Source organism: Peromyscus californicus, unplaced genomic scaffold, assembly GCF_007827085.1.
Source record: "Peromyscus californicus insignis strain IS unplaced genomic scaffold, ASM782708v3 Scaffold_10__1_contigs__length_136768540, whole genome shotgun sequence".
Taxonomy (NCBI): domain Eukaryota; kingdom Metazoa; phylum Chordata; class Mammalia; order Rodentia; family Cricetidae; genus Peromyscus; species Peromyscus californicus.
Window position 1 is genome coordinate 109032656 of NW_026294391.1, and position 576716 is coordinate 109609371.

At 37.3% G+C, this 576716-nt stretch overlaps 1 protein-coding gene and 1 pseudogene across 1 annotated transcript; both read left to right on the top strand.

The window, feature by feature from the left end:
* The first annotated feature begins 183247 nt into the window (after nt 1-183247).
* On the top strand, nt 183248-184020 carry LOC128117629 (protein FAM228B-like). Its single transcript, XM_052749751.1, is given in 3 exon segments — nt 183248-183423; nt 183499-183662; nt 183665-184020. Coding segments are annotated over 3 exon segments (687 nt in total). The 5' UTR covers nt 183248-183256.
* Nucleotides 184021-292427: 108407 nt separating this feature from the next.
* On the top strand, nt 292428-292933 carry LOC128115888 (60S ribosomal protein L23a-like; annotated as a pseudogene).
* Nucleotides 292934-576716: the final 283783 nt, after the last annotated feature.

Below are 576716 nucleotides of genomic sequence, written 5' to 3' on the forward strand. Positions count from 1 at the left end.
TAATTAACTATGAAAAGATTAAGCTAAACTGCATTTTATAACTCATCCCTCCTCGAATTTTCAAAGCTAATTCTTGTCTGAGATTATGTGAAAGGGTTTGAACTTTTTTATTTCTGCAGAGCACTTGAAGCATTTTCAAACATAAGAAAGCTGAAAGGCTCTAATGGTGTTTCTTCACTGAATACACAAGAATGCCACTCTCTTCCCTCCCCTGTGTATTCATTCCCTTTACAATTTTCCCTTCTTCTCTCACTTTATCTGAGTAATAAGGTAATATAAATGCCTAAGACTTTCACAAGGGTCTCTAGGGCTAAAATAGCAACAGCATATATGTATCCTTTTAGAATTATCAATGTGTGATGGAAGTTTTTCAGTTTTATCAGTTGGATTTTAGATTAGTGGCTCTAAAATGTTACTTACAACATTGTTCCTTTTTTGTCCTGTTCTTACTTCATTTCTATATCACGCTTAGAGAGAGAAATACGCAGCATCAGACTTCTACAACTCATGACTTCTTTCCATGGATCTGTTTCAATTTTGGCAATCCAGAAAAGATGACAGATAAATTAGGAACTTCTGTGGCTGAGGATACCAAGAAAATAAGAGACTCCTGATTTCCAAGTGTGTACCTATGTGCATGTAAGCTTTCTTCATATTTTATCTGGAAGTAATTACTTATAATAGGCACTGCAGTTGGAATGGCTTCCCTACAGAAAACTAGTAACCCATTTTTGTTTCCAATTTATTATTAATGTTGTTTTAATTTAAGTGGAGGAAAAAGGCAACAGATTCAGAAGTATTTGTTGGTTGGTAAATTTATCAATTTCCTCACTGGATAAAGACAAAATCCTAAAGAGCTGACATCTTCATTTTCAATGATGTATAAAAACAATAGCCACTGTTTCCTCTAATGTACCCACACTAACTTGTATAAAAGCAAAAAGTCAAATTATCTCTGGAGTGCCAGTAAATCTGCTAGTCCAACATTATACAATGTTCAATAATCTGATAGCATTATCACTATTATTGTTATCAACAGCAGTACCAATATTTTTTTTATTCTTTAGGAAAAGTTAAGAACACAAGCATATGAGGAAAATAAAATAATTCACATAAGAGTTAAACATTCAGCTATACATCTTTCTCCCATATGTAGAGGGTCTAGCCCAGTCCCGTGAACTTTCCACAGCTGTTGGTCTAATGTTTGTGAATTCCGATGAGCTTGGTTCAGTTGTCTCTGTAGATTTCTGCATCATGTTCTTGACCCCCCCTTGTTCACATAATCCCTCTTCCCTCTCTTGGACTGGACTCCTGGAGCTCGGCCTGGGGCTTGGTTGTATATCTCTGCATCTGCTTCCATCAGATATTGGATGAAGGCTCTTTGATGACAGTTAGGGTATTCACCAATTTGCTTAGCGGAGTAGACCTGTTCAGGCAGTGTGGATATATCGCCGGTGCATGAGCTGCCTTTGTGGATTCCATTACTTATGATCGGACACTTTGCTCACCCTTGATGCAGCAGGAAGGGGCTTGGTCCTGCCTCAACGGAATATACTAGGCTTAGCTGTGCCCCCATGGGAGAACTTACCCTTGTGGAGTAGGGAACGAGGGGTGGTTGGGGAGTGGGAGGAGGAATGAGAGGGGGATCTGTGTTTGGTATGTAAAATGAATAAAAAAATTAAAAAAGAGTTAAACATTCACTGCTTCATACAAAAGCTGTACCAATTAGCAAACAATAAGAATGTTTATCATTTGTTGAGTGTTGTTTCTGTTTTCTGCCTCCTGAATCACCCAGTGACCCCAGTCAGAACACTTCTCAGACAGCACTGTCATAAGCCTCTTTCAGCAATTTGGCCTAAGCACATTATTTTGAATCTCCTCAGATCATTTTTAAAACTCCTCAGATGAATGTGCAGAATTTGTTGAGAATCTCTAAGTCCTTGTCACCTTGTTAATGATGGGTTAGCCCAAATGACAAGTGACTACCAACAGGAATCTTTGGAGAACACTTTACATTTTATAGTACATTAGAATCACCTTGTATTAGTTAGAGTTTCTTTTTCTGTGAAGTGACACCATGACCATGGCAACTCTTATAAAGAAAAACATTTCATTGGGGTGGCTTACATTTTCAGATGTTAAGTCCATTATCATCATAGTGGGACATGGTGGCATGTAGGCAGACATGGTGGTGAAAAAAGAGCTGAGAGTAGAATATCTTGATCGGCAGGCAACAGGAAGTGGTCTGAAACCATGGGAGTATTTTGAGCAAAAGAGACCTCAAAGCACAAGTACACAATGACACACTTCCTCCAACAAGGCTACACCTCCTAATAGTGCATTACCGATGAGCTTATAAGGGCCAATGACATTCAAACTATCACATACCTTGGCAAAACTGTTTCTCAGATTTAACATGCTAATGTGAACACTCAGAATCTGAATTTCTAAGAATCTCCTAGGTGATTCTGTAGAACACCTTAAAAAAACGTAGACTAAGTTTTGAAGATTGTTTACATTCTTTAGCAAGCCAGCAGAAGATACTTGATAGAGAGAATTAGATTCAATCCTCTATGGAACTCTCAATTAATCCTATGTCAAAAAAAAAAGTATGACCTGCATGTTCAGTAGATTAGATTCTTCAGTTGCCACTATAGAAAATCCAAAATAACAGTGTTTTAAGGACACATTTTTTGTGACATATAATATAATCTGATAGGTCAATCTATAAGTTAAGGTGATAATACAATGGGTCAATTCATAACCTATGAATGTTTGTATATTTTGGTTTCACTGATCCTTCTCTATTTATTGAAGATATTTCATGTTTTAATGATTGTTAGAGGTTTAGACATTGCATCCAAGAGTCAGGAAACAATTTTTTTTTTTTTTTTGGTTTTTCGCGACAGGGTTTCTCTGTGTAGCTTTGCGCCTTTCCTGGAACTCACTTGGTAGCCCAGGCTGGCCTCGAACTCACAGCGATCCGCCTGGCTCTGCCTCCCAAGTGCTGGGATTAAAGGCGTGTGCCACCACCGCCCGGCCAGGAAACAATTTTTGAAACATGTATGGAGTGGTACAAATCCCATCTATTTAACCTGTTTCAGATTTTATTTTCCAGGAATTTCCCCAAATAAAATATGCATTCACTTCACTGTTGAGAATTTTTTAAACAGTAATTTTGATTCTTATTTGAAATATTCACACATTTATATGCTGCATTTTGATCATACCCATGCATTACTTTATCACATGGTTACATTCATTCACACATACACACACACACACACACACACACACACACACACACACACACACACACGTGCATGCACAATCCAGGCATGTTTAAATTCATTGTATTGTCACTGCTTAAATTATCATCACCAGATGGAAATGAATAGTGACATAGAAGAGACATCTTCTTAAGAAACAGTCTCATGCCAGCACCAGGAGACATTCCTTCTACTTCTATTCCATTGGCTCTAACTTAGTGAAGATAACCATGTCTAATAAGCAAAACAGACTGCAAATGCAGTCTCACTGTGTGCCATGGAATCAAAGGAAACTGCCTTTTTGTGAAGTATTTCTTACAAAACAGAATAATTTTATTGATCAATGTAGATGTAATTCTGAATGGTTTTATTAAATAAGAAACACAGAGCCAAATGCAGAGTTAAAAGCCCAAGAGGCCAGAGCAGCAGCCAAGAGCTAAGAACAAGACCGCCTTCTTATCCCTCGCTGTTGTCCTTCCCCTCAGAAAGAGCACAACTTTGTAGATGTAACCATCTTGTTAAATAAGAAACACAGAGCCCAATACAGAGTTAAAAGCCAAGAGGTCAGAGCAATAGCTAAGAGCTGAGATTAAAAACCTTACCCTTCACTGCCACTGCTGTCCTACCTCTCCATAAGGGGCCTACTTCCTGTGTGTCTGTCTTTTTATTGACTTTCTGTTCTGCCTTCTCATTGGTTGTAAACCCAACCACATGACCTCCTCGTCACTGCCTGTCTATACAGACCTCCAGGTCTCTATGGTTGGTATTGAGATTAAAGGCATGTGTCTCCATGCTGGTGGTGTCCTTGAACACACAGAGATCTGCCTGTCATGTGATTGGAATTAAGGGCATATACTACCACTGCCAGACTTCTGCTAAATGGTTTGTTATTAGCTCTTACCCCCAGGCAACTTTATTTTTTAACATACAAATAAAATCACATTTCAGCACAAATAAAATATCACCATAGATCAATACATGCTATCAAAAAATAGGAAGTTTTAAGCCGGGCATTGGTGGCGCATACCTTTAATCCCAACACTCAGGAGGCCAGGCTGGTCTACAGAATGAGTTCTAGGACAGGCTCCAAAGCTACACAGAGAAACCCTGTCTTGAAAAACAAAAAAAAAAGTTTTATTAGTGAAGATGATGGTGAGAATGAATATCTTGTAAGTCGTTAATATTATCGGTCATTTTAGCACTTTTTCATTTGAGAGGACAATCTACAATCATGTCTCATCTTCTCAATTTTGTAAAAAAGTTCACATTCTGACTATGAATACCCCCATTTTCACCCACAATGCTTTTTAGGGAGATGGAAACACTTATTTCTCTATGTAATCATAGTATCACTTAACAAATTTCCTTTAATTTCCTTATCTACAGGTTGAGAATAATCACTTGTCTTTGAAGTGTTCCAGAAAAGGTTGCAATAACCTAATGATAATATTTATTTCAAAGTATCTAAAAGGACAAAGAAAACATAGGGATGCCAGAAAATATATTCTTCTCTAAATACTATCAGTCAAAAATGGAAACTATATCAGACTCTATAAGTTGAGAGAGAATTCATGAAAGGAAGGTGAAGAAGGTGAGCATTAGTGAAAACTTTCTGGAACTTTCAGTCAAAAGAAAAAAATCAACAAGGTACCATGTCATTGTAGAGCTATAACTCTGAATAAAAGGAGCAATCTGTCATTTGATTTCATAACATATTGTTTTCTGACAGTAATGGTGGTCTGTGCAACATAAAATAGATGGTCATGAACACTGATAAATAATGGCAAATGCAGAGTAGCAACTAATGTGACAAGACAAAATTTCTCCAAAAGGCTAAAATACAGTGTCTGCCTCAGCCTTGGGCCACAGTTGAAAAGGGCATACACATTTATATTTGGGCAAGAAAAGTGAGGGAGTCACAATGCTCATTCACTCCTACGAAGTGAAATTACCCTTCTGGAGTGAATAGGTGCTGCTCCTTTCTTTGACTGATAAATCCATTCAAGTCTCCTAGGGAGAGCAATTTATGACTCTTTTTGGAAGGGTAAGAGGCAGAATCTTTATTAAGTGAATAGGATAACATCTGAAGAAACAGAAAAAAAGTAAGGAAGCATCACTTGAAAAGTCAAGCCATTGCCTACAAAGTAAATTATCTAACTCCCGAGGTAAGAAAGGGTATACTGCCTGAAATACTAGCTGTAACTGATGGTCAATGTGTAATATTTGGAGTAAGGAAAAGTGCTAGATGCATATAAGAAAGCTCTGTATTGAATTACCACAGCCACTTAACTCACAAAAACCTAGACTACCTTCATTGAAAAGCCTGGGGAGTTGTTCTTATTGGAAAGAATATCTTATTATGGTTCCTTTCCAACTCCATTCACAGATTCAGAAAAGTGTAGCAAAGCCTGATATAAAAATAAGCATTGTAGAATATCTAAGAATGTAACTTAAGGGGCTGGAGAGATGGCTCAGAGGTTAAGAGCACTGCTTTCCCTTCAAGAGGTCCTGAGTTCAATTCTCAGCAACCACATGATGGCTCACAACCATCTCTAATGAGATCTGGTGCCCTCTTCTTGGCTGCAGAGATATGTGCAGATAGAACAGTGTATACATAATAAATAAATCTTTTTTAAAAAAAAGAATGTAACTTAAAATTTATTAGCTTTCCTCGGGATCAAATGCTTCAATGTCAAAATGTTCTTATTGCATTGTATCTAAAACCTAGCAGGTAAATTAGAACAGATTACTAGACCCACCATACATCTTATGAAATTAATATTTAATCATAAAGGACTTGGTAGGTAGAATTTTCCTGTGCCATGGCCATTTCCCAAATAACTGACATCTCCATGTCATGTAATCTCAATATTTATTACAAGTGCTTGGTGGATAGATCAGGCTTGTTACTAGCTAAGTCTTACATTTAAATTAACCCATATTTCTTATCTATGTTTAGCTATGTGGCTTGGTACCTTTTCTCAGTACACCATGCCCATCTTATTCTCTCTGTATCTACCAGTGACTCTCTCACTCCACACCTCTTCATCTCAATATCCTCAAGTTGATTGTCCTGCCTAACTTTATCCTTCCTTGCTATAGGCCAATCAACTTCTTTATTAACCAATGAGAGTAATAAACAGTGTACAGAAGGGTTATTCCACAGCAAATTCCCACTTTTGTCTAAATAAAAAGGAATATTTTAACTTTAAAATAGTAAAACTATATATAACAAAATAGTATTTAACTAAGAATTACAGTTACAACATCCAGTCTACTTGTACTTGGCAAAATTAGAGAAAAGACTCTATTATCTATTTTACCTGATGAATCTAAAGTTTTAAACCTAATTTGCTTTCTATCATAACTAAGGAAAACTGTAAGTTTAACTATTTAGTCTTCAACTCCATCAAAGACCCCAGAAGAATGAAATGTTACCTAATAAAAGGGACATCATGCTGCCTGGAGAGTCACTCAAAGTTCCTCTGTAACAATGGGGCATCCAACTATGTCCTATATGCCTAGCATATTTGACAGACTTTTCTGTGAAGCAGAGAATTTTGAAGGGCTGTCCTACCTTGTATTGGCAGTCACCTTTATTGTGTCCTACTGGTCCAGGTTGGACAGAATATTGTCTGCAATTGAGGCAAGAGCAGTTTCTTTGCCCACATGGCTAGCTTTTGCCATAAAGAAAACAAACTCTTTGCAGAGTTTCTTCGATGCCCATCATCTTCTCTGAAGTAGATTGGTGCTGGCAAGAACAGACATGTCTCACTGCAAAGAAAAGCCTTAGGTTATTAAACATATTAAATGCTATATTCTGTAGGTCTTTGAAGTATTTGGAGACCATCTATCTATCAAAATATGTCTGTGTATGACCTTGAAAACATACCTAACATGACTGTAAATTTGACTATTATAGAAGACTATTAATCTAAATTATACTTTATGTATCCAGATTTCCTGTGTTCCGGCCTGCCAGCAGTCAGGACAAATCTCTCCCACTTGCATCCCCCCAAGTAAATACACAGAGGCTTATATTAATTATAACTGCATGGCTTTTTATAGCCTTTTGCTAACTAGATCTTATACCTTAAATTAGTCCATAGCTATTAATCTATGAATTGCCACATGTTCCATGGCTTTACCTGCATCCCATTACATGTTGCTCCTTGGGCGGCTCACTGGTATCTCTCCCTGCCTTCTTCCTATCTCTCTCTTTGAATTTCCCACCTTCCTCTAAGCTTTTGCCATAGGCCAGATGGCTTTATTTATCAATCAATCAGAGCAACACATATTCGCAGCATACAGAAAGACATTCCCCCATCACTTCCCCTTTTCTGTCTATACAAAAGGAAGGTTTTAACTTTAACCTATTAAAATTACATATAAAAAAACAGTTATCAAGCAAGAATTACAGTTACAATCAAGTCTATTTGTATTTGGCATAATTTAAAAAAATATTCTATCTATCCTATGTTTTTGAGTCTAAAGTTTTATATCTAATTTATATTTTATCATAAACAAGGAAAATCATAATTATAACTCTCTAGTTTTCAACTACATAAAAGACTCCAGAAGGATATAATATTACCTAAGTAAACAAGAAAAGCATTATAAGCAACGTCCAAAAATCTAGAATGACAGAGACAGCTATCTGCCTGGACAGTTATCCAAAGTTCCTCTGCAATGTGAGGGCATCCATCTTTAGCCCACAGGCCTTGAGTCTCTCAGTCACTTCTCTCTGTGTCAGTGATGGAGGAATGTCTTTTTGTATGCTATGAAAATATGTTGCTCTGATTGGTTAATAAATAAAGCTGTTTGGCCAATAGTAAGGCAGAATAAGGTTAGGCAGGACATTCTAACTAGAGAGGAAGAAGGAGAAAGGCAGAAGAGAGAAGATGCTGCCAGCCACTTTCATGAGAAGTAAGATGTGAAGATACTGGTAAGTCACGAGCCATGTGGCAAAATATAGATTTATAGAAATAGGTTAATTTAAGATGTAAGATCTAGCAAAAAACCTGAGCCAGTAGGCCATACAGTTTGTAATTAATATAAGGCTCTGTTTGTTCATTGGGGTCTGAGTAGCTGTAGAACCTCAAGGCTGTGGGAGCCAGGCAGGCACAGGAAAAGTTTCAGCTACAACATTAGATTTTTAAATGAGCTGCATAAATACCTTAAACAAGAGTAGAAAAACATATACAATATAACAAACTTACATTTATATCAATAAATCAAAGTCCATATCAATGTAAAATATTTAAGTTTAATAGTTGTTTTTTGGATCAAAGTATATTCAATAATTTACCCTTTTTATCCTATCATTTCTAAATCCCCTCTTTTCTTTTTGGAAGGAGGTCCCTGAATCTAATCTCCTTTGTTCAGCTTTTTTTCTGATCATTATCAATAATAACTTATAACCAACCCTTCTTAAATGATAATAAATATCCATAACCTAACTTTTGAGCATGTGGTCATAGTTTTCTAGACTGCTTCCTGTTGTCTGTGGGGTGACATCTTTGGGGAAACTTTGAGAAAATCAGGATAATTGGCTGTGATAATTCTGTGAGAATGGATCATTTTAAATGCCATATTCTGTAGATCTCTGAAGGGTTTGAAGATAACCTGTCTATCTAAAATATATCTACTCAATCTTGAAAACATACCTAATATAACTACAAGTTCTATTATAATGTCTAACTACTAACTTTCATTTCTTTATATCCTAATAGTTGGTAATAACATTCAAGGATCAGAAAATTGCATTATATTGTTAGATAAATGGTACAATTAGAAATATACATACAACATTTTCTAACAATATCAATTTCAATATATATAATTTGTATACAATATAAAACAATCCAATCCAATGTAAAGTATTTACATTTTTCTTTTCTTTCTTTTTTTTAATAAGAACCTTAAATCTAATCTCCTTTGCTTATCCTTTTTCCTAACCCTTGACAACAACTTGTAACCAACCCCCCTAATCAATGAAAATTATCCCAGACCCAAATCCCATTAAAAGACCAAAAAAAACCAACCGCCCCACACCACCTCTTTGGGAATGTGGGCGTCGTATTCTTGAAATTGCTTCCTGCTGGGTATGGGCAAAGGTATCTTTATCCTGAAAGAAAAATTTTAGGTTAATTGTCAAATTCCAGGAAAGGTAAATATATCCTTCGTTATCCAGTCTGTGTATAATGCCAAAATTCAGGGTTTATCTCAAATCCTTATTCAAGTAGTCTTTGAGACTGGATCATCTCAGCTAGCTCTCTCAAAATTGCTCTGAGCACTTTGTAGTTCAAAGCTGATCTGTAGATGATGTTTGTCAGCTTAGTGATGTTATTATTGTCCATGTGGAATTGTTGTTGTTGTGGGGCCCCATCTTCTTCCTGGAGACTTCAGTTGATGTTAGGCCTGACCGTGATTTCCTGCAAAAAACTGATAAGAGACTCGAACACAAAGACTATATATGCGACATTTTAGAATTAGTTAGTACTCTATATGACCATTTATATCTTAACAAAGTTTAAAATGTATATATATCTATATATATTAATCTTGTAAATTTTGATATAAAATTTATACTTTAAGAAAAGTTTAAAGAATCAGAATAGAATCAAAGAGTTGAGATTAGTAATAGAATAGTCCCTTAGTTAATTTGGCTTTTCTCCTGTCCCATAGCAGAAGATGGCTCTTTTATTCTGGCATGATACAGGGAGTTTGCATTTTCCTTTTAACAACAGGAGAGAGCCATTCTCCAACTCCAAAGTCAGCTTTAAATTTTAATTGAACTGGGACTATTAGAAGTTAAATAGTGTTAAATCTTTAAAGAAAAGCAGAAACAAACATTTAGGAAGACATAAAATTTTTTAGATAACATACCCATACGCCATTTCACTCTGTTTCTTAGGATAGATGATTTGTCCCTTTTCTTCAGTTGTCTCATTTGTCCAGTGTTCTTCAAATTCCTTAACCTTCATTCTCCTAAAAGACAAAAACAAAAACCTTTCCCCAAGGTTTTTTGGGGATGTTCCTTTTTGACAAGTTATCTGATTAAATGAAAAGGCATGTGTTACTGGTGTAAGTTAGTTTAAATTGGATGTTTACGATAGTTGATGAACTATCACCTCCTCTAATTAAGAGGTCTCTCTTGTTCAAATTGAACCTTTATCAGTTTTGATGGTACCCACAGCTTATCTTTTCCTGTAGAAATAAAAGCAAAACCTCGTCCCCAATGTAACACATATCCTGGTTTCCATTCTGAGGTCAGCACATCCTTAAAGTATATAGGTTGATTTAATTCTGTAGTTTTTTCTATTATCCAATGTCTCTCTGCAGCTGTTGTTCCTTTCTCATTGGCATTGAGAAAATTCAAAGTTAATAGAGCATTATGTAGTCTATTTCTGGGGGTTTTTGTTACTCCTTTTTGTTTATTTAGCATATCCTTTAGAGTTCTGTTTGATCTTTCTATAACTACTTGACCTGTAGGATTATGTGGTATACCTGTAACATGGTTTATATTATAATAAGCAAAAAACTGTTTCATTTTAACAGAGACATATGGTGGAGCATTATCAGTTTTGATTTGTGCAGGTATACCCATAATGGCCATAACTTCTAGCAAATGAGTGATTACAGAATCAGCTTTTTCAGAACTCAAAGCAGTTGCCCATTGAAATCCTGAATAAGTATCGATAGTGTGGTGTACATATTTCAGTTTTCCAAATTGTGCAAAGTGAAACACGTCCATCTGCCAGATTTCATTCCTCTGAGTACCCTTTGGGTTACATCCTGCTGGTAATGGTGTTTGATTATAGAAGGAACAAGTAGGACATTTCTTTACTATTTCTTTGGCTTGTTGCCAGGTTATGGAAAAATCCTTTTTTAAACCTTTACTATTTACATGATGTTTTTTATGAAATTCTGAGGCCTCCAGACATTTCCTATCAATAATTTATCAATCTCATCATTGCCTTGTGCTAGAGGGCCTGGCAGACCAGTATGGGATCGGATGTGAGTTATATATAAAGGATGACTCCTTTTTCTGATTGTATCTTGTAATTGAATAAATAATGAAGTTAATTCTGAAGCATCGTGGATAAATTCTGCAGTCTCAATATGTAATACTACTCTTTCAGCATACTGAGAGTCAGTTACTATATTGAGAGGTTCTGAAAATTCCATTAATACCAACAGAATAGCATACAATTCTGATTTTTGAACTGAATTATAAGGACTTTGAACCACTTTACTTAAATTTTCTGATTTGTAACCTGCCTTTCCTTGTTTGTTGGCATCTGTATAAAATGTACGAACTCCAGATATGGGTTTTTTCCTCACAATTGAAGGCAAGATCCAATCAGCTCTCTTTATAAGATCAATTCTATTGCTTTTGGAATATTTGCTGTTAATTTCTCCCAAAAAATTACTACAAGCTTTTTGCCAAGCTTCATTTTCTGTCCATCATTTTTCAATGTCCTCCTTAGTTAAAGGTACGACAATTTCTGCTGGGTCTATTCCTGCTAATTGACGAAGTCTCAATTTTCCTTTCCAAATCAAGTCAGAGATTTTTTTCCACATAAGTTTTTAATTTTTTATTTGATTTATTTGGTAAAAATATCCATTCCAATATAATATCTTCCCTTTGCATTAATATTCCTGTTGGGGAATGCCTAGAAGGTAAAATAACCAAAATGCAATCCAGCTTTGGATCAATATGATCTACGTGCCCTTCATGTACTTTCTTTTCTACCAAGGCCAATTCTTTCTCAGCTTCAGGTGATAATTCTCTTGGTCTAAGGTTTTAAACAAATTATTCAGTTCATCATTTTTTACCCCAACAATAGTTCTTAGATGAGAAATGTCTCCAAATAATCTTTGAAAGTCATTAAGAGTCTGTAGTCGATCTCTCCTAATTTGCACCTTTTGAGGTCTAATTTTTTGAAGTTCTATTTTATATCCTAAATAATTAATAGAATCTCCTCTTTGTACCTTTTCTGAAGAAATTTGTAATCCCCAGCAAGGCAAAATTTTCTTTACTTTTTCAAACATTCTTTCTAAAGTATCTGCATTTGAATCAGCTAATAAAATGTCATCCATATAATGATAAATTATAGATTTAGGAAATTTTTTACATACCACTTCTAATGGCTGTTGTACAAAATATTGGCACAAAGTTGGGCTATTCAACATTCCCTGTGGGAGAACCCTCCATTGAAATCTTTTAACCGGTTGAGAATTATTATAAGTAGGCACTGTGAAAGCAAATCTTTCTCTGTCTTTTTCTTGTAAGGGTATTGAAAAGAAAGTCTTTTAAATCAATAACTATGAGAGGCCATCCTTTTGGTAAGAGTAGGCAAAGGAATTCCAGATTGTAAAGAGCCCATTGGCTGAATTACTTTGTTAATTGCTCTAAGGTCTGTTACCATTCTCCATTTACCAGATTTTTTTTTTATAACAAATACAGGAGAATTCCAAGGGCTGGTTGATTCTTCAATATGATGAGCATTTAACTGTTCTTCCACCAGCTCTTGTAAAGCCTGGAGTTTCTCTGTTGTTAAAGGCCATTGCTGAACAGGCTTGTCTGTTGACCATTTTAAAGGTAGAGCTCTTAGTGTTTTTGGAAGATTATCAGTTGTTTTGCCCTGTTCTTGTATGACATGGATGGCTGGTGAGCACTCATTAGAATAATATCTTTTAATATTTCTCTCAGAAACATGTACTAATTTATGATTTGTTTCTGAGATTGGAGGGATATTAATCTGAGTATTCCATTGTTGTAACAAGTCTCGACCCCACAGGTTCATCGCTATGTTAGCCATATATGGTTTTAATTTTCCTTTCTGTCCTTCTGGACCTATACATTCAAGCCATCTTGCACTTTGTTTCACTCGAGATAATGTCCCAATTCCTAAGAGTTGAATGTTTACCTCCTGAAGAGGCCAAGTTGGATGCCAAAATTCTGGTGCAATTATGGTAATGTCAGCACCTGTGTCTACCAGACCAGACAACAAAACACCATTTATTTTTATTGTTAGTTTTGGTCTTTGTTCATTAATAGAAGTTTGCCAAAAATTTTTCTTTATGTTTTTTCCTGTATTTCCTATTTTCTCTGTTTCATCATCTCGACTAACATGATTTATTCCAATAGACATTTGGTTATTTAGTTACTTTGAGTAGGGGTTTCCTCTACAACTCCAGGAAAGGTTTGAACTGGATTTACTGTGGGGGCCTGCCTGAGGCCCATCTGGGAGTTTCCCGAAGCTCGAGGCAGAGGGTTACCCTGTCTGTCCCTTGTTGATCTACATTCGTTGGTCCCGTGTTTTCCCTTACCACACCTTCTGCATACTCCAGAAGGAAGGGGCATTCTGTTGCCAGTGTTCCTTGAAGAAACATTATTTCTAGGAATGACCTGTTTACAATCCCTTTTCAAATGTCCTTGCTTTCCACATCCAAAATATCTAACATTGCTCAAACCTTTTGAAATTGCTTTTCCTACCCACATATCATCATGGTCATAAGCCTCTACATTAACTGTATCTCTAATCCAATCTTCCAAAGGTGCAGATCTTGCCTTTAACATCCTGATTATTCTTTTGCACGCTGCATTTGCATTCTCAAAGGCTAAAGATTCAATTATTATCTGACTAGCCTCTGAATTCGGGACCATTTTTTGTACTGCTGAAGTCAATCTTTGTAAGAAATCTGTAAAAGATTCTTTGGGGCCCTGTATAACCTTTGTAAATGACTCAGTTTTTTTTCCTGGTTCTTCAACTCTGTCCCATGCATTCAAAGCTGCCGTTCGACATAGAACTAGGGTTTGGACATCATATGAACATTGTGTTTGTACTGAAGCATATTGGCCTTCTCCAATAAGCTGATCCTGGCAGACTTGTATTCCGCTATCCCTCCATTGTCTTTCTATATTTTTAGCCTCATTATTGAACCACATTTTCCACTGGAGATTTTGTCCGGGTTCAAGAACAGCCTGTGCCAATTCCCGCCAGTCCTTTGGTAGAATCCTATTACAAGTTGACCAGGTGTTTAACATTTGCTTTACATATGGGGAGTGCATGCCATAAGATGCTATTGCCTCCTTAAATCTTCATAAGTCTAACATTTTAACTGGAACCCAAATATTCTGTTCATTCTCTTCATCAGGTAGCTGCTGTATGGCTACTGGATAAATTAAGGGTGATTGTGTGAAAACTGGCTTTCTTTCTGTAACCTTATGATCCAATTTTGAATCAACTTCACTATTTATTTCTTCTGTCTGAATTTGAATTTCTCTATAATTCATTTTTACCGGTTTAACAGGTTTTTCTAAGACTGTTATCCTGGCACTTAAGTTGACTATCTTTTTAAATAGTAAAATGAGGATAAGAAAAATAATAAACTGAATAATTCGATCAATATTAATCTTTTCATATAGTTGTTCCATTGTCAGAGTGCCTAAAATTTCAAACAAAGCCCAATTTTCTTCCAATGTACACATAAAGTCCATTTTTTTAATGTAGAAAAAAATTCTCTTTTAAATAGATATGTTAATTGACTTACCAAGTCTGGGTAGAACAGTAGAATCCCAGGGAATTTCACAGCCACCTGGTGTTCGAGGTGTGAATCCAGCGAGAGAGAGAGAGAGAGAGAGAGAGAGAGAGAGAGAGAGAGAGAGAGAGAGATTGAAAGCTAGCCACTTGAGCCGAGTCAAGCCTTGGCTTTACAGGCAGGGGCCCTGTTCAGCAGGGCAGGCCTGAGTTGTTTGTAGCAGTTGCAAGTAGCTCCAGCTGCGGGTCAGTCAGGCCTGGGCCTGAGCTAGGCAGCCGGGCCGCCCAGGCTGGAAACCGGACCTGCCGCCAAGCCAAGCCAAGTGGTTTTTAATGAATTCTTGTCACGTTGGGTGCCAAATGTAGATGTATCCAACCTTCTTATTAAATAAGAAACACAGAACCAATGCAAAGAAGAAAGCCAAGAGGTCAGAGCTAAGAGCTAAAACCTTACCCTTCCTCCTGCGGTGGTCCTACCTCTCCGAACCAGAGCTACCCCTGTGTTAAAGTCTTTATATAGAGTTCCTGTCCTGCCTTCTCATTGGTTGTAAACCCAACCACATGACCGCCTCCTCACGGCCTGTCTGTATAGGCCTCCAGGTTTTCCAGGATTGGTATTAAGATTAAAGGCATGTGTATCCAATAATGGCTGTATCCCTGAACACACAGAGACTTACCCAGCTCTGCCTATCAAGTGCTGGAATTACAAGTGTACGCCACCACTGCTCTGCTTTCCTATGGCTTGCTAATAGCTCTGACCCCCAGGCAACTTTATTTATTAACATAAAAATAACATTTTAATACAAATAAAATATCACCATATTATGTGAATTAACATATCTGAGAAACTATTGCAGAAATCCATGTTTCTATTAGTTCTACTTAAGTAGGAATGCAGCAGGCCTGGTCTTTATTTGATTGTAGGACCCTGGAATCCATGTTATATTTTACTATCATTATTTACAAGTCTGACCATGGACAGTGTAAGGAAGCAAGAGTTCATAAGGTAAAATCAGCAAACATTTTTTGTTTATCCCTCACATGGTCACTCTGCTGAAATCTGGACTGTGAATGCAAACTGGCAATTAAACGTGACTATATGGAACACTTAATACACATTGAGAGTATTTTACAGATGCTCTTGTTCATTTTATGCTGGTAATATTATTAAATACATATATGAGTATCATCATTACCATTTGTATTTTGCAAGTGAGGAAAGAGCTTAGATGACAAATTTCACATCCAAGAAATTTCAGTTCATAGGAACAGATTGTTTTTAGATTTATTTTATGTGTGTGACTATTTCACATGCATGTACGTGTGCCCATCAGTTCTATGCTTGGTGCCCACAGATATCTGAAAATGGCATCAAATTTGGGGTTCAGATTCCCTGAAAATGGAGAGGTTGACGGTTATGAAGTACCATGTATGTGTTGATAAATAAGCCCAGGTCCTCTATATGAACACCAACTACTTTTAACTTTTAAGCCAACTCTCCACGCCCCTAGACCGACCCAGCCATATCTGGCAAAAATCATAAAGTCAGCACAGCTTCTTGACAAATATCCAGCAAAACTGAGCCAAATGATGGCTGCCATGCCACTTTTGTTTTAGATTTCCATGTGTTGTATGCTTGGGGGGGTGTTAATATATGTTCAAGTTGGGGATATTGGATTGATGGGAAATTTCTTATGAATCATTTATGCCTTCTCCCTGGAGTACTGCTTCTAAGATTCCTCATCAATGTCCTAAGCATACTACCCCTCCCATTTTCAGGAAGATATCCTTACCTACTTGAAAGACTACCTTATGCCTTGGAAGTTGTGATGTAAATAAAGAGATCTCTTTATGAGATACTCTTGAAACATCTGCCACTCAGGAACAAGATAATCAAAACAAAGTGAACTTAAAAGGTCAACAAGGTTGGTGGGCTAGAGGAGTTGGCTGCAGAACAGATTACAAATCTTTTCCTCCTGTGTGCTCAGGTGATTACATGTCATATACAGCAACAAAGTTAGATTAGCTGAACTTACTTCTACCCTACACAGGGACTTATATTGATGGGCAAAGAATGCTATGAAACAATGATAAAAGAATGAGGTGTCAGTATTTCCATTTCTTAGAAAAGATAACTTATACAGAGCCACTGTGGTGTCATATGACCAAGGAACAGCAGGATGCCAGGATTAGACGTATAAACAATTTCTATAAAGATACAAAATGTAAATGTTGTATTATGCCAGAAATTAAATAATAACTGCAGCAGCTTTGGCCTGAGGATTTTTCTTGGGCACTCTGACTATTGATAGTTAATAATACACTGTACAGGAGATGGCAATCTGCTTGGGCTGGCTTAGAGATTTTTCTGTCTGTCTAAGGTCCTTGAAGCCACAAGAGCAACTAGCCTGTGAACAGTCTGTCATATGTCTCTAGATACTTAAAAATTGGGTGATGGAGCCGATGAGTAAAAATGGTTATAAAAGATAACTCTGTTTATCGAAGATGACTAAACTTGAGGGAAATGATTGTAAAAGATAATTCTGTTCTGTCATGGTTCATCAATGATGACTAAACTTATGACCCTAGATGTGTAAGAGGAAAAAGTTAAACACGTGTCCAGAAATAAAAAATGATATGATCTATGGTTTTGAACAACATAAATCTATCCCTACTTACTGGATTCTGTATAAATATAAAAGCACTCAGATTACTAGTCAGGCTACAATATTCTTTCTATCATCCTGGCTCACTTCTTCCCTCTGCTACTCCTTGCCTCCTTTCTGGAACCTGTCAACCACTGGCTCACACCCCCAGCACTAGATATAGATCTATGGAATACTTCACTAAGGTAGGCCTATTATAGTACGAATAGAATGTGCTTTGGAATCACAGTAGAACCTTATTCCAGCCTTGGTAAGATAGATGATTTGGCATAAGTTACCTAAATTCTTGAAATTTTCATTTTCTTATCGGTAAAGAAAGGTGATTATATTATAGTACAATTACATTATATTCATGTGCTTAACATAGGAGGTAAGTTTAATAACCTAAAGCTGCAATGACCTATGGATATAGTTATAGTACTTTGTGTAATGACTATGCTAGTAAATAGAATGATGACTATTAAACTCAAGACTTACTATTACAAGTTTTCATTAAACTGAATAGAGCACTAAGAGCAGAATACAATTGTCCACCCCTACTCTATCTTCCTTTGAGACTTGACAGTTATAGCTGAAGTAGTATACTTCAAATTTTGGCTCCTTCTATAGTGTTTTCTTTTGTTTCTTCAGTTAGTTGTGCACAAGACTAATCATAAAGTGGTCCATACACAAACCCACAAATACTGTTTATTTTTTCTGGAAAATTTCAAGGATTTTGATTTGTCATTTTAACTATTATAGTCTTCATATACTGTATGAAATATAAACACCCAGCCATTCTTTATCTCTGTCACAGTGTCAGAGTCACAACACTTATGAACACATAAAAGTGCCTAACACACTGTAAGCATTAAATTTATTGAAAATTAATATATGGGCATGAATATAACACAGAAGAAATAAATCAGAATATTATGATATAATAGTTAAACACAGCAGTTCCAGGGACAGACACTCTGGTTTTATAACTTTCTTATAATTGCTAGCCTTACAACATACAGAATTTTCTTTTCTAAAAAGTACTACCCTCCTCCTTGAAAATTGAGTGTAATTGTAGTATTTTAACATAACTGAAAGGATTAATTGACTTAACATGTGAAAATATTTCTATAAGACAGTATAGAATAAATACTAATTATTATTACCATGTATTCAATAAAATGATTACTTCACTAGTTTTTTAAGGAAGTCATAGGCAAAGAGTGTTAGAATACAAGAGAGGATGACAATCCTCCTCCTATGGTAGGCAATGAAGCCAGGGTCAGCAAGGGGTGGGAGAATCATCTTGGGTGTGGCTACACTCTGAATATTGTTAAATCCAAGAATGAGAAATAACTAACTGCATTTTCATGTCCTTCAGCATTAAGTTCACGTGAGTGTGTCTGAATAGTGCCTACCTCCTAGCAGAGCTATTTGCAGTAGCTTTATAAATATTCATGATCTCCATTTTCAACTGGTTTTGTGGCAAGAATTATATAGTCAATGGCTATGAGGGTATTTCTTTTTTCTCTATGTAGTACATAAAAATCAAAATTTTCTATTATTTTTGTTTGTTACACACTGGTCCACAAAATCAGTTATCACATAGTCTCTGAGTATGTTTTTCTTTTCTTAGTTTTATTGTTTGTGTGTGCTTTGGGGGATATATTACTCTGTGTGTGTGTGTGTGTGTGTTTGTGTGTAAAAGTGAGTAGTCAAAATTGAGTGTGTGTCTCTAATCCCTAGGATGACCAGCAAGCTTTTTAGTTTCTGCATTTTCTTTCTCCATCCACCTCAGCACCGGAGTTAGAAGTTCCTGTCATCATGCCCAGCTTCTTTGTGAGTGCTGGGTATCTAGTCAGGTCCTCATTGTAGAATGGCAATCACTCTACATGCTCACTTATCTCTCCAGACACCCTAGGCTCTTAATTTCAAGATTTTTACTTTTCTTAGTCATTCATACATGGGAAAATAGATGTTTCTAGGTTAGCTTTAAATATAATATGTGACATAGTATTTTTATATTTTGAATTTAAATAAATAAATGCATTTATAAAAGCTATTTCTGCTACATAAATAATCTTTGTGAAGTTCAAAATATGAAGCTGTAACACTAACAGTGTTGATGTTTGGGTTTTCTCCTTCCTGGCACACACTGTAAACAATAAAAACCCAAGGTCATTCCTAGGATAACAGAAGCAAAATAAAATCTGTCTTCAGATTATCCTAAGTATGAAAGTCATACAGTACACAAAGAGGAAAACAGCTGCTATCAGAATCATTAATGCAAAATGTAATGTCACTGAACTTACTGGCTCTGGAATGTCAATTGTGTAGACAACCTTTATATTTAAAAATGATTTGTCTGAGTTCTGGCCTCTGAAAGTTATTCATCTACTTTATAGAAGTGCACACAATTGTGCTCAGATTATAATGCAGAGTAACATACACTCAAGTGCCAGACAGGATGGTGCTAATACAGCCATAAAGACAGAGAAGGCACTCCCTTCCGAACCCCTAAATGACTCACTTTGAACTTATCATCATCCTTAAAGAGGATTGACTCAAACTAGAGTAATTTATTTAAAAATCATAAATAAATCCAGCTTTTATTACACTACAAGTGCAGTGGTAAAACTTTAACACAAATAAAAATCAATACAAATGAGAGTGTCATTAAAATAGGGTTAATGGCAATAAAGAATATGAAAATGAATGCAGAGTGTCCATGAGTGCATTAGATGTTGTTGTGGGGCCATCCTAGGACATAACTTATGTGCTACGGTAATTAGTAAGACATATACATAAAAGACTTAGCACGGTGCATGCATATAGTATGGTTCCACCGGGAATCAGATCAACACACAGAATAGGGCAATGTCCTTGTCTATTCTTACTTGACCCATCTGAATTCAGGTTCCCATGACTTGTTAGTAATCAGTGCAGGAATTCAGAGCAAGCCAAGAGCTCAAATGGACAGCCACAACTGATTTTTGTTTGTATTCATTTTCCATTGAGAGAGTTAAGAAAGCAGCTCCTTGGGAATTCATCTATTCTCTAAAAGATGAGGTTTTCTAAGACTGTTTTTCAAAGACAATTCAGTCTGTGTCCTTGAGACAGTTAATGAGATATGCTAATTTGGGATAAATAGGTCTGCTATGAATTCTTGATAAGAAAACATCTGCTTGGCTCACTTTCTTTTGCTTTTCTAAGGAAAAAGTCAGGATTCAAAGACAATAAGATATGATAAGGTATAAAACACTGCCTTGAAGAAAACAATTTCAAATGACTAATTATTTCTCAAGTCAAGCTCTAAGAGAAATGATTAGATCACATGGGGAAAAAAAGATGACTCCTGGAGTTGCAATGAATAAGACCCAGGAAATGCAGGCTGAGGTTAAAAGCCCATGAAAACTGAATAGTTAAATGGAATTAGGAAAGATCACACTTCCACTATCTCAATGAGTAGAACTTAATTCTAACCATGGCCTGGGATGGAAGCTAATGTCATCCTTGACAAATATGTTAAAGAATCAGGGTTAGGGTAGGAATTAATGTAGCCATAATTGTAATTTCACACAAAAGTTAAAAATTGAACTACCACATGATTCAGTGATCTCATTTCGTGATGCAAAACCAAACTAAATAAAACCAAAATATTTCAGAGAAAACTTCACTTTCTTATTAATAATAACATTATTTACAGTAGCCAGTATGCTCATTTGTGAATGAATAAAAATATATGAATATATATTTATGCATGCATATGAATTTATACTGTAGCCAGAAGTTTTCCTGTATCCTGCCCAGCTAGAAGTCAGGACAAATCTCTCCTACTCGCATTCCCCAAATAAACACACAGAGGCTTAGTATTATTTATAACTGCTTGGCCATTCTTTCAGACTTATTACTGACTAGCTCTTACACTTAAATTAACTCATAATTCTTATCTATGTTTAGCCACGTGGCTTGGTACCTTTTCTCAGTTCTGCCTTGTCCTCTTGCTTCCTCTGTGTTTGGCTGGTGACTCCTGACTCAGCCTTCCTCTTCCAGAATTCTCTTTGTCTGCTTATCCCACCTATACTTCCTGTCTGGCTACTGGCCAATCAACATTTTATTTATCAACCAATCAGAGCAACACACATTCACGGCATACAGAATGACATCCCACAGTATTATACACATGTCAATTCTTCAAAAACGAAGCAACCATTGTCAGATCAAGAACCTATGACTAGAAAGGCTATAGGCCCGGGGGCTTACTACTATTATTTGCTAAATAAACATAGCATTAAACCAACTCCTAAAGACTTCTTGTTATAGATCAATATATCTTTCCACCTCACCTGGGAGGCTTCCATTTGCAGAATTGGACAAGGGTACAAAGAATAAGGGACTGCAACATGATCAGTCCTAAATGGAATAAAAATACAATAGTACTACTAATACCCCCACAAAATCTCAGTGATAATTGCATAAAAGGGGAAGGAAGAGTATAAGACCCAGAGGGACTGAGTGACTATAAGGAAAATGTGTCTTTTGGGCACCATGGGACAGCCATACTTATGAACTCACAGTGGTTGCAACTATATATTCAATACCTATGCAAACCCAAACCAGAACAAATCCCAGGTAATGACACACAATGCCACCACCAGCTGTGGAGCTATTGGAAATCATTAACTGCTTGGAAGACACACCTCCAAGAGTATAGGATAGCACAAATTAGCCTTGAGATGGGTAGAGAAGGGAGGATGTGTAGCTAGAGTTTTCCTGCCTGGTCCATGGTCAGGGCAAATCTCTCTCACCTGTCAGTCCCACAGCCACTCAGACCCAACCAAGTAAACACAGAGACTTATATTGCTTACAAACTGTATGGCCGTGGCAGTCTTCTTGCTAACTGTTCTTATAGCTTAAATTAATCCATTTCTATAAATCTATAACTTGCCACATGGCTCGTGGCTTACCGGCATCTTCACATGCTGTTTGTCATCGTGGCGGCTGGCAGTATGTCTCTCTCTCAGCCTTCCACTTCCCAACTTTATTCTCCTCCTTGTCCTGCCTATACTTCCTGCCTGGCCACTGGCCAATCAGTGATTTATTTATTGACCAATGAGCAAGACACTTGACATACAGACCATCCCACAGCACTTCCTTTTTATTTTTTTCAAAAAGGAAGGTTTTAACCTTAACAAAGTAAAATTACATATAATTTGGGAATTTGGGCATAGCTTCTCTTACTACTTCCTGCTGGAGGGGGGTGCTGTATCTTATGGGGACACAAAGAAAATTTTAGGATTATGGAATAGTCCATGAGGCTATATTGTCTGACCCAGTTGCCTTCAAACCATTCTGGATGTTGGATCATCTGTGCCATGGTGTCATCGGAGAACTTTCAGGGGGTCTTGGCTGGTCAAACCTGATGTATCTTAATCTGGAACAAATTCATAGCCTTTTGCTTTCTGTGGAAACAAGAGCAGAGCCTCCTTTCCAAGGCAACACATCCTTACATCCAAATTTTGAAGTCAAGGTATCTTTAAAATATTGGGCTGGGGGAAAGGTGAGGGCGGCCAGAGGGGGGAGAACAAGGTAATCCATGGCTGATATGTAGAACTGAATTACGTTGCAAAATAAAAATAAAAATTAAAAAAAACGTGAAAAAGACAAACAAATAAATAAATAAATGAGAATAAATGATATATATATGTATATATACATATGTATATAAAAAATATATACATATTGGTTTAACTCAACATCTTTTACGATCAAATGTTTTTCTGCAGTTAAAAATCCCAAAGACAACACAATCCAGATTCTCTGTGTAATATTCATCTTTATGTGGCTTATTTTTTATATTAATTTTACTGTCTCTTTAAAGACTTTATTTTTTAAAGCTATGTATTTGTTTATATAACTGTATATATTACCTTTTTTTGTCTCTTTCAAGCCTACATATATTTTACACACATTGAAACTATTATATCTGAATCTGTCTTATTGTGAATCTATTGCTTTAAACTGCAGCAGCTTTGGCTGCTGGCTCTGCCCACCTCAGCTTCCCAACATGGCGGTGGTATGTTTACCGCCAGCTCTGGGAGCTATCATGGGCCTATGCTTTTATCCAAGCAGCGTGTAGCCCGGAAACTTCTTTTTCTGTTTTATACTAGCAAAGGCTAAATCCACCACACAGCTTAATGTGCCACTTGCAGAGGCCTCATTCCTACCATACTGCAGGTCGAGAGTGCACGCCAGGAACCCACCAGTAGCTCCATTGGGCAGCTGCCACTCATTTGAGAGAGACAATTAGGAAGCTGTTTTTAGCTCCGTTTTAGAATCTTTTCTCAGGTTTTAGGTGGAAACTCTTGCCAACACGTTGGGCGCCATTTGTAGTTAGAGTTTTCCTGCCTGATCCATGGTCAGGGTAAATCTCTCTCACCTGCCAGTCCCACAGCCACTCAGACCCAACCAAGTAAACACAGAGACTTATATTGCTTACAAACTGTATGGCCATGGCAGGCTTCTTGCTAACTGTTCTTATAGCTTAAATTAATCCATTTCTATAAATCTATACCTCGCCACATGGCTCATGGCTTACCGGCATCTTCACATGCTGTTTGTCATTGTGGCAGCTGGCAGTGTCTCTGACTCAGCCTTCCACTTCCCAGCTTTATTCTCCTCTTTGTCCTGCCTATACTTCCTGCCTGGCCACTGGCCAATCAGTGATTTATTTATTGACCAATCAGAGCAACACACTTGACATACAGACCATCCCACAGCAAGGATGGATATGCAAAATGTTGGAGGAATGGTTAATACAATAAAAACAAACCTCTCAAAGAACACACACAAAAAAAAAAACCAAAAACAAAAACAAAAACAAAAAAAAACAAATACACATATGCCATGTATGGAAGAAAATAAATTGTAAAAATTTTATTACATTAATTCTTTAAGTTGTATGTGTTTGTGTCTATGTGTGTGTGTGTGTGTGTGTGTGTGCACGTGTGCACATTCATCAGTGTGTGGGCACATATGTTCCACATCATGCATGTGGTGATCAGAGGGCAACTTTCTGAAGGAGGTTTTTCTTTCACCATGTGGTCTCCTGGGATCAAACTCAGGCTTGGTGGCAAATGCTTTTAGCAGCTAAGTCATCAAGCTGGCACATTAAAAGGAAATTTTGTCATTTGAAACACCACAGATGAAATTAGAAAGCATTTTGCTCAGTGTATTAGGCAAAAGCATCATAACCTAAATACTCCATGAGCTCACATTAAAGAGAATCATAAATTGATGTCATAGAAACAAAGAGTGGGGCAGTGCTGTTAGAGTTGGCAGTTATGGAAACAAAGAGATGGTGTTCCAAAGGTATAAAGTTTATGTAGAGCAGTACAAAAATTGTGGTATTTTAATAGGCAATGTGGTGATGATAGATAATGATACATTTGTATACTTGAATATAGTAAGACTAAAGGACAGCATACATTTTCCTTTTCTTTTTTTTTGGCATGTCCATGTGCTGTCAATGTATATGCTTGCTCACTTGTGTGCATACATGCATGTGTGTGCATGTGTGCATATGTGTATAGATGTCTGAAGTTGACAACAGGTGTCTTCCTTCACAGATCTCCACTTTATGTGTTGCTGTGTGTCTTTGGGTGAACCTGGAACTCCCCACTTCTTTGTCAGCTTGTCTAAGGTAATTCCTTTTTATGCCTCAAGGACGCTGGAATTACAATCACTAAGCCCTTTTTGCTTTTATGTGGGTTTGGGTATCCAAACTCTTGTCTTCATGCTTGTATAATAAGAGTTTTATCAACTAAGTTTTCTCACCAGCCTTCATCATGCATATTTCAAATGCGCATTAAAAAGCTATGTATGTTAGTTATCAAGTGTTATTTAGTTTGATTGTGGCAAAAAACTTCACAACATACATATACAAGTATATATGATAGCAAAGCATAGTATTTTGTAGCTAACTTACATATAATTTATTTGTATTTAATGAAGCTACAAAATAAATCTACATATTTCTTAAGCTGCACCTACTACACATTCAAATATGAGCTTTGTCCTCCCAGAGAAGTCCTGTCCTCTGGAATCATCAAGTTCTCCTTTATTTCTGTTAGTGGAACTAAGCCTTTTAAAGCCCTCTCATTATATTTTGCCTTTTCTGTAAGTCCATATTCTCTCTGAACCTTAGTCATTTTGCTACTTCTGCCTCACGACACTCAATATACAATCTTGATTGTCTGTCATCTTCTGCACTTGAATCATTTCCTTTACCAATAATTATACCTCAGAGAAATTCTCCTTACTATTAAGTCACTCTTCCCTGGGTGTAGGACATGGAAATAAGCACATAGTTTCCAATTCTACATCTAGGGTGCACAGCACACTATTCTGTACAAGAAACGCATATCAGGTTAGAACTTAGCAGAATGTCTTGAAACACTGTATCAGGGACAGAAAAGCTGGGACTTGATTACAAACCAAGAAGTGTGGGCCTACAATACCAAGATACCTGTGATAGAAAGAAATTGATCACATGGAAAGGGGGAAAAAAGAGCCTTTATTCTCAATTTTGCTTCAGGGTGGCCTCATGGAGAAAAATCTACAAAAACCATACCCTAACTAAATAGTGCTTTCACTGAATTACTTAGTCTTAAACAATATCATGGGGAAAATATCTGGCATGTTGGATTGTTTTCCAAATAGAACTACATGCTTCAGTTCAGAATGTAGAGAAACTCTTAGGCTATTGTTGACAGAAAATAGCCTCTGGCTATCCTGACAACTTGGATATTAGATTGATATCCATACTCAGAGAGGGAGTACAAAACTGCATTCCAACTCTCTCTTCTTTATTATGTAAAATGTTTTTTCCGGTAGATGGATATGTGAGATTACTTTACCCTAGGGTTGGTTCCTCAGCATCTACTTTCCCCCTTTCAGAGAGATAGTGTGATTACTTTCATCTAAACTAACCTTCTATGTTCTAGAAAATCCAGAAACATTACTAAAGCTTAAATCACATATAAAACCTCACACATTAATAGTGGGAGACCTCAACACCCCACTTTCACCACTGGACAGATCTCCCAAATTGAAACTTAACAGAGAAATAAAGGACTTAACTGACGTCATGACTCAAATGGACTTAATCAATATCTACTGAACATTCCATCCTAACAAAAAAGAATATACCTTCTTCTCAGCACCCCATGGAACCTTCTCTAAAATCGACCACATACTTGGCCACAAAACAAATCTAAACAGATACAAAACAATTGGAATAACCTCCTGTGTTCTATCAGACCACCATGGTCTAAAGTTGGATTTCAACAACAACAAAAACTACAGAAAACCTACAATCTCATGGAAACTGAATAATACCCAACTGAATCACCAATGGGTTAAGGAAGAAATAAAGAAAGAAATTAAAGACTTCCTAGAGATTAGTGAAAATGAAGACACCACATATCCAAATTTATGGGACACTATGAAAGCAGTACTAAGAGGGAAATTCATAGCACTGAATACCCACATAAATAAGTTGGAGAAATCTCACACTAGTGACTTAACAGCACACCTGAAAGCTCTAGAACAAGAAGAAGCAAAGTCTCCCAGGAAAAATAGACGCCAGGAAATTGTCAAAGTGAGAGCTGAAATCAATAAAATAGAAACAAAGAGAACAATACAAAAAATTAATGAAGCAAAGAGTTGGTTCTTTGAGAAAATCAACAAGATAGACAAGCCCTTATCCAAACTAACCAAAAGACAGAGAGAGAGCATCCAAATCAACAAAATCAGAAATGAAAAGGGGGACATAACAACAGACATTGAGGAAATCCAGAGAAACATCAGGTCATACTTCAAAAACCTCTATTCGACAAAACTGGAAAACCTAAAAGAAATGGATAACTTTCTGGATAGGTACCACATGCCTAAGTTAAATCAAGACCAGATAAACTATTTAAATAGTCCAATAACCCCTAATGAAATAGAAACAGTCATTAAAAGACTCCCAACTAAAAAAAGCCCAGGACCAGATGGTTTCAGCGCAGAATTCTACCAGATCTTCAAAGAAGAGTTAATACCAATACTCTCTAAATTGTTCCACACAATAGAAACAGAAGGAACATTACCAAACTCCTTCTATGAGGCTACAATTACCCTGATTCCTAAACCAAACAAGGATACAACAAAGAAAGAGAACTACAGACCGATCTCCCTCATGAACATTGGTGCAAAAATACTCAATAAAATACTGGCAAACAGACTCCAAGAACACATCAAAAGAATTATCCACCATGATCAAGTAGGCTTCATTCCTTCTCATTTCTTGATGCTATCTGCATCGTGGGTTTTCAAATTTGTGTCCCAAAATATCCCAGGCTTTTAGAAAGGCATTAGATTTCCAGTTAATAATGGAAGATTGACTTGTAGCTTTCATTTGGGAAGGGAGATGGCTCAGTAGATAAATTACCTGCTGCTCTGTAGCATGAATCTTAAAGAATCTTATTAATAAAATCAAACCTGAGGCCAGTTATTGGGGTGAATGCTGGAAGAACAGAGAAGCAGAAAAAGCCACAGCTACCTCACCTCACCAGTTCCTCAGCTGATCCTGTTTCCTCAGACTGGAACTTTCTGAGTTCTCATCCAAAAGAATCTCAGCTGAACTGTTGCTCAAAAGCCTGAATGCTTAACCAGCCAAAAGCTTCTAGTTTCTGGTCCTCACGCCTTATATTCGTTTCTGCTTTCTGCCCTCATTCCCTGGAATTAAAGGCTCACTTTCTGGGATTAAAGGCGTGAGTCACCATGCCTGACTGTTTCCAATGTGGCCTTGAACTCACAGAGATCCAGAGGGATCTCTGCCTCTGGAATGCTAGGATTAAAGGCGTGAGTGCCACCATTTTCTAGCCTCTGTATCTAGTGGCTGTTCCATTCTCTGACACCAGATAAGTTTATTAGGGTACACAATACTTTGGGGAACACAATACCACCACACTGTTCAATTGTAAGGACCAGAGTTCAGATCCATAAAACCCAGGGTAAGTGTCATGGCCAACCTCCAATTCTAGCCTCAGAAGGCAGAGACAGGGGATCCCCAGAGAAAAGTGGCTAAATGTAATAACTCTTTGTTTGTAGAGTCTGGATTTAACCTTGAATCAATGAAGATCAATGAAGATCAATGGAGCAAGACTTCTGAGGTCAACTTTTCGGCCTCCACATATGTACTTGTGTTCAGGTAATGCCCCCCCACAGACCCATATCACTCCTCCCCCCACACACAAACTCTGCTCATTAGTGGGGTTTTTTTTGTCCATTTGACAAAAGTTTGGGCCATCTAGTAAGAGGAACCTCAACTGAGAAAAATATTCCCATTAGATTGGTCTGTATGCAGGTCCGTAGGGTATTTCTTGATTAATAATTGATGTGAGAGGACCCAGACCACTGTGCACAGTGTCAGCCCTGGGCAGACAGTCTTGGGTTTTATAAGAAAGCAAACTAAGCAAGCTATTGAGAGCAAACCAGTAAGAAGCACTCCTCCATTGCTTTTTCTTTAGTTAATATCCCTAATTCCCTTCATATTGAAATGAACCATTTTTCTCCCAAAGTTGCTTTTGGTCAGTATGTTAGCCTATCAACACATAGTAAAGCAGGACAAACACCCACTTATGCTCATTCATGTGTGTTCATGCACATTCACATGCACACCACACATAGAGACACACACATACAAAAGAAACCAAAGAAAAATGCGAATAGACATTATTTATTAACTATAAATAAAGTTTTCCACTGTGTTCCAAGAAAAAATTGAAAAGCCAATATTAATACCAGCAAGGATCCAGTTTATCAGCCAGCAGTAATTGTAAACTGATTAAAACATTTTTTTCAATTCTGAGCAGGGCACATTTTCCATCAAACCACATGCGAATATAGGAAAAATATGGGGTTTGATAACTGGATGTTTGATTCATGGACCTAGACATAGACTAATAAGTGCCCTACACCCTGAACTATCTCTCCTATACTGACTTCCAAGTCAAACAATTTCTGAATCTATAATTTCCACTTCACTCTAATTTATTTTGCTGTAATTTTCATAGTATATAAATAATATAATTGAGTCTTTCAACAAAGCTGGCATCAATAATAAATATATATATATATATATATATATATATATGTGTGTGTGTGTGTGTGTGTGTGTGTGTGTATCAGCTTTGTATGCTATCACATTGTACATTTAGATAAATAGGATTTAGTGTACTCTAGAACTGTTAACTGTTTTTCTTATACTCTTATTCAGATTGAGTACCCCTTATTGAAAATGCTCTGGGATGCACCTTGCCATCCTGGATAACTTCGATGCAGTGTGTGTGTGTGTGTGTGTGTGTGTGTGTGTGTGTATGGTGTTGGGGAAAGATATGTCTCCTAAAACATTCTGCTGTTCCTAGAGTCCAAGATGACTCAACAAGAAATGCTCTGAGAATTTTTATCTGTGCTTTCAAGCACATAGTAAAGAAAATGGACACAAAATGCAGTTATAGTAATCATGTTTTCATCCTTCTTTATTTACTCTGTGATCCCAATTAAGGAGTCAATGCTTTATTTTAGCAAATGCAACTTAGATAGACATGTCATATGTCACTTGCAGTCTTCCCTGTGCTTCAGCATTCTTTCGCCTTGAGACAAATGAAGGTGGTGTCTAATCTGGATGCTTAAATTAACCCAATTCAAGGAAATCTAGTATAGGGGAAAGGGACCAGCAATAATAACAAAAGGTATAAGTGCCAAGTGTCAGACACTTGTATCTGAAGGAAGAAGCACCACTCCAAAGCAGAACAGAAGCTGGATACAAGGCTAGAAGAGAGGTAATTAAATAAACTTGTTACCAAATCACTTTTCATTTTTGATAGTGCTGTGAATGTGTCAGCCAGCTAGATACTAGCAGCCTTGGATGTCATTGTAAATTGAAATCTCCCTCATGGTCAACTTTGGAACCCACTTGCTGATGCCTTGGTACTACTAGAAAGGTGGAACTTCACAATTACTTCTCCTCAGGAGTTAAAAAACAATATGAAAAAGAAATGCCTACCTTTTTCTAAGGCACATGCAGGGAAAAATACTTCCTCCTGTTCAAAATAATGAAGTCTTAATTTTATCTTTGGCCCCAGGTCAAGACATGGCATTCTAATCTGCTCCAAAGATTAGAATATTATGTACTATTGTTTTCTAATATAAGAGTTAATCCAAGTAGTTAATCACCTAACTAGGAGATCATACTTCTAGGAAGGCTGATTCAACTGAAGACATGCTAAGGAGATAGGAGGCATTATTATAGTGAGATCATTGGCTCTTAGAACTCTCTTTCCACACTGAATTACTTGTAAATGTTCATTGCCAAGTCTGTCTCATTTTCTGAGTTCTAATTCAAAATATGCAACATTTCCTTTATCTTTACTGTATGTCTCATTTGAATACCAGTCTAATACCTAAGCATTCTTGTACCAGTTCTCTGAAAGTGTCATAATTTCAATGAAGCTACCTTTCCAACCTGCAGCCTCTTACCAATCTCCATTTCTGCTCCTGCCGGCTATCCTTGGATCAAAACTCAAAAGGCATACATAACATTCTTCTCTGTCTCTCTTTTCTCCTAGCAGCTGTCAAATTTTCACCCTGTCTGCCATGTTGTTGTTCTCTCACACTAAGGAAATGATTATCAAGATTCCTAGTGTAACTGTTTTATAAATATCTCTCTAATATAATCCTAGCACTGGGGAAGCAAAGACAGTGACATTCCTAGGACTTGATTGTCAAATAGTTTAGCTTACTTCTAGAACATTAGGCCAGAGAAGCGATGATACCTCAGGAAAAAAAATAAGAAGGGTGAACAGTGCCAGATAAACAATGGAGACTGACTAGTAACATTCATATATATTCTCTAACAGAATGCATTCACACACACACACACACACACACACACACACACACACACACACACACACATTCTAGGGGTAAAGAAATCATGAACTCTCAGGAAATCATGCATAAGAACCATTTCTCCATAACTTCTTGGTTCTAGTTACTTTTAGAAGAGCTATCACAGATGACTCCATTTTGCTGTTGGTTTTGAGACATGATCTCTTAACATAGTGTAAGCTGAGAAAAGACCAATTTTTAAATTGAATAATTCTTCTTAAGTTCTTCTAGTATCTAAATATATAAACCAAAATAATGGGAACTTTGACACCAAGAAATTTAATAAATAATTTCAAGTGTCTATTTATGTCATGACATCATGCATGGGGTAAGGTAAACTTTTATGTCTGTTTTAGAAAAGTAACCTGAGGATATATTTTGTCCCTTCCACGACACCAATCAGAGAATCAGTATCTTCCCGTATGCAGAAATAGTACATTACCATTGCTATAGCTGAAAATATTAAAATTTAAATTGCATTCCACCCTGCTGTCAAGATTGTATTAAGCAAACTTAAATATACTAAAAATGACAGTACAATAAAATACGGAGTATGATAAATTACTAAGCTTCTCTATTTCATATATGTGAAGAGAGGGTTGAATTAAGTGCTTGAATCTCCCTGCCCAAACTTGTCTCATTGTTTCAACATTTGTAGTAGAAAGAAAAGAATTAAATTAGCATGCAGTTCTGCCCTTAGAAGACATTCTTTGCTCCAGCAGAATTTATTGACAGAAAGAAAGGAAAATCAGTTTCAAAATTATATTTGATACAGGGCAAATGGGGGTGTGGCTAGAGATTAGGTATATATTGAAGAGGTTAATTAGAGAGCTACTCTAAGAGCATAATATCCAGAATAACACAAATCAAGGAACTAAAGTAGATGTTAGGATGCCACCCTATTTTCCCACTCAAACCAGAAATATAAGAGCAAAGAATGACCTATTTCTCTCTCACATATATCTAGCAGGAAATGTAGTACATGATGTCTGATAAATAAATTTTTTAAAACTTAGGTATGGATAAAGCTATCAACAACCAACTATAAATTAAACAACACTGTAAACAATAAGAAAGCATTAAACTATAATGTATTCAAAATATATTTGTGTATATAATTGCCTGATGTACCACCATCAAAATGGTATCACAATGTTGACTGTGTGCAATTGTTTGGTTAGCTGGTTTATATTTCAATTCGTCCTCATTCTCTCTCTCTCTCTCTCTCTCTCTCTCTCTCTCTCTCTGTGTGTGTGTGTGTGTGTGTGTGTGTGTGTGTGTGTAAGGAAGAAGGAAAGTGAAAAAAAAATTGTAAAGAGGTACATTTTAAATTTATAAATTTACAAGTATGGCAAAAAAGTGGGGGGAGGAATACTAACAAAATTAAGTGATTGAGATTGATAGTAATTGGTACCATGGAGTGTCACTTGATATGTTTGCTATACCCAAAGGCAGGCTCCATTCCCACAAATAGTTGGACAACACAAACTAAGCTCTATATTTTTGTTTTGTTGTTAGTGGAAGCCATTGTGTTTTGTTTTGTTTTGTTTTGTTTGGGCATCTTTTTGTCTTACTATTTCTTAATTTATTTTTATTTTCATTTTTGCATTTTGTGGGTATTTCTTGAGAGAGAGCAAAAAGTCATAAAGTTGGATGGGACAGAAGAGATGGAGAGGATCTGGGAGGAGTTGTGGAATGGGAAATCAAAAATCAACACACATTAGCCGGGCGGTGGTGGCGCACGCCTTTAGTCCCAGCACTCGGGAGGCAGAGCCAGGCGGATCTTTGTGAGTTCGAGGCCAGCCTGGACTACCAAGTGAGTTCCAGGAAAGGCACAAAGCTACACAGAGAAACCCTGTCTCAAAAAACCAAAAAAAAAAAAAAAAAAAATCAACACACACACACACAACCACATATACACATCCATACACAGATAAATAACAGAAAATCAGGGAAGCTTACTAAAGAGCAGTCCTAGGAATTTATGTATACTAACAAGATGTTAGATTTATGTATACTAACAAGATGTTAGATTGTTCTTGGTGGCTCCACATCATAACAACTGAGGAGCATCATAAAATGAGACTTGAGGAATCCTGAGCATTCAGAAGAAAGACACAGAATTAAAGACAAAAAAAAAAATACTATATTCACTAATTTGTTCTTAGGGTTTGGGGAATAAAAGATGATCAGTGGTAACTGGTGAACAAAACAAGACTTCATTATAAACATTATAAACCAGATTCTAAAGTAGAAGCACTAGGGAGATACCCTGTACCACACTGAGTTATAAAGGGGTTAGATATTATGTGTTTCTCAACCTTTCTTACACATGGAAATCAACTGTGAATCTTGACCAAAAAAAAAAAAGAGTATGTTTTAATTCCATTATTCTGGTACCAGGTCTTCAGTTTTCAAGCTCTAACAAACTCCAAAATGCTGCTGCTGCTGCTGAACAGCGCTTTAAAATGCATTTAGCAAGGGCCTGGATGATCGATTACAACATTAATGTTTGATAATCATTGTCCTTCTGACCTTTAACTAGGCTACCTTTCAACCTTGGTATTTAACAATCCTAATAAATATTTTCTCAGACAAATTCAAAAGATTAGAATTATTAAGTTGTCATCCCCAGTATTCGGTTTGTCTTCTTTTTATCCACATTGCTTCTCTTATGTGTACAATACAGCTTTTTGCTTTGTGTTCAGCAGATGCTCCATTTGGACCACAGGAATATCCACTGAGTCTCCAAATCTGTTGAACATGAGCAGAGAATGGCAGGAAGCCTTTTTAAACTTCCCTAGTTCAAGCCATCTACAGTTCTCAGATTCGTAGTGTCATACCACCAATTGAAATGGACTTTATAGAATTAAATAGAGGGGTATTTATAATGCTCATTATGCACTCACTACAATCTATTGTGTATATTTATGTATTTGTTCATGTGTATGTGTGTTCACATGTGTATGTGTTTATGTATGTATGTGTGTATGTGCCAATATGCACATGTGTGTGGGGGTACGAGTGCTTGCATACTCATGTGTATTACAGAGAGAGGAGAAGGATATAAAGAAAGTAGGAAAAGACAGAAAGAGAAAGAGATTGCTTATAATTGAGATGGAGTAGCATAAGTGGTATTTGGACTGGCCAGAGTAAATGGCCACTGATCTCTCTCTTCTATTAACACAGGAGAATTTTTCAACAGATGAGCAGTGCACCTCTGTCTTAATTCTCTCTTGTTTCTTTGTTGAAATTTTCATGGCAGATTGTATAACTCTCACCAGGCTGCAAATAAGCTACACTCAAAAAGTGATGGATGTGAGCACAGGAAGTGTCATGTAATAGAGATAAAGATTCTCTTCTCTGAAAATGCACAACTTCATGGAGAGGCAAAATCTGCCTGAACTCGTACAATTATTATGAGCATTCTGTAAGTGATAGAAAACAGGCTTGTTTTCAGCTTTATAAATGAGTGCCAGACAGTTCTTAATAACAAATGCACACCACATGCATGAAACTCTCTTGAGGCATGGTTCCTGGAATCAGACATTCAGTATTAATTACCAAGGAGATTTTTCTTAGGTGGGAAATACAAAATTACAGACTAAAAATTCTAAAAGCACTAACATTGTACATACATAGCTACCTTAGCTAAAGATTGGGTGATAAAACCATTGTGTAATATTTGAACTCACACCAAGAGTCCTCTCTCAGCAGCTCAATAACCTCATCCAGATATGGTGGGGAAGGAGAGAGATCCCACAGAACAAAAATAAACTAAGGGAACCTAAAGAAGAGGAAAGGGAGGTGTCAAAATTCAGCATCACTGAACACAATTTTGTCAATGTTTGACTCTAAACATAACATGTGCTATCATTTCATGTTTACATAATTGTTTGTCACTGCCATAAAATAATAAGGTGCTTTGAATGTATTATGAAATGTTAAATTTTACAAAGAAAACATATAAGGAAGCCAAATAACTTGCCCCAAATAACACAACTCTAGCGTCACAGAATTGTCCCTCTAATCTCCAAAGTTCACTTGCACAACAACTATGCCTAAGTGATACTATGCAGAGCTGAACAGTTCTTTGGATTCATAGAATTTGAATGCTGCCGGGCGGTGGTGGCGCACGCCTTTAATCCCAGCACTCGGGAGGCAGAGCCAGGCGGATCTCTGTGAGTTCGAGGCCAGCCTGGTCTCCAAAGCGAGTTCCAGGAAAGGCGCAAAGCTACACAGAGAAACCCTGTCTCGAAAAACCAAAAAAAAAAAAAAAAAAAAAAAAGAATTTGAATGCTTATCTTAGAGATAACAAACGAGTTATTTGTTGTTTTTAATTAAAAATAATCCACATCCAAAGGGCTAGCTTGATTTGATTAAGGACATTGTTCCTTCCATTGTACTAGCCTTAATTAAGTGCATGTTCCTTGGAAGGAGACTCAGTATCAACCTCTTAATATATATAGCTCTACAGTCCTGTAGTAGGTACCTGGCGAGATAGAACAAATTAAGAGTATATCATTTCTAGTATCAAGGAATGAGTGTATGTTAAACAGGAAGAAAGAGTATCAAAAATGGTTCTCTGCATCCATCTAAAAGGGTTCTCTGCATCCATTGCATTTGTTGCCCAGACACCAATCATATCAATATGTTAGCATCTTATTGCACAAATAGCATATTGGCAGTCAATAACACACTTAATAAATAGTGTGTTCCATGGTAGGTGATGCCATTCAGATTAAGACAGCTGGATAGCAGGTCCTGATACCTCTTTCCATCCTTTTCTTGCCAGCATCTTCCATTGCAAATTTGTTTTCCCTGTTATAATCTCCCTAACTCCAAAAATTGTTCTAGAGTTCCCTTCTGTGTCTGGTTTTGATTCATTTATTTAGGTGCCAAAGAACATGGAAGTAAGACTTTGTGCCTCCTTCCCCAGAAACATTAGCTCTCAATATAATTAGAAACAGAAAAAAAAAATTTAGATTTAGTCTATTGTATGGTGCCTCTAAATAAGAAAAGTTCATATAATGTAAGATACATGCATAATTACAGAAAAAAATGAAGGAAGTCTGTGTTCAATGCAAAAAGGGGGGAAGCCTAGTTCCTAGAGTAGGTATACCTATAGTGGTTTTTTCCCTTGACATCTCATGAAAGAATGTGTCATATACAAAGTCACCTGTCAGTTGAGGTTAAGATAAGATTTTGATGAGGCATGAGTGAAGGGTCACAGATATTCACTAACAGGTTACACCTCCCAGGGTAAAATCACTTTACCTACAAGTCTTGGTATCTCTTTATTGCAAACAAGTTCATCTTACTTAATGGACCATAGAAGGATACTGCCAGTATTACAATGTAGTAAATGTTTACAAGGTACTTGGAACTGGATGGACCACAGTCACATTCAACATGCAAAACAGTGTAATTACATACTAGAATCTGCCTTTTAAGATGCACTGTCTAATCCAGTTTTTAATTCTAAAAAGTCACTGCAGAATATTAAACCTATATATTGTTCAACTGTAAAGTTCAATAAAATGTGTGTATTGATTCCCTAGTACCAAAGGTTTATATTGTTCTCACTAAAATAAACCTAATACTGTAGAGTATCATTGAAATACTATAGAATTTGATGAACATAAAACTCTAATGCTATTTTACATATATGGTCTTGCAATACACTTACAAACTATATACAAAATGAATTCAGAAGTTAATTAAATACACAAACATGACTTTGTTACAATAGCAGAGATATAAATACAGGTCATAGGTTTATATTTTAGAGCCTCTTATTTTATGTCTTGCCTGAATCTATAAGGATTTAGGGTAATTGTAAAACTTGAAATGGACAAGAAATTAAAAAATATTTCCCAATATTGTGGGATTAATCTTCAAATGAACTTTTATATAAAAACCATTTCTTTTTTACTCAAAACAGAGAAAAGATGTAGGATACCCAGGATAATTCCAGAAGACTGAGTGCAGAGAACAAAGGATGACAACTTGGATGAGAAGGTCTGGAGACCAGCAGTTTCCACTATGATTATATTGTTGAAACAGAGAAGAAATGGCCAATGTCACTTCAATATCACGGGGAGGATATGTCATTGTTTTCAACAGAATTAGAAAACAAAAGTCAATAATTCTGACCAAAACAATCTGAGATGTCTAAGATTATATGTACAGACAGATAATTTAAAGAATCATAGACACCAATAAAAAGAAAAGTGGTAGAGGAGACACAGTGTGGTCTACATCAGTAGTTAGCATACAAGGCAGCAGCTACACTCAAGCAAGAATTACCCTACATAACAGGCTGCAAAGGCCACGCTACAACAGAAAGCGAAGTTCCAGTGTTTCTGACTTTATAGTAAGGCTAATCTCCCTCTGTGCAGTGCAAGACTATACATAAATGCAAAGAGACAGAGATATATGAAAGATAAAAGTGTAAAGACAGTAGCAGCCACAACAACTGCAATAGATGCAGTTAAGACAGAATTCTTGATACATTTCAAACTGGACTGATGTAAGTACAAAGGGAGCTAGAGAGGCCCCTGTGGTGAGCATACTTCCAAAACCATTACTTTCAGATGCTATCCTCACAGGACAACACCTCCAAGAACAGTGGAAATAAATCTAGTTTAGTAAAGACTTAACCCCCAAAGAAAGCCTGCTGAGAAAAAAAAATGTTTATTCAATGAAAGGTTCTGACACCATTGCCTGACTATTTGTAGGGAAATATGATTAGTTTTCTATACTGAGAATCACATCAAAAGTATTCCTAGATAGGCTGGATAGTAATTCATTATAATTAAATCACAAAATACATGAATAAATAGCTTTTATCTCACAGAAGGATATCCTTCATATATGCTGGACTTTGCAAAATCAGTAAGAAAGTGATAAATGTTTCTGGTTACATAAAACAAGGTAAATCAGCAGTTGGCAGACTGTGGTCATGGGCTTTAATTGGATCATTATCTGTTTTGCTTTGTTATTAGTTTTCTCAGTAACATTTTATCAGTCCAAAACTATGCCTATTCATTTTATTATTGTCTGTGGTTACTTTTGTATTACACTAGTAAATATGAATTTTTTTGACAAAGATCATTTGGTTGCAAAGTCTAAAATGTTGATTATCTCTCTGACCTTTTATAACAAATTGTACTTATTCATGAACTTATACTTTGATTAGAGAAGTACATGAAAGTAAAAACAAAGGCTTATCAATATGTAACTGTAAATTGTTCTAATTACTAGTCATCAAAAATATAAATTGTATGACACAAACTCCATGTATCAAACTGGCAGGATTGGCAAAGATTCAGAAGGTGTGTGGTCATGTAGTAATTACAGAATTATAAATAAGTGAGCTTGTTTAAGGGATATTGTGTACCTATAGACTAAAGGACTGTAAAGTGATTATAACCCTCATTTGGCAAAGGTCTGGAGAAGAATGTGCTATGAACAAACAATGCAGGAATCTTATTGCATGCCTCTTCCCAAGAAAAATCTACTCACTCATGGTAGGGTCCAACCAGAACAAAGAAATATTCCTATCCAAGTCCAGCTTGGAGAACCAGTGTGCTCATTGGAGTTACTTACAGTAGCGTTAGTTGAGTCAAAAAGAGCTGCATTGCTGAAAAGTCCTACCCCAGTACAGATGACAATTCAAGAACACTGCTTTGTGGGAGTTCTACCCTCAGTCTACTTTCCCTCTCCTATATATTCTAGCACTTCACCCCCAAGACCATGTGCAGCAGAAGAAAGGAGGCATGAGGGACAATTGGGTGCAAACTCAGGTGAAGGTCTTTTAAGCTGGTGATGTTGGGGCAGGAAAATAAAGGCCTTATACAAATACTGAAAAAATGACATATAAGAAAAAACAGCAAAGCACCAGTCTGGAAAACCTTTGGTCAGAGCAATGAGAACTTGCTGAGCCACTGGCACAGACAGGTGTAGCATGAATCTTAAAAGGTCTTATTAATAAAAACAAACCTGAAGCCAGGTATTGGGGTGAACACTGAAAGATCAGAGAAACAGAACCAGCCACAGCTAACCTCACCTCACCAATTCCTCAGCTGATATTGTATCCTCAAACTGATAGCCTCTGAGTCCTCATCCAGAATGAATCTCAGCTGAAGTTCTGCTAAATGCCTAAAAGCTTAAAAAGGCTCTAGTTCCCAGTCCTCACACCTTAAATAACTTTCTGCTTCCTGCCATCACTTCCTGGGATTAAAGGCATGTGTCACCATGCCTGGATGTTTCCAGTGTGATTTTGAACTCACAGAGATCTGGATGGATCTCTGCCTTCGGAATACTAGGATTAAAGGTGTGTGTGCCACCATTTTCTGGCCTCTATATCTAGTGGCTGTTCTGTTCTCTGACCCCAGATAAGTTTATTAGGGTGTACAATATGTTGGGGAACACAATATTACCACAGACAGGTACAAAGGAGCTCTGGAATGTCTGAAGGTGACCTATGACTCATTAAAATACTAAAGTGTATATTCTGATTAAACACTTAAGGTGCTATGAGATATGTGATACATGAAGCTGTATGGAGAAATACATGTAGCAAACAGAACATGCATGAAAAAGGCTATACTGTGCAAATATTGAAATTATGTGCTATATGACATATAGACTCATCCTCTGTCCAATAGGTACCATTGAGCTTCTAAACTTTTTCTCTACTCCATTTTACATCTTTCCTTGAAAGTATATTCTTCCTTGATAAATTCTCTCACTTCTCATGCTACTATCCATGTATTGGCACAATTCTCTGCTCTGAGACACAGGAACCTGGAATCTCTCTCCAGTGTTCACTGAATGTTGATGTCTATCAGTATCACCCCACCCTCCTTCTAAGAGGAAATGTCCATAGATCCATTGCTATCATCATAGACTTAGCTGTAGATGTAACCAATGGTCTTATAAAATAAGAAACACAGAGCCAATTCAGAGAAGAAAGCCAAGAGGTCAGAGCTAAGAGCCTCACCCTTCCTGATTCAGGGATCCTCTCCAGCCAAGAGAGCTCTCCGAAAAGGGACCTACTTCCTGTGTGTGTATGTCTTTATAGTCTTTCTGTTCTGCCTTCTCATTGGTTGTAAACCCAAACATGTGACTGCCTCGTCACTGCCTGTATGTACCACCCTCCAGGTCCTTAAAGGCGTGCGCCACCGCCGCCACACTCTTGCTATGACTCCAATAGCTCTGACCCCCAGACAACTTTATTTATTAACATACAATTAAAATCACATTTCAGTACAAGTAAAATACCACCACATTTCCCCTTTTCTATTTTAATAAAAAGGAAAAAAAAGAAAAAGATTATAACTAACAAAAGAAAAACTATATACAAAAGTACAATGACTATATACAATATAAACAAGTAATAAATGTCTAAACAATGTCTAGTCCATTTGTATTTGACAAATTCAGAGAAAATAATTTCATTATCTATCCTATTTTGTTAAGTCCAAAATGTATCTAATTCACTTTCTATCCTAATTAATCTTCAACTATAACTAACTAACCTTCAACTATTACTACCTAATCTTCAACTCCCTCAGAGACCCAAGAAGGAAATAATATTAGCTAACAAAAATAAAAACAGAAAGCACATGCAAGCAACTTCCAAAAAATTTGTGAGTTGACAGAAACAGCCAGCTGCCTGGACAGTCACCTGAGGTTTCTCCACAGTGTTGGGGCATCATCTTCAGCCTATAGGCTTAGCATATCTGACAGACTCATTTGTGAAGTAGGATGTACACAAGGTTGACAGTTCAACCTCACATTGGGTGAGAGCAGTCCATGTACCAGAAACACCTGAATTCCACTAGTGTCATGTCATGATTCAGGATTTTAAATTCTGGAAATTGTTGTTGATTTTTTAATTCAGCTGTCCATTCTTCTTGGCTGTGTATATATGGCTTCATCTTAGCATCCCGTTCTTCTCCACATCCCTCTGTCAAATGCCAGTTTACTATTGCGAGGCGTGAGCTTAGTTACTCTTCAAGAATAACTGTTTCAGCTGCTGTTCCATAGCACATCAGAAGCCATCGGCCCACTGCCTATTCAGCTGCCTTCGAAGAAAAGGGCACTGTACCTTTTCCAAATTGTGAAGGCCATTTCAGGGATGGTGCCATATTGTCCTGGCCTCAGAAGATGCCTTTTGATAAAGCCATAACCACACTTGTTTTGGCAAGAAACAGTAGTTTTTTGTTTCATGTCCTGTCTGTCCATTTTGTCAGCAGTTGATTCGAGGATACTTTGTTGTCCAGTGGCTAACTTTTGCCACAATGAAAGTTAACTCCATATGCAGTTTCTTCAATGCCCATATTTTCTCTGAAGTAGATTGGTACTGCCAGGAGCCGACATGCCTCATAATCATAACAAAAAAGAAAAATTTTCTAAGTTATTAAAACATTTTAAATGCCATATTCTGTAGATCTCTGAAGGGTTTGAAGATGACCTGTCTAAAATATATCTGCTCAATTTTTAAAACATATCTAATATGACTACAAGTTCTATTGTAATGTGTAACTACTAACTTTCATTTCTATATATCCTAATAGTTGGTAATAATAACATTCAAGGATCAGAAAATTGCATTGTTAAATGAACGGTATAAGTACAATTAGAGATATACATATAGCATTTTCTAACAATATCAATTTCAATATATATAATTTGTATACAATATAAAACAATGCAATCCAATGTAAAGTATTTAAAACTAGTAATTGTCTTTTTCTTTCTTTCTCTCTTTTTTTTTTTTAAACAAGAACCTTAAATCTAATCTCCTTTGCTTAGCCTTTTTCCTAACCCTTGACAACAACTTGTAACCAACTCCCCTAAACAACGAAAATTATCCCAGACCCAAAACCCATTAAAAAGACCAAAAAACCACCCGCCCCACACCACCTCTTTGGGAATGTGGGCGTCGTATTCTTAAAATTGCTTCCTGCTGGGTATGGACGAAGTTATCTTTATCCTGAAAGAAAAATTTTAGGTTAATTGTCAAATTCTAGGAAAGGTAACCATATCCTTCATTATCCAGTCTGTGTATAATGCCAAAGTTCAGGGTTTATCTCAAGTCTTTATTCAAGTAGTCTTTGAGACTGGATCATCTCAGCTAGTAATCTCAAAATTGCTATGAGCACCTTGTAGTTCAAAGCTGATCTGTAGATGATGTTTGTCAGCTTAATGATGTTATTATTGTCCACGTGGAATTGTTGTTGTTGTGGGGCCCCAACTTCTTCCTGGAGACTTCAGTTGATGTTAGGCCTGGCCGTGATTTCCTGCAGAAAACTGATAAGAGACTCGAACACAAAGAAATATATATGCAGCTAATTGAAGCCTTTTTTCTAGAATTAATTAATACTCTATATGACCATTCATATCTTAACAAAGGTTAAAATGTATATATATATATATATATATATATATATATATATATATATATATATATATATTAATCTTGTAAATTTTGATATAAAATTTATACTTTAAGAAAAGTTTTAAAGAATCAGAATAGAATCAAAGAGTTGAGATTAGTAATAGAATAGTCCCTTAGTTAATTTGGCTTTTCTCCTGTCCCATAGCAGAAGATGGCTCTTTTATTCTGGCATGATACAGGGGGTTTGCATTTTCCTTTTAACAACATGCTTGAGTTTAAAGAAGGAGAGAGCCATTCTCCAACTCCAAAGTCAGCTTTAAATTTTAATTGAACTGGGACTATTAGAAGTTAAATAGTGTTAAATCTTTAAAGAAAAGCAGAAACAAACATTTAGGAAGACATAAAAATTTTTTAGATAATATATACCCATATGCCATTTCACTCTGTTTCCTGGGATAGATGATTTGTCCCTTTTCTTCAGATGTCTCATTTGTCCAGTGTTCTTCAGATTCCTTAACCTTCATTCTCCTAAAAGACAAAAACAAAAACCTTTCCCCAAGACTAATTTTGGGGATGTTCCTTTTTGGCAAGTTATTATCTGATTAAATGAAAAGACATGTGTTACTGGTATAAGTTAGTTTAAATTGGATGTTCATGCTTGTTGAAGAACTATCACCTCCTCTAATTAAGAGGTTTCTCTTGTTCAAATCGAACCTTTATCAATTTTGATGGTACCCACAGCTTATCTTCTCCTGTAGAAACAAAAGCAAAACCTCGTCCCCAACGTAACACATACCCTGGTTTCCATTCTGAGGTCAGCACATCCTTAAAGTATATAGGCTGATTTAATTCTGTAGTTTTTTCTATTATCCAATGTCTCTCTGCAGCTGTTGTTCCTTTCTCATCGGCATTAAGAAAATTCAAAGTTAATAGAGCATTATGCAGTCTGTTTCTGGGGGTTTTGTTACCCCTTTCTGTTTATTTAGCATATCCTTTAGAGTTCTGTTTGATCTTTCTATAACTGCTTGACCTGTAGGATTATGTGGTATGCCTGTAATATGCTTTATATTGTAATAAGCAAAAAACTGTTTCATTTTAACAGAGACATATGATGGAGCATTATCAGTTTTGATTTGTGCAGGTATACCCATGATGGCCATAACTTCTAGCAAATGAGTGATTACAGAATCAGCTTTTTCAGAACTCAAAGCAGTTGCCCACTGAAATCCTGAATAAGTATTGATAGTGTGGTGTACATATTTCAGTTTTCCAAATTCTGCAAAGTGAAACACGTCCATCTTCCAGATTTCATTCCTTTGAGTACCTTTTGGGTTACATCCAGCTGGTAATGGCGTTTAATTGTAGAAGGAACAAGTAGGACATTTCTTTACTATTTCTTTGGCTTGTTGCCAGGTTATGGAAAAATCCTTTTTTAAACCTTTACTATTGACATGATGTTTTTTATGAAATTCTGAGGCCTCCAGCACATTTCCTATCAATAATTTATCAATCTCATCATTGCCTTGTGCTAGAGGGCCTGGCAGACCACTATGGGATCGAATGTGAGTTATATATAAAGGATGACTCCTTTTCCTGATTGTATTTTGTAATTGAATAAATAGTGAAGTTAATTCTGAAGCATCAGGGATAAATTCTGCAGTTTCAATATGTAATACTACTCTTTCAGCATACTGAGAGTCAGTTACTATGTTGAGAGGTTCTGAAAAATCCATTAATACCAACAGAATAGCATACAATTCTGATTTTTGAACTGAATTATAAGGATTTTGAACCACTTTACTTAAATTTTCTGATTTGTAACCTGCCTTTCCTTGTTTGTTGGCATCTGTATAAAATGTACGAACTCCAGATATAGGTTTTTCCCATACAATTCAAGGCAAGATCCAATCAGCTGTCTTTATAAGATCAATTCTATCACTTTTGGGATATTTGCTGTTAATTTCTCCCAAAAAATTACTGCAAGCTCTTTGCCAAGGTTCACTTTCTGTCCATAATTTTTCAATATCCTCCTTAGTTAAAGGTATGACAATTTCTGATGGGTCTATTCCTGCTAATTGACGAAGTCTCAATTTTCCTTTCCAAATCAAGTCAGAGATTTTTTCCACATATGTTTTTAATTTTTTATTTGGTTTATTTGGTAAAAATATCCATTCTAATATAATATCTTCCCTCTGCATTAATATTCCTGTAGGAGAATGTCTAGAAGGTAAAATAACCAAAATGCAATCCAGCTTTGGATCAATAAGATCCACGTGTCCTTCATGTACTTTCTTTTCTACCAAGGCCAATTTTTTCTCAGCTTCAGGTGATAATTCTCTTGGACTATTTAAGTCCTTGTCACCTTCTAAGGTTTTGAACAAATTATGCAGTTCATCATTTTTTACCCCAACAATAGTTCTTAGATGAGAAATATCTCCAAATAATCTTTGAAAGTCATTAAGAGTCTGTAGTCTATCTCTCCTAATTTGCACCTTTTGGGGTCCAATTTTTTGTAGCTCTATTTTATATCCTAAATAATTAATAGAATCTCCTCTTTGTATCTTTTCAGGAGCAATTTGTAATCCCCAGCAAGGCAAAATTTTCTTTACTTCTTCAAACATTCTTTCTAAAGTATCTGCATTTGAGTCAGCTAGTAAAATATCATCCATATAATGATAAATTATAGATTTAGGAAATTTTTTACGTATCACTTCCAATGGCTGTTGTACAAAATATTGGCACAGAGTTGGGCTATTCAACATTCCTTGTGGGAGGACTCTCCATTGAAATCTTTTAACCGGTTGAGAATTATTGTAAGTAGGCACTGTGAAAGCAAATCTTTCTCTGTCTTTTTCTTGTAAGGGTATTGAAAAGAAACAGTCTTTTAAATCAATAACTATGAGAGGCCATCCTTTTGGTAACAGAGTAGGCAAAGGAATTCCAGATTGTAGAGAGCGCATTGGCTGAATTACTTTGTTAATTGCTCTAAGGTCTGTTACCATTCTCCATTTACCAGATTTCTTCTTAATAACAAATACAGGAGAATTCCAAGGGCTGGTTGATTCTTCAATATGCTGAGCATTTAACTGTTCTTCTACCAGCTCTTCTAAAGCCTGGAGTTTCTCTGTTGTTAAAGGCCATTGCTGGACCCATACAGGCTTGTCTGTTAACCATTTTAAAGGTAGAGCTGTTGTTGTTTTTGGAAGATCATTAGTTGTTGTGCCCTGTTCTTGTATAATATGGATGGCTGGTGACCACTCAGAATAATGCCTTCTAATATTTCTCTCAGAAACATGTGCTAGTTTATGATTTGTTTCTGAGATTGGAGGGATGTTAATCTGAGTATTCCATTGTTGTAACAAGTCTCGACCCCACAGGTTCATAGCTATTTTAGCCACATCTGGTTTTAATTTTGCTCTCTGTCCTTCTGGACCTACACATTCGAGCCATCTTGCACTCTGTTTCACCTGAGATAATGTCCCAATTCCTAACAGTTGAATGTTTACCTCCTGAAGAGGCCAAGTTGGATGCCAAAATTCTGGTGCAATTATGGTAACGTCCGCACCTGTGTCTACCAGACCAGACAACAAAACACCATTTATTTTTATCGATAATTTTGGTCTTTGTTCATTAATAGAAGTTTGCCAAAAAATTTCCTTTATGTTTTCTCCTGAATTTTCTATTCTCTCTGTTTCATCATCCTGACCAGCATGACTTATTCCAATAGGCATTTGGTTATTTAATTGCTCTGAGTTGGGGTTTCCTCTACGACTGCAGGAAAGGTTTGAACTGAATTTGCTATTGGGGCCTGCATGAGGCCCCTCTGGGAGTTTCCCGAAGACTGAGGCAAAGGATTACCCTGTCTGTCCCTTGTTGATCTACACTCGTTGGTCCAGTGTTTTCCCTTACCACACCTTCTGCATACTCCAGAAGGAAGGGGCATTCTGTTGCCATTGTTCCTTGAAGAAACATTGTTTCTAGGAATGACCTGTTTACAGTCCCTTTTCCAATGTCCTTGCTTTCCACATCCAAAACATCTAACATTCCAAAACCTCTTGAAATTGCTTCTCCTACCCACGTATCATCATGCTCATGAGCTTCAACATTAACCATGTCTCTAATCCAATCTTCCAAAGGTGCAGATCTTGCCTTTAATGGCCTGATTATTGTTTTGCATGCTGCATTCGCTTTCTCAAAGTCCAAAGTTTCAATTATTATCTTACTAGCTTCTGAATCCGGAACCATTCTCTTTACTGCTGAAGCCAGTCTTTGTAAAAAATCTGTGAAAGATTCTTTTGGGCCTTGTACAACCTTTGTAAATGACTCAGTTTGTTTTCCTGGTTCCTCAACTCTGTCCCATGCATTCAAGGCTGCTGTTCAACATAAAATTAGGGTTTGGACATCATATAAACATTGTGCTGGTGCTGAAGCATATTGACCTTCTCCAATAAGCTGATCCTGGCAGACTTGTATTCCTTTATCCCTCCACTGTTTTTCTATGTTTTTAGCTTCATCCTTGAACCAAGTTAGCCACTGAAGCCTTTGACTGGGTTCCAGAACAGCTTGTGCCAGCTCCCGCCAATCCTGTGGTACAATCCTATTATATATTGACCAAGAGTTTAACATTTGCTTTACATATGGGGAATGCATGCCATAAGATACTATTGCCTCCTTAAACCTTCATAAATCTAACATTTCAATTGGAGCCCAAATATTTTGTGTAGTCATTTGATCAGGCAACTGCTGTACGGTTACTGGACAAACTAAGGGTGACTGTGTGAACACAGGCTTTCTTTCTGTAACCCTATGATCCAATCTTGAAGCAACTTCACTGTTAGTTTCTTCTGTCTGAGTTTTTACAGGTTTATCAAGTTTTTCTAAAGCTGTCATCCTGGCACTTAAATTGACTATCTTTTTAAATAGTAAAATGAGAATAAGCATAGTAATAAAATGCATAATTCGGTCAACATTAATCTTCTCATATAGCTGTTCCATTGTCAGATTGTCTAGAATTGCAAACAAAGCCCAATTTTCTTCCAATGAACACAGAAAACCCATTTTTTTTTAAATGTGGAAAAAAATTTCTCTTTTAAATAGTTTCCTTTAAAATATTCGATATGTTAAGTGACTTACCAAGTCCTTGTAGAACAGTACCAATCCGAGGGAATTTCAAAACAGCCTCCTAGTGTCCGAGGTGTGAATCCAGAGAGAGAGAGAGAGAGAGAGAGAGAGAGAGAGAACACGCAAGAACAGTAGCCACAAGTTCTGCCTAAGAACTTGAATCCAGCCACGTGTTCCCGCTTGAGCCTAGTCAAGCCTTGGCTCTGGCTACCTTAAGCTCCAACCACGTGCATTGGCTTTACAGGCAGGGGCCCTGTTCGGCAGGGCAGGCCTGAGTTGTCTGTAGCACCGGCTTTAAGCAAGTAGCTCAAAGTTAGTCCGGCCTGAGGCCAAGCCGACCTGGGCCCGGCCAGGCTAGGGAGCTGGCCGCCCTGGCGAAAACTGGACCTGATGGCCGCCCTGGCGGAAATGGGACCTGCCGGCCGCCCTGGCGGGAGACCGGACCTGCCGCCAAGCCAAGTTAAGCGGTTTTTAATGGATTCTTGTCACGTTGGGCGCCAAATGTAGATGTAACCAACGGTCTTATAAAATAAGAAACACAGAGCCAATTCAGAGAAGAAAGCCAAGAGGTCAGATCTAAGAGCCTCACCCTTCCTGATTCAGGGATCCTCTCCAGCCAAGAGAGCTCTCCAAAAAGGGACCTACTTCCTGTGTGTGTATGTCTTTATAGTCTTTCTGTTCTGCCTTCTCATTGGTTGAAAACCCAAACATGTGACTGCCTCGTCACTGCCTGTATGTACCGCCCTCCAGGTCCTTAAAGGCATGCGCCACCGCCGCCACGCACTTGCTATGACTCCAATAGCTCTGACCCCCAGACAACTTTATTTATTAACATACAATTAAAATCACATTTCAGTACAAGTAAAATACCACCACACTTAGCTGTCAGTATTGTTCGGCTTTCGTGTTGCCTTAACTACAGGGCTACTACATTCAGTAGATCACCACATCAAACTACGATCCATGTTGGCTGATGGTGTTGTCTGGTCCAGAGAAAACAGCATTATTACAACAAATATAAAGAGGTAACATCTTTCCTAAGGATGCTGTGGTTTTATAGAAAGGATTTTAAAGTGGTTACAACCCTTGAACACAGTGATTCCTGCTGCTAGAGACATGGCCAGTGAGATGGCTCAGTGAGTAAAATACACTTGTTGCCAAACCTGACAAATTAAGTATAATCCTCATGGTGGAGGGTGAGAACCAAGTCTCAAAGTCATCCTCTGATCCTCACATTAAACAAACAAAATGCAATAATTTGTAAAGAAATTAAATATACGCAAGCATTTATGCAATACGAATACTTTTGTAAACAATAATAATGCAAAATTGAAAATAATTATGTTGAAAGAGATTTTAATGACATGACATAATATATTTTTATATGCAATAAAATATCAATGCTTGGGGAGGGCAGACTGATTTCAAATTGCCTGTGCTATTACGGTTCACATGTATCTACTCTCACCTGATCATCTCAGAATGAACAGCTATAATATATATGCATGCGGGAATGAGTAAGCCCCACTTAAACATAGACCCTTAAAAAGGAGAAAATTTTATAGGGCAACTCTGACCTTGAATAACTACTTAAACTAAAGCAATGCCTTTGTCATAGAAGACCTCAAGAAGTCCCCATCCCCTCACTGTAAAATAGAAACAAAATCAACTTTCTTACCTGAATCACCAGTTTATGAGTCTCAATTAAGCTAATGGAAGTTAAAATGCTCTGAAAACTTCCAGGCGCTACCCAAGTATGTTGCCTTATTAGTTTAGTTGATCAGAGGCTTGCATCAGAAACTTAGCTCATAACATGAATTTGTTTATCATTAACTCAAAGTGTTTCCCACAGCCATGGCAAATACTAGCGCAATTAATTTGATCGAGATGAAGGTTTCTGATATTGTTTCAGGTGGAGCAGATTTGCTTCACAAGAGGCTTAGTTTTTAATTTCCAGTAAGGTTGAAAGGGGAGCATCTAAAAGCAGTAGGGCTTCTGATGTAGCCCAGTTAATGCTAGTGCTTGATTAACTCCGTTTGCTCTAATACTGCCTTTATTAATATAGACATCGCCTTGACTCATGCTATCATCCCAGCCACATGCGCATGTGTTTAAAATTAACTTCTTCAATCCTTGCACTTTCACAAGAGCTTTGCAACCCTTCTTTTGTCCAGTTTCATGCTTCATTGGACTGCACACTTCCCAATGACACCACCCCTTCCTGTTTACCTCAGTGCAGAATACAAACAGCTCAATATTTTGTTTTAGCTCTTAGAATAGCCATGAAAGCAGGAATAAAAATAAAACTCACTATTAAGTTGATTTAGTATATCCAGAATGTACCTGCTGAAAGTTGCCTGACATGAAACTGATGAACAAAAACAAGCTTTCTCTTTTTTTCTTCTGTTACCAACATTCTTTTGATTGTTCATGCTTCAAACATGGGCAGAATATTCAAATATGAAATTCTCTTTATTTCATGCAATTCAAGTTATTTTTTCCTCTGCATTTTCTTTTGTATTACTTTGTTCCAGTGACTCTAAAATTATAGAGAACATCCAAAATACCTAGGAAAGACTGTTCAAACACAGATTTCATGGCCTCACTACCAGAATTTCTAACTGGGTACCTGGGGTGATAACTGAGAATTTGTAAGTTTAATACGATCTTAAGAAATGTTTCCACTGCTAATGTTCAGAGATTAGAATTTGTGAACCAGTTTTTTAGTTATTCCTTCTAAATTTCTGTAGAAAGCTTCTAAAATTGATTCTTTTTCATTTTCACTTTTGTTTGTTTGTCTTTTTCTTTTGTTGTTTTTAGTCATGGTATTGTACTAAAGCAACAGAAAACTACCTAATCCATTCTCTTATGTTGTTTACATCAGGTATGCAAAAGTAATGAACACAATACACCTTTTTTATTTTTCCAAACCTTTTATTCTGAAGAAACATCCAAATTTGTAGATAATTAGAAGGACTGTTATAGTGAAAACCTGTGTGCTTTTCAACTGTGTCTTCCAATTGTTACTATAATGCATCATGCCCTCCTCCATAAATGATATAGTATATATTTTTCCAGAATAAGGGAATATCTGACATAAAAGTAATACCATTTTCCATAACGAATAAATTTAATGTTAATAAATTACCTAGTGCCAGCAAAATAGATCAGTGAATAAAGGCATCAGCTGCCAAGCCTGATAATCTGAATTCTACCTATGAGAGCCATAAGAGCCACAAGTGGTCATCTGATCTACATATGTACACATACACACACACAGACACAGACACAGACACACACACACACACACACACACACACACACACACACACACACACACACACAGACATACACACACACACACACACAAACACACTAAATAAATAAATAAAATGTAATTGAAACATTAGAGATTGTTGCAAAGAGAAGTTTTCTTGATGAGGAGTGAAGACCACATTTTTCTGTGGGTATAAGGAGAAATGTTTATAGACTGTTCTTAGGGATTATGCTTGCTTAGTAAATTAGTGGCTGTAGATTTTCTGCCCTAATAACCATGACTTCACTAGCACTGAGTAGTTAGCAAGGTTTCCAGTATCAGGTATGGTCACCCTCTTGTAGAGCAACTCCTAAATATATATATATATATATATATATATATATATATATATATATATATATATATATATATATATATATATACATGCAATAACACTTAGTTTAAAAAAAGCCATGAATTTGAAGGAAAGTTGGTTTGGGTATATGGCAGAGTTTGGAGGGAGCCAACATGAGGGAGAAATGCTGTAATTAATTCATAATCCTAAAAATTAAAAAATTAGATTAAAACAATTAACCATATGATATATTGACCACACTAAAATTCTAAAGTATCCTAAAAATTTCTGTTAGAATTCTTTCACATCAGGGTCAAGCTCAAAACCACATTTTTTAATTTGTCATGTTTCTTTAGTTTCCTTTAGTGAAAAACGTATTTCCAAAGGTCTATATGTTTGACTGTCGATGATGCTGGCATTTTTGAGGACTACAGATGAGATTTATGATACAACAAGAATATGATACAGTTGTATTGTCATTCTCTCCTATCGCCATCTTATGTGGAACCATTTGTCATGGCTACTTCTCTCCTTTATTGGTGATTTCACTATTTTCTCCTTTCTACTCCTATTTTTCTCCATGGCTGGCCTAATTTTTCATGTAAACCTTAGGACAATCATCACCTTGTCATAAAATACTTTGCCCCATAATAAATCAGGATCTTTTCATCAGTCTTGTTGCTTTGTCATAATCTATACTTACAGTATTTCTACTCTTTGACTATCTGAAGCCCCCACACTATTAAAGGGAATCCACAAGATTAGCATCTTCATTTCCATGTTCTGTATTCTAACCCAAGAATTCATAACAATGGCCCATACATAAAAAGTGTCAAGTGTAATATACTCAAGAAACATTTGCAAACACTAAACTAACAGTTATATTATACTTGCAATGGCTTGAAGAGCTTCAGCTGGGTATATAGTCCATAAATTTTGAGTCAAGTGATTATAGATTATTTATGATTCATTTTCCTCTTTTGAAATTCATGGGAATTTTAAAATTTCCAAATGCTAACAGAATAAATGGAACAGTGTCATATGTATCAAAATTTACATAGTTTGCATCATGTCATATCATGTTCATTATAGAATATATGTCTACATTCACCTCTTATGGAATCCGGGTAAGTCTGTACTCTCATGTTTTTGTTTGCTTTGTTTTTTATCACATAAGCAGTTTCATGTTAGAAGGCAGCTATCATGTTCAACATTGTTACAGTCAGGTTGACTTTTACCAATAGTACTCAATTTGTATCATGTAGATGGTTTTGCCTACATTATCATTGTCCACTGTAATCAAGGAATCATACTGTGTTATGGAAAGCTGTCAAATTTATTGCTACATTCTTTTTTATAAAATGAGTCTCTGTGATCATTCTTTCAGTTGAATTCATTTAGCATATGCTGGAAATATCTTTCAAAATAAATTTACTCTAGTGAAGAATAAAGCACAAGAAGAAAGAGTAAGGAAAATATTTATGACACCTTTCTTAGATTTTTAGGAGCAATCATTCACCCTAGAAGCTAAATAGAATCACTGCCACAAGAAATGGAGAAATGTTCATAGTATAGAGTCAAGCATTTGATAGAGTGACATAGATTTATATCTCATTTATTTTGAAAGATCATACAGGATGACTATAATTATTTGCTATTTGCAAAGAAAATGGCTAAGTCTGAGCAGTGAAGTTATTTCTTATCTTCATCTACAGCCACATTCCCAATGTGTTTGGCATTAAAGCCTATGATCTTTCACTACAGTGTACTGCATCAGTAAGGGATACCAAAACATCTCTAAGGTATAGCCTTCATAACTACAAGGGAAAAAGTCAGTTTTAACTCTGCACAACAAATTTTGTTTTTCCTTGATATTTTTGAAATATGATACAGAGGCCAATGCATATATGTCCTGGCACAATTTGACAACTAATTAGCTCTAACTTTATCAAACCTCCATAAAACACACTAACCATAATCAATTCTTTCTATTTCCACATTCAATGTCAAGGATCTTGGACAATGAAGTAACTCATATTTTGCTCTAATATAATGTAAGAACAATACAGATCTCTGTATTAGAAAAGACTATTTCAGCCCTATCTAAGAAGAATCTGGTTGCTGAAGTTGCACAAAAACATGACTATAAGGTTATCTTTCCTATAAGAATAGCATGTCCCCAAGGACTAGGTTTCTGTGAGACTCCAAGGATATTGCAATTTTATTAAAAATATGTTTTATAGTCTTATAACTTTCCACCTTCACAAACAAAAATTCATTTCTAACTAAAACTTGGTGTCATTCTTTCCTGACTAGAACATGGAGATTTGGGAAATGGGTGAAAGAAATTTATTGAGTTGTTAAAAATATATGATCCAGGTCTTGTCTAGTTTTCACCTCCTTGGCTCATAAACACAGTTGCTTTCTTTCATGCTTCATTTCTGTCAATCACTGTGACAGGCATAGTGGAATTCCCTTTCTCTGCCTTTCTAAACAAAAGTAAAACAAACAAAATAATATTTCAGTGCAGAAAGCCAACATTTTAGTGATGGTGAAGTATTTTTCATTTCAAATATATCTTCCATGTGAGGTCTACTCTCAGGCTGAGGGAAGTGCAAATGCAATGATATTCCTAAGCAGGGTCAGCATTGAGAGAAGTATGAGCATAGGGATTAGTCTGTGTCAGTGGAGAAGGGTAAAGGGCAAACACCACAGACAGCCCACAAGACAGAAATGCTCATAGCAATGTGCCTGGCTCTTCTCCATCCAAATGTGAATTCTGAAAACAATTTTGGACATAACTTGATAGAAAAGTTTATGGTATGGGCATGGATGCTCAAAGCCAGAAGGAATGAAAAGCAAGCCAATTTAGAGATCTGAGGGATAGCTTTATCAGCCACCATTATTTAGGGAATGTTCTTGTGGTAGTTTGGACTTTAGAGTGCAAAAGCTAAGAAATTATTGTTCCTCATAGGTAAAAACCTAGCTGGGAAGATTTCAAAATATGGGATAACCAAACAAATGGAAAATGGAGGCTTGTAGAAAAATATTCTGAACTACTTAGAATGTCTACTCACTGTAAGTCAACTGACCTGGACAGTTAGCCACCATAAACTTGCATCCCGTTCACTTGTGTTCAGTTGAAAAATTCATTGCATTTCTCAGTCCATTGCTATGTAAGAACTTCATCCAATAGGCCAGTTAAAGATTCATTAATTTGTTATGTTATAAAAAATATATTTTTAAAAGTCTGTATATGTATTTACACATACACAGATAGATAGGATGATAGATAGAATGATAGATAGATAGATAGATAGATAGATAGATAGATAGATAGATAGATAGATAGATAGAAAGATAGAATCTTCTGCCTCACCCTCTGGATGAACACACTCCTATCACATTCCATCAGAATCCTTATACTACAAAGAGAAAAGGAAATGAAGATGACAGAAAACCTAAAGAACAGATAGTCAAGCACAATTTTAACAAATTTCCTGCTTAGTGTTAATAGTCAACTTGATACAATCTAGAAATCATCAAGAGGAGAACATCTATAGAGTAATTTCCTAAATCAAATTGGCCTGTGGCCATGTCTGACAGGGACTGTCTTGAGTGTAAATTCACTTAGGAAGGTATAGCCCACTGTGGACAGCACCATCCTTAGGCAAGTGGTTCAAGACTCTATAAGAAAATGAGGTAAGCATAACCCTATGAATTAGTGAGCAGGCTAGAAAGCACCATTGTAGTTGGAGTTTTCCTGCCTGGCCCACAGTCAGGACAAATCTCTGTCACCCGCCAGTCCCACAGCCACTCAGACCCGACCAAGTAAACACAGAGACTTATACTAGTTACAAACTGTATGGCCGTGGCAGGCTTCTTGCTAACTGTTCTTACAGCTTAAATTAATCCATTTCCATTAATCTATACCTTGCCACATGGCTCATGGCTTACCGGTATCTTCACATTCTGTTTCTCATCGTGGCGGCTGGCAGCGTCTCTCTGACTCAGCCTTCCACTTCCCAGCTTTATTCTCCTCCTTGTCCCGCCTACACTTCCTGCCTAGCCAATGGCCAATCAGTGTTTTATTTATTAACTAATTAGCAACACATTTGCCATACAGAACATTCCACAGCACACCATCCTCCACATTTTCTGTTAAACAACTTCTGTTGGCTCTGAAGTGAGTTTCTTGGTTAGAAGTAGTGCTGTGTGGAAAAACAAACAGTTATGCCTTAGCACTCCTGCCCTGGCTTGCCTCAATGATGGACTGCGACCTGTATGTGTAGTAAAACAAATCCTTGCCTCCCCTAAGTTACTTTAGATCAAAGTGTCTTATTACTCTCCTATGGAAACTGTAACCAAACTAGAATGGCAATATAAAGAGGTACCTAGAAGTGACATGGTATGCCAAATAAATGATTACAACTCAAGCCACAATGCTTGTATTCAAATCTTGGCTTTGACAGTTCTGCAAGGTTGGACAAATTAGCTTTTTGCAACTTAGTTTCCTCCCCATTGAAACCTTATAGAGTTATGAGGATGAAAAACATGAATCAATTTAAAGTGGTTGGTTTTTGACTGTGACAAATGCTACCTATTTTTTCCGTTATTATAAACTACAGTCTTAAATCTGTCTTGTTGGACTGCAGTAATGCAAACCAAGTGGAGAGTATAAACAGACAAACCTACACTTTACTCTGGGTTATGGTCATAATTTGTATTAAATCAACAGAAAATGGCAGTCCAGGCCCTTTATCAAGCAGATTTCCATCTCAGAGAATAGTCTTTATTGACCTCTATTTACTATCCATCACCTTTCCCCATTGTCCTTCTAAATATTTAACTGAACACACATATCTTAAAATGAAAAATATTCATTCAGCTCCTAACAAGTGCAAATATACTGCAATCCTTCAAAGACAGTATATGGTATCCTAACCCTTGAATAATCACCAATTTCTCTAGTAGACCCAGTCTAAATTAGGTACATTTCTTTTAAATTATATTACAGCATGTGTTATAACACTCAAGATTGGTTAAATATGCTCACAATTTTGACTGTGAGATTTATTTTCTCCAACAGGATTATACATTTTTGAGGGGTCTAAAAATATAGCTCTATTTTGTTATGCCTTTTGTAATGTCTAACAGAGGTTAAGGTGTGATATAGGAGCTTCATAGAGCTTGTTTAATGATTGGCTGATGATTAAGTTTTCTACAATTTACGCAACAATCTCTTCTTGGCTATTTTATACTATTCAGTATAAAAATTGAAGTTTGGGGGCCTAGAAATAATAGCACAGTCTCACCATTTCCAAAAAAATATCATTTGTCAACCTATTGAAACTGTTTTCTTTCCTCCCTTTTATGATCCAACTGTTATTGAAATGTCACTGTTCACAGAACTATACCACTTCCTTTATCAGCAACATTGCTATGAAAGTTTTGGCAGAAACACATTGTAAAGTACAGAGAGTTTCTCATTTTCTACATGGAGGAACAGTAGAAATCAGTATTGTTTGAACCAAACTAGGAAATCCAGCGAAGGTCTAAATAAAATACATGAAAAAAAGGAAGCAACCTCCTTGCTTTATTCAGATAGCCAAACAGACCAGTTTTATCAGCTCCTACTCCTTCCTGGCACTTTGGCAACTGCTCATCTACTGAGCCTTGTTGATTTTGGCTTTGCAGCATTTTTTGTTCAAGGGCCATAGTGAAGGCAATGAGGGGCTAAAGGCAAGTGGAGACAGCTGACAGGAAAGCAAAAGGTATCAAGAAGATGTCTTTGCAAATAAAAGGTCCTACATTTTAAATAAATCACATCTTCATATGGGGTGAGGTTGATGTTTTTAACTATATATACATATATAATGGTTTTGAAAATAGCAAATACACATGAATCTCAATCTTCATATTTCCATTCACACAGGCCTAAACTCTTTACCACTGTGAAATATATTCTAGTTTTCTATATTCTTCTTTGGGAGAATAATTGGGTTAATTTTGCATTTGGTTTTGCTTTTCTCTTCTGGAATTAATGTGGAAAAATTATGACAATCTATAAAAAAAAGACAGTCACAAAGAGATCCACTTTGTACAGATTCAAACAAAAGTGAATTCCAAGTGTTCTTGACCTTTAGTTTTAAACACAATAGCATTTGCACATCCTTACCCATTGTGAGACTCATTTCTATTAAGGAAATACTTCTAAGAGTACTTTTCTTATCCCCTCTCTCCATTCCTTCTTGCAACCTAAGTTGAATATTACAGACAAGATTATGATAACCTGTTTAGGAGACTAAGTTGCCATACATATATTCACTTAGCATATGTTTGCACACTCACTGACTTCTAGGTAGTTGTGAGAAAGATAGGAAACAAGAAAGATAAATGTAGCATGAATCTTAAAAGGTCTTATTAATAAAAACAAACCCTGGTATTGGGGGAAATTCTGTAAGATCAGAGAGACAGAACAAGCCACAGCTACCTCATCTTGCCATCTTCTCAGCTGATCCTGTTTCCTCAGACTGGAAACCTCTGTGTCCTCATCCAAATGGCTCTCAGCTGAACTGCTGCTAAAAGCCTAAAAACTTAACCAGGCTCTAGTTCCTGGTACTCATGCCTTATATACCTTTCTGCCTCCTGCCATCACTTCCTGGGATTAAAGGCATGTGTCACCATGCCTGGCTGTTTCCAGTGTGGCTTTGAATTCACAGAAATCCAGATGGATCTCTGCCTCTGGAATGCTAGGATTGAAAGCATGTGTGCTACTATTGCCTAACCTCTGTGTTTAATATTGTGGCTGTTCTGTTCTGCAGGTGGGCACTGCATTGTTATGGGGACATAAAGAAAATTGTAGAATTATGGAGTGGTCCATGAGGCTGTATTCTCTGATCCAGTTGCCTTGAAACCATTCTGGATGTTGGATCATCTGGGCCATGGTGTCATCGGAGACCTTTCAGGAGGTCTTGGCTGGTCAAACCTGATGTATCTTAATCTGGAACAAATCCATATCCTCTGGCTTTCGGTGGAAACAAAAGCAGAGTCTCCTTTCCAAAGCAACACATCCTTACATCCAAATTTTGAAGTCAAGGTATCTTTAAAATATACATATTGGCTTAACTCAACAGCTTTTGCAATCATTTGTCTTTCTGCAGTTAAAATTCCCAAGACAGATTCTGTGTGTAATATCCATCTTTACATGGCTTATTTTTTATAGTATCTTTACTGTCTCTTTAAAGACTTTATTTTTAAAAACTATTTTTTATATAACTGCATATATTTTTCTCTCTTTCAAGCCTACATACATTTTTACATACATTGTAAACTGTTTAGAGGTTTTTCCCATCTGAATCTGTCTCATTGTGTATCTATTGCTTTAAATGGCAGCATTCTAAGACTGAAAGAGCCGCTGTGGCTGCTGTCTCTGCACACCTCACCTTTTCAACATGGTGGTGGTATGTTTACCACCAGCTCTGGGAGCCATCAACTCTCAGAAGCAGTGGGTCTATGCTTCTATCAAAACAGCTTATAGCCCAGAAACCTCTTTTTTTTTTTTGTACTAGCAAAGGTTAAATCCAGCATGCACCATGTTGTGTGGTTTACAGAAACCTCTGTGTAACTTGGCGGGAATAGGTCAAGCCCACATGCCCTTGAACCTCACTAGAGTAGGTGAGGCCCGCATGTTTCGGCGTCTCGCCACCCGCATGAGACATGTTTCTGGCTCTTTTTAGAATTGGTTATTAAGTATTTTCAGGTTTTAAGTGGAAACTTGAGCCATTAGGTGCCATTTGTAGCTGGAGAGTTTCTCTCCAGGTCTTGCCAAGCCCCTGCAATCCCACAGCCCATTTATAAAATAATCACTCAGATGCTTATATTACTTATAAACTGTATGGCCATGGCAGGCTTCTTGTTATCTAGTTCTTCTTTCTTAAATTAACCCATTTCTATTAATCTATACCTTGCCATGTGGCTCGTGGCTTACCAGTACTTTATATCCTGTTCCTCATCGCAGTGGCTGGCAGAGTCTCTTCCAATTCCCAGACTTCTCCTCTCTCTTTGTCCTGCCTATACTTCCTGCGTGGCTACTGACCAATTAGCATTTTATTTATCAATCAATCATCCACAGCAGATATGGTCATTCCTTGAAGTTCAGTCAGTGGCATAAACTCAAGTAACTTTCACCACATCGTACCATGGACACAATGATTGTAACAATGAGGATTTCCCAATATCACAGAGAAGGAATATCTAACCTCTAATCTAGGCAAGGAAACATAAGTGAGCAAGGATCAAGAAGGCTTTCCAGGAAGAAACAATATCTTAAGGGAATAATTGAATCATGCATAAGAATTCATGAAATTGGAGGTGGTAGAAGATCTATAAGAAATGTTCCAGACAGAGGTCAAGAGAATGTGAAAGATACCAAAAGTGAAAAATAACTCATCCAATAGTATACAACATGTTCACTAAATTGTATCACAGAAACCCACAAAACAGTGTTGGGTCTTAACCATGTTCAACTTCTCCTCATAGCTTAAGTACAAAGGCATCAATTCTACTGATTACCTAACAATATCAAGACTTGAGTAAAAAAATTGTACACCTTTACCAAAATCTTGCCTAGATATTCCTTTTTCATTTCCTATCTTCTGTGATGCTTTTATATAAAGGGCATATTCTCATCATACCCTACCTAGGAAAACAAATATCCATTTAGAAAATAGGAATACCCTGTGACATTTCAATCAATTGAAAGGGCAGAGATACCTCTCAGTTTCTGCTTCTGGTCCTAAGTAGGCATTATATTTCCAGAGTATTGAACATCAGGGGTGACTTCATAGTTCACAGGACACTTTACCACAAATAACATTGGCATGTGACTTTCTTCTGGTAGGCACCTCAGTATAAAAAGCATTCGATCTAATTCAATAAGCCAAAAGGAGAGTTATATTCAGATAGCAACAAAGCAGTCATAACTTCCCAACTGGAATTTGATTCAGCTACAGAATTGAGTAAGAGCAATGGCCAGAAGCCATAAAAAAAAACTTCCTCTGTTAATGCAGTAACGGGAAATAAAAAACTAACTGTTCTCGCCTTCAGATTTTATAAAGATGAATATGTAGTATCTCTGAATTCATATTTATTTTCCTGAAAGATCCTAGAAATATTTTATTCTGCTTATAGGCAAAAATGTTCAGAGCAAATTTGCACATTAGTAGGATGGAAATATCCTTAAAATATAAAGAACACTGTGATATATGGCGATCTTTAGTAAGCATGGAAAAACAGACCTTGGCCTCTATGGGTTTCTTCTCTTATATTACTGACTATAAATAAGGCTAGATTCACTTTCCATTCCTCTTCTGGTATTTTAGTTTTTCCTTATTGGATACTTGTAAAAGAAAAAGGACTGATACATTTAGTAGCATAAATATGATGGTTATTTTTCCATTATGGAAACTGCATTTGGAATAATCGTTAGTGTTCCCAATATATAACAGATATTAGAAAGTTGTGTTTAAGAAACTCCAAAATTTCCCTTTTACAGGCATTCTCAGAGCCTTTATGTGTTGCATTCTTAGGAATCACCAATGAAATACGTGGTGCATCCAAAACAAATATGCCTTGGTTTTTGAGGAACTCCCATACCCACACAATCTGGAAAACAGATTCTAAGAAATATCAGAAGCTGTTTATTTTCAGAAACTTTTAGAAGCTACACAAAGTTAAATATGACACAAACTATTGTATATTTTAAACATTCTTCCATATAGATAACTTCCTCCATATTTCAGTAATAAAATCTTTCTTTGAGGCCTTTGGCTAAAATAAATTTTCTGGATCTCTCAACATATTCGCTTTATTCACTTGTAGTGCAACTTACTCGAGGCAGTGTGCTATAGTGGTGAAATCACTGGCAGTGGATTCAGGAAGCCCTAGCTTTAGAGCTAGCAAAAAAAAAAATCATGGCAAACTCTCTGAGACTTTCAACCAGTGAACTAAGGAAAATAATACTAGCTCAAGTGCATTGATATATGTATATTGTGAAATGATATGTACCTTTGCTAATATCATAAGCATTTCTGAGTAGGGAGACAGAAGAGTCCATAGTACAACCTTGTGCTCACAATTTGGTTGAACAAAATTCTGTTTATAAGCTTTGTCATTTAAAATATTTGTTGATAACAACTAGCACCAAAAATAGTCATTGTAGCACATTTATATTTCTGTGTATGTTACAATGACTTTGTACAAAAATATCCTCCTCACATCCTTTTCTATGATGCTTTATCAGTTATCTAGAATCATATGAGCATGAGAACATTTAAGTACCCCACTTCGTTCTTTAGATTACTTGCTATTCAGATGAAAGTAGTGCGTTTCAAGGCCAACTATGTTTCATTTCACCAATTTGCAAAATAACGCTTCTACATATATTCCTTGCATATATTTACTTTGAGAATTATACATAGCAAAAAGGTAAGCCAAAATTTCTTTTTCAGGAATATAGCGAGACATTAAGAAACCAAGATCCAGTTGTAATGTAAGCTTCTCAAGGTGACCTAACAACCTAGAGATGGTAACAAGACTCAGAACTCAAATATGCAGTTTTGACTCCCTCTGCTCACCCATGTGCCATACCTAACACAATAAGATTTCACCTAGAACAATACTGGTTAATATCTCCTGGTGCTAAAATGGAATTGGAGGATTGAAGATGGAAATTGGTTACTTAATTCACTTTAAATCAATGTCTCTGTTGATAATGCATCTGCCGATATAAGTATCAGGAATCCAGCTGGGTATTGGTGCATAGCTCCTCAGTCATTGTCTCGGGATGTCCTTGTGACATTAGGGAGAAGATCAGATTTTCAATCAGGCTTCAGCTGTGCTGCCCTTTTTTTTTTTTTAGTACACATTAAAATTCACTTAGAATGACCTCCCTCCAAGGGACAAAGAAGGGAAATCATTCTCAAAAGAAATTATTGAGAGGTTTTAGAAACCAGGCTAAAAATGAATTTGAAAATTAATTATCAGATATTTAGAGTGGGCTCACAGAATATTTAAACAATAATATTTGGTTAAACAATCAATATAGAGCTTGACAAAAATCTTAAAATGGATTAATTGTGAATTCATATTTTGTATATGTGTTTGTTGAGAAGGAAAACATATTAAATAAGAATGTAATTTATTATTAATTTTTCTGTATAATGTATTTTGATCATATTCTCTTCCCTTTCTAAACTCCTCCTAAACCTTCTTGGTTTTGAGGGTTTTGCTTTTGTATTTAATTTTTGAGAAAGAGAAAGAATGGAGTTTTTAAATGACTAAAATGAATCATAGGATAGAGATACACTGCAATCTGGGCAACACAAATTATTAATACTTGCCTTCCTCAGACTTACCTTCTGTTTGGATACTGCCTTCCAACCTGCTATTCATGATATTCCCCCTGGATGGCATCATTATCGCTTTGGATTTTTTTTTTGTTTGGTTGGTTGTTTTTTTTTTTTGTTTTTTGGTTTTTTTTTGCTAAGCATCACATTGTCAGATCTTGCAGGAGTATCATCACCATCTAGTACTCAAGTTTCTTTCTCAAATTGATGATATAACCCTGTTTACAACTGCAACTTAGATTACTGCAATCTTTGTATCACATATGTGATGGCTGCCTCTGATAGTATAATGTGAAGTCCTTAGTGGTATGGAAAGGCATTATTTATAGTAATACTTATATCTCTAGTGAATAAAACTGTACATTGAATATACACAATGACACTGAAAAAACCAGACATCTTGCTTTGATAAGAAAATATTTCAGCATGTATCAATGCTTGAGAAATATAGGAGAATTTTTTTTAAGTAATTATTTTGAGTACATTGTTATTGTTGAAATTTCATGTTCTAAAGTCATGGAGACCTAAGTCTAAAATTTCAGCACCACCAATGACTAAAACGGATCTTGATGAATTTATTCTAATTCATCATTTTTCTCATTAGTAGAATGGAAATAAAATAAGAACTCTACTCCACAGGAGAGCTGACCCTGACCCCCACCAGCTGCAACACTCGGGAGAGCAGGTCCTTTACCTTGCCTGGGCAGAACAATAGAGTCAATCCTGCTGGTGGAGGTGTGGGTGAGCCAGCCCTGAAGTTGTAAGCTTGGGAGAGCTGTCCCCACCAATAGTCTGTCATGTGGCAGTGTGGGTAGGGGAGAGATGCCCCCCTTACCCATCACCCCTTATCTCCTGCAACAGATGATATAGAGCTGACCACCCCCCTTACCAGCTGCCACACTCAGGAAAGCAGGCCCTGCTCCTCACCTAGACAGCACAGCAGAACTGGTTGGGTAGATGGAGGTAAGGGTGACCCAGTCCCCAGGTTGTGAGCAAAAGAGAGCTGTACTTATTACTCATCTGACATGTGGCAGCATGGGCAGAGGAGAGATGCCCTCCCTCTAACCCCCCACCCATTAATGCCTGAAACAGGTGTAGGAGTGGTTCATGGGTCATAAGAGTGGTACAGCTGTCCTGATCCTCAACAGCTGCAGCACTTGGGAGAATGACTCCTGTACCTTGCAGCAGCAAGACAATAGAGCTGGCCCTGATGGTGTATAGCTGTGAGAGAGCAGGCCCTGAGGGCGTGAAAGCAGGATAACTGGTCCTACTTCTTGGTCATGGCTGCAAGAGGTGAATTAGCTGGAGCAATGCTGAAGAGCTCACCTTGGTAGTGAATACTGGGGAGAACTGGAAGGCAACCCTGCAGCAGCCCAGGCCCAGAACCAGGGTTATGACTTAGCCTGCCCCAACATCCACCCCATCTATGATCTGCTGGAGCACGTGAAGGAATCTGGCCCACAGACCCAAAGCTGCAGGATCTCCACAACACAGGGCAACAACCAACATCAATAGTGTAATAGAAACCTAAGACCTCGACCCAGACCAATGACTCTTTGCAATGAACAGTTGCAAGTAAAGATACGCAGACAAAGAGGTTTACCGTGTGACTCACTGCAGCTTCCAGGATGAGATTTTTTATTTTTTTTCTCTTTTTTCCCTTTCTTCTGTTAAATTTTGTTTTATTGGAGGGAGGCTGCTGGGTAGAAGGAAGATGTGAAGGGATGGGGAAATGAATGGGAGCAAGATACATGATGTAAAAGACACATAGATTAAATAAAAAAGAGAGAAAATAAAAAATAATATGTCTACTCTAGTAATTACTGGGAATATTAAAAATAATCTATATAAAGTTTAACATCTGGTATCTATTGATAACCGGTAGATATTAGTTATTATTACTATTAATCTCTACATATTTAAAAGTGCTCACCCCTTAAGAAGATGTGCTATAAAATATTTCCCGTCTTAAAGTTTATATTACCCAGGTTCTATGCTACATAGAGGAGGCATAGGCCAAAGACATATTCTACCTTTTATTAGTATAAACTATACTTGTATCTCTATGCATAGATAAACCCATGAGAGGCTACCAGGAGCTTATACTATCAAAATATTAATGGGATTTTAGGCAAATTACTTTTAGTAGATAGTCTACTCACTGTAGCCATAATTTTTAATCAAAATACTTTAAAATTGAAAACAAACTCATTTGTGTACATCAATAAGCAGTCTTTTGTTATTTCAGACCAAGGTGGAAAGACATCATAACGCTCCCCCATAGAGTTTTGGACAAATAAGAAATAAAAGAGCAAATGCATAAGCTGTTTTAATAAACTCATGAAAAATGAAAAATCTTTGAGCTCTACAGCTGGATGAGATCTCCATGGACAGGGTTAAGTGGACTGCCATCAGACTAATAAAGGAAGGGATCTGGAACCAGCTACATGCAAAATGCAATCCACTTATTTATGGTCCAGAAACCAGATCATTTAAAAATAATTATAGTTTAAATGATCTTTTGAATGAGGTTGACTAATATTTTGATAATGATATTTAAATTACTTTTAGAGCATGTAATATATGCCAGACTATCTATCAAGCACATTGCATGAACCTTATTTAGTCTTCACACATCCCTGTACCCATTTTACAGAACAGAAAACAGAGGCCAGAGAAGCAATGACTGGAACATGAAATAAAAGGATTTAAAGCCAGGTACAAGCACAAAGCAGTATAGGATGATCTCATTTTTCAAATTGGTGTTTTATCAAAGAGTTTCATGTTTTAAGAAGGGTTCTTTTTCTTCCTGTTTAGGCACACATAATCCATCATCCCTCAAAAAAATAGTTTTTTGTAAAGTGTAAATAGGTTTGCAGGTTTACAGGGAAGTAGACAGGGTAATAGATACTAGCGAACGAAGACTTAGAAAAGAAAATAAAATTATACTTTGCAAAAAATACAAACAGTTGAAAGGTATGTCCTGGCAAGATAAAAGAAAGAAAATTAGAAAAAAAACTTACCCAAATGAACATTTTTTCATTAGTCTTTTCATCACAGAATAACACTATCTTCCTTAATTTCTTTTTATATTTTAAAAAGTTATTGAATATTTTCAGACAAGAGCATGGGAGGCATCATGAATAAATCTGTTTATTTCAGTGTGTCCAAACTGAAAGGAAGAAAATCAAGTTATGTTACACTATACACCAGAATTAGAGAAAATAGTCCCTCATGTTTTTCATAGGCACATCCTAGCCAGTCATGCTAAAAAGCATGAAAATCTTCATTCTGATCTTGTATACAAACTAATAAAAGAGACTTACAAAATGAGGCATCTATGTGGTGTGGTTTTAATATTTATGTTGCATTGTCCATGTTGAATTTAAATATTAATCTTTGTGCAACTATATATAGTTACTAGGTTTAAAAGCTAGTCCATCTTTCTCAAAATAATTTCTTCTTTGAAATTAAAAAGACAGTAGTCAAACACTTGGTATAGAGAAGTGGTAGGTTGAAAAGAGCTCTGGCCAGTTTGTCAATTGTAAATTTGGCTTTGCTTTTAAGTAGAGGGTCATAACATATTTGAATTTAAATGCTTATGTGAAACCAAATCACTAAGATGTTCATAACTATTCAATACCTCCATAGTTTCAGAAAACTGCTTTGATTTCCTTCTGAATGTTCCCATTTGTGGTGGTTTGAATGAGAAATGCCCTCTATAGTCTGTGGAATTTGAACACTCGATTGATGGTGCTCTTTGGGGAGGTTCAGGTAGTGCAACCTTACTGAAGGAAGTCCATCCCTGGGGGTAGGCTTTGGAATGATTAAACTAGCCTCTTCTTACCTCCAATTCACCTTTTCTGCTTCCTGCTTGCATTTAAGATGTGATCTTTAGCTTCTTATTCCTGTTGCCACCATGCCTACCTGTCCACTGGAATCATAAGCTAAAATAGATTCGTCTTCTATAATAATATAATTTCCCTTGGTCATGGTGCTTTATCATAGAAACACAAAACTAATACACTCTTTAATATCACCCCTCCATTATCTACCCCTCTCTTCCACAACCACCTATATTAATCACATCTCTTTTGTGTCTCTCTTTTCCTGTCTCTCCTTCTGTCTCCTTTGCTTTCATTCTTTCTTCTTTCATATGTATAAATGTTCTTATTTAAATGTTTCATTTACACAGTTTTCAAATTTTGTCCTTTTCATTAAGTTATAGCTCAATAGGGGCAATGACTCTATAAATTTTGCCTTTTACTCCATCCTTAGCATTTTTATCATATTCTGGCACATACAGGTACTCAATGAATTTGTGGTAAATGCATAGATTAATGAATTCCAACTTGGCAGGTTTATAAAAATGTGATATGTTCTCTTCATCCTACCTCATCACTGATATTCATTTGCACAATTAAAGCCACTCAGGAACAGTGATTCTAAGTGCCCATAGGGAAGGCAATAGACATGAGTAGAGTGGGTCTTGGGGTAAAATTAACAGAAATGAATAGTTGATCCTGAAAATTGAGCAGACAATGCATTTACATTAAAATGTAAAAATGAGTGCACTAGTAAAATGAGACATAATCAGTAGATTGACAGTTTGGGACTACTCTCCTGTCTCAAGGAATCTATACTATCACCCAACACTGGAAACTTTCCATCATCTTCTGAAATCAACCGTCTCTTAGAAGTACTCAATTAGCTAAGGAGAAGAACTGTTTTTTATAAGGAGTATTTTGATATACTTGCCAAAGGGTATTCATTCATATCGTCTTCAGAAAATGAATTTAGGGGAAGATCTTTGAATGGGTTCCAATAATAATAGAGAATAAAATTGAATGAAGCATCAACAGGGTTTCTGCCATAAGTTTATCAATTTCCTTCCCTGGGGGAAATTTCCTCTAGAATTTAAATGATCTATGAAATTGAATCATTTAAATGCAAATAAATCAGGAAAAACAAAAACAGGACAAAACACTAGGAAATCTGTAATACATAAGTGTGTGTTTTAAATTATAATGTATAGCATGTTGTATAAATAAAGCATAAAATAATATAATGGTAAGAGAACAACATTAATCTACAGAAGATAACTTGGAGATAAATGTCATACCAAAACATTTTAGGATGTCATGGCAAACAAATGAATATATGTAATTATGTTGAATTGTATATTATTATATGTATTTCTCTCAGTAGCTCATAAAAACACGTCTTTCTGTTATTGATGGGAAAATGGTAACTTATACATTTATGTACATGTCAGTAAAAGGCGCAGCAGGGCTCAACCAGCTTTTTGGAATTAAAGGGAGGCTCTCAGGAATCCACAAGGATGACCCCACCTTGGTCTGCTGGCAGTGGTCCAGAGGGTGCCTGGACTGGTCTACTCTGGTGACCGGTCTAGGGAATAACCTAGCTGTCATCATTGAGCCTTTGTCCAGTCACAGATGGAGGCAGATGTAGAGATCCACGCCAAGGCACCAGGCTGAGCTCCGGGAATCCAATTGGTGAGAGAGAGGAGGGATTCTACAGGTAAGGGACGTCGAGATCATGATGGGAAGACGTGCAGAGATGACTGGCCACACTAGTGGAAGCCCATGAACTGTGGACTGGTGGCGGTGGAGCCCCCATGGGACTGGACTAGGCCCTCTGGATATGGAAGATGGTTGTTTGGCACGAACTGTTTGGGGGGCACCCGGGCAGGGTGTTCGGGATCTGTCCCTGGTACATGGGCAGGCTTCTGGGAATCTGGTGCCTGTGGTGTGACGCCTTGCACAGCCTTGGTGCAGTGGGAAGCAGCTTGGACCTGCCTAGGCTCAGTGTGCTGGGCTCTGCTGACTCCCCATGGGAGACCTTGATGTGGGGGATGTGGAGATGCAGGGTGGCTTGGGAGAGAGGGCTGGGGGGTGGGAGGAGGGAGGAGGTGGGATCTATGGTTGGTATGTAGAGTAAGTAGAAAATTTCTTAATAAAGAAAAATGAAAATAAAAAATAAAAAAAAACATGCTACCCCAGAGACCTAGGATCAACCAAACACGACTGACAAAAAAGTCAATGAAAAGATTCCCAATTATATTCTGCTATACTCAAATAGAGTGGTGCCTAGCTCAACTGTCATCAGAGAGTCTTCACCCAGTAACTGATGGAAACAGATGCAGAGACCCACAGCCAAACATTAGGCCAAGCTGAGGAAATCCTGCGGAAGAGGGGAAGGAAGGATTTAAGAGCCAGTGAGGTCAAGGATATCAGAAGAAAACCCACAGAACCAACTAACCTGGACTCATAGGAGCTCACAGAGACTGAACCAATGACCAGGAACTCTGCAAGGGACTGACCTAGGTCCTCTACATATATGTTACAGTTGTGTAACTTGGTCTTCTTGTGATACTCCTAACAATGGGAGTAGGGGCTGTCTCTGACACTGTTACCTGCTTTTGGGACCTGTTTCTCCTACTGGATTGCCTTATCTATCCTTAATAGAAGAGGAGGTGCCTAGTAACACTGCAACTTGATATATTGTGTTTGACTGATATCCATAGGAGGCCTGCCCATATCTGAAGAGAAACAGGGGAGGAGGAGTGAATGGGTTGGGGAGGGGAGATGGGCACTGAAGAACTGGGAGGAGAGGAGAGAGGGGAAACTTTGGTTGGGATGTAAAAATAAGTAAATAAATTAGAAAAATAAAATAAATTAAAACATGTCATATCTTTTGATGACAATTTTATTCTTTTTAATAACAAAACTAACATAGTCTTATATATAAATATTTCACATGTATTAAATTTCAAATTAACATACAATTTAACATAGATTAATAATTATATATAATAAATAATTAACATAGATTCAGAAAACTTCAAAGAAAAATTCTGAAAAGGACTTACTAAGTTAAAACTAGTGAGAAGATATCCATGTCATGTATAACCTTTTAATTGAAATAAAAAAAATGAAAACTCCTATAAATATCCACATAACAAACTAACAAGAAAAACAAGCCACTCACAAACACAAGATCCTAAAAAAAAATATGTGTTTTATTTGTCATAGTTTCCATGATATTAAAGACAGGTAAACAACTAGACAATAGTTATAGAGTTTTCAAGAGAAGGCAAATGGGGAAAGAACTATGAGAGCAGGCAAGGTATTTTTCACCTGTGACACCAGCAGACATATGTTTTAAAGTGTTCAAGGACCAGAGAGTATACTGCCCAATTATTACATTTTTAAAAATGAATAACATGTTGATCAAAGATTTGGGTCAAAATACATGAATTGAGAATATAAGTGCTATAAAATAAATAACAGTGAACAAAGAACTGAAGAAAACGAAGAATTCCATGATCCCCTGTGCCCACAAAGGATATGCACCAAATTTTTAAGTGTATCCTTGAATCTGTGGACAGTACTATACCCTCTATGCCTTGCTTTTCTTTAGATAGATAGATAGATAGATAGATAGATAGATAGATAGATAGATAGATACACAGACATACCTATGATAGTTTAATTTATAATTTAAGCATGGTAATATATTTGCAACAATGACTAATAATGAACCCGAACAACTATTACAATATAGTTAAATATATTCAAATAATACTCATTTAAAACTTAAGAATTGTTGGGGGTGGAGATTGGCTCAATGGTTAAGAACACTCGTTGCTTTTGTAGAAGTCTTGGGTGTTCAGTACCCTTCATCCACATGGCAGCTCACAGCTGCCTTTACTCAAGCTCTGGGGTATCTGATGCACTGTTCTGACCTCCACAGACTATTGTACGCATGTGGTGTTCAATCTCAGGCAGGCTCAAACACACATATAAATAATACTGACAACAATAAGTCATTTAAAATAAACCCTAGTGGGTTGGAGAAAAATGAACATGTAAGTAAATAAGTAATTTTTAAACTTATGACTTTTTATTTCTTGACATTCCCATTTAATATTTGCAGGTTACAATAGCCTACAGGAAACGAAAACTGCAGAGAGAAGAACCACAGATCAGGGGAGTGGTTGTCTATTTGATTGAACGAAGACCACCTAGTGAACTAGTAAAGTACACTTTACATTAGTCTGTAGGAGCAACTCCAGAGAGGATTAACGAAGACAAAAAAAGACCTGAATGTGTATGATCTACCCCATAAGTTTGGGGGTACAATGGAATAAGAGGAGAATACCCACTAGTCTATGTCTCCTCTTTCTGACCACCACAGTGTGTACTGCCCCACTCTGCAGTATTGCTCAATCATGATGCTCTAAAAATTCTGGACTAATAAGCTATAGTAAATCTTTCTTCTTTTTCCTATTCCTCAAGTTGTTTTACTCATGTATTTATCACAGTGACAGAAAAGTCTGACACAGGGCTGTTGGGAGGCTACTGCATAAGGAGTTGCTAAGAAGGCTCTAATGTATTTACATTTATATTTTATATTTTTCTGATTACATAGGTAAATTTATTAGAAAACTTGAACTTATTCTTTTCCAACTTGCTCAAATTCCTTCTAATGACCTTGAAAAAACTAGTTCTAGCATTGTAGTCATGTTATGTTTTTAAAGAATGACTAAGTAACAAAAATTTGCTTTATCCTATTTCTAACAATGAGTATGTACATTTATTTTGTCGGATATTTTGAAATCACTTTTCAAAGATGACAACTATAAATACTTATACTACTGTGAATAAGAGTAACAATCATTACATTGTTCAAAAAATAAAAAAATTACCAAAATATCTAATTATATGTATACAAATTATCCCTACCCAGTAGTTTATGGTTATATTTAGACATCTTTTAAACTTATTTTTAATTGTTTAATCAAGCTATCAACTCATTTTAATACTAATACTTCAAAATTAAATTATCCTCAGCCTTAATCAAACAAGCTTCTTTGTGTAGTGAATGAAGACAGCAGAGACTCACGGCTGGTCAAAGTGCATCAAGGTGTAATGATCCTCCTTATTACACAGGACACCCACATTATTTACTCCCAGGCTCAAGAAACATCGCAGAAGAGAAAGCAGAAAGAACTTAAGAGCCAAATGATAGGAAAGAGAACCATGAAACAATGTTTTATGGGTATAAAATGGCTGAGTTCTTCATGAGCTCACAACACCTGTTGTCCTCTTCATAGATCCTACACAAGACTGAGAAAAAAAATTAAGTCTTAATTGGGCTCATAATTCATAGGCTCATGCAATGCTCAGGGAAGTTGTAGGTAGTTGAGGGCTACTGGAGGAGAGGTATTTACTAACTTCAATGACGGAGCTCCTGGTGAGTTACTCACAGTCCAATGTGTAGCCTCACACCCATGCTAACACCAATGACCCTGGTTAAACTCAATTGGTCATAAAGCAAAAACAAAAACAACCAAAAGGAATGAAAGTAGAATGGATACTTCATGGGAGTAGGGGATTCTTGATGGATGTGGGAGCAAGATAAGAGAGGGTGAGGATATGATTATGACCAGTATATTATATACACGCATGAAATTGTAAACATATAAATGAATAAAAATGTTTTTAAAATTACAATGGGATACATAGTTTACAAGTTCCTAGATATAAGCAATGAAGCAGAACTTGATCAAATTTGCAAATTATATTTTTAAAGTACAAAATCAGAAACTCGTGCCTGCCAGGCAAATGCCCAACCACTCACCTACATCTTAACCCTATGATGGCGCTTTTGTGAAATGAAATCTCACATATTTTCAGACTCATAAATATGGACAGAAATAATAAGAAAACATGAACATAAGCTAAGAATTCAGCTTGCTGTGAATTGCTCAACGTTGGAAGTTTTAGCAACCACTGCAACCATGAGGCTTCATTACCACTACCGTGTATAAGAGGATTATTCCACAGCAGTGAAGTGTTGGGGAATATTATTTTAACCATGTAAAGAGGTTTTAAAATTGTTTATTCTGACTTAGTTTAACGATGTAAAGATGTGCTACATTTGTTTATATTTCATTTGTTTGACTATGTAAAGGTGCGTTGCTGTTTCACCTTGCCTGCCTAAGGCACACGATTGATCTAAAAAAAAATGCTGAATGGTCACTAGCTAGGCAGGAGAAGGATAGACTGGGCTGGCAGGCAGAAAGAATAAGTAGGAGGAAAAATCTAGGCTTGGGAGACAAGAGAAAAGAGAGAACAAGGGAGAAAGAGTGGAGACTTCTGGGGCCAGAAGCCAGGTAGCCACCAGCCAGCCAACCATGGAGACAGCAGGAAAGTCAGATATACAGAATGAAAGAAAGAAAAACAGCCCTGAGGAAAAACATAAAGAGAAACAGGTTTATTTAAGTTATAAGAGCTAGCAAGAAACGAACCTAAGCTAAAGCCTAGCATTCATAACTAATAATGTCTCTGTGTCATGATTTGGGAGCTGGTTGATGGCCCCAAAGAAAAAGCCCACTATGGTGTAATCTCCCCTGATCATGGAGTACATTATTCCTTGGCCATCTTCAGACATAAAACTGAGGCCAGCACTGAACCCTGACTATACTGATTTTATCTACACACACACACACACACACACACACACACACACACACACACACACACACACCCATGATAAAGCTTAATTTATAAATTTGGCACTGTAAAAAAAGGTAACAATGATGAAGTATAAAAATGAAACAAAACTATTGCATGAATGCATATCACAGAATTTTGTGAATGTGATCTTCCAAAACATCATATTGAATTTTCACTTTTTTCTCAAAAGATACACTTCATAGATTCACTATAGACAGCCTGAATTACAGGTATCATCACTCTTCTATTTTGAAGTCATTATTGAATAAAATTAAGATTCTAGGAAAATGAGTGCTTTTTATTTTATGAGTCAGTCTGATAAATGACATGGCCCCTTAGAGATACATGGACTGGTAGTACATCATGAGTAAATGAAACTATTGGGGGGAACATATATCAAGAAAACAATAGAGTGTTTAGGACTATCAGGAAAGTAAATGGATGTCCTAGGATACATGAGCTATTCTATGCCAAATAAATTATTTGCCTTTAAGGAATGGCTTCCTAGAAATGGCGTCTTATCTCACCTCGATAGAACTTAATAGGACTTCCATGCCTACTTGAAGATTAGCACATTCCATCATATCAAATTAAAGATGTTGTTTTTGTTGTTGTTGTTTAGTGCAATTAGTTGGTTTTATTTTTTCCACAATTTGCTACTTTATTTAGAATAGACATTTCCTAAATTTTTCTTTTTTTAAGGAATTTTTTATTCATTTTAGATACCAACCACAGAGAGGGGGATCTGTAGTTGGTATGTAAAATGAATAACAAATTAAAGTGCTTAAAAAAGTTTCATCACGTTCCTGCTTTTCCTTCCTTTACCTGCTGTTAGATGACACACTATAGTTTATGTGAATAAAAATCCAAATCAGGTTCACTATAGAAAATTGTGAAAATGAAAAAAGGAAGAAAATTAAAACCCATGCTAATTGTCTTAATATTTAATATTATTTTACTTAGACTTTTGTTCAAAATGTGTACACATAAATATTTTAAGTGAAATTATAGCTATGTAATATATGCTACTTTATAATCTATTGTTTAAAGCTAGCTCTAACAAGAATGTTTTGCTCGATGATTACAATTTTTCTACAGCATGAACTTTAATAGTGTTCCTCTTTACTTTGGTATCCTCCTCAAGCCAATAGACTCGATTAAACATTCAACCTACCACATATAAACGGTGCATTGGTATGCGTCCCATTGCTTTTATATTGTTTGACCTTGTGGGTTTTTATTGGAAACTTTTAGAGAAAGGAAGTTCTTTTGTTTTGCTCTTAGAAATGTCATCTAGCTGTAGTTGTAGAAAAGGCTGTGTTAGCTTAAAACCTTTGGAAATCCTAAAATAGGCCAAGGAAAACTTAATGTTTTACCTTTAAGTTCAGCTCTAGATCTTTGCTCAGTTTTGAATAAGAGATGAAAATACACAACATCAGTGTTAGAGTAACCCTTCAAAATTTATAATTTACCTCAAAAAATTAAAATGTAGTAAAAAAGGTCCTTAGGAACATCTATCATATTGCCCAACATCATACAGCACAGTGATTCTCAAACCCCTACTGCTGTGACCCTTTAATATTGTTGGTGTGATCCCCAACATGTTGATGTGATACCCAACAATAAAATTATTTTCATTGCTACTTCATAACTATCATTTTATTACTGTGATGAATTGTAATGTAAATATGTTTTCTGATGGCCTGAGGCAACCCCTGTGAAAGGGTCACTTGACCCCCAAAGGGGTTGGAACCCATGGGCTGGAAACCACTGTGTGAAAGATAATAATCCAAACCAGCCAACACCACACTCTTCCTGAACACTGTCTAGTTTAAAGTTACTTTGCCAGTGCACTGTCTTCCTTAGCATTTTTTTTTATTTTTCTGAGAATTTGCTGCCCCCAAAATGGTTTGATTGTTTTTTGCAGGACCTAACTTGAAAGATCAATCAATTCTTTATTAGAAAATTTACCAAGACTTTTTACGACAAGATTCTGTGAAGCCCTTGACCCCAAATCTTCTTCCTTTTTAGCCAGTTTGGGACTACTATACCATGCTAATAAAGTTCTTAAGAAAGTTCCCACACTTAAAAAAAGCACCTTAAACAACTCTATTTCTCAATAGAGTTGCATTTTTTTCTCTTTTACCTGCTACTGCTTTGTTTATCTTATTTTGGGAACCAACAAAAATTACCTTTGTCTTATTAGCAGGTAATATTAGAATACTGGGAAAGCATATTGATAGTATTGCAGAGCTCTGGACAACAATGTTTTATAAAGAGTTATCTTTTCTGTGACATCCTTACGGTCCTATACAGCATTTGCATATAAGGTAGGAAGTGGAAAACACTCTCTGCCTGGCCAAATTGTAGAGCCATCACTGAGTTCTCTCCTCAGCTAGGCTGTAATACTGCCTCTATCTTCTTCTACCATGTCCTGTCATTACTGAGTATGGTGGTTTGAATAAGAATGGCCTCCATACATTCCTATGTTTGAATATTTAGTCCTCAGTTGGTAGAACTGCTTGGAACGGATTAGAAAGTATGCAAGGGTTGAAGGTTTTATGTTACTGGGGGGTAGCTTTGAGATTTTAAATTCCATGCTCTTCTCATTTAGCACACTTATCCTCATGTTTGTGGATCAGATGTAAGTAAGCTCTCAGCTACTACTCCAGAGCCAAGCATGCTTGCCTTCTGCTATGTTCCCTACCATGATGGCTTTGGTCTCTAACTTCTGGAACCATAAATCCAAAATTAGATGCTTTCTTTTATAAATTTCCATGGCCGTGGTGTTTTGTAGTGGCAAAAGAAAAGCATCTAAGAGAGTAAGCCTATATCAGTCAATTTTAGCAAGAATTTTAGCCAATTGCTTTAGAGAAAGTGTTATGCCCTTAGTATTTCCCCTTAGTAATATCTTATTCACCAATAGCATCACTCTATTATTTAACCTCCTGTTCCCAGTTGCCTTTCTGTATTTGGAGGGCTTGACCACAATCTCTCTTATCTTGATATTTTGATACTTATTATATTAATTCTAAATCATATCTTTTCTAGTTTAGCAAATGTCAGAATATATTTACCAGGGTCCAGAATGCTGATGAAATACTATACAGATTGAGTGATTTCAGAAAAGCAGAGCTGTTGTTCTAGGTTCTGAGGAATGGGTGACTATGTCAAACTTGCTCAGAATGGCACTGTCAGGAAGAAACCATAGTCTTGTCCTGAAAACTAGGCTAGATAGAAGCAAGAAGGAGCAAAAAGTACAATATGAATTATTGCTGTTGCATCCAGTATCCAAGGATTTTAACTTTCAGCATCACTGAGCCGTAGACCTACAGACTTGAGCCAAAATCATGAGGCTATTCCATGTTCATTGAATGATTATCTCCTGAAGATTCAATAGCCAAATGCATTATTCTGGTGTGCCTGCTTGTGCCAGTCAAATCTGATATTACCTGTCTGTGTCCAGATTATTTAATAGTTAATCATATTCTAATGCCATGAACTTTTCTTTTCTAAGTAATAGTGTTTGTGTGTGTGTGTGTGTGTGTGTGTGTGTGTGTGTGTGTGTGTGTGTGTGTGTGTGTGGTGTATGCTTGAAAAAGCATCCTATGGTGCATGTGTTGAGGTAAAGGAAAATTTCGTAGAGTTAGTTCTTTCCTTTCCCCTTTACATAGGTTCCAGGAAGCCAACGCAAGGGCACCAGGCTTGCAGGTCAAGTACTTGGCCTGCTGAGCCATCTCCAGCTTCATCCAAGAATTTTTCTCTTGATTGAATAACAAAGCCAGTACATAACACTATCCAGTAGTGTCAGGAGAAGAGCATGTATGAGTGAGGTGAATCTTTAATGGTAAGAGGGTGAATTTTAATAAGGAAGAGGAGTTAATTTTTTCAACACAATCAGCTAATCTAGAATATACTGTGAAAACAGATGCTGGAAAGACCTATTTCAGTGGTATATTTTCTTTCTTTTGCCACCTGCTGAAGGAACTCCTAGGGAGGGTGAAAAATAGGACACAGTGTGAATGAATAAATCTGAATTAGTGCCCCATAGGTGGTGGATGGCTCTTTAACTCCCAACTTCATCATTCAGAGGAGAGTCTAAGTTGGAATTTCATTCCCCTTGCCCCATCTAACACAAACATATACACATCCACGGAGAAAATTAAGGATAACTTTGCTAATTGTTCTCTGAAGACTACCAATTCAGGCAGTGTGTCTGAGTCCAACTCCTGCCTTTTAGATAGGCAGATACGTTGAACATGCTGAACTTTTTAATGGGAATAATTTGAAATCTCTTCTCTCATATGGAAATGAGTGCAATACTTAACCCTCTGTGTGTCACTGTGTGTGTGAGTGTGTATGTGCATAGGTCAAATAAGACAATATATGCATATCTCAAAACACATGGGCACAAAGTAGGATTTTAAAATATAGCACTTCGCCAGGCAGTGGTGGCACACGCCTTTAATCCAGCACTCAGGAGGCAGAGCCAGGCAGATCTCTGTGAGTTCGAGGCCAACCTGGTCTATAGAGTGAGATCCAGGACAGGATCCAAAGCTGCACAGAGAAACCCTGTCTTGAAAAAACAAAAACAAAAAAAATGAAAAAATAAAAAAAGATAGCACTTCAGTAACGTAAAGTAGTAAGTCAGAAAACATAGACTATCCTCACAAATTGATTAAAGACTTTCACTGTATGAAACTTGATCATAGTCATTTTCTTTACTATAATATAGACCTTTGGTAGAGCAGAACACCTCCCAACTTAAAAAAATGCTAACAATTTGAAATATTCAGATTTCATCTGAGTCTATGCCACAGAAATAAGCATCACGGTAGTATTTGAAAAAGCATTTCTCTTAAATCATAGGGAAAAATATAAAGAAAGACTAATCTTCTATAAACATTTACCAAGAATAAAATCTTAAAACATCTGTTAAAATTGCTCCATCATGTTTTTCCTTTACCAACTCCCTTTCTCCCTACACAGTAGATTGTACCTAAATATTACCAAGGACTCACATGTCCCAAGCTGTCATGAAAGCATGAATTGCTGTGACAGACACCATAATCAAAATCTACCTGGGGAGGAAAGGATTTATTTGGCTTACAGGTTATAACCCATCAAAGGAAGCCAAAGAAGGAACTCAAGTCAGGAACCCAGAAGCAGGAACTGAAGCAGAGAAATGCTTCTTACTGGTTTCCTTCCTGCTTCTGCTCATCTAGCTTCTGTATACAACTCAGAACCATCTGTGCCAGTGTAGCTCTGCACATAGTGGGCTAGCCCCTCTTCTGTCACTTGTTAATCAATTAAAAATATGGAAGAGGTCAATTTGATGAGGGCAATTCCTCAGCTGTGGTTTCCTCTTCCCAGATGTGCCATGTGGACAACTAAAAATACCTATCACACTACCTTTTGACAGGTCTCTTATTATTTTAAGTATAGATATATTATGACAAGATTGAAAAATAATTCTAAAGCTAAAGCAAGAAAATATATCTTCACCTCTAAATTAACAACAGTTTAATAGATCTATATATAAAAAATTAACTATGTATTTTATGACAAGCTAGTTATTTATGAAATTTATGCCTTGCTTTAATTTGAAACAAACTAGTTCCATGATAGAAATAATGCCAGGCCTCTTACTATAGCAGCTAACATGGTTGAACACTACAAAATTAATGTGTCGGATTGTACAGAATGAATCTGTGTGGCTCAGGGATGAAATATGCTCACATTGATTCAAATTCATGAATACTGTGAAAGAATACTTGAGAGAGGAGAAAGCTATTCATAAATTGTTTTCCAACTACCACAGGAAGAATAGTCTCTAGATATGACTATTATTTCTCTAGCTTCATTATCCTTTATTCTAATTTATTAGGTATTACTAGTATTTCTATCTTATGCTCTGTCCTTTGAGAGAATACAGTAAGTTAAGGGTCTGATATACTTTTGCATTTGAACATAAGGGTGAAATGATGAACAAGATTAAGCCCCTGGGTTCCTCCTTCCCTGTTTTCTCATTTTGTATAGTCTTGCTAATAATAATTAGATCATTTGAGAATTGAATCCTTCAGTTACTAGCCAAGACCTTTTCTCATAGAAATCCCCAAGAGAAGAGAAAGGTTTCCTATTCTGTGTGATTTTTGAACAATCACTGATTAGTCAGTCTTGACAGCTGTTAGAAAATCTTAGTGTAGTTTGAACATTATATTGATTAGCTGATACATGGCCTGAGACTTGGCAAGGCTTATTGCTTTATCACTAAAGCATTCAAGAAGTCTACATTAGTTAGGCTTCATTGTAAACCTCCATTTATCCAGAACTCAAAGCTCAAGAAAGTTTAAATAGTCAGACTTATTTTCAGGTATTTTACAAAATATTTAAAGACAGGGCAGAAAACCAAATGGTTTGTGAATTACATATTCCTTCTTCATGACAGGCATTGACTAGGATCTCAAAGACCATGATCCTTGTCCCTGAGAGACTACCAGTCCAATGATGAAGCTGACTTTTAGAAAGATGGTAATATAATGAATTTAGTACCGTGACTTAAAATTTTTCCCATGGAGGACTGGGGATGTTGCTTAAGGTTATAACATTCCCATACCATCCACAGAGCTCTAGGATAAATCCCAAATCCCCCTGCCACTCCTCCACACACACACATACATGAAGCCCATAGGTTCATGGTAATGCCAAAGTGATTATATCTTTTTGTCCATATGAACTTTCAAATGTTTTTGATTGGATTCACAACTGTTTTAGTCAGCTTCTTACTGTCATGAGAAAAAAATCTGACATAATAAACTTTAAAGGAGGAAATGCTTACTTGTGTTTCCATTTTCACAGATTTCGAACTGTGATAATGTGGTCACGTTGCTTTTGGCAGAAGTTTGTGACTGTAGAGGCCAGGTCACACTATGGTGACTAAGAATAAGGGTGAGGGAGAAGGAAAGGGGGAGAACAAAAAATCTATAGTCCTGTTTAAGGGCATTTGCTCTTAATATAACTTCTTCCAGTTTGGCTCCACCTCCTAAGTATTCCCCAATTCTCAAAAGTGCCAAGATGCAAAAGATTGTATGTAGTCTAACCATTTAATACACCTTTGAATGGCATTCCAAATTCAAACCATAGTGCTGTCAATGGGGGAAAACTGTGACTGAATCATACAGGATGAGCATTTCTTTGGGATCTAAATACATGGGGGTTTACAGACTACCTCTGATAGCTATGAGTTGTGTGAAACAAGATAACACTAATGGTTTCTAGAAGTCATTTATCATTTCTGAGATTTATTTTTCTGTTATATGAAACTAATGGCATTACTCATGCATCATCTTCCTGGTTTCTCATAAGTACAGAGATATTTATCTCTATTTTACAAAAGAGGATCTCAGTGCAGAAGATCTGAAGTATTTGACTTAGTATACTCAACTAGTTTGTGGAGGGTAGGCTCAGGCCAATATCACTACCAATCTTTCTCTTCTTTCATTTAGGCCCCCAAAATTACTAAACTACCTAATATGATGGAAGCAGACACCTTCAAGGAGTGGTTTCAACCCTGAGTGTGTGAATGAAGCACATGAAATTTCTCAGTTTATGGGGCTATCTAATTAAATAGAATCTGTTTCTCTTATCTTCCACCATACATACAATCTCTGTGTCTTTCTGATTAGATTTTGAGTGATATATTTACCATGATCTTTATGTGCTTTAAACAGAACTCTTAGTTCTATCTTTGGTTTATCAGTCCAGATAGTGCACAAAGTGTGCTAGGTAGTGGCTAGGCAGACAATTGCTCCAGCTGTGCATTGTTCTCGGCCTTTCATGGTGACAGTCAGAAGCAGAATGGGAGACGCCTGGGGCTTATTTGATCCCCTGGTTTCCTAATGTCTCTTTCATGTGCACATGCCTTGGTTTTGAAAGTTAACAATTGACTTTCTACTGGGAGAGTCAAAAGTCAAAAAGAACCAAAACAAAACAATAAAAAGATAACAAAGTCAAAAGTCAGGAAAACAACTACCTCATAATTGTTTATGATCTGTATTTCCCTAAGTTTAAGGCGGGGGGGATGTGGGGTGGGGACCTTCTTTAAAAATGTTCCTGTATCAGAATTCAGGCATTATCTTCATATTGGTAAAAAATGATGGCTATAATTTTAGTTTAGTGAACCGGAATGAAGAACACCTGCCTTGCCTCTGATCATCCTGGCATTTGGGAATAGTGATAAATGGCTAGGGGTTATTGGATGTGTCTTGCAAAATAGTACTGGTGGGCTGGAACTTGAAGTTTGTCATTTGCAGAAGGGAATTGACTTCCCCAATTGGACCTAATTATGACAGCCATGATAAATAGCCTTTCTATGCTGGCATGTTTATTTCTCAGGATCCTGAACAGAGAAATTGGTTTTATATATTTGCGTGGGTGAAAAGAATTACATATTTTTATGATTTTTATAACAAATTCATCACCTGATAATCTGAAGACAAGATCAAATTTCAACAGCCTTAGTCTCCCAAATATTTGATGTTAGTTAGACAAGATATTAATCAGAAAGTGAAAGGGAAGTTTCTTTTCCTTTCTATTCATTCTGATCCTTGGGAAGGTAAACATCTCACCAGTGGCCAAATCAGCATATTCTTTGTCTCCTCCTTGACAACTTCATATCTTTAACTAAGGTCCTACAGGACAAAGAGAGAGAGAGAGAAAGAGACAGCAAAGGTTTCAGTTTTAAATAGTTTTTCCCCTATTTTGTTCAAGAAAGATTCTAGTTCATTTCTCATTTCTTTCAAGTTTTCATTCTCACTGGGCAGAAATATTAAAATTCTTGATTATCATTGCTAAGTATGCATAAAACTTCAGTTTGTACTCTAGTCTTTCTTAAGGTCCTTAGGGTAATGCTAATGATGATAGACAGATTATACATTGATATATATTAAACATGTAGAAATAGATCAAATAAGATGTTAATGTATTTATTCAATAGCTCTATTTTAACTCAAGACAAAGTGGACAGATTAGTTGCTGTTTTGAGTTATAATTATTTACATATCTCCTGACTCTTCATAACATATATAACTATTACTTTTATCTTTTTAATTATTTTCTTAAATACTAAAGATCAGATCTGCAGGTTAATTTTGTTATACTCTCTCTCCCTTTATAATACTTGAAGTTGTACCTAATTTTATAATTTTATTTTTCTTCTAGGAGTTGTTCCACAATCATCAAAGTCTCAAGGTTATACAGATTAAGTATAGCAAGATTATGGATTATAGTATTTAAGTAGTATATGCTAACATACTTGGGATTTAAATTTCAAAATGAAAGATACATTCATGCACCAAGATCTATCAGGATGTATAGGATAGGTTTTAATACTGTGTATGTTCATGTTCTGGGGCAGAGACAGAGGAGGCTGATATGGAAGTAAATACTTAGACTCTGGGTCCATTACTTTTCAGTTTTAATGGAGGAGAACAGAACTATGTGGCATTTGGAAGAGCAAAATTTTCAGCAAATTGTAAAATGTAGAGCTGCAGATTCTAAATGGGCAGCTTTCACATGCAGTCCTAAGTTGTATTTGGGAATAGGAAACAGGAAGAGGTGAAAATTAGCTCAATTATAGGTTAGTATGGGAATGAGATTGAAGGACAAGAAAAAATAGAAAACCTAATTGTCCTACTTATAACTGGCCTTCAAAAGGACAGAGTCCAGAATTTAGAAAGCCAAGGATGAGAGCTATTGTTTCTATTTCCTCAGATTCTATTCTGTGAGAGGACTCTCAATTCTTCTTTTATCTGTTTATATATTTCATTCTGTATTAGCATGGTGTCCGTGATATGGTCCAAATTTTTATTATCTCCACAAAATTAGTATGTTAAAACCTTATTATCAGTGTTATAGTATTGAGTGTTGTGTCATTTTAGAGTTCATTGAAGGATGTATTAGTTTAGTGGTATTAATGTCTAAATGTAAAAAAAAAACCACATAGGCTTATGTATTTGAATACTTTTTGTCCAAATGGTAGCAATGTTTAGAGATATTGTTTTTAGAAGGTAACTTTTAGAAGGTAGGGCATAATATACTTATCTCCTCTGAATTAAAAGATTATCTCTTGAAAGCCAATCCAAAGGCTTAGAAGAATAGGAAGGTAGAAACTCTTATCAGGCACCAAAGTTCATGAAACTTACAAGACTCAGGAAGCTCAGAAAGCTCTAAAACTAATGAGGACTTCCCCAGAATTAGGTTAATATTAAACAACTGCTAGTGAAGTGAAAACTCTTTATTGGAGCTATCTGCCAGCTAGACCACAAGGTTGCCTTTCTCATCCGTCATCACCCGTCCTAGGGCGACTCTTCCATCACACAGCTGCTTTTGAGTCATCCATGGTCCTGTAAGTAACTCCTAACCAATTCTTTGGTAAGATAATGAAATAAGTGAATTATGTACCAAGAAAGATTTGGGTAAAATGATTTCTTTAGTCCATCATCAGCGTCCTACCTGGGCACCTTAGTTTGGTCTCTGTTGTAATAAGCACCACAACCAAAAGCAAATTGGGAGACATATGGTCACAGGTCAATCTGATGGAAAAAGTTCCTCAAATGAGACTTTCTCTTCCCATGTTTGTCAAGGTTTGCATCAAGTGAACAAAAATGAACTATGACACAGAGTAAAATAGACATTTGTTCATCTTTCTCAAGGAAAAATACCATACAACCTGGGACTAGCTTGAGGAAATGGGTCACTGGAAGGTAGACCTTATACGTTGGTGCTGTACCCTTGTTCTGGCCCAAAGCATTTATGTACTGGTTCACCAACATGTGTGATACATCCACGCTACACACTCTCACCACTATGAACCATATCATGCCTTCCCTGCCAAGAAAGACTACACCTTCTAAAATCATGAGTCAAACGAAGAATTTACCCCTTAATTTTTTTCTCTTCTCTGGTATTTTTCTCAGCAATTAGAAAAATTACTAATGCGTATAACTGTACTTAGAAGTGGGATCACTACTGCCACTAATATACCTGAGCATGTCATTCTCAGGCCTTTGTAATTTTTTTTTTTTAGAAAATATGTAGAAAAGTTTAGAGATAGAAACTATAAAACCTTAGATCGGCATAAGTAAATCTTAGTGAGTTTTCTAAAAGAAGTGTGGAAAACCAAAATGCCTGTACAAATATAGACAGTAAAATCTATATTCACTGAGTTTCAATAGGATTAAAGATCTATATCATAAGTTAAAACAGAAGCCAACTATGTTATATTTTGGACAGCATTATGGATGTGTCCTGAAAATTTCAATGTGACTAAGATCAAAAGCAAGGGCCTAATTTATATGGTGTCTTAGTTAAGACTTTTATTTAAGACACCATGACTGTGGCAACTCTTATGAAGAAAACATTTAACTGGGTGGCTTGCTTACAGTTTCAGAGATTCAGTCCATTATCACCATGACAGGGAGCATGGAGGCGTGCAGGTAGATGTGGTGCTGGAACTGAAAGTGCTACATTTTGCAGGCAACAGGAAGTCAACTAACACACTCGGCAGTATCCCAAGCATAGAAAGCCTCAGAACTTGCCCCCACAGTGACACACTTCTTCCAACAAGACCATACCCACTCCAACAAAGCCACACCTCCTAATAGTGCCACTTCCTATGAGAATGTGGGGGCTAATTACATTTAAACTACCACATTCCACTCCCTGGCCCCCATAAGCTTATAAGAACATAACGCAAAATGCATTTAGTCCAACTTCAAAAGCACCCATAGTCTATAACAGCCTAGATGATACCACCATGATCCCCAGAGACCAGACATTAAGCTGCATGTTTTACTGCTTACCCTACTATATGTCAGTCTTTCTTAGGTATGGTCTTTCTTATTATTCTTCCATTCCATTTGGAACATGAATGTTTACTCTATGCTCTGTGTATATGTATTAATACGTATTTGTATATATGTATACTTATACATATGAATACCTATATTTTTAATTTGTTAGTGGTCACATCTAAGAGTTTGTCTCAAATCTCAGAAGTGATTTTGAACTTTTGAGCAACATTAGAAATTTAAAGTTTACGAGGACTTTCTAAGTTAGACTTAATAAATTTTGCATTATAGATGAGAGTGAACCTATGGCAGACACAGTAAAATGCCATGTGACATATCCCCTGTGGTGATTGGAATGAGAATGGCCTCCACAAGTTCATGTATTTGGATGACTGGTCTGCAGTTAGTGGAACCGTTTAAGAAAGATTATCCTATAGATGAAGTTGTTAATGGATACATCTCTGGACAAACTGAGGTAATAAAAAGGCAGTGCAATTGTAGTTACCAGATTAAAATAAGACAGTACACACATACACACACACACACACACACACACACACACACACACACACACACACACACAATATATATATATATATATATATATATATATATCTCCATACATACACACACATATATAGATTAAGATAGAGATAGAATGAGATCTTTTTTTCAATGTTAGAGATGGAATTTAGGGCTTTCCTCAAATAGGTACGTCATGGTGTTCACTTTTTCATTAACTCACTTACCACAGAAATTGACAGATCATTTGATGAACAGATAGATATTTTTGAATCAGGCAAATGTCAGGGAAAATACAAATTGCCCAATTTACAAGTCTCACATGGTTTGATTCTGAGCTATCCCTCTCAAACTCAAGTTTTGAACATGAATGTTTGTGTGCTATTTACTTTTCTCATTGAGACAGGATACCTGGCAAAAGCAAGTTAAGGAAGGATCAATTTTATTTTGGGTTCCAAAATAAAAGGAAACAGAGATCATCATGGAAAATAAGACATTGCAGCTAGACAGGATATGGCTGATCACATTGTATTGACATTTCAGAAGCAGAAAGTGCTGAATGCTAATGCCATCTCACTTTTTTCTTTTTTACACAGTATAGGAACCATAGCTCATGAAATAGTGTTACCTAGATTTAGTGTGGTACTCTGTACCACAGTAATCCTAATATAGAAAATCTTACACAGATATGCCTAGAGATTTGTTTTCATGATGATTCTAAATTCCATCAAGTTGACAATCAAGATTAACTACCTCAAAATGGTTTCCTCAAGTTGCCACTACTTTGAAATGCTGTGGAAACTTAAGCGTTCCTCAGTTGTGGAAGTAGATTACTAATTCTTAGCTTTTGATGGTCATACCTGCTGCTCATTCTGATATCATCATCTGCATCTAGGTTTGTCAACATGTGAACAGATCTTATTACTTTCTATAAAACTGATGTGTTTCACTATGCTTTCTCCATTAAATATGACTCAAATACTCTGAAGCCATTAACCAAAACAAATACTTACATATTGATACCTAGCCCAATAGTTATCATCGAGGCTTCATTCAGCAACTGATGGAAACACATGCAGACCCACAGCCAAGAATTAGGCAGAGCTCTAGGAATCCTGCAGTGGAGGGGGAGAAAGGATTGGAGGATCCAGAGGGGTCAAGGACATCACAAGAAATCCCACAAAATCAACTAACCTGGGTTCATAGGGGCTCACAGAAACTGAACTGGCAACCAGGGAGCCCTGCATGGGACTGACCTATGCCCTCTGCATATATGTTACAGTTGTGTAGCTAGGTCTTCTTGTGGGACTCCTAAAGGTGGAACCAGGGGCTGCCTCTGACTATTTTACTGGATGTTGGGACCCTACTCCTCATACTGGGTCACCTTACCCACCCTTAATACATAGGGAAATGCTTAGTCTTACTCCAACTTGATATGCCATGTTTTGTTGATATCCATGGGAGATCTGTCCTTTCCTGAACAAAAACAGAGGAGTGGATTGGGGGTGGGAACAGAGGGGGTGGAGGGAGGAACTAGGAGAAGAGGAGGGTGGGAAACTGGGGCTGAGATGTAAAATTAATTAAGTGATTAATTAGTTAAAATAAAACCTGTCAGACACCAACAGAATGCTATTTTTCTGTCTCTGGATTCCTTTGAGTACCTAGCAAACAATGGAGCAGAATGCCTAGCAAAAACATTGTCATGGGATGATTTGGTATTTTTCCAAGTCTAATTTTTTAGTTTTTCCACATTGAAGTAATTTTTCATGACATCATGGGTTTCTTCTCTCCCAACTCTTCCCAGATCCTTCCCACATCATTATCCATCCAACTTTGTTTCTCTCTCTCTCTCTCTCTCTCTCTCTCTCTCTCTCTCTCTCTCTCTCTCTCCCTCTCCCCCTCCCCCTCCCTCTCCCTCTCCCTCTCCCTCTCCCTCTCCCTCTCCCTCTCCCTCTCCCTCTCCCTCTCTCAAAACAAAAACAGAAACACTATAAAAATACTAAACAACATGGAGTCTATTTTGTGTGGCCTAATTACTACTGGATAAAATAATTACTACCCTCGAGTCTAGTTGATATACTCAGTGACACTCCAGTGGAGAAAACGTATTTTCCTTTCCCAGTAGGTATCAATTACAGATAGCTTCCTAGTTGGGGGTCAGGCCCCATGTCTACTTTCCCCTCTCAATGCTTTAACTCCGTCTGCCTTGAACCTGGGCCAGTCTTATCATGCTTGCTACAGTCTCTGTGAGCTTGTATGTGTATCCATCCTGCTATGCCTGGAGGAAACTGTTTCCTTGGAGTCAACCACCACCTCTGACTCTTAGAATCTTTCTGCCTCCTTTCTGCATATATTCCTGAGCCTTGAGGAAAGTGGTTTGATGAAGATATCCATTTAGGTCTGAGTACTCCAAAGGCTCTCACTCTCTGAACATTGTCCAGTTGTGGGTCCATCTACAACAAAAAGCTTCTCTGATGAAGGTTGACTGAGGCACTCATCTATGGGTATATGAGTATGTCATTAGAACTCAGGTTATTGCTATGTTCCTTTAGTCAAATTATAATAGCAGGTTTTTCTGTAGCCCTATGACCTATATAGTCTCAGATTCTTGGCCACTTTAGCAGTGTTGGGTATGGGTACCTCTTATGGAATGGCCTTAAATAAAATAAAAACTGATTGTTTACTCCCATTGATTTGTGTCACTATTGCACCAGCATATCTTGCAGGTAGGTCACAGGTTTTGTAGCTGGTTGATATTGATTATTGAATACTTCTCTGCTGTGGTAGCATGCAAAGTACCATACAGCACCATAAATGGTAGCCAGCAGGGGTGAAGCTTCTAGTTAGGCACCAGCTCCACTTCTGCATGTTCAACAGCATAAATCAGTGTTGTCTTCGGCAACAGGGCCTTACCATTGGTTGTGAGAGCAATCGATAACCTCCAAGTCTAATTTTCATTTTAGACAAAAGCTAGAGTTTTAATACCATTTCAAAGTTAAAGAAGGCACCTAAGGTCACTGTGTTTAACTCTATCCTGAGTCAGGAATGGAATCTTTCTTGCCTCAGAAATTTCCCATAAAGCTTATTCCAGCATGCCAAGAATTCCTAACTGATTCAGGGATTATACTAGTAACACACTTCACTGATGGAGCAGAGAAAACAAAGCAAAACAATTACAATAACAACAAAAACCTTCAGGTTGTTCCTTTGTCTCTACAGGGAGAAACACAAATTAGATCAAATTCCACATTTCTGTTTCATCTAGCTGGTGCCCAGAGGCCCACTGTTCTGTACTTACTTCCGTGCCTTGAACAAGACATAAGATTGTACTTTCCTCGTTATATTTCTTAAGTTACTTAGAGAATCACAAGGTCAAAGCTATTTTTCCCCAGAAACAAGAAATAATCTTCTTCTGCTGTGCATACAAGAAGGAAAACCCAGAGTTTTCTGGCGTGCAGATAAAATAATTGGGATTCCTTCCATGATCTTTACAACTAATAGGATAGAGTACCCTGTTAGCATCAAAGTTCTTCATAGTAGCTAAAGCCTTAGCTATCATATGCTGTTTTCCCACTTTCTCTGGATGAGGTCCATCCAGCATGTCAAACAATCTAAGTATTTTTTTGGTATTGGTGAAGCATCACAAAAACTCTCAAATGGATAATCATATTGGCTCATATTTGGTTTTTCAATGAATGTTACATTTCTTTCCTTGCTGGGTTTTAACTTGTAAGACTTTGCTTACAGTAATAATGGAATCAGTACACTTCCTAATGGGAAACAAGGGGTTATAAAACTCAGAATGCTGGATTTGGGCATTCTAAATTGGTTGCAGCTAATCCACAGAGTGAAAAATACACATGGAAGCAGCTGAGAGGTAATATTTTTCACAAGAGGAGGTATGGAGGATATAAAACAGCCTTCCAACTTCTGTAAATACTCTCCTATCTATTATTTTCGAGTTTTTGAACAGACATTTCATTTAAATGCCATTCAGTTTCCAGAACCACTGTGAACCTCTTTTGCCCTCTTTCTGGCACTACCCTGTCTGGGATCAAGGAGCATTTGCTAAAGGCTTTCTGCTTTTTCTTTTCTTTTCTGAAAGTTTCCTCCTGCCTTACTCCATCCTCTTAACAACTCAGTTCAACTGACCCTTCCAAGTGAGACAAATGACCTCAGAGAATGTTCTGTGCTTCATTGAGAGAGTTGCTAAATAATATAGGACATAGAAGACCTGAAGCCATATGAAGTGAGGACTTAATGGCTAAGCTTCACACAGTGGCTGCACACCAGCCAGACAGAGGGAGAGCTTCAGAGCAGAGACTCCTTCCAAGAACAGATTTTTATCCCTGTTTCATTCTAATCTGCTATAAGGATTCCTTCCAAATCCATCCACCATGCCACTAAGCTCCTTCCTCGTAGTACTCAGATCAAGCACATAACACTTGATCATACCCAGGTCATTGCTTTTCACCCCAGGAGCTCCTCCAACTAAGTACAATTCACCCTCCTGAAATGCTTGCCTGAAAGCATAGCTTAAATGGGTCATGAGATTTCTTTCCCACTGTGCCATGTTTCAGTCTCCCAGACCCTCTGTCTTCCCATGCCATACAAATTTCTGGGATTTTCACTCACTCTGGAAAATGCATAGAGTAATAAACTATCCTTTTTCATCATCAAATTGGCACATGAATGGGGACTAATATGTTATCTGCTCTTGGTTCTTGGGATGGGTGTGCACCTTGATCTACTACCGACCAATTAATTCTTCACCAACGTCACACGGTCAATGTTAAATTCAAGAGTAAGAGTAAGGTTTTTTTTTTTCTTTCCTTCATACGCTGCCTCTTTTTCCTCCTTATGGATCAGACACTAAAAGTTTTCATGGTTCATATATAATCTGTATCTCATCATTAGCTGATTAAAAAGATTTGAAATTCCTATTTGTGCTCTAGCAGAAATAATTGGAGCTCAGGGCTGGAATGTACAAGTAGTAAATGGAGTATACAAAGCCAATCTGGTCAGGAGTTGCAGGGGGATTGCTCTGCTTTGATTTCCTTTTTTCTTTTCTTCATTTTCCCAACTTTCTCCATGAGAATTCCTGTATCTCATAGCATTTTCCTTTGCATAGATATAAGGGCTCCTACAGTGCACCTCTGTGTCACTGGGTGAATATTCTTATTCCTCATTCTTGTATTCTACATCACTTTCCCAATATTTGTGTTAGGAACACTCTGACATCAGACCTCAGCAAGCATAGATTACCAGTCGGTTTTTGGAAATAGGTTAAAGTGCACCAGCTCACAAACAACAACTGCCCATCAGTTTCACAGCTGGCCTCATACCTTTCTTTTTATGTGTATATGTAAGTATATATTAGCTTGTCTGCCCAAATTGAGCCTGTATGCTTGCTCAGTGGGCAGGAGTATGGCATGGCATGATGGTTCCTACTACAAAAGTTAAGAACACGAGCTTTTGTGTCACACAGACAATATTTACATACTGACTTTGAAATTTCTAAACACATAATTATAGTAATTTAAACTCCCTTGTGAAAATAAATAAAATTATAATACCAGTCACATATAGATATTTGGAGGACAAAAATGTGATAAAGCATGCAATGGTTTTGAATCATATTTTAGTATGTGGCCATATCACCCTGAATGTGCCCATTATCATCTGAATCATATATCAACTATGGTAGGTTTTTAATAGAAGATGGAGAAAGTCATTCAAGGATCATAACCTCACTTATTACCAGGATTCTTCCCAAGCTTCTTCACATGCCATAATAAACAACAGTCAGAATAGATTCCAGAAGACTTAATCAAAAGAGACTTTAGTGATTGTGAACCTCAAGTGCACTTGAAAGGCTGTGGTATATATGGGGTTAAAACTCAGGTCTCCATTCTCCCTCTCCTTTATACCAGTTTACCTCTGTGATATAATTTCAACAATGGCAAAAACTGCATTGTCAGAATACACAGGAACATATTCTAGTGGGAAATGAGTCTCAGGAAGCTCCATGCTAAGGGAATATAGAAAGGGCACAGGGAAGATGTCAAATGAAGAAAAAGCAGATCTGCAATATTAGACATTTGTACTGTGGACAGAAAAGTCATCTATTAAATGCATGTTATGTAAACATAACATGGCAGAAACAAGCGTACCTATCATAAGTACAGATAGACAAAGGAACAAAATGCCCAAGTCTGAGAAGCACTACCAATAAACCACACCCTCAGAATCAAGGAAAGTTAACAGAGGGTAACTCCGTGGGAAAAAGTAGAGACTCTATTCTGACCCAGGCTCTGCTAAATTATTGTCCCAAACTTTTCAGAACATTAAGAGGATGCTACCTATTTTTCCCTGCCAGAATCTATCTCATCCCTTAGGGATCCATTTATAAGGAAGATCAAATCTACATATCTACAGCTTGGTTTCTATGCCCTCCAAAGGCAAGCTTTTCCACATCTGTTCAGCCTTCATGAAGCTTCCTAACTCATCCCACACATTCACCACAAAAGCTGTTACCACAGAAGGATTTGACAGAAGCCATTTAGTTAAAGTGCATTTTCAGCTGCCAGAAATACAATGTAAATTACGTTGGCCAAATTCTCACTCCTGGAGATGTTTCCCCTCCCCCTGGCTTTCCCATAGTGAGGTGTCAGACTGACCCTTGCCTCAGCAGGCTTAATGGAGAACAGACAGCAGATTTCGGTAATGGATCAGTTCCTCTCCTCAGCATGCCCGATCTATAATGAAAATGAATTACTGTGTTTTAGTTCACTCAGAATAACCAAGTATGGATTAGTCTTTGATTCTGACTTTGCAGATGCACAAATCCTATTGTCTAAGGCCTTAACAGGACACTGTACTGTTTCAAGTCCGGATGTGCAAAGGAGAGCAGTGCATAGATTAGCCAAATGTCCATTTATTCACTGACACTGCAGGATTCAAATAATAGATCTTCCAAACAATGCACCTTAGTCAGTCTCCTTCTCAGACATGTACTTCACAGGTATAGAAAAGTGTTCTTGGCAAAGCACTGTAACAAAGCAGAGAAGTTTCTCTACAGGTTCCCTGCATTGCTCTAGTGAATGCCTTGTCACTGTGTCGCAGCATTCAATGTCTCTCCCGTCCTGCTGTGGTGTCCCACTTAGATTCTAAGTGATAACTTGAACCCAGTACTCTCTTCATCTCGTGCCACAACTCAATATCCTTTACTGATCAATAGTTTCACTTAGAAAAACATGAACTGAGTGGTTTCTCTCAGGAAGTTCAGTATCATTCCTGAGGTATTATTACTCAGTGTTATTACTCAGGTGATATTACTCCTCTAGGAAGGAAACATGTTTGTTAATCTTCAGCAAGATATGCCACTGAAAAGACAAGCAAAACTCAGATTGTTAACTGTACAGATCTTTAAATTTTATTATGCTAAAGAGTTCAGATTTCATTATTTAAGGAGTGGGTATATATGAGACAAGTTTTGTTATTGTTCATGACCTATTTTGAGTCAGGACCTTACCAGGTAACTAACTCTTGCTGTCTGGGAATTAGCTATCTAGATTGGGCAGTCTCTAAATTTATAATATTCCTACCTCAGTCTTCTTGGGATTATAAGCATACATACCATGACAGGCTTGATGAGCGGTATTAATATAGTAGACTGAATCCCAGTCTTGTTCAGAAGAATCTATCATGTAGCAGTCATTCTGGTTCTCAGGCTCTTACAATCTTTTTGGGCCCCCTTTTGAGATGTTCGAAGACTTCGGTATAGGGATCATGACATATATGTCCAAAGGGGGTTAGACAGCATGTAGTCACTTATTTTCTGCATTTTGGCCAGTTGTAGATTGTCCCACTATTCTTTCTGCTGCAAAAAGAAGCTTCTTTGATCAGATAGGAGAGGTGCATTTGCCTATGGCTATAAGAACGAGTATGGAGAAGGCAGGTGAAAACTATATTAGCTTAGTAACATGAAAGTAGTGGGATCACCTCTAGGGCCTAAGAACTCCAGTCACGTGTATGTTATAATACCAGGCATGAGTTCCCTACAATTGAGAGGAATTTATGTGAAATTAGACAGTTATTGTTTGTTTCCACTATGTAAGTGCCAACTTGCACTTTTAGGGTATATCTTGCTGATTCTGTCATTTTTGAGGTTCTCAAGTTTTAGCAGTGAGTAAGATTGTTGCCATTATGAGAGTTAGCATTTAGGGAGGAAGCTTCCATGTCAGTACAAGCCTAATTTCCCCAAGACCTCTAAGAGAAGTGTTTAAAATTTTCAAAAAGTAAACAAAAATATTTTATTATTAAAAATAAAAATATTTATTATAAAAACTCAAAGTAAATCAAGAAAGAAATAAAAATTACATAAAAGGAAGAAATATCACTCTATGAAGACAATGTGGAAGACAAAGGTAATGTCTGTTGCAAAGGATATAAATTATACAAGGATTACAGCCAAGGTTCCTGAAGTAGAGTCAGTGTTCAAGCTCATGACCAGTCAAAAGTCAAATGACATGAATTAGAAAATATGACAATATTACAGACTCAATATCAAATGAAGCCAACTGCTGACCTAAAGTGGGACTGCTTTTGGTAAGACTGCTTTCTTGTGAGGTCAATTCAAGCTAAGAATTCAGTTCTTTTATGAGGCTATATTAAGAACACTGAATGAATGATGAAGATGTTCATGAAATGAGAATATACAAAGGACAGTCTTGAAGCAGTGTTATCGATATAACATACTTGAGAACACTTGTAGGCTTCCAAACATCCCAACTCTTTTTGTCGTCTCAACCAACAGGCACTTTCAAGGTAACACCTAGTGGGAAAAGGATGGCAAGAACAGTTACTGGTTCAAGAGCTTATTGGTTTTTTTCTTCTTCAGTCCTGAGTAAGGCTTATTATGAATAAACCCCTGTATCTACTGACCTCAGCCAACAAAAAACCTACGAAACCTACTCAGTTGTCACAGTTAAAGAAAGCTATGATATATTCCTGAGGATAAGGCTGTTGTTACATAACACTGTCTTCAGTGCCAGGATCAATCACAAAATATAAGTTCAGATATTTCCTGAGTTTGCAAGGTATGTAGTACTAAAGTATTATACACTCAATTGACTAGCAACAGAAATAAATTGTCTCATATTTCTGGACTCCAAAGTGTTAGATAAAAGGTTGGCGGCACTTGTTCCTTCTTAGGGTATGTGAAAGAGCATCTGCTCTATGTCTTCCTCCTAGACTCTAGCAATATTCTGCCAATGTCAGCCCCTCTTTGAATTGTAGATGCTTCACCCAGATCCTGCCTTCATGGTAGTGCAGCCAGTCCCTAGATGTCTACCTCCACGTTCAAATTTCCCTATGCTGTAACAGAGTTATGTTGGATGATGACATACTCCCATAACTTCATCTTCATTGATCATCTGAAAAGACCCTATTTTTGCATAGTTTCTCATTTGCAGTCACTAAAATATAGAATTACAACATCTTTTATGAAGGTAATTCAGTCTATCACAATAATTTTTCACTTAGTCTCACTAACTTAGTCTATGCTAATCAATACGTTCAGATTTCTTTTTCTAATAGTGTTTTAACAAGGATTAAAAGAATCAATGTACAGTAAACTGCTTTATAAAATCCATAGAACACCTTAGTTGTTGAGAGATCATGATGCTGTAATTGTGTATTGCCCAAATGTAGCATCTTGCAACCCTTCTCCCTATTTTTCCATCTCTTACAATCTTCCATCTCACTTCCACAATTTTTCATTAGCCTTCAAGGAGATGGTAAATGGTTTCATTTGGTGCTGAGCTGTAAACTGTCAGTTATTCTCAAAACTTGTGCAGCCGTAAGTCTCTGCCTTCATCATGATTCACCAGACACTGTCTTCTCGGCTAAGGCTGAACATGTTAGCTATATCAACAATGCACCTATCAATAGCCAAACAAGGACAGTGAAGGAACTCAGTAGGGCCTTATCCCTCACTGCTGAACTATTTCATGTGTGGGCGGGGTAAGGATAGAGGGGGGAGGGGCATGTGATTCAGGGGGCCAGGCTTGGGTCAAGAGGATATATTACTTACAAACTGTATGGTCTATGGCAGGCCTCTTGCTAGCTAGCTCTTATATCTTAAATTAACCCATTTCTACAAATCTGTACTTTGCCACATGGCTTGTGGCTTACCAATTTACCTTTATATTTTGCTTCTCCTGGCAGTGGCTTGGAGCGTCTGCTTTGCTTCTCATTTCTCTTCCTGTCTATCTGTTTGGATTTTCTGCGTGCCTCTAAGCTGCCTTGCCATAGGCCAAATACCTTTATCTATGAACCAATCAGAGCAACACACATTCACAGCATACAGAATGACATTCCCATCATTTCACATTTTCTTTCTATTTAAACGGAAGGTTTTAACTTCAACATAGTAAAATTACATATAACAAAACAGTTATCTAGCAAGAATTACAGTTACAATATCTAGTTTATATGTATTTGGCAAAATTAAAGAAAATACTCTATCTTATATTTGTGAGTCTAATGTTTTGTATCTAATTTATCATTTATCATAACCAAGGAAAATTTTAACTATCTAGTCTTCAACTTCATCAAAGACCTCAGAAGGATACAATATTACCTAAGTGAACAGGAAATGCATTGTAAGCAACTTCCAGAAATCTAGAATGATAGACAGCTGGCTGCCTAAACAGTCATCCAATGTTCCTCTGTTTTCCTGTCTTCAGCCAATAGGTCTAGAGTCTCTCAGTTGCTGCTCTCTGTGTCCTGTAGAATGTATGGCAGTATCTTCTGCAAAGCAGGAACCTGAAGGACCATCTCACCTTGTAAAGTTTAGTGGTCACCTTTTCTATGGGTCCTGCATGTCCAGTCGATACAACATTTTGTCCAGTAGTCCAGGCAAGAACAGTTTCTTGTCCAAATGGCTGTTTTTGCCAAGAAGAAAACAAACTCCATATGGACCATATAGAGTGTCTTCGATGCCCATCCTCCTCTCTGAAGTAAATTGGTCCTGCCAGGAGCACACATGACTCACTGGCCAGAAAATCTAAGTTTTTAAAACATTTTAAATGCCATATTCTGTGGGTTTTTGAAGTGTTTGAAGATTACCTATCTATCAGAAATATATCTATGTATACTTAGAAAACTTAACATGACTGTAAGTTTGACTATCATAGCAGACTAATTGTTAATCTGTATTTCTTAACTACCTGCTACAATTTTAAATGAGCTGCACAAACATAATACCTTAAATGAGAGTAGAAATATATATATTTATATAAAACAAAATAAATATAAATTTCTATCAATAAACTAAAATCCATAGCAATGTAAAACATTTCAAACAAGTTGTTGCTCTTTAAAAGTAGGTTCAACAATCTACCCTTTTATCCTATCATATCTATATCCTATATATCTACATCAAATGGTCTCCCAGATAGCCCTGATTAAACTAAATGGTTCACATAACTAAATTAAAAGGAATGAAACTGAAGAAGGGACAAGACAGTTGGTTAATATGGGTGAGAAGGAGATAAGAGAAGGTAGGAAAGAACATAATCAGAACGTATTATACACATGAATAAAATTATAAAAAGAACTAATGATAAAAATAACAATTAAAAAAACCATAGCACAAAACAAACATTCAATAAATGGTAACTATGATTACACAGAAATAGATAAAATATATAGATTCAGATGAATACATGCAACAGAGTTTAGATTTTGAAATTGTGTGCCCAACTTCCATATACTCAAAATTTGTAAACAGTTTCAGGTGATTTCTCTTATAAATTAAAACTTCAAAAACTAAGGATTAATAATCAAATGAAATTGAATAGGAAAATAAAACTTACATTTTTTATTTTATAATATTAACTGAGAGCTGACCTGAACCTATTAATCTGAACCAAAGGATGTATGGTTCAGATTGTCACCTGGGGTTTCCATATAGCACAAGAAAACGTATAACTATTAGCTCATTTGTGCCATCACACTGTGTCTTAGATAGGGTTTCTATAGTTGTGAAGAGATACCACGACCATGGCAACTCTTATAAAAGAAAAACATTTCATTTGGATGACTTTCATTTTCAGAGGTTTAATCCATTAACATCATGATGTGCCATGGTGGTGCACAGATGGACATGGTGCTAGGGAAGTAGCTGAGAGTCCTACATCTTATAAGCAACAGGAAGTGGATTGTCTCACTGGGCATGGCTTGAGCATATATGAGACCTCAAAGCCTGCACCCACAGTGACACACTTCCTCCAGCAAGGCAATACCCACTCCAACACAGTCACACCTCTAATAGTGTCACTCCCATATGAGCTTATGGGGGTCAATTACATTCAAATTACCATACACTGCAAACAGACATCTCATTTAAAGCTAGGTAGCAAAATTCACTTCATCCTTCTCTCACAGACCATTACATAATTCAGAAAGCCAGTGCTAATCACATGGGACATACACACATATTTTGAAGCAACCAGAAGGGTTTTTTTCTCTCAATTCTTCCACCATTGTTATATCTCTGTCTGCATGCAGAATATTAAGCTCTAAAAAGCACTTGCTCAGTCCTCAGATTTATAATATTATAGGCAGCCATGAGAACAAGATAAAAAGGAAATGACATGTAAGAGAGTAGAGAGGAGAAAATCAATGTAGGAATTATGTAGGCTACTGAGGAAGCAATAATCAAACACTGAAGAATGCTTTGCTGAGTTTTCAAAGATAGCAATGAAAAGAGACTTCTGCTTACACATATCCTAAACAAACAAACAAACAAATAAAAATAGTTTATTCAAAGGATGAAAAAAACTCCTACAAACATCCATGGAGAAAAATAAAAGAGGCTATCTATAAAGCTTCAAAATTTAAGCTAGCTTCAAATATCTCAGACACACAATATCTCCAAAAAGACAACAAATGGAGTAATTTAAACAGAACTTTGAAAGAAAGGGCTGTGAACTAAAACTTTCATGTTAAGCCAAATTGTTCTTTATGTTTAAGGGAACTAATTGTGTTTAGTTTATAGTTCATAAGGCTCATAGAACAGTGTAAGGGCCCAACTTCACTAGCATTATAATGTATGATATCTTCAAAAGCTATGACTGTATATTTAGGATTCACAAATAGAAGATATTTACATGCAAATAAGTATGTTATTGCCCCTAGGCAAAGACCTATGTGCCAGGACTACTAGTTGTATCACAGTGAGAAATGATGTAAAGGGCTTAAATGTGGATAAGAAATGACCTGTGCTCAGTCTCAGGTGTGTGTGTGTTTCCATACATACAAACATACATACATACATACATACACACATACTGCAAGAGTCAATGTTAATTCTCAAACTTTAGTAATATTTACATTTTATTAAACTATTTTAAGATATTTTGCACTGATAAATTACTGTTTCACATCTCTCTCTGATATCAACTACTCTACCTACAACATAGGTTCACTTAGAGGAAAGTAAATATTATAGGAGCACTGTACAATGTTAAATTATCATGAGTCAGCTTTCAAATTTTGCAGTGAAAGCAGAACCAAAGTTATGAGTAGATCCTCTTGGAGTGGCATTATTTACATCATTACATGAGTTTCTTCTCCAAAATGCTTTTGGAAAGCAGCATGCCATGTAAAATAGCACAATCTTGAAATCAGCATTTCACATATCTCCACCTGCTCCACTGGCTCTTATCTATTTTCCATGGCCTCTTCCATGAAGTTCCCTGAGCCTCGAGTGGAGGGATATTGATATACATGAACCATCTACTCTATTTTTGGGAAATAGCCTCCAATGGGAGACTCGGGACACATTGAATGACCACACACCCACATGACTATGGCAGTATTAATTGGACACACAGTGTTATTAATAACCAAAAACATAAAAGAAAAAGAGGACAAGAATAGAGCAAGGAAATGGGGTTGGGAGGGAGTTGGAGGAAGGTGGTTGTGAATAGATATTATCAATATACATTGTATAAATATATGCAATTTTCAAAGAAAAGGGGTTTAAGAAAAGACATCAAAGTGAAGTGAGATCCTAATTAGTCTTAACCATAAAAACCTGGAGTCAGATATTAGGGTGAAAGCTGAAAGCTGAAACAGAGCAGCAGGTGCTAGAAACTTCTTGACTCTACGAATCCTCAGACCAAATGGGGCTGAGATCCTGTCTCCATCTGCCTTATATTCCTGTCTCTACCTCCCTAGTGCTGGAATTAAAGGTGTGCATCACTGTAGGCTCTGTTTCTCTTTTAGACTGGTTCAATCTTGTATAGCCCAGGGTGGCCTTGAACTTCTGATCTTCCTGCTTCCTCCTCCCAAGGGCTGGGATTAATGGTGTGTGCCAACACTGCCTGGTCTCTATGATTAACTAATGACTAGCTCTGCCCTGTGATCTCCAGGCAAGCTTTATTTGTCAGAACACAAACACCATATCACACAACAGCAAAGAACTTTTCTGTTTCCTTCAACTCCTTTAAGAGTAATTGGGTTTAGCTAGATGATTACATATATCCTATTGTTCTACGTATAAAAGAGCTTTGCCTTATGAAAATCACCTTCCAAAATCAAAGTAACTTATATATCTACTCAATTATAATTTACATCACTAAATTTTATTTCTAGCTTTTGAATGTTCTTGTAAAGCATCATGCCCACTATCTTGACCAAAATACATGTTTATGGCAATTATCCTATTGTACAGCATTTGACCCTTACCTCATTCCTAAGTCATTCCTTGTCCACTTGCAAATTATTCCTTGCAACATTTTCTCTAATATTCTAGAACTCCATTGAAACTGACATTTAAGCAATAAGATTAATGTTATTTAGATACATCCATATTTGCAAATTTCTTATACTACAACTTCCTTACTACGTGCTTCACTATTTCATGTGTATTTGTATCACATCCCTAAATAAACTGTAATTTCCATGAGAAGAAAAACATGTTCTTCCTGGAGTTGTTAATGATGTGGAAAAATACTTATTATTTGGTGTTGAATGAAAAAGAGCAAGATAAAAATCAAATATATAGTGCGATATTAACTGCATAAAATGGATAGAATACACTAAAATAAGGATGGTGATTATTTTCTTGTGTGGTAGAGTTACAAATGATTGGTGATAAAACTGAACTGATTTAATTTTTTTCAAGGACACATATTTTTCATACTCAGAAAAAAATATTTATTAAAATACAGTTAAATTCTTCATCTAAATGTTATTCATGGTAGAGATCTGTTCAAACAGGTACCTCAGTGATTTCTTTAACAGTTACAAGAAAGGCATGTTTAAACAGTTCCTGGATTTCTCTCAAATCACATTTCTATTAAAAAAAATCATGTTTCCTTTAAGTTTCTTGAAGTCTCAAATTAACCACCTATATAGGTTAAGATACTTTATATTTCTAGTGAGGAAAACTCTCACTCAAAGTGTCTTGACACAATACAGTGTTGATTGGCTCATAGAAGAAAAATATCCAAAGCATGTCTGATGTTAAACTGCTAACAAAATATTACTCTGCCTTACTTTAGACTGCATTTGCTTCAGAAGTTGAAGTTATCTTGAACTTACTGGTTCTTACTGGTTCCTCCTATATTCCCCATGAAAGTAACTCATGTTCTTTTTCTTCCTTCAAACTTTGTCCTCAGCCTTTCTTTCCTATGGTGTCCAAAATAGCTACAGTGATTTAAAACCATGAATTTTCAGATTATTCAACATGCTTAGATGAGAACCTTTATCCTGGAATTCACAGAAAAATTCCTGAGGGATTAGGATTCTTGGACTGGATTGCTTGTTTTGTGTACTTACATCTCCAATCATTTAGATAAATGCCATATACACACTGGATTAGGATTAATGTACCTTTCATGGAAGGGTGTGAAAATGGACAATTTCCAAAGCAAATGCAGATTTTTGTTATATGTAGAGGAGAAAAATAGATGCTGGATACAAAGCCGGGTATCTACTATACAGACTTTTAGCATACAATCTCTCTCTCTCTCTCTCTCTCTCTCTGAGTATGTGTAAGTAATCATACAAAATGACTGAACCATAGAAATTAGAGAATATTCAACCATTTGAATCAGTATATTATATGAAACCACACGAATTTGATAATGTTTTTTCAAGGACATATGTACTTTTATACTCACAAAAATGTATATTAAAACACAATTAAATTCTTAATATAAATTTTATTCATGGTATAGATCTGCTCAAACAGGTACAAAACCAATTTTATATGACATACTTATCTGAAGATATATATATATATATATATATATATATATATATATATATATATATATATATATATATGTTCATATTGGTATTTAGAATGCATTAATATTGTTGGAAAGCTATAAATACTGATTTGATCAATTTATCATGACACAATTTAAGCCATAAATATACAAAAGCAATGGAATAGTGCAATACAATTTATTTTTATTAAGTTCTTGATAATGAAGCTTTAGAGCTTTTGGTCTTATTTTCTTCTAAATTCAAATCAGCTCAAGTTCTTCCCATGGTTTCCTTTCAACACACTTGCTGAGTAACCCTTAATAACCTTTACTAACATCCTCAATTTCCTTGCCTGTCAAAACAGATAAGCAGTCAGCAGCTGATGACTGGGTGACTCTGTGACCCTAACATCAGAATGACAAATCTAGTTTTCTGAGAATGGGCAAGCTGACAGAAGGGAATCATTCATATTTGTCTACTGGAAACAAATAGAACAAGCAATATATATCCTAAACTGTTCAGCTACTAATGTTCTAAATACAATATGAGTATAGGTAGCAAGACATGTCCTACCAAGTGATTCTTTTCTACTTTGTCTAAAAGAATATACCAAACATCTTTATTGCTTCTTTGTCAACTTCCCCCATTTGGTGATTCAGTTATGCCTACCCCTCAGAATCAAAATCCGCCTAAGTAGTAGCAAATGGTGACTAAATCCCTAGCAAAACTATTTCAGGAATATAGTAATCAAATGTTTTAGGAAAGAATTACCACTTTTCTCATTTTTTCATGTTCTCAAGCAGTCCCAAACTTCAGTGAACTATTTTTCTATTAGTACATTCTAAGAAAACAAGACTCTTCCCAAACTGCTATGATTATAAAACTTCCTTTTAGAGTACCTGTAGGGGACCTGCCCCCACTTTACCTTGGGAACTCTTGTTTTGTAAATTTTTTAAAATTATTTTGTTCTATTTTTTTTCATTTTTCTTTATTAAGAAATTTTCTACTCACTCTACATACCACCCACAGATCCCACCTGCTCCCTCCTCCCACCCCCCTCAGCCCTCTCTCCCAAGCCACCCCGCATCCCCACATCCCCCACATCAAGGTCTCCCATGGGGAGTCAGCAGAGCCTGGGACACTGAGCCTAGGCAGGTCCAAGCCCCTTCCCCACTGCAACAAGGCTGCTCAAGGCGTCACACCACAGGCACTGGATTCCCAAAAGCCTGACCATGGACCAGGGACCGATCACGATCCCCTGCCTTGGTGCCCCGCCCCCCCGCCCCCCCCCCCCCCCCCCCCCCCCCCCCCCCCCCCCCCCCCCCCGCAACAGTTAGAGCCAAACAACCGTCTTGCATGTCCAGAGGGCCTAGTCCAGTCCCATTACTCTGGCAACTCTTAAGGAGAGAGGGATAAGAAAATATCAGATAGAAAGACAGAAACACAGGATAGCTTCGGAAGGACCTGGGTTAATGCCCAACACCCCAAAACTTTATTCAAAAGGACTTTTTACAGCAATGCCAAGGGGTAAGGCAAAAGACCTCCCCCTTGCTTGATACAGCCAAGTATACACCCTTCCAAACACCTGGTAACCATGCCCATGGTCAAATCATCCCCTTATGCAGCCCTTCTGGGTAAAGTAAACTCAGATTCTCTGATCCTGAGTAATTTGGGCCTCCACAAGTACTCATGATCTTTGATCTTTGAGAAGTATCATGGGAAATACAAAAACAAACTAGATTTGTCCAACTTAAAAAACTCACTAACCCCATGATACCTATAAGAATCACAGGAGCAGGCAATGGAGAATTTTATATCCTATTGAAAAAAAGAATCAATTTTCTTAGATGTTTAAGTAGGATTTTTTTCTGGTTTCCATGCTGATTTTTTTTATAGTTCTCTCCCAGTTCATCATTCTCTGTCAATTATCCTCATAATGCACATTCCATATTAAGCAATGTGAACAGAATATGGGGAGATGAAATAGGCAACCCTTGAATGCATAATTATCCAGTGTCAGCAATATTTTAAATAAATCATATATTCTGATGATATTGTGATTTAACTATCACAGGATGCTCACAGTAAGAGCAGAAATAAGTAATTGCTATTCCCTTTTGTGCTTTGGAGATAAAACAATTGAAAGTCTATAAGTGAAATGTGTTTGAATCCGTTTCAGAAATTCTTTGAAAATTACCCCCTCTTATTAAAGACTGGGCTTTCCACAAGACTGCTATTATCTGATTGATATTTGTACAAATCTAAGTGTTATGGAAGAATTTGAATGGAGCTCAGTATGATTTTCTTCAGCCATAATATCCAGGAAAAAATGGAAATATACAAAGAAATTTGGAGAGGAAGATTTCATTATTCCTTATCAAAACTTATAGGAAAACTTCTGATGAAAAACACAGTAAATATCTCAGTTGAGTTGCAAACATAAAACTAGATCACATCATCTATTTCCCTAACAGAAATAGATGAGAAAAAGACTTTGAACAGAAGCATCCACTTAGGGAAAGAAACACTACCATATGCCATAAATTTGGAAAAGTTCTAGCCAACTAAGGAAACAAATCATGGTGTCATGTTATCTGGGGTCTTCTTTAAGGGAAGGAAGCCATTCATAGAGAAGGCAGTACATGATACTCAAGAATATTTCAGGAATAAACCAAAATCTGGAGAACAGTCCATTGACTAATCTTAGAGAAAAGTTCAAGTAACATCTTCAAGAGTAGGAATACATACCTATCCCCACAAAATTCAGTGCATACAGTGAAGAAATCATCATAGTCTTGAAATCCTGAAATTTTTAAAGTTCCATGATGAATGCTTAGACTGATCTAAAGCCCAAGAGTAATCTGAGAGAAGAATCTGTTTCCCAAGTTGATGATAGTAACTCAAAGAACACAGCTCTCACCTCAAAGGGATTAAAGGATAGTATGTTCTGGAGCCAAATTTGAGTGACCACAGCTGACGAAAATTTAGCTGGGTTTTCTCAATTTTCATATTCTCAAGGGGAAGCAATTTCATGAAATTTTACAATAGCAGAACAAAACAGAAAAAATAATAAATTAAGGAAATTTTAAAATACCCTGGTAGAGACATCAGAGAGGTCTATGTTAATCCCAAAGATGCAAGGAGAAAGACCACTGACCTAAATTATTATGGCCAAATTAATTAAAGCAAGCTTTTGTTATTTCTGTACATGGGCTTCCTCCCCCTAAGGTGGGATTCAAGAGGTCAGCATTGGATGTGCGGAAAATAAGGTTTTATATATCAGGGGGATGGAGTTTCCAAATAGGGGAAAATAGTCAGGGTTACAGGAGCAGGCCATAAGCCTAATGAGTTGATCATAACAACCTTTTGAAACAAAGTCATGATTGCAAGGTGGTCATGACAAGGTAGTCAAGACAACAGATAGTCATAATAATCTTTTGAAACAAAGGTAGGGTTTCAAGATGGTCATTATAATTTTTGAAACAATGACATAATTGTCAGTTTTTGGAACTAGCAGTACAGAACCATCTGTAGTTAATGTTATAGGTGGGGCATACACAATCCTTGAGAACAGAGGTTCAATAATAAACAGGAATGAGCCTAATTTGTCTTTACTTTAAGATGGCTTTAAGCCTAAGATTGAGGTAAGTTGGTTCATCAGTTACAGCTTGATAGAGGAATCTCTCCTATAGGACTTATATGGTATCTAATAACATGCTTAGTTTTTGGGTTAGTGGAAGCTAATAGTCTTCTAAGTTACTAAATGCTAAAATTTTCCTATGTTACAGGCTGTTAATATTGACACAAAGTTGTACAAGGAATGGCTATCCAGGGGACTAAAGAAAGCACAGGATAAAGTGTAATTAGACTCTGGCCATGCAGCCTGCTACACTCTCCACATTATTGTAGTTCTAATTAATCAATCAATCAGTCTTTGTAGACACAGATTCTTTCCAGAAATTCTTTTTCAGAGTAAACTGACTGAAAATATAAGATCTACTCTAGAATCTTAGAAGACAAAACAGAATGTACACCATCCACACAGTTGTAGTAGCATCAGTTGAGCTCTTCTGTCTTTTCTACCTACTCTCCAGTTTTCTGTGCTTAAATACACTTGAGAGAAAAAGAAAAAAAAAAAAACAACTATATATACTTGAGATGTCACGAACTTTCCAAATGCAAAAGGACAGGAATGAAAGAAAATTCATTGATTTTTGTTCAAGAACTAAAGCGAGAAATATACGAGAGTCTGCTTAAGGAGTATTAGGGAATTTATTAGATATAAATTGAGGAAACACACTCCCGAGTACAGAACCGAGTACACAGCTGAAGTCGTCTGTGATCACACCAGGAAGCAGGATGCACGGATAAGGGACCATATGACCCCTCTCCCTTTCTTTTTAAGAAGTCAAGTACAAAGGCAAGAAACACCGCCTCCTTAGAATCTTATAGCCTAAAGTCATGGGCAGAGCAAATAGCACTACAAAGAACAAATACAAAATAACCAGAGTTTATCAAGCTAATCATGGTAATTGGGAATATGAAAAAGAATGCTATCACCAAAATGAAACCTATTTCAAAATACTAAATAAAAATAAAGTCTCAAATGGAGTAGGTAGGACCACTGCTACTCCAAGTTTTCCTTCTGTCATCTCCTACATTTTTGTGTGTCTCTTGCTTTGATATGGATTTATGTCCAACAGTTAGCACCTTTTGCCAGAGGTCTGCTCTTGGACTCATTTACATCTAGTTCCAGCTAAAATAGAAGCATCAGTGTTTTTCCCCCACTCACACTAAGTAAGTGAAGGTTTGACCAATGAGTAAAAAAGGCTTGAAAACGCTACTCTTTTAGTTGGAGACTTTGAAGGGTAATGTTGATTACAGAATGTCTGTTCAGGAATAAACCAAAGTTTCTCTCTGAAGAGATTTGACCAAAATTTACCTTTGGGTACTCTCCTGTTCTCCCCATCTCTCATGGGCTTTTTTAAGTGGCTACTTCCTTCTTTAATTACCTATTCAATTGAGAATCATCCTGTGAGGGGCTACTTCTAGGAAACTCAACTAAAGACATGCTAATGTGGTTGAATAATCCCATATGTAAAAGGCATATCCCGGTGAAAGGAAGATTTCCCTTTAGTAATTATACTATGAAAGAACTTGATATTAACAATTATTTCAGTAAAACTAAATCTCAATGACAAGACAATAAAGCACCAGATTAAGATGACAAGGGAGATTACTGAGATAAGAAAGCAAAACAAGGATCAAAATATTGTCCTTACAGAAGTAATAATGATTAATACGCATAATACATAATAGCTATGGATTAAATTCTAATTACTGAAAAAACAGGAAGTACATAAGACAGTCAGGGAATCTGAGGGAAGAAAGATAAATAAGAAAGTAATCAGAGATAAGATTTGGAATGTGTGTACATATATATGCAATAGGCAAACAAAATTCATGCAAAAATATAAAACTTTGAAAAATATTTCCAAGAAAAAAACTAACTCTAGAGCATAAGATAGCAAGCCCATGATGCCCCATGGAAAGGTAATACAAAAATTAACACAGAAAGCATAGTCTGCTTAAGTCATTAATTTTTAAAATTAATAAATGGCTAATGCTTATGTCTAGGCATAGGTATTAAGTATAAAAAAGGACTTGCTGATGTCAAAATTGTTCACTGCTTTATTCAAATGAGAACATGTTAAAATATTGCCTTCCAAGTTCTGTGTGAAATAAAAACTGACCCAGATATATGATATTTAGTCAAGTTGTCTTAGAGAACAAAAGCTACATCATAGCTTAGAGAAGAAAACTTGAGAATGAAACTATAAATTCTATATTAAAAAAAATGAAGCTGAGGAAAAAAAATGCTAAAATGAAGATAAATAAGATGAAATATGTCAGTTGTACAGACAATATGATTAAAAAATAGGTGTAGTAATTATGTGAATAATAAAATACAATACCACATCTGTTGTAACTGTGGCTACACAGTAACATTTTCAAAGGGCTTTGAATTTCGAAAAACTTAGAGTGAAACATAGTCACAGTAATCAAGACATCAAATTTGTCTGAGAGTAGGAAATAGGCTGAATCCATGGCCTAGGGATTGTTGGTACTGGAAACCATAAGCTTTAAAACTTATGTGTTGGTGTTTTATCAAGATTATTTGTCCTCAGGGAAATATTTTACATATGATCCCTTCTTCGATTTATTTATTGTCATTTGTGTGTAGAATATGTGAGGAAACATATAGGGGTTAGCATATTAAAGCCATCCCACTTCTCAATATAGTATATAGAATGTGGGAAGGATTCCAAAATCATGTAATTTATGTTACTATGACTTTTATTTCCTTCTGATTTCAGTAAGCGTATGTTGGATACCTCCACTACCGTGCCTTTCCTCTCTGTGCCAGAAAATAATTTGACTATATTTTTCTAGCAGAATTACAGTGGACCCCTTTTTCCTTTGTATTTACATATGTGAAATATACAAAACTATTGGTTTATTTATGGCATTTTAATATATGTAGATGATACTTGTTTTTACTAATTATGTCCCAGTGCCCACACTTCTTTCTTCATCTCCTCTCAGTAGTCCCCTTCCTCATCTCCAATAGTCTCTTTTCTTTTAGTTTTTCATTTAAATTTTTACATGAGAAAATATGAGACTCAAGTTTCTGAACATATTGTTAAAATGTTTTTTAAACACACACACACACACACACATACACACACACACACATATATATATATAATATATATATATATATATATATATATATATATATATATATATATATATATATATATATATATAAAATATGGGTATCTTCTTACCTGCATGGTTGTCTATGAACCACAAGTATGCATTGCTCACAGAGGCCAGAAGACAGCATCAGATCCTCTGGAACAAGAGTTACTGGCTGTTGTGAACTGCTGCGTTGGTGCTGAGAACCAAACCTGGGTCACTGGAAGAAGAGTCAGTGCTCTTAACCACTGAACCATCTCTGTAGCTCCCTGAGCCTTTTTTTTTTTTTTGAGGGGAATAACATAACAACTCCTTTATATTCAAAATAGTTTCTACAACTTACAGATGAAAGAGAAACTCAGACATTAAGTGAAAGATATTAAGAGGAAGAAGCAGGAAAGCAAATTCTAATCCAAGGCTCCTGGTGTCAGGATGTAAATATAAAGAAAAAATTACAACTTCCTTTAGGTCCATATAATTCAGCTCTAATTCCAAACCACCTGCAAGCACTAAACTCTCTAAATTCAGTTTTCATTACCCTTTACATCACCCTGTGCATTAATTATATCAGAAATATCAGTGTTGAAATAAGGAAGTACAGATAAAAGTGGGGGTGGGGGTGAATGAGAAGACCATAGTTTCCAAATTGAGTCAATTATGCATCTTTGCCCTCTTTTTCTGACTAACTTCAGGTTTTATAATGGCAAGGTACTGTGGGATGGTCTGTATGTCAAATGTGTTGCTGATTGGTTAGTAAATAAATCACTGATTGGCCCATGGCCAGACAGGAAGTATAGGCGGGACAAGGAGGAGAATAGAGCTGGGAAGTGGAAGGCTGAGAGGGAGACACTGCCAGCCGCCATCAGGACAAGGAAGATGTAAAGTACCGGTAAGCCACAAGCCACGTGGCAAGGTATAGATTAATAGAAATGGATTAATTTAAGTTGTAAGAACAGTTAACAAGAAGCCTGCCACGGCCATACAGTTTGAAACCAATATAAGTGTCTGTGTTTACTTGATCGGGTTTGAGCGGCTTGGGACTGGCGGGTGAGAGAGATTTGTCCTGACTGTGGGCCAGGCAGGAAAACTCTAGCAACAAATGGCGCCCAACGTGGGGCAAGAGTTTCCACCTAAAACCTGAGAAAAATGATTCTAAAACGGAGCTAAAAACAGCTTCCTAATTGTCTCTCTCAAATGAGCGGCAGTTGCCGGTTTGAGCTACTGGCGGGTTGCTGGCGTGCGTGCTCGACCTGCAGTATAGCGGGAATGAGGCCTCTGCAAGTGGCACATTAAGCTACATTGTGGATTTAGCCTTTGGTAGTACAAAACAAAAAAAGAGGTTTCTGGGCTACACGCTGCTTGGATAAAAGCATAGACCCACGATAGCTCCCAGAGCTGGTGGTAAAGTACCACGCCATGTTGGGAAGGTGAGGTGGGTGGAGCCAGCAGCCACAGCTGCTGCAGTTTAAGGCAATAGATTCACAATAAGACAGATTCAGATGTAATAGTTTAAAATGTATGTAAAATATACATAGGCTTGAAAGAGACAAAAAAAGGTGATATATACAGTATAGAAACAAATACATGGTTTTAAAAAATAAAGTCTTTAAAGAAACAGTAAAATTAATATAAAAAATAAGCCACGTAGAGATGACTATTACACAGAGAGTCTGGATTGTGTTGTCTTTGGGATTCTTAACTACAGAGAGATATTTGATTGTAAAGGAAACTGAGTTAAACCAGTATGTATATTTTAAAGATACTTTGACTTCAAAATTTGGATGTAAGGATATGTTGCTTTGGAAAAGAGTCTCTTTTGTTTCCACAGAAAGCAAGAGGCTATGGATTTGTTCCAGAGTAAGATACATCAGGTTTGACCAGCCAAGACCCCCTGAAAGGTCTCCGATGACACCATGGCCCAGATGATCCAACATCCAGAACCGTTTCAAGACAACTGGCTCAGATGATACAGCCTCATGGACTACTCCATGATCCTAAAATTTTCTTTGTTTCCCCATAAGATACAGCGCCCCCCTCCACCAGGAAGTAGTAAGAGAAGCTACGCCCAAATTCCCAAATATACCAAGCTGACTTTGGAGATGTGTAAAGGTTAAAACCTTCCTTTTTAAGAAAAAAAAAATGGGGAAGTACTGTGGGATGGTCTGTATGTCAAATGTGTTGCTGATTGGTTAGTAAATAAATCACTGATTGGCCCGTGGCCAGACAGGAAGTATAGGCGGGACAAGGAGGAGAATAGAGCTGGGAAGTGGAAGGCTGAGAGGGAGACACTGCCAGCCGCCATCAGGACAAGGAAGATGTAAAGTACCGGTAAGCCACAAGCCACGTGGCAAGGTATAGATTAATAGAAATGGATTAATTTAAGCTGTAAGAACAGTTAACAAGAAGCCTGCCACGGCCATACAGTTTGAAACCAATATAAGTGTCTGTGTTTACTTGATCGGGTTTGAGCGGCTTGGGACTGGCGGGTGAGAGAGATTTGTCCTGACTGTGGGCCAGGCAGGAAAACTCTAGCAACAGCAAGGTAGACAAAACTGGAAGAATCTGAGTAAGTCAGCCCCCTGTATATATTATTATAGAATGTGTGCATGCATGTGTATGTATGTACATGCATGTGTGTGACTGTATAAACGTGTGATGTATACAGTTGACAAGCAGATAATAATTTTATATACTTAATTACATAGTTATATTTTCATTAAATACTTTCTTTAATAATCACCAAGTGGAAAACTATCTGATTCCATGGATTATTCCTGAGTCAGGACACAAGATGGGGTTTTCTTGGTATATATGTGGAAATAAGACTTGAGAATGTAACAAGATTTCACCATGTAAGAGACAGAGCCAAAGCTATTAGAATATTACAGCATAATATTATAACTCAGAAAACACACCAATGCCCTATAGTTAAGAACCCTGAAATCACTCCTGTTTGAAATTCGATCTATTGAGTCATAAATATCTCCTGTTATATTGTCTCCATCCTACAATGTGTCACAATCATAAGTCAGTGGCAAGTGCCTCATCCTGAAAAGTGCTAATATCAGAATAAGTGTACATATACATACAGAGTTCCACTCTACTGGAAGTCATTTGTTGGAAAATATTTCTTCTCCCATTCCTGGCTAACTTTGCCTTTATGTCACAGACCATCCAAACATGTGACAATCATTTCCAAACCAAGCACTTTTAATTGAGATTAAGCTAGTCCAATAACTGAAATAGTTATCATCATAATGAGGGAACCTATTTATGGAACATTTTTTTTCCTATCATACGACAGACAGGAACAATAAATGCTGTAAACAAATTTACCTAAGAGAATATTCAAGGTATGAAACCTACCTATGCCAAGGTAAGATAAAAGGGAATACCTCATTGTTCAGTAATTGGTATGAGAATCCTAGAAGGATAGAAGAGGTGCAAAATCCAGATAGTAACTAAGACAGAATGAAAAATAACATCTGCTGCTTCATCTGTAATGAGATGTATGAGAAAGAAAGTACATTGGGGCTAGGAAGGTTTATAAATATTTTCTATATATGAACTAAGGAGGGATGGGAGAATTGAAAGCTCCTGGGACATTACTTACAAAGGTTAGCCATCTTTAACTCACACTGTGTATGTTAGTTTACTATGTTTCTCAGGTGTTCTCTGTCTCTCCAGTCACCACAAATTACCTCTAAAGAGACACAATTCAAGAGTAAATCTGAGTCAATAATGTGGTAACAAAAGGGTTCCAGAATAATCTTGGGAAAGGATTAAACTCTAGGGGCTGATGAGAAGGTTCAGTGGGTAAAAAAGCACTTACCACACAAGCTGGGTGATGGGGCTCCAATCACTGGAAACCACGAGATGATGGAAAGAAAGAACCTACTCTGCAAAGTTGTCTTGTGACTTCCACAAGCATTCTGTGGCAGCTGAGCCTGCACATACAAATAATAATAATAATAATAATAATAATAATAATAATAATAATAATAACAATAATAATAACAATAATAATAATAAAATTAAACTTTTGAAAGTATGTAAATAGTCAACAATAGCAGCAATAGTTTGATATAGATAAGACTGTAATGAACTCAATAATATGAGAAGGAAAATTGGGTATTTACAATTTCTAAACTACATAATGCTTTTAAAAAATGACTAAAACTAAGAGATGTAGCTAAAGATTTGAGAGAGATTCATAGCTGGATTTTCAAAACCATAAAACTGTTCTATTCTGGAATAAAAATCGAGAGATAAATGTTGATTTCCAGCAAAACTGTTATTAAGCAGATGGCATTTAAGCATTTATGAAAGAAACCAATATGGATTCACCAAACATTCATGTTCATTTCTTTTTTTATAGTGTTACTTAGCGGGCAGCTTTGCTAGATTTTCTACTTAATGTTCATGTAGATTTATAAGAGAGATGGATAAGTCTCGAGGCTAGATGGAAACATTCTGGCTGGATTCATACAAGTAGCTATTTATGAAGGTGGATAAACAAATGTGCCTCAAAGAATAAAACAATGACATCATACATAAACAGGTTCCCCTCAAAGACCTCATTTGTTCTCTATCAATAACTTAGAGATTCAGAAATTTCATCTATTAAGCTACATACAGAAACAAATGAAGAAGATGCATGTGAAAAATTACTCATTTTGTATTATACCAGAGGAAATACTGATGGTGATTTGAATGTAAAATATTTTTCCTATACTTATGCATTTAAATCCTTGGTTTCTAGCTGCTGGTACTCTTTGGGAAGGTTATGGAAACTTTAGGAGGTGGAGCCATGCTCTAGGAAATGGGTACTGGAAATGTGTCTTGGAGTTTTATAACCTAGCCTCACTTTGCTTTCTGACTAAATATGTCCACACTATGATTAAAAATATCCCCTTATCCTCAAACTGTACACTGGAATAAACATTTTCCTCCTTCAATTGCCCCCTTTTGTGTATTTTTGTAACTAATATGGATGGAAATGACCTAGCTTATAAATGAATTCCTCTTTATACACAATACTAGCAAGAATGTGCAGATTGCATTTTACAAAATTTCCATTGATATCCACTGAATATTAAATTGAGAGTATGTTTTTCAAAGGAGCCCACTGTGACATGAATCCTGTATTGTCATGTGGTGATATTGTGTTCCCCAATATATTGTGCACCCTAATAAACTTATCTGGGGTCAGAGAACAGAACAGCCACTAGATAGACATAGAGGTCAGAAAATGATGGCACACATGTCTTTAATTCTATCACTTGGGAGGCAGAGATCCGTGTGGATCTCTGTGAGTTCAAGGCCACACTAGGAACAGAGCCATGTATGGTGGCACACACCTTTAATCCCAGCACTTGATATCTCATGTCTTTTCTTGGGAAAGACACGAGCCTTTAATCCCAGAAAGTGGTGACAGGAAGCAGAAAGGTATATAAGGTATGAAGACCAGAAACTAGAGGCTTTTTAATCTTTTAATCTTTTGAGCAGGAGTTCAGCTGAGATCCATTCGGGTGAGGATTCTGAAGTTTCCAGTCTGAGGAAACAGGATCCAAGGAGGAACTGGCGAGGTGAGGTTGGCTGTGGCTTGTTCTGCTTCTCTGATCTTTCAAAATTTACCCCAATATCTGGCTCCCGGGTTTGTTTTTATTAAAAAGACCTTCTAACAATTCATGCTACAGCATGCTGATAAATTATAATTATAGGGAGCTTCCTTCAGTCTCATCTTATGTTTTATTTCTACAAGTCAATTTTAGTCAATAATATCCAAAATGCCATTATACTTCACATGGTGAAAAACTTAAGCCTATCATGAGACAAGCACTCAACTTGATGGAGTGGTAGAAAACTTTACATTTAATAATTACTTAAGAATTACTGCAGCAGCTTGTAGAGTCAAGGCTGAGTATGGAGCACATGAAAGTTCTGAGTTCTGAGCACTTGGAACACACTAAAACTCTCAAGAGAGGCACAGGATCACTTCAGAGCATTTTTTGTACCATGTCTAAAATCACCCTTTAGGTTTATAACACTTTACTGTGAGTGCTATTTTTCATGGTTTGGCTTAAATGACCTATGAAACTGATTATCACCTAGTTGACAATCCAAGCATGGCAGCATGAGATACCAAATCGAAGTGTTTTGATAAGTATAGGGAGTATGAAATCTGTGCTGTAGAGAAACATGATAGCACCTCAAAAAGCCAAAGACCACCTAAGAAATACCCTAGTACCAGACATGAGGAAGTCTCTTTTAAGTCGCTGGTCAGGTTGTCCAAGAGACTTTCCAAACATACAGCTTTTTGCTATTGAGTTTGGTTGCCTCCCAGAGTTGGAAGGTAAGTTCCTATTGTCAAAAACACCATATACTTAATACACTGGCCCCAGAAAGCCTCTGCTCTAGAATTGACTGGAATATCTCTTTCCTGAGGAATCACTTTCACAGAGCCAGAAGGCACCATGCAAATCTCCAAAGGAGGGAAGCAATCAATAGTCCTACCCAGATATGATGCCTATGAACCAACATAGCAACCAGCATGGCAAAATATCCCTAAAGGTACATTAATGGTACACATGCCTTGATTGTAACCAACAGCTCTCTAATTGGACTTAAAACACGCTCAACAAAAGGGACTAGAAACCTAATTAATTATCCAGGGCTAGTAAAGTCATGGCAGTTATAGGGGAACTGACAACTGCTAATTTACTAAATCCAAGTAACCCTTAAGAACACTATAAATATTTGCCCTTGTACTGACAGGGAAGTGTAGTCTTCATCCCTCATCAAGGAAAATTCTTGCAAAAGACAGAGAACATTACAGAAAACCACTACTAATCAAAATGGAAAGTTATGGAGCCCAGTATCAACAGATACATCTACAAAACAACTCCAGCACCTAATGTTAAAGGAACACTTTGAAAGTAGAGGCAGAAAGATTAGGGAGTTTGCTTTGAGACTGTGTCTCCTAGTAATGACAGAAGCTGTGCCCATAATATCTGACCAATATGACTGCCTAAATATGAGCTCAACAAGGACAACAACAAGAAACATGTTAATGTGAATGGGGGAAATCCATGAGACATAAACCAAACACAAAGAACTATTATAGGCAAGTCAGGAATGCTGAGAGTGGGAAGAGTCTTCTATAAGGAAGAGCACACCAATTGGTTATTTACTACCAAATAGTCAGCCATGAAAACATACATACAAGTGACATTATACAAACTCAGTAGTTTATATTTAGAAATATGCTTACATACATACACATATATGCATGTAACAAGAATTCATGAAAAAAAAGGTCATGAATTGGAAACAGTGCAAGTAATGGTATGTGGGAGACTTTGGAGGGAGAAATGGGAAGAAAGAAATGGTGTAACTAAATCTCAAAAATAAAATAAAAAGTGTAATTCTGATTCTGAAAAGTTTAACAGTGATTGACTGTTTTTGTGTACATTGACTTTGTTAAGAATGTATCCCGGCCGGGCGGTGGTGGCATACGCCTTTAATCCTAGCACTCAGGAGGTAGAGGCAGGTGGATCTCTGTGAGTTCAAGACCAGCCTGATCTACAAAGTAAGTTCCAGGACAGGCTCCAAAAGCTACAAAGAGAAACTGTCTCGAACCAAAAAAAAAAACAAAAAACAAAAAAAAAACCAGAATGTATTCCATCACTCATTATCCATTCGATGTAAGCTGTCTTACTCTTCCAATCTCACAAAAACTATTATATGGAAAGGATTAGACTAACATTTACTTCACATTCTCTGTGGTTACTGAATTACAACAAGTAACTTTTGTCATCATGCATTTAAGTGCTAAGAGTGATTATATCTAATTGTCTATTGAGAGTAAACATGTGTAATCATATAATTACAATGTGTAGTTACATAATTATGATGTATAATTAAGCAAATGTCATTGGAATAATGTTGGAAAGATCTTCAGATACCTGTTGAAAGAAGAAATGATTTAGTTTCTGGAAACTCTCAGACTCTATTTTGTGTTGAACATGAGAACTGGATTTTCTAGGAGTCTAGGGGTTGGGTAACACAGGAGAGTTTAGTATAGTTCCAGATTGAGGGGAAGAACAAGAACAAACAGAAGCAGCTGTTTCTGTGGCCTTTTCTACTCTGATTGCAAATAAATATTTCCTTGTACTAATTTAAACGTACAAATGACTAATAATAAACTAACCTTAATATATAATATGAAAGATTACATCCAAGTCTCACACACACACACACACACACACACACACACACACACACACACACACATATATATAATTCAAAATTTTTATCCAAAATAACTCATTCACTATGTTATATATAATCAATATATACACTGACCTGTAAAATATCTATCAAATTACTTTTTAAATGTAATATTTACTATTTTGTAGGGCCAGGGGTACAAGAATCATGATACATATGTAAAGATCAGAAGAAAATTTTCAGTTGTTTCTTTCCACCATATGAAGCTTGGAAATTGAACTTAAGTTACTGGCCTCGGTAGCAACCATCTTTACCACTGAGTCATCTTTCTGGACCCCAAAATATTTTTATGAATTTTAAGATTCATGTCATTTACCACAGGGGGCATACCAATCTCATAATAATTTACCACAGATTATCATTGGATAATATGGAAATTGTAGTCTTGATTTCATTAAGATTTCAAGAAGCAGCTTTTGAGTACATTGTCACATGAAGAAAGACTTGAATAATATGATGGCTGGAGCTCTGAATATTCAGTAATCTCAAAATATACTAAATTTGAACAAATGACCCAGGTAACTTCCAGATATGCTATGGAAGAAAAAAGACAACCTAGAAAGTTATTTTTTTTTTACCCAAAAATGAAGTTAACTCTAATTATTTAATATATTCTAAGGCAGATTTAATATGTTAAAGAAGAAATATAATAGTAATAGTATTTAATGAAACTCAGAACATTCTGAAAATCATAATTAGTATGAATCTTTTAGTTAAGTAATTAAATTTGAAGGTAGATGTGATACCAAGTATTTGAGAACTATTTTCTTCCATGCTACAAACTGAGAGCAGAAATTCTTTTTATCTTCAGTGTCTTGGTTTTCCTTTCTCATTTCTTTTTTTTAATATAAGGAAATAATTTCTAAGTAAAAAAATCTCAGTCTATCAACATGTCTGATATGGAATTCTTGCCACTATCTATTATTAAAGTAATAGACCAAAGTAGTCATTTGGAACAAATGTTACAAAAGATTTTTTTTTAGATAGTATCTCCCTATATAGCAACCTGGCCTGTAACCCAAGATCCACTAAATCCCAATTATAGGAGTTTGCAAGTACATAACACCATAACCAGTTAAGGTATTCATTTTGGACAATTCTTTTACTTGTGCCATCTTATTTCCCATTGTTTGATAAATGAAAATCATCATGATTCACGTTTTTCACTAAAGTGAAATATAGCCTCTTTATTGATATGATATAATTTGCAAGATCTATCTTTTGGTCCCTGTCTTCTGTCAGTAGGTTCATCAAGTGCGAAGAGTCAGGTTTCATTGTTAAACAGCTATTGCAAAACAGTAGAACAGCTATTAACTGATTCCTTCTAAACTATTTGCTTTTCTTGGGACTTTATTGAATGATGACATAATGTGATTTATAATTCCTTCAGACAGTCCTAGCTATGCATGTATAAACTCAGGTTTTTCTTCTCATTCTGTTTAAAGCAGCAGTAAATAGCAGTAAGATAATAGTTTAGGCATGACATGCAGTATACAGAATGATCTTTGCAATTTAATTAGAAATTTCAGCAAGCTCCAACTCAAAACAACAAAAAAGTATCTCTTCAATTTGGTGAATACTGGTTAATGATACACAATCTGGTAGCAAGAAATTTTCTATGAAGTATTCAACCCTTCATGGATTCTTTAAAGGCCCTCCGATTACTCTGATGAGTAAGCTAGAGTTCAATCAAGCAGGACAAGTCTGGTAGGCAAGCCTATCTGAAGGAGTAGTGAATTACAGTGGTGTCACCATTCAACAAAGTCCCTGGAAAAGTTAATGGTGTGCAAAGCATCCCTCCATCATTAGTCTATCCCATTTTTCAAAAGCTGCTAAAAAATGAAACCTAGCTCTACACTTGATGGAGCTCCTGATAGAGGCAGATGATGCAAGATGGCATAACTCATACATCTAAAGTAAGTGATTTAAATCCTTACAGAAAACTCAGATTGTTTGTGCTTGTCTGCTAGCATATTTCCACAGTTGTAGTCACTCAGTTAAGGCATTTCCAGACATGCACATATTGTAAAGAATGTAATCGGTATTGTATTTAAAGAGGTAACATATGCCCTGCTTTATGTACCATTTTACTTGATTAACCTATCAATACTCATTTTCTTCTAAGGACCAACTAGCTTAACTATTATTTATGAATCAAATATTCTGTGTTGGTATTTAGTACTGATATTTTAGAAGGAAAATCCACAATTAATAAATAGGGCCTTTGCTCAGATAAAAGCTTAAAATCTAATAGTGAGAGGGACATCTAATTCCTTGAATTTTTTTAAGCAAGGATCACTGCTGCCAGGTTCACTGCTAATTGTCTTTAATGAACTACAAGGAAATTTCACTCCATTTTCCCCACCCCAGGAAAAAGACCCTTATCAAATCAACAAAAAGAAAGCATGTATTTATGAATTGAATGCACATGTTAATTTTCAAAGAATGCTGTACCCAGATTTGGGTTAAAACAAGGCACATACATTTCATTTTTATTCCTTCATTAATTTCCTTAACAAATAAGACAACAATATCAAAACACTGATAGGATCTGAAAGTTCTTGGCATAGAAGAATAATGATCATGACTATTCTTAATGTTGTATTCAATTCTCTAATTCTTCATGTCTCATATAGTTAAGTGCACACCAATTTGTTCATTTCATAATTGTTGCAACCCAACTAAAGTGTGTTCCTACTGTTGTTCTGTTGAAAAAATAATCTGTTAAGTGAAAATAGTATGATCACCCACACCTCTTTCTGTACACATCCTTCCAAGACATTTGCATATTAGCATACTAACAATAGCTAAATTTTTGGAAACATCCAAGGTGTATAAGAATAGGGGAATATAAAAATGAACACAGCATATAAACTTTGTGAATTGTTTTCAGCCACCAAGAGTGAATTTTTCTCCTTTATAGGAAAATAGATGTAAGAGGAGATAATTATATTAAATGAATTAAAGTGATCACAAAAGGACACTCTCACATTTTATATTTGTGGCTCTTTGATTTTATAAGTAAAATCAAACACACTCATACACACACACACACACACACACACACACACACACAACTTGTCATAAAAGTAAAAGGAAAATGGTCTAGTAGGACAAAGAGATCAATAAGTGGGTTGTAGTTGGATTGTTCTTTGGGCCACCAGCTCACAAATAATGACAAGGAGACTTATTATGAAAGGTTGACCTTAGCTTAGTCTTGTCCCACTAGCTCTTATAACTTAAATTAGCTCATTTTTATTATTCTATGTTCTGTCATGTACCACCCATCCTGCTTCCTCTGTGTCTCCTTGTGCCTCTGCCCACTTGTCATTGTCCCCTCTATCCCAAGAAATCTCACCTAACCTCTTCCTGCCTAGCTATTGACCATTTAGCTCTTTATTAAACCAATCAGAAGGTGCCATGGACAAGACACATCTTCACAGTATAAACAAATATTCCATAACAGTGGGTGGGGGTAAGAAGACAGCAAATAGGTGGTATGAGAGGGATTGTGCTCAGCCCAAAATCCATACATGTATGAAAACCATACAAAAAAGAATTTAAAATAAATGCTCTACAACATAACTCCTGCAGCTAAGCCTCAGGGATCATACCAGAAGAATGGATGGAAAGATTCTAAGAGCCAGAGGAAGAGGAAATTTGCAGTAAGATTATTTCTCCAAGGAATGGAAGAATCACAAAGTCTCATTTACATGGCTGCCTAACCTCAATATTCATCCCATCTATGATCTGCTGGAGCATGTGAAGGGGCCAGTCCTGCAGACCCTAAGCTACAGGATCTCCACCACACAGTGCAACAACAGAATATTCAAGAGGAGTCCCAGTGAAGGCCCAGCATTAATAGTGGAGCAGAAACCAGAGGCCTGGACTCAGACCAATGGCTCTTTGCAAATGAACACTTGCAAGTAAAGATATTTGGACAAAAGGGTAAACTGCATAAGTCACTGTGTCACACTATGGCTTCCATGATGAGGTTTTTACTTTTTTACTTTTATTTCTTCTTTTTTTTTCTCTTAAATTTTATTTTATTTTGGTTGGGGAGGGGGTTTTAAGAGCAGAGGTTCAGGGAAATGAATGGATTGAAGTGCATTATGTGAACAAAGAGTAAGTAAAAAGAAAGTTAAAAAACATGACTGCTTAAGAGTGAGCATAATTATTTGTAATAGCAAGAACCTGGAAACAACCTAGATGCCCCTCAACTGAAGAATGGATAAATAAAATATGGCACATATACACAATGGAGTACTACTCAGTAGCAAAAAACAATGATATCATGAAATTTGCAGGCAAATGGATGGAACTAGAAAATATCATCTTGAGTGAGGTAACTCAGACTCAGAAGGACAAACATGGTATGGAATCACTCTTAAGTGGATACTAAATGTGAGGGAAGGGATGGCCAGACTGCAACCCACAACTCCAGAGACACTAGGAGGGACACATGGATGACCCTGTGAAGGAGAAGTGGATGAGATTCACATGAGTGGACTGGGTGTGGGGGGGTGGCAGAGGGCGTGTAGTGGGGAATTGAGGACATAGGGAAATGGGAGGGTCAAGTTGGAGCAGGGACAGAGTGGGAGGGCAGGGAGGAAGATACCATGGTAAATGAGGACATCATGGGAATAGGAAGAGGCAGGGTGCTGGGGAGGCTCTCAGGAATCCACAAGGTTGACCCCACCTTGGTCTGCTGGCAATGGTCCAGAGGGTTCCTGGACCAGTCTACTCTAGTAACCAGCCTAGCAAATAAGCTAGCTGTCATCATAGAGCCTTTGTCCAGTGACTGATAGAGGTGGATACAGTGATCCACGGCCAGGCACCAGGCTGAGCTCCAGGAATCCAATTGAGGAGAGAGAGGAGAGATACTGCAGGCGAGGGATGTTGAGGAGGACATGCAGAGATGACCGGCCACACTAGTGGAAGCCCATGAACTGTGGACTGGTGGCTGTGGAGCCCCCATGGGACTGGACTAAGCCCTCTGGATACGGAAGACGGTTGTTTGGCTCGAACTATTTGGGGGGCACCCAGGCAGGGAGATTGGGATCTGTCCCTGGTCTATGGGCAGGCTTCTGGAACCTGGTGCCTGCGGTGTGACACCTTGCACAGCCTTGGTGCAGTGGGAAGGGGCTTGGACCTGCCTAGGCTCAGTGTGCTGGGCTCTGCTAACTCCCCATGGGAGATCTCGATTTGGGGGATGTGTGGATGCAGGGTGGCTTGGGAAAGAGGGCTGGGGGGTGCGAGGAGGGAGGAGGGGGGAATCTGTGGATAGTATGTGGAGTGAGTAGAAAATTTCTTAATAAAGAAAAATGAAAGAAAAAATGAGTGAGCTGAATAACAATGACACTAATATACATGCTAACAGAGAAGAGGGAAATCTTAAGTGGCTTCAAACCTAGTCAAAGAACTATAGACAACTAAAGAATGCTGAGAACAAGAAAAATACTATATCCCTCAAATTGGTTATTCAATACCAACTGTTCAGCCCTGAAAATTTATACATACAATTACACAGACTGAGCAGGTTGTATTTATATATTTAGGAGTGTGTGTATGTGTGTTTGTGTGTGTGTGTGTGTGTGTGTGTGTGTGTGTATGTGTGTGTGTGTGTGTGTGTGTGTGTGTGTGTGTGTGTATTGGTAAGGCCACTCCACGTAGTTAAAGGGAGATTTATTTAATGGCGTAACTTACAAATTAAGGGATAGGTAGGTCGCGGGGTCTGGGGAAGGTGTATCACAGTCCAGCGGTGTTCTCTGGAGCTCTGCTTGGTCCACCTCCACTATCCAGGGTCCCGAAACAGAGAGAGCGCCTGCTGATCCAGATCTTGGATCCCCAGGCGCCTCCCTTGGCCCCGCCTTGTAGGCATGACAATTGCCAAAGTCTCAATGGGGGTTGGAAATTCCAGATCAAAGCTAGAATGGCTACACACTACATCTCCCCCTTTTTGTCTAAATAAGAAAGTTCTAACCTAATACAAGACTATATACAAAGGAATGGTTATCAAATATTGTCCAGGAATAATGAGGGATAATGACCTAGATAAGATGGAAGTACAACCAATGCAAACAATATCAAGCAAGAAACACATACTAAAATCCAGAGAAGTATAGAGCATAGGTAAATGGCATGTTACAAAGAACATTCCAAAAGGTGTCCTATCCTAAAGAACCTGAATCTAATACTTAATATGTTCTATCTACTAAGTTGTAACTATAACTGCTAGTCTTCAATCCCATCAAAGACCTGAGAAGGAATATAATGGTACCTGAGAAATGGTAGATAGATGCAAGCAACTTTCGGGAATCTTGCGAGAGTAGACCGAGACAGCTGGCAGCCTGGACAGTCACCTAATGTTTCTCAGCATTGTTGGTGCATTCAAATTGGCTACAGGCCTGAAGTATCTGACAGACCATTATCAGAAGCAGGAATTCTGAAAGACCATCTTACCCTGTCTTGGCAGAGTACAGTAGTCGCTTTTCTTGTGTCCCACTTGTCCAGAAAGGATAGCATTGCATTTGTACTGTCAGCTGTCGAGGCAAGGGCAGTTCTTTGCCCAGTAGGCCATTTTGTGCCAAGAAGACAAACTTCCAAATAGAAATGTCTTAGAAACCCAACATTCTCTTGGGATCAAATTGGTGCAGCCAGGAGCAATTGTGTCTCACACCAACAGAATTCTAAGTTATTTAAATGCCATATTCTCTAGGTCTATGAAGTGTTTGAAGATTACCTGTCCATCTGACCTATGTATCTGTAAATCTGGATAACCTAACTAACGTAACTATAGAGATGACAAGCATAGGTGACTATAAATCTATAAGTCTTATCTACCGAAATAACCTAAGGACTAAGGCTTCATGTAAACAAGGTAAACAGTCTATAAGCAAGTGTATGATAAAGAACAATGACTTCAAAATTGTGACAATACACAAGATGTTATAACAGAGGTAGGAGTATGTAGTGTGATATGCAATATGACAATAATCTTAAATATATATCAATATACCGAATATCCTAAACAGAAGTAGAACCTACATAAAGTATGACAGATAAAAATTTACATTTGTATCAATATACAAATATTTCAAATAAGAGTAGAAATATATGTACATTATAACAAATATAGTTCTGTATTTGTATCAATATACAAATCATCTTAAACAGGAATATAAAAATAGTTTACATTTGTATCAACATATAAGAATCCATAACAGTGCAAATTACAGTGCAAATTATCTAAGGCTGCTATTTTACTAAATTTGTTTACTAGTACATACAATAATCTACCATAATATCTTATACCTATCCATTCCATTTCTTCTTTTCCATTTTTTTTTGGAATACTGAGTTTAATATTTTCTTCCACCCCCAACCCTATAACCATCATCCATAACCCTGAGAATTATGAAACCTAAGGGAGAAGGGGCGTCGTTTTCTTAGAATTGCTTCCTGCTGTTTAGGGGGTGATGTTATCTCTGTTGGGTACTGTAAGAAAGCTCAGATAGTTAAATCTGATAGTCAGATGGACTAACTGTAGGTTCTGCAGCAAGTCTTAGAGTAATGGGTAAGATTGTCTGAAATTCTGGCAAGAAGTGTAGTATGATGATGATTACCATGGCATCATTCCGGATTGGGTAGAGTTGTTGTTGGGGCCCCATCTTCCTTCTGGAGACTTCTGAGATTGCTATTAGAAAAACTTATTTGTTATCAAAATGGAAGATTTGGATTTAAAGAGGACATAGCATGTAAGAAAGGATTCTGAGAAATCAAGAGTAAGCATGGAGAGAGTTAGAATCTAGAAGACAATGGTCCTTTTTTAATGGTTTCCTTCTGTCCCACACCAGAGGGCTCTTCAGATATGGGACTGAAGAATCTCTCAAACTTTTCTTTTAGCAATGTGCTTGGGTTTAGAGAAGGAGTGAGCCAATTCCATCTCCAAAGCCAGCTTGGCTTATAATTGAATTGGAACTACAACTTTTCTAGATTGATAGAGAGATAGATGTTAGACAGTGAGATTTTACCGTGTGTAGATTGGTATCAATAGATTCTTTCTTTCTGCTGTAAACATCTGGATATCCAAGGCCTTATGATTTTTGGAAAATGGGTATTTCCATTATCCTGGAAAGACAAAAACAGAACCCTACTTCCAACCTTGATTGTTCAATTTTTCTTACAACTTGTAGAGATGTCACATTGGAGGATGATCTTTTACTTCACCTAATCAAGGGGTTTCTCCTGTTCGAATCGAATTTTTATTAATTTTGTTGGTATCCATAGCTTCTCTTCTCCTGCAGAAACAAAGGCAAAACCCCTTCCCCAACATAGAACATATCCAGGTTTCCATTCTGAGGTCAGCACATCCTTGAAATAAACCAGTTGGTTTAGCTCAGGAGTTTTGTCTGTCATCCAATGTCTCTCCGCAGCTGTTGTTCCTTTCTCATCAGCATTGAGAAAATTCAAGGTTAATAAAGCATTATGCAATCTATTTCTAGGAGTCATTGTTACCTGTTGCTGTTTATTTAGCATATCCTTTAAAGTTCGATTGGATCTTTCTATGACTGCTTGGCCTGTGGGATTGTGTGGTATACCTGTAACATGCTTTATATTGTAATAAGCAAAGAATTGTCTCATTTTATTGGAGACATATGCTGGGGCATTGTCTGTCTTAATTTGTACAGGTATTCCCATGATGGGCATAACTTCTAATAGGTGTGTAATCACAGAATCAGCCTTTTCAGAACTCATAGGAGTTGCCCACTGAAATCCAGAATAGGTGTCAATGGTATGATGTACATACTTTAATCTTCCAAATTCTGCAAAATGAAACACATCCATCTGCCAAATTTCATTTCTTTGTATACCTTTTGGATTGCTCCCTGCAGGTAATGGAAGTTGGTTATAGATGGACCAAGTAGGACATTTTTTCACAATATCCTTAGCCTGTTGCCAAGTGATGGAGAAATCCTTCTTCAAACCTTTGCTATTTACATGGTATTTCTTATGAAATTCTGAGGTTTCTAGCACATTACCTATTAGTAACTGATCAATCTCATCATTACCTTGTGCTACAGGTCCTGGCAGACCTGTATGGGATCTGATATGTGTTATATATATAGGATGTTCCCTTTTTCTGATGATTTCCTGCAATTGTATGAATAACGAAGTTAATTCTGTATTATCAGGAATAAATTCAGCAGTTTCAATATGTAAAACAACTCTCTCTGCATATTGAGAGTCAGTGACTATATTGAGGGGTTCTGTGAAGTCCATCAGTATCATAAAAATGGCATACAGTTCTGCCTTTTGTACAGAGCTGTATGGATTTTGTACCATTTTACTTAAGTCTCCTGATTTATATCGTGCTTTCCCTGATTTATTTATATCAGTATAGAATGTGAGGACTCCAGAAATTGGCTTTTGTCGTACAATGTACGTACAATCAGTCTTCTTTATGAATTCTATTCTCTTGCTTTTGGGATAGTGGTTGTTAATCTCTCCCAAAAAGTTACTGCAGGCTCTCTGCCAGTATTCATTATCTTTCCATAGTGACGAAATTTCCTCATTAGTTAAAGGTACTACAATTTCTGCTGGGTCCATTCCTGTCAACTGGCGAAGTCTTAGTTTACCTTTTTGAATCAAATCAGAGATCTTTTCTATATAAGTCTTTAATTTCTTATTTGGTTTATGTGGTAAGAATATCCATTCCAATATAATATCTTCCCTCTGCATCAAAATACCTGTTGGGGAATGTCTGGAGGGGAATATGACAAGAATGCATTTAAGTTCTGGATCCACACGATCCACATGTGCTTCTTGAATTGTCTTTTCTACTAGAGCCAATTCCTTCTCAGCTCCGGCTGATAATTCTCTTGGACTATTTAATTCTTTGTCCCCTTCTAGAGTATTAGCCAAATTTTGTAGTCCATCTTTGGGTATTCCCATGATACCCAGTAAGTTGGAAATGCTTCCTAATAACTTCTGAAAATCATTAAGAGTCTTCAATCGATCTCTCCTTAGTTGTACCTTTTGGGGTCTAATTTTTTGTAACTCTATCTTATATCCTAAGTAATTAATAGAATCTCCTCTTTGTATTTTTTCAGGAGCAATTTGCAGTCCCCAGCGAGACAAAACTTTTTTTACTTCTTCAAACATGCTTTCTAATGTATCTAACTTTGGATCAGCTAATAGGATATCATCCATATAGTGATAAATTATGGATTGTGGAAACTTTACACTAATTATCTCCAATGGTTTCTCTACAAAGTATTGGCACAAAGTAGGGCTGTTTAACATTCCCTGTGGGAGGATCTTCCATTGATATCTCTTGACTGGCTGAGAATTGTTATAATTAGGTACTGTGAAGGCAAATTTTTTTATCATTTTCTTGTAAGGGTATGGTAAAGAAACAGTCTTTTAAGTCAATAACTATTATAGGCCATTCTTTAGGTAGCATAGAGGGCAAGGACATCCCAGTCTGTAGGGAGACCATTGGCTGAATTACTTTATTAATAGCTCTCAGATCTGTTAGCATTCTCCAATTACCAGACTTTTTTTAAATAACAAATACAGGAGAATTCCAAGGGCTGGTATATTCTTCAATGTGTTGAGCATTTAACTGCTCTTGAACCAACTGTTCTAAAGCTTGTAGCTTGTCTTTTGTCAAAGGCCATTGTCCAACCCAGACAGGTTTATTAGTTAGCCATTTTAAAGGGAAGGCAGTTGGTACTTCTGAGAGTTCAACAGCAGTTGTGCTCTGCTTGTGAACAGCCTGAATGGTTGGTGCCTGATTTTTATAGCATGTGATGATATTATTCCTAGAAACATGCATTGGTCTGTATTCTTTTTCTGAAAGTGTAGGAATTTTAATCTGGGTATTTCACTGTTGTAACAGATCTCGGCCCCAAAGATTTACTGCTACATTTGCTACATATGGCTTCAGCCTTCCTCTCTGTCCTTCTGGCCCTATACATTCAACCCATCTCGAACTCTGTTTTATCTGAGATAGGGTGCCAATCCCTTAAAGTTGGACATCTACCTCTTGAAGAGGCCAATTTGGATGCCATGATTTTGGTGCAATTATAGTCACATCTGCACCTGTGTCTACCAGTCCCTCCATAACCAGGCCATTAATTCGAATTCTAAGCTTTGGTCTTTATTCATTTATGGAAGTCTGCCAAAATATTTGTTTTATAGTGTTCTTTGTAAACTGTGATCCATCCATCAGAACTGTTTTATCATCCATTGCAGTATCGGTTTTTACATTAGGCACTGGGTTATTCAGTTGTCTTGGAGAGGAATTTCTTCCACAGTGGCTGGGAATGTTCGTACTACATTTGATTTGGGGGCCTGCAAGAGGCCCCCTGAGGCATTTCCCGCCAGTAAAGGGTTACCTTGTATATCTATTTTTTTTTTTTTTTTTTTTTTTTTTGGTTTTTCGAGACAGGGTTTCTCTGTGTAGCTTTGCGCCTTTCCTGGAACTCGCTTTGGAGACCAGGCTGGCCTCGAACTCACAGAGATCCGCCTGGCTCTGCCTCCCGAGTGCTGGGATTAAAGGCGTGCGCCACCACCGCCCGGCTATATCTATTTTTGATCTGCACTCACTGGTCCAATGTCAGCCTTTGCCACACCTTCTACATAATCCGGGAGGTGGTTGGGGTCTCCTGTTTAGGCTATTCCTAAAAGGAGTATTACTCCTAGGAGTACCCCACGTACAGTTTTTACTTATATGACCTGGTGTACCACATTTAAAACATTTGGTAACACAGGGCCTTCTTTCACCTCTGGGATTTGTCTCTCCTATCCAAGCCTCATTACTGTAGTTACGAGACTCAACACCATTAGTATACTGAATCCACTCTTCCAAAGGAGCTGATCTGATCTTTAATGGTGTAAGTATTCTTCTGCATTCTGCATTAGCATTGTCGAACACCAAGGACTCAGTTAATACTTTCCTTAATTCTTTATCTGATACAGCTCTTGTTATAGCTGTGTTCAGTCTTTGTAAAAAATCAGTGAAGGGTTCGTGCGGTCCCTGAAATATCTTTGTGTATACCTCAGTTGGTTTTCCAGGTTCTGGAATTTTTTCCCAAGCATTTAGAGCTGATGTATGGCATAGGGATATTGTATGCTCATCATAAATGGCTTGTACATTCCTGTCAGCAAAACATCCCTCACCAAGTATTTGATCTTGGGAGATCACAAAACCTCTGAGTTTACCTTGTTGTTCTAAAATTTTTGCCTCTTCTCTCAACCAGTCTTTCCACTGTAGCTGCTGGCTATATTCTAGAACAGCTGAAATTAACTGATGCCAGTCATCTAGGATGATTCTATGTGAGGTAGACCACGAATTTAACATCTGTTTTACGTAAGTGGAGTGTATCCCATACGTAACTACTGCTTCCTTTATATTTTTAAAGTCCCTTGTTGAAATTGGTTGTAATGTATATGTAGTATATGGCTCGGGGTGTGTGTCATCCGCTGGCTTCTCATGGATGATAACAGGATAAGCCATTGTGTGAGAGCCATTTGGAGATGTTACAACCTCTATGGTCTTGCCCTTCTGCTTATTAGGTCCCTTGTTATGTTTACTGAGAGTTTCTTCTAAGGCCTGCAAACGAGCACCTAGGGTCTGTTCTATGGAGTGAGCCTCCTCTCTGGCAAGGGACTCCAGATTCCTCATGGAATCATAGAAGTTTTTATGTTCCTCAGAAACACATGATTCCATGGACCTTATCTTATCAATTAATGATAATCTTTCTTCCTTATATAGTGTCTGGAGAGTTAGTGTTCTGTCCATTAAATATTCACATTTATTATCAATAAGATCAATTTTTGGTACAAGCCTGTTTTGTAAATCCTGATCAGCAGATTCCAGAGAAAGAATCTTTTTCTCTAAGGTCTCATTGCTATCCATTAAAGCAGATTCCAGAGATAGAATCTTTTTCTGTAAGCCTTCATTGCTCTCGCTTAAAGCCTGTATCAGTCCCAATAATGACTCATCTTTGTTCTTGTTATTAAACCAGTGTTTGAACACTGTGTGGATTATTACAATGAATGCCAAAATGGTACAGGCCAGATATGCTTTAGGAAGGTCGTATATTTCCAGGAAGATGTCATTCATCATATAGGCAAAAAGGTTTTCGAATTCTTGTGAGGTAATGTTGTCAGTCATATTACAAGAATTACTCAAAATTTGTTAGTCAATTTTAAGGTGTAAAATTATCAGGTACTTTTACTTACCTTTCGTGGTTTTGGGGGGTGTAGTAGCACTTTTCAGCCAGCAGGTGGCCTTGGTACAACTCCAAAGCAGGGCCTGCTGGTGATCTTGGCTGACTGCAGCTCGCTGGAGTCAAGATGGCGGGAGCCGGAGCCGGTGCCGGCACTCGGGAAGCCGGGGAGTGCCTCTTTCACTGGTCTGGTCTGGGGGCTAAGCTAGGGAGCTGAGACCGGACTAGCTGCTCCCTTTTTCGGGAATGGAACCGTGTAGGCATTCCCTGGTTATATGGAACTTTGCAGGCGGGTTTAGGTACCCGCTAGCCGGGGAGGAGGCTGAGGGTGGGAGCCACCCAGGCCTTTGGAATTTGCCCCACGTGAGCGCCAGATATTGGTGAAATTATTAAGGCCACTCCACGTAGTTAAAGGGAGATTTATTTAACGGCGTAACTTACAAATTAAGGGATAGGTAGGTCGCGGGGTCTGGGGAAGGTGTATCGCAGTCCAGCGGTGTTCTCTGGAGCTCTGCTTGGTCCACCTCCACTATCCAGGGTCCCGAAACAGAGAGAGCCCCGCCGATCCAGATCTTGGGTCCCCAGGCGCCTCCCTTGGCCTCGCCTTGTAGGCGTGACAATTGCCAAAGTCTCAATGGGGGTTGGAACTTCCAGATCAAAGCTGGAATGGCTACCCACTACATGTGTGTGTGTGTGTGTGTGTGTGTGTGTGTGTGTGTGTGTGTGTGTGTGTAGTGTGTGTGTGTATGTGTGTGTGTGTGTGTGTGTGTGTGTAACAACAATGAAAGAAATAGAGACCATAAATTTGCAAGTGGGGAGGTAAGAAAGGAGGGAAGGGAAGGAGAAAATGAAGTAATTATAATTTAATTTCATAAAACATTTTTAAAAAAGAAAAAAAAGGCTGTTCAACCACTTCCTTCTGAAAGATACATTTTATATCTAGATTATTTGAGTCATTAGATTCTGCAACACCTGCAGAGTGCTTTATTATGTGCTACCTAGTATTGTTTTCTAGTCTTCCGAGCTAAATGGTTGGCTCCCATGCCAAATGACAATTTCCTAGGGCACAATAAAACTGTGTTATAGTACTCTACCACCTGCCTTTCCTACATTCAGTAATAAGCACAGGACAGAATTGCAACGAAGTCCCTGTCCTCATGTCATTTGGGTAATTAATCTGATTATTTCATTTTCTTCAAAAAGAGACACCAGAATATACATGATTGGGTTTTAATATGTAAACCTAATCCAGCTTGAGTCAAATAGGAAAGTGTGTAGGAAAGTAGCCCAAGAGACTCAGTAGCTAGAGGTTTATGTCAAAGTGCCTCTTCTGTCTGTCTGCAGATGTCTCCAATACTGAACAGTCTATTCACAGCTCATAGTCCTTGCAAATGGCTGTCAGGTTATTCAATTTTGAAAAAGTAGTGCTGCTTGCCAGATTTCAAAGGCGATATAAGCTTTACATATTCCTAGTGCATCACAAAAATATTTCTTTTTTTTCAGACAAATGTAACTTTATGAGACTTTAGTATTAGAAGTCTCACAGCAAAATACAGTATTTATATTTCAAGATCTTTTGAAACATTATGTGCATGAATTTGGAAGAATAATATTAAGATCATGGCCTAAATACCCTGACAAAAGTTTTAAAAGGACTCTTGGAATCAGGAAATCACTAAGAAAACATGGCTGACCCCCAGGGTCAAAGCCAGAGCAATGGCTCAGGTTAAGAGCACACACTGCCCTTGCAGAGAACAAGGGTTGGGTTCCCAATACCCACATCTCGCAGCTCACAGCCTTCTATAACTCCAGCTGTAAGCTCTGGCCTTGGCAAGCTCCCACACTCACATGTGCACATACCCACACACATACACATATTTCTGAAATAACTAAATAAGTCTTTATTTAGATGTGAAGTTAATTGTCTGGGTGTTAAATCCAACTCCAGCTTGTTTTTGCACAATGGCAAGCTAAAGCTGCGTTCTACATCTTATAGGGTTGCTTAAAGACAAACAAATTACAAAAATGTGTGACAGAGAAACATGTATCCTAAAAGCATTTGCTATCAGAAAGACACACCTAAGAACATCCCCTAATTCCCTGAGAACTTCTTTCTGTGACAATAGAAATAGAAAACTTTTATCCATAAGTCTATGACAACAGCCTGCATCCCTCCTCAGTCTATCTTCCACTGTTCAAAGGCGGCTCAGGAGGAAACACACAGCTTCCTAATCAATGTTTGTCAAATTCCAATATGCATTTGAATCACTTGGGTGTCTTGTTAAATGCAGATTGCAATTCACTAGGTACAGTATGCTGCTCTAGAGTCTGCATTGCAAATGAGTCCTCAGGAAATACTAATGCTTCTAGTCCACAGGCCATGGGTTTTTAAAAAGCCAGTTTTAGGCAGGTACAATCTGCAAATGGTATAATTTACATTTTCCTTTCACAGTTCCATGAATGTTGACAAAGGTATAAGGTCCTGCATACTCTACCACAAGCATCAGGAAAAAAGAACAACCCAGTTGGCCCCAAAAGCTCCCCTGTGTCTCTTCCTAATCAATCTCTTATCCCAAGCCCTGGTAACCATTGATTTTCTTCCTATTCCTATATTTTTGACTTTTTCAGAATGCCAAATAAAATGAATAACAGATACAATATGTAAAATTTGGCATTTAGCTGCTTTCATAAAGACGGCAGCATGGGATCCTTAACCATGATTTTCTCATTTGTCAAAAAATTATGATTGAGCCAGCCATGGTGCCCCATGTCTGGAATCCCAGCATCTGGAAGATTGAGAAAGGAGAATCATACATTTCAAAGGACAAAGTAGGCTATGCAACAATGCCCTGCATAAAAAACAAGTGCATACTTAACTGTGTAAGAAACAATTTAACTGTTTTCCACAGTGATTGTGCCATTTTACATTACTACCAGTGATGTATGAGAATCCACCCTCCCTACATGTGATAGATCAGGGGGGTCATTTGTTCATTTTCTTCAATCATACAGTCTGGTTCATTGAAATTTAATTTTGTATTTCTCTAATAAATAGTCTTTGAGCACCATTTTTCTGTGCTTTTGTGATTTCAGATTTCAGTGTGCTCTTTGTGAAGCATTTTCAAAATAGGTTTTTCATTAGTGTCTATTTTAGGGCTCTTTTTAGTTTATGGAGACAGCTCTTTCATCAGGTATGTGCTGTGCAAATGTTTTCTCCCTGTCTGAGGCATGCCCTTTCATTTTCTTAGCTTTATATTTCAAAAAGCATTTTATATGATAAAGTCCAATATTGCTTAAAAAATTCAAAATCAATGCTTGTCTGCAAAATTTTATCCAAGTCTGAAATCACAAAGTATTTTGTTGTCTTCTACATATTTGTTTTTTTGTTTTATGTTTATTTCTATTATTTATTCTGAGCTAATTTTTATACAAGATATGAATCATAGGTGCCGTGGTATATATCAACACTTTCTTCCCAGATATATTCTTACAATTAATGAATAAAATATTGTTTATATTCAAGGTACATGATATATATTAATATCAACTCAGATAGTTATGCACTATGTGTGTGCATTTTGTGTTGAGTTCCATGGAAGTGACTACAAGATCAAGAAGAGGATTTTCACATCAAATTATTAATCCTATTTCTAATCACGTACTGTTTTGATTATTGCACAATGAGATTGTTTTGAAATCAAGTAATAGAGTTCTGTCAACTTGTCCATTTTCAAGAGCACTTTTAGCTAGTCTGGATCTGTTGTTTTCTCTGTACATTTTAGACTTTCCTTGTGATTATCTTTAAAAATCACCCAGACCGCTGGGTGGTGGTGGCGCACGCCTTTAATCCCAGCACTCGGGAGGCAGAGCCAGGCAGATCTCTGTGAGTTCGAGGCCAGCCTGGGCTACCAAGTGAGTCCCAGGAAAGGCGCAAAGCTACACAGAGAAACCCTGTCTCGAAAAACCAAAAAAAAAAAAAAAAAAAAATCACCTGGACCTTTAATTTTGATGGCATAAAATTATAAATCAACTTGAAAATAAATTGCATCATAACAAATACAAATTGATAGAACCAGGAAGATAGCTTACAAGTAAATTTATTTATATTATCTTCTATTTCTTCCATTTGTATTTAGACTTATAAATGTATGCCTATTTTATAGGTTTTGGAGAAGGTAGATTTCTCTCATAATACATATATTTCCCTTGCATCTTAATTTATAATTTTTCAATATAAAATGTAGGATTTAATAATCTAGTTTTTGTGTTTTATGTTTAATAAATTTTTTTTGGTAAATTTTAAAGATTTTCTGTACAGAAACATGTCATCTCTGAATAGAAAATTTTTAATGTTTTTGTTATCATTTTACATAATTTTTACTTTTTGTTGTTGTTTTCTCTTTACACTCATTGCCTCTCAATGTGATGTTGGGATGGTTCCAGTAGGTCCTTCTGTCCCATGTTTAACTTAAGAAGAAAGCATTTATATTTTGGTCATGAATATTAGCTGGAGGGATTTTTTTGTTGTTGGTACATTTTGTCATACCTTGAATTTACTAAAATATTTTCATGAAAACTCTTTAAAAATTTCCATGTTCTTTTATCACCTGATAAGAAATTTTCACATATAATTACAGGGAATTCACTTTGATGGATGTTTAAAAGTTGAATTAACTTCTTATTTCCAAGAGATACATCTCTCCACTTAGTCACAATCTGATCCTTATTCAATTTTTCTGAATTAGATTTGGTAATGTTTTTGAATGATTTTTCCATCCAAGTATATGCAGGTTAATGATGGTTATGATAAACAGCACTGCTGGCGGCACTGGTGGCGGCACTTGTTACCATGTGGAAAGGTCATAGTTAAGACAGAACCCAAGGCTAGTTTCAAAGCTTTATTAGGAGGGAAGAGGGGAGCCAGGCCTGGGGGGAGGAAGCAGAGCAGAGAGCAGAGAGCAGAAAAGGAATAGAGAGAGGGTGGGGGTGTCCACGACCCTCTTTTTAAGGTGCATACTTAGTAGCTGTCAGCGCCCCGATGATGTAAGATACAAGATGCAAGAGCCCAAGCTGCGCATGTGCCAGAGTGAGGGCAGGATCCTAACAGTTACTACTCTAATTTTCTTTTAGCACCTTCTCTTTTGGTGTCAACATAAAGCCGACTGGCCAGTTATGTATCTCTGCATTGACTATCCCCTATGGCAAAAAAGCAGCTTCTCCAACCAAAGTTGTCAGCAGCCCTAGTCTCTGGTTATGAAAAATAAATATTTAGAAGACAGTTTAATAACATGAACATTTAGCAACATAATATCAGTAAGTTGCCCCACCCCCTAAAGGCTATGAATATGCCAACCATGGTCCTACAAGCAGCTTTGCAGTGATAGGCAAGAATTCTTTCCTATGGAACTTACTTCAAATCCAATCAGAAAGTGGTTGGTCACCCTGCAATAGCACTTAGATGAGAGTTCTGGGGACATCTTTTGATGAGATCTCAATTATATAAAACTCTGCTCCTTCTAGTGTCTCTACACAAGGGAATAAAATCTCTGGACTGGCAGAGATGATGAGTCTCTTAATTCACAGCTGCCTATTATAAAATGAAGCTTCTCTGAGAGCAACCAAGGTTGAGAGCAGCCCAAGCTTATGGATATGATCATAATACCATTAGCTTATAGTCATGTCATTCTGAATGTGCCCAGGTATAGAAATATGCAAATTTCTTACTTCTTAAGTGGGGATTATTAATTTGTTTCTTTCAAAAAGTTAGTCCACTTCATCTAATTTGGCATTTTATACACATAAAATTAACTTTATGGGTGGAAATGTGAGTAGCATAGAGACTTTGACTACTCTGATGGCTATTCTTCTTTGTCAACTTGCTATATCTGGAATTAGCAAAGACCCAAGTGGTTGGGTACACCTGTGAGAGAATGGTTTTTCTTGATTAAATCATTTGTGATTGGAAGACTCACCCTAAATCCAGATCTTTTGAGATGGAAAGTTCCACTTTTAATCTGGGCCATACTTCCTGGTGACAGCATATATGAGGACGCAGAAAAAGCAAGCATTTGCTCTCTGCTTTCTTGCCCACACTCTCATTGGCAAGTTCATTACTTCACTGATATCAGAGTCTACATCTTCAGGATTCTGGCATATACTGAAGACTAGTTAACACATTCAGCCTGATGGACTCAACAGCTACTGGACTCTTGGACTTTCTGTCCGGACACAGCCATTATTGCAATAGTCAGACCATAACCTATAAGCCATCCCAAGAAAGCACATTTTTATAATATAGATTCATTCTACCCCAGTCTCTTGAATATTATAAACAATTTTCTCCATTTTTCTAAGTATTTTTTTTAAGTTTCAATAAATTTGTTCTTTGACTATTTCATGCACTTATACAGTGTGTTATATTTATTCTTATCCCCTATATTCTCCTGTCTCCTTCTCACCCATGTAAACTACTCCATTTTCCATCTCCCCTACAAGTACCTTTTCCACTTTGCTGATTCATGTGTTTTGTTTTGTGACCTACTGAGTTTAATCAGGACCATGTGTATATCTATCTATTTATAGCTTTCCATTGGATCTTGGTGGGCTTATCAATACATACACAACTAAAGATAATGTCTATTTCTCCCTAATAGTTAATCAGGAAGGAGTAGGTCCTGGGAGATCTTGCCAGACTCATGATTATCTGTTCACATGGCCAGTTTTGTGAAAGTTCAGTTCAGGCAACCAAAGCTGCTCTGAGATCTTATTTGGAATGGTTGTGTCATTCCAGGAAGATAGCATTCACAGCCTTTAATCCTATCTAACTTTCTAGTCTTACATTATTTCTACACTTCTTCTCTGGACCTTAGAAAGAGTGAAATAAATGTCCTGTCTAGGGCTGTATACTCAATCATCACTAATTCTTAGAAACTTAAGAAGCCATGAGTCTCTGAATTCACTGACATTCATTACAAACAAAAGCTTCTCTGATTATAAGGCTGGAAGTAGTATTTATCTATGGGTGTGAAGATAAATATTTATATAAGAAAGATGGGCAATGTGAATTTATTTGAACAACAGCATTAAGTACATCTCTATATTCATATAGTCTAATTGTGTCCACATGTAATTGGTATATTTATATTTTTTTCAGTTATGTTAAACCCTCTTCTTTCTAAGAATTTATTTTTTTTTTGCTTTGCTTCCTTTCCCTCTTTTCATGATTTCTTTGAATTTATTTTTTATAATCCTTTTATCCATCACTAAGACATCAGTTCATCCACTCATTATAGCCCATTTCTCCTGGACATCTATTGGTTACACATGGAAAAAAATTACTTTTATGTCCTATTGCTCCTTGGAGAATTCTGCATTTCCTTGCATTCCAAGCCATTTAGTTGTGTCTATCAACATCAGTTATCTAACAGACTCAATTAAATTTATCATTTAGTAACTGTCTTTATTTAAGCACAAGGGCAAATCTTCTACCTTTCTAGATCTTCCAAATAAGCCAAACTCTTCATGGTACATGTTTTGAGTAACAAAGTTCTGAAGGAAGACTCACTCTTATGAAGGTAAATATTCTTCTAGGGGCTAATTATCAGAACATCTTCATTGCTGGGATAGCTCTTAGCAACAACCTTCTTTTCTTCAGATCTTCATTTAGAAAGTATTTTTTTCTTAGAAACAGTTATACAGAGACATCTGATTCTTACGTCATACAAATACTATTCTTATTTTCCTATTCAAAAATCAACTTGAATTAAATTTGAAGAGCACAACTATTCTTTGGTAAGATGACTGTTTATCTTGGTACATAATATTTAGTTATCAGAGCTCAATATTGACCATGATAATTTATGATTTTTACTTAACTGAATGATTATAGAATTTTTCTCTTGAATCTATCATTACCTAATCAAATAAAGTCACATCTTTGGCTCAGTTTAACTTCCTAATTAAGGTTATGTTAGTACTCAACTTAAATGAGTTTTCAGGGCTGGCTTTGATGGTGAAATAGGTAAACCTTAATGGTGACTGGCCACTGCAACTTAAGCATAGATACTTTGAATTGATTAAAACTTCTGAATTAGTAACATGCAAGGACATCTTTCTGACTGACTCCCCATGTAACTTTCTCCATGGACATTTCATAAATTAAAACATTATTTAAATGATGTTCATACCATTGAATTTTTTTTTTTTAAAAATGTCCTTCTGTTACACATTTAAATTTTCCTTCTGTCCTTCCCTAGCCTGACAGTACTTTATTTGGGTTCTTTCTGTTCTAGAAACTCAGTAAGTTTCTACCTTTAAAGTTCTAAATGGGAATTTGGATAAAAGCACAGACAACATTACCTACTTCATGTTTTAAAAAGAAGAAGAAAAGAAAGAGTGAAAGAAAAGAAAAATCATGACCCTTTCATTTTCTCCAGGTTTTCCTTTCTCCTGACCAGTTTCTCATTGAGTTCATCCAAATCTTAATTGAAAGGGAAAAAAGATTAAATAACTGCTCTGATTGTTTAGGTGGAAAAATCTTCAGTTAAGTGGTAAACAGAAACTCACAGTTGACAATGAAAAAGATTTTTATTTGACCAATCTATTAAATGTATGCAAACTTGAGTTCAATAATTTTCTGATCTTTGAATGACTACATAAAGAAGACAGTGATTAAGCCAAGTATATTAGTGCACATCTGCAATCCCAGTAGTCAGGATGTACTACACATAATGAGACTCTTTGTTTAAAAAAAAAAAGAAAAGAAGAGAGAAGAGGAGGAAACAGGAGGGGAACAGAGGAGAGGGGAGGGAAAAGATGATAGAAACAAATAAACAAGTCTAGACGTTTTCTGGGAATAGTTTACCTAATTGTATGAATGAATAAGATATATGCATAGTAACAAGAGAGGGGAAAATGTAATCCAAAACATCTTAAAGAGGGCTGATTCCAAATGTTTCCAAAATTAAAAATTATATTCTATGGAGTAATCAAATGTCCCAGTGGTTTATAGACAACTAGGAAAATATATGATCTCTCTCTCTCTCTCTCTCTCTCTCTCTCTCTCTCTCTCTCTCTCTCTCTCTCTCTGTGTGTGTGTGTGTGTTTGTGTGTGTGTAAATCTATCTGAAACTCTATCTCTCTATATTTTTCATTTGATATCAAGTTGAAAACATATTTTAACCCAAAACACTATACAACATATACCTCAAGAACAATGACATTCTTTTATAAAACATTGCAAAATTATCAAACCTATACAATCTAATTTAATTAATTATTATCACTCAATATCAACTATAAATTTAAGTGTTACATGTTACAAATAGTCTCTTGTGAGGACGTTTTACTTCTAATCCACCATTTAACCTATAATCATATATTGGAATATCTATCTATCTATCTCTAGATATATATGACTAAGAGTTCATCAGCATCAAGTTGTGTTACATGACCATGATATTTACACAGATGAAGAATTCAGGCCAGTTGTTTCTTTTTAACAAGTTTGAATATCATGAAAATTTTTATTTATCATTACCATTGCTGTGTGTATCTGTACATGTGCATGTATGAACCCATGCAGATGCTACAATATATGTATGGAGGTCAGATGATAACTCTCAGGACTATGAGTCCTAGGGATTGAACTCAAATAGTCAGCCTTGTACAGCAAGCTATTTTATAAGCTGAGCTGTTTCTCCATCCACTTACATATCTTTAATTTCAACTTCATCATGGATATTCCCATTTATTCTTTATGATTGATTCAGGGTTACTCTAATACTCTAAATGATATCTCCTTTAATGTAAGCTTGAATGGTTACAGTTTTGAAGTATCTGTCTGTTCAGCCAAAGCCATTGAACTTAAGATACAGTTGTAAGGTGGTTTGAATGAGAATGACCCTCATAGACTTATATATTTTAATGTTTGGTACCCAGTTAGAGGAACTGTTTGAAAAGGAATAGGAGGTGTAGCCTTGTTGGAGAAGGTGTGTCACTGCCAGTGGGCTTTAAGGCTTCAAAAGCACAAACTAGGCCCAGTCGTCTCTGTCTCTGTCTCTGTCTCTGTCTCTCTATCTCTCTGTCTCTGTCTCTTTCTCTCTCTGTCTCTCTCTGTTTCTCTCTCTGTCTCTGTCTCTGTCTCTGTCTGTCTCTCTCTCTCTCTCTCTCTCTCTCTCTCTCTCTCTGCCTGCAACTTGAAGATAGATGATAACTTTCAGGTTACTTCCCTAGCACCATGCCTGCCTGCCTGCTGCCACACTCCCTGCCACGATGATAATGGAAGAACTCTTTGAAACTATAAAAAAACCCCCAATTAAATGCTTTTTATTACAAATTGCCTTCATCATGGTATTCCATTACAGCAAAAGGACTGTAACTAAGACAAGTTACATAAGGATTCTTGAATAATATTGATAGATTTGCAGCAAATCCTAGAGCTACTCCAAAGGGCTAAAAAACTCATCAGCGTGTGTGTGTGTGAACATAGGACTGGCATATTTAAATGAAAGATGGTGTGCTAGATCCATTCAAAGGAGAAAATAGTCAATAGTTATGATTTTGAAATCATATAAATTTTTATTCTTTAAGCCAATATGCAAATTGTAGTATTTATGTAGTCAAACATAAGAAATCTCAGAAAGAGGATTGCTGGTGACTGAACCATCCATTCACATATAAAACATTATAGTTATAGTAAGCAGCAACCTATTTATTAGCTGTTGCAGCAATAGGACAAGACTTAACTGCCCACCATAAACAATTAGAAAAAAATGCAAAATATCAAGCATATATTTTTTCACATCTTGCACAATGAACAACAAATATGAGTTCCCAAAATAAGAAAACAACATGATAACCCCTACACACAAGAGTTCCAGTGTCCAAATTGTAGGCAATCTCAAACAGAGAATGATGGCTTTCCTGATCTAGAAACAGAAAAACAGAGTTCAGTGTTGTTCAAATCTTAAATGGTATTATAATAAAAACCCAGAGCCAGAATATTGGAGTAAATGCTGGAAGATCAGAAAGACAAAGGAATAAGCCAGAGCCACTACCTCTTATCTCACCAGCTCCTCAGTCTGAAAAACCCTCTAGTTTCTGTCTCCTCTTGCTTTATATATACCTTTCTCTGCCAAGCCATTATTTCCCAAGATTCAAGGCGTGTGTGCTTCCCAGTACTGGGATTAAAGGTGTGTGTGCCACTACTGCCTGGCTCTGTTTTCTCTCCTAGACTGAGTTAATCTCATGTAGTCCAGTGTGGCCTTAAACTCACAAAGATCAAGACAGATCTCTGCCTCCTGAGTGCTAGGATTAAAGGTGTATGCCACCACTGCCTGGCATCTATGTTTAATCTAGTATCTAGTTCTGTTCTCTGATCTTCAGGCAAATTTTATTAGGGTACACAATATATCACCACAGCCAGACAGCTCTGCCAGACCCCAGTTGGCTGCATTCCAAGGAGTAGCCCATTCCAATGTATTCACTAAGGGAAATGCCAGGTCCTCCTCTTTCCTAAGAAAATGGCAGTCATGTAATGCAGCAACATACCTGTCTGACGAGGAGGGATAGCACTTATATAATTGCAGAGAAATTATAGGAGTTATTTTTCCTCATGGCTGATATTAAAGGATGAGCTGCTCCCCAATTCGGATATGGAACTTTTTACTAATGAGAGCTGTAGCTTGCAAATAGGGGAATAACCTCTCATATCAAGAGACTCAAAGCTTCAAAATATTAAGAAGACTGTTTACCTTAGGGAATTAAAAAATTAAAATTAGAGACCAAATCCTTTATCTCCTAGAAGCTGTCTGGCATACCCACACCCACTCCTGCTGTGGTAGTGGTGCATTGGCTCACACAGAGCCAAGGTTGAGTGAGTCAGGGAGAGTAACTGGCAGAACAGAAAACCAATCAGGTGCCCTCTGTGCGATAAAGCCCTGTAGTCCATACTCCTGGTAGTCCCGGATTCTCCCATATAAGCCAGAAGAAAGGACAATAGCAACCAGTCAAGGTTGGCTGATTACCACAAATAGGAAAATAATAATTCTTGAGATGACAGTTCTTAGTGTTGTCCAGCAAATTCTTGAAACAACCCATTTACTAAAGCTGCCTACAAGAATTGTGACAAAGATATGTGGTGGTCCTAAGGTGGCTAACATTGATCCTACAAGTTGGCAAAGCCAGTCTGCACTGTGCATGGAACACAGGGACCTAAGGTCCCATGCTAACAGGAAAAGCAAGGGTTCTATTTATCTGAGCATGGAGATATGTACATTCAGTCCAACAGAGGGCACTGATACTCACTGGTTATAATGCACACTTTTCAACCTGGGTAGAAGCTCGTCCTACACTTACAGTGAATTAATTTGGAACTTGCATACATGGTACCACCCCGTCTTCATGCTGAGATGAGAGAATGACTAGGACTTAAAAACAACACTGACCAAGCATTACCAAGGAACACACCCCTCTTGGCCAGAAATCCTGCTGCCAGTGCCTTTTTAGGTATGTCATTTGCCCCATAAATATGGATATTCTCCTTTTGAGATCATGTTTGTCTTCCCACAACCACTACTCCCATAGGACTCAGGTGACTTCTGAGAGTGTGGACACACCTGCCTCCAGCAGTTCTAGAAAGACTTGCCTGACAGTGAACAGAAAATTGTCCAACCCTCATCGCTCACTCAGCTTTTAAAGTTGCATGTGCCATTCCATGATATACCATATCTACACCAAGACTGCTGTGGATCCAAGGCAGGGGTGAACTGTGAGAACTCACCAAGATCAGCCTCTGAAATTGACCATCTCAAAATGACACCAGAATGGCGACAATGGCTCTGCTTTTACTCTGCCTCCTGATGTCCTTCCTGATCTAGTAGACATACATCCAAGCCAGTCTCCACACAGCTTCTCTGACGCTGTCACATAAATTAGTCTGGAGAGCAACCTTGTCTTAGGACAACTCCAGTTGCTGGACACCCATCAATGTAACTAACTGCCCCCTAGAGGGTTCTGCCTTATTTCCTTCAGGTACTGCTACTCAGGCATATGCGAGCCACAGATCATCCCTTGGACCTCATCATGGTGTTCTGTCCACAGCAGAAAAACAGACTACTATTCCTTATTTAGGGGGGAACAGCTGGTGACAGCTTATGGAGGAGTGGACAGAGGACAAATGAACAATTGTGGGGGGAATCTATTGGGCTTAAGTACTGGTCACGCTTCTTCATGAAAGGGGCCTGAAAGAGGAGCTACCACAGAAGAACAAAGAGTTGAGATCACAGCAGAACTTTGCGGGTGGGAGAGGGTGAGGTATCCAGGAGGAATAATAATATGGGAACTGACCATAGAGAGGAACTTCATGTTGAAAAGTCATGTCTTATAATGCTGGCTTTAGTAAATGCTAGCATGAGTACGTTAACCTAAGTCAGGAATGTTAGACATGCTTACATGCAGGCCAGGTTATTTTTCCTGGAATAAGTATGAGTGACCAAAGCCTGACTAACAACACAAAAGAGACATGTTTTACTGTGCCACACAATTAGATCATAGGAAAAGCTCAATGTATGGAAGATGAAAAGAAATGTATCAGAATATCTAAAAGAGCAGCAGTACCAAATGATACATATTTCACCTGACCCAAGGGTATTTATACCTGCTACCAGGAAACAGTTGTGGACTGGTATTCTTGGTCGCCAACTTAGATGGACTCCCAGAAAGCAGGGTCCAGCAATGCTTGCATTCCTTACATTAAGAGATAAGAATGTGACTATATTCAGGAAAGCATAGTCACTCTTCAGAATTAGATAGATTCATTGGCAGCAATGATCCTCCAAAATTGCAGAAGACTAGGCTTTAATTATTGCTGGAAAAGGAGGTATATGAATAGTTTTAAATAAAGAATGCTGTTTTTATGCTGATCAGCATAATAATCAGCATTATAGTATGAGAAAAATTCTGAAAAGTAATTATGAAGGATTAAAGCATGAGGTACAAATGAGAGCTAGTAGAGTACAATACAGAAGACATGTCAGGAGTACCCCATTTCTTCAAGATAGATTCATAAGGTGTTCTAGAGGTGAAGAGGAGGTAATGAAGTAGAATGATGTAGAAGAGACCAATTGGACACTGACTTATTGATTTATTTAGTTAGCTGCTTAAAGCACTACTTGCACTGTCTATTTGCCAAGCATGACTTCATTTGCTACCTAGAACAGAATGACCTAGAGAAATAGCTGAAACAATGGATCATCATTGCCCTTAAGAACCTGTTGACTGCCTCTTAAGCATCTGTAGAATGTTGTTTGCTTGCCCACCCCCACCTTGTAGTTTTAGAGTACAAAAGGAGAATAGAAACTGGACCCAGCATTGAGGTTTTCAGGAGGTTTGCTGACTTCAATCTACTGGTGGCATCTCCTCTCTTCCACTCTCATGGGTGTTGGAGTGCTCATTCCAGAGCCATTCCTGCAACAAGCTCACAGTGTTCAACCACTTCTCTAGTCCAAAATTTCAAATACTTCTACATCCCCCTAAGGAAACAAACACATAGTCAAATCTGTCATAGCAATATTCCATTCTCTGGTACTACAGTCTGCACTGCTTAATAGAATGGAACATATATATCTGTTGCCACCTACAGAAAGGTTAAAAAAATCCAGTAGTTGTTCAGTCTACAAGACTGAATGTCTCTGAAGTCCCAACCTGGTGCTGGAGTCCTGAGGATTCCTAGAAAGCTACAGGTCTTCAGTCTACATTAGAATCTAGAAGAAGTAGTTTCTAGTCCAGTAGGGGAATGCCTCACTAACGGGATAAATGAACATGCCAGTGAGAGTGATGGTGAGCAGGACAAAAGCAAAATCTTACTTCTATGTCCTTTTATGAGGGCTGCCACAAGGTGTGGGACAGATTTAAGGTGGGTCTTTCCACCTCAAATGATCCAAACAAGAAAATGCTTCACATGCATGCCTAGCAGCTTAGATTTTAGTTGATCACATATGTATTCAAGTTGACAACAAAGATTAGCCATCATAAATGGATAAATAGAACACATGTATACAAAGTGGAATTTTATTCAACCTTAAGAAGAAATAAAATTCTCACATTTGACAGTCATCATATGGATGGACAGTGAGGACATTATATTAAGTGAAATAAGACTGCCACAAAAGGTCAAATGTTGCATAGATTCATTTCAAATCGTACCTAGAATAAATTAAACAGACAGATAGTAGAATAGTGATACCAGGAACTGGCAAGACAGAGTTATATGGACTTAACAATTGATAGACACAGAATTTCAGTGTGGAGCAATGAAAGATGTATAGAGGTGGGATAATGATATAAAAGAAGTGGGACTGTACTTAATGTCACTTAAGTGTTTAATTTAATAGTTGAAATTGAACTTTTGCCTTGCAGATATTTTAATACAATAAAAACTAAGAATTAAATACTGTTAAAACTAAATAATCACAGAGAATGGAAAATAACTGACACCTTCTTACTTGGCTTTTATGAGTATGTATTGGTACAGTCTTATCAGAAAACATAAAAATATTTATGAAAACAAAATACAGGCATTCACAATGACACAGTTACCCTATAATATAGTATGTAATCAATATAACCAAACTGTTGATATCTAAATTAAGATGGATTGACCTCACGTACTCAAGTAACAAAACAATACATATTACACTGTTCCACCTATAAAAATGTAAAAGGAAACAAAATGTCTATAGCATTAGAAGTCTCACACAATAGTGGTTAACTGAGATAGATGTGATCTGATAGTGACTCAGAGTTGACATGAGGAATCTTCTGGGGTTCAAAAAGTGTTTGTATTCTTGAACTGTTTAGTAGCTATATTGGCTATCACTTGCTGAAGATTTGGAGCTCTGTACTCAAGCACTGTGCACTTTTCTGTTTGTATGCTACAGTTCAATACAATGGCTTCTTAAAAATCAAATGTCTAGAGTCATGAACATTTCAAGACACAATCTGAACATTTCATTTTATCTACACAATCACATAATGTAACAAAAGAGCCTTTATAGAATTCTTCTCTCAATGGAAGTTGTTGAAACAGGTCAAGGCAAAAACACTTGAAAAGGTATCTATTTTTACTGTGGGAAGGAAGGAAGGAAAGTAGCACATTTTACATGCCTGGAGGCTTAGTCACTCTCACTTGACCTTAAACAGTGTTATGATGGCATCTTATCGCAGTAGGCAAGGAACTATGACATTTATATAAAATCTATTCATGATAGAACAAAATTCACTTATAAAATGTGTGTGTGTATTTGTGTGTTGGGATGGATGGGTAGTAGTACCTACAAATAAGGAAGATAATCTACTTTAACTCTCCAATTTTAAGAATAAGGTCTACAATCCCCTTAAGTTTAACAGTGTAAATATTTATTTTTAAACATCAAGAAATGGAAATTTTCTATGATAGAAATAATTTATTCAAACCTAACCTAATTTCTGTTAAGTTTTCTAAAAATAAACTTCCACACAGAAAGTTATGTAAGTAGTTATATGAAATTTATGGCTTAATTTTGAGAGGTAACCTGATCATAAACTAAAATAAGTAATCATAAGGTCCACTTCCCAGGCTTAATACTCTTGAGAAACAAAACAAAGCAATTCAAACAAAAAGTGGAGAGAAATAAAAGAAGTAGGGAATGTGGTGATAGTGTGTTCCCCAAAATATTGTAAACCCTAATAAACTTATCTGGAGTAAGAGAACAGAACAGCCATAATATTAAACATAGAGGTTAGGCCGTGGTAGCACACACCTAGCATTCCAGAGGCAGAGATCCATCTGGATCTGTGTGAGTTCAAAGCCACCCTGAAAACAGCCAGGCATGGTGACACACCTTTAATCCCAGGAAGTGATGGCAGGAAACAGAAAAGTGTGTAAGGCGTGAAAACCAGGGACTAGAGTCTGTTAAACTTTTAGGGTTATAGAAGCAGTTCAGCTAAGATCCATTTGGATGAGGACACAGAAGCTTCCAGTCTGAGGAAACAGGATCAGCTGAGGCATTGGCGAGGTGAGGAAGCTGTGGCTTGTTCTACTTCTCTGATTTTCCAGCTTTCACCCCAATACCCAGCTCTAGGTTTGTTTTTATTAATAAGACCTTTTAAAATTCATGCTACAAGAGAATAGAAAGTTTGAGGCTATAGATGTACACTAATTGGTAGAGTATTTGTCCAGCAAAACTGAAACCATTGGGTTCATAAACTAAATAGAGTGGCAGGTACCTTTAATCCCAGTACTTGGGGTAGAGGCTGGAGAATCAGAAGTAAAAGATCATCCTTGGTTGCATAGTGATTAGAGGGCCAGCTTGGGCTGCAATCACAGAAAGAAAACAGCTGAGAAATAAAAAATTATGAGAAGAGAAATATAAATAATGACAACTAATAGAAAAGGCCAGGAAGAGAAGAAAATTAGCTTAAAACTAACTCTTAATATAATGATTTGTTATAATGATATGATGTAATATTATATAAAACTAGTAAAATAGCCCAACAGAGAGATGATTCAGTTGGTAAACTGCCTGCTGTGTAAGCTTAAAGAGATGAGTTTGCATCCCTATCACCCATATAAAACAAACTGGAGCCACAGTGCAAGGGGAGGGTTTAGAGACAGGTCAGACTCCTGGAATTCAAAAAAAAAAGAAAGAAAGAAAGAAAATTCACAAATATATGGAAATAATAAACTCCTGAAAAAAATAATGAATCAAAGAGGAAATGAAAACTAAACTATAAAATAACTTGAGACAAACAAATATGAAAATAATATATACCAAAATTTATTCTATGCAGACAAAGCAGTTCTAACAGGGGAAGATAGAGGTATAAATGTCTATATCAAAAAATAAGTAAATAAAAACTACCCTAACTTATAACTGACAAAAGGAAATGATAAATGAAAAGAATATATGGTTCGAATAAGAAAGGGAATAACGAAAATTATACAAAGCAAAATGAAATGAAAATGAAATAAGGAATGGAAAACATAAAAGAAAAAAGTTGTTTTATGAAAACACTTTAAAATTTGATAATCTTTCTGTCAAAGTAAAGAAAGAATGTAGTATTTATTCAAATAAATCAGAAATGGATAAGTAGACATTACAACTTACACTGCAGAAGCAGTAAATGTTCTACTTTTAAAGGAAAAACTTAGGATATGTTAAATTTAACAGTTTGCATAGAAAAAAGCTCATATCACAAGTGGCACTCAGGATCAAAAAGAGTTCAAAGGGCTCCATTCCCCAATGTGTGTGTGTGTGTGTGTGTGTGTGTGTGTGTGTGTGTGTGTGTGTGTGTGTATGCAGAGAAAGGGAATGACCTACAAAATATCCTTATGAGTTATAATTCACTGTTTGTATTATATGAGCATCATTGGCATCTTTCTGCAGCAGTACATGCCTGCACTGAGAAAAAGAATCTTTGATTATCTCATGTCTTAGTTTCAGTTTCTGAGTGCTGCTTACAGGCTTGTTTCCCATGGCTTGTTTAGCAAGTGTGTGTGTGTGTGTGTGTGTGTGTGTGTGTGTGTGTGTGTGTGTTGGTGTTGAAAATTTTTTTCATACAATATATTCTGATCCTGGCTTCACCTCCCCCAGCTCCTCCCAGATCCTTCCTACCTCCCTCCCTACCTAATGCCACACCCTTTCTTTCTCTCTCTTTAGGAAATAAACACCCTCCCCAAAAAATAGAATGAAAAACTAAAAACAAAGAAAAAGCACAGGAAATACATACACAAAACCCCACAAAATTGGAAACCATAAAAATTAAGTAAAAGATCAATAAACAAAGCCAAAATGAAACAATATGGAAAAAATGTCTACAAAAAAAACCCATTGAATTCATTTTGTGTTGGTCATTTACTGCAGGGTATAGGGTCTGACTTTAAGTGCTGTTAATATACCCAGTGAGACGCCCTTGGGGAAAACTAATTTTTCCTTTGCAAGCCAATGTCAACTGGAGATGGGAGTAACCAAACAGAAAAGAGAGAAATAAAATAATGAATTACTTGAGATTAAAATTCAATAAATATGTGAAATATGCACATATTAAAATCTATCAAAGTGTGATGAATTAAAGCTATAGAAGAAATAAATAAATGGAATGATAGCTCACATGAATAAACTGGCAGAAGTAATTGGTAAACTTCCTAACATTACCCAGGATATATACAAGAGATTTAATTCATTTCCTATCAAAATTCCCATCACATTTTCCACAGAAATAGGAAAAAATCCTCTGAATTTGAATGCAACTACAAGAGATACAGAATAGTTGAAGCAATGGAAAGAAAAGGAAAGAAACTGAAGTGGTCATATCTCCATTCTTCAAATCACATCACAGAATTAAAACTATGTAGCATGTGCATGTACACAGACACATAAATCCGTGAGCTATAACAGAGAACCAAGAGATTAACCCACACAAATGTGGTCAATTAATCTTTGACAACTTACTAATAACACTCAATGAGAAAAGATGGTTTCTTCAATAAATGATGCTGGGAAAACAGGACATCCCTATGCAAAAGAATCTTTTACCAGTTAGTTTTTGGCCTATGTGGAACAGTACCTGAAGTAATCAACTTAAAAATACAAAAGACAGATTTTTTTCTACCAAAGTTTCAGTGCATGGTTTCTTGGCTCCATTTTTCTGGGCCTGTGACAAAAACACAATGTCGTTGGAGGAGAACGTACCTGAGCAGAGCTTCCTGGCTCAGGGTGGCTAGGAAACAAAGCTTGTGGTGATATATTGTGTACCCTAATAAAATTTGCCTTGAAGATCAGAGAACAGAACAAGCCACAAGATTAAACATAGAGGCCAGGCAGTGGTGGCACACACCTTTAATTCCAACACTTGGGAGTCAAACGCCTTTAATTCCAGCATTTGGGATGTCTGCCTTTGCTCCCAGTACCTGGGAAGCACACAGGCCTTTAATCCCAGCACTAAGAAGGAAGTAATATGGCTAGGTGGAGAAATGTATATAAGGCATGAGGAGACAGGAACTAGAAGCCTTTTCAGGCTGAGGAGTCCTAGAGATAAGATGTGGTAGTGGCTTGTTCCTTTGTCTCTTTGGTCTTTCAGCATTTACCCCAATATCTGGTACCAGGTTTTTTTGTTAAAAGACCTATTTAACGTTCAAGCTACAAAAGTTCTTCTCATCTGCTCCAAAGGAACCCATACAAGGACTAAGTTTCCTTTTACTAGTCTCAGCCTCCTAAAGATCCACCCACAGGCTAGCAACCAAGCCTTCAACACAGGGCCATAGCCTTTAGAGGATATTGTACACGTTCACACACACACACACACACACACACACACACACACACACACACACACACGCACGCACACACACACATGCACACACACAATCAAAGCTTATTTTTGTTTGTTTAATGAAGAGAAATCTGTGCATATAGTTCAGTTCATAAAGTACTTACCTTGCAAGTGTAAGGACTTGAGTGTGATTCCTAGAAGCCATGAAAAGAAATCCAGTTTCTGTAATATGTGCTTATAGTCCCAAAATGACACCCAAAGTCTTAATCTAGCTTCCATACATGTAAATACACATGCATGTGAACCCAAATACACATGTTCACCCACACAATGTATGCATACCTGCACATGTGATCAAACAAACACAGACACAAAACAATGACAATAATAGGCTAATCTGTTATTCACATTTTCTGATTAATGACCAGTGTTGATGAGGATGTAGAAAGAAGTCAATGTCTGCAACCACTTCATGGGAATGTAAATTTTTATGGCTGTTGTGTAAAGCAGTATGGAGGTTTTGCCAAAATATATAAAGGAACTTCCATTTGATCTAGCAGTTCCATTTCTGGGTATATATCCAAGAGAAATTATGTTCCCATTGTTGGAAATATTCTCTGTGTCATACAGAGGAAACATGGACAAAGTGAAAGTAACTCAGCAAGGCAATTTCTTTTTGCATAAAGGGTACACCATGACATAAGGCAGGATATCAATTATACTAATTTAGGAAGTTTCCTATGTTTTTACTGTAGTGCATGTGGTGACTCTGTGATGTTTCCCCCTTGGCTGGGATCCCACCTCACAGGCATTCATTATTTGCTAGCTTTAAAAAAAAGTGATGCAAAGGACCAGAGGGAAATGGGAGGGGTCAGCTGCTCTAGGATATCAAATTCTGGGAATGCAATGGAGTCTCCTTGTAAACAAAAGATTCACCAGGTCAGGAAGATTGAAAGATTTTCATAGAAGTTTTACAAAGTGACTGGAAAGATGGCTTAGTAGTTAAGTACACTGGCTGTTCCTCTAGAGGACCCAAGTTTGAGTCCCTGCAGCCACATAGCAGATCAAAAATCATCTTTGAATCTAGGTCCAGGGCATCCAAAGCCATCTTCTGGATTCTGTGGGCACCAGGCACACAAGTGGTACACATACATACACACACAAAAAAAAACACCTACACACCTCAACTGAATCTACCAGGCTGAGCTGAATCCCCAGGGGAGACCTTGCCTTGGAGATGGTGGAAATGGGGGTTGGATTGGGGGAAGGGCTGGAGGGTGGGAGGAGGAAGGACAAGGGAATCTGTGGCTTATAAGTAAAATTAAATTAATTATAAAATAAAAATATTTATTTAAAAAAGAAAAGTAAAAAAAAGTTATCATTGTACCAATACAATAAGTTGTCTCTCAATGATCATCAGAAAGGTTCTGTTTGCAGTCGCTAATGATCAGCACAGAGACAAATAACTGGTGATATGCCGAAAATAAGAGACTACAGAATACTCAGTACTAAAGAGAACATATGTACTATATGCCCTTCTTCCCCAGTTCCAGTAGTTATTGTGGAAGATGGACACAAAATGTGTAAAAATGCCAGCAGATGGTGGGTGACCACAAAGAATCAGTGTTTTCTGGACATAGCAGGGTAGCTACACATATGAATTCCCAGTGGCCCCAGCATACTGCTGTTGGACACAAAATGCCATCATTAGCTGAAGAGCTACTGGCAGTTCTTAGCTTCTGGAAGAAGAAGGGTCAGTTTTCTCTAATAGTATAGCTCTTATATAAGTCAACCATACTCCAGGCAAAGGCTGCATATACATGAATACTTGTACAGCACAAATTGGCCATGATTAAAAACAAAACAAACATACACACAAACAAAAACTGAACAAAATAATACAAAAAACTGGAAAGATTGTTTACCAAAACAAAGTTTGGTGGAAATCAGAGTTGACTGAGGAAGAGTTAAGGTAAGGAGTATAACTATGATTAAAACATGCACAAATTCTTAACAAATAAATCAAAATATATTAAGAAAATAAAAGAGGGTAGAATTTGGTGTGGTACCATGCACCTACAACCCCAGCATTCCAGAGGCAGCAACCAAAGGATTTCCCACAATTTAAGGATACCCTGGTCTATACAGCAAGTTTCTAGCCATCTAGACTTACACAGCAAGACCCTGTCTCAAACAAAGGAACAAGCAAAACCCAGAGAGTGCTGGAATAAAAAGAACTCCAATCGCACAGGAGTAATCCCAAGAATTGACAACGCAGCTATATGAAATTAAAAGTCTTCTGGGTAGCAAGAGAAACAATAAATGAATGGAAAAACAAATGAAAGAATAAGAGAAAATCTGCCAACTAATATATATATATGTATATATATGTATATATATATATATATATATATATATATATATATATATATACACATATATATTACAAGGTGAGCTAGTAAAGGATCTAATACATTTGTACTGAAGCTATCCAGCATGGAAAGATTTGTAGACTGTTGACCTTTTGCAGGCTAGCTGCATTTCTCATATCAAAATGCGAAACATTTCTCATATCATTTGAAGATATTTGTACTCTTATCATCACTGTAACATTATTAAAAATAGCCAAGATAGATAAAATGCTGGAAGATCTGAAGTGAGTTTAAAAAATGGATATGCATTTGCATGCTTGAGAGAGGATGAGTGTGTGTATGTGTGCATATGCAAACACAAGTGCTTATGTATGTGCAAAAAAAATAAGGAAAAATATAAATGATGCTAGTGAAATGTAAGGACATGGAAAAGTAAGCATTAAGCAAATACAATATAAATTGTAAGGCAAAACTTTGAACCAAATCTATCAAATGTATATATATATATATATACACATATACACACACACACACAATACTGCTAAAAATTTCACAGTTCTAACCCTGTCAAGGAAAACAAGAAAACAAAGTTCAATACTCACTGCTTTCTTTTCAGCCTTTCCATGGTGACACTTTACACTGAGGAGACCTTGAGATAATACAAATCAAGAAACCCTCCAAGCAATCAAGAGATAGACACGGATATCTGTCACAGTCTGATCTCACAACTTTTTCTTAGATCTCCAAGGATACAAAAACAACTCACAAACTCAGTGTCCTGAAGCCAGGAAATATACATATCTTTTTTAAAATTAGTGGTGAAAAAGATAAGCACAAAATATTCCAGCAGGAAGTTCCTGAAAGAGTTTCAAATTATGAGAGAAACAAAAAGAGCTAGTTTTAACTTTTTGCCTTCTGAGTTCATTTCTGCTGTCTCATATTGTCTTAAGAGATTTCAATTTAGAATCTAAGGAAACAAACCCTGAATATGGATAAATGCAGAAGCTATTGTCCATACAAAGGTGATTTTCCCATTTTAAATTAATGTTCTTAAAATTATGCTTTTAAGTATTAATTCACAGATCTTTATCTCCCAGAAGATAGATAGAGAGCTGAAACAGCCCCTATCTCTGAAGGATACATGATGGCTGAAATGACAGTGAAAATCAATAGAAAAATAGAAGTTAAATGTAGTTGCCAATGCCAAATGACTTCCTTGTCACTGCCTGTCTATGCAGACCTCCAGGTCTCTATGGTTGGTACTGAGATTAAAGGTTCGTGTCACCAAGCTTGGCTGTGTCCTTGACCACACAGAGACTCTGCCTGCCATGTGATCAGATTAAGGGCATATGTCACCACTGCCTGACTCTGCTTATGGCTCGCTATGACCTCTGATCTCCAGTCAAACTTTATTTATTAACATACAAATAAAATCACATTTCAGCACAAATAAAATATTACCATACCCTATTGCTTGACTTTGCCCCTGTCTGCTTGCCTAAGGGAATCTCAGATCATAAGAGCTTTGAGTTTCTTTGAGTTTTGTAATAATGCATCTAATTTTGGGGGACTCTCCATTATTTTATAATATACATCACTTAGGATTGTAGTCTGAAAGCTGCCTGTAAATTTTATGTTCTTATATTTACAACCCAGTAGAGTATGTTACCAAACATTTGTTTCATCCCAGAATATGGATTATCTTCCCCCACAACATACATTTCTGGATTCTCAGTGGCTTGAGTAATAATTATGGACTTGTATATTTGAATATTTGGTCCCCAATTGAAATAATTGTTTGGGAATGATTGTAATGTATGGAATTATTAGAAAGAGATGTATAACTGGGGCCAGGCTCTGAGGTTTCAAAAGATTGGAGATGTTAACTTTTGGAGGACAATGATTATGCATTATTAAATCTGTAATTATCATGAAAGACCTATAACAAGCATAGATCCAAGAAAATATATTACCTGCTTGCATGTGGCATTACAAATTTATGTGGCAATCTTGAGCTCACAAAGTTGATGATGATAATGATGCCAAATAGAACTGAAAATGACATATCTCACACTTGCAGCTTTAACTTAGCTTTTCATCTTCAACCAAAGCAAATGATGAACATAAAATATCCCTATGTTTTTGGTTGTATGCCCAGGCAAGACCTTGCCTTGGAGGAGCTGGGAATGGGGATGGATTGGGGGGGAGGGCTGTGGGGTGGGAGGAGGGAGGATGGGGGAATCCGTGGCTGATATGTGAAATTAAGTTAATTATAAAATAAAAATACTATAAAAAATATCCCTATGTATCTCTTCCACAAACAAAATTGTATCAGGAGAAAGTTCATGGTTAGACTTTCAACTGTCTGATACATGGTATATTAAGGAGTAAAGGAATGACTTTAGTAAGATGTATAAAGCTAATATCTATGTTTTCATTTTCTCTAAAATAATGTTTAGTTTTCTCTATTACCCAGAAATTCAGAGAAAGTTGACAAAGATTGAATTGTTAAAATAAATAAATTGAAGCAAAATCTTATCAGCTTAATCAGAAAAAGAAGTACTATCAAGTATCACCACCAGTTTTTCTGTTTGTAAATGTAAATATTAACCCAAATTATAAAAGTATTTCACAAAGGCCTAAATTACCCAAGTAGCACTACCTATATCTGATTATTCAATTAGATATGGCAATAAATAATTAAACTGTATTTTAGAAATTATTTATTGCTGTGGGGTGTTCTGCATGTCAAATGTGCTGCTCTGATTGGTTAATAAATAAAACACTGATTGACCAATAGCCAGGCAGGAAGTATAGGCGGGACAAGCAGAGAAGAGAATTCTGGGAAGTGGAAGGTGAGGCAGAGAGACACTGCCAGCTGCCGCCATGACAAGTGAGATGTAAGGTACTGGTAAGCCACGAGCCATGTGGCAAAGTATAGATTAATAGAAATGGGTTAATTTAAGACAGAAGAACTAGATAGCAAGAAGCCTGCCACTGCCATACAGTTTATAAGTAATGTAAGTCTCTGTGTGTTTACTTGGTTGGGTCTGAGTGGCTGTGGGACTAGCAGGTGAGAGAGATTTGTCCTGACTGTGGGCTAGGCAGGAAAACTCTAGCTACAATTTATTATTTTTTTCAAGTTATGATATGAAAGCAATGTGGGATTCGGATAAAAGTCAATTAATATACAACTCTCAGTAATTTCTGTAGCAAATGATTGTGAAGTGCCATTTTCTCTGTAATATTTTATGTCACATTTCTTCCCATAAATTCATTGAGACAGTATTTTTTAAGAGAGTCAAATTACTACAAAATGTAAGGTCTAACAATTTGACAATGATATAACTGCCATAAAGGGTTTACTCCCAGCATGTACTATAAACATAACTGAAATCAAATATATACTTTACAGCATTTTTCTTGGATTCACTCAACTCTGAAAGCTCTCAGGTCATTAAAGAATCTCAATTAGTAATGACTTTCCCAACCCCCCAGTAACCAGTGAAGCATGCAATAAAGGTGTTGTGTGCAGTCAAAATTTTAATGCACACAATTTGAAAATGTCTACTACCTTGGTGCAGAGATTAGTACTATCTGAGAAACTCATTTGCCTGGAGTTTTATATTGCAGCCATTAAAAAATATTTCATCTCCTTGGGTGAATGTCTTATGAACATTTCCATACCTATTAAGTAATATTAATTGTATAAAGGTTTGGAAAACATATGAATCATTAAAAGTAGAAATGGGATGTGCAATAGCCCGGAAGAGCTAATGTTATCACTTTTGTGGCCTGTTTAACACCTTCTCGGTACAATTATTCTTAAATAAGTCATCATGACCCAGGGAAAGTTCCTTCTTTTACAAGCAGAACACTAAGTGGACATGAAGGTGAAAAAATAGGCTCAGGGTATTTTAAATACATTAGAGACTGATGATATTTTAAGAAATGTTTTAAAATATATCTTAGCAGGAACTGTTAATAGAGGAAATCCTTGACAGGTTCCATTGACTTATATTTATATTCAGATGGTCATATGAAAACAAAGAAAGAAACAGTACTACTCACATTCCTCTTCAGTAAACCAGATCTTCAACACAGACATACATGTATTATAGTATTTGTTGCTGTGATATAAGTTGAAGTTATGTTCAATGTCTAACAATTGGTTAGTGTTATTGGGACACATCTATACAGGAAAAGACTATTTTACAATTTTACTGCCTCAAAAATGACTAATTTGGAGGCTCAATTTGTGGCACAATAATTACAAGACAGGGAACACATTTAGCTCAAATAAACAATATGATTAGTTAGGGAAAATAATTATCCTAATTTGGTAAGAAACAATGGAAATAATGTCTAATAATGGAGTACATCAGGAAAAATAGAATGTCAATCTGATTTAGGTTCTCACATTTTGGTGCCAGATCTAAATAAACAAGGCTGCTGTTGAGAAAGTGAATATGAAGCATATGCAAGGATATTTGTGATATTTTCCCCAAGAGTACCTTGGGTTCTACAGAAAAACAGGACAAATAGTGTAACTGTATATGTTAATTTGATTTTTAAAACTTTTACATTTATATATGTATAGTTATATATTCATATTCACATATGAATATAAAAGATTTATTGTACAGAATTGGCTTATGTAATTATGGAAGCCGTCAAGTCATCAAATTGGTAGGGTGACTCAGAAAGCTGCAAACCCTAAAGAAACTGATCATTTCGTTTCTATGCATAATGAAAGGCCTGGGAACAAAGAAAACAAATGGAACATCTCCTGGCAGGCTTGAGAACTGGATGGAGCCAATACTTCACTCAGGTCAAGTCTAAAGGCAACAAAAGAATGAGGTCTGAGTTTGAAGGCCACTAGGCAGGAATAATTTGTGCTTGAGGTCAGCCTTTTGTTTGATTTCCAGCTTTCCACACTGATTGGATGAAGCCCACCCATGTTATGAAGAGCAGTCAGCTTCACCAATTTACATGTTAATCTCACTTAATATAGTCACAGAGAGAATCATAAAAATGCTTGACCAGGTATCTGGGTATACCACAGTTCAAAGAAATTGATGCAAAATTAATCTTCATTTCCCATAGATTTAGTTCATACATTAAGCTAGACAAATTAGTATTAATAAAACAAGAGGAAACTAACACAGTGCATACTAATGCATGGTTGGAAGATGGCTGATAAAAACACTTTTATATGAGAAAGTAATCAAAATAGTGTTTCAAAATCGGGTATGAGAAGTATGATTAATGCAGGTAAGCCTATCTTTTTGTAATTATAGTCACAGGCACTAGTAACACACATAATTAAATAATTTTTCCTGGATTCCGAAATAAATAAATTAAAGTGAAAAATATTTAGGGAAGTTAGAAGAGTAGCACAAGTATTAGCATCCAGAAGGTGTTGTGTTGACATCAGGAATTCAGATAAAGCAAGAGATACAAATGTTGATCCTAGTAAAACTAAGTGTCAAGAGAATTTAGGACACTGGTTCTATTGATTACACATGCTGTTGCATATACAGTAGGACACTTACATGCTCAAAAATAAATGACCAAATAGCTGTAAGATAGTATCTGCTCTCAACACAAGTGTTTCCATTATTATTATTTCTGTTGTTCAATTTTATTAGTTCCTGCCCCCAATTTTATACTACTTATTTTGATCTTTACTATTGCTTTGTCTTAACTTGTTTTATTGAGTCCAGGTTGGCCTAGATGTAGCTATGTAACTTAAGACAGTTTAGAACTTATGATTATCATGACTGTACCACCTGAATTCTGGGACTACAAAGACTGTGCCACTATGCCAGGTTTATGCAGTGCTAGGGATGAAATCCAGTGTTTCACACATGCTAGGCAAGTACTTTACCAACGAAGCTACATAACTGGTCTGTCATTGATCTGGATGGACTTCTTGTAGTGATACTAATTAATTTATATAGTACTATTATTATTTTCAGCAAAGAGTGTTCCACAATGGAAAACCTACTTCATACTCAGGAAACCAACCTAACTAAATGGATGTATTTTGTTGTCAGATACAACAACTTCCTCAATTACAATACATTTTCATTTTTTAAAGATTTCTCCCCCTTCCCCCACCCCGTGTGTGTGTGTGTAGGTACACATGTGTGCACACATCCATTTTAAAGGGTGAATGCATGTGTACTCAATCACACATGGAATCCAGAAGAGGTCACTTGGATTCTTCCTCTATCATTCTCCATTTATTTGTTTTGAGGCAGAGTTTCTCTCTGAAAGTAGAGCCCACATTGTGTCTACTAGGCTGTAAGTCAGTGGGTTCCAACAGTCCTCCTGTCTCTATTCTACTTGTACATGGGTTTATATGCATGAGTTGAATGCCAGGTTTGTTATGTGGGCCCTGAAATCTGAACACCAGTCACTAGGATTGCTCAGCAGTACTGTTAACAACTGAGCCATCTTTCTACTTCCTTGTACTTTGATTTGAACATATGATATCATTACCTTATGTATCTTGAGGAACTTAATTCAATGTTTTTCAGATTAACAGACATGGAAGATGTTGAGTAAAAATTCAAGTAATGTTGAACAAAATTTCCCCCTCTCTGCAATGGAGCATAAACATGTGTGGTGGTATAAATAAAGTTGCCTGGGGTCAGAGCTATTAGAGCCATAGCAAGTGCGTGGCAGTGGTGGCGTACGCCTTTAAGGACCTGGAGGGCGGTACATACAGGCAGTGACGAGGCAGTCACATGATTGGGTTTACAACCAATGAGAAGCCAGAACAAAGAGACTATAGAGACAGACACACAGGAAGTAGGGCTCTCTTTCGGAGAGCTCTCTGGGCTGAGGAGGATCCCTGAATCAGGAAGGGTGAGGCTCTTGGCTCTGACCTCTTGGCTTTCTCCTCTGAATTGGCTGTTTTTTATTTGATAAAACTGTTGTCTACATCTACACTGAATTACATCTACAAACATGCCTTCTGTAAAGATAAGGATTGGATGGATCCATTCAATGTTTTATTCAAAGAATCCTTAAACCTAGTATGTTCCAGTCTTATTTGGGGTTTCTGTTGCTGTGACAAAATACTGTGCCCAAAAGGCAAGTTGGGGTTTGTTTGGCTTACACTTCCATATGGCTGTTCATCATCAAAGGAAGTAAAGAAAGGAACTCTAACAGTACAGGAACATGGAGGCAGAAGCTGATGCAGAGGCTATGGAGGAGTGCTGCTTACTGGCTTGCTCCTCATGGCTTGCTCAGCCTGCTTTCTTATAAAACTCAGGACCACTAGCCCAGGGATGGCTGAGTTCTCCCCCATCAATCAAAAATTAAGAAAATTAATTTCCTTAATTAAGAACCTTACTGTTGGATATAATAGAGGCATTTTCTCAATTGAGGTTCCCTCCTTGATAATTCCAGCTTGTGTCAAGTTGACATAAGACTAGCCAGCACAGTAGCCAATTATATATTATACACACTAGATATACATCAGTGAGTTACCAAATGAAATAATGGTCTAGTGAGTCTTACACCTTAATATTAATCAAGTATTGAGGTAAAGTCAAATTATTTTCTATACTAGAGGGCTGAATATGCTCACCAGGACAACTGCAAGTCTACATTAAATGAGCAGAGATAGTGGAAAAAGTCAAGAATACTGAATATCTTTATTCCTATTCCAGTGTTTCAGATGACTTTCCATTTATTCTTATAAATTATGACTTATAATATATCCTTTTTAATCTATATTTGACCACAATGACCAGGAGATATACTGTCAGCTTCACACAACAAAACATAAATTTCTAACTGGAACATAAATTGATTCTATTCTTCTGTTTCAAATACTCTTGGCTCCACCCACTGCAAATGAGCCATATTTCTATACTGGATAATGTAAATGAGAATAGAAAAGATTGAGATAGATTAAAGACACAAAATTCAAAGAAAAAGTGGTTTAAATAAAATATGTGGTGATGGTGTGGGGTGCTATAAAGATTTTATTGCCACTTACTTGGGAAGACCAGCATAACTCATGCCTAGTGCTACCACTTATAAGTAATGCGATCCCTGCAAACTCATTGCAATAAAAACTTCAGGCATCTATACTATCGCATATTATACACATGCACATACACTAGTAATTTAGTAACTTTTCTAGCTGCCTTTTTTTCTTGATAGACTTTATTTCTTGATGTCCCTTCTTAATGGGAAAAAATCATTTTTAGCACAGTGTGTGGTTGATTAAACATAGAGCTCTGATCATTTTTAAACAGTTCTGCAGCAACTCACTGTTTCTGACATCGAATGTTTATTGTGGCAGATAATAAATACTATAGGCAAATCTTCCCTGTGCTGGACACCACTATATAAGTCAATAGCTTCTCTCATCCTGGTGAATAAAGATAAGGTTTATTTTAATTGGGTGATTTGAACCTGTTGACTCAAATTGCAAACTGAAAGGATCATGAAGATCAGAATGATGAAGGGCCTTAAATCCTAATAGTGTATTTTAGACTGGGTTCCAATGAACCTAAAAGACGACAAGTGGTTGCAATAGATTTTGTGAAATAGAGATGGTTTCAGGACAGATTTTTGTTATTGGTATGTTCTAAATGTTGGAGTTCTACCTAACATTTTATTTGAATAATATTATGCTGAGAAAATGCAGACATAAACATGAATATATAAATAAATCACCTAGAAAATAACCAATCTGGACCACTATTCCTACCATTCATTTTGGAGGCAAGATAATAGAAATGTTAAGGATCCACTAACATTTAAAGAACTAGTTTGGATGCATATCTGGTGCTCATTCAGTTAGGTTCCTCAAATCCCTGTTATGTACTCTATCCCATGCTAATGTATTATGCAGTTGTTACTAATACTTCTCCTAATAGTGGAAGCATGGTGTTGGAGAGATGACTCAGAGGTTAAGAGTACATACTGCTTTCACAGAGGACCAGAGTTTAAGTCCTAGGACCTATGTCAGGAAGCAGGTATCAACAGCATGTAACTCCAGATACAGGCAATCCAATACCCCTTTTGGCCACTGAAGGCACCTGCACTGATATGGATATACCCACACATATATTTAAAGATAAAATAAATATTAGAAACAGTTTATTTATCTACTCTCCTGTTCAGGGACATCTAGGTTGTTTCCAATAACTGGCTATTACGACTAGAGCAGCAATGAACACAGTTGAACAAGTGTCTCTGTAGTAGGATGAAGAATCTTTTCGGTATATGCCCAAGAGTGTAGGTGAATCTTAAAATAGACTGAGTCCTAGCTGCATGAGGAACTGCCACACTGATTTCCATAGTGGCTGTATATAAACACCAAGCCATTCACAAATCCTTTGATCCACAATGATGTCCTGTAGCTGAAAGTTTTCCTGTGTCCTGCCTGGCCCTTGGTCAGGACAAATCTCTCTCATCCACTGGTCCCACAGTCACTTAGACCCAAATAAACACACACAGGCTAATATTATTTTTAAACTATGGCCATGGCAGGCTTCTTGTTATCTAGTTCTTATATCCTAAATTAACCCATTTCTATAAATCTATACTTTGCCACGTAACTTGTGGCTTACTTGTACTTTTACATCTTGCTTCTCATGGCAGCAGTTGGCAGCATCTCCTCTGCTCTGTCTTTCTCCTTCCTCTCTATCTGTTTGGATTTTCTGCCTGCCTCTAAGCTGCCTTGCCATAGGCCAAACAGCTTTATTTATCAACCAAACAGAGCAACATATATTCACAGCATACAAAAAGACATTCCCCATCACTTCCCCTTTTCTTTCTAAACAAAAGGAAGGTTTTAACTTTAACCTAGTAAAATTACATATATCAAGCAAGAATTACAGTTACAATATCTAGTCTATTTGTATTTTATAAAATTAAAGAAAATATTCTATCTATCCTATATTTGTGAGTCTGCCTGGAAGGTATGCTGGGGTAATGTTGTCACAAAGATTATGGGAGTAACCATCCAATAACTAATTTGATTTAAGACCCACTCTACAAGATGGAACCCATATGCAACACTACTTGGGTAACTAAGAACCAGAGACTAGAAGGTGAGGGGGGCCGGAGGGGGAGAACAAGGGAATCTGTGGCTGATAAGTAGAACTGAATTGTATTGCAAAATAAAAATTAAAATTAAAAAAACAAATAGTACTAGTCTAAAAAAAGAAGAAAACACAAAACAAAACTCAGTTATAAAATGACTCCTAATGATACTCTGATATAGTAATAGAACAGTGCTTTGTTCAGCCCTCATCAGAGAAGCTTCCCCCTGCAGCAGATGGGAACAAATACAGAGACTCACAGCAAGGCATTACACAGAGAGTGAGAGATCTTGGAACATTCAGACCTAAATGGGATGGCTCCATCAAATCATTCCTTAGGGGCTCAGAGAACTCTTAGGAAGAGGAACCAGAAAGAATGTAAGAGCCAGATGGGATGGAGGACACCAAGAAAACAAGGCCCTCTAAATCAGGATGAGCAAAGATTATATGAACTATCGGAGACTTAGGTAACAGGTATAAGGCCTGCATGGGTCTGCACCTGATCCTGTGTTATATATTATGGCTTCTAGTTTAGTGTTTTGGGGACTTCTGAGTGTGTGAATGAGTGGGTCTCTAATTCTTATGCCTTTTCTTGGGCCCTATTCTTTTGGTTTGTCCTTTTCAAATTTGATGTGATAGTTTTTGGTATATTTTATTTTGTTAGATATTTCCTTAAAAAAAACCAAATGAGTAAAAACCTAGCCACTAGGGGAAAGGTTAATAACTGAAATGTCATTTATACCTGCTGGGAGAGGGAAAATCAGTTTTGTCCAATAGAGTGACACTGGGTTTATCAATGACTCCAGGACAGGCCTCTTGTTCAGAAGTAGTTGACCAACATATAATGGACTCCATGTTATTTTTGTATGTGCCTTTATTTGGTTATAGTTTGGTATGTGTGTGGTTTTTTGTTGTTTTGCTTTTGTTTTTGTTTTTCTGTTTGGGTGTTGTTTTAGTTTTGTGGTTTTGAGGTGTTTTGCTATTGCATATTTTTTTATTTTAGAAAGAACATAAAGTGGGGTAAGTAGGGAGGAGGAGCATACATATGGAAGGACTTGGGGGAGGGGAAGAATATGACAAAAATATATTTAAATTTAAGATTGTTTTAAACAAAAAATAATTAAAATATAATAAAATCTTATTACAATAAAATATAAATAAATATTAGAAGAATAATAGTGTAAGTGATATTGGACTTCATGTGTGGTACCATGTGTTAAAAAAACTGTACTTGACATTACACTTCCTCACAGGAACAAGTAACATTAGACCAATTTTCTTCCCAATAAAGATAACCTATTCTGAAAGAGATATCCTCAAACTTACACAGTTCTTTCAGGTGGTAGAACTGGAAAAATGAGTATGAATGGTAATCACATTTGAATATATCATTACTCAACCCTCTAAGTTTTGCAACCTTGCCCCAGCTTAAAGAGAGCCTTAAAACAATTCCTAGTCCTAGGGCTCACAATCTGGCTTTGCTTGTAAGTATAGCTCTCATCCCTCATTGAAGAAACATCTCTTTGTGACAGATGGAGATCTTCACAGAAAACTGCAACTGGTCAACATACAGAGAACAACTGACCATGATGTGCCCAGCCTCAGATATATCTACAGTACAACTCCTTACACCTAAGGCTCAGGGAACATCACAGAAAAGGGGGAGGAATGACTGTAAGAGCCAGAGAACCAGGAAGTGCGTGGTATTAATGTGTCATTCAGAAATGACAGAGAGGCTACACACAATATACCAAACATTATGGCTGCATAAACAAGATCTGAAAAGTGACAACACTAATAGATATGCTAATATGGAAGAAGGAAATCTCAAGAGAGCCCCACTACTAGAGAAAAAAACTATAGACAACTAATGACTTCTTTTTCTTCCTTTTTTTATTAAGAAGTTTTCTATTCACTTTACATACCAACCACAGATTTCCCCTCTTCCCTCTTCCCACCCCCTTTCCTTCCCCCACAACCCACCCCCCAGCCCAACGTTTTCCAACTCTAGGTCTCCCATGGGGAGTAAGCAGAGCCTGGCACACTCAGCTGAGACAGGTCCAAGTCCCTCCACCCTGCACCAAGGCTGTGCAAGGTGTCACACCCTAGGCACTGGGCTCCAAAAAGTCCGCCCATGCACCAGGGATGGATCATGATCCCCCAGCCTGCCCCCCCCCCCAAATAGTTCGAGCTAAACAACTGTCTCCCATATCCAGAGGGCCTAGTCTAGTCCTATGGGGGCTCCGTAGCTATTAGTCCACAGTTCATGGGTTTCTAATAGTGTCATCTCTGCATGTTTTTCTATCATGATATCAATGTCCCCTGCCAACAGAATCCCTCCTCTCTCTCATTGATTGGATTCTAGGAGCTAAGCATGGTGTCTGGCTATGGATCTCTGTATCTGCTTCTATCAGTCACTGGATGAAGGCCCTATGATGACAGTTAGGGTATTCACTAGACCAGTCATCAGAGGAGACCAGTCCAGGCACATTCTCCACCATTGTCAGTAGTCCAAGGTGGGGTCATCCTTGTGGATTCCTGACAGCTTCCCCAGCACCCTGTCTCTTCCTATTCCCATGATGTCTTCATTTATCACAGCATCTCTTTCCTTGCTCTCCCACTCTGTCCCTGTTCCAGCTTGAAACTCCCATTTCCTTATGTTCTCATACCCCATTCTTTGCCCTTCATTACCCCCTGCCCCCTCCCAGTCTGCTCATGTAGATCTCATCTATTTCTCCTTCTCTGGGCTATGTGTCTCTCCTTTTTAGCTAGCTTCTCTGGAGCTATGGGTTGTAGTCTGGTTACACTTTGCCTTACATCTAGTATCCACTTATGAGTGATTACATACTATGTTGGTCCTTCTGAGTCTGGGTTTTCTCACTCACGATGATATTTTCTAGTTGCATCCATTTGCCTGCAAATTTCATGATATCATTGTTTTTTATTGCCGAGTAGTACTCCATTGTGTATATGGGCCACATTTTCTTTATCCATTCTTCAGTTGAGGGGCTAGGTTGCTTCCAGGTTCTGGCTATTACAAATAATGCTGCTATGAACATATTTGAGCATATATTCTTGTGATATGGTTGAGCATTCCTTGGGTATATGCCCAAGAGTTGTATAGCTGGGTCTTGAGGAAGACTTATTCCCAGTTTTTTGAGAAACTGCCATACTGATTTCCAGAGTGGCTATACAAGTTGCATTCCCACCAACACTGGAGGAGTGTTCCCTTGCTCCACATCCCCTCCAACATAAGCTGTCTTCAGTGTTTTTGATCTTAGCCATTCTGACAGGTGTAAGATGATATCTCAGAGTTGTTTTGATCAGCATTTCCCTGATGACTAAGGATGTCGAGCAATTCCTTAAATGTCTTTCAGCCATTTGAGATTCTGCTGTTGAGAATTCTCTATTTAGCTCTGTAGCCCATTTTTAATTGGATTGTTCAGTATTTTGATGTCTAACTTTTTGAGTTCTTTATACATTTTGGAGATTAGCCCTCTGTCAGATGTGGGGTTGGTGAAGATCTTTTCCCATTCTGTGGGCTGTCCTTTTGTCTTATTGACCATGATGTTTGCTCTACAAAAGCTTTTCAGTTTCAGGAGATCCCATTTATTAATTTTTGATCTCAGTGTCTGTGATACTGGTGTTATATTTAGGAAGTGGTCTCCTGTGCCAATGTGTTCAAGACTACTTCCTACTTTATCTTCTATCAAATTCAGTGTAACTGGATTTATGTTGAGGTCTTTGATTCACTTGGACTTGAATTTTGTGCATGGTGACTGATATGGATCTATTTGCCGTCTTCTGCATGTTGACATCCAGTTATGCCAGCACCATTTGTTGAAGATGCTTTCTTTTTTCCATGGTAGTGTTTTGGCTTCTTTGTCAAAAATCATATGTTCATGGGTGTGTGGATTAATGTCAGGGTCTTCAATTCGATTCCATTGGTTCACATGTCAGTTTTTATGCCAGTAACAAGCTGTTTTTATTACTATAGTTCTATAGTAGAGCTTGAGGTCAGGGATCATGATGCCTCCAGAGGTTGCTTTATTATACAGGATTCTTTTAGCTATCCTAGGATTTTTGCTTTTCCATGTAAAGTTAAGTATTGTTCTTTCCAGGTCTGTGAAGAATTGTGTTGGGATTTTGATGGTGGTTGCACTGAATCTGTAGATTGCTTTTGGTAAGAATGCCATTTTTACTATGTTAATTCTACCTATCCATGAGCATGGGAAATCTTCCCATTTTCTGATATCTTGCTTGATTTCTTTCTTCAGAGACTTAAAGTTCTTATCATATAGGTCTTTAACTTCATTAGTAAGAGTTACCCATAGGTATTTTATATTATTTGTGGTTATTGTAAAGGGTGATATTTCTCTGATTTCTATCTCAGCCCAATTATCATTTGTATATGGGGGGGATACTGATATTTTTTCAGTTAATCTTGTATCCTGCCACCTTACTGAAGGAGTTTATCAGCTGTAGGAGTTCCCTGGTAGAATTTTTGGGGTCACTTATGTATACTATCATATCGTCTGCAAATAGGGAAAGTTTGACATCTTCCTTTCCAATTTGTATCCCCTTAATCTCCTTATGTTGTCTTATTGCTCTAGCTAGAACTTCAAATACTATGTTGAATAAGTATGGGGAGAGTGGATAGCCTTGTCTTGCTCCTGATTTTAGTGGAATTGCTTTGAGTTTCTCTCCATTTAATTTGATGTTGGCTGTTGGCTTGTTGTAAATTGCCTTTATTATGTTTAGGTATGTTCCCTGTATTCCTGATGTCTCTAGAACCTTTGTCATGAGGGGGTGTTAGGTTTTCTCAAAGGCTTGTTCAGTATCTAATGAGATGAACATGTGGTGTTTTTTCTTTCAGTTTGTTTATTTGGTGTATTACATTGACAGATTTTTCATATGTTGAACCATCCTTTCATCCCTGTGATGAAGCCAACTTGATCATGGTGGATAATTTTTTTAATGTGTTTCTGGATTCAGTTATCCAGTATTTTATTGAGTATTTTTGCATCAATGTTCATGAGGGAGCTTGGTATGTAATTCTCTTTCTTTGTTGCATCTTTGCGTGGTGTAGGTATCAGGGTAACTGTAGTCATATAAATAATGTTCCTTTTGTTTCCATTGTGTGGCACAATTTGAAGAGTATTGGTGTTAGCTCTTTGAAAATCTGGTAGAATTCTGCACTGAAACCATAGGTTTAAGATTTTATGGTAGATTATTGTATATACTAGTAAACAAATTTAGTAAAATTGCAGCCTTAATTTGCACTGTTATGGATTCTTATATGTTGATACAAATGTAAACTATTTTTATATTCATGTTTAAGATAATTTGTATATTGATACAAATACAGAACTATATTTGTTATAATGTACATATATTTCTACTCTTATTTGAAATATTTGTATATTGATGCAAGTGTAAATTTATATCTGTCATACTTTATGTAAGTTCTACTTCTGTTTAGGATATTCTGTATATTGATATATATTTAAGATTATTGTCACATTGCATATTGCGCTATATATTCCTACCTCTGTTATAAATATCTTGTGTATTGTCACAATTTTGAAGTCATCATCCTTTACCATACATTTGCTTATAGACTGTTTACCTTGTTTACATGAAGCCTTAGTCCTTAGGTTATTTCAGTAGATAAGACTTATAGATTTATAGTCACCTATACCTGTCATCTCTATAGTTACATTAGTTAGGTTATCCAGATTTACAGATACATAGGTCAGATGGACAGGTAATCTTCAAACACTTCATAGACCTAGAGAATATGGCATTTAAATAACTTAGAATTCTGTTGACGTGAGACACAATTGCTCCTGGCAGCACCAACTTGATTCCGAGAGAATGTTGGGCTTCTAAGACATTTCCATTTGGAACTTGTCTTCTTGGCACAAAATGGCCTACTGGGAAAAGAACTACCCTTGCCTCGACTGCTGACAGTACAAATGCAATGCTGTCCTTTCTGGACAAGCAGGACACAAGGAAAGCGACCACTGTACTCTGCCAAGACAGGGTAAGATGGTCTTTCAGAATTCCTGCTTCTGAAAATGGTCTGTCAGATACTCTAGGCCTGTAGCCAATTTGAATGCACCAACAATGCTGAGAAACATTAGGTGACTGTCCAGGCTGCCAGCTGTCTCTGTCTACTCTTGCAAGATTCCCAAAAGTTGCTTGCATCCATCTTCCATTTCTCAGGTACCATTATATGCCTTCTCAGGTCTTTGATGGGATTGAAGACCAGCAGCAGGAGTTATAGTTACAACTTTATATATATATATATATATAAAGTTGTATATATATAAGATATATATATATATATATATATATATATATATATATATATATATATATATATATATTAGATAGAACATATTAAGTATCCGATCTGATTCAGGTTCTTTAGGATAGGACACGTTTTGGAATGATCTTTGTAACATGTAACATGCCATTTACCTATGCTCTAGACTTCTCTGGATTTTAGTATGTGTTTCTTGCTTGAATTGTTCTCATTGATTGTAGTTCCATCTTATCTAGGTCATTATCCCTCATTACTCCTGGACAATATTTGATAACCATTCCTTTGTATATAGTATTGTATTAGGTTAAAACCTTCTTATTTAGACAAAAGGGGGAGATGTAGTGGGTAGCCATTCCATGTTTGGTCTGGAAGTTCCAACCCCCATTGAGGCTTCGGTAACTGTCAGGCCTACAAGGCAGGGCCAAGAGAGGGCGCTGAAGACCTGAGATCCAGATGCGCATTCTCTCTTGGTTCCTGGACCCTGGACTCTGAAGGTAGACCAAGCAGAGTTCTCCAGAGAACACCGCCAGAGTGTGCCACGCCTTTCCTAGACCCTGCAACCTACCTATCCCTTCATTTGTAAGTTATGCCACTAAATAAACCTCCCTTTTAACTATGTGGAGTGGCCTTAATAATTTCACCAATAGGTCCCAGGCTTTTTTTGTTTGGGAGACTTTTAATGACCGCTTCTATTTCCTTAGGGGTTAATGGTCTATTTAAATAGTTTATCTGGTCTTGATTTAACTTGCGTATGGGGTACCTATCCAGAAAACTGTCCATTTCCTTCAGATTTTCCAATTTTGTAGAGTACAGGTTTTTGAAGTATGACCTGATAATTCTTTGGATTTCCTCATTGTCTGTTGTTATGTCTCCCTTTTCATTTCTTATTTTGTTAATTTGGATTCTCTCTCTCTCTCTCTCTCTCTCTCTCTCTCTCTCTCTCTCTCTCTCTCTTTCTCTCTCTCTCTCTCTCTCTCTCTCTCTGCTTTTTTGTTAATTTGGATAAGTGCTTGTCTATCTTGTTGATTTTCTCAAAGAACCAACTCTTTGTTTCATTGATTCTTTATATTGTTCTCTTTGTTTCTATTTCATTGATTTCAGCCCCAATTTAATTATTTCCTGGCATCTGTTTCTCCTGGGTGAGTTTGCTTCTTCTTGTTCTAGAGCTTTCAGGTATGCTGTTTAAGTCAGTAGTTTGAGATTTCTCCAACTTCTTTATGTGGGCATTTAATGCTATGAATTTTCCTCTTAGCACTGCTTTCATAGTGTCCCATAAGTTTGGGCATGTTGTACGTTCATTTTCATTGAATTCTAGGAAATCTTTAATTTTTTTCTTTGTTTCTTCCTTTACCCATTGGTGATTCAATTGGACATTATTCAGTTTCCATGAGATTGTAGGCTTTCTGTAATTTTTGTTGTTGTTGAAATCTAACTTTAAGCCATGGTGGTCCAATAAGATCCAGGAGGTTATTCCAAATTTTTTGTATCTGTTAAGATTTGCTTTGTGACCAAGCATGTGATCAATTTTAGAGAAGGTTCCATGGGGTGCTGAGAAGACGGCATATTCTTTTGTGTTAGGGTAGAATATTCTGTAGATATCTAAATCCATTTGAGTCATAACATCTGTTAGTTTCCTTATTTCTCTGTTAAGTTTCTGTCTTGCAGACCTGTCCATTGGTGAGAGTGGGGTGTTGAAGTCTCCCACTACTAGTGTATGGGGTTTGATGTGCAATTTAAGCTTTAGTAATGTTTCTTTTATAAATGTGGGTTCTCTTGTATTTGGGGCACAACTATTCAGAATTGATATGTCATCTTGTTGGATTTTCCCTGTGATAAATATGTAAGGTCCTTCCCAATCTCTTTCGATTGATTTTAGTTTGAAGTCTTTTTTCATTAGATATTAGTATAGCTACACCAGCTTGCTTCTTAAATCCATTTGATTAGAAAGTCTTTTCCCAGTCTTTTACTCTGTGGTAGTGTCTGTCTTTAAAGTTGAGGTGTGTCTCTTGAATGCAGCAGAAGGATGGATCTTGTTTTCATATCCATTGTGTTAGCCTGTGTCTTTTTATAGGTAAATTGAGACCATTGATATTAATGGATATTAATGACCAGTGATTGTTAATTCCTGTTATTTTTGGTGGTAGTGTTATATGTTTCCCTTCTTTTGTATTTGTTGGTGTGGTACTATCTCTTGCCTGTGTTTTCATGGGTATTCCTTAGGTTGGACTTTTCCGTCAGGTGCTTTCTGTAGCACTGGATTTGTGGAAAGATATTGTTTAAATCTGGTTTAATCATGGAATATTTTGTTTACTTTGTCTATGGTGATTGAGAGTTTTTCTGGGTATAATAGTCTGGGTTGGCATCCATGGTCTCTTAATGTCTGCATAATGTCTGTCCAGGACCTTCTGGCTTTTAGAGTCTCCATTGAGAAATCGGGTGTTATTCTTATTGGTCTGCCTTTATATGTTACTTGGCCTTTTTCCTTTGCAGCTCTTAATATTTTTTTCTTTATTCTGTATGTTTAGTGGTTTGATTATTATGTGACGAGGGGACTTATTTTTGGATCCAGTCTATTTGGTGTTCTGTAAGCTTCTTGTATCTTTATAGGCATTTTCTTCTTTAGGTTAGAAAAATTTTCTTCTCTAATTGTGTTGAATATTTTTTCTGTGCCTTTGAGTTGGTATTCTTCTCTTCCTTCTATCCATATTATTTTTAGATTTGGTATTTTAATGTTGTCCCAAATTTCCTGGACATTTTGTGTTATGACTTTGTTGGCTTTAGTGTTTTCATTGACTGATGAATCTATTTCCTCTATCGTATCTTCAATGCCAGAGATCTGTTCTTCCATCTCTTGCATTCTGTTGGTTATGCTTGCATCTGTAGTTCCTGTTCATTTACTCAGATTTTCCACTTCCAACAATACCTCAGTTTGTGTCTTCTTTATTGTCTCAATTTCAGTTTTCAAATCTTGAACTGTTTTCCTTACTTGTTTAATTGCTTTCTCTTGGCTTTCTTTCAAGGATTTACTGATTTCTTCCAATTTTTTGTTTAACTTTTCTTCGATTTCTTTAAGGGACTTTTTATTTTTCTCTTTAAAGATCTCTATCATCTTCTTAAAGTCACTTTTAAGGTCAATTTCGTCTGTTTCTTCTGAGTTGGGATGTTCAGGTCTTGCTGATGTAGGTTCTGATGGAGCCATATTGGTTTTTGTGGTGTTGAGTGTATTTTTAGACTGGTGTCTACCCATCTCTTTCTCCACATGGTGCAAGTGGTGTCTGTGTCTGAGGGAGCCTCTCTTAGTCTGATCGATACTCTTAGTCCAGTGGGAGCTCTTGGTCTAGTCGGTGCTGATGGACTCTTTGTCTCAGGGAGCAGCTCTTAATCCAATTGGCACTGGTGAGCTTGGTCTCAGGGAGTAGCTGCAGTCTCAGAGGGTGGGTGGGTTTGGGAGAGGTGGGGCTTGTGTGTTACAGGGTCTGGTGGAGAATGGTGGTAGTCTGACCTGTCTGCAGGAGGTCTGCCAACTGGCCTGAAATTGGGACTGCAATGGGTGCTGGTGTGTGGGCCCAAAGCCTAGGGGCTGGGGTGTTCAGGTATGAGGATAAAGACTCATCTCTTAGTCCAATCGGGTGCTGGCGAGCTCTGTCTCAGGGAACAGTTGCAGTCTCAACTAATCACTTCTGAGAGACCAAAAACTAGTCTTCTCAAGGAATGATACCCTAATTGGTTATACAATACCTAGTAGTTAGTCCAGAAATCATGTACATACAAGCAACACTAAATGAACTTGGCAGTTTGTGTCTATATATTCATGCATTTATATATGTATATAACAAAGATAATCAAAGGAAAAGAGGCCATAAATCTGAGAGAGTATAAGGAGGGGTATGGAAAGACTAGAAGGAGTAAAATGAAGATGGAAAATGGTTTAATTATATTTTAACTAAAATAAAATATGTTAAGAAAAATTCATGTTTCTGTGAATATGACCAATAGATTCCAGGGTGAAGAGCCCAGTCAAAGCTTTCTAAAGGATATGTGTAATTATTCACTTACAGTGTTTTTATTTTTAAACTATGTGCCAATGTGTGTTTGTGTGTGAGTATGTGCTCATATAAGTACAGTGCCCAGGGAAAGCAGAAAAAGATTTTAGATCTTTCGGAGCTTCTGTTAGTTACTCTTCTGTCACTCTGAAGAATCACCATGACCAAAGAAACTTAGAGAAGGAAGAGGATTACTGGTGGCTCACTTACACTTTCAAAAGGTTAGAATCTGACCATGGCACAGAATGTGGCAGCAGGCAGGCAGGCAGGCAGGCAGGCAGGCAGGAATTAGGATGGAGCAGTAGTTGAGAGCTTGCATCCTTATCAAAAAGCAGTAGGGAGACAGTTAATTGGAAATAGCCAGGGTGTTTGAAACCTGCAAGCCCACCATTAGTGACACACCTCTTCCACAAGGCCATACCTCCTAATTCTTCCCTAGCAATCCCACCAACTTAGGACCAAACTGTTGAAATATATGAGCCTATGGGGGCCATTCATATTCAAACCATCACCATGCTGAAATGACAGTTCGGAGCTGTTTGATAGAGGTGCTGGGAACTGAACTCTAATCCTCTGCAAGAGCAGCATGTATTCTTAATCACGGAACCATCTCTCCAGCCCACAAATTCTTTTTATCCTAACTATCCAACCAAGCTTTAAAGGTGTTCTTTAGCCGGGCGATGGTGGTGCATGCCTTTAATCCCAGCACTTGGGAGGCACAGCCAGGTGGATCTCTGTGAGTTCGAGGCTAGCCTGGTCTACAGAGCAAGATCCAAGACAGGCACCATAACTACACAGAGAAACGCTGTTTCGAAAAACCTAAAACCAAAAACAAAAAAAAAACCATAAAAGGTGTTCTTTATTTTTGCTCTTTATGAGTTTGCTGCCTAATTGACCTTTTTCTCTGGTTATCTTAGTTACTTACCCATTAGTGTGACAAAATATTTTGACAAAATTAACTTAAGTGAGAATGCAGGAAGCCTTGCTCCAAATGGGTCTGATGACCTGGGATGGATGTGTGAAGTCGCCACAGCATAGAAACTATGACCACCCATTTCAAACAAGTGGCTCTAGATGGCCTGAGCCATTTTCATTTACATGGATTCAATAGTTTGCAAGAACAGTTTTGCAATCAGATTTGTTTCCTTAAGTTTCTAATAATGGTTACAATAACTGCCAGTTTGTTCCTTTACCTAGTTCTCCTTCCATCCCCCAACTTTCCCACCAGTAACCATTACCCACTTGATTCATAGCTTTAATATCAGGAGCATAAGCAGTGTTGCAAGTGACAAAGTTTTCTAACTAGGCACATCTACAGGAAGAACAGTGTGCCCAGTTGGTAGCATTTGTGGTTACAGCATCATGAAAAGTGAAAGAGTTTTGCCTCTAGTAGTTAATGTTTACCTCTAGTCGAATCTGAGTTTTCCCAATTAACTCATCAGCCAAAGCTGAATCAGTTCATTCTCCATTCTGTACTACTCTATTTCCTATGAAGGATACACTAGATTTTTTTCCTACTGTCCTGTAAACTACATAACTCAAAAGCTTATTCTTAATAGTTATCACTGCTTATCCCTTGTTCTCATTGTCCCCTTCCTCTCAACTTCCTACTGTACAGCACAATTATTAGAAAGGAGGGCATTGTGGGTTTCTATGATTCTGCTTCATTCCCTGTACCTAGACTGTTGTGTTATAATCTATTTATTTGCATTTTTCCTAGACTCTTGTGGTTAGAATCATTCTCTCCAGAAGTTATCCAAATTTGTATTATAATGAATTATTTTGACTCTTTCAGGCTAGTCACAAGATGCATTGGAAAGGCAACATCCTGTTCATGAGAATGCTGAATTCATGGTCACACTTGAAATATCAAAGGACTTAGGAGCTGAATCAGGCCCACTGTATATTTTTAACAGCATTCCCTCTGGCTCACCCAGAGGAGAGTCATCAGGGCGAAGTTTTCCTTTTGTAATAGCTGTTTTATCCGTACCTCTGAAAATGTGAAACTAGAGGCAGCCAGCAATAGGATTTGTATAAAGAAAGCAAGGAGAGCAGGTAGCACATATGCTCCTTGGGTCATGCCCAGAATTATGCAGCATACTATCCATCGGCCTTGCCAAAATGGATCAAATTCTCCAGGGCCTTGCCACAAGGAGAATTTGTTCATGCTATTCTCAGGCCTTGTCCCATGAAGAAGTCACATAGCTCCCAGCAGGAAGATTGATTTATTTTAACCCACAGTCCAAGGTGCCATATATCATAGCAGGAAAGACAAGACGGCGGAGGCTTGAAGCAGATCATCACATCACACAATTGGAACTTACAGAGCAATGAATTTTGACACTACGTTCTTTCTCTATTATATACACTCCAGGATCTCAGTCAGGGAATGCTTCTATCCACAGTGGGTGAGTTGGTCTTCTCAATTCAATGAACATAATCAAGACAGTCCCAGAATGGTATATCTGGAGGCCCATCTGCCAAGTGAGTATGATTCTGTTAGGTTGACAATTAAGGCTATCATAGGTGATAGTGCCTAAAGTCTGTAATTGCCTACCTCAACCCCAAAATAAACATTCCATCTCTTTTTATTAAAATTAGCATATTTTCATTGTACAGAGTAATAGGATTTATTGATGCATTTTCATTCAATGATATATGTTGGTCATAGCCATCTTCCCATTACCTATTCTTGACCCTTGTCACCTACTTCTGGTTCCTCTTCTCTTTCCATATGCACTCCCCTCTACTCCTATGTCTTATGTTTTGTTTAAACCTAGAGTCCACATGTGATGGAAAACATATGACTATTTCTGAGTCTGGCTCATTTCACTTAACATAATGAGCTTCATTTTCCACAATATGCCATTTCCCCTTCTTTATGACTCTAAATATTTTTCATCACCTCCTTCAAACTTCCATATACACAATGAGGTAAGAACTAGTTTATATGCATCATAAATCACGACTAACCTCATTGTAACTTGTTACATGCAAAGGATAACCTAGATTTAGACTATATGATTCAGCTGTCCACACTGATAAAAATCATGGCTAAATGGCAGATGCCTGTGTCCCATTGACTGCATAAATAGAGTCCAAAGGGTATACAATCAGGATGTGATTACAGATCCCTGTTGTACCTAAAGTGACTTGTTCAGTCTTTGCAATATACAGTTGCTTTTTTAGTTTATACAACAGGGAATGAACATATGGTGGGCATTAAAAACATAAAGAGTTGAAGAAGGCTTTTGAAAAATATGTGCATCATAAAACTATGGATCATTAAAAAAGGTTAGGATAGTTAGGGGGATAGCCCAGCTGTCTGATCTTTCAAGATAAAAAGAATCATCATTCAGGTCTCCTTTAACCCTCTCTGGGTATTCCTATGTGTTGTATATTTTGTAATGGAAAGGGAGAACAACAATTAGGTCTCATTTTTTTGTTTGTTTGTTTGGTTTGGTTTTTAATAAAAGTAGTAAGTACTCTGAGAGGCTTTCTACCTTAACATAATGCTAAAACATATCAACCGCATGACTTTTCTTTTTTTTAATATTTAAGGTTTAGTACAAAATGTCAGTTAGAATAACAAATATAGGCACAATGCTTCAAAAAAAAAAGGTTTCTTCCTCACTTGCTTTAGGAAGGAAACATGAAATCTCCCCAACTAACTGAAAAATACTGGCCTATATTAGTAGGTGAGTGAATAGAAACCTTGGATTTGAAAGCCTCTGGTTCAATCTGCAGCTTGGAAAGAGCATATACACCAGCCATTTCATCATCTACACAATAGGCTATAAATTATTTGCATGACATCTTCTTTGCATTAGATGCCATGGGCCGGTAACAAGTTGGTGTGATGTATAGACCATTTAAGTGACAATAGTCATAAGTTACAGATGGAAAGCTCTATTTTGGCCAGCCATTGTGCTCCCTCTTTGCCCAATTTTCAATATGAAAAATCACCACTGAATATCAAAAATGGCTTCTTGGAACATCAGCTCTGATCTACAGGATTTGTCATGTTGTAGCTCATCTGTTTCAAGAGCACTTCATTCATTTGTTCTGCATTACCAAGATGGAGAGTTCACTGAATAATTGATGAAAAGAGAAAACTATGAGCTCTCTTGCACTCAGTCATTATGGTTTTGATACTACCTTCTGGAAACTAACTACATTGTTATCCAGTAGGCACACAGCCTAAATTATATAGGAGGCAATCCTTCAGAGGGCCTGTACACATACACACTCATGGCTGTTTAGGATCAAACACTGAACTTTCAGCTCTAACTATTATAGCAACTTTTACTTATACAAATGTGAGAGAATAGATCCTTAAACATTTTTCTGTGCATGCACATTTGCGCACATGCACGCAAGTGTTTGAGTGTGTGCGTGTGTGTACATGAGTGTGTGTGTGCATGCATACCATCACAGTGATTTAAGATTACTCTGATCTTTTGATATTTGTAAGATAAAAAGATGACAATGATATAATCTAGTGTCCTTATTATCATGTGCTAGGCACCACATTAAGAGGCCATCCTCTAGTAATCATAGTATTTCTAAAATATAATCATGCTACGTTATCACTTTGCCCCAGCTTTCTATTGTTAATTCTCATAACAGTACTTCATTTTCTGTGTAATAGATTGACACCTTAACCATTTCAGCTTCTGTTATCTGAAGTATGGATGAAAACCACCAGGAGGGGTACAAATCTCTTTTTAATGATGTAATGATAGTGAATACTCTTTGTCTAACCAGGCAAAAAAGGGATTGAATATGTTGTGACGCTGTGAGCAGATCACTAAATGGCAAATAGGCAGGATTTGGTGTTCAAAAGATAGAAGGAGCCAACAAAACTACCATTAATGTGGAGATGGGAACTTTAATCCAAAGAGATTATTTGCTTCCTGTCCTATTTTATATTCTATAAAATCTAACTATATTAGGATCTTTGAGTCCATAACGAGTAATCATTCCAAGAAAGAAGCCAAATAAATTTAATTGAACTACGTCCTATAGAAAAATATGAACTAGGCAAATGAACTAAATGGCATTTCCAAACACCACCTCTCTACCTCTTATCCTTGCTGTGAGTGGTACCTAGTGACTCAGCAGTGGCCACACACTTTTCCTCTACTGTTTTCCTCACCTCTTTCCCCCATTCCCCCACTGAATCTTATTAAGACATTCAAGAACAGGTAAAAATGCATTCACTAGATTCAACAACTTTACAATCTAAATGAGAAAACTTTGTAGATGAGTAAAGTCACTGATTTAGTGCTGGGAAAAAACACGCAAATTCATGTGAAATAAATGTACCCGAGCACTACTTAACAAAGAATGACCAGAAATTCCATTTACGTACCTGATTATATTAGAGAGCATGGTTTTGTTGTCATGAAGTACCAGATTTCTGAAAATACTTTCAACAACTAGCTTTTCTCTCTGATCAGGTATATACATATATGTGATTGTATATGTATGTGTGCATATGCATATGTGTGTCTTTGTGTGTGTGCATCCATGTTTCTATATTATAGTTATTTAACAAACAATATTTTCAGCTACAAGTGTTCTATGAGTCAACATATATTCACAATAATCAGTATGTTTCCCAAATTATATTAGTCACTGGGGGAAAAAGGAAGGCTTCAGAAATTAGAAGAAAACATCTTCTATGTTATGACACTCAACAAAAGCTCTCCTCTATACTTAAGAGTAAAAACGGGCACCACTTTTGCCCTGTGGTATGCTTAGTAGACTTCCATCTATCATGAGGAAGCCGTGACAACATAATCAATTCAATATAGCTTCATTTTCTTTCTTGATTGCCTGGAGGTTGAGGTCTCCTGCCCAGATGATCTATATTGAATTGTCATCATCATCTTTTTCAACATCAGAGGTTTATTACCTCTTGAGTTGATTGACTTGTAGATACATAGTCACTCCAACATAAAAAAGTAGTTACAAATTATATTACTGTTAAACCATGGTAATAGGTTTTACATTGAACTAGGAACCACTTTTTTTTTTTCAAATGATGAATTGCAACCTATTTTTCATTTTCACAATGCAAAATAGCTACATGTCCCATCATATTAATTGACCTCATTTATTTCTGTTTGTAGCTTTGCTCACAGATGTAATTGTACTTAGCTGCCTCTATAATTCTATAATTTTTGTCACATTCAAATTTTACATTCAGTTATTATATTTACAGACACTATTACTATTTTTATATATTGTACATGTCCTTTGTCTTAGAAAACAAAGACATATGCATGTGTATGTGTGTGTGCTCTAATTTTAGGCTTTGATCCAAACAAACATATAAAATTTTCCTATAAAAATATACAAAATTAAAGACACAAATCTATATATATATAATTTTTAATAACTGAAAGTTTCTCATCATCTTGCCTGGATAACAAAGAAGTGATACTTAATCCAATAACTGCAGCAAAGTATTTAAACAAGATATTTTATTATGTTACTTTAATAAGATTGATTTTGGAGAAAAAAGTTTAAATACTTGTTTTTAAGTGCCTCTATCATAGAACTACAAAATAACATTGCCCATTCTATATAAAAGATAACATTAATGCCCAAAAATATTCATCTATTTGTGTATTATATGTATATATAGCCATATTTGCACATGTGCGTGATAAACTTTTCAGAACAATCAATTCTAATTTTTACATGTAAAGCTACTTTTCAGGCCTTAAATTCTGGCCTAAAAATTCCATTCCTTTCTTGTTATCCAAAATATTTTGAGAGAAATGTCAGTCCTCCAGGAAGAGAAAGAATGCTTATCTGCAAAGGGCTATCTTCTTATAAGTGTGCAAGAAGATGTGTCCATGTAACAAATTGCTACTGTTCAAACTCATCAGTTCACAACAAGCATTTTGAAAACATGCCAGAATGACTCAAATGTCACATATGGTCAAATGCTTGGAGAGGAAAAAGACATCATGACATATATTCATTTTGTTTGCATTGGAGTTGGCCTTGGTCTTTTCCTAGGAATTTAATGGCTCTACTTACAAGCATATCATCCCAGCAAGTAGACTTAGAAAAAGGGAGGATATTAGGTTAGAATTTTATAAGGAAATTCTTGAAATTCCCCAGTTCATTGAAAAACTGATTTATCTTAGGTAGTGTGTAGATTTTATGAGACTGAGTTCATCTTTACTAAAAATACATTTTTTTCAGAACCCATATTACTCTGCTTTCCACCTTCAATTTGGCAAAAGCTAAAGTATGAATTCTTAGATTAGACAGTTATAAATTCTTGTCTTGACCATCTAGCCTGCTGAAAAAGCTGTGGCTTTTGAGAGTCATATTATGGTATGGAGATTTTATAAGTGGTTAAGTGCTATGAATACCATAAAAACAAGCAATTTATTTTGTTGACAGGTGATGAAAGGGTGTTAAATGAAATATCGGTGTTACTACCAACTATTTTCTAGAGACAATACCATTTGAATAAGAAAATGAATGGTTGTAGAAAACACAAATTGTAATTCTTGAAGTTTCATGTCAAAGAAAGAGGGCTGAGTGCAACATTAAGTATGGACAATGAGATGAAAATTGACCTACAAGTAATAAAGCTAAAGTTGTTCAAAGGACATCTTAATGTCGAAATAGTTGATGATTTCTTATAAACAGAAAAATATGATTTTCATGTATGTGTATCTGGAGTTGATTGATTAGGACACTATGACAGGCACTAATACTTAAACAAGTCTTCAGATACTTGATTTTTCACAAGCATTTTTTTGCACACATACGAACCTGTCTTAGTCAATGTTCTATTGTGTGAAGAGACATCATGACCACAGAAACTCTTATAAATGAAAGCATTTAGTTGGGACATTCTTACAGTTTCATGATGGGAAGCATGGTGATAGGCAGGCAGACATGGTACTGGAGAGATAGCTGAGGGTTCTACATCTGGATCGGTGGATAGTGGGAAGAGAGAGACACTGGGCCTGGCTTGATCATTTGAAACCCTAAGGCCCACCTCCAGTGACACACTTTCTCCAACAAGGTTACAACTCCTAATCCCTTTCAAGTAGCACCACTCCCTAATGATCAAGCATTCAAATATATGATCCTATGAGGGCCATTCTAATTCAAACCACTGCACTCTACTCCCTGTCCCCGATAGGCTTATAGCAATATCAACACAAAACCACATTCAGTTCCACCTCAAAAGTCCCCATAGTCTAACACAGTCTCAACATGGTTTAAAAATCCAAATTTCAAAGTCTCTTTTTTGACTCATGGCAATCTCTTAACTGCAGTTCCCTGTAATATAAAAATCAAAAAGCAGATCATATAAATCCAACATATATTGACACAGAATATACATTATCATTCCAAAAGTGAGGAAAGGGAGCATAGTGAGGAAAAACTTGGGCAAATCAAGACCTAAAACCAGCAGCTCAAACTCCAAACTCTGCATCTCCATGTTTGATGTTCAATTGCCCTTCAGATCTCCAACTACTTTTAGCTTTTTTGATTGCAACATACTTCTGATTGGGTCTAGTTCCACATCTGGTATGCAGTTTTCCTTGGCAGATATTCCATGGCTCTAGTATCTCCAACATTTTGGGGTCTCCAAGGAAATCCAGGCTTCACCTTCACAGCTTCAGACAATGGCCTCTCTAGGCCTCCATGCAGGGACATCCCTGACATATGCCTGGCCTCAGCATCTTTCCTTAACTGTGGAGAGAGATTCCACAATCCTAGATTTCTTATATCCTAGACTCTAAAACTGGAACCACATGGAAGAAGCTGCTAAGTTCTGCTGTTTGCTGGGACTGAAACATGTTCAATTACATCTTCACCAGCTTTCTGCTTTCAGTGGTTACCTATACTTCCTAAGCTTAGCTGTCCTGGAACTCAATCTGTAGACCAGGCTGGCCTCCAACTTGGAGATCTGCATGCCTCTGCCTCCTGAGCAAGAAGATTAAAGGTGTGAAACATCATGCCTGGGTCTAAGCTTTTCTTTAATTTCTTTTCACAAGTTGGAAGCTTAGCTGGGTGGGGTCTTGCTCTGAGGTTACCATTTCCTAACCATTTAGCATCAGTCATTTCTTTAATCAGCTTATTTCCTTGACCATAAGACTAAGCTCCATTATACTCGCTGGTGCCCCTTTTCTCATCAAACTGTACATTTTATACCTTTCCTTGCTCAGTTTGCTCCTTTTCATTATAGATCTGCATAAGACTGGTAACTAATAATCACATGACACAGTCAACACTAGGCTATTTTGAAACCTCCTCTGCCAATGCCGTTAATCCAAAATTCTTCAATTTAGCCTCGAGCAGACTTTTTGGACAAGGGCAAAAGGCAGCCACATTCTTCTACAAAATATCACAAAAATAGTTTGTAGGCCACATACTAAAGGCCTCCTTTGAAACCTCCTGAGACAGGCCCTCACAGTTCAAATCACCCTCAGCATCACTGTCTTTCCTACTCCTACTAGGATGACCCATTAAGTCCTACTTAAAACATTCAACTACTTGCCCCGCCCAGGCTGGAGGCCCGCGTGGCTCCATGAGCTTTTCTAGGGGCACTGTTACTTGGCGACCTACCACAATGAAAACTGGGAAGAGCCAAGAGGATATGGTAACTGGCGCGCTTCCTAGGCGCAAGAGCTCCAAAGAATGGTTGGAACCACAGTCGCTCTCTTTTATGGAGGCTTTAGCTAAAGAAGACACTGATGCAGCTGTTCAGTCAATATTATATAGAGAAAATTATGTAATGAAGGAATTGAACTCAAGACCTCTCAAAGAGGAGCCAGTGTCTTAACCGCTGCGACATCTCTCCAGCCCCCAATGGAAGGAACTAGATAAGTATTTATATCATCATGACTTCTTAAATGCAAGAAGAAAAGAGATGTATAAAAAATGGGTTGAGTGTGTGGCAGATCCTCTACAGAAGAAAATTATAGAAAAAGTTTGTTCACATAAGAAGATTAAAAAGGGGAGACGACAAGAATTAGACAGTTTTTGAGACATGTAAATAAGAAGGGAAATGCATGTATAGAGAATTATGATCCAAAAGAATATGATCCTTTTTATATGAGCAAAGAGGACCCCAATTTTCTAAAGGTCATCATGCCGCCATTCTGTGTCCCTCTGAAAAAAGCCCAGTATGACAAGGACAATGACAAGAAGACTCTCCTCCAGTGTGAGACCAGCAAAATCTATACAATGAAAGAATTTAAAGAGATCGAGAAGGCCCAGTTGCATTCCAGGTTCCTGAGTATTTCTAATTCAAGGCAATGTATGACTCCAAACAAATGGCTTAAAGTGCCCATGAGATACATAGAAAGTGAATTTTGTAAAAGGAGCAGGTAATAATTGATGTAATGGAAATTGTGAGCTTCTTGGACTTCGAAAATTCTTTCTTGAGACAGTGATCTACTTCAGTGATGATTTTAAAATAAAGTCTGCTGTAATTCATAAAAAAAATTCAACTGCTTTCCTAATCCAATGTACTAAACTCCACATTCTGCCAAGATGCACGGTCAAGCCCATCAGAGCACTACTCCAATGCCTGATACCAACTTTTGTTTTATTCAGTGTTCTATTTCTGTGAAGAGATACCATGATGACAAACTCTTATAAAGGAAAGCATTTAATCTGGGCTTGCTTACAGGTTCAGAGGTTTAATCCATTGTCATTATGGTGAGAGACATGGTGGTATGCAGGTAGACATGGTGCTTGAGAAGGAGCTGAGAGTTCTACATCTGGATCTGAAGGCAGCAGGAAGAGAGAGATACTGGGCTTGGCTTGAGCATTTGAAACTGCAAAGCCCATACTTTCGGGAGGTGATATACATCCTCCAACAAGGCCACACCTACTCCAACAAGGCCATGTCTCCTAATCCCTGTCAAGCAGTGCCACTCCCTAATGACCAAGCAGTTAACTCAATGGTTCTCAAACTATGGGTCACAACTCCTTTACCTAACCTTTATCTCCAAAAAATATTTATATTATGATTCATAACAGTAGCAAAATTACAGTTATGAAGTACCAAAACAAAAATAATTTTATGGTTAAGGGTTACCATGAGGAACTATATTAAAAGGCAGCACTATTAAGATGGTTGAGAACCACTGATTTAAATATATGAGCTTACGGGCCCATTCCTATTCAAACCACAACAGAGCCAATACAGACTTGCATTTTGTTCAGATCAAATTGTAACAAATTAGGTTCAATAAATGATAACTAGCTTTATCATGTGTTTCTAGTTTTAGATAAGTAATGAAAAGTAGAAAAGTACAAACATTATATTCTCTAGTACATTAGTAAATAGTTAAAATATTAATAGACTCAGAGTCTAAAGGTAAGGACTAGATTACACATTATATAAGTGTGTGTTCATCATATATATGAAGCAGAGTAGCTCTTTAATAAATTGATGTTAGGTAAATACATGAAGAGTAGTTAGAGATATAGATGTAGTCATATTTAAATAAGGCCTTTGATAATTAGATCATACCAGATAGGAAAAACTGCCAGAGTAAATGAGTTTGTGTATTTTGTCAAATATAAATATACCAACAGATTGCCCTAATGTAAACACTCTTAGACCATATCAGATGGAGGGTTTTTTTTTCATTTTTCTTTATTAAGAAATTTTCTACTCACTCTACATACCACCCACAGAACCCACCTCCTTCCTCCTCCCACCCCCAGCCCTCCCTCCCAAGTCACCCCACATCCCCACATCCCCCAAATCAAGGCCTCCCATGGGGAGTCAGCAAAGCCTGGCACAATGAGCCTAGGCAGGTCCAAGCCCCTCCCCACTGCACCAAGGCTGCGCAAGGCGTCACACCACAGGCACCAGGCTCCCAAAAACCTGCCCATGCACCAGGGACAGATCAGGATCCCCCTGCCAGGGTGCCCCCCAAACAGATTGAGTTTTTAAATGTATCTGGAACCCCCAGTAAGCAAGGAAAATGACATATGTCAGTGATATTCACTTTCTTATTAAAACAATGTAAAATATTCAAATGTATCTTTTCAAAAACATTTCAATTGTTTCTACTCTGAAAGGATACAGGAACAGGAAAAGAGATATTATCTACTAATACTGCTTGAATAGTTTGTCTGGAATTAATTTGGTTTCATACAATATCACAGAATCAACTTCATTTTCAATGAATTTGAGGAAACAGAACTATAAAATTGTAGAGTTAAATGTTTTGATTTCCTCTGGCTTCCCCCCAACAGTTTTCTAAATAACAAAACTTTGTCAACCTCATAGAAATATGTTGAGACATAAACTTAGCCAATACCAAGTGTCTGATAGTCTAGGAAAAGTATCCAGAAAAAGTCATTAGCTTTGTCACCTATTTAGCTAAGACATCAGTAACCTACACTCTTGTCTGATAGAACCAATCCTCATTTTGAACTCAACACTTTCTACAAAAAGCAGAACAAATTCAAAGAAATTCAATCAGTCCAAGAAATTTCTCCTATTTGCTCAGTTATGACCTCAGTAGCTCTTTCAAGATTTCTATCCTGCCAAAGATCCTCTTCTTTTATTTCCAGGGAAGCTTGAAAAATATGCAGTGCTAATCTTTAAGAAGGAGATGTAAGCAACTGCTTGGTCATCACAATAAAAATAAATGATTGTTCTAGGCATTTGTGGTGCACCCCTTTAGTCCCAGCACTCAGGAGGCAGAGGCAGGTAGATCTCTGTTAATTAGAGGCCAGCCTGGACTACAGAGTGAGTTGCAGGACAGCCAGGACTACACAGAGAAACTGTGTCTTGAAAGACAAAACACAAACAAACAAAAAATTGATGGTTTCTCCAACAAACTCATCATTCTTTTAATCACCAAAAATTTTTATCCACTTTCATGTCAAAATAATAATAAAAGGTAAATAAAAATGAAGATCATATATTTGGTTTTCACAGGGCCAGATGATGTTGCTGTTATTTTATGTGGTTGTATTTTTTTATTAAACTTATCCTCAAGCTCTACACAAACCATGACCAGATGGCTCAGGTTTATAAGATGCTAGTTTCAAGGATTTCTAGGTTCAGAGTGACTCAAAAGGCAGTACTGGAAGATCAAAAGTGCTCCCACTTACAAAGCACAGCCTACACAAAAGACTTTGCTATGTAGGTGTATATATAGGTGTTCACATCTTAATGTTGGTCTTCCTAACAGAGCCTGTACATTACATATTTCATGACTGTGTCACAAGCAAAGTGAGAGATGAGTAGCCATGAGAAGTTATGAACAACTAAGATCACATTGAAGAAGATATTGAAGGTTTGAAGAAATGTTTGAGATTCAGAAAAGAGTGAATATTTAAAATTTCTATCAGGATATATTTATATGTGCATATATATAACAACAATAATTGAAGAAAATGAGGCTATTGATTTGAAAAATGAATGGATGAGGCACAGAAAGAGTTTGAAGGAGGACAGGTATACCACACAATCCCACAGGCCAAGCAGTCATAGAAAGATCCAATCGAACTTTAAAGGATATGCTAAATGAACAGCAACAGGTAACAATGACTCCTAGAAATAGATTGCATAGTGCTTTATTAACCTTGAATTTTCTTAATGCTGATGAGAAAGGAACAACAGCTGCGGAGAGACATTGGACGACAGACAAAACTCCTGAGCTAAACCAATCGGTTTATTTCAAGGATGTGCTTACCTCAGAATGGAAACCTGGATATGTTCTACCTTGGGGAAGGGATTTTGCTTTTGTTTCTGAAGGAGAAGAAGAAAAGCTATGGATACCAACAAAATTAATAAAAAATTGATTCGAACAGGAGAAACCCCTTGATGAGGAGAAGTAAAAGACCATCCACCAATGTGACATCTCTACAAGTTGTAAGAAAAATTTAACAATCAAAGGTTGGGGTAGGGTTCTGTTTTTGTCTTTCCAAGATAATGGAAATACCCATCTTACAGAAATCATAAGGCCTTGGATATCTGGATGTTTAGAGCAGAAAGAAAGAATCTATTGGTACCAATCTACACAGGGTAAAATCTCACTGTCTAACATCTGTATCTCTATCAATCTAGAAAAATTGTGGTTCCAATTCAATTAGAAACCAATCTGGCTTTGGAGATGGAATTGGCTCACTCCTTCTCTAAACCCAAGCATATTGCTAAAAGAAAAGGTTGAGAGATTCTTCAGTCCCATATCAGAAGAACCCTCTGGTGTGGGACAGAAGGAAACCAATAAAAAAGGGACCATTATCTTCAAGATTCTAATTCTCTCCATGCTCACCCTTGATTTCTCAGAATCCTTTCTTACATGTTATGTCCTCTTTATATCCAAACTTTCCATTTTGATAAAAAATAAGTTTTTCCAATAGCATTTTCTGAAGTCTCCAGAAGGAAGATGGGGCCCCAACAACAACAACAACAACTCTACCCAATCCAGAATGATGCCATGGTAATCATCATCATACTACACTTCTTGCTAGAATTTCAGACAATTTTACCCATTACTCTGAGACTTGTTGCAGAATATACAGTTAGTCTAACTGAGATTCAACTATCTGAGCTTTCTCACAATACCCAACAGAGATACCATCACCCCCAAAACAGCAGGAAGCAATTCTAAGAAAACGATGCCCCTTCTCCCTAAGGTTTCATATTTCTCAGGGTTATGAATGATGGTTATAGGGTTGGGGGTGGAAGAAAATATTAAACTCAGTATTCTCCTAAAAAGAAGGGAAAAGAAATAGAATGGATAGGTATAAGATATTATGATAGATTATTGTATATACTAGTAAACAAATTTAGTAAAATAGCAGCCTTAGATAATTTGCACTGTTATGGATTCTTATATGTTGATACAAATGTAAACTATTTTTATATTCATGTTTAAGATAATTTGTATATTGATACAAATACAGAACTATATTTGTTATAATGTACATATATTTCTACTCTTATTTGAAATATTTGTATATTGATGCAAGTGTAAATTTATATCTGTCATACTTTATGTATGTTCTACTTCTGTTTAGGATATTCTGTATATTGATATATATTTAAGATTATTGTCATATTGCATATCGCACTATATACTCCTACCTCTGTTATAACATCTTGTGTATTGCCACAATTTTGAAGTCATCGTCCTTTACCATACATTTGCTTATTGACTGTTTACCTTGCTTACATGAAGCCTTAGTCCATAGGTTATTTCAGTAGATAAGACTTATAGATTTATAATCACCTATTCTTGTCATCTCTATAGTTACATTAGTTAGGTTATCCAGATTTACAGATACATAGGTCAGATGGACAGGTAATCTTCAAACACTTCATAGACCTAGAGAATATGGCATTTAAATAACTTAGAATTCTGTTGACGTGAGACACAATTGCTCCTGGCAGCACCAATTTGATTCCGAGAGAATGTTGGGCTTTAAGACATTTCCATTTGGAAGTTTGTCTTCTTGGCACAAAATGGCCTACTGGGAAAAGAACTACCCTTGCCTCGACTGCTGACAGTACAAATGCAATGCTATCCTTTCTGGACAAGCGGGACACAAGGAAAGCGACCACTGTACTCTGCCAAGACAGGGTAAGATGGTCTTTCAGAATTCCTGCTTCTGAAAATGGTCTGTCAGATACTCTAGGCCTGTAGCCAATTTGAATGCACCAACAATGCTGAGAAACATTAGGTGACTGTCCAGGCTGCCAGCTGTCTCTGTCTAGTCTTGCAAGATTCCTGAAAGTTGCTTGCATCCATCTTCCATTTCTCAGGTATCATTATATGCCTTCTCAGGTCTTTGATGGGATTGAAGACCAGCAGCAGTTATAGTTACAACTTAATATATATATATATAGATAGATAGATAGATAGATAGATAGATAGATAGATATAGATAGATATAGATATAGATATAGATATAGATATAGATATAGATATAGATATAGATATAGATATAGATATAGATATATCTTAGATAGAACATATTAAGTATTAGATTCAGGTTCGTTAGGATAGGACACCTTTTGGAATGATCTTTGTAACATGCCATTTACCTATGCTCTAGACTTCTCTGGATTTTAGTATGTGTTTCTTGCTTGATATTTTTCGCATTGGTTGTAGTTCCATCTTATCTAGGTCATTATCCCTCATTTTCCTGGACAATATTTGATAACCATTCCTTTGTATATAGTCTTGTATTAAGTTAGAACCTTCTTATTTAGACAAAAGGGGGAGATGTAGTGGGTAGCCATTCCAGCTTTGGTCTAGAAGTTCCAACCCCTATTGAGGCTTCGGTAACTATCATGCCTACAAGGCGGGGCCAAGAGAGGGCCCTGAAGACCCGAGATCTGGATGCGCTGACCTCTCTTGTTTGCTGGACCCTGGACGCTAGAGGTAGACCGAGGAGAACACCGCCAGACTGTGCTGCGTCTTTCCCAGAACCCACAACCTACCTATCCCTTCATTTGTAAGTTTCTCCACTAAATAAATCTCCCTTTTAACTACATGGAGTGGCCTTAATAATTTCACCAATAGGGCGGTGGTGTAGCACGAATCTTAAAGGTCTTATTAATAAAAACAAACCTGGAACCAGGTATTGGGGTGAATGCTGGAAGATCAGAGAAGCAGAACAAGCCACAGTCAAGCTCACCTTGGCAATTCCTCAGCTGATCCTGTTTCCTCAGACTGGAAGCTTCTTAGTCCTCATCCAGAATGAATCTCAGCTGAACTGTTGCTCAAAAGCCTAAAAGCTTAACCAGGCTCTAGTTCCTGGTTTTCATGCCTTATACATCTTTCTGCTTTCTGCCATCACTTCCTGGGATTAAAGGCGTGAGTCACCATGCCTGGCTGTTCCCAGTGTGGCTTTGAACTCACAGAGATCGGATGGATCTTTGCCTTTGGAATGCTAGGATTAAAGGGGTGTGTGTGTGTGTGCCACCATTTTCTGGCCTTTGTATCTAGTGACTGTTCTGTTCTCTGACCCCAGATAAGTTTATTAGGGTGCAAAATATTTTGTGGAACACAATATCACCACACGGTGGTGGCGCACACCTTTAATCCCAGCACTCGGGAGGCAGAGGCAGGGGGATCTCTGTGAGTTCATGGCCAGCCTGAGCTACAGAGTGAGTTCCAGGAAAGGAGCAATGCTACACAGAGAAACTCTGTCTCAAAAAACCAAAGGAAAAAAAAAGACCACATTGCCAAGGAGGAAGGTGCTTAATGCCAGAAGCACCTGGTGCAGCTGGTGGGGTCTCAATAAAATCTTTTCCAGTAGAAAAAAAATGCTTAATATATTGAATTTGAATAGTCTAGAAAAAGGAGCAACTATTTTTAGTGAGTAATCTAAAAGGAAAATAATCCTTATCTTATTTGTGTGGGGGGTAGAGAGATCACACACACACACACACACACACACACACACCAACAATTGATAGGGACAGGGAAAGATATACTAATAACCATGAATGTCTCAATAGTATGCCTGTAATTTATTTAATTCCTTCTAACCCCACAGAATCAAATTTATTTCCATTGATTTTCAGGAAGAAGGCTGTTAAAATTTTGGGAAAGAGGCATTTTTGAGGGAAAAGAGATTAAATCTAAACTATGTGTTCTCTTTTCAAAACTATAAAAATATTTAAACCAGGTATGGTGGCACACACCTGTAATGCCAGCATTTAGGAGGTCAAAGGAGAATGATCAGAAGTTCAAGGACATCCTCTGCTACACAGTGAGTTCAAGCTCGGTGATACGACATGAGGCCCTGTCTCAATTAACCAAACCAAACCAAACCAAACAACAACAAAATATGTAAGAGAATCTATGCATACCAGGAAGGAATTGCCTATAATTTATAGACGAGAAACTATGCTTAGAATAGTAAAGTAACCTGAACAAGGTCAGGTATCACTTAAAGAGACTGATACAAGTACATAGCAGGCCTGGTTTCCTCCAAACCCTGTGGGGATTGTTTCCCATGAACATTTCCACATAGTTAGCTTTAGGTCAGGGAACTGAACTAGTAGATTCGATGGCCCAGATCCAGTTTTTGCTGGACTATGAGAGGGTCATACTGCTATTTTCAAATGTATTCTCAAAAGAGATCTCTGTCCTACCTCCACAAATTCTGTTCCTTTTCTACAACAGAGGCCATGAGGATCTGCCTCACCGCCTGGGCTAGAATGATAAGCCAAAAGTTAAGCCTGCATCAATTTCTACCTATTTCTACTTGGCACTTCAGATGAATCTCTTTAGTTTCATCCAAGGAAGTAGAGTGACATTCCTTCAGCTGCTGCAAAGGATGAAAGCTCTCCTGGCAATGATAGGCCTTTGAACTAGTGAAAAGTGAGTGATTGATACAAGGTCTAAATCTTCATTCTTCTGAGACAAATCAGCATTTGAAACAGAAGAAAATAAAGGGAGAGAAGTATGAAGGGAGAGGGCGAGCCAGCCGGGGAAAGTGGCACTACCGAAAAGGATGGAGAATGTAAAAGAGCCTGTAATTTTAGCAGGAAGAGATAAAGTTTCCTTTCGAAGTTAAAAACTATCTATTCCTCCAACCAAGAGATTTCAAAACAAGCAGCTACTAAATTTATCATTCATGCTTTTGTTTCTCTCAAGTTTTAAGGATTCCAGAATTCTACTCCAAATTAAATGTTGTGCATTTTAAAACCAGGCTCTTGACATTTTAAAGTACATTTTATGGTTCATTAATATGTATTTGGGGTCTTTTAAAATGCATATTCTGATAGTGGATGTAAATCTCTGTTTGGGGACTTTTGTGAGGAAAAAGTTGAGCTTGCTATCCAATCAGGTATGCTCTCATGCCTCATATTCCAAGTTCCAGTGGGCATTGGGGGATTTAAACATTCACCCAGTACTCAGATGTTGCATTTCATAGTTTACTCCACCTGCTAAAACTGACATTTGGTTGAAAACAACTTGTGCACATAGGGAAATACTTCACTTTTCTTAACTCCCTGATTCCCTCTGCTCTATCAGGAAGATGGAAGAAAGCATAGCGGGAATAATCTGCCAAAACACATGCCAAGGATGAGAGGAAAATGGGAATTTGACCTCAAAGAGTGAGATTCTGATGATGAAGTGGCTCAAAAATAAAAGTCTTCTTAAAAAAATCCCCACTATGGCAAGTAAGAACAAAGCCCCAGGGGATGATGGAAAGATGGGGCTTCAAACGCTATACAGTACTAGTTTTGTCTGTCAATGTGCAAAGCTCTACAGGACACCCTGTTTCACACACACACACACACACACACACACACACACACACACACACACACACATACACACCACAAAATATGTAAGTTAGAATTACTGGTATGTAATTAGATTCACGTATGGAGTGTCTTTGATGTACCAGGCATTTAAGGTTATACATACAAGTCTTAGGAACTTAATAGGTAGCTGTACTCCTTTAAATCCTTCAATGTCATAACTATAATTATGTGTTCCTCTATAGCACATTCCAAGTTCTCTGCTTTAGAATTGCAACCATTGTATACTGTGATACATCATAACACTGTGGGTTAGGAAATTGGGCAAGGTTAGGCTGTGTGATTTCTTGGCTGCACGTGGTACCAAACAAGGTCTTCAGTAGGATTCATCAAATTTATAGAATGTTCTATATAACCAAAAATAGCTTCATATTTACAATGGATGCCTTGGTAGGTATCCAAGTTCAGCTGGGAGTATCAACTGGAAAGCATACATGTATACTCTCTACCATGACAACCACTAAGTAGATAGACCACATTGCACATGGTAGGCTCAGGATTTCCATAGAAAATGTTTGCAAGAGATAAGAAGTAAAATGTGCCAATTTCTTATGGTACAGATTGAAAAACCAGATCAGTACTTTTTTTTGGCTTAAGTTTGTTGAGACTAAAGGAAGCAACATTTCTCTGGGATGTGTCTAATCATTTGTGGCCACAAGACTCTACCACAGGTTCTTCAAGGCTTTCAAGTTTAATAGAGTCTATAAGCATTATTGTTTAAGAGTAAGAGTTATAGAATAAACCAATTTATTTAATCTCAAATATGGTACTTAATGCTCTTAGGTAACTGTCTCTGTACTTAATCAGTTTATCCATCATAATGAAGTGATAATGACAATGCATTGCATATAATGTAATTGCAACAGTATCTGCAACATAGTATGTCTCAAAAACTAATAGTTTCATTATTTATAAAATCCAAAAGTGCTCTCATCTAGCACAAACATAGTAAATGTTTTTTTTTGGAAATATAGAAGATTAAAACAGGAATTGATGTATGAAAACCCACTAACTTGTAACCTAATTAAAAACATAATAAAAAAGGAAGGAATTTGAACACAGGTATCGTGCATGGGTGGACAAGGTTCCCCACAGAAGGCATGAATTATTAAGTGAAAACCTCAGGGTCAGGCATGTGACAACTCCCTACAAGCTATTGGTCAGGGAGATGCCAGAAAGCCCCCAAAACAACACAGACTATTGCCCCTGCTCTTGGTTGCCTACTGTAATCAAATGGTAAGACCCTATTATTGATAATACAATACATTTGGTTACAGGTTATAAATAAATCAAGCTGCGGTTGGAGGTAGTAGCACACATCTATAATCTCAGCACTTAGAAAACAGAGACAGGTAGACCTCTGTGACTTCTAGGCCAACTTGGTCTACATAGCAGTTCTAGGATAGCTAGGACTACACAGTAAGACCCTGTCTCAAAAAACAAACAACAGAAATTAAGCTGGAATTCACCTCCGGGATTCCTCCATATTACCTAAACTTTATAATGCTGGAAGCTGCAGTGATATGCAGGACATTGCAGCAGAAATGTTCTCAGTGGTATTGCCCAGCAGTGAATCCTGAATGCTGACCTGCCTGCCAAGATGTGCCCACTGGAGCAATAGTGCCAGGAAAGTTATGGGGTAGCAAACCACTTCCATGTTGGATTTGACATCTGCTCCACAGGAGGGAATTAATGTCTCATACTGTAAACCCCAATCAAAAGACCACTGCTTTGGAGGTCATGGGCTATATAGTGATTTGATGAATTTACATGTTTGCAAACTACCTTCTCAATATTTATGATTATTCCCATAGATTAGTGCCACCGTGAAACATTGTCTTCTGGACATGATGTAGACGGATGGCTTTTACACTCATGAATTCACTGAAGCTGTGGCTACCTGCACAGATCAAGCCAATGAGACTATTCTTTGTTACAGCAGGCAACAGTAATTGGACTCAGTTGGTTTCAAAAACATTAAATATATAATTTTTTAAATGAGGAGAAGATATAAAGATGGGAGGGGAAAGTATTGGGGTTGTATTATCTATCTATCTATGTATGTATATATATATACAAGTAAATATGAAAAATAAACAAAATATATTCAAAAACAGGTTTGATTTATAAGTACATGAAAAATACATTTTCCACTTAAACCAACTTTTGGCAACACAATGGTTATGAAAATTGAAGTATCCCTGAGAGGAGAATAAGAATCCATTGACTTTTAGCATCATGAATTCAATAGCCTTGAAGAGGCACTGAATAAGTTACAAAATGCACAAATAAAGCTGAGGGAAAACAATCAGTGTAGCTATTTTCAGTCTATTTCCCAAACTTGTCCAATAAGCGATTCATCCATCTGAATTAACAATATACCAAATGTACATAATTCTAATGGTACTCTCACTAGCATCCTGTTGTTTTTCTTTAGAAATAAAGCCTAAGTAGGGCAGTGGTTGCTCCTGACTTTAATCCCAGCACTCAGGAGGCAGAGGCATGTGAATCTCTGTGAGTTTGAGGCCAACCTGGTCTACAAAGTGAGTTCCAGGACAGCCAGGGCTACACAGAGAAACCCTGTCTTAAAAAACAAAACAAAACAAAAAAGCAAACAAAAAAAAAACAAACTCAAGCCTAGATTTGGAAAGAAGAAAAACAAATAGAAAGCAATGTATATCTAGCAAAGGAGCATGTGAGCCAGCACACAACTCTATACATTTGCTTCATAGAAAATACTCATTGCTTCCCTGGAAATAAATGAAGATTTTTACATCAATATGAGTAATATTCATCAATATTTATTCATTAATTCCTAGGAAAGATTTTTTTAAAGATGTTATGTAACATGAATCTTAAATCGGTCTTTTAATAAAAAAAAAAAACAAAAAAACCTCAAGCCAGATATTGTGGTAAATGCTGAAAGATCAGAGAGACAACAGAACAAGCCACTGCCATGTCTTACCTCTAGGACTCCTCAGCCTGAAAAAGCCTTTAGTTCCTATCTACTCAGGCCCCTATATACCCAAGCATCACTTCCTTCCTAGTACTGGGATTAAAGGCATGTGTGCTTCCCAAATACTGGGATTAAAGGCATGAGATCTCAAGTACTGGGATTAAAGGTGTGTGCTACTACTGCCTGGCTCTGTTTTTCTCCTAGACTGAGTCAATTTCATGTAGTCCAAGGTGGCTTTGAACTCACAGAGATCCAAACAGATCTCTGCTTCTGGAGTGCTAGGATTAAAGGTATGTGACACCACTGCCTGTCCTCTGTGTTTAATCTAGTGGCTTGTTCTGTTCTCTCATCTTCAGGCAAATTTTATTAGGGTACAATATATCACCACAATGTTAAATTAAAAATCACCTTGACAAGTCAAGTATACTCTCTTTCTCTGATGCCTTACTTCTAATTCATCAATATAGCCTGGCAACTTTTCACTGAAAACACCAGAATATGATGTCTTAACACAACCATGTTTACCATACCAATCATTCTGCTTCTTCCTAGCCACTGGAAGTCTACTTATAATTTCATTTTATTTTCAAATAACTTGTGGAGTATTGAGAGTAGGGATCATTCCCTTACCAACAAGAAGATACACATTCAGAGGTAGAAATTTATATTAGATCACCCATCTGTTAGACTCCTGATGCAGAAATGGAAAGTTGATACCCTGATAGCACAACTCTTTCCTTTAAACTAATAAATTGGTTAGTAATAAAAAATAGAGAAGATTTGGTTTTGGTCTTGTATAATATCTTTCTTCTTGTAGATAGATTTATTAAGCAATTCAGAATTTAATCATTTAATACTTGTATCAGGTAAAATTTCCCTTATAAACCAGTCAAATTGAATGGATAACTACAAGGAAAAATTTTTCCATATACAGCAGTGCAGTTGTCCATATGAACTCACAGAGACTATGACATGTACAAGACCAACACATGCTTAAACCAAACATAATCCCAGCATCAAAGGAGGAGGTGGCTATGAAGTCTCACCCCTATCTGAAGAGCTATTGGCAACTGATTGCTGCTGGGAGATGGAGAGTCAGTTTGTTTTAAGAATGTGCCCCCTTGGTAAGTCAACCAAGCCCCAGTGGAAGGCTATAATTCTGGCTTCCATGTTTTTGTTTGCTTGTTTTGTTTTCTTTAAAGTGAGAAGGAAGAAGACACAGATTTCTGTGGGTAGGGAAGGTGGTGAATTTAAGAGGAACTGGGGAAAGAGAAAGACAATGAACAAAATACTCCATAAGAAATTCTCAAAGAACTAATAAAAATTGCAAAGAATGAATTAATGAATTGGTGTTGAATTATATGCCACCTGGTCAAATATGTTCAGAAAGAACCAAACCCTAGGGGATGTCTCCACAGGCAAATGTAAAAAGAAACACAATAGAGAAAAATTGAAATATTCCTCAAAGCCCATAATGGTAGGTAGAAACAAAAGAAAAGAAAAGAGGGGGAAAAAGCCACAACACAACACAGATGTGTCACTGTATCTACTTAACTAGGTTGGCCACAGTAGAATCTTCTCATGTCTTGTACTTCATCCCTAGTTAGATCATTGCAATTTACAAAACAAGAAACTGAACAAATCAGTTTATTCCAATTAAGACTATTAAAGTCAATGATCCATTTTCTCTACTATAAAAATTATGTTTTGTTTATTTTTTTAATTTCCCCTCAACTTTTTCTGTGCATGCATCATCTTTATTAGAGGCCTTATTCTTTACTTGATGCAGTGTGTATTTCCATGCTAAGAAGCTTCAGAACAGTTTAATAAAGCAGTATGACACCAAGGCCCATTAGTATTTTTTCCCACAGTGTCTGTGACAGATGTGATGCTTTCTTGACCCAATGCCTTATGAGCCCATTGTCAGAGAGCAATATTAAACAGGAATTTATCAAGTACTTCAACACAGAATAGGCTTTCACCTGAAAGGTCTAGGAAATGGAAGCAATTGAAATTTATTGACTTGGGTAGTTCACATAATTAACTTGGTTCATCACCTTCATTTTGCTACTGAAGTCCTGGCCTGATTAATCCAACTAGCCAGAAAATGAAGAATGGCCCAGATTAAGTCTGTAATCCTTTAAAAAATATTTTGCAATGCTTGTATCAAAATACCTCAAGGCATACAGACCTAGATGATTTAAAAGGAGTGACAAATTCTTGACATTTTTTAAAGTATTCCAATGATACCCTTCTAAATATTTTACTGTTAGGGACTATTTTATTCTTAAGTATTTGTCCGTTTGAATGACCTTCAACATGAAAAATGCTTGAGCTGGCAGTTCTTATAATGAAAGGCAGACTTAGAAAAATAGGTAAATTTCTCTTGGCTTAAAATTCTATTATTTTTATAGAGGCAGGGAAATCCCTGATGCTAATAAAAAATACAATTTTTAGATACGCTATTAGATTCTCAATTCTTAACTTAGGGCATTGAATTAAGAAAACCACCCTAGCCTTCCCATTTAGGAAAAGAGTACTGGACTCAGAGAGACTTGACTATAATAGAGATAGTTTTCCTGCATACATGGGACATTTTGATGTAGAGGGAAACCTCAGAGGCAATTGGTCACAACCTGAAAATATCAGATACAAAATAAAGAAGTCATGGCCAAAAATGTACCATCTTATCAAAAATGTAGGATTTTTCTGAATGATGGGGGCAGAAAATAAATTTAAGAGACTTGAAAACATTGCTATGTGGCATGGGAGAAGTGTTGAGCATTGAATAGATTTGGTTATAAAAGGAACATTGTCTTTTACAATAATTCAAATCTATTTTGCATAAGGAACTACTAGGTTGGAATTCCAACTTATTTTCCTTCAAATTGTGCTATTGTTCTAAGACATATTTGATTTTTGCTTTGTTTTGTTTTCTTGAGACATGGTTTCTCTATGTAGCTTCGGCGTCTTTCCTGGAACTCACTCTATATAGCACAGGCTGGCCACGAATTCACAGAGATCTGCCTGCCTCTGCCTCCCCCGAGCTGGGATTAAAGGCATGTGCCACCACTGCCCAACCATATTTAATTTTTTATTGAGAAATTTGATTATCGGGTTTATAATTGAGTCTCATGAACACTGAAAGGAAAGGATACACTTGGGTAATGATGTAACCTCTACACCGTAGGTAGAGTTTTCCTGCCTGGCCCACAGTCAGGACAAATCTCTATCACCTGCCAGTCCCACAGCCACTCAGACCAGACCAAGTAAACACAGAGACTTATATTGGTTACAAGCTGTATGGCCGTGGCAGGCTTCTTGCTAACTGTTCTTACAGCTTAAATTAATCCATTTCTATAAATCTATACCTTGCCACGTGGCTTGTGGCTTACCGGCATCTTCACATGCTGTTTGTCATCGTGGCAGCTGGCAGTGTCTCTCTCACTCAGCCTTCCACTTCCCAGCTTTATTCTCCTCCTTATCCCGCCTATACTTCCTGCCTAGCCAATGACCAATCAGTGTTTTATTGATTGACCAATCAGCAACACATTTGCCATACAGACCATCCCACAGCCCTACACAATAATAAATTTGGTGGCGTTCTGCAGTGAGGGCTAATGTAACATCACATACTATGTATTAAACATTTGTTAAACAGTAATTTTTATACATGGATAGATTCATGGACAAATAGTGGCAGAGGAACATTGCTGTTCAAAGTCAAGCAAGAGAGGACAGTAAGACAGTTTTTCCCATTAGCAAGAAACAGCCTTACAGAATTGAAAAGGAGAATACTGTTCCTCCCTCTTACTGTGTACACAAACATTGATACACTCTGTTTACACAAATATTAAGGAGGCTGTGACAAAACACAGTCAGTTAGATGTAAAGAAAGCTGTATTATAGTAACAAATTAGTTCTGCAACTTTAGGAAATTAATTTCTCCTGCTACTTAGTACCCTCATTTTTAACATGAATTTCAGGGTAATAACAGCAATTAATAATGATAATTTATATTTATTGAACCCTTGTTATACACAATTATCATTTTTTTACTTCTAATTCTGACAACAACTTCAAGAGACAGGTACTATTTATGATCTCTTCTGTAACAATAAGAAAATGTGTGATTTACCCAATATTTCACTTAGCTTCAATGTATTAGAGCTGATATTTGAAGACAGATAAATACAATGTCAAACAATGTCAGTGCCTTTGGTGGTTTGAATAATAATGTTCTCCATATGCTCATATATATGAATGCTTAGACAACAGGGAGTAGAACTGTTTGAAAAGAGTAGGATTAGGAGGTGTGGCCTTCTTAATGTAGGTGTCACCCTTGTTGGAGGAAGTGTTCCACTAGGGGTAAGTTTTGAGGTTTCAAACTCCCATGCCAGGCTCAGTCTATCTATTTTCCTCTCCACCTGTGGATCAGGATATAAAGCTCTCAGCTACCACTCAAGCACCATGTCTATCTGTGTGCTTCCATAATCCCTGCCATGATTATCATAGACTAACTGTAAGTAAGCCCCCAATTAAATGTTTATATAAATTGGTCAAGGTCATATTTCTTACAGTAATAGAGCTACAACTTGAAGAAACAGTTTAGTCCCTTAGATCCTTGCTTTCTTTGTTTTTACATGTCTGCTTTTCATGTATCTGGGTTGTATGAATATACAGACTAACATAAGTGATGAATCCTATGAAGCTGATCAATAAATATGAAGGATTTAGCTTTTGTACTAGGTAATAGGGAAGAAACCAAAACCAATGACTCCTATAGATGGTGTGAAAACAGATTCATCTAATGCTGGCAATATACATAGTAGAGCATGGCATCTCCTTCTCAAGTAATGACTGCTTACGTGTTGGAGCTCACAATGTATGCTGGATGTTGCTGTTTTGACTGTGACAATTCTATGGGAACATCCCAATCCTTACAACTAAAATTGGTAGGTATGAACTAGCCTTGATAAAAATTATTAACAACTGTTTCTAGATTCTACATTCCCTATCTTAAGGGTATTGGGTTTAGAATGGATGAAGATTTACGAGAGGAGTCAAGTAAGAGAGAAGTTAGGATCAAATACAGAAATACTGTACCAGACTGATAAAACATATGCCTCTATATGCATGCAGGCCTACATGTACACACTAAAGGAAATAATGGAACTTCTATTTGATAACAAACTAGGATATATTAGTCCTTTCTCCAATTTAATTTTTCTTTATTTTAAAGCAGCCTGTATCTAAACCATAAAAATTATATCCTCTTTTACAAACCACTGTACTGTACTGGACCTAGCACCACACACCTGACATGTTTTAAGATCTCCAGACAACATTTAAGTTGTTTGAAATTTGGTCACATATTATTCCTATGACTTTATAGAAATCATTTAAGTTTAGTGACTTACACTATATTAATCTATTAAAAAGAAAAAAAACAACTAGGGATTGATATAATTGACTTGAAGAGATCAAATTGCTACAACAATAAATAGCACATTGTATATTTTAAATATTTGCTGAAATGAAACAGTGAATGAATTAAAAAGTTATAGAACACATAAGCACAGAAACAATAATTTGACATTGAATAGTTTCTTTTTTAGAACCCTCATCTAAAGGATTTTCATCATATGTACAAACAAGGTAGTAGTGTCACTCAAAGCCAACCCTTTCATAGACATTTGAGTCTTGGTTATTCATGGTTCATATTAGTATTGTGTAGCACTTTTTTGAAAGAATAGTCTTAGGCATATGGTGGTACTTAACCTCTATTTAATGGGTCTGTTAAGGACATATGCCTGGAGAAGACCCTGGGAATCATTTAGTCTCTGTTTCAAACATGTGCCTCAACTAGTCGGCTTCTATTGTGATAATGGAACTCTCAGTGCTATCTTTTGAAATATTAGACTGATTGAATTCACTAAAACTTATGTATGCTTTCATTCACTGATTTTCATCTTTATACTCAAAGATTTTGTGGTTTTCATTTTATGGGAGTTATATAAGGAATAGGATGTGATGAAACGATTATAGTAAATAATAACTTGGCCTGTTCCAGGAATTTGCAAACTAAAATGCATTAACCAAATTTATCTTGTCTACTTTTTATTTATGGTCTGTGAGATAAGAATGGTATTTATATTATCAAGTGGCTGAAAAAAATCAAAAGAAGAACAATATTTCATGACACAGAAAACATATATTAAATTCAAATTTTATTGTCCATAAATAATTTTTATTTGGACAGAGCCACACACTCATTTATGCACTGTTTATCACTAGATCCATGTTATTATTGCAGAGCTGAGTAGTTGCAACACCAATTGTATGGCTCACAAATTCTAATACTTACTACTACCTGGCCTTTTACAGAAAAATGTTTGATGAACCTTGGTCTATTTTCTTGAAAGAATTTTCACAAGTGCTTACTCCAAGGCCAGAATCTAAGAATTAATCTTTGACCAACCAAAATGAGCTTTCTGTCAAAATGCATTTGTGCCTATTATTGCTGAATTAGAGAATAAAACCACACATGCTAAAGAATCAGCATCCTTTCTCCCAATCTGAAGTAGTGGGTAGTGAACTGTTTTCAAGTCCTTTTAATTTTTTTTCTAACTGTAGTAAAGCGTAGATCATTTCCGATTTGTCTGGCAAACAATTCCAGAGATAAACACAACCCCAGAACTTCTGTGAGATGATCTCATGATCTTTTGAGTCATTAAAACTCTTTGCCTATCTGCTTCCTCTCAGGCTTATATACACTTATTAAAGGATGTATTCACGGCAAACACAGCTTGCTGACAGGCAAAATTAGGTGAAACTTGAGGAGGAGTAGTGTTTGGAGCAGTGTGAAACTATAGAACAGCTGTTCTCAACCTGAGGGTTATGACCCTTTTTGGGGGGATGGGTCAAATGACCCTTTCACAGGATTCACATATTAGATATTTACATTATGTTTCATAACAGTAGTAAATTTACAGTTATGAAGTAGAAACAAAAATAATTTTGTGGTTGGGGTTCACCACAACATGAGAAACTGTATGAAAGGGTCACAGTACTAGGAAGGTTGAGAACCACTGCTATAAAGGAAAAGAACATTTGTTCCTCTTTAGAGAACATGTATGTTGAAGAAGTTGCCTACTAGGCAAAATTCCACATAGAAGGTGTTTTGTTTCTTTGAATTTGATAGTTAAATTGATTATGAGATTCTTTGGCAAGGAATTTGCTTCTAGGCAAAAATTGAATTATTGTTTTTAAAAGCAGTGTCTTTTTAATATAGACTATTTTATTTCTACAGTTATTTTTATTGAAAATAAATATTTTTTCATACACTGTATTTTGATCAGTTGCCTCTCCCACAACTCAACTCCTCCCAGATCATCCTAACCTCGCCATGCTAAACCCACACCTCCATCTCTCTTTAGAAAATAAGCAGGCAAACAATTAAAGCAAACAAGCAAACAACAACAACAATAATGATAATGAAGAAGCAGCCCGCCTTTAATCCCAGCACTTGGGAGGCAGAGATAGGCAGATCTCTGTGAGTTCAAGACCAGTGTGGTCTATATATTGAGTTCCAGCTAGTCAGAGCTAAATAGTGAGACCCTGTCTTAAAACAAACAAACAGATAAAGAAAGAAAACAAAAACAAAAACAAAAACACAAAAAGACACATGCACAAACAAAACTCACAAAAACACAAAATCAGAAACTATATGATACAAGCAAAAGGCAAGTAAACAAAAACGCCCAAAGTAATATGAGAAAAAAAGTCTACAAAAATACCATGGAGTTCATTTTGTGTTGGCTATTTAATACTGAGCATGGGGCTTGCCCTTCAATATGGTATATATTACTATACCCAATGAGACTACATTGTAGAAAACTATTTTTTTTTCTTTGCAAGCAGGTGTGAATTAGAGATAACTTCTTGGTTAGGGATGAGAACACATGTCCACTTCCTTCTCTCAGCACTGGGATCATATCTGAATATAGAATATTTTAAAGGAATACTATTTACTATTAATAAGATGTCAGTGATAGGTTTTGTATTAAGTAGCTAAAGGCAAATGAACATATACTAATTTAAGTTATTTTGAGTTTTGCTTCAGTTGTTTAAAGTGAAAAATCATAACAATTAACCAAGAATAGAAACACCAAAAAAAATTCCTAGGCTTCAGTCATATGTTTTGTCTCAGTTTCTTATCTCCTTGCTGTGAATTTTATATATATGAGTCTATTCTCTCCTAGTGAGGGACAGCTAGTCCCATTGTGTCAGCAGTCTGGAAAGAGAGCAATGTATGCTGCTGCTCAGCTGGCTTTCTCTAGTTTATTCAGTCCAGGACTTTAGCCAAGGGAACTGCTGAGTTCAGGGTAGGTCTTCCTACCTCAGTTAACCTAAACATGATAATCCCTCACAGGCATGCCCATAGCTTCTCTCCTAAGTGTCCTAGAAGATTCTAGAATCTTTCTTGATGACAGTCGATATTAACCATCACACTTTCCTAGTAACATCTGAAGTGAAATACAGAGTGATTTTTCAAAAAGAGAAGTTTGGAGACTGGAGAAATAACTTAGTATAAAAGCACTTGCTTTTTTTTCAGAAAACACTTTTTATTGAGTTTAATATTAACCTTTTTTCCATTTTTTAATTAAGAAAATATTTTATTCATTTTACATACCAATCAAAGATTCCCCTCTTCCCTCCTACCGTCCCTCAAGCCTCCCCCTCCCAATCCACCACCTATGCCCTCCTACAAGAAGGTAAGGCCTCCCATGGGGAGGTACATATAGTATAGGCAGGTCCAAGCTCCTCCCCCTGCCTCAAGGCTGTGCAAGGTATTCCATCATATGTAGTGGGCTCCAGAAAGCCTGCTCGTGCACCACGGATGGATTCTGATACTACTGCCAGGGGGCCCCATAAGCAGATCAGGTTACACAACTGTCTCACTTATGCAGAGGGCCGACTCCAGTCACATGCAGGCTCCACTGCTGTTGATATAAATTTCATGAGTTCCCACTAGCTTGCTTTGGTTGTCTCTGTAGGTTTCCCTATCATGATCTTGATGCCCTTGCTCATAGAATCCATCTCCTCTCTCTTCAGCTGGAGTGTTTGGCTGTGGATTTCTGCATCTGCTTCCATCAGTTACCAGAGAAAGGCTCTATGATGACAGTTAGGGTATTCACCGATCTGATTACTGGGGTAAGCCAGTTCAGGCACCCTCTCCACTATTGCTAGTAGTCTAAGCTGGGGTCATCCTTGTGGATTCCTGAGAAATTCCCTAGCACCCGGTTTCTCCATATCCCCACGATGTCTCCCTCTATCATGGTATCTCTTTCATTGTTATTCCACTCCATCCCTGTTTCAGCTCGACCATCCCATTCCCTTATGTTTTCATCCCCCATCCCCTACCCTCCATTGCCCACCCCTCATCCCCAGTTTACTCATGGAGATCTCATCTATTTCCCCTTCCCAGGGTGATCCATGTGTTTCTCTTTGGGTCCTCCTTGTTATCTAGCTTCTCTGGATCTGTGGGTTATAGTCTGGTTATCCTTTGCTTTACATCTAGTATCTACTTATGAGTCAGTACATACCATGTTTGTCCTTCTGAGTCTGGGTTACCTCACTCAGGATGATTTTTTCTAGTTCTATCCATTTGTCTGCAAATTTCATAATGTCATTGTTTTTCATAGTACTCCATTGTGTATATGTACCACATTTTCTTAATTCATTCTTTGGTTGAGAGGCATCTAGGTTGTTTCCACATTCTGGCTATTACAAAGAATGCTGCTATGAACATAGTTGAGCATGTATCCTTGTGGTATGATTGAGCATTCCTTGGGTATATGCCCAAGAGTGGTATAGCTGGGTCTTGAGGGAGATTGATTCTCAATTTTCTGAGAAACCACCATACTGATTTCCAAAGTGGCTGTACAAGTTTGCACTCTCACCAACAGTGGAGGAGTGTCCCCCTTGCTCCACATCCTCTCCAACTTAAGCTGTCTTCAGTGTTTATGATCTTAGCCATTCTGACAGGTATACGATGATATCTCAGAGTCATTTTGATTTGCATTTCCCTGATGACTAAGGATATTGAGCAATTCCTTAAACATCTTTTGGCCATTTGAGATTCTTCTGTTAAGATTTCTGTTTAGCTCTGTAGTCCCTTTTTTTAAATTGGATTGTTCGTTATTTTGATGTCTAGTTTCTTGAATTCTTTATATATTTTGGAGATCAGCCCTCTGTTAGATGTAGGGTTGGTGAAGATATTTTCCCATTGTATATATAGGCTGTCATTTTGTCTTATTTACTGTGTCCTTTGCCTTACAGAAGCTTCTCAGTTTCAGGAGGTCCCATTTATTAATTTTTGCTCTCAGTGTCTGTGCTACTGGTGTTATAGTTAGGAAGTAGTCTCCTCTACCAATGCATTCAAGACAACTTCCTACTTTCTCTTCTATCAAGTTTAGTGTAGCTGGTTTTATATTGAGGTCTTTGATCCACTTTGGCTTGAGTTTTGTGCATGGCAATAGATATGGATCTATTTGCAGTCTTCTACATGTTGACATCCAGTTATGCCAGCACCATTTGTTGAAGATGCTTTCTTTTTCCATTGTACAGTTTTGGCTTCTTTGTCAAAAATGAGGTGTTCATAGACATGTGGGTTAATGTCAGGGTCTTCAGTTCAATTCCATTAGTCCACATGTCAGTTTTTATGCCAATACCAAGCTGTTTTTTTTATTACAATAGCTCTATAGTAGCACTTGCTGTTCTTCCACAGGATCCAGGTTAAGTTCCTAGAACACATATGGCATCTTACAACATTCTTTGACTCCAGTTCCAGGATCTGGAGCCCTCTTCTGGCCACTGTGAGCACCAGTCACAAATGTGTTGCACATATATACATGTAGGCAAAACACTCATGCACCTGCAATAAAATAGTATCTTTTTTAAAAAAAGAGAAATATGATTAATGTTTCTAAAATTTAGATTACATCAAGATAATATAGCCTGAAGAAAAAATAAGGCATTAAGATTTTCCAACGGGAGCAATGATTTTAACTACAGTCTCAAAGAAATAAGGTAATGTACATGTAGTAACTATATAGATCTTAAAACTCATGGATAAAAACTTCAGTAGGAATTTTAGTACCACAATAAAGAGTAGTTCGTAACCATAATCGTTGGCATGTTGATTTCATATAGCATCATGGTCCTTATGCTTCAAGAAAATTATTTCTGAAAAGTGCAATATTGGGAAAAGTTTGGAGTTAAGAATTTGAATCCAAACTCTTCATTTGACATTCAAGTTCCTCAACTTTCTTTCTGTGATCTTGGGAAAATTACTAAAAATCCCTATTTTTTCACCATCTCATCTGTGAAATGATGATAATAACTTGGTATAATAATTACAAAGATTAAATTTGCAAAATATATGATACAGCATTTTCCACATTGTCAGCATTATACAAATGCTAACTGCTGCTGATGCCACACCTCGCTGTCCTTCTACTCTTAAGACAATTCATCATCCACATTAAAATAAATGCCTAAAACATTTGTATCTTGTGAATTAGCGGTGTTTTGTGCATCATCTGTCTTCCCTATGGCAAACTCAGGTGCGGATTTTCTTGGAGTTGTAAGATGTCCCAGAACACACCTAATTCTAAGAGATTTATTTCTTAGATACAGTAGGTGCTCCATTTATATCACAAATCCAATGTTTATATCCCTTCAAAATTTGTACTTTTTAAATCTTTATTCCCAAGTTGACAGTATTTGTATTTCAGACATAGGAGAAGTATCTAGGCTCTAAAGGTAATGTTTTCATGAATAGTGTTGGTCCTCTTATAAAATGCCTTATAGAGATCCCCTGCATCTTCTTCTTACATATGAAGATACAACAAGTAGATTGCTACCTGGGAACAAAGATGCAAATTCCTACCAAAAGGAAATCTCCTAATGCCTTGATATTGAAATTCCCAGCCTTCAGAACTACAGAAAATAAATGTTGTTCTGGATGTTACTCAGTGTATTGCAGTTGGTTATAGCAGCTTATACTAAAACAATACTGTATTAATACAAAGAAGCCACAAAAATCCATGGAGCTATATATGTGTGGGTTTTTGTTGTTGTTGTTGTTGCTGTTGTTAAACCACCAGTACTAGAATATAAATCTATAGGTCTCTATAGAGTTTCTGAAATAATGTCAGACTTAGCTACTATAGTATTTGACTGTTCTTTTAACTTTCATGTATGCTTTTGAGACATTTGTCATCAATTTGAATAGCAGCCAATTGCTACTATAGAGCCTGCAATGAATAGTTTGTATTAATGATTCCATTTTGTTTATCTATATGAAAGAATAAATTATTTTGAACAATTGCCCCCTTCATAGGCTCATATATTTGAATGCTTAGTCATCAGGGAGTGGTACCACTTAGAAGGACTTGGCCTTGTTGGGGTAGGTGTGGCTTTGTTGGAGGAAGTATGTCACTAGGTGTGAACTTTGAGGTTTCAGAAGCTCAAGCCAGGCCCAGTGGCTTTCTCTTCCTGCTGCCTGAAGATCCAGATGTAGAATTCTTAACCACTTCTTTAGCACTATTTCTGCCTGCATGGTGCCATGCTTCTTGCCATGATGACAAGGGACTAAATCTCTGAAACTGTAAACAAGCCCCTAAGAAATGATTTCCTTTATAAGAGTTGCTGTGATCATGATGTCTCTTCACAGCAATAGAATATTAACCAAGACACATTTTTACGGGTTCTTCACCCATAACTGAGTTCTAAACTTGGATTCAGTTTCCTGTTGATTCACTAGATTGTTGACTTTCTCCAAAAGGCTAAAGGTTAATCAGTTCTTCCACTACAGATAGAAGACTATGCTAAGTGCTAAGGGTACAGCAGTGATTGAATTAAATATGGTTAATACTAGCATGGAGTTTATAGCTACATTCCTGTTTTACCTTCATATATCCATTCAGGAGTATTCATTTAACTCTTAAGTAAGCACCAGGGATGCAAATGGTCCAGATAATATAGAAAAGATAAACAAGAGTCATTAAATTTTTAATCTGGGCTATAAAAATTTATCCCTTATAATGTCTTTTAAATGGTAAAATTGATGATTTTGAAGATCTTGGGACTTATTCTCATGATTACCATGTTACTGTGTAGTACATTCATAGCAGAATATGGTTTAAAGTACTGAACTTCTGAATTTCAAACTTCAAACATTCATGATGCAGACGAAAACCAAAATTTAAAATATCACTTCAATCTGATGGTGACATTCCATCAAATCAATTCATTCCTGGAATCAATTTAGCTTACATCTGGTACAGAACTAATTTATGCTCACAGATAAATTGTTTTTTTCAAGTTATATTAGACTGCCAGGGGATTTTTCTCTAGTCTATTATTAATGAGCCACACGTTAGCTTACATGCTCTTTAAAAGTGAGTAATTACATTATTATAGCATGTTTTCCTTTGTCTCGCAACACTTACAGTGAGTGTTTTGACACTTGGAAAGTCATGCTTTCAAGTAATTTTATGAGAGAAAAATATTTTAAAATTGAGATTGTGAGAGACAAATAGTTATACAACAGTGGAACTCATTTCAATGTAACATTTCAAGCTGGAAATTGTATATACAAATAATACTTTTAACAGGTTCTAAGCACTATCTCTCAACTAGTCTCTATGTGATTCTATCTTTCTTATGTCCTAATCAATTTTACACACTGATGATAGATTATTTCCTAAAATGTCGCTTCTATCCTACCACTTTTCCTGTCAAAACACTTTATTAGCTACCAATGCCTAAATATACTGAATATAAACTCCTGAATGGCAGTTCTAGATCATACATTGTTTGCTTCCATTTTCATTAGCCTCCTATCCCTTCAAGGAATTATGTCAGCCAGTGTAATGTAGTTCTTATTATTCTTTTCCACTTCCCAAATTAGTGTCCTAGATTGTTGAGTATGATCAAAAAAGCAAGGTGTATGCCCAAACACCTGAATGGGAGATGCAGCATCTACTTAGCATGGGAACAGAAATGTAACATTGAAACTTTCTCTTGAGGGTGTATTGTGTGGAAGGAAAACAACAATTAACAATGTTGTCTACCCTGGACAGTGGGAGCTTTTCTATAGGGCTTCACTTATCAAGCCATGTTCAAAAATTGGTCTATTTTACTCACTAAGTTCAAATAGGTTTTCCAGGTAGTCAATCTGCTATCTACACACATCACTAATTTTACAATACAGAGTAACCAGTGCTGTAAGTCATAGAGGTAAACAACAGAACATAAAAGTTATTTTATGCTCTCAGAGAATCTCATAGCAACTGCATGTTCAGATAACACCATGGGGTATAAATTCTAGCACTGTTTGTTTCAAGACTCAGATTTTTGTCATTCTATACAACTAGTTTAATTTTTCCAGTAGTATTTATTGTATGATTTTCTAGACCTCCCCAAAGTTCATAAACCTGTTGCAATTAGGTTTTTTTCTTTTCATAATTCAACAGATGTTCAAATAATTTAAAAAACTGATGGATGATATCATTCTATATGCTGTGAATATGTGTTGCTCTGATTGGTTGATAAAGCTGTTTGGCCAATGGTGAGGCAGAATAAGGTTCGGCAGGTCATTCTAACTAGATAGAGAGAAAGGCAGAGAGCAGAGAAGATGCTGCAAGCCACCGCCATGAGAAGCAAGATGTAAAAGTACTGGTAAGCCACAAGCCACGTGGCAAGGTATAGATTTATAGAAATGGATTAATTTAAGATATAAGAACTAGATAACAAGAAGCCTGCCATGGCCATAGTTTAAAAATAATATCAACCTGTGTGTGTTTATTTGGGTCAGAGCAGCTGCGGGACAAGTGGGAGAGAGAGATTTGTCCTGACCATAGGCCAGGAGGGACACAGGAAAACTTTCAGCTACAAAAACCCAAAAAGTATAACCATTGTACTTAATATATCCTAGAGGGACACTTATTCTTGTAGCAGAATCTCAAATAGTTAATATTATGCTTTAATAAAAGGTAAACTATTATAACTTGGAGAAATCAGAAGAAAAATGACTACACTAATTTGTATAGATAGTCATAAATGTACTTTCTATTTCACAATATTTGGATTTGGGGGATATTTTTACTACATTTCAAATTGTGAAATCTAATCAAACTGGATGCTAGTCATTTTCAGGACATTTTTACAAGCTTTTAAAAGGACCAACTCAGAATTCTAAGTTGAAGCAGTACCTCAAAAGTAAGAGGTCATGAGGGAAAGGTGATTCTGTGGATTAAATGCTTGACATGTAAGCACAAAGATTAAATGGAGATCCTTATCCTAAAGAGACTTGATGATAAATCTCAGCATCAATGAGGACCACAAAAAAAAGAATCAAGTCAACCAGCTAGCTAAATTAGCAATCTAAGTACTCAAACTCTTCAGCAAGAGACCCTAGCTCAAGAAATAAAAATAAAGATGATTGAGCAATTCACTTGATATCAACCTCTGGCCTGCATGCATACCCACACACATTTATGTACACACAGAGACAAGCAGCACATGTATACCCACAAAGAGACACACAACACACATACATATACACAGATATAACCCCACATGTAACTAAGCGATGATACAAGTTGTCAGTATATGAGAGTTATCTTGTAAACTTTCTTTGTTGTCATGTAATGTTCTTATCAAATAAAAATTTCATGTTAATTTGGGGTCCAAGAGGATTCACAATACCTTTTAGTCACTTAACTAATCCAAGGCTTATTCATAGAGTCTCATCATTGTTCTCAAGTCCATAATACATATGAAATCACCCTCTACTAGCACTCCTTAGTAGTTTCCTAGCTGTCATCCCACAAACAAGATTCCTAGTCCTAGAAACCTTAAAATAAAATGTATCTGACTTAGGAAAACTCTCCAAAATGTCCTCTTTCTCAGGTTGTCTTATTTACCTCTCTTTTATTTGGAAATATGCATCAACTTTAGGTATCCTCTAAGGAAATGAAAAATGTTAAATGGGGTTCATCTTTTCAATATAGTGAAACTATTGCTTTTGACATCTCCCAATGTCAAAATGTCTACCTCTGCTATGGAAGACTGTAAAAAAGGGTTACTCTTTTTAGGTAGGAAAGAAAATTGTATCTAGTCCAAAGAGAAAAATCTAGAGATTAATCCAAATGTACAATAAATTATTCTTCCACATATATCAGTAGACGTCATAAATAATACAATAAAATTTAATTTCTGTTCTTGGGGGGGAAACTTAAAAATTTATAAATTATGGTTTGATACTTTTGTTTTGAAATCTGTTTTTATTTTATGTGTATGCATGTGTTTGTATGCAGATGCATGTAGTGAGGGGCACATGTGAGCACGTGTGTATGAAGGCCAGAGGAAAACCTTGGGTATAATTCTTCATCAACAATCACTTTTGTTTTTTCAAACATAGTTTCTCACTAGCCTTGGATTTGCTGATTACACTAGGCTATCTGGCTAGTGCATGCTTCTCCATCCTCAACACTAGAATTGTAGGTGCACTCTCACAATAACTTTGTTTACTTGAGTTCTGAATATAGAACATGGATTCTTCAACTTCATTTTATTGTTCAGGTTGTTATTGGTATAAGTAAGAAAGATTATGATTTATTGAATTAATTATTTAAAGGTGTTTTTACTTTGTTACATATAGATTAAATTTTATATCAAAAGGTCAAGTTAACGAATATGTACATTTGCTACCTGCTCACAAAAGTTGAAGGTATTAGTTATACAAATATATAATGATTTTCAGGAGTGGAAGTCAGGCAATTTTTATTTGCTGTGGATTTCTTAACATGCACAGTACTATTTGATCTTGAGTTTAATTGTGTGCACAACTATGAGAAGACTATGGTAAATAAAGATGAAGGGAATGTTCACAACTGTAAAACAGATTTAAAAATCCAAACACTTAATATCTCAGTGTCCCTTAAATATTACTTGGAAACTTTTTAACATTAAAAATATATCCTTATAGATTACTTAACCATCACAAAGGCATCATTGTTTAAAATTTTATCACATGCAATAATCCTTTCAACAAAATTAGGACAACATCACAAGTGCACAGATTATGACTCTCAGATTATATTTCAACTGAAACAACTTTGAAGTTCAAAGTCTGCTTCACTAAAGTGTTCATACAGCACATGTGAATATATATGGTGGCACGTTGTGCTTAGCACCACACAGCTATCTTTTAAATTAATAGTGATTCATAATCAAGTGATAATACTCAAACTGTCAAAATCAAATGAAATGGCCTAAGAGGTAAACTAAACAGGTAACCTAGAAATTCAAGTAAGATTAAGGCAGTCAGTTCTTACTTGGGCAGATTTTAAGCCTGAAGGGATGAACCCTGCAAGTTTCTTGAACATTTTAGTAAGACAAGAAAACAGGGCATTAGGAATTTCTCAGTTGGGGATTGAAGACTTCCAGGGTTAAAAAAACATCTCTGAAGTCATGAGTCCAACTATAGGATATTTGAAAAGAGAAAGATGAAGGAACAGCAGAAGAGTGACTGAATCCTAGTTTCTGAGATTCCATTGTTACCACAAGGGAAAGAAGTAGGCCAATTACAGGAGGAATGTTCCTGCTCTCTTGAGCTTTCTCTCCATTCTTCTACCTCACTCATTCTTGCCCTCCTCCTTGTTGCCAGATATACCACATTCTATTATCATGGAAGGAATGGAATCTAGAGTATTCACCTTCAAAAGTCAGATGAGGCTCATTTAACCTTTTTTTCTGATTTTCCTCAGGCATAGTGGCCATGAACAGCATTCCACAGAAGATAGATTGTTAGAAACTGCAGACAAGCTAAGGGGATGAACAGCCTAATTGTATCATCACAAAAAATACAAAAATGGTTTTTTTCTTAGCAGGAATTAGAGGACAGCACCACCGTTTGTTTTTTCTTTTACTTTCAAATATAGAAACCGTCTAAAAATCTACAAACGAGAAAACAAATAATAATTAAGGAGGTAGAGATGACAGATGAAAAACAACTATGCCACACCAAATGAATATCATCAACATAACCTTTGGATAACATGAATATGAGGAAGTAACCACAGGATGAGTTCAGAGATTAACTGGATACACTATGAGTCTGACTTTAGCTAAAAGTCCTCCTAACCTCTATAAGCCTCTGTCCTTTAACTGGTGTGCCACATGCTTTTTGGAGTCTCCTGGATTCAGTGTCAATTCATAAACAGTGTCTAACAGACACAAGAAAGCCTGATTTTTTTCCTTTTTCCCAGTATACAGTTATCCTTTTAAAAGGCCATAGGTCCCTTTGGGAAAGGGTAGGAGAAAGACTAACAGTAATAATTTTAGGTATTTTAGCAAAGCCCTTCTGCAAACCAATGTGTTCCCCTTCATTCAAGGGTTTTGTGTCTGTAAACTGGCTCAAGTCTAGAAATTAGTTCATGGGACAAGATTCCCTAATGCTACAATCCAATGCAGCCATTCTTTCATCAGTCTGAGAATTTTCCTGCTTATATAGATCAGATAGAAACATAACAGAATTATCTATTCCAATGATATCATTTGGCCTTTGTTACTTCAGGGCCCAATTAAACCCACCACATCTAATCCATCTAATTGAGCAGCATCAACTAAAGCTCTAAGGTCTGACTGTCTCACCCTTTGTGTGTTATAGGGTTAGTGAAGGGGATGTTTTCTGGGCTGTCCCATTGTAGAGGATCAGGTTTTTACAAATGTACCCACTCTTGCATTGTAATTGCTCTGAGTCTTAAAAATAACTTGAACAATAATGCAAGGGTTATCACGCACCTCCGGCTCCTTTTCAGTGAGCTATCTTATGAAAATGTTTCACCAAATCAATCAAACTTTGACACACTTTTATGCTGTGTGAGCTTCATTGCAAAACCTAGAAATTTCCTCAGTGGTCCCATATTATTAAATTCAGCCTGGCTTAATTTTATGTTTCTTCTATTATTATCCCACACCCTTAAAATCCATTCCCACACATATTCCCCTGACACCTCCTTTAATAAATTAGCAAAGTCATTAAGCTTTTTAAGGGTGTACCACCTATCTTCATAGACTACATGTTCTACCTCCTCTCTAGGAGACTGTTTAGCTTAATGTCTGGGTATAGGTCTAGAAGCAAATATTGGTGGGCCCTGAGGGATATCAGTATTTTCTTGCCTGACAAAGACAAGAAATGACTAATTTCCTCAGGCAAAGATGGAGAGATTGGTACTGAAAGGGTGGGGGTAGAGATGTATCTTCTACTAAGGGTGAAGAGACTACTTCCTCGGGTTAGATAAATCCTTCAGAATCTGAGAGTTCGAAGTCTAGTTTATAGTCGTGGGAGGTTAGCATTGACTTCTGTATATGCAATTGCTTAATCAGCCAATCTCTGTCATAGGAATAAGGGAACTACTGTTTGGTCTTGGGCATATGCTTGGATTATAGGTACTAACAGGGCTGTTAAAACTCTCTGCCATCAGCTTATATTAATCCATTACTGGAAGTTCGGCTGAAGGCAAGGTATTAGTGTTTGGGAATTTTTGAGACAGGCTTGTGACAATCCACTAATGGGGATGAACTACATTTCCCTGATCTCTTAAAGGTTATCTCCTTCCCAGGTTCTACAATAACAGACGGACAAATCTGATCTTGGGAAATTGGTTGCGGTCTCTCCATATAACTGCTGTGAACTGAGAATAGTTGATATACTAAGTAAAAGTAACAGGATGATCAGACTTATCAAACATTAGGGTGACAGAAGTTCTGTGAGGTACCACAGTAATAATCATTCTTAGGAGAATTTTGGTAGAAGGTCCATGGGACATATGGAAAGTGGAATTTCTAATGATAGACATGGAAAGCTTTGCTGAAGGCCTGATGGAGATGGAACTGATAAACTCTGAAACACACAATGCTGACAAGCAACATAAAAATATACAGACGGAGTGCAACAGTTAGGCAGCAAGTCATTCCGGAAGACAAAACAACAAAGACAACCATGGCCAGACACTTGTTTTACATTATCTTCTGTCCTATGATCCTGAAAATCCCTGATGCATTTGAAAATCTTATACTCATTTGTTACAGCCATATCTGATAAGAATGGCAACAATCATAAAGCCAGCACAGCTGCTTGACAAAGATCCAACAAAACTGAGCTACATGATGGCTGCCATGCCACTTTTGATTTTGATCTCCACCTGTTGCATACGTGGGGGACTTTAAACATTTGTACAATTTGGGGATATTGGATTGATGGAAAAATTCTCATGAATCATTCATGCTTTCTCCCAGGACTACTGCTTCTAAGTTTCCTTAATATCCTAACCCTCCCACTTTTAGGGAGACATCCCTATCTACTTGAAGGACTTCTTCATGCCTTGGAGGTTGTCTATGAGATATTTTTATAACATCTGCCCAGTACTTACTCAGGAACAAGATAATCAAAGCAAAGTAAACTTCAGATAATCAAAACAAAGGTCAACAAGATTTGGTGGGCTAGAGGAGTTGGCCACAGATCAGATTACAGGGCTCTTCCCACTATACACTCAGGAATTTATGTGGTATATATAGTAACAAAGTTAAATTAGCTGAAGTTACCTCTACCTTACACAGAGACTTACATTGATGGGCAAAGAATGATGTAGAATGATGATAAAAGAATGAGATGTTGCGACCTCCCTTTCTTAGAAAAGTTAGCTCATGCAGAGCCACTGTGATATAATATGACCAAAGAACAACAGAATGCCAGGATTAGATATATAGGCAAATTCTATAAAGATATACAATGTAAACATTATATAATTCCAGAATTTAAATAATAACTGCAACAACTTTGGCCTAAAGATTTTTCTTGGACACTCTAACCATTATGAGTTAATAAACTGATTCATGGTAAAATGCCTGAGTTGGCTTGGAGATTTTGTTTTGGCCTAGCATCCTTGTAGTCACAAAAGCTCCAAGCCTGAGTACAAACTGTCATATGCCTCTAGATTCTTAAAAATTAGGTTATGGGGTTGATGAGTAAGAATGGTTATAAATATAACTGTTTTTCATTGATGATTAAACTTGAGGAAAAATGACTATAAAATATAACTGTTCTGTCATGGTTTATCAATGATGACTAAAAGATATACAAGAGGAAGTGAAACATATGTCAAAAACTAAAAATGATATTATCTGTTTTGGAACAACATGAATCTATCCCTGCTTACTGAGTTCTGTATAAATAAAGAAACACTCTGATTGCTAGTTAGTCAGTCTGCAAGATTCTCCCAACCATCATGCCTGGCTCCTTGCCTCGCCAACTCTCTACCTCCTTTCTGTGACCTGTCAACCACTGGGGCTGGCCCCTTGCATTTGGCACCCGAACAGGGACTCATTCTGTTGTACTAGTCCAAAACTTTTGATGTTAAATCAGCACTATTTATTTGATATGTATGGGTATTGTGCTTACATGAATGTCTGTGCACTATGTGTAAGAGCAATGCAAATTGAAGCTAGAAGAGAGTGTTAGAGTCCTTGGGGCTGGAGTTACACATGGTTGTGAGCCACCATGTCAGTGCTCTGAATTGAACCTAGGTACTTTGGAAGAGCAGCAGCCAGTGCTAATGCTGCTAATCATTGAGCCATATCTCTTGCCTTGAAGCCCTGTTTCTTTAAGGTTGTACAGTTTTTGCCTTGAGTACTGATCAGTACCTTCATGACTCAACGGTTTTAGAGTACAAAAGCTGTGAGAAAATATAGCTTACTGTATTTTTGGAAGTTCTTAGATCAGTGTAGTTATTTGGTTAGTGAGTTCTATAGATGATGTTCTTTGAACCTTAAGAAGAAAAACACAGACCCAGTATCTGTAGATGTAACTGTCTTGTTAAATAAGGAACACATAGCCAAATACAGTTAAAAGCCAAGAGGTCAGAGCAATAGCTAAGAAATAAAAACCTTACCCTTCACTGCCGCTGCTGTGCTACCTCTCCACAAGAGAGCTACTTCCTGTGTGTTTGTCTTCTTATAGACTTTCTGTTCTGCCTTCTCGTTGGTTGTAAACCCAACCACATGACCTCCTCATCATTGCCCATCTATACAGACCTCCAGGTCTTCTATGGTTGGTATTGAGATTAAAGGCATGTGTCTTCATGCTGGTGGTATCCTTGAACACACAGAGATCTGCCTGTCATGTGATTGGGATTAAGGGTGTGTGCTACCACTGCCAGACTTCTGCTATGGCTTGCTATTAGCTCTGACCCCTAGGCAACTTTATTTATTAACATACAAATAAAATCACCTTTCAGTACAAATAAAATATCACCATAAGTATCTGGGGTCAGATTCCAAGTAGTCAGAGTCTGACTGACAGTGTGAGAATTTTCACCTTTACCTTTGTCCTTTGATACCTACAATTCTCTATGAACATAGAATAAAATAATTTGAAATACATTTGGTAATGGTCAAATCAGTCTATTACATTGATATTACAGCAAAATATTTTAATAAGAGGGCTTCTATACACGCTTCTAACTTGTCTCAACACGATTCCTTCAAAAGGTTTAGACATAGAGCTACGTGCAATGGTAACATTAGGGAGGTCTATATGAATTCTCAAGATTTCTTCCACTTGTCTTAATCTAAATTACTCTACCTGAAATTGCTTAATTTAACTTTCATTTCAATATATCCTCTATTTTGGCAATGCTTATCAATAACACATTTTTACATATAAAATTATATATTCTTCACATGTTTCAAAACTGATTGGATACATTTCTTATGCACAGGGTCTTCAAGAGCATATGTGTGTGTATATATACATAAACATACATACACACACACACACACACACACACACACACACACACACACACACACACATATATATATATATATATATATATATATATATAAATTTATTTGAATTACATTTCAGGCTTGTTTACCAAAGTTGCTTAAATATATAGCTGCCTCACTCAATGGGTGTTCTGTTGAGAAATAAGGAATTTGTAATCCAACTCAGTAAACATTTATTAGATACAAGCTATGTACCAACTTCTTTGCCAAGTGTATGCTACATGCCTCCAGGTCCTTAAAGCCAAGTGAGAAATGGTCTTTCCAATAATTTTGTGTCTAAGAATTTGTTTTTGACCTTGTTATATCTTCTAGTTGATAAGTTAGTTAAGGATCAATGTAATCTTTGTGATTTAGGAATATCACCCATGATAAACCTTACTGTTTCACTGATCACAGTAAAAACTGGCCACCTAGGTAAACTGTTCTGCTACAGTATAGTTGTTAGATAAAACAGCCAATAAAAATTTGAAAGCCTTATACTAAAATTATGAGGTCAAAATTTCATTGTGTTATTTTTCATCAAACTGAAATTGAAATTATATCTCTCTGCCACTTACTACCTGAATGATTTGAAGCATGACTTCTCATTGGTTACCTTACTATTTTAATATTTAAATCAGTGTTATAGCTATCAAGTGAATTGATTCACATAAAGCAACCAAGATTTTGTTATATAACATCCAATTAATGCTAGGCATCATGTTTTCGTTTACATAAAATCTAAGTTTCTAGACGTATGCTTACATTAATATGTAAACTCTACCAGGTCACTACACACAATTCACTACATCTTTCAGTGAATAGTGCCAAAATCATTCACAGTTTTTTCCCTGCTTTCTAAATATGTGTCAAAACTGCCAAGTATGTAGTCATGTCAATGGCAAAAAAGACAGAAGCATGGTTCCACACTGTCACTCTTAGCAGTCTGTTCCGTACTTTTTTAGGAGCCTTGACTCAAATAAAATCAATACATTAGAAATCCCATAAGAAGAATTTTAGGACAAGCCAATATGATGCAGAGTTGGAGTTTGTTAAGAACAGGAAGAGAGGTACTGAGGTTATGAATAAAACAGATGAAAAGTGCAGGTTTTGCCTTCTCAAAGAATACTCATGCTTAATATTTAGATTCTGGAATTCTTTGTTTATTTTATATATAAACCCTGCATCAAATGTATAGCTAGAACATAATTTTCCCATTCTGAAAGAAGCTACTTCACTCAAATGATGGTGTCCTTCATTATACAGAGCCTATTTAGTTTCATAGGGTTCTATTTATTAATTGTTGATCTTAGTGCCTACACTACCAAAGTTCTGTTCAGGAAGTCCTTTGTCATGTCAATAAACTCAAGTGCATACTCTATTTTCTCCTCTATCTTATTTAGGGTATCAGGTATTATGCTAAGGTCTTTTGGAGTTGTTTTGTATAGGGTGAGAGATAAGGGTCTAGTTTCATTTATTTGCATGTAGCCATTCAATCTGAACAGCACCATTTGTTGATCATGCTGACTTTTCTCCAATACGCACTGTTGACTTCTTTGTCAAAAATCAGGTGGAATGTTGGAGGGTTGATTTACATGTGGGTCCTCAATTCTACTTCATTGTTCAATGTTTCTACTTTTATATCAGTGCCATGTTGTCTTTATTACTACAGTTCTGTAGTGCAACTCAATCTAAGATGGTGGTACCTCCAGAAGTTTCCTATTGTGGTTCATGATTATTTTGGTTATCACAGGTCTTTTGTGCTCCCATATGAAAATAAAGGATTTTGCAATTTTTATAAGAACTGAATTGGAGATTTGAAGGGGATTTTGTTGAATCTGTATATTGCTTTTGGTAGGACAGCCATTTTCACAATATTACTCCTACCAATCCATGACTATGAAAGGTATTTCTATATTCTGATACTTTCTTCAATTTTTTATTAGTGTCTTAAAGTTTTCACTGTATCAGTCTTTTACCTCATTGATTCAATCTGATTCAAGTATTCCTCTCGACTATTGTAAATGGTACTATTTCAGTGAATTCTTTCTCAGTATGTTTTTCATTTACTAATTATTGCATGTTAATTGTGTATCCTGCTAACGTTCAGAATTTCTTAGCCATAGGAGATTTTCGTGTAATCTTTAGATTATTTTATGTATAAAATCATGTCATCTGAAAATACACCTAATTTGACTTCTTTTCTTTTTTGCACCCCTTTTATATCCCATATTTGTCTTAAGACTTTTATACTATATTGAACAGGAAAGAATACTGGACATCCTTGACTTGTTCCTGATTTTAGTGGAAATTTCTTGAGTTTGGTCCATTTAGAAAGATGTTGGCAGATGGATTTCTGTATATTGCCTTTATTATGTTGAGATAGAATCCCTAGATTCAACAGGATTTTTTGTCACAAAGGCTGCTGGGTTTTGTTAAAGTATTTTTTTTTTTGCATCCAGTGAGATGATGATGTGGTTTCTGTCCTTGAATCTATATGTGGGGAAGATTATACTTATTGATTTACATATTGAACAATCCCTGCAGCTCTGAGATGAAACTGAATTGATCAAGATGGATAATCTCTTTTATTGAGAATTTTTTCATCCATGCTCATCACAGATATTGGCCTATAATTTTCTTTCTTTGTTGGGTTCTTGTCTGGTTTTAGTATCAGGGTAATCCTGGTTTCTTAAAAAGAATTTGGAAATGTTCTTTAAAATTTAGTCTTATGGAATTATTTGAAGAGTATGGTGTTAGTACTTCTTTAAAAGTGTAGTAGAATTCTGCTCAGAAATCATCTGACTCTGGGCTTTTTTAGTTTGAAAACTTTAAATTACTGCATCTATCTCATTGGATGCTATGGATCTATTTAAATTATTCATTTCTTTTAGATTTTCCAATTTATGAAATACAGCTTTTTAAAGTATGTGCTTATGACTCTCTGAATTTCCTCAGTGTCTGTTGTAATGTGTTGATTTTAATTAATTTTATTAATTTGGGTCCATTCTAATTTTGTTTTCATTAATTTGACTGACGGTTTGTCAATCTTGTTAATCATTTCCCACATCCCAATTAAAAAATGGCTCGTGGAACTAAACAGACAGTTCCAAAAAGATGAAATACAAATGACTGAGAAACATTTGAAAAATGTTCAACATCCTTAGTTATCAAGAAAATGCAAACTAAAATTACTTTTATATTTTTTATCTACAGTCAGAATGACTAAGATTTTTATTAAATGACAACAAATGCTATCATGAATATGGGGGGAAAGGAATACTTATTCACTGCTGGTGGCAGTCAAATTAGTCTAGCCAGTATGGAAATCAGTATGGAGAGTTCTCAAAAAGCTAAAAATTGATCTACCTCATGATCCAGCTATTTTACTCTTGTGAGTATACCCAGTGGATTCTGTAACCTACTATAGAGATACCTACCCATCAATGTGCATTGGTATTGTATTCATAATAGTCAGGAAATGGAAATAGTCTAGATATCCACCAACTGAGGACAAGATAAGGACAATGAGATATATTCACATAATGGAATATTATTCAGCAGTTAAGAAAAAGAAATTGTGAAATTGAAGTGAGATACCCCAGACCCATAAAGACATATATTGCATGTTTTCTCTAATGTGCAGATGTTAGTTTTGAATCTTCAGATACACATGCTCCATTTGGAATATTCACAGAGTTCAGGAAAAAAAAGAACTTAAATGGAGTTATGCTGCAGTCTATCAAATAAAAATCTGGGTGTCAGGAATGGGTTTCCTCTTTTGAGGTTGTTGGATAGTAAAGTCCCATAGACCACCAAACATTACAGACTATTGGCAATTCTCTTTATTATCCTCCCAAACTAAAGAGTAAGTGTCATGCAATATGTAGCTAAACAGAGAGTTCTCAACAGAAGAAGCTCAAGTGGCTGAAAGACATTTAAGGAATTGCTCAACATCCTTAATCATCAGGGAAATGCAAATCAAAACGACTCTGAGATACTATCTTACACCCGTCAGAATGGCTAAGATCAAAAACACTGAATACAGCTTATGTTGGAGAGGATGTGCAGCAAGGGGAGCACTCCTCCAGTGTTGGTGGGAATGCAAACTTGTACAGTCACTTTGGAAATCAATATGGTGTTTTCTTAGAAAATTGGGAATCAACCTCCCTCAAGACCCAGCTATTGACCACTCTTGGTCATATACCCAAGGAATGCTCAATCATACTACAAGAACACATGCTCAACTACATTCATAACAGCATTATTGTAATAGCCAGAACCTGGAAACAACCTAGATGCCCTTCGACTGAAGAATGGATAAAGAAAATGTGGTACATATACACAATGGAGTACTACTCAGCAGAGAAAAACAATGACATCATGAGGTTTGCAGGTAAATGGATGGAACTAGAAAAAAAATCATCCTGAGTGAGGTAATTTAGACTCATAAAGACAAACATGGTATGTACTCACTCATAAGTGGATACTAGATGTAAAGCAAAGGATAACTAGACTGCAACTCACAAATCCAGGGAGGCTACCTAGTAAAGAGGACCCTGAGAAAGACACAGGGATCGCCCAACAACAGAGAAATGGATACAATCTACATGAGCAAACTGAGGATGGAGGGGTAATGGGCAAATATCAAGGGAAAGAGAGCTTAGGGGAGCAGGAGGTACCAGCTGGATCAGGAGCAGAGTAGGAGAATGGGGAGGGAGATACCATGATGAATGAAGACCCCATGGGAATAGAAAAAAGCAGAGTGATAGAGAGGTCCCCAGAAATACACAAAGATACCTCCACTGTAGACTACTGGCAATGGTTGAGAGAGTGCCTGAGCTGACCTGCTGTGATGATTGAATGGCCGAACACCCTGGCTGTCATGATAGAACTCTCATCCAGTGTCTGATGGAAGTAGATGCAGAGATCCACGGCTGAACCCCAGGCGGAGATCTGGGAGCGCAATTGGTGAGAGAGAGGAGGGATTGTATGAGCAAGAGATATTGAGACCATGATTGGAAAAAAAAACACAGGGACAAATAGCCAAAATAGTGGAAATGCATGAACTGTGAACCAATGGCTGAGGAGCCTCCATGGAACTGGACCAGGCCCTCTGGATAAGTGGAACAGTTGATTATCTTGAACTGTTTAGGAGGGCACCAGGCAGTGGTGCTGGTATCTGTCCTTGGTGCATGGGCTGGCTTTCTGGAGCCTTGGGCCTATGCTGGGATACTTTGCTCAGCCTTGGTGTAGGGAGGAGGGGATTGAACCTGCCTAGGCTGAGTCTACCAGGCTGGGCTGACTTCCCAGGGGAGACTTTGCCTTGGAGGAGGTGGGAATGGGGGGTGGATTGGGGGTGAGGACTGGGGGTGGGAGGAGGGAGGATGGGGGAATCCATGGCTGATATGTGAAATTAAGTTAAATAAAGCTTTCATTGTGCTGGAAGATGCTATGCATAATATCAAAGGAGAAAATTAATTATCAATGTTACCCAGTTACGTTGCAAGCTATAACAAGACTAGGCAAGTAAGACATGCTCACTGGTACAATAGTGTCATGAATGTCCTGGAAGTAACCAATCACATTCTGATCAGATTTAAGTCTCATTTGACAAGTTGAAATCCATATATGGCTCCATTGTTGGGGATAAGAATATGTAGCTAGACAGTTGGTCATAGGCCTTAGGGGAGAACTTACTACCATAGCTTCTGCTAACTGGATGTTTTAAACCAACTCCTAAGGACTTATGGTTTTACCCATAGATTAGTGAATCTCTTAAACCCCATCAGAGAAGGTTCTTTTTGTCATAGATAGAACATAACACAGAGACTCATACTGTTTAAGCTGTAGAGACTTAAAGACTGCAGAATGTTATGCCCGAAATGTGATTCCTAAGGCTGGGGATTGTTGTGAAAGAGTAGATAGAAAGAGACAGAGGGCATAGATGATTTAATGGAAACAATATTTTATGGACACAGCAGGGCAGTTGCTTATATGAACTTACAGCAATTATGACAGCATGCACAAGACTGTTCAGGGTCAATCTAGACATAATGTCAGCACAGAAAACGGAGTTGGGCACAATGTCCCATCACTACTAAAGTGGCTATTGGCATTTGATAGCTATTGGTAGAAGGATAGCCAGTTTTTTCTTAAGGGTGTTACCCTGGGTAGGCTGACCATGGCTGTGGAATAAACCTCATGCACATTGTACAGATATGTCACTCGAATTAGTTTAATCAAATACTGATTGGCCAGTAGCTGGGCAGGAAGTTAGGTGGGAAAGCCAAACTGGAAATGCTGGGAAGAAGGAGGGCAGAGTCAAGAAGTCGCCAGCCAGACGCAGAGGAAGCAAGATGAGATTGCTAAACTGAGAAAAGGTACCAAGCCATGTGGCTAAACATAAATAAGAATTATGTGTTAATTTGTCAGATCTAGTTAGTAATAAGCCTGAGCTACCAGTTGAGCATTTATAAGTAATATTAAGCCTCTGAGTCAATTATTTGGGAAGCAGCTGCTAGGTATTTGGGAACAGGTAGGTGTGAGAGAAACTTCCACCTACAGACCACACTTCCGTAGGAGGTTATATATCCAAGAGTATCTGGGTAGCACAAATGAGACTTGAAGTTTTTAAGAAAAAGACACAAATATGGGTAAATATGGAAGTGGAAATGGACCTGGGCTGGGGAGGTGAATATGATTAAAACATATTATACAAAATTCTTAAGTAATTAATACAAATAAGAAATGAAAGACTCATACTTAAGTGTCCTAGTGGCAACCGTATATAGCATTTTGGAAGCTTTTATAACTCCATTGTTCAACAGATTTCTTATAGACTCCCTGATCCTTTATCTCTTCTGCTAATTGAGTTTATAATAAGCGTGCCCCCCCCAGGTGACTTTAATGGTATCATAATTAGATAAGTTGAAAACCAGAAGTGTTAGACTTATGCAAGTGGACATGTCCATTTACAGTAAATGAGTTTCTGGTAAGATTTATAGTAAGAAATGGAGAAAGGCCTTAAGTAAACGTTAGTTGTATCAGGATTCTTCTCTCTCATCTAGAAAGGGCCTCCAACCAGATTCCAGGTAAGAGGTTCCTTTCCCTTCCCAAGCTGTCCTTTCATATGTCCCCATGTTTTACCCTGACTTTCAATCCTGCCTCAGACCCGTCATTGAGAAATTTATGAAATGCATTCCTCTTCTTTGAAACTTAAATCCAATTCTATAGGAAAGTAGAGTATATATGATCATAACGATTTACAGGTGAGGAAGCAGAGAGTTCTGGAAAATTAAGTGACTGAGTTAAAGTGACACAGCTACTAAGTGATAGAATTATGAGTCAGTTTCACCTTTGCTTGACCCTGTTGCTGCATTTGTTTAACCATTACCTGGCAATGAGCAATAAAGCCTAGACTAGTAGCCCCAAGTTGTCACCAGATCATTCCTCAAAGAAACCATCAAAGGTTAATTCCAGTTGATTGACTAGCCTAGACACATTGTGGAAGTAATACTGAGAGCATCTGAAGAACAATTGCCGATAAAGAGAAACAATGGGGTCTCCACTTTTAAGTTCCTAATTATTGGTATAAAATGAACTCGAACCCTCCCTTAGCATTCTACTTACTCCAGGTTATACCCTCAAGTTGTTTTCCTGAGCTGTGGCTGTAAAAGTTCCATGAAAAGAACAAAGAAGTTTAGAACTTGACACAGAGCAACAATCACAGAAGCACTTTAATCAGGAGACACTTGAAACTTTTATCTTGAAAAACTGAGAAAAAAAGTGTAGAGCTGTGTGATTGGGATAAACAGCCCTTGATTTTGTAGGGCTCTAAGTAGCCATTTGAGATCATTTCATGAAGGATGACCTAAGAGGTAGCCAGTAATAGCTTTGGCGTCCTCTAGAAAAATCAATAATGAATATGAGTGAAGGGTCAAGGAAAAAAGAAAAACAGATCCATTCAGGGTAACAAAGAATGTGAAAATCAAACTAAAGTGATTTTTACCAACTATAAAGTAGAAGATTGATCTTTATATCCTTAGCTGTGATTAGGGAAATACAGTGCATTTTAAAAATAACAAAAGGGTCAAAAATATAGTCATATCATAGAAGATCTAACTCAAAGATGCATTTGTCACGTAAGAAGTACAATAAAGTCTCAATAAAGGAAATGCACAGAGAATGGTGTATTTGGGTTAATTAAATTGCCATGGAACTGAAGCTTAATTTGAGGCACTCTTTAATCCGTTTGTCTAGTAAACATATTAGAAACTCTTTCCAAAGCAAGGTTGGTGCACAACCTTAAAATCTTCATCTTCAATGTCACTGGCCAAAATCGAAGCCCACAGGATATGTGAGCTTTACAGTCAAGCATTTTTTGTCATATATATAAGACAATTTATCATGAGTCACACGCCCTACCTTGCTAATTCTCTTTCTAAACCCTCAATTCTGCATAAATATCATTCTTTCAACTCCCTGGCCTATGAATTCACCATGACTTCTTCATTAAACTTCATAAATCTTTTTTACACTGTTTTAATATCTGTCCCCTCCTTTCCTTTCTGCTACCACCTTATCATTGTCCACCAAATCTAATGTATTCTACTACTAATTAGTCTACTCACTGAACAGCAAATGCTCTTTACTGCTGAGCCATCTACCCTTGACCACACCCCCAACTTCTTTCCCACCACATTCCACATCTTACTGTGAATCTTAGTGATACTGAATTAATTACAGTTATAAATGAGTGCTTCCTCTCTAACAGTTTTCTTTATGCCTGGAATGTTCTTCGCCCTTTTCAACAAGTATGTTTGAGCTACTTGTATTCATTCTACAAAATTAACTTCAAGTGCCACTTCCGGGCAACCATTCTCCTTATACTATTTTATGTCAGTTTTGTTTGTTTGTTTGCTTGCTTTAATTTATGGGGTTTTTGTTTTATTTTTATTTTTGTTTAAAATTGTCTCTATACTTTGTATCATTCCAGGTTTGTGGTTGTATTTAAATTTTTTCTTTATAATCATTCATTTGACTGTTAATGTGTTTCTGCTAGAGGATAGTGAATGCATTTTCCTTTGTCATTACAATCAGGGACTAATGTTGAACAAATGAATGAATGAATGAATAAATCAGCATATCCCTGATATGGGATTGCTTTGAGCCATCTCCTATTTTTTCTTCAAAATAACTCATCACTTCAACATTACAACTAATTGGACTCTGATAACTTGACTTTTTAAATATCTTCTAGTGACAGATACATTATTGCTGTGGGATGTTCTGTATGGCAAATGTGTTGCTGATTAGTCAATAAATAAAACACTGATTGGCCATTGGCTAGGCAGGAAGTGTAGGCGGGACAAGGAGGAGAATAAAGCTGGGAAGTGGAAGGCTGAGTCAGAGAGACACTGCCAGCCTCCACGATGAGAAACAGCATGTGAAGATGCCGGCAAGCCACGAGCCATGTGGCAAGGTATAGATTAATGGAAATGGATTAATTTAAGCTGTAAGAACAGTTAGCAAGAAGTCTGCCATGGCCATACAGTTTGTAACCAATATAAGTCTCTGTGTTTACTTGGTCGGGTCTGAGCTGCTGTGGGACTGGCAGGTGATAGAGATTTGTCCTGACTGTGGGCCAGGCAGGAAAACTCTAGCTACACATTATCTAACCTAATCCTAACCCTTGATTCAAGTAATAGTGTGATAACTAAATCAGTCATAGAAATAAGCAGAAATATATTCTTGATTATATATTTTATGTGTAAGAAACTTGGGTAAGAATAAAACTTCTTATCCCTCACAGTATTATTTTCTTCCCGTTCAAAATGTGTCTTTCAAATCAGAGTTGATATCTAAGAAGTTAAAATCATGGTTTTATATGTCATTGAAATCAAATTTAGTATACACCCAGTAAGCATAAAACAATAAAATCCTAACCTGTTGTAACTAAGAGGGAATGCTTAATAATGTTAAGCAGGAAACGCTATGGCATCTAAACCTCAGAACTTACTGTTTTGATCCAACCTGGAAGTTAATTCCTTACCATCATAAGTGGAATATAAAACATTGTTCCCATCTTCACGGTGGTCAAAAAACACAGAATACTGATGAAAGGGACAAAATGAAGGCTAATATGTGAAAACTTTGTGAAATTCTTTTTAATGGAGTAAGTAAATCAAAGCAGGAATTTCAGAGTTAATCTTTGCTTCTTCAGAAATATAACTGATAAACTGATAAACACTTTAAACTGAAAATGATTTTTGAACAGCTGTTTAATCAAAGACTCAAATAAAGTGCTCTACTACAGAAAACCCTCGGGCAGAGAAGCATAGGGCAAGAATAGCTTGAGGCAGTATAACAAATATTAGAAGAAATTGGACAACTCCAAACTTAAAGAACTGAAGATCATATAAGAATACACACATGTTCTTATCCCCACGTGGCTTAAACCTTAAAAATGTCTTTTGTGGTGAAGTTATATATTGATATCTGAGCAGTAGGTCATATTTCACAATATGCTACATACACACAGAGGCATATGTACTTAAACATTTAGTAAATTGTCACTACATTGTCTTTATTTAGTGATCTGAAGTTAATATTTCTGTTGTCTCAATAAATATTCCGTTAAAGAAACTATGTGCCATTTCTGTTGAGTTATGTGGGACAGTAAAAACCCATTTGGTAATATCAAGCAAGAGTCTAGTGTTCAGAGTAGCAGACCAATTATAAAGTATCCCTCATATTAAAAGATATCAGGAATTTACATCTGCTATTCCTTTCACAAATATGTCACTGAAATTCAAACTACTATACATATAAATATAATGACTATGAGGGTAACACCTTTTCTAATACTTGCTTCCTTTTACTCTCTTAGACAGTTCTTTCAGAAAGGTTTCCAGAAGTCTCCAGGACAAAGAAGAAGAGGAGAGGAAAAAAGTGTAGCAGGACTCTTAAAGAGTCTTATTAATAAATATCTTAAGACTATAGATGATAAAATAAATAGTTGTCATCTTTGTGAGAGTAATTTGGCTTCTCAGAAAAGACATTTGTTTTTAATTCCAAACCATTCAAGTGACTCTAGGCCTTTTTACAACATCATAATAATCACCAAATGTAATCATGTTTTACTTTCATACCCTATTAGCACTATCTAAGAGAGAGAAATAAGATTCATCTCAAGGTGTTATACAATCTGTACACAATTGTGAGTTCCTTTCAATATGTTACGACAGATGAGGCACAACACATATTAGTTTTATCCAACCTCATTTTCTGAAAAAAAAAATCATTGTGAAATTAAACATGACAGAGGGAAAGGGAAAAAAAAAACAAAAAGCAGATAATTACCAAGCTGCTTTTGGATTACTGTGTTTACAGAAAAATCAAGAGAAATAGAAAGCAGCATTTTTCTCAGTTTTTGTTAAATGTGAAACTCCATCTTAAACTGAAAGGGGTTAGAAGCAGTCATCCCTTTCCCACATTTATTCAAAAATTCTCACCATCACTATAACATTGTTTCCTGTCTAGTATATGTATGCATCAAAATATGTATCAAAATCTTCATACATGATCATGATGTTTTATTTTTCTTCCTTTGTACAGAGACAACATGGAGTTCAATGAAGGAAAAAAATATCAAAATACCTGATATTTTGATATACACATATAGCATTTGAAAATTCTTAATCCCACTCATGTTCTCATAGTAAATGATTTCACCTCCAAAATACTAAATACTTTTTTTCCAAATTCTGCTTGCTTTTCAATAACATTGACATGTTTGCCCAATCTTCTAAAACTCTACATGTGCCAAAAGAATAGTGTATCATTTTGACTGACATCCTCTGTACTCAAATATTTTTCTTTCTTCCTTTTAACTGTTATCTACCTTGTTTACCTAGTCAGAATTGACACTTTTAAGACAGCTTTGACTCCTTCTTCTCATTAATCTTGCATACAGTTAACTATTGAATCCTAATATGATTAATTCAAGATATTTTTCTTTCAGCTGCATTCCTTCTCGATATCCATTAACGAGCAGTTTTATACATAGAGTGTTCAGAGCATTATCACATTATTACAATAGCTTTCTACATCCTTTCCCTATTTTATGGAACTTACACTTGCACGGTTTTTTAAAAAGTAAGAAAAATGAACACTAAAGAGAACAAAAGTTCAAAGACGGGGGTTTGGAGAGATGGCTCATCAGTTAAGAGTTTGTATTATTCTGGCAGAAGACTGGAGTTTGGGTTCTAGTACCATGTAAGGCAGCTCACAGCTCCAGAAAGGTCTGTAGCCCTCCTTTGGGCTCTGCAGTTAACTGCACTCACATGAACATAGCCACATAAAGACAAACACATATACACATAATTATTAAAATATTAAAATAATAAATAAAAAATAAATGTTTAAAAATACTCCAAAGTCTCAAGCTGATAATAATCAGAATTTAGAAAAGTCAATTTCCCAACTATCTTGGTTACTTTTCTATTGCCATGACAAAACACCATGACCAAAATAAATTATAAAAGAGAACATTTAATTTGGAGCTCATAGTTCCAGAGGGAGGTAGATTTCATGACTGTCATGTTAAGTGTTAGAAATCAAGTGCTACCCCCCAGCCTGCCTTTAGTGACTCAGCGACAGTATGCCACCAAATGCAACACATTTCCAGTGTTGCCATGAGTAGCATATCACCCCCATGCACTATACCCCTTTAAAAGGTCCCCCACCATCATAGCCCACTCTCTGTCTTTCTGTTTCTGTGTCTCTCTATGTCTCTGTCCCCCTCAATAAATCTCTCGTGTGAGATTTGTTACATGGTGTGATCTTTGCATTATTCCTTGGCCCTGATCAATCTGATCCATGAAGGTACTTCCACAGACACCCTAACAGTAAGGAACAAGGCAACAGTCAGGCAGGCATGATGCTGCAGCTTACACGTTGAGACAACAACTATGGACAGGGAGAGAAAGAGAGATGAGAGAGAGAGAGAGAGAGAGGAGTAGAGAGAGAGAGAGAGAGAGAGAGAGAGAGAGAGAGAGAGAGAATAAGAAAACTGGAATGATATGTTCTTTCAAAAGCTCCAAACCCTCCTCTAATAGCATACCTTCTCCAACAAGGCAAAAACTTGTAAATCCTTCCCAAATCATTCTGTTCCACCAACTAAGAACCAAACATTCACATATGTAAGCCTATGAGGACCATTCTAATTCAAATCACCATAACCTACTCCCGAGTCTCCGAGTCTCCATAGGCTCATGATCAAATTATAATGCAAAATGCATTTAGTCCTACTTAAAAAGTCCCCATAGTCTTTCATAGTGTCAACACTGTTTAAAAGTCCAAAGACTTTGAGATTCAAGGTAATCCCTTAACTGTAACTCCCTGTAAATCAAAACTCAAATTACATACCACAATACACAATGGCACAGAATATACATTACCATTTCAAAAGGGAAGAATCAGGGCATAGTGAGGAAATACTGGACCAAAGAAAGACTGAAACCCAGCAAGGCATACTGCAAATCCTGCAGCTCTACATCAAAATTCAAATCCTGTAGCTCCATGTTGATGTCAAAGGATTTAGATTGCTCCACCCTTCCAGCTCTGCTGATTGCAATATATTTCTCTATCTTGGACTGGCTCACTCCTTATGCAGCTCTTCCAGGCAGATATTCCCACTGTTTTGGCATCTTCAACACCTTGGGGTCCCCAATGCATCCCTGGCTTCAGCCTTCAGCTTCATGCAATGGCCACTCTGGGCTTCCATGCTGCCACATTCTTTGCCAAAATAGCACAATGACTACCCTACCACACTCCTGGTCTCAGCAGCTTTCCTTAATTCTAGAGGAAGATTTCACAACCCCTTTACTCCTGCATCCTTCATGATTCTAAAGCCAGAATTATGCGGCTGATGTTGCCAACTTGTGTTGCCTGCTTAAGATGCAATCTGGCCCCCTCCTTGATTGATATTTTCATAAGCTTTGATTTGTTGATACTTTCTTTCCTTGCATAAGCTTTTCTTTAATTCTTGGGCATTTTCTTTTCTTGTCCTGAGGGTACCACTCCCTTTATTCCATTTATCCTTATCTCTTCCTGCACAAATAGAGGTTCTAATGAGAAATTTCCTAATTGTGGTGGTATTGTGTTCCCCCAAAACATTGTGCACCCTAATAAACTTATCTGGGGTCAGAGACAGAACAGCCATTAGATACAAAGGCTAGAAAATGGTGGCACTCACACCTTTATTCCTAGCGTTTCAGAGGTAGAAATCCCTCTGGATCTCTGTGAGTTCAAGGTCACATTGGAAACAGCCAGGCATGGTGACACATGCCTTTAATCCCAGAAAGTGAGCCTTTAATCCCAGGGAGTGATAGTAGAAAGGAAAGATATATAAGGCGTGAAGACCAGAAACAAGAAGCATTTGACTGGTTAAGCTTTTAGCTGGTTAAGCTTCAGGCTTTTGAGCAGCAGTTCAGCTGAGAGCCATTGGGATAAGGACACAGAAGCTTCCAGTCTGAGGAAACAAGACCAGCTGAGAAGTTGGCCAGGTGAGGTTAGCTGTGGCTTGTTCTGTCTCTCTGATCTTCCAGTGTTTACCCCCAATACTTGGCCTCAGGTTTGATTTTATTAATAAGAACTTTAAAGATTCCTCCTACACCTGGAGGCCAGCCTGGACTACCAAGTGAGTTCCAGGAAAGGCGCAAAGCTACACAGAGAAACCCTGTCTCGAAAAAACCAAAGTGCTCCCTTTCTGTACATTTTGTATCTCTTTTTGTCCTGCTTGTATTTTTGATTATAGGTATGAATAGGAGTCATCACTAATAAACACACAACAGAGTCAACAGTTAGATTATTTTGAAAACTACTCTGCCAATAAAATTAGTCAAGATCTCTTCAGTTTAGCCTGAGGAAGATTCTTAAAACAAGTGCAAAACTTCAGTTAAACTTTTTGTCAAAATATCACAAGAAAGCTTTGAGGACAATGCTCTAGATCTAAGCAATATAAATATACCTACTAATTATTCAAATTAACAAACACATATAAAGAAAAGTAGCAGCAGTTATTATGTATAGAATATTTAGGTTGTGAAGAACACTTTTCTTTCAAAGATTATATTTTTGCTCAGGATTGTTCTCTGTGTTAGTACTTAATTCATTATTATACATGAGAAGAACCAAATTTTGAGATGCTACTTTGTCTAAGGACACACAGTAAATGTTTGATCTAAGCATAGTCTTATAAATTAGCTTGAACATGCCCTTAGTAATACTAGAAAATATGTGTCCATTCTTGTTTCATCGGCGTCTTCTTAATACATTTTAAATATCTTAAAAGTGAGAATCACAACTCCCTTAGCCACCATGGTATCTGCAAGTACTTAGTACAGTGGTTGAAATATATTTGTTATGAAGAAAGTGGTTACAAACATAGGTTATCTGTTTATATATCTAGATATAATACATAGGGCATATAATATGACTGAAGTTTGAAAGTGGAGGATTTCAGATGACTTTATATTAACCATATATATGCATCTAAATATCCATTAGTCATGGACCTGGCATATTACTATATGAAAAGAAAATTAAAACTAAATAGAATTAAGAAATCTCATGCCATGGGATGAGGGATAGGAAAGGAGAGTAGAGAAGGGAATAGATGAAGAAATAATTAGCTATAAAGACACTGAAAAAGTCATATTCAACCCTACTACTGTAGAAACTTCCTAAAATAAATACCTACACATATATAAAATACATTTAATTGGAGTTATCCTATAAAGAGATAGCAATGTCCCTACAAGCTAACAACTTAAAAGCCCAATGTTAGGGATTGGTTACCTCTTTTGGAGTCTGTGGTGGTTTGAATAAGAATCACTCCCATAGGCTCATGTATTTAAGTGCTTGGTCCTTAGTTGGTGGAACTATTTGGGAAGCATTAGGAAGTGTGGTCTTGTTGGAGGCAGTATGTCATTAAGGGTAGAGTTTGAGATTTTCAAAAGTGCATGCCTTTCTTAGCTCCTTATCCCCTCTCTTCTATCTGCCTTATGCTTGTGGGTCAAATGTCAGCTCTCAGTTACAGATCCAGTGTCATGCCTGCCTGCCTACTTCCATGTTCCCCATCCTGATGGTCATAGAATCATCCTCTGAAATTTTAAGGCCCAATAAAACTCTTTCTGATGACTCCCTCTGGGGGCCTTACCTTTTTGGAGGAGTGAATGGGGGTGGGTTGAGGGGGAAAGGCTGGGGGGAGAAGCGGGAGGAGGGAAGAGAGGAGAATCTGTGGTTGGTATGTAAAATGAATAAAAAATTTCTTGCGCCGGGCGGTGGTGGCGCACGCCTTTAATCCCAGCACTCGGGAGGCAGAGGCAGGCGGATCTCTGTGAGTTCGAGGCCAGCCTGGACTACCAAGTGAGTTCCAGGAAAGGCGCAAAGCTACACAGAGAAACCCTGTCTCGAAAAACCAAAAAAAAAAAAAAAAAATTTCTTAACTAAAAAAGAAAAAAGAAAAAATTCTTTCTGTTTTAAATTGCCTTTGTCACGTATCACTTCATAGCAATTGGAAAGTAAAGAAGCCAGAGTTTTTGGCCAGTGAGGCCCTAGAGACCTTCAAACATTACAGACTAGTGGCAATGCGTTTTAGTAAGCCCACAAAACTTGATGGTAAGATCTTTTGCTGAAGATACCACATAGTTGAGTCAAAAACCATGGAGAAATAAAACTAGTACAAACCTGGAAGGTCCATCCTACTGACTGTCTTTCATAGTGTTGCATACTACCAGAGAAGAAAAGTAACCATTAGGGTTACCAGACGGTGGATGCTGTGATCTACAATAACAAGATAGTAGTAGTGCAATAATGCCACGAATATTATGGACATAATCAACCATTGTCTTATTGTATTTAAAGTCTGCTTTAGATGCTTAAATTCATACCTGGAACTCTTATTGGGGTCAAAAACCAATGGCTACAGAGTTCATAGGCCCTAGGGGAGAACCTACTCTTGTCACTGCTACTAAATGGATGTAGTATTAAAGCAACTCCTAATGACTTATTGTTTTATTCACAGATTAGTACATCACTTAACCTTATCAGAGAAGCATCTTTCTTTAGCACATGGTGATAACACCGAATCCCACAGTTGCCCAAGGTACAGAGGATGAGAGATTGAAGAATTCTCAGCCGCATCTAGGACTTCTATATCATACTTCCTCCTCCTAAGGTTCAGGGATTATAGCAGGAGAGGAGGAAAAAGATCATAAGAGACAGAGATGGTAGTTGTCTATGGTGATGCAACATAAAAAAGTCATCCCAAATAAAGGCCATTCTCTTTATATATTGAACAGCACAGCAAAAATAGTAACAAAAAGAGATGATGAACTTTTGTCTTAATCTTTTACAGGTGTCTCATAAGGGAGAAAACTCCTTTGATGGCCTTATTGACTCAGAACAGTATACAAAGACATAATCAGATATTATCTCTCTATACACACATGTTGTTTCCAACATATTTGGGGAAGAGGAGCAACGCTCTCAATGCCTCACCTTTTCCAGAATGTAGTCTTTAGATGTGATCACTACATCTCACAGATACAGATACATCTCATGCATACATTATTCTGAGTCACAAAGAAAAAAAAATAGGAGACATAGTAAAATTACGTCTTTGCACTTAGCTGAGTTTGTAGGATTTAATTACATTGGAAGTCCAAAGTATAGCATATAGCATAGTATAGTTCTTAGAAGTCAGTTAATTTTGAACAGCTTGAACACAGAGTATGTAAGTAGAATGACTACATTCTTATAAATTATACTGTAGTGATACATTGTGTACCCTAATAAACTTGTCTGAAGATCAGAGGACAGAGCTAGCCACTAGATTAGACATCGAGGTCAGGCAGTGGTGGAACACACCTTTCATCCTATCACTTGGGAGGCAAAGATCTGTCTGGATCTCTGTGAGTTCAAGGCCGCACTGGGCTACAGGAGATTCATCCAGTATAGGAGAGAAATAGAGCCAGGCAGTGGTGGCACACACCTTTAATCCCAGCACGTGAGGTCTCATGCGTTTGTTTGGGAAGCACATGTGCCTTTAATCCCAGGAAGTAATATGGCAGGACAGAGAAATGTATATAAGGCATGAGGAAACAGGAATGCACTCTCTTTAGGTTGAGGATCTCATAGAGGTAAGAACTAGTGGCTGGCTGTTCTGCTTCTCTGATCTTTCAACTTTCACCCTGATATCTGGCTCTGGGTTTTTTTTATTAAATGACCATCTAAGATTTGAATAACATTATCTGAAAATGCCTTATTAACTGCTTGCAGGTTGTGTGAAAGTTGTATTTATAAAGTGAGTTCCAGGAAAGGCACAAAGCTAAACAGAGAAACCCTGTCTCAAAAAACCAAAAAATAAATAAATAAATAAAAATAAAAATAAAATAAATAAATAAAGGCAAACTTTAAATAGAATTTCTCAAAATTCCATTTCTATGGCTATCTACAAGAAAACAATGTTCTCGAAAGTCAGCAGGTCTATTTCACATACGAACTTACAGAAATTGTGAAGTCATGCACAAGACCCACATCCCTGAAGCCAGATATAATGCCAACTAAAGAGGAGAGGTGGATGTGATGTCCCACAGCTAGCTAAAGAGCTATTGGTAATAGGTGCTAGAAGAGGGAGAGTCTGTCTTTATAATGACGTGTCCCCTGGTAGGTCGACCATGCTCCATTGAAAAGCGACACATACAAGAAATTGGCAGCACATATTGGACGTCATGGATCACTTTAAAAGAAAAAAAGTTAGGCAGGTATGCAAAGTGGTTGAATCTGAGTGCAGCTGGAGGATACATGAATATGGTCAAAATACATTGTATGAAATTTTTAAAAAACTAAAAAATGGGGAAAAACACATATCATATGATTGAAAACAAATGTTTTTGTTTTATAAAACAATATTGGCAAGACATTCAGAGTTACTTTCTGTCACTGAAATAAGCAATACAGCTCAAAAGATTGCTCCCATAATTAATATTTGCTTTGAGCAAGTTCTATTTTCTTAGATTATGAATATACTTTATTATATACCATCTTCATCTACTGTGATTTAGGTCTGACTCTTTTGTATCATATAATACTATTTTTATTTCTTCTGATTGTAAAATTTTATAATGTAATTAAGATTCATAACAAATGTCTATCCCCAAATAATACAAGTTATCTGATAACAATAAATATATATTAAATTAATTGTTATTAAGTTACATATTAGATAATTTAACTTCAAATTCACAAAGAAAATGCTTCATGGATTATATTTGTAGATGATTTAGGAAAGAAAGGAAGACAAGACATAGATTTATTTCTCACTTTACCTTAGCTCTTCTTTTGCAATTCTAGTGCTCAAATCAGCCTGGGACCAAGTGACACCAAGGGACAGGAAGATTCAACCAAGTCCTCCAATACTAGCCTTATCCTACAGCCCTTCAGTTCTTGAAAGAGTGAGTTTTAAAGGAAAGGGAATTAGAATTTCAGCAGAATTCGTTACTCTGAAGTCTAAAATATAAATCAGCCATAAAAGGGCTTAGATAAATTCATGAATGAAAGATCCATAAAGAGGAAAGGGAAACCAATGAGGAAAGATTACAATTTTAGACTTAAATTAGGAAGGGATCTCAAGAGTGCATCTGCTCTGGCTCCTTGCCTTCAGGTAGTTAAAAATAAATCTCTGCTTTCTGATGAGGCAACTGAAACTCAGAGTCACTTGCCCAAAGTACATAGCCAATCCAAATGAAAGAGACATAGAAATAACTATTCAATCTCCATAGGGAAATAGATATTCCATGCACTGACATATCCTTTTCTCTTCTGTATCCTGATGTTTGGCCAAGATAACTAATGGGTTCATTCTTGGAAAAGTGAATTTTATGTTGAACCCTTTTGAGGAATGTTCTTTTTATGAATCGACCATGGCAGGCACAAATAACTAGAGAAATAACTTCACAATGATCTTATTTTAACTAATTCTATTTAATCTATAATCTAAATTTTATTTCTCCTGCAAGATACAATTCCATTAAAAAATAGTAAGAGACTTGTGTAAATAAAAGGTTTATAAGATCCATTTATTTTTTTTTTTACTTCAACACTTCTACATTCTAAGTTCTAAATTCAATGTGGACAACAATTTGGTGTTTATTATGGTGACCGTTTCAATTTGAATTTGTAAGGAGAAAATTCCCTTAGCTGTAACTAAACACTGTGCATTATGATTTTATGCACTTCATATGAATGTGCATTGGCATTCAAAGAAGGAACAGCTTCCAAAGGTAATGTAAAGTTATCAAGTGTCATGGAATTTGAGAATAATCTTTCTCATTTAATGTAGTATGTCATTCAGGAGCAAGGTCTTCCAGCTTGCTTCACTGAAATTATGTAGGGGTTATCAAATTATCTCCTTCCCCACATGCAAATATGTTTAATAAATTATGAAGTACAATAAAGTATAATGAAATACTATTAGTAAGACAATAACATCCACAACATTCTAAAGTAATTGCCCATATCTCCACTTATGAGTAGACACAAAACTAAGTGTAAATAGAGCTGATCCTAAGATATGATGAAAAAAGTGAACACTGCCCCTCTTTATTTTTGAAAACTCATCTTCATGCTTTAAGTATTGTCTAAGTGTTCCCCACTGCTAAGTCATCTGTTGAGTAGTGTTGAGTCACTACTGAGGCATGTTTTTTTTCAACCACCTTTTTTGCAAACTTGGAATCTCTTTTTACCATCTCATTCATAAACATTATTTTGTACCTCTTCTCCAAGGACTGCTCTCCAAGGAGACAACAAAGATGCTTCATGCTTGTATCTTGGTTAGTAGTATTTATGTTGAGTCTACACTGCATTTGTCAGTTTCTTCACTGCATTAGACTTCTTATGAAGAAGGTACTTTATGACAATCAATGAGTCAGATACAGAATTTCTGATACTAGTACAGAACTGTTGGAAAATATGTTACTATTGTGAGCATATAATGATGTTCCATATCATAACCCCAAAGTACATCCCAGGAAAAGACCACTCATTCATATAAAGATTTCACGCTGCCATACAACACTACACTCATTTTAAAGTGAGTATTAAAGATGTGCATGGATACTATATATTTTCTTTTATACATCAATAAAATTTCTATATTATAGGCAGCAGCAAAGCTATATATTTCAGCTATTATTTTGCATAATAAAATTTAACAAAACCTAATAGCATGAAATATATGCATTTTATTATATCTCATGAATTCTGTAGGTCAGGACTTCACTTAAGAATCAACTGGTATTGAAAGAATTCCTTTCTTGGGCAAACTTAAACAACATCTACCTTCTTTATAAAGTTCCAGTGATGAACCAAATTATGATTCCACCACAGTTCACCCTGGGGAACCAATGAGTTTATTGAGCTTATTTTCAGGGCATAGGTGAAGGGTTATTAGCAGGAGCAAAGTGTAGATGAATTTCTTAACAAATAAGAAACAGAGAGCCAAATATGGAATTAATAGCCAAAGAGATCAGCGCAATAGCCACGACTAGCTTTAGCTTATCACCAGGAGTAGCTTCCACAGAGAGAGAGCTTCTTCCAATCTAATCCATGTTTTTATTACCTTCCTGTTCTGCCTTCTCATTGGCTCTAAGCCCTGCCACATGACTTCCTCATCACTGCCTGTCTATACAGACCTCCAGATCTCTATGGTTGGTACTGGGATTAAAGGCTCATGTCACCATGCTTGGTTGTGTCCTTGACCACACAGAGACTGCCTGCCATGTGATCAGATTAAGGGCGTGTGCTACCACTGCCTGACTTTTGTTTTATGGCTATTTGACCTCTGATTTCCAGGCAACTTTATTTATTAACATACAAATAAAATATCACATTTCAGCACAAATAAAATATCACCACAGCAAAGGTAATACCAAAAAGCCACACTGGACTGTCTTTACACAATGTAATTAATGAGTTACCCATATTTGCATAGATAGATCTTGCTTCAGTTAATCTTACTGAGTTATATATACACTCTAATACCTCTATAGACCCCGAGGCCATGGACAATTAGGGCAGAACCTCATACAGATGGCTTTGATGAAGGGTTGTACTCTCAGCTGTGGATCCAATGACCCTCCATAACTCTTGTTCTATGAGGTAGTGTCAAGAGTCAACAAGCACTGATCATAGTAGTCCCTTCCTAAGCAGGCATAGCTGATTGAACCAAGACAGTAGTTATTTTGCTTTACATTGTCTGGGATATTTTTTCTTTGATATGGTCACTTAGGTCACTCAGTAGTGTAGAGTTAGAAGATAAAGTGGTGAGAAGGAACCAAGTAGACATCATTCATATATCTTGTATTTTGGATTATCTGGGACTGAATATCAAAGTATGTAACACGGGCAGCATTAGCAGTATGGTCTTGAGGCGGTGTAACTTTCTGCATGACAAACCAATATGAGGCTGCATTTTTCATTCAAGTAAAATGCTTACTGTGCAAGCAGGAGAATCTGAGTTTGATCTCCAGAACCCTCAGACACTTATAATCCCAGTCCTAAAGAGTAAAATGCTTACTTGCAAGCAGGAGAATCTGAGTTTGATCTCCAGAGCCCTCAGACACTTATAATCCCAGTCCTAAAGAGTAAAATGCTTACTGTGCAAGCAGGAGAATCTGAGTTTGATCTCCAGAACCCTCAGACACTTATAATGCCAGTCCTAAAGGGGTAGAGAAAGGAGAATTCCTGGAACTTGCTGGCAAGCTAGTTTGGCTGAATCATCAGTGCCTGGGACAATGAGAGACACTGTCTCAAAAAAACAAAGTGGACAGCATCTCACAAAGGACATCTGTAAGACAAATTGCTAAATGGTCTTATTAATAAAAAACCCAGAGCCAGATATTGGGATAAAAACCTGAGAGGTCAGAGGAATAGGAAAAGCCACAGCCAACCTCACCTTACCAGCCCTCAGTCTCCAAAAGAGACCTATTCCCTGTATACCCATGCCTATATGCCTTTCTGTTCTGCTATCTCATTTGCTCTCTGTCCAGCTACACCATTTCCTTTTCCTGCCCACCTCTGTAACTTCCTGTCTGTCTGTACAGACCTCCAGACCTTTATGGTTATTGCTGGAATTAAAGGCATGTGTCACCATGCCTGGTTCTGTTCCCCAGTGTGGCTTTGCACTCACAGAGATCTGGATGGATCTCTGCCTCCTGAGTGACAGAATAAAAGGACTATCATCACAGACATCTGAGATTTACCTTTGACCTATCTACTTACCTACGTACACACACACATACACACACACTTACATGTACAAACACACACAGGAACATACACTTATATTTATAAAACACACACACACACACACACACACACACACACACACACACACACACACACACACTCATTCTCAAAAGTCACATAAAACCACTTCTGGCAAATGCTATTGATTGACACTATCAGTCCATTAGATTCAATGTGAAAGGACATAAACCTCATACCTGCTCATAAAAGGAATATAAAAAAATAGTTTATCTGGTCTTGATTTAACTTGGGTATGTGGTACCTATCCAGAAAATTATCCATTTCTTTTAGATTTTCCAGTTTTGTGAAGTACAGGTTTTTGAAGTATGACCTGATGATTCTCTGGATTTCCTCAAAGTTAGTTGTTATGTCCCACTTTTCATATCTGATTTTGCTAATTTGGGTGCTAATCTCTCTGCCTTTTGGTTAGTTTGGATAACATCTCGTCTATCTTGTTGATTTTCTCAAAGAACCAACTCTTTGTTTCATTGATTCTTTGTATTGTTCTCTTTGTTTCTATTTTATTGATTTCAGCCCTCAATTTGATTATTTCCTGGCATCTATTCCTCCTGGGTGACTTTGCTTCTTCTTGTTCTAGAGCTTTCAGGTGTGCTTTTAAGTCACTAGTGTGAGATTTCTCCAACTTCTTTATGTGGACATTTAGTGCTATGAATTTTCCTCTTAGCACTGCTTTCATAGCGTCCCATAAGTTTGGGTATGTGGTATATTCATTTTCATTGATCTCTAGAAAGTCTTTAATTTCTTTCTTTATTGCTTCCTTGACCCATTGGTGATTCCATTGAGCATTATTAAGTTTCCATGAGATTATAGACTTTCTGTAATTTTTGTTGTTGTTGAAGTCTAATGTTAAACCATGGTGGCCTGATAGAACACAGTTTGCAGGCAAATGGATGGAACTAGAAAAAAAATCATCCTGAGTGAGATAACCGAGACTCAGAAAGACAAACATGGTATGTACTCACTCATGAGTAGATACTAGCTGTAAAGCAAAGGATAACCAGACTGCAACTCACAACTCCAGGGAGGCTACCTAAGAAAGACACAGGGATCACCCAATGACAGAGAAATGGATGAGATCTACATGAGCAACCTGGACATGGGGGGTGGGGTAATGGAGGGCAAGAGTCGGGGGAAAGAGAGCTTAGAGGAGCAGTAGATCCCTGCTGGATCAGGAACAGAGTGGGAGAACAAGGAAAGAGATACCATGATAAATGAAGACCCCATGGGAATAGGAAGAAGCAGAGTGCTAGAGAGGTCCCCAGAAATCCACAAAGATACCTCCACAATAGACTATTAGCAATGGTTGAGAGAAAGCCCGAGCTGACTTACTCTGGTGATCTGATGGCTGAACACCCTAACTGTCATGATAGAACTCTCATCCAGTGACTGATAGAAGCAGATGCAGAGATCCATGGCCAAGCCCCAGGTGGAGCTCCAGGAGTCCAATCGGCGAGAGAGAGGAGGAATTATATGAGCAAGAGATATTGAGACAATGATTGGAAAAAGCACAGGGACAAATGGCCAAACTAGTGGAAACACATGAACTATGAACCAATAGCTGATGAGCCCCCATGGAACTGGATCAGGCCCTCTAGATAAGTAAGACAGTTGACTAGCTTGAACTATTTAGGAGGCCCCCAGGCAGTAGGACCGGGACCTGTCCTTAGTGCATGAGCTGGCTTTCTGGAACTTAGGGCCTATGCTGAGACATTTTGTTCAGCCTAGGTGCATGAGCTGGCTTTCTGGAACCTAGGGCCTATGCTGAGACATTTTGCTCAGCCTAGGTGTAGGGAGGAGGGGACTGGACCTGCCCCAACTGAATCTACCAGGCAGAGCTGAATCCCCAGGGGAGACCTTGCCTTGGAGGAGGTGGGAATGGGAAATAGATTGGGGGTGAGGGCTGGGGGTGGGAGGAAGGAGGACAGGGAATCCGTGGCTGATATGCAAAATTAAATTAATTATAAAAAGAGCTATATTCAAATTTTAAAAAAACAGATTACTATTACCCATAACACTATATTTAAATGAAGTTAATTTGCAAATAACCATTTATTGTAGCACATGTGTATTATGTTGCATATCAGAAATTCAGAGAAGTTACTCTGAACAATGTTCCTCCCAGTGACATCAAGTGGAGTTATTCAGTGGTAGTAAGCTAGCTCACATAATGAACTTGAAGGATCTAAGACAGGTTTTGTTAAAAACTAAACGTTTTTTAAACTTCAGGAGAAAATTAGTCAGGCAGCCCGAGAATGGATGGCACAAGCTGTGGAAGCCCAGATGGCTCAGTGAGCCTCTGTAGATCTCTATGCATACTGAAACTTTCCTGTTTTGTGTGGATTGATTTCACTGTCCCTGCAAAATATTTGCATCATAAACTTATACATTTCAGCCCCTTTTGTACTGGATCAAATCTAAAGAAGATACTAGAGTATGAAGTATAAGCATTAAACATATATAGTATTGTTGGTTGTTTTTGGTCTTTACTCTTTTGGGGACTCACCACCCAGCTCCCAAGTAAATCACACACAGAGGCTTATTCTTAATTATAAATGCCTGACCTTAGCTTGGCTTGTTTCTTGGAAGCTTTTAACCTAAATTAGCCAGTCTACCTTTTCTCTCTGGGCTTTTACCTTTTTCTACTTCTCTATATCTGTCTTTCTTACTTCATTGCTGGTCATGTAGTTGGGTGGCTGACCCCTTGCATCCTCCTTGTTCTCTTGCACTTTCTTCCTTTCATCCCAGATTTCTCATTCTATTTATTCTCTCTGTCTGCCAGCCCTGCCTATCTTTTCTCCTGCCTTGCTATTGACCATTCAGCACTTTATTAGACCATTAGGAATTTATTAGACCATCAGGCAAAGTAATATAGCTTCACATATTTAAACAAATGCAACATAAAAGAATGTAATGCATCTTTGCATCATTAAACAAATGTTCTACAGCATAAACAAATGTAAAACACCTTAAAATACTATTCCACAACAATATAGTTCCTGTATAGTGAGGGTTTGTGTATTAAACTAACTCAGATATTTTGAAATAAATTTCTCTAAGTGAGGGTGAAACATCTGTGATGAAGAAGTTTGGAATTTGTGATAACTTTGTCATCATGTAAAACAAGTACTTTGTGTCCCCTCCAAATGTGGTTATTCAAATAAATGGAGCAATAAGACAAAATAAAGTAGTACTTTGTTTAAAAAAAAACAGACACAAAAACAGCTACAGTGTATTCTGCTTAAAAATATGTTCATTTCCTACATGTTCAATTGCTCCCAATACTGCCCAAAAGTTGTATGCAACTGTGCCATTAGGGTCAATGTAGAGACCCAGGACATTGACATCCTAATTATGTCCAGGTAAAGATAAAAGCCCATTGACTGAGTTTCTTGGGTGAGGGTCTTTGCAATCTTAAAGTCTAGGAAATAAGTGATAAGCTATTTTCCTCTCAATATACAAGAGGAGAAGGTAGAACACAACATTTACAAAGGAAGATGGGAAAATAGTAGCCAGGCACTTTCTCTATTAAAGTTTGATTTCACTCTCTGGTTTTGGGCTTTCTCTTTATCTTTTGACTCTCTCTCTGGGCCATTTGTCCTTTCACATAAAAATCAGTGTATAGGCTGGGAAGATGGCTCAGTGGGCATGAGCACTTGCCATGCAAGCATGAGAACCTGAGTTTGACTCACTAGAACCATGTAAACTAGGTGAGGTAGCATGCATCTGTGTTCTTGGTGCTTGTAAGACAAGATGGAAGGAAGAGACAGTTCCCAGAAATTAGCCTGGTGTACCTCATAGAAAAGAATAAAGAGACTATTTCAAACAAAGTAGAAGTTGACAACCTGCCCTTGAGGTTTTCTTCTGACTTCTGTATGTGTTGCATGTGTCCTCACTCACACACATAAACAGACACACAGAGTTAATAATTCCAAGTGAGCAGTTTTTCAGTCTGTTTTATTACCACAGAAGTTTGGAATCCAAGGAGCTCCTTCATTTTGATATATAAATGATTCTATACATACTGATAGATGTATCCATATATGTGCGTATGTGGGGTACAGTGAAATAATTCAATTGATGTATGCAATGTAATTATTATGTCAATGCAACAAAAATGATTCCTTAATTATTAATTTTCCCCATATTGAGAACCTTTAAACTTCTCTCTTATACTTCTTTAATTTTGAATTTCTTTCCTTTTTGGTATAAAGTAATTGTTTTGTAATGTTAATGAACTTCTAATATATCGGTTATCTTCTCTACTATACAAAAGTCACATACACAAATAGCGTCAAGATAAACCTCTGTGTAAGTTGAACTATATGTGAAGCTGGATGCATGGGAGGCCTTTGTCTCTCTGAAAGATTCTAAGAAACACCATCTGTTTAAAGTCTTAACAAAAGGTTTTATGTCCACACATCTGGCTTTTCTTTTTCTTGCACCCACACCACATCTCTTGAATTTATTCTTTGTCTTGAAGCCGTCCCTCACTAGGAGAATCTTCTCACACTGTCTTGGAAATGAACATAGTTTTTTTTTCTTTAAGTCTACTAAGTTTTAGTACTTTTATATTTCCTCTGGATTCTTCTTGAGAACTGAATAGTCCTTTGTTCAGCTCATGGCACTGCATGACATGCAGCTACAAAAACCAATTGATACCTTCACAATTCTTCTTAGAAATTTTTGTAGTTTGATCCATCAATATATATCTCCAAGGTGATTTTAGGAAACTTTCTGCCCCTTCATCTGAAAGGCTTCCTTCCTCTAGCTTGCAATAATACTTTTCTTGCTTTTCTTTAAAAACTCGCGGCTTCCTTGAGACACAGCAGAAGATCCCTTGAGAGCCACAAGGATTTTCTAGCTTCTGGCTAAGGCCTAGCCTCGAATTCATGCAAGATGTTTTTATTTGTATGACAGCGCCCCACTATTAATTAGTAAAAATCCCCTCTGGTTACTATTACTCCTCAACACACTATCTAAATGAAGTTAATTTAAAAAATAACCATTTTAGTATATATCATGTGTCCTCTATATCAGAAATTCAGAGACAGTAGTCTGAGTAATTTTGGCATCAACAAGAGTTATACAGTGATAGTAAGCTAGCTAACATGATGAGCCTGAAAGATCGAAGACAGCTTCACTGATGTATTTTTCTTCTTAGTTAGTATTGCTAGAAGTCTAGGTTCATGTCTTATCTTCAGCTAGTTTAACAGCTGTTGAACTTCCCACAAACAAATGTCTTGCTCCTGGTATATTCCAAGAGAAACAGAGGTGAGGCTTTTAAATTTTTGTTTCAAGGCAAGGTATGGTGGAACTCACCTATAATTATAGCACTTGGGGAACTAAAGATGGAAAATCACAAGTGCTAGGCCAGCCTGGTCTACAAAGAAAGTGAGAAGCTATCATAAAAATAATTCTACTCAGAGAACAAAGAGCATAACATTTACCACATTCTGTTTTTTCAAAGTAGTCACATATTGACTTAATTATTGTGTGAATGATACTAGATTCCTTCTTTCAGTTTGAAGAATGTCAAAAATTTTGTGGCTATATCTCAGAACAATCCATGGGATATAACCCATTTCAGCATTAAAAACATAATAGTATTGTTATGGGATTCCTGACTATGAGAACAACTGGGTCTCTAACTCTTGTGCCTGTCCCTGGGATCCTTTTCCACCTGTTGGCTTTCCATGTCCAACTTAGATATGATAGTTTTTGCTTCATCTTAGTGTATTTTATTTTGTCATGTTTGGTTGTTATCTCTTAGAAGCCTATTCTGAGAGACAGAAAAGGAGTGGATCTGATGGGAAGGAAAATGGAGAGGAACTGAGAGGAGCAGAGGAAGGGGGAAACTATAATCAGGATATATGGTATAAGAAAAGAATCTATTTTCAATAAAAGGGAAAAATGAAAAAAAATAATGGTAGTAATAATGGCCTATAATGAAAATCTCTCATGTTCCAGATACTATTTATTTATTTTATATATTTATTTATTTGTTTGTTTGTTTGTTTTGGTTTTTCAAGACAAGTCTCTCTGTGTATCCCTGGCTGTCCTGGAACTCACTTGGTAATTCGGGCTGGCCTTGATTTACAGAGATCCTCCTGCTTCTGCTTCCCAAGTGCTGGGATTAAAGGCATGCCCCACCACTGCTCAGATAGTCTGTGTATTTCATATTTCTTGTCTGATTTAATCTCTATCTAAACTCTATAAGGTAGAAATGATAACCATCTTCACTTCAGAGGAGGAAATTGAAGGACAAATAAGCTGACTATTTTGTCTGAGACTCCACTGTCTCCCAGTAACAATGAACAGGCTTATGCTCAGACAGATCAGTCCACACAGTTGTCACTTTACTTTATAGAATTTTATACCTAGAAGATACAATTTATTTACAATGTACTTATAAATTAAATTATAATGTAAATTTATCAGGGGATAAGATTTAATAACATTTTCTCATAACCAAAGCAATATTCTTTTATTGTAACAAACGAGAAAGTGAAGACAAAGAGAAAATAAATACAACCCATAAGAAATACAAGGAATAGAAGAAATTACTCTTTTGTATGCTTCAGGATGACAGGGCAAGAAAGGAAGATAGGTATGTTGATATTATCAGTATTGTTTCATTTCTTATGCTTATAAGAAGAAAACAAACTAACAAAATATTAATAAATATAATTAATGTTAGTAATGATAAATAATTATTTTCTGATGAATATATGATGACACGTGATAAATTTTAGCTCCTCAATGCTTTGGATAAAAATAAACTATTTAATAGAGAAAGTATCTCTTTAAATAGTTCATCATATAGCTATCTAACAAAATTCATTTAACTGAATTATTTCCACACATAAATGATTATTTTATTACCATAAATTCATCAAAGAAGAATATGGACAAAGAGTGTGGATTTCAAAACTTTTACATAATGTTAAATACTAGATAACACTAACTGTTTGTCTTTCTTCCTCCCTCCTTTCCTCCCTCCTTCTGTCTCATTTTGCGTGTATGCAAGAAAGACAGACAGACAGACAGACAGACAGACAGACAGAGATGAAGAGCTTTCTTAAAGTTTACTGTTTTATCTTTTGAAGGACTCAAAATACTCATATGTGATGTTGTTTCAAGTTAGCTACCTGTAATGCTGGCCTCTAACTCTCATGAATTTTCCCCATGGGAAATGGTGCAAGTCCAGCAAAAAAAGAAGGCTTAATAAAATAAAACCCCAGAGCTATAGAGCTATGTGTCCAGATCTACCAGCTTGTCCTAAAATAATTGGCTCATTAACTAGCCAACTTGGTTTAGTCCTGTTATCAAAGACAAATAGGAGAATAGGCTGTGGGCTTGCATACTCTCCTGACATACCAATTATTCTCTGTATGCAATGCTATAAGTACAGCATACTTTGATATTAGGAAAACTTGAACTGGGCTTTTGGCCTGAAGCTAAGATCTAGGCACACACAGACAGTGGGAAAGAGATATGATATGATCAAGAGAGGTGTCTGTGTGTGGACAGCATGGAAAAGGGAGAACAGCAAGAGCTAATTAAGCACAGGACAATGGTTTGTCTCCTCTCTTTATATCTGTGTAATTTTGGAGTACATTTGTGTAGGTTTTGAAAGGCGAGGTCATTGGTGATATAAACTGGCACAAATTCTATGCTTCGGAAGATGTCTGCCATGAAGGAACTCACCTCTGTCACTGCAGCATCTTCTACAAACCCATCTCCTACTGCTACTTATCCCATCACTTGGTCTCCAAAGAATGCCCTGGAAAAAAGGTTAACAAGTAAGCTATAATAATTTATTGCATTTCCTGGACTGCCTAGTAAGAGAAATCATCCTTTTTCAGTCATAGAGTCTGTATTCTGAGAAAGGTCAGCTGAGTAATTGCCCTGCTACACACTTATAACACATGCTTAAAATGTAAATGAATTGCATTGGTTAAATATGAATCATTCTTCTTCCAACCAAGGAAGCCAAAGAGTTCAGGTGGTTGCTGTGGAATGGTCTGTATGTCAAATGTGTTGCTGATTGGTCAATAAATAAATCACTGATTGGCCAGTGGCCAGGCAGGAAGTATAGGCGGGACTAACAGAGAGGAGAATTGAGAGAACAGGAAGCTGGGTGAGGGAGACACTGCCAGCCGCCATCAGGACAAGGAAGATGTAAAGTACCGGTAAGCCACAAGTCACGTGGCAAGGTATAGATTAATAGAAATGGATTAATTTAAGCTGTAAGAACAGTTAGCAAGAAGCCTGCCATGGCCATATAGTTTGTAACCAATATAAGCCTCTGTGTTTACTTGGTTGGGTCTGAGTGGCTGTGAGACTGGCGGGTGAGAGAGTTTGTCCTGACTGTGGGCCAGGCAGAAAAACATTTAGCTACAAATGGTGCCCAACGTGGGGCACGAACCCATGACCCTGAGATTAAGAGTCTCATGCTCTACCGACTGAGCTAGCCTGTGGGATGGTCTATATGTCAAATGTGTTGCTGATTGGTCAATAAATAAATCACTGATTGGCCAGTGGCCAGGCAGGAAGTATAGGCGGGACTAACAGAGAGGAGAATTGAGAGAACAGGAAGCTGTGTGAGGGAGACACTGCCAGCAGCCATCAGGACAAGGAAGATGTAAAGTACCGGTAAGCCACAAGTCACGTGGTGGCAAGGTATAGATTAATAGAAATGGATTAATTTAAGCTGTAAGAACAGTTAGCAAGAAGCCTGCCACGGCCATACAGTTTGTAACCAATATAAGTCTCTGTGTTTACTTGGTAGGGTCTGAGTGGCTGTGGGACTGGCGGGTGAGAGAGTTTGTCCTGACTGTGGGCCAGGCAGGAAAACATTTAGCTACAGGTGGTAATTAATAAACAAGGAAACCCAAAAGCTTCACCTCTCCTTGTCTGCAGATATGTCTCTAGTAAGTATGTCTACAGTGTCACAAAACCAGTGACTATGGCAGGCCAGTTGAGAGAGGGCAAGAGGACTTTAGACTTTACTCTCTGTCCTGTTCTCACCACACTACGTAGGCACTATAACCAAACTTATACTTAGAATCAAGATAGCTTTCAAGCAACCACACAGAGAACAGAAAATTTATTTCTTGTGTTCTATTTTAGAGACTTTTCTCTTATCACTAAATTTTAACATGCAAATTTGACCTGAAAGTTTCAAGTCAAATTTCCTCTCTGCAGCATCCCCTTGAACATTCACAAAACTTCAGTCTACTTTAATTACAGTCATGTCATTTCTGTTTTGAATGTTAATTTATACATTTTAGTTGAATCTCAATTAATAAAAATGGTGAAGCATAATTGGAATCAGGTAGAACTGAGTTCAGATTCTAGTTAATTGCAATGTGGTTCATCCATTACAAATTATGGTGTAGATATTTCTTAGAACTGCATGAATTGACATGGAAACATATATAACGAATTATGAGAGAAAACATAGATAAGGCAGTAGTATGCAAAGTCTGCTAAAAATTGTATTTTTACATAACAGTGAGTGTTATGTATTTATACAGGAAATGTTTTTAAGAATAGATACCAAATTTTACATTTGAATGAGCAGTCAATTAGGTTGAGGTCTGAAGAATAACTTGATTACCTTAGAAGTGAGTACCTTTACTTAATAATACTAGTATTAATAATTTCATCACATAGACCTTAATATTCAGGGAAGACAATGACTTCTGACAGTAACCCTCTGAGTAGAAGTCATATGAGAGTAGGATTTTTTCATATATATATCAGGATAAGATGGCTTTGCTTTTACTTGTCTAATTTGGGTTCATTCTAAAATTATTAAAAATTACCAGTTCCACTGTCATCATAGAAAGCTACCTCATTCTATTCTTTTGTACATCACAGATTTCCCCATGGGTCCCAAGAGACACTGGAACCTCTCAGCAGAACAGTGACATTTCCAGCAGGCATTTTGCTCCTGGTTTTATAAGCAGTCCCCAAGGCAGCCTGTTTGTCTCACTCGAAACTACAGCCAAAGCTGACTTCTACATTAATACAGAGAATAATGGAGTTTTCCATGGCCTGTCTCTCTGCCTATGTTTTTCTCAATCTCTCTCTAACTCAATCTGTCTCTTTTAGTTTGACTCTGGTGGTTTTTCTTTTTCTTCTTTTTATTGCTCTGTGACTCTGCAATGGTGCTTTTTTCCTCATTGTTTCTGTTCTTTTCCTGAAGCTCATTGCCTTATGCTGTGTCCCAAAGGATCCAGGGGTATTTCTAGGAGTCAAGTCACTGAGAAATTGAACTCCAATACTATAAAGAGACTGATTGATTTCATTCCTTCACCTTGGTGTTCACAGTGCCATCATTTTCTCTTCTCCAGAGGCCTGTTTGCATACAGTGGAAAAGCCTGGATAGTATATTGGTAACACGTGTCTTTAGCTATTTCAAAACTGCAGTCTCCAGCACCCTTATACAGACTGTAAGTACAGCTTAGATTCAGCACGTGACAGTTCAATATCAACAACTCTTTATATCATCAAAATGGATACTCACAGATGTGAAAGCATCAACATAAATAGACACTATCCTCCATCCAGATAAAAGGTCTTAGCCTCCACAAAGGTCAGAAAAGTCCATCTCTAAAGGCAGAAACATAACAGTGCCCTTTAAAGAGCTCCTCTGAACAAATGTCCCACATCTGTTTGTTTTACAGAGAAGGAGTGTTTGCAGAAACAACCATCTAGAATGATGTGGGCTTTAGTCTTGGGTTTGAAGCAGTGTCATAAAGAGAATGATATTACACCTAAAAAGCAACCAGAAAAGTATGCTTTTTTATGTGTAAGCAAACAACTGATTTTAAATGGTGATAATGAAGGCAAATAGATCATTTGGAAAGTTAAATTATTGATAATAGTAACCACCACCAACATCACATATGTCTACCCAGTTTCATGTAAGAAAAAAAAAGTTAAGGATGTGTATGGTGTTATGTATTCGAAGAAGTATAACACAATATGATTTCTTGCTATATAAACTAAAATATGCATATACCTGAGTGCCTATTTTGCGCTAGACAATGTGTTAGATCTTTTTCATCTGTCACCTTCTTGACTCATCACAGTTGCTCAAAGGCACAGCTAAAGTTATAATTTCTTTTGGAGATAAGGACACTTAGGCTCAGAGAAATTAAGCAGTTTGTTCAACATCACACATCTAATAAGGATTACTTGACATATGGCTTTGAAGACAAAAACACAAGTTGTATATCTCTGTTACAAATAGGTAGAAAGAAAACTGTGGATGAGAAAGAATTGTGCTCCAATTCATTCCTTCCTCCTGTTTCTATTACTTCCAGAAATTACAATTCACTTGCCAGTCTCCTAATTTCTTCCCCCTCCTAGCACCCTTGATCTTCTTGTATTTACTCCTCAATGCGGAATAACTCACCCAGCTCACGCTTGTAGTGGGTAGCCATTCCAGCTGGAAGTTCCAACCCCCATTGAGGCTTGGGTAACTGTCAGGCCTACAAGGCGGGGCCAAGAGAGGGCCCTGAAGACCCGAGATCCAGATGCGCTGCCCTCTCTTGGTTCCTGGACCCTGGACACTGGAGGTAGACTGAACAGAGTTCTCCAGAGAACACCGCCAGACTGCGCTATGTCTTCCCCAGACCCTGCAACCTACCTATCCCTTCATTTGTAAGTTATGCCACTAAATAAACCTCCCTTTTAACTATGTGGAGTGGCCTTAATAATTTCACCAATACACGCTATCCCTCAGCATCCATGTGCCTCTGAGCTTACATTTCACACAGCCTTTTGAAGACTGCTTAGCAAACAACATGTCTTATTCTCAAACCTATTCTAGTCACTATGAACCCAATCAGCCTAAGAAGAATTAATTGGTTTCAGTGAAATAAGCCTAATTTTCAAAGGCATGGCTATTCTGTTTTAGCTAAGGTTATCTTTTGCAGTAACCTTGGCTTCTACCAAAAAAGAGACATAAAAATAACTTCCTAATTTTGGCAGCAAGATTTCAAAAATCTGACAGAAATAAAATGTAAGCTATTCTCTCATGTAAAAGATAAGCCATTCTCTCCATCTATTTGAGTATTTTACATCCCTCAAAAACTCGCCATTCATGTCCTTTAAGAAGCATCTGGTATTAACCTATACCCATCCTGACCACTTCACTCCTTCAGGATCCAGCATTTATAATGCTATTTTGACCTTTACAATGCTCAATTTCAGAACTGGACTTTTATTTCAAGATGTTACCCAGATTATCCACTTGCCTTTGACTGAAGATAAAGATCCTATACAATGAAAATATCCCTGAACTTGATGCCTAGACTAGGGCCAAAGTGCTCAGTTTGCTGCTAACAAACCAAGGGGTCTTCTATGATTCAATTTGTTCATGTGATAAAGAACTAGATATTCATCCTGATCCTCCAGATTTCTTTCAATTTGTGAAAAAAATTAACTTTTACAACTGCTGTATTATACTTTCTTATTAGGGCTGCAGGCCAAATGTTGCATTCTTGATAGCTATGCAGTCACAATCTATGTTCCAATGAAAGATTTTAATTTCCTTATGTTAGCTGTGATTGGTTGTAGTGGGTAGCTGTTCCAGCTTTGACCTGGAAGTACTACCCCGTTTGAGGCTTCTGGTAACTGTCATGTCTACCTATGGTCTGCTCCTGAGGCAGGGCTGAGACGGAAGCCCTTAAGACCCAAGATCCGGATGTGCCAACTCTCTTGGTTCCTGGTAATCCTGGGTGTTGGAGACAGACTGAAAAGAGTTCTCTGGAGAACCCCGCTGGACTGCACTTTACCTCTCCTGGACCCTGTAACCTATCCCTTTACTTGTTGTAAGTAAAACCCCCCAAATAAACCTCCCTTTTAACTACATAGAGTTGCCTTACTACTTCCACCAATAATTGGTAACACTTTCTTTCTTGAAAATATGAAAATGTCAGTACTGAGGTCTAGAATGTATAATACCTAATTGTTTCAAGCATCATGAAATGTTTTTGTTTTATTTTTTGGCAACAACTAGGAGAAAATTATAAACAGTTTTCATTAAGCAAACATTTATTGAGAAACTACATAGTTGGTCTGTGATCTTTTATAGTACTGGAAAAAACAAACTGCCTGACCTAATAAACTGATATCCTGAATAAGAAAGGTAGGTGCAGCTATATTCAAACAAAATTAACTATGTGTTGTAATGGGTGGTAGTCAATGCTATGTAGGAAGAAATTCAATGGTTGGAGTCAAAGATACAGATTTTGGACAGGGGATAGTTTTAAACACACAGCCAGAAAAGATCTCACTGAATAAATGAAGTTTTAATCAAAGACCCAAAAGAGGTAAGGAAGTGAGTCATCTGAGTTTCCATGTAGGAAAGGCAGCAACTGCAAGCCTTGATGAGAATGCCAAATGTATTTGAGATATAACACGAATATTATTATACGTGGAAGATACTGATTAAGAAATACTAAAGAAAGAAAGTGCCAGAGGCTTGATGGGGGCCTGACCATGAACAGCCATATAAGTTATGTCAAAAGTTTTGCATTTACTCTGAAATAAAAGTCACTGGAGTATGTTCATTGAAAAGTTGTGATCTAACATGTCTATGTCACTACTTCAGAGGTTATAAGAACATTCAAGGTAGGAGCACAGGTGAAAATAATAGGAATTTTGAGACTATTATAGTAATTAAGAAACAATACAATAATCATTTGGACAAACGCAGAAGGTGTGGAGCTAATGAAAATGAGTGAAATTCTAGATAAATTTAAAAAGTAGAAGGCTGACATCATGCACAAAACTCGGCTCTAAATGGATCCATGACCAAAACATAAGAAATGATATCCTGAAACTGCTAGAGGTTAGAGAGTATAATTTAATTTACTGGCAAATATAAAGACTTTCTGAATGAAATTTCTGTAACTAAGGGAATAAGACCAACAATTGACAAATGATATCTAATAAAACTCAAAAGCTCTAGTACAGAAAAGGAAATAGTCAAGTGAGTGAAAAAGAAACACACATAATGTGAGACAATCTTTGCTAGCTATATATTGGACAGAAGATTTGTGTCAAAATACACAAGGATTTCAAAATAGAAACAAAAACAAAAAACAAAAACTGAACATCAAGAAATGAAACAACCCAATTAAAAACGAAGTTTGTAACTAAATAGAAAATCCTCAAAAAAAGAAAGAAACAATAATTAATAAATACTTTAAAAGGAGTTAAGCATCCTTAGCTATCAGGGAAATGCAGGTTAAAACCACATTAAAATTCCAACTCACTCCAGTCAGAATGGCCATTATGAGCAATACAAAGACATCAAATTCTAGAGTGTATGTATGCTAAGGGGAACCATTATTCACTGTCACCACGAGGGTAAACTAGTGAAACTACTCTGAAAATAAGTCTAGAAATTTTTCAAAAAACTAGAAATGGATCTACCATATGGCCAAAATATGCCACTCCTAGGCATATTTCCAAAGGACTACAGAGATACTTGAACATTCAAATTCGTTGTTGCCCTATTCACAGTACTTTGGAAATGAAATCAACCAATGTATGTCAACTGACTAATGAATAATGAAAATGTGCTACATATACACAATACAATATTACTCAGTTGTAAAGAAAATAAAGTCATGAAATTTCCAGGTAAATAGATAGAACTGGGGAAAAAAATCTATACCAAGTGAGGTCACCCATGCCCCAAATATAAATGACACATATTCTCTGCCATATTATGGTCCTAGCTTCAAACCCTCTGTTTTTTGTGTTTTAGTATGGAGTACATGTGGACGCTAGGAAACTTGGAATAGGCCACTATTGGGGAGGATGCCCTTGAGGATGGAGATATTAGAATATAGCTGAAATGAAAGCAGAGAATGATCAAACACCATGACCAGGGCAAATTATAGAGGAAAGCATTTAATTGGACTTCTAGTTCCTTCCAGAGGTTTAGAGTCTGTGATGGCAGAATGAAGGCATAGTGCAGGAACAGCTGAGAGCTCCTGGTCCATAAGCAGGAGGCATAGAGTACACCGGGAATGGCATGAATCTTCTGAAACCTCAAAGCCCCACCCCAGAATAAAGGTGTGACCTTTATTCCAGAAAGACCACACCTCCAGTTCTCCACAAACTGCTACCAACTGGGGATCCAGTATTAAAATGCTAAAGACTTGTGGGGAGCATCTCATTCAAAACACCACAAGAAGCAAAAAACTACTCTGGATTTGAGACCTGTTCCATGGAAGAGAATGCAGGCCTGGTACTATAGGCATCATCAAAATCTGTGGCTATGGTATCTATAGGCTTTAGAAGATAACCTATTGATGTTTTTCTAAATGACCACGTAGTCAAACTGCCTTCTAAATATATGTTTATATCCAAAGATTAGAGCTGCTCCTAATTTTGGTCAAAGAAACTTACTGGATTGGTAATGGTTAATGAAGTACTGAGAAGAAAAAAACTGTGTGCCCTCAGCTGTAGATGGTATTTCTATATCACCCCCATTAAATCAAGGGAACATGACAGAAGAGTGGCCGTAAGGGATATAAGAGCCTGAAAATGGAAAGAAGTGTTGACCTCTGTACATGACATAGCTGGTATACACATGAACCAGCAGTAGTTGTTATATACACAAGACCTGCACAATGTCAAGCTAGTTAAAAATTCCAGCATGAAAGTGAGGGAAGTTCCCATGATCCCATCCTAGCTGCGTAGCTATTGGCACTTGATGGCTGATAGGGGAATAAGAGTCAGTTTTCTTTTGCAGTGTGGCCACTGATAGGTTCCCCATGCCTCTGTGGATGATCCCATGCCACACTCAGTATATATTGGGAAGCACTAATTGGACTCAGTGGATTAATACACACACACACATACACATGCATACATGTGCTCACATGTGCATGCACAAAAAAATGATCAAGAAGTTGGAAGGAGATGAGATGTGGAAACCTTGTTAGAGCTAGAGGTGGTAAGAAAGTGGTGAATATGACCAAGGTACATTATATACATGTATGAAATTTTTGGAATAAATAAAAGTATACATATATAATAGATAAATCAAAAATAATAAGAAAAAAGAGAAGGGCTAAGACAATGGTTCACAATCTGTGAGTCATGACCACTTTGGGATCAAATAACCCTTTCATTAAGAGCATCAAAAAACCAGAGATAGTTCATGTGTTTCCATTCATTTGGCTATTTGTCCCTGTGCTTTATCCAACCTTGGTCTCAACAATTCTCGCTCATATAAACCCTCCTCATTCTCGTTAATTGGACTCCCAGAGATCCACCCAGGGCCTAGTCATGGATCTCTGCATCCAGATCCCTCAGCAGTTGGATGAGGTTTCTAGCACAACAATGGCTGAGGGGTCCCCACTGGATCAGGCCCTCCGAATGGGTGAGACAGTTGATTGGCTTGATCTGTTTGGGAGGCATCCAGGCAGTGGGACCAGATCTTGTGCTCATTGCATGAGTTGGCTGTTTGAAACCTGGGGCCTATGCAGGATTGTTTGGCTCGGCCTGGGAGGAGGGGACTAGACCTACCTGGACTGAGTCTACCAGGTTGACCTCAGTCTGTGGGGAAGGCTTTGCCCTGGAGGAGATGGGAATGGGGGGGGCGTTGGGGGGAAGGTGAGGGGGACGGGAGGGGGGAGAACAAGGGAATCCGTGACCGATATGTAGAACTGAATTGTATTGCAAAATAAATTAAAATAAATTAAAAAAAAAAAACAGAGATATTTACACTACAATTCACAACAGTAGTAAAATTACTGTTATGAAGTAGCAACAAAAAGAATTTTATGGTTGAGGGTCACTCCAACACGAGCAACTGTACTAAAGGGTCACAGCATTAGGAAGGTTGAGAACCACTGGGCTAAGCGTTGCCTCGGCCAGTAAAAATGCTTGCCATGCAAACTTGGTGACCTAATTTCTATCCCTGGAACAGAGCGGATGGCAAGAATCAATCTCTTAAAGTTGTCCTCTAGCTTTCACATATGTTCCATGCACACCTACACTTTCACACATAGACAACAACAACAACAACAACAATAATAAACATTTTCAAATAGAGCTAACAGAATGTCCTAATGAGTTCAAATAGAAGTTGGAAATCTCATACCAAATATCAAATCTAAAAAACCAATCAGGAGAATATGTGAGAATTGAAGTTATTACGTTACAATGTGAAAAATAAGAATGATAGCTAACACATGGCTCTTGCTATCTACCAGTGACTAGCTCTATGTTATCAAACATATTTAGTCCTCTTTTATAGAGAAAGAAATTAGACACAAGAATCTAGCAATCTCCTTAAGGTTCACATAGTTTGTGTGTAGAGTTGAGAGATCCAAATAGTTTGATTGCAGAAATTTGTGCTATATTATTTGTTCACAGTTCAACACTAATACAGCTACATGTAAAGAAAGAAATTCCCCACAACCCATTATTTTATAAAAGTATTTTCAATTGGGTGTTCAACTTATCATTGCCCTTGCTATGAATTTCATTGGCCTTTTAGTAATTTATTTTTCAAGGTACAAGATGAAGTGTTATCAATACAACCAGCCAGGGTAAGCCTAATGGCATGTTGAATAAATAATGTCCTTTGGAAGCATCAGAATTGTTCCAGTGTGTATTTAGAGAAAGCAATGAAATGTAACTAACCATTATGGAAGAAACATTGCTATTTCATGTAACAGTTTTCCTTCACATCCTATAGGAAATCAGTGAGGAGTTTTCAAATTTATCAGCCCTCAGATTCATTGGAAGAGCAGATGAAAGCTACTGTGTCCATCATACAACTAAAAAGCTGTATATTCTAGAGTTAACTGGTTAGTATACAAATTAAAAAACACACACACATGCATATATATATATATATATATATATATATATATATATATATATATATGTATATATATATATTTGACACATGGCTTAAAGAAGTTCTAAAGGTATGTCAGAGGAATTACATATTACAAGAATGAAATACTAGTGAGAATGTAACTAGGTGTCATATGTGATATTCCTGCTGGGAAGTTTAGTATGAGTCAACACTGATCAAGTGATAGCAAAGACAGCTAATTTAGTCAAATCTGTTCTAGCATATATGGTAATTAAGAGAAAAAATAGAGATGATTCACTTCTCTGGTCAGAATTCAGTTGGCATATTGTTTTATCTTCTAGACACCACTCTAAGGGGTTGCAAACCAGCTGGGGAAATGTTCAAGAGAGGGATCAGAACCCTTGAGATCATACAGGGCAATCATAAACATGATGGCTGCCAATTATCAAGTACTAACATTCTACATGTATTAAGTTACTAAATCATGATAACAAGAGCAAGCGTTTTCTCTGAATCTTAGAGATGACCAGGACATGTTCAAGTTCATATAGTTATTAGAAGCAGACCTAATATTTAAACACATGTCTTAATATTTCCACTATACCACATTTGACTACAATGAGAAAAAAAAGGATTATTTATCCATGTGCCCTTACATAGATTATTTGGTTGAATCCCTGAAGTAGTGCAATCAAGTGTTATTGCCACTATCTATTTCACAGGTAATAAAAGAGTAGATCGGAGTTATTTAGAGCTTAACAAAGGACACATAGGTAGCAAGTGGCATTTGTCCAGTATTAGGGACGATAGAAATGTTTATTCTAATATCTTTTAAAGTTAGAATTTTAAAGAAATAAATATGAGATATTGGCATTTTCAAACTTAAAAATTGTAATATCAATACATCATGGTTTATATATGACTCATTTCCATGACTACATTCATATTATTTTGTACCTACTGAATGCTTAGAGGTATACAATAAACAAACTGTAGGAATACAAGACAGAGAAGGTACTAGACAACACGCATTATTATTCTGCCTTTTCTCACTTCACACTCTACTATTCTGTATTTTTCTCCTTATTTAAAATTTAAACCACTTCAAAAATTGCTTTCCTTTACCTTGGGTCTTCAGTGGCAGTATTATTCTTCTTCCATTTCCCTCCCCTCTACATATATGAACACACACACACACACACACACACACACACACACACACACACACACACACACAAGTTCTGAAGTTTCTTTACTCTTCATATATTTTATTATGTTGCTGTTGTTATTAATAATCAGTTGTTCCTTCTTATTCACTCAGTGTTTCACTGATAAATTAATCTGTACCCATTTTATACCATGGAACTAAGAAACGGATTTGTTGGTGGTCATAATTGATACAGCAATGCTATTCTTAGAGCTATTATAAATTTACTTTTATCTTTTTTGACCTACCTTCTCCACTCTTTCCCTAGTCAACTTCTTTTGATACATTGCTGTGGAACATTTTAGGTACTCTCGGAGCACAGTTTGAAATGTATTGACATAGATAAGTCTTCCATCTCATGCAGAAATCCCATGAGTTATATCCCAGAAAGTTGGTCATCCATATTTAAATAGTATATACACAGTGCAATTCTATTCTTTCTCATAATAGCCTATCATACCCCAATATCTTGTTTAGACAGACATAATATTAAAATTTCATTGTGTGTAGCATCCCAGTCACATCTAGAAGACACTAGCTGGCAGTAGATGTCCATCTGCTCCCTCTTCCAGGATTTTCCTTGAGCCTTAGGTATAGGGGTTTCAGAGGTCTCACTTGGGGTTGGGCACCCTAGAGTTACTCAGTCTCTGCATTTTGGCCCGTTGTGGATTTCTGTAGTAGCTCCTATCAGCCACAAAAAGGAGCTTCAATGGGTTTTCAATTCTAGCCTGGATAAAAACCAGAGGGGACTTTACATGCACTTATTTAAGAACGCTAATGGGATTTCAAAGTGTCTTTGCTTGTTAAGTCCAGCCACATTTTCAATTCTGCAAATGATAAAATGCATTCAGGCCCGTTGCAGTGCTAAAATTCTAAACATCCAGTATTTGTTTGATTTTAACTTTCACTTTTAGTGACATCTTATATCAACATTAAGCCATCAGGTGGCCACTCAGTCAGGAAGGACAACTGAGAAAACGGTTCACTCAATTGCCCCCATACACTTTCCTTAGGAGAAGAGAATCAGGCACATAGGGTAAGTCTTCATAGGTCTGGTGTTTGCCCCCCTCTCCCCCCACGATGTTTAAAGCATTTCGAGGATGTAAGGGATTATATAAAGTCAAGATCCAAATTCATTATTGAGTCAAGTACTAAAGCTCATATCAGAGGCAACTTGATTGTGAGCTATTAGCATCTTAGGAAGACATACTTCTTTGCACATTCAATCATTCATCGTCCTAATCCCCTTTCCAAAGTCATTTCCTTTCTAATTAAATTAATCACAAATGCATCATTTCTGACTAGGACCTACCCATTTCAGCAGTGCAAAAAAAAAAAAAAAACTGTCATTGGTGAGGGGAAGGAGACAGCAAGTACTTTAATGACTTTCTTAAAAAGGAAACTTTGTTTGAGAAGTAATTGTGTGTGTTTTTTCCTTCCCAGCTATTACTTTCTGCTTTTAAATCTTAATGTCTCATCTGGATGAACACCTTATCACAAGCCAACAGGGGAAGGCGGTGTTTGTATTTGTATTTGCATTTATATGGCATTTTCATACAGTGTATCTCACACTGCTGACAGAGCAATGAATCACGGGCCTGGAGCACCCTCTCTACATGCATCATGGGAGCAGCCATCTTCCACATGCTCTACAGTGGCAAACTAATTAATCTTTCTAAATTTTAATTCATAAGAATGATGATGCTGTGGCCAAGGAAGCATGAGAATAGTGTGTATGTCTGGCTGGAGGTTTTTCACAAATTGCAGGAAGTCAGAAATACTAGGAGAGCATCACACAGGTAACCATGGGCACCCCACCCTGACCCCCCACAAACTGTCGCTTGTCAACACAGCTACTGGTGGAATCCTAGAATGAATGAGCCATTGCAGCTTTTATAAGCTAATGATAGAGAAGAGGCTAGCACACAGATCTCACCCAAGATTATTACAAATTTACCTTCCAGAACTGAGTTTTAGCTCAGCATATGCTTTGCTTTAAAAGTAGTTTTCATTCATTAGATATTATTTCCTATTCTAAAAATCATCTTAGGCTCTATATCATTAACAAGAAGCTCTTAGTAATGAAAGCCATTGTGAATTTAGTTCTGTGGAAAGATGGGTCCATTTCAGTACTTTAGGTCAACATGAATAACAAAACGCCCCAAATAGAACTGACTATAAGATAAACTTCCTTTACATCACAGAGCACCACTCTTTCCCAAACAATCCCAAGTATCCCATCATAGGTTGGTACTAATCTAGATGGTCCAGGCAAATATTACTAAATCACACATTGTTGCAACTGACAAATAAAACATGTATACATTTCAAAGTGTACAAGATAATGTTTTGGAATATGTTTTGATATAGCATTTACTATGGTCATATATAAGTCTAAGTGTTCAACAATCTCCCAGACATACTCTTGAGTATCATAGGGGAAGTGGCCTGGGGATACTTTTGAATTGCCAACAAGATTTAACTTTGCAGTAATTAAGGAACTACTGATCACGATCTTTATGGCAGGTCCCACAGGTTTTCACTTCCCTAGAAAGGGCATAATATTGCAGTGTTTAGTGAAATGAATAATGAGTTGCACATGGTCTAAACTTCAAGGCCACACTAACCCCTCCCACACCCCTTCTTCCACCATTGCCTGCTGCAGATAACCTGTCTACAGTCTCTGTTAAGGATGCAGGATTAAAACAAGGTCCTGATATCAGTCCTACAGTGTAGGCTATGAACCAGCTCTGGGTGGGTACATTTTTAAACTCTCAGGCACAGTGCAAAGATTATAAAATGATCTCTGGAGCTTGTGGATGTCATTTAAATTAGAGTTCATGATAGGAAAACAAATGGTTGAGTGAGATAATAGGGGCTTGTGTGATATTCTGAATTCCTCAGTCTTTACTTTTAGCCAATTAAAATTAATTCCTTCAGCCTCACAGCCTGGAAATCCCAGGTTCCCAGACATGTCAAGTTGTGGTTCAATTTTGAGACAGAGGCAATTCCTCAAGAAACCCCAGCCTGACACAATCAAATAAGCCTTGTCAAAGTCCACCTAATCAAAAGCCCCACACTTAATCACATCAGCTTCTTTAGCTCAAACTAGACAGGGTCCCATTAGGGGCTGGGAGCTCTCCGTCAATGCTGCCTGTTATTCAAATGATCTGAGCTGCAGCAGTTCAGGCCTGCATCCAGGTTATGGAAAATCAGCTGCAGCTAATTAAAAGTAGTGTGCAGTCTCACATGAGAGTTTCAGCCTCTCCTCCTGGCCAGGTACAGAATGGAATGGATCTCCAATCATTGCACTGCACCAGGGACCTGGACTAGAGGATTAATGAGACTGGGAAATCTGGAAAGCCAGTAAGTAAAAGCAAAAGTAAAGTGTGTGGCACAGGGAAAAGTAGGAGTGAGTGAAAGAACTTAACGAAACACCTTCTACATTCACACACTAGTGCGGAAATTGGCTGTCTATGCTTTAGTGGTACCAGGGCCGCTTCAGCTACAGCATCTGCCACTCTCTGGAACATTAGATTTTGTGAGCTAAAGCCTCTATCTGCACAGCACCGTTACACAAGAGCTTATTAGAACTCCAGCAGAAACTGACAACTCAAGAGCCTTCTGTTATACAGCTGTTGTTTTATTATTTTCTTTGGACAATTTCATGACATATTTTGCATTTTGATTATTGCCACCCCACCTTCTATTATTTATCTCCTACCACTATTATCTGCCACACACATTCATGTGCATGTACACACACACACACACACACACACACACACACACACACACACACACCTCTTTCTCACATTCATGTCTTTTTTTTGTGACCTACTAAGTTTAACAATGGCCATCTGTGTGGCCATGGGTTCACTATTATTAATTGGCGCAAGCTGTCTTAGTTAGATTTTTCTACTGCTGTAAGAGACACCATGACCACAACAACTCCTACAAAGGAAAACTTTTAACTGGAGCTGGGGCTTACACTTTCAGAGGTTTAGTTCATTATCTTCATGGTGAGAAGCATGCATGCAGGCAGACATGTTGCTGGAGAAGGAGCTGAGAGTTCTACATTTTGATCTACAGGCAGCAGAAGGAGACTGTGTACCACACTGTCATAGCTTGGGCATATAAGACCTCATAGCCTGACTCTACAGTAAGAGACTTCCTCCAACAAGGTCATACCTACCCCGACAAGGCCACACATTCTAGCACCTCTACCCTATGGGCCAAGCATTCAAATACAAGTCTGTGGGGTCCATTCCTACTAAAACCACCCACATGTGGTGACCTCACCAATGGGTAGACAAGAGAAAACAATGATTTCCTCTCCCCAAGAATCCACCAGTGGCTCAGAGTTCAGCAGAAAGGGGTAGGGCCACATGGCCCTCTCACAGACCTATGACTGACTGTTGACAGGCAATATTGAACATGTCCACTGCTAGCAATCACTGCTACTATGAGATGATGATTGTATTGATTGTGTAGTGTCCACATGATGGCATTTCATGCCTCTTTTACCTATCTCTGACACATTTTTCCTACACCTCATCTATATTGTCCCCTGAGCCTTATAGGGGGTAATATGAAAGTTGTGTTGAGGGCTGAGGACTGGCCAGTCACTTAGTCTTACTACTCTTTGCAGCCACGATTCTCTGCATTTACTAGCTTTCAATGTAAAAAGATTTTTTTTCCTGTTTAAGACCATGGTTAGCATTTGTATATAAAACAAACCTAAGTATTTAGAAGACAGCTTGGCACTGAATCAATTTAGCCAAAGAAAAAATGAAAGTGCCCATAGGGCATGAGATCTCCTCAGTCATGGGTTTTTAACTAGGTTTATTGTATTAGACATGAATTCCCTCTTGTGCATCAGTCCTGAAGTCCAACCAGAGAGGACTTGGTTGCCCCCATGACAGTGGTAGTATTTTTATTATACTACTGGATGTACTTTCCTTGGCAGGTTAGCATTGTAGTTCATAGCATTCTCAGTTGGGTTGGACTATTGTCTTTGTTAGAGTTTCAGTTGCTGTGATAAAACACCAAGATCAAATGCAACTTGGGAAAGAATAGGTTTATGTCAGTTAACATGTCCTGAGTCATAGTCCATTAAGAAAAGCCAAGGCAGGAACCCAGAGGCAGGAGCTCCAGCAGAAGCCATGGAGAAGTGCGGCTTACTGGCTTGCTTCCTAATGTTTGTTCATCCTGCTTTCTTATAATATGTAGGACCACCAGCCCAGGGCTGTCTCCACCCACAGTGAGCTGGGCCTTCTAAAATCAACCATAAAACAAGAAAATACATCACAGGCTTTCCCACAGGCCAAGTGACTCTTGTGGAGTCATTTCTCAATTGATGTTCCCTCTTCCAAAATGACTCAGGCTTGTGCCATTAAACTATCTAGCACAACTGTTGATGCTTTTGCTCCATCAGCAGCTTGTAATCACCTACTAGCACTATGAAATCTGTTCAGCAAGGAGGAAGCTTCCAGTTCATGTCCAGTCTGATTTATCCATGTCTTACAAAGAAGATATGTGGTATCTTCAGCAATAGAGTCTTATGATCTGATCCTGGTGGACAGCCAAGAGGAATGATAATAGCCTATATTGTTTTGGGAGCCTCTGAGGTCTCCACAATTAACAACTCATAAGGATTTCTATTGTGGTTGGTACTGACATTTTATCCCAATAACCTCAGATTGCCAGGTTCAGTATTATTCATTCTTTCAGGCTACATAACCCTTCTCTCATACATTTTAAGTGGCTTAAAAGTAATACACTTCCATAAAGATTTTCCCCATAACATTCATTTTGGTTACCCCTCCCTGCTCACCTCCTCTAGCTCTCTATACACATCTCTACTTAGACTCCTGCCTCAAGTGTTCACACTCTTTTTTTCATATCACATATGATCTGGAAGGCTCTCCTTTGAGACATCTTCTTACCAATGACCCTTTCCTAGGTTCCTGTCTTCTGTGGGCACTCTAACTTCAACATACAAATCTAAACATTCAAAGCTAGAACCCACGTATGAGGAGAACACATGACATTTTATTTCTGACTCTGGATTACTTCACTCAGCATAATTTTTCCAGTTCCATTCACTTACTTATAAATTTTATTTTCATACAGTTGAATAAAATTACATTGTGTACATGTATAATTTTATTATTCTTTTATTTTCTTTTTTTCCTGTTTCCATTATTTATTTATCTGTTTTTTTTTTTATTTTGCAATACAGTTTAGTTCTACATATCAGCCACGGATTCCCTTGTTCTCCCCGCTCCTGCCCCCCTCACCTTATGTAACACATCTTTTTTTAAAGATTTATTTATTTATTATGTATACAGTGTTCTGCCTTCATGTATCCCTGCAGGCCAGAGGAGGGCACCAGATCTCATTACAGATGGTTGTGAGCCACTATGTAGTTGCTGGGAATTGAACTCAGGACCTCTGGAAGAGCAGTCAGTGCTCTTAACCTCTGAGCCATCTTTCCAGCCCTCATTATTCATTCTTTAATGAATATATGGGCTGATTACATTGCCAAGTTATTGTGAATAGGGCAGAAATGAACATGGTTAAGCAAGTGTCTTTGGTATATACCCTGAGTGTCATAACTGGTTAAACATGGCAGCTCTATTTCTAGCTTTTAGAAAAAAGTTCCAGAGATATTTCCATAGTGGTTGCTCCAGATTCCAAAGCAAAGAAAATCAGATTATATTTTTGACATCATTTGGGCCAGGCTAAGGAATGTTATGGGTGGTATGCAATGGATTCTGGAACTGAGCAAATGTTCAAATCATTATGTACTAAGTGGTTTCTAACAGTTCCTTTATGGCTCTGAACTTGTGTTTTTGTGTGTATAATGGGTATAATAGAAGGTAAAGTGTGTAAACTGCTTATAACTTTATCATGAGATAATAATGAATATAAGTGTATTGATAATAGCAGAAATGAAAGTGAGAGAGAGAGAGACAGAGAGAGAGACAGAGAGAGAGAGAATCCCCCAGTGTAGCATAGTGCTTGCTACAGAATTCTTGAAACAATGGCAAATTTTCTTCCTTTATCAAGTAACAAACCCCAGGCATAATATAATGGAAAGGGTGTCCACATAATAGCATGGATGGCTTAGTCAAACGCACTTACTGAGACTCTCATTCCAAGTTTACCTCCTATCAATACTGTATAAACAATACCATCTTTTCATAGGCTCTAGAAAGCTGTGTTAGAAGCCATAGTATACATTTTTGTTTTCTGTCTCCTCTTAAAATACTACATGATTGCATGAGAAAAAAATGTTTTATTTTTTCATTGTTATATCCCACTCCCAATAGTAAAATGTGACAGAGAGGAATATACAATATATTGAATAAATGGTAAGTTTAATTTCTAGCATTCTTCTTTCATATAAAGTTGATCTCCATGAAAACATGTTATATAAAAATACTTTAAATATCCGTTAACACTTCAAGGGCTCCCTATAGTAAATTTTTTACATTCATTTGTTCATGTAACAAATATTTATTGAATGCCTGTAATGTTCTATGTTCTAGGTTAGACACGAAGTATCAGTGCTAAAGACATAAGTAATCATATCTGCATGGCGCTTAAAATGGACTTGGAAGTCAACAGTTCAAAAGAGAAACTTCTTGCAGAGAATGACAGTTAATCCAGAGATTTTTTTTATCTGTTCAAAGTGCTCAGAATGAGCAATTGTTGAATGTTCAGTCCTCATTGGAGCCATATTACCTGGCTCCCAACATCCTCAAATTTGGATCCTCCAACATTCCATCTTGGATAGAGGAGGTGCCTATGGATCATATCTCTTCCTTTCTAAGAAGCTAATAACTGTTGATGGTGTTGGAGCAGTGTGTGTCATTTTATTTGATGGTGTATCCATTCAGGGTCAAAGAGGTTCAGAGGGGAAAGAAAGAGTTTATCAAAGGATATTGGGAGTACGTATAATCAAAAAAAATGTACAAATATATTGGAATGTCCAAAAATATAGAAAAATACAGAAAAATAAATTCTTCTGATCAGTGTGAATGTCTATGCAAACTATTTCAATTGTCACATGTTTTCTTAAAGTCAAATAACCACAGATAATGATTCTTGCCTTTGACCTTTGAGTCTGAGATAATTAGTCCTGCATCAGTCAGTGGGCTGAAGGCACTGAGGGCGTACGTACAGCTTCTAGTAATTACTGCAGAACTTCTCCGGACACACATAAACGCTCAGTGCACCTTAACCCTTCACACAGAAAATTTCCCCTATTGTATTATTCACTCATAAGAACATGTAAATATCTTTAGTAAATCACACAGCTCTACCACCCCAGCATTCTACATCAGAGCTAGTTAAGGAGGAGGTGGTTGGAAAATTCAGTGAATTATTATCAGGAACTGAAACTGAAGACTTCAGTGTAGTGTTTTCTTGCTGAAACTGTATCTACATATATACAAATATAAAACTATCTTCCACATGTGATAGATAATATGAAGTATCTGTCTTCTGAGCTGGGCTTATTTTGCTTAACATAATGACTTCTCCAGTTCCATTCATTTTCTATTGTCTGACATTCTGACTTCTTATCCCTCTTCTGTAGCTAGAGTTTTCCTGCCTGGCCCACAGTCAGGACAAATCTCTCTCACCTGCCTGTCCCACAGCCGCTCAGACCCGACCAAGTAAACACAGAGACTTATATATTGTTTACAAACTGTATGGCTGTGGCAGGCTTCTTGCTAACTGTTATTACAGCTTAAATTAAGCCATTTCTATAAATCTATACCTTGCCACATGGCTCGTGGCTTACCGGCATCTTCACATGCTGTTTGTCATTGTGGCAGCTGGCAGTGTCTCTCTGACTCAGCCTTCCACTTCCCAGCTTTATTCTCCTCCTTGTCCCACCTACACTTCCTGCCTAGCCAATGGCCAATCAGTGTTTTATTTATTGACTAATCAGCAACACATTTGCCATACAGAACATCCCACAGCACTTCCCCCCTTTTTTTTTTCAGAAAGGAAGGTTTTAACCTTAACAAAGTAAAATTACATATAATTTGGGAATTTGGGCGTAGTTTCTCTTACTACTTCCTGCTGGAGGGGGGCGCTGTATCTTATGGGGACACAAAGAAAATTTTAGGATCATGGAGTAGTCTGTGAGGCTGTATCGTCTGAGCCAGTTGCCTTGAAACCATTCTGGATGTTGGATCATCTGGGCCATGGTGTCATCGGAGACCTTTCAGGGGGTCTTGGCTGGTCAAACCTGATGTATCTTAATCTGGAACAAGTCCATAGCCTTTGGCTTTCTGTGGGAAGAAAAGCAGAGTCTCCTTTCCAAAACAACATATCCTTATATCCAAATTTTGAAGTCAAGGTACCTTTAAAATATACATTTTGGCATAACTCAACAGCTTTTACAATCAAATGTTTTTCTGCAGTTAAAAATCCCAAAGACAACACAATCCAGATTCTCTGTGTAATATTCATCTTTACGTGGCTTATTTTATATATTAATTTTACTGTCTCTTTAAAGACTTTATTTTTTAAAACTATGTATTTCTTTATATAACTGTATATATCAACTTTTTTGTCTCTTTCAAGCCTACGCATATTTTACACACATTGTAAACTATTACATCTGAATCTGTCTTATTGTGAATCTATTGCTTTAAACTGCAGCAGCTGTGGCTGCTGGCTCCACCCACCTCAGCTTCCCAACATGGCAGTGTTACCTTTTCCACCAGCTCTGGGAGCTATCATGGGTCTATGCTTTTAGCCAAGCAGCGTGTAGCCCAGAAACCTCTTTTTTTTATATTGTACTAGCAAAGTCTAAATCCACCATGCAGCTTAATGTGGCACTTACAGAGGCCTCATTCCTGCCATACAGTGGGCAGGTCGAGGGCACACGCTAGGAACCCGTCAGTAGCTCAAACTGGCAGCTGCTGCTCATTTGAGAGAGACAATTAGGAAGCTGTTTTTAGCTCCGTTTTAGAATCATTTTTCTCAGTTTTTAGGTGGAAACTCTTGCTACCATGTTGGACGCCATTTGTAGCTGGAGTTTTCCTGCCTGGCCCACAGTCAGGACAAATCTCTCTCACCTGCCTGTCCCACAGCCGCTCAGACCCGACCAAGTAAACACAGAGACTTATATATTGTTTACAAACTGTATGGCCGTGGCAGGCTTCTTGCTAACTGTTCTTACAGCTTAAATTAATCCATTTTTATAAATCTATACCTTGCCACATGGCTCGTGGCTTACCGGCATCTTCACATGCTGTTTCTCATCGTGGCGGCTGGCAGTGTCTCTCTGACTCAGCCTTCCACTTCCCAGCTTTATTCTCCTCCTTGTCCCGCCTACACTTCCTGCCTAGCCAATGGCCAATCAGTGTTTTATTTATTGACTAATCAGCAACACATTTGCCATACAGACCATCCCACAGCACTCTTCCTTCTCTCACTCTTTTCAGTCCTCTGCAATCACACTGACTCTACTAGATAGTCCAGTATAATCATTGGGCATCAGAGTTCTTAAAGAAATCACATATGCAAAATATAGTTTGCAAGATGTCTTAGATATTTGTGCCACTAATAACAAGATACTACAAACTTGATAGCTTATTAGTTTATTTCTCAGTGCTCTGGAAAGTCCAATATCAGTGTGTCAATACACACTGGTTTATGGCAAGCACTTGTTTAATCATAGATAGTGCCTTTTGCTAAGTTTTCATGTGTTACAAAAAGCACATGAAGCCAGTTATCTTGAGTCTTTTCCTGATTACTTTGCTTTTTCACTGTCCTAACAAAGCACCACAGCCAAGGCAACTTATGAAAGAGTTTATTGGGGATCTTAGTCCAAGAGGGTTAAAGTCCATGATCATCATGGTGGGGAACATGGCAGAAGGCAGGAAGGCATGGTGCTGAGGCAATATATGAGAGCTCACATCTGATCTACAGGCACAAGGCAGAGAAAGAGATAACTGGGAATAATGTGAATTTTTGCAACCTTAAAGCCCACCCCCAATGACACACCTCTTCCAACAAGGTCAGGCCTCCGAATACTTCCCAAAGAGTTTCATCAACTGGGGACCAAGTACTGGAACATATGAGCACATGGGGCCATGTTCATCCAAAACCATCACAAGCCTCTATTACAAGAGTATTTGTAATAGTTTCACTTTTAATAAATTACTTTTCTCTTACTACAATAAAACTCTTAAGGCAAGTTATAAAAGAAATCACTTATTTTGGCTTACTTTTCCAGAGGGATAAGAGTCCATGAAGTAATCATTGTGGCAAAAGGAAGAAACTGAGGATACACATCTTGAGTCAGAAGCACAAAATAGAGAGAGACAACCATTCATTGTGTTGATCTCCAAACTCTCAAAGTCTATCCCCAGTAACATACTTCTAGTAAATATCCCCACACAGTGCCATCAACTGGAGACCAAGTATTCAAATATATTAGCCTATGTCAGACATTATCATTTAAGCCACCATGGGTATTAATAGCATTCTTGATGGTTCTGGACTAATTAGTTCCTAAGAGTACTACTTGTTATAGCTACCATTTTACTATATGGGACTTCAACATAAAAATTTGAGGGGTGTCCAAAAGTTAATGTTACATATTTATAGGTTTCACAGATAAGTATGTAATATGTGGTCATAATTCAACCTATGACAGTACCCATTACCCATTTCCTATGTAGCTGTCCTACGACTTTCTTTTTTCCTGGCATTTTTCCCTTTGTTTTTTGAATATAAAAAAAATCATACCTTATGCCGGGCGGTGGTGGTGCATGCTTTTAATTCCAGCACTCAAGAGGCAGAGGTCAGCTAGGGCTACAGAGCTAGATCCAGGACAGGCACCAAAACTACACAGAGAAACCCTGTCTCGAAAAAGAAAAAAAAAAATCACACCTTTACTTAAATTTCTCTTCTTGGGTCTCTCTAGTCATTAAGTTCTATGCCTCATATACTTGAAATTATCAGACATCTTAAAAGAGGAAGTGATATATGCTGCCTCCATTCCTATTGAATTTTTCTTTCTTATTCACGTCATTCATATCATATCTTTCTTCATTTCTTCCACAGTCTTTAATTCTGCCTTTTTCTTCATTTACTGTGAGCTGAACTTCAGCTTTAATCCTAGGTTTTCTAGTCTTCTATTTATATACTCATTCCTATGCAGGCATCAATGGATGTTAATAGTTTCCCTTGATATATTGAACTATCAAGGAGTTATTGAATACCTATTCTGCATCTCTTGCTTTTGTAGATATTTGAGGGAAATGGATCATCAGTTTACTGGCACTTGAGTCTGATACATTAGGGATACATTCATTTTTCTACACCCTCACTGCCACTATCATTAGTTAAGCAGATAAAAAGAGCTTTATTTCTAGTTTTCCCAGCCTTTTGCCTTGGCCCAGCCAAATTCCTCTAATACTCAGCACTAAAAGTGAATTTTCTAAAGTTAAATAATCATGTACTTTTTCTTCTTTAAAATGTGTTGTGTCCCCTATTATCATCCGGATAATAGTCATGTTTCTTGGTGTGACATAAAAAGCCCATCATATTCTATGGCCTGTTTTACTTTTCAGCTCTTTTATTGTCTACATTTACCTACTCATATAGTCCACACTCCAGCGATAATAAATAATTTTCTAACCTCTAAAAAGTTCAAAGGCTTTGGACATTTTCTTGCTTATACCAGAAAAACCTGTCTCCTTCCACCTCTGTTTCTACATGTCTCTCTGTCCCATGTATGCATTCATACACACACACACACACACACACACACACACACACACACACACACACACACACACACACTTTACTACCCAATATTTAGGGCATTTCTTGGAGGAGGCTTTGCTTAGAAAAGTCATCTGAATATTCAGGTCTAGATGTATTTCCCGTCCCATTTGTTTTTCCCATCAGCAAAAATAGTAACTTTATATGGAAACATTGCAAAGTCCATTTAGTTTTCTGTCTACCTTCCTATCTGCAACACTTCTTGAGAGGTGAGTGCATATTTTAGCCATTATTATATGCACAGAAGCTAGCACTATGCCTAGCAGTATAGGACAGATGCTCAGGAAAAATTCAGTGAATAAATGAGTGGATAAAGAAATTAAATTATGACATAGAACAAAGATCACACTAAATTAGTGCAAATTAAGAAAATATTTTCAATCATTCCATCTCTATTTTTCTCCCTGTAACAATACAAAAGAACATATTACTTTCAACCAAGTCTGAAAAAGCCAATCTTATATCTTCATTCAACAAGTTTTTATGATCAATGAGTTTTGTAACATAAGTCATCATGTGAAAATGGAACAGGAGTTAATTTCAACTTCAATTTCAATAGCACAGGGTAGAGAACTGTCAAATTGTCTGTGGCTATTGACACCATCATGACAATTTACTTATCATAGAAGGACAACAGAGTACAGAGCTCCAATGGAATGAGATTTCAGCCACTATAATTTTGCATGAAGCTATGGATATAGAGGGACTAGTGTGAAATGTTGTGACCTTAGAAGATGATAGATTCTAGAAATGACAGGACTTGAAGTTCCCAGGAAGCATTTGAAAGCATTCAATTCATGGGATAAGCCTGCGATATCTAATATTCCTCCCAATGAATGAGTTTGGCAGTAGAGCCAAATGTGGTTTTGGCTTTGATTCTTAAGACCAAGATGTTTAAGATGGTACTTCTTCCAAGTGTATAAAAGAGTATAGAGAAAAACTATGGATGAAAATATTCCTTGGAAGATTCTATAATACCACTTGAGGATGTATGTGAACAAAGAATATCTACAGTGTGATTTAGCCCTCATAATTAATAAATCTTTCCATACTCTAGAGATTAAATACTAATTTGAATCCAGCTTTATTAAATACTGAAAATTCAGCTCATTGGTAATGAAAATAATCATAATTCATTGGAGGAAGATGAGAGATCTGACCTTTTAATTAAAGGTCACCAGTCGCTAGCAAAATGTACTAAAAAATCATAATGGCAACATGACCTTTAAATATCTTCACTAAGAATTTAAAAGGGGTAAGGGTGTGCGTGTGTTTGTGTGTGTGAGTTTGTGTGTGTGTGTGTGTGTGTGTGTGTGTGTGTGTGTGTGTGAGAGAGAGAAAGAGAGAGAGAGAGAGAGAGAGAGAGAGAGAGAGAAGAAAATCCATTCCCATAGTACTGAACAGATGTCTGATCCCAAGTAATGCAAACAAATTAGCATAATTCTCATCAGCGTTAAGATATGGAAAGACATTGGACATGTAGTTTTTAATAGCTTCAACACAACAGTTAATGCATAAAGTTGTGTTATTTTTGTTGTTCTTATAAACACTTAAGATCATTTTTATTACCTTATAAACACTAGTTTTCAAGGTAAAGTATCTATCCATTATTCTACTGTTTTTTAGCTTTTGTTTTTTGTTTGTTTTATAAATCAGCATGAACAGCAAGTGGCAATCTTATTTACAACTCATATGAGAGCAAGGAAAAGAAAAGTAAATTGAACTAACCTATACAAAAATAGGTGATGGACAACTGAGACACTAATCCTTATCAAAAGCTCATAGCCTGGGAAGTCATGGGCCCTAGTGAGAATACTATAAGCTACTGATGTGCTACTTCAGTGGTTCTCAACCTGTAGGTCATGACCCCTTTGACAAACCTCTATCTCCAATAATATTTACATTACAAATCATAACAGTAGCAAAATTACAGTTATAAAGTAGCAACAAAGATAATTTTATGGTTAGGGGGTCTCCACAACATGAGGAACTGTATTAAAGGATTGCAGCATTTGGAAGGTTGAGAACCTTCTATGTTGAGAACTAAATGGACACACAGTGTCCATAAAGTTGAACTCAAATAATTATGTTATCCCCATAGATTTTTGTTGCTGTCACCTTTGGTCAGAGAAGCCATGGCACTCTTTTATAATTGTTTTATTTTTACCTTTGATTTTCTTAAACACTATTTCATTTTTTGTAAGAGCCATATTGAAATAAAAATCATTTTTTAAAGGATACTGGAAATAATTTTTAATTTATATTTATATTAAAAACAAATGAAACATCTAAGTATTTATATTAAAATAAACAATGAAACATCCAAGTTTAGCACATAAGAACACTAGAAATAAAAATCATATATTGTACAACTTACCACTTTAAGCATGTGAATTGGCTGAGGATGTGGCTTGGGAATAGAGTACTGGACTAGCAGAAGAGAGGCCCTGGGTTTGATTTGCGGCATGCATAAGTAAGAGAAGAAGAGGACAAGGGAGCAAGAAGGGAAAGAGAGTCAGTCAGTATATTTTAGAACATTATATTCATCACACTAAAAAGGACATCCACCCACAAGCCTTTCCTCACACCCTTTGGCAGTTATCAGTCTATATCTTTTCTGCCCCCACACTCTAATTTTTCTTTTCTTTTCTGTTTTTTTTTTTCACTAGAAATTTAATACAGATCCTTATGCATGTAGCCATGGTGCGCTTAAAGTCATAGCACCTGTGATTATTGGCACAGGACCTTCACGAGACTGAGCCTGTCAGCATCCTATCACAGAGAGGGAAAGGATTTCCAAACCTCCACCTTTGCCTAAGATTCTAGATGCAGATACTGGTTCTTAGGCAAGAAAGAAACATTCTTCTCAGTGGTGTAGCTACAGTTAAGTTGTCCATGCTGCTATGAATAATTTCTTACCCATATTTCTGTAAATGATCCTAAAGGAATTCACTGGATCTCATACACACACAAAAGAGGCTAGAAAGTAAATGGGGCAGCAGTTATACATAGAAAGGGAATCAAGGGAATTAGAATGAGATGAGAGATGGCAATAGAGGTGAATATGATCAAAATAAATTATACATATGTATAAAAATATCATAATTAAAACCACTATTATGAATAATAAGGGCTAATATGAGAACTTAAAAATAGAATATTTAGAAAGAATAAAGTAGTATGTCATAAAATACTAAGGCAGGGAGCATAGGCAAATCTCACAGAGACTTGGGGACAGGAATAAAATTAAACAGTGTAACTTCTAGACCTGCTTCTAGTTTCTCAAGAAAAAAAAAATCCATGTAACATAGTAGACCCATACTACGGAATCTCAATATATCCTGTATAGTGTCAGACTTAAAGCTGCTGTTCCAGTAAAGGGCACTTGTAGCCCAGTTCATATTATGCCCTGGACTCATGTTTGGACAAAAACTGGACAGCACATACAAGGAACATATTATAAGATTTAGTAATATAATTATCAAGAATAAGTTTAGTGATAGAAGGACATAATCGAGCTCCTCAAAAGGGAACTTATCCTATTATCTGGAGTCATGCTCATTTAAGAAAGAAGCATACATTTCACCCCATAATACAACATGATATAATGTCAGTCTCAGCACTTAGGAAAAGTACATACTGCAAGACATTCTTTCAATATTCTACAGTGGAAACTATCTGTATCACATAAAATGAATACTGTTTATTTTCAATGTTGACTAGAAGAGAAAAGTGGCACCTGCTTCATTTGGTGGCATGGCACTTACTTATCTAGCACATTTCTCAGAGAGACCAGAGGTGTGATTCAGGTATCATTTAATTAATCCTTAAAATAACACTGTCTGAAGTAAAAGACAGAACCTTGGCTTCTAACTTTAAAGGCAGAAGTCATATTTCGAATGCTATTTAAATTTGACACAATAATCCAATTACTACATTCAGACATGTTTTAAAAAATCTGTTTTCTAGCATGGTCAAGGTATGGGGTTAATCTAAGATCCTACTTGATAATTACCATTCTACAAGAGAGAACTTTCAAAGAACAAGAAGAAAAAATATTTTCCATACTGAAACAAGTGACTAGAATTTCAATTCACCACCCATTTTTTTTTACTAAATCTTCATAAGAATTTTGTGACTATGTTTTGATCATATTAATCTCCTTCCCAAACTCTTTCAAGGTCTACCCCCTTCCCTACTCACTCAAATGTGGGTCACATTTTTGTATTACACCTATTAAGTCCAATTTGTGCCATTCCTATGTTGCTGAATACATACATGGTTTTCCTTGGGGAGCATGGTCAACCTACTATGTTCTACACCATTAAGAAGACTAACTTTCCTCCCAATAACTATGAATGCCAATAACTCCTGGGATTTAAGTGGAACTTCATGCCCACCTTCCCACTCCAAGCTGGGTTTTTGTTTTGCTTGAGCCTGTTCAGGTCTTGTGTATACTGTCACAACCATTATGAGTTGTCCTGCTGTGTATGGAAAACACTGTTTTCTTAGTCATCCACCACCCTTGACTCTTTTATAATATTTCTGCTTCTTCTTCCACAATGATCCATAATTCTTAGGAGGAGAGGGAATGATATAAATGTTTCATTTGGGACTGATCATTCTGTAGTCTCTTGTTATGTATGTTGACCAGGTCTCTGTGTTAATCACCATATGCTGCAAATAGAAGTTTCTCTGATGGGAGTTGAGATATGCATTTGTCTGTGGGTATAACAAGAAACCATTAGGAGTAAATGATTCAGAAATACTTCATGAAGTCACAGTGTCATAGGCTTCATGTTATCAACATCACTACTCATTGTATAGTGACTGTGGAGAGGGGACAGTTCTTGGTGACTTATTGGTGGTAGGAGGCCATATACACCAGCTTTTACTCATATAATAAAATATGGGTACTGAAAATATTGTATATGTATTTTAACGTATTTTGTAAGAGGCTGTATTCTTTGAGATTTTGTACAAACTAGATAATAAACAACAATTTAGAAATCTCTAGAGGTTAAAGAATAAAAAGCTATAAAGAAAAATGTATGCCTTGTAAGCAGTGTTCCCAGTAATTTGTTTAAGTTGTGAGCAGACAGCCATGCTAAATCAGCAACAAACTATGACGAGTGAGCAAACATATAGAGAGATCACTGCTGTAATCCAATAAAACTTTCAACAAAGTTGTCATCCAGTGCACATTAACTGGCCTATACAGTTATTACCATATTACATGCAAACTCCAATGTTTTTTAAATATATGCTTGCTGTATTCACACTATATTAAATATTGTGTTATGTATTATGAGCACAAAGATAAATTCAACACTCTCATCACTAGGAGCATGAAATCCATAGGGAAAAGACAAACTGAGCAAATGATTTCAAAGAACATTTGTGAAAATATGAGCCCTAATCCATTCTAATGGTAGTTAATATCTCTATGAAAGCTCATACATAACCCTATTATTAATGGAGATATTGGAGTATACAGGGCAAAGTATACAAGCAGTCAATACAAATAGATTATATAAGCAAATATGCAGTAATGGCAAAACATTGTGTAGTGTGTCCAAGGTGAAATGCAAGCATATCCCATCACTCTTGCAATATAAAGAATGAAGCAGGAGTAAGGTTAGAAATGAAGGAAGAGCCAGATCAAGAAAGAATTTAAAAGCAGATAGTGAGGGCAATACCTTCACAACCTTCTCATAGTAATTGAGTCCTTTAGCATCACTGTGGACATTTTATATTTACTCTACTTAATCATAATCTTCAATACATAAACTACCAACCTTTTCAGTATCACATTTATCTGATAACATATAAAAGTAACACTCAACCAACTGCAGTGCCCTGCCATCTTCTAGAATCAAATGCTCCTGTGCTTCACTCAGTAAGAGCTGAAGCTTCTATTTTATTCTTGTACTCTACTTAGACGTCAAGGAACCTAGTCAAATAATTAAGAAACAGTTTCTCTAAGTACAGGATATGCTGAGTCACAGAATTTTAAACTGCCTTGTTGCCTTGAAATTTGTGAAGGAGTATGGTTACCATTTCTAGTAAGCATGTTCACCAACATTCAAGAATCCAGGAGGAAAACAATGGAAGACAATGTCAGTGGTAACCAAGTACAGACAAATTGACAGTAATGGTACAGTAATGGTCTTCAGTGAATGCATAGATAAATATTCTGTTAGAACATTGACAGTTGTAACATGAGTTGTTAAACGATCTTCTTAATAGAAAACCTGGAGCCAGATATTGGGGTGGATGCTGAACGATCAGAGAAGTAGAGCAAGCCACAGCCAACCTCATCTCACCAACCCCTCAGCTGATCCTGTTTCCAAAAATCCTCAGACTGAAAGCCTCTGAGTCCTCACCCTTGAGAGTCTCAGTTGAACTGTTGCTTAGTTCCTGCCTCCTCAAGCCTTATATACCGTTCTCCACCCAGCCACGTCACTTCCTGGGATTAAAGGCATGGGCCACCACTGCCTGACTCTGTTCCCAGTGTGGCCTTGAACTCATAGAGATCCAGATGGATCTCTGCCTCCCAAGTGATAGGATTAAAGGTGCGTGACACCACTGTCTGGCCTCTATGTCTAATCTACTGGCTGGCTCTGTCTTCTGATCCCCATATAAGTTTTATTGGGGTACACAATATGTCACCACAGATAGACATTGTGTTGTTTAATCCTATGAAGTGGTGGCATGGTATGAATCTTAAATAAACCCTTAGTACTCATTTAGGGGTATATTTAGAGGGATTATAACCCTTTAAGGGGAAAGAGACATGACTGATAGAAATGATGCACTGTGTGCAGATCTTTGAGGGATATGCCCTAGCCCTACTTCTCTGTCCAATTTTCTACTTTCTTTTCTACCACCAGAGTGTAACCAGAAACAAGCTCCCATTACTCTGGATTAGGTCACAGACATGATTCTGTTTTTCCCACCAAGATGGGCTGTATCCTCCAAACCGTGACTCAAATAAATCTCCTTCTGTAAAAAGAAAGTTAGCAAACCTACTACAGGTCATTGTTGTCTCCGTTTTGGACAAAAAAGGAAACTAAGGTCCTGAGAGATTATATTAATGAATTAAGGTCACATAGTATGTAGCAGCATTGACACACATTTACCAAAATGGCACACATTAGCAACTTGAAGTAGAGAGAAAACTATAGAAACAAATTCATTCTTTGACCTGTACCATACAAATTAGGAGCAAACTTCAGATGGGTGATTGACTACTTTGGGAACAAATGACAAATTCTTGATGCCCTCAAAAGGTCATCCTATTCTCACTTTATAGCACTTTAATCTAAGAAATGCCATATACTTCTTAGTTCTGCTAAAAATTGACATTCATGGCATTCAGAAACAGATAAACAAGGGTGTGGGCAGTTTCTCATCAAAGGAACTATGAAACTTTACAGAAACTTTGTGAGTTAATGCTTCATTGTCTGTAATGCACAAGTTAACATAATGTCTTTTTATAAGTACATCATTAAGTGCATATTAGAACATGGAGGAAAAACACATTCAACCATGTTCCTTCTCATCAATGTCCTTACGCCCCTCACTCTTCTGTGTTTCAAACTTGAAACTTCTACCAAACTCCAGTATTGAGTTGTTTAGTAATATGCCCATTTACTGATTTTGGATGTCTAATAAGGTAAACATTGTCGTGGAAAAGTATGTGACTATCCCAACAAGTTCTTCTGCTTAGGATATAGGGCCAAAAGACATCATGTGAAGGCTTGATCACCAGGATCATCTTATTGGGAGATGATAGAAAGTTTTGGTAGTAGGTCATTATGGGAGGTCACTGAATGTGTATCCCTGAAAATTCTTCCTTTTCCTTTGCTGATTTTCTTCCTGGATGGTAAAGTGGGAGGTTTTTCTATGCTAAAACTTCTGCTATAGTAATGTGCTGCTTCATCTGAGGCCCAAAGCAGTGGCACACCAGCATGGACTGGACTCTGACAAACCAGGCACACAAAAAGTTCCCTGTTTATCAGTCAGCTTCCTTAGATAGTCTGATATTGTAGGAGAAAGCTCACTAATGCACTTTTTGTTCTTGAATTTTAGGAAATCTTTATTTCCAGACTTAACTGAACCTTCAGAGCTGGTTGTTTAATGCTTTTATTTTCACTGTTCTAGCACACTTGGGAATATTTTCAAGGTAAATATGCCAAAGAAATTTCACTTTTCTCAAAGCTCCAAAGCTTTAAACTTAGCAAATAACTTCTATCCAAGAGGGGTAAAAAAAAAAAAAAACAGCCAGTTTAAATAAACTCTTTAAACTGTGAGTTCCCTAACTTCAAAAGTTATAAGTATTGTGTTTACCTTGACTCCCTTTTACTCTTGATCTCTTTTTGCAGGAAAAGAAGTGTCCTCCTCTACTACCACTAATGTCTGAATCGTCACAGTACCTCTCAACACTTATTGTATTCTTTGTCAGGTGGGCCCTTCTTCTTCATACACTTTCAGTAATTTTTTTCTTTAGGTTCCATCCTTCTCCTTGGCCTGCAAATTCATTTGAAGACCTCTTCCCTATATTCAACAAAGAATCTAGGAAAAGGAAACAACCAAAAGATATTAAGAATTCGACATTCCTTTAAGAAAGACTTCTCCACGAACAAAGCTTAACCCATCTTTTTTCTGTAGTACTTCCATTTCTTTGTGCCCATTTACAATTTGTGACTCAATTTGTTGCAATCTTGTTTGCCTTTAGCTAGACACAGACATTACCCTGAATAGATCACCAATGTATGACCTCTTTATTACCACCTGCACTGCCATTTTCAGGCATAATTTTGTTTCACTTTAGACATTTGACAGCACTTGATTTTGGTAGTAATTTAAAGTCTTCTATATTGGCTCCTGTGATATTCATTTATTCTTTCATTAATTCCATTTATTTAACAAGTATTCCTTCAGTATTACTGTGCTCCAATAATGAATGCAGCAAAGCTCCTGGCCTCAAGGAATACATGAATATATCAGGTCTCTTTGATTATTCTTACTTGATATTGCTTGTTTTTGTTTTTGTTGTTGTTTCAAGACAGTGTCTGTGTAGCCCTGGCTGTCCTAGAGCTCATTTGTAGCCCAGGATAGCCTCAAACTCAGAGATCCACCTGCCTTTGCTGGGATTAAAAGTGTGAGCCACCAAGCCTGGTTTTGATAATGCTTTTTATCTTTGCTTTCTTCTCCTGTTTCCTGGGTACACAAATTGCACAAGAAAGTGCTCTCAGTTGTTTCTCTTTAAATAAACTCTTTCTCCTAGCAATACCACAAATTATAACTGATTTTTTTTTCTGTATGGCTTTCTTCTTTAGAACCACACTGTATGCATTTCTAGCTACTTCCAGGGTATTTCCCTCTGAATGTCCAAGTAATGAATATACCCAATTGCAACCTGGTCCCATTACTAATATGCTCTAAAAATACTCTTCCTATGATTCCAGCTTTGATTTATGAGCTACTTTCTCTCAGTTGATCAGATTTGACATCATGATATCTTGTTTAAGCTTCTATTCCCTTCATCTGTCACATCTAATAAGTTGATTAAATTCTTTAAACATTCCTTTCCCATCGTTATTTTTCTGTCCCACCTTTCTATTTTCTCTGGCACATATTAACAAAATACTTACACTAACTTTGAAATCATTAATTGTTCCACCATTCCCCAAGCTTTGACCTGACTTTGTTAGTTCTATCAGTCATGTATTCTCAAATTAAGCCTCAAAAACTATTGGTAAATTCCGGTTCTTTTACAGTTAAAATCTACATAGTACTTTCTGAAAGGGCCAAATGATTGGAAGGATGGCAATGAAAGGCTTCTTATGAGCATGATTGTCTGCATAGGTCCAGTAGAAGACTGGGTTCTTAAACATTCAGTCACACCTGGGAGGTGCATGATGCTCCACTCCACTCAGAGGGCTAATGGCAGTTGAGGGTTTTGAGAGGGGAGGAAGTCACTGTCTTCAGTGAGGTTGCTACTGGTAAGCTACTCATGATTCAATGAACAGCTTCACACATATGCCCATGTTAGCGGCCCTGGCTAAACCCAGTATGACACAAAGTAAAACCAAAAACATAACAAATGGCATTAAAATATGAATGGAGAGTTGGTGGGAGGAGAGAGGGATGACTGGGATGTAAAGAGGATAACAGAGTGTAGAGAGATGAGTATGACCAGAATCTATTACCTTCATTTATAAAATAATCAAAGAATAATTTTATTTTTAAAACATCTGTTGGTAAAATATTATATAGCATGCTTTTAACTTAATCTGAATTCCAGTCACATGAAAAGCTCAACGATCTTGAAATTCTCTGTTAGTATACATTTCCTTAGCCCTTCTCCAACAACTGTTTGACATGGATAGTATACTTTCAAATATTCAATTCAAGAATAACTCACTTCTAAACACTGGTCCAAAAACAGTCACTTCTTAGATATTTCCATTATATTTTATTCAGATTTTATTTATAGAATACTTCAGTCTCGTTCTTTAGTCATCCCAGACTTGTTTTACTTCTCTCCTGTTTAAGACATTTGCTTGTTTCTGATGGCTGTGACTATGAGCAATTTAGTCTTTGTATCTGCTACCTCTGGCCCAGTGGGTGCCTTTCCTGCAGTAGATGCTCAACAGTCATTGATTTGATTAGAAGTGAGAAGAAAGTAACACCTGGATAGAAGAACCACCATTGTAGGAATGTACTGAATATAAAGTGATCCAAGTATTTCATGGTTGATGAAGGCAGACAGAAAGAAAGCAGCAGGATTTTCAAGAACTTGAAAGAGAAGGGTACTTCAAGGTCCAAAATGAACAGAAAGAGAAGAATGAAGCCTCCAAGCAAACTCAATTGACTACAGTTTTGGCACCCTCTACTTAACCTTCTTTGTCTTCATCTCATTTTGTATTTAACATGAACATGATTGTAGCTAGAGTTTTCCTGCCTGGCCCACAGTCAGGACAAATCTCTCTCACCTGCCAGTCCCACAGCCGCTCAGACCCAACCAAGTAAACACAGAGACTTATATTGGTTACAAACTGTATGGCCGTGGCAGGCTTCTTGCTAACTTCTTACAGCTTAAATTAATCCATTTCTATAAATCTATACCTTGCCACATGGCTCGTGGCTTACCGGCATCTTCACATGCTGCTTGTCCTGGGGGCAGCTGGCAGTGTCCCTCTGACTCAGCCTTCCACTTCCCAGCTTTATTCTCCTCCTTGTCCCACCTATACTTCGTGCCTGGCCACTGGCCAATCAGTGATTTATTTATTGACCAATCAGCAACACACTTGACATACAGACCATCCCACAGCACATGATAGTGATCATGATAATGATCCTGGTGAGTGGCAATATTGGGTACAGTAGGCTTTGCTTTCATAGACTTAGTTACATATAAGTGAAAACATTAAAAAATTCTCCTCTTACTAAATAAGATACACATCTTTTCAAAATTAAATTTATTTTACTTATGTAAATACATAAACACAAAAATTATAAAGATTTATGGGCTTCCACATGATATTTTGACACCAGCTGATAATGTTTAATTAGATAAATCTACAACCTATTTTTTATCTATGATATAAACCTTCTAAATCCTTTCTTTTAGCTTTATGAAATATAAATTATTTTACAATGATAAAATCAGTGTATTGGTTTATGAAGCACCTTAATCTTTTGTCATTTTTGTTAAAACAGTTTATGTATTTTATTCTAGCATTTTAAAACATGCAGCACATTGTTAATTTTACCACCTTACTGTTCACACTAAAATTTCTTTCTGCCACCTAACCGTAACTCAGTACCGATTATTCAAGTGCTCCCTATCCCTTTCTCTTTGCTCTTTTCCAATGCCCAGTAACCACTATTCTGTACTTTATTTTTACAAGATCATCTTTTTCAGATTCTACATATGAGTGACATCATGAAGTAATTCTTCCTATGCCTGGCTTATTTCACTTAGCATAATGTTCTCCATTTCCATCCCTATTGCCACTGCATATTTTAATATCACTATATATAATTCATAAGAAATTATTCATTTGTTCAACATTAAATGAATCCCCACTGTACAGTAAAACAACCAGGAGATACATTAATCTAGGAAGAGAGACAAGATAAATGACTAAAACTCTCCAAGGAACTACATTTCATTCCAGTTTCTGCCTCCTCCCTCCTGGCAACAGCTTTCAATTATTTCCACCTCAATGTGTACACTCAGAAAAATAGTTTCTGTCTTTGCAGAACATATATAAAACCTATGAGACTGCTTCAAGTCATTGTCATATGGCACTGTGCTTCGAGGTGGGGCTTGTTTCTGACTCTCTTGCTGCCTCTGATTTCCAGCTGCTAAGTGATTTGCTATCATTTCACCACTCATTTTCCCTTGTTCTTCTAACTCCTGATAATTGCCCCATACCCAATTTTCTGAGGCCATGATCATGGTACTTTATTTACTTCTTTGACAGTTTTATTAACCTGGTTCTGATATCAGAGAAGACTTTACTTCTTAGGACTTGCTCAACTCTTCATTGCCCACATGTGTTCCAACTCTATTCTTCAGCTTTTTCTGATCTCTAGTCTTCCTTGAACTTTGATTTCTGACAGACCCAGAGATCCATAGGCACAAACCCTGGCTCCGGTATTGATTCACCCAATCTACTTCTGGGCTACTTGTTTCAGATTTTCAACTTTGCCCATTTTCCCCACTATGTCTAAATTGGTCCTATTTATAAGAAATACAAGCAGCTATATTACTTAACCTGGTTGAAGTAATATCTGAGGTCTTAAAAGTCCATAAATGTCTCTTCAGCTCATTTTCTCAGTGGTGTTCTCTTCTATATAGAACTCCCCACTGCCTTAGCCCTTTTAAAAGCAGAACTCAAAAGCAAGACTATTGCATCTCAAAATGGATTCGAAAGGTACCTTGTAGTTGAAAAACTCCTTTTTTCTATTATGCTTAATACTTTAAGCATAGATATAAGTAATAGTCAATTTTTACATATTTTTGAAGAATTTTAGGATGTTAGATCAATGTACAAAAGAATCTCAGGATATTTTGGAGACATATGGACAACAATCCTGCAACTTCCCTTTAGTAACTTAATACTATAATTCTGTACAAATGAATATTCTAACTTCTGCTGTGAGATAATGCTTTTGTACACTGGTTAAATAAAACGCTGATTGGCCAGTAGCCAGGCAGGAATTATAGGTGAGACAAGCAGATGAGGAGAATTCTGGGAAGAGGAAGACTGAGTGAGGAGATGCCAGTCTGCCCTCCAGGGAGAGCATGTAATGGCACACAGGTAAAGCCAAGAACATGTGGCAACATATAGATTAACAGAAATGGGCTGAGTTTAAGTATAAAAGCTAGTCAGTGGTAGGCCTGAGCTAATGGCCAAGCAGTTTTAATTAAGACAAGCCTCTGTGTGTATGAGTGGCTGCAGACTGGGTGGGACACAGGAAAACTTCAGTTACAAACTTCTATGACCATATTGGATCCTTTCACAAACAAACACAGATTTAGTCATTACAAGTTCTGTCTCAAGATGTTGCCAAGATCTCTTAGAAATTAAGATCAGGCTGGAAAGGTTGGTGAGTTAATAAAATACTTGCCTAGCATTCACAAAGCCTCAACACCACTTAAAACACCTAACACGGTAGTGTATACCTATAATCCCAGCACTAGGAAGGTGGAGGCATGAGGATCAGGCATTCAAAGTCATCATCAGCTACATAGTGAGTTCAAAGTTAGTCAAGGCTACATGAGCTCCTAGGTATGGGGATGGGATCCAGCAGGTGCCTAAGTTTTATCCTGACAAAAATTATCAGGAAAATTCTAAGGTAAGGGAGCTGAGAAACCTTGTAACATTTAGCAGTTAAAGAACCACAAACCACTGAATGATAGATACAAATTTGCAATGGAACTAATACAAAGCTGGGTCATGAATTCAACAGAGTGGCTCCAAGGAAAACTGAAGTGGCCTCCAGACAAACGGGAATTGAGAACCATTGACTCCACTTTGGAATTTCCCTGAACACCTAAGTTAGAGAGTTTGGGAAATAGAATTTTCTCTTTAGTAATGAAGGTATTCTCCTGTGGAGAACACATAATTTTCACAAGGAATCCTAGAGGATTTAAACTACAAGAATTCAGTACAGACACAAAAGGAATGGTATAATTTCCTTAAGACATAGAGGAAACACATATGAAATCCTGGTATGTCAAAGTGCCAAAGAAAGCAAGCAAGTAAACTAGATGACATGATAGTTCCTTATTTAGACCCAAGCTTTCTGATGGTCATTTTAAAATGACTGATAGTGTACTTGATCATGAAAGAGAACTTGAGTTTTACTCTAGTGTCAATGTGTCAATCCAACAAAACTCATGCTGAAACAATTTCTATTGCTATAATATTGAGAGGTGAGCTCTTTAGGAATTAAGTTAGTGGAGAAAGTTTATAAAGTTTATGAAACAGATGAAAGGAATCAAGTAGAGCTATTTTCCCTTCTTTGTCTTTTAGGAAAGGACACAATACATCCATTCCAAGACATAGCATTCCAATTGCCTTCTTGGATGCACAGAGTGTGGAGGAGCAGCCCCCACCTTTTTCCCCAGGGTACTCTTGAGGAGTGAGGGATAAGAGATTTAGACAGAAATATAGAGGGGAGAGAAACAGATATAAACACAGGATAGACTCAGGAGGGACTGGATCCTTATCCACTGGCCTAGAAATTTATTCAAAAGGGCTTTTTATAAAAATGCCAAGGGGCAAGGCAAAAGACCTCCCCCTTGCTAGATACAACCAAGTGTAGACCCTTCCAAACACCAGGTACCTAGGCCCATGGTCTAATCATCTCTTATGCAGCCCTGCTAGTAAAGCAAGCTCAGATCTTACTAGGAAACTTCTGTGGACTCCCACAACTGAGCAAGTTATTAAAAGACTCTGAATCTTATGACACCTTGGTTTTAGACTCTCCACTTTACAGAATTGTGAGAAATAAACTCCTATTGTCAATAAGCCACTCAGGTTACAGTATTGTGGTGTACCAGCACAACATAGATTAAGACAGATCACTCCCTTTTCTGAGTGCTTCCACAACAAATTCCAACATATGTCAAGTCTTCCAGTCTCTGAAAACCACAAAGCAACAGCCGTTTTGTTGGTAAGGTTAAAACCAATGCAGAATTTGGAAAATGACTGTAATCAACAAGTTCTTTGTCCTTTGGCAAATTTGGATCCCGAAATACTGACAAGGGAAGCTGGGGAAAGGAGGCTACAATGGGGAAGTAAATAATGATTGCTATTCCCAAGTCTCTCTTGCCAGACTTTATCCACCTAACCCAAAAGTCAAAGAATGCATTTTCACACACTTTCCCACATTTGTTTCCCCTCCCCAGCCCCCCGTAGGCTCTTCAGTCTCAAACTGGAGATAATCTTCAGATCAATAAGGGCTGATGTCAAACTCTTACTAAGCCATGTTTTCCCAGCTGGGGGTAAATTCCACTTGCCTGGATGTAAAACTTCCTAATTAGAAATGTCAAGTCTCTTTTTAAATAGCAAGGAAGCACCTAGGAGAGGGGAGCATGAGGCTTAAAAATGGAATTAACTCTTCCTTCTCTCAGAATTTCAAGGCTTTGGGAAGTGAAAACTGCAGCATTAAATTCCAAGTTAAATTGTATTGATCTTCTGTGTGATGAGGATAGAAATGTGTGAAACTACAAAGTGTGTTAGTGAGGGAGAAGACGGTGAAAAATTCCTTTCTCCCAGATTATGACTCTCCCGGTACTTAATGCACTTATCACAAACCACTAGATGTCTTCTTTTTCTATGTTATGGCTTGGAAGGCTCATCAAAAAGAAAAAAAAAACACATGAGAGTCAAAATGAACTTTCATTATCAGCCATTAACAGTTTGATGCAAATGTGTTTATCACATTAGCCAAGAGAAGTGTTGAGGGAAAGAATGAAAAGTGCTAAAATATCACCTCATTCTTTGGGTGGTAGAAATAGTAAAGAGCACACAGATCAACATGAGTGTATCCTATCACCCCTGAATAGCCACATCCAAAATGGGCTGGGTGCCTGAAACTAGCAGCCTGATTTTGAGCTTTTATTCTGTGGATGACTGAGAAAGTACTGGGTGTGTTTCACAAATTCCTCCCTGAGTGATTTTGAGCCAATGTCAGAGTGTGATTTTTTATAAGATCAATTACCAAACTGGCTTTTATCATTTAATTTGCTTGTTCATGGGGGTGTTAGAAATAATATGTCAACCTGTAGCTTATGACTTGTTCTCCCTCCACAAAAAAAGCTAGATTTTTTTTTTTTTACATTATGATCTTTTCCCAAAAATAAAGGAAAGGTTGCCAGGTGGCATATTCAGGTTCTAATTGGGAACCGGATAACATTTATCATAATTAGCTCTGTCCTCAGAGGCAGTTGCAAGCAGACTTTCTGTTGAAATTCTGGCTGAGGCAAACATGCTAGGTAGGATAGGAGACCACCATCGATTGTGAAACTTCATCTTATGCCAGGTCCACTTAGAACATGGGAACCCACAAAACCATCAGTGCACAACAAGGATCTCATGTACCATTGCTTTGGTTTAAAGGTACATCTTAACCAGCTCCTTCAAGTCATAAATATTGACTAGTTGAAGAAGAAGCTATTCTGTCGGGAAAAGGTGTTTCTTTGCCTTTTCCCTTTAGTGTGACTGTCACAACACTGTCTTTGAATATGGCTTCTTCATCTGAAAAGTATGCATGAGAATAAGACACTCGGGTGACTTTGGTAGCATAGCACCTGTGGTTCTTCTCAAGTAGGTGACAAATAGATTTTTCTGTATTTATATTAAAGAACATTTAGCATGGCAAGAACTAGGAGACAATTATACTGTGAGCTAAATGTAGTTTACTGTTTTCTGTTGTATTTGTTCATCAGAGCTTTGGAACTTCAATTTTCTCCAAGTTAAGAGATGCTACAATTATTACTCCCAGGAATATGATATCAGAATGGGCTTCATAAACATTAGAAAATGTTTCTAGATAATTTGTATGCCAACATGGGCAAGTAAGTCACTGTCATACCCGAAGAAACACAACAAAATTCTATAGGTAGATTGTGTGCTACTTTCCACATTTCATTGTTAGATTTTGAGACCTCCTAAGAACACTATTACATGAACACATGAGACAAGAATTAAGTACTTTATCCTAAGAACTAGAGTTATTTTATATACAGACTAAAGATAATAAATTATGTAATACTTGATGTTATGTGGCTTTCCATAATCACTCACTGGGGAATTGTTTTTTCCAGTATTCTTTGAAAATGTATATAAAAGTCAGAAACAAAATATTCAGAGAACCAGTGGGCAATGGAGGCCAGGAACATAAATGTGATTGAAGGTTCAGAATCTATGCTTCACTAGACCACAGAACTAGACTCTGGACTTTAACCACATTGATTGCTAAGAATAAAATTCATGTCTGCCAGAGGAATTTAGTCCCCACTCATACATACAAGCTGCAGACAATATCTGGAGAAAAATATGAAGCAACGCTGTCATCTACAACAGATACCTTATCCCATATTCAGCAACAGAAAGTGACCTTATGCACTTTGAAGTGACAGAACTCTGCAAAGGACCATGCCCAACACCAGGGCTGTAAGATGGCATGGCAGCTTTTGCTGTGATGATTTATTCCAATATGTGACCAGCCACTGGTCAGGAGATAAATGGCTTATGTGAGAAAGCCTCACCTTCATCTAAGCCCTCTTTAGCTGAGCACTTGAATGAATGACTTTTCATTTACTCCTTATTTGTTTTGCTATCTGACACCAAGTGATGGTTTTTTAAGCATTTCACCATTAGCAGATAAAAAAGAAAACTACCCCAACAGGAGTTAACTGCCAATAACACTTTAACTACAGGCAGCCCTCATGAGTTCTTCTCTAGTTCACACAGGAATGTCAACTAGCTTGATAATATGCAGGGAACTACAGCTCTGGGGAGGTCATGTCACATATATGTTACTCCCCTCATCCTCTGGCTCTTGCATTCTTTTTTAAATTATTATTTATTTATTATTATTTATGTTTAATTTCCAATATGATATATTTTGATTATGTTCTTTCCTCTCTCTCAAATTCCCAAAAATAGATTCTCTCCAATGCTTTCTCTCTCCCCACTTCTGTTTTATCACGTAATTTGGTGGTTAGCTTGCAAAATAATATAATATTATTTATTCTTAGGTTTATATTTAAGATACATTCCTCTTTTCGCCAAGATGGCGCCGAAAGCGAAGAAGGAAGCTCCTGCCCCTCCCAAAGCCGAAGCCAAAGCAAAGGCCTTGAAAGCCAAGAAAGCAGTGCTGAAAGGCGTCCACAGCCACAAAAAGAAGAAGATCCGCACGTCACCCACGTTCTGGCGGCCCAAGACCCTGCGGCTCAGGAGGCAGCCTAAATATCCTCGAAAGAGCGCGCCCAGGAGAAACAAGCTTGACCACTATGCCATCATCAAATTCCCCCTGACCACTGAGTCAGCCATGAAGAAGATAGAAGACAACAACACACTTGTGTTCATTGTGGATGTCAAGGCCAACAAGCACCAGATCAAACAGGTTGTGAAGAAACTATGACATTGATGTGGCCAAAGTCAACACCCTCATAAGGCCTGATGGAGAGAAGAAGGCATATGTTCGGTTGGCTCCTGACTATCATGCTCTGGATGTTGCCAACAAAATTGGGATCATCTAAACTGAGTCCAGCTGGCTAATTCTAAATATACTTTTTCACCATAAAAAAGATACATTCCTATTTTATATTTATTTTTATTTTTGAGATGATATAATTATATCATTTCCCTCTTCCCTTCCTCTCTCCAAACGCTCCCATGTACCATCCCCTTGCTCTCTTTAAAATTCATGAACTCCTTTAAAAATTGTTGTTATGTATTCCTAAATATATAAATACAACTTACTCAGTCCATTTAATGTTATTTGTATGCATATGTTTTTTGGCTGACCTTTAGCTATTGGATAACTTGTTGGTATGTTCTTCTCTGGGGAGGACTATTTCTTCTGCTCTCAGCATTTTAGCTGCTTGTAGTTCTTTGTCTAGGGTTGAAGTCTCCTGTGATTTCCCTGTTCCACTTTGGCGTGTCATTGTTGTTGTCCTTGCTCAGATCCTGTTTAGGCAGCCATGTTATTGAAACGTTATGGCTGTAGCTTCTCTGACATCTCCGGGAAATACAATGTCACAGGAAGCTCCCTGCTCTTCTAGTTCTTACAATCATTCTGCACCACCTTCTGCAATGATACTGGATGCCTTAGGTGCAGGCGTTATATTGTAGATATATCAGATGGAGGATTTTGACCAGTTGTGGTCTTGCTTTTTGTTTTGCATTGTTTTGTTTCTGTCATTGTTGTTGTTTATAATGGTCTCCATCTGTAAAAGAGAAATCTCCTTGATGTGGGATAAGAACTATAAGTATCTGTGGGCATAAAGATAAATATTTAGAACGTAGTTATAGATTATGCTCATTTAGTAAAGTACTCAGTACAGGTTCCCCTCCAAGATCTATGACTTCACTGGCTCCAGGTATATAGAAATATGTTTCTAATACCAGGCATGACTTTCCTCCTGTTGAATAGGCCTTAAATCCAATTAGAGAACTGTTGCTCATCATCAAGATACATGCACCACTGTTGTACCCTTAGGGTTATTATGCCCTACTGGCCATTGCTCTGACTCTTATATTTTTTCTGCCTCATTTTCCAATAATATTCAATGAACTTTAATGGGAATGCGATAAAAACATATTATTTAGGACTGATCATTAACTAGTCACTTATTCTTAACATGTTGACCAGTTCAGTTACGAGTCTCTATATTAATCATTGCTCACTACAAAAAGAAGTACCTCTGACCAACGTTAAGCTCAGTAAGTGAATCTAATTACTAGGTTGTATAAAGGGCATGAAAATAAGAGAAGACTTATTGGGAAGAAGGGGGTTCCAGGGAGAGGGTTCAGAGAGATGGGAGGATGACAAAAATTCATTACATATATGTTGAAATTGTCAGATAATATTTTTAAATAAAAAGTATCTTCATTTCCCTGTACTTACCAATTCATACCAACAAACTGAATGGCTAGGGGCTACACATCCCTGGGTTTGGATACAGGTAATGTGTTATGCTTAGAATTACAAAGGGATTTGGATATTTACCTTCCATAAATAATTCAGTTCAACATTTCTATGCTGCTTTTCTCTGATGAATTATCCCAAATGCCAAAACAAATACTTTCCTTATGTGTAGACATGGACAGATTGCTGAAAGCTGGAAATTGTTAATGGTGAATGTTGAAGTATTTGAGAAGGAGGTAAATACTATTTCTAGTTGATGATATGCTTCATGCATGTATCCTAAAAATAATAGTATCTGTCCACAATAAATTGTTAACTCTAGACTATAGGGTACACCAGAAGCATCTGGTCCCAAGAATTTTAAGAGCTTCCTTTTAACTTTAATCTACATTCCACGAATGACTTTTGGGATGAACGAAGCCTGTGGAGGAGGAACGACTCACCACAGGATGTGGTGAAGCAAATTCAAATGGTTTTCTGTTCATTCTTAGAAAACCTGAAGTACAATCTTTCCTTACTTTCTAAGGGTTCATATGTTTTTATTATTGGAATATAAAGGGTTTTTTTTATAATATTGTATTTTGAATCTTTATTAAAAGGGTATAAAATGACTGAAGTGATTATTTTAAAAATATTAGCAAATGAGACCTAAAAGAATGCCTGGATAAGAACTCAGATTTGGGCCAGGCAGTGGTAGTGCATGCCTCTAATCCCAGTACTTGGGAAACAGAGGCAGCTGGATCTATGAGTTCAAGGCCAACCTGGTCCACAGAGCAAGTTCCAGGATGGTCAGGGGTACACAAAGAAACTCTGTCTTGAAAACCAAAACAAAGAAAAAAGCAAAAACAAAAAACAAAAACTTTGCTTTGGGCTATCAGGCTAACAGTGGATGAGAAATAGCAACATCACTAGCTATGGTACTCAGAGAAACCGGCATTCTGCAATGAGCAATATTTATCTCGGCCTCTGTCTTGTATTTCTAAAAGCCCTACTGTTGTTAATGCCATGTAGCCTTCATGTTGGAAGAGTGTTGGTTGATACTGGTTGAAAATATACTACTCTAACTAAACACTATGTAACATTTTCACAGGAGACCAGCAAATGAATCTGTAGTAGAGATGTTTGGGAATACAAGTAATAACTAGAAATCTTCTTCCCTTCATAGGCATGTAATACTAGGCTGCAACCTACCCAACTTATTACATTCATATACCAAGATATGAATAAACACAAAATTCACATATGTATGTTCTTACCTACATGCTAATAATATCGGGAGGGAGACTGGCAAGTTTCCAGACACAAAACATTACTCAAAATATTAATACACAAAAGCTGTAATATAGTTTAGAATTTAAGATTTCAAATTTTATATTATGAATGTCACTTTCTCATCTCATATAGTTGTTATTATTGTTGTTGTTAGTGCTGGGTGTTGAAAAGAGATCCTCATCTGTGCATTCTAGCACTGAACTATGAGATAAGCCTTTTCTTTTTTGCCCCTTTATTTTTGTTAATGTGATTAGAAGCATTTAATGTGCTATTTATCCTCTTAACAAATTTGGCAGTACAAGTAACATTTTGTCAACTGTAGGTTCTATGTTTTGCAGTAGATCTCTAGAACTTATTCACTTGGAATAACTGAAATACTATACCCACTGAAGAAAAACAAATCCTCATTACCCCATCTGCCAGGCTTTGGCAACCACTATTGTATTTTCTGCTTCTTTGAGTCTAATTATTAAAAAATCTTATATAAATTGAATCATAGAGTATTTGTTTTTTATTATTTATATTGATTTAAACTAATAAATGACTCAATAAAAATTGTACATATTATTGGAGATAACATGTAATGCTTTGGCATACATATGTAGCATAATGTTTAAATTTGATTAAACCTATCTCCTCAAGCATTTTTTAGTTCACATGGAGAAATCTTACAAAATTTTTCTTCTACCTTTTGAAATATGTTACTCATTTTTGTTAACTATTGTCAACCTACTGTGGAATGGCACAGAAAAATGTTTTTTGGGTATCAACTGTAGAGTGAGGGCGGGACATGGGAGGGGTTTGAGGGGGGTAGGGAGAGGGCTTGGAGGGAGGAAAGGGAGAGGAAAACTGATAAAATTCTATTTCAACCACAAACATCTTTTCAAAGTTTAAAAAGAAACTTTATCTAGATTTTCCTCCAGGATTGTTTCATTTTCAAATCTCACATCTAAATCTTAAGACTATTTTGAGTTCATTTTTCCCATGATGTAAGGTAAAAGTCCAATGTAAATTTTTCTTTTGGAAAATGGATATGCAGTTTCCCCAGGACTTTGTAAAGACTGTCCTTTCCCCACTATGTGTTCTTGGTATTTTTGTTAAAAATAAGTTGATCACGTAGGCTTGGATTTGTTTCATGTTTCTCTATTCTATTCTTGTAGATGACATGCCACATCTTGAGGATAATACCATTTAATTTTAATTATGATACTTTGAACTGTATTTTGCAATCAGGAACTTATTCCCTACAATATGTATTTTTCTCTTTCACAATCACAGTGCCAGGCATGGAGAAATTTCCCTTAAAGTCTTTTATCAGAGGAGTCCAAGAGACTTGCATAACAATATAAACTATTGCCATTACCCATAGTTGCCTCCCAATATTCCTATTGCTGAAGACACTACACACTTCAGACATAGGGCTTGGAGAAATTGAGTCAAAACTGACCTGAAAGTCTCCATCCTAAGGACTAGCTCTCATTGTATCAGAAGATACAACCAAGAAAGAAGGGAAATTGGTAGTCCTATCCTTTTCTAATATCTAAAAAACCAGAGAAATGATATGAAAGGCTAGATATCCCAGTGTAAGTGCAACAGTAGCACATATACCTTGGAGGTAACCAACAGCTGTGTACTTGGACTTAAAGCTCACTCTATAAGAGGGAATCTATGCTTGATACTGTAAAGTTAGACAATTATCTGTTGCTTGTAAGGTTATCGACCCTAGAGGAAAACCTACTACTTCCCTTTTCCTGAACCAATATAATTTCTAACTGTATTCTAAATATTCCTACACATAGATTAATATAGCTTTCACTTCTCATCAAAGAAGCTTCTTTTTGTAGCAAATAGAGACCATTACAGAAAACTACAACTGGTTAAAATGCAAAATTAACTGATCATGAGGTGCCTGGCCCCACTGATACAACACAATTCCTGAACTTAAGGCTCAGGGAACATCAAAATCAGGAAGAAAGGGCAGTAAGGTGGTAAGAGCAAGAGGAACAAAATGCCTGCTTCAAGAGTGTCTTTTGTATATGACAGGGAAGCTGAATCCATGAAATATTAACAATATGGTCACCTAAACAAGACCAACACAATGACAAATGTGGATGGGAGAAATCTCACAAGGCCTCTTCCTTAGATGAAGATCCATAGACAATTATTAATGGCTGGAAAGAGAGGGAGATTCAGTTTACTAATCCCAAGTAGTCAGTCACATTAAAGTAGTCTAAAAACAAAAGGTCACATTAATTATTTTGTATCACTTGTGGTTCCACATTAATTTTACGATTTTTTTTCATTTCTACAGAAAATAACAATGAGATTCTCAGAGATAGGGATGACTTTGTATACTATAGACATTTCAAGATTGTTTTCTAATTTATGAACATTAGCTAAATTCCATTTATTTGTTTTTATAATTTCTTATATCCATGTTTTATAGTTTTCAGTATTTAAGATTTGCATCTTTTTTGAATACCCATTTTATAAATTTATTTCTTTAATAATTTCATACTTTTATGTTTTTTGGGTTGTTGTTTTGAAGACAGGGTCTCTCTGTGTAGCCTTGCCTGTCTTACAATTCACTCTGTAAACCAGGCTGGACTTGAATTCACAGAGATCCACCTGTCTGCCTCCTGAGTACTGAGACTAAAGTTGTGCACCACCACTTCCCTGCTCTTTTATATTATTTTTCTATCATATCCCTGTCATATTCTCTGACACACTTCCCCTTCCATTGAATCCCTTTTTATTCTCAACAGTCTTCTTTTTACTTTCCTATCTTCGTTGGGACTCCTACATTTTATTAGGGTTGTTTGCATGAGCATGGGTGGAAGGTTGTTTACACAAACAAGGGCCACTTACAAGTGGCTACTCCACTAAGGAAAATGACTCCTTCTCCCCTAGCAACAATTAATTACCTATAGCTTCTCAGGGAATTGTGGGAACTTCATGAACCTGTCTCCCAACCATGATAGAATGTTGATGGGTCCAGTTGCTATGAGGTCATGGGTGCAACAACAAATTCATATCTATGAGAAAGCTTTTCACAGCATTCCCTTTAATCTTCCAGCACTCAAATTCTCTTCTTGGGTTTGTTTTTTGCTTGTTTTTTGGTTTGTGGGGGTTGCTTTGGTTGATGGTTTGTTTTCTTAAGGGTGGGGTAGTTTTAGGTGTGGTGATATTTTATCTGTGTACTCCAATAAAGCTTGTCTGAAGATCAGAGGAAAAAGTCGGGCACTACAATAAACAGAGAAGTCAGGAAATGGTAGCACATGCCTTTAATCCTAGCATTCAGGAGGCAGAGATCCATCTGGATCTGTGTGAGTTCAAGGCCACACTGGGAACAGAGCCAGGCATGGTGGCACAGGCCTTTAATTCCAACACTAGTTAACCATAAAGTTCTGGAGATCTGTACAGACAGACAGGAAGTGACAGAGCTGGGCAGAAAGAGGAAGTGATATAGCTGGTTGGAGAGAGGAAGTAAGGGGGCAGGGACAGAAAGGCATATAGGTACACAGAAAGTAGGTCTTGTTGGAGCAAGCAGACAGAAATAATCCCAAGTCTTTCTTTCCTAGTTCTGTACTTTTTATTTCTTTCTCATTTCTAATTGTTCTATGCTAAACAAAAGCTGATAGAGTGACAATCCCATGCTTTATCTTAGTCAAACACCTATCAGTGCTTTGAGTATGACTTTAGTTGCTTACTTCTCAAGTGTGGCCTTTATTGTATACAAATGAATTCCTTCTCTGTGGATTTTTTTTCTACTACCATTGTAATGAGAGTGGAATTTTGTCAAATGCTTTTTCTGAATCTATTGAGATGATCATGTGATTGTTACCCTTCATTCTGTTAATGACATACTATATTGATTTGTTTGTGTGGGAGTCTAAATGTAATTGGTCCCCATAAGCTCATACAGAGTAGCACTATTAGGAGGTGTGACTTTGTTGCATTAGGCATGGCCTTGTTGGAGGAAGTGTGACACTGTGTGTGTAAATGTTGAGGTCTCATATATGCTCAAGCTATGCCCAGTGTTCCAGACCACTTCCTGTTGCCTGCAGGATCAAGATGCAGCTCCTTATCCACTCTCATCTCCTTCTCCAGCACCATGTCTGCCTACAAGCTGCCATGTCCCACCATGAAGATAATGAACTAAACCTCTGAAACTGTAAATGCTTTCCATTAAAAGAGTTGCCATGGTCATGGTGTCGCTTCACAGCAAAATAAACCCTAACTAAGGCAGAAGTTGGTATCAGGGCCTGGGGAATTGCTGTGATAGGACTGACTATTTTTGTTGTTGTTGTTGTTGTTGGAGGAATTCAGACTTTGGTATTTTGGGTTAGAAAAGCATCCAAATGCTTTAATCACTGCTTAATAGGCCACAATAGCAGGAATATGCAAGACAATAGTGCTCAGAATGTTTTGAACTGTGAGGCAGCTGGCTCAAGAGATTTCAGAAGAGAAGAATTTTAGTATGCTGCCTAGAGAGCTTTGTGATATTTTGATGAAGAAAGTGCCTGATTTTTGCCCTTTTCCAAAGAGACTGCCTGAGGCTAAAGTAAAACGATTTGAAGTAATACTATTGGCAGAGGAAATCTCAAAACAGCCTAGTACAGACTTGGCCTTGTAGTTACTAGTGTTCATGCTTATAAGATTTATAATTAAAAGGACAGACTGGAGAAAGGAAAAACACAAAATGTACAATTTGAGGGGGAAAGGAGCACCAGGAAGTAGAATGGAGCTGAGTCTTGTGTTCAAGGAGAGAAACATATTAAGAAATGGAATAAAAGGAATAGTGACTTCAGGGCAACATCCTACCCAGCTAAAATTCCAACTTTTGAAAAAGGATTAAAGAAAAGCTCAGAACTGGGTATGGGTGGTACATGCCTTTAATCCCAGTAATCCAGAGGCAGAGGAAGGTGTATCTCTGAGTTTAAATCTAGCCTGTTCTACAGAGCAAGTTCCAGGATAGCCAAGCTTAGGCAGTGAAGGTAATCATTGAAAAAGAAAGCTGGTGAAGATGATATTGAATGAGGGGGCCATGTTCCAGCCCCAGTAAGCAACAGAACTTGACAACTTTGGCCATGTAGTTCTGGCTTTAGAGTCAAGAACAGAAGAAAGGGGTTATGAAATCTTCCTCCATGACTAAGGAAAGCCACCAAGGCCAGGTGACACTGCTAAGATAAATTCCAATTGGTCAGTGGTGTCCCTGAATGGAGGCCTAGTAGAGAGGCCGTTGAGTGAAGCTGTGAAGTTGAATCCTGGATTGCCATGGAGACACCAAGATATTAGAGATGCCAGAGTCATAGGATTATAACTGCCAAGGAGAGCTGCTAACCAGGAGTTGAACTAATCCAAGAGAAAGAAGTATGTTGCAGTCAACAAAGCTGAATGGAGTTGGAGATCTGAAGAGAGTTTTGACATCAGACATGGAGATGCAGAGTTTGGAATTTGCCTAGCTGGTTTTTAGTCTTGCTTTGTTCCAGTATTTCCTCACTATGATCCCTACAGTTTGGAAAGGTAATGTATATCCTATTCCATTATATGTTGGAAGTATGTGATCTCATATTTTATTTTAATTTTATAGAGGATTACAGTTAACAGATTACATGAATCTCAGAAGACACTCTGAATTTTAAACTTTTAGGTAAGTTTGGAACTGTTATAGAGTATGGGGACTTTTGAAGTTGGACTCAATGCATTTTGCATTATGATACTATTACAAGCTTATGGGAGTGGAATGTGATAGTTTGAATGTAATTGGCCCCAATAAGCTTAGAGGGAGTTGCACTATTAGGTGCTTTTTTGTTACAATAGGTACGGTCTTATTGGAGGAACTATGTCACTGTAGGGGTGGGCTTTGAGGTCTCATACATGCTTGAGTCATGTTCAGTGTCCCAAGCCACTTATTTTTGCCTGTATGATCAAGGTATAGCTCCTTCCCCACTCTCAGCTCATTTTCTAGCACCATGTCTGCCTGCAAGCCACCATGTCTCACTGTAATGATAATGGACTAAACCTCTGTACCTATAAGGCACTCAATTAAATGTTTACCTTTGTAAGAGTTGCCATGGTTGTAGTGTCTCTTCACAGCAATAGAAACAGTAAGAGAGTTGGTATATGTCAAACTATTCTGACACTGTTAAGATAAATCCCAATGGGTCATGGTGCATAATCCTTTTACTGTGCTGTTGACATTAATTTGCTGAAGAATTTTGAAGGTATTTTCATGATGTTTGTCTGCAATTTTCTTTTTGTGTAATATCTTCATATGACATGGATATCAAGATAAAAATGTCCCCAAATGAATTTGGAAGAGTTCCCTCATATCAAGCGTTTAGAATAGATTCAAAAGAATTGGCATTAAATTTTCTTTTTTATCTATTATGATTTATTCTCTACAATACTTTGTTCAAGACTTTGATAACTTGCACTCAGAAATAATATAGTCAAGAGGCAACCAAGTGCAATACAAATAATTGATCTAAAGTCTTTGCACTGGAGGCTATACAGTCTATTGCTTTGGGAAAACAAAATTAAAAAATAAAATAAAAATGTAAAGAACACAGTTTTCTAGGCTCCAGAAATCTCAACAGAAAGTAGCAACAAATTAGTGAAAATTGTAGAGGATAACAAAGCATGGAAAACAGATCTTGATCAAAATAATAAAATTAACACCCAAGATTTCTTGGTTTAATTCAATAGTAAAAATACCTGGTCTTAGAATTTTTGTTAGGGGTTGTTGATTATTAATTAAATGTTATTACCCATTTTTTGTTGCTTTTTATTTGTTCAGACTTTTTTGTGTTCATATTTTTGTGGTTATTGTTCTTGATTTAGTCTTGTTAGGTTGTATGTGACCAGAAATTTATCTATTTTAGTTGTGGTACAGTTTGATAACATATCTTTCTCATTGTCCTTACACATCATCCTATATGTTCCACCCTCTTTTCTGCTTTTGTTACTTTCAGTCATTTCTGTCTTTTTGTAGTCCTGTTTTTTCAATTCTATGTACACACCTCAATACCTTTTCCATTATATTGGCTGTTTATTATTTTATTGATTTTATCTATTGACTTTCTACTCTCTATTTTATTTACTTTTGCTCTAATGTCCACTAATTTCCATTGTTGTACTAACTTTGGAATGAAATTTCTCTCTTTTCTAGTTTCTTCATAGATGTCAATTATTTGTTTAAGATGTTTCTATTTAATGTCATTTGCTGATAAAATTTATTCTTAGAACTGCTTTTGCTCTATCCCATCAATACTAAAATGTTGTTTATTAATTTGGCTCAAGGTATTTATTTGATTTATCCTTTGACCAATAGATGTTTTAAGGGGGTGCGTAAATGTTCAAATTGTATACATTGGAGGCATTTTGTTACCCTCCTTTACTTATTTTTAGTTTCACACCATTGTGATGAAAATATTATTCAAAGGAAGGCCTTACCCTCTCTGAGGAGTGGATGGGGGTGGGGTGGTGTAAAGGTGGGGATGAGCTGGAGGAGGAGACAGAGGGTGAGCTGTGGTTGGTATATAAAATGGAAAAAACTTTTAAATAAAAAAATTAAATTAAAAAATATTATTTGATATTATTTCCATCCTCTTAAGCTTATAAAGATTTTATTTGTCATTCAGTATATGATCTATTCTCTAGAATATTTTATGTAGAATTGAGTAGAATGTGCATTTCATTCCTGTTGGATTGTTCAAATCTGCCATTTTCTTATAGATAGTTTTGTCAAGATTTATTTTTGTGGAGGACAGTGTACACATATGTATACACATGTGTGTAGGGATACTCTTCTATGTATGCATGCATAACTAGAAGCCAGAGATCAAAATAAGCTGTGAAGTTACATTAATTTCTATCTTATATTCAAGATAGGGTCTCTAAATAAACTTGAAATTCACATTTTGGTTATACTGGCTGGCCTATGAGCTTCTGGGATCTGTCCTCTCCCTCCAATCCAAGAGCTGTTTTTCCAGATCTCACTTTTATGAGAGCAGAGGATCAAATTCAGGTCCTCATGCTAGCATAGTAAGAAGTTTACCCACTAAGCAACTTTTCCCACCTTCTGTCTATATTTTTTTTCCATTTTTGAAAGTAGGGTATCAAAATTTCCTGTATGATTCCATAACCACTTATTTCTCCCTTCAGTTACAGTAATATTTCCTTATATATTTAGACATAATCATGTTATATGCACATTTATAATTTTACACCTTCCTGATAAAAGTTACTTTATCATTAATGCTTGAAAAAATGTTAATTGCTCCAAAATTTTCTTTGTGTCCTCATAAGATTACCAGCACCCTCATCCAGCAGGAAGTAGTATGAGAAGCTACACCCAAATTCCCAAAATATTGTTTATAAATGTTTATTTTTACTTAAAGCATGTTGATTATAAATGCAATCTCTTTAAAAAGAAAAAGGGGGGATATGCTAGGATGAAAGGGTAGATTATTGAATCTACTTTTAAAAAACAACTTGTTTAAAAATGTTTCACGTTGCTATGGATTTTAGTTTTTTGATACAAATTTCTACTCTCATTTAAGGTATTATTTTTATGTAACTCATTTAAATTGTAATGAATAATTAAGAAATACAGATTAATAATTAGTCTTCTATGATAAACTTATAGTCATGCTAAGTTTTCTAGGTATATATAGATATAATTCAATTAGGCAGGTAATCTTCAAACACTTCAAAGACCTACATAATATGGCATTTAAAATGTTTTAAAAACTTGGACTTTCTGGACAGTGAGACATGTCTGCTCCTGGCAGCACCAATTTACTTCAAAGAGGAAGATGGGCATTGGAGACACTCCATGTTTATCTTCTTCTTGCAAAGACAACTATTTGGGTGAGAAACTGTTCTTGCCTGGACTGCTTGACAAAATGTTGTATTGAGTGAACATGCAGGAACCATGGGAAGGTGACCACTGAACTTTGCACGGTGAGATGGTCCTTCAGGTTCCTGCTTTGCAGAAGAAACTGCCAGACATTCTACAGACATAGAGAGAAGCACCTTCAATACTCTAGGCCTGTAGGCTGAAAAATAGATGCCCCAACATTACTGAAGAACTTTGGGTGACTGTCCAGGCAGCCAGCTGTCTCTGTCATTCTACATTTTTGGAAGTTGCTTATAATGCATTTCCTATTTACTTAGGTAATATTATACCCTTCTGGGGTCTTTGATGTATTTGAAGACTAGATAGTTATATTTATAGTTTATGATAAAAGATAAATTAGATACTAAACTTTAGACTGACAAATATAGGATATAGGATAGAATATTTTCTTTAATTTTGCCAAATACGAATGGACTAGATACTATACTTGTAATTTTTGCTTGATAACTGTTTTGTTATATGTAATTTTACTAGGTTAAAGTTAAAAACCTTCCTTTTGTTTAGACAGAAAAGGGAGGTGATGGGGGAATGTCTTTCTGTATGCTGTGAATATATGTTGCTCTGATTAGTTGATAAATAAAACCATTTGGTCTATGGCAAGGCAGCTTAGAGGCAGGCATGAAATCCAAACAGATAGACAGGCAGAGAAAGGACAGGCAGAAGAGAAACTGCTAGACATCGCCAGGAGAAGCAAGATGTAAAGATACTGGCAAGCCACAAGCCACGTGGCAAAGTATAGATTTATAGAAATGGGTTAATTTAAGATATAAGACCTAGCTAGCAAAAACCCTGCCATGGCCATAGTTTAAAAATAACATAAGCCTGTGTGTTTATTTGGGTCTGAGCGACTGCAGGACTGGAAGGTGAGAGAGATTTGTCCTGACCAAGGGTCAGGCAAGACAGAGGAAAACTCTCAGTTACAAACTGCTACTTTCATTGTGGAAAACAATATAGACAATCTACAAATAATGTTCTCCTTTGATCTTTCTGAATTTTTTTCTTAAAGTGTATTAATCTAATGTAAATATAGTCACTCTGCTCTCCTTTGCATAGTCTGTATTTGTCCATTCCTTCTCTGCCAATTTATGTGCATCCTTAAATTTGCACTGCTTCTCCTATAGACAGTACATATTTGGGTTGTACTTTGTTGTTTATTCAGTTATACTAGATCTTTTTAGCATTTATGTTTAAAACGATGGTTAATAGTGACAGAATCACTACTGATTTTATGTGAATTATTTCTCATCCATTTTCTAGTTTTTTTCTTATTTTCCTCTTTTGATAGTTCTTGAATTTTTAATTTATTTAATTAATTTATTTCCCTCTTTTGCAATTATAAATTTTTTTTGTGTTTCATTACCATGAGGCATAGATTTCTTAGAAAATTGGGAATCAATCTCCCCAAGATCCAGCTATACCACTCTTGGGCATATACCCAAGGAATGCTCAATCATACCACACTTGCTCAGCTATGTTCATATCAGCATTGTTTGTAATAGCCAGAACATGGAAACAACCTAGATGCCCTTCAACTGAAGAATGGATAAACAAAATGTGGTACATATACACAATGGAATACTACTCAGCAGAGAAAAACAATGACATCATGAGGTTTGCAGACAAATGGATGGATCTAGAAAAAATCATCCTGAATGAGGTAACCCAGACTCAGAAAGACAAACATGGTATGTACTCACTCATAGCAGGATACTAGACATGAAACAAGGATGACTTGTCTGCTACTCACATCACCAGGGAGGCTACCTGGAAAACAGGACCCCAAGAAAGACACGGGGATCGCCCAATGACAGAGAAATGGAAGAGATCTACATGAACAGCCTGGACATGAGTGGGGGTAATGAAGGGTGAGGGTCGAGGGAAAGAGAGCTTGGGGGAGTAGGAGATCCCAGCTGGATCAACAACAGAGAGGGAGAACAAGGAATAGGAGACCATGGTAAATGAAGACCACATGAGAATAGGAAGAAGCAAAGTGGCCCACAGAAATCCACAAAGATACTCCCACAACAGACTGCTGGCAATGGTCGAGAGACAGCCCGAACTGACCTACTCTGGTGATGGGATGGCCAAACACCCTAACTGTCATGCTAGAAACCCCATCCAACTACTGAGGGATCTGGATGCAGAGATCCATGGCTAGGCCCCAGGTGGAGCTCTGGGAGTCCAATTAGCGAGAAAGAGAAGGGTTTATATGAGAGAGAATTGTTGAGACCCTGGTTGGATAAAGCACAGGGACAAATAGCCAACCGAATGGAAACACATGAACTATGAACCAATGGCTGAGGGGTCCCCAACTGGATCAGGCCCTCTGAATGGGTGAGACAGTTGATTGGCTTGATCTGTTTGGGAGGCATCCAGGCAGTGGGACCAGGTCCTGTGCTCATTGTATGAGTTGGCTCTTTGAAACCTGGGGCCTATGCAGGATCGCTTGGCTCGGCCTGGGAGGAGGGGACTGGACCTACCTGGACTGAGTCTACCAGGTTGATCTCAATCTGCAGGAGAGGCTTTGTCTTGGAGGAGGTGAGAATGAGTGGTGTGCTGGGGGGAACATGAGGGGGGTGGAAGGGGGAGAACAAGGGAATCCATGGCTGATATGTAGAACTGAATTGTATTGCAAAAGAAAAAAAAGAAAAAAAAATACCTTACACTTTTGTCATAGATACTTTGTTATTGATATTACACTTTGCATATTTTAATGTTGTGAATCTTTAATTATTTACAGTCATGGCATTTCTACCATTTTGTTTGTTAACTTTTTTACTAGAGTTATCCCTTGGTATCAGAGAATCACTGATACTAGTACCTTAACACACAAGTATGCAAAAATGCATGAATGCTTTGGAACGTTATATAAAATGTCATAATATTTGCTTAAAACCTATGCAATGCTCCAATATGATACTAGATTACTTATAGTAATACAAGGTAGGTGCTGTGCAAGTAGTTGTTATACTTTATTGTTAACAGATAATTACACGAAAAATAGTGTTTTAATATTCATTGTGGATGTGATCTTTTGATCTGTACTTAAAAAGGTAATTACAGGTGGGAAGAGGGAAGAGAGAGACCTTTGGTATGTAAAATAAATAAATTTTTTTCTTACTGAAAAGAAAGAAAGAAGGAAGGAACGAACAAAGGAAGAAAGAAAAGGCTAATTACAAAATAGGGGAAATAGAACTCATCTGGTTGGTATAAGAACATAAATTAGAACAGACATCATCGAAAACAATATAGAGTCTTCCAAGACTTGCAATATGTACTATTCACCTATATTCACCTATCCACACATTTTTCTAGATGTGGTATTCAGCTTCCATATCTTTCTGACAAAATGACTGATGATATAACTTATAGAGGAAAAATTTCTATGGGCTCATGGCTTCAGAGGCTTTGGTCTATCATTGTAGGGAGGGTGAGACAGAAGAGAATAGCTCACATCAAAAGGCAAAGAAAACATTGACAATGTCTGTGTTAGCTGACACTCTCTTCTTTCCATTCTAGCCCATCTGGATAACCAGCCTGTGGGAGGTACTTCTAAAATTAAAAGAATTTCTCTGCACTCTTAGTAGACATAGTATCATGAGTACATAAAAAGTGGGTTTTGCTAATTTCCTAGATGCTTCTTGATCAAATTAAGTTGACATTCATTGCTTAACTGTAGCAAGGACACATAGCCAAGGTAAACAGTATTAGCATATCAAAGAGACACCTACATATCCATGTCTATTGCTATACCATTCACAATAGCTAAGATATAAAATCAACCTTGGAGTCTATGACTAAATAGACAGGAAAAGAAACTATGAAACAGTAATAATAATGCAACCATATGAAGAATGATATCCTATCATTTGAAGCATCTTATATAAAACAGATGATCATTATGGTGGGTGAAATAAGTCAGATGCAAGAAGTTGAATATTACATATTATTTCTTATATGTGGATTTTCTAAAAGTATATTAGAAAACATCATGGTTTCCTTGAGGTTGAGAAAAGTTCATGGAGAGAATTTAGAGGGAGGTCATATAAAAGGTTCCAAAACATGGTTAGTCAGAAATGATTTATACCATTATTTAGTATAGTGTAATAAATATTGTTCCCAAAAATTAATTTTACAAATAGAAAGGAGAGAAACTTAAAGGGTCTAAAGAAAAAATGACAAATACTTAGAAAAGATAGTTGCTACAACTGATCTGTACATGTATTGGCATATTTTCCTGCACAGAGTAAATTTAATTATTATATGTTATTTAAAAATTTAAGTTTTCAGCTGGGTGGTGGTGATGCATGCCTTTAATCTCAACACTCTGGAGGCAGAGGCAGGGGATCTATGTGAGCTTGAGGCCAGCCTGGTCTACAGAGCGAGTTCCAGGACAGGTTCCAAAGCTACATGGAGAAACTCTGTCTCAAAAACACCAAAAGAAATTAAGTTTTCAAATAGAGAAAATATGATTTGGTCATTATACACTGCATACATGCATCCTACAAATTTGTGCAATTAATATTTTAAGAATAAAGATAAAGGAAAATAGCCATTTATGTATCATCATTAAAATTTCCTGTATTTGCTTAAGTTTTCACCTGTAGCAGTGGATTTTACACATGTATATGAGTCCACACTGCTATTTGACATTTTTCATATTAACACTTGTTTTAAAGCTTGGCTAATGCTGATGATTGCTCTCAGATTTTATGGATGGATGGATTGGTCTGAGGAAGTGTTTATCCGTAATTTCTTGGTTGCCATGCTTTGTATTTTCTTTCAACACTTTGGTCTTTTAATATATATATATATATATATATATATATATATATATATATATATTATATACATATATAATATATATATACCCCTTGTGTCTTCTAGCTCACAAATTTGCTATCGAGAAATTCATAATCATCTTATAAGAATTGTTTAATATTTGAATAATTTTTCTTGCTTTGTTGACCATTCATTTTGTTTATGACTTTGAACAGTTAATTAAAATGTGTTTCATTGTAGATTTCTTTGAAGGAGGTTTTAAAACATTATGAGATATACTTGCCTGTCTCCTGAGTGCACCACCATGTCCAACTTTCATCATTTTTTAAAAACATGTTTACTTTTAATTATCTGTGTGCGTGTGTGTTTCTGTGGGCACACATGATCATTAATGTAATTGTTTCTTGCACCAGCCAGAAGAGCTCAGTAAGATCTCTTAGAGCTGAAATTAGCTGTGTGAGCTATAGGATGTGGGTGCTGGGAATCAAACTCTAGTCTACTGTAAGAGCAATGTGTATGCTTATTTGCTCAGCAATCTCTCTCATCCTACCCATATTTTAAATGGTTGTTTTAGACCCTTTTAGGCAATTTGTTGATCTCCATTTATTAAGTATCAATTACTAGAGAAATGTTCCTTTGGTTGTGTCTTCATACTCAGATTCTTGATATTCTTAGAGATTTACACTAGTGCTTGCACATTTGCTGAGCGTATTGAAGTCATGGAGTACTGCTTTAAGCAGAGAAACCTTCACCAATCATTCTAGATAAAATTCCTGGTAGGTTCTCAAACACTTTATGTGGTTATACATGCCCATGCTATTCTCCTTCCCCATTGGAAGAAAAGTCTCAGGTTTGTGTTTGTATACTATGTTCCAATCTTGTAATTTCATGCAGGCCACTGTAAACCTTTCACCATTTTTGTCCAGGGAATCACACAAAAAGTCAGCCATGCTTTGTACAAACACCATGTCTTTTTCTTAAAGGCCTCAAAGTTGTACATCTTCATTCAATCTTTCAATTCCACGTTAGCTACTGAGAGTCACCCATTTCTCTGCTTTCTGGACTGTAGGATGAAAATTTGAATGTTCTTTCTTCCTTCTCCAAAAGAGAAATTCCACAGTGGTACACAATATCCTGATCTCACAAATGTTCCTGATATATCAATGAGTGATTGTCAAATATTTCTTAGCTTCTCCCAGACATTATACGTACAAAAGGTGCATCAACACTTCAAATAGTATGAGACAGAATGAGGCCTTTGGAAAAATGGCTGTAAGGCTGTGAGTGTTGTATACTTATTTCACTCATTCTTTGCCTCAAAAGAGAAGCTATGTGGGAAACAGATTCTCAGTGCTGAGTGAGTTATGATGGCTGAAGGAGGCACTAACATGTAAAGTTGTTATCTTTTCCATTTCAAGACATTTTCCTCATGTTTGTGTTTCATCTTAGGTTCTTCAATTTCTTCACTCAATTCTAGAGCCTATCAAGTTATTGTGACCAAGCATTATGGTTTTGTTCAGTTTTAGGTGACTAAGCACAAAGGCTAGTACTCTATCATGTTACTGATACCATTATACTATTATAAAGTGCTGGACATGATATAAATGCTTTCCAAGAAAATTTTTCATTTTGCTTCACTTCAAAATTGAATTCGTGGATCAGTAGGAAAAACATTTTTCTTAAATTCAGATATAATTAATGCAACAAGAAAGTGAAATTGTACTAGTCATTTTCAATTTATGTCATAAGAGGATTAAATGAATGTACTAGTGCATACAAAAAGAGAATTTACATGTAGGTTTCTTTAACTAAAGTGATATTTATTGTTAGGCTAAAATGAATGTTATGGTTAAAATGGTAAGGTTATGAATACTGAAGAAATGTCTTAGTTAGGGTTGTTATTATTGTGATAAAATACCATGACTCAAAGTAACTTGGAGACGAAAAGGTTTATTTTGTCTTACAACTTGTAGTTCATCATCAAGAGAAGTCAGCACAGGAACTCAAGGGAGAAAAATGGTTGCAGGAGCTGATGCAGAGTTAATGGAAGAATTCTGCTTACTGGCCTGCTCAGCCTGCTTTTTTATATCATCAAAACCACCCACTCAGGGGTGGCACAGCCCACAGTTATCTGGGCCTTCCTATATGAATAATCAATCAAGAAAATGCTCCCACAGATTTGTTCACATGTCAGTCTAGTAGGTACATTTTTCAATTGAAGATTTTTCTTCCAAAATGAATCTAGCTTGTGTCAAAAAAGCATAGGAAGTGTAAGATGGCTTGCAGCTGAGTAAGGCATAGGACTGACCAGATAAGAAGAAGTCTGGGGCTTTGAGAAAAATATCAAAGTTGGTCTTTGCAGGCTCTGGCTGACTCCAATGAAGTCTTCCCCACTCTCCAGCTCCAACCCCAAGGCCATGCCTAAAACATCCTTAAACTCTGTCTTAGTAAACCTCTCAACTCTGCAAACAGTAAATTTATACGTACTATTTCATCTAATTATAACAGACTGAATTGTGGGAAAGATTGCTTCTAAGAAAGCTACTGCCCATTCTAGGAAGGAGACCACTCCAGACTTCCTCAGAGGTAGAAACAGGGAAGAGAAAGGATACACAAGGACTTCCAAGTCCAGATCTTAGAGGCAGCCCTGTTCTGTTATTGCTTAGCTCAGTCCACTCTCTATTCTGGAAGAATATTTTGTGCTGTTCTTTCTCCACTGCTGAAATAAACCTTAACTACTTGTCTCTTCACTGTGCTCCTGTGTGAATTCCTCTCCTTTGGAAGCACATGTGCCAAGACTGCTGCTGAATTTAGGATCAAAGGAAATCCAAAAGGCAGCATCTCTCCCCATCCACAACATTATTCAGGGCAAAATCAGCATTTCCTTGATGCTTATGATAAAGTAGAATGAGCTATATGACAGTAACGATGCCTAACTCTAATTTGCTTCTGACAACAATATCTTATTTATTTTTCACACATACAAAATGCATGATAGGTCCAAGTGACTCTACATGGCTGCTGTTCGCCATGTGATGGCTAATTATCAGGCTTCCATGTCAACACCTGACTCCACAGTCTTGTTATCAGTAGAAGAAAGGGCTTGAGAGAGATTTAACAACTAAATAAAACCATGCTGAAGAGATACATGTCACACATGCTCATATGTTATTATCTAAAGTAAGTATAACAGAGATGCCTAACTTTATGGAAAAGTACCATCTATCTATGAGTTCAAATCTTACTATGATGATAAGTAGTAATTATGACAACATTGTCAATCTTTGTAACAATATAAATGATCAGTTATTAAACATACCCAGAACTATTTGGAGCCAGTTCATCTTTAGAAGTAGCCAAAAAAGTGAGGCATTGTGACTATACAGCTTATCCAATCATGAGTTTTGTTTTCAGGTCTCATGTATGCTGGATAACAGAGTTAATTATCGTGTCATTTGTCTTATACAAATTCTTTTTGTTTTGTTTTGTTTTTTTTGAAACAGGATTTCTCTGTGTTGTTTTAGTGCCTGTTCTGGATCTCGCTCCATAGACCAGGCTGACCTTGAACTTACAGAGATCTGCCTAGCTCTGCCTCCCGAGTACTGGGATTAAATGCATGCACCACTGCCACCTGGCTCCTTATACAAATTCTTAAAGGATCAACACAAGAATTTTTTCCTCAAACAAAATTTTCCACCATCCTTAGTCCACATACTCTGTTCTGTTTTTATAATACTTACCCTTTTCAATTTTGAAGACAAAGATAGTAATATATTAACAATTCCGAGTTAACCTTGGCAAGTTCCATGAGGTAAATATTAATATCTTTATATTGAAGAGGAGGAATACAGGCATCATAGGTATTCTCACATTTTCTATGTGGCAAGGCTGGACAAAATAATCTCCTTATAGCATAGATTATAATTAGGTTGTTTTCAAAATGTTTGGCATGTACAATTTTCACATTGTGTGTGTGTGTGTGTGTGTGTGTGTGTGTGTGTGTGTGTGTGTGTGTGTGTGTGTATGTGTGTATACTATGTTGTGGGTGTGTAGTGTGTGATGTATGTATTTATTATATTTCAGACAGAGCCTCTTAACCTGAAACTCATCAGTCTGGCTAGACTGCCTTATCAATGGGCTTCAGGGATCAACCTGTCCATCCAATGTACATGTTCTAGGGTTACAGGTGCACATGCTTCTTTGTCTGGCTTTGTAAAAATTAGACAGTTTTTAGTCTTTGAAAATTTCATACATGCATACAATAATCTTGGTCATATCTACCTCTCTTTTCATCCTACCAACTCTCCTGGGCCCCTACCTTCAATACATGTCCTATCTCTCTCTTTCTCTCTCTCTCTCTCTCTCTCTCTCTCTCTCTCTCTCTCTCTCTCTCTCTCTCTCTCTCTCTCGTCCTCCTTTTTAATATAAATAACTCATTGATTCCAATTAGTTCTGCCCATATGTGGGTGGGTATGGAGTTATCCACTGGGGCATGGGCAACCTACCTACCAATGGCCAGATATCCTTCAAACAAATGGCTATCCCTCTCTTATTAGCCACTAATTGAAAATAGTTCCTAATCTAGGGCTGGACCTTCAGTAGTCATTTCCTATCTCCATAGTTGAACTTTTCGCTGGCTTCATCATCTGCATGTCTGGCTTTTTTACATGCTAAGGATCCAAACTCAGGTCTTCATACCTGTGAAATATGCACTTTACCATTCAAGTCATCTCTCTAGACATACACAGTTCTTGATTTGCTAGTAGTTCTAAGATGAGTGGACACATATAGCCTGTGTCCACAAATGATCTACTACTGTAAGCTCCAATTATTTTTTATCTGTTTTCCCCCCTCATTCCTCTAGATGGTCCCAAGAGTTAATGGTCTCAAAAACAGACCTGGTACAAAATTGAATGGAATTTAAAGAGAAATACCCATATTCTTCAAATGAGATGATTTTGAGGCATGATTCACAGAGCCCCAGAGGTTCACAGTTACACTGAATCCCTGTTATCTGGGTTATTTCATGCAGATCTTAGCATATAATATACTGTCTTCCTTCCCTTTTCTCCTTGAAGTATATAGTCTTCTATATTTTTATACCAACATCAATACTCAAAGAAACTGTCTTAGCTCAAATCCTTAAGTCAGGGTCTGACAACAAGGAGACAATCAAGCCTGGGAGTGACCTTAGTCTGAGGAAGTTCCAAATATATGGACCTTCTTCTAGTATTTCTTCCCCAAGACTGCAATATTCAGCACCAGGAGATCAGAGCAGCTCACTCACCATTACTCAACAGTATAGGGGTCATTAGGATGTGAAGCTTCATCATTTTGATTTTTGTTCTATGTCTGAAAATACAAAGTTTATGACATTTTTAGTCTTTTCTGAATTAGAATTAGAAGTCTTGAGGAGAGAATCTTTGGCATATTATGATTTAATAGATGAAGAAGCATAAACCTATGATGCAATTATATTTTCTAGGGATTTTGAGAATCAGAAAAGTCTCTCCTTCAAATCAAAGTTTACAATTTGAAAAACAGAATAGCAGAGTATATCGTATTTGTCCTGCACCACCAGGTTTATATAAAATGTTTGAAATTAGAGATTTACCTGCACCAAAAATAAATGCCCAGAAACCTTAACAGTGGTGTATCACAATGCCCTTGGTTCTGCAATCAAGTCTTAAGCTCAAAGGAACATTTTGATTTGGGGATAGAAGGATATTAAAGGTATTCAGACTTTTAGATCTAAGTGAAAAATTAAAAGGATCACTATGGATTTTTCTTGACAGCAACTGGAAACTCTGATGCAGCTTTTTTTTTTCTCTTTAACAAACATCCACAAATATACACCCTTCTCTCAAAAGAATAAACATCAAAGTTCTGAAAGGACAGAGGAATGTCTTTCTTCCCTAAAAATGTTAACAAACAAAATAGTAAAGAAGAAGATAAGACCTGTCTGATGTGAATTTTGTTAATTATATAGGAAATTACAACGTAAGGTAATGATTACACATTGTTTCACAATGTTAATATAGAAAGTCAAATGTGTACACACAGACAAAGACACACACATACATACACACACACAGGCATAGACACACACACACACACACACACACACACACACACACACACAAACACACACCTCTCTTCAAACTTGGCATGACTTTATGTCTTTAACAACTCTAATTGTGAAAACAATTACTAAAAAAGATGGATGAGTTCACCTTGCCAAGAAGCCTTTTATAAAAATGTTCTAAATCAATCTTAAACTATTCAAGTACTGTCTTCAGCTAAAATATCTGTAAGATATTCTTGTTTCATTCATTCCCTTCTTCTCATTCTCAGTTGTCATTATGGAAGCTTTTATTATTGCATATTTACTCAAGACACAGAACTCCCCATTGTAACCTGCATTAAAATGTTGATTAAGTTCAGTTAGCTAAATTAGCCAACTCAACTAAATTATGTCTAATGAATGTGTTCTATGTATATGACATTGTAAAAAGCAGTGAGAAAAACTTAAAGAAGTTCAACTGTGCTTCAACCTGAAACTTTCACTGCCTAAAACAAGTTGATAAGAAGACCAATCACAAAATGCATGGAAAACTGCACAGTGATTTAGAACTGAGGTCTGAATAAGGCTATATGTCTAGTGGCTTCAGTCAAGTGCTGTGGATATCGTTCTGTATAAATAAAACACTGATTGGCCAGTGGCCAGGCAGGAAGTGTAGGCAGGACAAGGAGAGAGGAGAATTCTGGGAAGTGGAAGGCGGAGGAAGGAGACACTGCCAGTTGCTGCCATGACAAGCAGCATATGAAGATGCCAATAAGCCATGAGCCACATGGCAAGGTATAGATTTATAGAAATGGATTAATTTAAGATATAAGAACAGTTAGCAAGAAGCCTGCCACAGCCATACAGTTTGTAAGCAATATAAGTCTCTGTGTTTACTTGGTTGGGTCTGAGCAGCTGTAGGAATGGCAGGTGAGAGAGATTTGTCCTGACTGTGGGCCAGGCAGGAAAACTCTAGCTACAGTCAAGAATGGATTTTGGAGACAGATGAAACATGAAATGTGTCTGGCTTTATTAGCAAAACAAGAAAGAAACGGACTGCCTATTGTCATGAAAGACTATGGAGAAAACTGAAAGTCATCTAATTTGCCAGGCGGTGGTGGCACATGCCTTTAATCCCAGCATTCAGGAGGCAGAGGCAGGTGGATCTCTGTGAGTTTGAGGCCAGTCTGGCCTACAGAGTGAGTTCCAGGACAGCCAAGGCTGTTACACAATGAAACCCTGTCTCGAGAAACCAAAAATGACAAAAAAAAAAAAAAAAAAGCTAGCTATTTAGCTATTTTACTACAGGAGATTGTTGCTGATAAAAATAGACTGAGATTACTGAGATTAGACTCTTTTTATATAAATAAGGAATTGATGCTTATTAATCCCTATTCAAAATAAATTCAGTATACAAGTTTCATGAATTGGGCCTATTTTCATTCCTATTAACGACTCTTTCTAGATAATTGTTTCCCTTCATTTTTATCCATACTTCAAGGGCTAACTCAAATTCAACTACTTCACAGAGCCTTCATTAATTATGTATTTTCCACATTCAGTAGGTAGATGAGCTATTGACTAGTGCTATGTTGTGGGAGATAGGAGCAGATATCAAAGGTGACTTATAAGGGAGGGCCTAGAAAGGAATGGAGTTGGAGGCAAGTATAAGTTTTCTGTTGGAGTTGTGCACATTTGGCATGAAATCACTTAAATGACTGTAGAGAAGTGACTCAATCAGCAGTACAAAACAACAGTTTAGACCAACAATATAATGTAATATGTATTTAGTTTGTGTTACTGCCCCCTAAATAAAAATAATTAAAAATCCCTGCTATTTCCTAAATGACTGGACTTTGTAGACAATTAATATATATTTTCTAGAAAAATTAAAGGTTAAAGTCATAACTGAATCTTGGACATATTAGTTGTGAAATTACCATGTTATCTAGGTTTATGCGGATTTTCAATGGATAGATGATTTAAATAATATTTAAAATTTCATTTCTGTAGCCATTTTTGGTCTGGTTGTAGCCATATAACCTCTGTGTATAAGATTGTCAGGACTGGAAATATGGAACTAACCATGCCATTAGTCCTCCTTACGGGAACTAGCAATCTAATGTAAGAGAAGGCAACAGTATTAGGATATCATTGGACTTTCTTCAAGTGGCTTTATGTAGATACTAGCACTTATCCATCCTTTGTTTAATCTAGTTTGAGGAAAGAAAAGGGATAGCAAACTTCCAATTGTGGTTATGAAAAAGAGATATAAAGAAGGAGAAGCTGCTCTACTCAAAATCTGGACAGGAAAGTGTGGCATTGAATATGGGGTCTGCAGCTGGCTGTGGGAGAGATAGCTGCAAGAGAGGCATCACAGTAATTTAAAAATAAGAGTTCAAGGAGATTAGGGTTTCTTGGCATTAATTTAACTCAAAACACTTGGCCTGCTCCAAATTCAAAGCCAATTCTGAGCATAACGTGGAAACTGTATCAATTACATGACATCTCATCATAGGAGTAAGATAAGCTAAAATGATCTTTTTAGTGTCTTCAAACTCCAAGGTCCTATGGCATAGCTTTCACATTTCCAAGTACCTACCAATAACACTAACTGGAGCAGGGATTGTAAACAAAATACAAAAACCCAATCACTTAAAAACCTTCAGCTAATCCCTGGAGAGAGCATGGGAAAGAGGGGAATAATGAGAAGTTACACAGCATCTGCAAAACCCCAGTTTATGTCCTTGGCCAGCCTATCCCCTAGAGACAGGAAATCAATTCTAAATACTCCTATTACATCAACTCCTGAAAGCTCACTACCAACTTCTGAACATGTTCCTTCACATAAAGTTGTGAAATCTTGGACAATCTTCATATCCAAAAGGGGCCAAGAAAGCTAAAGCATAGAAGCTGTAGAAGTTTCACAGTGTGTCGCTGGTGCTCTTTCAATTTTGCACTTCCATGAAATAATCCTTTCTCTCTTCTATTAGATTTACTCGTTTATTGGAAAATGCCAAGTGAGACCCCCAGAAGTTGATGACCTGGTCTACAGTAATTATACAAGCAAAAGCAATGGAGAATAAAGGAGGATCTTATTGGAAAGATACTTTACATCAGATAACTACCTAAAATTCACCTTGCAAATTTCGGTTCTTCTGGTAAGAAACTGGTTGCCTGCAGCAGAGTAGATGGAGGAGGAACATGTTCCCCTAAGTTGGAACACTGACACTGAGCAAGACTCTCTTTTCTCTAGATCTCTATATACCCATCAAGTTGAGTTTGACAACTAGATGTTAAACAATGTGTATGTGTGCACATGCATGCATGTATGTGAATGAGCTCTTATGCATATTAGAACAAGTGTAACAATGCTAGTAGGTGTTTGGAACAATGAAGAAAAGAAATAAAGGGCAAGGCATCTCTCTGAGATCAATTTGGCTTCAGTTTTCTCAAATACTGATGCCAAACTTGAGTTTAAATGGCCCATATGCATTCTAAGCTTATTCTTTGTAATGAAACTGCTCAGCAGATGGTCTCAAATAGAGTAATATGCATAACCTTTCACTTGGCTGTTATCTGCTAAAAACACTGGCTGTTGCCATGGTGGATGGGTCATACAGTCACCTGGCATCATATTCCCAGCATTCACATTTGATCAAAAACAGCAAAAAGCTTACATCATCATTCAGAACAATAAGAACAAAAACAAAATGAATACCAATTTTCTATTAATCTTCTCCACAAATCAATTTGTTTTTCTGTACCCCCAAAACTGAAAATACAGACCGTAGTAAGAAAAGAGACTGCAGTATCTGTTAAAGGTGAAATGGCATGGAAATACATTTTGCTTATATATCTGTTCTCCTGTTTGATTGATAGTACCCCCATCCATTCTCAAAATTATTCCAGTTTGAACTAAGAGTAATATGGTTACAGGACACAAAGTGATTCCTTGGGTCAGCTGTTTGTCTGAGGTTTTGTAATGTAATCAGTATTTGGACTTCTGTTGGTGTATCCACCACTAGATATTTTCAAGGCCATGTAACGTCAAATGAAAGTGAGTAGTGATTTTAAAGTGTACGAAACTGCATTAAATATCTGCAGGGCACCTCTATAGCTTAAAACTTGTCCCTTATGTGATTATTATTTTTCTGCATCTCATTAGGCACGTTTTGCACATGACCTTGAAAGCCAAAGTGTGTGCTAAAATAACCAGTATTCCACCATAACTCTATACCAGCAACCTTTACCCTTTACATTTGGAAACTGAAATAAATTTCCCTTTCCCAGTTCTGCCTTTAGGGACAGGTGTTTTTAAGGTTATTTTGGTTGTTTAAGTGTCTCCACAGTTCAATGGACCTGATGAACTGGGATGTAGAAATCCACCCTACTGATAAGCCCATACACTTGAGGTTGAAATGAGGGACATGCTGTTAGTGAATGGGTTATAGACTGGCATTCAAATCTACTGATAGGGCCATCCTGTGCATAGGGAGGCACTGTCCACACATTTTCCTCTTAACTGCCCTTGCACTCCTCAGGGCATGGGTGATATACATTTGCTTTAATTACCTTGATAGCTTCAGAGTATTTCTCTTAAATGGCTAGCAGTTAACTCCTGGGCACATAAAAGATCCTCTCAAGCATCTCCTGGAGACACTAAACTGCTCTGGAAGTAGGAAACAATAAGATCAAAGAGGACTCGAGTGCCTGCCTGGAATGAAGGAAGGAAAACAATTAAAGCCAGGAGGGTTCTCTAAAGTCATTGTAATCAGAATGCAGATTCCAAAGCCTGGTGTTTTAGGGCTTCCAATTCCTTAAGTTTGAGATGACGCATATGATTTGTAAGTGATTCTAATGTAGTCATCTCAGAACCTCTCCTAAAGCTATACTACTGATAGAGAGAGCTTTAATTCAGAAAACTCAGCAAAAGAAGAAAGTGGCAAAGTGCCTTGAGTTCACTCTAACGGAAGCTAAACTACCTGGAAAACAGCAATCCTTGACCCTACCGGAGAATAAGCAGCCTAAGCAATGGTGGTCCAAAGCTGGCAGACAAAACAACCAAAGGAACCTGGCAAAAGCTTCTCATACCACATTCAATCTGTGTAAAGGACTACTCCGGGAGAGATGAATGCCTGCTCTAATCTCCTCCCCTGCAGTGCAGCAGTGAAGACAAAGGGCAGGGCACAGGGCTAGGCACACAGCCCACAGCCAGTAACAGACCAACCGCTGTGCAGAGTCCACACAGGGAGGGAGGGTCATCAAGAGACACCTGCGGCCGGCAGAGGCTTAGGAGTCAGGCTTTATGACTACAGAAGTCTCCAAATTTGAATAGGACCATTGGGAAAGAAGAGGAAATAAGTGCACTACTGATCCACATCCCTATTATGTTCATTTTAAAGGCTGTTATTTTGGGAAATTGCATTGATTTTTTTTCACATTTTCTGGCACCTCACTCAAATCCTTTACTTTCTTTTCCTTACCTACTTATTACCCACACAGTGCAAGTGGGTAGAATACATTCCGTAAGTCAAGTGTTTGTCTCACATACAAAGCTGCATTGGCCCTGACACCACAGAGATGAAATAAGTTGCACTAAATGCATTCTGTAAGAAAGAGAGTTGTTCTGACCAAGGGGACACATGGGAAAACAATCTTTTACAGAGGCCCCAGAAACTCTGAAGAATAATGAAATGCATATACACAATAAAACTGGGAAAGTGGGGTTCCAAGAAACAAAACTGATGGGTATATGATCTGAAATTTAAAAGACCTGATTTTGAGTCCAGACCTAACCACATTGAAGCTGTTAGAGTATGATGCAGACATTCAGTTCATATAAGTTGTCAAATCTATAAATTAATAATGGGCCCAAAGAGACAGCTTACTAATTAAGAATGAGTGTTGCTCTTGGGTTTGGGTTCCAGCATCCATATCAGGCAGCTAACAACTGCCTGTAATTCCTGTTCCAGGAGATCCAACATTCTCTTCTGGCCTCCATGGTCTCTTGCACATACATGATGCAATATATACATTCATGCACACACACACACAAATTTTTAAAAACACAGATGGCAATAATTCTTCTCTCTTTGATAGATGTATTCTGAGGATTGATGAAAATAGCTTCATGTGAAGAACGTAACTTAATGTCTGGCATATAATAACTTCCAAACAAAATAATTCATCACCAGGTACAAAGAGATAAATCTGGGGATAAGAGCACTTGCTGCCAGGCCTGACAACCCAAATTCAGTCCCTGGACCTGCATAGTAGAAGGAGAGAAGTGATTTCCACTAGTTGTCTTCTGACTTCCATATGCATGCTATAGAACATGCACATTCATGCACATACACACAAAAATAAATAAATGAACAAGATGCATTGAGTTTTGAAAACTCATAACCATATTCATCAGTTCACAATTTATAGTAATGTGAGGAGATCATGTTTGCAAGGATAAAGAGAAATAGTCTAACCTCTACCTTGTCCATGTTGCCTTGGTGATAGAGGAAGGTGGCTAGGGAATTCTGTACTGATGCTAATTATATATAAATATCTCAAGAGGTTTTTATTATTATTATTATTATTATTATTATTATTACTATTATTGCCAGCTCCTAGAAGCTCTGATTGTTATTTCCTCCTATTCTCCCCATGTGTTGCCTCTTCAATTTTCTAGCACCAATGGTAATACTGGGCTTCTGAGAATATGGCATTATTTTCTCTGTATCCTAGATCCACTGTCTTTTGCCAAAATATAAAAGCTAACTCAAATCAATGTAAGGGCATGTATTATAACTGTCATAATTAAAAGTGAGAAGGTTATGACAAGACTTTGCTTCTGCATTTAATTTTCTTATAACCTATGACTTTATATATTTTGTAGGTCTTGTCTTCATTCTGCACTATCATCTATTCAAAAGTTAGTTTGTGAAGTTTATGAAGCCTATTATGGGTGTTACATTCATTGGTTTTTGTTTCGTTTTGTTGTTGTTCTTTTTTTTAAACAGCTGTTGAGCATTTGATACACTTTTCAGAACTGGTAGCAACACCACCTTACATGTGTATAAGGGTGGTGATTTGTAAAGCATTTTCACAGATAAAGCCCTCATGGTTACTGTGTAAAAGACAAATAATTTTCCTTACAACACAATTGAGGAAACCAATAGTAAGGAAAGAAAATGGGTATTCATGGTATATCTAACATCTGCCAGACAGATGAAATTAATATACATGGGAAGCAGGTACAATCTTCTCCCTACTGCAGAAGAGGAAACAAAATGGCCAATCACATTGCTTGTAAGTAGAAGATAAACATTTTTAAGACAATAGTATTTCAATTTAAGTTATGTATTCACTTTACAAATGTATACTATATAGTCCAGAAAGATATACCTTTAGGCAAGAGACCAGTATCTCCTACTAAAAAATAGTGTTTCTAAAATATTGACTTACAGGCAAACCACCCACAGATCTTATTGTAATACACACTGTGATTCATTAGGGTAGAAATGAGGCCATCACTATATTTATAGTGAGTTCCTCAGTGATTTCTATAAATTGGTATCTATTCTGCAGACCTCACTTTAGATAGAAAGTTCTTAAATTACAACAACTATCAGATAAAAGATTAATACATCACTCTTTCCCAATTTTCAACAAATAGGAAAATAAAAGAATATGGTCATATCTACCAGGGTTATTTCTGTATTCATGGGTACAGACATAGTATTAGTTACTCTGCTATTGCTATGACAAAACACCATGACCAAGGCAGCTGATAGAAGATGTTACCAGGAATTCAACAGAGATGACCATGCAGACAGGGTTTCCAGCCACCTGAAAGTCTTTTTTCCAGTCAGCTACAACCACACCCAAGTTTTTGGGATCCTAGTTGTGGCCCTGAATGTCCAGAGCACGAGGTTTTTAAAAGGCAGAAACCATGTATCTGGTATCTCACTGGTTGCTTGCAAGGGGACTTTGCAGAAGTAAGCACTTTGAAGCAGTTTTAACAGAGGCTAAGATAAGGGGTCAGCTGGAGGGGGTTCCATATATCCAAACAAACAGGCTGTTTAACAGGATTTAAGATAAGTTAGCCAGGACATCCTGACCTTTGATTCTTAGAATAGAGTTGGGTAATTTACAATGGCTTCTCCATCAAGCCCCCCCCCCAACCCCCCCGGAAACAATTCCTCCAGCAAGGCCATACCACCTAAGCGCCCCACCTCCAAACAGACATAGGAGGCAAGCAAAGAGAAGTTTCCAACTGATCTAAGTTCCCTTCCTGATAAACTGGGGAATCATTTTGGACTATGGCTTGGGAAGGTGGTTGTTCTCTAAGTTTAATAAGCCTTCAGCAGCAGCTACTTGGTCACTTGGGTGACCTGACGTAGGAGTCAAGCAAGTCAAGAATTTGTAGAGGCCAGCAGGCAGGTAAGTGGCTGGGATGCCATATCTTTGCTTTGTCTCACTGCACCAACAGGGATTCACAGGCTGCTGTGTGGAAAGGAAATCAAACAAGTTCATTTCACTCTACACTTCACAGAGGGGAAGAAGTAGCAGGAACTCAAATACATGACAGCAGGTGGGAGCAGGAAAAACTGCATTGAGTAAGTTGAATTGCATTGCAAATGGCACTAAGACCAGAAAATTGAAGTCCCTGCTGCCTTGCCTGGATCTGGCTAGTTAAAGGACAGTGCAATTAAAGTAAGGGCATAATCCCCCTGTGAGTGAATGAGTTTGGGCTTATCTCATCACTGCCTCAGACCTTAACCTTGGAAAAGAGTGGGATACTAAACCCTGATCACAGCCTGAGCCTTGAATTTTGACCAAGTGTTTTAAAAATCGCACCAGGGATGAGATGAAATAGAAAGCACTTCCTCACTTCCCCTACAGCAACAGAACCAATTCAAAGTAACAGTCAAGGAGAGTGTGGAGGTTAGATTATGTTTGGAGGAAGGTAGTGAAGGACAAATTGTGATTCTGTAAAGGACAAAAAAAGAAGCCCTGCTTCAGTTATCTTTTGCCAGGAGTTTTTCCTACAGGGCCCTGATGTGAGGCTAACTCCCATTGTTGATTAATCATGTATATGGATAGAATGCAGTGCCCAATGTATATGTTCTGAGTCTCTATGTCCACACAGTAACAGGAAAGTGAGTTGCTGAGTCTCCACCTTGTTAGAAAGCTTCATTGCAAGGTAAGGCAAATCTTTACACATTACCCTCAGAAGCTCATCTCAGCATGACTCTGTGGTATAAAAACTTCAAGTTTTAGGGGGAACTGTACTTGGAGGGACCTGTGTTCTCAAGTCCTGGCCATTCTACTTCCCAATGCCTTTGTGACAATGTTTCCATACTCTCAGCTTCATATCCCCCATTTGTAAGATATAATTCTAAGGAATTCATTTCATACAATTATTGTGATGGTTAAATGAGATAATAGATGCAAAGTACTCAGCAAGGGTCATAGCCCAGGACAATGACAATTATTGTATTTATTCTTATTCTTATTTGGTTTTGTGGAGACAAGGTTTTTCTGTGCAACAGTCCTGGCTGTCCTGGAACTCGCCTTATAGACCAGGCTGGCCTCAAACTCACAGAGATCTGCCTGCTTCTGTCTCCTGAGTACTAGGATTAAAGGCATGTGCCACCACCACCACCACTCTATTTTTTATTCTATAACCCAGTTATTGCCAACACCACCAAATAACTTATAGGATAAGTTATTAGTATGAGCCGAGATTTGGCAGCCAGACTTGAGGTTCCATATGTTCCCTACCACTCATTATTGCCTTTGGAGAAGCCACTTACCCTCCTGCTACATCTTAGTTTTCTTTTTTTTTATTCCTCTGTGCCACTGGCTTTGCCTGCCTCACAACATTGTGAAGATGAAGTAAGCCAGCATATGTGAAACACTTAGAAATGGGACCTGGCACAGAGGAAGTGCTGTGTAAATATTAGCTACTATTATTAGTATTTCGGTAAACATCCTAAGGTCTTGGCTCAAAGGTCCCAATGGTGCCCTCAGCACACAGCAGGTTCTCAGTCTGTGTTACTAAACCTACTATCCCACAAAAGCCCAAATCCTGTCACTGAAGTTTCAGTCCACAAATGAGGGCTTGAAATCGCATCTGGTCATTAAGATTCTATCAGCAAAGGCATGGACCATCACACTTCTTCAAAATCCGGCTCTCTGTCGTCTCCTATTTTCGAGTCACTAATATACCATGGTTGCATCTGTCACAGAAGATTATGTTATGCCAACAGAACAATGCAACATCAGACACAACTAGTTGTAGCATGTAAGAAAATGACAAATAAGTCCCCGAAATTTGAAAGGACAGTTTTCTGAAAGGAGAGCAAATGCTACACCTTAGTGTAAAATGAAAAGTGCTTATAAACTGAAAGATGGAAAGATAGGGTGCTTTCATCCAAGCTTTGGCTCCTAGACAAAATAGGGATGCTGAGAATTTATATTTATAGTCTCCATTTTATTTTCTCATAGTACTGAGTATCTGAATTCTGTACTGTGGCATCCCACCAATACCCATCTTTGCCCCCAAAGGACACTTTCTCTAGAATTTTCCTTCTCAAGTGCCACCTATATTATTTCCAACCCCAAATTCTTGCTGACTTGGTATATGACTCAAGGCTGACAAACTTTAAGGCATCATTCTTCTCAGAAGCATATTCTGTATTCCATTTTTGAAACGTCTAAAAGCAAATTATGACTTTAACCTGCAAAAATAGTCTCTTTCCGAGAAAAAAAAATTCAGGGACTTTTGATGGATGGAGTAAAATGAAGGAACTAGATTTGGAAGAGACATTTGATAGTGCCTACTAGATTCAATCACCTTTTGGCAAGTATATATTGACACTATATGTTAATTCTTCCACTTCAAAAAGTGAGAGTGGGCCAATGCCCAAGCTCTTTGTGTCCATTCTACTGGCAAAGAATATAACTGAGGAAATATAATTTTAGATTACATGAGCAATATGGAGGTAATTTGCTTAGCAAGGTAATAAGTAAGGGCTATAGGGATTATGATGATTAAAAACATAAATAGTATGATAAAGTATGATTTATTTGAAGCAATGCCAATTGACATGAAATTTAAGTGATGAGAAGGAGACTGTGAGGCAGGCAGAAGTAAGGATCATGATGAAAATAATTTCAAATTCAAACACAAATTCAAAGAGCATCTAAGGGAAATGAATTTGAAAATTTAAAGGAACCGAAACAAACACAGCGGGGTGTATTCCATGAAACTAGGCACAAAATGAAGAAACAAGAGATTGCAGCAGAGTCTGGAAAAAGATACTATCATAGAGCTCTGTAAGCAAAGAGCAGATTTGAACTTAAATCCAATGGGAACTCTTAGGAAGATTTTTAAATAGATTTTTTAAAATAGATTTTTTTGTTTTGTTTTGTTTTTTTGTTTTTGTTTTTTCGAGACAGGGTTTCTCTGTGTAGCTTTGCGCCTTTTCCTGGAACTCACTTGGTAGCCCAGGCTGGCCTCGAACTCACAGAGATCCGCCTGGCTCTGCCTCCCGAGTGCTGGGATTAAAGGCGTGCGCCACCACCGCCCGGCTTTAAAATAGATTTTTAAATAGAATTAATAGTTGGATTTACCTTCTTTAAAGAACAAAAGAACCAATATGGTAGGAGACACAGGCAGGAAGAAGGCCATAAGAAGCTTCTAGAGCCATGTTAATATTAGTTCATGATTCATTTTTCTTCATAGGGAAATGGAGGAGAGAGTCTGGAAAAGATATAACTCAAATTGGAGTTATACTTGAAGTTATATCTTTTAAAATGTTTTTTTCACAACTTTATATATATATATATATATATATACACATATAAAATGTACTTTGATCATACCCCCTATTATCCTCTTATCCCCTTCTGTCTCACAATACCCCTTCTTTCCAACAACCCCATACTCCTACTTTCACTGTTTAATTTTTTATTTTTTGGCAACTCACTGTATATAATTAGAGTTGTTTGCATGCTCACTGGTCTTATTTACCTAAGGAAGAACAACTTACCAGTGACTACATCTCTAAGGAATACAACTCCTCTTCCCCCCAGCAAGCTTTAACTCCCTATAGATACTCAAGCAGAGGTGGGACCTCATGTGCTCCTCCCCATGATGGAATTCAATCTTACACAGGTCTTGTGTAGGTAACTAGGATGCTGTGACTTCATAGGTGCAACAATTACATCATCTCCAGGTGATAGCATTCAGAGCCCTCCTTCCCATATTCCAACTCATACATTTTTTTCAATATTTACAAGTCCTCTTCCATAATAAGCACTTGACTTTGGAGATGTTGATGTAGATGTTCTATTTAGAACTGATCATTCAATGGTCATTTATTTAATGCATTTTGACCATTTATGAGTCTCTGCATTAATTGCCTACTGCAAAAAGAAGTGTCTCTAGGATTTGGTGAGATTGCTCAGTGGATAAAAGCACTTGCTGCTCTTGCAGAAGACCCAGAATCCAATGCTCTTTTCTGGCCTCTGTAGGCACTGCACACCTATCAAGCACATACATATATGAAAGCAAAACTTATGCACATAAAATACAAAATTAAATAAATCTTCATAAAAGGAAGTTTCTTTAACTAATTTTGAGAGCACAACTAACATATGGATATAAATAAAATCACTTAGAAAGCTGTCTCACCGGGTGGTGGTGGCACATATCTTTAATCCCAGCACTCAGGAGGCAGAGGCAGGTGGATCTCTGTGAGTTCAAGGCCAGCCTGGGCTACAGAGTGAGTTCTAGGCTCCAAAGCTACACAGAGAAACCCTGTCTCAAAAAAACAAAACAAAAATAGAAAGCTGTCTGATGCCATATCTACTTTAGCTTCATCTTTTTGTAGACAAAGTAAAGTTAGTTTTTTTATATAGTATGAGAAAAAAAATTTCATTTATTTAAATTTTTTTCACTTTACATACCAAACATGGTTTCCCCTTCCATCACTCCTCCCACTCCCCTGCCTCCACAAACACACATTCAGAAAAATAAATAATAAAAGTAATCTTAAATAAAAAGCACTGAATTTGATCATATCAATCATAAGTTATAATCAGGAAAGTGTAGCCAGGAGTGCCAAAGCGGGTAATAAAACTATTTCAGGCATTTCAAGGAAATAAGAGTATCATGACAATTATTTTTTCATTAAGATAGAAAATGTACATGAAATAAAAATATTTTAAGACTTTGTTAGTGATCCTAATAGGTATGTTTGTACTTGATCACTCAAGGCCATTGTTACATCTGGGTCAGAGTCACTTCAATTTGTTGGTTGATTCAGTTACTTCCTCTATTCTGTCTTGCTCTCTAAGTTTACTATCATGACTAGCACACACAAATAACATTAAGATGCAGACATTTTACTGATAAGAGACATGGTTGGGAGAAGACCCAGCAACCCTCTCATGTGTAAATATTGGAACAACCATACTCATTTCATAATGACTATTCTGATGTCATACAGGGTTATACTCTAAAAAATGAAAAGGGTAGTACATATGAGTTCAGTGTCATGATTTTTCCTCATATATCTTTTGTATGACTTTGTTTCTTTATATACATTAACACCAACATGTTATTCAGCAGCAGCATCCCTATCCCTAATCCCTTTCCTCACCATCACAATGCTAGCTAGTATCATTGATTCTTCACTCATCAAGTAGTTTAAACTGTTAAAGTCATAAATTATGGCACATGGCTTTTAAATCCATGCAAAGAATAATTAAGTTTTTTTATTCTAATTCAATGATTCCTAAAACCTTTAGTATAAAGCCATATATTAAAATACCATAGATTGGACTGAGTACAGTACTACAGTATTTTAATAGCAATGGATGAAGCCCTTGGTTTGACCTACAGTAGTAAATATAAAAAGAATTACCATAGGTGAATCAGCTCTAGGTGGTTGGTGTGGAAAAGTATTCATTTAGCTAAACATTTTTTTTCATTATTATTGTATTATCATGCTACATATACCCTACTTCTGGGTCTCTTTATAAATATATATATATATATATATGTGTGTATGTATGTATATATATATATATATATATATATATATTCAAGGAAGAAAAAATCTACAGCATTTACCAGGTATTATAATAACTGCCTATTTTTCTACAAATGTACACTTGGATTTGATTTTTTTATAGTAAAATAACACTGTAACACTGCTCAGGGAACCAGTGATTTAAAGGAACCCCATGGTGAATCCTTCTGTAAAGTGAAAAAAAAATTCTCTTGATTTATTTGTTGCATAAATCCAGATTTTCATATTGGAGTTCACCTGCTGGGAAGAAATGTTCTCCCCATTGTCTAGGTCCTCTTGGCTAGCCTTCTGTTCAGTATGTAACCTTCTCACAATTCTGTGATTTATGTGGAACTATTTAGAGAAGTAAACAAGTAGCATTGCATGCTAACTAGGGGTGATTAGATTGAAGGGCTGCCAGGAGCCAGCAGGACAAAAGATAAAAGAAGCTTAAGTCTTTATGTAGAAGAAAATCAAAGTACAATGGAGGAGGTTAAAAGCAAAAAAGATTCCATAGCTGTGAGAACTGTACAGACGTGTATCTATGAAGGGCAAGAAGCCTAGGCTTGAGATGTTTGTTATTCCCAAATTAAAGAAAGAATTAGCAGGTGACACAGGGTCAATAGTTCCTACAATGGAAAGGTGAGCTCAGGCAAATTTATAATCTGAGCTGAGGAATGAAAGCAGAACTAGGAAATGAAGACCCTTTATAAGCCCAAGAATAGTTGAGCAACCCAAATAAAATCCAAATACCTCATAGATAAAACCTGAAACACTGGTATGTAAAGACAATAAGTTGGTTGACACAATTAAGATCCCACAGGCAATGTTGGGCACATCATGAATTCATAATACTGGCATCCCTCTTTGTCTATATTTCTTGCTAATCCTAACTTATCTTCAATACACAAAATGGAGCAGGAGAGATGGCTCAGTATGTAAAGTGCTTGCTATGCAAGCATGATGACCTAGTTCGCGTCCATAGAGCCCACGTGAAGCTAGCTGGCTATGGTAGAAACAAGAGAATCCCTGGAAGCTCAGAGCCCATGTAGCCTGGTACCCATAGTGGCAAATAACAATAAATCTGGTCTCAAACAAGGTTGAAGGTGAGGAACTGCACCCAAGTTGGTCTTCTGACATCTATATGTGCACGATGATACATGCACACCTGTACTTATAAACACAAACATGCACAAACATATACATACATCATCATCATATGTTTCTCTCTTACTCTCTCTCTCTCTCTCTCTCTCTCTCTCTCTCTCTCTCTCTCTCTCTCTCTCTCTCTCTCTCACACACACACACACACACACACACACACACACACACACCACAAAAATGGAAAAACCCACAAAAACAGTAGTAGGCCATGATTCACTTTAGCATGAATTCAATTCTATAAATTATTTTTGTGTACCTTCTACCTTCCCCAAACTAAAGAGGACACAAAGATGAATCTATCATAACCTCCTAACTTAGATGAGATAATAATCCATAAATTAAATAGTGTGTGCACAAATTACCTCAATTTGAAGAACAAGCCAAAATGCAATAGTTTTCAGAGTCCCAGAAAAATCCACCAGTTATTTTTAATTAATCACAACTCAAACACCAAACTATTCATCATTCACAGCCAGGGAAAAAATGTAGAAAACTAATACCTGGGTTAGTCAAGTATAGCACCCTTTTAAAGATCCCCTTTGAAAGGTTTCCCTGCCCCATATAATCATGGCACAGCAATAATCAAAGGCCCACATAGATAGAAAAGGATTTTTTCTCAATAATTCTCTCGTGATCCCATCTATTTTACTAATAATTAATATCGGATGAGTTCACTGTAAAAGGTATATGGTTATACTCTTTTAGTCAACCTTGGAAATTTTCCATAACTCTCAAAACATTTTTATTTGCCTTGACTCATTACTATATAGGAATTAAATACAAACCTATTAAAATTATTTATTTCATTTTGGTATAGCTTCAGTTGGATACCTATATCTAGAAATTCATCTACTTCTTTTAGAACATGTCTTTAAATGTTTATTGATAATCAACTTGACTATTATTTTATACATAATTATTCTAAGACATTACAGATATTTAACTTTTTTCTTGTAAATTACCATGGTAGCATGTAGATACCTGAAAACTATCTTTTTTCAATATTTTTAAAACACATTATTATCCCTAACTCCTTCCTGATCCAATCTCTCTACCTTCATCTTCTACTCACCCAACTTTGAGATTTTTCTGTTTCTAAACACAGGAGCCAAATTTGTATTTGCTGAAAACACTTGGGAGTGGGGCTAGCCCTGGAATTTAGTCGACCTACCAGGGAGTCACATCGGTATAAGAACATTCACTATCCCTCCCCTAGCAACAATAACTCTCTGCTAGTGGTGGGATTTTGTGCCTACCTTCCCTCTTCTCCATGCTTGGATTTTGTCTAACTTTAGCTAGTACAGGTCTTCTACATGCTGTCTAAGCTTCTTAGCTGAGGTTTGAGAGATGTGGTGAACCATGGGTATAACAAAGAACCCTTCAGAGTCATTTTATATTATGCCCATTTCAGAGAATAATAATATTAGGTTCTCCCCTAGGGACTATGATTTCACAGGATTTTGGCCACATTAACAGTGCTGGATATGAGTTCCATCTCAAGGGTCAGGCATTAGATCCAATCAGAAAAGTGGTTGATTACTCATGCTAGTATTGTACTAGTGGTCATAGGTTCACAGCAGGTAACATTGATGATTACTTTTCTCCTTCAGCAAGATGCATAGCACCTCCCAGTACTATGAATATAGCCAGTAGTGATGAAGCTTCCAGGTGAGTACCATCTTGATTTCTCTGTGTTCTATAATTCAAATATGTAGTGCCTTCAACAATAGGATCTTACCATCAAATTCTAGAGAACACCCAATGGAATTGGCAATAGCATATTTGGGGGATGGTCTACAGGACCCAATCATTGGCCGATAACTCGAAAAGAGGAGACCCATTCATAGTACTTGGACTTATTTGCTAGAATGTAGAATCCAGTTGGGGTATTGTCTCCCTATGATAGGATAACTTCATATAAACTCTTTATATGTGTATGTATTTTAGGAAGTGTCAACATTAGTAAATACGTATATGGCTTTTTCAAATGACCGTTAGTGTTAGTTATCCCTCCCACTATTCCCCCTTCTATCTTGCCTTCTCATCCCCCAATTTTTAAAATGTCTTTAAGAACCTCTGAATTTCTTCAATATTTGCTGCCATGTCTCCAATTTCATCTGTAATTTTATTAATTTGAATTCACTCTATCTTTCTTTAGATGAATTTGGCTAAAAAATTTGTCAGTCCTGTTAAAACATTTGAAGAACCATCTCTTTATTTCATTGGTTCTTTTTTTTCTTTTCATTAATTTCAGCCCTGATTTTGATTATCTCATTAAATTTTGGGGCAGTTTGTTCTTTTTTTTTGCCAAGGCCTTCAGATATATCATTAAGTCATTAACTTGATATATCTCGGGTTTTCTGATGGAGGCACTTAGTGCTATAAACATCCCTGTTAAGTACTCCCTTCATTATGTTCCTTACATCTCGGCATATGAAATTTTCATTTTCCGTTCACTTCTAGGAATTTTAAAACTTCCTTCTTAATTTTTACCTTTGAGAATAATCATTCAAATATTGTGTTGTTTACTTTCTATAAGGTTGTATAATTTCCATAGTTTCTGTTGTTGTCAATACACAGATTGATTAAATAGTGGTGAGAAAGAATGCAATATGTTATTACAATTGTACTGTTTTTGTTGAAACTTGCTTTGTGGTTTAATATGAAGTTGGATAAAGCTCCCTGTTCTGCTGAAAACAAGATAGAAGCAGATAAAAGTACTTAAAATCTCCTTCTTTAAAGAAAGAGTCCTAGGACAGATAGAGAGCAGAATTCTACCAGACCTTCATAAAATAACATCAATACCCCTCATTATTCTGTAAAATAGAAAAGGAGGGAACATTTACAGGCCCTATTTCCAAATTATGGCAATCTATTTGATAAACATGAACAAAATAGTCTCAATAAATTACTTTTAAGCTGATTTCAAGAACACATCAAAAAGATTATCCACTACAATCAAGTAATATTCATATCAGGGATACAGGAACACTTTGACATACATAAATCAATAAATGTAATCTACCACATAACAAACTAAAAGACAGAAATCATGTAACCATTTCATTAGAAGCAGAGAACACCCCTTAATGATAAAAATCTTGGAGAATCTAGGAGTAAAGGGGTCATATTTCAACATATAAAGGCAATATGCAGCAAGCCCACAGCTACCAATCTGTTAAGAAAGAAAAATTCAAAGCATTTCCACTAAAATCAGGAAGAAAACAAGGACGTCCGCTCTCGATCCTCCAGTTCAATATACTTGAAGTCTTAGAGCAATATGCCAAGTGAAAGATAAATGGGATTCAAACAGGAAAAGAAGGCAAAGTAGCATCTATGTTTTGCGTATGCGCGCACATGCGTGCGCGCGCACACACACACACACACACACACACACACACATATCCTAAAGATTCCACCAGAAAACTCCTAAAGCTGATAAACACATTTTAAAAAATACCACGTTACAAAACCACACAAAATCAGTAGAGTTCCTATACACGAATGACTACTAACACACTTAGAAAGAAATCCCCAGCACCTCATCAACAGAACTTGGTGTGGAACTCCTCCAATTCCAACACTCGAGAGTGAAAAGATATAGTACAAAATTAGTAGGAGGCTAAGAAGAGAAAGAAAAAGACTGAAACTTTATTTGAGTCATATAAGAACATTTGAAAGATCAACTGCCTCTTCACCCAAATTGTAACTGTAAAAGTCCATCGGCCTGAAAAGGAATGGCTTATTCTAATTCTGAATTCCCTTTCATCTGTCATTTTGGCATTTGGAAAAGAAAAGAAATAGAGAATCTCATTCTGTTTTCCTTTGAGCATGTCTCTATGAGCCTGGGAAAGAAAATCTTAGAAATAATGCTGAGAACAAAGTAACTTACCTAAAAAATATCTGAGTCTTAGCATTGGCCTATCATTTATCTCTCCAAATTACTTTCCTGTTTCTCTCTGCTTGGGTATATACACACTTTCTTTAGTTTCTGGAAGACTTTTTCTTAATTTCCCAGAGAAAATATTATCTCTTTATAGAACAAAGATCCTATTTTTCCTTTATGTTATCTTAATGTTAGGGTGATCCTGAAAATTCTTCCCTAGGATAGGTTTTCTATGACTTCCTGACTATGCTACTATCCTAAAGAATTTTGCAACATGTTGCTTTAGCAAGTCCGTGTCAAGCACAGAGCCTGCACACTAGACAGTCTTGCAAAGGAAGCATTAATTTTCTATTTCTTTTAAACCTGTGGATCCTGAAATTTTAGAGCCTCTCTGGAAACCAGTGTTTGTGGAATTTTTCTCTGCCCCAGCATAGGAGTTCGTTGGGAATATGTATATTGATAAATAGTAGTTGAATTGAGTAATATTTTACAATAACCTATAATATATGACTAATACAAAGGGAATGAATTTATTTGATCAATTTTAGTAAATAGGGCTCAGTGGTAGAGCATTTGCCTAACATGTATACAATGTACTTGTTTTGAGCTCTAGTAAGAGAAAAAAAAGATGAAAATTGGGGATAGTGAAATGGCTTATAAGGTAAAGGCGCTTTCTATGAAGACTCATAACCTGATAGAACCCTTATTCCCCCTCTGAAATCTCTAAGTCGTTCCTCCACTGACAACACTGCTCTCCGCCTTCTCAAGATTCTACCACAATGGCCCATGATGCTCTGTTAGTAGCAGCCGAGGACTTTGTTACACCACAGCTGCAAACTCTTCTCAATTCATTCTCCAAACTAGTTCCAAAGACCTACAAACCATGTAGTCAAGTTATCACAGCAAAGAATCAGTACCAATTTCCTACATTAGTCATTTGTCTGCTTACTGTGACAAAATATTTGACAAAAGCAACATAAAGAGGGGTTTAATTTGGCTCACAATTTGAGAAGACAATCCATTGTGGTAGAATAGTCAGAGCTGCAGGAGCTTGAGGCAGATGATAATGTTGCATTCAAAATAAGGAAGCAGAGAGCAAAGAATTGTGCTCAGCTTGCGTTCCTCTTTCTATTCAGTCTGAGACCCCATTCCACACTGTCTATATTTTTGGTGGGTCTTCTTTCCTCAATCAATCTAATGTATATTATCCCTCATAGATATTCTCAGAGATTATTATCATGGCAATTCTTTTTTTTTCTTTTTTTGGATGCTCTATTTACTTTCTTTATTAAAAAATTTTTTATTCATTTTACGTACCAATCACAGATCCCCCTCTTCCCTCCTTCCACCCCTCCAGCCTTCCCATCAACCTACCCAGTTTTTCCTCCTCCAAAAAGATAAGGCCTCTCATGGGAAGTCAGCAAAGCCTGGTACATTCAGTAGAGGCAGAACCAAGCCCCCTCCCCCGCTGCAACAAGGCTGTGCCAGGTATCCCAATATAGGGAGTGGCCTCCAAAAAATCAGCTCAGGCACTGTGGATGGATCCTGATCCTACTTCCAGGGGGCCCCTTAAGCAGATCAAGCTATAGAACTGTCTTGCTTATGCACAGGGCCTAACCCAGTCCCCTGGAGGTGTTGGTCTAAATTTCATGAGTTCCCATTAGTTTGGTTTGATTGTTTCTGTAGGTTTCCCTGTCATGATCTTGATGTCCCTTGCTCATAGAGTCCCTCTTCTCTCTCTTTGACTGGACTCCTGGAGCTCGGCCTGGTGTTTGGATGTGGATCTCTGCATCTGCTTCCATCAGTTACTGGAGAAAGGCTCTATGATGACAGTTAGGGTATTCACAGGTCTGATTACTGGGGTAAGCCAGTTCAGACACCCTCTCCATTATTGCTAGTAGCCTAAGCTGGAGTCATCTTGTGGATTCCTGGGAACCTCCTTAGCACCCAGTTTCTCCTTATCCCCATGATGTCTCCCTCTATCATATTATCTCTTTCATTGCTATCCCACTCCATCCCTGTTCCAGCTTGACCATCCTCATTCCCTTACGTTCTCATGCCCCATCCCCTGCCCTCCATTGCCCAGCCCTCATCCCCAGTTTACTCATGGAGATTTCATCTATTTCCCCTTCCCAAGGCAATCCATGTGTTCCTCTTTGGGTCTTCCTTGTTAGCTAGCTTCTCTGGAGCTGTGGGTTATCCTTTGCTTTATGTCTAGTATCCACTTATGAGTGAGTACATATCATGTTTGTCTTTCTGAGTCTGGGTTACCTCACTCAGGATGATATTTTCTAGTTCCATCCATTTGCCTGTAAATTTCATGTTATCATTATTTTTTTTTACTTCTGAGTAGTACTCGGTTGTGTATATGTATCACATTTTCTTAATCCATTCTTTGTTTGAGGGGCATCTAGATTGTTTTCAGGTTTGGCTATTATAATAATGCTGCTTTGAACAGAGCTGAGTATGTGTCCTTGTAGGATGATTGAGCATCTTGGGTATATGCCCAAGAGTTGTATAGCTGGGTCTTGAGGAAGATTGATTCCCAATTTTCTGAAAAACCCCTACTCTGATTTCCAAAATGGCTGTACACGTTTGCACTCCCATCAACAGTGGAGGAGTGTTCCCCTTGCTCCACATACTCTCCAACATAAGCTGTTATGAGTGTTTTTTATCTTAGTCATTCTGACAGGTGTAAGATGTTATATCAGAGTCATTTTGATTTACATTTCCATGATGACTAAGGATGTTGAGAAATTCCTTAAATATCTTTGGCCATTTGGATTCTTCTGTTGAGAATTCTCTGTTAAGATCTGTAGCCCATTTTATTAATTGGATTATTTGGTATTTTGATGTCTAGTTTCTATTTTTCTTTTCTTTTCTTTTTTTAGCTTTTAGAGATAGGGTGTCTTTGTGTAGTTTTGGATCTTGTCCTGGACCTTGCTCTGTAGACCAGGCTGGCCTCAAACTCACAGAGATCCGCCTGGCCTCAAACTCACAGAGATCTGCCTCCCAAGTGCTGGAATTAAAGGTGTGCACCACCACTGCCCAGCTGATGTCTAATTCTTGAATTCTTTATATATTTTGGAGATCAGCCCTCTGTCAGATGTGGAGTTGGTGAAAATCTTTTCCATTCCATAGGCTATTGTTTTGTCTTATTGACTGTGTCCTTTGCCCTGCAAAAGTTTCTCAGTTTCAGGAGGTCCCATTCAGTGATTGTTGCTCTCGGTGTCTGTGCTACTCATGTTGTATTTAGGAAGTTGTCTCCTGTGCTAATGTGTCCCTACTTTATCTTTTATCAGACTCAGTGTAACTGGTTTTATATTGAGGTCTTTGATCCACTTGGACTTAAGTTTTGTGCATGACAATAGATATGGATCTATTTGCAATCTTCTACAAGTTGACATCCAGTTATGCCAGCAACCATCGCAATTCTTAATCTTAACAAGTTAACAATCAAGTGTAACCCTTTCACCATATTCAATACATTAGCAAAGAGGTTGACAATTTGACAGAAGTGTACCATTAATTTTAGCCTATCATATTCAAAACTAATACTAAGATTTGGAGCCTATCCCCAGAAGAATGTCAGAGACTTTGTGTAAAATATAGTCATGGCTTCAATGAAGTCCTTTAAACTGCCATCCACTGGTCTTCCATAGGCTTTCACTAGTCAAGAAGCAGAATTAGATCACTGCTAGTGAGTGGGAAAGGAATGTCTAATATTCCACTGCATTTTCAGAGCTTTAACAATGCTGATCCATGTCACCAGGTTTATTCTGGATTTAGTATCATATACTCCATAGGCCTCAAGGCAAATGAGCGGTTCATCATCCAAAGGTTATCTCCCTAAGGAGAAGTAAGGAGAAGCAACTAAACATATATATGCATGATACTTGTACTATTTTGAATTATCTGTGTTTTGTAAAATGCAATGCCTTCTAATAAAAGAACGAATGAGACTTTGAAAAATAATAAGTTAGGCTAAGAGTGAACATAAACTGCTAGAATTATTATTAAGGGAAGCAAATCTATGCAGATGGCCAGACAAATGCTAAGTAGAGGGAGGTGTTAGCAGCCTGGAGTGACTTGGAAGTCAGCAAACAAGGAAAGGCCTAATTGGAAGGGGGCCATTTCAAGGATTTACTCTGCTGGCAGGAATCCACAAACATGGCACTAACCTCAGGTTTTTGTTCCTTCTGATCACATTCACTGGGTGGGTAGAAATCAGAGAATGAATAAACTGTCTCTGTTCAGCTAAATTACAACAGACATGAAGTTCCAGGTCAGGGGCTGATAAACTTTTTCCATAAACAGTCCAACAGGAAAGATTTTATTCATTGCAGGTTATGTAGTCTCTTTCAAAAACTTCTTAGCCTTTGAAATACAAAACCATACAAGGATAGCAAGACATAAATAAATCTGATTATAGTCTACAAAACTTTATTTACAAAAACATTTTGCTAACTGAATTTGATTAGTGGGCCATAATTTGGCCACTTCTACTCCCAAAGAATTCACATATTTGTGCCACAAAAAAGAATATACAGAGTATGTGTGTGAAAAACATAGAAACTTGTGAGAGCCAAAATCATGGGATTATGGTTATTCTCACTATATTACCTTGAAGAAACTATGTAATCTGTTAATGTTTCAGATTCCTTAGCTATGAAATGAGATTGATGCTAAAACTAAATAACTCTCGTGTTAAATTAGTGATCGCCAAATGCTCAACCTTAAGATGAATCTGCTAATACAACATTATATGCTAGCATAAGCACATAAATGATAGAGTTAATTTATTTTACAATGTAGAAAAATCCTTCAATTACTATCATTCCCACTACTGGGTTGTGTTATTGACCTTGATTATTATCCCTATTTTTTAGAATCCTAAATTTGTACTAATGAGGTTGAAGAATGGTGACCTCATTATAAAAAAGATCATATCTCCTACAGGTTTTTAATCTCTTCCACATATAAGTTCCACAAACTAAAATATTCAAGATAGTATATTTATACTTTACAGTTAAAATAAAAAAATTTTTTGGAAATTTCAGAAAACATGTCAAAAGAACAATGAGATTATTTCAACAGCTCTGTGTGTGTGTGTGTGTGTGTGTGTGTGTGTGTGTGTGTGTGTGTGTGTGTGTAGGCCTATTTTCTCTGAATATTTTAGAGATAGAAGAACAATACTACTAGCATTCTATAAAATATTTGAATAAGCAAGGTCAGTCAGAATTTTGAATGAATGTAACACATAATAAGTAATTGCTCTGTCAAATTGTTCTGAATAAGTTTCAGAAACTTACTGAAATTGTCAATAACTAAGGGTGTAGTATGTTGTCTTGATATACACAGAGAATTAATTATTGAATTCAAACAAATTAGCATATACACCTCTTATCATAGACACTGATTTTGGATGTAAACATAAAGTTTAATACTTTAAGTGCTCCAAATACTAATACTTTATGAATAATTGTATATTTAATTTTATATATTCTTTAGTACTATTTCATTGTACAAAACTATAACACTGTACTTTTGAACTAAGATTTCCCCATTCCCTCCTCGCCCCTTGTTCCTGAATAAGCACCATTATTCTATGTGATCTTATATGTTTGACTCTTTTACACTCTATATGGAAGGGAGATCCTGTAATATTTTTTTCTTTCTTTGTCTAGGCTATTTTATTTAGCACAACAACCTCCTGGTTAATACAAATGTCTACCATGCACTTCAATCTTCAAGCAAAGGCTGGCAGTTGAGCTTCCCTGTTTCACAAAAGATGAACTGAGGTCTACTTAGTTCCCATATTATTTTTTTGTCTCTTTATATATAACATAGAAATAGATAGAAGAGAAGGAGATGTTTCACTTGCCAAGAAAATAGAGAAAAAAAAGAGATGGCATTTCATTAGGGAAAAGCAGAATCATAATAGCATCTGCAGTCTCATTGGAGTCAAATGCAGCAAAAATCAGATCTAAACTAGGATTTGAAAAAACCTTCTATTATCTCATATGTTATTCTGAAAAGCTTCAAAAACAGATAATACCATGGCTAGCTGGCATCTAGGGGGCAATTTCATTCAAGCCAGCTGGTTTTAACAGCACCTGCAAAATCAGACAGAATTAACTAAAAGACTACCCCAAATTATTAGCATTACCCCTGGGGACACAAACAGTGCTACAGGATGGTTTCAAATACAAAAAAATAAAAGATAATATGATCAAGTCATCCTATTTTAGTTAATTTCACCATTCATAATGGCTAAGTACCAAATGGAAAAAGTTGGTATTTCTGTCTTTAGTGAGATCCCATAATCAGAAGCAGATAATATTGTACCATACTACTAGCTGTGTTTCAAATATAAAGAAAGCATATTATACATGTTGAGCATGAGTACTGAACTAAAAGCAAAAAGAAGTTATTTATTGAGACAATATGACAAGATATGAAGAACAGACAACAAGGACCAAAGGGAGCAGGAATCAACATAGTTTCAGAGATGGTGATAGTAGGTAGGAACTATACTTTCAAAGTTAGCTAATGAACGGCACTAGAATGGTGGTACTGTTCTATTCTTTGACACAAGCAAGTGATGTCAATACAGTGTACAAACACAGCCATCAAACTTAATGACCACATCTAAACTCTATATAAACTTACATTGAAACGTCAAAGACCTCTCAAAAATAATTGTATGTTCCTTTCTTGTACTACCAAGGACAAGAAAGTTTTATGACAAAGACGTACACAAAGAGAAAAAACAAGGGATTGATAAAGACTTAGTTTCCTTGGTTTTCAGGCAGATCAGGGCTCCTTAACTATTAGTCATATCACATTGTATGTATGTGGTAGGAGGAATGTCCAAAGCCTTAAAAAAAAACTGGGAGCTATATTTTTGAGGAAGAGGAAATGAAGCCATAAGGGATAAAAAATAAAAATAAATTAAAAACCATACACATAAAATTGCAGGTGATAAATCCTCTCTCTACATGAGTAAAAAAATACATCATTGACCAGGAACTTATTCCACAAATTCATCCTTTTTAAACACCTAATTCTTTTTTTCCAACATAATATTTTTATTGATTATTTGGGAATTTCATATCATGTACCCCATTCATACTTCCCAGTGCCCACCCTTGTGACTACCCCCCCCAAAAAATGAAGAAGAAGAGGACGAGGAAGAAGTCCAATATGTTTTGCTCATACACTCACTAGATCATGGTCAAACTCCCAGTAGCCAGCCCCTTAAAGAAAACTGGAGTCCTTCTCCACCTACACCCCCTGCCAGAAGCCAGAAGTTGTGGATAGCTACACTTCAATATGCTTTTCACAATTTTTAAGAGTTCTCTTCAATGGTTTTTCTGTCTAGGCTGTTACTTGTGTGAGTGTGTGGAGTAGAGTTGGGGTAGGCATTGTCAAAAAATCCATCCATTTCCATCTTTCTCAAATGAGTCTGTAGACATCCGTACCACTGCAAGAGTAACTTCATTGTTCTTTATAATCAGCAGGAACATGGATCATGGATTTCCACATGGTTTCTGGTGACAAGATGGACCATAGAAATCCACATACAAAACTATAGTATTGGTGGTAGCCCAACCCACAGACAGCAACATGGCCTCAGGTGGCAGCACAGACCACAGACCACCTGGCGCGTGGTGGTAACACAAGCCATGGACATCAACATGACCCCTAAATGCAGCAGGACCATGGATCCCAACATGGCCCTCTGCAATAGGCCCCTAATTCTTATAAAAATCTTCTTTAGCTCATACTGAGGCATCTCCTTATAAAATTTTCCCTTTGCTCCTACATATTTGTGTTCTTTCTTGTGTGGGGTTGTTGTTGTTACTGAAATGCAGTACTTGAAAAAAATCATTTAAGGGAAGGAAGATGTATTTACCTTAGTTTCACAGATTTCAGTTCATGTTCACTTGGTTTCATAGTTTCTGGACCCATAATATAGGGAGGAAGAAAATTACTGTGGTTTGAATGTAAAGTGTCCAACACAGGCTGCTTCCCAGCTGCTGTTACTGTTTGGGAAGTTGTAAAACCTTTTAAGAAACAGAGCTTTAAATGGACAGAACTAGAAAATGTCATCCTGAGTGAGGTAACCCAGACCCAGAAAGACAAGCATGGTATGTACTCACTCATAAGTGGAAATTAGATGTAAAACAAAGGATAACCAGACTACAACCCACAGCTCCAGAGAAGCTAGGTAACAAAGAGGACCCTAAGAGGGATGCATGGATCACCCTGGGAAGGGGAAAGAGATGAGATCTTCTGTGTAAACTGGGAGTGGAAGGAGGCAATAAAGGGGAGAGCATGGGGGATGAGAACATGACGGAATGGTCCTATTGGGGGGTGGGGTGAAGTGGGAGAGCAATAAAAAAGATATCTCCATAGAGGGAGCCATTATGGGGCTAGGGAGAAACCCGATGCTAGGGAAATTCCCAGGAATCCGAAAGAATTACACCAGCTAAGACCCCTACTAATAGTGGAGAGGGTGGCTGAACTGGCCTTCCCTTGAAATCAGATTGGTGAATACCCTAACTGTCATCATGAGACTTCATCCAGTAACTGATGAAAGCAGATGCAGAGACTCATATCCAAGCACTATGCCAAGGTATGGGTGTCCATTCTAAGAGAGAGAAGAGGGATTATAGGAGTAAGTGCGGTCAAGATCATGATGGGGAAACCCACAAAGACAGATGACCCGAACTTGTGGGAGCTCACGGACCCCAGACCCACAACTGGGGAGTCTACATGGGACTCAACTAGGACCTCTGCATGTGGGTGACAGTTTTGTAGCCTGGTCTGTCTGAGGGGCCCCTGGCAGTGGGACCAGGATCTATCCCTGGTGCATGAGCTGAATTTTTGAAGCCCATTCCATATGGTGGAATGTAGCATGAATCTTAAAGGGTCCTATTAACAAAAACAAACCTGAAATCAGGTATTGGGGTGAATGCTGGAAGATCAGAGAAGCAGAAGAAGTCACAGCCACCTCACCTTGCCAATTCCTCAGCTGATCCTGAAGCCTCTCAGTCCTCATCCGAATGGATCTCAGCTGAACTGTTGCTCAAAAGCCTAAAAGCTTAACCAGTTCTAGTTCCTGGTCCTCACGCCTTATATACCTTTCTGCTTTTTGGCCATCACTTCCTGGGATTAAAGACACACTTCCTGGGATTAAAGGCATGAGTCACCATGCCTGGCTGTTTCCAGTGTGGCTTTGAACTCACAGATATCCAGATGGATCTCTGCCTCCCAAGTGATAGGATTAAAGGTGTGTGTGCCACCATTTTCTGGCCTCTGTATCTAGTGACTGTTCTGTTCTCTGACCCCAGATAAGTTTATTAGGGTGCACAATATTTTGTGGAGCACAATATCACCACAGTGGAATGTCTTATTCAGCCTTAAAGTGAGGAGGGGGAAGGGCTTTATCCTGCCTCAACTGAAAGTGCCAGGCCTTGTTAACTCCCCATGGGAGGCCTTACCCTTTCTGAGGAGTGGATGGGGATGGGCTGGGGGAGGTAGGGGGAGTAGGAAAAGGAGGGGGAACTGTGGTTGGTATGTAAAATGAATAAAAAATTAATTAATTAAAAAAGAAAAGCTCATAAAAAAAGAAATAGTCTTGATGGAAAAAGTTGGTCACTGAGGCAGGAATTGAGGTTTTATATCTTAACCCCCACATCATGTGCTCTCTCTACTTTGAGCCAGCTTCTGGCTCTTATTGCCGTGCCTCCCTTACCATGGTAGAATGTAGTTTCTTGATTTCTAAGTGAGAAGAAACCCTTCTTTCCTAACTTGCTTTTGTCATATGTTTTTGTTATAACAAGGAAGCAAGCAATGAAGGAATCCAACAGTGTGGGACAAACCTGTCAACTTTCTGGTGGACTGGCAGCACCGGGGAAAAGATATGTTCTTTGAAGATATGCCTTTGGGTAAGCCACTTTTGTCAGTTAGACCCCACTTTCCAGTTTTTACCATCTAGCCACAGTCCATTTGATAATAGATTAACCCACTGATTTGGTAAGAAGTCAATCACTTCCCCAAATCCCGACCTCTAAATAATGCATGAGAAACCAACGCTTCAACATATCAGCTTTAAGGGTATGTTATTGCATAAATTCACCATGTGTTATTTACTGTTCTCCTGTGAATAAATATTTATGTTGCTTCCAGATGTTTGTAATTAAAAATGACACCGTTGGAAGAAAGAATGATGAATAGGCAGAGCACAGAACATTAAGGCAATGAAACTAATCCATATAATATTATAGTCATGGATGCATGTCATTGTATATTTGTCAAAAACCATAGTATACATCACAGTGAAAGTTAATCCTATTGTAAACTGTGGACTTTGATAAATAATAAAACTTTAATGCAAATTTATCAATGGTAAGGCATGTACCACTATCACATGGTTGTTAATTGCTGGAAAGGCTATGCAGATACAAATGTATCCATTTCATACAAACTCTGTAGATTTGGTTCTCTAGAATACTTTATAAAGCAATGTTGATATGAACATCCATGCATTCTCTTAACACTCATTTAATCCAGGAACTAATCTAGGTCTAAGTGGTCCTATAGCAAAACCAGAGAAAAGTACAGCTGTACAGGTCACATGACTTAAATGTCTTCCACCAGGAATTAGCTTTTTGATGTTCCATTAGCCCTCAATTGCTCTGCTAGTTGGTGACCAAACCTGGAGCCATGAAACTCTGAGGTACTTTTCAGATCCAAAATACAATAACAGGGTATATGTAATTTTAAAACCGAAGTGTCAAGAAAATGTTTGCTGAGGTAACAGATGAGTAAAAAGACCCAAAAAGATACAGTGTGTAGCATGAATCTTAAAAGGTCTTATTAATAATAACAAACCCAGAGCCAGGTATTAGGGTGAACGCTGAAAAATCAGAGAAACAGAACAAGCCACAGTTAACCTCACCTTGCCAATTCCTCAGCTGATCATGTTTCTTCAAAATGGAAGCCTCTGTGTCCTCATCCAAATGGATCTCAGCTGAACTGCTGCTAAAAGCTAAAAGCATAAAAATGCTCTAGTTCATGGTCTCCATGCCTTATATACCTGTCTGTTTCCTGCCATCACTTCCTGGGATTAAAGGCGTGTGTCACCATGCCTGGCTCCTTCTAGTGTGGTTTTGACCTCACAGAGATCCGGACAGATAATGCTAGGATTAAAGGCGTGTGCTACCACTGCCTAAATCTATGTTTAATATAGTGGCTGTTCTGTTCTCTCACCCCTAAATAAGTTTATTGGGGTGCACAATGTATCAACCACATTTCCCCTTTTTTGTTTAAAATAAAAAAATGTTATAACAAATATAAGAAAAAGTATATACAATAAGTATATACAGTATATACAGTCAAGAATTACGTTATCAATGTCCAGTCCAATAACAGTTGACAAATTCAGACAAAAATTTCATTTTTTATCCTGTTTAAAACAAGTAGTTCGCTTTTAAAAGTAGATTCAATAATCTACCTTTTTATCTTATCATATCCATATTCTTTTTTCTTTTCTGAGTACATTCAAAAATCTACCTTTTAACTTATCATTTCTATATCTTCCTTTTTGCTTTTCAGAGTAGATTCAATAATATACCCTTTTATTCTATTATTTCTGTCATTTTTATCAGAATAGATTCAATAATCTACCTCTTATCTATATCCTCTTTTTTCTTTTTCTTTTTTTTTTTTTTTTTTTTTTGGTTTTTCGAGACAGGGTTTCTCTGTGTAGCTTTGCGCCTTTCCTGGAACTCGCTTTGGAGACCAGGCTGGCTTCGAACTCACAGAGATCCGCCTGGCTCTGCTTCCCGAGTGCTGGGATTAAAGGCGTGCGCCACCACCGCCCAGCTTCTTTTTCTTTTTTTAAAACAAGAACCCTGAATCTAATTTTCCTTGTTTAGCTTTTTTTTTTTTTACCATTAACAATTAACAATTTGTAACCAACCATTGTAAACAATGACAATATCCATAACTCATTAAACGACAAAAAAAAACACCCACCCCACCTCTTGGGAATGTGGGCATTGTGTTCTTAAAATTACTTCCTGCTTTCTGGGGACAAAGACCTCTTTAGGGCATTCCTAAAAGAAAATTTTTGGGTTACTTGTCAAGTCCTGGGAGAGTTAGCTGTATCATTTGTTGTCCAGTCTCTGCATAATGGGAAAGTGCAGGGCTTGTCTCAAGTCCTTGCTCGAGTAGTCTATGAATCTGTATCATCTTAGCAGCCATCTCAAGATTGTCCTGAGTAGGTTGTAGTCCAAGTTCAACACACATCTTTTGGTGGTGTTAATCAGCTTAATGGCTTTATCATCGTCCACGTGGAATCATCGTTATGGGATCCTGTCACCCTTTTGAAGATTTCAAAGTTGTTGTTAGTTAGGTGTGGTCACAAACATTCTTCCCTAGAAGAGAATATCTTCACAGCAAGTTCTCCCCACCATTTGCCTCGCCAAACTTCTCCAAACTGACCTTTGCTGATGCTTTATTGTAACAAGATGGTCCTGGCAATTGTTCTCTGAACAAGGGGTGGAAAACGCTTCATCCCAGGTAGCAGCATCACCACAGTCACCAACAGGATGAGAAACAGCCGACAATGCAGAGCTGCCACCGTTTGTGGCCCAGCCAGGCCTTGACTGCAGCTTCTCCTCAGCAAGCCTCCCAGGCTGGCCTCAAACTGAGGACCCTCCTGCCTCTCCTTCAGCAAATCCCACCAGCATGTGCCACCACAGCCTCCTGAGGGTAGCTCAGTATGGTGATATTTTATTTGTACTGAAATGTGATTTTATTTGTATGTTAATAAATAAAGTTGCCTGGGGGTCAGAACTAATAGTAAGTCATCGCAGAAGCTGGGCGGTGGTGGTGCATGCCTTTAATCCCAGAACTTGGTAGGCAGAGCTAGGTAGATCTCTGTGTATTCAAGGATACAGCCAGCATTGGAGACACATGCTTTAATCTCAATACCAACCATAGAAGACCTGGAGGTCTGTACAGACAGGCAGTGACTAGGAGGTCATGTGGTTGGGTTTATAGCCAATGAGAAGGCAGAACAGAAACTCTATAAAAAAAAGACAGACACAAGAAGTAGGTCTCTTTCGGAGAGGTAGGACCACCACGAGAGGAAGGGTAAGGTTTTTAGCTCTTAGCTCTGACCTCTTGGCTTTCTTCTTTGCATTGGTTCTGTGTTTTTTATTTAATAAGATGGTTGGTTACATCTACAGCTCAGGTCTGAGCTTGGGCCCATAAAGCCACAGGCAAGTAGCTTTTTCTCAAAATCGTACCCAACAAGTTAGGCGCCAGATGTATCACAATAATATCTAACCTTGATTTTGAGGTGTATTTCTTGGATGCAGTATAAGAATGGATTCTGTTTATTGTAACATGAATCTTAAAAGGTCTTATTAATAAAAACAAACCCAAAGCCAGGTATTGGGGTGAACACTGAAAGATCAGAGAAAATGAATAAGCCACAGACAGATCTCTGCCTCCTGAATGTCAGGATTAATGCGTGTGCTACCACTGCCTAAACCTATGTTTAATATAGTGGCTGTTCTGTTCTCTGACCCCCAGATAAGTTTATTGGGGTGCACAATATATCAACCACACAGGTGAAAGTCATTCTCATCCATATGAAGAGGGATTCAGAGACAAAAACTGCATAAGTCCTAGGACAGGTATATTCCTGAAATATTAAGTAAACACCAAGGAAGATTTTGAGATTACACATGAATTTGGGAAGACAATGAAAAGCTATCAAATCAGATAGGTGTTGAGAAGGTGAGCAGAGCATGTTGCAGTTGTCTTTTAGGTACTTGCTAGAACTTGACTTTTGTGCTTTGGTTCAAGAAGACATAAAAAGCTAATGAGCACATATTGCTAGGGTCCATAAAGGTAAAAATTCTGTATTATAATGTATATGTATTCTTAATTTCACTAATGAAAGCCAACTTTCTTTTCAAATGTAGTCATATCAACAAACAACAATATCATTATATTTCTATCATCTATCTATCTATCCCCATCAGTAGTCTGTACATGATTGCCTTGCCAAAGCTCCCCCAAATTTGCAAATAATACTATTATTATATAATAGTTTTTTGTATTAATAAGATTAAGATATATCATTAAGGTTATAGAATTATTTCCTTGAGAATGAGACTAAAATTTCACTCTTTTTTTCATGAGATCATTTTACCACAAAAATTTCTGTCAATGTAAGGGTTTCCAGGAAAACAGAGCTTAATTTTGAATCACATTGCATTTTCTTCTAGAATTTTAAGGCAGATTTTTTTAAATGTCTGTATGTGATGCTTTTTAAAATTGCATTCTAAGCCTTAAGTACATTTTTATTTTTTAAAAATAATGTTCAAAACAAAAATCACTTTCGGCACTTTTAAGACATTTTGAAACTGAGGAATCATTTACATGCAATGAAATGCGCATACTTTTAGTATAGAATGCATTCATTTTTGGGAAAATGTGTACAAGGGTGTAACTCAGAATCCTATCCATAGAAAAAGTAGCTGAATGCATCAGAAGTTGTTCTTGTCCTTTACTAGTTCTCACTACACTTCCTGACCCTAAACCAAAATAATCACTAATTTGATCTGTCACAGTAGTTAGTGTTTCCTGTGTACTGGGAACAAACCTGAGGGGTAGAATAGGTGTCTCTCCTGTGGAGGGTTATGAGATCTCTCTCTCTCTCTCTCTCTCTCTCTCTCTCTCTCTCTCTCTCTCTCTCTCTCTATATATATATATATATATATATATATATATATATATGTGTGTGTGTGTGTGTGTGTGTGTGTGTGTGTGTGTGTGTGTGCTCTTTACCTGCCTTTTTATTCATCATATTTTTTACAATCATCCACATATTGAATATATCAGTAAGATGTTGCCCTTTAGGCTAAGCAGTATTTCAAAAAGTTCTAAAGCATAATTTGTTCATTGGTTCTACTAATATGAATCTAGATAATCTGTAGTTGAATTTTTTATTATTTATTAATGAAGTGACTGTCTATGTATCTTTGACATTGATTTTGAAATCCCAACTCCAAAGTGATAGTAGTAGGAGATGGGATATTTCAGAAAAATTCAGAGCATGAGGATGAGGTCCTCATGAGTGGGATCAACATGCTTATGAAATAAGCTCCACAGAGCACTGTAGAGCTCTTGATAAATCAATGTCTTATGTTTCACTCCCCTTGTCTGGGGCAGCTTGTGATAGCAGCACAAAAAGACAAGACAGTCTCTAAATATATTATTTCAAAATTTTTAATTAAAAATTTTTCATACAATATATACAATAACTTCAATCACATTCCTTCATTCCCCCACTCCTCCCAGATCCTGCAGACAAATATTTTCAATATCCTTGGATGAGTATTTAAGCATCTAGTAGTGAAATGATGATGTAGAACCTGAAAGACAAGTATCTAAAGAGGTTTTATATTCTGCATCCCTAATAGCATTGTTAAACTTATAGGTGCTCCAAAACAAAACCAACATTTAATGGTATCACTCTATTCCACTTCAGGAATTTTAGAAGGGAGTATATAATTGGGAGGTAACTCACTATAGTTTGTACCTATATCTATTAGCTTCAATATTTCCTATTCTGTGAGATGTCCATAAATGTCATCAGACTATTTCCCTATTAATATGTTTTCCTTTATCTTACTCATCAAGAATAATTACTCTATTTCTAAGGCTTCTGACAGCTTGTCAGCTATGTATGCTACAAATACCTTCTCTGGTTTCTAGTATATCATTTTATTTTCATAAAGATATATTTTGATGATCCACAGTTCTCTTACCAAACAGCAGATTTATTAAGGTATAATTTACAAATATATATATATATATATATATATATATATATATATATATATATATATTATATAAAGTGTACCATGTGGTGTTTTGATACACTGTGAAATAACTATTTCAATGAAGCTAATTAAAATATCCATCATTTGAAAAATCCACTTTTGTATGGATTGATAACATTTATTCTTTTAAGCTTTTTTTGTGTGTACATATGTGAGCCTGTTTGTCTGTATGTGTACCATATGTATGCTGGTGCCCAAGAAGACCAAAAGAGGGTGTCTGATTCCCCAGAGCTGGAGTTACAGGAAGCTGCATCCTGCTGTATGTGGGAACTGGGAATCCAACCTTGAGCCTTAATTGCAGGGCTATTCTCTACTCTCTACTGAGAACATTTAAAACCTACTGGTTTGGCAAGCTCCAAATATACAACTGTGTTAACTATAAATCACTGTTAATATTTTAGATTCCCAGTAGATACCCTATAAACCTTAAGCTTTGTATTCTTTGACTAATACCTTTCCATACTCCTGCCTTCAAACTCTGGTAACCAACACTCTATTTTTCTGTGAGACTGACCTTTTTTTTATTTCATTTATAAATAACTTCATGTAGTATTTGTCTTTTTAGGCCTGGCTTATTTCACTGAACATAATTTCCACCATATTCATTCATGTCCTCTCAAATGTCTTCTTTAAAAACAACATACAAAGTTACACAGTATAAGGTTTCATTATGGCATTTTGAAATATAATTGTTTTGATTGATCCTTCTTCTCTACCCTTGCTAAGTACAAGTACTTCTCCATCCACAGTATTTTCCTTCCTGTTTTATGTCTTATGTGCTCTATTCCTCATTATCTCCTTTTCCTTAAAATATTTCCCCTCTCCTAGTTCCCTTTCTCATTGCATGACCTATATGCACATTCTTATCCCCCTCTCTCATATCTTTACATGAGAGAGAATATGTAGGACTTATCTGGCACTTGTTTTTCTGATGCTGGGTTTCCCCCATGTAATGTAATAATTTCCAGATCCATCCATTTTACTACATATTAGATATTTTAATTTTTCTTCATGGGCAAATAAAATTCCATTGTGTAAACATACCACATTTTCATTCTCCATTCATCTGTTGATGCACATCTGTAGATGTAACCAACCATCTTATTAAATAAGAAACACAGCCGATACAGAGAAGAAAGCCAAGAGGTCAGAACTAAGAGCCTTACCCTTCCTGCTTCAGCCAAGAGAGCTCTCCAAAGAGGGGCTACTTCCTGTCTGTTCGTCTTTATATAGACTGTCTGTTCTACCTTCTTATTGGTTGTAAACCCAAACAAATGACTGCCTCGTCACTGCCTGCATGTACAGCCCTCCAGGTCCTCTATGGTATTGAGATTAAAGGCGTGTGTCTCCAATGTTGGCTGTGTCCTTGAACACACAGATATCTACCTAGCTCTGTCTACCAAGTGCTGGGATTAAAGGTATGCGCCACCGCCGCCACACTCTTGATATGGCTCTAATAGCTCTGACCCCTGGGCAACTTTATTTATTAACATACAATTAAAATCACATTTCAGTACAAGTAAAATACCACCACATTTCCCCTTTTCTATTTTAATAAAAAGGAAAAAAGAAAAAGTTTATAACTAACAAAAGAAAAACTATATACAAAAGTACAATAACTATATACAATATATACAAGTAATGACTATCTAAACAATGTCTAGTCCATTTGTATTTGACAAATTCAGAGAAAATAATTTCATTATCTATCCTATTTTGGTAAGTCCAAAATGTATCTAATTCACTTTCTATCCTAATTAATCTTCAACTATAACTAACTAACCTTCAACTATAACTAACTAATCTTCAATTCCCTCAGAGACCCAAGAAGGAAATAATATTAGCTAACAAAAATAAAAACAGAAAGTGCATGCAAGCAACTTCCAAAAATTCTGTGAGTTGACAGAAACAGCCAGCTGCCTGGACAGTCATCTGAGGTTTCTCCACAGTGCTGGGGCATCATCTTCAGCCTATAGGCTTAGCGTATCTGACAGACTCATTTGTGAAGTAGGATGTACACAAGGTCAACAGTTCAACCTCACATTGGGTGAGAGCAGTCCATGTACCAGAAACACCTGAATTCCGCTAGTGTCATGTCATGATTCAGGATTTTAAATTCTGGAAATTGTTGATGGTTTTTTAATTCAGCTGTCCATTCTTCTTGGCTGTGTATATATGGTTTCATCTCAGCATCCTGTTCTTCTCCACATCCCTCTATCAAATGCCAGTCTAGTATTGAGAGGCGTGAGCTTAGTTACTCTTCAAGAATAACTGTTTCAGCTGCTGTTCCATAGCACATCAGAAGCCATCAGCCCACTGCCTGTTCAGCTGCCTTCGAAGAAAAGGGCACTGTACCTTTTCCAAATTGCGAAGGCCACTTCAGGGATGGTGCCATGTTGTCCTGGCCTCAGAAGATGCCTTTTGATAAAGCCATAACCACACTTGTTTTGGCAAGAATCTGTAGTCCTTGGTTTCATGCCCTGTCTGTTCATTTTGTCCTGTTGATTCAAGGATACTTTGTTGTCCAGTGGCTAACTTTTGCCACAATGAAAGTTAACTCCATACGCAGTTTCTTCAATGCCCATATTTTCTCTGAAGTAGATTGGTACTGCCAGGAGCCGACATGTCTCATAGTCATAACAAAAAAGAAAAATTTTCTAAGTTATTAAAACATTTTAAATGCCATATTCTGTAGATCTCTTAAGGGTTTGAAGATGACCTGTCTAAAATATATCTGCTCAATTTTTAAAACATATCTAATATGACTACAAGTTCTATTGTAATGTCTAACTACTAACTTTCATTTCTGTATGTCCTAATAGTTGGTAATAATAACATTCAAGGATCAGAAAATTACATTGTTAAATGAATGGTATAAATGTAATTAGAAATATACATATAGCATTTTCTAACAATATCAATTTCAATATATATAATTTGTATACAATATAAAACAATCAATCCAATGTAAAGTGTTTAAAACTAGTAATTGTCTTTTTCTTCTTTTCTTCTCTTTCTTTCTTTCTCTCTTTTTTTTAAACAAGTACCTTAAATCTAATCTCCTTTGCGTAGCCTTTTTCCTAACCCTTGACGACAACTTGTAACCAACCCCCCTAAACAATGAAAATTATCCCAGACCCAAAACCCATTAAAAAGACCAAAAAACCACCCGCCCCACACCACCTCTTTGGGAATGTGGGCGTCGTATTCTTAAAATTGCTTCCTGCTGGGTATGGGCGAAGTTATCTTTATCCTGAAAGAAAAATATAAGATAGATATCTCCTTTTATATTGTAACTATAATTCTTACTCGATAATTATTTTGTTATATGTAATATTACTATGTTTAAGTTAAAACATTCCTTTTTGAAAAAGAAAAAAAAGGGGAAGTGCTGTGGATATCACTCTATATAAATAAAGCACTGATTGGCCAGCGACCATGCAGGAACTATAGGCGGGACAAGGAGAGAGGAGAATTGAGGAAGGAGGAAGGAAGGAGAGACCGACTGGAGCCACCACCAAGACAAGGAAGATGTAAAGTACCAGTAAGCCACGAGCCACGTGGCAAAGTATAGATTAATAGAAATGGGCTGAATATAAGAGTGAGAGCTAGACAATGATAGGCCTGAGCTAATGGCCAAGCAGTTTAAATAATGTAAGAGTCTGTGTGTTTATTTTATAAGTGGGCTCTGGGACTGGCGGGACTTGGTGGTGGGAGCTGGAGAAAAATGCTCCAGCTACACACATCTATAATGGTGTCATTATCTCACTGTTGTGAATAGGGTGGCAATAAACATGAGTGTGCAACTATCTCAGTTGAAGGATATAGAATCCTATGAGTATATCCCAAGAGTGCTATAGCTGGATCATGTGGTAGTTCTACTCTTAGACTTTGAGAAGCCTCCCCACTAATTTCCATAGCAGCTTATCCAATTTTCACACCTACCAACAGTGAATACGGATTTCTTTTTCCCCACAATTGCATCACCATTTGCTGTCCTTTGTTTAGTTTATTATAACTGGGGTCACATAGAATCTCAGAATAATTTTAAGTTGCATGTCCCCAATGGTTAAAAATGTTGAACACTTTAAATAATTCATCTTTATATTTAATCTTTTGAGAACTTTTTGTTCTTGTTAGTGCATTTATTGCTACTTTAGGGAGGTGTGCTTGCTCTTTAATAGTTGAAGCTCTTTATATATTCTAAATAATAAAATTGGTCTGAAGTATACCTAGCAAAGATTTCCTTCCATTCTGTGGGCTGTTCACTCTGCTTATAGTTTACTATGATATGCATAATCTTTTTAATTGTATGGAATCCCATTTGGCAATTTGGGGGGATATTCCCTGACTTATCAGAGTCCTATTCAGAAAGTTCCTAAGATGTCTTCTCTATCTTTTCCTCTAGCAATTTCAGCACTTCATTTTTTAAGGTCTTTAATTGATCTTGAATTATGTTCAGGGTGATAGATATAGATCTAATTTCATATTTCTGTAAGCGGATAACCAATTTTGCCAAGACCACTTGTGGAGTAGGCTGTGTTTTTGCAACATGTGGCTTTCTTTCTTTCCTTCCTTCCTTCTTTCTTCCTTCTTTCTATCTTCCTTCCTTCCTTCCTTCCTTTCTTCCTTCCTTCCTTTCTTTCTTTCTTTCTTTCTTTCTTTCTTTCTTTCTTTCTTTCTTTCTTTCATTCTTTTTATGCTGTTTAAAAATGTTAGGTGGCCATAGCAATCTATGAGAAGGTAGAGAGACTATTGTAGAAATGCAGAATATATTTTTACCATTACAGAAAAGTAAGAGAGTGATCAAGTCTTTACAATGAGATAGCAGTTACAACACAAAAGCTTAAGAATAAAAGTGCATAAAGTGTAAATAGTAATAAAATTTGTAAAAAAAAAAAAAACTAAAAGGAATAACAAAAAATAGATAGTATTATATTCTAACCCACAGTTTTTCCTCACTGTGATGCAATGGTTTCTTTTCCCACTTAGGTTTCTATTTCTATCAGTCTGTACACATGCAAAGGGAGCTGCTAGCCTCAGTAGTTAAGACCAATTAAGACAGTGTGCCTGTCCAGACAATAAGGATTTCTGTGAGCACAGACTACTTATGGCAGAATTTTCTGTCCAAAGAGCCTTCTGCTCTCCCTCCATCTAGTAAAGCAGATAACAAAGTAACAAACAACATAGTGAGCCAGGGAATCCAATGTTGCACAGACATAAGTTAGTCTTAGCAGGTGTGGAATGCCTCAGACCTGAGTATATCCATGCATTGGCAAAGCCCAAGATTCTACAGAACACTTTTTTTTTTGGTTTTTTGAGACAGGGTTTCTCTGTGTAGCTTTGCGCCTTTCCTGGATCTCACTCTGTAGAGCAGGCTAGCCTTGAACTCAAAGAGATCCACCTGCCTCTGCCTCCCAAGTGCTGGGATTAAAGGCATGCACTACCACCCAGCTGAACACTTCTAATGATCCTGTATGCCTCACCGTGCTGGCAGTAGATGAGGGTTAGAGTCCTTTTCTCTGACTGTGTCTATGTTCAGCTTCCCTGGCCAACCTCAATGTACTCATACTCTGACATTGGCCCTGCTTCTGTCTGTTCTACCACCATGTCCCTTTCTCTTTGAAATTTTAGTGGCACTAATAAATGCCGTTCATGATTAGACACAGTTAATACTGATCAGCAGGGTAGCAGAGGTGGCTGTGGGCACAGTAACGGTCCACCAGTCCACATAGTGATGGTGGTCCCTGGATTCTATCTGTGGGAGAAGTTCAATGGTGAACTCACTCTTGCAGGTAGCTCACAGACAGATATATTGAACACTGAGCAGGGTGGCTGCAGCAACAGCAGTTTCATAGATTTATTTGCGGGAGAAGTTCACTGCTGTATACTGAAAGTGCTGGTCTGAAAGTCCAATTATTGGTAGAAGTGGTTGGGCCCAATGGTACATCAATCCTAGTCTTTTCCCTTCCCTTAACAATATTCATCCATTTGATGACATACAGTGGCTTAAGTTGCTTTTTTATTGCTGTGATAAACACCATGACTAAAAGCAAACTGGAGAGTAAAAGATTTATTTCACCTTACAACTCTCAGGTCATAGTTCATTGATGAGGGAAGTCAGGGCAGGAACTCAAGCAGTAATGTGGAGACAAGAACTGAAGCACAGGCCATGGAAGAACACGATTTACTTGTTTGCTCAGCCTTCTTTCATATACAAACCTAGACCACCTACTCAGGAGAGGCACCACACACAATGGACTGATCCCTTCTACATCAATCGTTAATAAGGAAAATGCAGTCCCAGACTTTCCTAGAAGGAGTTTGATGGAAGCACTTTCTCAGTTGAAGTTTCCTCTTCCCAGATGACTCTGGCTTGTGTCAAGGTGATCAACTAGCTAGCACACACATCTTGTCTTCCTCAGCTATTCTCCATGCCAGCCTCTTATCCAATGCCGAGTTTGCAGACATTTTCTGTCATTAAATGGTTTGTCTCACCATAGGGAATACGTCCCAAAATGCCAGCTCATGAACCAGGGACAGATCCTGGTTCCACTGCTAGGGGCCCAACAAACAGACTATGCTACACAACATTGGTATGTAAAATAAATTTAAAAATTAAAAGTTGTTTGTCTTTTCACTCTGTTCAATTGCTATCCAGAGCTTTAATGTTGATGTGACTCCATATGTCAAGTTCTGTGGTTATATTTGTTACCTAAGAAATAAAACTTGCCTGAAGATCAGAGGACAGAGCCAGCCACAGAGTTAAACATAGAGGTCAGACAGTGGTGGCACATACCTTTAATATTAACACTGGGGAAGCAGAGATCCATCTGGATCTCTGTGAGTTCAAGGCTGCACTGGGCTACATGAGATTGATCCAGTCTAGGAAACAAACAGAGCCAGGCAGTGGTGGCACATACCTTTCACCCCAGGATTTGGGCAGCACACATGGCATTAATCCCAGAACTAGGAAGGTTGAGATAGGAAGTGAAATGGATGGGTGGAGAAAGGCATATGAGGCATGAGGAGACAGGAACTAGAGCCTTTTGGCTGAGAACTCAGAGGCATTCAGTCAGAGGATTCGTGGAGTGAGCAAGGTAAGAAGTGGCTTTGGCTTGTTCCTTTGTATCTCTGATCTTTCAGTATTTACCCCAATATCTGGCTCCGGGTTTTTATTACAAAACCATTTAGAATTTGTGCAACAAAGTTCTGCTTTTATTTCCTATGCTGTTGGGGTTGTAGAGATAGATGATTACTCAGACTGAAGTTAAGGTACATTCCCTATGTGGAGCTTTTCAGGTTTGAGTCTTATGTAAAAGTCTTTATCAATTATTGCTTAATTTTTGTAAGTCATTTTAAATATTGATTGCTGAATAATTCTACATGCCCAGTGGATATCCACTTTTACCAGTAGTAGTGAAGGGCGAGGGTTGAGGGAAAGAGAGCTTGGGGGGAGCAGGAGATCCCAGCTGGATCAACAACAGAGAGGGAGAACAAGGAGTAGGAGACCATGGTAAATGAAGACCACATGAGAATAGGAAGAAGCAAAATGCTAGAGAGGCCCACAGAAATCCACAAAGATACCCCCACAACAGACTGCTGGCAATGGTCGAGAGACAGCCAGAACTGACCTACTCTGGTGATGGGATGGCCAAACACCCTAATTGTCGTGCTAGAAACCCCATCCAATGACTGAGGGATCTGGATGCAGAGATCCATGACTAGGCCCTGGGTGGATCTCTGGGAGTCCAATTAGCGAGAATGAGGAGGGTTTATATGAGTGAGAATTGTTGAGACCAAGGTTGGATAAAGCACAGGGACAAATAGCCAAACAAATGGAAACACATGAACTATGAACCAATGGCTGAGGGGTCACCAACTGGATCAGGCCCTCTGAGTGGGTGAGACAGTTGATTGGCTTGATCTGTTTGGGAGGCTTCCAGGCAGTGGGACCAGGTCCTGTGCTCATTGCATGAGTTGGCTGTTTGAAACCTGGGCCTATGCAGGATCGCTTGGCTCGGCCTGGGAGGAGGGGACTGGACCTACCTGGACTGAGTCTACCAGGTTGATCTCAGTCCGCGGGGGAGGCTTTGCCCTGGAGGAGGTGGGACTGGGGGGTGGGCTGGGGGGAAGGTGAGGGGGGCGGGAGGGGGGAGAACAAGGGAATCCGTGGCTGATATGTAGAACTGAATTGTATTGCAAAATAAAAATAAAAATTAAAAAAAAATTAAAAAAGAATATATATTTACAATTTATTATTTTCTGAACTTGATTCTTTTTAATTATAAAATGACTTTCTGTTTCCTTTCAGACTTCTTCCCTTAAAATCTAATATATGTGACATACACATAGCCAAGATTATTTGCTCTATGGTGGGACACCTCACACAGCCTTGAGGCAGGGGGAGGGGCTTAGACCTGCCTCTACTGAATGTATCAGGCTCTGCTGCCTCCCCATGGGAGGCCTTACCTTTTTTTAGATGGAAATGGGAGGTGGGTTACTGGGGAGAGGATGAAGGGGTGGGAGGAGGGAAGAGGGGGATCTATGATTGTATGTAAAATGAATAAACAATTTTCTTAAAAAATAAAAAATAAAAAAAGATTGTTTGCTCTTGGATACCATGGAATACCTTTTAGTTCCTTCAGTCAATGCAGTTTTAAAGCTAAAATGAGTTTATTTTTAGGCAACGTATAGTGGCATATTATTTATTCATCTTTTCAACAGTGGTATTTTATTTGGGAAATGATCCACTTATGCTATTTATAAATAAGGAGACTTATTGTCTTTTTATTTGTCTTTACTGTTTTATTATTATTGTTGTTCCCTTCCTCTCTTGGGTCAGTGATGGTCAAACCTAGTGGAGAGATATCCCCAAATCTGGATGTTAATGAGTTAGGTTGATATCAAGGATCATTGTCATTAGACTGGTGCTAGAGGCCTTGGAAAAGTATGATACACATTGCGCTTTTCTTTGATTACAAGAAAATTCCTCTTTCATATGATTGGGCTTATGAAACAGGCTGATGTGGGTAACACAGAGCTACCCTTCCAACACTATTCAGTGCATTTTCTGCTTATCTCTGTATTCTACCTATGTATTCTTGTTTCTTTCATGGATTCCTTAGTGCTTATGATGGTATTTTCTCCTATGGATGTTTGATCTAATTTACGTTATAAGAGGGAAAATGTTAGAATCTACTACTAGCTTTCTTCCCAGCTCCAATGATCAGAAAATTTGATTACAATTTTACCAAAGGTATTACTTAAAAATTTTTGGTTTACCCCTGGAGGAGATGGGAGGGGGGTGGGAGGGGGGAGAACAAGGGAATCCGTGGCTGATATCTAGAATTAAATTATATTGTAAAATAAAATTAAATTAAATTAAAAAAATTTTGATTTACATGTTCATGTTTCATTTCAAAAAGCTTTCCCCACACCAAACGATTAAAATATTCTATATTCTTCGAGTTTAATTTTTTCTTACTCTTTTAAGGTTTTCATGTACATATATCTTTTTCCTGAATGATACAAGAGCTCTCATTTATTTTCCATATATATATTCAATCACTCTAGCATTATTAAGTGAATACTATTTCCTTTTCTCGTACTACTATATTTCAAAACTTTGTTTTACAAAGTGTCTGTTTGTACTTATTTTGTTACTTGGTTTATGTGATTATATACCAGTATACACACATTTGTAATTACCACAGGTTTTATAACATTAATTCAGCTGCTTCCCTAATTGTTATGAGGTTCTGGTCTTTCTTTGAGACCATATTAAATATTCCTGACACTGTTCCACATCACTTCTCATACATAACAATCTATATAAATTTACATTTTCAGGTTCTATGAAAATCTTTTGTGGACTTTCATTGGGATTGTTTAATTTGGTAAAAAGTTAGCTATCTACAAAAATAGGTTTTCCTGTCCTTAAAAAGGGTAAATCTGCCAATTTAATGGACTTTGCAAGTTAAAAATTGAATTCATAAATATAAATTTTTATTTAAATCAATCTAACATTTTAAATGGTATATTACATTAAATAATAGACATTTTAATTGTTTGCACACATGTACAAATGCAGGTGTCTAGATTTTGTAATATAAATGTTGTCCCTACACCCTTGGCTAATATCTCCTTAACACTAACAAATAAATTGGATTTTAAATGATTAAGATAACCATTTACCTGTCAACAACAAGCATATTTGCATATTTATTTGGGGTGTGTGTGTGTGTGTGTGTGTGTGTGTGTGTGTGTGTATACCTGTTCATAGGTATGGGGTTACACATGGGTGTGCATAGATGAGGAGGTCACAAGACAACCTGAGATATCATTCTCTAGGTTTCATCTACCTTATTATTTGAAATAGGTTATCTCAGTGGCTTGGAACTCACCAAGTAGTCTAGGCTGTCTAGCACATTTAAACCTCAGTGATCCTTCTGTTTCCCTCTCTCCAGATGTGCTATTACAAACATTTCTGGGGGGGTCACCACAACATAAGAAACTATATTAAAGAGTCACAGCACTGGAAAGTTGAGAACCACTGGTTTACAGAATCAAACTCATGTCCTCTTGCTCATAAGTCAACCTCATCACTACCTGAAGCATCTCTCCATCCCCAGAAATTTTAGATTTTGTCATTCCATTTCATTTAGCTTTAATTTTGTATCTTATTTCATTGCATGAGACCACCTGTAAATTTGACACAAAATGGTCATCACAAACATCATTCATTGTGTTCCTGATGATAAAATGTTTCTAATGATTTGTGATTAATTACAAGATTTGTTAAAATGTTCTGAATATTTTCACTGTCTGATAAACTAAATATTCTTTTGATTCATGTTTCCTAAGTTTTTATATTAAGATTTTATATTACAGAAAGATGTTAAGTTTAATTTCTTTTGGCATACATTTAAATGATCAATTGTGTGGTATTTTAAAATCATTTATGTATTATGTATTATTTATTTTCTACTTGTGGGTATTTTGCCTGCATGTAAGTCTGTGCACCAAGTGAATGCTGGTGCCTGTAGAAGCCAAAGAGCATGTGGGATCCCCTGGAACTGGAGTTATAGATAAATTTTTGAGCTGCCATATGTATGCTGGGAATTGAACCAGGGTTCTCTGAAGAAGAGCCATTTCGCTTAACTGCTGAGCCGTCTCTGTAGGCCCCCAAGCAAGTGTTTTTATTTTGTCAACTGACAGTGGTAAATTACATTAAAGGAATAAAGATTTAATTCCTAGAAAATTGATATATTATCCAGTGCTTAATTCAGCTTTGTTTTTAGGGTATTTTAATTTTATTAAATTTTCTATTCATTTTACATACCAACCGCAGATCCCCCTCTCCTCCCTCCTCCAACCCCCAAGCTTCCCCCCAACCCACCTCCAATTCCCACCTCCTCTAAGGCAAGGTCTTCCATAAGTAGTCAGCAGAGCCTGGTATATTCAGGTGAGGCAAGTCCAAGCCTCTCCTCCCTGCACCAAGGCTGCACAAGGTGTCCCACCATAGGCACTGGGCTCCAAAAAGCCCACCTATGCACCAGGGGTGGATCCCAATCCCACTGCCTGGGAGCCCCCTTAAACAGTTCAAGTCAAACAACTGTCTCGCCTATCCAGGGGGCCTAGTTCAGTACCATGAAGGCTCCACAGCTATTGGTCCACAGTTCATGTGTTTCCACTAGATTGGCGGGCAGTCTCTGTACATTTTCCCATCATGATATCCATGTCCCTTGCTCATAGAATCCCTCCTTTCTCTTGTTGATTGAACTCCTGGAGCTTGGCCTGGCACCCAGCCATGGATCTCTGCATCTGCTTCCATCAGTCACTGGATGAAGGCTCTATGATGAAATTTAGGGTATTTACCCATCTGATCACCATAGTAGGCCAGTTCAGGCACCCTCTCAACTACTGTCAGTAGTCCAAGGTGAGGGCCATCCTTGTGAATTTCTGGGAACTTCCCCAGAACCCTGCTTCTTCCTATTCCCATGATGTCTTCATTTGTCATGGTATCTCTTTCCTTGCTCTCCTACTCTGTCCCTGTTCCAGCTCGAAACTCCCATTCTTCTATGTTCTCATCCCCCATTTCTTGCTCTCCATTACTCCCCCTCACCCTCAGTTTACTCATGTCAATCTCATCTATTTCTCCTTCACTGAGAATCCATGCATCACTCCTAGGATCCTCCTTGCTAGCTAGCCTCCCTAGAGCTGTGGGTTGCAGTCTTGTTAGCCTGTGCTTTACATCTAGTATCCACTTATGAGTGAGTACATTTCATGATTGTCCTTCTGTGTCTGGGTTACCTCACTCAGGATGATTTTTTCTAGTTCCATCCATTTACCTGCAAATTTCATGACATTACCCATTACAATAGCCACAAATAATATAAAATACCTTGGAGTAACTATAACTAACCAAGTGAAGGGCCTGTATGATAAGAACATTAAATCTCCAAATAAAGAAATTGAAGAAGATATCACAAAATGGAAAGATCTTCCATGCTCATGGATAGGTAGGATTAACAAAGTAAAAATGGCAGTCTTACCAAAAGCAGTCTACAGATTCAATGCAATTCCTATCAAAATCCCAACATAATACTTCACAGACTTGGAAAGAACAATACTCAATTTCATACAGAAAAACAAAAAACCCAGGATAGCTAAAAGAATCCTGTACAATAAGGCAACCTCTGGAGGCATCATGGCTATAGCAATAAAAACAGCTTGGTACTGACATAAAAACTGACATGTGGACCAATGGAATTGAACTGAAGACCCTGACATTAATCCACACACCTATGAATACCTGATTTTTGACAAAGAAGCCAAAAATGTACAATGGAAAAAATAAAGCATCTTCAACAAATGGTGCTAGCATAACTGGATGTCAATATGTAGAAGATTGCAAATAGATCCGTATCTGTTGCCATGCATAAAACTCAAGTCTAAGTGGATTAAAGACATCAACATAAATCCAGTTACACTGAACTTGATAGAAGAAAAAGTAGGAAGTAGTCTTGAACGCATTAGCACAGGAGACCACTTCCTAAATATAACACCAGTAGCACAGACACTGAGAGAAACAATCAATCAATGGGACCTCCTGAAACTGAGAAGCTTTTGTAGAGCAAAGGACACTATCAATAAGACAAAGCGACAGCCTACAGAATGGGAAAAGATCTTCACCAACTCCACATCTGACAGAGGGCTGATCTCCAGAATACATAAAGAACTTAAGAAACTAGATATCAAAATACCTAACAATCCAAATAAAAAATGGGCTACAGAGCTAAACAGAGAATTCTCAACAGAAGAATCTCAAATGGCCAAAAGACAATTAAGGAATTGTTCAACATCTTTAGTCATCAGGGAAATGCAAATCAAAACAACTCTGAAATACCATCTTATACCTATCAGAATGGCTAAGATCAAAACCACTGAAGACAGCTTATGTTGGAGAGGATGTGGAGCAAAGGGAATACTTCTCCACTTTGGAAATCAGTATGGTGGTTTCTCAGAAAATTGGGAATCAATCCACCTCAAGACCCAACTATACTACTCTTGGGCATATACCTAAGGAATGCTCAATCAATACCACAAGGATTCATGCTCAACTATGTTCATAGCAGCATTTTTTGTCATAGCCAGAACCTGGAAACAACCTTGATGCCCCTCAACTGAATAATGGATAAAGAAAATGTGGCACATGTACACAATGGAGTACTGCTCTGCAGTGAAAAAACAGTGATATCATGTTTTTAGTTTTTCTATCTATGTTAATGACTGAGACAACCTGTAAATTCCATTCTTATCTGCTTTTGACAAGGTTATTAATAAATAGTGTTAAAAATGAGTATTGGCTAGTCCCTATTTTTCTTCTTTGTAAGATTAGAACTCATGATGCTTAAATAGTTCAGTCAGAATTTTATTATTATTATTTTCCTCTACAATACATCCTGGCCACAGAGTCTCCTCCCTCCACCTCTCCTCTCTCCCAAATCCACTGCTTTTCTCTCTCCCTTCAAAAAAGAGCAGGCTTTTTTTTTAACCTAACATGGCATAACAAGTTATAATAAGACTAGGTACAGATTCATATCAAGGCTGGACAAGGCAATCCAGTAGGAGGAAAAGTGTCACAAGAGCAGGCAAAAGAGTCAGAGATACCCCAACTCTCACTGTGTAGTCATGATTTGAAATCATATACATAATGATGTTTTCTTTGGGGAAAGAAGTTAAAATAATAATTCATAGTTTCCAGTTTTTCCTAAGCCTGTTTTGGTTATGTATTATAGTCACAGAAAAGTCTGCTTTCATCTGCATTTCAAAGTTATTTTCATAAGTTCATCCATAATGTTATTTAATTTCATTTTAGTGTTTGCTAAATTTGTATTGTGGTCTAATAATATTTCTTACAATATGTCTTTGTTCTTAATCTGTACTTTAAACATTTTCATAATATATTTAATCCTCTTAATACTGCTTTGGGACTGCAGAGATGGCTCAGTGGTCAAAAACACTTGCAGAGGACCAAGGGTTGGTTCCTATCACTCACACAAATGGCTCACAATCCTCTAGAACTCCAGTTCCAAGGGACCTAAGCATCTTCTGAATTCCACTGCCCTCAGGTATGCATGTAGGACATATGAAACACTCATGCAGAACACTTATACGCATAAAATAAAATAAACAAATCTAAAAAAAATACCTCTTTGCTTGCCTTGTTTATTCGGTGGTCCTTAATACTTCCTATGTCCGGAATTCATCTAGGAAACTTTAAAAAAAGTGAGGCCTAAGGATATGTTCCCAATAATTTGTAACCTAAAAGGCCTAGGATAAGAAGTTTTTGAAACTCTAAAAGTAACATGAAATTCAACAAGTGGTAAGAACTGTGGGTTGACACAGCATGTGATAATATTTGTCTTGTGCTGTGGAATAATGCTTTTGCAAACTGGTTTATTAAAAATCTGACTGGCCAGAAGCCAGACAGGAAGTATAGGCAGGATAAGCAGACAAGGAGAATTCTGGGAAGAGGACGGCCATCCCGCCGTCCAGGAGCATGTAATGGTACACAGGGAAAGCCACAGAACATGTGGCAACACATAGATTAATAGTTATGGGCTAATTTAAGATATAGAGTTAGTAGGCAAAAGCTTGAGGCATGGTCATGCAGTTATAATTACTATAAGCCTCAGTGTGTTTACTTGGGACTGGCGGGTGAGAGAGATTTGTCCTGACCATGGGCCAGGCAGGATACAGGAAGACTTCAACTACAGTCTTGTGTGTATGATATTTCTCTACATAAGCCAATTATTATGATATATTATTGCTCTTAATTAGTAATAACTCACTACTTTTCAGACTTTTTCATGATTTCTAATAGAAGTTTTGCACCTACATAATTCACTTTACCTATCATTTTATCCAGTGTCCCAGAATTCATCTATATAAGGTGATTTTGTCTCCTTCCTTCCTCCTTCCCTTCTTTCTTTCCTTCCTTCCTTCCATCCTTCCTTCCTTCCTTTCCTTCCTTCCTTCCTTTTTTCTTTTCTTTCTTTCTTTCTTTTTTCTTCCTTTTCTCTTTATATGACAGGATCTCATTTTGTAGTTCTATCTGGCCTGGCCACTTTGTAGACCAGGCTGACCTAGAACTTGAAGAGATCTACCTACCTATGCCTCCTGAGTGCTGAGATTGAAGTTGTAGTTTCTATAATCATTTTCTATAATCTGGGGCATATAAATAGAAATATGCTTTTAAATTTCAAAAAATATGACATCTGTTCATATTATGTTATTTTTTACTTAAATGCATTTTGAATAGAAAACATAATCTTTATAATACAAGTTATTAGGTATTCAACATAGTTTGTTTTATGTTATAGGGTATGTTTCATTGGTAATACAATTGAAAATAATATTCTCTAATAGTTGGAAGGACATATTCTAATTTCATATGCCCCAAGATTAAGCTTATAACTTTTGTTGTATTACATGCTTTATCTACCAACTTCCTGAAGAGATATATAAAATTGTACTGCTTATGATGGTGCATAGGGAAATTTATCTTGGTATGTCTGTAAGATTTCCTCTTTCCCAATCATTTTCCTTTTGTGTTTTCTATACAAAGTTTGGATGGGAACCTCTAAAACGTGGAATATGGGGTCATTCTTTGTATAGCAATAATGTATTTTAAATGTATTTATACCAAAGAATTATGAAAGCCCACATTGAGCATATGATATTGAAAGTGGGCAATCAAGACATTGTAGCAGATTCACACAAGCTATAGAAAGAATTACTAGCCATCTGTATCCCTGGATATGAAAATCTATGACCTAGGCCCAAATTAAACCCCAGAGTATTTAGTCATGACTATTTAAAATAAGGAAAATAGGTAATGTCCTCCCTTTTGGATTATACAAACAACAAAAGAAATAAAAATAGAGCAAGATGAAACCAGAGAAACCAAGGTGACACCAATGTAGAAACCTAAAAATATATCAAGACCAAAATAGCCAGGGTGATTGGTGATTTCCATAAAGCAAAGATAGAAATTCTCCTGCACGTGTGTGTCAACACATCAGCTCAAACATCAGGCACCCCAGTTCTGATGATACATTTAGCTACTGGCAGTCTCAAGTTAATTACAAGCTGCTCATCTCAAAGTAAGGCTTTCAATTTTAAAGGACAAGTTCCAAAATTCATAGACAACCTTAGAAGATGGAGTTTGAGCCCTGTCTCATGTTGGTGCTGGTGTGTGTGTGTGTGTGTGTGTGTGTGTGTGTGTGTGTGTGTGTGTGTGTATGTGTGTGTGTGCAAATGAACACACACACAACTTATTTTACCCTTATTTCCTCCTTTCCCTATATCTATCTCTTGGTCTCAATGTGTGTTCATTATACCTGGTACAAAGGCATGTACATTGTGGTTTCAAGGGTAGGCATAGAAAACCATATTTTAGCTTCCATCTTCTCTGACACTAAATCTAAAGTCAAGATGATTATCATTAACTATTTTCCTTGGAGGAAAATCACTTTCACTCAGCAACATTCCCCCAATAGTTCAGCAGCCACTGCTATTAGAAATAATAAAAGGAATGCATTTATGGACCATTTAGCACCTCAAAAAGCCCACATAGTGTATCAGAAAGTGTCCCTTTACCTTTCCAGAAAAAAATAAAGCTTTGACAAATAAATGTGAAGAAGCTAGAGGCTGGATTGTTCAATACTCAAAAGACTTGATTTCATCTCCCTTTGGGGTAAAGAAAAAAAAAGCACAGAATGAAATATCTAAGGAATAATGGTGTGACAGCAGAAAAGGAACAGTCTATAAGCTTGTGAGTCTCACTAATAGAGCTCTTAAGCTAGTATGTGTCATCCTTCTGCTGGAAGTTTAATCAATGGGGATCAGTTCCTCCTAATATCCCAGTTACACAAATTGCCAAATGCCCTAATTAGAATCAACCCTCACTAGACTCATTGTAGATTACTCTGAGTCCAAAATACAGATGAGAATCTAAAAATAGCAAAACAGTGAGGGTTCAAGTCATCACTGTCTCTCATTTACATAGATCTTGTTTTTCACTCAGTGAAAGTAACTGTTATATGCAGAAACTGTGTGAGGTTATCAGACAATGAATCAGACATGAATTCTGCCCTCAGATAGTTTAATATGGCACACATAAATAAAAGAATATGAAAATGCAGAAGAGAAAGAGATAAAAGGAACTATGTTTAAATGAAGAAGAAGAAAACCATGAACATTATCTACTAACGCCTTTCTTTCTGGGGTTATCAGGTGAAAACAGAGTACCCAGCCAAATGTGAAGTTCATATGAGACTTATTTGGAATAATTTATTCTGTCTTTCTTGACTTTCACACGTCTACTCCCTACCATCTGTGTAGTACTTACTGAAAACATTTCAATGCATAAGACGTATAACAAATGGAAATGGCATTAAACGAATTCCTAATGACTTATTGTTACACCCATAGATTAGTGCATCGCTCAACCCTCATGAAAGAAGCTTCTTACTGGAGTAGAAGGAGATTAACACAGAGCCCCACAACTGGTCAATGTACAGAGAATGAGAGACTATGGACTGCTCAATCCCAAATAGGACCTCCATACCTTCCACCCACCACACAAGGTTCAGGAATGGCAGATAGGAAGAGTGTAAGAGGCAGAGGTGGTGGATGACTACAAAGGAGTGTTTGTAGATCCAACAGGGAAATTGCACATATGAACTCATAGAAGCTGTGACTTAATGCACGAGATCTGTGCAAACTTAGGCCACATACAATGTGTGGAATGGGGGTGTGAACAGGAAGTCCCGCATCTAGTTGGAGAGCTTTTAGATTTTTGAGGATTCTCTACATTGATTTTCATAGTGGCTGCAGCAGCTTGCAATCTCACCAACAGTAAATAAGATTTCCCTTTTCCCAACCGCCCATCCAACATTTCTTGTTAGTCATTTTGTTGACACTTGCCATTCTGACTGGAGTAAGATGAAGTCTCAAAATCATTTTGATTTATATTTCCTTAACTATTAGGGACAATGAACAAGTGTTTAGTTCCCAGCTCCCAGCCCACAATTGCCTGTAACTCCAGATCCTGGGGCTCTGAGATCCTCTTCTGTTCTCAGAGACATCTGCACACACATGTGAACATACACATAAATTTTAAAAAGTCTTATTTTTAGAAAGACAACTTCTGACCAGGTGTTCATAATCTATATATTACCCAAGGTACATGAACATGTGTATACTCATATATAGGCAAATGTCTAAAACAAAAATCAGCAAAGATGTAAATTGTCCTTTTATCAGGATTTTTTCCTCTAAGGTAGAGAAAGAATGGAAATAAGGAAGCAGGTTCAACAGGGCCTTTCCTATTTTTACTCTGTACTTTATCAAAGATAAAATGGATTTGTGGTTTTTTTGTATGATTCAAATGATTATTTGAAATAATAAACATGTATGCTTATATATGCCAGAATTCTTCAGTGAAAAGTATGAATACCTTTTATTTCATTTTCTTCTTAAAAGGAGTATCTTATCTTGAGAGAAAATATTCCTCTAAGAGTTTTAGAAATCTTGACAGACACATGAGGGAAAATCTGTCATGTAAACACTGCAAGGCATTTTCTTCCTCTCACGTAGTAAGAACTCAAATCACCCTTGGGGCAGTCTGTTCTTTTATCTTGGGGAAGGTGACCCTAATAGCCTTTATTTCACAAATAAAAGATGTCTCTTTTACTTGGAGAAAACTTTAACATAATCTGAAAGTAGATACTTGGACTCAGAAAAAAACTATTCTCTTTAGGGTAATGCAAATTATTTGATAGGATTGAGTTAGGGCTGCATTCACAAGGTTTTATACTTAGGGTACCAGGGGCAGCTTCCTATGAACTGAGACAGCACTGTGAGAATTAGTTCTTGTTCACTTGAAATTTGCAAAGCATTTTTCAATTTTTCACTGAATAGTTTTAGTCAAGACCTAAGGAACTTTATAATACAGGCATGATATTTCCCTGCTACAGAACTCTGGGTCTTAAAAATGTTTTAAAAGAGAGAGGGAAAGACATTGTGGATATGCTTAAGTTAGGTTGCATTGGTAATACTTAGAAACCAAATGACAGAAACTGTAGGAAACACATTGATGCTGAATAAATCACCTTCTCATGTGATTATCATTAGTGCAAAAGTATAAGGCTGCAAGCTGACAAGGCTATAAAATCCAAGGGACTTGGCAATTGTCACCTCAGAGGAATTGACATTCTTATTAGCAGTTGTCCTTAAGTGTGATGGGACTTCAGTAAGGAATTAAGAATGTGAGATCTGGTACTCATTTAGGTATAAGGGGACAGTTTTCTGCTCTCCTGGAAGTATCTGAACATTGATCTTGAACTCAGTGAACAGATGTGTTCACACTGTTTGCTGGTTGTGGCAGACACTGGCAGTAACCTAGCTTTGGGGCACACAGAAGTGAGCCAAGAGCTAACATAAGACATGCATTTTATAAAAAGTCCTAGTGATGGATTTGGTCCCAAGGGCTATGTAAACAGTCTCATATAATACTGATGGCAGTGGTAAACGACATGATATGTTGTCTTTCCTTACTACGGTCCCCAAACTTTGAGTAAAGCATTGTGGAAAGGAGGATTGGCACAGGGCCCCACACTTGGATTCTGCAAAAGTTTTAATATCCTGTGTTCAGAATCTTGCAATTCTTAACGCTTTGAAAAGTTTGCTTATTCTTTTTTATTGATCTCTACAAATAATATACTCAAAATTTTGAGGCATTTGTCATCTATGAAGCACAGCATCATCTCTCAGAGTCTTTACTCCATAGTAGAAATAATGGTAGCTATGATGGATGTGATCTGGAAAATAGAACAGGGAAAAGTTTGGAATATCTGTGAATTTTCTTATGAAATAGGAATACTTTTGAGAAGACCTAGAAAGGCTGAGGTCTCAGAATATTAATAATTTAATTCAAAATTATTCAAAAAAGGAAATGTGACTTCACTGAAAGTGCATTGTTTGGAACAACTGGTTGTGCCCCAATCAGTCATGTAAAAAGTTATAAATGCAAAACCATCCATTGTAAAACTAAAGAGGGCCGGGTGGTGGTGGCGCACGCCTTTAATCCCAGCACTCGGGAGGCAGAGCCAGGCGGATCTCTGTGAGTTCGAGGCCAGCCTGGTCTCCAAAGCGAGTTCCAGGAAAGGCGCAAAGCTACACAGAGAAACCCTGTCTCGAAAAACCAAAAAAAAAAAAAAAAAAACTAAAGAGGAATGACAATAGTTTGTTTCCTATGTGTTGTAGCTTCCTAAGGCAGGGCATTTTTACCAGAATCAATATATAAAATGATATTTTATAATTAGGACAATTAATATACTTTGCTATCCCCTTAATTTGAAATTTATCTTCCCTTTTCTTTGCCATATTATATCTTCTTAATGCTTGGCCTCAGTTAAGACACAACCTTCAATAGAAAGCCCCCTCTGATGACATCAGACTCTATTAGGTATGGTTCCTCTTAACTGTCAGAGTACCTTTACTCCCCCTGACTCCCACCCCACCCCCTACAACCATAGGTTAAGCACATGAATGGAACAAGCTGATGAGTGAGTAAGTTGAGTCTATGTTTGTAAAAACAAGTCTCAGGCAGAGCAAACTGTCTTTTGTCTAACAAAGGATCTGGCAACACCAGATGCTGTGCTAAGGGGTGAAAGTGCATGAAACATCTACAGCTTCTAGTTCTGTGATACATCCTTAGTGCCTAGCATAGTGCCTGGAAAAGAGATGCTCCTTAATAAATACTTACTTCTAGACTTGTCAACCAAAACAGGAGAGTTGTGGTTCTCTAGGTGTAGAAGAAACTGATCCAAAGGTTATTCAAATCACCAAGCCTTAGAGACACACCCACATGGTTCTAATTTGGTACTCTATAATCTAATTGTACTTCTTCACCGAATTATAAGTTCAGGGCACTCTAGACAAAGAAAGGATGGTCAGGTGTCTATATAACTTATTCTCAAACTTCAAGGAAGATGATGGATTCCACTTTGATGCCCAAATAAAGGAAACCAAATTAGAAGCTCACAGGCATAATGGATATAAGTGTCATAATCCCCCAAAATGACATGCCCTCTGAAATGACACCATAAGAATGTCAATATTTTGTTTCCCTTTTAGCCTTAAATGTTATGTTTCTTTGTGAAAATGGAGTTGAAAATTGATGTTCTCACTCTATAGTCCAATGTAGCTCAGAACTCACTGTGTATGCAGCTCATGCTAGACTGGAACTTGTGGCAATCCCTCTGCTTCATCCTGCTGAGTTCTCCGATTACACACATGAACCACCATGTCTAGCTTATAGTATATTTCTTATAATGTAGTTATTTTGAAATAAATCCAGAGAATTAGAACAGTAAAATATGATAGGTAGACAGTGTGACTATCCCTTGGCCTCACAAACCTCAGAGGTGGGCTTAAAACCCATACACCTCAAAGGAAAAAAGATAGGTTTTATACATTTTACTTACCACATAATAAGGTTGGGGACCTTGAAGTTTTCAAATAATTATTTCAAATTTTCACTTCCCTTTGCTTGTTTAGACAAAGATTTAGAGGCCACTTCAAGATATGAATTTTCTGATCTCTTCTACCTGCCTGGATGCCATATTGCAATGTCTTTTTATGTAAGTTTTTATGTCATTAATTCCCTCTTTAATACTGCTAGGAGTCAGTGTCCTTTAATGTCATCCATTGAATTTCCCAAGAGTGAACACTTTTTTTCTCTTCTTGCAAACATCTCCTAATTAATGGTCACCACCGCCTTCTCATTAATGCTCATACAGGAGGCAATTAATGATCACTCATGCACCAGATGAGATTTTAAGGCATAGCTCACTCTAACAGAGCTATAGCCTATGTGACCTCAGTCAAAATTTTATTCCTGTGTTCTTTCGGTAATGAGAAGGGTGCCACGACCTCTTTCTTGCCTTCTTCCAAACAACAGACTCATTCCCTCTGTCAATAAATACATCCCAGTCATCTCTGCATGTTGTTAAAGATATATTTATTTTTATGTGAATGAGTGTTTTGACCGCATATATGTAAGTGTACCATGTACATCTTCTGCTCAATGAGGTCAGAAGACAGCATCAGATATTCTAGAACTCATGTTGTGATCCAACATGTGGGTACTGGGAACTGAACCTGGGTTCTTTACCAGTGTGACAAGTGCTATTAACCTCTGAGGCAGCTATCTAGCCCATCCCTCTATTTTTTGTAAGTCCAAAACAACAAAAATGGCAGCATATTGTCAACTCTCCATCTCCCACTAGATATTTTCTCCTATTTTCACTTCTTCATAGGTATAGAACTTACTGTTCCTACATCTATCTTTTGTTGTGTTATTTTGTTTTTTTTTTTTATGCCAGTACCTCACAATATAGCACAAACTAGCCTCCAACTCACCATCTACCTGACAGTAAACCTTGGCAGTTGAAATACTCTTTGTTGTTGAAATCATCTCACCAAGTACATCAATTACCTCTAAATGTAAAATATTGATGTTTATGTAGCTATAAATTTCTTTGTGCCAATTATAAATAAGTATATTGTAAAATTATTTGGGTAACTCATTCTGTGGTACCTCAGCTTTTGCTGAGTAGTCTGGAAGAGAGCCTTCATAGAAACATTATCTCCCTCACCTCAAGCCTATTTATCCCTATTCACAAGAAAAACACATCCAACATAGAAGTTCCCATCTCCCATCAAGTGTGTACAATTCAGATGGTGATACTTGTAGCTGAATATTTTTCTTGAATCCCATAAAATGTTCACATTGGTTCTCCTCCTTCTCCAACACTGACTTGTATTAATCTATCCATTACTTTAATATTAATAATCCTCAGGTTTCTTTCTTCATTTTCCTTATTAAAATCAGCCAGTAAAATTATCATCTACTTGTTAACTTTTCATACTCACTAGTCATTTGGTGACTTTTGTCCTATTAAGTCATCTGAACTTCAGATTCATCATCTGGCTTTCTATTTAAAATCCCCATGAGCTCCCATCCCTAACCAAGAAGTTATTTACAGTTGATAACCACTCTCAAAGGAAAAAAAAAGGGGTTGTCCAATGGCATCTTATTGGGTATGCAAACTACACTTAAGGGCAGGCCCCATGCCCAGCAGTAGATGGCCAATATGAAAGGAACTAAACTCAATGGTATTTTTGGCAGTTTCCTTTTCCTTTCTTTTTTTTGCCTCATATTGTTTTGTTTGTGCAATTTTTAACTTACTGGTCTTCTGCTTGTGTATTATGGTTTCTTATTTTGTATTTTTTTATGGAGTGTGTGTGTGTGTGTGTGTGTGTGTGTGTGTGTGTGTGTGTGTGTGAATATTGTGCATTTCTCATGCCTTTTCTTTGTTTTTTATTCTTTTTTTAAAGTTCACTCTTTGTTTTCCAAAGAAAGACATAAAAAAGACAAGGAGTTGGATGAGTCAGGAGGATTGGAATGATTTTGGAGGGGATAAAGGAGGAGAAACTATGATCAGAATATATTATATGAAAAATGTTTTCAATAAAAAAGAATCTTCACTTGATTTATCAATAGAGAACCTATATTCATCATTTCTCAAAATAGGCTTATCACTTACAGATATCTAAATTTGGACTTCATCCAGTGCTCCCAGTGAATGGTAGCTAAATCCATGCAAGTATTCTGGTTAAAAATGTGGAAATCAGTTTTGATTTTTCCATCTTCCTTAAGACGTCACCTAAACAATTCCTCCCAACATTATTCCGTAATTATCACTTAAAACTCTATAATATTTTTCAATTCCCCACTAAAAGCATTACTATCAGTATGCAATCCAAAGTCCTTATCACAGCCATCCAATGTGCATGTAATTGACCAGCATTTATTGTGTTTCAACTGTAAGCATGGTATCATATGCTGTTTGTGTTTAAGCCCCTGGCTATCCTTGCAGCATCATCTCTTTCAATGTTATCCAATCCTCTTATCACTTTCTATGCATGAATCATAACAACTCTATTATATTTACTGTTTTATTCTCTGGCTTTGCAGGAACTATTTGTAGTACCTGAACATTTGAAAAAGTATTACTTACATATCAAGTGATTCTACATTGTCAAGTGTCGTCAACATGATAACCAGATATAGTACTTGATTTTCCTCCTAAGGAAAGTTAATTTGCATTTTTATCAGACTAAACTGTTTCCTCATAAAGCTCCAAGGAAATTATTGCGATCACTGGATGTATTTTTATAGTGAGTATATATAGATGGACAGGAGGTGAGAGAGGGTACCAAAAGTAGAATTTCTGTCTAGGATGTCTTTCCGCCTCCTCAGCAAAAGCCAGTATAGATAAGGACTGAGTCACCTAAATATTTTTACAGTGTATTTGTGCCACAAACTCTCTTCTTTGAAAGAAAAAGTAGAACTTAAAGACTTTGACATTTTTTTTCTGAACATGTAGATGGATCCTTGTGCTTGTAGGTAGCACTATATCTATCAATGTAGTAAGGAGACGATTTTGATTTTTTTTATAGTTTTTTTTTTTTTTTTTGTGTGTGTGTGCTTTGTTTGCTTCCCATTGCCAAATACTTCCCCTCCCAATATTACCCCTTTTACAAAAGCTTAGCCTGTTTTCTTGATATATCCTTCAGTGGGTGTTCCCCACCTGCTGTAACTGCTATCTTTCTGGAGATTATTTTTCAATCTAATTTCCCAAACTAATACTGCCCCATGACCATTCCTGACTCTCTTGCTGTTTTATTCCACATGTACTTGGGATGGCTCCCCAGGATTGAGACTCAGCATGGAAATAAAATGAGCAATTTTCTCCTCCTCCAGGAAAGCCAGACACGGTCTCAAGTGTAAGACATGTAATGTGATTTTTCAGTTCTTATTTCTAGCATACCACAGACATTCATAATCTAACCAGACAATGCTTTTTCAAATAATTACTTTTCTAACGCATAATTTATGAAATTAATATTACTTGTGGATGACAGTTGTAAAACCCAGTTCTAGATTACTATTTCTGTATTTCATGACAATAACACATTAAATAATCCAGCATTTACTATGGGCAGTTCTTATTATCCAAACTTACTCACAGAAAACCATCTAGGGAAAAACAAAGCAATTTATTCAAATTAACATAACTAGCAAATGTCAGAGGCACACTTTTAACCCAGACCACCTGGCTTTCAATTCTATGCCCTTACACATTATTTTATATTTTCCTCCTTTGATGACTAGGCCAGAGATAAATTTACCTGGCATTCTACCCTTTCTCCCTAGCAGATTTCAGGTGTCATTCTTTTTATATAACCTAGCCTAGATCCCATACTTGGACTGTCCTATATAATAACAACTAGCCATGTGTGACTATTGAACTCTTAAAATATGGCTAGGGAAATTAATTGACTGAATTTGTAATATTATTTAGTGTTAAGTAAATTTATGTAACCACATGAGGCAATTTTATACTTTATTGGACAGTGGGGCAGCACGGCCAGTGGGGTTTTTTGTTGTTGTTGTTGTTGTTGTTTTTGTGTGTGTGTGTGTGTGTGTGTGTGGTGACAGAAGATGGATACTGACTAACCATCTACTTGCCACTAAGAACAACAAATGCACAATGGCATTTCACTTTCTTTCTAATAGAACAGGACAATTGGGAATCTAAGACACAGGGGAAAGTAAACAGCTATTCAATGTTGGTGCTGAATTGAGGGCAATACTAAAAATAGGTAGGCCAAGAGAATCCAGGGTGCTGTGTCAAGTCACAGATGGCTCATGTTAGGTTTGTGGCACCCAGATAGATAGCAACAGCCAAAGCATCAGCAGCCGAGGTCAAGAGGGTGGAAGACTGGCCAAGGGAAAAAAAGCATATTTTATAATTCAAGTTGTTAACTTAAATAGAAAGGAATAGATCAGCTATGGTACCCAAGCCTGGGCAAGTAGAGGGCTCAGATTTAGCACATATTGATTGTACATGAAGTGAATAGTTCAAACTGGGAACAGGCAACGAAGAATAAAGGTGAAAAGGAAAGGCAAAGAATGTATTGAAACAAAGAAGAGAGAAAAAAGACAAGTATAAGCAGATCCATCTCCTTACACACAGACTACATTGTGACTTTCTGAGTCAAATAATACTAAACACTACTTTCGGAGTATCTTCTCTTACCCCATACCTCTCTATGTGTTTTTTATACAGAGTTCTATAGTTCAGCTTTGTGGGCTAGATACTATCATTATCGTTACTTTACATATGAGAATGTTGAACCTCAGTTAATTCAATTCCCCTTCCAAGAATCACAAAGTCAGGACTTGAATCAGTTTTTCCAATTTCAGAAAGAAAAAAAAATGTAACTTTTGCTTTTTGCTTCAATATGTCTTTAACCCTAGACAGGAGAAGAAATCCCTTGCAGACAGGTATCAGTAAGGCCTAACAGAAGAGATTAGGCCTTGTATGTTCAACAGCCAGAGCCTAAAGTATGACCATATAGTGGGTATACTGAAGAGTTTAAAGAATAGGCTTGACTATGTGAAAGCTGATGCATAGCAATGAAAGGTATTTGTAAGGATCAGATATTCTAGCAGCAAAAAAAAAAAAAAAAAAAAAAACCTAGTGCAATGACAATATTAGCTCTCATTTAGATATGTAAAAGCCACCTACAGAACTAGATGGTTTATATTGATTATCTTCACTTCACCTATTTATTGGTGATACTAAGAGCTCAGGTTCCACAGTTCAAAGCTTGAGTACATGAAAATGGATGGGATTGTAATCCAGAACCTCTCTATACCTGATGTCATATTCTTTCCATGTTGAACAATGACTTCCATGAAAAACCATATGTAAGGTTCTGATCTCGCTACCCTTTAAACTCTTTTCTGAGACTTTATGCATTAGAATCTTTTTAAGATTAGGTACATATTTCCACAGCCAAGATTGCAGACAATGCCAAGATCTCTTGGTCTCTGAAGAAAATGTCCTCCTCTAAGCTACTAATTTCTATGGACAGTAAGCCAGGCACAACATCAGAGTTTATATACATTGAAGGAGCTGGGGGGTATTGTAGCCTGATTAGACCTTCCCCTGAGAATTTGTCTTAAGATTTTTCGTGTCCTTACTAACTAAGTCTCTAAGGTTATTGCTTTGGTTAAACATAAGATGTTTTGTTTCCTAATGATTGGCCTATTTTTATTTGTAAATATTTTGAGGTATTATGTGTATATGTTCTCATGTGTGTGTGTACACAAATTTGTATGTGAGAATACACACACACACACACACACATATGTAAATTTATGTGGAGTGCAGAGGTCAAAATAAAGTGTCTTTCTCAATCACTCTCAACCTTATTTTTGAGAAGGGGTCTTACTAGACCTGGAGCTCACCTGACTGGGTTAGTTAAGCTGGCCAACAAGCTCTAGGAATCCTATCTTCCATAAAACTCCCAGTGCTGGGACTGTAGATGCATAACACCAAATCTGGCCTTTTCCATGGGTACTGGGGCTCAAATTTTACTATCAAACCATCTTCACAGCCCCTCAATATAAACTTTATTGAGAGATAAAAACACATATATCAAGAGCACAATATAATGAGTTTTGACAAATTGTACATATTCTTGTAACCCTAACCCAAATCAATATACATAGATATTTACATCATCCCCAGAAGGAAGTTATTTCAGTTAACCCTTCATCACAACTTCTGTTCCAAGCAATCATTTAAGAATCATTATGTTGATTCTTTTATTCATTTGCTTTCTCTCTCTCTCTCTCTCTTTCTTAGACAAGATGAGCCAAGGTCATATTGTATAACCTATACATTATTCTCTTGGTTCAGTCTCTGAAGTGCTAAGGGTACAGACCTGTGCTACCAGGCCTAGCTTATCTGTCCTTGAAATGAAGTGGGATATATAATGTGCACTCTTTTGTGTCTAGTTTCTTTCACATTTATATGTAATAGTTACCTATGCTGTTACATGTATACATATGTCAGTAATGTTTTTTGTTGAATAATATTCCATTGTGTAGGCATAAGTATAATTTATTTGTCCATTCTCCCATTAAAGCACATTCAATTTAAATCTCAGGGTATTATTATAATTAAGGTTATTTTAAACATTCTTGTTCAAGGCTGTTTGTGGGCATATGTTTCTATTTCTCCTAAGAAGAGGGATTAGAAGTCAAAATGATAGGTCTCATGACAGGTGGATGCCTAATCAGAAGGAACTGCCCACGATGTTCCAAAATTGTTATAGCATTTTATACTTTTGCCAATAAAGCACAAGAGTATCAGTTGCTTCACATACAAAGACTTTGTCTTGTCAGTCAACTTAATTTTAGCCCTTCTGGTGGGTGTATAGTGGTATCGCACCGTGGTTTTAATTTGCATTTAACTGATTCCTAGTGACATTGAACATCTTTTTCATGTGATTAGTAAGGATGGCCTATTTTTAATGTGGTAGGCTACATATTTCTTCTACTAATTAAGCTGAAATAGTGGTGACTTTAAGCATTTAGTGATTCGGCAGGGTAGAAATTATGAGATGGACTAATGAATGCACTTCTATCAAAAATGCTTTGCCTGGGTTGTTTAGGGATCTTCACCAGATCCCATCAGTCAACAACTCAACCAAGTGCAACCCAGTCCAACTACTGGAAGCCAGTTCAGGCTCATTATACCCTATTGCTAGGAGTCCTCACTACGGTCACTCTCATAGATTCCAGGAAGTTTCTACTGCACTAGGTTTCCACACTGTCCTCCCAAATACTCCCAATTCCAGCTGTCTTTCCACACACTCTCTCCCTCCATCTCTCACCTAACTACCTGATTCCTCTTATTCCTGTTCCTACTTGCCCCTAGTCTACCTGCAAAATCTAATCTATTTCCCTTTCCCAGGGAGATCCATACATCTCCCCTAGAGCCCTCCTCTTTGCCTAACTTCTCTGAGCCAGTGGATTGTAGCTTGATTATCAATTACTCAATAGCTAATATCCATTTATAAGCAAATATATACCATTTTTAACGGTATACCATATTGTCCAAATATATATCATATTTGTATTTCTGGGTCTGGATTACCTCGCTCAGGGTGATTTTTCAGTAGTTGCATCCATTTGCCTGCAGATTTCATGATGTCAAGTTTGTTTGTTTGCTTTTTATCCCTAAACATCCCAGGCTAATGCTAGGACTGAGGGTCACTCTCAGAAAATTTACAGTGGGGTCCCATTGTCAAGTACAACATCCGCACAGCTCATTGAACACAGAGAGGTTAAGCTTTTGGTGCCTGCATGGCACCTTCACCCCTACATTCTAGGCTCTCTGGTGAGGGAAGCTACTCTACAGGCTACAGAAAGATAAACCTGGACACTAACCCAGCCACAAAACCCTTGACCTACAATCAGTCTTGTCTATAAGATGTGCTGGGGCAATGGTGACACAGAACTTGTGGGAGAGGCCAACCAATGTTTGTTTTAACTTGAGGCCAACGCCATGAGATGGAGACCATGCCCTGCACTACATTGATGGCAAGAAAATGAGAACTGGATAGCCCAGGGACCTAGGGTAGAACCAAACACAACTGGTTTAAAAAAAATCAAGGAAATGATTTCTAATGATATTCTGCTATACTCATAGATAAGTACCTTGTCTAATTGTCATCAGAGGAACTTCCTCTGGGGCAGAAGGGAGCCAGTGTAGAGGGCCACAGCCAGACATTATGCAGAGAGAGAGTTTAAATTGAACATCTCCATTGGGTCCCTCCTCTCAGAGATCAGGGAAGCCCATGGAAAACGGGGAGGAAAGATGGTAGGAATCAGAGGGCATGGAAGACACCAGGAGAACATAGCCCAGTGAATCAACTAAGCAAGACTCACATGGGCTCACAGACTAAAATGGTAAGCACAGGGCCTGCATGAGTCTGTACCACATACCTTTGCATATATTTTATGGCTGCTAGCTTGGTGTCTTTGTGGGACTCCAAACAATGGGTGCCTGTTAGTCTCCAACTCTTTTGTTTGCTCCTGTGACTGTTTTCCTCCGATTGGGATGCCTTGCTCAGCCTCAATATGAGGGCTTTTGCCTTGTTTTATTGTATTTTGTTTTGTTATGCGTGGCTGTTGTCTCTTGGAGGCCTGCTCTTTTCTGAAGGGAAATGGAAGGAGGGTGGATGGGGGCGGGGAGAGGAGAAGTGCTGGGCGGCTAGGAGGAGTAGAGGAAGCAGAAACCAACCGTGTTTGGGATGTATTGTATGAGAGAAGACTCTATTTTCAATTAAAAAATAGTTTCTATTAAAAGAAAAGAAAAAAATGCTTTACAGAAATCATATTGCCTATCCCAGGAAAAGACCATTTGCTGCTACGATATGTACAATTGTTGCTTTAAGCTGTACAAAATAATGTGGGTTTTTTGAATCATTTCTTTTTCATGACTCAGAGTTATAATTCTATAATTTTTCAAATATCTTAAAAATTTACCCACATATTACCATTTTTCTTTCCAGGATGTAAGTTTAATTTCTAGACAGGAATAAATGACAGTCAACTACTTAAAATATACTATTCAAAGATTTATGTCTCAGTACTCAGCACATGATGCTAAGGATGGTCTTAGTATTGTGTAACCATATTGTAATTTAGCTGTCACTGAGTTTGAATAATGGTATTGCTGAAAAAATAATTTAAAAATCAGGACAGAAGGAAAGAGCAGCAGACAGATAATAGAGAAAAATCACATTGGTAAAAACAAAGCAACACAGTAACCCCAAAACTGAAGAAATGCCAATATTTGGTGTGAAAAACTGCAACACAAAGGGACTTGCTGTGACTTTATTCTCTTCCAGCCAAATGAATTTGGTATCCTAAGGCTGAAGGTGAGGAGAGGATTAACAAGCAGCTGGATTCGTTTCAGAAGCTTGAATGCTGTAACTTGAAGGGATCTGCAAGGTCATCTAATACAATTCCCTATAGAGTGTCAGGAATCATCTCATAGAGCACATAAATGTGCTATCTTTTAAAGTCTATTGGTCAGAGTGAAAGCCTCTGTAGCTACACAAAATAAATCTATTGGCTTCAGATTTCAGAACTTCATCAGTTGCAAAAGGTATCGCTGTCCTCTACCCTCAGCTCAAAGTTGTCACCCTTAATCCTTACATTATCACTTAGAGACTACTAGTCATTATTGTAATCATTCCTTTTCATACCTGATTATCAAGAGCCTCATGAAAATTCTTTCCCTCAAATTATCAGTTTTAAAACTAATCTGACCAGCACAGAGAAGAGTTGTAATATATGAACTTATTTTAGAAGGTATGCAATTTGCTTTTATATAACATTAGAATTTGGAGTCCAGTGTTGGCACTGGTTGCATATAAGGTTAAATATTTCATAGGATTAATTTTCTTTACTGTTTTATTAAATTTCAATTTACAAATAATAATTGTGTATATTTGTAGAGGACAATATGATATTCCAATCTGCATATATATTATATAAAGATTCCATAATTCAGATTAACATATCCATAGCTCACCAACTTATTACTTTTCTGATGAGAATGTTAAAAAAGTTTAGTAGTTTTGAAATGCAGAAACTATAAAGAGAAAGGTGGCATCAGCACTGAGGGTGGTTGACAATCAAAAAAACTCTTATGTTTTGAAAATGTAGTGCCCTAAACCTTGACTCCCTCACCTAAGTCATTTGGTTGGCTGGAAATAAATGAGGAGAAAGTTTAATATAAAGCTTTTCTTTAGTCATTATTATATTTTGCCATGTTAATGTAAATCATAAAACTCATCTCTTATTGTCTCAGGGTCTCACAGAACTACCATTCTGAATGTTAGTATATTTACTACCCAATATCTTACTTATGCAGGTGGAAACACAGATGTAGGACATTAAGTTATAACTGTTACATGTACAAGAAATCCTGTACAGATACTTTTGTTTCACAAGACAACAAATACTACATTTTTGTTTTTTGGTTTTTCGAGACACATATTTTTTAACTTCTTTCTTCATGAAGGAACAAATAACAACTACCTATAATTAATTATAACAAGGCTACAATTTCATTATATTTAATTTTATTGAGATTATATTGAAATGAAGGCCAAATTACTGTTTATGTAACACGTTTGAATATCACAGAGAAAAAAAGTTATCTTAAAAGCTAATGTCCCCAAGTCAATGAAGGGAAAGAAGTAGTTTTATATTTCATCTTGTGTCTACTCCATTCACAACAGAACTTCCTATGAGGCTAACATTATACTTTATATTATCATACAAAAAAACAAATAAATGAGAATTTATTGTAAAAGAATTCAATCAGAAATTTAAAGTATTATAGTATATTTTTTCTTGGTGGAAATTAGACATCATTCAGAATATCACTCTAGATACTGTATTAGCAAAGGATAATTGATGATGATACATGAATATTCTGTAGCTGATTCCTATAAAAGCAATAATACACACCTCCTCTCTCTAAGTATTTAAGTCTAAGTTTCAACTGTTTGTCTAGAACACTTGCTGCCTGAACATAATCAGAGTCTTCTGAATTTTATTGTAAATCTGTGTTATACATCTCTTCTATTTACCCTTATCTTTAGCCAGGCATATAGTTTGGATCGAATAATTATATGTGCTCAATCAAATGAAGCTGAAATCTAGGAAAATAGTAGCTCTCTGATGAATACTAAGCAGTCCAAAGTTCTACTGTTGTATCAGAAACAACCAAAGACCTAAGAAAAGTTTATTGAGGAGGGGGTGGGAGGAGGAACTGTGGCTGTCATGTAAAATGAAAAAAAAATTTAAATAAATGAAAAATTCAATCTTTACTAAAATAAGCTACTCTTCTCAAATTTAATCTACAGTAACTTCTATTTTTAAAGGAGCTTAAAAATATTTGAACTCTTTGAGATATTTGCCAAATAATTTTAGGAAGCTCCAACACTATGATGCCACTTTTAATGGTTAAAACTCAAACAGAATAATAGAAAGTGGTCATGTAACTATGGCATGGTACAAACAAGGAGTTCTAAGTCAGAAAGATCCAATTTCTAATCCTATCTCAATCTTGGTTTTCTCTCTGTTCATGTTAGAACTACATATCTGATTAGGTTGTTGTAGGGGTGCTTTTTTATAAAATATAGTATATAATAGGTACTATTTACTGAAGAGAGGATTCTTTTCCATCAACCAATGTCTCCTCTCTGTACTGAAGCTAAATACAAAAGAATGATACCATATAGAGGAAATGTAAGAATAAGGATCTTTTCACAGATTGCAGGATTTACTGGATGATTTCTCACCCTAGTAGGACCAATATTAAATTAATTTCCTTGTACTTTTTTTTTCCTCTTCAAATTGTACATATTGGTTAATTGCTTGTTTCTTTTGCATTGCTTGCTCTTTTTCACTATAGAACTGCTTAAGAGTAACCACTAGATTGTTTCCAGGTTCTGGCTATTACAAATAAAGCTTCTGTGAACTTAGTTGAGCAAGTGTCCTTGTGGTATGACTGAGCATCCTTTGGTATGCCCAAGAGTGGTGTAGCTGGGTGTTGTGATAGATTGCTTCCCAGATTTCTGAGAAACTGTCACACTGACTTCCATGGTGGCTGTACAAGTTTGCACTCCCACCTACAGTGGAGGAGTGTTCCCTTGCTCTGCTCCATATCTTCTTCAGAAATGAGCTGTCACTTGTGTTTTTTATCTTAGCCACTCTGATAGGTGTAAGATTGTAGCATGAATCTTAAAAGTTCTTATTAATAAAGAACAAACTTGAGCCAGGTATTGGGGTGAAATGTTGGGTGGTCAGAGAGACAGAACAAGCCACAGCTAACCTCACCTGGCCAACTTCTCAGCTGGTCTTGTTTCCTCAGACTGAAAGCCTCTGTGTCCTCATATCCAAATGACTCTCAGCTGAACTGTGCTGCTAGAAGCCTGAAAGCTTAACCAGCCAAATGCTTCTAGTTTCTGGTCCTCACGCCTTATAAACCTTTCTGCTTTCTACCACCACTCCCTGGGATTAAAGGCTTGCTTTCTGGGATTAAAGGCATGTGTCACCATGCCTGGCCGTTTCCAATGTGGCCTTGAACTCACAGAGATCCAGAGGGATTTCTACCTCAGGAGTGCTAGGATTAAAGGTGTGAGTGCCACCATTTTCTAGCCTTTGTATCTAGTGGCTGTTCTGTCTCTGACCCCACATAAGTTTATTAGGGTGCACAATATTTTGGGGAACACAATACCACCGCTATGGCTTACTATTAGCTCTGACCCCCAGGCAACTTTATTTATTAACATACAAATAAAATCACATTTCAGTACAAATAAAATATCACCATATTTCCCCTTTTCTATTTTAATAAAAAGAAAAAAGGAAAAAGGTTATAACTAACATAAGAAAAACTATATACAAAAGTACAATAACTATATACAATATATACAAGTAATAAATACCTAAACAATGTCTAGTCCATTTGTATTTGACAAATTCAGAGAAAACAATTCCATTACCTATCCTATTTTGGTAAGTCCAAAATGTACCTAATTTACTTTCTATCCTAACTAATTTTCAACTATAACTAATTAATCTTCAACTATAACAATGGAATCTCAGAGTCATTTTTATTTACATTTCCCTGATAGCTAAAGATGTTGAACATCTCCTTAAGAGTTTCTCGGCCATTTGAGAGTCTTCTATTGAGAATTCTCTATTTAGATCTATACCACAATTATTAATTGGATTATTTGTCTTGTTGGTTTTTTGATATCTAGTTTCTTGACTTCCTTATATGTTTTGGAAATCAGCCCTCTGTTGGATATGGGGTCCCTCAACTGAGGAATAGATAAAGAAAATGTAGTGTGCTTATACAATGGAGTATTACTCAGGTATTAAAAACAAGAACATCAGGAAATTTGAAGGCAAATGAATGGAGCTAGAAAAAAAATATCATCCTGAGTGAGGTAATCAAGAATGAGAAAGACAAACATGGTGTGTGCTCACTTAGAAGTGGATATTAGCTCTAAAATAAAAGATAACTATGCTATAATTCACAGACCCAGAGAAACTAGGTAACAAGGAAGGTTCATGGGGGGATGCCTGGATCTCCCTGGGAAGGGGAAATAGAAAAGATTTCAAGATTGGATTGAGGGAGGGTCGAGATGGAAACATGAGTAATAAGGTTTGTGGGGAGACGGGGAGAGTACTGAAAGAGACTACTAGACAGGAGGCATTTCAGGGTCAGGTAAAAACCTGGCATAAGAGAATCTTTCAGGAATTTACAAGGATGACCCCAGCTGAGACTCCTAGCAATAGTGAATATGTAGCCTGAACTGGCCATCTCCTGTGACCAGATTGGTACCTAGCCCACCTGTCAACAGAGAGGGTTCATCCAGAAACTGATGGAAACAGATGCAGATCTACAGTCAAACATTAGGCAGAGCTTAGGAAATCCTGTAGAAGAGGATTGTAGGAGCCAGAGAGGTCAAGGACACCACAAGAAAACTCACAGAATCAACTAACCTGGGCTCATAGGGGCTCACAGAGACTGAGCTGACAACCAGGGAGCCTGCATGAGATTGACCTAGGTACTCAGCATATATGTTATAGTTGTGTAGCTTGGTCCTCTTGTGGGACTCCTAACAGTAGAACAAGGGATGTCTCTGACCCTTTTACTGGCTTTTGGGACCCTACTCCTCATGCTGGGTCACCTTGCCCAGCCTTAGTACATGGGGAGGTGCTAAGGCCTTACTGCAACTTGATATGCCATGTTTTGTTGAAACTCATGGGAGACCTGCCCTTCCCTGAACAGAAACAGAGGAGGAGTGGATTGGGGATGGGAACAGAGGGTGGTGGGGGAAGGGACTGGGAGGAGAGGAGGGAAGGGAAACTGAGGCCAGATGTAAAATAAATTAATTGACTTTTTTTTTTAAAAAAGAGTAATCCCTAATAGCCAAGCAACAGAATCAGTATTAGGCTGTCTTAAAATCTCCACTGTAAGAAAATTAGTCAAAAACTCTTCAATTTAGCCTCAGATAGATTTCTAGGACAAAGGGGAAAAAAGCCACGATATTTGCCTAAATATCAAAAGAATTATCTCTAGCCCCACTGCTAATATTGTTCCCTTTTGAAATTTCCTGGTCTGGACTTCCATACTCCATTTTGTCCTCAGCACTATTGTCTTCCAAGATTCTACTAGGATAGCCCATTAGGCCCCACTTACAGTTTTCAACCAGTTTTCTATTTGAATGTCTCCAGATCTGCATTTCTCCAAAAAGCCAGCATAGCTAAGACCATCATTGCTATCGCCTACTCTCTGCTACCAACTTATATCTTAGTTATGTTTCAATTGCTGTGAAGAGACACCATGAATAAGCCAACTTATAGAATCAAGCATTTTAAATGCAGATTACATGACGTTCATGGCAGGGAGCATGGCAATGGACACTGAAGCAGTAGCTGAGAACTTATAACCTGAGACACAACCACAAGGCAGAGAGAGACTTAACTGGAAATAGCATGAGCTTGAGAAACCTCAAAAACCCAACCGCAGTCAGACTCCTCCTCAACAAGGCCACACCTCCTAATCCTCCCCAATCTGTTCCATTAACTGGGGACCACATAGTCAAGCATATGAGTTTATGGGGGCCATTCTCATTCAAACCACCACAACATATGTTTGATGGTTTTCCCGTTTTCCCAAATCTAGCAAAGAGCCTTTTGAAATCCCTATTAAAAGAAAACTCCTGTCAAGAGAAACATGTATGTCTTCCCTATTTGACTAAGCGTTCCTGACAAGCCAAGGACCAAGTTTTCTCTAACTCAGCTCTTAAGTCTTAATAAATACTGCTGACGGTTGTGCCCTTGTTGATTAATTACATGAGGATACAGCAAGGCCTGGAAATTACTGATAGATGCTGAGAATAGCTGAATATGTATCTCAGAGACCTGTGTCACACAACATTGGGCCCTAGATTTAGGATATCCATAACTAAGTCATTCCTGGGTGAGGAGCTTAAATAGCTAAAGAAACTGCAGATGTTCCCCTTACATTAATAGCATCACAGCCAAACAGCCAATAAAATACAGAAATAGAGGAACACACATAGAGCATGACTGATGGGGAAGGGTTTTAGAGCATAAACAATTCTAGGCTGTAAGTCAGATACTACCTGAGTTCTGTCCTAGACTCTTAACGCTGACTTCTGTGATTGTGGCCACTTCCTCTCTATCAGCATCAGATTATGGGTATTTATAAAACAAATAGATGAATTTCAAGTTGGCCTATGATCCCAATAGTCTAGAGCACAATGAGACATAAAAGTAATGCTTTTTATCTCAGAACTCATGCAAAAAATAGAATCTATATGATTCAGGTTAGCATGTAATTAATTGCTGCTTCAGAATAGAATTGTTTAGCATACACTCAGTTCCTTTCCCTGATATAGGAATCATGACATATACATCTGTATTTCAGGCCCAAACCTAAGCAATGACTGATCAAACCAGTACATGCCTTAAAAATATCTGTGTTGATTGATTGATCTGGAAAATGAGAAATCTGCTTACTGGTATGGCCTCACAGCTGTGATGTTGAGATTAGAAAGGTAATATACATTAACAGTGGAACTGCTTTTAGCTTGCTAAATAAGAGATGGTATAAGTGCAGAGTAAATGCACAGATCAGAATCAATTTTCTATTTCCTTCCAAACATTTCCAGTGCTCAGCAAATACAGAGTAACATAATGGGGTTTGCTAGCTTCTTTGAAAATCTATTTTTTCAAGAAGTCTGGAATTTCTATGTCTGGTCATGAAAGGATAGTTTAAAAGACTTTCTCAGAATCATAGCTCTGTAGTATCCATCAAGATCACTCTTATGTTTAGGAGGAAAGTGGTTCTCATGTGGTTTACAGTAAGGCATTCCAGAGATGCACTCAACCCCAACCCTAGTCAACAACTTCTCTCATTATAACTTTTCTCTCTTACAACCCTTCTTGTTGCAACTGAAATTCTTACCTTGAGGTAACTTTTGTCTGCAGAGGGGAAAATGCACTTTATATAATGAGAGGGAGAAAAGAAAAAACAAAACTGTGTTCAAGACATTGAGGGAACTCAAGCCCAGATAAAAGACAAGAAGAAGTAGGTAAAGAGTAAAGAGATGCTTATATACTTCATTTCTTTTGTTCTCTTAAAGAAAAAAAATGTACCAGAAATAGAATCAAAGTGGAGACGGAGGGTAGAAGAGAAAAAATACTTTTTTTACTCAGATAAAGCAAAATGACCATTTAAATATGACTTATAAAGCTAACAATTTTCTTTTTATTACACACTAGGTTTACAACTTCATCAGTCTTCAGCTTCCTCAGTAGAATTAAAATTGTTTTCAGTAGTCTACTACTAGGACCTTAGCATAAACCACTGTCATTTCTAATTTAGTACTTTAATTAGTTTTCTGGTTATTTTCTTTAGTTCCATACTTGTCGTTTTCATTCATTTCACAATAGCTTGATTGACTGTTTTAAAACATGAGCCAGATATTATAACTCCCCAGCTTAACACTCTATAATGATTTCCCATTGAAAATAAAATAAGGGTTGGGGAGACAGATACGTTAGTAAAGCGCCTACCATCCAAGTATGAGCATCCAATTTTAGATCCTAGCACCCCGCCCCCTAAAAAAAGCATGGCGACACTTACCTGTATTCCAAGCACACAGAGGAAGGAGACGGACAACAGGATCCTAGGGAATGCTGATCAAGCAAAGCAAACCAGTGAGATCCAGATTCAAGGAAGGACCCTGTCTCAAGAATACAATGAAAATGACAGAGGAATAGATCGAAACACTCACTTCTGGCCCCTATACGTGCATTCATGGGCATGCACACTTGGATACATACACACACACACATAAAATAAATGAATATATATATATATATATATATGTATATTTCTTTTTAAATATATAGTGTAAGCTTTCAGGTTGTTGAAGGATTATTAATATATTCCTCATACCCAAGAGGTATGAAGACAGAATAAAAGAAAACAGAATAAAAATGTATCTTTTCATGGCTATCTGGGAACTTGCATTTAATATTCTTCCTCTCCCTTTGAATAAAAACTACCTATAATCACTTTAATTTCATCCTTTGAACATTCTATTCTTATTAAAATCTTGGATAATTGTACTTATTATTTTCAGGGAAATTATCCCAATATTAAATTGCTTTTTAGAACACATTTATTTTCTACCTTCATTCTCTAAATTAAAGAGTAGAACTTTTTAGCTTAAAGTTCCATTGTATCCTCATTGGTTTGGCCAATAGTTGAACTACAAACATTATCCTATAAACTTGCACTCAAAAGAATCAATTAAAGATTAAAAGAGTTAGCAAGTAATGAAAAGAAGTGGAGGAGGCTTCTAGGAAGACCTGACTGAACATGCTATTGTGAATAAAATCATCTTGATTGTATGGTTTCTTGTTGGAAAAGAAATTAAAATCTCAGAAGCAAACAACTTTGTTGGGAAAAGTTTCCCAAGGCTTAAACTGGTAAAGAGACAAAAGATAGACATTTTGTCAGATGGCTGAAAATTCCTGAATGTTAATGATTGTATTATCAAATTCGTTGTCCACATAGACCAGTGACTATGGAGGTAAATCATAGGAAGAAATATGAACAAAATGACTAGGGAAAAAAAATAATGTTTGAAGGTAACAATGCAACCAAAAAGGAGGGTATTCTTTTTGAGGTAAAGGGTATGTTGTTATAGAAGGAAATAAAATAAAATTGTAATTAGAGAAATGGATCAGAGTTCAAAGTAACATCTGTTATATACTCCATGTTATAGCTGAGATACAGAGGATATGAACAGTTCAAGAACAGAATGGAGTCTTAAGTCAATCAGCCCTAACTTCCTAAACTGTCAAGAGTCTTCTTGGAAACATCATTAAACTAAGGGACAATGAACCTCCTACTTATGAACTAATGTATACACAAATATGTGCACACACGCTCACACACACTGATCTCCATTAAAAACTCTACAAAGCCAATTAATTGATAAGTTCATGATTGTTGAAGGTTTGAATGTTGTACTTCTGGAGCCAAATTATCTTGGACTATCTTTAGCTGGATTACTTGCCATCTTTTTTCCATATAAATATATGAGTTACTATCCTCTTGGGTATGAGGAATATATTAATAATCCTTCAACAACCTGAAAGCTTACACTATCATCAGGCAGTATCTGAGACCTACAGCAGAGATTTCTCCAATTTTCTGTAACCAACCTATGTGATGTTTCCAACAATGTCTTTTTAAAGTGCCTTAATCTGTGACTTTCTTTTGTTCTGTAACTAAAAAGTTCATGAGACCTTTTTCCCACTGGAACATGGTATTTGTGTCAACATAAATTCATGTTCCCAAGCCATGGTTACTCATACTTAGTTCAAGAGTAAACTATCTCTTAGTCTCTTTGAGGTAAGAGCTGTGGTTTTTGGACATATTCTTGTGAGCATATTCTCATTTACTGTAGAAACTATATCTGTACAAGTAACTGACAGTGTGTGATCATTGACTTTGAAGAATGCTGACCAGAATAAAAGATAAGGAATTTATTCTTAACTTCTTGATTTTCCCCCAGCTCTTAGGCTCACTGTTTGTTTTTAACCCTTTCCTTTCCTATGTCAAAAGAATTTCACCTCTCTGTATCTCCCGATTTCACATCATAACTATGTTGATAACTAATTTAATTCAGAGTAAAATGAGAATGCTTTTAGATTTCTCAATCTCAGTTTTACGAACATTTTACCAATGCCCTTTCTGACCTAAATCAATGGAAAGTAAAGAAGGTGGACCTTAAAGGACATTATCAGTGACCAGTTTTACCAGAGTTAAGGTCATCTCCAGGAGTGAAGCATCCCCAGGTTCTTTGGGATGTGCTGTTGAATATTCATGTGGATTTAGGATCTGTTGGCTGCGCTATCTATTTAGATTAAACCTGGATTACAGGCCTTCTCACTATACAGGATCAGAAAGGGTAATGAAATCTCAGCGCAAAGAAACTGATTCTAATCCCCACATATCTATCTGGCTCTTGACATGCCCTCCAAGAAGAAAATGCCCCTCCCTGGAGCACAAAGCCCTTAGGGATGAATTTCCCAGTGTGTCATTTTTAGATCCATTAGGACAAAGATGCAGGATGGTTGCTAGGATACTATATATGAATCAGGAAAGAAAGCATTGCCTAATGTTAGGTACAGAGATGCAGGCTCAAGCCTGTTTTGCACACAATGTAATGGGCTGTTACTTATTAGCATCATGATTAGGATCATTTCCAATAGTTCCTGTCTATTTTCCTTCTGGGAGTTACATTGCTACTGCATTTCAATTGGTAAAGAGTGGTGATGCTTTATATTTTGAGTAATAATTGAATATGTAATAGTTGAACCTCATAACTGCTACTGAGGAACGTATTCATGAGTATAAAGGATATTGTAATGTGTGTATGTGTGTGTATGTGTGTGGGGGTGTATCTGTGTGTTTGTGTGTATGTGTGTGTGCATGTGTGCATTTGTGTGTTTGTGTGTGTGTGTGTGTGTGTGTGTGTGTGTGTGTGTGTGTGTGTGTGTGGTGTTTTCTATGACTATTAAATGGTAACTTCAATTTGGGAAAGAAATCACCCTCCATTGATTTCCAGTGTATTCTGCCATCATCCAGATAGCACTTTCAAAGAGTTCTGTAAATGAGATTTGTAGCTGAGGTAATTGCTGCTGCAAAAGCATGCAATAGAAGGCAAGCTTTATAACTGCCACTTTCTTCGTGTTGTAACTTAACTGCCTCCTTTCCAATCAAAACTGAGTGGGATTGAAGATGACATTCTTTTTTATTTTTGACCTTCCCTCTTAACTTCTATAGGAAGGAGGCACTCTAGATGATCCTTTGTTACATATCTCACCCCATGATACTAATTACCTAACTAGAATAATCATAATTGAGTGAGCAAATTGCATGATATTAAATTCTCACTTCATCGCTCTTAGGTTCAAGAGCCTTCCCTTAAAACTAACCAATCCTTTTGCAATAAGTTCTCAATGCTGTTAGGTAAGAATGGGAAAGTAACTCCTTCCCAGGTGGGATTCATTACTACTGAGTGTAGAGCATTGGTGGGGCCAAGAGGAAAGGAACCAAAATGTTCTCTCCATAGACAGGTTCTGTATTCATTTGGTAGCTGAGTGATATTTTTGAACAGCAGGCTCCTCATCCTGGGGTACTGACTGTAATTGAGTCTCCACACAATCCTCAAGTCCTTATGTATGAATGCCTGAAGAGGACTCATTAAGAGAACACTATACACCTAGACAGGGCCTTCTCCATCAACAACACTATAATTGGAATTGTGAGTTTGTGTGGCCTCATCCTAGCTCAACATTTTGCCTTGCCCTGTAATTACTTATTCTTATTATAAGTAACTGAAACTCATCTATCTCCCTCTGTATTTCCTATCATCCATCACCATTTGAGACTTCTCAAATACCCTACAGATGTTGATACCTAGTACACAGTTAACTAATATTTGTATAAAGGAATAATTTTATCACCTTAGTAAAATATGAAGAATCAAGTCAGAATGTTGTGCTTTTACTCTAATTTGAATACAGCTGAAAAGAATCAGCAGCTTCTCTATCATAAAGTTGTATTTTTCCAACATTCTAATACTTGCAATGTATACATGTATTTTGTGGGGTTTATTTATGAAGAGCAAGGGAAAAGCAGAAACTTCATAAAACAAATTATAGATACCAAGGTAGCAGACACCAAGGACTATAATAAAAAGATAGCATAGGTGATCACCAAAGGCCTTCTTGTATTTTCTCAGACACAGATTTCCTCTCCACCTTTCCACATCCTTTACTTGTTGTAGTGTAAGGTCCTAGCAGATTCTCCATAGTGCCAGAATTCCACAGGTCAGATTCCCTACAAAATCTCTTACTGTACTTAATAGAGCTCTGTTACCAAGGAGCCATAACAAGTGGAACAGAAATGTCATCTTCAAATGTATCTGCCATAGTAAACTAGTCACCATGAAACTTGCCCAGGGCAGGAGTAAAGGACCAAGCTCGCTTTCTTTTGTTTTTCTGTTATCGGTATAAGGTGCCAAGAAAAACATTCTCAGTTCCTGAAAGTAATAGAGGATGACCAGTGACTGCCAAGTAGAAATGATTCTACTCACTTTAAAATGAATGGGAGAGCAGTTTAACTGAAGGATTTTCTTCTTCGTATATGATGAAGGAGGTAAATGTATTATCCTCTGTTGTATCCATTTCACTTTTAACCAGTCATCAGCAATCATTCACTCAATTTGCTTGACAAGCTTTAAGTGAAGAAGTGAGTTCAGTAAAGACATTGCTACTATTTTCACTGGGCAGAATTGATAATACAGGGTCACAAGGAGAATTTTGTGTTGCAAGGGTTCGAGAGAGGAGTTTAACTTTGAGTCAGAAAGTTCTTATTTTCATGACTGTGATACCTCAGTGTTTTTTTTTTCTTTTTTCTTTTGTTAGAATGACTTAAAGTTTTCAGAAAATGTCAGTGGTATCTGAGTGTGGACATGGACAACCAAGACACTCAATTTTGTTAATTTCTATGCAAGGTGGTTAAGCAACTGCACATAATGATCTGGGGCAGGAGAGAGACTTCTCATTTCATATGGTGCAATTATTTACAAGTTGGAAAATAAAAAAGTAAATGACTACAATTTCAAGATGTTTCAAAATATGTTTGGTAGGCAGCTGGTGGCTCCTGAGACTCTTCCATGGAGCATGCAACATCAGTACTCATTTCACAGTGAAATTAAGATATCTCTTGTTTTTTCCTCTGTGTTGACACATTTCACTCATAGTGCAAAAGCAATGGTGATAAAATTACTGATCCTTTAACACAAATTTAAAAAGTGGCACCAGGGCCGGGCGGTGGTGGCGCACGCCTTTAATCCCAGCACTCGGGAGGCAGAGCCAGGCGGATCTCTGTGAGTTCGAGGCCAGCCTGGTCTACAGAGCGAGATCCAGGAAAGGCGCAAAGCTACACAGAGAAACCCTGTCTCGAAAAACCAAAGAAAAAAAACCAAAAAAAAAAAAAAAGTGGCACCAAATTGTATTAGTACTGTGTTAAGTATGTGCTATCTGTAATATGAATAATAAATAGACGCTCATCAATACACTTGTACTTTATAAGATATGCCTCAAAAAAGAGACCTTCTGTCTATATTGAAAATTTTATACCCACTTGAAACTGTTTCTGAGTTTGTAAAACATGTTTGAATTTCATGAATCTTTCATGTCACAACAGGAACCTCAGATATAGTCTTCTCTACATTAAAGAGCAGTTAATAAATGGTCACAGTTATGCTAACAGAGTTACTCTTCATAATTAAGCTATTAACATGCATAGTTGCTAGGGATAATGACCAAAGATAGCCCAAATGTTTATACAGGGAATATCCATTTTAAATTCCTTACATGGAGGCAGAACATTAAGAACAGACCTGTTACCAGCCAGTCAGAATATGAATGGCAGCTTTGCTGTCTCCTGCCAGGGACTTTGTGAACCAGGTTCCCCCCTCTCTTTCCCCAAGGCCTGTGAAGATTAAATAATTAAGTAAATTGGTAGGTTCAGACTGCTTAGAACAGTACTTGACACATAGTGTCATGTCAGCATTAATCATTGATATGATTTGCAAATTGTTTGGGCAAATACAGTATTAGTGTAGGTACTTGATGTGAATTTGCAGAGACCAAGTATGTGATTTTTAGATCTAGTTTGCTCATGTCTTAGAATGATGATAGTGGGGCTGGGGATATAGCTTAGTGTTGGTCTAACAAGAGTTGGGCTCTGGAATCAACACTTAGTACTGATAAAATTAAGACAGTCATATTTTTATGCTGACCAATCAACGTTTCTGCTGAGCTTTCCACATTTGAAACAGTTTTTATTTTGTAGGGGTGGGGACAAGCTCTAGAGTCATAAATATGCAAGGTTTTCTTCTGTCACAAGCTTTAAGTTTCAGTTTAGGATCTCTACACCATACTGTTTCCTAAATTTTGTTTCAAAACATCCTCTAAGCTACCAAAATGCTTTTATTGCTAGAATTGTCATGAAATCATTAAAATAAAATTAATTTCAATGCATTCTTTAAAAAGAAAAATGAAGGAAGGCCTCTGGGGTGTTGTGAATATTTTATTTTTGACCTGGTTGGTAGTTACCTGGGTATTTGCTTTGTGATGATTTATTGAGCTGTATATTCACGTTTTATGCACCTCTCTGTATGAGTTCTCCTTAACAATAATAAGAGATTTAAAAGGAAAATGAAAGAAATTGGAAAAGTCTCAGAAACCCCTGCCTTCTTCTAGGGAAAGATGCAATGCTGTTATATATTTTTTTCTTCTTAAATCATGGATTAAGTTAGAAAACTGATTTTTAAATCTATTAGCAATTCCTTCTTTATACATAGACACAGTTTTGTGTCATAAAGAAGGCCCTACTTTGATTGAGAAGTGATGCAATTTCATGGCTTTAAAACCCTACCCAAACGGGTGGCTCATTTCCAGAAGCCTCCCTCAAGACAAAGAAGGGAGAGGCACCACAGTATTTCCAGTAGTTCCAGGAGCAGCTAAGGCTGGCCTAGTCTTTTTCTTCCGTATTGTCCTTGATCATTGAGAAAGGTAGCGCTGGTCTGGGCTGGGTATCTAGGATTAACACCATCTGGCTGAGGAAACTGTTGATTTTGAATCTCCAAGGCTGGCTTAAGCCCTCAGCAATTCTGACTTTGAAGTCCAGTAAGATGATGTGTAAATAGCAAACGACAGCTGGCATTTGCCTAGTATCTTTCCATGTAAATCCATTAAGAAATTCATTTAATACTTCAATAATTTTACCATCCTCTTTGATCATGTTTTCTATTTCATCCCATAATGTTCTAACTTCTGCCTTGACTGATCTCTGCCTTTTGCGGCTCTGGGACACTGTATATTTTAAAATTATAGTTCTTTGGAGGGAATAGCTACATTTTTTTTCAATGTTCTTTTCTCATTACCCTTCACCCACTTGCCTTGTCATCTTTGACTTATGTTTTTGAGAAAGAGATTTTAGTCAGACTTATTCTATGAGACTAGTTCTCTTATAATATGACTTTTATGTGTTATATCATATCCCTTACACTTGTCACCATGAAACTCATAACTGTGATTAATATTTCTAGCCATATCTATCATTTTTAGATTTTGAGGAATAACTTTATACTATTCAAACAAACAAACAAAAATACTTAGATAAGGCCAAACAATTGACAATTGTAAGACCGGGCCAAAAAAAAATGACAATTATAAAAAAAAAAAATAGATAGCATCAGCAGAAACGAAAAATGAGAACCTTCCAAAAATCACTGTAAAATAATGAAAGCACAGGCTACAAGTGCCACAGTAAACTTTGCAGAAGTCTGGGAATGAATAGAATAAATGCAATAATCCAATGAAAATTTGTTGGAGAAAAGTATGTGACTATTAGTAAGAAAATTCAATGCTGTGGGGTTTTTAACTCAATACATTCCTATCTTCTTTGCTAAGCTCCACAGTGTAACTACAACTCGATACTGTACCATCACAATGAAAAGCAACAGCTTGGCAGCACTGGGAGGATTAGAATAGGATTGAACAACTTTCAAAACTCCCAGCGAAAAGTAATTACTGACCTGTCCAGTGATTTCTTGGAACATCCTACATGCAAGTCTAATTTTTAATTGACCTAATTCAGCAATAACTTGGCATACATAGTCCTTTTCTGGAGACGAGTTGCTGAAAACTATTATTGGCAATTGTTTAATAATGAAGATACTGGATATAATAAATAACAGCTGGTCAAGAATTAGGCTAATAAAATGCCTGAAAGAAAAAGCTGCAGAATTTTGAGACCTACAGGTGCCTTTGAAAAGCTCCTACATCATTCTAGGAAACTACAAGGTCATGTACATGTATATGTGCATCTCTAAAACTGAGTACCCATTCACAAAAGCTCTGAAGAGATTCTATGCTGTCACTCAGTCTGATCAAAAGGTTCTTTATGGGAGGAATTGTATACTGTGTGACTGTTGAAAATATTCCACTACAGGTACACAGAATCAGTTTTGAACAGGGTGCTGAAACCATTCAGTAAAATAAAGAATAGTATTTACGACAAATGGCGTTTATGAAACTTGATATTCATTTTCAAAAGAATAAATGTGGGTCCTTTCATACCACAGGAAGGAACCTACTCAAAATATATCAAAGACCTAAATGTACCAGATAAAGCAATATAACAGTTAGATAAGGGAATTCATATATATATATATATAAATAATATTACACATTGCGTTAGTCAAAGATTTCTTAGATATAGTATTAGGGGACAAATGACCAGAGTAAAATTACCCTTTGCAAAACACTAAAAATATGTTTTGTTTCAAAGCAGATAATCAAAACTATGAAAAAAAAACAGAGTTGAATAAAAACATTTGCACATTACACATACGGCAATTTATTAATATTAACATGTTAAGAATTATCATAACTCAGTATAAAAAGTCAAAAGTGACAAATGGATGTCTTGGTTCATATGTATGTTGTTATAGTAAATATTTCAGGTTTTATTACAACATAATAGATAAGTCCATATGCTAAAAGGGCATGTACAAGCAAAGAAGAAAGAAGTTCTGAGACAGAACCAGGGTTTTAAATGATTATTAGGCTTCCTGAAAGAGCAAGAATGTCTCCTTTTGAGAAAACATCAAGCCCTGTTAAAGACCTAATCAAATCTCACTATGCCCCACCTCTGGACCCAAGGACACAAGCTCTAAGGAAATCCATATAGAAGACTCTCAAAAAAAAATGGAATTAGTTCTACTACATAACTAGGCAAAGCACTCCTGGGTATTTTCCCAAAGAATTCTGTCTTAGAGTTTTTATCGCTGTGATAAACACTATGACCAAAAGCAACTTGAGAAGGAAAGGGTTTATTTCAGCTTGCAGTCCCCCATCACAGTCCATCACTTACAGAAATCAGGGCAGGAATTCAAGCAGGGAAGAAACCTGTAGGCAGCAACCAGAGCAGAAGCCATGCAGGAGCATTGCTTGATTGATTTAATTGATTAATGTGGTGGGGTCTACAGACATTATAAGTCAAAAATTCACTTCTTAAAGTAACATATAATTGGGGATAAGAACATTCCCTTGAAAGAGGGACTTTTGAGTACACATGATTTCTCATCATAAACATTTGTAGCAACTCGTTTTATTTCTAATTCTTCTGTTCACTTTTTGTACTTTATTTTTCAATCATGATACCTGCATGTGTCCAATTTATTGATCTCCAAATGAAGGTTGAACCTGATAGTCTTTAAAGTCAAATTCCTTATTTAGCAAATGTTAATAGCATACAATCTATGTGTCTGACATTTTATTTCATTTTGGGGATAGAATGATGAGTCAAATACCCTCTTCTCATAAAAGTTATGTTCTAGAACAGATAATGCTAAGCTCTAGAGATGAAATGCAGTAATTAGGGAGTCAACAATCATATAGAATATTTAGAAGAGGAACAAAATTGTTACTTGTGGAGGTAACTATAGAAATCCTGAGGTCAGAGAAGTCTTGAAGTATTTACATGAAGCCAAGCAGAAAAGCATCCAATGTGATTGGAATATGGTATGCAACAGGCATTGAGGGTCTAAAGCAGTTTGGAAAGCTTGTTAGAAACCACAGTTTGCAGGGTATTGTTCACTCTATAATTTATGACGCATTAAGGAATTATATAGTGTGTGGGGAGATGGCTTAGTCAGGAAGAGTGCTTGTTACACAAGCTTGAGTATCTGAATTTGAATTTCAAGGACCTAGATGGTGGTGGTGGTGGTGGTGGTGGTGGTGGTGTATAGCACTGGGGACCTGGGGAGCAGAGACAGTAGATTACTAGGTATTGCTAGCCAGACAGCATATCCAAACAAATAAAAGCAGGTTCAGTGAGAGACCCTGTCTCAGGGGGATAAGGTAGAGATTGATACAACAAGACATCCAATGTCATCTTCTGGCTTCTATACATATGCATATATGTACACACATGTATATAACACACACACACACACAGGGGGAGATTAAGAAGGGATTTTAAATTAAAAAAACATTACTATCATGCTTTAGTGCACATAAATGATTATAGATAGATGGAAAAATGTAAGAGAAGAACGTGGAAGACACTGTCTGCAATACACTAATTTTAGGATATTATTTGCTAATCTGATGGCTGGATAGGTTTTGGTCAACTTGACAAAAGCTAGGGCCATCTGGGAAGAGTGAACCTAAATCTTAAAACAAAATGCATCCACAATCTTGACCTGTAGGCAAGTCTGTGGATTCTCTTAATTGACAATCAACCCAGACCACTATATGCAGTGCCACCCCTGGGCAGCTGGTCCTTAGAGATGTAAGAAAGGTAGCTGAATATGAGCCTTTGAGAAAGCCCGTAGCATTCCTCAATGGCCTCTACATCACTTCCTACTTACAAGTTCCTACCCTGACTTCCCTCAGTGATGGATTGACACTGAAATATAAGCCAAATAAACCCTTTCATCCCCTAAGTTATTTGTAGTCAGGATATTTTATCACAGCAGGTAAAAGCAAACTAGGACACCCGAAAGTCAAAATGAGGTAATAAGACTTTTTAATGCCTATAACTATTCATGATGCTATATGTAATTAACATGAGTCCAGTTGATATGACACATAATACCTCATGAAAAGAAAAAAAGTTTGCATTTTGCATTTTACAAAAGACTTTATTGTTGTATGATATTTTGTTTGTGTTCTAACAACTAAAGCTTGCCTGGAGATCAGAGAAGCAGAGCAGCAGCCACTAAAGACTTCTTCCCTCTAAAAAATCTCAGACCGACTGAGGCTGAGATCCTGTCTCCACCTGCACAATATTCCAGTCTCCAACTCCCTAGTGTTGGGATTAAAGGTGTGCACCACCACCTCCTGGCTCTGCTTCTCTTTTACACTGGTTCAATCTCACGTAGCCCAGGGTGGCCTTGAACTACTGATCTTCCTGCTTCCTCCTCCAAAGTGCTGGGATTAAAGGTGTGTGCCACCACTGCCTGGCCTCTATGGTTAACTAGTGGCTAGCTCTGCCCTCTTGATCTCCAGGCAAGCTTTATTTGTGAGAACACAAACAAAATATCATACACCACTTTATATCAATCCATTGCACTACCTTTTAGAGTGTTTATATACAGCTAACTAGTCAGAAATAGAAAGTTGTTAAAACATTAGGAAGGTCAGAGGTTTTCTGATTTTTAAAATAGTGTGAATCCTACATTTAGGAGCAAAAAGAATGAGCAGTGAGGGTTTACCAGTCATTTACTGATATATTAACATCTCTGACTAAAGACTAGAAACCACATGGAGTTGATTACTTCAATAAGTATGCAATTAGATTGGTAGAGGAAAGATCAGCCCAGTAGACTGGAATGACTGGTATCCCAAGAAGCTTTATATTTTACCCCTCTATAAGGAAAAAAAATTCATACCACCAAAGTATCATTGACTGATAATACATATTTACTAAGTATATCAGACATACTTTAATCATGTCCACAGAAAAAGAAATATTAAAGTGGGTATTATTTGGTTTGCCTTTCTCAATATGAGGTGAAAGTAAAATCCAGAAAACAAAAGGAACCCTACCGACAAAGACTGTCTCCTCCAGCTTTAGTATAATACACAGAAGAGAAAAGCAACCAAGTGACATGTGGATGGAAGTACTTCAGTATGATGAAAAACACACTGTACAAGATTGGGAATTCTGAAATGAATCCTCATAATTTCCCAATTGCCCTATACTTTCAATGGGGAAAATGTAGCTAGAAATCAAGATAATAGAGAAATAATACAGAGGCAAGTTCCCCATTTTTGTAGTAATTGTGTGACACAGCTCAGTGAAAAAGCATTCCATAAAGCCTGCTGGGCACAAAGCAGAACTTGGGAGTCAAAAGGCCCACTGAACTTCAATTGGGAACTCAAAAGAATGAGGCAGCATGTTTGCATATATACAAAGGGCAACAAAACAGCATGCAGCTTTTGAGAACAGTGCTGCTAAATGTATGTTTAAGCTGGAATGTTGCCAACAGTTCTATTTGTGAGAGTTAAGATGACTGTCAATAAGCCAGTCTGAGAAAAAAATCAAGCCAAGAGAATAGTTGATTATTGAATTTCCCAGTTTGTGGGGATAGTAACATGCTAAGGTTATTATTATTATTATTATTATTATTATTATTATTATTATTTTTGCAGCTACACACAGAGAGAAGTTCTTCTGTGTTTCATACATATCTTGGAAATAGTCAGCAATTCATCAAGGTTCTACAAAACAAGAACTTATGCCCTTACCTATCTGGGTCTTTATTTCTGTTTGTCAGCCTGCTGATTGCTTCCACTTTAAGGCCCAGCTCAAAATTTCTAGAAGTGATCATTTCTGTTCACCAAGAAAGTGTTCCATCACAAACTGCCATTTTACATGTATTTCATTGCCGTGGTCTTTGTGTTTTACCTCTATTATCAAATCCACAAGAACTCTTCTAACATAAAAGTAAAACCTTCCAATTTTGGAATAAGCCAACCTGGATCTACATTCTAGTAACTAACACCAGTCATTCCATCTATGGCTGAGAAAAAAAGTTTCATTTTGTTGCTATGATAAAACATCCTGATGAGTGAAACCTGGGCCTTATACAGGGTTGCTTGGCTCGGCCTGGGAGGAGAGAACTGGACCTGCCTGGACTAAGGTTACCAGGTTGATCTCAGTCCACGGGGGAGGCTTTGCCCTGGATGAGGTGGGAATAGGGAGTAGGCTGGGGGGAAGAGGATGGGGCGGGAGGGGGGAGAACAAAGGAATCCTTGGCAGATATGTAGAACTGAATTGTATTGTAAAATAAAATTAAATTAAATTAAAAAAAAAGAAAACATAGAAATGCAAAAAAAAAAACCATCCTGATGAAAAACAGTACAAGAGAAGAGTAAATTTATATGACTGTCTTACAATTCCAAGTTAGAGTTCAAGGTTACCATCTGCGCTGTTTTGTTTTGTGTTTTTGTTTTTGTTTTTGTTTGGTCAGCTTGACAAAACCTATACCTGAGAGGAGGGACCATCAATTGAGAAAATGCCTCTAGAAGATTTGCCTGTGGACAAACCTATTGGGCATTTTCTTAATCAATGTTTGATGTGGGAGGGCCCAGCCTATTGTAGGTGTTCCTTTTCCTGGGCAGCTATTTCTGAGTTATTTAACAAAGCAGACTGTGCAAGCCATGAAGAACAAGCCAGTAAGAAGAGTAAGAAGCCTCCCTCCATGGCCTCTGCATCAGGTTCTACCTTGAGTTACTTCTGACTTCCCTAGGCAATGGAATTTACTGTCAGCTGAAATGAACTCTTTCTACCTTGGGCTAGTTTTGGTCATGGACTTTAATCACAACAATAAGACAATGGCTAAAAGGAAAAACCTAGTGATGGTGACTACTGATAAAGATGTGAAATAGATAGAATTTACATATTGATGATATGAGAAAATGTATTCGTAACCATCATGGAAAATATTGAAAGTAACTAATGATATGAACGTGTGTATAACCCAATGTCCAGAAATCTACTCAGAGGTCTAACTATAACAGAAATGTGAATGTTTACCAAAATACATAAAATACATTGTTCATAGCAGTATTATGGATTGTACCCATACTATGGATTGTACCCAAAGCCTAGAGTTGTCCTAAATATAAACCAACAGTATAATGGATAAGCAGATTCTGATATATTCACAAAATAAAATACCATACAGCAATACAAATGAAATAACTTCATGAAAATGTCATGGATGATTTCCACAAGATTTTCCTATGCAAATTGTGTTACATCTTCTAAATATTCTGATGGAGAATATATTTGAGGGGAAGAAATGGTCATGGGAAAACTCTTGGGAAAAGATAAATACAGAAGTATAAAAGTAGATGTGGATATGAAAAATTGGAGTTTTTGACAGAGGGTGCTGCTAGTGGTGGGAAAGAGTATAAAGCATTTAGGGAACAACATGAGGCGCATATTAGAAACACCATGTTTCAAACCAAGAGGATTGAGCCTTGAAAAGGTTAAGAATTTGTGGCGGTTTGTTTTTGCCATAACTTAGAATTACCTGAGAGAAGAGCCTCAGCTGAGTAATTCGGTAAATCAGGTTGCTCTGTGGGTGTTTCTGTGGAGGACTGTCTCCACTATTGGGGTGGGAAGACTTATCCTGAATGTGGGCATCAGCATTTCATGGAACGGATCTTGATCTGTATAAGAATACAAAACAACCGCTGAGTATAAATATGAGCAAGCAGGTATCACAGGTGCATTTATCTCTCTCTGACCCTAGCTATGGATATGATGTGACTAGCTGCTGCAGTTTCTTCCTTGACTCCCCCTCAGTAATGGGTAGTATATTAATTATATTTCTATTGCTGTGATAAAACAACATAACCAAAAGCAACTTGGGGAGGAAAGTGTTTATTTCAATCTATCACAGATGGTAGTCAGGCATGAACTTAGCGGCAGAGACTGAAGCAGAGGCCATGGAATAGTGCTACTTACAGGCTTGGTACCCATCCATGACCACCTTCCCAGGGATACAACTATCCCCAGTGAGCTGGGCCTTCCCATGTCAATTGATGCCCTAGAAATTTGCCTACAAGCCCATTTTGTAGAGGTTGTCTTAGTTAGGGTTTCTATTGCTGTAACAAAATACCATGACCAACAAGCAAGTTGGGAAGGAAAGGGTTTATTCATCCTACACTTCCACACTGTTCATCACTGAAAGAAGTCAGGACAGGAGCTCAAACAGGGCGGGAACCTAGAGACAGGAGCTGATGTAGAGGCCATAGAGTGGTGCTGCTTACTGGTTTCCTTCTCATGCTTTCTCATAGAACCCAGGACAATCAGCCCAGGGATAGCACCACCCACAAAGGGCTGGGATCTCCTCCATCAATACATCAATAACTAATTAAGAAAATGTGTAACATGAATCTTAAAACATCTTATTAATGAAAACAAACCCAAAGCCAGTTATTGGGGTGAATGCTGAAAGATTAGAGAAACAGAACCAGCCACAGCTAACCTCACCTCACCAATTCCTTAGATGATCTCATTTCCTCAAACTGAAAGCCTCTGTGTCCTCATCTTAATGGATCTCATCTGAACTGCTGCTCAAAAGCCTAAAAGCTTAACAGACTCTAGTTCCTGGTTTTCATGCCTTATATGCCTTTCTGCTTCCTGCCATCACTTCCTGGGATTAAAGGCGTGAGTCACCATGCCTGGTTGTCTCCAGTGTGGCTTTGAACTCACAGAGATCTGGATGGATCTCTGCCTCCAGAATGCTGGGGTTAAAGGTGTGTGTGCCACCACTTTCTGGCCTCTATCTCTATCTAGTGACGGTTCTGTTCTCTGACCCCAGATAAGTTTATTAGGGTGCACAAAATATTAGGGGACACAATATCACCACAAAAAATGCCTTTTAGCCTGATCTTTTTTATAATTTGTTATTTAAAAAATTTTTCTTTCCTTTTACTCCCCACCACCTACCCCCATCCCACTCCCATCCCCTCCTCATAGAGGGTAAGGCCTCCCTTGAGTAGTCAACACAGGCTGGCACACCAAGTTGGGGCCAGATCTAGCCCCTCTCCCCCCCACCCCCACCCCTTCATCAAGGCTGAGTAAGGCATTGCACCAGAGGGAATGGGCTCTAAAAAACTGGTTCGTGTACCCGGGGCAAGTTCAACGGGGGTCAGAATCATGATGGGAAAAGAAAACACAGAAATAGCTGACCCATTAAGGAATATTTGTGTTGATATTTGCACATGAGTAAAAGAAGGCTAGAAGAGGGTTTTGGATTACCCTGGAGTTGGAATTATAGGCATTTGTGAGCTTCCCTACATGAATGCAGGGAATTGAACTCTAATCCTCTAGGAGAACAGCAAGCAATGTTAACTGTTGAGCTATCTCTCCAAGTTGTCATAAGAGAATAGAACTGGACATCACATAGTTGAAAATATTTATTAGGGGCAAGTAAAACTATTCCATGTTTATAGGCCTCCTAATTTATAATTTAACATGCCAGGTACATTTCTCTGTGTATTCGCTTTAACAGATTGCTCTCAAGTGGAAGAAACCAGGTGCTAGACCTTGGCTACACTCACATTGCCTGAAAAATGAAACTGCAATATAGAACAAGGAAGCCTTGATGAATATAGAAAGATAAAAATAAATAATAGACACATAGGTGAAAAGATGAAAACTGAGACAAATATACAGAAGAAAGTAGAGCTGAGTCCAAAATGTTGAACAATTTACCCAAATTAAACATGATTAGTTCATTTAGACATAGAGGGGTGTTCACAAGTGTGTGTGTGTGTGTGTGTGTGTGTGTGTGTGTGTGTGTGTGTGTGTGTGTAGAGAAGGGGGGAGATACATAAAATCTGAAAAGCATTAAAATCTTATTGGTAGAAGGTAGAAGAAAAGGAGGAGTGTGACAACATGATCAACAAAGCCTTCAAAGCCACCAGCCCCCTAACATTATCTGTTTGAAATATCCATGTCATTATCCTAACTTTTAGCCAAAGTTGGGTTCCAATCTTCCAATGGGATTCAAACTAAAGATCTTCCTGCTCCACTTGCCAAGGGCCATTTGTCTTTTTCACTTTAAGTCAATAGCTCAAAGCCACTATGTCAGATGCCCACCCAGACTAAGCCAGCCAGAGTCACATCAGCAAGCAGAGTTTGGCATTGACCTTTTCATATTCTGTATTTGACTGCCTGGCCCATCAGTGGGTTTCTTGCCTCTCTGTTTACAACTTCACTAAACTGTAAAGAGGGGACCGTCAGTCAAAATACCAAGCACAGAAAGGTCACAGCGACAGCTTACTATTTGCCAATGATTTTTAATCATTCACTGTGGAATACACCCGAGACCCTACAGTTAATTCCGTTTGTTATTGACAGAAAGAATCTCACCTAGCCTTCATTTCTATTATGAAATTAAGAGACAGAAACCAGAAAAAAAAGAATCCTACTACACTTTATGGACTGAGGATGATTCAATTCATTTTAAGTTTTTATTTTTGCACCTTTTAAATATACAGCAATGTGTTGGTTATTATGGGAACACAAGAGACAAAACTCATACCCCTTACTTGTGATAAAGTGAGTAGTAAGACATAGCAGACCCACATACCTTACATGTTCTCAAGCTGTTCACATCCTGTGGATAGTAAGTGAAATAAAATATATTTAATATATTGGGTAAAAGATAATACTCCCTTATATTGGAATACTAGTATCCTCCAAAAGGTGGCTTTCTCTATCTCAACACTGATTATAGTTGGTGGCAAATAACTGCTGTGTGGGCTATCTTGTACCTGTATTCTTATACATCATAGAATATTTCATAGCATCAATAAATGATAGTAGTTCCTCTCCAATTACTACAACAACAAAACCCTTCAGATGTAGTTAAATGTGCCCTGTGAGACAAAATTACCTGAATTTAAAAAAAACTGCTGTAAAAATATATAATCAATTTATAAATTGTTGATACATTTACTTGTGAAAACTTTTCATGAGAAAAAAAAACTGTATCTGCCACAATTTGAATTTTTATGTGTGCTTGTGTGTGTGTGTGTGTGTGTGTAATTGGCTAAAGTGTAGAAAGACTTTAATAGTGATTCTTAATTCTGGCAGCAAATTACAATTACTGAAAGAGCTCTTTTGTAAGTCTGGAGGTAAGACTTTGGGCTCTTACAGTTTAAATTCCTGTTGTAGTTCTGTTTTTACTCACCCATGACTGATAACCACTCAAATGGTCCATTAAATACAAATGACACAACCTTATCTATAGTTTCTAAATCAGCAGATCTAGAGTGGGACTAGGTAATTTAAATAGTTTATATGTCATGCCTATGATAATGATCCAAAGAGCACTTTGAGATCTACTGTTCTACTAGAATGATGGGTCTCAAATTATTGGCAATGCTCCTTGATTCTCAACTGGATAATTAGATTGTAGGAAAGTGAAAAGTTTTAATTTTGATTTCATACAGTATATTTTATCATGTTTTTCCACTTCCCTATCTTCTCCAAGATCCTCTCAACCTCACTACTCACCCAATGACCAAACTTCATGTTCCTCTTCGATCAAAAAATAACAAACCAATAATCAAAACCTAGAAACACAACACACACATACACAAACCAAACAAACAAAGAAAACATGGAGTCTGTGTTGTATTGACCAACAACTCATGTGCATGCAGTATGACCTGGATTATGGCTGGTATACTCAGTGTCATTCCACTGGGAAAAATGATTTTTCCTCTCTCAACAGGTTATTAATTGATAATAACCTCTTGGCTAGGGGTAGGACTTTGTGTTCATTACCTCTTCTCCATGATGGTATTTTGTCTGGATTGAACTTGTGAAAATCTTAAGCATGCTGTCACAAACCCTTTGGGTTCAAATGAACATCTGTCTGTTGTATCTAGAAGAAATCTTTTCCTTGAAGTCTTTACCATCTCTGCCTCTTAACAATCTTTTCACCTCCTCTTCCACAAAGATCTGTGAGACTTGAGGTTTGATAAAGGCACCCCATTTAGGGATAAGTGCTCCAAAAATCTCTTGCACATTGTTCAGTTATGGGTGAATTTTAATCTTGTATTCTTGTGTTGTATTTGAGTGTTTTTTGATATACATTCAGTGATTTCAAATTTCCAAAACGAGATGTGAATGGTGACTCAGGCCTCTAATTCCAGCATTCAGAGGGCTGAGTCCAGAAGCTTAATGAAAATCTGAGTGAGCTTAGGCCATATAGCAAGTGCCAGTCTTGCCTGAGCTACAACAGAAAGACTCTCAAAAGAAAGTTTTCCATAACTGACAAGTACACTGGCTATATTTGAGGCACCTAATGTACATCTTCCTTCAAATCTTTCTCATTGTTCACTCACAAACAGATACTGAATATTCAAAACAGATTGTTAATCACTGACTAGCTTTTAAAAAGTAATTTTACTACCTAAATCTAATCCCTAAACAATAGAGTGTATGTATGTATGTGTCTTTTTCATATTTTTAAATATTATAAAATCAAGAGCATATTACTTGTATTTGTCTATACTATGATATTTCGAGGTAAATACTATAATCTTTATTTAGCTATGGTTATGTATGTGGTCTTTGATATACTCAATTTCATGTATTTTATGAAATTCCAAATATACATATACATGGTATTTATTATTTATATCCACATGATTTCTGGATTTCTCCTTATAAACAATGCTTCTGTGAATATTCATGTATGTGAAAATGTTTTGTGTTATTGTGTGTGGAAACTGTACCAATTCATACTCTCAGTAGAGCTGATAAGAATTCTCACCATACTATGAATTCCTCCAGTGTGGACAAATTTGTATTGTCTTTTGTTTTGATTGTTGTGTAGTAATGCATTTGTGTAGTTCTACTCTGCATTTCCATAACACAAGACAGCAGCCAAAGTAACTAATTTTATAAGTCAGTTAGACATGTATAATATAATAAGGGTAGCTATTTAAGGTCCCTGACAAACTCCTTTCCATACTGTTCACAAGTAGTAGTAAGTGGCAAGGGAATGGATCATGTATTTGCTGACCAAGGACTTAATGAATTCAACTATATAAAAGTCATCCTGACTTTAGGCCTATAATTGAGTCCTTTAAATTTTTTTCACATTAACTTAGATTCTCATAAAAGGAGAAACTTGAATTTAGCCTGTCATATTTTCCTATGCTAAACTCATACAAGAGGCCAAGGGAAGCTTAAAGAATCTTCCCCAAACACACTGAAGGATTTTCACAAAGCCAAAGTCAACAATTAAGAGTTGAAGTCAATTTGTATCTACTCAACCTTCATATTCTAGTGAAGAAAGTAGAAGATGAAGAGGCAGAAGTGACTTATTCAATGGCCTGTAGCAAGTTTATTGATGGTTGAAATACAAGGCAAGTCCATTCCCCATTTTGTGTACCAACCCCATCCAATGAAAAGTGGCACATGAATGATTATGGATGGAAGTATATGACACAGACAGGGAAAAAGATGAAAGAGACGCCCGAGGCACAAGATGAGAGGCAGAAGTGATCAGGCCAAGAAGGTCATGCCTTTAGTGTGTTTTTGTCATCACTGAGAGATGATCTCCATCTTACCATGCTTGCCGGAGACCATCAACCCGCAGGCTAGACTGGCCAATGCAAGATAGTGCTTTCAAATGGGGCATTTCTCAGCTATAGAGTAGGTTGCCAGCCACCTTGACATGGGCTTCAGAATCTAAAGCAGGCACCATTGAACTTGCTGAAAACATCTCAGCCAGATTATCATGCTCTTAATTAGCCGTGCATGATGACAATAGCATAAAAGCCAAAGGAAATAATGCAACTCTCATTAGAAATTTCTCATTTGTTATATGAGTCTGTCTACTGGTTGAGTTCCCATTAACACAAACTAGGGCCTATTATTTAAGCCATTTCAGTAGAGCACAGGGTTATCTTTCCCTTTGACATTTATTGTACCTAGCATAAAGGTTAAAAACAATTATGTTCACTGGATTATTTATTATCTTATGAGATTCGAGCAAAGTCATTGTGTTTGTTTTCTTGTCCTTATCAAAGCTGGTGAAGGAGGGACTTTTTAAGGAGCTTGAGACAAATATTAAGGAAATCCTGCTTTCCTTGTGCTCAGAAAGATAAACTAGGAAGTAGAGATGCTTATTAAAAAACACAGTTGAGACTTATCAATCATCATTTGCACATTGCTGCTACTGCACATGCTTTAGGCCAGCTCCCATTGTCTGAAAGAATCATATCAGCATATTTAGGAAGGCACAAACATATGAGCAAGAAGGCCCCAGAGTGGGAATTAGGGAGACATGTTGCAAAAGGCTCATGCTTTTAGCAATTTCTTTTATGACTTTGACAACTCTATATCCTTCTGTTACATGGGCCCAAATCCTTGATTCTTCTCTTTTTTTATCCTTTTCTAAAACTTCAGCAAACTCTATTAACCATTCTTAAAAACAAATTCCATCTTACCTCTTACACTGATATCAATATATGGCAGAGAGAATTAGTAATCTTGAAGACTACAATTCCATGGAGAATTTAAGAATACCAGATGCCTGGTGGTGGTGGTGCACGCCTTTAATCCCAGAACGCAGGAGGCAGAGCCAGGAGGATCTCTGTGAGTTCAAGGCCAGCCTGGTCTACAGAGCAAGATCCAGGACAGGCACCAAAACTACACAGATAAACCCTGTCTCGAAAGAAAAAAGAAAGAATACCAGACCACTGGACAGTATTTATATATATACACACCATGCCTTCCTTTATAAAGGACAAAAGCACATTATTAGCTTTCTATGTGGATTCCTTCATGGTATGCCACATGTTGATACAAAATAATCAAGGGGAGACCTCTACCAAACAAAGTAGTTGCAAAAATAAATTATTCTTGACTTTAACTTTAGCTTCTGCAAAGTAAACTCTAATCCCTTAAAATTCCATGTTTGAAAAGAGTTCCTTTATTCACCTAAGCTCTTGGCCACTGGACAGCCTAACATTGTGATTTGTAATAAAGGACATTCAGTGTTTACTCTTCCTTGGAACATGGTAGAAAACACATCACAGACATATGTTATTAGGTATACCTATGGTGAACCTATAAAGTGTGTGTGTTATGTCTTAAATGTGAAATGATACTCCTCCATAAGTATTTGAACATTTGATCTCCAGTAAGTTAAACTACTTTGGCAGGTTGTGGAACCATTGTTTGGAAGGGCCTAGCTGGCAGGCATAATTCCTCCAAGCCCGTCTCTGCTTTCTGAACCATCAAGATATGAACAGGTCATGCTAAAAGCTCCAATTGCCAGGGACTGATACTTTTCAGATGCCATGCCACGATTGCCCAGTAATTTCTTCTCCTCTTTAGTTGCTATTGTTAGGCATTCTTTCATAACAACCAGAAAAAACAACCAATAAGGGTTAGTCATATAGAGAGCCAACCATTGAACTCTTGTGAAACTCTAGACACCGAGGTTCAGGAAAGCTGTCTGGATTGACAATATTGTGCACATGGTTACACATCAAAGCTGAAAAGACAAAATCCTTATTTGCAACTTTCTTTGATTCTTTCCATGCATCCCTTTCTTGCATTAATTTTAATTTGTATTATTCCTTGCTATAAACCATAAGCATTAAATATAATAACTTTCAATGAACTCTTTGAAGGTTTCTAGCACATTATTGAACTTCAGTGTGGTTTTCAGACCACTTTCCATACTTATTGTTGATGGTAGAAATAAGGCTGGTCAATATTCTCTCAGACTCTGAAGTTCACTGTTCTCTTAGCCAATGAAAGGGAACAATCTCTTTTTCAATTCCCATGATATCTTACCCTCACAGTAAAATTTCTAGGTTTTATTAATGCATAACTTTGATGAGTTAATCTTCCATATTTTACCAGTGGTAAATTTTTAAATACCATGAGGACCTAGAATCACATCAAAGAAAAAAAGAGTATGCCCTCAAAATCAATTATTGATATCCATGAGGTCTTAATGTTGAGGTCAAAATAGTATGATGATTCTTACTGACGATCACAAAGGGACATCTTAGGATGTATTCCAGGCATCATTTGTTCAGAAACATACAATGTAACATGATTAGGTATATAGAACATCCCTCTCTCCTGCTTCATCAACCTTTTTTTTACTTCTTTTGTTCTTTTTCTCCCTTCTTCTCCATCCCTTCCCTCTTTTCATCTCTCATCATCTACGTTTTCTTAAAATACATTAGGTAACTTCAAACACTACGTAAGGAGAAGAAAGACTCAGTTGTTTGCCTAGTCTAAACATTTTTAAAGTAGTTACTGTTTGAAATGGTTGTCAATTGTGAATAGCTGAGTAAAGATATATCAACAACTGAATATTATCCATGCATGAAAATTATATTTGTGGCATTTTCAATGACATAAATAAGTACAACTTACTATGCAAAAACAGTGTAGAAATGTTATAATACATCAACTATGTTACACAATGCAAATAAAAATGAAGATTAAATAAAATATTTATTTTATTTTAATTTCTAGTAATTTTTCTTTGCTATTATAGTTATGAATAATTTCCTTTGTTATGTTTTTCTACATCTTCCAAATTTTTAACTTGCATTATCATTAGAAAGATATATTTTATAGAAGGAAACTTTACTGATCAGTGTCACACACTCTTCTCATCTCAGGGGATGCATCTCAGAGCTTAATATGCGATTATCAGTCATTTGAGTGCCTGTTCTTTAAGGTTCAAGACTATGTTGTCTCTTTCCTGTTGACTATCACTTCACACAATGTCCAGTACAGAGTATACTTCCTCAGTGATTCTGGGCTACATTGCTATTTCTGTAGTGAGAAGGATAACTTCATTTAAAAAGATGAGTTTTCTCTTTCATTCACACTTACATCCCACCAAGAAACTCCCTGTTGATCAACTGGCCTGAATCAATCTAAGATGGCTAATTTTCAAGCTACTTGGTGGAGACGGTTGCATAGTAGAAAGGATAAATATAATGCTTTTATCACAAAACTGAGTGTTTGACAAATTCTTTACTCATGATAAAAGCAACACATCTCCCTGGAGTGCCCCAGTTACTTTCTTCTCCACTACTCAATTAACAGCAAGTTAAGCATCATATCTGTAACAGCTTTACTGTCAATCCTGGAGTGTTCTGTGGTTTGAAAATCCTTTCCATTTACACAAATGCCAAGTCATATTGCTCTGTTTCTTGAAGTGGCTCAAGTAGAGCTTTATTTGTTTACTGATATGGGAAGCAAGTCCCAACATTTCTTATAACCCTCGTGGTTTCTGGCTTAGACAGCAACTTCACACTTACATACAAAGTTGCTTATCTGCAAGGTCCTCTGGTACCCAGAGAGATTTTCTGTCTCTCTTTCAGAGTTCTATGCAGCTATTTGACTGAAACAGATGCCACTTTCCACCAATTATATGAATCATTTGACAAACTTTCCAGCAAATATTTAGTGCCTATGTGTCACCTGCCCTCTAGAGAAATGGCCAAAAGTACAGTGTTTGTTTTTGCAGCCTTTTTTTGAAGAATACAGGAGTGTTTAGGGATGTAATGAGACAGCCGGTTAAACATTCAACTTTCCCTGAAACATCAAGGTGTATAGTCAATTGTAGCTACTTTATGGGGAATAAGCCAAGAGGAAAGAAAGCAGAGAGCTTCTTGTTCAACCCTCTGAGAGTCTGATAATCTAGTTGTGGTTCATGCACATAAATAGAAGAGAAATGCTGAAAGCCTTTCTCAAATAACTACAAAATATATACTTAGACTATATTACAAGGCAATGTGGAAAGATTGACTATGGAACTAATCAGGACAGATTTATTAGAGACAAAACTCTGTAGGAAGAACTTTAAGAACAAAGAAGATATGGTATAAAAGAAGCACATAATTTGCTATGTAGAAATAAATAAGTTGAGATTGTTATTACCCAGTGTGCTGTAGTAGAGTGGCATAGGTCAAGAAATGACCCAACGTCAACCAGAACAAGTCTGTTAAGTTTCCAGAACTTGTAGCTGAGCAGCGAGCTCTGAACAACATTGTATGGGAGTGACAAAGTTCACTCCAGGCTAAAAGAAAGCCCAGTATACCAAAGAATAATCTAAAGATTTGCAGAAAACCACTGCCTCTGTGTAAGTGCTAATTCTGAATGGGACTTTGCCTATCTCAATTCATGTACATGTTAACTGTGTCTGCTTCCCATGATTCTGACTCTTCACAGGCAAATCTATACTCTGTGAATGTGCGTGCTACAACTATTATTAATGAATTCAATACAGCCAGCTCCATTATTAAGAACTTCACATTTGGGCTGGCAAGATGACACAGAAGGTAAAGGCACTTGCTGCCAAATGCAACGACCTGAGTTCAACCTCGTGGCATGTGGCTGAATGTAGTTGAAGGACAGAACTGACTCCTGCCAGTTTTCTTCAAGTGCCACGGCATAAGGTTTACACACACATACACACACACACACACACACACACACACACACACACACACACACACGCACACACTAAAAAATAAACAAATACAAAAATGAAAAGTTTTAAAAAGAACTTTACACATAATATTTTCATTGACTCTATAACAACACCTTACAGCCCCTTCCCTTACCTAAGGTCACAAAACTAAAGGTAGAAAAAAGAGGAACATAATCCAATTTTTTCTTATATCAAAAACCAGGTGATATGAGGGGGGAAATGGGGGTAAAGAGATGAGGTCTATAATAGGGGAAGCAGAGTGGAGGACAATACAGAAGATGAATGAAGGAGGAGGAATAAATAAAAAGATACATTATTTTATATTTACCTAAAATTACGTGTGTGTGTGTGTGTGTGTGTGTGTGTGTGTGAGTGAGAGAGAGAGAGAGAGAGAGAGAGAGAGAGAGAGAGAGAGAGAGAGAGAGAGACTTGACTTGAGGTAATAATGCTCACCCTAAGAGCCATAGCCTATCTAACAAAGCTCCCAGTACCAAGTACGAGAAATTTCTTTTCCAATTGTTGGGCACGAGAGTTCATTTGACTCCCCAAACATTATAAGACATTGCTGTTGCCCTTGGTTACCTACCAAAAATTGAAGGTAAGTTCCTATTGCTGAAGACAGCATGTCTTCTCCCTAAAGACATAGTACCAGAAGGTGCTATGCAAGACACCAAGGGAGGAAAGTTATTAGTAGTTCTACCTTGTTGTGATGCCTATAAACCATAACAACAAGTAGCATGAAAGATACGCCTAAAGGTGCAATAATGGCATTCATATCTTGGTGGTAACCAGTAAATATGTAATTGGACATAAGGTCTGATCAGCAGGAGGGAAATCATGACTTGTACTGAAAACCTAGCCAACTACCCGTGGCTAGTGAGGTCATGGATCTTAGAGTACAAACAACCATTTCCATTTTAGTACATTAGTATAAATCCTAGTTGCATTCTGAATCCTTATTCTTCTACCCATACGAATGTGTAGCTCTCACCCCCCATCAAAGAAGCTTCTGCTTGGCAGTGGACAGAGACCACTACAGAAAACCACAATTGGTCAAAATTAAGAGATCAACAGATTGTAGGATGCCCACAACCAACAGGTACATCTACAACACAGCTCCTGCACCTAAAGTTCAGGAAACATTGCAGAAGACAGGGCAGAAATATTGTAAGAGCAGGAGGATCAAGATGTCTGCTGTAAGACTGTATCTCCTAGATATGACAAGGAAGCTACACCCATGAACTCTCAACAATTTGGCTGTCTGCCTAAACAAGACCTGAACAATGATAACACCTGTAGATATTGTGAGGCACAAGGGGGAAATATCACTGGGTCCCATCCCTAGAGAGAGAGCTAAAGGAAATTAATAACTGCTGAGAGAAAATTAGTCTTCCCCAGAAATAAGCCCCATAATTGGTTATCCAATGCCAAATGGCCAGCCCTGAAATGTTCAAAAAACAAAACTCAGCAGGTTGTATTTATATGCTTATTCTTGCATGTGTGTATGTATGTGTAACAATAATAATGAAAAAAAGGTCATGAATTTGAGAGGGAGTATGGGAGTAACTGCAGAGAGAAGAAGAAAGGAATGAAAATATATATAATATTTTAATTAAAAATAAAATATTTTTTAAAACTCCATCCATATATTCATTAATTTATGGTAATCTTAATTTCACTATTTTACCATTATTCCTTTCAAATGACTTCCTAGAAATCATACGAAATTTTGAAAAATCAAAATACTTACATGCTTAATTTTGAGAAAATGAGAGTGTCAGAAACTGTAATATCTTAAAAAAAATCTATTTCTTTCAATTATATTTTGGACATAAATCTATGTCATTCTAAGAATTACTTCTGGTTAGGCATATATGATTAGGTGTTTGATTCTAGGCACTGAAATTTGGGGGAGATTCATGTGTACTATGTTCAGGCCAGACCGCCACCCAAACCATCCTATATTTCTAGTCGAAACCAAAGAATATATTAAAGTCTTGTAGTGAAGTTACTTAAAAGATGACATTTACTTTACTGTTTATTATTGTTTGGTCTTACTGTAGCCAGGAATTTCTTGATATAGCGGGTGCACTAAGCATTACAACAATAAACATACACTCAACATGAACAGATATGTGCAGACACTGAAGAATTGTACTATTATGTATCTTAACATATATGTGGTTGAGGATCTGTCAAGGAAATTTGTAATCCACACCATTTTATGTGGTCTGGGACAATAGTCTCATTTGCTTTCAAAGGCAATATTTTTAAGGAAAGCTCAGGTAGATGACTGACAAATATGGAGAAAAAAAAATTCTCTTTAGCTAAAACTGGAGTTCTTTCCAAGCCACAGAATGAATGTTAGCCTCTGTTCAATATGTCACCTCAATAAAAAGCACACTTTAGCTCAACTTAGATTAGGAGGCTGTATCAGTTCAAATACACCCTGATTCGTAGGAGGGAAAGAAAACCTAATAGAAGATTGCTAATGAGTCAGAGTCTATCATGTATCTGTTTTATGAACAAAAGATAATCAGTCCATTCTTTGTCCCACAAAATGTACATATCTTGATGTCCTTTATTAATTCTGACAGCCCAATTTGTGTTTTTATTCATCATGACCATGGCTCTTAGGTCTAGCATGGCTTTAAGCCTACTAAGTTGGTTTATTTATGTTTTATTTCTCCCTGGAACCATACAAAATGTGCACATAAACACATCTTTCTTTTGAGTAGTATAATGCTTTTATAATCAATACAACAGGAAATGCATGGGCTTATAATTTCTAACATTTAAAAATATTCATATAATCAGCATTGAAAATGTTGCTAGCTTTTCCAACAAGTCCCAGACCTGCACAAGGACTATGCAGATGAAATTATTGAGGGTATGGTTGCTGGATTTGCTTGAAACAGTCCTCTGGTATCCTTCTGGAGGAAAAAAAAAAAACATTCTCTCTCTATAGTGGCAATAGAGCTTAAATCTCTGGGAGGTAAGCCCAGTAACCTGACAGAGGCCCTAGTAATCACTTTTCTGTGCCAACTCATTTGATTTCCACAACCAATCTTGAGGCAATTAAGGCAGAACATAATGGTCTTCATTTCAGGGGTGAGAATAAAGAGAGAGGAAGTGATTTGCCTAAGGCTATACAGCTGCTTATTGGTACAGCCAACCCTCTATCCTAGGTCTTATGATTCCCACATGTTGTTCATGTCAGCACACATTTGCCTGGCCAGTTTCAAGAAGTGACTCAGATGAGCTCTTGCTAAAAATTAGAAGTGTTTCCATCAGTCAGCTGCACTGACCTTGCTGTAGGGATGAATACATTCTTAAGCATGCTTTGATTCTTGCCTGTGCCAATGTTCTTACGGATAGTCTAACATAAATCAGGAAAGTTTCATGTGATGACAATTTGAAATGCAGGTGTTTTGTAGGACTATTACATCCCTACATGTCTACTCCCTTATTTCTCATTTGTCACCGTTCATTGTTCCCTGGTGAGTAAAATAAACATTTCCATTTCTTCAGTTTTGTCTCACACCACCTTTGGTTGTCTGTCTCAGTACTGTAGTTGCAAAAATAGTATAAATTCTACCGAGTACATTAGTAAGTCTTCTTCCCTGCCCCCACCTTTTTCTTCCTGTACTAGAGAAATAAATTCTAATATATCACCTGACATTGCCATTGACAGCCAACAATTCCACATCCAGACTGGAAGCATTTCTAGGAATTTAGGAACCTCCAAACATTTGAATTTTGAAATTTTCTAATCCAAAGGTTTGTGGTTCTCTTTTTCTAAGATTCTTGAAGTTCCTAGAGAGTAGAGATTATATTTCATTTTCTTTTTTTTTTCTTTTTTTTTTTTTTTTTTTGGTTTTTCGAGACAGGGTTTCTCTGTGTAGCTTTGCGCCTGTCCTGGAACTCACTTGGTAGCCCAGGCTGGCCTCGAACTCACAGAGATCCGCCTGGCTCTGCCTCCCGAGTGCTGGGATTAAAGGCGTGCGCCACCACCGCCCGGCTATATTTCATTTTCATTGACATCTTCTGGAAAGTCAGCCAGACAAGAACCCAGATGAAAAACATAAAGAGTAAACTTCAGAGCAAGGTGGGAATCCAATACACAAACAAAATTAGAGAATATTGTGTTTCTCATCCATATCTACCATCCAATCAGAACTATAGAAGAAATTATTACTCTTATCCTATTATCTGATAATTTCAGATATAAAAATAATTGATACAATAATCTACCATAATAATTGAGCACTTTCCAAGATGTATTAACTCTTAAAGTACACCCCTAAGACTGAGAAGGGTCCTTGTCCATTTCCATAAGCCTGACATTTTTTAGGTTTAACTCATCTCTATACAATTTAGAATATTTTGCCTATTTACAATAATCTCTAAGATTTCTGAAATTGAACACAATCATCAAAGTTGGCATACATTATAACAGCTATCGGAAACAAATCCTAAACACAAATCTATAGGATAGTAGAAGACTAGTCTTTGAAATATAATATGTTTATATCTTGAGTTGCAGCAATATTTCAGGACACAGAAACAACAAAGAAAGCTAATCAGAGATGGATGTATCTAGATCACAAATTTTCAACCTGTAGGTCACAACCCCTATGGGGGTCACATATTGAATATCCTGAATATTAGATATTTACATTACTATACTTACCAGTAGCAGAATTACAGTTATAAAGTATCAAAGAAATAATTTTATGGTTGGGGGTCACCACAACATGAGGAACTGTATTAAAGGTTCACAGCATTCAGAAGGTTGAGAACCACTGTTTCTAGAGGCTCACAATCTTTTTTAATAAATTCATATTAATAGTGTGATAGGCATTGCTTTAGTAATTTATATGATATCTTATTAATGCAAAAATGACAGAAGAATCTAATTAGATAACAGAATTAGTGAATGATATAAGACTGGATACAGGAGGTTTCACAAACAAGAGTTCACTTGATAGAAAAGTGGATAAGGATTAACCAAGGTTCAGAGGCACCAACTATAGTGATGTGTTCCTGGATCAAACACATCACACATGTATGATGCTATTATAGGTTATATCAGTGACAGAATAAATGTTTCAATATGATGAAAATATCCATTTTAAGATACCTATAGCCTATAATAAGGGTTCTGGATTATATACGGCATGCAGGTTTATGAGTATACCATTCTGTAGTAATATTAATATTTTATAAAAAACCACTCTGACTTCCAAATGAAGGAAAAGTCTAGGATAAAGGATAAAGCAATTAAAAGATGTGTCATAAAATCCAACTTGTCAAGTATGTGCTCAGAGCTATCCAGTTCCTGAAACAAACTAGAAGTACTGAAGAACAGAGTACATTATTGATGAGAATGAAAGATGGGAAAAATAAGAAAATGTAAGGGTTGTAAAAATAGAATGAGAAAATAAAAAATATTAAAAGTGAATAAATGTTCACTGTACATAAGATATAGCATTTATTTTTTATGTACCACATTTCTTCATTTAATGTTTATAATAACCCGATGCAGTAGGTATGACCCCCCAAGTTTATAGATCGAGAATCTACAGCAGATAGGCACTGTCTGACCCAAGGTCATGTATAAGGTAGTGATGTAAGCAAGATTTCAATCTTTAATACTAATTACTTAGGTAGACTAGGCAAGAACAAGCATGAGAACAAAGGTACCAAAAGAGAACAGCACGACAGAAGGAGAGATGCCAAAGAGCAAGTGAAAGGTCAAAAACAAAGAAGAGAACGGGGAGGGGAGGCAGGTTATATTATTCATTAACGTTCTTACACATTAACATTAGACAAGAAATCACTGAACTTGGCCTTTAAGTCCTAGTCTATTATACCAAAGGTGCAAGTGAACATTTCCTTGCCAATTAGACTGTGGTGTATATCTAGACATAAGCCTGACATTTTTTTAGGTTAACTCACGAAAGTGTCAATATTTGATCATTTTTGTCTACGAAAACAGCATCCCATTAGCTTCCTACAACACTACCTTTAAAGTGAAATATGTTCAAAATCCAAGATCACTTTCTTTACTTCAAGTCTTATCACTCGAAATAATCCTGGCTATCAACTTACACCAGGAAGCTGGGCCTATGCAAAGCTCTGCAGTGGTTGTTTAACTTTTATGGGAGTTTTCTTTCCTTTTAGTGAAAGCGAATTTTTTTCTCACCTAATACATACCGATTACAGTTTCTCCTCCCTCTCCTCCTTCCAGCTCCCCCCCACCTCCCTATCAATCTGGATCTACCCCCTTTCTGTCTCTCAGAAAACATTCTTCAAAGAGGTAATGATAAGATAAAATAAAATAAAACAAAAACTAAGACTGGAATTAGACAAAACAAACAGAAGGAAAAGAGCCCCAACAGAAGACACAAAAATTAGAGACCCATTCATTTACACACTCAGGAATCCTATAAAAACACTATACTGGAAGCCATAAAATAAATACAGACGACCTGGTGCAGACCCATGCAGGTCCTGTGCATGCTGCCTCAGTGTCTATGAGTTCATGTGTTGCTTTAGAGGGCCTTGTTTTCTTGGTGTACTCCATCCCTTCTGGCTCTTACACTCTCTGCCTTGTATTTTAGGTGTTCCTTGAGCCCTGAGGGGAGAGATTTGATAGGTACATCCTATTTAGAGCTGAGTGTCCCAATCTCTGTCTCTCTCTGTCTCTCTCTGTCTCTCTCTGTCTCTGTCTCTGTCTCTGTCTCTGTCTCTCTCTCTCTCTCTCTCTCTCTCTCTCTCTGTGTGTGTGTGCGCGCGCGCGCACGCGTGTGTGCATGTGTATGTGTGTGTGTGCGTGTGCGTGTGCGTGTGTGTAATGTCTGACTGTAAGTCTCTGTATTTTGTTCCCATCTGCTGCAGGAGGGAGCTTTTCTGATGATGGCTGAACAAGGCACTGATCTATGAGTATGTCATGATCCAGCAGAATGTCATTAGGAGTCATTTAATCACTATTCTTTTTTTTTTAGAACAGTAGTATTTAATTTTACCATATAGATCTCTGAACTATTGGTCACCCAAGTAGTGTCAGGTATGGGTTCCATCTCATGGAGTGGGAGACTGTTCTTATGTGGAGTAACCTCATTAAATAAGATCAAAAGAAATATGTTTCTCTCATGCCCACTCTAGCGGGATTTTCCAGCTAGGTTGCTCCACATAAAAACAGTCCCCTACTCCACAACGTGCACGCTGCAACGCTCAGCTTCTTTTCATGAGTACTGTCTATTTGAACTCAAATTCTTTTTTATAAATGTTTTTATTTTATAATTAATTTAATTTTACATATCAGCCACGGCTTCCCCTGTCCTCCCTCCTCCCACTGCCAGCCTTCCCCCCTCAATCCACCCAAATTCTTAAGCTTGTATAGCAAGTGAGCTCACCCATTGAGCTAACCCCCCCAGCCCCACAATGTTTAATTACTATACTATATGACACATTGTATTTCCTCTTAAGTTCACAATCTGTCTCCCCAAATGTATATGAATAATAGTACCACTTATACCATGGTAAAAAGAATTAAATGTATATGTGGTTCTAACTAAGGTTAATAATGAAAACAAAAAAATTAACAAGTGATGCGATGAATTTGTAGCATAAAAATCTCATTGGTTAAATTTGACGGCTCTTATTGAGTGCTCTGGATGGACCTTTTCCCACAGTAGTAATGCACATACATTTGACTCAAGTTTTCCTAAAATCTCTTTTTTAAAAAATTTACTAAGCAGTTATAACAACTTCATAATAAATAGTACCTGACAGTTTCATGGAGAAAGGTTAAGTGTTTACCAACTTGGGTTTTTCATCCTCATTACTTGAATACAGAAAGGGTGTAGCTTGGTTTCTCCTGCCTCTCATCCCACTGACAGAAATATAGTGGGTGTCCACAATAAACAAGTTATCATCACTTTTATCACAGGGGAAAACAGAAGAATGGATTAATTCAAGTCACCACATCCCTCTTCTCCGCCAGTCACTCACTGTGCCAGGTAGATATAGGAAGATACAGACATAAGAAAAAGACAGCACTTCCCTTTGAGGGTTCCTCACAGAGTTATGAGGACAGAGGTGTAAGCAGCAAACAAACACATGGGGCAGAAGAGCAGAAATGTGAAAAGCAAGTATGAGCAATATGTAAATAGATTTCACAGGTAATGATTAGAGAAACAGAAAAACAAGGGGGTGGGTCACTGAGAACAAAGGCCAGAAGTGAAGACATCTCAGGGCATATTATGATGAACCTTCAGTTAGTAGAGGTGCAGAAAAATAAAACTGAAACAGAAATCAGACACTTGAACATAAAGAGCCTAAAATGTGTAGCTGAGGAATTGGCCTTTATTATTTTGGAATTTGGAAGGTATTTAAGAATGTCAGAACGGGAATGTTATAACTATGTGTTAATAAAATAGTCTGGGGGTGTTGGGACAGCACTGGCTGTTCTTTTTGAGGACCTGAGTTCAATTCCCAGTACCCACATGGCAGCTCACGATGGTCTGTAACTCTAGTTATATGGGATCTGATACACTCCTCTAGCCTCCATATGCACCAGGCAGACATATGATACATTTTTCACACATGCAAGCACAACACTCATTCACATCCATTTAAAAAATAAAATAAAATCAATCTGTCATCTTTGCATAGATGGACTGAAAACCAGAGGCAGTTAGATTAGTTGGGAAGCTGCTATGTTGAACAGTCCACAGATGCCACCTAGGTGGACTTGATACAAGGGAAGTCTGTTTGAAGGTACTTTTACAGGCACATAAGGAAGTACCTTCCTAAATTTCACCTGCAACTCACACCCACAGCTTTCTAACTCTCCTCCCTATTTCCAGAGAACCAAGAAAAAGAATGGCTTGATATCTGAAGTCCCATAACTAAACACTCAAGAAAACACTTTTCCTCACCACTAAAGCCAGTGTATTCACTGCAATGTACTTCATGAAAACTGGATATGTCTAACCATCATGACCAAAATGAAGACGGTGTCAGCTGAATTTTAGGGCAAGTGTAAGGAAACAGGCACAGACTTACAAATGTCCATGGCACCAGGTAAGTGTAGTGCTTAGTTGATCAACCCTGATCAAGCCAATAAAGAAAGACAGAAAAATGACTTGTGAGTTATGCTCTGTGCATCAACTTTTATTCTTAGTATTATGTAGTAAGCAGTTATTCAAAATAGTCCACCGGGATGAAATCCTTTCAGAGGGGAAAGGGATTTTTATAATATGCATGTATGCTTGAATTGCACAGTCCTGCAATTCAAAGTGAAGATCCAAGCCAGAAACCAACCTTGTCTTCTCTGGTAAACAAATGGAAGTGATCTACATATTTACCTATGCACTTCTCCTGGTCTTCTATTAGAGATATATAATAAATTCCAGGTGCCCCAAGAACAAAAGTCCAAGTGTTAATCCTACCAAAGTGGGCATTATTTTCCTCACATTGCCACAGGCCTCTCCTCCTTTTGAATAGGTAGGAAGGAAAATACTTAAGAGACAGCTGCCTGCAGGAAGCATTATGCTTCACAGTGGCTTGCGTTGCTCATGTGGGGCATTAGAAGAATGATGGCAGTTAAAATTTGTTTGCAAATCTGTTGCTTCCTGGTTTGCCTCTAAGAAAACACACCACCATCTGTCTTGCTGGTCTTAAATCACATCCTGTCACTGTAACACTAGTGCTTGCTGTCGCCTTGTATTCTGCTTTCTGATTTCATTTTTGAAGAAGTCCAAAGGTTGTACTTTGAGCAGCTATACATCCCAGCAATCTCAAGCAAAACCAAAATCATTTTCTTGAGACAAAGACACATGAATGCACTGGAGAAGGTGTACTTTACATTGAGTATAATGGGAAAGGTACTGCTTGAAGTTGGGTAACAGAGTACAGCTATTGAACATGGTCTCCTAGACCTTGACATTAGAACAAAGAAAGAATTATATAATAACAACCATAGGAAGCCCTTTCTCTCCTTCATTCTACCTTCCCCCACCTTTTGTTTTCTCTCATTGCAGAGGTGATTCAATTTATCCTTGAAAATCTCTTCCTGAGTATGCCACTAGTCTATTCTTTCTAAGCCTTTTGCACCTAGGTGGGACCATATAATCAATGCTCACCAGTGAGTAAAAGCAGTTTTTGTCACCCTTGGGCCAAAGAGCTTAATAGTTAATATGTCTTCTGTGACCCCTCCTGTTAGTTGCCAGAATGATACAGCAGAACATATTGGAACCCTGTACGATGGCACAGGCACTTGATGAGAGGAGGCTAAGTCCCTGATGAACAAGTAGAGCAGAGGGTGTCTGCAGTTCCACACTGGACAGTCACATGAAAAACATACTTCTAATGTCTTGTGACAGAAATGTGAATTGTATAGGGGTTACCCTAAGGTAGTTTATATACATTCCCAGAGTCCTCAGAGAGAACTTTTGTTTCTACATTTCATGGCATTCTGTTACTAATATCCATCTAAAACTGACCAGATCCTCTTACCTGGCCATCTCTTAAAGTGTCTGTGCTCCAGTCCCATCCTATTTAAATGTGTTATGTACACTAGGCAAACGATCTATCACTGGGCTACATGCTCAGCTCCCTGTGACTTGAGAATATTTTATGAAATATGACCCAGAATCTCATGTACTAGTAACTAATGAATCAGCTGGATACCTTGATCTAGGGAGTCTGGATGCAAATATAGTTCGGAACGTCTCATGTCTGTCACAGTGTCAGTTGATGTTTGGTTAGGGCAACTGGGTGAAAAATGAAGACATGATCTGATGGTTTTGGCAATTAGAAACACCAGACTAATAACTCCATAAAACCGAGTATAAATTCTGACTGCTATAGGATGTTAAATTACTTCTCTGAGTTCAAATTTCCTTATTTTAAAAATCAGAAGGAAAGTTAAGAATAGCTTCTCCACTGAGTTGTTAAATGATTAAAAGAGATTTCATATACAAATTAGCTAGTATGTAATGACCATGCAGTGAATGTTGGCTACAATAATAAGGTACACACCACGTTAGATCCAGTCAGAATGTCAGTAATCACTTTACTTTGTGTGTCAGGTCCAAAGGAAACTCCATTTCCCCAAATTCCAAAAGGCAGAAGGGACAAAAGGCTATCTAGGGTGCTTATTAGCATACCAAAGTGAATGCTGGCCTCCAGCCTCCCTCAGTACCTGTTATACATGTACCTGTTATACATTTCAAAGTCCATGTTATCATCCTAGTGATTCTTACCTTCTCTCCTACCTGAAACTCCCCCAGCCATGGGCTCTCCCCCTCAGCTACTTCTTCTCCTTATGACCCTGCTATTTCAGCTATGCTCACTCTCTTTGTCTTTCTCTCTGTTTCCATCTACCTCCTTTCTGCTCTGCCTCACTCTCCCTCTCTCTACATCCCCTCCTCTCTGTCTCTGTGTCTCTGACTGTCTCTCTCCCTCTCTCATCCTTGTTCTTGCTCTTCTCCTGCCTCTGCTTCCAAGTTCAGTCTGTTGGCCATGTTCTGTCTACTTCTTTCTTCTCTGGACTCTTCCAAATGCCTCTGACTTTTCTCTCTCTCTCTCTCTCTCTCTCTCTCTCTCTCTCTCTCTCTCTCTTCTCTCTCTCTCTCTCTCTCTCTCTCTCTCTCTCTCTCTCTCTCTCTCTCTCTCTCTCTCTCTCTTTCTCTCTCTCTCATCTGCAATAAAAGCCTTTTCCCTACCATACCATGGAGTACGCATGTCATCAGGTTATACAATGTGGAGGTGGTAAACAAGTTGACAGGCTAGGATATTTCTAAGATCACTTTCCCAAATTAACTTGTTCTATAAAACCTTTAAAGTTGCTGCCCATATGAATTTCCTTTCCTCTTGGAAATAAAACTTGATTTCTGTTGTGAATGTCTCCCTCTCAGGACATGCTGTTTTGCCAATTTCTTCCCAGCTTTTGTCTGAGGCAGATGGGGAATAGACTTGCCCTATGTCTAGCCCTTTCAACATAGCCACAGGCAGCTCAAGGGAGCACAGCTCCTTTGCCTCTAATACCTTTGTGCTCCAGACAGTGGATGTGTTCTTCCTAAGACGACATTCAAGCTTCTCATTTGGCTTATATTTGCAAAGAAAACTGATGATGGCATGGTTTCACAAGTCAAACCTTAATGTACTGCTTGAATATTATTAGAGGAGTCATGGGAAACAATACACAAATCTGACATGTCCCCTACTAGTATCTTAATTCCTGACTTTCAATTATTCAGGTTTGCACTCAGGCTTCAGATTAGTCGTGGCAACTAGTTCCTAATCTAACAGCAGTACAAAAAGCTTTCCTCCCCCCCTTCCTTCCCAGAGCTATAATCAAATCAATACCCACAATGCTGGCTTCCTGGCCCGGGGGCTGAGCCAGCCACAGCCTCTAGAAGAATGGCAATGCTGAGGGCTTTGTTATTTGTCACAGAAAGAGATCTCACTATTGATCACTAAGGCAAAGAAAAGCTGGTGGCAGGATGGAGGAGCTAATGGAAAGAGATGAGATAAAATCCAGATGGGTGTCCCTGAGGTCATTCTGTGGATAACTGAGGAAGTTCGGGTGAGAATCTGAAAAAGTAAATAAAAGAACCCCAATTCTGCAAGCACCATACAGAGTATCTGACAGCCCTTGCTGTTCTGGTATATGCTATTTTTTTTCCAGCTGAACTACATAATGATCAAACATGACATATCTCATGTTTACTAGCCTTTGTTCAGGAAATATTCTGAAATTTGCTACCCAGCTGGAGGCTAAGACTGTGTACATTCTTTCCACTTTACCAGAAGACACTTTTCAGCAGAAGCGTCTACGTGTTCTTACTGCTGTGCAGATGAGCAAGGCTTTATACAGGTGTGTTGGAGAAGAGTTCCCTAAATTGAAGTTTCTCTTAATCACACTGTACTTACTCCCTGCAACATAATATAGTCAGATTACATGGTTATCTTCATTTAGGCTTTAGTCTCCACTGACAGACTTGAAGATTTGAATCTCTTTCCGACCTCGAGTCCAGTAGTTAATGACATAAAAACAGAGACAGGGGTGGTGGGAATCCTCCTGTTTCAGAGTATTCCTTTAGAAATAGCAATGGTTTCAACACGTGCATTTAATTGGTCACAGCCTATGCATTATACTGGGCATTTTTCAAATGTTATCGCATTAACTCCAAGAGTACCTTTTGACATTGAATTTCTATCTGTTTCACAACTGCAGAAACTGGCTTTCTGAGAGATTAAGTAAATAAATGAAGTTCAAAAAGTAGATGAGGGCTATCTTAGGCTCCACTTCAGAATGTTACTCTTTTAGTACCTCTACTTTCCTAATTTGGAGCTAGAAAGTAAATAATCCCCCTAGTGTATCTCTAAGTTTGACATGGGGCAGGGAGGGAGTCCCCAAATGTTCTAATCACTACATAGAGTTCAGTCTTGGTAGCCCCAACCTACAGTGTGAATTTGGCAAACTGCTTTCCTTCTCTAGAGCCTGTGAATTTCGGAAACTGATTCAGGTCATCTTTAATGTCCTTTCACCTCCAGAAGCTCACTGCTATAATGCATTTAAGTTCCTAAGAGAAGTACATTTAAACTTAAAATCCACCCAGATGCCATCAATGCCACAAGTCTTTCACAAGTTCTTCCAAGATGGATCTTTTCCTACACTGAGCAGCTATGAAATGGATCCTGCACTGAGAAGACACAAAATTAATCATTAGGAAGTCTTTCCATGCAAACTTTTTGGCCTGAGACTATGAGCCAGCACATACTGTTCCGGTTTCAGTAATGTCAAGTGAACAATTTGACTGAAATTTTCACTTTTCACTTGATCATTTTGACTGCCTTGTCTAAATGCCCTGTCTTTGCCAATACAATGATATCCTACTGGAAAATGGTTACTTTTGCTTCCAACTGGCCTTTTTGAAAGCAACAAAGATGCTCTGAAAGACCTGTCATTAACCTTGGAGTAGTTAAAAGCAGGATGCCAGTGACATCTCAAAAACTGTGCCTCCACGCCTCCCCTAGCTCTGCTGTTCTTTTGGGAAACGATCTGGAACACCAGTCGCTAAAAGGAGCTGTGCTTCTGCATACCCAAACGTGGTTCAAAAGGCATGCAAATAAATATACATGAACTGAACTGAAACAGCTGGGGAGTTCTCAACAGGGACCTCTAATGACCTCTGAATTGGAAGGTCCACAGCTGATCAAGGAATCATTACTAAGATTAAAGGCTTATACCAAAACCACTGTGAAACTTAAGCTACTGAATTTACAATGTTGATGGCATAAACTAGGAAGCACTAACTAGCCATATTAATGTGCTTCTTGAAAGTCAGAGGACACAGAAATGCTGAGTTATTTTTCTACCCTTTTCCGCACTGGCAGTCAAGACTCTGCTGCTGAGCTTTAGGAGATAAATGGCTTTGTTTCCCAGCCTGCATTATTGTTGATGCTGGGGAGTATTCTTGCCCTTTAGGTAAGTCGTTTACAGCACAGTGCTAAAGAGCTAGGAGTTTGAGTTCAATGAAGAGTCCATTTCAAGAAACTTGACCACTGAGCATGCCAGAATCTCAGAGACAAAGTACAAAAGGCTGACTTGCAGACAAGGAAAAATATTTGGTTGTGTGGCTTGCCCTACAAATGGTAGTTGTTGAATAGGATGATACCCACTGATTTAATATAAATTCAAGCTTCAACTGGATTTATAGCAGAGTTGCTACTTTGGAAAGGGTAAGGTGTCAGGACTATATGATGGGACACAGTATCAAAAAATCTGCATGTGATGACAATATGCAAAGTCAAATACAATGGAAAGATATGTTTCCCACTCAGTTTAATAAAAGAGATTCTTCAATACCTACCTGTTAAGTGACTGATTTCAGGTTCCCTTAGAAAGGGGCCAACATAAAGGCTAGATAAGCAAGGAGAAACTGTCATGAAGTAAAGAGTGATTGAAGGAAGGCTAGAGCTACCAGAATAACTAGATAGCTACACAAAATTCACAAGGTCTATAAAAATGAGTAGCATGTGAGCAGGTAAACTGATCAACAGCATGTGAATGGACATACCACATGCGCAACTGGGTTTCTGAAGTATTAGTCAGGATCAGATCACAACCTGAAAAATGTAGAAACAATAACATGAAGTCTTCAACCTAAGGGTTTATAAAAACTTCAACAAAGGAAGAAAGTAAGAAGGTATCTGTAGCTCATTCCAACCCATCTGGCTAGAGTTCAAAGGGATGCTCAGAGTTCTAGCTTCACTACATTCAACACTGCATGATATTACTATTAATTGTGATTTCTCAGGGCCATAGGTCCATCGGTTTAAAATCATTATTTTAGTGATTAAGTCCAAGAATTCCTTACATCTGCTCCTACATATGTCCAAGTCATTCTAGAGTCAGAAGTCAAACTTTCTGCATGACCTTGGGCATAACCATTAACCCCTCTGAGTTCTGTCAAATTAAAACAAGATGTTAATCATCAAACATACTGATAGTATTGCTGTGTCTATTAAACCACATAATGCATATAAAGTATTAGTCTAAAAACTGGAACAGAGTAATGTGTGCAAAAATAATACAAAAACCAGACATTTTTAGGCTATTGGGCAAATTCTCTTCCTCTTGAAAATGTGGTTAATAAAAGTATACTGAATTATGTACCCATGTTATAAGCTAATTGGCACCAAAGTCTAGCAACCTACCATCAAGAACTCAGGAAATATACTGAGATAAAACATGATTACAAGAGAAGAAAGACAAGTTCAAAATAGTACAAAGAAGCATGGCATACACACTCATTGTCATAAAGAAAGAAAATGGGTCAGTTTCAGTTATCATTCCAGTGACCAAATACGTGAAACTAATTTATGGATTTATTTAACTTTCAGTTCCAGAGGAATCCCGGTCATCGAGGTGGGGGAGGCCTAGAGGCAGGAGTGGGAAGCAGCTAGTCACACTGCGCCTGCGCCAGCACTCCAGAAGTCATGAATGCTGGTGCTCAGCTTGAGTTCCATTTAGTATTTAGTCCAAGATTCCAGCCCAGGGAATGGTGCCACTTACATCGAAGGTGAATCTTCCCACTTTAATTACGCTACTCTAGAAAGTCTCTCACAAACGTACCCAGACATTTTTATGGTTATTCTAAATCTCATCGAGTTGACAGTGTTCATTAAACTTCACATAAAACAATAGATGTTTATTAAAACTAGTGCCAGGTAATATATACAACTGTGAAAGAAAAGTAATTTAAGTTTAATGTTCAGAGAAGATGCTATATTGGTCCTATTTTGGAACACAGTGAACATTTCATCTTTGAAAAAAGTCCATGGAGAATGGATTCTTATGCCTGTTTTGGTCCTCTAACCCCCTTACCAAGACCAGGCCCCCAGAACCCTTCACAGAACCAACAAATAGCTCCTCTTTTATGGAATAACAGCATATCAAGAGATAAGATTCAGGAAATGTGGAGCATGGACAAGTCAGGGTCGATGATGGGCTATTTTTCCTTTCTTCTTCCTAACCTTAACATGTCTAAAATTTGCCTTTGATTTCACAGTTCTGATAGAACTGTTAATATTTTAAGGGTGTTCTTGATTCCTCCAAAATCTTCATATTTTGCTTGCCAGGACCTAAAATCCTTTTCTAAATTTTGAAGCACATTGTGTAATGAAGAGATTAAAGGGAAATATGTACATGCCAGGGGACACTAGGAAAAGCTGAATTCCCCAAACCTTTCCAGATTCAAAAGATGAACATTGCTTCTTTTTCTGTCTAAATGAGGATGAGGTTAGTCATTCAGTAAGATGGCTAAGTGACCCTATAGGACAGGGGTCCATGGGGGATACAAAATAGGAATTCCAGAAATAGGATGCATTTCCCCATAGCTGTGTCATAAAATACCCTGCAGCTGAAGGCAGTGGATTAAAAGGAGGGTTTGGGTCATGTTAAAAGACAAGCTGTGCACAAAAATACTGCCAGAAGATTCAGAAGCAAAGTGTTGCACATGATTTAAGAAAGGTTTGGCACTTTTTTACCTTTAATCAACAGCTTTCAAATAATGAAGATCTATTGTCAGGAGTTTTCTTGATAGAAGTGTATCTGGAGAACCCAATAAAAGTTATCATATAGCCTCCAGAGCCTGTGGAACTTCACTAAAATGCAAAGCTCTTGAGTCCTAATTAGGCTTTCCATTGTATATGTGAGACTCATATTGTATAAAAATACAATTTATGATCTGTATCTCTGTCCTGAAATCTGAAAAAAGAAAACTTGGCTCAGAGTAGTGATAGTAACATATATGCCACTCCAAGTATTGGGAGGTTCAAAAATTAAAAGCAGAACTAAAGCGTAGCCATAAGATTCTTGTATGGGATAGAACAAGGAAGGACTAGAGCCCAGAGGGAAGGAGAGAACAAAGTACTTAGCTCTGCCTTGATTTTAATCACTAATCCTATTTTATGCTAAAAAAAAAGATGTGGTGACTGGTGACTCAACTTACAATTGTGACTCCCTTTCAGTCACAACTTTTGTATTTTACTTTCCTCCTAAAAACATCATTTGCTGATGGTACGTTTTCTGAAATTATACCTGAGTTCAACATTACCTCTTGTTCAGGAATCTGTGGACATTTTTTTCTCATATTGCTTTACTCTCTCTCTCTCTCTCTCTCTCTCTCTCTCTCTCTCTCTCTCTCTCTCTCTCTCTGTGTATGTGTGTGTGTGTGTGTGTGTGTGTGTGTGTGTGTGTGTGTGTGCATGTGTTTCCTGTGTCTGCTGAATATTGTGGGTAGCCTGTGGGTAGCCCTGAGCTTCCTGAGAGAGATGGTAAGATAGTCTCTGTGAAGTGCTTAAATACCATCAAGGTTTTGTAAGCAGTTCACTTTTTGCACCCAGAACTGACGCTGCCCTGTATAAAGGATCCTCCTTTCCTCATGAGTTTTAAACCTTATAGAACCAGTCTTGAGTTAAACATTGATATTTTTAAACTATAAATAAAGTCAAACATTTTTAAATGGAAAAGAATTATCTGTACATAATCTAAGAATATGCCACATAAATGAGGTGAATGAGGTTCAGTTCCATTCAGAAAAACTTGTTTTAGCTAACTATATGTACATATTTCATGTATGTGTATATTCATAATGTATATAAGAATATGCATGTATTTAGCTATATATATATATTTGACTCTCTAAATACATATGTATCCACATTGTAAAATTATTTTCTAAGTATGAGTCACAGTTGAAAGTTTAAAACACACAGGTGAGTATTTAAACCACAATTCGGTTGACCCCAAACCTGCTGTCACAGTCATTTCCCTCTAAGGATTTCATTGAATTGATATCATTAAAATTTTTAATGAAAAAGTTTCCTTCAGAAGAGAAATAATATTTTGTTTCAGAATGTCAATGATCTCATACTGGAAAAGATGTGTCATTCCTTCTATGCTTTTGTGTTCCTTTGTTTCCATAGGAAACATTCACCTAATTATCAGTCACTTGTTTCAGAAATGCTTTGAGTTTCAGCTGTCAGCCTTCCCACATATAGAGTAGAAACATACTTATTCAGGTGACAATAAACAGACTCAGAGGGTTGTACTTTCATATTTATTTGTTTATATGTCTGTGTAACAACAATGGTTAAAGAAGAGGAAGCCATGAATTTTGGTGGGACTATATGGGGGCTGGACCTGGGGGGATAGGAGTGAAGAAAGGGAGGGAAAAAAGTAAGAAGAAAAAGAAGAAAGAATTATATAAAGAAAGAAACAAAAAAACTGGAAACAATATCAATCTCAAAGAGTTGTGAGCATTAAATGGGACAGTTTGATAATGGCAAACAGTTTTTACGTTCTACTAAATGATAAGCACGGACAACAGGTGGCAACTGAAATAGGAACAACCTATTGGCAAACATTAAACAACCCCTACTATTCATCCTTTCCAATTCCTCTCCCTATAAGCTCCTTTTCAGACTCAGCATAGTGATTCCAAACCCAATCAGTGGGAATTTTAGAATATAATTCTAAGGAACCCAGGCATTTATCAGGTACTCACTTGCTTGGGGTAAGGGGTTGGAAGTGGTTACAGTGAACAAGTGAGTTATCACTTAGAGCAAACAATTGCAGTTGTAGGTGCAGGAGAGAAATTTAATCATGGTAAGAGTAACTGTGTGACTGATTCCCTAAGCCCTGACCATCTGCAACAGGAGCCTAACTGTATTGCTACCCTGATTGCACTAGTTCAACAAGTCCCCACTGTCTCTGGGAGAAAACTCAGTCTTATCACATCCTATGAGGTTTTACTTCTAATGGCCAGGCCTGTCTCACCAGTGTCATCCCAGCTATTCTCATTCAGGTACCCTACAGTCTAGACATACCATGCCATAGACATTTCAGCAATGTATGGTGAATGCTTATCCTCTATAACATTGTTCATATTGATCTGCTTATCAAAAGTATCTTTATTAGCTTTTACAGCCAGTGAAATCATAGTATCTCTTTAAGACCCAGATTTAAGAACATTTTCCCCATCAAGTTTTGCCTGGCTGTATTCGATTCAAGAAAGCCTGTACACTTCTATTGTATGTTCCTATAGCACTTGGCAACAAGGCCAAAAAAGCTATTATCCAGTATTGCAATTATTTATTCCATACCCATCTCTTCTAATGTCTACCTTTTATTAACAATGATGATATGTGACCTAAACAACAATTGCCTCTTTGACAAAAATCTCTGTCTTAGGAGAAAGTCATCATTGAATGCATGCTATTTGAATACATATGGGAGAATACAGCTGATAGGAGACAAAAGGAACATATTATAACCTGAAATTAATAGCACGAATCTTATTTTTTCCTTCTTCCTCATCCTAAATCCCATGAAAGCAGGTATCATGTCTGTCTTATTCATCAAAGTAAGTACCAAGCACAATGCCTGGAACACTCTAGGTGCACCAAATTACTTAACATATAAGTAATGAAAAGCTAGATTTCCTAACATCTGCACAACTGACAGATACATAATTCTTTTTTTGTGGTTGTCTTAGGCACTGAAGGACATTTAACTGCATAACTCATATACCCAGAATCTCCCAGTAATACTACCACCATTACCATCATCATAATGACTAAAAATGGCTTCCATTGTTGCCAAGTGATCCCTGGGAAGTAAAATATTCTCTACCTCAATAAACCTGGCCAGGAAAGGTTGCTGCTGGAGGATAGCAAAAAGAAATTCTATGTGCTGTTTTAATTAGCAAATCTCTTCCTTCTACTACCATCACAAGAGATAAGCATGAGAGGTGGACAACTTACCCTGAAATCAAGCAGTTTTTCCTGTTTCCATCCTGGCCCCCTTCTGCCTAGCCAGCTGAAACTCCATTGACAAAGGAGTTGTTTTTTTTTTCCACATTACTCCACATTATGTTTTCCCTGCTGTTAAGAAAAAAAAATCCTATGTTGGCTGTGAATACTATTCTTCATTTTGGAATAGGTATCTACCATCCATTCAGTTCTCCACAGGGAGTTTATTTAGCATCGTGTTTCATGAGGACACACTGCATTCACTGAGACGTGACCTGTTGGAAGCAGCAACCATTCTGTAGGTAGAGGAACAATGAATTATCACAAGGATTTCCTCCCACTGTTTTTATTAATGTCTTCATTCCTGAGCCTCATATTCTCAGGACACAGTTCTCCAAAAGACACTCAGGGACTGAAAAACCATAATGAAACCCACTTTTGCTCATAGTTTTTATCTTCAAATGTGATGTTTTGTGAAAAAAAATAAAGGTGTCACTTAGCTACATATTACTCAACATGGAAAAAAATGTTTAGTGGTTATTTATTGTAAGTCCCTTATGAGTCAGAGAGGAAATAGATATATTACCAAAGATGGCAGCTACTGAGCAGTAGAGCTGGAACAATAGCCCAGATCCCATAATTCCTGTCTAATACAGAATTAGGAAAGGAAAAGTAATACCCCTTCAAGAAATCATTGCAAGGTACTCACAGAGATAAGGTTGATCCTTTCTATGGTATATCAGGTGGAAGCATGATGCAGACATACCTCTCTGTTCTCTGTACATGGCAATGAGTCAATATACAATTCTGGAATGAATAACTCAATAATGTCATATCGCCTTAGGGGCCCAGTTAAAATGGTCTATGTGTTAGGCCTTGGTTTCTCCATTTATGAAACTTAGTCAGCTATAAGTTACTGAAAGCAGCTTGGTCTCAGGAAATGTCTTACTTCCACTTCAACTAGTTGTCAGGTTTAACATGATACCTAAAATTCTGAAATTTATCTCCTCAGCTTTTGATGTGGCTATTTTTTTCCTTGGAGGACTTCCTGTCCACTTTCAAGCATATGTGCTTTTCAAAGCATTGTGGTCCATAACACAAATATCTTTCCAGGTCATACACACACAACACTAAATCACTGAGCAAGAGAATTTATTACATTACTCATGACAGATACCTCATTAACTTTTCATAAAGGATCTATATTAATAAAGTCACTACCTGTTCCAAAGAGGAAATGGTGGCCATGGTAGCATAGCCTAGGAAAATGCACTCACTTAAGAAAATGTACAGTTCAAAGTGTCATGGACAAAGAGGGACAGATGTCATGAGATAGGTGACTAGTTTTTACCTATATCTATATATCTATATATATTTGAACTATAGCTTTATATATATGTATATATATATATAAGAATACATATATATGTAGCATGAATCTTAAAAGTTCTTACTAATGAAATCAAACCCGAGGCCAGTTATTGGGGTCAATGCTGGTAGATCAGAGAGACAGAACAAGCCACAGCTATCTCACCTTGCCAGTTCCTCAGCTGGTCCTGTTTCCTCAGACTGGAAGCCTCTGAGTCCTCATCCAGAATGAATCTCAGCCGAACTGTGTTGCTCCAAAGCCTGAAAGCTTAACCAGCCAAAATGCTTCCAGTTTCTGGTCCTCACGCCTTATAAAGCTTTCTGCTTTCTACCACCACTCCCTGGGATTAAAGGCTGCTTTCTGGGATTAAAGGCGTGAGTCACCATGCATGGCTGTTTCCAATGCGGCCTTGAACTCACAGAGATCCAGAGGGATTTCTGTCTCTGTAATGCTAGGATTAAAGGCGTGTGCTAACATTTTCTAGCCTAAGTATCTTGTGGCTTTTCTGTTCTCTGACCCCAGATAAGTTTATTAAGGTACACAATATTTTGGGGAACACAATACCACCATATATATATATATATATATAAAGCTATAGTTCAAACCAGCAGCCCTTATTGGTTCTCTCTGTATATACGAGTAATTGTTGTTCAGTTGTCTTATCCATAGAACTTTGTCATGAAGCTAATAAACCTAGACTAAATTGGATGTGAGCATATTTGGGGTCTTTGTTAACTGTTTCCAACCCTAGATACTCAGTGGTTTCATGTTTCAAGTGTTCAAAATTCTTCCTTATAGTGCAGTAGTTCTTAACCTGTGGGTCACAACCCCTTTTGGAGGGTCAAACAACCCTTTACAGAGATCACCTAAGACCATCAGATATTTTCATTATGATTCAAAATAGTAGCACAATTATAGTTATGAAGTAGCAATGAAAATAATTTTATGGTTGGGGGTGACCACAACATGAGGAACTGTGTTAAAGGATTGCAGCATTAGGAAGGTTGAAAATCATGGCTGTATTGTCTCACCTGGATTGGTTCAGTACTCTAAGATACTAGACTTTCTCTGAGATTCTTTAAAACTTTTCACCCTTTTATCACACTGGCCCTTGCAAAGCACCTACTTACAAGACTGGTATAAACAATTACTTTTTGAGTGATACAGTTTCTAAAATGTATGACTCTATGAAATACCATGGAAAGTTGGTATATTAAATGTAAATGTAGGATTTTGCACAAAAATGCATAAGAGACCAGATAATTAGAGCATTTGCTATTTGTTTGTACTATACATGGTTAGCATAAGGTCACGGAATGCTTCCTTTTGAGACAGTTTTGAAAAAGGGAGAGAATTATAAAATTTCTGAGAAGAGAAAAGTCTGCAGGAAAATATTCTGATCCTCTTACTACTTGACCTCCAGTAAAGCTATTTTTTTTTCTTTTCTCTATTGGGCAAAAAGCAGAAGCTGGAATTCTTAGCATGCTTTATCTATTGCCTAATTGTTTTAGGACTGCATCATGTCATTGTTTTTGAGACAAAAGTACAAACCAGATGCTGAGCAGTTAATGAAAAGATAAGAATGACATTAATGTTCTTATTCAGTACTATACACTGAACACTACAGTACAGATCTGCCTGGCAAGATGTACTACTGGTGAAATAGTAGCATGATGGTTTTCTTTTAGACCTTGGGAAGGTCACAACTTAGGCCTGAAGTCAGATCTGGCCACCCATTCTCAATAAGCCACTAAAAAGAGCTAAATTAAAAGTGGGAAAGAGAAGGGTGATAATTTTTCAATGTGGTGGCATTGGTTAGAGGGACAAAGAGATCCAGCAAACCCCTGAAGTCCATCTTCCAGATCTTGGATTGAGATCAAATTTTAAATAGGGTCCAAGAATATGCACACCTAAGCTGGCCCAGTCAAGGAGCAGTCCTACCCACCACTGACAAATTATTACTGAATTTTTTTGTGGACAACAGTTCCCCCTGAGGCCCGTACCTTTTCCTTCTCCCAGCAAGAGATCCCTAGAGAAACTCCCATTTCTTTGGGCCCATTGTTTCAACAGTCTGCTACTGAGACCGTAAGGAACAAGTGTTCCTTTAGAAGATCTTCATATCTGCTAGACCCATTACATTTTGTTGGAAAGCTAATTGCTTTCTGATTGGGAATGAGGACCACTCCACAGAAGGTATTTCATGTCTGGTACTGGAAACATAGTCTAAAAGCATATGACTGGGAGTTCTCAGGTCCTAGATGGGAATATATTATTTTTTTGTGTTAAATAGTAATGCAGTTAGACTGCTTTCTCCATATTTATGTATTTATGTTTATACCCATAGATTTGGGCTGCTCTCATTCTTGGTCAGAGAAGTTTCCCTTTGCAGTGGGTAATAGTGCAGAGAAACATAACTGGTCAAAGTGCCAAATATACATAACTGTGAGTACTCTGCTGTGGATAAGTTATTTTCATTAATCTCACATCATCCAAGGCTCACAGAATGGCATGAAAGACTAGGCAAAAAAAAAAGTAAGAGCTATGATTGATGAGGAGGAGTGCTGTGAAATGTTGGTTTCTGGACATGATATGGCTCTTGCACCATAAACTCACAGTAACTGTGGTTGCCTGCTCAATATGGAGCCAGTCAAATCCAACTCAAATGAGGGAAAGGTCCCTGAATCCCCATCTGTGTCAGGGGAGCCAGTGAAAATAGATGGTTACTGAGGGATGGAGAGTCACTCTCCTTCAAGGACATGCCTGCTAATAGGTTGCCCATGCCCAGTGGATGAAGCAGAGCTATACTCCTGTGGGCAGTTCTAAATGGACTCAGAGGATTATCAATAAAATAAAGGTAAAGGATATGAATTAGGAAGGTAGTGGGAGGGGCACTAGGGGGGCAGTTGGACAGTAGTAAAGGATGGATGGACATGCTCAAAATAAACCACATAAATGTACAAAACTTCAAAAAATCACCCCCAAATGTTGTTCTTTTAAAGCTAAAAGCACATGCAGGATATTAGAACATACTTGGTGGAGCTGTATAATACATAAATAAAAGTCTATGGCTCATTCTAGTCTCAAAGCCAGGGAGAGAGAAAAAAAGCCAAGTCCCAAGTAGGTGGTGGTCATGAAATAGAGACTCTCTGTCTCTGTCTCTGTCTCTGTCTCTCTCTCTGTCTCTTTCTCTCTCTCTGTGTATGTGTGTGTGTTCCTTTTTCTAAAGAGCAGAAAGATTAAAGCAAGGGGCAAGTACGATTTATTCAATGAACAAGTAATACATAACAACAGACAGAAGAACAGTTAACTAAATAGCAATTTGCATATTTATGTTTCATACTAAGTAACAAGACATATAGCTATATAGCCTTAGGAAAATTATTTAACCGCTTGGTTTCCTTGACTATAAAACAGGCATTCTGACTATAGCTAATTTCTAGGATGGATATGAGTCTTAAATAAAACAAGTTATATGCAGCTCCTAGCACAACGGTACAATCTGAATGAGTCTTTCAGAATTCACAAGTTAGAAAATCAGTCTTTAGTAAAACATTATCACAAGTAGGAGGTGAGGCCTATTGGTAGGTGTGTTTAGGTTGTGAGAGCACTGTCTTCATTGATGTATTAGTTCCATCGTGAAAAGGACACACAAGGATTTTTTTTTTTTACTTTCTTCTGTTTTTAATGTCACATTAAAAAAAAAGTGTTTAACTGTTCCTGGGAGTGCAGCATTCAAGGAGTATCTTAGAAGTGAAGCCTGAGAACTTACCAAAATAATCTGCCCACAGTTCGCCTTGGATAGCCCAAATTCCAGATGTGTGAGAAATAAATTCATAGCCTCTATGAAAAACCTGGTATTCTGTATTATAGTACAAATAGATTAAAACATGTGATGCTAAGTATATTATCCATGTTCAATACATATATGGAACTTAATAATTTTAAACAGAATGATGAACATCATATCTTTCAGAACTATTTGTTCCCTCTGGAATGTCATCCATACCATGTGTAAAACTGAAATGAAATATTTTCATTGACTCTCAGACAATTAATTGTGGAATTAAGAAAGACAAAACAAACTCAGGCTTTTTTTTTTTTTGCTTGTTTGTTTTTTTATTTTGGGGTATGGTGTTGTTGCTGTTATTGTTGTTGCTTGTTTTAATGAGACTGGAGATATGGATTAGTGGATTAAATACTTGCCATACAAGGATAAAGACTCGAGTTTAATCTCCAGCATTCCTGTAAAACGTTCAGCTGCAGCAGAAAGCATCTGTAACTCCCACACTAGGGAAATGGAGACAAGAGTATTGCAGGGGCTCAATGGCAAGGAAGTCTTGCTGAATTGGTGAGCTCCAAGGAAAGTGAGAGGCACTATCTTAAAAACCAAGGTTCAGAGCAATTGAGGAAGACATCCAATATGAATCTTTGGCCTACACACACACACACACACACACACACACACACACACACACACACACACACACACACGAATGAATGAAAACACTTTGCTCACATATAAAAGTTAAGAAAGAACCCTAAAATTTTCTTGCGAATATTTTTTTCATTTATGTACAGATTCACAAGGCTTTTTATACTGCTTAGCATTACACCCTCTGCCTTAAAAATCTCCTTCGTAATTCAGTCTATTTGACTGTAAGAAATTATGATGTGAGCTTAGAAATATAAAAAAGAAAGTTTAAAAAAAGCTATACTAAACTTCAGCAAATTCAAATATTATGGGTTGGTTTATTTGAACTCAATTACTCAAATTCTGTACAAAGCTATGTCTATAGCAAGCCCCTGAGTCTGAAAAGGGGCTGTTAAAAGTCCAAATGAGAAAATGAAAAAAAAAAAAAAAGAAGCTGAACTAGCTTGGCAATCTCTGAAGTGCCAAAAGTGTTGTTGAGAAGCAGCAGTACTAAGTGCCTTTTAAAAAATCAGAAATCAGACAGCGAACCATGTGGGGAACAAGGTTAAATACCATCAAAGAGAAGGACTGAAAGAAGGTCAATAATTGCCCGGACAGGAAAAGAAGATGAATAGAATTTGCTTTCCTGGCCCACACCACCACAGACCTCTGCCAGATGGAAAGGTATTGACAGAATTGGAAGTGACCAGGAAAAACGCAGAAGGTGTGCCCTCAGCTTCACAACTTGGACCATGAAACTTAAAAGTAACTGGAGGGGTTCAGAGGTACCACTCAGCTCCCAAGTCTAAGCATATTCATTTAAAAAGCTAGAGTTTCTGTGCGTGAGAAATTTACACAGGACTGGCCTGATTGTGAAAACTGCAATCATCACAGAAATAATTGATAGAATATAAAGGATATAGAATGAGTTGATTTAAATATGCTGAACAACAAAGTTGGACACAGCAACCCAATAGGGGGAAAAGAGTCCCCAGAGGAGGCAAAAGAGTCAGAGATCCACTCTTTCATTCTCACAGTTAGGAGTCCCATAAAAATACCGTGCTCATAGCTATAATATATACACAGAGGACCTAGTGCACATCCCTGTAGGCCTTGTGCTTGCTCCTTCAGTGTCTGCGAACTCATGCACTTTGCTCAGCTGATTCAGAGGGCCTTGTTTTCCTGCTGTCCTCTATCCCCCTAGCTCTTACACTCTTTCTGCCTCCTCCTCAGCATCTCCTGAACTCTGAGGGGAGGGACTTGATGAAGACCTTTCATATAATGTCTGGCTGTGGCAACTATTCCCATCTTTTGCCAGAAGAAGCCACTCTGATGATGAATGCATAAGGCACAGATCTACAAGTATAGCTGAATATCATTAGGAATCATTTTATTGATTGATTTTTTTTTTCTTATAGATCAGCAGTGTTTGGTTGTTTTACCCTAGATTTCTGGGCTATCTAGTCTCTGATTCTTGGTTAGTCAAGCAGTGGACAGACATTAAACTTTAAAATCACTGTTCCTGAAAAGTATTTAAAAATCCATTTGCCTGTTTATTGCATGTGTGTTATGCTATCAAAAACATAGATAGAAACTGAAAATTATATATGTATGCATTTGCATATATCATGTCATATCATACACATGGACATACGTGTATGACAACCACATTAGTCTTATAGTCCTTTACCTGGTCTTAATTACCAAATAAAGAACATTGTACATCTGCTGCCAGATTCTGTGGTGTTCAAAAATCATCGGTATAAGTAGTGATCTCCATTTAGGCATCTGTGAAGATCAGGGTGCTCATAGAATCAGGTCATTCCTGATAGTCATTTTTTGTAACTTTCTTCTAAGAGCTAGGAAAACAAAAACAAAAAGAAAGAAAGAAAACCACAAAGAGAAATCCAGTGCACACATAAAGATAAACCAGCCATTTACATTCACTATTTGTAACTTATAGTCCCAAACTTCTTTATCTTCTCTTTCTAAAATTGTAACTACTCAGTCCATGGATGGAAAAACATCAAAAAAGTAGATGTAATGAGAGCCCAGTCCCATTTAATACATACTGTGCTGGTATCACAATGACTTTAAGCATAAGCAAATCACTATCTTTGTCATCAGTGTTATCCTAATCTGGTACATGAATCATTAGAAAGCATTATGCTGGCTAAATGAAAGAAGCTGTAGTCACTATAGTGTAAGAATAGGTTACTAGATACCTAGTGAGATGAATTTAAGTAACTGGTGTACATTAAATCTTGTATGGTGCAGATAACTAGAATCCCCACTTTAGAGAAGAGAAAACTGATATACAAAGTGCTTTAATAAGGTTCCCAAGTTCAGTCAGGCAGTGGTGGTCCCAGGAACTAATCCAAGCATGTGTTTTGCAATTCAGTGTCCACTGCCTCCCACCAGGAGAATTACTTCAACCCCCCAAAATAGAACCAACAATTTGTTCCAGGGGTACACAAGAGACTGTGAAGTAACACTCACGGTAGTGTCTATGTATGAATGGCTCTCACATTTCACCACTTAGCCGGAATTTGAAGCTCACCTTCATTTGTTCCATCGTGAGCAATATCTTTCCTTTCTTTCTTTTGAGTATTTTCCTAGATCTTCTCAAGTTTTAGAATGTAGATTCTAAAATAGCATTGTTTTTATTTCCAAGCATTTATTTGGATACCTTCACATTCTAATCTACACTCACCCTTTACAATTAGGGAAAACGGATGTAGATCATAAAATCACACCTGAATAAAACCAAGTCCCCACCTTCCAAGACAAAGCTTGAAATGGTGGTAGCACTTGAGAATGGGCTGTTTTGCGCAATGATTTGATCAGTGTGAAGTACAATAAGATGGGATTTCAAACCCTTTTCTGTGAATTTCTATTGTCAATCTCAGCCTTGCCACCCATTATCCAGTGCTTATGAGTTGCCCTTTCTTTATATAAAGATATTTCAGAAGACAGGGTTTCATAGTAGCCACAAATAGCTACTACCAATGTTATAGGAACATTTTATAGAAACCACATAGCTAATTAACAGGATGCTTGTAAAACAGAAGAGTCCTAAAATGTTGAAATAAAGCACTGGCTGCCAAACTAAGAAACTTGGGGCAGGAGTGAGCATAAAATTTTTTTGTCCCTTCTTCTCTTATTGCATTAGCTCAGCATATATTAGTTCTCTTTTATTAAAAAGTCTTTAAAATTTGTTTTAAATCTCTTCTATCTTTTTTATAAGACTTAGATTTTGTTTTCAGCAGAAGCATATAGTAACTAAAGTAAATATCTATAAACTCCAATATTTTTGGATGGAATTCAGCACGCTTGTGTAAGAGAAAGAGTTTCAGAGCTTGCTTTTCTCTGATGTTCAGTCACCCTGCCCAAACTACTCTAAGAGAGGCTGTGAAGCATAGGGAAAGACCATTTGCTATGTGATATGTATGTTCAAAGTCAAGCTACCAATCGAAATCTGGTTTTCTGTTGACATTATTACTATTGGATTTGCTGGAATGGAATTTCTGAGTTATATTAGACACTGGAAGTGTATTAATTTTCTTACAATAGAATTTCACTTCTGGTATTTTAGTTGTTGCCAAGACTTGGAAACTCTACCAGCAAATAATCAAAACTGTATTTTAAATACCAGAGAGAAACAGGACTCCTGGGAAGAAAACACAGTCCTCTAGAAAATTGTTCTCTCTGTGTAGAGTTTTTTTTTTAATCTCTCTTGGTTTTCCACATGATTTTGAACTCTACCCTCAAACTCACTAAAGGACAGTTGGATACAAAATGAACTTAAGATATTTGCAAAGGTTACAGAAGCTTAAAATTTGTTTACAGGGCATTATTTGTACCATACTGTATATTCATGAAAGTGTTCCCATAGTTGAATTAATCCTCACAAAACAAATTAAGACAATATTGTGCTGGGTCACGTTTGTGGATTATCAGATTTCTATCCATCAGTTGTGAGCTATTGCTCCAAAATACTCAAAACTTAATTTGATGCTCTACATAAAAATGGAACAAGGCCAACTGAATTCTCTCATTTGTTAGAATGTCATTCTTAACAAAAATAAAGAAACCGAAACATGCTTATAACTGTAAATCAATGAGTTACTATTTTTTTAGATGCAATTTTTTCTGGTTCATTCATGTGTAAAGAAAAGCTGAGGGCAAAATACTATACCTTATTGGACTAGGGCAGGACTGCATTCAGTTTTCCTAGAACACAGCATGTTGTCATCAATTTTATCTCAGGGAGAAAGTACACCATCAGTTTACACATTGATTGCAGCCATTCTTCAAGAAAGAGAATCAAACTCATTGTAGCTGGTTTCCATAGAAGCTCAAAGTAAAAAACTATATTCTAGTGAAATTGATCAAGGAGTCAACAACCAATATTGAGCACCCACTGTGTGCAGAGAATTAGGCCAAAAGAATAATATAGATATTCTCACTTATAAGGGTATAGCTGTTGACACTGAGAGTCAACTCAAATTTCACATGAGTGAAAGGAGCTTACATGATTTAAGGCATATCTTCACAGCATTGTTTCATCTCTATCCCTGCCCTGAGTTTCCTGGGCATGCTTGTTTGATTGCCATTATATACCTCATATTAGAAATGACAGCACCCTAATAAGATGGATGTGATTTTCCCACCTGCAGGCAGATAAAGTGCCCTGTATCTCTGCTCTGAATGGAATATGGGTTCAGAGAAATAGAAAGAGACTAAAAAAGCAACACATCTAGCTGTGCAAAGTGACATGGTAAAGCTCATTGAGATTCACCTGTCTTCTCATTTTTCTACCTCCTACTCATGTAATCCCCCCCTCCCTCCAGCCATTCAGAATCACCATCATCAGTGCTTCAGTTGAACCTGGAGAGTCAGAATTTGTTCCAATCATGCCATGGGGTGATCTCCACCCCTTCCCCATTATCCACAGCTTGGGCAGGGAAGGTAGGGTAGTTATTTTTAACATCCTCTCTCTCCATTTCACCATTTCAGAAACTACCCAGGAAACCAGCCAGGGTTTACATAGTTCTCTAGAGAATGTTTTAGTCGGCCCAGATGGAAGAAGAAAAAAGAATGGAGAGCTATGTTAATCTAAATATAACCCACTAAATATACAATATTTACATATTTATATTCTACTATGTATACAAGTATGATATGAATGAAGAATATTCTATGAATTATGATACATGTTACCAAGAAACTGAGTTCAGATTGCAAAATTAAACACATATTACAGTGATAGGAACCAATTTGGGAACAAGGTTCTTTTTGTGTGGGTGCTTATTCATATGCATTTGCATGTGTGTGGGCACATCTGTGCATGCATGCTTTTAGTACGGAAGCCTATGGTTGACATCCATCATGCACTTTCCTGTATCTCTCACTTAATCCCAGAGCTCATGAATTTGGCTAGTGTAGCTAGTCAGCTTGCTTCAGAGATCCATTGTATCTGCCTCCTGTGTGCTGATATTACAGACTAGGACATAATACCAACTTGGTTTTTAGGTCAGTGATGGGACCCAAACACCACGCCTCTCACTTGGGTTGCCAGTGTTCTACACTTTGCAACATTTTCCCTGTCCACAGAATCAGATTCCTAAACACTGCCAATCTAGAAGAAAATGCTAAAGTGTTGTAACTTTGTGATTTCCTTTCTCTCATATGCAAAACAGATGACCCTTTCCTATTCTCTCCTAAGAATGCTCTGATATAAATAATATTACACATCTAATTTCACTGTGTGCAACATCATTAGTACTAATTGTCAGATTCAAAGGAAACTCTTAATTGCCCAAACTCCAAACAGTATTCCAAATATCCTGAAATGATATCAACCTGGATATTTGGATTACCTTTTGGAGTTTGGGGAAATTGGAGTTTCCTTTGGACCCAACACAAATATTGTACTTAGGAAAATAGGGGAAGGAAAAGCTGATGGTCCCCCTGTAAAAGTATCTGGCATTCATTCATCAAGCATTAACTGAATGCCTACTATACACACAAGTTTACATGTGAGTATAATGTAAACTTCATAGCCTTGAGGACCTAACAAACTTGGGAGGGAATACACAGAAAATTAATTTCAAAACATAAAATATAAACCTCCTGAGAGTTACATAGAGAAGTTTAGAAGTTCAAATGGGAACTATAATTTCCCTGTCTTGGATAACAATAAGAAAACAACTATCTACTATTGACTACTTAGTATATACCAGGCATGTGGTAAGATTTTGTGCATTTTTCTTTATTTTCTTCTCATAGCACCTATTTTATAAGGCTGTCACCATTTGTTATACAAGGAAAGTCAGTCTCTGAGAGGTTATGTAACTTGCACAAGATCACAAAATGTGTAGGCTAACTCTTCCTAATTTAATAGACCCGTTATTTGAACTGTGGGGGAGAGGTGGTATATGGCTTTAGAGAGTATCTGTATATAGATATCACTTGAGATTCAGTCTAAAGGACAGTAAGGTAATGAGAATATAGGAAATACTTCCATAGAAAATGGAAGACTTGAACAAAGTCACAAAGATCAGAAGGAGCAAGATGTATTCCGATGTGTATGATGAAAATATTTTGTACTAAAGCCCCATATGGGATCAATATAGCAAGAAGGTTTGGGAAAGACTAAGACATATCTGGAATAACAGTATATAGCCCATCAGTTTGAAACTGGGAGCCAGGCAAGATTACACACAGGGAAATGAAATTATCAAGAGCGGTGGCTTATACAGATTCATCCGGTGAGTTGACAGTGTTGATGTCACATAGACTAGAGGCAGGTAGATCGAGTCTAAAGCATACAAAGAAAAAACATGTGCTGAAAATGACTGATAAAAAAAATACATGTAGAGGGCACCATCGAATGACACTCTACAAATGTGATGAATAGAAAGACATACCAAAAGGCACGTGGAAACCTGCCCATACATTAAGAACATGAAGCAGAGGAGCTGATTTGAGGAAAAGATGATAAAGTTCTTTGCAGATGGGTTGTGTCTGAGCTTTCTGGCATAACTAAGAAATTCAAAGCAGTGAATGCATTTCTATTGCCCAACTACCACCTCTCAGACTTGACTGTTGCAGATTTTCACACATGTAAATTAGATGTCACAGCCCAGTCTTCTCCTGAGTTTTTTGAGCAAAGCATCTGTATTTTAGAAAGTGGTGTCTAAATGGGAAATGAATCATCTTCCCACAAATCTACTTTCAATCAGTTCTTGTGTAGCAAACAATACTAGCAGAGAATTAAAAACAGATATTCTACCTTCACAGAAGCATTCTATGTTTTTTCTTTTTTCTTTCTTTCTTTTGTTTTGAAAACCTAGTAGCAATGAGTTGCTATTTCCAACTTTTGCTTTGTCAGGACACAGTGACAAAGTTGGATGATCACTTTTGAAGCAGCATCTCTGATTAGAATGACATGGTTTCCATGACAGGGTAGTTGTTACTGGATATTTTTAATCTTACCTAACCACCAAATAATAACAAAACTCCAAAATAGCATTTGCATGGTATGTGATACTTCAAAAGGAACATTCACATATACATGATCACATTCAATTTTCATAGAAATCCTACTGATGCAGATATTATTAGCCTCATTTTATCAGGGTAAATACTGAGGCTCAGGAGGCTTTATGAGTTTTCCCAGGTTCCCAATATCTAGTAAATACCAGAGCTGGGATTTGAATCCATGTCCTCTGATGTGCTATTCTTTCTGTGTCACAAATCATCATCCTTGCATAACTGAATGTAATTAATTTTTATCAAAAGAATAACTTTTAACTACCACTATGATCCCTGGAAGCAACTGCAAAATCAATAGAGCTCTGGTTTATCCACAATAAAGGGAACTACAGTGGTTCATTTGCATTATCCTTACTGCATCATTAAAATCAAGGATTGATTTTTGAGCAAACATTGGGAATTGTTAATTACCAGCAATTTATTATCAAGCTTTTCATACTTTAATGTTCATTTCAGTTGTTATTTACTTATTCATCCAATGGACAAACACTGAGTTCACACCTTGTCCTTGTACTGTGTTTAACACTTGAAATAAGAAGATGCCTATGCTTCACTACAGAGAACACTGAATCCAGAGTCTGCAACTACTACTTCCAGTCTGCCTCAACCTCTAAGTGCCTGTGTCACCTTGAACAAAATAGTATATGTCCCCTGACCTTCATTTATTTACATGACTATTGTATAGCTAAAATACGAAATGGACATGAAAGAACCCTTAAAACTCCTATCTGGAAACACACGAGAGGATCAGGGAAGGAAATAAAGGAGCATGAACTTGAAGACAACACAAACAGTGATGGGGCAACAAATCTAGTTAATGAGTAATTTAAGTAACTGAATGCTTTTAAAGAATTCATACATCATTCTTGTTGGACGCACCAAGTAATGATACTAGCAACTGTCTATACACCCAAACACTTGCTACATACCCACAAGTAAAATACATACTTGCTAAATTACACAAGAAAAGTACCATTTACTTTATGTACTTTCCAAACAGCCAAGCAACTGAATGGCATTAGTGTTTTTTTTCTAACTAATTTTTGTGCAGAAGTAGCCACTGGTAAAGATTCATAGCCTGGTCTTAGCAGAGTTGCTTTAGTAAACTTCTAGACATTTGAAAGTAAAACATTAAATCTTCATCCTAAATAATCTTGAAGGTAAACAATTTTCCCTAGCCCCACTTATTATTTAATTCAAGCCCATGGCACCTTTGACCTGAACCACCAAATAATGTGGGCTTCAGAGCCAGCCAGACCTCTGAGCAATGTCCTTTTTAATTACTTGCTGCTATATGGTCAGTGGTAAGTTACTTAACCTCTGAGCCTTAGTTGCTTCCTATGTTAAACAGAAGAGCTAAATAATCCTAACTAATAGGACTGATCTATGAAAATGTTTGTAAAATATGAAACAATATAATACATAGTACATAGTCACGTGGATTTTGATAAGAAGATATGGAGCTATAAACATAGGAACACAAGTGACTTTCAAATTTGTTTGTGGGAGACTGGTACTTGTTCAAAGTTAATGTTATGGAAATGGGTCTTAAGTGGTTTCCACAGGACTGAACATTCAATTGCTGAAATGGCCAGTAGGAATTAAAAGAATAAAAGACTAGAGCAGCAATGAATGTGGCTGAAACCTATATCTATGGAGTAGGATATTGAGTCTCTTGGGCATATGCTGAGGAATGGTATAGATGTGTCATATGGTAGACTTATTTTTAGATTTTTTTGAGGATTCCCCATATTGATTTCCAGAGTGGATGGGCCAGTTTGCAATCACACTAACAGTTAATGAAGGTTCCTTTTTCCTCATATCTTATCCAGAAATTGTTGCAGGTTATTTTGTTGATCTTTGCTTTTTGGCTGAGGTAATGATTTGCATTTTCCTAACTGCTAAGGATGATGAGCATTTTTAAAATTATTGATTCACCGTTTTTATTTCTTCTTTTGGAGACTCTGTTCAGAATCCAAGCCCATTTTTGTTGTTGCTGTTGTTTGTTTGTTTGTTTGTTTGTTTGTTTGTTTGGTTGGTTAGTTTGTAGCTAGAAGGTTTCTCTGGTCTTGCCCTGCCCCTCAGTCCCACATTTCCCAGGTCCCATCCAGCCCCACAGTCCCTCAGCTACTTATAAAATAATCATTCAGAGGCTTAATATTAATTACCACTTGCATGGTCTATGCCAGGCTTCTTGCTAGTTAGCTCTTATAACTTAATTCATTTCTAGTGATCTATATGTTGCCACGTGGCTGTGGCTTTACTGGTCTGCGGACATCTTGCTCCTTCAGTGGAGGGCTGGCATCTCTCTCTCCTCTTTTTTCTCCGTATATCTGCTTGGATCTCCCACCTGCCTCTAAGCTGCCTTGCTATAGGCCAATGCAGCTTTATTTATCAACCAATCAGAGCAACACATATTAACAGCATACAGAAAGGCATCCCACAGCAGATGGTTGGTTTTAAAGTTCTTTATTTATCCTCATTTATTAGTTAGATGTGTAGCTTGCAAAGATTCTCTGCCATTTTCTGGGCTTCCTCTTTACACTTGAGTGGTATTTCTTTAGCTTTTTAGGTTTGTTTTTTTTTTTTTTTTTTGTGTGTGTGTGTGTGTGTGTGTGTGTGTATGATGGCCCACTTGTCAATTGTTGGCCTTAGTTCTTGGGTAAATGGAATCCTCTTCAGAAAGACCTTTCCTATTTCTATATCATGTAGGGTACTGCCCATGTTTTTTTCTAGCAGTTTCAGTGTTTCAGACTTTATATCTAGGTCTTTAATCCATTTGGAGTTAGTTTTTGTGCAAGGTTATAGACACAAGTCTAATTTCACTCTTCTACATGTGGACATCCAGTTTCCCATCATCTGTTGATTATGCTGTCCTTTCTCCAATGTATGTTTTTGGTGTCTTTGTCAAATTTTAAATAGATGTAGTTATGGGTATTTAACTTCAAACAATAATCCCCCCCCTCTCTCTCTCCCTCCTTTCCTCCCTCCCTCCTGCACTTTCAGTGTTTGTGTATGTGTCTTGTGTGTGTGTGTGTGTGTGTGTGTGTGTGTGTCTGTGTAATATAATATTCCATAGCTTTATTCATTCATTCAATGAATATTTATTCATATACACAACACAGTCACTATTTCCATACCTCAGGCTCCCAAATGACCTCAAAGTTTTAACTAACCTGTTTGCCTCATATGCCACTCTTTCTTCCACTATTGGAATTCTGCTCCAGCATAACATTACAGAGCTTCCCTAATGCCTGTCTGTGGGGATATAAATAATGTTACCATCTGACTCTTATTGTAATTTCATTCATACTTATATTGCTTTTACATTGTATTTCTCTTTGCCATTCTGACACCTAACTGTGAGTAGCAGGCTCAAATTTTACCTAAATGGGAGCATTTTGACTCGACAATAGAACATTTCTCATTGCCATTTGCTTAATAGTATATATTACTGCAAAGGAGGGTTCTGACCCCGAGCCAAGTCCCTGACATCCAGGGCAGAGGAAGTTTCAAGGGTAAGAAGGCAGCTTCTGCAAAGATGTGGAAACCCATGCTAAGCAGTAGAAGTAAGGGCAAAGGAGAGTTTCAGTGGAACCTGTCACTCCAAGTCATGGCTCCTCCTGAAGCACCTAGTTACAATGAAGAAAGGACAGAACACAGAGTGTATCCTTAGTTATCAGAGAAATGCATTTAACAAGTATTCCTCCTCCAAACATGTCCTCCAAACACAAAATGCTAAGTAAGTTGTAAGTGCTAAAGAGATGGTATGCAATGTGGTTTTGAAGAAGCAGGTGATACATAAAGGATGGCAAAAGTGTAGGGACAAATAAATGCTTTGAATTTACTAGAATATATGTTCTAAATGGGCCCTAGAAATGGAGATGTCTATATACTAAGATAGACAATAAGCCAATCCTAAGATATTGAACTGAAGAGCTAGAAGTAATAATGATACAGCCCGAGGTAAAGCAGGAAGGACGGTAAACTGAATTATCAGAAAACACTTAGGTTCCCTGCCAGAAACAATGTTAAGGATACTTTTAATGCTGAGATAAATAGACAATAAATCAAGTCACAGGGGGAAAAAGTAATTTAATTGATGGAGACAATGGGGAAGATGTGCATGAAGTGAAGAGAGAACATAAAATAGAATCTGCTTGGGCACAGGACAAGTTTTGACTGGCCACATAGTGGCCTCCTGCTCCTTTTAGTATCTGCCCATATTCTAGTCAATAATAAGATCCTCCCATTTTTCACAGATACCGCCAGCCTCCAGCAGCACGAAGATCAAAGGGAAATCTACAGTGTTGGCATATACTAGACTTTTCTGCCTGAGGGGTTAGGGAAAAAGACACTCACACTCTGTCTTGATGGTTTCCTTCTTTGTTCTCTATTCTATGTTCTTCCTGTGTTCTTTCTACTGTATACTTTTTTTCTCTACAGCTTATATACCCCAACAAAGTTTTTCAGGCAACGTAGGAATTACAATGTGGTTACATTCTGTTTTTCAAGTGAATGATTACAATGAATACAAAACAGTCAACAAAAGCACAATTTCCATATCCCTTACATGATTAAACATTTTATGTATTAATTGCAAGTGGAAAAAAATATCCCAAGAACCCGTGTACATTAATACCCAAGCAACTTGTTATAGATTAACTGTGTGGGCAAGCAAGGTATTCTCAGTGAGGTATTTTACTGGCAGACTACATCTTGAAGTTACAAAAAAAGGGCCATTTACTTTATTATTGATCTTGAAAGGTAATCTTATAAGAAATCTTAAAGGAATCACAAACCTAAACTTTTATATATGAAAAAGAATTAATCAGCTCTACTTTACATCTTTAGGGTGTATAACCACTCATCAATTTTTTTTTATATCAGGAGATTTGGGGCAAAAATGGGTATAAGGAATTAATCATCACCTTTGGTCACCAGTCAACCCTAGAAAGAAAGGTGCATCAGCTAATGATAATTGGGCTGCTTCATTCTTGTTCCCTGACCTTAAAGAGTTCCTCACTCAACTATGTGCTTTCTAATTCTTTAGATTATCTTCTTGAGTTTTTCATCTCAAAGCTATTTTACAAAACATCTCAGTCTAACTTTAAGTTATTTTAAGGCTCTGTTTCAGCTGTGTTGCACCCAGAAACCTGTGAACATATCTCCAACATTAAGATTAAAAGAATTTAAGCTAGCTGGGCTACTGGGACTCAATTGTTTTTTACTAACCTAAGCCACAGTCTATATGGCTTCTCAATAGAAACTCATGTGTTGTAGCTGTGTGACACTTCCTTGTATTTATTTTTATTCATCAATACTCTGTATAAAGTAACATTATTATTATCAATCAGATAGTACAGCTTAGGAATGAATCATCTTCATAATAATCTTCAGGTAAAAATGCCCAGTAGAGCGGGATATTTCCATGAGATAAAGACACTACATTATAGGCAGTGGAGAGCTCCCTACACTCATTCACACCATGCCAGATACCAGAGAAAGATAGCAGCAGCAAGCATGTAAAGGCACAGTTGAAGCAAAAGACATTCTGGGGTCTGTGGTCTCAGGGCTTTGTCTATCCTAGATTTACCCATCAGGGAGCCTCCTGATGGGCTGATACCTTGAACTTCATTTGCCACCTGCTGCTCCTCTGACACGGCCACCAGCACACACAGATCTTCATTGCATGATTTCTTATAGTTCCCACTAACTATACCACCATCATTAGGTTTAACTTTTATAACCCAAATTCCCACACTTTCTCCAGTGACAGCATATTCCTTCTATCTTAGTTTCTTTTCTACTGTATGATGGATCATCATCAACAATGTAAGTTATAAAACAAGCTGTTTATTTGGGACTTACAGTTCCAATGGGTTAGGGTCCATGAGCATCATGGTGTGGAACATGGCAGCAGGTAGGCAGGCATGGCGTTAGAGCAGTAGCTGGGAGCTTACATGTTGAGACAACAACCAGAAGCAGAGAGAGAAGGAGCTATTTGGTTATGTTGTAGGCTTTTGAAGCCCACCTCCAGTGACACACCTCCTTCAACAAGGTTATACCACCTAATCCTTCTCAAATCATTCCATCAACTGGGACCAAGTATTCAAATATATGACCCAATGTGAGTCATTCTCATTCAAGCCACTACACTTTCACAGATAAATTTCTAGGTGTATGAAAGTAATGTTTTCTTATGGACTCAGGATTCACAGTGCTTCCTTAGACTGGGTAAGTAGGCTTAGAGTTCCTTTAAGAAAACTCCATTTTGTACATTTATGTATTGAGATACACAGTAATTATTTTCAAAAGGGTGTTATTGTTAGCAAAAATTTGAAGACTGCTATAGTAAACACAGAATGAGTTATTCCTCCTAGAAACAATCCTTTAGATGAGTGGTTCTCAACCTTCCTAATGCTACAACCCTTTAATCTAGTTCCTCATGCTGTGGTGACCCCAACCACTGGGAGAAGTAAAGGGATGGGAAAGTGCAGTCAGGTTGTACTGTATGAGAGAAAAATACATAAAAAGAAAATATTTTCATTGCTATTTCATAACTGTAATTTGCTACTGTTATGAATCATAATGTAAATATCTGATACACAGGATATCTCATAGGCAACACCTGTGAAAGGGTCATTTGACCCCCAAAGGGGTTACAACCCATAGGGTGATAATCATTGCTTTAGATGAAACATTTGACTACCTGGACAACTTCTTGGTCAACTTCCATGTGAAAAATGCCAAGGTTTTTTTCCCTCATAAATGTATTCCAGGGACTTTCCCACCTTTTGCCACAGGCATTTATAAAAGGCTCATATTAGCTCTAGACAAAGGGGTACAAATATCAGTCTAGGTCCTGGCTAAAAACAGACAAAATTATTCATAGCCTTTTAAGGAATGATTTGTCAAAGACCTTCTTATGGACTCCATGTCAGAATTTTAGACATTGTAGTCTTCTTTTTTAATTCTTCTAGAGTTTTACACACCTACTTCTTAAATGTTATTATATATGACTTTGAACATATTTTATGTTTAATGAACATTTTATATATTTTACTTATTGTTTGCTTCTTCATTTTCCATTTTCTCTATGATTATTTGTGTTTTTCTTGATTTCAAAAGTTCTTAAAGTTTTAGGCCTTTAAAAACATTTGTATAGATTCCCTGAGAATCCATGGGCCACTCCAGCCAGGGAAGTAGCTCAGAACCTTTCTCAGCCAGCATCAGAGAAGCTTCCTTCTGCAGCACATGGGGACAAATACAGAGACCCACAGCTAGACATTACACAGAGACTGAGTGACGTTGGAACTCTCAGTCCTAAAAGGGATGTCTCCATTAAATCCCTCCCCTGGAGCTCAGAAAACCCTGCTGATGCAGAATACCAAGCAGAAAAGTCCCTTTAAATCAGCAGGATTGGCACACACACATGAACTCAAAAAGACCAAGGCAGAATGCACAGGGCCTGGACAGGTCCTTTGGGTATATATTATGGATTCCACTTCAGTACTTTTATGGGATTCCTGAATGTGCAAACAAGTGGGTCTTTATATCCATATCTGTTTCATGTGCTGTTTCTTGGATCTTTTCTTGCTGTTTGCTTGTTTTGTCTTGTTCTGATTCATTAGATCTTGTTTTTATTTTATTTTATTACTATCCCTTAGAAGCCTGATTGCTTTCTAATGAGAAACAGCAAGGGGGTGGATCCAGATAGGAGTGAAGACGGGGAGGAACTGGGAGTTGTAGAGAGAGAATAAACCATAACCAGGATATATTATGTGATAAAAATTATATTTCCAATAAAAGGAAAAAAAGAAAATGGTAAAAAAAGATGATTTTATACATGTATATATATATATATATATATATATATATATATATATATGGATATGCTACATAATTTTACCTGTAAATCATTTGTCTCACCCTTTTCATCATCCAGTGGTTTATAATTTTGTTACAATTTTTATTATATTTTATCCAGATTATCTGTTTTAATTGACAAACAATGTGTGAAGTTTCATTATGTCCATTCATACTTTTTGACAGTATATATCTTTCTTCTTATTTTGGATAAATATGCACTTTAACTTTCAACCTTAAGCCATGTAAATGTACAATGTTTCCTTAACCACCATCAATGTTAGGTCTCAGCTTCTTGCTATAAGTTATCACTTTATTACAAGTGCTTAGATGCCCCCAACAACAATTTGGGAGATTGAAATTTCTATTTGATTGACTTATCCTTATTTTCTTACCATAACATCCTAAATAATGACCTAATGAAATACTAGGTTGAAATTATATTGACAGATATCTCTGCATTTTCAAAGTGGCCAGTATGTATTTATTTCTCAATAGTGTATAATTTCTTCTCAAAATCTAAACTCATTATATTCACAACCATCCATGACTTTGACCGATCAAAATCTTCATCATTAATATTCTATCGTTTCCAATCCTCAAAATTGCATACCACCTTTTCTTTGTTAATATAATTTCCCTTGGTCAAAATGCTGTTATCTGCATAATGTGCTTACCAAAATGATAATTTTATTTTCAAGACCAAAATGAAATGCTACCTTTTCATAAAATTTGTTTCATCTTCTCAATGAAACTTAACATGTCCTTACTTTTTGGCACCATGACACTATTTTGTTATTGTTGTTTATGTTTACACATTGGCAGAATATGTATGTTGCCTTCTGGTCATGTCTTCTATAGATCCTGTTCCCCAGTAAGTGTTAAAGACCAGAAGGCATAGTCTATCTCTGATTCATTACAATTAACTAACTACCCCCAAAATCTCTGCTTTTTTTGTTAATTTTCATTAAGAAATTTTTTATTTATTTTACATACCAACCACAGATCCCCCTTCTCTCCTACCTCTTCCTGCTCACCTTCAGCCTTCCCCAACCTAACCCATCCTCTATTCCCTCCTCCCACAAGGTTAGGCCTCCCATGGGGGGGTCAGCAGTGCCTGGTAATTCAGTTGAAGCAGGTCCAAGCCTGTCTCCCTGCATCAAGGTTATGCAAGATGTCCCAGCATAGGTAGTGGGCTCCAAAAAGCCAGCCAATGCACCAGAGATGGATCCTGATCCTGCTTCCAGGGGTCCCCTCAAGCAGACCTAGCTACACAACTGTCTTGCTTATGCAGAGGGCCTAGTCCAGTCCCATGGAGGCTCCAAAGCTTCTGATCTAAAGTTCATGGGTTCCCACTAACTTGGTATAGTTGTCTCTCTAGGTTTCCCCATCATGATCTTGATGCCCCTTGCTTGTAGAATCCCTCTTCTCTCTTTTTGACTGGACTCCAAGAGCTCAGCCTGGTGCTTGGCCCTGAATCTCTGCATCTTCTTCCATCAGTTACTGGAGAAAGGCTCTATGATGACAGTTAGGGTATTCACTGATCTGATCACCGGTGGAAGCCATCTCAGACACCCTCTCCACTATTACTAGTAGTCTAAATCAGTGTGATACCCTGTGGATTCCAGGGAACCTCCCTAACACCAGGTTCTCCCTATCCCCATGAAGTCTCCCTCTATCAAGGTATCTCTCTCATTTCTCTCTCAGTCCATCCCTATTCCAACTTGACCATCACATTCCCCTATGTTCTCATCCCCCATCTCCTATCCTCCACTGCCCCCCTCACTCCCAGTTGACTCAGGATATCTCATTTATGTCCCCTTCCCAGGTGTATCACTGTCAGTAACCATAGTCAATTTAGCCCCGATTGCAGGTAGCCTTGAAATAACATTTGTACAGTTGATTGTCTATCTTAAGAATCATTATTCCCACTTAAGCTTTAAGGATCCAAAAGTACTGCAAAAATTCTTCTATCATCTTAGGACTCAATTGTAATGAGCATACCATTGACAGAAGCATAAAATCATTTCTGCATGAAAGATTGGAACAGGACTAGACCCAACACTGAAAATCTTTTGTTTGCTGTGTTCTTTTTTTGGGGGGTGGGATGCCTCAAAAATGGATAACATCAGGAAGAAATTGCTTTTTCTCCATTCCCAGGGTCTTTAAAAATGGGATATTAACTTTATAAATTTTATTTCAGCAGGTGATAAAACTGTACACAAAACTTCTAGTTCAAGAGGAGAAAATTCCCCGTAGATTGAGTCTATTTTGATGAAATTCATTTAAAATATAACATATTTTCCCACTGAAATTTTTGTTGCAGCTATGTGATTTATTTATGCATTTATTTATATCATCCCACCTTGCCCCATCGTGGCAGTTGAGCAAAGACATGTTCAATAAACGAATACTAAATATAAATAGGAAATTGGGACCAGAACAAATACAAAATACACACTTATTTATTTTTTCCTCCTTGATTTTTCTCAGTTCCCCACTAGACAATAGTTAACACAAATGCAGAGTTTATAGCCTTTTCATTTACTATTATATAAATAGTACCTAGCATATACTGTATAATCAATAAAATGTGTTTAATGAAACACATCTGTGATGTATATAGATCACAAAACAAAATCAATTGGCTGTAATTGAGCCTCAAATGTGGATAGGAACATCCTGGCAGCCAAAGCAAAAAGAAAAGATTTTTTGTGAAGAAATCATGTGGGTTATTCGAGTGAAACAAACTTTACTCTAGAATTCATTCCTATGTAAATTGTTCGTGTCATCACTGACACATGGAATGATATTCTTAACTGTACTGCAAAAAGAAATCTAGCAACAGCTACTTTTTTGCTGTTTCTTATCCCATATTTTTGGGAAATAAACAAACCAGTGCATTAAAATCCATAGTGAGTTAGGTATGGCTCTGGCTCCTTTGAAAGCCTGGGAGAATACAGATATCTTGCTACATGGCTTCCTGTGTCTTTGACATCATTTAAGTATAGCTTACATTTTTCTTAATCCTCTATAGTACCAATACCATAGCTTACATTTATCATATGCTACTGCCAAGTGATTACTCATTTTACATATCAACTTGCTTTTATTGAGTTCCACTCTTGCTTCTATACTATCTGTGTGCCTTTACTCTATTGCTAGCTCTGTCTGAACAGTGTTCTCTATTCTATCTCTCTGTCAAAATACAACCTAGCTTTGAAGAATAAACAGAAATGCTACTTACTTTTTCAAATACTCCTTTATCTTCTCAGCAAACTATAATTCTTTGCAGCTCTTCCATGTTTCTGTTTAATTTATTTTTCTTTGTACTCATATTGTACAGACTTTTTTACTTTAAAGCAGGAATCCTGTCTTTCTAATCTCTAATTTATCTAAAGGGCCTGCCTCGGTGTTTTTGTTGTTGTTGTTGTTACAGTTGTTCTATTAGTTAAGCATTTACTAAATACTCAAGTTAATAATAATGTATTAGTCATTGTGAATTTGGGTTAATCTCACTCAATGAATCTCATTTGTCTAGTTTTCTTGCAATTAGAATGAATTCATAAGGCAGGAAGATTTTTAAAGTGATAACCAGATGGGTATAAATAGTGATGGATGGTTATTTAAATGGCAGCAATGGTGTATAGAATAAAATTAAGGGGTCTACCAAGTTACTGAATGTAATTACTGGATTAAATAAATTACTCTTACTCAGTTTCATTCTCATCATTTTTTTTCTCTTTTATTTATTTTTTTCATTTATTTTACATACCAAGCACAGTTTCCCCTCCCTCCTCTATTCCTGTTCCCTCACCCCACCTCCAATTTGCCCCCCTCCCCATCCACTCCTCCTCCATTCAGAAAGGAGCAGATCTCCTATAGGGACACAGGGATTTCCCTGGGACGGGGAAATAGATGAGAACTCCTAGGTAAACTGGGGGCAGGTGCAGGAGGTGAGGGCAGAGGGGATGGGGGGATATAAACATGAGGGATCAGCATGGAGGGGGAGAGTAATGAAAGAGATATCATGCTCATCAATTATAATACGAACTCATGACCAATAATCAATTTTTTTTTGTTGACTATAACGGGATCTAAATAGTTTTTTTTTTTTGGAACAATGCCTCTGAGGTCTCTGGAAGAAATATTTTTCACATTTTCATTGCAGGAAATTTCATTAAACATCATCAGAAACAGTGGTAACACCTTGACCCTTGACGTTGTACACAAAGACTTCCAGAAGTCTCTGGATAACACATGCTCAGTTGTAATGTTGTTACATAGCCAGTATTGCATATCAAGATCTGACTGCTGCATCCATTCCTCATCTTCCCACCAGTGCCTGTAACTTTCTTCCATTAAGGTTTATTTTGAAACAAGCTGTTCACTAGCAACATTTGACTCTTGCCTTCTCTTTTGGCAAATTTAGGATTCCTAAGAGACTGAGAACATACACAAGGCCACTCAGAAGATGTTGCTCACTCTGGGGGTGGTGCTAAGAAGACAGAGGAATAAAGACTGCCAGGACTGAGAAACCCAACTGCTTTCAAAATACAAAGAGCTTTATTGAGATATATCTCATACACCATGGAATCTATCCTTATAAAACACACATCTCAGTGGATTTTAGTATATTCAGAATTGTGGAACTATCACTTCAGTTGAATCCAGGAATGTTCCCAACTGTATTTGATAAATGTTTTTAATCAAAAATGGGACAGAGAAGGAGAGTGTTTGATGTGATCCAGGCCCCAATATAGAAGGTATAATTTAAAGTGTGAAAGATCATGAATGGGAACATAGATGAAAACAGCAAATTTGGCACTAGTCTTAAATTATGTTCCTTTTATTTTGTATTAAAGCAATATAACATCTTTTTATACCTGAAAAATGTAATTATATGATAGTGATATATTCAGCTTTATCAACTTGACTAATTTAGAGCAGAAAAAGGTAAGTTTAATGTGAGTTCTAAATATAGAAACTCTGAATTGGATTTGTGCTGAGTTCCACCCACATAGTTTTACATCAATCAGGAAAATAAAGATGTATTGGTGAGATCATTTTCCTTCCTTTCTGGTCATAATTCAAAATGACCACATATTTTTACTACTAACTACCTTATATTACGTCTGTGTTAAGGATTCTAGTTTTGATCTCTAGCTTAAAGATCCAGAGTTCCTACAGTTGCTAGGGAACAAATACAGTTCTCCAAGCTCTTATATCATAAAGGTGTAATTATGTTTTGTTTACAGAAAAACAGACATCTAAAGAACATTTCCCTAAGATGAAATTAACTAACATATCGTTTCTTTGTGGGACATAAGTAACATTAAACAGGAAAATGACAGTCGGCATGATAGTAAGGGACCCATCTGAACTTCCTATTATTCTCTCTCACAAGCACATCTTTAAATTTACAGCTTTTGATGAAACAACCTGATTTGGCCCCCTATGTAAAATATAGTCTTCTGTTTCTGCCTTTAGTAATATATCATTTAGCTCCCTCCAAAATTAGAAACAAGAAGCTCATTACAGTGGGTTATGGAATTTAGTCTTGATAGATTCTAAAATTTGTTATTAATATTTCATTATTGTGATTGCTGATGGTCTTAGGTTCAGGGGGAAGCTTTTCTGGGATAATCAATCTCCTGTCTTTATGAGAAACATTATTCATAAACTTATGTAAAAGGTCTGCTCTTTCATTATAGTATAACCAGCTAACAATCTATCTGTGTGTGCCCATCTGACCTTGCAATTACTGACTTATCTCTATGATGCATTGCAATAGAATTATTAATTCCACTTCCTTAAGACTTTTATTCTTTTGCTCTGTAGGTCAGCCAGAGAGAATGATAGTGATCCCATTAATAACAATTATCAGCAAATCAGGAAGCATATGGAAAACATTTTTTCAGAAGATGAGTGTCTGCTTCTGAAGAGACATAAATGCAGATGCTTCCAATCTCAGGGAAACCCTTTTTCTAACTCAGCAACATCATCTCATTGGTAGTAGTTACTGGCTATGGAAATGACAGCCAGAGAAGTCAATGTCAGAAGCTTTCAGCTATAAATAGACTCCTGATTTCTCAAGAACCTTCTTGCAAAGTCTCCAACTATTAAGTCACTTACCTTTGTTTATTTTCATAATGATGCTGTTTTCTGAAAGATTTACTACTATTTGCATGGTAGTAAGAAAAGAGACTGATCTCTAGAATGCTTTAATGTATCAGTCTCATAAACACCAATGTCCCCTATTCCAGCAGTGCTAGGGCCATATTCATATTATTTACAGTCTATTTATCTCAATTTAAACACTTTAAAAATCCCTCCTGCTTCAGTGAAATGTTTTGCTTGGTAGCCACATATAAAATCATATTATATCATTACAAAACCAAAAAGAACTCATAAAGAATAATTTTTCCCAGCACAGCATTTGAAGGTAGGTTGTTGAAATTATTCTGAATTAATTGTGCTCATCTATTCTCATGTTTCCTTCAGCAGTAAAGTTAGTGATACTGGGAAAATATCCAAGATAATGACAGTGTGGTACCTTGAAAGAACAATATTCAACATCAAAAACAAAAAACTCAGGATAGCTAAAAACAATCCTGTACAGTAAAAGTACTTTTGGAGGTATCACCATCCTTGATTTCACGCTCTGCTATGGAGCTATAGTAATAAAAGCCACTTGGTATTGACATAAAAACAAACAAGTGGACCAATGGAATAGAATCAAAGACCCTGACATTAATTTCCACACCTATGGACACCTAATTATGACAACGAAACCAAAATTATACAATGGAAAAAAAGAAAGCATCTTCAACAAATGGTTCTGGTATAACTGGATATCAGCATGTAGAAGAATGTAAACAAATCCATATGTGTCACCACTCAAGTCCAAGTGGATCAAAGACCTTAACATTAAAACCAGACATGCTGAACCTGATAAAAGGGAAAGTGGGAAGTAGCCTTGAATGCATTTACACAGTCCACAACTTCCTAAGAACAGACACTAAGATCAACAATTAATAAATGAGACATCATGAAATTGAAAAGTTTCTTTAAGGCAAAGGACACCATTAATAGGACAAAATGGCAGCCTATAGAATGGGAAAAGACCTTCCCCAGCCCCACATTTGAAAGAGGGCTGATTTCCAAAATATATACAGAACTCAAGAAACTAGATATCAACAAACCAAATAATCCAAATAAAAATGGAGTACAGATATAAACAGAGAATTATGAACAGACAAATATCAAATGGCTGAAAAACACTTAAAGAAATATCCAACATCCTCAGCCATCAGGGAAATGCGAATCAAAACAACTCTGAGATTCCATCTTACACCTGTCAGAATGGCTAAGGTCAGAAACACAAGTGACAACTCAGGTGGAGAGGATGTGGAGCAAGGAGAACATTCCTCTATTGCTGGTCCAAGTGCAAACTTGTACAGTCATTTTGGAAGACAGTATGGTGGTTTCTCAGAAAACTGGGAATCAACCTACCTCAAGATACAGCTCTATCACTCTTGAGCATATACCCAAAAGAGTTCAATCATACAACAAGGACACTTGCTCAACTATGTTCATAGCAGATTTATTTGTAATAGCCAGAACCTGGAAACAAATTAGATGTCCTTCACCCAAGAAACAGATAAAGAAAATGAGGTATATTTACATAATGGAGTATTACTCAGCTGTTAAAAGCAAGGACACCAGGAAATTTGAAGGCAAATGGATGGAACTAGAAAAGATCATGCTGAGTGAGGTAACGCAGACTGATAAAGACACACATGGTATCTATTCACTCATAAGTGGATATTAGCTGTAAAATAAAAGATAACTATGCTATAATCCACAAATCCAGGGAGACTAGATAACAAGCAGGGTTCATGGGGTGACGCCTGGATCTCCCTGGGAAGGGGAAATAGAAGATACATCATGCATGGACTGAGGGCGGGTACATTGAAAACATGAGCTATCAGATTGGGGGGGTGCAAAGGAGGAGGAGGATACTGAGAAAAACTACTGGATGGGGGGCATTTGGGGGTCAGGTAAAAATCTGGAGGAATGTAATCTCCCAGGAATCTATAAGAAAGACCCCAACTAAGACTCCTAGCAATAGTGGATATATAGCCTGAACTGGCCATCTGTGACTGGATTAGTGCCTAGCCTAATTGTCATCAAAGAAGCTTCATCCATCAACTGATGAAAACAGATGCAGATCCACAGCCAAACATTAGCTGGAGTTCAGGGAATCCTGAAGAATAGGGGAAGAAAGGATTGTAGGAGCCAGAGGCTCAAGGACACCACAAGAAAACTCACAGAATCAACTAACCTGGGCTCATAGGGGTTCACAGAGACTGAACTGACAACCAGGGAGCCTGCATGAGATTGACCTCGGCACTCAGCATATGTTACAGTTGTGTAGCTTTGTCCTCTTGTGGGACTCCTAAAAGTGGAGCATAGGCTGCCTCTGATTCTTTTATAGCTTTTAGAACCCTACTTCTCATGCTGGGTCATCTTGCCCAGCCTTAGTACATGAGGAGATGCTTAGCCTTACTGCAACTTGATATGTCATGCTTTGTTGATACTCATGGGAGATCTGCCCTTTCCTAAACAGTGTGGTTTGAGGGGTGGGAACAGAGGGGGATGGGGGCAGGGACTGGGAGGGGAGGAGGGAGGAGAAACTGCTGCTGGGATATAAAATAAATAAATAAATTTATTTTTTAAAATAATAGTGTGGTCATGGCATGGACTCTTTTTTCTCTTTTTCTCTCCATTTAAGTCTTTTTGTCCATACTGGACAAAGCTCTGTTGGTCTCAGGACAGAATTGCAATATGTGTGTGCTTAGAGAATTTTCAATCACCACCACTATCATAATTATCAATGCCTTCAGGCAATTTTATTTTTTAATGACTCAGTAATTTTAATCAAATCCCTTCCAGTTTTTAGCCTAAATTTTTCCATGAGCAATTTTTTTACTATAATATTTATTAAATACCAGTGAAAATTCTAAGGATAACAGAAAAATTTGTCTAGTGTACAACATGTTAATTAAATATCTAGCAATCAGTTCACTAAAAGCAAAAAGAAACATTAAAATAAATCTCATAAAAGTAAAAATTCTCTACAGAATTGTGCAGTTGGAGGTTTTCCTGTGTCCTGCCTGGTCCTGCGGCCACTTGGTCCCAAATAAACACACAGAGGCTTATATTATTTTAAACTATGGCCATGGCAGGCTTCTTGCTAGCTAGCTCTTATATCTTAAATTAACCCATTTCTATAAATCTATACCTTGCCACGTAGCTTGTGGCTTACCAGAACTTTACATCTTGCTTCTCCTGGTGGCGGCTACCAGTGTCTGTTCCACTCTCCTTTCTTGTCTCCTATCTTTCTTGGATTTTCCCATCTGGCTCCATCCTGCCCTGCCACAGGCCAACATAGCTTTATTTATCAACCAATCAGAGCAACACATATTCACAGCATACAGAAAGATGTCCCATACCAGAGTCATTTATAAATTCACTGGAATTCTTATTAACAGCCTCACTGGTATTGATCTTAGTAGTTGAAGATATCATTTTAAATATCACTGAGAAGAAACAACCTTATTATAAGACTTTTAAAAAAGGACAAAAAAAATGTTTAAGTGGCATTTTCAGAACAAAAGACAATCAGGGGTACAACCAGAAAGAAAACGTAAAGACTTGTTCATAATTCAGTTTACATATGAAGAGACCTCATCCTCAAAGACAAACCACAGCCTAAGGCCTGGTAAAATGACTGTTGTGAAGAAATCAGGGCTAGGACTAAGAGGAGGCAAAAATGGTGTCTTACCTCTCCCCTCTACTTCTATCCTTTAACTTCTTGGTACATGTGCTGGCTAATTTTATGACAATTTGACACAAGCCAGAGTCATTTTTGAAGGGGAAATTTAGAAAACACCCCCATTAGATTGGTCTGAGGGTAAGCCTGGGGTACATTTTCTTGACTGGTGACTGATGTGAGAGGGGCCAGCTCACTGTGGGAGGTGCCATGCCTGGGCCAGTGGATCTGAATGCTATGAGAAAGCAGGCTCAGCAAGCCATAAGGAGAAATGCAAAAAGCAGCATTGTACTTAGATTCTACACAAAAAGAGACTTTTTTTTATCTAATCCTACTCTAAAGTTTAGACTACAACCTGTAGGCTAAAGGATTCCATAACTTAGTACCTAAATTGAATATTCCTGGCCATTAGATCATAGCAACATTTTATTTAAAAAATATTTATTTTTCCAGTTATTAAAAATTATCTTTTCTCACATAAGATATACTGATTATGTTTTCCCCTCCCTCTACTCCTTCCAGCATCTCTTCACATCCCCTCCCATCTGAATCCACCCACTTTCTGTCTCTCATTGGAAAACAAACAGGATTCTATTGGATAATAATAAAATAAGATGAAACAAAAACTAATACATTGGAATTGGACAAAAGAAACAAACAGAAGGAAAAGAACCCAAGAGAAGGCACAAGAACCAGAGACCCACTCATTCACACACTCAGAAATCCCATAAAAACACTAAACAAGAAGCCATCATTTATATGCAAAGTACCTGTAGGGCAAAGAAAGAGAAGAAAAAATATATAACTAAAATAAAAATATTAAGTAAAATTAAAGAAAGAAAGCAAGAGACCTGACATGATACCATGAGACAAGAAAACTCCAAAGAAGCCATTGAGTCATTTTCTGTTGGCCATCTACTGCTGGGCATGCAAACTATCCTTGAGAGTAGTTTGTTTCACCAGAGAGACTTCCTTGGAGGACAGTTTAAGTGGTAATGAATTGGAGAATGCTTCTGGTTGGGGATGGGGGCATGTGTATACTTCTTTCAGCTCTAGGACCCCAACTGGTGCAGATTTATGCAGGTCCTCTGTATACTGCCTCAGTCTCTGTGAGTTCATATGTGCATCTATCTTGTTGATTTAGAGGGCCCTTTTCTCCTGGTGTCCTCCATCCCCTCTGTCTCTTCCACTCTTTCTGCCTCTCCTTCCAATGGTTTCCCTGAACCCTAAGGGGAGGGATTTGGTGGATATTTCCCATTTATGGTTGTTGTGTTCCAAGGGCTCTCATTCTCCATGATGTCTGGCTGTGAGAGTCTATATTTGTAACCCTCTGCTACAGGAGGAAGCTGTCTGAGTTCAGCTAAGCAGACAACTGATCATATTTGTCTTTCTGGGTCTGGGATACCTCACTCAGGATGATTTTTTTTCTAGTTCTGCCCATTACCTGCAAATTTCATTTTTAATAGCTGAATAATACTCCATTGTGTAAATGTACCACATTTTCTTTATTCACTCTTCCATTGAGGGACATCTAGGTTGTTTCTAATTTCTAGCTATTAAGAATAAAGCCACATCAAACATGGTTGAACAAGTATCTGTGAGGTAGGATGAAATATATCCTTTGGGTATATGCTCAAATATAATATGGCTAGATCTTGAGGTAGATCTATTCCCATCTTCCCAAGGAACCATGACACTGATTTCCATAGTGGCTATAAAAGTCTGTACTTCTACTATCAATGGATGAGTGTTCCCCTAAGAGCAAGTTTTTAGTGAGACACCTATTATCACTGCTATAGGAACAGAAATAGCAAAAGAAAAAAATCAAAATAGACAAAAATGAAAATTTAGGGAGATCTAATATATCAATTAGAGAATACAATGATAAACAAAATCAGCTCAATACATTTATGGTATGCCAGATGCTGGTCCAGTCTATGACTGAGAATAACACAGAAGCAAGATGACAATTACTAGAACAGTTAGAAGCAAGGCACAAACATTCATGACTGGCTAAGAATTAAGCCATTTCTTTCTGGTAGACACATGAATAAGAAAGCCCATCACAAAAGAAAAACATACATTTATAACTATAAATAATTTTCTTGTGTTTTCTATGTAACAGAAAAAGATGGGTTATAAAAGAGTATAACTAGAACTTACTTATTATAAATATAGTAGTTTACATATATAATAAAGAAGAGTAATTATGGTGATATTTTGTGTGCCCCAATATATTGTGTACCCTAATAAAGCTTATCTGAGGATCATAGGGAAAAGCCAGCCACTATATTAAACATAGAAGTCAGGCAATGGTATCACATGCCTTTAATCCTAGCATTTGGGAGGCAGAGAACCGTTTGGATCTCAGTGAGTTCAAGGCCACACTGGGAATAGAGTCAGCATGGTGTCACATGCCTTTAATCCCAGTACTAACCATGGAGGTCTGAAGGTCTGTATAGACAGACAGGAAGTGATAGAGCTGGGCAGAAAGAGGAAGTGATGTAGATGGGTAGAGAGAGGAAGTAAGAGGGCAGAGACAGAAAGGCATCTAAGCATGGGTATACAGGAAGTAGGTCTCTTCGGAAGCTGAGGAATCAGTAAGGTGAGGTTGGCTGTGGCTTGTCCTATTCCTCTGATCTCTTGGTTTTTACCCCAATATCTGGCTCCGGGTTTTTTGTTAATAAAACCATTTATCAATTTGTTTTACAAGTAATGGCTTGACTTGCCAATTCTAAGACTAGCAAGTCAGTTTAGATTTTTTAAATGTGCTTAATGGGACAAACTGGGAGATAAGGACACCTGCTGCCAAGCCTGTCAACCTGAAATCAATTCCTGGGACTCCCAGTGTGGAAGAAGATAACTGACTCCCACAAGTTGTCCTCTGACCTCCACTCACATATTATATCATGCTTATACACACACAGAGACACAGACACAGACACAGACACAGACACACACACACACACACACACACACACACACACATGTACATGTACATAAAATATAAGATTTATAAAAGAAAAAGAATTTCATCAGTACTTCAACTCAGAAAGACAGGAAGGAAGGATTGAAACGAATACAAACACCTGAATGTCTATAACCTAGTGTTTAGGGATGAAGAAAAGCACTACAGAAGGATATTGTCATGCCCAGAATGTATGGTGGACTATGCTTTTAAGACTGATAGAGTAGTTGGAAGGAAAGAAAACTCATTGCTGTGATGTACTTGTAGCCAATCAAAATTGTATAATGATTGGTTTGCCAATTGAGTTGAGAGTATAAGAAAACAGCAACAAATCTCTTCAGCACAGTAGAAAACTAATAAGGATCAATTGACCAAGGGCAATAAACACTCTCTGCTTATACCCAATATCTCCCAGGGGAACTTTGGATGGAATAAGGAGTGGGAGTTTATATTAGTTTCCTAGGTTTGCCATAACAAAGTAACACAACTTGGATTTAAACAACAGAAATATACCCTCTCAGAGTTCTGAAGTCAATAAGGCTGAAATCAAGGTGTTGGCATGGTTGATTCCTTCTGCAGGCTCTGAGACAAACTTCTATGGTTCTTTTCAAGAATCTGGTTGTTGATTTCACACTTTGACATTTCCTGCTTTATGGATATATCAAATTAACTTCTGTACCATCCTATGCACTCTATTTCTCTCTTTTCTCTATATCTAAAATCTTCATGTCCTTTCCCCTTATGCTTACATTAGTCATTGGAGCTCCAGGTTAAATGTCAGCTGAAGATCTTTCAATTAGTTACATATACAAAGACCCTATTCATAAATGAAGTCTTCACAGGTACCAGGGATTAAATCTTGGCTGTATCTTCTGAGAAGTCACAACCTACTATAAAAAGCTGCTAAGAAGGCCAGTACACTTAGTCCGTACAACTGAATTTCCTCTTTATGGAAAAGCCAGGTACCCCTAGTGGAGAGAGAATTCATTGGTTTCAATCACAACTCCTCTAAAAGTTTATTTAAAAAGGCAGGTCTGCTAATTCTAAATTGACACTTATCAAGAACTCCAGTAAGGCCATTCCTTTGTATCCTGACTATCACACTCATTCTAGGAAGTAGATAGCTTTTATGTGTTGAGACTGATATTTTGTTTCATATTATCTGAAACAAAGACTCTAGAGGGTACATACACCATGGTGATCTGAATAAAAATGTCTGGTGGCAACAGTTGTACCAAAATTGCAATTTAAATAAGATTAAAGGTGATTAGATAGTAAGTCTGTGAATTGGTGCACCCAATGTTAAGCTACCTGGTATATAGTAGCTACTCAAAAAGAAACTTACTAACTCTAGGTAAAAGGCAGATTGCTGTGTTAAATGAACATTTATGGTTCAGGTGAAAGTACAAGGCACTCCCAAGGCCAAAGACATAATTCAGACTTCCAGCTTAGGTGGTAATGCACAGAAAAGTAATTCTTCACCAGCAAACAAATTCATTCAATAGTCTAAGCATCATCAGAGAAGTCGATAACTGAACTCAGGAACACAATGGTACTTTTGGATACCAAGATGTGGAAGTTTTAGCAGCATATCAAAAAAATATATCCTATAATGTAGCAAGAAGCCAGGTATAGACATGCATGGCTATTGGAAATAAGTTCCACTCACAGTATATTTCATGTTGACAAGACATACACATTAACCCCACTACCAATGATGCATGTGATAGATGAACCCAGCAATACGCCTACACCTCACTTTAAGGTAAAAATATTGAAAGAAAATAGCCAACAGTGTTCATATTTCCTATTATAATAAAGCTTCAAGAGATATATTGCTTTTTCAAATAGGATGGTTGTGATAGAACACAAAATGAAATAGCCCATTAGTTCCTTCCTATAATATTATGTGGCATAAACCAATACATTCTCTCCTATACACTGAAAATCTTAAATTCAGGAGAGACTCTACAGAGGCCCTTATGAAACACCTGTCACTTTTACTTCAGCGAAAATAACAATAATAATGAAGGCCTTAGCCCCCTTTCACAACTATGTGGTTTATGTGAGTATATCTGTTAAAGTTTCTGTGTAACAAAATGTATCCAATTTAAATGATTCTAAGTTGACCTGGTAGAGAAAAGTGGTAGCATGATAATGGAAAACTGTCCTTTAGTATTTTCTCAATGTAGAAACCTAGTCATTCTCTTTGGAATGCTTGTAAATCAAAATTAGCCTAACTAATGAGTCCCTGATTCATAACTAGAAGGCAGTAAACTATTTCTATGCAAGGGAGAGAGAGAGGAAGAGGGAGAGGGAGAGGGAGAGGGAGAGGGAGAGGGAGAGGGAGAGAGAGAGAGAGAGAGAGAGAGAGAGAGAGAGAGAGAGAGAGAGAGAGAGAGAGAGAGAGAGAGAGAGAATATGAGTGTGTTTGGGTATATATTTGACTGAGCCCTATAGATCCTGCACAGAAAAGGCTATAATGAAACACAAATTATCCTGCCTTTGAGCTATAAACTGGAGGGCTGACACCTTAACTTGCCTGTTTCTAGATGTGTGCCTCTTTCTAGCAATTAACCATGAGAGTTTTATTATGGTCCATAGAACAGCTAATCAATAGGGTGGGATGCTAGTTACAGTCCACAGCCGGTTCTGTGTGCCTGCATAATACCCACGATTTTGCTCCCAGCTGTTCAGTCTAATTCATTTATGGTTGTTTATGGCTCACAGTCAGAGAAATCTTCTATTTACAGATCATTCATCATTCTTAACATTTTCACAAATCCAGGACGAAATGCTCTGAGGTGGGAAATAAACCCAGACTTCCCCAGTCCTCTTTGCTATCTCAGCACATCAAACTTTCTTCTTCCTCTGCAAGGCTCACAAACCATATTTTGTTACACTACAAATTTATATTAAACTGTTTCCCCCTAACACATGATGTTAGGTTAGTGGAAATCCAAAAGGGAAACTTGCGATTCTAGTTTCTCTTCTGCTTTAGAGAGATACATACTGTTCTAAAATGGTGATTTGAGTTCTTGTGAAATAGAGTAGGACAGGCATGGGTAAAAATCAATAATTAGTTGCAAATAACACCATCACATGAACAGAAACTCAAATGGCAAAATAAGTATAAGCCAAGAGTATCACCAATATACCAACTTAAATAGCTCAAATACAACCCTGTATTAGGCATTTTTGTAACTTCAGGGAGACAAGGTTTATTTTCCTCATGGTTTCATAGGGTTCAGCCCACAGATGATAGGTTACACTCTCGTGAGAAGATGAGGGAGGCAGAAGCATGTGGATATGGAAGTTTTATCATCTTGTGCTAAGCAGATAAAGAAGATAGGAATAGGAATGATATAAGAATCAAACATGTACTTCCATCTTGTACCCACCTATTAAAGTTTCACGATTTCCCAAGATGGAGAGCAACACATGATCCTTTGGGATCCCTTTGTATTCAAATCAAAACATTGTGCTTTTCATTACCCAAGCCTCATGTCTTCCTCACAATGTAAAACAACTTATTATATCTTCAGGAGATTCCAAAGTCTTTACTACTGGAGCATTATTCAAAAACTTAAGTGCGGAGTGATTGCTGAACCTCAAAGAAAATGAGGAGTTATAAGCTCCTATAAAACTTAACAAATTGCGTGCTTCTAATATACAATCATACAAAGTAAACATTCCTATTTCAAATGAGAGGAATGATGGTATCAAAAGGTGGTATGGGACTAATGGAATACTGCAAAACATGACAGCACATACTAAACTCTGTAATGAATGTGCAGAGCACATAGTGTCATTATGTAAGTTCCAAAGGGCATAAATAACCATGTATCTGTAGCTTTCTATCTGTATCCCCCACAGCCTCTCTACTGGACTGACCCTTCTTTGTTTCCTCTCCATCATGATGTAAGCTATTCTTCCATGCCCTTCCTACCATGATGGACTGAACCTTCTGAAACCATTAGCAAACTAAACTTTTCCCTTTTAAATTGTTAAATTGTATTGCATTCACTCATGGAGAGAAAGCTAATGCAAGCAAGGCCCTTTCCATAATTAGTGGCAGATAGACTATATCACATTACCACCCCTCTGTATGTCATGATTAACAGTAAGTCATGAAATGTTTTGGATCAATTCCTTTTGAAAATGGTGTTCTCAAAGTTGGATGGGAATACTAATAAAATTTCTAAACTGAATTCATCCTATCAGTGTGAAAAACACAATTCAGTGTCATGCAAGGGTCAATGTCCTAAAATCCACCCAAAACCAACAGAAGTACAACTATAGTAAAATAAATTTTAACTTTTTGTAATATGAGGACAGTACCCCATGGGAAAACACAGACACATCTTATTTAAAACTTTGTTGAGGATTTGGGGTTAGGCTGTGGTGTTTTGGGGGAATTTTTAACAACCATGCTCTATCTCCAGATTAAGTTCCATCAGGAAGTGTCAATAATTCTGTAATTGGATTTTAATAGAACTTTTTGTAGGATGTATGAGGAATTAGTAAGGCCAAAGCTGTAATTGATGAAAAGGCAACAGTCTATGAGATTCACCTTCTTAGAGGTATTTGATCATTTTATGACTTCATAAGTATTTCTGGTTGTGCCTATATCCAGGCATGATTACAAAGAGATCTTATTTTTGTCTTCTTCTTTCATGGTTACAGAATGACCTTATCTGGTATGAGTGCTCTGAATATGTTTTTATGTTCAACAGAATATTCAGCTGTATCTGGAGCAGCTTACCTGCCCTCAGCAGACACCAGTCAGGGATTGTGTTTTATTCTCTCATAGGATTTTATGGAGGAAAAGGGAACTGTTATGAAATCTCAAAAGCAATTATAAAGTTATGTCAAAGAAAAGTTATGCACAACAGCACCTGGTGCCAGATATAGCACATGCTTTCTAGAGAAGTTTTGCCTAGTTGTCATTGTTGCTGAAAACTAACAGTTCTTTCTGTTATCAAAGCTTAGACATCCTGGAGCTTATTTCTGGTTTCTAATAGGAGTCTCTATTTACTTGGTCTTTTCTAAAACAACGCCAAAGTGAAAATTTAAAGAATAAAAAAATTACATAAACCCACATTTTAAAAATTAAGGATGGTGGCCTTTCTTTCCCATAATTTCTACTCAAAAAAACTCCATACCCTGACAAGGATACTTTTTTAATGCACAAAATGTACTTTACTAATGCTACAGCAATGTATAAAACAGGAACTGCTCCAAGTGTATATTCTAGGAGAAAATAAGGAATAACCCTAAGGGAGGCAGAGATAGTGAGTGATAAGGAAATAGAGCTGATAGGAGAGGCAGGGAAGATGAGGAGAGAGAAGGAGAGGTGCATAGAACTACAGAGTGATGGCTAAAGCTAGGCAGAGGAGGAACTTGACTCCTGGAAAGAGCCTTTGCACAGTGCAGACAAGTTGTCGAACCATCTTGCAGGAGAAACTAGAGCAGATACAACTATGGGAGGGTGTACACCTTGACTGGGATTGCGTAGCTGTACATAACTCTGAGCTTCTACATAAACCTTACTCCATCCCCCGTGTCAGGATCATGAAGATGGATGAGGAAAGTCTCTTCTTCAAAACATGCCCGCATTAAAAAAAAAAAAAGAAGAAAGAAAAGAAAACTCCTCTTTATGATTCTCAGTATTTATTTTGCTCTTTTCATTTTCTTACTGAGGACAGTTGGTCAAACCTGAGTTATCAGGATTGACCAGAACACACCTTAGGATCCAAATGCCCATAAGAGCTACACAATTACAGGAACCCCCGATTTTAATGATTCTCCAATACTCTGGGTAATAGAAAGTAGAACTTGTATCAGAACAAGAGCAAGTTGGGCACCTAAATTGCCATCCCTGCTGGAGCCCTTAGGGAGACAACATCTTTAGTGAATGTTAGAAAAAAACAATTCTGCCTGTTGGCAAAGGGAGCCCATGAGACAAACTGCCTTTCTTTCCTGTAGCTCCAGATGTGGAGAAATCACCTCTCTTCAGATAGGTAGTAATAGGTGTGCATTCAGTTATGTCTGGGGTTTATATTTATATCATACTCAGGAAACACTAAAACAGGAAGGGAATGAGTTCTCTAGTTGGTAACAACTGTGTAACACAAATCCCTTCTGAAGAAAGAATAATTAACTTCAGAACCTCAGACCTCCCACCAAAGGAATTTGGCCAGAACATAACCATATTTAGAATTAGTAGAAGCAAGGGTGATTATTAGTCTCTCAAGGACTTCAGATACCAAAATTTTATGATACTACATTTACAAAACAGATTTGAAAAGAAACAAAACCAAGTATCCAAATAAGTGATTGAATTTGAATTTAAAAACTCAGTGGGTACATTTAGAGGATTACACGAAGATGAATACATAAGTCTTGAATTAAACAGAAGTAAGTAACCAGAATAAAACAAAGAGGACAGAAGTAAAATAACATGAAATACAAAGAGATAAAAGACATAAAAACATAGGCTTTAAGTGTACGTAACTGAACAAATTAAGAAAATGATGGAAGAAATAGCGTAGGAAGTTATGGCTAACAAGTTGCCAGAATTAATAAAATGCATACATCCTCTGCTTTAATAAAGACACTGTATGCAAAGTCTGCTCAGAAACATTGTGGTAAGATGCCAAAGACAAAAAAAATGTTAAATACAGCCACAGAGAAGAAATGGATAACTGACAAAAATATTATAGTGAGAATGGGATTCTCTATAAGAAATACAACCTCAAGTAGTAAAATAATTATTTTCCAAGTGCCAAAGAAGTGAATCTATAACTTAGAGGTGTCAAATATCTCTTAAGAATGAGAGCAAAATGTCAAATGAAAATTGTGTTCATCACAGAGTGTGGTAGTACAAGCCTGTAATCCCAGTACTCAGATGACTACAGGAGGAAGATTAAGACTTTGGAGCTTGAACTACATACTCTGTTTCAGGCTAGTCTGAGCTACATAAAGACACTGTCTCAAAAAATTTGTTTGTCACCAACAAACACTGACTAAAGCAAATTATAAATTATCCTCTTTAGGAAGCATGTTATTCTATGGCCCATAGCATAATGTGATGATTACACCACCATCTTATAGGAGAGGTTACATTGGCCAGGTAGCAATGCCAACTAACTGAGATGAACAATACAGGTAGCTATGTCTACTGTAGTAATAATAGAACTATTGATATTGCATAGAAGAAGGGGTAATTGGAGCATCACTGGACACTCACCTGGGAGTATAGCTATTACTTCTTCATGCCATTTCCCAGCTGAAAGTGATCTTAGGAGGTATTAGATTCCATAGAAAGTGGAAATAGAATTGATAGCAGGATTCCAATGAGGATACCATCCACAATAAGGTGAGACTTTGTAATAATGTAGCTATTTTGGGGTAAACACATTTCTGTAATTGATTCTCTACCTATATTCAGTAAGTAAAACAAATATACTCATTGGTTTGACAGTTTGGACGTGGGTAAAATTATATTTTGGTCTGGTTAGGTGAATCAATGTTTATACATGTTTCCCTAGGAAAAGTTAATGCAGAGAAACAAACTGCCTCAGAATTGTGACTACAAGAAAGTAGAATGGAGAGGGGTTGTCATAATGGTGGTAAAATAATGTACCCTGAGCTCTGAATTCCCTCACAAAAATACTGCAATATATTCACAACAACAACAACAAAATATCGTTGGGAAAACCTATTGCTTCTCCAAAGATAAGGAAAGCTAAATTTGAAAAATAAAGAGGAGCAGGAATCTCTTCTTCACATTGATGATTTTCTGCTTTCCATAAGCCACAGAGTGGCTCACCTAGAAAGATATTCTGGCCCTATGGTTTCCTCCATGGGCAAGGAAAGTCCAAGGTTGCATGTCAAGCTGCCTAAGCACTACAAGGTACTTTCTAGGAGTCCCACTTTTATCTCATGGCAAACATGGAGCAAAATGCCTCTGCTATACAACTGCGATCAGGCAGAAACGAAAGAGGGTGGGGTTCACAAGAACTGGTTCTTGGATTGTGGCAGAAGGGCTGCAGCTTCTAACTACCTGAACCAAATAAAAGGGCCAGATAAAGGCCCTGAATCATATCAAGCCAAAAGCAAATGAAGCAGTTATGCCTGAATGGCATGAATAACCAGCAGTCAGTCATATCATGGAGCACAGAAGGCATCTTGCCTAGGCAGGTAGCTTAGCCAGCACCATGGCCCCAAGCCCATTCATACAGGCCAGCCTGGAGCCCTACCCAAATGTGCAACACAAGATGAAATTTCTCCTGGACACACAGTTCAGTCTGTGGCAGCACCTGGCCAAGAATTCCCCTAGAACACCCATGTAAATGGGGGAGATTGCAAAGCATAGCCCAGGCCATGAAGTCAGCTAAATAGCATTACCTGATGAGAGTTCAGCCGGCAACATCACCATGCCTTGGAGTTTAGCCATCAGAATGAAAGAAACTCAGGTATGTATTTTCAACTAATATTTACAAGGTAGCCAATAATACAATAAATTACATTCAGAAAACTGGATATCCACATCAAAATACTAAAATTGGACCACTATCTCATATAAAATCAACTCAAAAAGAACTTTAAAATGTAATTTCTGAAATCATAAAATTTCTGAAAGAAGGAAAAAGTTCTTTAACATTGGTCTTGCCAAAGACTCTTGTATAAGATAACAAAAGCACAAAGGAAGGAAGATAAAAAACAATTAGAACCAGAGCAACAAAGAAACCAACTAATTTAATGGAAAAATATGTCCAAGCTACACACCTGATATCCAAACTACATAAGAAAACCACACAAGCAATAGCACAAAATTGATTAAAATCAAGTTCTACAGTTCAGATGTAGAATGTCTCTCAAAGGTCCACATGGTATAGTCTTAGACACTAGTATTGTTGGGAATTGACACGGCCTTCAAGAGGTAGGTGCCATAGGAAGGCTAGAAGAAATCAATAAAGTTAGGTTATCCAGGTTAGGGGCTTGGACAGCTATTGGGTCCCAGCTTTTATTCTGGCTTTCCCCAACCCTCAGGTACTGTGAAGTTTGCAGCTCCCTCTGACTTATACTTCCTACGATAATATGCTTGCTACCTCAACAAAAGCAAAAGATACAACAAGCTGTGGAGTCAAACATTTAAATCTATGAGCCAAAATCAAACTTTCCTTTTATATTGATTATTTCAAATATTTGTTTGGAAAATTGAAAGTGTGAACAAAACAATAGGAAAAGGATCGACATCAATTTTTCTCCTACAGAAAATATTTAAATGGCAATGGTTACATATAAAAGATACTTTAAATCACTAATCACCAGGGAAATGAAACTCAAAACAACACATAAATAACACCTTAAAGTTGTTAGATTATCAAAAAGGCAAAGAAAATTTGGCCAGTGCTGTGAGATAATGCTCTTGTACACTGTAAAGATTTGTCATTCAAATTGGTGTAATAAAACGCTGATTGGCCAGTAGCCAGGCAGGAAGTATTATGGTGATATTTTACTTGTACTGAAATGTGATTTTATTCGTACATTAATAAATAAAGTTGCCTGGGGGTCAGAGCTAATAGCAAGCCATAGCAAGAGTCGGGCGGTGGTGGTGCATACCTTTAATCCCGATCACATGACAGACAGATCTCTGTGTGTTCAAGGATACAGCCAGCATGGAGACACACACCTTTAATCTCAGTACCAACCATAGAAGACTTGGAGGTCTGTATAGACAGGCAGTGAAGAGGCGGTCATGTTGTTGGGTTTACAACCAATGAGAAGGCAGAACAGAAAGTCAATAAAAAGACAGATACACAGGGAGTAGGTCTCTTTTGGAGGGGAAGGACAACAGTGACAGTGAAGGGTAAGAGAGGGTTTTAGTCTGCTGTGGGATGGTCTGTATGTCAAATGTGTTGCTGATTGGTCAATGAATAAATCACTGATTGGCAGTGGCCAGGCAGGAAGTATAGGCGGGACTAACAGAGGAAAAGGGAGAGAATAGGAAGCTGGGGGAGAGAGACACTGCCAGCCGCCATCAGGACAAGGAAGATGTAAAGTACCGGTAAGCCACAAGCCACGTGGCAAGGTATAGATTTATAGAAATGGATTAATTTAAGCTGTAAGAACAGTTAGCAAGAAGCCTGCCACGGCCATACAGTTTGTAACCAATATAAGTCTCTGTGTTTACTTGATCGGGTTTGAGCGGCTTGGGACTGGCGGGTGAGAGAGATTTGTCCTGACTGTGGGTCAGGCAGGAAAGCTCCAGCTACATTAGTCTCTGCGCTTAGCTATTGCTCTGACATCTTGGGCTTTTAACTCTGCATTTGGCTCTGTGTTTCTTATTTAATAAGACCATTACATCTACAAAGCATAGGTGGGGTGACCAGACTAGGAGGATTCTGGGAGGAGGAAGGGAAGGGTTAGAAGTCTCCAGCCAGATGCAGAGGAAGCAAGATGAGAATGACATATTGAGAAAAGGTACCAAGCCACATGGCTAAGCATAGATAAGAATTATGGGTCAATTTAAGTATAAAAGCTAGGTAGTAACAAGCCTGAACTACCAGCTGAGCATTTATAAGTAATATTAAGCCTCCAAGTCAATTATTTGGGAGGCAGTTGCCAAATACTTGGGAACAGGAAAGTGAGAGAGAAACGTCCACCTATAAGCCAGTATGTAGAAAAATTGGAACCTTTGTACACAGCCAGTGGGGATGTAGATTGCTACAACTACAACAGAAAATAGGATGGAATATTATAAAAATACTAAAAGTAGAACTACAATGTGGTTGAGAAGCCCTTCTTAAAGATATATAGCAAAAGTGAAAATAGTAAATTTGAGTCTCAGAGAAGAATCTGCCATCCTATGTTCATTGCAGGAAGATTTGCAATTGTTAAGACTTAAAAAAAAACTTATCTCCCATGACAGATTAATGGATAAATAAAACATGATGTATAGACATAGACATCATTGAGCAATAAAAAAATCTTGCCAGTTACATCAACATGGATGGGCCTACAGGATACTATACCAAGTAAAGTAAGTCAAATATAGGAAGACAAATATTATTTACATACACACTACTACATGTGGAACTAGAAAAGGTCGTAATCACAGAAATGGTAGAAATATAAACTTAAAAGTGCTGCCAGGGGATGGAGCAGGAAAAATGAGAATATAATGGGATATAAGAGTCTAGGTGTTCGATAAAGTCTGTATCTAATGTACAACATGGTGACTGTAATGAGGAGTACACAGCACATGTAAAACTCACTAACCAAATAGGTCTTAAGTGTTATCACCACATAAAACAATGTTAAATTTATGAGGAAATGGGAATGCTAGTTTTCTTTATTTTGGTAGTCATTTTACAATTTTCATCAAGTCATCACATTGTACACCTTAAATATGTACAATTTTATTTGTCAATTATACTTTACTAAATCTTTTTTTGTTTATTTTTCAAGACAGGGTTTCTCTGTATAGTTTTGGTGCCTTTCCTGAATCTCACTCTGTAGACCAGGCTGGCCTCTAACTCATAGAGATCCACCTGGCTCTGCTTCCCAAGTGCTGAGATTAAAGATGTGTGCCACCTCTGCCCAGCACTTTACTAAATCTTGTTAAAAAAATAAATAAAAAGAATAGTGACAACAGCAATTAGTAAGCAAGAAGTCTAAGCAAATCTAAATAATCACAGACAGTATAAACATAACTACTAAATATAAAATTTAAAAATAAGTCAATGTCAGGTAATCACAGTATATAAAGTTAGAGAAGATAATAAAAGTCCAAACAGTATAAGAACTTTATCTATTTGGGCAGGACTATAGATACAATGCTGTGTTTAGAACTGGATAAATATTCATGATGAATTCAAGTACTCAATTTTCAAAAACATAAAAATGACCAAATAGAATTTAAAACTCAATCCAAAAGAAAGCAAAGAAGGGAATAAACAAAGAAAATGAGATAAATGAAATACTTTACATGGTATGGTAAAATTTTACTCAAATTGATCAATAATTATCATAAATGTAAAAAGCATAATATACATATTGCAACGAAACAAAGTTTAGGGATACAGATAACTGTAACGTGATTTCCTCAGATATTTATTCTCTGTCATTGAAAAGTGTCTCTCCAGTTTGGTGCTTGCTGACTCACTAACGTATAGGGGTAATGAGCTCCAGAAGTTTAGCCCCACATCATGTATGCCTTTCACTTACCTAAAAGGATCACCTGAGACTCATGATGGGACAATGAAGACTTATCTTCTGGCAGTTTCTAATGATTGTATGATTCTATTTGCCAAGTGTCTCATAACTCTCTGCACATTAATCCTATTAACTCTCACTTTTTCCTTTTTCTCACATTGAAAAGGTTTTGTTGCTGTGTTCTTTCCATAGAATTAGGTGTGCTCACACTCTTTCTTATTTTGAAAACTTGGGAAACAGTCCAGATGGTGAAACATTAATACGCATATTAACTGCAAAGAACAAAACTTCATCAGTTTCAAGAACAAGTAATGCCCCAGTGACAGAAATATCACAGCCACTAAATTCATAATAAAATAAATAAAATGCAATGAATCACATTGTGGAAGAACGAAATTTCATCTAAGAAAGCATTTTCACCCTCTTTTATTAAAAATCATCCAGGAAATTCTTAAAGATTTTTTTGTTTCTGTGAGATTTATATAAAAAAATCTTGTCAACAATGGTATATTTAGATCACTATATTCTTAGACATTTTAATGTTAAATTTATTTTGAACTTGTTTAATTATATGTAATTATGATTAATTATTTTATGTAACATTTAGTATAATGTGAACCCATAGTTTTCTATATTCTCTTCTGTTTTTGGTTGAAGGTTCATTGGTTTATATCAGGTGTTATCCAATCCATGGCTAGGCCATATGCAGCCTGTGCTAGCTATGAATGTGGCCCAACTGAAACTAGTAATTTTACTTAAAACATTATGAGATATTTTTGTTGGTTTTTATTTTTCTTTCTGTAAGTTGATTGAACAATTCTCAAGCATAAACTTCATAGACAACAATGTCATGCAAAAATAAAAAATGTAATGTTCTTGCTACCTGTACTCATATGGCTTCAGTTATATGGTATTGTGTGGCTTCCAGTGTGTTATCTTCTAAGTTCAGACAATCAGAATGGCCCCATCAGATGCTGCATGTGCTCATGGCAACTTGGTGCCTGAAACATGATGATTATTGATAATGTTTTAAACTATTGTTACAATTACAAACAACAGGCACCTAATGTTATTTGGAAAAAAATTAACGATTCATATTTGATTATGAAAAGCACTTCTGTATCTCACCTGTCTCTCACAGATTGCCCACTGAGCTTTACAACTGGCCTATTTTGTGCTGCATCTGCAGGTGAGATACTGAAGGGCATAAACCTTGCATTCTATCTTCCTGTCAACTCATTCTCATACTAAAAGTAAATACAGTCACTCATCCATTATTATTTTTAATTCCAGCATGGCTTCCAAAATACTGCAAAAGAAAATAAAACCAAAACATTACAGATAAAGGAAGATTGCTTAAAGAAAAGATGGTAAATGACTACTTTTTTGTAAAAATCATATAGCAAGACGGCCCTTTAAATTTGTAGGGAATCTGTACAAATCTTCAAAGACTGTAATTTGAAAGGGCATTTTATGGAAAACAATGCTGCTAAATTTGGTCTACACTCAACACTATGTCCTACTGACAAAATAATAGAACTGAAAAAATTCTGTCTTCTCAACAATTTCTTTTTAAAAATTTACAATTCAGATGAATTCTGTAAAAGCTAGCTATGTGAAAGCATATTTCAGACCAAATAAATCAAAACCACTTAAGGATACTGTACTAAGAAATGTAGTAACAACATAGAAGCTATAGTATGCCCTGAAAAGAAGGGGAGATATTTCCAAAATCAGTGTTTCTCACTGAGACTATAGCCAGATGAGCTTTAAAAAATAGTGTAAAATCTCTGGAAAGAAAGAGGTTGGGAGGGGAGAGCAGATCCACTAAATCTAAGTTTTATACTTCAGTGATGGATGAGAGCACTGATGCTACCAATTGGGCTCCATCTGCCATTTTTATTAGAGGTATTGATGATAAATAAAATGTCACTGAAGAAATGGATTCTTTACTGCCACTAAAAGATACAACTGTATCAATATAGCTATATGAAGCAACAGACAATATATTAAAGCCATATTCTTTGTCCACTGTCAACATGTCTGATATAGTTACCAACAGTGCTCTGTCAATGATAGGTCAAAAAGAGGGATTTGTAACATTAATAAAAGATACAGCAATTAATGTCCCTAGACTCATGTTTAATAAAATATTCCCAAGTACATCAAGAAAACTCATATGAAAAAACGTTAAAAAGGATAAAATCATGCCAAATCATATCAACATGAATTTCATAAGGACGAAGAGGTTAAATCATCACCAGTTCCAGGAATTCCTTAGGACTACTGATGCTGTCTAACGACATCATTTAATTTCCAGAAGCAAGATGACTACTCCAAGGCCAACTGTTGAAAATATTTTATGATTTGTGACAAGTTATCAAGTTGTTTGTGGCATCAAAATAAAATTTGTTTTGGATATGAAATGTCACTTGTAATAGTAGCATTTTTAGTGGACTTAATAGGTAATTTAAATGAGTCAATTATGCATCTTCAAGGTGAAAACCGTTCTATCAATGGAATGCTTTAAATCATACCAAAATTCTGAATGAAATTAAAATTATGGCAAACTCAAACAAAGGCAAGGAATTTTATGGATTTTTGACAAACAAAACAACAACAAAACACATATAGCCTTACTTTGCAATTTGATACAGGAATTTCAAAACAGATTTCAATATCTGTGTATACTTGTGGGTCTATTTTCAGTTTCCATAAATATGTTACCTGCTAATTTTCAAGTAGAACGCATAGAGCCACAATCTGACATTCAACCTAAAGGAAAATTTGATTGTGTCATTTTGCCAGACTTTTGCAGATCCCATCTTGCTGGAAATGAATATACTCTCACAATCAGGCCTTATTCATGTCATTACTTTTTGGCAGCACCTACATTTGTGAGCAACTACAATAAAGAATGAAACACACTGAATAAAATTAGACACAAAATATCTGATGAGCACCTTGAGAACTCACTGAGAATTGAAACTACATCCATTGAACCAGATAATGATGCATTTGCTCCTCAAATACCCCACTTGTTTTTATGTTGCCCTTTTTATTTTTACTTTTATAACAAAAAATACAAAAAACATCAATGAGATTTTATGACTTGGATGTGTTCATTTTGTACATTAGTAATAGCAAACTGAAAACCAACTTGATGATTTTAGAGGACTCTGAACAAAGTGCTGCATGACTGAGATTATTTGAGAATCGTTTTGCTTACACAGAACTTTTTCTAATACTCATTATCTTTCTTTATTGTTTGTATATTTAATGTGTGTCCCCAAAACAGTCTTTTTCCATCCAATATGCCATAGAGAAGCCAAAAGGTTGAGCAATCCTTGTTCATACAAAGGAATACTGAAAATCCTAATTATAATGGCATGAAAATTAAAATGAGCTGATGTTTTGAGCCTTTGCATTTTGTCTTTAAAGAAATAAATGGCTTATTTTGGTAAGTTTGTTGCTCATTTTCCAAATGACAACATAAGAAACATGCTTTTGGCATTTCATTCTCCCCCATATAATGCATTATGTGTGAAATCCTCATTCCAAATGAAATGAAAAAAACATAGCTATAATTAATATTCTTTTTCCTCCTATACCAACAATCTGTTTTAAAAAAAGAACTCTTAGTATACTGAACAAAAATTGTAATTGGATGAGGGCAAGTACCTAGTAGAAAGCATTTTAAAGTACATGCCTTATATTTTCATTCTTTTTGTTGACATGTTTTTAACATCAAAACAAAAAAAATTGTCAGTACAGCAGCTAAGATATGAATGAGCCCATCTGATCATTACTTATCATCAGACATGCTCATTCCATGTATGCTAGAGAACACTTAATCTGATCTTTATTGGGGAAAAATTTTTAATGTATTTTATTTATCAGATGTTGAAAGAAATGCCAATTGTTAATGCCTTTTACAAAAGTGAATACCTGGATCAAAAGGCCAAACCTGAGGATTCAACATCCCTATCTAAAACTTCTGTCATAAATCTGTAAGTTGATTATTCTTTCAGTGAAGCTTCATTTAGAGAAAGTTGTACTAAAACTGCATGCTTATTAGTAGAAAAGAAACAAGACACAGTAAAACCAAATCAGAATATGAAGACAAACTACACTACAAGGGCTTGCAATGAAGCTCAGCAAAGCTTGGTCATGGTATCACCAGACTGACTTCAACAAACAGAAGTGGTACCCCATTCAAATGGATCTAGTGTAAGACAATATCTCATTTCACTGATGCTATTGAAAATTCCACTAGGAAAAGTGAACATCATCTAGTGAAAAACACACAAGTTTGTGTTCTGACCTCTATGGACATGTAACCTCCACTCCCCCACACATACATGTACATCACCACATACAAAAACATATTCTTTAAAAAGGAAATATGCTTAGTGAACACGTTAGCACATTTTAAGCACAGAAAACTTGTATGAGTAAAGCTTTGTCACAAAGGAACTTTAGAATGTTGAGTATCTGAAGGGAATTCTCAAGGCTGAGTTAGAAGCTATGCAAATTTCCTAATAAAGGACAATACTTACCCCATATTTCATATTTCATATTTTTTTAATAATTGAATCAGACTAGTGGTTGTTAGCATTTAGGAATCTGTACTAGCCTGCCCTTAGGGTCCTGACAAGATATATCCTCAGCTGCAGTCACTAAGACCACCCCCTGTATGTGTGTGCTACATTTCCTTATAAAAGGCAGGCCTTGCCCACCTGCAGTTACTTTCTCTTTCTCTTCCTTCACTCTCCTACCCAGGGACAAGTCTCTGCCCCCCTTCTCAGCCTCTTCTCTCCCCTCCCCTCAATAAACCTCCAATGTGGGCCCCATTGAATGGTGTGATTCCTTCCTGCTGTTTTTAAAATACAACAGTGGTTTTGATCATTCCTCCTCTATGGTAGGTAGCTTGACAAATTTCTTATTTTCTTTTCTTTTTGAGATTATATAATTGTATCATTTCCCCATTCCATTTATACCCTACAAAGCCACCCATATTCCCCTCCTTTCTCTGTTTCAAGTTCATGACCTTTTCTTCATTAATTGTTGTTTCATACATATTGCGTGTATATATATATATATATAATATATATATATATTATATATATATTATATGTATATATTTCTAAATATAACATACTTAGTCTGAAATTACAATCCATCAGAATGCAGAGCTATGGAGTCTAGTTTCAACAGATACATCTATAAAACAACTCCCGCACCTAGAGTGATCACATGTTGCCTCATTCCATTAGATTATTTTTTGAGAATTTAATATATGAGTACTGTGTTCACATCACCCCCCTTTCCTTCTCCTCACTCCAACTCCTTCTCTGCCCCCTCTTAGTTCATAGACTTTTTTCTTCACATTATTATTTTCTATACACAAACACACACATATAAAACCTGCTAAGGTGATTAAATGTTGCTTGCATGTGTATGTTTTTAGAGTTGACCACTTGGTATTAGAAAACCAATTAAGTGGTTCATTCACAGAGAAGACCGATTCCGCCTTTCTTGGCAGTCATTAATTGCCTGTAGCTCTTCATCTAGGTGTGGGGCCCTGTGAGATTTCCTCCTCCATACAGGCATGTCAATTGGTACCGTCATTGCTCTGATCGTGTCTAAACTTGTAGCTAAGGAAGGAATCTAGCTCTCCAAAATCTGAAAATGGCCTGCACACATTCAAGCATGCCCAGTCCTTGCATTTAAGGCAGAACATCTCAGTAGTCTGAAATAAAAATGATTCATCTTGATCTTACATTTGCTATTATTCTGTGCTATAGCCATGTGTCTGTTATATTTCTAAAAGAAGCTAAGACAAACTGTTTAATTTATGACCTATATTCCTCACTTCTAGAACCTAGAAAGTTTAATCTTAAAGAATTCCTATCTGGTGAAAACATAAAGGGTAAGAGAGTGACTCGTTCTCAAGATAATGACCACATTCTTATGGCAATGATATTTATTAACCTATGTATGGTGTTGACCTCTTATAACTTATCACCTCTTACTGTATCTCAATTTCCCAACACTTGAATTAAATATCATTTTAATACATGACCTCTAATAAATGGCATATTCTCCTAAACCTATCTTTTCACTGTTTACATAACCAAGTTATGAAATTCCTAACTCTTTTCATGTTGCCCTCCTTGTAATTTGAAATTCCATGCTGAAAGTTTCTCTTCATTTAAAATCTATAACACGTGACTAAAAGTGACAAAACAGCTCCTTTAACCTTTGGTTTAAAAATTGTATCCATCATACATCCATGTTCATTGTTCTTAAACTCTGCCTTTGACCAAGTCATGAGGCACGGACACAGCTTTAACCAAATCCTTGTAACTCATTTATGGCCTTTTCTCTAGTTTCCAGTATCTCACCACATTTCTGGTGAGACGTCATCAGCATGGCCTTCACTATTCATTTTTTACAACATTTTGGTCTTGACCACTTAGTAATCTCTAGGACATTCCAGGACTTTTTATACTTAACTTCGCCAGAATTCCCCTTATAATGTTATTTTCATGGCAGTACAGAATTTTCCTAACATTCATGTCATGTTTCAGATTCTACTTGTTACCAATTCTAAAAGCAAATTGAATATTTTGTGTATTTAAAATGAAGGCATATTACCTTAGTGCCCATTTTTCTGGTTTTGTCAGTTTACAAGGCTATAACAGAATATTATAAGCTAGGTGGTTTATTTTAGAAAGAAAAAGGGAAGAAGAAAAGTGTATTCATATGCTGGAAGTTGGAGTGTCTGTTGTCAAGGGGTGGGCTTTCAGTGAGTGCCTATTTTGATGTATCATCCCATGGCAGAAAGTAGAAAAGCCAAAGAGTACAAGAACAAAAGAGTAAGACAGGGTTGAATCTGCTTTGTAAAAACTCACATTCTTCTTAATCATATTATTTTCTAGCTTTATTTATCATAAACAATCCAATATTTCTCCTAGCATTTTATCATTAAAAATGGCAAGTGCATACAAAAGTATAAATATGGTAGTCTCCATCTTGCCCTAAGTTTCAGCTTTTATGGTTTCACTTTCTTGCAGTGACTCTTAAGATAACTACCCATTTGTACAAAGACGTTAATCTATTTATACCAGAGCCCTTATGACCTATTTGCCTATTATCAGGCCTTGCTTTCTAACAAACACTTACATCAGGAATTCAGTTCCCACCACTTGTACTTGGTGGTATAAGTTCAGGTCGTAGCACCAGATGAATCACCCAAATCTACTCTATACTTACTCAAAAAGAAAATGGAGGCAACAGATTACATATCTTTGGCAACTACAGGAAACATTTTTACTTATAGTTGGAAAGGAAAACACCTTTAAACTTCATGCATAGGAAATTTATCTACCCAGATCTGGTCCACTGTATGGTGATAGTTTCAGACCATAAGTAACCAGAACACACAGGTACAACTGAAGAAAAAACGTGAGGTTTCTTGATTACAATAAAATAAAATTACCTGATGCTAAGATCACATATGAGATTTGTGGCTCAATTGTCAAAATGTTACCTGAATATTTCAACAACTACCTTCTTGGCCCATTAAGGTAGGCTATCTTCCCAATAGTTACTTTTTTGTATTTGTAACCATGTATCTTACAAGAAGCAACTGAAGAAAGCAAAGGTTTGTCTCCTGGTACAGGAGATGCACTCCATCATGGCAGTGAAGGCACAGCTGCAGAAGGCTGCTTCCTCATATCTGCAGCAGAATGACAATTCCCTGTTGTTTTTCTCTTTTTTAATCAGTCCAGGAATCCAGGCCATGAAATTGTACTGCCCATGTCCAGTGCAGACATTCACTCATCCCTTGACCTTACCTTGATTCACCCTCACAAACACACAGGAAGTAATATATTAATCCAATGCAATCAACAGTCAAAAGTAAGCACCCCAATCATAATATTCTTTACATATAAAAAACTCTGATTTAGTATTTGTCTGCTGATAGGCATTTAATACATAGTAACTACTAATTATATATTAACTCTCACAGAGATGGACATCAAAATCACCAAACTACCTAAGATAATTGTTCTTTTTTCTCTATGTCTAACACATGCACAGTCCATGAAAAAGCAAGACGAAAAGGAAGAAGAAATGCTAAGAGACCAGAAGTCCACAAAGACTAGTATTAATGCATAGAAATACTAGTATAACTTATCCATCCTATACAACTATGAATTCAATTTCAACCTTTAACAACTTTACTGCTCAAGATATTCTCATGCTCTAGGGAGAGTGGTTTCATCTTAGCACTAGTGCTGTGGAATGTTCTGTATGGCAAATGTGTTGCTGATTGGTCAATAAATAAAACACTGATTGGCCATTGGCTAGGCAGGAAGTATAGGCAGGACAAAGAGGAGAAAAAAGCTGGGAAGTGGAAGGCTGAGTCAGAGAGACACTGCCAGCCGCCATGATGAGAAACAGCATGTGAAGATGCCGGTAAGCCACAAGTCATGTGGCAAGGTATAGATTAATGGAAATGGATTCATTTAAGCTGTAAGAACAGTTAGCAAGAAGCCTGCCACGGTCATACAGTTTGTAAGCAATATAAGTCTCTGTGTTTACTTGGTTGGGTCTGAGCAGCCGTGGGACTGGCAGGTGAGAGAGATTTGTCTTGACTGTGGGCCAGGCAGGAAAACTCTAGCTACAAACGGCATCCAACATGGTGGCAAGAGTTTCCACCTAAAACCTGAGTAAAAAGATTCTAAAATGGAGCTAAAAACAGCTTCCTAATTGTCTCAATCAAATGAGCGGCAGCTGCCGGTTTGAGCTACTTGTGGGTTCCTAGCCTGTGAGCTCGACCTGCTGTATGGCGGGAATGAGGCCTCTGCAAGCGGCACATTAAGCTGCGTGGTGGATTTAGGTTTTGCTAGTACAAAACAAAAAAAGAGGTTTCTGGGCTACATGCTGCTTGGATAAAAGCATAGACCCACGATAGCTCCCAGAGTTGGAGGAAAAGGTAACACTGCCATGTTGGGAAGCTGATGTGGGCAGAGCCAGCAGCCATAGCTGCTGCAGTTTAAAGCAATAGATTCACAATAAGACAGATTCAGATGTAATAGTTTACAATGTGTGTAAAAATGTACGTAGGCTTGAAAGAGAGAGAAAAAGGAATATATACAGTTATATAAAGAAATAAATAGTTTTTTAAAATAAAGTCTTTAAAGAGACAGTGAAGGTAGTATAAAAAATAAGCCACGTAAAAATGGATATTACACAGAGAATCTCTATTGTGTTGTCTTTGGGATTTTTAACTGCAGAAAAACATTTGATCATAAAAGATGTTGAGTTAAACCAATATGTATATTTTAAAGGTACCTTGACTTCAAAATTTGGGTATAAGGATATGTTGCTTTGGAAAAGAGTCTCTTTTGTTTTCACAGAAAGCCAGAGGCTATGGATTTGATCAAGATTAAGATACATCAGGTTTGACCAGCCAAGACCCCCTGAAAGGTCTCCAATGACACCATGGCCCAGATGATCCAACATCCAGAATGGTTTGAAGGCATCTGGCTCAGACAATACAGCCTCATGGACTATTCCATAATCCTAAAATTTTCTTTGTGTCCCCATAAGATACAGCGCCCCCCTCCAGCAGGAAATAGTAAGAGAAGCTATGCCCAAATTCCCAAATTATATGTAATTTTACTTTGTTAAGGTTAAAACCTTCCTTTTTGAAAAAAAAAGGGGGAAGTGCTGTGGGATGTTCTGTATGACAAATGTGTTGCTGATTGGTCAATAAATAAAACACTGATTGGCCATTGGCTAGGCAGGAACTACAGGCGGGACAAGGAGGAGAAAAAAGCTGGGAAGTGGAAGGCTGAGTCAGAGAGACACTGCCAGCCGCCATGATGAGAAACAGCATGTGAAGATGCCGGTAAGCCACGAGCCATGTGGCAAGGTATAGATTAATGGAAATGGATTCATTTAAGCTGTAAGAACAGTTAGCAAGAAGCCTGCCACAGCCATACAGTTTGTAAGCAATATAAGTCTCTGTGTTTACTTGGTTGGGTCTGAGCGGCCGTGGGACTGGCAGGTGAGAGAGATTTGTCTTGACTGTGGGCCAGGCAGGAAAACTCTAGCTACACACTAGGGAAAGATAAAGAGAATAACAACAAAGATATGGAACAAATGAAGAATCAAAGTAACAAGAACTTCAGCAATAATTTCCAAAAAGCTAGACTCTAGTCCAATCACTCCCCAACACTAGCTAAATTTCTTTTGTCATTGTATGCTGGTAAGCCTGCATTTTCTCATCTATAAATAAATAAAACACAGTATCTACTAAACATATTTCTAAAGTTCATGCTAAGGATCAAATGAGATAGAGGACAAGAAAGTATTTAGCCAACTACAAGGTTTTATAATACGAGGGTGGCTAATATGATTATTCTTATTACTGCATTCCACAAACATGTTTGAGTACACAGTGATAGCTGTGGAAATAGGATGTTTGTAAATAACAGCAAAGTGAAATTCATCTTAACTAACCAGATAATTCACAACCACCACATTGCCACGTAATTTATAACAATGCAACTCTAGAAAGCACAATCCGCTCAGAAATCACCAAATTCTAGAAGTTCAAAATTAATAACAAAAAATGCCAAATAGTATGATGCCACACAGTATTACTGCCTTCTCTTCTGTGTTCAAGGGCTATGATCTACATTTTAATAGTCTATATTCACTTCTATTGCAGTAAATTTAAAATAGAAGTATATCATACATTTCCAGAAGTCAGAATATACCTACCAATGATTATTATTGATAAATCAGAACCTGTTCTTAGAAGAAATACATTTTTAGTCAAAACCTACATAATGAAAAAGAATCAGAGGCAACATAGGATATGATTGTATCATGGAAGGGGCTACATTCTTTCTGAGGGTCACAGTGAGCTGAGTCACAGCAGTGAAATACTGGAAGGACCCTCGCTGATCCCATCACAGGAGAATGGTAGTTTGCTCTTCAGTTTGTCATTTCTTGTTTTCTTACATTTTAACTTTATGCTTTGCAGCTACCATATCTCCACTTTCTTCCTTTTCAGTTCCTGTGGCCAATTTCATATGCCATTATCCTCTTTTATGAGAAACTTCTCGGAAAAGCTGGCCTATAATCACCTCCCCATTTCTATGCCTCCTTTCTGACATGTGAAATGCCTACCATCAATTTACCCTCATTCATTTCTATAGTTTCTTTTTTTGCCTTAGCAGCTCATTTTCTTTACCATCTCCTATTCTTATTTTTTATGGGATTTCCGTGTTCCTTTCACAAAATTTTGCCTTCATTTATCTCAGTGACCTCAGAAAGCCCTTGATTCTGACAGTCATATGATTGTGAGCTGTTTAGGTCTTTATAATATAAACAATTTTGAAATTGTATCAAAAGGCCTTCTTTATTCTCAAGCACTTAACTCCTTTAAAAGAAGCTGTAGCTTAAAAAAGCTTACTGTTAACTGAGTGTTTGGAAAATCACCATCCCAAATAATATGAGGGAAAAAATTTTCAGGTGAAGCATTAGCTAGAAGATGAAAGCTTCAAATGAAAAAAAAAAGAAAGAAAATAAAAATGAAGTATTATCAACTCTAGATTTAATGTGTAACATACTGGATTTCAAAAAAGCACTGAATATTATCCATTTAATGATGGTTACAATTTTAGTGAAATCATTATTATTACTGAAATTAACCAAAGACTACTTGCCAAACAGCTCTTCCAATTGAAGAAACAGAGCCAGGCAGATCTCTGTGAATTCGAGGCCAGCCTGGGGTACAGAGTGAGTTCTAGGAAAGGCGCAAAGCTACACAGAGAAACCCTGTCTCGAAAAACCAAAAACAAATAAACAAACCAATTGAGGAAACAGACAAGTATGACACTATTCTGTAGCTAAAGTTTTCCTGCCTTGCCCACAGTCAGGACAAATCTCTCTCACCTGCCAGTCCCACGGCCACTCAGACCCAACCAAGTAAACACAGAGACTTATATTGCTTACAAACTGTATGGCCATGTCAGGCTTCTTGCTAATTGTTCTTATAGCTTAAATTAATCCATTTCTATAAATCTATACCTTGCCACATGGCTCGTGGCTTACCGGCATCTTCACATGCTGTTTGTCAGCGTGGCGGCTGGCAGTGTCTCTCTGACTCAGCCTTCCACTTCCCAAATTTATTCTCCTCCTTGACCCGCCTATACTTCCTGACTGGCCACTGACAAATCAGTGATTTATTTATTGACCAATCAGCAACACACTTGACATACAGACCATCCCACAGCACTATTCATTTGCATAAATAAAACAAAACCTTCACTATTGAAATATAATCTACTTTCTGCTCTTGCATTGAGTTCTGTTAATTTTATATATTATTTTCAATCATTTTTACTTGGATCATATGGGATTCAGTAAAAATCCACATTTAATAAAATTTTGTACTATTATCAAAGCCTTCAATAAACTAGGAAGTCCCATTAAAACTATTGAAAATCGTTATTCCTTATTTATAATTTGACTTTTTTTTTAAATTTGTTTTAATTTATTTTGCAATACAATTCAGTTCTACATATCGGTCACGGATTCCCTTGTTCTCCCCCCTCCCGTCCCCCTCACCTTCCCCCCAACGCCCCCCCCCCATTCCCATCTCCTCCAGGGCAAAGCCTTCCCCACAGACTGAGGTCAACCTGGTAGACTCAGTCCAGGTAGGTCTAGTCCCCTCCTCCCAGGCCGAGCCAAACAATCCTGCATAGGCCCCAGGTTTCAAACAGCCAACTCATGCAATGAGCACAAGATCTGGTCCCACTGCCTGGATGCCTCCCAAACAGATCAAGCCAATCAACTGTCTCACCCATTCGGAGGGCCTGATCCAGTGGGGACCCCTCAGCCATTGGTTCATAGTTCATGTGTTTCCATTCATTTGGCTATTTGTCCCTGTGCTTTATCCAACCTTGGTCTCAACAATTCTCGCTCATATAAACCCTCCTCATTCTCGTTAATTGGACTCCCAGAGATCCACCCGGGGCCTAGTCATGGATCTCTGCATCCAGATCCCTCAGTAGTTGGATGAGGTTTCTAGCACAACAATTAGGGTGTTTGGCCATCCCATCACCAGAGTAGGTCAGTTCGGGCTGTCTCTCGACCATTGCCGGCAGTCTGTTGTGTGGGTATCTTTGTGGATTTCTGTGGGCCTCTCTAGCACTTTGCTTCTTCCTGTTCTCATGTGGTCTTCATTTACCATGGTCTCCTATTCCTTGTTCTCCCTCTCTGTTGTTGATCCAGCTGGGATCTCCCGCTCCCCCAAGCTCTCTTTCCCTCAACCCTCGCCTTTCATTACCCCCCCTCATGTCCAGGCTGTTCATGTAAATCTCATTCCATTTCTCTGTCATTGGGCGATCCCTGTGTCTTTCTTGGGGTCCTGTTTTCCGGGTAGCCTCCCTGGTGATGTGAGTAGCAGACAATTCATCCTTGTTTCATGTCTAGTATCCTGCTATGAGTGAGTACATACCATGTTTGTCTTTCTAAGTCTGGGTTACCTCACTCAGGATGATTTTTTCTAGATCCATCCATTTGTCTCCAAACCTCATGATGCCATTGTTTTTTTCTGCTGAGTAGTATTCCATTGTGCATATGTACCACATTTCGTTTATCCATTCTTCAGTTGAAGGGCATCTGGGTTGTTTCCATGTTCTGGCTATTACAAACAATGCTGATATGAACATAGCTGAACAAGTGCTCTTATGGTGTGGTTGAGCATTTCTTGGGTATATGCCCAAGAGTGGTATAGCTGGATCTTGGGGGAGATTGATTCCCAATTTTCTAAGAAAGCGCCATATTGATTTCCAAAGTGGTTGAACAAGCTTGCATTCCCACCAGCAGTGGAGGAGAGTTCCCCTAGCTCCACATCCTCTCCAGCATAAGGTGTCTTCAGTGTTTTTGATCTTAGCCATTCTGACAGGCGTAAGGTGGTATCTCAGAGTTGTTTTGATTTGCATTTCCCTGATGATTAGGGATGATGAGCAATTCCTTAAATGTCTTTCGGCCATTTGAGTTTCCTCTGTTGAGAATTCTCTGTTTAGTTCTATAGCCCATTTCTTAATTGGACTGTTGGGCATTTTGATGTCTAATTTCTTGAGTTCCTTATATATTCTGGATATCAGTCCTCTGTCAGATGTGGGGTTGGTGAAGATCTTTTCCCATTCTGTAGGCTGTCGCTTTGCCTTGTTGACCATATCCTTTGCTCTACAAAAGCTTCTCAGTTTCAAAAGGTCCCATTGATTGATTGTTTCTCTCAGAGTCTGTGCTACTGGTGTTCTATTTAGGAAGTAGTCTCCAATGCCAATGCGTTCAAGACTACTTCCTACTTTCTCTTCTAGCAGGTTCAGAGTAGCTGGATTTATGTTGAGGTCCTTGATCCACTTGGACTTAAGTTTTGTGCACGGTGATAGATATGGATCTATTTGCAGCCTTCTACATGTTGATATCCAGTTTTGCCAGCACCATTTGTTGAAGATGCTTTCTTTTTTCCATTGTGCACTTTTGGCTTCTTTGTCAAAAATTATATGTTCATAGGTGTGCGGATTAATGTCAGGGTCTTCAATTCGATTCCATTGGTCCACATGTCGGTTTCTATGCCAGTACCAAGCTGTTTTTATTACTGTAGCTCTATAGTAGAGCTTGAAGTCAGGGATCGTGATGCCTCCAGAAGTTGTGTTATTGTACAGGATTCCTTTGGCTATCCTGGGTTTTTTGTTTTTCCATATGAAGTTGAGTATTATTCTTTCCAGGTCTGTGAAGAATTGTGTTGGTATTTTGATGGGGATTGCATTGAATCTGTAGATTGCTTTTGGTAAGATTGCCATTTTTACTATGTTAGTCCTGCCTATCCATGAGCATGGGAGATCTTTCCATTTTCTGACATCTTCTTCAATTTCTTTTTTCAGGGACTTAAAGTTCTTGTCATATAGGTCCTTCACTTGCTTGGTTAGTGTTACCCCAAGGTATTTTATGTCATTTGTGGCTATAGTAAAGGGTGATGTATCTCTGATTTCCTTCTCCACTTCTTTGTCCATTGTATATAGGAGGGCTACTGATTTTTTTGAGTTGATCTTGTATCCTGCTATGTTGCTGAAGGTGTTTATAAGCTGTATCAGTTCCTTGGTGGAATCTTTGGGGTCGCTCAAGTATACTATCATGTCATCTGCAAATAGGGAAAGCTTGACTTCTTCCTTTCCAATTTGTATCCCCTTAATCTCCTTATGTTGTCTTATTGCTCTGGCTAGAACTTCAAGTACTATATTGAATAAGTATGGGGAGAGTGGACAGCCTTGCCTCGTTCCTGATTTTAGTGGAATTGCTTTGAGTTTCTCTCCATTTAATTTGATGTTGGCTGTTGGCTTGCTGTAAATTGCCTTTATTATATTTAGGTATGTTCCCTGTATTCCTGATCGCTCTAATACCTTTATCATGAAGGGGTGTTGGATTTTGTCAAATGCCTTTTCTGCATCCAGTGAGATGATCATATGTTTTTTTTCTTTGAGTTTGTTTATATGGTGTATTATATTGACGGACTTTCGTATGTTGAACCACCCTTGCATCCCTGGAATGAATCCTACTTGATCATGGTGGATAATTGTTTTGATGTGTTCTTGGAGTCTGTTTGCCAGTATTTTATTGAGTATTTTTGCATCAATGTTCATGGGGGAGATTGGTCTGTAGTTCTCTTTCTTTGTTGTATCCTTGTTTGGTTTAGGAATTAGGGTAATTGTAGCCTCGTAGAAGGAGTTTGGTAATGTTCCTTCTGTTTCTATTGTGTGGAACAATTTAGAGAGTATTGGTATTAACTCTTCTTTGAAGATCTGGTAGAATTCTGCGCTGAAACCATCTGGTCCTGGGCTTTTTTTGGTTGGGAGACTTTTAATGACTGTTTCTATTTCGTTAGGGGTTATTGGACTATTTAAATAGTTTATCTGGTATTGATTTAACTTAGGTATGTGGTACCTATCCAGAAAGTTATCCATTTCTTTTAGGTTTTCCAGTTTTGTCGAATAGAGGTTTTTGAAGTATGACCTGATGATTCTCTGGATTTCCTCAATGTCTGTTGTTATGTCCCCCTTTTCATTTCTGATTTTGTTGATTTGGATGCTCTCTCTCTGTCTTTTGGTTAGTTTGGATAAGGGCTTGTCTATCTTGTTGATTTTCTCAAAGAACCAACTCTTTGTTTCATTAATTTTTTGTATTGTTCTCTTTGTTTCTATTTTATTGATTTCAGCTCTCACTTTGATAATTTCCTGGCGTCTATTTTTCCTGGGAGACTGTGCTTCTTCTTGTTCTAGAGCTTTCAGGTATGCTGTTAAGTCTCTAGTGTGAGATTTCTCCAACTTATTTATGTGGGCATTTAGTGCTATGAATTTCCCTCTTAGTACTGCTTTCATAGTGTCCCATAAATTTGGATATGTGGTGTCTTCATTTTCATTGATCTCTAGGAAGTCTTTAATTTCTTTCTTTATTTCTTCCTTAACCCATTGGTGATTCAGTTGGGTATTATTCAGTTTCCATGAGATTGCAGGTTTTCTGTAGTTTTTGTTGTTGTTGAAATCCAACTTTAGACCATGGTGGTCTGATAGAACACAGGAGGTTATTCCAATTCTTTTGTATCTGTTTAGATTTGTTTTGTGGCCAAGTATGTGGTCAATTTTAGAGAAGGTTCCATGGGGTGCTGAGAAGAAGGTATATTCTTTTTTGTTAGGATGGAATGTTCTGTAGATATCGATTAAGTCCATTTGAGTCATGACATCAGTTAAGTCCTTTATTTCTCTGTTAAGTTTCAATTTGGGAGATCTGTCCAGTGGTGAGAGTGGGGTGTTGAGGTCTCCCACTATTAATGTGTGGGGTTTTATATGTGATTTAAGCTTTAGTAATGTTTCTTTTACATATGTGGGTGCCCTTGTGTTTGGGGCATAAATATTCAGAATTGAGACTTCATCTTGGTGGATCTTTCCTGTGATGAGTATGTAATGCCCTTCTTGATCTCTTTTGATTGATTTTAGTTTGAAGTCTATTTTGCTGGATATCAGGATGGCTACACCCGCTTGTTTCTTAAGACCGTTTGATTGGAAAGTCTTTTCCCAGCCTTTTATTTTTAGGTAGTGTCTATCTTCGAATTTGAGATGTGTTTCTTGTATGCAGCAGAAAGATGGGTCCTGCTTTCGTATCCATTCTGTAAGCCTATGTCTTTTTATAGGTGAATTAAGTCCATTGATATTGAGGGAAATTAATGACCAGTGATTGTTCATTCCTGTTATTTTTTGGTGGTGATGTGTGGGTACTTCTATACGTTGGGGTTTACTGCTGTGGCTTTATCTGTTGCCTGTGTTTTCGAGGGTGTATCTGACTTCCTTAGGTTGGAATTTTCCTTCTAGTGCTTTCTGTAGGGCTGGGTTTGTGGATAAGTATTGTTTAAATCTGGCTTTGTCATGGAATGTCTTGTTCACTCCATCTATGGTGATTGAAAGTTTTGCTGGGTATATTAGTCTAGGCTGACATCCATGGTCTCTTAGTGTCTGCATTACATCTGTCCAGGTTCTTCTGGCTTTCAAAGTCTCCATTGAGAAATCGGGTGTTATTCTGATGGGTTTGCCTTTATATGTCACTTGGCCTTTTTCCTTTGCTGCTCTTAATATTCTTTCTTTATTCTGTACGTTTAGTTGTTTAACTATTATGTGGCGAGGGGACTTTTTTTGGGGGTCTAGTCTGTTTGGTGTTCTATAAGCTTCTTGTATCTTCATAGGCATTTCCTTCTTTAAGTTGGGAAAGTTTTCTTCTATGATCTTGTTGAATATATTTTCTGTGCCCTTGAGTTGGTATTCTTCTCCTTCTTCGACCCCTATTATTCTTAGGTTTGGTCTTTTCATGGTGTCCCAAATTTCTTGGACATTTTGGTTCATGACTTTGTTGGCTTTAGTGTTTTCTTTGACTGATGAATGTATTTCTTCTACTGTATCTTCAACGGTAGAGATCCTCTCTTCCATCTCTTGCATTCTGTTGATTATACTTGCATCTGAAGTTCCCAATCGTTTTCTAAGATTTTCTATTTCCAGCATTCCCTCTGTTTGTGTCTTCTTCATTTTTTCTATTTCCCTTTTCAGGTCTTGGACTGTTTCCTTCATTTGTTTCATTGATTTTTCTTGATTTTCTCTCAGTATTTTATTGTTTTCTTCCAGGACTTTATTGATTTCTTCTAATTTGTTTGCCCTTTCCTCTAGTTGTTTACAGCGTTCTTCCCATTTTTTTGTCTTTTCCTCTACACAAGCCTCTAGCTTCTTCATGATGTCATTCATAAGGCTGTTTTCTTCTGCTTCTTCCAATTTCTGATGTTCAGGTCTAGGTGTTGGAGGAGGGCTAGGGCCTGGTGATGCTGTATTGCTATTCATTTTGTTGTATATGTTTCTGCCTTGACGTCTGCCCATCTCCTTGTGCTTCATTACTGGCCTTATCCGCACACTTGGTTCAGCCAGACCAGTGTTCCAAAAGGGAAGTCCGGAGCAAGATGGGAGCAGTTTTCCAAAAGGGAAGTCCGGAGCAAGATGAGAGCTGGGGGCTGGCCTCTATGTCTCAGGAAGAGGCTTGGGGCTCAGGCGGATGGGCGTGGGGGCAGGGCGTGGAGACTGCAGGGTCTGCCAGGGGTCTTGGAGAAGGGGATCCTTCCCGGTGGGGCTAGCAGGGAACCTGCCCGGTGGCCAGAACCTGGGGCCAAGTTGGGCAGGTCTTCCCTGGAGTGGCTGGTGCCCAGGGATGGGGTCCGGGGCAAGGAAGGGCACTCACCAGTTTTCCAAAAGGGAAGTCCTGAGCAAGATGGGAGCTGGGGGCCAGCCTCTAAGTCTCAGGAAGAGGCTTGGGGCTCAGGGGGATGGGCGTGGGGCAGGGCGTGGAGACTGCAGGGTCTGCCAGGGGTCTTGGAGAAGGGGATCCTTCCCGGTGGGGCTAGCAGGGAACCTTCCCGGTGGCCAGAACCTGGGGCCAAGTTGGGCAGGTCTTCCCTGGAGTGGCTGGTGCCCAGGGATGGGGTCTGGGGTGAGGAAGGGTACTCACCAGTTTTCCAAAAGGAAGTCCGGAGCAAGATGGGAGCTGGGGGCCGGCCTCTAAGTCTCAGGAAGAGGCTTGGGGCTCAGGCGGATGGGCGTGGGGGCAGGGCGTGGAGACTGCAGGGCCTGCCAGGGGTCTTGGAGAAGGGGATCCTTCCCGGTGGGGCTAGCAGGGAACCTGCCCGGTGGCCAGAACCTGGGGCCCTAATTTGACTTTTTTACATAAATTAGTCCAATACTGAAGCTGGAAGTTTTCCACAGTCAGGAAGACTCTCTCCCACCCTCATCCCTCAGCAGCTTGGTCCCAAATAAACACACAGAGGCTTATATTATTTTCAAACTATATGGCCTAATGGCTCAAGCTTCTCATTAGCTAGCCCTTATATCTTAAGTTAACCCATTTCTATAAATCTATACCTTGCCACATGGCTGTGGCTTACCAGTACTTTACATCTTGCTTCTCCTGGCAGCAGCTAGCAGTGTCTGTCTACCTTGCCTCTCCTTTCTCTTCCTGTCTCTCTGGATTTCCCACCTGCCTCTAAGCTGCCTTGCTGTAGGCCAAATGGCTTTATTTATCACCAAAATAGGATAGATAATAGAATATTTTTGCTGAATTTGTCAAATGAAAATAGACTAGACATTGTTGATGCATTTTTTGCTTGTATATGTTGTATATACTTATTGTACTTATTGTATATAGTTTTTCTTATATTAGATATAACTTTTTTTATTTTTTTATTAGACAAAAAGGGGGAAATGTGGTGATATTTTATTTGTCCTTTAATAAATAAGGCTTGCCTGGAGAACAGGGGAAAAGGCCAGCCATTTAAGTAAACAAGAAGTCAGGCAGCACACACCCTTAATCCTATCACTTGGCAGACAGGATCTCTGTGTGTTCAAGGCCACACTAGAAACAGAGCCAGGTGTGGTAGCACATGCCTTAAATTCCAAAACTAGTTAACCATGGAGGTCTGTACAGACAGACAGAAAGTGACAGACCTGTGTAAGATGAGGAAGTGATATATCTGAACAGAGAGAGCAAATCAGATGGCAGAACAGCAAGGCATATAGACGTGGATAGACAGGAAGTAATTCACATTTGGAAGCTGCAGAGTTGGTGAGGTAAGATTGGCTGGTAGTTTTGCCTATTTCTCTGATCTCTCTAAGGCTTTCATCCCTATATTTGGCTCCATGTTTTTTATTTAATAAGACCATTTAGAAATTCATCTACACAATACCTCCATGGACTCATTTTTGCTCATACAGTAGTTATTTGTAGAATAATTTCTTATCTCAAAATGAGTATGGTAGTTTTATTGTGACTGCACATATGTATTTTCATAATTTCAACATAGCTCAATTGAAAGACTTTATAAAACATGTCTGACCTGAATTTTTCAAAACTAAAAAGATAATAATATGAAGGTATGAGAAACTTCTATAGCCAAGAATTTATATACATAGCAAATTAATATCATTCTGAAGGGTGCTCTGGAATTAAATAGTGACATTGGTTTAAAAAAACTAAGTTGAATGAGCTTTATCTATTGACATTATTACTAGTAATATATTGGTTCTGCTTCATTAATTACCATAAATATATCACATTGTATAGGAGGTCAACCATAGGAGATGTGGCCATGAAATATATGAACTGTCTGGCATATTGTTACAATTACCCCTTAACTATAAAGCCTGTTCTACATTTTATATTTATTTAAAAATCCAATATTCAGGAAACCAAAATAACCAAGCACACAAAGAGATCCTACAGCATAAACCCATGAAAAACAGTAAAGAAGAAATCCATAAGGATAATAGACAGGAAGAATAAAGACAAAATTATAATGTAAATATGTGTAGTATTCTTGTGTAGATAAAAGCTGAGCTTAAAAACTTTAGCAAAGGAGAGATAGCTCAGAGGTTAAGAGCACTGGTTGCTCTTCCAGAGGTCCTGAGTTCAATTCCCAGCAACCATATGGTAGCTCACAACCACCTGTAATGAGATCTGGTGCCCTCTTCTGTCATGCAGGCACACATGCAGGCAGAACACTATATACATAATAATAAATGAATCTCAAAAAAAAACTTTGGCAAAGAAATTCATAGCAATAAAATCACAGACGCAAATATATAAATTCCAAAAGTAAATAAAGTTCAATAGTATAATATAGGTATGAAAGCAATGGTTTTTAAAGGGAAAATAAATTACAGAAGTAGAAAAAAGTATACTACAAGAAAAGCAAAGCTGTGACAAATAGAAATAAGGGAAATAATTAAAAGAAGATAATATACATAGAGGGCAAAACAGTAAAATTTAAAGTATATGTAACCAGAATCCCATCAAGAAAGTTAAGATAGGGTAATACTTTGGGAAAAGAAAACAAAGCTTGCCAAAACTGAGGGAAAATGCCAACCTGGATGTATAAGGCTTCTAAAGAATAAATGAAAAAAAAAGGCAAAAATATAAAAACACAAAAGATTTAAGACATATAGTGAGAAAAATATAGTCAATGGAAAAAAGAATATCAACAAAGTTAGAAGCCAAAAACAGTGGAAAGAGCTGTCAAGGACTGGGGAAATCACTAACAGAGAACTCAATGAAAATAACAATGTTTCAACAGTGAACATGGAAGAAATTAAGAAGTCTACTACAATCCAAATAAGACTAAATAAAGTATTCATTGGGATGAAGAAAAAAACAATCCAAGATGGAAGGTCAGAGATTCAGGAAGGAAGAAAAAGCAAAGTAAACTGTCAACAAGTGAGACTATGCAAAAATACTAACTACAAAATTTAGTTTGGTATTTTAATGCTCACAGATATAAATGTCATGTATATTTTAATTATATTATATAAAATTAAATTAAATATTAATTAAAATAAAAGGTTAAGCAATAACACAAATTCAGAACAAGGAAAAACAGTTAATTGTTAAGATCTGTCAATTTTTAAAGGAGAACAAAATTGCCAGTAAATTTTTACTTTAATAAATTAATAATGGACTTTATGATTTTCAAGCTAATTACTGATAAAATAGGAAGGGAATACAACAATATCAGAAAAAGCAATAACACAAATCCACCCAGGATAAACTAAACCTGAGAAGAAGAAAATAAATAGAAGGTATATTATAAATTGATAAGTTTAAACACAAATACACCAGTTAGTTACTACAGTAAGTAAAAATGAACTGTTTCAATTAAATTATGAAACGTCAAGTACACATTTTAAAATAAAATTTGCTGTATACAAAAGACATCAAAAACATAAAGATGAAAATAAATAATTAGAAATCAAAATGTTTAAAAATGAAAATATGAGCCGGGCGGTGGTGGCACACGCCTTTAATCCCAGCACTCGGGAGGCAGAGCCAGGCAGATCTCTGTGAGTTCAAGGCCAGCCTGGTCTACAAAGTGAGTTCCAGGAAAGGCGCAAAACTACAGAGAAACCCTGTCTCGAAAAACCAAAAAAAAAAAAAAATGAAAATATGGAAAAAAGATACGCATTCAGCCATGATATTTCTATTCCCTATTCCAAGGCTCAGGGAATATCACAAAAGAAGGTCTGGAAAGAATGTAAGAGCCAGAAGATGTAGATGTAACCAACCTTCTTATTAAATAAGAAACACAGAACCAATGCAAAGAAGAAAGCCAAGAGGTCAGAGCTAAGAGCTAAAACCTTACCCTTCCTCCTGCAGTGGTCCTACCTCTCTGAACCAGAGCTACCCCTGTGTTAAAGTCTTTATATAGAGTTCCTGTTCTGCCTTCTCATTGGTTGTAAACCCAACCACATGACCACCTCATCACGGCCTGTCTGTATAGACCTCCAGGTTTTCCATGCTTGGTATTGAGATTAAAGGCATGTGTATCCAATAATGGCTGTATCCCTGAACACACAGAGACTTACCCAGCTCTGCCTACCAAGTGCTGGGATTACAAGAGTACGCCACCACTGCCCTGCTTTCCTATGGCTTGCTAATAGCTCTGACCCCCGGGCAACTTTATTTATTAACATACAAATAACATTTTAATACAAATAAATTATCACCATAAAAAGAGGGGAAGAAGTACTATGAAAAGATGTCTTCTGGATATGACATGGCTGTTGCACACAAGAACTCACACCAGTAGTGAGTACCTGCACAATATTGGTTTAATCACCATGGCACGATAGAGAGGGAGGGACACCTAAAGCCTCACACCTTCCTGGAGAGCTATGGGTATATAGTGGTTTCTGGTGGAGGAGCAATAATACTCCTCAATGAGAGCCACTGAAAAATTGCCCTTGCACAAGTAAAGAAGTCTCCACTCATACTCATGCAAACAACCCTACATAAATGCAGTGGGCTACAAACAGACAAAAAGCACATGAAAATAAGAAATGGGATTGTTGTGAAGAAGAGATTGGGGGAAGGAAAGAAAAAAGGATGATGGGAGACAACATGAGCAAAGTACATACTCTGTGTGTGTGTGTATGTGTGTGTGTGTGTGTGTGTGTGTGCATGCACGTGCATGTGCATGCACGTGCATGCATGCAGTGAAATTGTAAAAGAATAAAAATAAATGTTATCTGTACTCTTTAAAATATCAAACACAATAGCAGTTTGTGAAAAAGTATCATTAGAAATATTCAGAGATAATAAATTTATTTAAAAAAAATCAAAGACAATAATAAGTGGTACAAATAGTTCTAAACTTATACTACTATATTGGCTAATACATGAAGAAGAATTGAAAAAATTCACTTAAATATATACACATGAACAGTATGAAAACTGAAATAACTAATAAATATTTTGAAAGTAATAAAACTAAATTACAATCAAGGAAATGAAAAGAAAATATTTTAATGAAATACTTCTCTGTGTTCACCAGAAAATCAAATTTCAAAAGACTGAAAAATAACATAACATAAAGATATGGGTAAACAGAAATCCCCATGCATTGTTGATGGCCATTTACAATTATTTTGCAAACCCAATGGACTTGATCTTAAATTTGAACCTTAAAGTGTATCACACTATTATAATGATGATGTCATATTTTATTATCAAAACAAAATTGCTGTGTGAAATGTAACATTACAAATAATTACAGCAATTCCATAAGGCATTGACCAGGAAAGAATCATGCAAACTGGGTATAGTTTCTTCCTTGGCATGACCTTATAATTTTTACTCTTAGGTGATATTTGACAGTAATGAATGTGTTTATATATCAGGAGCATTATTCATAATGCCTAAAAACTGGAATAAACCCTAATATATAAATATCTATCTGCAGAAGAAAATGTGATATGGTAACAGAAAATCTACATTGACATGCAACATAGATTAAATTTTAAAGGTATAATATTGATTAAAGAGTTAAAGAGATACATTATATATTTATGTGCATGTATATATATACACTAATGATTACATACATGCTACATACATCCTACAGAATTCTATTCATATGACATTTAAACAAATAAACACTATGGTGTTGTGGAATATTATTTTGAGATGTGTTAACATTTGTTCATGCTGTGGAATATTTGTTTTAATGATGTAAAGATGTGTTGCATTCTTTTATGTTGCGTTTGTTTAACACTGTAAAGCTGTGTTACTTTGCCTGTCTAAAACACCTGGTTGGTATGATAAAGAGCTGAACAGCCAATAGCAAGGCAGGAGAAATGATAGGTGGGGCTGGCAGGCAGAGAAAATAAATAGGAAAAAAGGAGGGATCTAGAAGCAAGAGAGATCAAGGAGTGAGAAAAGAAAGGACCAGCCATACAGCCAGACACAGAGTAAGGAAAGAAAAGATATATGGAAATAGAGAAAGGTAAAAGCAAGAGGCAAAAGGTAGATGAGATCATTTAAGTTAAGAAAAGCTGGTTAGAAACAAGGGAAGCTAAATCAGGGCATTTAAAAGTAGTAATAAGACTCTGTGTGGATTTATTTGTGAGCTGGGTGGCAGGCCTCCAAAAGAGCTAAAGAGCAAAAGTGTAAAAACAGTAAAACAACCAACTATACTATGGAGTTTAGAATATGAAAAATGTTAAACTATAAATAACATTAAATAACAGTGCTGGCTAGTTGTATGTCAACTTGATACAAGCTAAAGTCATCAGAGTGGGAGGAGCCTCAATTGAGTAAATGCATCCATAAGATGTGCCTTTTTCTTAATTAGTGACTTCTTAATTACTGATTGATGTGGGAGTGCTCAGCCCATTGTGAGTAGTGCCACCTCTGGGCTGATGGTACTGAGTTCTATAAGAAAGCAGGCTGAGCCAAGTTATGAGGAGCAAGCCAGTAAACAGCATTCTTCTATGGCCTCCCCATGAGTTCCTGCCTCCAGATTCCTGCCCTCAGTTGCTGTGGGATGTTCTGTATGCTGTGAATATGTGTTGCTCTGACTGGTTGATAAAAAAATGCTGATTGGCCAGTAGCCTGGCAGGAAATATAGGCAGGATAAGAAACAAGGAGAATTCTGGGAAGAGGAAGGCTGAATCAGCAGATGCCAGCCCACCATCCAGGGAACAGCATGTAATGGCACACAAGTAAAGCCACGGAACAGGTGGCGACATGTAGATTAACAAAAATGGGTTGAGTTTAAGTGTAAAAGCTCGTCAGTGGTAGGCCTGAGCTAATGGCCAAGCAGTTTTAATTAATATAAGCCTCTGTGTGTTTACTTAGGTCTGAGTGGCTGCGGACCCGGTGGGGCACAGAAAAGCTTTCGTCTACACTCAGTGCTTCTATGATGAACTGCAGAACTGTGAGCAAAATAAACCCTTTCCTCCCCAGGGTGCTTTGGTCACTATGTTTCATCACAGCAATAGAAACCTTAACTAAGACAACAACTTTTAAAAGTAGAATATTAGTTATGTGTAAGCAGGAATACATAGTTGGAAGAGAACAAGAGGCAGAAATCTCTTAACTCATTGCCAATGTTGCTGTGGTCACCTGTGAGTATTCATGCATGTTGTTTTATACAGTCTCCTATGCATATACATTGTGACAATAAAAATTTTAAGATGCTGAGTCTTTAAAGAGGTACAAAGTAGTAGGGTATAGAGGGAGACTTGGATTGCTATTAGAACACAGTCTTCCGATATTCACTCTGGACAAAGAAGGTCTCATGAACCATAAGCATATTTCACCTCTACTTCTGTTCAGGAAAGCAATTGTAAGACAAATATATTTATAGCACAAGAACTCCCCTGGAAGAAAAGAAACTACTTGAAACTAAGTTCAATACTACACTAAAACTCTGAGAACTCTCCTCTAAGATTCTTTCTCCCTACAAAAAAGGCTAGGTTTCTGGCCACATATGTATAACTACAAAAGGAAAATCACCAATATAAGGCCATCCTGGACTATACAGAACTGTCTCATTAAAAAAAAAAAAAAAAAAAAAAAAAAAACAGAAGAACCTGTTCATAGTGTTATGTGGCCATTCCAAATGGACCTCTGCAACCATGATACCTAGGTGTGTTTCATCCACCAATGCTGAATAGATAGCAATACATCTTAATTTCTTCATTTGGGGCAATGCCAGAGAAGATAAAACAAAGGAACATGTAAAAGGGATCCTTCTCTCATATATCTCAACCTCCATTAGTCTCAGACAAGACTCTGAAATTTTTCCAAGAAGCAGCCCTATCAATCTGTCATTTGCTAAGTAAATAGTAGAGTTTAGACCTAAGACTTGATTTTATGAATTTTATTTGTCTGTTTTCAGTAGGAAGTAAAATGTGCCAAAAACCTTACTTTATTTTCACTCTAAGGTTTAAACACAAATAACCATTCATCTAAGTGTTGGACCACACAGTACAGAACCACTTAAGGCCCAGGAACCTGTCACTTGTACTAATGGCTCCTGCTAGTCTATGAGGAAATTTTACTTGCATCTTTGCTGAGCACTTTGGATTGATGATGACAATGAAAAAAAAAATCTTAAAGGGATTTCAACTCTGTCATTTAAACATACGGAAACAGCTTGCTGAGAAATTTGTAAACACATTTCATTAAAGATTCTTCAAAGTGTACTAGAGGCAAGTCCTCCACTAAGTATTAAATCTCTGCTTTTAAAAATCAGGCAAGATCCAGACATTTGTGGTGCAAGCCTTTAATCCCAGCACTCAGGAGGAAAAGACAGACAGATCTCTGTGTGTTCAAGGCCAGCTTGATCTACAGAGCTAGTTCCAGGACAGCCAGGGCTATACAAAGAAACCCTGTCTTGAAAAACCAACCCCCCCCCCAAAAAAAAAGTATCTCAGGCAAGAAATGTTTTTCTTACTTTTCCTAAAAAGCACATTAGTATGACAATTGGAAATGTTTGGACAATGGCTAGAGAGTCAATAATATTATGGGCAACAGCATTATTGTTTATGATTACACAGTAGTGATATAAAATTACCTTTGATTTTAGGAAATACACTGAAGTTTCAGGATCAAATAAATATAATGGTGCCAAAATTTAATATATAATAGTAAAGCAGGTACATCTCTTGGGGAAGCCATTTACATTGCAGTTGCATGAACTTCGTCATTAAGAAAGGCGTGAGAGTAGCCTCTCTTTTCAAAGAGTTAAGGCTAACATTATTATTTAAGATTATAGTTGATTTGGGATAAGTGAAGTCTCAGAAAGCAAAACCATAAGGGGTGGAGCACTGCCAGTATGTTTTAAGGGACACAGAGTTAATATTGTGATTGCTGGTTTGAATTAAAACAACCCAAATGGTGTTGTATCACACTGTATTCACAGACGTTTCTGGGTGGTACAGTGCTAAAACAGAGAAATGAGGGTTCAAATGGAGTTGCCATGCACCACCAATAGCACAAAAGGACCTACACCACAGTCACATACTATAGTTGATGGTTTTTCACAGTTGTTTTGCTTCAGTGCAGGCTATCAGTCACATGAAATAAATGAGATGGAGTCACAATGTCTTGTTTTATTTTAAAAAAAAAGAAAGAAAGAAAAAAGAAAGGAAGAAAAGCATGAGAGTTGGATGTAGTAGTCCCCAACTGTAACATCAACCAACACTTAAGGCAGGAAGATCAGGAGTTCAAAGATAATTACAGTTGCATGGTGATTTTGAAAAGGCTAGCCTGTGCTATGTGAGATGAGGAGGAGACAGGGAGGGAGAGATGGAAGGGGAGGAGAGATGAAAGCATGCACTATGGGATGTAATAATTCAGAGGGCATCACCTCTATGCTCAAATACTTAAAATCTAGTGAAGATCAGATGATTTTACTTCTGAGATTACATAGCGTTTTGACAAGATGCCCCATAATAGTTTTTCAAAAGGAATTAACTCAACAACTAAGCCAGAAAATACGACACTAAGGCAGGAATGAAAACTGTTGGTCATGAAGGAAAACAGGGACTGTCGGTGGAATTGATTAACTGAGTCCTCAATAGCTTGCTCCAGGGATTCCTCTTTCTACTTTTCTACATGACTTTTCTCTCTGGATCGGGAAGAGTAGTGCTTAAATAGCTAAGGAACCAGCTCATTTGCCACTGTATAAAATTCACACTACACTGCATCTCTGCTATCCTTTGGTTTGCTAGTATAACTATCAATTAAACCTATTAATTTGAATCAAAACAATCTTTAACTCCTAAAGTCCAAGAATTTTCTTTAGCCTCTCTTTATATAAAACTGTATCCCAAATTTGTGAGGTCTACAAAATACATATTAAAACAGATTGATTTAAATATTCCTTTTCACACATACATATATTATTCTTGTATTAATCTTCTTGTAACCACACAGTAGTTTTTGTAAGCTATACACATGATACCAACATTTGCATTGTGGTACTTGTGGGCTAAAACTAGGAAGTTGGTCTCAGAGGGATAAAAAGGGTAGAGATGTAAAAATCTTTATATCTTTGAAATGGTAAATATCGAAGGAGTAGAGTGTAACACACAAAAACATGCTGCAGTGAGATATTACAAGATGCAACTTTCAGTTTTGTTTCACTGATAATAAGATGTAAGATACTGACTTCTTGGGCCTAGTTCCTAATCTGAATGAAGTCAATCTCAGTGCCTCGCCAGCTTATTTATTTATTTATCTATTTTTTGCTATGGAATCTCTCAAAGGAAAGAAGTTTGTAGTTTGAGCTAGACTACCTGAAGAATGAGCTTCAGGGATCTGCCTCTCTGCACCACCCTACTCCCAACCCTCATGCCATCAGTCCAGCCCCTTGTTTTTCAGCAATGCTTTAATAACCATTTTTACCTTTCAGGTGTTATAAACAGACCGAATATGGCCTGTGCATTCTTTGCATCAACTCTTGGCCTAGTTCATTCACTGCTCAAATTAAGGGATTAACTTATAGAGATGTTGGGTGATCGTTGTATTTAGGTACAAAACTAATGAATAACAAGAAGGCCTGGTTTTGGACTCCTAAATCACAGTCGAGTGGTCTTGCTTGCCTCTCTAATAAATTATTTATCATATATTTCTAAAGGCATCAAACAGAATTTGTTGTGCCCTTCTATACTCATCTTCCTTTTAGTAGACATGTTCAAGATATAGTAAGCTTGTGGTACTGACCGCCTAGGGTCCCCTGCCCCAATACCAAATCTAAGCATGCCCTTTTTCAGACAGTATATTTTGAATCAGACTCACATTATCCATCCTCTTCATTTATCTAAACTTAGTCATTTAACACACTCTTTATTCAAAGTCCTGTATTTCAGGATAAGGTTAATCCTACTATTATGAGAATGTGGATTGCTGAGACAAAATAGTTCACTTATAGTTTGATCAAACTCTGGATTGACAAAGGTAAGGTAGTGTTAACGTAATGGCCTCACATTGCTGCACACTATATTCCATATATCTCATACAACTCCCTCAAACAATCCTAATAGGTAAACATCTTATTTTATAAGTGAGAAACATAAAATATAGTGACCTTCCTAAACTGTTCAATGATATAACAAGGATTTAAAATTAAGTCTGTCTGACACGAAATTCTTAGGCAATTCTGTTTGTGGATTTAAATCAATTTTGCAAACAGAGAGCAGAGCAATTATACAAGGCACAGACTCTATGGCCAAAGACATATTAAAAGTAGTCCATGTTCCATTCCTTAAGAAAATATAAATTGCAATACTGAAACCTGAGCAGCTTTCTTGATGCTCCATCTCCAGTTTGGACTTTCCTATCAGTATGGCAGCTCCAAAACCACCAAATAGCCCAGTGAAATGCAAAGCAGTGACGTATCATGATGGCCTTTGGAACTAGAGTTCACTGGGCAGTCAAATATTCTATTATTCATTAATTAAAGCAGAAGGACTCTAGCCAGTGCAGCATTTGGAAATTTAAAAAAAAAAAAAACAAAACACTGAGCAGGTGGTGAGAGGTACTTGATCATTTCCATCAAATGTGTAAATTTAATCATCTTCGCAGCTGGGCCATGTACAACAGACACTGTAGAAAGGGTCTTCTTGATTACAGAGGAACATGGGGCTCTCCTCATCAAACAGTCACTGTCAGGCATTTGTTACCTCCCCCAAACCCTCAATAATGGCTCCTGAGCATCTGCTGGGAATGAATCAAACTTAATGGTTTACTTGAATATTTAAATATACTTGAAAATGTCTGAAACGGCAAGTATGATACTCACCTCATCACTCCTACCATATAATGGAAAATATATTGAACATAAATTAGAACAGTTGAGGTCTAAAGACAATGAATGCTGGGTAATCATAGACAAGCTAATTTCTTGAATTCTATTTCCTTTCTCAGGGATATAAAGTGGCTACATTTAATATCATCCAGAATCATTGGGCAGACTTTTCCGTTCTTTCATAAACTCTTTCCCCCTTATTTCACCATCCTTGTCTCTATGGAGAAAATTCAGACTTCACATTTCCATATGGTTCCCGCTAACCTTTGTCATATTTCACCTCCAATGCTTTCTTAAAAGTTCATTGTCTGCTCAAATCAAGCTAGTTATTCTCCTTTCACACATGTTCCTATGTTCATTTTCTGTAGTTATATCACCATTCAAGTTCCTTTGTACCCTATAATGTCTGGTAGGATCCAAAACCTCTCCTATTCATTGAGACTCAGCTCATCCTCATGCTCCTGGGAAAACTTTTCTTCAGTACAAAGGGGAGAAGATGTTGGATGATCCCTGATACAGGTTTACTTGGAATTATGTAGCCCCGTAATATGGATGGTTGTAATTCATCCTTCTTAAACAAAACTACAGTTACAAATATTCTAAATGGTGATGTCCTGATCTGAAAATATCCTTTAGACAAAGCAGCATTCCTTTTAAAATAAAGCAACTAACACTGAAATCTTTCTTGAATATCAGAAATCTGTAATAATAGGTGGAAGGTACTATACTATATCATTCTCCCTACATTTGAGGCAACATGAAATACCACAGTTTAAAGGATGCATGTCAATATTTCTACCCTAATATAGGTTCTCCTTGATAGTCGCCTTGTCTCTCTACTTGATCTCCACTTAAGTATTTTAAGGTTGGGGAAAGAGCTACCTTACAAGGTAGATCACTATATAATTGTGAGGCAATTTATTTGTTTACCCCGTATATAATCGTTAAGAATGTACTATGGTCTGGTTGGTGGTTTGGCTACAATAGAAATACGATGGTAAACAAGACTAATACACCCCTGATTCTCTTGGACCTTACATTCTATTTTCTAAGGAAATAAATAGCAAAAAGTCCATAATTATCTGGTTAAATGAAACAATTTAGACAGTGATTGGTACAATAACATAAAAGCCATAAAACATGGAATAATAAAAAGTAAGAAGTGAAAGACTTGTATTAGTTTATGGTCTAGAGAAGCTTGCTCTGAAAAATAATAACTACAAGGAGCTGCCTATGCAGGTATTTTGGGGAAAGGTATCCATGAAGGGAGATGAAAAAGTACAAGGTCCCTGAGGTCCAAATGGATTTGATATGCACAAGGTTCAGAGAACAGGATGTATGGATGGGCTGTTGTAAGCATTTTGGAAAACTAAGTAATGGGGTGAGAGAAAAAAGCAGTACTCGATCCTACATGTTGTATTTATTGTAATAGCATTTTAAAGTTCCTTGTTGTAGGATGATATATATATATATATATATATATATATATATATATATATATATATATATCATCACTGCTCCATGTGACAGCTTCATACTTAGCTGCAGACACTACTTCTATTCCTCCTACTTTTTCCTGCAGTCCAATACTCATCAAATCCTTCAACCCTCCCTCAATATCACTTTCCAGTTCTATACTATTCCTATTACTCTACTCACTTCATCCTGCTAGAATGAATTGTCATGGATGTAACAACAAATATCTGGGTTTTCTTTTTATGATTCTGGAGTCTAGGGAACTCAATATAAAAGTTCATAAAGCTGATTCCTGGTTTGCATTCTTCCTAGTTTGTAGTATTCCTGGTCTGTAATCTTCTCATGTCTAGCTGGAGCCCCACACAGCAAAGAGAATAAAGCCAGATTAGCTCTCATGTATCTTTTCTAGGGGAATTAATCTCATTTATAATTGTGTCACCTTCTTATTTCTCAAAGATGCCACTAGCAAATTCCATCACGATATAGGCTTCTAAGTATGAATTATGGAGGGGCACATTTGGTTCATAATACCTACTGTCCCTTTCTTGTTGTACTCCAATCTACTGATGTTGCTCCTCAAGTGGAACATATTAAACAAAAAATAAATTTTGGCTGTAGACATAAATAAACAATATGTCATGTTTAATGCAAAGTATAGAAGGATAATGTCTTTTATTGTAATTGACATTGTGGTTCTATTTTTAAAATCTACATAAGTAGTATTCTTCTTATAAATAAAAAAAACTTTATCTCTTGAGGCATCAGCAACCTGTATCATATGTACCAAAGATGTAATAGAAGCTGATTTTCACTGGTATTATGTTTGGGCCAGCAAGCACATCTGTGGACTCTCATAATTTTGCTTTGAAAGATGTTACCCTTCATTTGGAGCTAAAACATGTAAATTCACTCCATAATTAATCCTAGCAAATGTGACACAAGCAGGGTATTTGCTTTTATATATGCTTGTTCTTCTACTAAATCTCTGTCATCACCATGTGACTATATCCAAGATATAAAGACACAAAAGAAAGTAGAGAAAAGGTAATCAACAGATGATTATAAATGCATGAATGGACAAGACCATAGAAAACTCAATGACTCACAAGAAATAATAAATGGCTGTTGTTAAAAACTGATAATTTGTAAGGTAAATGTAACATAATAATAACTTACTGATAGAGGAAGCCATCATTCTATATTATGAAATCACAAGTCTCCTTCCACTAACACATATATGCATAGTCAGTATTAGAGTTCAAATCTTGATATGCATGTTTAAAAAGTTTTAAGCCATTGTCCTAAAACTGTAATCAGTTAAATGGGGGCTTGGAAGAATTTATACCATATGGCTTATATTCATTTAGCTTCCTAAATAGCACAACCTATCTTAGATTCAGCTAATTGATTACTCTACATAGCACCAAGTCTTTCAATAGTATTCAAAATACTAGATCAATCAAAACCCCCAAACAAATGTTACAAACATAAAGACTACAACAGCTTAAAATGTGTTTTTCATTATTTCTTCCTCAGATCTATATGAAATTATGGACCAACTGCAGAGGGAAAATGATTTTGTTGGAGAGTTGGGTTTCCCATTGTGTACAAGGTAATAGAAAGGATATTACTGTTCTGCTAAATCTTCCTGCAGCTGACTTACTGTGAATTGCTATGGTAAAGTAAAAGAAAATCATTATTAGGCTTCAAAACAAGTTGTTTTAAATAAAGTTTACTTAATCTGAAGACATGTCATACCGAAATACTCATTTGCCATTCCCAATAATTGGTTGGGGCTTATTAGATGTTTGAATATTTGGACTTATGTGGTTTAATATATTTTCCGTTGGGTTGGTTATTTATTCTGCCTCATTGGGAAAGAAATTTAAGACAAATTAAATTCAATATCACTGCCAGTAATGTGTCCAGACTATAATAAATCACTTCTCTAAAATCTACATATTACAAGAAAACCAAATAGCTCCATTTTGAATGTCCTTTCTGCCTATAAAAAATTACAGTGTGATATATGCTAATAGGAGCATGCTTTAAGCATTATTTTTGAATACTGCATATGTTTTATTTCCTATATCCATGAAGTGGCATAGAATCAAGAACAAGAGGCTAAGAGATGCTCTTCAATGAAGTTACTTAGAACAGAATCTTAGAATATGGAAGAGGGTAACTATATTCATTCTGTATACTATTCTCCCACCACAGCATGACAAAGTCTAGAAATGTTTCGGACAGGAAGATGTAGGAACATGAAGATATAATTCTGCCTGGAATTCTGTTGAGTACAATGACTAGCCTGGTTCCATAACCAATTCTCTACTCATCTCACAAGCTTAATCCCGGGACCCAATTTATTCTTAATCAAGAGAGATTTAAGAAGCCTATTTTAGTATTCAAGCAGCCTGTCTTTAAGTCACCTTAATTCTAGTCACATTCTGATCACCTGGCTCTATTTTAGTAACTGGACATGTTTCTAAGCTTTTCTCTTTTTAATTGATTGATTTAAACTTTTATACAAATAAATATTTTATGTTGAGCATATTCTCACCCATATCCTCTGAGCCTCCCTGTCCTCTCCCATTGCCCCTGGATAACTCCCCTTTGTTCTTCTAGACAGCTCCACTTATATTTTAATATTACATAAACATGAATTGTTTTATGTATCTTTAAAATCTAAGAACCACAGATGAAAAACATGATATTTATCTTTCTATAATTGGTTAAATTTGCTTGATATGGTTATCTCTAGCTTAATCCACATTCCTAAATATGACAATACTTTATTATTTTTCATAGATAAAAATATTCCAATATGTACACATACCACATTTTTCTTACACATGACTCTGTTGATGGACACCTAGATTGGTTCCATAACAGCTATTATAAATAGTGCCACAATAGACATTGATGTGCACATTTCTCTGTGTCATGTTGATGTGGAATCCTTTGAGTAAATATCCACAAATAAAGCTGGATGGCATAACAGGCCTATTTTCAGTTTTATCATGAACTTCTATGACATCCATAGTGGCTGGACTAGTTGACATGCTCTTTTGTTCACATCCTTAACATCATTTGTTGTTCAGAGTTTTCTTAATGACTGCCCCTTTGAATATGGTAAAATGGAATCTCAGAGTAGTTTTGATTTGCACTTCTCTGATAGTTAAGAATGTTAAACACTTTTTTCATATGTATTTCAACCATCTGTATCTCCTCTTTTGTGAACTGTCAATTTCATAAGCCCATTTATTGATGTATTGTTGAACTTCTTGGTTAGGGTTTTCAGTTCTTTATAAATTTTAGATATCAATATTTGTCACATTTATAGCTCTTGCTAAACTTTTCTAACCTCAGTTTCCCTACTTTCTCAAAAGTGACTTGATGTGATGTCTAACAGAAATATTTCAAGTCCCTGGTATTTGGAAACATTCAATAAAAGTCACCTGCTGATACTTTATGCTTGTTATAAGTGGTGTGTTTGCAAACTAGCTTGCCAGAAATAAAAGTGTGATTCATAATGCTTATTCATTTTCATGGCACAAATGTTCACACCATAACTGTTATCAAACAACCAACATGAAGTCGTTGAAGTTAAAATTAGCAAGAGAAAATGCCATAGTTTTCAGGAACCAAAAATGAGAGCCTAGTAGACAATTCCCTAACTAAGACCTCAATTTGTATAATATTTGATAAAATTCCTCTTAGAATTTCTCCCACATTTTAGAAAAAGTTTTGCTATTTCTATGTGTATGTGTACCACATGTATGCAGGAGCCCCTGAAGGCCAGAAGAGAGTGTCAGAGTCCCTGGAACTGCAGTAGAGTTGCAGATAGTTACAAGTAGTCATGTGGGTGGTGCTGAGAACCAAACTCTCATCTTTTGCTAGAGCAGAAAGTACTCTTGGCCTCTGAGCTGTATCTCCAGCCCGTCCACCCATGTCTTAATTCTGATAATTCAAACACTGGCCTATTTTCCTCTCAAACTAAATTCTGGTTCCTTAACCCAACTAGTAGCCCCAGAACAATTTATCAGTCTTTGCTTATCTGACAACCTCCTTACTCACTTAGGTCTTGGCATACCACCTGCTTCCAGAATTTCTGTCATCATGTCACATCAGCCTGTCCCACCATCTGTGCTTGAGGGATCTCTCTAATTAATTCATCTGCTTCATTTGCCAACATCTTCTCGTTATAGCTGTGGCAGATTCTATTGGGGACCAGAAACAGGAACTACTGAAATAGAGGTACAGTTTGTGACTCATCTGTGGAAATAACATCCATTCACTTGGTCTAATTAGCACTTCATTTTATCTGAATAATGAGCACCTCTTCTAGGTACTAATGGGTAAGAAAGGCCACTATAAATATGACAGGAGTTATAAGAAGCTATGGACACAACTCATTCATAAATTAAAGAGGAGTAGTATCAATTTAATGAACAACTCTCAACTTGTAGTTACACCTAAGCCATGAACTTTGAAGCAATCCATCATATAGAGTAAATAAACTCCAATTATTTACTCATACTCTCATATGGCAATTGAGTACATTACTTAGTAGCTGGCAAAGCTGGCAGCAAATTGATGCAATTATCTATGCAAGTGAGCAAATGATCCAATTATGTGTATAATTATGGCAAAGCATTAATGCTGATAATGATGAGAAAGATCATTCTATAATGACTGAGCCAGAAAAGAGAAAAGGATAATTTGATTTGGAAAACATGAAGTCCATGGACAGCATCTGTGGGCAACTGAAAGCTCTTGGCTATTCAGACGACAGAGTCTGCGGCAGAAATAAAGAATTTGACCCGTGGAGTTTGTAACTGTACATGGATTATAAAATAATAATCAGGACACAGTGAGATTCATGCAGCAGAAAAGAGAATATAATAATGCAAAATATTGTTTTAACATTTCACAAGACTTTAGCATCATCGTATGCTGAATTGCCCCTCCAAACTATAACTGCAGAAATACTGAGTGACTAAGTGACCCATGAGTTTTCGTGCCTTATGGGGATGTGTGTATATATTTAGCCTGAGGTATAGATCTTCAGACTGTACATGAAAAGTCTACATAAAGTGATTTTTTGGCCAGCCTGGTCTACAGAGCAAGTTCCAGGACAGTCAATGCTACACAGAGAAACCCTGCTTCAAAACAAACAAACAAACAAACAAAAGCTACATAAAAAAGATTTCCAGCAGAAACACATCAACAAAGAATCAACCAAAATATATACAGCTTCTATTTCCACTGCAATCTTGGGTTTACTCATGGCCAGTCTCACCATTTATTTATCTAGCTAGCCATCTTATCCCTGATGCTGAATTGTTCACTTGCTTATTCATTCTCTAATCTATTTTATCATTCATTAAATAACCATTATTGGATATCTACTAAGCATGCGACTTGCACTAAGATGTTTGCAATTAAATGCATTCAAACATACATGTATTTGTAACAGCGTCTATGTCCTCAAAGCACTCACAAATTTAGTTCAAGAAAGAAACAGATAAGTAGCCAATCACAAAAGATTGTGAGAAATTGTGTGTGTGTGTATGGTGATATTTTATTTGTATTAAAATGTTATTTGTATGTTAATAAATAAAGTTGCCCGGGGGTCAGAGCTATTAGCAAGCCATAGGAAAGCAGGGCAGTGGTAGCGTACGCTTGTAATTCCAGCACTTAGTAGGCAGAGCTGGGTAAGTCTCTGTGTGTTCAGGGATACAGCCATTATTGGATACACATGCCTTTAATCTTAATACCAATCATGGAAAACCTGGAGGCCTATACAGACAGGCTGTGAGGAGGCGGTCATGTGGTTGGGTTTACAACCAATGAGAAGGCAGGACAGGAACTCTATATAAAGACTTTAACACAGGGGTAGCTCTGGTTCGGAGAGGTAGGACCACCGCAGGAGGAAGGGTAAGGTTTTGGCTCTTGGCTCTGACCTCTTGGCTTTCTTCTTTGCATTGGTTCTGTGTTTATTGTTTGATGGGAAGGTTGGATACATCTACATTTGGCGCCCAACGTGACAAGAATTCATTAAAAACCGATTGGCTTGGCTTGGCGGCAGGTCCGGTTTCCAGCCTGGGCAGCCCGGCTGCCTAGCTTGGGCCCAGGCCTGACTGACCCGCAGCTGGAACTGCTACAAACAACTCAGACCTGCCCCGCTGAACAGGGCCCCTGCCTGTAAAGCCAAGGCTTGACTCGGCTCAAGTGGCTACACTTTCTCTCTCTCTCTCTCTCTCTCTCTCTCTCTCTCTCTCTCTCTCTCTCTCGCTGGATTCACACCTTGAACACCAGGTGGCTGTGAAATTCCCTGGGATTCTACTGTTCTACCCAGACTTGGTAAGTCAATTAGCATATCTATTTAAAAGAGAATTTTTTTCTACATTAAAAAAAAATGGGCTTTATGTGTACATTGGAAGAAAATTGGGCTTTGTTTGAAATTTTAGGCACTCTGACAATGGAACAACTATATGAAAAGATTAATATTGATCGAATTATTCAGTTTATTACTTTTCTTATCCTCATTTTACTATTTAAAAAGATCGTCAACTTAAGTGCCAGGATAACAGTCTTAGAAAAACTTGTTAAACCGGTAAAAATGAATTATAGAGAAATTCAAATTCAGACAGAAGAAATAAATAGTGAAGTTGTTTCAAAATTGGATCGTAAGGTTACAGAAAGAAAGCCAGTTTTCACACAATCACCCTTAATTTATCCAGTAGCCGTACAGCAGCTACCTGATGAAGAGAATGAACAAAATACTTGGGTTCCAGTTGAAATGTTAGACTTACGAAGATTTAAGGAGGCAATAGCATCTTATGGCATGCACTCCCCATATGTAAAGCAAATGTTAAACACCTGGTCAACTTGTAATAGGATTATACCAAAGGACTGGCGGGAATTGGCACAGGCTGTTCTTGAACCCGGACAAAATCTCCAGTGGAAAATGTGGTTCAGTAATGAGGCTAAAAATATAGAAAGACAATGGAGGGATAGCGGAATACAAGTCTGCCAGGATCAGCTTATTGGCGAAGGCCAATATGCTTCAGTACAAACACAATGTTCATATGATGTCCAAACCCTACTTCTATGTAAAACGGCAGCTTTGAATGCATGGGACAGAGTTGAAGAACCAGGAAAAAAAACTGAGTCATTTACAAAGGTTATACAGGGCCCCAAAGAATCTTTCACAGACTTCTTACAAAGATTGACTTCAGCAGTACAAAAAATGGTCCCGAATTCAGAGGCTAGTCAGATAATAATTGAATCTTTAGCCTTTGAGAATGCAAATGCAGCGTGCAAAAGAATAATTAGGCCGTTAAAGGCAAGATCTGCACCTTTGGAAGATTGGATTAGAGATACAGTTAATGTAGAGGCTTATGACCATGATGATATGTGGGTAGGAAAAGCAATTTCAAAAGGTTTGAGCAATGTTAGATGTTTTGGATGTGGAAAGCAAGGACATTTGAAAAGGGATTGTAAACAGGTCATTCCTAGAAATAATGTTTATTCAAGGAACACTGGCAACAGAATGCCCCTTCCTTCTGGAGTATGCAGAAGGTGTGGTAAGGGAAAACACTGGACCAACGAATGTAGATCAACAAGGGACAGACAGGGTAACCCTCTGCCTCGAGCTTCGGGAAACTCCCAGAGGGGCCTCAGGCAGGCCCCCACAGTAAATCCAGTTCAAACCTTTCCTGCAGTTGTAGAGGAAACCCCTACTCAAAGCAACTAAATAACCAAATGTCTATTGGAATAAATCATGTTAGTCGAGATGATGAAACAGAGAAAATAGGAAATACAGGAAAAAACATAAAGAAAATTTTTTGGCAAACTTCTATTAATGAACAAAGACCAAAACTAACAATAAAAATAAATGGTGTTTTGTTGTCTGGTTTGGTAGACACAGGTGCTGACATTACCATAATTGCACCAGAATTTTGGCATCCAACTTGGCCTCTTCAGGAGGTAAACATTCAACTCTTAGGAATTGGGACATTATCTAGAGTGAAATAAAGTGTAAGATGGCTTGAATGTATAGGTCCAGAAGGACAGAAAGGAAAATTAAAACCATATATGGCTAACATAGCTATGAACCTGTGGGGTCGAGACTTATTACAACAGTGGAATACTCAGATTAATATCCCTCCAATCTCAGAAACAAATCATAAATTAGTACATGTTTCTGAGAGAAATATTAAAAGATATTATTCTAATGAGTGCTCACCAGCCATCCATGTCATACAAGAACAGGGCACAACAACTGATAATCTTCCAAAAACATTAACAGCTCTACCTTTAAAATGGTCAACAGACAAGCCTGTATGGGTTCAGCAATGGCCTTTAACAACAGAGAAACTCCAGGCTTTACAAGAGCTGGTGGAAGAACAGTTAAATGCTCATCATATTGAAGAATCAACCAGCCCTTGGAATTCTCCTGTATTTGTTATAAAAAAAAAATCTGGTAAATGGAGAATGGTAACAGACCTTAGAGCAATTAACAAAGTAATTCAGCCAATGGGCTCTTTACAATCTGGAATTCCTTTACCTACTCTGTTACCAAAAGGCTGGCCTCTCATAGTTATTGATTTAAAAGACTGTTTCTTTTCAATACCCTTACAAGAAAAAGACAGAGAAAGATTTGCTTTCACAGTGCCTACTTATAATAATTCTCAACCGGTTAAAAGATTTCAATGGAGGGTTCTCCCACAGGGAATGCTGAATAGCCCAACTTTGTGCCAATATTTTGTAAAACAGCCATTAGAAGTGGTACATAAAAAATTTCCTAAATCTATAATTTATCATTATATGGATGACATTTTATTAGCTGATTCAAATGCAGATACTTTAGAAAGAATGTTTGAAAAAGTAAAGAAAATTTTGCCTTGCTGGGGATTACAGATTGCTTTAGAAAAGGTACAAAGAGGAGATTCTATTAATTATTTAGGATATAAAATAGAACTTCAAAAAATTAGACCTCAAAAAGTGCAAATTAGGAGAGATCGACTACAGACTCTTAATGACTTTCAAAGATTATTTGGAGACATTTCTCATCTAAGAACTATTGTTGGGGTAAAAAATGATGAACTGAATAATTTGTTTAAAACCTTAGAAGGTGATAAGGACTTAAATAGTCCAAGAGAATTATCACCTGAAGCTGAGAAAGAATTGGCCTTGGTAGAAAAGAAAGTACATGAAGGGCATGTAGATCGTATTGATCCAAAGCTGGATTGCATTTTGGTTATTTTACCTTCTAGGCATTCCCCAACAGGAATATTAATGCAAAGGGAAGATATTATATTGGAATGGATATTTTTACCAAATAAACCAAATAAAAAATTAAAAACTTATGTGGAAAAAATCTCTGACTTGATTTGGAAAGGAAAATTGAGACTTCGTCAATTAGCAGGAATAGACCCAGCAGAAATTGTCGTACCTTTAACTAAGGAGGACATTGAAAAATTATGGATAGAAAATGAAGCTTGGCAAAAAGCTTGTAGTAATTTTTTGGGAGAAATTAACAGCAAATATCCCAAAAGCAATAGAATTGATCTTATAAAGAGAGCTGATTGGATCTTGCCTCAAATTGTGAGGAAAAAACCCATATCTGGAGTTCGTACATTTTATACAGATGCCAACAAACAAGGAAAGGCAGGTTACAAATCAGAAAATTTAAGTAAAGTGGTTCAAAGTCCTTATAATTCAGTTCAAAAATCAGAATTGTATGCTATTCTGTTGGTATTAATGGATTTTTCAGAACCTCTCAATATAGTAACTGACTCTCAGTATGCTGAAAGAGTAGTATTACATATTGAGACTGCAGAATTTATCCACGATGCTTCAGAATTAACTTCATTATTTATTCAATTACAAGATACAATCAGAAAAAGGAGTCATCCTTTATATATAACTCACATCCGATCCCATACTGGTCTGCCAGGCCCTCTAGCACAAGGCAATGATGAGATTGATAAATTATTGATAGGAAATGTGCTGGAGGCCTCAGAATTTCATAAAAAACATCATGTAAATAGTAAAGGTTTAAAAAAGGATTTTTCCATAACCTGGCAACAAGCCAAAGAAATAGTAAAGAAATGTCCTACTTGTTCCTTCTACAATCAAACACCATTACCAGCAGGATGTAACCCAAAGGGTACTCAGAGGAATGAAATCTGGCAGATGGACGTGTTTCACTTTGCAGAATTTGGAAAACTGAAATATGTACACCACACTATCGATACTTATTCAGGATTTCAATGGGCAACTGCTTTGAGTTCTGAAAAAGCTGATTCTGTAATCACTCATTTGCTAGAAGTTATGGCCATTATGGGTATACCTGCACAAATCAAAACTGATAATGCTCCATCATATGTCTCTGTTAAAATGAAACAGTTTTTTGCTTATTATAATATAAACCATGTTACAGGTATACCACATAATCCTACAGGTCAAGCAGTTATAGAAAGATCAAACAGAACTCTAAAGGATATGCTAAATAAACAAAAAGGAGTAACAAAAACCCCCAGAAATAGACTACATAATGCTCTATTAACTTTGAATTTTCTCAGTGCCAATGAGAAAGGAACAACAGCTGCAGAGAGACATTGGATAATAGAAAAAACTACAGAATTAAATCAACCTATATACTTTAAGGATGTGCTGACCTCAGAATGGAAACCAGGGTATGTGTTACGTTGGGGACGAGGTTTTGCTTTTATTTCTACAGGAGAAGATAAGCTGTGGGTACCATCAAAATTGATAAATGTTCGATTTGAACAAGAGAGACCTCTTAATTAGAGGAGGTGATAGTTCATCAACTATCGTAAACATCCAATTTAAACTAACTTACACCAGTAACACATGCCTTTTCATTTAATCAGATAACTTGTCAAAAAGGAACATCCCCAAAAAACCTTGGGGAAAGGTTTTTGTTTTTGTCTTTTAGGAGAATGAAGGTTAACGAATTTGAAGAACACTGGACAAATGAGACAACTGAAGAAAAGGAACAAATCATCTATCCTAAGAAACAGAGTGAAATGGCGTATGGGTATGTTATCTAAAAAAATTTTATGTCTTCCTAAATGTTTGTTTCTGCTTTTCTTTAAAGATTTAACACTATTTAACTTCTAATAGTCCCAGTTCAATTAAAATTTAAAGCTGACTTTGGAGTTGGAGAATGGCTCTCTCCTTCTTTAAACTCAAGCATGTTGTTAAAAGGAAAATGCAAACTCCCTGTATCATGCCAGAGGAAAAGAGCCATCTTCTGCTATGGGACAGGAGAAAAGCCAAATTAATTAAGGGACTATTCTATTATGAATCTCAACTCTTTGATTCTATTCTGATTCTTTAAACTTTTCTTAAAGTATGAATTTTATATCAAAATTTACAAGATCAATATATATAGATATATATACATTTTAAACTTTGTTAAGATATAAATGGTCATATAGAGTACTAACTAATTCTAAAAAGTCACATATATAGTCTTTGTGTTCGAGTCTCTTATCAGTTTTTTGCAGGAAATCACGGTTAGGCCTAACATCAACTGAAGTCTCCAGGAAGAAGATGGGGCCCCACAACAACAACAATTCCACGTGGACAATAATAACATCACTAAGCTGACAAACATCATCTACAGATCAGCTTTGAACTACAAAGTGCTCAGAGCAATTTTGAGAAGAGCTAGCTGAGATGATCCAGTCTCAAAGACTACTTGAATAAGGATTTGAGATAAACCCTGAATTTTGGCATTATACACAGACTGGATAACGAAGGATATATTTACCTTTCCTAGAATTTGACAATTAACTTAAAATTTTTCTTTCAGGATAAAGATACCTTCGCCCATACCCAGCAGGAAGCAATTTCAAGAATACGACGCCCACATTCCCAAAGAGGTGGTGTGGGGCGGTTGGTTTTTTTGGTCTTTTAATGGGTTTTGGGTCTGGGATAATTTTCATTGATTAGGGGAATTGGTTACAAGTTGTTGTCAAGGGTTAGGAAAAAGGCTAAGCAAAGGAGATTAGATTTAAGGTTCTTATTAAAAAAAAAAAGAAAGAAAGAAAAAAAATGTAAATACTTTACATTGGATTGGATTGTTTTATATTGTATACAAATTATATATATTGAAATTGATATTGTTAGAAAATGTTATATATATTTTTCTAATTGTACCGTTCATCTAACAATGTAATGCAATTTTCTGATCCTTGAATGTTATTACCAACTATTAGGATATAAAGAAATGAAAGTTAGTAGTTAGATATTATAATAGAACTTGTAGTTATATTAGGTATGTTTTCAAGATTGAGTAGATATATTTAGATAGACAGGTTATCTTCAAACCCTTCAGAGATCTACAGAATATGGCATTTAAAATGTTTTAATAACTTAGAAAATTTTTCTTTTTTGTTATGACTATGAGACATGTCGGCTCCTGGCAGTACCAATCTACTTCAGAGAAAATATGGGCATTGAAGAAACTGCATATGGAGTTAACTTTCATTGTGGCAAAAGTTAGCCACTGGACAACAAAGTATCCTCGAATCAACAGGACAAAATGGACAAACAGGACATAAAGGATTACTGATTCTTGCCAAAACAAGTGTGGTTATGGCTTTATCAAAAGGCATCTTCAGAGGCCAGGACAATATGGCACCATTCCTGAAGTGGCCTTCGCAATTCGAAAAAGGTACAGTGCCCTTTTCTTCGAAGGCAGCTGAACAGGCAGTGGGCCGATGGCCTCTGATGTGCAATGGAACAGCAGCTGAAACAGTTATTCTTGAAGAGTAACTAAGCTCACGCCTCTCAATAGTAGACTGGCATTTGATGGAGGGATATGGAGAAGAATGGGATGCTGAGATGAAGCCATATATACACAGCCAGGAAGAATGGACAGCTGAGTTGGAAAACCATCAGCAATTTCCAGAATTTGAAATCCTGAATCATGACATGACACTGGTGGAATTCAGGTGTTTCTGGTACATGGACTACTCTCACTCAATGTGAGGTTGAACTGTTGACCTTGTGTACATCCTGCTTCACAAATGAGTCTGTCGGATATGCTGGGCCTATAGGCTGAAGATGATGCCCCAGCACTTCGGAGAAACCTCAGGTGACTGTCCAGACAGCTGTCTGTTTCTGTCAACTCACAAATTTTTTGGAGGTTGCTTATGTGCACTTCCTGTTTTTATTTTTGTTAGCTAATATTATTTCCTTCTTGGGTCTCTGAGGGAGTTGAAGATTAGTTAGTTATAGTTGAAGGTTAGTTAGTTATAGTTGAAGATTAATTAGGATACATTTTGGACTTACCAAAATAGGATAGATAATGAAATTATTTTCTCTGAATTTGTCAAATACAAATGGACTAGACATTGTTTAGGTATTTATTACTTGTATATATTGTATATAGTTATTGTCCTTTTGTATATAGTTTTTCTTATATTAGTTATAAGCTTTTTCTTTTTTTTTCCTTTTTATTAAAATAGAAAAGGGGAAATATGGTGATATTTTATTTGTATTAAAATGTTATTTGTATGTTAATAAATAAAGTTGCCCGGGGGTCAGAGCTATTAGCAAGCCATAGGAAAGCAGGGCAGTGGTAGCGTACGCTTGTAATTCCAGCACTTAGTAGGCAGAGCTGGGTAAGTCTCTGTGTGTTCAGGGATACAGCCATTATTGGATACACATGCCTTTAATCTTAATACCAATCATGGAAAACCTGGAGGCCTATACAGACAGGCTGTGAGGAGGCGGTCATGTGGTTGGGTTTACAACCAATGAGAAGGCAGGACAGGAACTCTATATAAAGACTTTAACACAGGGGTAGCTCTGGTTCGGAGAGGTAGGACCACCGCAGGAGGAAGGGTAAGGTTTTGGCTCTTGGCTCTGACCTCTTGGCTTTCTTCTTTGCATTGGTTCTGTGTTTATTGTTTGATGGGAAGGTTGGATACATCTACGTGTGTGTGTGTGTGTGTGTGTGTGTGTGTGTGTGTGTGTGTGTGTGTGTGTGTGTGATTGTGCAGAGAGATGAGAATTCACAAGGGATATTCTTTTCTAGAAGACATAACATCTGAGACAAAGAGCAAATAGGAGTGAGTTTAACAAAACTAGAAAAGGGAATTATGCAAAATCTCAGTTCTCAGGGATCTTCAGTGTAGAGAAAGACACATAATAAAAATAATATACACATATACAAGCCACTCCATTCCTCCAATTCTCATACCCCAGTCTCATCCCTACCTTTGCAGCAGGCCACCTGTAGCAGTATCCCCACACACCCCATCTTTAGTATATCCCACAGATATTCCCCTCCTAACCTCCCAGTCCCCATTATTTGCCTTATCCCACTGCCCAACTCTAGCAGGCACTCCCTGTGAACACACAGGCCACTCTAGCCTGGGTAGCAGGTAGACTAACTGCAGATCTTCACCTTTCCTTCTGCTCCTCCAAATCAAATCTCCTAGTCTCATTCCCAGCTCTGCAGCAGAACACCTGCTGAAGAAGCCTCAAGCCTCCCTTTCTCCCTGCCCCCATCTTCATTGACTCCCATAGATCTTCCCTTTGTGACTTCTTTCCCCTCACTCTCTGCTTTATCCCAGCTCCCAACTAGAGCAGGCACTCCCTAGGAACCAAATTCAGAGACCCTCAGACATTACCCAGAGTGAGAGATTTTGGAGCACTCAGCACTAACTGGGATATTACTATCACATCACTCCCCTTAGAGTTCAGGGAACGCTGTGGAAGAGGAGGCAGAAAGAATTTAAGAGACAGAGGAGATGTAGGACATGAATAAAATAAGGCCCTGAAGTCAGCATGAGAAAAGCTCATTATGAACTCACAGAGACTGGAGTATCATAAGCAGGGTCTGCACAGGGCTGCACCAGGTCTTCTAGGTATATATTATACCTTCCAGTTCATTATTTTTATGGGATTTCTGAGTGTTTGAACAAGCTGATATCAGACTCTTGTGCTCTTTTCCTTCTGTTTGTCTGTCTTGTCCAACTTCAATGTGATAGTTTTTGTTTTGTCCTATTAGAGGAAGAGACAGATTTTTATTCACTTTTTGTCACCAGCCTATGGAATGGCACCACTCATTTTTAGGGAGGATCTTGCCTCCTCATTTAAACTTCCCTGAAAACACACTCAGAAATACATTCAGAAGTGTGTCTTCTAGGTAGTTCTAAATCCAGCCAATTGACAATAAAAATTCATTATCACATGGAACACATCCTCAATATTCATATGTGTAATAGGTTATGTAAGTGTTCAACTTTTTAATACATAGTCAAATTTATTTAACAAAGCAAGTATATGAAATTACATCCTAAGTGTGGGATTGGTAGTATACTGGTCAGCATGGCTGGCTTCCAAATTACATCGCCACCAACAATACATAAGAGAAATCCCATATATATCTCCTCTAACTCCTGATATCCTCAGTATCAACCTATTTATCAATCAGATGGAAAATAGCATCACATTTTGGTTCTGATATTAATTTCCCTTAATATAACAGACTACATTTTCCTTCATATGTCTACTGACTCTAGATATTCCCTCTTCTCTGAAGCACATAGTCCTACATTTTCTCTATTTTTATTGTTTTATTTTTCCAAGTTCTATCAGGCTATATGATTTCTTTGTGTATTGTTGATATTCATTATTTCACAGTACCTTTTGTATCCTCCACAAGACTAGACCTACCAACAGTCAACCAACTGGTGGTTACTGATAGATTCTTAGAGTGGGGGTGTCGCTGTGATAGCTTGAATAAGAATCATCCCTATAGGTGCATGTCCTCAGTTGGTGAAACTGTTTGGGAAGGACTAGGAGGTTTGACCTTGGAGGAGGTGTGCTACTGGGGTTGGGTATGAGCTTTCAAAAGTCCACATCATTCCCACATAGTTCTCTCTCTCTCTCTCTCTCTCTCTCTCTCTCTCTCTCTCTCTCTCTCTCTCTCTCTCTCTCTCTCTCTCCCCTGCTTGTACATCGGATGTGAGCTCTCAGCTACTGTGTGGCTCCAGTGTCATTCCTGCCTGCCTGCTCCCATGCTTCCTAGCATGATGGACTCACTCTCTGAATCTGTAAGCCCCAATATACTCTTTCTTCTATCGTGCTTTGGCCACAATATCTCTTCATAGCAATTGAAAAGTAACTAAGACAGTCATTATCTCCAGCCATTTTATTCTTTCATATTTAAAAAATCTCATCGTATTTGTCATTTGATTTTTCTTTCAGGCAAAATTATCTTGCTTTTTCTGTATACAGAAATATTTTTATTTTTTTTTTTACCTGTAAAGTGATGAATCACTTACTTTCATTAGCAATCAGTTGTGAATACATTACCCTTTATAATGTCCAGGACTGCCACATGCAGTTATGCAATGAACATCATGTCTAACTATAGAGACCCTAAATAGTCTGCCTGCACACCTGCATATTAATGTCCAATGGAACGAGAAAATATCAGCATATCAGTGTGCAGTAAGGATGGCTAGCTCTAATTGGGCAGGCAATTCCAAGAGACCACAGGACATCTATCGTCATAATGACTATGCCCCCTGGTGTTAAGTGAGTGGCACATTTAAATATAAAGTATCAGAACGGTTTATCACAGCAGGAGCTTCATTAAGTACAATTAATTATAGCTTTGATAACATGAGATTCTTACAGGAATTATTAAAATCTAAGGAGACACAAAAATAACCATAACACATCAACACTTATTAATGAATGTGAGTGGGAACCAGATTGTTCAGGACATAGATGGTATATAACTTATAATCACACAGTTCATACAACACATTTAAGTGCTGCTTACTTGCAACCCACTACAAAAACACTACTACCTCCTTCCCTACCTGTAGCTCACATAGCTTTTATTTCCTCTCAACTCCTGTCTCTCTCCAAGTCCTTTATTATATTACTTTGATTTAAACTGTCTTGATAAAGTATTCTTCTCTTCTTCCTTATATTTCTCATTCATTTCTCCTTCTAGGACCACTTTCTGATTATGTGTTTCAAAGAATAGTTATGCAGCCTCCAGCATGGTATTCAGTTTCAAATGAGGAAGAAAACCTCTGAAGATACTCATTTAACAACATTCTTCTTCACATTTGCAGAACAATTCACTAATTTTTGTAAAGAATATAATGGACCACTATGCCTACATATGACTGCTAGACAAACCTGGATCTGCTTACATAAATCACCATCACTGAAAAAAATGACAGCATCATTTTTATCTTCCAAGACTAATTTTCACACAAATGATATAAGCAAATAATTCAAATCTATTTCATTATTAAACATTATTATAAAGATAGTATTATTTTTGCTATCATAGACTATTCCTCAATATAGGTTTTCCATTATTCCTTTAATACCCCTATTTTAGTTGGTTATATGATGATTCAGAATTAAGACTACATACCTTAGACGCCAATCTGTTAAACAGAGTTCCTATTGGATCACATAACTGAATTTAGGGGTTTGAGGAACGTTTCACAACAATAAAATGTTTCTCAATGTCCAAAGACAAAGACTGAATTCAAAATCAAGCACATAATGAATTTGAAGTGTTTCTGTTGTGCTCACTCATGTTACATTATACAACTACATTGTCCCCTTGTTTCAATACACAAAACATACACATAGTACTATATATGCTGTCATGTCACTTAATGCCAAAGGACACACCTTGGCTTAGATTTGAAAATACCAGATCTTATAAATTTCAGTGTTTTTACTGTACGTACAAACAAAATGATTTAGTTACAGGAAATAAACATGTCCAGTATTTTCTTTTTTTAAAGATTCATTTTACTATTTATGCATGTGTTTATCCATGCACACTGCATTCAATTACACAGGGAGGCCAGAAGATGGTCTCAGATTCCTTGTAGCTACAGCTACAGGTCTTTGTGAGCCACGCCACCCAACATGGGTGGTGAAAGCCAAATTCAGGTTCTCTGCACGAGCAGCAAACGTGCTTAACCACTGAACCATCTCTCCAGTGAAACTTTCAGTATCTTCTTATTGTCATGCCTTCACGTGTTAAGTATCAAATTAGTATACATTTGTATTGGATTGTGTTAAAATGTTTTATTTTTTAAATTGCTGTTTGGGTTGTTGGTTTACATTTTATAAACAATCATTAAGTGAATTTTGGCTTGGGATTAAGAAAGAATTTCCAACAGTTTCTGGAATGGCCCTAAACATACTCCTGTCATTTTAGAAGATATATTTATGTGAAGTGGTGTTCTTATCAGTGACAAATGTAAAATCAAAATATAAATCAACTCTGTGTAATGTCCTGAATTATCAAATATTCAGCAAGGTTTAACTCTATCTAAAAATGAATACATCAACATCATTAGAATGAAAATTTGTTTTTGAATATAATAAATGGTAAAATTTTATATGTACTGAAAAATTTTAAGAATAAATTTCTTGGAGGTTTATACCAGCAAATGCTTGAATTCCATATTCATTTTTATATACCTAAACACCTAGGAGTACATTTTCTCAAGCGAAGGGATGCCATAAGTAGAAAAATTTAAAGAAAACTTATCATAGACTCTATTACAGCAAAATGGGGCCATATGCATTCATTCTGTGTTAAATATTGTAAGAATAAGTGCTAGAAAACTTATAAGCAAGAGCTTTTAAAGACAGGAACATGCTCACTTTGGCCCCTACTTTGTACTTCCTACAGACTGCAGTGGGGATGAACTGGCTACAACTAAGTTGATTCCCCCAGGAATATGAGGTGATCTTGAGAATAAAAGCTGTATATAAGCAAAAAATAGAAAGATCCTGGTTTCTGGGACCGTAATGATAATACAAGGTGACAGTTCTCTGAGTTCTTTATAGATTGTATTCTCTGTAACTGGCATCCAGACCTAAACCCAAAATACTTCTTATTAAGTAAACTTATAAATCTTAATTCAGCCAGCAATACCAAAATATCTGAAGTTGAGGCATTTTCAAGTTAGCTGAACTATCCAGTTTCTGCCAAAATCCAGGTTAAGATAACTAATATTTGAGAATTTAATTATGTACATACTATTAAACCTTCTTTTACAGTCTTCTATACTATCTGAATTCATTGTCCTAAGCAGACAACAGAACAACTTGGCTAAAATTTTTATTTTCTCTGACAAAATGGTTGTCACACTGAAGGTGAGTTGACAGATTCTCTTATCTGGTGGGGGTAGGGAGTAGGGCTTGAAAGGCATAGGAAGTCATGAAAAAGTAGGGGAGTTTTATATTATTTTCAATGTTGGGTGGACCTGCGATGACTATAGAACTGATATAAAGGGCAAAGAATTTATTTTCAAAACCAGTATACCTTCAGGAGTAAAAGAAAATGACTAGGCCCCGGGTGGATCTCTGGGAGTCCAATTAGCGAGAATGAGGAGGGTTTATATGAGCGAGAATTGTTGAGACCAAGGTTGGATAAAGCACAGGGACAAATAGCCAAATGAATGGAAACACATGAACTATGAACCAATGGCTGAGGGGTCCCCACTGGATCAGGCCCTCTGAATGGATGAGACAGTTGATTGGCTTGATCTGTTTGGGAGGCACCCAGGCAGTGGGACCAGATCTTGTGCTCATTGCATGAGTTGGCTGTTTGAAACCTGGGGCCTATGCAGGATTGTTTGGCTCGGCCTGGGAGGAGGGGACTAGACCTACCTGGACTGAGTCTACCAGGTTGACCTCAGTCTGTGGGGAAGGCTTTGCCCTGGAGGAGATGGGAATGGGGGGGGGGTTGGGGGGAAGGTGAGGGGGACGGGAGGGGGGAGAACAAGGGAATCCGTGGCTGATATGTAGAACTGAATTGTATTGCAAAATAAATTAATAAAAAAAAAAAAAAGAAAATGATATCAAGAGATGACTCAGTGATTAAGGGCACATACTACACGTGCAGAGGACCTGAGTTCAGTTCCCAGCGTCCATATCAGGAGGCTCACAACCACACTTTAACTCCAGCTCCAGAGGATCCACTGCCTTCTTCTGGATTTCCCAGGAACCTGCACTCACATGCATGCACATTACCTCACACATATACACATATATACATAATTAATTGTTCTAATCTTTTAAGATGGTGTCAATTTAGAAGGAAAATGGCATCAATCAGGAATGCCATTGACAAAATAAGATTTGTGATCCCTCACTATGAACATTTAGCGTCGAAAACAGTTACACAAGATGAGCATCATCGGGTATGCTATATTTGGAACTAACTTAAGGGAAGCAACCCTGGGTATGTCTTTGCTGATATTTCCAGAGCAGTTTAACTGAGGAGAGAAAAGTCACTTTGACTGTGTGCAGCACACCATATAATGCTAGACTGAATAAAAATTAGATTGTGGAGAGAAGGGGGGCTGGCGAGTGCCTGCATTCACCCCTTTCCTGACTGCAAAGGAAAAGTGAGAAGCACACCATGTTTCTGCCTGATTATGTCTCCCCAATTGTGATTCCCTCAAACTTTTAGCCACAACAAATTATGCCTTAAGTTACTTTTGTGGAGTATTTCATCACAGCAATGAGAAAAGTAACGAATTAAGGTATACAGTATTTTCAACCTTCATATGAAACTACCTTAAACACTCCCTTAAATTCTGATTATGCTGTCAAACCATTATAAACCAAAGTATCAGTTCAGCAAAGCAAAAATTGGAGAGAGATTAGTTCTAAGTGTTAAGGGGTTTATTCCAAATTGGAGAAGAAAGTATAGCAATGTATACAACTGAAAGAGCATATGGATGGAAACATTATCTCCAGTTATGCAAATTAATTTAAACATTAACATACAAAGTTGTTTTAAACAAACTCATTGAAAAGTTATTCAATGTCTGATGGATAAATGGTCATCCTTATAAATAATAAAATTAATGATTTATGCATGTCTCTGAAGTCACCACTTCTCTGCTTCCTTTCTTTGTACTTCTTTCTTCTTCCAATTTCCTTCTTCAGACAAATCTATTTTAAACTTGGTTATTTTAATACTATCTAGCATTAATCTGATTTTAGTCACCTATCACTTTTCAATTCACAAGATAAATATAAGCTTATCAAACATACTGAATGGATTATCTGAATTCTGACTTATGCTCCGATAGACCAATGCCCAACTTTGTTTTCCTTTATCCTCCACCATGGTAGAAAATCATTGCCAGGCACTGGTGTGCATCTTTCCACTAAGGAATCCATCAACTACAATTGTAGTATTGTTGATTCTTATTTATTATCAAGAACCCTTGATTCTATCCATAACCATACTGTGTAACACACACACACTCACACACACACACACACACACACACACACACACACACACACACACACACACACTGGATTATTCCCTGTATACAATATTTTATTAATTTATTTTATATTTAAAATAGTTTTAAATAGAGGCCCATAAAATACACTAAGTTGAACTCTCAACTGAAAACACCATCAGTTTATTTATTATCATCTAACCAATATTAACAGTGGGTCTTAGTCTAGTTTGGTAACCGAAAATGCACTATTTGGAAATGAGCAGTCTCTACAAAGCTCAGGCTTCATATCCACAGAAAGAGGATTTAATGGAAAGTATTTCCTGATGCTTTAACTTTGAATAGCTCTCCCTTCAACTCCAGCCTGTCAAGTAGTTAATGATCATAAACAAATGCTTGAATGCACTAGAGAGATTGCTATTTAAAGCAAAATTACAGTCAATCTACTGGCAGAGCAAAAATTTTCTTGAAATGAGAATAATCATCCCCTAAATCATATGTTATGAAATTATATATATATATATATATATATATATATATATATATATATATATATATATATTTTTTTTTTTTTTTTCTGAAAATACCCCTTCTTCAATTCAGGTCAACAGATATTTACTAAATGCTTAGAATAATCTTCCTCCCTCTCACCAGAGTGGGCAGAAGAATGAGATTCACTTTGAATCAGCGTGTAATCCCTAACAAAGCCTATGCATAGAAGGTAGAATCACATTATACTTGAATGATGATGCCTAGAGAACCAAAGTAGACTTTTTGGTGAGATAGGTATTCTGAAAATGGGATGCTCTTGACAAAAACAAATTGCTTTTATTATACCAAAGCAAACACAAGAATTTTAAAGAGTGGATCTTATCTATTACCAAAAAAAAAAAACAAAAAACACCTCAGGGCTTTGGAGATGGCTCACCTGACAAACTTGAGTTCAGTCTCCAGCACCCACATAAAAGCCAAGTTTGGCAGCATGTACCTATAACCATCCACTGTGGAGATGGAAACAGGAGGATTACTGGAGCTAGCCAAGATAGATGAATCAGTGAGCATCAGATTTAGTGACAGACTTCATTCTCAAAAAAAAAAAAGAAAATTAAGGTTGATTAGACTAGACAGTGCCTCAGTGGTTTAGAGCACTGAATGCACTTCCAGATGACCCAGGTTTTATTCTAAGCACCCACATGGTAGCTCACAACTACCTGTAACTCCAGTTCTAGGAAATCAGACACCCTCATTTGGCCTCTATGGGCATCAGGCACTTAATTGATACTCAGATAAACATGTGGGCAAAACATCCATACACTAAAATAGAATAAAGTTGAAAGCAGTTAAGGAAGACACCTGACATCAGCATCTGCTGTCAACATAGGCACACACATGTATATCTACTTGCCCCCCCACACACACATGAACACATATACACAGAGACACACAGAAAAAGAAAAGAAACCATGTCATTTTCAAATTTCTGAGGTTTAAATTTCTTAAAATAGCAGCAGAGAAAAAGACAAGGACCTAACCTGAAACTATCAAAGACCTTCAACTAAATCCAGGTATCTTCACTGTATATGTAGTTGGCTTTTCTCAGATCTGCAATTCTTCATCTATCGTAATCAGCTTTAAATTGATTAACTTAATTAGTGTGGTACCTCATACCTATAATTCTAGCATTTGGGAGGCTGATTCAGAAGGACTGTTTTAAGTTCAAGGTCAGCCTAGCTACATATTGAGTTCCAGGTCAACCAGGTATACATAGGTCAACTCTGTATCAAAAGATGAAAGGAAGGAAGGAAGGAAGGAAGGAAGGAAGGAAGGAAGGAAGGAAGGAAGGAAGGAAAGAAAGAAAAGAGAAAGGAGGAAGAGATGGAGGAATGAAAAGAAGGAAGGAAGGAAGGAAGGAAGGAAGGAAGGAAGGAAGGAAGGAAGGGATGGAGGTACGGAGGGGTGGAAGAAAATGCAGTCGTAAAATGTTCATACCTGAGAAAATTACTTCACTACCCACCTGTCTTAGTTAGGGTTTCTAGTGTTGTGAAGAGACACCATGACCACAGCAACTCTTAAAAAGAAAAGCATTTAATTGGGGCTGGTTTACAAGTCAGAGGTTTAGTACATCATGGTGGGAAGCCTGGTGGCATGCAGGCAGACATGGTGCTGGGGAGGTACCTGAGAGTTCTATATCCAGATCAGCAGACAATAGGAAGAGAGGATGACACTGGGACTGGCTTGAGCTTCTGAATCCTAAAAGCCTGCCCCCAGTAACACTTCCTCCAACAAGACCACATCTACTCCAACAAGGCCACACCTTCTAATAGTGTCACTCCCTATGTGCCTATGGGGTCCATTTTCATTCAAGACACCGGACCACCCAACTGCTTGAATCAGATACAGGGATCATCCTGAATTTTTTTCTAATCTAATTCCATAAATCTAAACACTCTGCCCACAATAAAACATTCCCTGGGGATTCTCTCATGCCATTATTTTTCTCCCAGGTCACTCAGACTATGGAATTGTCTTCAACTCTCCTATACCTCATGTGAAATTAAAAGTTTCTACCATTTTTAACTTTAAAATTACACAGAACTCAATCACTACTGCCACCCTAGTCCAAACTCCATTCATTAACAGCACAAATTACTACAGTATTCTTCCAAATAGGCACTATGCTTCTTCTCTGGCATCTGGGTATTCTTTTACCAGCATATTACCCAGATTGTTACTGTTGGCTGTAAGCCAGGTGATATAACACTACTCAAACCTTTCCAATTGATTTCTATCTTTTCTTAAATCCCAAGCCTCTTGTGTAAGTCTAGTTTGATCTTCCCCCTTACAGAATGACCATAGTATTATTTGACATTCCTCTTTACCCATTCAACACATAGACACATTAGCTTCTACACTGTTCATCAAATTATCAAACACATTTCTGCCTTCTTATGATTTATTTGCCTAAAATACTTCCCTTAGAATCTAAGGCTAAGATGAACACATAATTCCTATCTTCTGTTCAAGTACTTGTCCAAACATGACTTTAGGAGAGTGTTTTTTCTTATCTATTCTTTATAAAAACACACACCCCAAATGCATCCCAATATTCCCTTACATCTTATCCTATGTTATTATTTCTCAGTACTTTTTTTCTCATCAGAAAGTCCACATTCCACTCATCTGTTGTATGTATCTTCCAATAAGATTCTGCATTCTCTATAAGTAAAGACTATATATGAGTCACTGCTCCATCAGTACCCACAACAACACCCAGCACCAAAAAGGTATTTAAATATTTGTCAGAAGAATGAATGAATGAATTTGGATCATCAGCAATTCCTGTTGATGCAACTTCTAAGATACATATCAAACTGGTTTATTTCTCTCCATATCATTGATGCTACCTTAATTTAGGCTTCTATCATTAACATCTAGACCTGTGCAATATCCCTTACACATCTGGTGTCTGACCACTACTCTCGGATTCCTTGATTTTTTTTTTCACAGTACAGCCTTCTAACAATGTATATCAGATTCTATCCTCTCCTAGGCAAAACTCCCAAGTGGCTTCTCATTGCTTTTAGGATAAAATTCATACCCCTTCAAAGCTTCACATGACCTAGTTTCTGCCAACTTTCCAACCTAATTTTATAACACTCTCCTCTACATTTAAGTCTTTTTCTGTGTGTAAAAGGAACCATTTCAGTCTTTCTTAGGTACCATTTGTTCTGCCAGGATTTCTTCTCTTCTGACTTTTCATATTTTAGATTGTCAATGTTATAAGAAATATCATCCTTTCCAACATAAAGTGAGACTCATTTCATCATTGTCTTATAAAGATGTCTCATATTTTTCTTAAAATGCATGCAAATGTATAATAATATTTATATATTTACTTCTTTAATACAGCTACTCTAAGCTCTGGATCTGGTTTTTTTTTTTTTTTTTTTTGAGACAGGGCTGGTTTGTTTTGTATACCACTATAGAGCCAATGTTTTAGTGAAGTATTTGGAATACGTAAATGAATATACATTAGAATTTTTGTCTAACCAATGTTCTTCAACCTTCCTAATGTTGTTACCCCTTTAATACAGTTCCCCATGTTGTGGTGACCCTCAACCATAAAATTATTTTCAATCCTACTTCATAACTGTAATTTTGCTACTGTTAGAAATCATAATGCAAATATTTTTGGAGATAGAAGTTTGCCAAAGGGGTCACAATCTGCAGGTTAAGAACCACTAGTCTAAGTCAATGTTACTTAAACCTATGTTAATGTTAATACGTAGTTTTTCTAAGTTTTCAGTGTTGCAGTCGAGCTCCAAATAGTATCATATCAACATAATGAACTGTAGCTTTCTTATTTGGCTCTGCTATTTAGGGAAACAGAGTGCAGTTTCAGTGTTAGCTCATAATGTAAATTCTAAATTCTTCAATCAAGGCCATCCCTTCAGGAAGGAAAACTGCGAAAATGTTTTTTTTTTTAATGGAGCTACTATCTATGTATGAAATTTGATATAGAAATGAATTATCACATGAAGTGTAGTGACTTATCAATGAAGATTGGGGATAATGAGTCAAAAAGAAATACTTAGGTAATTGCTTCATGTCTGATCTATGTTTATGAAGATTCTTCTCTGTGTTCAGAGTCCACCTTTTTATGTTCTTTATTGCCAAATATGCCATTTTTGGCTAATTTCATATTTGGTACCAAGAGGAAAGCATAACAATGCCTTGGCTCATCAGATTCTATCTATAATAAAATGTTATGCATTTCTTCACTATATTTCTTAATTCTTAGTACCATGTGAATGCTGGTTTCTAATGTCTCTTCCAGAAATTAACAGTCTATTTCCATCACAAAGACCAAAATGCAAACCTTGAACATAAAAGAAAATGTAAATATTTTTCTAGTAATACTTTACCTCTTATAAGATGTTTGTTGGTTTGTTTGTTTTATTTTATTTTATCTTTTGAGACCAAGCCTCGCATTGTAGCTCTGGCTGACCTGAAACACTGTGTAGCTGAGATTGACCCTAAACCTCTGGGAACCCTCCTTCTTCAGTCTCCCAAATGCTAGGATTATAGGTAAGAGCTACAAAGCTGTTTAAAAGATGGCATTATGAAATTTGCAGGCAAACGGATAGATCCCCCCAAAAAATCATCCTGAGTGAGATAACAGGGACCCAGAAAAATAAACATGGTATGTATTCACTTATGAGAGGATATTAGCCGTCAAGTAAATGATAACCAAGCTACAATCTGTAGAGTTGGGAGTGCGTTTAGGGTGTGGTGTGGAAACCTAGTACAGTGGAAACTTCCTGGAATCTATGAAGATGATCCTAATGAGGAGTCCTCGGAATGGGGAATATGAAGTCTCAAAGAAGAAAAAAAAATAGATAAGAGCTACTACACTCAGCTTGATTATAGTCTAATAGCATGAACACAAAACAACACACTGTCCAAGTGTGTGTTGTTTGTATTAAGCCACAATTGTTTAATTCCTAAAATATGAGTGCTTTTCTTGAGCTACTCCAACTTCCACAAGAGAGAGAAACAAAGAGCTGATGATCTAGGACTTGAAAGACTGTTGCACCCCTTAACCACCCTAACAAGCCTAGGCTGCTCCTCTCAGCTCTCTGTGTTCAGCTTCTCCATGAACCGCATCTCCATGTCTACTACCAAGCTAAAGCATATCAGCCTAAAGCTGTAGCCTCCACCCTCTAGGAAATCTGTGATTACTTGGGCACTGTTTTTACCTCACAAGGAGCATTATCAGCACTGTGCTGAGCTCGTATACACACTAAGAGTCACATAGCTACCGAAGATATTGCCAACCCCTACCCTCATTATAACAACTGACATCTTTAAGGTAAAGTCCAGTCTATGCAGCTACTAAATGCCTGCCAAATGAATTGCAAATATCAAAATCTTCCCTTTGACATTGGGAAATAATATTAGACCATGGGTGATATCAAATAAAAAACAGAACACCTGGTTCAGTCAACTGTTTAATATGAAAGGGGGAAAGATGATGTGGGGAGAGGGGCTAAGTAGACTTGGGGAGTGATGGGTTCTTATGGAAATATGTCATATGTATCCAGAACTACAAATCTGAATTTCTAGGAACAGGTTATGACTGGACAGGTATATATGGGCTTAAGCTAGGCGTGGTGGCTGTAAAATGAAGATCCAAACCTGGAGATCTGTATACTAAGCTTCTGCAATTCTCAATGGCTAATCATTGTGGTTTTAGTAGTCAAAGTACAATAGTTTGACATTCTTTCAGCAAGGAATAAGCACTGAGACATCTGATGAAGTAAGCTAAGGTCCAAGAACACAAAATAAGTATTAAAATACGTTGAGAGTTATCCTGTTTTTGTTTTTTAAGAAAAAAATACCATTGCTTTCGGTGTTAGCTGCATGAATGACTTCCATACAGGTCCACTAATTATGAGGCTAGTGAAGGTAACCACGGGCAGAAATAAAAGTGATTTTACTCACACAAACAATATCCATCTACTATCTGGCACAGCTTAAGAATGGCCTCAGAGAATATGACATTACCACATCACTCAGTGACAGTAGAACCTGCTGGCAGTGCAAAACAATGGTTTCAGATGCCCTCAGAGTATACAGATGAGGCCATCCACTATCTGATATATGACATACAACTCGTGCAAAGGGCTGAAGTAATTAGCTTAGGTGCCAGCAATATCAAGTGGTATTTAAAGGGTATCATAAACTGTTTCTACCACTTCTAGTACTATAGGCCAAAGAATAATTCATGTTGGAACTCAGATGGAAAAAAGCCAATGTTTAGTTCAATGTTGCTTTGAAATTATACTGTCTTTAATATGAAAACAAGTTGTTCCAGACTGAGGCCTTAGAGACCAGAATAGCAACCTAGGCACATACAATCCTGGGAAAGAAATTCTCTTATCAAACAAAGGGAATAATCTACTTACTACAATATCTTTGTGACAAGTCTTTGAAACATTCCGTTGTAGTGAATCCTAGGTTTCATCTGCTCAACTCTATTTTCAGAATATAAAAACAAAGATACTCCCAAAGAGAGTAAATGAGGATTAAGACTCAGTGAAATATGCGTTCATACTTGGATCATCACACCTGGATCATCACACCTAGACAGCACAGGAAGAATCTTAGGCAGTTTTGAGGAATGGAACTCAAAGCACAGGACACCCTGAGTTATGGGTCACAGCAAAGGCCTTGTTTGCCAGAGGCTCAAAGAATGTTGTTTTTAATTCACATATCAACTTACAGAAGCAGATGCAATGTTGTTTGCATCTTTCTGTTTCCCAAAATCAATGGGAATCTTCAGAGTCACAAATTTCTAGCTCATCTTTGACTAGTAATCTGATGCAAAGCTCAAAGCCTTTTCCTGTCCCAAGTATTGAGTAAATAACAACAACAGTCATATGCATTATGTGCTTGTGCTGTGCTGGAGAGATACTTGTTAAGGTCTAAACTGTAAGTTCTTATTATAAATATTTTATATTATTGCCAAATTTATACCAATGGTTCTAATGAAATTGCAAGCATCTGCCAAATGTCCAGTCTATATCCAATTTCCAATCTTCTTTTAGTGCTTTGATGTGGCAAAAAAATTTCTTTCCTCGTAAAAGGCTAAGTATATAGAAATACTTTGGTGATAGACATCTACTCTAATTTTAAAGGAAAATTAGACAAACAGAGCAAACAAACAAAGGAACTTGGGCATCCCAATTAGATGGCTTTCTATATAAGATCATCGCTTTCACAGTAGACTTATTTTTATAAAATGTTAAGATGAGCAGAAAAATCAAGCTGTCCCTTTGACTACATTTTCTCCTCTTGTCTTGAGCTTATGAATTAGAGCTCCTATTTTTGGCAGATTTGAAAATAGGACGTGGGTATTAGAAAAGATGCCATGGTTTTTCTTCTTGAACCATTTGAAAAGAAGTGCTGAGGAAGGCATCATTTTTAGTGTGCTCTTCCAGCAACTTGGGAAGAATTTGACTGCTTTATTGCTTGTGAACACACAGGCCCCAGGGCCCTATATTCTTAGGATAAAATGAGCTTTGGGATGTGAAGAGCCTCCATGGAGGCCTCTTTTATTGCTTACAAACTTCCTCTGTGATTAAGATCCATCCCAGACCTCAGCAGTTAGGTAGCACAGGCTCCACATCTGCATATCTGCTAGTCAATTTCCTCTCTGCTTAGGGGTTCCCACATAAGTGCTAGAATCTGGTGGTTTTATTCCTTTCGGAAAGGAATTGTAGAGCTGACATCCGGAATCTATTATAACACACACCTTAAGTTCCCAACACAATAGTCCTTTAAAAAATGTTTTCCCTTTTAGGTGAAGACAGTTGTGACTTTAGAGAGACTTTTTTTCTTCTGTATATGTTCTATATTCTACTCTAAGGACAGAAGAAAAGTAGAAATCATGTTGCAATTCAAAGAAGGAAAAGTGAAACAGGATGGTGGGGGAGGTGTGGGAAGCCTATACTTTTCTTATACAGGCATTTGGCTGCTACCAAAAAAAAAAAAAAAAATCCTACAGTGTTAAAAAAGAAAGAAAAAACTTCACATTCCATGTGAATTTCTGGTGAGTCAAATACATCAAGAGTTACTTAGCTTCCCTAGGGAAAGCAAATATAGCAGTGCATTTTTAAAGATATTTTTAGTGATGAAAATAATAACTACATTTCATTATAGGATACTAGAATCCACTAATATGATTAAATGCTAATAAGTATAACCAAAGAGTTTTTGATATGCTTGAGACATATTCATATTCAAAAGATCAAAAGATCTCCTTACTCTAAACCCCTAGCATAATATTTGGGGCTGTATCTATATCATGACTGAGTCATTATCTGCAAGAATCATCAATCTATGCCACAACTGCTCTATGAACATAGCAGTGCATATGTGTGTGTGTGTGTGTGTGTGTGTGTGTGTGTGTGTGTGTGTGTGTGTCTGTGTCTGTGTGTATGTGTGTGTAACACATATATAACAAAAGTTTTGACTCCTTCAAAATTGATGACTCTTAACATCCTGGAAGATCTCATTCCTCGTACCAGTCGGACATCAAGGTAGCCAAGGAGGTCAAGGGCATTTCTCATCCTGCGACAGAAGAATTAAGAAGTAAGTAGAGAGTCATCGATATTAACTTAAAAGAAGCCACTTTGCAGAGATGGAATAAACCCTCTCTACCAGGGCTACAGATAAAGAACAGAGCATGCCTGTGGAGAGCAGATGGAGTCCTGAGTGAATGCATATTGTTGAGGAAATCAATGCCTAGGAACCATGGGAATGGCAAAGCCTTCCTCAGGTGAGGCTCAGAGGAATAACAAAGCCTTCCTCTAGCCTAAGTATGCCTGTCAACAAACATCAGCCAGTGTGTGTAAAAAAAGAGTAAGGCTTAGTCCTCCCCATAATGAGATCTCTCCCCTACAGAGACCTCCTCCTGAGATTACCTAGCTCCTCCCCCTGTGTTGTACATAATAAATGATGTGAGTCTTTGGATTGAGTAGTAGATGCCTTCCATCAGAACAAGCACAGCCCCCCTGATCCCAGCATTTTATATCTGTATCTATCAGTTCTTCAGTATCTGTTGTTTCTTCATTCTTCCTTCACCCCTGTCAGACCAATCTGTGCAACATGAGGCACATGTCCGAGAAAAGCATGCAACTTACAAACTTGGGAGAAGGAGAGTGCTATTTCAATAAAGTGTCACCATTCTTGTCGACAATGGCTTTGGAGCTCGTAAACTTTCCCAGCTCCCTGGTCTACTTCCCTGCATGATAGTACGCTATTTATTAATGAACTACTTTTACTTTTCTAATAGCCACATGTCTAATACTTTGTTTCTGAACATAAGATCCCAGAAATCTCAATAGGTACCGTCTGGGCTACAATCCACTCCTGAAAAAGTCTCAGATGCTGGTATCAGTTCCTATGTCTCTAATAAAATAGCTCGGGTAAGGGTTTTTAAAGTCCTCCATATTTCCAATTGTTTAGACCTTCTCACCTGTATTTGGTATTACTCCTTCTGCTTGGAAACTAGCATCCTTTATCCAGGTAACAATCACGCCTAATCCTTTGCCATCTACACCTTTGACTCTTGCTTTTTTGCTCCTTTTCTCTACATAGCCAGAAAAGCTGATGGATATGGGTTCCTATGCTCAGTCCTTTTTCTTATACATTTATAGCCTCTTATTATATAATGTCATCTACTATTATTCATCAAATAGAATATCCGCATCTACTACCTATTACCATCTGTTTAAGTCAGTCTCCAAAAATATCAGCAAGTAGATATTCCAGAGGTAAATAAACTAAAAAACGAGTCCAAATTCAGTAATTTCCTTCCCCAGATCACATCATCTTCACAAAACCATAGCCAATCTCTGACAATTCATATTTTGGTAAGAAACATTACCATAGCATTATCATAATTATTGATAATGTTACTGATACAAATAAAGTATTAATAGAATAAGTTCCCAAATTCTTCTGCACTCCATCCCTTTAGGTGCTTCTCTTCTTTGCTTTAATTTCATAGACACCCTTGTGTTCTCTCTAGTCTGTTGGTATTTGCCCTGCCTCTACTTTCTGACCCATATGATATCTCCTCCAATCATTGTTTTAAAAATATATATTTGATCAATTCTCTCACCAAGATTCAAAAATCAAGGATTGGGCATGTAGTTTATTGGTAGATCGTATTTTTCAGCATTTTGAGGGCCTATGTTTAATATCTAGCAAAGCAAAAACAGAATCCAAGAAAAACAGATCTTTGTTGCCTACAGATTAACTCTATTCTCTTTTACAAATGAGCTTAATTAACAGGTAGTATGGCTAAGAACAATGCTAAGCACAGAACAAACATCCTATCTTACATAAATCCATTTGTATACGGTTGTTAAAATGATTGTTCCCATTTTATAGGTGAGGAAATCAAAACCCAGAGATAGAAAATAAATTTCCCAAAGCCACATAGCTGGCAAGTAGGAGAGCCAAAATGTTATCTTGTTCTTTCTGAACGAGAATTGGCAAACTGCTCAACTCACCATCTTGCCTAATGTGCTTGTCAACATCATTTCTATGCTTCCTGCATATTTTCAGGCCTCCTGGTACTCCAAATTACTCAGCATTTCTCAAGAACAACACAAGCCCATCTGTGTCATGATATCCATTCTGCCTGGAATGCTCTTTTTCCATAGAATGGACTTAATAACATTCTATTCACTCTCCTAGATCTAACATAAATATCATGACCACTGCAGAGCCCTGTTCAATTTCTCCCACTTAAGTCACTCTTTCCTGCAACAGAACAGAAGCTCAGTCAGGAAAGAGTTTTTGCTTTCGTCACTGTTTCATTTGTTCACTACAGTGTAGCATGGCACTTGGAACATAGAGTCAAACAACAAATTTGCTGAATAGAAGATTAATTAATTAATAATCTCTCTCTCATAGCTCATACACTATTGTAGGGAAGTTACTTGACACAGTCATGTTTTCTTAAGCTCCTTAAGGTAGAACCACATTTTAATAGTGCATATTCATTGTTCTGAATGCAATGTTTGACTCACAATAGGCATATGTTAAACCCTTATTGTATTAGCTCTCAATCACTATAGTGATGGCATAAACAAATGGATTAGTATTTTGTTTTGTTTCCTGGTTTCAGAAGTTTCAGTCCTAGGTTGTCTGGCTCCACTATTTTTAAACCCGTGGTGATGAAGCAGGACATCATAGTGGCAGTTGCATGTATTAGATAGGGATTGATCTAGGCGACATGAAAATAAAAAAGGAGACAGACCCTTAATCAGAGCAATGAAAAGCACCAGGCTCTCTGTGGGAACAGAGTCCAAGGCACAGGGTGTTTGGGAGTTTACAGGGCAGAAGAAAATGGAAGTTAGGTGGAAGTTTCCATTTATAGATCTGCTCCAGGCAGTCTCAAAATTGTAAATACCAGAGTTTGGTATGTTGATCATCTTATCAGGAACTTCCTTGATCCTAACTGCCTGCAGGAGATGTTATCAGCATGTCAACTTTCCTGTCCAGAGTTTCTCAGTTCACCTGTGGCTTTTAGGTCATTAGCCCTTTATTCCAGACTGAGAGCATAAAAAAGGAAAAGAGACGCTGTGTTCGTCTGGTTGCTTCCTACTGAGTCAGGTGTTTAGGGTCTGTATGCAGGATCTAAGGGGGCATATGTCAGGTTGACTTTATGTAGCAAGAGGAGAGTTTTACTTGATTGGCTGTTGTGGGTCATGAGATTGCCACCAGGTGGTCCTGGAGAAGCCTTTGGAAACAATTAAGTAGGCAGGTGCAATAGTAAGAAGAGACTACACAGAGTAGGGGACACATTGGGGAGGGGGACTAGCCAGAATAGCTATTGTCCTACTCCCTTTGCTTCCAAATGTTTGTATAATTCTGATTCCAGGTCTTGAAATTTCTTGGCAACATCTCCAACAATTCCTAATTGGTTGATGGTGAAGCAGCTTTACTCTTGGAAAGAGAGGCATGTTCCATGTTTTTCTACCATTAGAAGTTCTATGGCCCAACTATTTTGGAGAAAGACCCCTGCAAGAGAATACATTTGGTATTGAAGAGTGTTGATAGTGGGCTGAAATCTAGGCTAGAAAGTAAAAAATGTCCTATTTCTTGGGGGTAGGGGCAAGTTCGAGACAGAGTTTCTCTATATGACTAGTCCTGGCTTTCTTGTAACTCACTCTGTAGACCAGGCTGCCCTAAAACTCAAAAATATGCCTGCCTCTGCCTCCTGAGTGCTGGGATTAAAGGCATGCACCATTACCGCCCTGCTTGAAAACTGCCTTGGATAGCTGTTGAAAATAGTAAGTGGAGGTAGATAACCCTGCTGTTAATGTTCTTTAGGTAGATGAGATGCCTAACACAGCCAGGATGGGTGGAAGTTGTAAAGTATAGATGAAATAGAGTATGTTAAGGTGGTTGAAACTGGTTACTCCTAAAAATGGGTTTTGGGGAAAGGCTGGGGGGCAGGAGGAGAGGGGCATCTGAGGTTGGTATGTAAAATAAACAGAAAATTTCTTAATAATAAAGAACCTGAATTACCAGAGTATTAAACAACTAAGGTGCAGATTTTGGACCAATTGTCTACAAGACATATATATGTAGCTGAGACACAAAGAAAGAAGACTCCTGAGTTGAGGCAGAATGAAGTGAGTATGTTAAGAGGTGGGAAGAGATATTACTGATGGTAGACAAATCTGTTTGAGTAGTGATTTCATCTCCCAAGATATGGTATTCTCCTGAGAGGACAGCCATTTGAAAGGGTTGGTAGTGGAAAGGAGGGTTTGAAGGATTTTGGTTGTGGGTAGACTTTAGCTGGAAATTAATAGGGTGGAGAGTAAAATTCTGGAGTGCACTTGTAGGGAAGTCAGAAATGGATAGAGCCCAAAAATGTGTGGTCTATTCTGCCACAGGAAAGCATATCTAGGCTGTGGTAGTAGAGGTGTCACAATGGGTCAAAGTTATCACAGAGGGGAAAAGGAGGGTCCTAGGGTGAGTCATCATGTAATATGCAGAGAATCTATAGCAGTTTTTCCATTTACAATCATGATTTTTCAGGGAAACCAGAGAATTTGACATTTCATGAGAAGTCTGTATTTAAAATGATCATTAGAAAGCTGAAAATGCATGATTTGGTTATAGAGATGAAACCAAGCAATTTCCTAGGAAAATGGAGGTGGAAGAGGAAGAGTGGAATTGGAATACACAAAAAGGAGCCAGTGAGAGGAGCTGGGTGTCTGTAAATAGGGACTCCTATACAGGGTGGGAGAAGGATTTTTATTGTCTTGAGGGGCCAGGCTTGTTTTGGGAGGTGAATTGGGTGAAAATGAGAAGGATGCCAGTAGCATTAATAAGTTGGCCAAGAGTGACAGCTTGCCATTCTGGATTTTAGAATGAGTAGGAGATGGAGAGGGACTGGAAAAAATCAGAGCCTTCCTGGAAGGTCTGTTGTGTATAGGGCCTGGAAAGGGGTCTGAATTTTGTATAAAGAAGGGTTTAGATCCACGAGAGGGGTATGGATCCATAATGACAAGGGAATGGCACAACCTAGGAGCACTGGACTTTGATGGACAGACAGACCCAGCTCTTAGATGAGTAATGAAATTGGTTGCCTTTAAGAGCTGGTAAGCTCAGTTTAAGAGATGTATCCAGCACTCTCCTTTGGGAAATAGAGATGTATGGGAGAAATAGACTTCTCTAGGGAAAAGTAACACAAATGGTTAGCTAATACCAAATGGTCGGCCTTGAAAAAAATACTTATGAATAACATTATATAGAATGAGCAGGTTACATTTAATAATAATAATAATAATAATAATAATAATAATAATATATATGTGTGTGTATGTGTATGCATATATATATATGTGTAACATCAATTAGTGAAAAAAGGTCATAAGTTTGAAAAATGGCAAAGGGGTATAATGGAGGGTTTGGAGGGAGGAAAGGAAGAAATGGTATAATTATATTATAATCCCTAAAATACAAGAAAAAATAGTAGACTCCATAGGAGGATCATGACCAGAGTAAGAACATAGAAGAAATAGAGGGGTTGTGGCCAGTGAAAAGGCTGTTTTAAGTTGGGAAAGCAGACACCATAGCTGGATCTTGAAAATAGGCCCTGCCCAGGGTCTCTCACCCACCCAAGAGTAGAATCACCCCCCATCCTGGCCCCTTGCCTCTTATCACCCACACAATACTCTTAACTGAGTGTACTGAAACATTTACTTTGAGGAAAAAAAGAAAGCTAGAGGGGCACCCTAACAGGGGTAAATAAAGGTGGCAGTGCATGAGGCCAAGAATTGTTATACAAGCAAGGTAAAAGGATGCTAGGAGAAAACTTTCCTTCTGGGTCCAGTCTTTTGTGAGAACAGAGACTAGTCCCAACACCAGTAGTGCTACAGAGCACCACAGGAAGTGAACAGGAGAAAACAGAGAATTAATGCAATCTGGACTGACAATGGCCCCTCCAAGAGCCAAAGTCCACATAACAAAAACCCCAACACCAGGAATGAGAAGCCCTCTTTTGAGTTGTTGGTCAGGGTTGTCCATGAGATATCCAAAAATTTTTTTTTTTATTTTGCAATACAATTCAGTTCTACATATCAGCCACGGATTCCCTTGTTCTCCCCCCCCCTCCCTTCTCCTCACCTTCCCCCCAGCCCCCCCCCCCATTCCCATCTCCTCCAGGGCAAAGCCTTCCCCACAGACTGAGATCAACCTGGTAGACTCAGTCCAGGTAGGTCTAGTCCCCTCCTCCCAGGCCGAGCCAAGCAATCCTGCATAGGTCCCAGGTTTCAAACAGCCAACTCATGCAATGAGCACAGGACCCGGTCCCACTGCCTGGATGCCTCCCAAACAGATCAAGCCAATCAACTGTCTCACCCATTCAGAGGGCCTGATCCAGTGGGGACTCCCTCAGCCATTGGTTCATAGTTCATGTGTTTCCATTCATTTGGCTATTTGTCCCTGTGCTTTATCCAACCTTGGTCTCAACAATTCTCGCTCATATAAACCCTCCTCATTCTCGCTAATTGGACTCCCAGAGATCCACCCAGGGCCTAGTCATGGATCTCTGCATCCAGATCCCTCAGTAGTTGGATGAGGTTTCTAGCACGACAATTAGGGTGTTTGGCCATCCCATCACCAGAATAGGTCAGTTCGAGCTGTCTCTCGACCATTGCCAGCAGTCTGTTGTGGGGGTATCTTTGTGGATTTCTGTGGGCCTCTCTAGCACTTTGCTTCTTCCTATTCTCATGTGGTCTTCATTTACCATGGTCTCCTATTCCTTGTTCTCCCTCTCTGTTGTTGATCCAGCTGGGATCTCCCGCTCCCCCAAGCTCTCTTTCCCTCGACCCTCGCCTTTCACTACCCCCACTGATGTCCAGGCTGTTCATGTAGATCTCATTCCATTTCTCTGTCATTGGGCGATCCCTGTGTCTTAATTGGGGTCCTGTTTTCCAGGTAGCCTCCCTGGTGATGTGAGTAGCAGACAAGTCAGCCTTGTTCCACATCTAGTATCCTGCTATAAGTGAGTACATACCATGTTTGTCTTTCTGAGTCTGGGTTACCTCACTCAGGATGATTTTTTCTAGATCCATCCATTTGTCTGCAAACCTCATGATGTCATTGTTTTTCCTCTGCTGAGTAGTATTCCATTGTGTGTATGTACCACATTTTGTTTAAGAGATATCCAAAAATTTATAGTCTATTGTTATTGCTCTTGGCTGGCCACAGGAGTGGAATATAAATCCCTATTTTTGAAGCACCCACATACTTTAGATATAGGGCACAGAGGCCCCTGAGCTGGAAACAACCTGAATACCTTCTACATGAAGACTAGCTTTCATGATACCAGCTTCCAAAGGAAGAAAACAAACAACAGTCCTACCTAGATATGATACCTATGAACCATAACAATAACCAGCATGGCATGATAACCTTAAGGGTATAGTAGTGGCATGCATACCTTGGTAACCAACAACTCTCTAATTGTACTTAAGACATGATCAATAGGAGGTAAATGATGCTTTGTTCTTGAAACCTAGCCAGCTACCCAGGGCTAGCAAAGTTATGGATCTTGAAAGACATCTTCCAACCACTGTTTTCTTAAACCAGCACAATCCCTAAGTACATTCCAGACATTTGTCCTTATACCCACAGATGAATGTAGTTCTCACCTCTCATCAAGATAATTTCTCTTTGCAACATACAAAGGCCACTGTAGAAAACTACAACAAATCAAAATGCAGAGTTGTGGAGCCCAGTTCCAATAGATACATCTAAAACAACCCCATACCTGAGGTTCAGGCAACACTGCGGAAGAAGAACAGGAAGAGCTAGAAGAAAGGGAAATTTACTGTAAGACCGAGTTTCTTGGTAATGTCAGAAACTACACCCATAAAGTTTTACCAACACGATTGACTGAACATGAGCTGAACATGGACAGTATCAGTAAATACACTAAAGTGGATGGGGAAAAGCCCATCAGGCCGCAACCCCACACAATGAATGACAGGCAACTAAGGAATGTTGGGAGTGGGAGAAATAGGTTTACCCAGGAAAAAACAAACCAATTGGTTATCCTATTGGATAACACATGGTCAGCCCCAAAACATGCAATCAAGTAACATATGCAAACCAGACTGAGAAGAATATATTTAGGAGTGTGTGTGTGTGTGTGTGTGTGTGTGTGTGTGTGTGTGTGTGTGTGTGTATGTGTGTGTGTAACAACAATTAGTGAAAACAGGAGGGCCATGAATGCTGTGGGATGGTCTGTATGTCAAATGTGTTGCTGATTGGTCAATAATAATTCATTGGTCAAAAATAAATCATTGATTGGTCAGTGGCCAGGCAGGAAGTATAGACCTGCAGTATGGCGGGAATGAGGCCTCTGCAAGTGGCACATTAAGTTGTGTGGTGGATTTAGCCTTTGCTAGTACAAAACAAAAACAAAAACAAAAGGTTTCTGGGCTACACGCTGCTTTGATAAAAGCATAGACCCACTATTTCTGAGAGTTGATGGCTCCCAGAGCTGGCGGAAAACGTATAACCGCCATGTTGGGAAGCTGAAGTGGGCAGAGCCAGCAGCGCCAGCGCCCTTTCAGGCTTAGAAGGCTACAGTTTAAAACAATGGGCTCAAGCTAATATAAAAAAATAAGCCACATAAAGATGGCTACCACACAGAGAATCTGGATTATGTTCTCTTTGATATTCGTAACTGAAGAAAAACATTTGATTGTAAAAGCTGTTGAGTTATGCCAAAATGTATATTTTAAAGGTACCTTGACTTCAAAATTTGGATGTAAGGATATGTTGCTTTGGAAAGGAGGCTCTGCTTTTGTTTCCACAGAAAGCCAGAGGATATGGATTTGTTCCAGATTAAGATACATCAGGTTTGACCAGCCAAGACCCCCTGAAAGGTCTCTGATGACACCATGGCCCAGATGATCCTACATCCAGAACCGTTTCAAGGCAACTGGCTCAGACGATACACCCTCATGGACTACTCCATAATCCTAAAGTATTCTTTGTGTCCCCATAAGATACAGCGCCCCCCCTCCAGCAGGAAGTAGTAAGAGAAGCTACGCCCAAGTTCCCAAATATACCAAGCTGACTTTGGAGATGTGTAAAGGTTAAAACCTTCCTTTTTAAGAAAAGAAAAGGGGAAGTGCTGTGGGATGGTCTGTATGTCAAATGTGTTGCTGATTGGTCAATAAATAAATCACTGATTGGCCCGTGGCCAGGCAGGAAGTATAGGCAGGACAAGGAGGAGAATAGAGCTGGGAAGTGGAAGGCTGAGGCAGGGAGACACTGCCAGCTGCCATGAGGACAAGGAAGATGTAAAGTACCAGTAAGTCACAAGCCACGTGGCAAGGTATAGATTAATAGAAATGGATTAATTTAAGCTGTAAGAACAGTTAGCAAGAAGCCTGCCACAGCCATACAGTTTGTAACCAATATAAGTCTCTGTGTTTATTTGGTTGGGTCTGAGTGGCTGTGGGACTGGTGGGTGTCAGAGATTTGTCCTGACTGTGGGTCAGGCAGGAAAACTCTAGCTACATCAAGACTTTGTCTCAATGAGATAATGCTGATATCACTAGTCATTAGTAAAATGAAGATTAAAGGGACAAAAATGCCAACACATGTTCTTTAGAAATTCCACATTAAAATTGATATTATCAGGCAGGAGTAATGGTGCACACATTTATTCCTAGTACTTAGGAGGCAGAGACATGCATATCTCTGTGAGTTTAAGGCCTGCTTTGTCTACAGAGTGAATTCTAGGACAGCTAGAGCTATCTACTAAAACCCTGTCTTGAAAAAATTAGGAAAAACAAAACAAACACAAAAGATTGATATTATCAATAATTAAAATGACACAGAAACTAAAACAAACACAATTCCATATTCTTAGTGAAATAAGTCATACACAAAAGAAGGAAGTATAGGCGGGACTAACAGAGAGGAGAATTGAGAGAACAGGAAGCTGGGTGAGTGAGACACTGCCAGCCGCCACCATGACAAGCCACATGTGAAGATGCCGGTAAGCCACAAGCCACGTGGCAAGGTATAGATTCATAGAAATGGATTAATTTAAGCTGTAAGAACAGTTAGCAAGAAGCCTGCCATGGCCATACAGTTTGTAACCAATATAAGTCTCTGTGTTTACTTGGTTGGGTCTGAATGGCTGTGGGACTGGCGGGTGTCAGAGATTTGTCCTGACTGTGGGCCAGGCAGGAAAACTCTAGCTACACATGAATTTGAAAGTGCAAGGAGGGGTATGTGGGAGGATTTGGAGTGAGGAAATGATGTGATTATATTATAATCTCAAAAATGAAAGAAAAAAAAACGTAGTTTTAAAAATTGTGTTTGATCTAGGGTGAAAGGGATGAGATTCCTTGCAGTTAGAAATCCTCTAGCATATCATAAGTTTCCTTATAGGTATGTCGGGAATGAATGGAGTTGTTGTAGGGTGAGAGCCATTAGGAGAGATTGCCATGCTAAGCGTAGGAGGGAAGTCCAGTTATTTTAAGGGAAGTATGTCTGGCAAGTAAGGTTAGAAGAGGGTTTATGGCCTTTTAGAGCCAAGATAGGTGAATCCATGAGTAAAGGTCATCAGGATTAGATTCTGTTGTAGGGAAGAGGACTACTTTATGGGTTCAAGTTGTGGGGAGGGCCAGAGGATTAGGGTTAAAAAGACACACTCGAGGAAACAACCCAGATGCCCTTCAACTGAAGAATGGATAAACAAAATGTGGTACATATACACAATGGAATACTGCTCAGCAGAGAAAAACAATGGCATCATGAGGTTTGCAGACAAATGGATGGATCTAGAAAAAATCATCCTGAGTGAGGTAACCCAGACTCAGAAAGACAAACATGGTATGTACTCACTCATAGCAGGATACTAGACATGAAACAAGGATGACTTGTCTGCTACTCACATCACCAGGGAGACTACCTGGAAAACAGGACCCCAAGAAAGACACAGGGATCGCCCAATGACAGAGAAATGGAATGAGATCTACATGAACAGCCTGGACATGAGTGGGGGTAATGAAAGGCGAGGGTTGAGGGAAAGAGAGCTTGGGGGAGCGGGAGATCCCAGCTGGATCAACAACAGAGAGGGAGAACAAGGAATAGGAGACCATGGTAAATGAAGACCACATGAGAATAGGAAGAAGCAAAGTGCTAGAGAGGCCCACAGAAATCCACAAAGATACCCACACAACAGACTGCTGGCAATGGTCGAGAGACAGCCCGAACTGACCTATTCTGGTGATGGGATGGCCAAACACCCTAATTGTTGTGCTAGAAACCTCATCTAACTACTGAGGAATCTGGATGCAGAGATCCATGACTAGGCCCCGGGTGGATCTCTGGGAGTCCAATTAGCGAGAATGAGGAGGGTTTATATGAGCGAGAATTGTTGAGACCAAGGTTGGATAAAGCACAGGGACAAATAGCCAAATGAATGGAAACACATGAACTATGAACCAATGGCTGAGGGGTCCCCACTGGATCAGGCCCTCTGAATGGGTGAGACAGTTGATTGGCTTGATCTGTTTGGGAGGCATCCAGGCAGTGGGACCAGATCTTGTGCTCATTGCATGAGTTGGCTGTTTGAAACCTGGGGCCTATGCAGGATTGTTTGGCTCGGCCTGGGAGGAGGGGACTAGACCTACCTGGACTGAGTCTACCAGGTTGACCTCAGTCTGTGGGGAAGGCTTTGCCCTGGAGGAGATGGGAATGGGGGGGGGGGTTGGGGGGAAGGTGAGGGGGATGGGAGGGGGGGAGAACAAGGGAATCCGTGGCTGATATGTAGAACTGAATTGTATTGCAAAATAAATTAAAAAAAAGAAAAAAAAAACAATTAAAAGGAATCCACAAGCAAAAAAAAAAAAAAAAAAAGACACACTTGATTCCCAGTTTCTAAGGGTGGCCTCATGGTGAGGGGAGGGCAGGAGTTCATTTGTTTGTACCTAAAGCCAAGTCTTTAGAAAGGAAAGGAGATTGTTAGCAACGGGAAGGGAGAGCTCTGAGAGGCCAACCTAGGGGGAACCATAGGCCTTGACCAAGGGAGTTGAGGTGGAGAAGTTTTGGGGAGAGAGCCCTTAGCTTTAGTAGTGCAAAGGGTAAGAGTTTGGTCTAGTTTGTTCTAATTCTAGAGTTAGTTTGATGAGAATTTCTTTAACTGTTTGGTTAGTTATTTCTACTTTTCATGATGATTGGAGCTTGATAAGGGATATGAAATCTCCAGAGAACCTAGAGAGAAGTCACAACTTGTTGGGTGATCATGGATATAAATTCAGGGCCATTGTCTGATTGGAGAGAGGGAACATGTGATTTAATCAGCAGATAAGTTCAGAGACAAAGATGTAGGCCCTTTTGCTAGTAATTTGGGAAGACTCAATTTGTCCTGAAAATTTATTACCATTACTAAAAGATACTTAGACCTTTATACAGGATGCATGTAGGTAAAGTCCACCTGTCAGTACATGGCAGGCATGAGACCCTCATTTGGTATGTTGAGAATGGCAGGGGTCTAAGGTTTGAATTTGGGTGGTTTCTTCTGCGTGTATCAAAGTAATTAGATAAGTCTCATAGGAACTTGTTGTCTGAATATTTAAGAGGAAATGTCTAAACTAGAGTAGAACTTGGTTAGAGGGATGGAATGGGAGGTGTAAGTGGGTAAGGCTGTAATTGGTCAGAAGAAAATCGGGGGAATGGGGTGGATTAGGAATGGAGACTTGATAGACCATGAGTGAGGAAATTAGGGGGCAGGAAGTGGAATCACTAAGGTCAGGATGAGTGAGGGCAATGTCCTTGGTGAGCCTAATGGCACAACTGTTGAAGAGGGGAATGTATTGTTTATTCATTTAGTGGCTACAATCATGAACAATAGATGCTGTCTCAGGAGGTAACATGGTATTTGAGAGATTTTGGATTTTGGCTGAATAAATGATGGGAGTTCTCCCATGTGAGAGAAATTCTCTCTGTCTCCTATTAGGATATTGGAAAGGATAACATTTTAGGTGTATTTTGAGTCTGTACAGATGTTGACTTGTCATCTGTAGCCAAGGTCAGGGCTCACAATAAGACTGTGAGTTTTGTCAGATATGAGATGGTATAAGCTAGGAGGGGTCCTGCCTCAGTAAGAGTAAAAGAGTGTGAATAGTGAGGTGAGGGTGGCCCTGGATGAAATTATAGTCAAGCTACAAAAGGAGGTGTCTTGATTGATGTATCTATGAACCAATCTGAAGTTTGGGAAGAGGAATAACCATGGATATGGGGAAAGCAGTTGAGGTAAAGTCTAGAATTTGCATGCAGAAATGGAGGACATAAACTGTAACCTCATAGTAGTGTTAGTAGTAAGGCAGCAGGTGCTAAGGGGTGAAATGTTAGGTTGTGGTCCAAGAGACAGTTTTGGAGGACCTGAACTTGTGAAACGTGCAGTAATGTTAGGAGGGCCAAAAAGCTGATGAGCTCTTTGAGCAAGTGTGTAAAAGAGAAGAGCAGTGAGGGGACTATTGATGTTTATTTCATTGGTTTCAGGGGTGCTCAGTGACAGAGGATAGTGAAGGCCAGTTCCTGGTTGACATGAAGGAAGAGAAAGAATGGTAGGGAAGGGCCTGGCATTGTGAAAGTAGAGAGTCTAGATCTACTCTGTTTTAAATTGTTAATGGAAGTAAGAACAGAGTAGGACAACAGAGGTTCCTAACAGACCTGTTGGTGGCCTCTTAGAGCAGGTGGCCAATGGGGGAGAAGTTAGCAATCCATATTTGAAAAAAAGTTGACAAGGCCTAGGAAGGCATAAGTTTCCTCTTGGTGATAGGCATGGGGTAGTTAAGGAGTTTCTGTGTTCATGTCAGTGGGATGGACCAAGAATGACAAGAGAGGGAGAAAGCTAGGCAGGCTATAGATGGTTGACATATTAGTGCCTTATCTCTTGAGATTTAGTAACCCCAGGAGGTGAGTGAGTTAAGAAGACAGATATGTGTTAAGTGGGTATTATAAGAAGGCCTACATAAAAGAAAGTCATATATACACTGAAGAGATAAAAGGGAGATTATTGAATCGACTTTTAAAAAAGGAACTACTTGTTTTAAATAGGATAAGTAATGAAATTTTTTGTCTGAATTTGTCAAATGTTAATAGACTGGACATTGTTAATATTTATAATTGAGTTTTTGTCTGAATCTCTCAAATGTTAATGGACTAGACACTGTTAATGTAATTCTTGACTGTATATATTGTATATACTTATTGGATATAGTTTTTCTTATATTAGTTAGCAGGGAGGAGAGGCTTGGACCTGCCTCAACTGAATGTACCAGGCTCTGCTGACTCCCCATGGGAGACCTTGCCTTGGAGGAGGTGGGAATGGGTGGGGTTGGGGGAGAAGGCTGGGGGATGGGAGGAGGGAGGTGAGGCGAATCTGTGGTTGGTATGTAAAATGATTAGAAAATCTCTTAATAATAATAAAAACACAAAAGAAAAGGTATGCACCACCAAAAAAAAGGGAAGAAGATGAAAATTCTACAAGAAAAAAATATGAGTCTAAGTCACCACAAGACAAGTCTTGTAATGGCTGGCCAAAATAGTGGGAACTGCCCTAGAATGCCTTGGGTAAAACTGTCCCTCATGAGTTCCCAGGTAAATGAGAAAGGGAGATGGGATTTGGGATAAAGGGGAATAGTAAAAAAGGGCTGATTTGAGTTCTAGGATGGTGAGGTGAGTGGTGGAGGGAGATTTAGAGGAGAGGAGGGTGTAGGGGTTTGGGACCACCAGGTAGGTGGGTAGAATAGCCTCATTTAGCTTTCAGCCATCTTAAACCAGGTAAAAGTTTCCATTGGGGTTTTTTGATTCCAAGAATAGGAATGGTGTCAGGGGAGTTAACAGAGGAGGAGGATGTTGGTCCTGAGGAGGCAACTAATAATAGGTTTAGGCCCACATTAGGTGTTAGGAGGAAGGGAGTATTGATCTTGTGTGACTTAGGAAAGGAGATCTTTGAGAGTAATGAGGATCAGGACATGGTGATGGGTGATAGAAGGGCAATATGTGTTTCAGACTCAAGTGTTGATTGTGAGGGATGTAGAGGGATGGGAAGTTGTGAGAGGTTGAGGAAGGGAGGGATGTTGTCAGAGTCCAACTGGAGGAAAACATGGAAGTGTCATCTAGAGGAAGAATATGAATGGAATCCTTGAGCTTATCTAACAGGTCTTTCCTAAGAGGAAAAGAAGGCATTTTAGCATGCCTAGGAAAGATTGTGTGAGGCTGAGGGTACAAATCTCGTGAATGATAAGTGGTATAAGTCTGGGAATGATAGGAATGTCTGAGACTCCAGTTACCATGATGCATGAAGGTTTAGTTTGTTCCTTCTAGAAGGTGACGAGAGAAAAGGATGCCCTGTGTCTAGGATGAAGAAGACCTCTTGCTTAGCCAAGGTCCTTAGTACCAGGAGATCTGTGGACATGTCAGGAGTAGGCTGGACCAAGAATTGTGAAACATGGCCCTCCAGTAGCTGGATCATGGGGTTGGAAGAGCAGATGAATGGAGAAGCACCAGGGAATCCCTGATGATGGTCCATTTTTCAATGCCTTCCCTGACCACAGGCTGAACAGGCTCAGGTGGGATGCTTGGGTTTAATACAGGCCTTAGCCCAGTGGCTCTTTTAGATGTATCTGGAGCAAGGCCTGGGGGTCTATGTCTCTTTGGAGGAAACTGTATGGCCAAGTGACAGTCGGGGCAGTGGGCAGTTCTGAAGAGCAGATGATAGGAACTAAAAATGGGCAGTCTGATCTCATTTAAGTCTTATCATCCTTGTACTTTTCTTTTTCATTTTCTCTCTCTTTGCCTTACCCTCTCTAATGCTAAATACCTTGAATGGTATATATAGGCCTTCTTGCAGAATCTTGGGTTCTTTTTCTAACTGCCTGGGTTCATGGCAAATGTCAGGGGCAGATTGACTAATAAATTGAACATGGAGAAAGAGGGTCCCAGCTGGAGTAGTTTTATCTAGGTTGGTGTATTTAGTTATAGACTCAATGAGATGGGCTAAGAATAGGGATGAACTTTCATTGGAGCCTTGGGTGACTGCTCTGACCTAATAATTGACAAAGAGGTGGGAAAACTTTTTGCATGCAATCTAAATGATGATTACATTTTTGCAAGTAATCATCAGGTTAAGCCAATGCAGAGCCCTCCCCAGGGTGTTGGTAATTCCAACAAGAGTCTGTGGCTGGGACTTCCTCCTCCGCAGCAGGGCTGTGGTTGTATCTAAGGGATATAAATTGTCTCCATGGGCCAGAGTGGAGTGCCAGATGTGTTCATTTTTATCTCTGGTGGGTATAAAAATTAGTATATAATATATGTCATGTCAAGTTAAGTGGAACATATTGGACAGATGGTTTTCTAAAATGGAGGGGATTTTCTGAAAAGGAACATTATCTTTCCTTTATTTGCTTCCTGTCTAAAAAGGAAAAAGAGACCTGTGTTTGGGAGGCTCTGTCACATTCTGAAACTTCTCTTCAGCGAAATATACAGGTAGAGGTATAGGAATGGTGCTTATGAGGATGGGAATGATTTTATTAATCTGTACAGACAAATCTGCAATGGAAATGTAGAGATAACATACAGCTTCATGAAAGGCAGATATCATATGGATATTAAGCTCTCTCCCTTTTGCTTAGAGATAGCTGCCCTTGATAGCATATGGTGACTTTAAGCTCTGTATATATTGACCATTTAGGCATGTGATTGCTTGTAACCCTCACAAGCCCTTTCAGACATTCTTGAACCCTGTAGGACCACTGACACAGCCCTCACTCTCTAGAAGATGCATATCAGAAGTCCACCTTGATATTTACATTTGTCAGTGAGCACCCTGGGTACTTTGGCTATAGGATGTTAAACAGAAGGAGGAAACAGGAGTTTCAGTCTTTTGAAAATTAGATTTATCTTATTATATAGTTCTTCCAGAGTTAAAACCACTTAATGTGTCTATTTTCAAAGCTTTTTGCATTGATTTTCGACAGAGGTACTTTACTAATGTTCTTTGTGAGATTAGCTTATGTATGCCTCAAGCTACCTTGAGTATAAAGTTTCCAAGGCAAAGAAAAAAACCATGCACACACATGCACACACACACACACACACACACACACACACACACACACACACACACAGAGTTCACAATGGCCTTGACATATAGGTCGAAGACTGAAAATACAAAGAGTTACACATTATCATACAGAAGAAATTTAGAGTATTATTTCTTCTAGGCCACAGGAAACCAGGGATAATACCAAGCATACTGGAAAGCAGAATAATTCCTACATTCCAGTGAAAGCAGATGGGACAAGAAAGCCCTTCCTTACTCTGCCTTTCTCTACATTAGAGCATTTGATTCCCTTCATTATAGTGAGGTGTTTCTTCCCTTTAGTTTAAATCACTCAAGTAAAATAAAAAATAAATAAAACAGGACACCAGGAGAACATGGCCTACAGAATCAACTAAGTGGAGCTCATGTGTGCTCAGAAACTGAATCTGCAAGCTTGGGACGTGCGTGGGCTTACACTGGGTCCTCTGTGTATATGTTATGGCTGTTAGCTTGGTGTTCTTGTGGGACTCCTAACACTGTGAGCAGGTGTGTCTCTGACTCTTTTGCCTGCTTTTGGGACTCTTTTCCTCCTATTGGCTATCATCTCTTGGAGGCCTGTTCTTTTCTGAAGAGGAAATGGAGGGGCAGTGGATCTGGGGGAGAGGAGAAACAGGGGAAGCTTGGAGGAGTGGAGGTATGGGAAACTGTGGTCGGGATGTATTGTATGAGAGGAGAATTTATTTTCAATAAAAAATTTCATGCCTTATATACCTTTCTGCTTCCTGCCATCACTTCCTGGGATTAAAGGCATGTGTCAACATGCCTGGCTGTTTCCAGTGTGGCTTTGAACTCACAGAGATCCGAGTGGATCTCTGCCTCCCAAGTGATAGGATTAAAGGTGTGTGTGCCACCATTTTCTGGTCTCTATGTCTATCTAGCGGCTGTTCTGACCTCTAACCCCAGATAAGTTTATTAAGATACACAATATATCAACCACACTTCACTTTCCCAATCTTGGAAGTTTTCCTTACTGTCGCCTTCCCTGAGTCAGAATAATCCTCTAATTGCCTAGGTTCCAGGTAACATGAGGTAAAAAATATGCCATAAGATAAATTTGTGTTAGCTTCCATCAGCTAGACTGCTGCTGCCAGTCATTTGTTTTAACCTTAGTTCCTGTAATAGCCAGTGGCTTACTTGTCTCAAGCCCCTAGTTTAACCTGCTGTGCACACTTGCAACAAAATAAAATTTAGAAACATTTGCAACCATGAATACTCTTCTCAAGTAACCAATTCTCATCTCTTTTACTAAAAAGGGATCAATAAGGTTTCATTTTCTATACCTCTTGTTTTCAAGTTTCAGAGATTTATTCATCAGTGTAATAAACTCCAAAACATCAACAAGATTTCATGCATTCACAGGAAAAATTTTTCTGCTTAAGTGGAAAATCATGTGTATGGCTTCTGAAAAGACTTTCATCATAAGCCGCATAATGGTGTAATAGGTGATTTACAGGTCAGGACCTTCTTTCTTCAGTTTGCTAGTCCATGATCACTGAGTAGAATTTGTTTTGCTCATTGGGACCAGTTTGTTTCAGTGTTCTAGATTATTCTTCCTGTCCCAAGTGATGTCTGGATTGAATAATGTCAGACATATTACATACAGTTATGCTCCAGTCCCTGTTGTTCCAATAAATACAAGGAGAGGAATGAAGTTTGGCTTCCTGAAGATCTGATGGAACATGTTTGTAGCAGAGGTCTATGCTTCCAGAGACAGCAGAATAAGTCCAGGACTGCAAACGAAGCAGCTTTCAAATAACCAATTTTCATGCCTTTTACTAAAGAAAAAAGAAAATCAATGAAGTTACATTTTGTGCAACTCTTAACCGCACGTTCTCTTATTAACATTTAGCACGTGCAAATCATTTACTTAAAAGTAACTAGCTAATGACCTCCATTTGCACTAATGCATTTACCAGCCTCCTATCTAGCTTTACACTACTTGGTTGTTCAAAAATATTTCATCATTTTCACAAACTATTTGCTAACTAACATATAAAAACTTTTTTTTTCCTTTTCCATGACTGCCATTCAATCTTTATTTCCCCTTGTATGCCTTGCCCACTGCAAATATCTTTGATGTCATTACCACATGGCCTTAACATTTACTAATTCCTATTCCTCTGCCTCTTTCCTTTCCAAGCCTACTTCCCCTTTCAGCATCTACTACATTAACGACACCCTCTTTAGAGCTACAATTATTGTACCTCCTTTGCCTGATGTTTTTTTTCCCCTTTACAGATCTCAAGTAGATAATATTTTCCTTTTTATCTGCTCCAGCTTCCAGGCTACAAAGCATCACCAGCGGTAGTATGACACAGCAATAATGCCTCCATTTCACATATATTTTAAGGACAGCACTTGGTTTCTCGCTGTTTTTCACCTGTTCTTTGATTTATCTCATATTGAACCTCTATATCAGCATTCTCTGAAATTCATTCCTTGGAACACTCATGATGTGGGATATTAATAATTTCTGTGTGAATAAGTGTCTGTGAAAGAAATAAATAAGTTTGGAAATGCGGGATTAATGAAGGCAGTTAATTTTCTACCATAGAAACTGAGTCCCTAATAATTCTCATATATAATGTGAAAGGTATAATAGGATCATTTTCCAATGTATTTGCCCTAGAAACATTTTTCTCATTGTCTTCTAGAATAATGTTCTGAGAGATACCATTTGCTAAAATACTGCAATTTCATATTCATCCATTTTTATTTTCTTAAATTTCCTCCATGCATTTTCTAAACTCCAAAGCCTTTGTGGTCCTCTCAGTCTTAGTGGATCACTCACTTTACTAAGCAACAGATGATCATTGCATAGAAAACCCCTTGTCTTTCATTTATACCTCCATGTGCAATGTGTAGTCATTCATCACTGTTCTGATCGCTCATCCTGACCACAATCTTGCTTTCTCACAATCACCATTTTCTTTCTTCATTCTCCTAGCAGTCATACCCTTTACCCCACACATGAGTTCACTTACGTGCCCCATACTAAAAATAAGCAAACCCAATTCAGCCAGTAATCATTTACTTTTTGGCGTTGCCTTCCTGCCAGATTCTTGACACTAGTCTAAGATTGCCACTACCTTTCCTTCACTGTGTGCTCACAATTTACCCCCTCCAGTTAACCGTCTGTCTCCACCATAACCAGCGTGCTCATAAATGTAAACAGGGTTTTCATAAGCACCTATCCAAAGGTATATTCTAAATATTCCACTCAAAGGATAGTCATCATTATGCCACTGAAGGCTTACTAGCCTACTTTCTCTTAGTTCTCATCTTAAAGCCTTTTCCATCCATTTTCAGTCTCACTCACTGAATCTTCTTACATATTCCCAAAACTTCATGGCTTTGTAGAATTCATTCCTTGGCTCCTTTACTTCACTCTACTCTCCTTACCTAAATGAACTAATTTCCTGTCTTTTATTCATATACTTCTTCTGAGCATCAGGTTTAATCAACTGTCCACTAGTCATCTCCATTAATATTCCTACACAGAAGAGCTAATGATTCTTAAGTCTTTTGAGGAGTAATGGATACAGTCATTGGGGATAATAATCAGTGTCTCATTCACAATAGATAAATGTTCCCAAGTCACATTTACTTTATCCCATACTCACTGTATAAACATGTTCCATGCCACATATAACTCAAAAATCACTAATTTCACTTTCTGCATAATGTGATTTATATTGTCTTCTCACTGCCAAACTTTTCCCCAGTATCCTAGTAAAAGCTCAAATCATGCAAAAGTGCCCTAATTCAATTCTTTGAAGCCTGATACACACATCATAGGTACTTAATATTTTTCTTAATAACATATTTATTTACCCTGTCTAGTTAAGAGAACAGACCTTGGACTCATGTTGGTTTGATTCGTATTATAGCCTTATAATTTCCTGGCTTTTGAGTTTCAATAATTGAAATAGCAATTTCTTTGTATTTAAGTTTCTACATCTGTAAATAAAAAATAACAAATGCCCCTACTTTGCAAGGTTATCCAATTTAAGTAAATACATGTAATATGCTATAAGAAACATCTGATAACAGGCATCATCATAAGTCTATACTTTCATATTAATTATGATACAGACTGATTCAAATAAGAACTTCATAGACTGTAGTTCCTACTGTCATTAGAACAGGCCAGTGACTACTTTAATAGAAAAGGTCTTCTCTAGACTAAGCTAATCAAAGATCCTATTTCGGTCAACAAGTCACTTAAAAGTGACAACATCAATACTAATTTGAAAGCAAGAGTTGGACCAGACAACCTTTAATCCACTCAAACTATCTCTTGAGAATTCAGAGTTGAATGTCTGTGTGATGCTATTTTATCACAGACCACAGACTAGAGCAGTACTTTGCCTTAAAGACCTATAAGCTTATGCTGTAGTACTGAGGAAGGAAACTAAGGTGGGAGGATCCAAATCAAGACCAAAGACTAAACATAAAGACAGGAACCAAAGTCTAGTGGAGAGCAGTAGAGACTTTTGGAATTAGACTCAAAATATCTAATTTTTAAACCTTATTCCTGGCTTGCTAGAGTGAGATTGCTTAACCAAAACCTTAATTTAATTTTATTGTGTAATTGTGGGGTTATAACGTAACAAAAACTCCTTTACAAGGCAGTCTTGAAGATGAAATAACAAAATCCTTCTACATGTCTCATTGCAGTGTCTGTATCAACTTTCAACTTCACTTTTTAGGATCACCGTCATCATTTTCTCATTAATAGAGATCAAGGTACCGACCAGCCTGTAATCAGAGGTCCAAACCAATGTCAAAAGCAAGAAAATGCTGTAGAGTTCCTATGACAAGAGCATTCCAAATCAACCTGCATTGTACTTGATTTATCCTACCGTATTTATTTTTATTGTTGCTATGACAAAATACTTGATAGAAACAGCTTAAGGAAAAGAACGGTTTGTTTATAAGGTAATATAAGATAATGGAAGGTTAAGTCTCAGTGGCAGGACCTTGAGGTCACATTGCATTCACAGTCAGAAGCAGAGAGAGATGAATGCTGGTACACAGCTCCATTTCTCCTTTTTATTCAGTTCAGGAAAGGACCCCATCCTATGGAATTGTGCAACCCACATTTAAGGTGGGTATCCTCACATCAACTAACTCAATATAGAAATTCCTTCATAGACATTAGCCACGGGTTTGTCTACTAGGTGATTCTAGATCCCGTCAAGACGATAATCAATATTAGCCTTGTTCTTCCTACACTACCCAATCCCTCATTTTTTTTTCTCAATTAGGAGTATCTATATGGATTTGCTTTCTACACTGGATTTATTGAGATCAGTTGACTTAACAAGATCTTCCATGACATGTATACTCCTTTCCTCCTTAATCTCATCTACCATTATTCTCATTTACATTTTCCCTTGATACAGTGAGTTGCTCAGTGTTCACATACTTTATTATGCCTGTTTAAGCTGTTTCTTCTACCTAGAAAACACTCATTTAGTTAACAAATAGTTGAGTATGCCTTTCGCTGCTTCAGACATTGGTGATATAGCAGTAAATACAGCAGACATAGTTCATTCATCATCATGCACATATGATCTAGTGGGAATTAATAATAAATATATAAACAAAATAAATAACGTAATTACAGTGTCGTTATGACAACAGCTATGAGAAATGGAGGGAGAGTATTAAGATTGGGAACATGGTGTTGCTTTCACCAAGATAAACAGAATGATATCTGTACGTCATGTTAATTCTGCTATTACTCTGTTCACCCCACAGATTTCAGCCTCACTTTTCATCTCTCCCAAAGTGTGTCCTCTGAATCACCAGGTTAGGAGGTCTCGCTCTCTCTTCTGTCTCTGTCTCTGTCTCTGTCTCTGTCTCTCTCCCTCCCTCCTTCCCCCCTTCCCTCCCTCCCTCCCCCTAACTCTTCCCTCCCCTCTCCTGGTCTCTCAGAAGACCCAAGTGTATTCAACACACAGTGTCTAATTCAGTAATATGCATTCAGTAGAGCAGGGACTCCCAATCAGGTGACTGGGGACATCAGGGAATCTATGGGTAACCTCAATTGTACTCAAAAGTTACTTTCTACATGTATCCATGTGTTTTTTCTAGAACAAATGTTAATACTGTTTCTCATAGTCTCAAACAGTAAATGGTCCTAATGTCTACTGCTGAGCTGATGGTCAGTGAACCATCAGATTTCCTTGCCTCCTCATGAGCACTGCATTAGCTCTCCTTGGATGAGTTCTATCCCTGAGGTATTTGTGGCTTAACACTGAATTAGTACCCCCATTAATTCAGATTGCTAATGTTCTTAACATCCCACTATTTAGTGGCTAAAATACAACAGACACTATGTAAAGCACAGCGGGACCTAAAGAGATGAAGTCCGAATACAGAGTAAAGGAAAGGCCACACGCCATTTCCTCATACACATCCATTCTCTCCTATCTGGTCATAAACTCCTGCCAAGGCAGAGTCCCTTGCTGTGCTTTCCTCTCTACGTCCCTTCAGCTCTTAATGTGCATTCCTCATGTAGATGGTGCTCAGTAATATGCTATTCATTTTGCTCCCGTTTTTGTTAGGGGAGTGAAGTGAATTTTGTCATATACAGTTAACAAGGATTTGGAGTGCACTTTAAGAAATGTGATTACACATGATTTATGAAAGGCAACAACCCAGAAAACACAAATTCCCTGAATTAATGGTATGACCCCCCTCCTGCATCTGAATGGCAGTACCTATGTTGTAGTTCATAGGAAAATAAGTGAGCCTCCTGAGAGAGAACTAAAATAGCCATAAAAAGATATCTTGGGGCTAAATTTATTCCCATTGGTGGCCACAATAATGCAAAAGGGCATAATTTAGAAAGCAATGGGATTACTCAAAGCAATGACAGCTTCCTGGGGGAGCACTTAACATCCAGGAAAAGAAGGTATGAGAGGGAGGTAGTAAAGGGAAGAAAAGGGAGGGCTAGGAAAGCCTGTGTTGTTAGTGGCCACTGAATAGCATCCTGATTGTCTGTCAAATGGGAAATTGTTTTACTACACTCAGTTGAAACTGTCTCTGAAGTAATAATTCTAAATCCCTCTCCCTCTCTTTGTCTAATTTCTTTCAAACACTCTTAGTCATACCCGGTCTAGCTTCAAAAAGAAAAAAAAAAAAACAAAGAAAAAACAAATTACATTCTTTCAGCCATGAGTTGTCTTTCTTAGAAAAATAATTGTAACCATGTCTCAAAACACATTGTATATATGTATGAAATTTCAAAAGAACAAAGAAAACTATTTTTCTCCAGACCATACTAAAAATTTATTTTTTTATCTTTTTAGCTTTATAAAAGGCCAATTATGAGAAGCCAAGAAATAAAATATCCAGCATTGCTTTCTAATGAAAATTCAGATTTGTGAAATCATATTATTTGAGAAGAGGATTAAACTGAAATTGTGCTAACTTTTAGGCGAAGATTAAAGGAAATAATTTTGTCAAGTGTTATGCACAAATACATGTGAACTACTAATAAACTGCTTAAATAAAAACTTCCTTGGTTAAGTTTTAATTAAGAGATGATTCAACTTATTTGTATTCGGAATGTTATTTGTGAGAGGGCAGGTGCAAAAATTGGCATTTTAAAGAATTCAGCTTTTTAAAAACAGCATTTCCTCTATAAACTTGTTTTACCATTTCTCATTGCATGCAAAGCTAAAACCCAGGGTTTTCACATCCCCATAAATTTCTAATTTAATCATGCTTTATAAAGATGACTGTTGTGGTCTACCACAAGAAAGAGACCTGTCATAGTCATTGTTCTATTGACTTGAAAAGACACCATGACCAAGGTAACTCTTATAAAAGGAATCATCTTATTGGGCCTTGCTTACAGTCAGTGGCTGAGTCCATTATCATCATGGCAGTGAATACAGCAGCAGGCGTGAGTGGTGCTGGAGAAGTAGGTGAGACCTTTATATCCTGATCTGTAAGCAGAGAAAGAATGCCTGGGCCTGGCATGGGATTTTGAAACTTCAAATCCCACCCCTATGACACACTTCTCCAATAAAGGCACACCTACTCCAACAAGAACACACCTCCTAATCTTTTTAAACCTTTCAAATAGTGCCACTACCTGGTTACTAAGCATTCAAACATAAAAGCCTACTCAAACCACAAAACTCTTACATGTTCCAAGAAGACAAAAGCATCAGTGGAAAGCCAAATTTCACAAAAATAGCACATAGTTTTCCAAGTACAAGTCTATATACAGAAGATGACTATGGCACATACTGCAACTGACAAATATCTCATTGTATGTCTGCATACATTTCCATAATTCATTTCTAGTACATCAAACTATCCCATTAAGACCCATTTTATTAATTAACCATATAAGTCATGATTATTTTATTGGTAATATCTAATAACTACACTTTCTGAGGCCTGTATAGATCCTTTATGGATCTGTTTCTGTAATCCATATGCCACATATCTTTTTTTTTTTTTTTTTTTGGTTTTTCGAGACAGGGTTTCTCTGTGTAGCTTTGCGCCTCTCCTGGAACTCACTTGGTAGCCCAGACTGGCCTCGAACTCACAGAGATCCGCCTGGCTCTGCCTCCCGAGTGCTGGGATTAAAGGCATGCGCCACCACCGCCCGGCCAACCACATATCTTTTTATGCCTGAATATTTTTGAATGAATATTTAAATAATCATGTGAAAATGTAAACATTGAAGTTTTATATTACATTAACTTCCTTCAGAGATTACTTATGTTTCTTTATAGTAAACATTAACATTCCAAGGGCACTAAAAAACCCTGGACCACTTTATTTAGATTACAATTTTAAAATGAATATATTCTAGGTTTCAGTCCCTATAGGTCCTATTACCACTTTTTTCTTTATACCTAGGATGTTTCTTATCAGGCTTCCAGGCTGAAACTGGGGCCCTTCTCAGAGCCTTCCTCTTTGATCTATACTGGCCTTCATGTTTATGATTTTGCCCCAATTTTGTAAATGTTACTCTCCTTCTTAGCTACATTTTGAGAATCAAGAAATATGTTACAGGAAAATGGGGAGACATATTCTCATGCTTGCAATGTAAGCATTTTACTGACTGAACTGTGTTGGTTCATTAGAACCCACGTAAAAAGCCAGGCCTGGTGGTGTACATCTATTATCCTAGTTCTATAGAGGCAGAAAACAGAAGATATCTGGTGCTCACTGGCCAGTCTGCATATCAAAATCAGTGAGCTCTGAGTTCAGTGAGGGACCATGCTATCCCACCATTAGTTGTGGAGTTATTAGTAATTAATAGCTGCTAGGAGAAGCACAGATTGTTGTGTTTGGTTTTGTTTTGTTTTGTTTTAAGCTGTGGCCCTGGTAGTCTTCACATGCTCCAGTGGATGGCCAGGAATCTAAGAGTATATAGGCAGCACTACTGGGACTTCATGGGTTTCAAAAGAATGAGAACACAAAGTTGGATGGGTGTGGAATGGGGACTAGATGTGGGAGAAGATGGGTGTGATCAAACTAAAAATCTATGAAATTCTCAAATAATTAATAAAGATACTTTTGAAAAGCCTAAACAATAACAATACTAGTTGACATGACAACATGGACAGGAAATCTCACAAGGCCTCATCCTTAGATGAAGAGTGACAGACAATGAATGCTGGGACAGAGAGAAATAGTCTTCTCAGGGATGAGCCCCTAATTGGTTGTTCAATACCAAGTAGTCAGACCTAAAACATATACATAGAAGCAACATTAAATAAGTTCAGCAAATTGTGTGTGTGTGTGTGTGTGTGTGTGCATAAAGAAAAAGTGAAAATAATCTAAAATGAACATGGAAAACTAAATAAAATGGAGAGTGATAAAGACACCCACTAACAATCACCTCTAACCTCTGCTCACACATGCATACACATGTATATGAACCTGCTAATATACATACATACACACATATACACACATATACACACTATGTACACACTATGCTGGTGGGAGTTGTATTTGCCTCCCTGATTGTAGACTGTAATTCTCCTAACTCTTCATTGAAATAGTCATTATGTCAGAATGAATATTATTTCTATTTTTTCCATTTTTTCTTCTTTTCTAAGTTAGAGGATAGGTTACAACTAGTAGATAACATACATAAGGTGCATACCACTTTTAGGGCAAATACACAAACATGATTTACCTAAATATGAGTTGAACAAAGACAACAATAGACATGCTAAAGTAAATGGGGCAAAGCCCACAAGACCTCAACCCTATAGAAAGAACTACAGGAAGCTAAGGAATGCTGAGAGTGGGAAAAATTGTCATTTCCATAGGAGATGACTACATAATCGGTTATCGAATACCAAATAGTCCTAAAAACATACATATGAGTAACATTACATAGACTGAGCAGGTTACATTTAGGAATTCATATGTATACACATATGTGCATATTCCTGTAACAACAACTAATGAGAAAAGAGGCCATGAATTTGAAAGAGAGAAAGGACAGGTGTATGGGATGGAAGACTTGGAGGGAGGAAATGGAAGGGAAAGACAATGCAATTATATTATAAACTAAAAATAAAAGTAAATAAAAATCAAATGAAAAACCTTTTAGATTAAAGAAGGTATTTTGATATATAAAACATGTATTTTTGTCTTTATTCCAATGCAGTCATAAAATTTGACTCAATATTTTATAAAAGAAAGAACCAATGAAGGCTAAACTTCCTCCAGCTGGAAAAACTCACTGGGCCCTAAAGCACCAGTAGTCTGATAGTAAAACACTTTGGGGGATATGTTAAACTCATTGATACTGTTATCATTTTATCTGTAGGTTTGAATTTCAATTTCCCATCATCTGGAGATTTCCAAGATTCAGGGAAGCTACATGAAGCAGTCATTGTTTCCCTGTTTTGACAAAAAGGAGGAATAAGACAAAAACATAAATTACTTGTTACAGGTCCCACACAAGTCAACAAGAGGCATAAGATTAGTGTCTGCATCTGGAACCAAGCAATGTTAAGTGCACTGTGCGAAATATTCACCAAAGGTGTGAGTATTTTGAGAATATTGAGAATATGACAATTTGTTATCCAAAAAGGACTAGAAATACTTCCTTCAAGGAGTTGTAAAATTGAAGTTCTAGTCCTGTTTCAGTACTTACTACTTTCCTGTTCACTTTAGAAGCCACCAATTATAAAATAGAATAAGGACATAACCATAGATATTCTATCCTAAAGCTATCTTGTAAATTATCTTTTCCCATATGAGGTGGAGTTTCAGAGAGGAACAGTCTCCAAGAATGTATGGAGTTGTCGAGAATCAGAAAACCGATTTTTTTCCTAGTTTTTAATTTTTATATATGGGTGTTTATATGGGAGAGAGTGTGGGTACAGGTCTTGAAACTAGAATTGAGACAGTGAGAGAGAAAAAAGAGTAAGGATTTAGTAGAGAAAGTGGGAATGGTAACAGGCCCCATGTGACAGGAAAATGGAAAGGGGCTAATAGGAATGGAATTATACAATGTGGAGAAAGAAGGATGTGATGAAGAGAGGGAGAAAGATCAACAAGAACAAAGTAATGAAATACATTGCTCTTTATTCTAATTATAGAAGAAATACTTTTTAATGTACTGGATGAGGAGGTGGGAAGATAATTCAGTGGGTAAGAGCACTTACTTGTTCTGCAAGCATGAGTACCTGAGTTCAAATCCCTAGGATACACATAGAAGGTCAGGCATGGCTGTGCATGGCTGTAACCCCATCACTGGGGACAGAGAGAGCAAGATCTCAAGAGCTCGCTGGCAAAAACTGCAAGCCTCTGATTCAAAGAGAGATCTGTCTCTCAAAGACAATAAAGGAGGAAAAAAATGATCGAGGTAAACACAGGATGTCCTGCTCTGGTTTCTGTATGTGTACACTTACACACATATCTGCTTGCATGCAGCAAACACAACACAACACAACACAACACACACACACACACACACACACACACACACACACACACACACACACACCATATTTTGAAGAATGCAGAATGAGTCTGTCTGTGGCAGAGTAGACCCAATACAGGAACAAATCATGTCTCTGTCCAATTCATCAAGCCTAAAAGGCCAAAACACACATCTTGTAATATTTTTTAAGTATGCTGGTTGGAAAATAACCAACCATAATTCTCAAAGTCAATATCAGAGCCTAACACATAGTAGAAAAAAGTGCCCGGTCTTTTTTTGACATTAAAACCTAAAGCATATGGAGAAAAAAGATCCTCAACAATGCAACAATCCCATGTCAGATAATACCATTTCCCCTATTATCTGCAGGGTCTTAGAGACAAATCAATAAGCATGGAGCCAGGACCCTGTCCATGCTGCCACTGCCTTTATTAATATTGCTTTTTCCCTATTTCATTAATATTGCAAATACCAGCAAACAATTTATATTTAAACCATCCCCACTCTCTTTTATTAAAGGATGACAGTTTAAAAGTAAAGGAGAGTTATATTGGTCTGAATCCTATATGCTTGAATTCTAGAATAATCCTCGACAGCAAAGCCATTTTCTAGCTACATCACTGAGTTATTTAGATCACATTTTGACCTTCGGAGGATAGAGTGTGCACAAGTAGAAAGAAAATCCAGGGGACTTTGTGTTTTAATAACTGCTGGTCACAGCAATAGTTCCGTGCAATTCTATTCAGATGCTTAGGAGCTGCCCATGCTGATGGGAGAGTGGAAATAACACTCCTTTTGGAGCTAGGATATCAGAGTATGGGGTCACAAAATACCTCAATATGTAAGCTTAGTAAAGTCCTTCCTCTCTGGACTTCCATCTCCTGTTCATTTGAGAGGAATTTAGGTAATACTAAGAACCATTTTTAGCTCTAAATATGTATGGTTCTAGCCTTGATTTTTTGCTATATGGGATCATTGCAAACTTCCTCAGTTTCTATGCTACTAGAACTGCTTATGGGCCCTATCTATGCTGGATAGTTTTATGCTAATTGACACAAGTCATTTAAGAGGAAGAAACCTCGATTTTAAAAAAAAATGCCTCCATAAGATCAGGCTGTATGCAAACCTATAGGGAATTTTCTTAATTAGTGATTGATGGGGGAAGGCCCAGCCCATTATGAGTAGTGCTATTCCTGGGCTCCTAGTCCTGGGCTCTATAAGAATGCAGGCTGAGCAAGCCATGATGAGCAAGCCAGTAAGCAGCACCCACCCCTCCATGGTTTCTGCATCAGCTCCTATCTCCAGGATCCTGCCCTGTTTGAGTTCCTGTCCCAACTTCCGCAAGTGATGGATTATGATGTGGAAGCATAAGCCAAATAAACCTTTTCTTCCCAATTTTCTTTGGCTGTGGTGTTTTGTTGCAACAATAGAAACCCTAAGACACTATTCCTTGGTGTCATTCAGTGACTCAGGGTGACACTAGGATGCTAATATTGATCAAACATCAATAACTATGGAGTCATGCCAACATTTTGGAATTTTTGCTACTTTATTGGGGTGAGTGTCTTAAAGAACTTTAAAAGCATCATCTACTGGCAAAGGAAGATTTCTAGAGAGATTGGAATGAGAATGAAGTAACAACAGGAATATACCAAGATACAGGAATTAATTTTAAGCAACAGAGAAGCCATATATGTTCTGTCTATCAGTAGAGCCTTGCTTTGTGAGAAGCAGAATACTATTGGAGCACCCCGTGGCCCTTACCCAGAACACATTTATTTTTCATACAGATAGTCTTTTATCTTCCGAAAGGCTTAGACAGCACAGACTGTCTGCAGCTATGACAAAGAATGGTGCCAGATCCCAGAATGGAGATGCCAAAGGTCATCTACATAAAGAATTGGGTAGGGTCCACAAGTGCTAATATTAATGGGGCTGCAGCACTGAGGTAAATTGCTGTGACTACAGAGACAAGCAGTAGGAAGAAGAAAAGGAGAATTAAAATGTTCAAAACCAGTGGGCACAAGGCAAATGGCAGAAAGAAAATAGTACAGATAAATAAGAAAGTGCACATTAACTGATTTCTTATTATCAAAATTAACACTGCTTTATATTCTAGCCCAGGGATTGATTAAATGCTATTTCTGAACCAGAAATATTGTAAGGCAGATGAAATCTATTTAAAAATTATGAAATAAAATAATTTACTCATTCTTGGCACACAACAATAGACCACACATTTTTCTCTTTCAGAGAGTTTCAGCTGACTGCCATTGTCACTCTGGGGCTGTTCTGAGGGTTCTTGTACTTCATGCAACTCATTAATTCATTTTGAGATTACTCCAGGGATATACGTTCAATCTAGTAAGAGGTGGTTTTCTTTGCTTTTCAAAGTCTCCTCTACAGGAGGTGGAGCCAATAGTAGAGGGGTTCACTGAATTAACTGCTCTTTGTCTCCAATGTTGTTGTTGCTGTTGAACCAGCATCCCTTAGAGGCTGCTGCTCAGGCCAGCCATCTGGCCATGCTTTCCCTCAATCTACTTCTGCTCACAGAGAATTCTAAGTACATTACCTCCACTGCATGACATGTTCCCAAATGTACCATAAAGTATAGTGAAAAGACCATATGCTTTGGACAGAAGTAGAGGAGACCAAATCTAGGTATGGCAACAATTCAGCTATTCAGCACTGGGTAAATAGACATGATGATTCATGCTTTTCAGGCTAGCATCCATTAGCAAAATAATGAATACACCGCACAAACATTCAAACAATACAGATTGTTATTGTAATTATTATAACAATATTTGTCTCCACTTTCTGTTGTTAGAGTAAAGTACCTAAAACCAAATGACTTATATAGAAGTTTACTTGGCTCCAAGATTTGGAAGCTGTAAAGTACTAAAGCATGGCACTGGCATCTGCTTAGCAACAGGAGAGCCTTGTCACTGCAGCATATCATGGCAGAAAGTATCCCACAGTGAGGCAGGGCCAACAACTTAGCTCAGGACCTTCTTCTTATAAAACCACCCATTTTTCATCATGGGGGCTCCACTGGCATGATTTTATTTCATTTCCTCCAAAAGGCTACAGTTACAATACATTAACACATTTTTCTGTGTTTCATTTCCAACAAATTAAATCAATAGGTCACATTCAAGCCACAGC